The sequence below is a fragment of the Narcine bancroftii genome, chromosome 5, assembly GCF_036971445.1.
Source record: "Narcine bancroftii isolate sNarBan1 chromosome 5, sNarBan1.hap1, whole genome shotgun sequence".
Lineage (NCBI taxonomy): Eukaryota > Metazoa > Chordata > Chondrichthyes > Torpediniformes > Narcinidae > Narcine > Narcine bancroftii.
In genome coordinates, this window is record NC_091473.1 from 21,830,579 (window position 1) to 22,407,294 (window position 576,716).

At 40.5% G+C, this 576,716-nt stretch overlaps 2 protein-coding genes and 2 long non-coding RNA genes across 8 annotated transcripts; 3 read left to right on the top strand and 1 right to left on the bottom strand.

Moving 5' to 3' along the window:
• The first annotated feature begins 10,802 nt into the window (after nt 1–10,802).
• On the top strand, nt 10,803–19,907 carry LOC138763191 (uncharacterized). 2 transcript variants are annotated; one of them, XR_011357370.1, is made up of 4 exons: nt 10,803–11,155; nt 17,601–17,760; nt 18,431–18,534; nt 19,658–19,907. It is a non-coding gene; the product is annotated as an uncharacterized lncRNA (long non-coding RNA). The 2 variants fall into 2 exon arrangements; XR_011357371.1 differs by lacking the exon at nt 18,431–18,534.
• On the bottom strand, nt 16,968–468,667 carry bsnb (bassoon (presynaptic cytomatrix protein) b). 2 transcript variants are annotated; one of them, XM_069936943.1, is made up of 14 exons: nt 468,415–468,667; nt 444,688–445,063; nt 419,468–420,346; nt 246,969–247,499; nt 232,187–239,548; nt 189,045–191,172; nt 187,750–188,645; nt 177,399–177,477; nt 172,734–172,832; nt 171,073–171,128; nt 166,726–166,832; nt 154,845–154,937; nt 74,634–74,777; nt 16,968–22,471 (listed from the first exon to the last, which is right to left on the bottom strand). In XM_069936943.1, exons 1-10 carry the CDS (start codon nt 468,546–468,548, stop codon nt 171,088–171,090), a joined length of 12,525 nt encoding a protein of 4,174 aa, XP_069793044.1. In that variant the 5' UTR covers nt 468,549–468,667; the 3' UTR covers nt 16,968–22,471; nt 74,634–74,777; nt 154,845–154,937; nt 166,726–166,832; nt 171,073–171,087. The 2 variants fall into 2 exon arrangements, with proteins under 2 accessions (XP_069793044.1, XP_069793043.1); XM_069936942.1 differs by lacking the exons at nt 16,968–22,471; nt 74,634–74,777; nt 154,845–154,937; ... (3 more) ...; nt 177,399–177,477; nt 187,750–188,645 and adding an exon at nt 467,129–467,194 and having other exon boundaries at nt 188,679–191,172; nt 468,415–468,483.
• Nucleotides 309,088–311,201, top strand: LOC138763192 (uncharacterized). 2 transcript variants are annotated; one of them, XR_011357373.1, is made up of 3 exons: nt 309,088–309,284; nt 309,384–309,553; nt 310,850–311,201. It is a non-coding gene; the product is annotated as an uncharacterized lncRNA (long non-coding RNA). The 2 variants fall into 2 exon arrangements; XR_011357372.1 differs by having other exon boundaries at nt 309,384–309,415.
• A 50,590-nt stretch (nt 468,668–519,257) lies between the features above and the next one.
• Nucleotides 519,258–536,078, top strand: borcs6 (BLOC-1 related complex subunit 6). Of its 2 annotated transcripts, none has more exons than XM_069936945.1 (4): nt 519,258–520,081; nt 525,258–525,352; nt 528,586–528,669; nt 530,997–536,078. In XM_069936945.1, the coding sequence occupies exons 1-4, from the start codon at nt 519,550–519,552 to the stop codon at nt 531,120–531,122; spliced, it is 837 nt and encodes a 278-aa protein (XP_069793046.1). In that variant the 5' UTR covers nt 519,258–519,549; the 3' UTR covers nt 531,123–536,078. The 2 variants fall into 2 exon arrangements, with proteins under 2 accessions (XP_069793046.1, XP_069793045.1); XM_069936944.1 differs by having other exon boundaries at nt 519,260–520,081; nt 525,198–525,352.
• Nucleotides 536,079–576,716: the final 40,638 nt, after the last annotated feature.

Below are 576,716 nucleotides of genomic sequence, written 5' to 3' on the forward strand. Positions count from 1 at the left end.
TTCATTCTGGCTGTCTCTTGGATTAGATGATCAACCCATTAAGCAAAAATCTTTTCCTGAGTACAGTTTTTGTATGACAGATAAGTAGAAATTCTGCCTGGCCCACAGGAAAAATAATCTCAGGGTTGTATGCAATGTCATGAATATACCCTGACAATATATCTGAACTTTTAATTTGTCCTGAAATAACAATAGTTCTGAATCAAATTTTGATAGCTTTAAGTTTTTGAAATATAGTCAAGAATGGTAAGCATAATGACTCAGGGCAGGAAGAGTCAGTCCAGGGAAGTAGAACATGGTAGCTTGGACAAAGGAAGTGCCTGTCACATCAGAGAACCAGAGCAGAACATTTGAATCATCTATAAGCTCCCTTTATGTTGTCAGCATTGTTATGTTAACCAACTGAACTCAGACATAATACATTTTTTCATGGTTTGATTGGACAGGAGGGCTTTGCATTTGCAAATGGACTAATCTGTCAGTTGTGTAACGATCACCATAGAGTATACCCTAAATATGCTAGGATCACAATCCTGTGAATTGTTAACATAGGCTCCTATTTCATGAGTGTGACAATATCAAAAAGCCCACTCCATCTGAGTCCCAGAAAAGCAACAAAATACTTTCCATTAAACTGATTAGGAATTAACGGCAGCTGATGGTGGAAAAGCAAGCTGCTGGTCAGGTGGAGATTCTTTCTCACAGAACCTTGACACTATCCTCAGTGTGTGCTTGTGTCCTTGATGGTAATTAATTGGGAATTAATTTGTGTCCTTTGTGTAAAACATATCATCAGAATAGATGAGTTAACAGAATTAATAGTCTTATCATTTCTCTGCTTCTTTGTGATCTTATCTATCACCTGCTTTGTTGTCCTGAGGTCCATTAAGGGCAAGATATATCCTTTATTTTAAAGCCTAATATTTTTTAATAACATTCACTGCTGAGTTCCAATTTGAGCTGACTTTCATGTGATATCTTCTTTTCTTTGGCTTGGCTTAGCAGAGGAAGATTTATGGAGGGGTAAATGTCCACGTCAGCTGCAGGCTCGTTTGTGGCTGACAAGTCCGATGCGGGACAGGCAGACACAGTTGCAGCGGTTGCAGGGGAAAATTGGTTGGTTGGGGTTGGGTGAAGGGTTTTTCCTCCTTTGTCTTTTGTCAGTGAGGTGGGCTCTGTGGTCTTCTTCAAAGGAGGTTGCTGCCCGCCGAACTGTGAGGCGCCAAGATGCACGGTTTGAGGTGATATCAGCCCACTGGCGGTGGTCAATGTGGCAGGCACCAGGAGATTTCTTTAGGCAGTCCTTGTACCTCTTCTTTGGTGCACCTCTGTCACGGTGGCCAGTGGAGAGCTCACCATATAACACGATCTTGGGAAGGCGATGGTCCTCCATTCTAGAGACATGACCTACCCAGCGCAGTTGGATCTTCAGCACCGTGGATTCGATGCTGCCGGCCTCTGCCATCTCGAGTACTTCCATGTTAGGGATGAAGTCGCTCCTATGAATGTTGAGGATGGAGCGGAGACAACGCTGGTGGAAGCGTTCTAGGAGCCGTAGGTGATGCCGGTAGAGGACCTATGAATCGGAGCCGAACAGGAGTGTGGGTATGACAACGGCTCTGTATATGCTAATCTTTGTGAGGTTTTTCAGTTGGTTGTTTTTCCAGACTCTTTTGTGTAGTCTTCCAAAGGTGCTATTTGCCTTGGCGAGTCTGTTGTCTATCTCGTTGTCGATCCTTGCATCCGATGAAATGGTGCAGCCGAGATAGGTAAACTGGTTGACCGTTTTGAGTTTTGTGTGCCCGATGGAGATGTGGGGGGGCTGGTAGTCATGGTGGGGAGCTGGCTGATGGAGGACCTCAGTTTTCTTCAGGCTGACTTCCAGGCCAAACATTTTGGCAGTTTCCGCAAAACAGGACGTCAAGCGCTGAAGAGCTGGCTCTGAATGGGCAACTAAAGCGGCATCGTCTGCAAAGAGTAGTTCACGGACAAGTTGCTCTTGTGTCTTGGTGTGAGCTTGCAGGCAACTCAGATTGAAGAGACTGCCATCCGTGCGGTACCGGATGTAAACAGCGTCTTCATTGTTGAGGTCTTTCATGGCTTGGTTCAGCATCATGCTGAAGATTGAAAAGAGGGTTGGTGCGAGAACGCAGCCTTGCTTCACGCCATTGTTAATGGAGAAGGGTTCAGAGAGCTCATTGCTTTATCTGACCCGACCTTATTGGTTTTCGTGCAGTTGGATAACCATGTTGAGGAACTTGGGGGTGGTGGGGGGGGGGGGCATCCAAGGCGCTCTAGTATTTGCCAAAGCCCTTTCCTGCTCAAGGTGTCAAAGGCTTTGGTGAGGTCAACAAAGGTGATGTAGAGTCCTTTGTTTTGTTCTCTGCACTTTTCTTGGAGCTGTCTGAGGGCAAAGACCATGTCAGTAGTTCTTGTACAGGGTGATGATGATGGCATCACGAAGGTCCTGAGGCAGCTTTCCTTGGTCCCAGCAGAGCTTGAAAAACTCATGCAGTTTGGCATGCAGAGTTTTGCCGCCAGCCTTCCAGACCTCTGGGGGATTCCATCCATACCTGCTACTTTGCCACTTTTCAGTTGTTCAATTTACTGATAATTATATTCACATAGATTGGTCCAATCTGTAACACTGAACTTTCAGTCAAGGATGAGATTTATTCCCTCACTGTGTAGCTAGTATATACATTTCAAAATAGCTTCATGTGGTAAAGCTAGTGGCTATCTGTCTTGTGTAAACTTATACCTCTCATTTTGATCGTTTTAGATTGGTCACAGTGTTTGAGCTACCGAAAGAAAATAGACACACACCGAGAGCAGTTCAGTTTATAAAAGTCTTTATTACTAAATCTAAAACTGAATTCACAATACAATATGCAAGCCCTTCCCAATTATACTTATCAACGCCTGGACTGGTCCCAACTGCCGAAGTGAGGCAACGACTGCACACTTGTATAGGTTGTCGGGGCTTCTCTACCTCCCTCGACCGGGACGTTAGCTGGACTCTTAAGTTCTTCTTGCTGATATATGTTGCCACCTCTTGGAGAGTCTCAAACTTCAGCAGTGGAACCATGGCTTAATTACTCAAAAGTTGTTTACTTCAGATCTTATCTCTTTGAACAAATGATTTAATTATCTTCAAGGTCTCCTGACAGTCTGCGACCAACAAAAGACAACTGCATCTCTAGGCCTCATGGTGGAAGTTGGATAATGTCTACTGATTCATATGCATCCCTGGGCCTCATGGTGGAATTTAGATTATGCAACTGCATTTCTTGAATAAGCTGGTCTAAATCCTCCATTACACCATCCCAGAATGTGCTATTATGCACCAATTAAATGGCAACTTAATTTACTGGGAAAATAAAGAACATGGAAGTCTAATTTCAAGCTTGGCTGATAACATACTTAAGGCAGCTAAGATGACACATACAATGAGGCCGCAAGAATTTTGACTGAGCAAAGCATTGGCATGTTAAAGTTCTCCTTTCATGGTTGTTGGAATCTTTGTGTGTGAAGGAAGTGACATTGCTTGCTGATTCAAGCAATACAAAAAAAAGATTGTATAAACTGAAACAGGAAAAACAAACCTGGCAAAAAAAACCTCCTCTGTGATTTGTACTCTTAAGGGATTCCTTTCTAGACCATTCCAGTGTGCATGGAAGGATCTAGAGTATAAGATGTTCCTGTACATTCTCCTCTTTCTTGGTCTTGTCTTCTCGAGGCATTAATAGAAACAGAAGCAGGCCCTTGAAGGCAGTTTTGTCACTTGTAGAATTGAGAATTTATTGTCATGAACATGTCACAAAGTTCATTGTTTGGTGGCAGAATGACAAGTGCAAATATTGCTCTAAATTACATTAAAATAAATAAATTAGTGCAAAAAGAAGAGAAAGTGGTGGTGTCTGTGGGAAGAAGATATTTTTGTACCATTGGGTGTTCGTCTTCAGACTCCTGTACCTCCTTTCTAATGGAAGCAGTGAGAAGAGGGCATGGCCAGAGTGGTGAGGATCCTTGAAAATAGAGGCTGCTTTCTTGAGACACCACGTCTTCCACATGTCCTCGAAGGGGTTAAGACTGATGCACATGATGGTGCTGGCTGAATTCACAACTCTCTGTAGTTGTTTCCCATCTTGTACATTGGCACCTCCACCGACAGTGATACAACCAATCAGTAGATTCCTGCAAAGGAAAACAACAAAAGTAGAAATAATAACCACCATTTTTTGAAGAAAATAACCTTCAATTGATGGCAGTATTTAGTACAACAATGTATCAAAAGTCAAACTGCATGGAACACACAATCCTTAAACATACATCACATATCTTCCAGGTATTTTTAATTAAAAGGGGGGTTGAGTTCAGGAGTAGAGAGGTCATGTTGCAACTCAACAAATCTCTTGTTAGACCACACTTAAGAGTATTGTGTTCCATTCCGGACCCCTCATTATAGGAAGGATGTGGAAGCTATGGAGATGGTGCAGAGGAGATTTATCAGGATGTTGCCTGAATTGGGAAACAAGTCTTATGAGGCAAGGTTAGTAGAACTGGGACTTTGCTTTTTGAAGCATAGAAGGATGAGAGGAGACTTGAAAGAGGTCTACAAGATTATGAGAGGCACAGATAGGATGAACAGCCAGCAACTGTTTCACAGGGCAGGATCAGCAAACACCGGAAGTCATTTGTACAAAGTTAAGGGAGGTTTATGGGTGATATCAGGGGTAAGTTTTTTTTTATGCAGAAAGTTGCGGGGGCCAAGAATGCCTTGCCGGGGATGGTGGTGGAGGCTGAAACATTGGGGACATTTAAGAGACTTTTAGACAGATACATGAATGAAAGAAAATTTGAGGGTGTACTTTTTTTAATGAATGAATATATGGATCGCCACAACATCGTGGGCCGAAGAGCCTGTATTGCTCTACATTCTATGTAATTTCTCCTTTGGTTGTTTCTTATAAGGTTTTCTATCTTTAAGTTTCTGTTTAAATCTTGTCTTGGATCTTGATTCCCCTCCGATTATTATGTGATCATGCTTATTATGAAAATGTTTAATGTGTTAATAAACTGAATTCCCTTACTCACTGATCTTTCTGAAATCACAGTGTTATTTCTCTGTCTCTGAATTGTTTCCAAGTCCCTCAACTCTGCCAAGAATCAATTTCGTCTTGATGTAGGTGAGCTACATTGGATTTAGAGCACACTTGTGAAATCCCACAATCAGCTCTGAGAACTGCCTTCACATTGTAATATAGTTTTCTACTAAAGCAGGCAGCTCAATCTATATTCGATTCAAGTAATTCAGTAAATTCCAAAACTTAGTCGCACAATCTCATCTTCTACATCAGTATTATCGATGCACCTTTTGCTACTCACCTTGGTGAGGACTTTTGCTATGGGCCAGCCATTATCCTGAAACTCCTTTCAAACTGGTTACTTCTCCTCTGAACTGCTTGCCGTAAAGGGACCCAATGCTCAGGAATTTGCTAAGGCTTTGACTTAAGCCACTCAGAATTGGAAGTTGGACTGTCTTCTGGAATACATCTCCCCGGTGTGCTCCTTTCCCTAGCCTATCACTTTTCCTTGGAGTCTGTTTCTCAACCTTGTTTCTTGCTTTTGTAATTAACATCTTCTACCCTAATATCTCACTGCAATCATGAAGCTTCACTTCCATCCATAGAGACACAGTGTTACACAGCATACAAATATCCTTTGGCCCAACTTGTTAATGGTGACCATGGTGTCTTCCTGAGTGCCCTTCCTTTCTAATTGACATCCAAACAGCCACCATGTCCGATGAAGGTCTATTCAAGCATGCTCTAAAAAATGTGCTTGTGTCTCTGCAAGTATATTTTGTGTTAATATTCCCAGCTTTCATCACAAACTGATCCATTTTCTCTGTCCCTGGTTTACTTGCCACACTTGCAACTCTCATAAAGTTCATGAGGCACTGAATTAAAATGGCCTTTCCAGATTCTCACTGTGTTCTCGTTTGTAGATCGTGACACTAAGTAGGCTCACCAACATCATACATATCCTCCTCTCGATGACCTGCAGTGATTTTTGCCGTGTGTTTCTCACACCTTGTTCTGCACCCTTCCCCAGATTTTCTGCAATATCATTCACCAGCAGGAATGTTTCCACATTTTCCAATTATAAAACTGTATTCTGCTTGTATACCTTGAGCTTGCTACTATCACTGACACTTCCATTGCTTGCAGTCAGCACCATCTTATTTAGAATCCCCATACTCAACTTTCAGCACACAAAAACAATATCTCTCCATCCCAATTGTCAGTGAGGGGTAATAGAATATTTTATATAGCTGTTGCCAAGGCAAGTAACAGGCAAAAATACTAACAGAACATCCTTTACTCAAGGCAGTAAACTCAGCTCATGGAAGTGTATCAATAATATATCAAAGGTCATGATATACTCAACTGGAAAGGTTTACTTGCCATTTATGTTATTCAGTTAAGATATTTTTTCCTCATCCTTGCATCTTAATGTCAAATTATCCACTGATTTCAGCTGTAATATCCACAGTTGAACTCACTCACTAAAGTTATTTGAGGATAAACAAATGCAGTGCAGGTGGATGTAGATTTAATTTCCAGAAGGCATTGGATAAGGTGCTTCTGCACAAGAAAAAAAAAATGCATGGAGTTGTGGGTAATGTATTGGTAAGGATAGAGGATTGATACCAATAGAAAGTCCTCTGATTGGCAATCAATGGTCAGCGGTAGGGAATTACAAAGATTCAAAATTCTCTGAATAATAACGCTTCAATTAACTTGTACATAAAACCAGAGAAAGCTACAGCCCTGAAACAGGCCCTTTGGCCCATCTAAGCTGTGCCAAACTATTATTCTGCCTTGTTCCTTTGACTGCTTCCCTGAAAATAGCCTTCCGTATCCCTCCCATCCATGGACCTATCCAATTTTTAATGTCAAAATCGAGCCCATCTTCAACACGTCAGTTGGCAGCTTGTCCCACACGCACACCACTCACTGTGTGAAGAAGGCTCCTCGTAATGTTCCATAATAAAACATTATCCCACAGCGTAGACTGCATCCAGTTCTAGACCTTGCCTTGCCTGGGTGTGGTGCAGCCATAAACCCATACAACATTAATAAAGCATCGAGATGAACCCTTGATCTGCAAAGGCATCAAAGGTGATGTGCCAAGTGCAATAAAATTGATTTGGTTATTGTCAAGTGCATTGGGACACTGAAAAACTTGGTTTAACATGACACCCAAGCAAGTCAACCAATACATAGTGCAACAGGTAATGCAGAAAGAAAACAGAAGTGCAAAGGATAGTGCTATAATAAGACAAATGTGCAATGTATGGTTTTGTTGAAAATAACACTTAAACAGTATGGCATCTTTTTTAACTAATGCGAGGTCTGTCCAAGAGTCTCATAGCTGCAGGGGGGAAAAAAACTTTTTGAGTCTAGAGGTGAGAGTTTTCAAACTTGGGTATCTTCTGCCAGAGAGAGTGGAGAAGGGAGTCTGACCAAGATGGGATCTGTCCTGTAATTTGTTAGCTGCTTTCCTGAGACAGTGGGAAATGAAGATGGAGAAGAGGATGGGCTTAGCACCATTCACAACTCTCTGCAGTTTCTTGTGGTTTTGGGCAGTTCTACCAAGATGTGGTGCATCTGGACAAGATACTTGACCAGTTTCTTTATTCTGCCAGCCTTAGAGAAAGGATGTTTTCCTGACCCTTTGCCATGATGGAGATTGAGCAGTATTTGACCACACAGTCATGAAGATATAAGGATTATAGTAAGGGGTTAAATATGCAGTCTTGTTGGGCAGTGGTGTTGTCACCAATACTCAATGAATATGGTCTGCAGGTCAGGATGTTGAGGATCCATTTGCAGAGTAGTCGTTTTATTGTTTCGGACAATGGTATAGGTGGCTGAACTATTGTCAATAAACAAGAGTTCTCACATAGGTGTCCTTGTTATCCAGATATTTCAGGAGCCAGGAAGATGACATCAGTCTGTTTCAATGAAATGTAAATTGTAGTGGATTAAGGTTGAGTTGATGTGGCCCATGATCAACCAATCGAAGCATTTGATTATGATGGATGTCAGAGCCACCAAATGGTCATATTTAAGGCACAGTTTATTTGGAAAATAATGGACTTCTTGAAGCAGGTAGGAACACCAAATTGTAATCGTGAGTGGTTGAAGATAACTGAAAATGTCCCTGCCAACTGGTGCATGGCCATGGGATCAATCTGAGTCAATTATTTTCAATGGGTTCACTCTCAGGAAGGCCCTGATGTCTGCAGTGGTAACCATAGTTACAAGCCCACGTGAAGCTGTCATGGCTGGTGATGATGGCTCACTGACTGTTCAAAGTGAGTGTAGAATGCATTGAGCTCATGAGGGAGAGATGCATTGTTGCCTATGATCCTGCCTGGCTTTTCTTTGTGGCCTGTGATAGCATACATGGCTACAAAGCAAAGTATTAATTTTGATCATTAGATGGGTATTCTAATGGTCAGTATGGATAAGGTGGGACAAAGCATCTGTGTCTTGCAATACAACTCTGCTGTTACACACTTCATTTCGAGGAAACCTGTTCATTTTTCTGAAATTATCTGAGTGAATTAGATTTTTTTTAAATTTAGAGATGCAGCATGGTAACAGGCCTGTTCAGTCCACAAGTACAACCAAGTGATCAATTAACCTGCTAACTCTAAATAACACTGGAATGTGGGAGGAAACTAGAAGATCTTGTCTCATTCCTAAATTCAGTGGGCTTAACGATCCTCACAAACCAGGAATCAATGAGTGAATATCAAGCATGGAGATCAAAACTGATTGTGGCACTCTCACAAAGTCCTCTAAGCAGGACTTCCTTAGACTAGTTAAACTTTATGTCTGAATTTAATTAATTGTACCACTCATTGTGGGGTTGTAGTATTGGAACAACTCCATTCCTATCACACGTGGAAAATATTTTGCTTATTTTGATTGCAAACTTTCCAGCTGTTTAATTGTTTGCTGAATGAAGAGAATGAGTATTTCTTACTTTTCATTAGTTGAACCTGTGTGTTTGGGAGGGTAAGTTGGATTTCAACCAGAACTGTATACTTGTTTTTGTAATCTATCATAACACAAAATGAACAACTTTATACAGTAAAAACCCTGGCATCCCAACACCTACAGGTATTGATAGATGCTGGACATGTGAGTATTCTGGTAGTCTGAGACTCACTTGCCTAACTATAAGAATAAACAGTTAAAAAATCAAAAATACCATTCTGTACTTATACTGAACACACTTCACTTGCATGAATATATAAACCTTAAAGGATTTTACTTCCCCCTTCACAGAGCAATAGCATCATAAATTTAGAGATGAAGCCATACAAATATAATTAATAATATACTAAGAAAGCTAAAAACTCTTACTAGGCAGGGATATGGAGACACTTTAACAGAGGCACCCCAACAGCGAGCGGCATCAACCAAGCTCTTTATCTGGGGTGACACCATTTTAATCAAAAAGCTGCAATGAGCAAAGTTGTATCAAGGCTCTCTGCTGGCTGAATATTCGCTCCTATCTTCACCCAAGGTTTATGTGTTACTTCAGAGAAGATTTATAACTGTAAACTTTTATCTAATTTTTTGTTTATTCTGATTTATTTTAATTTTTTAAAGTGCATTTATTTTCCTCGATTTTTGCTGGTTGTTTGAGGTTGCCGGTTACTTGAACTCTGGATAAAAGGGGCTTTTACTGTAGGCTGTTAACAAAGAGGAAAGTAAACTCAAGAGATCAAAGTTGTCTGCTGAAACATAAATGTATTTTCTGAATAAAGAGAAAACTCCAGGGAGCATACACTTTGCTTTCTGAATTCTCTAGAGCAGCCACTCTCAACGGAGGCTGTACAGCCCTCCTGGGGGCCACCCTGCAGCACATTCAGTGGCAGAGGGAGGGGGTAGCAAGGACTGAAATCTTAAAAAATAAATTTTGATATTTTTAATGTAGTCAGGAGGAGAGAATTATGGAAGAAATCAACTAAACTTGATTGCTTCAAGATTAAGGGGGCACATACATTTTGAGCAGAGTTCAAAGGGGGTGTAAAGGTTAAAACCTTGTGTTTTGAATTTCAGGATCCTTCTTTGAGGTAATTTGGTGTCTGTCTCTTTAAGATAACTATTGTTTGTAGTGTTGGCAGAGTGACTATGATGTAATATGTTATACTATCTTCCCAGGCTAATTGCTTTAATTCTACAAGATGTGAAGGAAGCATGAACACTAGAAATTTTTCTTTGTATTTTTTCTTTTTAAATACCTTTATGTATCTCTTTAAAGTTTTTGTACCTCTTTAAAAGCTTTTGTATCTTTATCATACAGTAAATACTTTATTCATTGTTATGAAAGTCTAAATGTGAAGCTATGCAAAATGTTTATCCATTTTATCAACAAATTAAAACTACATAAAGTAACAGCCACAGAGTTTAATTTGTTGGATTAAAGAGATCTAAATTTGGGATATTGCAGCTCATGCTCTGAAATTAGCATATATGAGAATAAGGAAAGTGTCATCTATTGGAGGCCATAGCCAAAAACAAAGTTAAGAATGGGTGCAAGAGCATTGAAGCTGCTTGGTGATTTTTCAAGTTGTCTTGCTGGGTACCAATACATTCTGTTCAGTAGCTAATGAGCAGCTGGCAAGCAGACCTGAAGGTCATAATAAGAATTGTGACACAAGTGCTGAATATTACAAAAGCAATATCTGAGCATTTCATACACTCTATGCAAACATATTACAAGATTGTTACTTTGTGGTTTAACTCTGAAAGTAAATTAAAAACCAATTGGACTGTGCTGGAGAATAGTTCCCCTTGATCTGAAATCCTTTAGGCTTTCAGCCTCTGATGTGAAGGAACTCCAGAGGCAGACCACTGAAGAGGGACTAAAATGGAGATTTCTAATGCCCCTTTTACACAGCAATCCCACTTAATTGGTGTGTGAATGACCCGTCTTTAAAGCCAGAAAGCCGGGTCAAGTGCGCATTTTCGACAGGAGCCGATGCGAAACACATCAGCACTGATACTACCTACCTTGGCAGGTAATACACAGGATGAAAATGACCCCTCATCCCATATTTCCACAGGTAAGTGAAGCAGTTAATTCCTGTTTTTTAATGGATGTCTAAAATGGCCACTAAGTAAACCGAACAGTCTCGAGACGTCGAAGTACTCGAGATGGCAGAGGTCGACAGCATCGAGTCCACGCTGCTGAAGATCCAGCTGCGCTGGGTGGGTCACATCTCCAGAATGGAGGACCATCGCCTTCCCAAGATCGTGTTATATGGCGAGCTCTCCACTGGCCACCGTGACAGAGGTGCACCAAAGAAGAGGTACAAGGACTGCCTAAAGAAATCTCTTGGTGCCTGCCACATTGACCACCGCCAGTGGGCTGATATCGCCTCAAACCGTGCATCTTGGCGCCTCACAGTTTGGCGGGCAGCAACCTCCTTTGAAGAAGACCGCAGAGCCCACCTCACTGACAAAAGGCAAAGGAGGAAAAACCCAACACCCAACCCCAACCAACCAATTTTCCCCTGCAGCCGCTGCAACCGTGTCTGCCTGTCCCGCATCGGGCTTGTCAGCCACAAACGAGCCTGCAGCTGACGTGGACTTTTACCCCCTCCATAAATCTTCGTCCGCGAAGCCAAGCCAAAGAAAATGGGTACTAAGTAAACCGAACAGTAATAACAACTTGTCCATATGCAACTAGATGTAGACTGGGAGAACATTTCATGAAGTTGAATGCAGACTGGGAGAACATTTCATGAAGTTGGATGCAGACTGGGAGAACATTTAATGAAGTTGGATGCAGACTGGGAGAACATTTCATGAAGTTGGATGTAGACTGGGAGAACATTGGAGAGGAAATTCTGGAACTTGGTGTTGAAACAATAGCCACCAATAAGGGGTATAAATAAAAGAATAGAATAAGAGGTCAGAATTGGAGAAGTTCATAGTCTCGAGTTTTCAGAGTCGAAATAATTCAGAGACAGATAGAGAGAGGCCATGGAGTTAGCAGTGTTGGAGCAGAGAGTCGGTCTGACGAGCCACTTCACCTTATGGAAACATGACACCCTCCTATACTCTCAGAGACCTGGGGTCTGTCAATCATGAGTAATTAGCATGGCTGATTTCTCCCCTCTTCAGGTCAAAGTTACAGGAGTCAACTGCAGCAATTCTCTCCATACCCCATTCTGTTATAATTTACTGTGGATCCAAATCTTCATGTTTATATGGCAGCTGATGATGTTAATGTGAGTAAGCCATAGGTGAGCAATGCAACCTTGATGTATGGTGAAAGAAATGAGAACAAAATGGATGAATTCACTGACAGACTGGCTGAAGGGAGGGGAGGAAAATGAAAAGAATTAAATTCATACCTCGTAGGAGACTGCTCACTTGTAATAATTGCAATATTGAAATGAAGAGTTCTCAACTCTCTATGATCAATTAAGCTGGTCTCAGATATGCAAATACAGCAATTTTCCATCCTTCAATGCACACTATTTGCTTGAATTGAGAGTGAACTTGGGGTTACAGGCTGCAGTTACAGAGGGGAAACAAATTAAGAGTGACGTGAGAATAAATGTTTGCACCCCATGTTGGTCGGGACGTGAGAAGATCAGCTTGCTGACATGGTGGAGGCTGATCCTGTTGTGGCCTTCAAGAGAAAATTTGATAAATGTATGATGGACAAATATTTACCACGTTGCAGAAAAAAAAGGCTGCTGGCTTGGGTGGAAAGATGGAGAGATGAAGCTTTCTTTGGCGTCAACTGGTTCCTTTTGTCAATGAGCTGAATGGCCTCCTGGCGGCTCTCTGATTCTATTCCAGGCCAAAACCTTTGAATTTGAGAGGTAAATATGTAACAATTGAATCCCAGGACTCTCTTAAGGATGGCTAAGGCTTGGTTATGTCAATCATCCTGCGTTATCTCACTGCTCCAGTTACAGAACTTTGATTCTGTCCCCTTGTGCAGTCTGCACAGAGTTTGCACTTGCCCTGTGACTGCATGGGTTTCCATTGAGTGCTCTTATTTTGTTACAATTCTTGAATTGGCTGGAAGGTATATTACCCTCCATGCTAGTGGGTGGGAGAATCAGTGGAAGTTAATGGGCATATGAGGGATCACATTACAGGGACATGCTGGATGAATGAGATTGATGGGCCTACTTTTGGAGCAGGTTTAGATGGGATGGGCCAAATGGCCGCCTCCTGTGTCATAAAGTAGAAAAAAATAAGAAGTGGAACAAGATGTTGGTGTTTTTGAAAAGCTGGTGAAAGTGGACAGCAGCATTTTGATTTACTTTTTTGTGTTTATGCTGGTGCCTTCACCCAAAACACTTCTTATAACACCCGTTTAATGATAGTCAGGTGATGAGCCTCATTATTACTTTAGCAGCATACTGTTGCCCATTGTTTACTTTGCACCTGTTGTGCCCCTCTCAATTCAGTGCTGTAAATATTAACATGAACAGAATTACTACTAGTGCCCATGTGCAACTTATTCCAAAGGAGCAGTAACGAGTTCACACTCCCTCAGTTGTTCCTCCACTGCCATATTTTTAATGTTTTTTTAGTTATAGTTGACAATGATTCACAAACCTTCGTTGGTATCAGGAGGATGGTGACTACCTCGAACATCTCTGTAAGTCCCTCCATCGATTTGTCTGTGCAGTCCTTCCATATCCAACTGGAGCCTTGAGTTGCTTCACCATGGAAAGGGTTCTCCTCACCTTGGCCAAGGCTATGCAAATGGCCTGCTCTTCATGGAGAGATGAAGCTTTCTTTGGCGTCAACTGGTTCCTTTTGTCAAACTGTGTGTAGATGTTCAGTTGGTCCTTAATGGCAAGATATCAATACAATAACAGATCACATGGCAATCTTTAAAAAATTCACAGTCAGAGCCTCTGCTATTTCTTCCCTGACTTCCCTCAAGATCCTGGGAAAAATCCAAACGGGACCTGTAGACTTATCCACCTATATATACTTCAAAAACTCCAATACGGCCTCATTCCTGATCCCTACATTTTCCATAATTATCCCTTTTGCTCCCCTTATCCCGCGCAATTCAATATCCTTCTCCCTAGTGAATACCGAAGAACTTGCTCATTATTTATGGGTCCAGATAATTGGATATACCATTATCTCTCCCACCTCATATGGCTCCACACACAGTTGTCCGCCCTGATTCTCTAAGGGACCAATTTTATCCTTCACTCTCCTTTTGCTATTTACATATTTTTAAAAACCCTTTGGATTTATTTTCACCCTGTTTGCTTTAGCTGCCTCGTACCTTCTTTTCACCTTCCTAATTTCTCTCAAGATTCTTTGTACAATCCATGTATTTTCCTATTGTCTTATTTACACCTTGTTTCTTGTATTTAATGTAGGCCTCCTTTTTTATTCCAACCAAATTTTTAATATCCCTTGAAAACCATGGCTCTCTCAAATGTTTGGCACTGCCTTTTATCCTAACAGGAGCATAAAGATTCTGTACCCTCAAAATCTCACCTTTAAGATCTTCAATTCTCCTCTATATCCTTCCCATAAAACAAATCACCCTAAACTTCACAAATCCTTTCTCATCTCTTCAAATCTGGCTTTTCCCCACTCAAAAACCTCAATCTTTGGACCAGACCTATCCCCTTTCCATAATTATATTGAAACTAATGGTACTATGATCACTTGATCTGAAGTGCTCCCCAACACTTACCTCAGTCACCTGCCCTATCTCATTCCCCAACAGTCGATTCATCACTGCCCCTTCTCTAGTGGGTACCTCAACCTATTGCTGCAAAATACTATCCTGCACACATTTTACAAATTCTAATCCATCCAGCCCTTTCACAGAATGTGTTTCCCAATCAATATTAGGAAAATTAACTCCTACTAACACTGCCCTGTGCTTATGACAAATATCTGCAATTTCCTTACAAATTTGCTCATCTATTTCTCGCTCCCCACTAGGTGGTCTATAATACACCCCTCTAAGTGTAACTTCTCTCCCCATTTCTCAATTCCACCCATACCACCTCCCTTGTCGAGCCCTCCAATCTATCTCACCTAAGCACCACTGAAATGTTTTCCCTGACGAGCAATGCTACACCACCCTGCTCTTGCCCCTCCAATTCTATCACACCTAAAGCAGCAAAATCCAGGAATATTTAGCTGCCAGTCACAACCTTATTGCAACCACGTCTCACTAATCGCCGCCACGTTATACTGCCAAGTGTCTATCCACACCTTCAGTTTGTCCATCTTCCTCACAGTACTCCTAGCATTAAAGTAAATGCATTTCTGAGATTTCATACATCTTTCTCTCTGTCCCTATCTTTACAGTCAACTCTATAATTTCTTTCCATCATCTCCACTCCATCACTGTACTGATCATTTTCTTTCTCAATCACCTGTCTGTCCACCCCCAAACTTTGTCTACAAACCTTCTCTCTTTGCAGTCTAACCCTCTCCCTGCTGTACTCCTTTATTTCCTTCCCCCAACTCCGCTAGTTTAAAGCCTCCTGAGTAGCCCTAGCAAATTCCCCCACCAGGATCCTGGTCCCTCTGGGATTCAGATGCAACCCATCTGTTTGGTACGGGTCCCACGTCCCCTCAAAAGGTCCCAGTGATCCAAAAACTCAAATCCCTGCCCCTTGCTCCACCCCTTCAGCCACACATTTATCCTCCACCTGATACTATTCCTGCCCTCACTGTCGCATGGCACAATAAGTAATCCAGAGATTACTCCCTTTGTGGTCCTTCTTTTTAGCTCCCTATGCTCATTTTTTAGGACTTCTTCATTATTTTTCCCTATGTCGTTGGTACCAACATGCACCACAACCTCTGGCTCATTTCCCTCCTACCTTAGGATGTCTTGGACATGGGAAGCTACATCCCAGACACTGGCACCAGGGAGGCAAACCACCATCTTGTTCTCCTTAGCATGTCCACAGAATCCCCTATATGTCCTCCTAACTATTGAATCCCCTATAACTACTGCCCTGCCCTCCTCTTCCTTTTCCTACTCTTCTGAGCTACAGAGGCCGACCTCATGCTGGAGGTACAGCCACTGATGCTTTCCCCAGCTTGGCTGTCCCCCCCAACCCCCAACAGTTCTCTAGGAGGAGAACCTATTGTTGAGGGTTACAATTACAGGGGTCCTCTCTAGTACCTTAATCTTCCCTTTCCCTCTCCTAACCATAACCCACTTATCCTCCGCACGTGGCCCTGGTGTGACCACCTGGCTGTAACTCCTGTCTATGACTTCCTCACTCTCTGACCAGGGCAAGGTCGTCGAGCTGCAGCTCGTTCCCTAACACTGTCCCTGAGAAGCTGCAGCTCAGCACATCTAGTGCAGACATGGACCTCTGGGAAGCTAAAAGACTCCAGGGCCTCCCACATCTGGCACTGAAAACAGCAAACTGCTTTCACTCTCATTTCCTCTCACTTTATATTACACAGAGAAAAGAGAAAATAAAAAGAGGAAAAAATTAATATAAATAAGAGAATAAAGAGATCTGGATGAGCTTGACCTCAGCCTCTGCTCGCCAAAGCCTCTCAAGCCAAAGCCCCAATACCCCACTCCTTAACTGTGCCACTCACTTGCTGGGCCGCTCCTCGCTGGCCACTCCTTTACCTTGCCCACTTTTTATTGGCCATTGACCAATTAACTCAGTTACTCACTCCTTGCTGCTCCTCTTCTGAAGACCGCTGAAACTCCGACACCGGCTCCTCGCTTCAATGGCATGAGCTTGTGTAATATATCAGTATTTTAAGTGGAATGTTGTCAAATGCTTATAAATGATCCAAAAATAGGTTCCCTTCTATAGACTCTGGTATAATGTATGGGGTATATACCTTTCATCAAATTTTGTAGTGATAAGATCACCTCTTGAATTACTTCAAGGTTTTTATTGGTTTCCCATGGAAATGATTTGGTTGGACACATTTTACACAACCACATTATACAATATCATATATTCAATACCACAACCATCACAGTTTACAGTGCAGCATACATTTACAATGTTCAAACAGGAATTATTTATTGCACTTATAACAGTGATTTGTACTCTCCCCTTTCCAAATAAATGGAAGTCAGGATTACTTAAGGAAGTCATCTCATTTTCATACACCACATGTAAAAACTCTACACAAATAACAACTGAATACAATATCTCAACAGTCTATATGAATCAGCCACAAACACTTTTTTTTATTTTTATTTTTTTTTAAACAAACATGAATTGGCAGGATTGCTGGAATGTGAGTTCACACCCAGTGGCTGTTTGAATGAAATTTACACACTGTACAATTATTTACACGAGAGAAATAAATTCAGCAGCCATTCAACTGCATTAAATGTTTAATCTTGAATAAAGTGGAGGCTCCACCAACTGAAAGTTTATCTTATTGGGAGAAAAGGGCCAAAGCAAAGATTGGAGAGGCAAAAAAAAAATGTGACTGGGAAATTGAATCAACCTACTTGGGGCACAATGAGCTAATAGTTTGTCTTTCCTTCCGATCAAGGTATATTTAGAGCCCCCACAGCTACAGGCACTGGGGCTGATCGAGAACTTACCCACTATCAACTGAAGGTGAAAGATCAAAATGTTAAGCACCGTGTGAAAATAGAATGGAGAATGAGAGAACTGATGGTTCTTCAGAGTTTTTTCATCAGATAATGATTGTAAGTTTGAGGAAAACAACTGGAGCATTCAAATAAGCAGAGGATACTGAAGTTGGACAGGTGCTGTTCTTTCACACTCCAACCAGTCTTTATTCATAGATGTCGACTGGGAGCAGGTGATCAGATTTTTTGGATTAAGAGCACAGGAGGGAAAGGTGTGATCAAAGCTCTAAAATTTTCCATACACATTAATCTTGTAGAGAACGATTTGATCTGAAGACTTAGTGAAATGATTCTCTCTTTGAATCACAATGCCTGCACCTGTTGTGATATTCTAAGCAATATCCCAAGTCGAGCAGATTTTGGAATCTAGCATTTTAGTTGCTTCCCACCGTTCCACAATCAGTAACTTGGGGCTATAATTCTTAAATGTAATTATTGAGCCCAGTAGGTTCCAAATGTCATTCCCCAATTCCTCTTAAAAATTCACTTTCATGTGATTTCTCCCACAATATATTTTCCCAACAAATGAGGACAATAGATGAGCTATGAGGTGAGATATAGTAACATTACTGATGAACAAGTGATGTTGTTTATTCTAAAGTTGAATTATAACTTCGTTTATGATTTAGTATGGCCTGAGCACTTATTACTGAACCTATAAAAAACATTCTCAACAGCTGCTATGTGTTTGACTTATACTCTGTCTGTCCTCTATTTCATATTTAAGGTGTACAGTGAGGAATTGGATATTTTCTTAGTAGTGAAACCCAGATTTATGATTGAAATCCCAATGAATGTTCAAAGACTGCACAAATCTTACGAAGCAAATAGGTACCTTAATAGAATTCTTATTAAACATCTCTTGATTTTAAATCATCGTGTAGGTTCTACATTTTGAATCATTGTGTATTTGAAATATCACATCACGCCTAAATAAAATACATTTTAATTCTTCTTTGGATTTTCTCTGTGTATACACTAACTTTAAGGTTCAATTCAGAATGTTCCAGGTGACTGAGTTTCAGGGCTACATACAGTCCATAGGATCTGCACAGTAAATTACAATGCTGTGGCACGAGCTTGGACAACTTGATGAGTGTTTTGTTTTTCACATAGTTACTGATAGTTTCTTGTGCTAGTAATCCAGTAGTTCAGCCCTTGAACATCAGATGCATCAACTTGAACAAGATGTGGGAGTCATGGGCAAGGCCAACATTTAATGCTTAATTGCTTGAGGAAAGTGGTAAACCACCTTCATGAACCATACAAGCCCTGCGGTGAAAGAACCCAAGGCAGATTTAAAAACCTGAGGATCAGCTCACCATGCAGATGGAGTCAGATGAGGCTCAACTGAATGTCTGCTCATCTCCATGTCTACTGAATATTTGCAAGGCATTTCATGCATTTAAACCTGTTTCAGATACCCTTCATGGGAGATAGAAATTAATTCCTTTTGAACAGTTATAGAAATCTTTCCTTTTTAACAAATGGTCAGTTTTTTTCCAGTGTTGAATTTATAGCTTTCTTTTCATTATCTGTACCAAGAATTTCTTAAATGTGCAATAATTTCAGGAGTTTACACTAGAGGTTTTCTTTTGAATACTGAGGGCAAGAAAATATCAGGGTACAGTAGCTTCGGAAAGGTTGAATGAAATTTGCTCTTCCACATTGGTGAGGTAATTGTGGATGTAGTGGTGACATGCAGGATCACACTAACTCATAGGTGGTGGCTGTCTTTTATCGATATCACCTGTTCGTTCATAAATACCACCCTGAGAGGAAATAATCTTAGATTGCACAACCCCGGAAATCACCTATTATCTAAATGCATTAAACTCAATAGTAAATCTTTTAAATCTTTCAAAATATATACTTTCATATAGAATTGCAAATAATTTTATGTACATTTTTAATGCTGGATACTCTGAAGTAAAATTTGAATTTTTTTTTACAGATCCATGGTATTTTTCCTCATTTGAAATCTGGGTGTTTGCTGCCAAATAAGCATAAAGTGTCTGTTTGATACGGGAATGCTACTGCATTTCTCAAAACAATCATGCCACCCTTTTCCGTTTTGTCCAGACTCTCACTGAATACATGGTTGGACAAGAGAACAAGTGTAGGTGGACGTCAATTATTTTTCCAGAGTTCACCAATCATGCATTAACATACATTAGCGCATACCAACATGTTAATAAAACAGGATAGGGAAAATTTTGATGTTGGTTGTACGATGATTAAAAGTCTATAATGGGAAGAAACAGTCAGGAGCAAAGCTAGCCAGCCACAAAAAAATGGCACCTCCAAGGGTCTGCAAAATATGGAGAATAATGAATCTTCCAATGTTGACTTTTGAGCTTTGTGATAGACTCTATTCAGTCAACTTGAATAAACATCCGATCGTGACTAGGGTTCAAATCCTGCGTTGGCTGAAGGAGTTTGTACGTTCTCCCCATGTCTGCATGGGTTTTCCCCAGGGGCTCCGGTTTCCTCCCCCCCTTCAAAACGTACAGGGGGCTGTAGGTTAATTTGGTGTAAATTGGGCCAAAATGTCCTGTTACCGTGCTGTATGTCTAAATTTAATTTTTTTAAAATCCCTTGATCTCTTGGTCAAAGTTCTTTCCTAGGTCTCAGTAAGTGTAGTGGTAGAATATTATGCTGATTGTCTCTAAGGCATATGCAAAACATGATGATGTTCATTCATTAAGGAGTAGCTAGGGGTCGAGATATATGAACCTTAGATGGTAAGTGAAGACTTTTAAAATTAGAATGTCACCTGCTGAATTAGTTATTGGGAACTTGGATAGAATTTGTAATCCCACTTTTTTCAACTGGATTAATATGGTAATAAGGGTGATATTCCAAAGTAGTTATTGCGAGGGCTTTCGAAACAATAAAAATCCATTTGGATTCAGAACTATGCTTGACCCCACCCTCAACCCCAAGCTCAATGTTAAGAAAATATTTTTCCAATCTACAGTCCTGAGGTCATGTTAAAACCTACTGCAGCTTTGACAAGTCAAGGTGTCTATGTTTAACATTTGCCTTTACAATATACAATGGAAAGATGCTTAAGTACTTCTGAATAAGGAAATGTCATTCCAGTAATAATGAGCAAGATGAGAGCATAGGAATCTGATGTTATATTTTAAACAGAACTATCATGCTTTAGGACTGGGAAATCCCACAGGTGACAGTTAAGGTATCTCAGAGTATAGAATCTTCTTGGTTGTGGCTTGCCAATAGCAAGTGCATACAATAAATTTAATAGGGAACAACACTAATAACTGCAATACTAAATGGAAGGCAAGCACTGAATCAGCAAGTCATGCTCTGCAGACAAAGACATGCACACTACTAACCCACTGCTTTAATGTGGCTGTGCCTTTGGCAACTGATCCTGTCAATTGTTCAACAATGCCCCACTTGACAGGTTATGCCAATCAATGAGTTACATTTACAAACATTGCTTCTCAATATCATAATTTCAATTAACGTCATATATAACATTAAATTCAGTATTAAATATTAACACACTTTTCTTATCATTGCATAGAAAATCTGAATTGGTAATTGTTTTCCCTCATCTTATTCTGATGAATGGAAGCCCAAATGATAAATGCAGGGCAGAGGCGTGCTTTATCCTCCATGGTTGTGCTCTTGTCAGCCTTCCACTGATCTGTTGTTTCTAATAGTATCATTGCTCCCTTTCTACCCAATCCAGTACAGTGTAGCGATGAAGAAAAAATGCAGGTTGTGTTCAAAAGAGAGAAAAAAAATTGTTTGAGGTATACAATATAAAATCGAAATGATTAAGGCGATTTCAAAATAGTAGACATAAAAACACAGGCAAGTTTGTTAATGAAAAAGTATTACGTGAAATACCCACAGCAAAGGAATTAAATAGCTTATGGTAACTGTATGGCGTGTCAGTCCACAATGTCAAACCAGATGTCACTATTGAAATGACTACATTTTATGCTTGGTTTGTGTGACCACTACCTGTGTTTCACAATCATTGAACAGTGCTAGGTCTTGGGTGAAGGGCTGACTACTGAGATTCTTTTCTAGAATGCCTCAGGGTCCACTGAATTTTGCACACACTGCTGTGCCTGCCCATCTCAAAGAATCGGCTGGAAAGGGAACAAAAGATAGTGGAATGTTTGGGGGAAATGGAGCTTTTGCTCCCAGCCCTAAAAAAGGTAATAGGTTCACCTCAAGGAATTCTAGTCTATGAATACAGTAAAAACCTATGAAGATCAAAAGTTCGAGTGAAAGAAACCGGACTCTGTGCATGCTCCTGTCTTTCCCTTCAGGGTCCAAGAAAAGAGGGCACGGAGTGAACCCAGGCATAAGGAATCCCAAATTCTGCAAACATCGTTTGGAGAAAAAATAATTCCAAACATTCATCAATAGGCAGAAGGCATCTCTAAACCATCATTGAAAATTGTCATGTGATAGCCAATAGCTGGAGGTTCTCACTGGCCAAAAGGCTTCACTTTTAAAGTTCCACCAAACAAGCAGATTTGAACTTGGACAAATGTTGGCTTCCACATATTCTTTTTGTGCCCATGTGTAAAATTATCCTGAGAACCAGAGATCAGATTCTTCTGCCAACCTGTGAAATACTTAAGGCACAGCCAACCTTTGTTTAAAGTCTCAGCAAGTTATGACGTCACTTCTTGGACGCCTTTTCCTCTTCACATTGCATAGACAGACACTGACAAGCTTTGTCTTACAATTTCCACAATGGGACATCCAGAAAATCCTAAAAAGAGCAAAGCAAAGATATTTTAATACAATTTTTTAAAGTACATCTTTCATCAATTAAGTAATACAGATTACAAATAAAAAGCTGCTCCTGCTTGGTTTTTACACATACCTTGAAAGAATGAAGAAGGTCTCAGGCCTGAAACTTAGATTATAATACAGTATTTTTACCTCCTAGGGATGCTGCGAGACCTGATTAAGTTCCTCTAGCATTTCTGTGTTTGCAAATAATACAGATGCAGACATTGATATCAATGCAGTTAAAATGTCCAACTTCAGTCAACCATGATAAAATGAGTATCATGGCCTGATAAAAATTGATTGATAACATGCACCACAGTGGAAGTGATTGAGGTATTGACATGGGTCCTTGCAAATTGTCATGCTTTAAGATTATATTTTTCTTTGTTCACCAACTATGAAGGTTCTGAATCAAATTTATAACTGGTATAAATTTAACAAACTCAGCAGCACAAATTCTGAACTAATTTTTCATGCTTGTTCATATAATAGTTCATGTTTTATTTGTTTTGCTGAATTACTTTCTACTACCACATTCAAGAAAATAAAAATGGCAGCGATGATGGAGCTGCTGTGTAATGGTATTACTGCCGCTGGTGCAGACAAGGGGTAAGTGGTGAGCAAAGACACAGTTCAGTGTCCAACCATCCAGCCCTAATGCGGATAGCATCATACGGGTGTAAAAAAGCCTGTTAAATGACCCGACGTGTTTTTACTTAAAATCCTGCAACTGTGGGGCTGGTGCCCAAGATGGCGGTGCCTGTGTTGGCAATGGTCTCGAGAGATTGCAGACTCCGGGGGGAGCAGAGAACCAACACAGGGCACCAGAAATGGGGAGAACACCCACCAATAAGATGGAGAAGCATGGGACATGAGTCTTCAGGACAGTGACCACAGCAGCGGACTCAACAACTGAAGGATTTACACAGGCTGTGGATGACTTCCAGTTGAAGGACCCACACAGGCTGCAGACTTTTGGAGATCGGCTCATGGGAACCAGTTATTGGAACCAGGATTTGAGAGGGTGCAAATGGCTGATTTCAATAGAAGAAACTATTAGGATTCTATTGGTACTCCGAGGAAAATTATTTGTACTTAAAATGAAAATTGTCGAAGTATCAGGCTGTAACGTCATGGTTAAGGCATGGACCAGTGAAACTTTATATTTTAATAAATAAATTCCTTGCGCACAAAAGATTTTTCCACAATTTCCAGAAGCAGAGCTAAAATCTGTGGCTGACTAGTCTGGGTAAATGTCTACTTCATTTTGCTGTTCAGAAGAGGTAGGAGTGGTAATCATTGTGTTTTTCTCCATCAATTTGCTGACAATTACTCTCGTATGCTTTTTTTATGCAGAGATTCATTCCTTCCTGCATCCCTTCAACAAATAGCTTCATTCATTTTCTGGGGTTGAGGATGATCTGCTTTCATTCTGATTTTGAGATGACTGTTGAGAGCTCTTGGATATGCAGACCCTGCCACAGATAGGGCAGGGGGTGATTGTCCTTTCGGGGGGAGGGGGGGGGGAGGGTGGCTGAGTCACATGGGAAGTGGCACACTAGTTCTTTGAGCTTGAATGTGCTCTCTTGGCTTTGAGGCATTTTCATGTTGTGGTGCAAATTCATTGATGGGGATCAGAGCACTCACTCAGTGAGTGGAGGGAGGAGGGGGGCAAGTTGTGACAGGTCTTCAGACTGACATGCACAATTTGCTACAAAAGTAATTTTATTTGGGATCAGTGCCAGGCACCCAGGGATACAGCAATCAAATGTGGGATTTGCACAGGTCCCATCAAATTCAACAAAGACTCGGAATTGAGCAATAACCTCTCTTGAATTAAAGTTTGCAAAGTTGCAATGCGGCCCATTGAGAGTGGGCAAAGGGATTACATTTGCTTGATATTGCTGTCATTCTTGTGATAGAAATCACTTGTTTCAGAGGATCTTTCGAAAAATCCTTGATGAATTGTCATTGTAAATCCTGCAGTTGGTGCACTCAGGATTAATTTGCTGGTAATTTAAGGTTGTTAAACAAGAGGACCAATTTATTTTCCATTACTTGTTGCTGATGGAAAAAGGATCTGATGTGAGTCACTCACTGCGGAATACCCAGCGTGCAAGCTGCTCTTGGAGACAAAACAATTACTTTGATTGGTTTCTGATCAGTGATAACTCTCCCCCTGTGGTATAGGATTCAATGTCTTATTGCCACAGGATGGCAAATGGAAGCGGTTAGCATAATGCTAATATTGAAATCTTCATCTAAAACCAGATCCTATTCCTGCACTGCTCTGCATATCTATGGGCTAGATGCTTCCTTTGCCCCAACAATCCCCAGAGATGATGACAGCAGTGAGGATTACACCTTTTGTGTCTCAGACTTATTCTGAATGCATTCTAAATTGATGGTCACCCATGCAGTCTTCCCTTGAGGAATAGTCATTACTGATACTTGTGAATACAAGTATTCATGCAAGAGTCTGGCACCAGATCCCTCAAACCTGCCTCATTATGTTGATGGCTGATCAATGAATATCAACTCTTCTGTGCCAGATCCTCATTACCCTCAATTCCTCCATCTTCAACTTAAATATGCCCAAAGAAATTTCACCTTACCTCAAGAATTAAATTCAGTTTTAAGCGTGTTTGATGCGGGAGGGAAAAGAGGGGAAGGAGTAGGGAGGTGTCAGACAGGGCAATAAAGTTTTTAATAAAAAAGGCACAAGTCCACATCAGTACTTGCATGAAGGTTCTAATGGTATGGTTTCAGTTCATTTTAACAGATTATTCTATCACAATCTAAAATGAGCATTGATGACCAAGTTACTTGTAATGCACTGTCAGTGATTTCTTCCAAAGTTTTGCTGATGTGTGAGTAAGCTAATGAGGTGATGATTGGCTAAGTTGTACCAACCAAAGAAATTATGCATTGTTGAGTTCAGGGTCTTTATACAACAGAAGCCCACTTTCATATCATTTTTAGCTATAATTACAGGCAAATTGTGTGCCTTGGCTTGAATCACTCCTTCATTAATTCAGAATCTAACTTTGCAGGGTGAGAGCTTCCTTCTTCCTCTAGTTAATTCCAGGACCTGTCAGTGACATGATCATTTTGCTTATTTCTCACAGCCTCCCAAGCTGAGATTTTCATTTTTGTAAGGTGCAGAGTGGGTGGGATCAATGGTGTAAGGAGCCAAACTGAGTCATTATCAAGTCTACACCTTCACCCACTCAGCTCCCACTCTGATAAACAGTTTTCACGTTGATGATGTTAAGGAAGGCAGCTATGTACTAAGCAGATACATAAATCTTACAATACTCTCCCAATTAGGTCAGCGTTCCTTTCAAAGAGGGAATTATCAGATTTTCACCAGATGGGTTACAAACCATATATAACCATATAACAATTACAGTATGAAAACTGGCCATCTTGGCCGTTCTGGACTGCACTGATTTAAGAGAACACCACTAGTTCCACCTACCCACTCCCTGTCCATAACCCTCCAATCCCCTTCCATCCATGCACTCATCCAACCTTCTCTTAAATGACAAAATTGACCTGCTGCGACCATTTCTTCCGGAAGGTCATTCCATTCAGCATCCACTCTCTGAGTGAAGAAGTTTCCCCTCATGTTACTTCTAAACTTTTGCCCCCTAACCCTTAACTTATGACCCCTTGTTCCAATCTCTCCTACCCTCAAGGGGAAGAACTTATTCACTTCTACTCTATCCATCCCCCTCATAATTTTATATACCTCTATCAAATCCACCCCCCCCCCCCACCAACCTCCCACGCTCCAATGAATAAATACCCAGTCTACTCAATCTTTCTCCGTATTCTAGATACTGCAATCCAGGCAACATTTTAGTAAATCTTCTCTGCATCCTCTCCACCTTATTGATATCCTTTCTATAATTTGGAAACCAGAACTGTACACAATATTCCAAACTTGGCCTCACCAATACCTTGAACCGTCTCAACATTACCTCCCAGCTTCTATATTCTCTGCTTTGATTTATAAAGGCCAGCACACCAAAAGCCTTCTTTACCACCCTATCTACATGAGAATCCACTTTCAAAGAATGATGAACTGTTATTCTAAGATCTCTCTGTTCACCTGAATTCCTCAATGCCCTCTCCTTCACTGCATATGTTCTGATTTGATTATTCTTCCCAAAATAAAGCACCTCACACTGATCAATATTAAACTCTATCTGCCATCTTTCAGCCCACTCATCTAAGCAGTCCAAATCCTTTAGCAGTCCCCGAAAACAATCTTCACTATCCACAACTTCCCCTATTTTTGTATTGTCCGCATATTTACTGACCCAATTTACCACTCCATCATCCAAATTATTAATGTAAATGACAAACAACAAGGATCCCAACACCAATCCCTGAGTCACACCGCTCATCACCAGCTTCCATCATGACAGGCAGCTGTCCACCATGACTCTCTGGTGTCTATCTTCTAACCACCATTGAACCTATCTGAATATCTCAACATTAATACCTAGTGCCTGAACCTTCCTTACCAACCTTCCATGTGGAATCTTATCGAACGCTTTACTGAAATCCATATATACTATATCTACTGCTCTACCCTCATTAACCTTTCTAGTCACCTCCTCAAAAAATTCAACAAGATTTGTCAAACATGACTATCCCTTCCAAACCCATGTTGGGTGTCCCTGATCAGGGGAAGGGGTCCATGTAAGGCAGGACAACAGAGAGATTTTGTCAGCAAAGCGAAAAGGCCTATAGACAAAATTTTGGGGGGGAACAGCAGTTGATTGAAGAGGAAAGGGATAGGTGCTATGATGGGGGAGGGATGATGGTAACAAATAATAGTGTGGACAGTAAAGAGGGGGATAGGCAGAAGGAAAGATGTGGGATATCTCTGAAATACTCCTTGGAGTGTTGTAGGAAGGTGGATGAGCTGAAGGTGTCGATAGACACTTGGCAATATGACGTGGTGGTGATTAGTGAGACATGGTTGCAGGAGATTTGTGACTGTCAGTTAAATATTCCGGGATTTCGCTACTTTAGGTGTGATAAAATTGGAGGGCTAAGAGGTTGGTGATGTGGCATTCCTTGTCAGGGAAAATATTAAAGTGTGCTGAGATGTGATAGATTGGAGGGCTCGTCAAGGGAGGCGGTGTGGGTGGAATTAAAAAATAGAAAAGGTTACAATTATAAGGGTGTATTATAGACCATCTAGTGGGGAGTGAGAACTAGAGAAGCAAATGTGTAAGGAAATAGCTGAGATGTGCAATAAGCACAGAGTTGTGTTAGTTGGGGATTTTAATTTTCCTAATATAGATTGGGAGAGTCAGTCAGTGAAAGGGCTGGATGGCTTAGAGTTTATAAAATGTGTGCAGGATACCTTTTTGCAGCAATATGTTGAGGTACCCACTAGAGAGGGGGCAGTATTGGACCTACTGTTAGGGAATGAAATAGGGCAGGTGTGTGTTGGGGAGCACTTCAGATCCAGTGATCATTGTACCATTAGTTTCAATATAATTATGGAAAGGGATAGGTCTAGTCCAACAATGAAGGTTTTTGAGTGAGGGGAAAGTCAGATTTGATGAAATGAGAAGGGATTTGCAGGGAGTGGTTTAGCTGATTTGTTCTATGGGAAGGAGGTAGAGGAGAATTGGAAGGCATTTAAAGCTGAGATTTTGAGGGTGCAGAATCTTTATGTTCTATTAGAATAAAAGGCAGGGCCTAATGTTCAAGAAAGCCGTGGTTTTCAAGAGAGATTAGGATGTTGGTTCGAGATAAAAAGGAGGCCTACATTAAATACAGGAAGCAAGGAATGGACAAGATGCTTGAAAGATACATAGATTGTAGAAAGAAGCTTAAGAAGGAAATTAGGAAAGCGAAAAGAAGGTACGAGGTGGCTATAGCAAATAGGGTGAAAGTAAATCTGAAGGGTTTTTACAAATATGTGAATAGCAAAAGGAGAGTGAAGGATAACATATATAACATAACAATTACAGCATGGAAACAGGCCATTAGGCCCTTCTAGTCCGCACCGAACCAAACACCCCTTTCTAGTCCCACCTCCCTGCACAATGCCCATAACCCTCCATCTTCTTCTCATCCATATACCTCTCCAACCTTTTCTTAAATAATACAATTGACTCCGCCGCCACTATTTCTCCCGGAAGATCATTCCACACAGCTACCAGTCTCTGAGTAAAGAAGTTCCCCCTCATGTTACCTCTAAACCTCTGCCCCTTAATTCTTAACTCATGTCCTCTTGTTTTAAACTTTCCTCCTCTTAACGGAAATAGTCTATCCACATCCATTCTGTCTATCCCTTTCATAATCTTAAATACTTCTATCAAATCCCCTCTCAACCTTCTACGCTCCAAAGAATAAAGACCCAATCTGTCCAATCTCTCCCCATACTCCAGATGCTTAAACCCAGGCAACATTCTGGTAAACCTTCTCTGCACTCTCTCCACTCTGTTTATATCCTTCCTATAATTAGGCGACCAGAACTGCACACAGAACTCCAAATTAGGCCGCACCAACGTCTTATACAATCTCAACATCACCTCCCAACTCCTATATTCCATGCAATGATTGATAAAGGCCAGCATACTAAAAGCCTTCTTCACCACCCTATTCACGTGAGTTTCTACCTTCAGGGAACGATGTACCGTTACTCCTAAATCTTTCTGCTCTTCTGTATTCCTCAATGCTCTCCCATTTACCACATATGTCCTATTCTGATTCTTCTTACCAAAATGAAGCACCTCACACTTATCAGCATTAAATTCCATCTGCCATTTTTCAGCCCACTTTTCTAAGCAGCCCAAATCCCTCTGCAATCCTTGAAAACCTTCTTCATTATCCACTATTCCACCTACCTTAGTATCGTCTGCATATTTACTAATCCAATTCACCACCCCATCATCTAGATCATTGTTTCACTGGAGAATTGGAGCAGATGAATGTGTGAGGACCCAAACCAGATGGGAGAGATATTGAATTAATTCTTCTCGTTGGTATTCACTAGGGAAAGCGATATGGAATCGTGTAGGATAAGCGAGGCAAAAGGGGTAATTATGGAAGAGATAGGGATTAGGAAAGATGGGGTGTTGGAACTTCTGAAGTATATAAAGGTAAATAAGACTCCAGGTCCCGACGGGATTTTCCTCAGGACCTTAAGGAAAGTCAGGGAGGAAAAAGCGGAGCTCTAACAGTGATTTTTCAACAGTCACTGGAGGAAGGCATGGTGCCGCGGGATTGGCACGTTAGAAACGTGGTTCCACTGTTTAAAAATGGCTCCAGGTTTAGGCCCAGCAATTATCGAGCAGTTGGTTTGATATCAGTGATGGGTAAGCTAATGGAAAGTATTCTTAGGGATAATATATATAAGTATCCAGAGGAGTAGGGATTGATCAGGTACACCCAACATGGGTTTGTGAGGGGAAGGTCATATTTGACAAATCTTGTTGAATTCTTTGAGGAAGTGACTAGAAAGGTTAATGAAGGTAGAGCAGTAGATGTGGTCTATTTGGATTTCAGTAAAGCTTTCAATAAGGTTCCACATGGAAGGCTAATAAGGAAGGTTCAGGCACTATGGATTAATGTTGAGATAGTCAGATAGGTTCAACGGTGGCTAGAAGATAGACACCAGAGAGTCATGATGGACGGCTTTCTGTCAGGACGGAGTCCGGTGATGAGCGGTGTGACTCAGGGATTGGTGTTGGGTCTTTTGTTGTTCCTCATTTACATTAATGATTTGGATGATGGGGTAGTAAATTGGGTGAGTAAATATGCAGAGAATACAAAAATAGGGGGAGCTGTGGATAGTGAAGGTGGTTTTCAGGGACTGCAGAAGGATTTAGACTGCTTAGATGAGTGGGCTGAAAGATGGTAGATGGAGTTTAATGTAGATAAGTATGAAGAACTTCATTTTGGGAAGAATAATCAAAAACAGGATGTATGCAGTGAAGGGGAGGGCACTGAGGAATACAGAGCAACAGAGGGATCTTGGAATAACGGTTCATTGTTCTTTGAAGGTGGATACTCATGTGGATAGGGTGGTAAGGCTTTTGGTATGCTGGCCTTTATAAATCAAAGCATAGAATATAGGAGCTGGGAGGTGATATTGAGACTGTTCAAGGCATTGATGAGGCCAAGTTTGGAATATTGTGTGCAGTTCTGGTCTCCAAATTATAGGAAGGATATCAATAAGGTGGAGAGGGTGCAGAGAAGATTTATTAAAATGTTGCCTGGATTGCAGTATCTAGAATACAACGAAAGATTGAGTAGACTGGGTCTTTATTCGTTGGAGCGTAGGAGGTTGGGGGGGGATTTGTTAGAGGTATATAAAATTATGAGGGGAATATTTACAGTAGATGCGAAAAGGCTCTTTCCCTTGAGGGTAGGAGAGATTGGAACGAGGGGTTATAAGTTAAGGGTTAGGGGGCAAAAGTTTAGAAGTAACATGAGGGGAAACTTCTTCACACAGAGAGTGGAGGCTGAGTGGAATGACCTTCCGGAAGAGGTGGTTGCAGCAGGGTCAATTTTGTCATTTAAGAGGAGGTTGGATGAGTACATGGATGTGAGGGGGTTGGAGGGTTATGGGCAGGGAGCAGGTAAGTGGAGCTAGTGAAGTTTCATTTAAATCGGTGTGGACTAGTAGGGCCAATATGGACCGTTTCCATACTGTAATTGTTATATGGTTATATAAAGATTCTGCACCCTCAAAATCTCACCTTTAAATTATCTCCAATACTCCTACCCATGAAACAAATCACTCCTTGCATATCCATTCTCATTTCATCAAATCTGGCTTTCCCCCACTCAAAAAACTTTATCATCGGACCTGACCTATCCCTTTCCATAATTATATTGAAACTGATGATACTATGATCACTGGATCCGAGTGCTCCCCAACACATACCTCTGTCTCCTGACCTATCTCATTCCCCGACAGTAGATCCAACATTGCTCCTTCTCTAGTGAGTACCTCAAAATACTGTTGCAAAAAAACTATCCTGCACACATTTTACAAATTCTAATCCATCCAACCAACCCCTTCATGCTATGCGTCTCACATTCTATATTAGGAAAATTAAAATCCCCCACTAACACAAATTCGGCTATTTCCTTACACATTTGCTCCTCTATTTCTCACTAGGTGGTCTATAATACACCCCTATAACTGTAACCTCACCTTTTCCATTTTTTAATTCCACCCATACCACCTCCCTTGACGAGCCCTCCAATCTATCTCGCATCAGCACCGCTGTAATATTTTCCTTGACATGCAACGCCACACCCCCCTTACCCCTCCAATTCTATCACATCTGAAGCAACAAAATCCCAGAATATTTAGCTGCCAGTCACATCCCTCCTGCAATCACTTCTCACTAATCGCCACCATGTCATACTGCCAAGTGTCTATCCACACCTTCAGCTCATCTATCTTCCTTACAATACCTCTAGCATTAAAGTAAATACATTTCAGAGATTTCCCGCATCTTACCGTCTGTTTATCCTCATCTATACGGACAACTCTATTATTTATTACCATCATCCTCTCCTCCACCCTCTCCTCTGGCTCATTACGATCCACTTTCCTCCTTGATCATCTGACTTTCCTCACCCAAACTTTGTCAAGTCTTCTCTCTTTGATGACAAACCTTCTCTTTGATGTTCTCCTTTATATGGACCCCTTCCCCCAACTGCACTGGTTTAAAACCTCCTTAGTAGCCCTATCAAATGCCCCTGCCAGGATCCTGGTCCCTCTGGAATTCAGATGTAACTAGTCTGTTCGGTACAGGTCCCAGTGATCCAAGAATATGAATCCCTGCCCCTTACTCCACCCCTTTAGCCACACATTCATCATCCACCTGATTTTATTCTTGCCCTCGCTATCACATGGCTCAGGAAGTAATCCAGAGATTACCCCCTTTGAGGTCCTTCTTTATAGCTCCCTACCCAACTCCCTATATTCATTTTTTAGTACCACTTCACTCTTCCTCCCTATGTCATTGGTACCAACATGTACCATGACCTCTGGCTCATTACCATACCCTCTTAGGATGTCAGGGACACGAGAAGTTACATCCCAGACCCTGGCACCAGGGAGGCAAACCACCATCCAGTTTTCTTTATCATATCCACAGAATACCCTATCTGTCCTCCTGACCATTGAATCCCCTATAACTATTGCCCTCCTCTTCCTTTCTCTATCCTCTTGGGCTACAGAGGCTGACCTCGTGCCAGAGATATAGCCACTGCTGCCTTCCCCAGCCTGACTGTTCCCCCCCCAACAGTACTCAAGGAGGAGTACCTTTTGTTGAGGGCCACAGGCTCAGGGGCTCTCTCTTGTACCTGTCTCTTTCCTTTCCTTCTTCTAACTGTTACCCACTGATTTTCCTCCAGTGGTCCTGGTAAGACCAACTGGCTATAGCTCCTATCTAATGATGGCCTCCCTTTCCCTGACCAGAGCGAGGTCATCGAGCTGCAGCTCCAGTTCCCTGACTCAGACCCTGAGATTCTGCAGCTCAGCACACCTAGTGCAGACGTGGATGTCCGGGAGGCTAGAAGACTCCATGACCTCCCACATCTGACACTGAGAACACCAAATTGCTCTCACACACATGCCTTCTCTCTCCCCTCTCACTTTACAAAGAGATAAACAAAAAGTAGATATATATTATATGTGACAAATATACAGTCTTACCTTAATGCAGTTATGCTCAACCTCAGCCTCTGCTTGCCGAAGCCTCTTGAGCCAAAGCCTTGAAGTCCCACTCCTTCACCGGGCCATTCAGTCACTGCACCTCGCAGGCCGCTCCTTTGCCTTACCCTCCACTTATTGGCCCTTGACCAATTAACCCCGTCACTCTCACCTCGCTCCTCCTCCTCACAACACTGCCCGAGCTCCGATTGCTGCCTCCTCCGACCTACCACCTGAACCAAATAGGCCCGAGCCCCGGTAAGCACAGGAATTTATTGGCTAACAAAAGCTTCAAGGCAGCCACATTCGAGGTGAGCATGGGGGCAGGGTTCAGTTTAAAGGAGACATCTGGGACAGGTTTATTTTTACACTGACACTAGATTGCTGGACTGGATACCAAGGATAAGGGTCAGAGCAGACATGATAGCAGTGTTTCAAGAGTCTTCTCGATCGACACTTGAATATGGAGGGATATGGATCATCTGCAAGCACAAGAGATTTTGCCATCTTTCCACACCATTGGTAAGTTGAGGCAAAATTCTTGGATATGTAATTTTCTAAATAAAGTTTTCAAACACTTTTCTCTCATCTTTTACGCACTACTCACTAATCACAGATCAGACCAAAGAATAAATTCACCTTGAGTTGCTTGCATTGACCACACTTACTCAGAAGCAGCTGAGTGTGATGTTTCTCTTCCACCATTGAGTTTATTTGCAGCCATGACAGTATTATAGATTTTAGACAACAGCTGAGGTGAGATTTCAGCAGAAAATGCTGGAAACTCTTTGCAGGTCATACAGCATCTGTGGGAAGAGAAGCAGTTAATCCTTCAGTTCCTGGACACACTCTCTTTTCACCATTGCTGTGTGACCTTGAATGCTTCCAATATTTTCTAATTCCATTTCATTATTTCAGCAGCTGTAGCTTTAAAAAAAAATTTCTCTGGGGATAACTTCCATTGTCCTCTCTCATGGAATTGCTCCTTCATGATTTTTTAAAGTCCTCTGGTGTCTTTAAGATTCAAAATCCCTTTATTGTCAAGTAATAGTAAAGAACATGTAATTTTACAGAAAATTGCCTTCTGGATGCTATAAGGCAGAAAAAAAAGTCACCTGGTATCCCTTAAAGTCAATGAAAAAGAGGAGCAAAACAGAGTTCCTTCAGAGTCAGTGAATGGCCTCCACTGCAAGTGCCTTCAAACCCTTTCCACTTCCATCACATTGGACTGACCAAACTTTCAGTTGCCCCATGAATATTTAAAGATATATAAAAATAGATGTCTCTGTGAAGTGCCTCTTGGATATTTTTTCTACATTTGAGTCACGGTATAAATGCAAATGATTATTGTTGTACTCATGATGGGCGGCACCATTAGCGTAGCAGTTAGCACAATGCTGTTACAGCCCCAGCCATCTGGATTTGGGTTCGAATCCCATGCTGACTGCAAGGTATTTGTACTTTCCCCTCTTGTCTACGTGGGTTTCCTTAGGGGGCTCTGGTTTCCTCCCACCGTTTGAAGTATACCGCAGGTTGTAAGTGACATGGGCTTGTGGGCCAAAATGGCTTGTTACCGTGCTGTACATCTAAATGTTTTTAAATTTAAAAAAGTCAACTCTTCTATAATAGCACTTGTGGATAATGATCCATAATAATATGAAAGGTTTTAGGTTAGCCTAATAAAAATGTACGTTTAGTCATATACCTTTTCTTGGTGTAGTAGATGGATTCGGTGAGAGATAATGGAGTTCCAATGGATTTGCCTTTGAAATCCTCACATAATTCTTTATGTTTTGGTGGTGTTTTCTTTTTATATAAGTGAGCTCAATGCCCAAATTTCTCCACGTCATTCTTTCATTGGCACATGAATACTAACTGCACGAAAACCAACAAGGTCGGGTCAGATACAGCAATGAGCTCTCTGAACCCTTCTCCATTAACAATGGCGTGAAGCAAGGCTGTGTTCTCGCACCAACCCTCTTTTCAATCTTCTTCAGCATGATGCTGAACCAAGCCATGAAAGACCCCAACAATGAAGACGCTGTTTACATCCGGTACCGCACGGATGGCAGTCTCTTCAATCTGAGGCGCCTGCAAGCTCACACCAAGACACAAGAGAAACTTGTCCGTGAACTACTCTTTGCAGACGATGCCGCTTTAGTTGCCCATTCAGAGCCAGCTCTTCAGCGCTTGACGTCCTGCTTTGCGGAAACTGCCAAAATGTTTGGCCTGGAAGTCAGCCTGAAGAAAACTGAGGTCCTCCATCAGCCAGCTCCCCACCATGATTACCAGCCCCCCCACATCTCCATCGGGCACACAAAACTCAAAACGGTCAACCAGTTTACCTATCTCGGCTGCACCATTTCATCAGATGCAAGGATCGACAATGAGATAGACAACAGACTCGCCAAGGCAAATAGCGCCTTTGGAAGACTACACAAAAGAGTCTGGAAAAACAACCAACTGAAAAACCTCACAAAGATAAGCGTATACAGAGCCGTTGTCATACCCACACTCCTGTTCGGCTCCGAATCATGGGTCCTCTACTGGCACCACCTACGGCTCCTAGAACGCTTCCACCAGCGTTGTCTCCGCTCCATCCTCAACATCCATTGGAGCGCTTACATCCCTAACGTCGAAGTACTCGAGATGGCAGAGGTCGACAGCATCGAGTCCACGCTGCTGAAGATCCAGCTGCGCTGGATGGGTCACGTCTCCAGAATGGAGGACCATCGCCTTCCCAAGATCGTGTTATATGGCGAGCTCTCCACTGGCCACCGTGACAGAGGTGCACTAAAGAAAAGGTACAAGGACTGCCTAAAGAAATCTCTTGGTGCCTGCCACATTGACCACCGCCAGTGGGCTGATAACGCCTCAAACCGTGCATCTTGGCGCCTCACAGTTTGGCGGGCAGCAACCTCCTTTGAAGAAGACCGCAGAGTCCACCTCACTGACAAAAGGCAAAGGAGGAAAAACCCAACACCCAACCCCAACCAACCAATTTTCCCCTGCAACCGCTGCAATCGTGTCTGCCTGTCCCGCATCGGACTTGTCAGCCACAAACGAGCCTGCAGCTGACGTGGACTTTTTACCCCCTCCATAAATCTTCGTCCGCGAAGCCAAGACAAAGAAAATCATGAATACTAACTTTTTGAAATAATGTTTAGCCTAATTTTTTTTTGCTGTTGCGTGTGATAAATTCACGTCAGGACGATGCTAAGTAGAGATGCAGATGTTTAAAGTTGTAGAATTTAAATTTACAATCTCTCACAAACTATATTTTAATTGTTTATGTTAAAGAATAACTATGCTATTTGAACTTTTTTTAATGAATAGATAATAATGGGACTTCCACATGCTTCAGTAGAAACTGTAATAGATGAGAATTTCACTGAAGTAGAATAAACAGATAGGTGTTTTTTTTAATGTTGGGACCCACAATGGCAATAATCTCTACATTATTGCAGGATCCACATGCATCTTGGCATGCCAGTGGGATAAGAAAATTTGATATGCCTCAAATTATAGTGGATGTCAAGGCACCAGCTAGGGAACATTTAAATCTCATGCTGTACAGTGGGAAAGGGTTAATTAATATTGTAATTCAGAGAGGTGAAAGGAACACAGGAGATCCAAAAGCTTGCTGAAATCAATGATGTGTGGTTTCTTCAATGTTGTCAAGGTCAATCATGGGCCAAACATTCAAGGTGTTACTGGAGGTGAAATAATTAAGAACAGAGGTTCAGTAAACCCCACTGGAAGGAACATTTCCAAGAATGGTTCAATCTCAGCTCCAACTTTCTTCTAGTTAGCTACAGAAAGGATGGCCAGATTACAGTTTATAAATAAATATTTAACAGACTGCAGAATTCTGGAAATAGGACTTGTGGACAGATTAAACTAAAATTAATCTGTATCAGAGTGATGGCATGAGCAAAGTGTGACAGGGTAAAGGAACTGCCCAACTGCCTTTCACCTTTGCCATGGTTTGCATCTTGCAGTGATGCCTCTGTATTTCTGTTCCAGAAGTCTTCTGCAGATTGTAGTCATTGATATATCTGCATCTGCCTCCTGAAGAGTGTTTCTGATCTGTTGGACATACATTTGGAGAGTTTTCTTTATTATGATGAGAATTCTTCTGTCATCAGCAGTGGAGTCTTCCTTGGAATATTGGTCCCTTTGTGATTACTGAGCTCACCAGTACGATCTTTCTTCTTAATGATGTTGCGAACTGTTGATTTTGGTAATCATGCGGTTTGGGTCTTCCTATTTTATTCTTGTTCTTCAGCCTCAGAATGGCTTCTTTGGCACAACTCTGTTTTCCTCATGTTTAAAAATGGCAACTACAGACTTCAAAGGTGACCAAAAGCTGAGAAGCAACCCTATCTCTCTTATACCTGTACGAAATGAAGCAATTAAACATACCTGAGTACTCATAAAAACCTGTGAAGCCATATGTTCCAAACATTATAGTGTCCTGAAATGAGGAGACTGTCTCAAAATGTCTGTCACAAACATTTTGGAAGGCACTGTATATGACAATGTCTTGAAATTTCCCATGTCTGGGGAGAGGAACATGAGCAAGAGTGCTTCTGAAAGATTAGATGAATGATGTGCAGAAAATTTTGCAAGATTACAGACAAAGGCTTGGGGTAGGGGTAGAGCTTAGGAGGGTGAGAGGAGTTGTTAGTAGACTACTAAGTTGCTCTAATAGAGAGCTAACGTGCACACTGGACTAAATGTCCTCTTTCATTGCTGTAATCCTTTTGTTATCCATAAATGCTTTGCAGTCCAAGTTGAAATTTGGTCAATATCCTTCATGGAAAGGAACTTGCTATTTTATCTCATCATCTCACTCCTATATCATGTAACAAAATGTGGTTGCGCACAGAAGCAGCTGAAGAAGTTACACAAATTTAAAAGGAAAGCTCTTATCACATCCTTATGTAATTTATATTTTACTTCTATTCTCAAAACAAGTTTAAAAATTAACATAATACTGCGTGGCTTCTAAAGATTGCATCCGACGCCTTGCCCAAAATGTACAGGCCTTCACATCATATCCAACATCTGTTACAGAGCTGCAGTTGTGTTTTCTGTCACATTCTGGTCAAGGGACCAGCTTTCTGTTTTTCTCAGGAGTACTAGCTGCAAGACATTATTTTGTTCTGATGCAATATTGTAAATAAAAATCAAATTTGAATAGTATCTGAACCGATCAGGAAAACTGCACAGCCAACTAAGCCTTCAAATTAAGCCTGTAGTGTTGTGTAATTGATATGTGTTGTATCAATTTATTCTCTGATAACTTTCCTATCGACTCATGGTTCTCTCTATTCAAAACTTTGCCCTCTTTCTTTAAGACCAGGAATTAATCAAAAAGGATTGCAACAGCATTGCATTTCTTATCTTTTGCATGCATTAGTTCCATGACTGTGCCTTAATATAATTGTGGCTCTTTGTATAACTACCTTCTAATTACCAGTATCTTATTTGAATGTCTTTTTTTTTGTGTAGTTCAATAAGCTTTTCTCAAAGTGCTTTTTACATATTTTTCAATCCCGTCACATTCCAGAAATACACCTAAAGGCCCTTGTCTTCTTAGCATCTTTATACGTTGAGAATGCCTAACAAAGCCCTTGTTGAACAATACTGGAAATTGGAAATACAACTGCAGTTTCTGTAACATCAAGTCTGGAATCTTTTAATGAATTCCACTGGTTATAATTAGTGATTATTTTGGAACAAACATAATACAAATATATAGAATATAGATCACTTTTAAGCTGCAAACACATTTATAAACACTAATATTTCTAGGACTTTCAAATAAGGAGAAACAATTCATAGAAAAAGTTATTCAAGACTTTTGAAGAACTCATGTTAATAAAATACATGAGTGAAATATATCAACACATGAACCTTTATTTTAACACTGTGAATAGGCAGTATTTTTACTTACTGTAGTAGTACATGGCAGTGACCAGACATGGTTCCTGTTTCAAACACCTGATACTTATTCATGTTATATGGATTGCTGCTATTGCACTTTTATAAATTGACACTTTTCACACCTACAATATTGACTTAAAAAAATTGCAAAGGGCTTGACAGTTAACACTCAGTTCGTTGTTTTAAAGCAGTGCTATTTTCAATAAATAAAAATTATGACCTTATATATATTTTCTGCACATTAAAAACAAAAATATGCATTTTATACTTGTTTCTGCCAAGGATATATTATGAATTTACAACTATCTTCCAGTCAGCAAATTCCAGTCAGTTAAATTCCAGACAAATGGATATCAAGCTGTTGTGATCTTCACAGGTCTAGCCTCGTCAGGCATAATGAACATTTAATGCTCTGGCAGTGAAGAGCCAGCTCATTCATCTCTGGCATCATGAAAATGATATGAAATGAGGAAGAAACAATCAAAATATAAGAAATAAAATCTTAAGAACTCATGGAGGCATGAGTTGGTAAGATCATGATGCATTTTTGTATTAATTTATGCAACCAAGGCAAGGAGGCCAAAGTATAAATTGGCAAAAGACAAATTATAGGACTGACGGCATGTTGTTATTTACATGGCTTGATTAGTTGAGCAAATTAACAAGAGATGGGAGAGAGGATAAATAGCTTGATTAATATAAAGACATTGTCTGGGGGCTGTGATGGGAGGGGAGTTCTTTCCATTCTTTTAGACCTCTCCTCCCAGCATATGTTAGAGCAGGGACTTCCTCATCCATTGTCATAGAAAGATAAATAACAGAAATTAGCCCTTCACCATCAGAGTCCAACTAATCATCAACACCCATTTATATTGATCCTACATTTTTATTTTATTCATTCTTGTTAACTCCCCTTACATTCCACACTCTCCTCTCCCACACACTAGATACCTTTTTATTGCAGCTAAGTAACCAACCAGCAGTTGATGTGTCCAACCAATCTGGTATTTAGCTGGGTTTATCATTAACCCATGAGCCTGAAGCTTGGCGAAGAGCTGCCGAAGGTGTTCCCTGTGTGTTCCTGTGTTGGGGCCAGTGATGAGAATATCATCTTGATAGACGAATATTCTCTCCAGGTCCATAAGGCACTGGAATGTCTGGGTCATATTTTTTAGGCCAAAAGGCATACGCACGAATTTGAAAAATCCAAACGGGTTGATGATGGCAGTCTTTGGGATGTCATCGGTGTGCACTGGGATATGATGATTTCCTTTAACCAAATCAACTTTAGAGAAGATCTCAGTTCCCCGGAGTTGAGCAGCGATATCTTGCACACGTGGTACTGGCACTGTTGAGTCATTTAACCGCCGGTAGTCTCTGCACGGGCGCCACCCTCCAGAGTTCTTGGGGACCATATGTAGGGGGGAGGTCCAAGGGCTGTTCAAGCGGCTGATGATACCCAACAAGTCCATGGTTGCAAACTAGGTTTTGGCCAGGAGGAGCTTGTCTTGGGGAAGTCATCTTGCCTTTTTGTGGTCTCAATGAAGTGCTGCACACAGTGCGCAGCTTCCACATCATGTAAATTTGGTGTTAGCAGTGACGCGAAATTGGTCAGTAGGGAGGTGCACTCCTTCCATTTGGAGGTGTGGATTCCCATCGGCTGGAAATTTCATTGGTGTACAGTGAGGGGAAAAGTATGGAAGGTTGCTGCATTCACTAGACGGCACCTGGTCAAATCTACCAGCAGTTAGTTGGCCCGCAGAAAGTCTGGCCCTAGGAAGGGCTGACCAGCAGAGGTGACTGTGCACTCCCATCGGAAAACTGTGACCTTGTGGATAGTCATGAGTTGAGATCCATAGCTGGGGATTACAGAACCATTGGCTGTCTGAAAGAATGTGGGCGGTATGAGGCTGATCTTGGCACCAGTGTCTATGAGGAAATGTCATCCTGTCTTCAGGTCCCATAGGTAAAGGAGGCCCTTTCTGGTGCCAACTGCCAAAGCCACTAATGATAGCTGGCTTGTTCATTTCCTGGCATCCAGCTGGATGTGGATCCGGGGAAATTACAGGAAGGAACGCAATGCTTGGCATTACAGCCCCATCGACAGTGGTAGTAGCAGTAACCTTGTCGGGCCAGTCACCACACTGCGTCTGCACAGCTGCCGGGGAAGGGGACTGAGTACACCCTGCCTGTATGGTAGCACCCACCGCACAAATAGGCTGAGCGTGGATTGAGTCTGGCTGAAGGGTTTGGAATCCTTGGCGACGAGGTGCGGGTGACCAAAGTCCATATTGAAGATGGCGGAAGCAATGTAGACTAGCAACTTCGACAAGAATAGGGCTTCAAACAGGAAACACTTGGTGTGTCCATCTGCTAACACTACTAGCTCCTGCATAAAGTCAGAGGGGTTGTGGTCCCCTAGGCCCTGTGAGTTACGTATGCGAATAGCCCGTTCATACCAACTGAGTTCGAAAGAGTCGAGTAAGAACCAACGAGAGAGGGTCTAATTACGTTTCTTGGGTGGGTGGTTCACAAAAGAGCTGACTCTTGCTGCTGTGACTGGGTTCATGGTACTGACAACGTGCCAGAATTTGGAGTCTTCAGCTGTTATGCCTCTTAGCATGAACTGTGCCTCAGCTAGTTGCAGCCAACTGTGTGGCTGGTTGGCCCAAAATGGCGGCAAGTGGACACCCTCAGTGTTCACCTTAGCTAGGGTGGGAGCAGAAATGTTCGCAACTGCGGCAAATTCATCACTGACAGCTTCAGGAGTCGCTGAAAAGCCAGTAGGGTCCATGCTGCTGCGTGTTTGGTAGGTCTCAAACCATTGAAACCTATGTGGGGTCACCACTGTAGCACCCACAATATGGTGGCGCTGCAAAATGAAAGGAACACATCTCACCCAAGCTGAGTGAACCAGTAACTAACTCTTTATTCAAACAGACTGTGCTACCAAAGCAATACTGCCAAAACCTCCACCCGCCGTGCTGGCTCACGGGAGTGACATCAGCACACAGCCTCAGGGGCGGCGCTCACTCCCCACAGTCCACATTTTAACCCTGGCACTCCTCCTCAGTAAGGAGGTGGTCAGGGCCTGACCGGACCACTACTACAATTGTTACATTATCTTTCTGCTAATGTAAATCTTTAGTTTAATTTTTTTTAAAGTTTAGTCCATGTCTAATTACAATAAAATGATGCAGATTGGTTTGTGACTAAGTGCCAGATAGAGTAGGATGGGAATAGGGGTTCAGTTGGGAAAATTAATACCCAGTTGGAAACCAATCCATTTACAGTGGTTAGTAAAGTTATTTTCCATCTCAGATTATGCTTGAATTTAGCTTTGTCTGAGGATACTTTACAGCTCCTGTCCATTGAAGCATCTATTGGGGTCTTTGTTTAAATGGATTTATTTTCAGTTTCGCTCAGAAGTTCTGTTGCCATCAGTTATGTCAGTATTTCCCTGAGGATGTTTCACCCCTTGTTCAAACAAAAAACCTCAATTCTTTGGTCAGAAAGAATCCAGCTTCCTTTATTCTCCCAAATCCAATAATTGCAAAAACTGAATGCTCACCTTACTGACCCAGTGACCTGAAACATTACGTTCAATTCTCCCTTCTAGTTTGAGTATTTTCGTCACTTTCTTTTATATTGTAGAAAATGATTGTCACCAATCTGAACAATGAGGTGTGGAGAACCTTATGAAAAAAGAGGCTGAAACAAAGGCATATAGAGGCTCTTTGCAATGTACAAGAAAAGAAAGGAGGAAGTGAAGGTAATTAATCAAATAGGCCAATTTTTATCGAGGAGGGATCAGAATTTCCCCCTTTCATTGATGAGTTTCAGCTGGATGGTAGTTTCTCCACACTGGCAAGGGAGCCCTCTGATGCAAACATAAGAATTCTGATTATGGAGCCACATGTAGACTGGCGCAGTACCAGAAAAGATGGATACAGGCAATAAACTGTTATATAATTTCTACTTGAGAACAATGCATCTTGACTGCAATGTTTCGCATTTTAAGGACAACATATTTTATCAAGTTTTTGCAAATCCTGAAAAAACTAGTTTTTTTTTCTAAAGCCCTTTTCATTGTGACTGGAAAAAAAAATCACATTTGCCCTGCAACAAAAATTTCTGGATGATGATTCACACTTTCTCCACAGTGAACATTTTTTTTTTGCAATTGCAATGTAACTAAATTGACCAATTATTGCCCGGAGTCCCTTCTCCCACCTTTCCTCTGTCAGACAGGCAAGAATGAATGCAATTTTGCTGGTTGAATGACTTGATTTGAAGAAATAAGATTGACCTCGCAGGGCAGGTAATCTCTAACATTGTTTCTGAAATATATTCTCTAAACCTAAAAGGAACACATTTTACAAAGGCAGAGACCCCTGCAGAAAAGTGAGAAGGCCAAGTGTCAGGACCAATCTGTCACAGAAAATTTCCTTTACTGGTGTTACATCCAGGTAGTAACATCTGATTGGAATTCAACTGGAACTCAATATTTGCCAAAAGCAACTTTACAAAGTTTTAGCTGAGATTCTGAAAAGTATACAGAGAATAGCATGTTGTCATCAGATGCAAAGAGATCTTTGAAAGGGAGGCTCTATGGCATCATTCTGAGCTCTGAATTAGAAGGTTATAAAATGGAGCCCCAACAAAGTCCAGCTCCAAAACACAACAGCTCAATGAGACACTCCAGGTTTACTGAGTGCTGCTGTCATTAAGACAAGACATTACACTGGGGCCCCTGTTTCCTTTTCCTGGTAGAAGTATAATGTTCTATGCTTTTTTGTTGAAGAATGAGGGACTTATCCCAGATTACCTGAATAATACATATTCTTCAATTACCAAAACTGAAAATAGACTGACTTGTTATTACAATGTGAAAAAACACACAAATGCTGGAGAAACTCAGCAGTGCCTTTATGTAACATCACCAATGTTTCAGGCTTGAGCCTTACTTTTGCTCCATAAAGGCACTGTTTGACCTGCTGAGTTTCTCCAGCATTTTTTTTTTCACTTAACCACGGTGTCAACAGAACCCTGTTTTTTTACCTCATTGTTTATGGGAGTAAGCTATATTTCCTACATTAAGAGTGATTGCCTGCAAACTACTTTATTCGCTGTGAAAACACACAAGAGACAGCAGATGCTGGAATTTACTGCTAAACACAATGTGCTGGAGAAACCCAGAGAGTCGAGCAGCATCAGTATGAGAAAAAGAATGATCAATATTTTGGGACAAACCCCTTCATCAAGACACAAATTCCTGCTGCAGATTGTATCCAGCTTCATTGCAGTGAGTTTTTTTTAGGATGCCCTGATGATCATAAAAAACATAATATACATACACTGTCTCTGTTTTCCTTGGACATTTCAACCATTGTACATGAATCAAGCAAATGTATTTTAAAGTATGCCCAGAAATATTTCATTCATTTGTCCTTTAGAAATACCTCTCCTATGGGAAGCCTGATAATGACAGCTGCAGCTGCTATCGAGTTGCACTAAATGTAATAATGTTAATCCACAAAACAAAATCTCCAGTGTTGTTTATCTTCTTCTGGACAGCAAGCAAGAAGTGCAGACTCCAGTTTTTGATTTATTTACTACTACAGTATATTGTGCCAATATAGTCAACAGCAGTAGTCACCTAGTAAAAGTGATATATATGTCAGTTAGGTCTGAATAGAACTTTGCAAATCATTTTTTCAATTTCACCTCCTTCAGAGGTTAGAATGACAATCAAGCAAGTAGAGGTTATTTGCAGTTTCCTTCCCATGGGTAAGCATCACTTGATTGAAGAAAACATTGATAAATTTTAAAAAAAGCCCAAACCTTTATTCAGAGGAACGTAGTCAAGATTCAAGATTCCTTTATTGTCATGTAATACTACAGAACATGTAATATTACATGAAATTGCTTTCTGCATGCTGTAAGGCAGACAAAGAGTCACCATTAGTGTCACCCAGCTCCCCTTACAGTATGAGCGAAAGAGAAGCAAAGAGATTCCCTTCAGAGTCACTGAGTGTCCATGGATTTGCCTCCAGTGCTTTGGCAGGCTCTGAAGCCACACAGATTCCTATTCGATCCATCAGCCACCCGAGTCCAGGTCCAAACCTCTGACACGACCACAAAGCCTTTAGCATCCGATGCTTTTGGGAACACTTCTTTCGTTCAGCATCCTCTCAAATCCTGGTTCCCATATTCTAGTTCCAATGGCCTGCAGCCCATGCAAGACTCTCGACCACAAGACACCCACAGCCTGTGTGAATCCCTCAACTGCTGTGCCCCTCATTGGTTCGCTGCTGTGGTCATCATCCTGTGATGATGAGCTCCTCGCTGGTCCGTTGCCACGGTTACTGTCCTGTAAGGCCATCTCCTCTGCTTCTCCTTCTTGACAGGAAGTACTCAACATTGTCGGCTCCTCAAACAGGATGTTTAACGCCTGTACAGAGCCTCTGGTATTAGGACTAGGTAGCTGAGCCCTTCAGAGCAGCGCTGTGTTCCTGATCTCTGCTCTCCCCAGGTCCACGCCAGCGGCAGTGCTGTTGTTACAGAAGCTCTGGCAGTGCTGCTTTTTAAAAAATTACAATGCACTTAATGTAAGATGCAGAGGAAGAATATTGAAGATGTGAAGATACAGCACATTATACATGTGGATATGTTACCACTAATCTTGTCTTCACTTATTCAGTGGTGTTTTCATTTTCTCCCACCCTTGACAAATAGCTCTTTTCAAATTAGAGGCTGACTCTGGAAGCTTCTGAGTATTTGTTGAATCTCTGTTATGTTTCAAGAAATAGCCAGAAAGATTGGGTTCTTAAGAATGCCTGGAAAAAGCAGTTAAATACATTATGCAAAATACTATTTCATTTCTAAATACATGGCTAAAAAATGTTACATTTAGACTTGCTTTCAAAAGTTTCTAAGTTGAGTGCAATGATGAGTAAAGAAACACAGCATCGAATTAAGAAAACTTGTTAATTTTGAATAAAACCTACACTGATAAAGGTAGCTCTAAATTAAGCCATTATTTTGAAACAGTGAATACTCTTGAATGTGCAAAGCACAGAAGGAGCAGAATTTGTGATCTTTGGCTGTGGAAAGGAAAATAAAATTACCATTATGCTCTCAAGCCAAAGATACAATGTGAATGTGGTCCACCTATCTATAACTCAATTAAATTATATTTGTGCATAAGTGGACACCATTTGTTCAAATAATAGCCTCCAAAACTTCTCAAAAAAAGCCAGGCTGAGGATGTCGGCCCTTCCTGCTGCCCCGGGAAAGTAGCAACATATTAAAGAACCCATCCCATCCCCTTGGTCACATCCTCTTCTCTCCCTTTCCAATGGGCAGAAGATAAATAAGTTTGAAAACATGCAAATTCACAGAGAATTGAACAGATCTTTTATTTGTAAAATGACATTGCCTCCACACTTTTCGAACTGAACATTTTCGCTGTAACACTGCTCTGCAATTTTGATCTATTTTGCACTACCTATTGTATTTAAGCAACGGTTGACTTCCCTAGATAGTATGAAAAACAAGGTTTCTCATGCTATCTCTGTATATGTGACAATGAACAATTCAATTCAAGATTGAATGCTTGATTTAAGAGGTTAATGTTAAGACTCAAAATACAAAATCCAGCTTAATCTTTTCTATCTTGTTTGAATGTAGATACCATAAAAGTATTTGATCAAATATTTGTGGGACTGAGTGCCTAAATCTTTTTAAATCACTAAAGCTGGCCGTTAACTGCACAGTACTCCAAGTGTATGACATCTGGTGATTTGGTTAAAATCAAAATTGAGGCATTGAATAATAAAGTACTGAGAATTCTGGAAGTCTGACATACAAACAGAAACATTCTACAGCTCAGAAGAAAAACGATGAAGAAAAACAGTAGTAATGTTAATGTCAATTATATTTTAAAGCAGTGGTTTTCAAACTTTTTCTTTCCATTCACATACCATCTTAAGTAATGCCTATGACGTAGGCACTGTGATTAATAAGGGATTACTTAAGGTGGTATGTGAGTGGAGAGAAAACCACTGTTTTAATCATACCTAATTGACTCATTGCATGCACGGTTTCATAACTCCAAAGGAAATGGGCCAATGACAATTTTCTCAAGTAAAATATTTCAGTAACAATTGGGTTAAAGCAGTGGTTTTCAACCTTTTTTCCCCATTCACATGCCACTTAAAGTAATCCTGAACTAATCACAGAGCATCTATGGCATAGGGATATCTTATGGTGATATCTGAGTGAAAATAAAAAAGTTTGAAAACCAATGTTTTAAAGAGTTGCATAATAAGAACACCATTCCATTTTTGCAGGACATCCTCTGACATAAACTCTGACATTTTGATCACATAATTCCACATTCTTCATACAAAGCAACTCTGTGGTAACTGTTTCTTAATATTTCTACATGATGCAATTGCATCAGTAAAAATGTAACAAGAAGGAGCAGAAGTAGGTGACATGTCCCTTCAAGACTCCTCTGTCACTGAATGACCCTATGGCTGATCTGATTTTGACCATAGATCCAACTTCTTGCCAGTATACTTCTTGGCCAAATAATTATCTTGATTTAAATTTACATAGCTTCCAGAGTTTTCTGGCATAGAACATTTCAAAGATTAGTGATTGTTAGAAAATAATTTTATAATTCTCTGAATTTAAAGAATTTAACCAATTTAACTTTGTTCTTGAGAAACATCTTCTGAGCATTTGCAAGGCAATTTGAATCTTTTGAGGACAATTAAATAAATCTAGAATAAAAATCTGACATCAGTAATGGTGGTTGTGAAACTTCCCAATTGTACCAAAGACATCTGGTTGACTAATGTCCTCCAGAGAATGAAATTTTCCATCTTTGCCTAGACTGGCTGAAATGATTTGAGAGCAGTGTTTTATCCAGATGCCTAAGATTGCAGATGCTGTAACCTAGGCTAGAGCAACATAAAAACTGCTGGAGAAATTCGGCAGATCTGGCAGCATCCACAGAGGGAAATGGACAGTCAATGTTTTGTGTTGAAACCCTGAGGTATTGACCTGAGCTTAAACTCTTCATTCTCTCCATGGATGCTGCCAAACCTGCTGAGTACACTGTCCAATTTGTTAGTCAAATATTGATTGTCCTTTGAAAAGATCTAGTGATCCACTTAATTCAGGGATCAATTAGAGATGGAGTATAAACATTGACCCACCTGGAGAACGATGCCTCATATGCCAGGCTGCTATTCACTGACTTCAGCTCAGCATTTCATACGTTCATTCCCCAAAGGCTGTTGGAGAAGCTGTCCTCGCTGGGACTCATTACCTCTCTCTGTGACTGGATCCTGAACTTCCAAATGGAAGGACCACAGTTTTTCAATCTGTCTGGGTCAGTAGAAGAATGTCGAGCACCATCACGCTAAGCATGAGTGTACCTCAGGGCTGTGTGCTCAGCCACTCTTGTTCACACTACAGGTACACAATACTTTATCTGGACATCTAAAATCTGGAAAGCTCCAAAAACTGGCATTTTTTTCCTGGTGTTGGTACAGTGGCGAGAGAGAGAGAGCAGTGCAACTAGGTTGGGCAGGTGGGGTGGGGGGGGGGGAGAGGCAGCAGCGCAACTTGGGTGGGCGGGGGGAGAGAGACATCAGCGCGACTCAGGCAGACAGGGGGGAGAGAGAAGTCATCATGACTTGGGTGGGCGAGGGGGAAGAGAGATGGTAGTGTGACTCAGGTGGGCGGGAGGGAGGAGAGATCGCAGCGCGACTCGAGCGAGTGGGGAGAAAGACAGCAGCACGACTTGGGTGGGCGGGGAGAGGAGAGAGAAACAGCAGTGTGACTTGGGCGGGGTGGAGGGGAGAGAGACAGCAGCGCGACTTGGGTGGGCGGGGGAGAGGGCGACAACAGCGCGGCAGCACAATTCAGGTGGGCTTAAATATGGGGCAGCTGGCTTTTGTTCTGAAATCCGGAAAAAAATCTGAAATTCAGAACACACTGTCCCCCATGGGTTCTGGATAAAGGATTGTGTACCTGTACTAATCCATGACTGCATGGCCAGATCCAGCTCCAACATAAACATCACAGATAACACAGAAGTGGTTGGCCTCACCAGCAACAACGTTGAGTTGCGCTACAGAGAAGAGGTGGAAAATCTCATGAATTGATGTGAGAGCAAAACCTGAGTTTCAACATGGACAAGACAAAAGAGATGATCGTGGACTTCAGGAGGACCAGGTATGATCATCCTCCACTACACATTAACACTCAGCAGTGGAGAGAGCGTAGAGCACCAAGTTCCTTGGAGTTCACTTAACTAGTGACCTATCATGAATTCTCAACACCTCTTCACTTGACAGGAAGGTGCAACAGCTACTGCACTTCCTGAGAAGATTGAAGCGGGCAAGGCTTCTGGCCACCATTATGTCAACCTTCTAGAGGAGCTCTATTAAGAGCACCCTGGCCAGCTGCATCATAGTGTGGTACATTTACTACAGAGAAATGGATCAGAAGTCATTCCACAGGATCCTTAGAGTGGCAGAGAGGATCACTGGCGTCTCCATCCCCTCAGTGATTTAATCTACCGGGATCATTGTCTGAAGGAGGTGCAAAATTATTGAGAGCCCCTTCCACCCTGCACACAGCATATTTCAGCTACTCCTGTGGGAGAAGAGATATTGGAGTATCAGAGCCAGCATCACCACACTGAAGGAACAGTTTCTTCCCACAGGCAGTGAGAATGCTGAACGACTAAATGAATTGCTCACATGAACTATTTATTAAACAATATATTTTTTTTACAGATGTATAGTTATCCTGTGTACGTATTGGTTGTCTGCATGTGTATAATATCCCGTTCTGTGTTTGCATGTTTTGCACCAAGGACCAGAAAATGCTGTTTTGTCAGGTTTTACTGGTGCAATCAGATGATAATTGAACTTGGAATTGTCAAGGATGCATACATCCCTTGATCAAAAACGCTAGCAGAATATAAAACTGAGATGCAATACTCCTGTGCTATGTTTAATAGAATTTGGTCAATAGAAACAATATTTTGTTATTGGAATATTTCACTCTTAATTGCAATTTGCACTTTTTGAAATTTAGCAGTCAATCTGCAAGGAACTTTGAAATTGATTGGATGGTAATGTGACAAAAAATAAAATTCAATGTCTACTTAGCGTGCCAATTGCACAAATAAAGTACTTGTGTGCTTGGGAGGCCGTTAGAAGTGCTGTGCGAGAGGACAGAAGGACGGCAAGTGAACCAGCATCAGGGTTAGACTGAGAATTAACCCTTCAGACCCACACTCGCAACGATCTCGCAAATGTAAAATACCTGGAGAAGAAAATGAATCACCTGAGGCTGCATCTGAACCAGAGAGAACTGCAGGGCTGCTGTGCTCTGGTGATTACAAAAACATGGTTCCAGGACTCCATTCCAGACTCAGCGATCTAGCTATCCAGCTTGATGGCCTTATCTCCTTCAGGGCAGACAGTGACACTGCTGCCTGTGCCAAGACTCGAGGATTGGGAGGGGGATGTCTCTGCCTTTACATCAGTGAGAACTGGTGCACAAATGTCTCTGTGGCAAAGACCTTCTGCTCAGTAGTGATAGAGTACCTATATTTACTTGCCATCTGTGCATTGACGTGATTAAATGTAAAAATAAGTACTGCAAGTAGATGTTTTTATTGTGAAATTGTGGTAAAAGAACTATAATACATAAGCTTTATTAAGGGCTGGAATTCTTTCTAATCTGTAATGATAAGTAGCGATCAGACAGTCAAATTTAAGCGAATGTGCAAGATTTTCAGAGGTTTTCACGTTCAGACTAGTTTGCAAATATTTTATATTCTCCTTTGCTCAACCTATTTCTCTTGATTGAGGAGAATACTTTAAAAAAATGCTAACTGTGCCTTTGGGATTTCCCACCCTCAAAAGCATGTCAGAGTTTCTCAATGATAATGAATGCTGAGAGTTTGAATTATGACCACCGTAAAATATCTATAAAATTATGAAAATTGTATTCAGTTTTATTAATTCCAGTAGAAGTTTCTCATTCTTACACATATGAAATCGGTTCACATCTTGCAGATTTTATTCTTTGGACCTTGTTTGTAACCTGAGAAATAAGTCATTTTGAACTTTTTATTGTACTTTCAACGATTCATTGCTGAATATGATTGGTTTTTGTTTTAAATCATTTTGAGGACTTTATCACTTAATGTAATTAAGCAATTAATTTTGCACTCTATCTATTTGTATCTTGGTTTGTGGCCTGTGTATATTATCTATTATATACAACCATTATTTTAAGATCAGTGGGATTGTTGTTACCTTTAGCATTTACACATGGTGATCTTAGTGACATTGTAGATAGCATGCTTCAGTTTAGTTTATCGAGTTGCCTGCCACCATATAGATCTGTCTTGATGCTCCATGTGAGTTACACTCCATATTACAATTCGAAAAGTAGTTCAGTGTGCCACACATCAGAACCAATAATATCTACATCCCCTTGTCACAGTGATGCAATCTATCAAACACCTGAAGCATTTTTGCACCCAAGTTTTATAGTCTCAAAAACAGGATCAGATGTGTTATTTTAAACATACTTGGTCAATCATGATCCAATGTAACTTTTGTTTGCAAACACAATTTCAAACTCCCTAATTTAGCTCTTTTCTTTGAATGAACTTCTAACTCATAACCTGATCATTTCCTTTTAATCTCTGCTCTTCAAGTATTTAATGCCTTACCACATATCACTGCCTAAAATATTACATTTCGCTAATGCACTTTTTTATGCCATTGTAGCATGAATATCCCATATTTTACATTTGTTAACACTTTCGATCACTGTTCATGTTATGACATTCCACTTCCTCGCATTATTTTCTGTCAGCTTTTGATTTCAAAAATATATTTTGTCATAAGGTTATTTTCTAAACCATTCAAGGATAAGTTGATGTTAAATTCTTCCAGATATAATTGTTTTTATATTTAGACATACAGCATGGTAACAGGCCATTTACAGCCCATGTTCCCCAACTAAACCCAATTAACTTACATCCCCAGTATGTTTCAAACGGAGGGAGGAAACTGGGGAAACCCATGCAGACACGAGGAGAACGTACAAACTCCTTACAGATAGGTTAGTCTCAAACTGACACTAGATATATTCTCTCTGACAGTTTATTCTCAACCTGTCAGAAATCATTGTAGAACACGGAATACAGAACTGTCTGAGGACATGATGTTTGAATTAAATAAAATTCTGCTGCTTGCACATGATATTCCCTGCATAATTGTGCATCTCTCTGGAAGTCGAGCTATTATTGTGTCTGCTTCCACCACTACTCCTGGCACCCTGTTCCAGGCACCTAGGCAGGGGAGAAAAAAAACTCGCCCTGACATTTCATTTAAATATGTGATACATGGCTACAGGGACAGGGAGTTTGTGATAATTACCTGAATCTATTTTTTCTTAAAAGGGGAAATGCATTTCATTTCAAATGCAGGACTTCAGTCATCCCCCTGCCCATTCTGTTGCATATTGTACATGAGGACAAAACACTTGTATATGTACTTTGTCAACTTGCTAATAACTTGTTGTTTATCCCCACACATGATGATTGTTTATTCATCTTAATGTGGGATTGGTCTTGGGTGAACAGATGACAGTGTTAATGACAGAGCAGCTGCTTCCCCATTGGGAATAACACCATTACTCACCAAAGAGCACAGAAGTTGGGGGGGGGGGGGTGGTGGGGAATGTGTTGGGATCCTGCATTCTCAAACACAGCTGCTATTCCATCCTGAAATCCCTGACCTGAACTGAGGGACAGTTCCAATAATGATGGTAGTCTCAAATGCACTATCCAAATTACAACTTTATCTTTACTTTGAACCGTCCTGTCAATCATCCTAGACACTTCATCAAATAGCTGCAGAAAGCACAAACGCACACACATTAATTCATTCAGAACTTCATTGAATTTGTTGAACATGACCTGCTTTGTGCAAGCTGGTTTACTGTCACTGTGCTTTCAACTATTTTCTTTATAATGACTTATATTGGGATATGCTAGTGCCATTTTAAATGAGTGACCCTATGTCCTTGTTCTCTTGCCCCACAGAAGAAGAGATTTTATATTTTCAAATATTGATCCAGTTGTCATCACAGAAACCAAATAAATTTGGAATCTTATCCACAAAGTTGAGATTGTTTGAGGAGATTGTGGGAAAAAAAAGTCAAATTTAAAGTGTTTATTTTTCTCTCACATAATAAAATCTCATTGGGTGAAGTCAAGACCATTTCAATTTATACTCCTTTTCTGTGCACCTGTTTCTCAATCCTTCAATTTAAGGAGATGTACAATTTGTTCCATTGTTCACCAAGGTCAGATGTCTTGTTTTCCCCTTCCCCCCACCCCCTCTGTGCAGTCATTATTTTTCATTTTCTAAATGTATAGGAATAAGACTAACACTGCAAGCCATGAAATGCTTTGCTTAAGCACCATCTGGACTATTAGTTCTGTACCCAATGGTTTGAACACTCTGACAAATGAAAATGAGTTGTTCTTACTACAATATACAATGCTATCTGTTTAAGGATATTTTAATTAATCTATGCCTCTAACAGATGATCTGCAATGCATTTTTTGTTATTCATACCTTGATATTGAATGTAATACATTAACAGTATTGTTATTGTATAGTATGACCAGCTGTACTTCACATGCTGTTAGATATTTTCGTGTTTCACTACATAACCAGCATTTTAAAAAAATGTTTTCCTTATGGTCTGAGTATGGATGAAGATGGAGTGGTACTTCACTCAAGACCTTGTGACGATAGTTGCTTGGCAAACCTGAAGTAGCAGCCATGAAAAAGTGCTTCCACTATTCTCAGTGTCATTATAACTGAGCAATCTTGCCTCAGGGAGTTTGTCTTTGTTGAGATGTGTCACACTTTCCTATTCACTGTTGCATTGCAGAAGTCAAAAACAATTCCACAGAGAAAGTGAAGGAACTTCTGAGTTGATCATTGTGACTTTAACAATCAGGCTTGGAAGCAGCATTTGGCTGTGTTGTGAACTCTTCATCTGCTTCTCTTGCCAATTTGGGGGTGGGGGGGGGGGGGGCCGAGGGGAGGAGAATGTGAAACAACTTGTTTTCTTCAGATTTGTTTCTTCTGTTTTAAGCTAGTTTTGATCTAATAAACATGAAACCACTTGGCTTTGTTTCCAGTAATTGGTCAGTTCACTTTAAAGGTAAACCTACTGAACCATGTGGTGGTGTGTGACAGAGATGTGTTTGTTTTGAAAAGAATTGTGAAGCACACTGCTGATGGCAGTAGAGATTGCCTGACCCTTTAAGAGAGCATTCATCATTCCTAAAATGGTGGTGTCCTATGAGAAAACAGCATGATTTAGCCCAATGTAGTTGAAATTCTTACCAAAAATTAATTTTGCACTACAGTTGATGGAGGAAAGCAATACTTGGGGAGACCAATTTCTTACTCCAATTTTTCGTGTTGATTTATTGTCAAGAACAAGTCATGAAATTCAGTGTTTTGCGGCAGCATCAGTGTAAACGTACATATTATAACCACCTTACAACATTACTATATATCAAAAAAATAAAATAATAATAATAACAAAGGCTATGCCTTTGATTCATTGATTATTCAGGAATCTGTTGGCAATGGGGAAGAAGCTGTTCTTGTTAACTCATCCAGAAACATGCACAAGTTTGGATAACAGAACCTACATATATGCAACAGTTGGTTTGGTGTTGTATTAACCTATTTCTTGGTCTTGTATTATATGATGAAATTAGTACATGGGAATTTAATGTGTGGAACTGTAAGATCTTGCACTTGGGCAAGAGAAATCAGAAGGCAGGTTATTTCCTAAAGGCTTCAAATAAGAAGTTCAGAGGGATCTTCGTGTCCTCAAATATGAATAACAACATATTGACAGGTAGTGGAAAAGGTGTTTGTAAGGCAACAGTTTTGGTCTCTCCACCTAAGTAAAAACATTGGAAACTGACTGAAGGAAATTCACCCAGCCAATTCCTGGAATGAGAAGAATTGTCCTCCAAGGCTTAAAATTTGGGTTTGCATTCCTTGGAGTTTAGAAGAATGCCAACCCTTTTAAAACATATAAGATCCTAAGGGGGTCTGACAGAATATATGTTGAGATGGTTTCACTAGTGGAAGAGCCTCAAACAAGGGGATATAGCTACAAAGAGGCAGTCATTTAAAGCAGAGGTGTGTTGAAAGTTTTTGTTTGTGAAACTATGGAATATCATGCCCTCAGGGTTGGTCAAGGCGAGATCATCAGATATATTTAAAGTGGGGAGGGATAAATATTTGACAAAAAATTGAGGATCATGGGGAAATGACACAGAAGAACATTTAAGGCCAGTATTTCTCTTTGGCTTGGCTTCGCGGACGAAGATTTATGGAGGGGGTAAATGTCCATGTCAGCTGCAGGCTCGTTTGTGGCTGACAAGTCCGATGCGGGACAGGCAGACACGGTTGCAGCGGTTCAGGGGAAAATTGGTTGGTTGGGGTTGGGTGTTAGGTTTTTCCTCCTTTGTCTTTTGTCAGTGAGGTGGGCTCTGCGGTCTTCTTCAAAGGAGGTTGCTGCCCGCCGAACTGTGAGGCACCAAGATGCACGGTTTGAGGCAATATCAGCCCACTGGCGGTGGTCAATGTGGCAGGCACCAAGAGATTTCTTTAGACAGTCCTTGTACCTCTTCTTTGGTGCACCTCTGTCACGGTGGCCAGTGGAGAGCTCGCCATATAACACGATCTTGGAAAGGCGATGGTCCTCCATTCTGGAGACGTGACCCACCCAGCGCAGTTGGATCTTCAGCAGCGTGGACTCGATGCTGTCGACCTCTGCCATCTCGAGTACTTCGATGTTAGGGATGAAGGCGCTCCAATGAATGTTGAGGATGGAACGGAGACAATGCTGGTGGAAGCGTTCTAGGAGCCGTAGGTGATGCCGGTAGAGGACCCATGATTCGGAGCCGAACAGGAGTGTGGGTATGATAACGGCTCTGTATACGCTTATCTTTGTGAGGTTTTTCAGTTGGTTGTTTTTCCAGACTCTTTTGTGTAGTCTTCCAAAGGTGCTATTTGCCTTGGCGAGTCTGTTGTCTATCTCGTTGTCGATCCTTGCATCTGATGAAATGGTGCAGCCGAGATAGGTAAACTGGTTGACCGTTTTGAGTTTTGTGTGCCCGATGGAGATGTGGGGGGTGCTGGTAGTCATGGTGGGGAGCTGGCTGATGGAGGACCTCAGTTTTCTTCAGGCTGACTTCCAGGCCGAACATTTTGGCAGTTTCCGCAAAACAGGACGTCAAGCGCTGAAGAGCTGGCCCTCAATGGGCAACTAAAGCGGCATCGTCTGCAAAGAGTAGTTCACGGACAAGTTTCTCTTGTGTCTTGGTGTGAGCTTGCAGGCGCCTCAGATTGAAGAGACTGCCATCCGTGCGGTACCGGATGTAAACAGCATCTTCATTGTTGAGGTCTTTCATGGCTTGGTTCAGCATCATGCTGAAGAAGATTGAAAAGAGGGTTGGTGGGAGAACGCAGCCTTGCTTCACGCCATTGTTAATGGAGAAGGGTTCAGAGAGCTCATTGCTGTATCTGACCCAACCTTGTTGGTTTTCGTGCAGTTGGATAACCATGTTGAGGAACTTGGGGGGGGCATCCGAGGCGCTCTCGTATTTGCCAAAGCCCTTTCCTGCTCACGGTGTCAAATGCTTTGGTGAGGTCAACAAAGGTGAGGTAGAGTCCTTTGTTTTGTTCTCTGCACTTTTCTTGGAGCTGTCTGAGGGCAAAGACCATGTCAGTAGTTCCTCTGTTTACGCAAAAGCCGCACTGTGATTCTGGGAGAACATTCTCGGCGACACTAGGTATTATTCTATTTAGGAGAATCCTAGCGAAGATTTTGCCTGCAATGGAGAGCAGCGTGATTCCCCTGTAGTTTGAGCAGTCTGATTTCTCGCCTTTGTTTTTGTACATTTAAGGCCACTATAGATCAGTCATGATTATATTAAATGGTGGGACTGTCTTGAGGGGTATATTGACTTCCTTCTACTATTTTCTTACGTGATTTAATTATATAATAGAAACTTCCTGTCATGATAATGAATATGTATGAGATGTACCGGAAGTCACGTGGTATGAGAGAGAGAAAAGAGCACAAGCAGGAGAACAAAGGAAACTGGAAAATAAAGACCCTGAGAAGTTTACCTGATAAAACTTGTGTTTAATGTTCACATTTCGGGCCACAAATGTGACATTGGCGTCGAGGATGAAAGAAGCTTGAAGAAAATTAAAGACTAAACAAGATTACAGAGGATTACAGACAACTTCAAGGTGATAAGAATTTTCTCTTTGATTCAGTACTTTTGGGGCTGGAATATTTCCTCATGGCTGGGGCAGACAGTGACTTTCTAACACATAGTGGAATTGCTCATTTTGACCCAACGGGTGATGCAAGCACTGTAAGTGTGAAGTGGAAGGCATGGCTGGAAGAATTTGAATCCTACGCAGACAGTCGTGGCCTATTTCTAGATACCGGTACGGTTGAACAAAAAGAGCAGAGAAGGGCGTTACTTCTTTTCACTGCGGGACCCGCAGTTCGGGAAACATTTAAGACACTTTTGAATACTGGAAGAAAGGATGAGTACCGGAAAGCGGTAGATGCATTAAATGCACACTATGAAGTGACACCGAATGCTACATTTCAACGCCATTTGTTTCGGAGAACGAGACAAGAAGATGGCCAGACAATTGCTCAGTACGTGACGAGACTACGCCAGCTAGCTGTTGGATGCAATTACATGCCAGCTGATTTGGACAACCAATTACTGGATCAAGTCGTACAGCACTGCAGATCAGATAAACTCAGAAGACGTCTACTGGAAAGAGGGAGTGAGTTGGAACTCACCGATGCTTTAACCATTGCTGCTGCATTAGAGGCTGTTGAAGGGCAATTTCATACCATGACCCTGAAAGACAACTCAAGCCAGCAAATTAAGAGGCTCTCACATTGCCATAACCAGCCAAGATATACGCCGACACAGGACGTGGAGTGTTATCGATGTGGAAACCGAGGTCACTTTGGAAAAGACCCATATTTCCCGGCCAAAGGCAAAGTTTGCAGAAAGTGTGGAGGTAAGGACCACTTTGCAAAGAAGTGCAAAAGCAAGTCCAATGCAGACCAGAAGAGGAAGAGTACAACTTCCAAAGGCAAAGCCTGGGGGAAAGGAAAGTATCCTGGAAAGAAAGATACCATTCGCCAGATAGACGGTGACGATGATGATACCCAGGAGGAACAGAGTTGTTACCAATTTACGTTGAATGAAGTACGTCATGAGAAGGTCCCAGTGATCATTGGTGGAGTGACAGTGCAGGTCATTGTAGACTCAGGCAGTGACAGTAATGTGATTGATCGACATTTATGGGAGAAGTTGAAAAGGAAAAAGATCATTTGTACCTCAAAGAAGTGTTCCAAGAAACTGTATCCATACACAGCAACCAAGCCATTGCAGACCATTGGATGTTTTACTGCAACTGTTGAAGCTGGAGATAAGTACACCGAAGCAGAGTTTATGGTCATAGAAGAGAGGGGAGAACCATTGCTGAGTAGAAGCACAGCGCAAGACCCGGCAATACTTCATATTGGAGCTTGTGTCAATTCAATTCAGTCATACGAGGATATGAAGCAAGAATTCCCCGCAGTCTTCCAAGGAGTAGGAAAGCTGAAAGGTCGACAATTGAAGCTAGCAGTAGATGAAACGGTCAAACCCAAGGCACAACCAATGCGTCAAACTCCGTTTGGACTTCGTGGGAAAGTCGAAGCCAAAATTAAAGAATTTATCAAACAAGACATTATTGAACCGGTGGAACATTCGACACAATGGGTCAGTCCCGTAGTGATTGTGCCCAAACCAAAGGGTGACATAAGACTATGTGTTGACATGAGAATGGCCAATGAAGCTATAATTATAGAACGACACCCTATACCAACAGTGGAGGAAATACTTCAAGAACTAACTACCAGCAAGGTATTCTCAAAAATTGATTTAAAATGGGGCTATCATCAATTAGAGCTGGATCCAGATTCCCGAGATGTAACAACATTTGTGACTCACTGTGGATTGTATCGTTACAAGAGACTATCATTTGGAATTAATGCAGCTTCGGAGATCTACCAATATGAAATCCATCGAGTGATTCAAGGCATTCCTGGAGTTGCCAACATTTCTGACGACATCATAGTCCATGCACCAACGAAGGAAGAGCATGACAAACGGTTGAGGCGTGTACTATCTAGACTACAGGAGGCAGGCCTTACCGTGAATGGAAACAAGTGCCAGTTCGGTGTGTCAGAAATGGACTTCATGGGACACAGACTTACACGGGAAGGACTAAACCCTGCAGAGGCCAAGGTGAAAGCTATTGCAGAGGCATGTGCACCTCAGAACGCAACAGAGGTGAGGAGTTTCCTGGGATTGGTCAATTTTTGTGCAAAAGTTCATTCCTAATTTCGCTACAGTGGCAGAACCACTAAGGAAACTAACCAGGAAAGGTGTACCTTTTTATTTTGGATCTGAGCAGAAGAAAGCGTTCACAGCGCTGAAGCAAAGCCTGACAGATGCAAAAACTCTTGGATATTACGATCCGGCGGCATCAACCAAAGTCATAGCGGATGCCAGCCCGGTTGGTTTAGGAGCCGTGTTGGTCCAGATGCATGATGGAGGACCAAGAATCATTGCCTATGCCAGTAGATCGTTATCAGATGTGGAAAGAAGATACTCTCAGACAGAGAAAGAAGCACTCGGACTTGTATGGGCCTGTGAGAGGTTCCATGCATATTTATACGGCATTGAATTTGAACTCATCACAGATCATAAGCCATTAGAGGTGATCTATGCACCTAGATCCAAACCACGTGCCAGAATAGAGAGATGGGTACTCAGACTACAACCCTACAAATATAAAGTAATCCACATTGCAGGGAAAGCAAACATTGCAGATCCGCTGTCCAGATTGGTGAAGGATGGATGTCCACAATCCAAGTCAGAATTGGGAACTGAAACAGAGAGCCTTGTATGCTTCGTAGCTATTCAGTCGACACCGAAAGCTGTGACTACGAAGGAAGTTTCGAGAGAGAATCCGAACGTGATCCAGAACTCATGGAAGTAAGAGAATGCATACAGAGTGGACAATGGGACAAGTGTACTCACAAGGCTTACATTCCCATTAGAGACGAACTTTGTTGCATCGGACAGTGTGCATTAAGAGGTTGCAGATTGGTGATACCGCAAAGATTGAGACCGAAGATTGTATCCTTAGCGCATGAAGGACACCTAGGTATTGTTGGTACCAAGCAAAACCTCAGGACCAAGGTATGGTGGCCAGGTTGTGATAAAGACGCAGAGAAATTCGTTAAAACTTGTCACGGATGTCAAATCACAAGTAGGAGTAATCCGCCAGAACCGATCCAGAGTACGCAACTCCCGACAGGACTATGGATCGACGTAGCTGTTGATTTTCTTGGACCTTTACCGACGGGTGAATCAATTATGGTAGTGATAGATTACTACAGCAGATACTATGAGTACGTGGTGTTGAAGTCCACAACCACTGAAAAAACAATACAAGTGTTAGCAGAGATATCCGCAAGATATGGATTACCTGTTACATTATACTCTGACAATGGTCCACAACTCATTTCAGAGACATTTGCGGAATACATGAGGACCACAGGTATCCACCATCATAAAGTAACTCCGAAATGGCCGCAAGCCAACGGAGAAGTAGAGAGACAAAATCAGTCCATTGAAAAACGATTGAGGATTGCACACGCTGAAGGACAAAATTGGCGAGAAGCATTGCTATCTTATGTGGCTGTCTATCGAGCAACGCCTCATGCAACCACTGGAAAAAGTCCTGCAGAAGCATTTTTTGAGAGAAAAATCCGCACAAAAATGCCAGAAATAAAGGAAATCCGAGACAACCAGGAGATGAGGGACCACGATGCTGAAAAGAAAGCTGCAGCAAAGCTGTACACAGATTCGAAACGTGGAGCCAAGTACTCAGACATCATGCCAGGAGATAATGTTCTAGTGAGGCATTAAACCTGTGGTAAGCTAGACACACCTTATTACCATCAACCCTATACTGTCGTATCCAGAAGTGGCAGTATGGTGACAGTCAAGTCTCCGACTGGAGTCTTGTATAAGAGAAATGTATCAGGTGTAAAAAGGTACCAGTCCAGAGATACATCGAGAGAAGAGGTTGAAAGGCCAATACGAGATGCTGAAACTGAGAGACCTGATGATGTTCCAGAGGCAGTTACCAGCACTCCTGATGAAGTGACTAGAGTGCCAGAAACATCCGAAGCCGTGGCGAGCAGTATTTCCGACGCTGAGAGTGAACAACCGAGAAGCGACGACAATATCGCAGGCAGGCCGAAACGAAACCGGAAAGTGCCCAAACGATACGAAGACTTTGTGCCATAGTTTTAATAAGAACTTTGGGGCAGTATTTAATCTTATATCATAAAGTGCATGTATGAGTGCTGTGGGAAGTAAATTTAATGTAGTTGAGTTATAGTATTACCATTAGTTACGATGTTTGTATGTTTCCGAGGGATATTGGTAAGTGAAGGTAAAGTTTATTTCTGATTAAAGGAGGGATGTCATGATAATGAATATGTATGAGATGTACCGGAAGTCACGTGGTATGAGAGAGAGATAAGAGCACAAGCAGGAGAACAAAGGAAACTGGAAAATAAAGACCCTGAGAAGTTTACCTGATAAAACTTGTGTTTAATGTTTTATTAACTTCACATTTCGGGCCACAAATGTGACACTTCCCACCACACACCACCACAGAATTTTAAAACAGGTTTAGCTTGTGTTCATTCTACTCTCATCCAATCTAGCTCTGAAGTTAAACAGGAAAGTCTGTCCCCACCTTTTTATTCAGATCCTCTGTCTACCTTTGTATTAAAACACCACCCTGCTTTTTCCTCATACCTTGACTAAGGGTTCATGCCTGAAACATTGGTTATCCTTTACTTCCTATAGATACTGTGTGACCTGCTGAATTTCACTAGCACTTTTGTGTACTGTACTAACTCAAGTGCTGCAATGCACGAATTAGCATTCTTAGTTGACAAAGAACCATTTTAACTTTATCTAAAACTCTATACACTTCCTTCAACAATGCCAAGTTTGAGTTTGCTGGATGATAGCATGTGCACAATTGTCCTTGTTTCTGGGCTTCCATTCTTATCAGTTCATTTTGGTACAGAAATATCAAAATCTTCTGAAAACTCTGGCAGTATTCAATTAACCACTCTTTTCAAGGAATGATCAAGTGCTTCAAATTAATACTTTACACAATTATATCCAGCAAGGAATTTACATTCACAGATGCTTCTTTTGTAATTAATCAAAACACAAAGTAAGAGTTTAAACTCCTGAAATAAACCTGTAATGAATTCTTGTTTTAGAACAGTGAAAATGTGGCAGCTGAATAATTGCTTCAGCTGCAGGTGAGGATGATGCTCTATCATTTTTTTTCTACTCAGATACAGAACAAAGTAGGATTGATATTTCCAGAAATAGCTAAAATCGGCCTGTTAATTCCCTATTAAAATCGAACCTATGCTGGCTGACGTCAATAAAACCTTTAGCAAGTTTCCTTTTTTTAATGTTTTTGTTTTGATTTACTTAGTTTATTTTATCACTCAATTTCCTGTGCAAAACAAAATCCTCCACTGATGGCTGGAGTTTGCTTTAGGCTACTGCTGATGAGGCTCTTGCTGTAAACTCTGTCAAAGTGACTTATGAGCCCTGAGATTTCCCTCTCCACCAATGCAGAGTGGCTATTCTCAGCTTGGAATTCATATTGTGTCCTTGTGTAATAAATTGCCAAGAACAACTTCGAGTTCCTCCGTTTCTATGAGTTCTATGATAATTGGATGATGTAAATGTAAAATGACAGTAAAAATAAAACAATGCTCTTATTTTTAGTGAACAACAAATGTTTAATGTGGGATGGGGTCTAGGGGCTGGGAGAGAGAATGCTGCTCCTGGGACCTAGTTCCAACTCTGACAACCCATCCCCCCATTCCCCCCCCCCCACCCCTGCAATGATCTTTGCTCCGGAGTTTGTGGGGCAAACCTTGCCCTTGTCCGGGATCCTGGGACACTGTGGCTTTCTCTACTTGCTGACTGTCTTGGTTACTTCTTGCAGAGGATGATGGAAACGATGAGAGCGAAGATTAGCTCAACAATGGCATACAGGAACAGGAAGATCAGGAGCAGAAATGGGGCTTGCACCACATAGAGCAAGTGCCCAGTGCGAGCCAGGAAGGTGGTGATCATGTGGACCAGGGAGGCAATGCTTATCAAAACCATGTTAGATGCAGCATGGATAAAAGCACCAACCTGAGACCCACTTTTGTGTACTGGGAATGATCTGTATGTCAGACTAAGAGTATAATCTGCATCTCTAATATTGGGGAATTTTTTCATCTCCAACAATATCCATTATTTAGATTTATTGAGAAGTAACAGATAAAGAGAGGATTTAAGCTGTTTTCATGCTATCTTGGAATGGATTTGGCTTCACCATGTCCTCAGTAGGCAGAGGGTGCTTTCTCTTTCTTTAGAATTGTATAAATTTAATTTATTGTGCACGGTTTTCCCATTGATTTTGTTTCATGGACATGCTATCACAGCAATTTTGGCAAAATGGCATAACTATTAAAACTGGTGCTATCCAGTGACCTGAGTTGAATCTTGACGTTGAGTTTTCATATTCTCATAAAGCCTTGTAGGCATTTTCCAGTTTTGTCCCATATTCCAAAGATAGAGCATTGGTAGATGAATTGGCTACTGTAAATTGTCCCTTTTGTGCAGGTAAATGATAGCATCAGGGATGGAAGAGGTGTTAACAGAAATGTGGGAAGAATAAATTAAGATTAGTGGAAAATAAGTGATGGCCAGTGTGGAATTGGTGAGCTCAAGAGAACATTCCTACGCTATGTGACTTTCTGACCATCAAACACAAAAACATATTTTCCACACATCTGGGGAAGTAATCGTTTATACGTGAAAGCTGGCCCACTGCTCCAACATGACACTCAGTCTTGCATGTAATATTAATAATCAGATAATTTGGAAAGATCAGGAGATGTGTGATGCTGCAGTCTCCTCTAATTGCTGCCACAAGCATCTCTGTTTCCCCCTCCAATGACCTTTCCTTTCCTTAGGCTGGTACCACCCTGAGCAGTTCAATTAGATCACATGCAAAATTCCACATTTGTTTTGGAAAATACCTGATGCTTAACTTGCTTTAGAAAATCAAATGACACTTTTATTTCTTCTAGGATAAATCATTATAACCAACAATATTATAACACCTAGTGTGGTATTTTCAGCAAGGCGATTGAAAGCAGCATTTGCAATTATGAGATCTATCTGTCAATTAAAAATAAATTGAAGGTGAACTCTCTTTACAGCATTGTCATACTGATACATCTTTGTACTCATGGAATCTTAATACTTCAAAAATATCAAACATGCAAATATTTAAGAATAATTTTTGGGCTTAGAATTAAAATCATAAATTTGAATAAATTAAAAGTTTGGCAGTTCCCTTCATGTCCATGAAAAGGAATTTTCACCTTATTAAAAGAAGTTTCCCTTTTCCCACTTTTAAACATCAATTCTTAAACTGCCAAAATAACTTGTCATGATAAAGCTGTGCTACTGTTAAATCTAGGATCCATATTTAAATATTAGGCAATGTTTCTGGCTTCCATCCAACCACTGACCTTGAGGTATTTTAGTCCAATTGTAGGGTTTGCATATTTCTCTGAATAATAAATTTGGAAGAGTTTTCCAATTTTTTCCTTGTTTATATATATATAAACAGTGCTGTGTTAAGTGGCAAGATTGAGGAGAGTTGTTAGGCATGTGAGATGGAATAGGGAATAGGTAAGTGGGGGAATCTGAGTGCTGGGAACACTTTAAGAACACTCAATGGACTGAATAGTTTCCATATCCTGAGAATGAGGATTAGATGAAAGAATATATGACAGCAAATGTAGTTTAAATGGTGATGTAAACATATTAGTTTATTTAAATGAAAAATAAAATGCGAACATGCTTTTCTTGGAAATTACTCTTTGCAGGGGCATGTCAGAGGCAAGGAGAATAAACTCAGAGCATGGATAGGTACATGGGGCTTGGATATTACAGAAATGCAGCTGAAAGAGCACTGGCAGTTCCATGTTCAGGGGTATACATGTGATGTGAAATAGAGGCAAGAGGCATTCCATTTTTCATTAGGAAGAACATCATGGCAGTACTCAGGATATCCTTGTAGTATTGTACAGTGAGGCTCTAGGAGTGGAATTTAGAAATAAGAAGGGGATGGTATTGATTTATAGCCCCCTTCCCTTGGCCCTAAAAATCAGTGGGAGCAAACGTGTGGAAAGAGGGCAGAAGGCTGAGGGAATAATAGGGTCATGATGATAGGTGACTGTAGAGACTGGGACTGCTCAAGTCCAAAGAGCTTGGATAGGGCAGAAGTTAATATTTTAATTTAAAGATAGAGCACGGTAACAGGGTTTTCTAGCACGAGTCGATGCTGCCCAAATACACCCATGTGACCAATTAACGTACTAACCCCGGATTACTTTGGAACATGGGTGGAAACCAGAGTCACCAGAGGAAACTCGGATAATAATCAGGGAGAATGTATAAACTCAAATCTGGGTCAGTGGTCCTCAAATAGTGTTGTGCTAACTGCTATGCTATCCATCCCTTCCTTATTAGATATGTCCATGAAGGATTTTGCAAATAATACGTAGATGGTTTGACTAGAGAGCGCACAATGCAGGTCCACTTCTTGTAAACATTGTAGGCCCAATGACTGAAGTGTCGACAGAAGAAAGTTTTGGTCCCAGTGACCAGAATTCCATTTGTTTTAAAATGGTTTGGAAAAAGATAGGACTCATCCATAAGTTGGAGTTCTACATTTGGGAAGAACTCATTTTGACAATTGATTGGGAGAAGCTGTTTGCAGGTATAGGGATGACTTGAAAAGTGAGAGGCTTTTAAAAGAAAGACAGCATGTTCCTGGTGGAATGAAGCCCAAGGCTGGCAAGGTGTAGTTCTGTGAATGCAGACCTGGAGGAAAAAAGACAGAGGGGTAGGGAAAGAAAACGAGGCAAGGGGTTGGGAGCTGGAGGAGCAGAGACATAAGAATAGAGAAAGGGAGAGATGGGGAGGGGGGGATTAATGGCTATTAATATGTCGCCTTTCCTGCAGCTCTGCATTCAGAGCAACCCTCTTTCCCATATCAATTCTCAGCTTTTCACTCCTGCCCTCTTGTCCACCTTTGGCCTTTTGTCCTGTGCTCCTTCCCCTACCCCTTCTTCACTCCTCCCCCCATCTTTTTATTCAGGCGCCTGCCTGCTTTTCACTCATACCTTGATGAAGGGTTCAGGCCTGAAACATTGGTTATATATTGTATTGGGAAGGATTGTGGCTGTCACGTGACAGCACTGATCCCTACCTAGTCGGAGAATACACCAACTGCCAATCAAGGTTTGGTTCCTCTCCACCCATTAGTGCACATCTTGCTGGACTGCACTCACCAGCCTGCCTGTACTTGGCCTTAGGCCATTGTCTGTTGTGATTGGATTAACCCTCCTGGCACCAAGTCATTGGCCCCCTGGAAATGATCTGGGCTTGTCCTTCCAGCACTATAAAGGTGCCACGTGCTCTTTGTTCTCTCTTTTTGCCAGCTTGGGACCACCCTGCTTCACTCCAGGTGTAGAAGTGTGGAAGGGTGCTGGAGAAACTGTTGGTAAGATGTGCACTGATAAAAGGGTTGGGAAGGTTTAATTAGTGTCCCTTATAGCATCGAGCCGTGCCTGCACCGAGTCAAGGGGTGGTGGGGCATTGTTGTGATTTTTCCTTGATCACGTATGTACCAGTTTATTGTATTTGTGTGTGCATTTTCCCCATGTTCATTATTAATTGTCCACTATTTCTTTCCCACAGCTGCTGTAAATTGTGTGTGCACTGCATCAGTTACCATTTCCCACACTTGCCCTCTATAAATAAAATCTTTCACTACAAAGAAACTGAGTTCAGAGTCCTTGCCTTTGAGACTTACCAAACCTGTTTCTTCACTCATGACATATATCGTCTATGAGGGCTGTTGATCCTGCTGAGTTCCTCCAACCCTTTTTGGCTTAGATTTAAGGTGAGCGGAGAAAGGGATTTGAGGAGGAGTCACGTGATGGAGTAGTGGCCGGACGGTGAACTCCAGCCCTCTCCAGAAAAGTCGGAAAAAACAAAGGAAAACACAAAGGCACAGAAATAAAAGTTAAAGAAAAGTGAGTATAAAGGTGGAAAGAAGATGGCGACAAAAAAAGAAAAATCAAAATCAACGGTAAGATGAGAGGAAGAGAAGACAACGGAGGAAGAAGGAGAAGGCCTTACCTGTTCGAAGAGGCCCGCTGTGGAGAGAGAAGCTCGCTTCCTCAGGTCGGTAGAAATTGGACTACAAAAATGGCTCGCTGAGCCGAGTAAAAGTGCGCAACCGCGCATGAAAAAAAACACACCGACGGGAGGGGGGACCAGCTGGGGAGTCGATCTCCACAGCCGGCAACGACAGCTGCAGAACACCTGCAGCAAGAAGAGAACACAGAAGACAATGGAAACAAGAAAGAAGAGAAGAAAAGGGCAACAAAGAAACAACAGATGGCCAACCCAGAGGAAGAAGAAGAGGAAGAGTACAGTGAAATAGAAGAAGAAGGGAAAGGCAAGATAAAGGATATACTTTCTCTTGTTAAAGGATACATGGAGTCATTTAAAGAATGGCAGACACAGGAATTTAATGATTTAAGAAGAAGAATAAACAACACAGAAGAGAAAATGAACAAAATAGATATGACCTTAACAGAAATGGGAAAGAAAATGGACAAGATGGAAGAGCGGGCAGTAGCAGCAGAAATGGAGGTAGAGGACTTAAAAAAGAAATTAGAGGAATCTAATAAAAAAGCTATAGAGACACAAGAACTGTTAGCTCAGAAAATAGATATAATGGAAAATTATAACAGAAGAAATAACATAAAGATAGTGGGCCTTAAGGAAGATGAAGAAGGCAAGAATATGAGGGAGTTTATAAAAGATTGGATCCCTAGGATCCTAGGATGTCCAGAACTACAGCAAGAAATGGAAATAGAAAGGGCACATAGAGCATTGGCCGTTAAACCACAACCACAACAAAAACCAAGATCTATTTTAGTAAAATTCCTAAGATATACTACAAGAGAAAAGATACTGGAGAAGACAATGGAAAAAGTAAGAGAGGGCAACAAGCCACTGGAGTATAAAGGGCAAAAAATCTTCATTTATCCAGACATAAGTTTTGAACTCCTAAAGAAGAGAAAGGAGTTCAATACAGCAAAGGCGAGTTTATGGAAGAAAGGGTATAAATTTATACTAAAGCATCCAGCGGTATTGAAAATATTTATTCCAGGAAAACAAAACAGACTATTCTCGGATCCAGAAGAAGCATGAAAATTTGCAGAACAACACAAAATAGACGGAGGGATGAAGACGTGTAATGGGAGTAAAAATGATCACGATTGATATGTATGTGGATAAAGGGTAAAGAGGTATAAGAGTGTATAGGTATAATGTGCATACGTGAATGTATCGGTACTTAGAGGAAAATATAGATAGTATAGACAAGAATTAATAAGGGAAGGTAATGGAATAGAGAGAATAAGGAGGGAATTAAAAGAGTGACCTTTGTTACATATGAAAAGTGAAATCTTTTCTGGGGGGGGCTGGGTGGGGGGGAATAGCGGTCACTGCAAAATCAGTTGACGCTTGCGAGTGAATTCGCAAACCCAAATAGAGAGGGGAGATGTGGTTGTCCGACAAGGGATAAAGGACAACTCAGGAGGGGAAGGGGAGATTGGGGCTAAAGAAGTTATAAATAGGAGAATAAGGAAAATGTTTGATGTTTTAGGAATGTTGTCTTATAAAGGGTTTAAAATAAGAAAACAGAAATGGAAAAGGAGGAAAGGTAATGATGGAAAAACGGAAAGGGAAGATAAACAAAGTATAAAATGGCTACGTTGAACTATATTAATGGAATACATAACCAAATTAAAAGGAAGAAACTGCTAAATTTACTGAAAAAAGAAAAAATTGATATAGCATTTGTCCAAGAAACACACTTAACTGAATTGGAGCACAAGAAATTAAAGAGAGATTGGGTAGGACATGTAACAGCAGCATCGTATAATTCAAAAGCAAGAGGAGTGGCTATATTAATTAGTAAAAATGTGCCATTTAAAATAGAAGAGGAAATAATAGATCCAGCAGGGAGATATGTAATGATAAAATGTCAGATATATTCGGAGTTTTGGAATCTACTTAATGTATATTCACCTAACGAAGAAGATCAAAAGTTTATGCAAGATATCTTTTTGAAGGTAGCTAATACGCAAGGGAACATACTAATAGGAGGGGTTTCAACCTGAATTTGGATTCAAATATGGATAAAACTGGGAAAAAAATTAACAGAAAGAACAAAGTAACCAATTTTATAATTAAATCAATGCAAGAAATGCAACTTTTGGATATATGGAGGAAACAAATCCCAAAAGAAAAGGAATATTCATATTACTCGGCTAGACATAAAACATACTCAAGAATAGACCTATTTTTGTTATCAGCTAGTATGCAAGATAGAGTAAGAAAAACAGAATATAAAGCTAGAATACTATCGGACCATTCACCCTTAATATTGACAGTAAAGCTAGAGGACATCCCTACAAGAATGTATAGATGGAGATTAAACCCCATGCTACTTAAAAGGCAGGATTTTAGAGAATTTATTGAAAAACAATTAAAAATGTATTTTGAAATAAATACGGAATCAGTGGAAGATAAGTTTATACTATGGGATGCAATGAAAGCATTCATTAGAGGGCAAATAATAAGTTATGTAACCAAGATGAAGAAGGACTATAATCAGGAAACAGAGCAGTTGGAAAGGGAAACAGTAAATATAGAAAAAAAATTAGCAATGAATGAAGATACAACTAAAAGAAGAGAATTGGCGGATAAAAAAATAAAATATGAAACATTACAAACATATAAGGTAGAGAAGAATATAATGAAGACAAAACAGAAATATTATGAACTGGGTGAAAAAACGCACAAAATCCTAGCATGGCAGCTTAAGACAGAACAAGCTAAGAAAATGGTATTGGCATCAAGGAAAAAAGACAAACAAATTACATATAATCCAAAAGAAATTAAGGAAAACTTTAGAGAATTTTATGAACAATTATACCAAACTGAAAACGAAGGGAAAGAAGGGAAAATAGATGAATTTTTGACTAAAATTGAACTACCAAAACTACAAATAGAGGAACAAAATAAATTAACAGAACCATTTGGAACAGTAGAAATACAAGAGATAATAAAAAAATTACCAAATAATAAGACACCAGGAGAGGATGGACTCCCAATAGAATTCTACAAAACATTTAAAGACTTATTAATTCCGCCCCTCCTGGATGTAATCAACCAGATTGATGAAACACAAAGCTTACCAGATTCATGTAAAACAGCAATAATTACAGTAATACTAAAACAAGGGAAAGATCCACTCTCACCAGCGTCATATAGACCAATATCTTTACTAAACACAGATTATAAGATAATAGCTAAACTATTAGCAAACAGATTAGCAGAGCAGGTACCGAAAATGGTAAATTTAGACCAAACTGGATTTATCAAAAAAAGACGCACAACAGAAAATATTTGTAAATTTATTAACTTAATTCATGCAGTAGAAGGAAATAAAGCACCTGCAGTAGCAGTTGCTTTAGACGCAGAGAAGGCCTTCGACAGAGTAGAATGGAATTATTTGTTCAAAGTATTGCAAAAATTCAGTTTACCGGAGAAATATATTAATTGGATTAAAGCATTATATAAGGGACCGTTAGCGAAAGTGACAGTAAATGGACATGTATCAAAACAATTTAACTTAAGCAGGTCAACGCGGCAGGGATGCCCACTATCACCTTTATTGTTTGCGTTAGCTATAGAACCACTAGCAGAATTGATAAGAATAGATAATAATATAAAAGGAATAAAAATAAAAGACAAGGAATATAAAATCAGTCTATTTGCGGATGATGTTATAGCGTACTTAACAGAACCAGAACTATCAATAAAAGAATTATATAAGAAATTGAAGGAATATGGAGAAGTGTCGGGTTACAAGATAAACGTAAATAAAAGTGAAGCAATGCCTATGAATAATGCGGATTTCTCAAAATTTAATAAGGAATCTCCATTTAGATGGCAAATCAGGCAATAAGATACCTAGGTGTACAAATAAACAAAAATCTCGGCCAATTATACAAACTCAATTATTATCCACTAATGAAAAAATTACAGGACGATTTAGAGCATTGGAAAGATTTGCCACTAACACTAATAGGAAGGATAAACTGTATTAAAATGAACATTTTTCCAAGGATATTATACTTATTTCAGGCATTGCCAATACAACTGACAGAAAAATTCTTCAAAGAGTTAAAGAAAATAATAAGGAAATTTTTATGGAGAGGGGGGAAACCGAGGATAGCACTAGATAAATTAACAGAACGGTATAAACAAGGAGGCTTACAATTGCCAAACTTTAAAAAAAAGGGATTAAAAGAATAGAGAATTGTTTTTCAGGAAGTAGACTCTTATCCTTTGAACAAATGAGAGATAAGTACAATATAACTGGAGATACAGCGCTGGCATATTACCAACTGAGATCCTACTTGAAAGATAAATTAGGAAGCAATTTGAGTTTGCCAGAGGGAAGTAACCTTGAATATGTGATTACAGATACAATGTTAAACAAAAGATTTATAACAAATATGTATATTAAACTGCAAGAAAAAGAGAATGAGGAAACAAATGGTAAAACTAAACAAAAATGGGAACAAGATTTAAATATAAAGATAAAAAAGGAAACATGGGAGAAATTATGTTCTGGAACGATGAGAAATACAATAAATACGAGGCTACGTATGATACAATATAACTGGCTACACAGACTATACATTACACCTCAAAAGTTAAATAAATGGGACCCAACAGTATCTGATAGATGTTTTCGATGTAAAAAAGAAATGGGAACAACAATTCATGCAATCTGGACATGCGAAAAAGTAGAAAAATTTTGGGAAGATCTCAATCAGATATTAAATAAAATAACAGAAAACAATATACCAAAGAATCCAGAGATCTTTCTTCTAAGTAACATAAAAAACAAAGAATTTGGAATTGATTTGGAGGATGCACAAAAAAGATTTGTTAAGATAGCCCTAGCCGTAGCAAAAAAATGTATTATGTCAACCTGGAAATTGGAAGATAATCTGAAAATACAAGAATGGTATATAGAAATGAATAAATGTATTCCATTAGAAAAAATTACATATGGTTTAAGAAATAATATTGAAATATTCAAACAAATATGGGAGCCTTACATTAAATACAATAGCGAAAACCTACCGGGGACAATCATTACCTAAGTTGATGGAAGGAGAAGGAAAGAAAAGAATGGACTCAGTAGAATTTCTGGTGTATTTTTGTTGAATGACAACATTATCTGACTGGTTTAATGTAACCTAGATTGTATACCTAAAATGGATGGGAGGTGGGGGTGGGGGGGTGGCTTGGGAGGAGGGAGGGGGGGGAGAAAAAGTCACTGTATATGTGTGAAAAAGAAAAAGTGTGTAGCATGGCTAATGTGATTTATGGTGTGAAAAATAAAAAAATAAATAAATAAAAAAATAATAAAAAAAAGAGAAAAGGATTTGACAGACACCTTTTTTATAGAAGGTGACGGGTATATGAAATGAGCTACCAGTGGAAGTGGTAGAGGTAAGTACAATTGTGGTGATCAAACAATTTAGACAGGTATATGGATAGGTAATGTTTAGAGGGACATGGGCCACACACAGGTAAATGGGACAAGCATGGACAAGTTGGGCCAAAGTGCCAGTTTCAGTGCAATAAATCTTTATGACTAGGTTTTTTCAGAAAGTCACAGCAGTCAAATTTAATTATGTTCAATGAATGTTCAATGAATTCAAAACCAATGCATTTTTAGTCTACACAAAAATGCTGGAGAAACTCAGCCTTGTCATAGTCATGCAGCAGTCTTTATGTAGCAAAGATAAAGATATATAACCAATGTTTCAGGCCCTTCATCAAGCTATAAGAAGAGAGCAGGTAGAAGCCTGAATAAAATGTTGGAGGGAGGGGTAGGGGAGGAGCACAGACCCACAGGCAAGAGGTCATTGGTGGATGTGGGTGGGAGGGCACAAGAGAAAAAAATCTGAGAAGTGATGGGAAGGGGATAGCTCTCCGAATGGAGAGAGGAAAGAGTGTAGAGCTGGAAGAAAGGAACAGAGGAATAGGGAAGAGAGAGAGAGAGATACAGGGAGTGGCCAAATGGAAATTGAAGAGGTTGATGTTTATGCCATCCTGTTTTAGAGTGCCCAGACAGAATATTAGGTATTGTCCCTCCAATTTACAAGTGGCCTTGGTTTGGCAGTGCACGATGCCATGGACAGACCTGGATGGGAATTTCTAATCTACTTAAGCTGAATACTTTTGATGCATTACTTTACTTCCATGTCCATACTGGGCTTGCAATTAGTCACTCAAAATTCCTGATGACAAAAATAGATAAGCTTGCCTAATTGGTATTGCCTGATGAGATTACTTAAACAACAAAGCTCTCTGACACTCCCAGCCAATGTATTGCTAGAAACTGCCTCAATAACATCTCAAAAGCCACATGAGCATGTGCCCACTACACATCCAGAAATAACACCCATAACAATAGAAAAATGATTCAATTTACAATTTAGATAGATTTTTAAAAAAACATGAATCTTCACTTCAAATATCTTGTATTTTTCTCACATGATGTCCCTGCTGTTCTAAATCAAACCATGAGCAAACTGCCCAAAGGACAGTCGATGTCATGCCAACTGTTATGGCATGTTTCTGTATTTGCTTTAAGTTTCTATGTTTTTATCTCAATTATCATGGATCAAGAAAATAACAGACAAGTTCCTCACACGGAAAAATAATGCTTGGTAATATTTACATTCAATGCTCAGCAATTTTGAAGCATAATCTTCAAAAAGATGCAAATCAAAAGATTTGATTTTTTTTCTTAATTGCATTCAATATAAGACTAACTCAAAGACTTCTCTGAGCAGTTTTGTCCTCCACAACCTTTGAAGAATCTTCTATATTTGTAAAAGAAAATGATTACAGTGAGCTTACCTTGGCAAAGCTGTCAGATCCAAGGGTAATGTTTCCTGCAGTGCTGCACAAGGACAGTGAGGTTATTCATTCTCTGCCCTCACACAGACTCATGGCTTCCTGTTGCTGTCTGGCCTTCAATACTGAAGATGTTCTGCAGTCCTGCTGAGATTAACATATCAACTCTTTGAATTTAGGACATCAATAACTGCAGCCCAACATAAGGTAAATCAAAGATCAAATGCCCATACGAGGAGGTGGATTCACTAGAAAGATGATCAGCGTCCTGTGTGACTGTTTATTACATACATGATTTACTAAATGAACAGGGAGAGAAATATTTTTAAAACATTGCAAAAATAACTCTAAGCAGTTTAAAGCCTTTCCCCTCAGCATTGAAGTTGTCTTGCAGACTGACTTTTCATCTATGGTTGCAGTCTGAGTCCTGCCCAAAATTTAAAATTTCTGCCGCAGGTAATGTGGTCCCCACACTACACTGTGATGATCTCCATTGATTTTCTTTCTATCCTGCAACAATTATAATTATGCTGCACACTCATGTAATTATCAAATTTTTGGACTAATTTTTCATGTCAAATTTGGTGAGGCGGGGGGGGGGGGAGGGGAGGGTTCAACTTTTACAGTCATACTTTTGACCGCATTAAGTGCCTGTGTCATTCAAGGTTTCGGGAGCTCATATGGCTGGGACCAGGTGGTGAGTCTGTGTTCAGGGTGTCAGGAGCTCGGATGGGCAAGTGGCCAGGGCCTAGGAGAGAGTCGCGTGCCTGGGGCATCAGGAGCTCTGGTGCACAGGCGGGTGGGGCATCTGGAGCTCCGGTGGGCATGCGGCCAAGGTAAGGATGTGCGGTGGGGACATCGGGAGCTCAGAAAGGCGGGCGGTTTAGCCCAAAATAAGGTCGATCAACTTTTACACATGATTTTTTGGGCCAAAAGTGGGGGTAGAGGGGGTTATGTTGAGTATTACATGGTATTGATGAATACACAAGTATATATATGGTGCATAAATCATCACTGTATAATTCCAAAGAAAAACAGCTGGACTTCATTGCCCAGTGTAGCCATCCCAGAATTTAGTCAAGTCCCTTGGTGTTCAAATGTTAGATGTTGTAGGAATGTTGTCTTATAAAGAGTTGAAAATAAGAAAACAGAAATGGAAAAGGAGGAAAGGTAATGATGGAAAAACGGAAAGAGAAGATAAACAAAATATAAAAGGGCTACGCTGAACTATATGTCTTTAAATATTAATGGAATACATAACCAAATTAAAAGGAAGAAACTACCAAATTTAAATGAATAAATGTATTCCATTAGAAAAAATAACATATTGGTTAAGAAATAATATTGAAATATTCGAACAAGTATAGGAGCCTTACATTAAATACAATAGTGAAAACCTACCGGGGACAAACATTACCTAAGTTGATGGAAGGAGAAGGAAAGAAAAGAATGGACTCAGTAGAATTTCTGGTGTAATTTTGTTGAATGACAACATTGTCTGACTGGCTTAATGCAACCTAGATTGTATACCTAAAAAGGATGAGAGGGGGGGGTGGGGGGGTGGTTTGGGAGGAAAGGGGGGTGGGGGAGAAAAAGTCACTGTATATGTGTGAAAAGAAATAGTGTATATCATGGCTAATGTGATTTATGGTGTGAAAAATAAAAAAATTTAAAAAAAAAAAAAAAAAACCTGCTGGTCACTAATGAGCTTATCAACAGGCAGGGAATAAAAGGTCTGTGTATGCCTGCAAAAAAAAAAAAAAAAAAGTCCCTTGGTGTTCCTTGGTGGCTCTACCTCAAGTTATAATGTTGTTTTTCCACCCCCACCTTTCTGCATTCGCCATCCTAGTCTCCTCCTCAATTTTTAATGTTGAAAATGTGGTGATACAACCTCCAGCCTTTGTACCTGCAGGAAGACCACCTGGGAGGCTGACTCCACCTGGCCAGCTGTCAATCAACTGACCTGGAACATAGACCTTGAGCCATCCCCTCCCTGGCCAGTCACACGTGGAACCATCGAGAGTGAAACTGGTGTACAAGACTTTAAGTGGAATAAAGCCTATAGAGGAACATGGTGTCATGCTCCTCCTTGTGGAACTGCCCCTCCCTTACACGCTCAAGGTCCTCCATAGGAGCCTGGGGCTCTTCTATTACTCCCAGTGGGTCTCCCACTTTTCGGATAAGATCTGCCCACTGGCCCAAGCCATCACTTTTCCCCTTCCCCCTGAGACACAAGCAGCTTTCGCTCATATCAGACAGGACATCGCCGATATGATGATGTATGCCATGGATGAGGACACCCCATTCCAGGTGCTGTGTGATGCTTCTGATGTTGCCCTCGCGGCCAACCTCAACCAAGGGGGCCGACCTGTGGCCTTCTTTTCCAGAACCCTCCATGGTTTAGAGCTCGGGCACTTCATCATTGAAAAGGAGGCCCAGGCTATCGTGGAAGCAGTCCACCACTGTCTCCATTCCCTGGCAGGCAGGAGGTTTACCCTTATCACCGACCAGCAGGCAATGGCATTCATGTTTAATACCACCTACAAGGGCAAGATTAAGAATGATAAGATCTTGCACTGGAGAGTCGAGCTGGCCACGTTTAGCGATGACATCCAGTACAGACTGGGTAAGTTCAGTGTGCAGTCTGACCAATGGCAGACGTTGCACAATACCCTTTGCACCTGGGCATCATGTGCCTGTATCACTTCTTTAAGTTCCGGAACCTCCCCTTCACCGTCCAAGAAGTCCGGACCATGACCAAATCAAGCAGGGTCTATGTGGAGTGAAAATCACGCTTCTTCCGCCCACCACAGGCCCATGTCATCAAGGCCACTCAGCCCTTGGAATGACTTAGCATCGATTTCAAGGGCCCCATATATCCACAAACAGGATCGTGTACTTCCTCTCAGTCATAGATGAATATTCCCGTTTTCCCTTCGCCATCTCTTGCCCTGACACCTCCACAGCCACTGTTATCAAGGCGCTGATGCAGATCTTTACCATGTTCGGATACCCGGCATGGTAAAGATCTGGGTTCATGAGCGAGGACCTGCGGCAGTATCTGATAATGCAAGGCATTGCAGCTAGTCTTACGACTAGCTAACACCCCAGGGGCAACAGTCAGGTGGAACACGAAAACGGGGTGATCAGGAGGGCAGTCCTCCAGGTCCTGAGGTCCAAAGGCTGGTCTGTCAACTACTGGTAAGAGGCCTTCCCAGAGGCACTCCACGCCATACTGTCGCTCTTGTGCACGGCTACCAATCAGAACCCTCACGAGTGTCTTTTATTCTTTCCTAGGAAATCGGCGACTGGCGTGTCCCTCCCAATGTGGCTAACGTCTCCAGGACCAGTGCTCCTCCGCAAGCATGTGTGGACCCACAAGTCCGACCCCATGGTTGAGCAAAATCTCCTTCTTCATTCGAACCCAAACTACACCTACAGCAGCTACCCCAATGGAAGTGAGGACACTATCTTGACCAGGGATCTGGCACTAGCAGGGGCCCCACCCCCCCAATACCACGAGTACACCGCCTAACCTCCCCACCACGGGTAAACTTGGCCCACTCAGGATTCACCGGGAGATAACCTCCTTCCGCCTCTCCTGAGGGCCCCACTTCTCGTGGACCAGACCCACCCTGCCACCCCCTCCTTGCCAGACACCACCCCACCCACACTGCCGCCTACCTTCAGGCAACCCCACCCTCACCAACCTTTGACCAGGAGCCAACCCTGCGATCATCTCAGAGGCACAAATGGCTGCTGGACTGCCTGAACTTGTAAGATACAACCCAGCACCATTCCACACTCCCCCTCCGCAGGACTTATTTTAAGAGGGGGGTGAATGTGGTGATACAACCACCAGCCTACTGCTGGAGCCGATCTTTGTACCTGTAGGAAGACCACCTGGGAGGCTGACTCCACTTGGCCGGCTGTCAATCAACCAACATTGATATAGACCTCGAGCCGGCCCCTTCTGGGCCAGTCACACACGGAACCATCGAGACTGAAACTGGTGTTCAAGTGGATTAAAGCCTGTAGTACAGTCTTTCTGTGTTTTGTGTCTGCTTGCTGCACCACAATGCACCACAGAAAGTAAGCTCTGAAATCAATGATCAGAGCTCCCAGGGCCACTCCTTCTTGGCTACATACAGAGCAGTTCTATCCTGTTGGTTTGATCGGGTATGGATCTCAGACATCACTTACAACATACATTCCGTGAGCATAACTAACTCAGGTTGAATCTGTTATGGAAATGGTAACGTTTCACATGAATATTGTTTTAAGGTTGGGCAGCTTTATGAAAGAAAAAACAATTTAACAAAGCTGTTTTAAATTTTCTGAGATTGTAACCTGCAGTGTAGATAAAGGGAGGACTAATGAATGTTCACCCAAATTCCTGTTCCTTATTTCTACCCATATATTTTGATCTCTTAGAAATATATCTGACTCCTTGAATAATGATTTAGTCCCAGCTAACTTCTGTGGTAGAGAATTCCATGGGTACATGCTCATTGGTTAAAGATATTTCTTGTCTCAGTGAATTGGGCTATATTCAAGAACTCACACAGGTTTTTAAAAACAGTTGTGAACGAATGTATCTCCACCAAATTGTTCAGATTTTTCCTCAAACAAAGTGCCAGATAAGATCTGGAAACTGCTGTGAGTCAGTTCACAGGGATTCAAGTCCAGAGATCAAGAACCTTCCACAGGGCACTGGTATGAAAGACAGAAATCCATCTCTCAGCCAAAGTGGAGATTCCGGCGAGAATAGAAACAACAAAGGATACCCAATAGCTGTGGCAGAGTCGAAGTTACATAACCTGCTACAAAACCAAATCTGGTGCAATAGAAAACAACAAAGCTTCACTTCCAGATTAACTCAGTGACTTCTATGCCAAATATGACTATGACAATAAGGAAGAACCAGTGTGTTCCCCCACATCCCCCGATGATCCTTTACTGTCAGTATCTGAAGATGACGTGCGGGCTTCCTTCAGGAGAGTGAATCCAAGGAAAGCATGTGGTCCGGATGGAGTATCCAGCAGAGAACTGAAAACCTGTCAACCAACTGGCCAGTAAATTCAAGGATATCTTGCACCTCTCACTCCAACAGGGTGTGGTACCCACCTGTTTCAAACAGGGCTCAATCGCATCAGTGCTCAAGAAGATTGTGGTAACCTGCCTAAATGACTATTGACCGGTAGCCCTCACATCCACAGTGACTGGTGGCCCTCACACCCACAGTGACTGGTGGCCCTCACATCCACAGTGACCGGTGGCTCTCACATCCACAGTGACTGATGGCCCTCACATCCACAGTGACCGGTGGCCCTCATATCAACAGTGACCAGTGGCACTCACATCCACAGTGATGAAATGTTTTGAGAGGCTGATGTTGAAGCATATCAGCTCCTCTCTGAGCTGCAACAAATTGCCTACCACAGTGCGGATTTGCAAGCACGTTTCCTTCACCGTCTCCATAAGCACCCGAACACCACAGGGTTGCGTACTTAGTCCCCTGCTCTACTCGCATTACATCTCTGTGTGGCTTGGTACGATAAGACCATCTACAAATTTGTTGATGATACCCCTATAGTGGCTGTATAAAAGGGGGCAATGAGTCAGTATACAGGAGAGAGACTGAAACCTTGGATGAATGGTGTACTAACAAAAACCTCTCACTTAATGCAACCAAGATCAAGAAACTAAATTGTAAACCTGACAAAAGGAAAACCTGATCCAGTGATCATTGGGGGAATCAGAGACAGAGAGGATGAGAAACTTTTAATTCCTGGAGGTCACCATCTCAGAGGACCTTTCCTAGACCTATCATAGTAATGCCATCATGAAGAAAATACGTCAGTGCCTCTACTTCTTCAGGAGTTTGCTAAAGTTTGATATGCCATTGAAAACCTTGACAAACTTCTACACATGTGTAGTGGAAAGTGTGCTGACTGGCTGCATCATGGTCTGGTATGGGGCCACCAATATCTCTGAGCAGAAAGTCCTAAAAAATGTAGTGGACATAGCCTAGTACATTACAGGTAAAACTCTCTCTACCATCGCAAACATCTACAGTAAAACTCTGTTATCTGGAATTCAACTAAGTGGCAGGCTCAGGCAACTGGCAAAAGAAAACTGCAAATGTAAAGGTAAAAAAATACTGAAGTTTGAAAGTGGCACAACTTCCCATTAGTTCACCAATCATACAACTTGCAATCTCAAGCATTCAGAAAATTCACTTTTCTGGCATTTACCATTAACTATAGGTGCTGAATACTAGGGGTTTTACTGTATATGGATGGACCTATGACGTCGGTGAGCAACAGTAATTATCAAGGATTCCAGGATGTATTCTGTTCTCGCTGCTGCGATAAGGAAAGAATATTTATGTTGTTCTATATTGCAGAGTTTGTTCACATTTCTGACTTTATTTACACTTTACTCTTTTGTATACTTATCTTTGTTCTTCAGTACAGTTTACAGTTACCAATAAGTAATAATTCTGCCTGGTCCATAGGAAAAAAGAATCTCAGGGTTGTATGTAATGTCATGTGTGAACACTGACAATAAATTTGAACGTTGAAGGTACAGGTGCCACAGGACTCCCACCTCCAGGTTCAGGAACAGTTGCTACCTCTCAACCATTAGATTCCTGAACCACAGATTAATTCAGATCCATTGAAGGTCTAGTACTTAGTTCATTATTTATTACTGAATATTTATATTTCTGTATTTGGTGTAGTTTACAGTTACCAGTAATTAGAAATTCTGTCTGGCCTGCAGGAAAAAGCATCTCAGGGATAGATGTGATGTTGTCTATGTACTCTGACGATAATTATGAACTTTAAACTTAATGGCTAACTCCATTCCTGTAATCTGTCACGTCTTGTTCTAAAGTACCCCACCAGCGACAACATCCTTCCTGCATCTACTCTCATCAGGTCTTCAAGTTTCAATGAAATATCTCTCATTCTTCAAAACCCAGGCAAATGTAAATCCAATCCTCACATACGTCAGACTTGCCGTTTCATGAATCTTTTTCTGCAGATAAGGAAACCTAAACTGAAAACCATACCAAAGCCTTCAACAACTGAAAATGGCATTTCCACTCCTATACTCAAGCCCCCTTACTTTGGAAGCCAAAGTATCATTTGCCTTTTATCTTCTTCTTTAACTGGTACTCAAGGACACTAATTCTTTATGTGCCTCCACCTGTCTAATATGTCTCTTATCAGATAATATATGCCTTCCTGCTTTTCCATCGAAACAGATAACTCAATTTATGCACATTATAATGTATTTGCCAAATATTTGTCCATTCTTTCAATTTGTTCCAACACACACTGAAGTGTGTGAATTTTTCCCATAGCATTCACTCCTACTCAGCTTTGATTCATCTGCAGCTTTAGTGATATTACATTTAAATCCACCACATAAATTGATATATATTGTGAAACAGAATGTTTAACAACATTAGAGCACAAAGGATTGGGGATAACTTACTGCATTGAGGATTGGTTTATGCAGAAGAAGAATTAGAATAAATAATTGTCACTGCAGGATTTATGCTGGGGCAGCTGCTCATCATTTCTGTCAATGATCTGGATGAGGGGACTGATATAATATATCACATTTGATTATTTGCAAAGCTTATTGGCAGTGTGAATTGAAAAGAATACAAGAATTTTGAAAAGACACCGATAGGCAGAGTGAATGGGCAATGAATGGAGATATATCCTAATAATTGTCCTAAAGAGTCAGCAAGGTACAGACTGAAATGGGTTGTTCAGTTTGCTGAGTCCACACCAACCAACAACCACCCACATACACTAATCCTACATTAGTCACAGTTATTATTCTTCCCCCGCAATCTTATCAATTCCCCCAGATTCTCTCACTCCTCCACACACTGGGAGAAATTTACAGCAACTAACTATTAACTGGCACATGTTTGGGGTGTAGAGGACACTGGAACATCTGGAGAAAGCTCATATAGTCATAGGGAGAATGTACAAACTCCTGGAATAAGGACTGAACCTAGGCCTCTGATGGTGTACTTTGCTTTTTGATCTATTTTTATTCCTTGCTAGAGTTTTTATCAATTATTTGAGATTGAAAAGTGTTGGTGTTCATAGGAACTTTGTCCTCAAATTATTGAAAGTTATCAAGCAGATTCAGCAAGAAATTAAAAGGACAACAGCCCTGTTGAAACTGCAACTGAAATAGGACCTATGAGAAGGACCAAGGCAAACTTTAACTATATGCTCAAGTTCAGAAGAACGAGAGGTGTTCTTGTTGAAACATGTTCAATTCTTTCAGGGATTGACAAGGATAATGTTTCTTCTACGTGGGGGGTCAAAATCAGGGGTCTCAGTCTTCAAATAAAGTGTTGGCCATTAGGAACTTCAATAAGAAGCAATGTCTTTTCTTTGGAATGTTCTATCAGAGAGAATTTGCAAGGCCAGCTGGGCTGGGCGAGACTCTGATGCACTGGGGTTTGTCTGGCTTTGGGCTTACTCAACCTGTACACAAGTTTCAGTTCAACTGAAAGTGTTGACATTTTGGAGGGCAACAGTAGTCCAGAATATTGATGAAAGTCTGAGATCACACAAATATGTGATTTATCTCCATGTGGGACATGAGCAGACCAGATGGTGGTTGATGACCACAATGACAATTTCATGGTTTATATTATTGAGTCAAGGGATCTGAACATGTCTCTAGATTGCCAATCCAGGCCTCTGGAACACCTGTCCAGTAATTTAACCATTATACCATCATCTACCCTTTCATCGTGAGCCAATTGGAAAGATAAATGCCAATTTGTGACCTGTAAGGTCCACAAACAGTAGAGTGAAAAGCATTAAATAATCAGCTGTTGTTTTCCTGCTGTTGCTTGGATGAGTGTCCATCTAAGAAAACACACAGGGCCTCAAAGTGGCATTTTTATAAATAGTTCATGTTAAATTCTATTTGAACAACTTACATGCAGAGATTGAAGATTCACCAGAATAATACCAGGATTCAAACAGAGCAGTTATGAGAAGAGATAGCACAAATGACAAATCAATTGGCTGGAATTTAAAAAGTTAAGGGGTGGTTTTTATGATGCAGTAGATAGAAACTATTTCTGTTGTTTGGGCAGTCAAGGAAGAGGTGTTTTCTGAAAATCTGAATGAACAGATTCTCTGTGCTGAGCTTAAGATGTTTTCTGAGTCTTTCAGGAATGTGGTAAGAAACTTCACATAGAGTGTGGAATTTTAGAATTTTCTTTTGCAAACATGAATTAGTGCCTGGCAAAATATTAATTTCAAATATGACAATGACATTTTTTTGATATCATAAGGTCTTAAGCAATATACAGTTTTTACATCAGGTAATGTCAGAATGGATGCTAACTGGCCTCCTCCTGATCCCTCTATTCCTAAATTTTATTTGGTCCACCGTTGGTAGTAATGCCTTCAGCTGCCCAAGCTCAAAGCTCTGGAATTACTTCTCTATTACCGATTTTTCTCTCTTTCTATTAACAGGTTGCTCATTGAAACTAAGCCCGTTGTTAAAACTCTTCTGCTTATCGTTTACTTTGAGGCTTAATGCCAAATTTTGGTTGCGAACGTGACCATGAAGCACCTTGGGCAATAAATTTTGTTAGAGGCAGAATAGATAAATTGTTGCTCTTCTTTTGGTCACGGTGAAATCATGATGCCATCTATGTTCAGTTAGTAAGAGCAAATAGTACAAGCACATTCAACCTTAGCCAATTTGTTGCCTGCATTCAATTTTTTCTGAAGTTCTGCCAAGTTCTTGGTTTCCATAACCACAGTCAGAGCTGCTGACAGCAGACATCTGTGAACAAGCAAATCCTCTGTTGCATCTTTGGCATGCCACTGAGCTTGTGAAGTCGTCACTGGCTGTTCCCCTTTGCTAATGATGCCAGAGGCCTGTTGCTGAGCAAAAGATAATCTTCAAAGCAGCACTTGTTATCAAAGGGCACACACCAGAATCAGAATCAAAATTTATGGTCATGAACAAGTCACAAAATTCATAGTTTTGCAGCAGTATTATAGTATAAACATTTTTATAAACCACCTTGCAACAATAAATAAAAATAGTGCATGAACAGTCAAAGTAAAGCAATGACTTTGGTTCATTGATCATTCAGGAATCTGATGGGAGCGGGGAAGAAGTTGTCCTTGTGCTGCTAAGTGCTCGCCTTCAGGCTTCTGTACCTTATTTCCGATGATAGCAGAGTGAAGAGGGTAAGGCCTGGGTGGTGTGAGTCTCTGGGGATAAAGGCTGCTTTCTCAAGGCACTGCCTCTTGTAGATGTCCTCAATGGATGTCACAGGCTGAGTTAACCACCCTCCAGAGTTTTTTATTGTCCTGAACGTTGACACCTCTGTGCCAGACAGTGATGATACAACCAGCCAGAATGCTCTCCACAGTACACCTGTAGAGGTTTTTGAGAGTTTTCGGTGACATAATGAATCTCCTCAAACACCATACATGGATATTTTGAGTTTTTGTATCTTTATTTTAAAAAACTCTTATCTTAAATTTAATTTTTTTTTAATTTAAATTTTCATTGGTATTTTTGGAGTGAGTGGACCAATGAATTTAATACTGACTATTTTACAATCCCATGTAGTGGCTTTTGCATCCTTCATTGCTAGAAGGGCTATTTTGCAGAGATGAAAAGACGCTGTCCCTCCCACTCTGTAATGGAAGATTCTAACTTTTTTTTTTAACTTTTGCAGCCTTTTGCTTCTGCAAGGCTGAGAACCTGCTTGTTTTTAGAATCACCAGACATAAGCTAAATTCCACTGAGGGGCCAGAGATGCTGTTATCTGAAGAAAGGACATCTGTGTACCAAGAACATTTAATCTTCCTGCTTGTTTTGGTCACAGACTGTCAGAGGCCTAGCCTTGATGCAAAATAAACCATTGTATTCAAAGTGATAAGCTGAAAATTATGTTACTAGTTAGAAACCTAGTATGCTAGCTTGCTTGCTTATCTTTCTTGCTGTGCTGGGAATAGGTGCTTGGGTAAGCAGTTTTTGGGTAATATAAGTCATGGTCCCACTGCTGAAGTGAGAGAGTGACCTTCCGAGAGGTGGCAACATCTCTCAGCAAGAAGAAGAACTTCTAGGTCAGGGGAGGTGGAGAAGCTGCTACCGGCGCCCTGACAACCTACTACAAGTGTGCAGTCGTTGCCTCGCTTCGGCAGTTGGGACCAGTCCAAGCTTTGATAAGTATAGTTGGGAAGGGCTTGCATATTGTAGTGTGAAATCAGCTTTTGAATTAGGAATAAATATTTGCATAAACTGAACTGCTCTCGGTGTGTGTGTCTATTTTCTTTCGGTAGCTCAAACACTGTGACCAATCTAAAACGAACAAAGTGAGAGGTACAAGTTTACCCAAGACACACTCATACACAGTGGTTGTCGGATGTGATGTGTTCTACTACTGTAATGGATTTTAATTTTCTTTCTCTTTGGGGTCCTTTTCTCAATTACTTTCAAAATTTGTGATTAATTGTAGATTAATTATCTCTTTTTTTAATGACTCCATAGTCATTATTATTAGAAGTGGACTCCATAACTTGGCCAGCAACTGGTTAGATTATTAGTTTAAAAAAAAATTTTTTCTCTTTTACTTTCTTCCATTTAACAACATATGTACTTTGTTACTTGTTTATTGTTACTTGATACTTGTAACTTGATATTAACTTACATTATTATTATTATTATTATTATTATATGTACCTATGTAGTTTCCATTTGTTAAAACCAATAGAAAGATTGAAAATATTTTTTTAAAATTTATACATACAGTACGGTAACAGGCCCTTTGGGCCTATGAGCCCATGTTGCCCAATTACACCCTATTGACCCACAATGGCCGGTGTGTTTTGAAGGGTGTTTTTGAAGAGCACCCAGAGGAAACCCACACAGAAATGGGGAGAGCACAAAACTCCTTACAGACAGTGCAAGATTCAAACCTAGATCCCGATCGCTAGGCCTGTAACAGTGTTGCGCTACTGCTATGCTAGCTGTGCTCCCTAAGTAAGGTTTTTTTTCACTTTTTATTTATGGGATCACTTCTCCTTTCAAGATCCTTTTGATACTTTTATTATTCTTTCCTATTTAAAAAGGGGCCTGAAATGAAATTTACTTGTTAATATCCAATATACATGTATCTGGCACTGTCTGTAAAGAATTTATAGATTCTCTTCGGGTGCTCCTCTTTCCTCCGACCTTTCAATAATATACAGGGATTGAAGGTTGATTGGTGAATTAGGGGGCCCACAGGCTTGTGGGACCTGTTACCATGCTATGTCTAAATTTAAGTTTAATCAATCTGCAAAAGGTTTTATTAAAGATTGCATTCTATGGATAGGAGTTTGATCTTCTCTGGCCTTGTATCATTAAAACCAAATTTACTTCTCCTTCCAAAATTTCTTCAAAAAGAGCGTATGAGCCATTTTCTTGAACTGCTGCAAACACCACCCAATTTTGTTGGGTAGAGAGATCTAGGATTTGAATCCAGTAATTCATGCATTTTAATTTTGGATGGTGAGAAGCTGGGAGGGGACTATTCTGGTGGTGGTGGTGCTCCAGCATGTCGACTGCCTTTGCCTTCTCTAGACAGACATTACACCATTACCTGGCAATGTTGATGCTTGTACCAGCTCTACACATAAAACAGTGAATGTCCAACTCAGAAAATAAAATGTCAGGCGGAAGGAGCAGGATCTGGGGAGTTTGAAAGAGGGTGATAAATTTGAAAGGGCATGAGGAATTGGCAAGAGTAATCTGAACACTTTACAAATTGTCTTGTAATTTTAAAAAATGACATCACTGAACTCCTCTTTCCTTTCCAGATGTTAAGGACTTAATATCAGAAAACTTGTGGTGCACATTTGATGTTCCAAACTGAGTTTAAATTTGTTATAACTGACAGTAATCTATTCAAATAAATAATACATGAACAAAGATAGAAGATAAATGAATTATCAAGACTCATTAAAAATTGCATGATGGTTAAATCCATCATCATAAATTTGGTTTTAATGATACAAGGCCAGAGAAGATCAAACTCCTATCCATAGAATGCAATGTTTAATAAAACCTTTTGCAGATTGATTAAACTTAAATTTAGACATAGCATGGTAACAGGACCCACAAGCCTGTGGCCCCCTAATTCACCAATCAATCTTCAATCCCTGTATATTATTGAAGGGTCGGAGGAAAGAGGAGCACCCGAAGAGAATCTATAAATTCTTTACAAACAGCGCCAGATACATGTATATTGGAACAAACATTGTTAAATTGAGATATTAACAAGTAAATTTCATTTCAGGCCCCTTTTTAAATAGGAAAGAATAATAAAAGTATCAAAAGGATCTTGAAAGGGAATGGAATTTAAATGTGTCAAATGAAAAATGTCTGTTCAATATTCCACTTTGGAGCAAGAATATTTTAATTAAGGGAGATAGAAGCATTATCACAGAAATGTTGTCAGAATAGCAAGGAGTAAGATTTCTTTTCCTGGCAAAGATGACTAATGGAACATTTTTGAAAAGGCTGTAAAAGCACAGCTACAATAGCAAGATCCAGAGCTTATTATTTGGTATTCTGACTACTAACCGTTGGGAATTACTTATTCCCAGCAATTTCTCCAGGGATTATCTCTTTAAAAGGAAGGTAACAGTGCACATGATAATCTGCCTGCCTGCTCTTAAGAAAAGACCGCAAGTTCTAGGTTAAGTAAATGGCTCCCCATCTGGATATTGACTGAGTCGTCACAATACTGGATAAAATAAAAGCTATACACTCTTTTAAAGATCGCTGCAGCACAGAAACAGGCCCTTTGACCCAATTTATCCATGCCAACTAAGCTAGTCCCATGTGCCTGTGTTTAGCCCATAATTTTCCGAACCTTTCCTATCCATGGACCTGTCTAAATGTTTTTGAACGTTACAATTATAGCTGCTTTGGCCTCTTCCTCTGGCACCACCCTCTGTGATCAAGAAAGTACCCCTTGGGTTCATTCTAAATCTTTCCCATTTCATCTAGTTTTGAATTCTCCTACCTTAGAAAAATATGCTATGACTATTTACCTTATCTTTACCCCTCATGATGTTATAGATCTCTATAAAGCCCCTCTTTTGAGTAGCATATTGCATCAACCTTCTGTCCAGAAACCTCATCACCTGCTGTCTAAATTTTGTCATATCTTTCTGCACTAATACTTATTATTGTAATCAATAGTTTTCATGCTATTTTTTGTCAATAAGTGCATGCATTGCCAGAAATTTCCACAACCCATAAATAAATCGGACTGATCTGAATGAATATGCACTCCACAATTTTAAGCCTTAGACAGCAGGTGGGTGCTAATCTTAAATATTTTTATATACTTGCTTCTCTGTAAATCTGCCTGTCTCCAGCTCCATATTGACTCCTTATTGTCCCGAAGATGATCTTTACAGCATTCTTGCTGACTTTTATCTCCAGCTCAATGACTGCAAATAAACTCAATCCAACATTGTCACCCATATTCACAGCCACCTCAATGGATTCTCCATCAAATAAAACTTTAAATTTCATCATACTCTTCAAAGGCCTCCAGATGTCTTTTTGAATGTGTATTCATGAGATGGAGATATTGTCTGCAATACAGATATTTTACTATTGCTACTTAATTGCCCCAGAATTAACATCCACAATAGCTTCTAGAAAACAGCAGATTTCCTTTCCTGAAGGACATTAGTGAATATAGATTTGTAAAACTGTCCAGTATTTCCATGCTTACAAAAAAAATCTAGATTTAGAATATTCTAGATTTATTTAAATTTCCCTCTCCAATAGTGGATTTAAAATTTTAACTCTGGGTCAATGGTCCAAAACTCTAAGTGGTAGTTTTGCAACAACCACTAAGTCATTGCACCCATTTGGTCTCTAAAATGGAATGGCAAGGATATTCCAGAAAGTAAATTATAGTTGCAGGATCCTCTGAAAGATCAGAGAAAAGAGGAAAAGAGTCTTGCATTAATGGGAAGTCAATGATATGATTTATAGTTGGACTCGTCCTGTATTAATGCCATAAAGATAGTTTTTCTGCAGGACAGTGCATGAAATAAAATGGTGGTGCTGCCAGAACTGCTGTAATGGCAGTGTTGCCGCTAACATGGACCTGAGAGAGTGGGGAGCAGAGACACAGCGCTGTTTCACCGGGTCCTACTGCCTAGTACTCATGCCAATGGCTCAGTACAGGCTTTAAATTATGCAATTGCAGAGTCTGTGCCCAAGGTTGTGGGCAGTGCGCCATGAGGGATTGCAGAGTCAGAGGGATCAGTGGACTAACATAGGGGACCAGACATAGGGAGAATATCTCCTGTTGAGGAAGAGATGCATAGGAGACTACCCTATAGAACAGTGTCTATGGCAGCATCACAGTGAAGCGTTCAGTGGCTGAAGGACCCCACACAGGCTGTGGGCTGTTGAAGGCTTGCAGTTGAAGATCCCACACAGGGTGATGGAGACTGGCTCATGGGAACCAGGTATCGGAACCAGGATTCTAGAGGGTGCTGAGGGCATGATGGGCTCCCGAAGAGTCTCGGGTTCTGAAAGCTTCTTCATCATAGCGGAGGTTTGAATCTGAAGCTTGGGTTGCCGATGGTTTGAACTGGAGTCTGTGCGGCTGCGGAGGCTGCAGAAGCCTGGAGGCAAAACCATGGATACTCATGGTCTCTGAAGGGACTCTCTTTTGCTTCTCTTTCTCCTATTGCTGGGGGCACAGGGCAATGATCATGGCAACTCTTTGTTTGCCTTGCAGCAGACAAAAGTTGAAGTACAGAATATTGTGTGCATTTTAAATGTATTATTACATGATAATAAAAGGATAACAAACCTTTGAATTCAGATGGTATATGTGATCCAATGCTTTCATGAATAGCACACATGACATGTGCAACTTGGGGCTGGAAATAATTACATTTAAAATTTCTTCTTAATTGTTCTGAATCAAGGAGGATTGTTTATCATCTATAAAATATGTTTGTGTAGGCTCTCTACTTTGAAAAGTATTGACAAGGTAGATTGTTTAGTTGTAGAACCAGTTTCTGCTGCTTTCACCAAGACGAGTTTAGTTTATCATTCCAGATCAATTTAATTTAAATTTGTCAACTGTTAAAGTGGGATTCATATCAGTGTTTCTGGATCAAAAGGCGATTGATCACTTATTTAGCCATTACACTACTGAATGTCTTCTGGTTAAAGACACCAACTGAAAGCCTCAAGTTACAGGTGGTGATCATCTGCAATCAGTGCTCCCATTGTTGCCTTCTCTACATCAGAGAGACTGGGCACAGACTGGATGCAGGTTGCTTCACTAAGCACCTTCACTCTCTCTGGAACAATGGCAGGACCATTGAAATTCTATGTCCCACTCCCATGCACACATGTCTATACATGGCCTCATCTACTGCCTAACCAAGGGCACTCATAAATTGAAGGGCCAACACCTAATATTCCATCTGGGCACTCTCCAATCGAATGGCATTAATACTGACTTCCCCAGCTTCTGTTTGGCCACTCCCCTGTCTGCTTCTCTTTCCTATTCCTCTATCTCCTTTCCTCCAGCTCTCCCCCTTCCCTTGCCATTCAGAGAGCTATCTTCTCCCTCTACCACTTCTCAGCTTTTTTCTCTTGTCCCTTCCCACCTATATCTACCAATGAACTCTTTCATGTGACCCTGTGCTCCTCTCCTTCTCTTCCCCCCACCATTTTATTCAGACGCATGCCTGCTCTTTGCTCATATCTTGATGAAAGTCTCAGGCCCAAAATGTTCGTCACATTTCTTTATCTTTGCTACTTAAAGAATGTAAAGTGACTTGCAGAGTTTCTCCAGCATTTTTGTGTAGACTAGAAATTCATTCCTTTTGAATTTATTCAACATTTATAATGGTTCATTGTTCTTTGAAGGTGGGATCTTATGTGGATAGAGTGGTGAGAAAGTTTTTGGTATGCTGGCTTTTATAAATCAAAGCATAAAATACAGGAGTTGGGAAGTGATGTTGAGATTATTCAAAGCATTGGTGAGGCCAAATTTAGAATACTGCGTACAGTTCTCGTACCAAATTATAGGAAGGATATCAATAAGGTAGAGAAGGTGCAGAGATGATTTACTAAAATGTTGCCTGGATTTCAGAATCTAGATTGCAAAGAAAGATTGAGTAGATTAGGTCTTTATTCATTGGAGCATAGAAGGTGAGGGGGGATTTGATAGAGGTACAGATACACAATCCTTTATCTGGACATCTAAAATCCAGAAAGCTCCAAAATCCAGCAAGTGGGGAGAGAGGCGGCAGCTCAAGTCAGGCGGAACGAGTCGGGCAGGTGAGCGAGGGTGGGGGGAGACGGCAGGGTGACTGGAACGGGGTGGGGGTTGATACGGCAGCGCAACTCGGGTGGGCTTAAATCTGGCTTTATAAATCCGGAAAAATCCAAAATTCAGAACACTGTTGTCCAAGGGTTCCAGATAAAGGATTGTGTACCTGTATTTAAAATTGAGGGGGATAGATAGAGTAGATGTGAATAGGCTGTCTTCCTTGAGGTTAGGTGAGATTCAAACAAAAGGTCACGAGTTTAGAGTTGGAAGCAAAAGATTAGAAGTAACATGAGAGGGAACTTCTTCACTCAGAGATGGTGGCTGAATGGAATGACCTTCTGGAAGAGGTGGTTGCAGCAAAGTCAATTTTAGCATTTAAGGAAAGGTTGGATAGGTATATGGATGGGAGGGGATTGGTGGGTAATGGGCAAAGTGCAGGTAGATAGGACTAGAGGAGATCACTTAGATCGGTACGGACTAGAGGGGCCAAGATGGCCTGTTTCTGTACTGTAATGGTTATATGGTTTATATTTGTTCATTGGTTCTTAATACAGGTATACAATACTTTTAGAGTATTGGCTTTACGCAAATTCCCTTTTACAAAGAAACTTGTGTTCCCTATCTGAAATAAATTTGAATGGGTTTTCACTTTTACAGAAATAGCCTTCAATAGGAGTGAATGAGTCTTCGCTTTACACCATTTTGGCTTACAAAAGGTTTCATAGGAACACTCTGCTTTCGTAAAGCGGGGTACACCTGTAACTAGATTTGACTGCTGTGACTTTCTGAAAAGTCCTAGAGTCATAGAGTTTTATTGCAACGAAACTGGTGCTTTGTGCTTCAGGTGGAATTATCTGATGCTACCAAATGAAAAGTCCAACAAAACTGTTGTTGGAGGCAATTTAAATTTGAACAGGCCTTTTGAGGCAGACTGGCTGGCATTAAGTACCACAAATTCTCCTGCCTTTTTTCCTGAAATGATCTCAGATTGGCTCACATATGCCTATTTCATCCCCACAGCTATTCTGTGTGATTGTGCAAAAGTGGGCATGCTCTCTTACACAGGTACACAGGTCTATAAGAATGGTAGTTCCCAAATGTTTCAGATTCAAGAGAATAATGACATAGAACAGTCCTGATGGGGTATCATTTGTGCACTGGAATCAGACAGTGAAAAGGTAGAAATGGCTCTGCTAAACAGATTTTACTGCCCACCCAAAGAGGGAGTTGTCAACAGTACATTTATCAATTGCAGAGCTGATAATCTGCATGTGCAATGATACAGCTGAAATTCTGTCAGTTAGAGGGCAAGAAGATCACCAAACATTACATAAAATATATTTTTCTGGGGCAGAATAAACTGTTATTGAGCACCTATACAGGAGAAACTCTCCAGGTTACAGGAAGATAGCTTGTTGGATTCCTTTTGAGGAAAGATAATCCAATGAACCAATAGCCAGAGCCACGTACCTACAATCAAGTACATTAATTGACTGAATCATTTGAGTTGCGGGGACCATGTATTTCCCTGTATTCACTTTATTCTATCATTCACAATCTTATCTTCTACCCCATGTATCACAAACCTCACCCAAAAACCTGCCCATCTTCTCCTGTGATTTTTTTTTTACAACTCATTCCTTTGCTCATTATTTCTAATATTTTCCACATTTTTTAATCTGATGACATCTCCCACGGCATCCTGGGTCATGCATTTTGAATCATTGTTTTTTCTTGCTATTCAAATTATCACTTAATTACACAACCAATTGTTACATCATTTCCACTAAAACCTGATGAAAGCGGTGATTTATTTTGAGTTAATCAAAGTGAAGGATATTATTTCAGCACCGAGTATTTACACCAAGTAGCTTCATACTAGATGCAGAATAAATCTCCTTCTGCTCTGATAAAACAAAATGTATTAATTCTGTTGCAACAGTGCAGTTGCTTTACTTTTAACAATGGCCATCCTACAATTTGCTTATGGACAATCCTCCAACTGGTGGCAATTGTACCCACTGAGGGAGGATCATGTATTCCATATCTTTACTGAAATTGTACTAAATCATTCTGCCTCCTCACTCCTCTGACAGCTAATAATCTCCATCTTATTACTTGATAAAGGTACATGATAGTACATCCTTCAGTAATCAGACTAGTTTCTAGTTTCTTCCACGTCAGCAAATCAAACAAAAAACATTCTTACAGGCTGTGCATATTATTCGGAAAGAAACCATATTGTGATGGCTTTGCTGACATAGAATCTGAATCAACTGCATGCCATCGATAGTTCAATAAATCACTAAGTCAAACACAAACACGGGAAAGTACATGGTTTGGTGGGCAGCTGATACTTTTGAAACTGTCCTGTAGCTGTGGCTTCATGGGAGGAAAGGAGAGAAAACGGATGTAATGGAACTCAACTTGATTTCAGAATGAGCTGAAAAGCATCATTAAATACATACTTATAAAATCAGTGTGACAAATGTAACAGATGGCTTTCTCCCACACGGAAGAGCAGCAAATGGCTTTGCCAAAGACACGTTTCAGAAAAAAATATTTTTCCTTCAGTGTCCTGTGGGGTGTGAGCAATATCCATGGGCAAGATTATAATCAAGAAAAAAATGCTTCCTGTAATTCTGATTTGGAAGATAACTGATTGAAGAAATCCAAAATCTTTGTTCAATTTAAAAATAGGACTTGGATGAGGCTGAACAGCTCATAGTTTGCCCTATGTTTTTAATAATATCCTGGATAATCTCCTAATTGAAACTAACATTATCCCTTGAATATTTGATTCACTTAATATTTAAAAATAATCTATCAATGTAATTGCAATGTAAGGGCTAATACTTATATTCCTGCGGGGCAGAGATTCCAAAGACTGCCCCCAATCATATAATAAGTATATCTCATTCCTAACTATTGTGACACACTGACTTCTGGTTCCACATTTTCTTGTCAGTGAAACATATTCCCAAAATCTCCCTGTCAAGCCTCTTCTAATTCTTCATTTCTGAATGAGATCACATCTTCTAAAATCCAGTTACTATAACCTTTGTTTGTCAACCTCACAATTCACACCATCCTATATATCAGTCAAATGAACATCCACTCCATTATCTACTGTAATGAGGCCAAAACAGCTCACATCACTTTCTGTATGCTTTTGCCTTGCAATTTCATCAAAACATCTTTACTCTTTTATTTCTGATCATGCCATTTACTGTATTTGCTGTGTCTACACTTTGTGTTCTTTGAGTTGTGACCAAGGACACCCAACATTACCTAACCTTTCACATTTAAGAAAGAATATTCTGCTCTAATATTTTTCATTATAAAATTGATTACTATGTACTTAGCCATATCTTAGCCCAGTCATTCTCAAACTTTTTTTGGGCTAGGGCCACCTGAGGACTCTGCTCAGAGTTTACGACCCCCATTCTCTGTGAAGCAGTCAAATTTTAGTTTCTTTCATACTTCTCTCTTATCGACTACATAAAAAAAGATTATGTTACTATGAGGCCATAGGGCCCCGTTGAGAATGGTTATCTTTGGCCATCTGAGGCATTCCTGCCCTCTTAGATTGACAGTCATAAAACTTGCCAACATTTGTTCCACCTGCCATTCTCCTTCTAAACCATCCATTTTTTAAAATCTTAGGTATTGTAATAGTACACGACTCATCCACCTTTTTGCAGAGCCACCACCCTTTGTGTAAAAGAAAAGTTGCCCCTGAAGTTCCTATTAAATCTCTGCCCTCTCACCTGAAACCTATGTTCTCTGGTTCTCGATTTTCCCTACTCTGGGCAAAAGATTCTGAGCATTCTCCTGATCTTTTCTTCTCATAATTTTCAACACTTTAACGAGGTCAGTCCACATCATCCCGTGTTCTAAGCAATAAAGCCCTAGCCTGGTGAACCTCTGCCTATAGCACAAGTCCTTGAGCATTGAAATTGTCATTTTGGCCAAACTCTTCCATTCTGACTGAGCTTGTCCTATTTGGTTGCATTCAGCCCATGCCCCTCTGAACATTTCCTATCCATGTACCTTTATGAATGCCTTTTGAACATTACAATTGTTCCCGTTTTTACCATTTTCTTTGGCTTGTTCCATATATCCACCACCCTATGTGTGAAGAAGTTGCATGTTGGATTCTATGCAAATTGACCTATGGACTCATTCACCATGCAGGACTTTGTCAAAGGCCTTGCTAAATTCCATATAGGCCACATATACCATCCAGCCCTTATCTGTCTTCTTGATCACTTCTTTCAAGAACTCAAATTTATGAGGCATTATTTGCTACACATAAAGCCATGCTGACAATTCCTCATCAGTCCTTGCCTTTCCAAATGGAAGTGGATCCTGGCTCTCAGAATCCTTCTATGACTGATGTTAAGCTCATCAGCATGCAGTTCCCAGGCTTGTCCTTGTAGCCTTTTTAAAATAGAGGTACAAATTAACCACTCTCCAGTCTTGTGGGACCTCACTTGTCTAATGATGTCGCACTTATATCTGCCAAGGGTCCTGCAATTTCCTCCTAAGTTTCCCATAATGTACTCAGATACATTTGATCAGGCCCTAGGGATTTGTATACCTTTATGACTTATAAGACCACCAGCACCTTCTTTTCTGTTCTGTGAGCTCTCTTCAAGACATTTTTATTTCCTTCCCAAGTTCCCTCGTTTCTATCTCTTTCTCCACGATAAATGTAGATCAATACTTGTTCAGAACCTAATCCATCTCCTATGGCTCCACACATAGATGACCTTGTTGATCTTCAAGGGCCCCAATTCTTTCCCCAGTTATCCTTTTGCTGTAATATAATATAATAATCTCTTAGGATTCTCCTTAACCTCATCTGCTAAGCCATCTCGTACCATCTCCTTACCTTCCTCACTTCTCTCTGATGAACTCCAACATCCTCTATACTGCTCAAAAGATTCATATGCCTCCTTTGTCTTGACCATAGCCTCAATATCTCTAATTTTGCCAGTCTTCCCTTCACTCCAACAGGAATGTGTTGTCGCTGAACTTTCTCTCTCTCTCTCTTAAAAGCTTCTCACTTGCCATGCATCTTTTTCCCTAAAAGTAGCCTCTCCCAAACAATCTCTGCAAGTTCCTGACCAATGCTATCAAAATTAGCCTTGCCCCAATTGAGGACTTCAACTTGTGTACTACAGTAGTCCTATCTTTTTTCCATAACTGTTTAAACTAATAGACTTGTGGTCACTGGTCCCCAAGTACTCTTTTAATGACATCACAGGCACAAGAGGAGATCCAGTGTTGTCTCTCTCTCGTCAAGCCATTTATACATATTTGAGAAAACTTTCTTGGACACATTTAATAACTTCGTCCCATTCAAGTCACCGAGCTACTCTTCTCTTGCAAAGACCCATTTGGTTAATATGAAGCAGGTCACCAATAACAGTATCTCTTTGCAAAAAAGTATTAATTATTGCAATTGAACAATTGATTAAAAATAATTGATCTCGTAACAATATTCAATTTACTTCAAAGAAACAATGCCAATGAAATGCTGATTCATACAAACTATTCATATATTTTCAGCAAAATAAAACTGTAAAGCTTGGTGCCAGCTCTGAGGAGCACAACACAATGAGCAGAATCCTATTTTATTCCTTGCGAGGAGACTGCTCATGCAGCAAATTTGCACACAAGAAATAAAATAAAACCAAATAATAAATGTGATACTTTAAATATTTTGGAAATGGAAGAAAGATCTGGATCTTCTGGTGGGTGTAACTTTTGTGACAGGTTGGAGGCATGCCATCAGAAACAGTATGTCTCCCTTGACATCAATCACAGTGCAGCAGGTAACAAACAATCTGATCACCGAGTCAAAACATTTTGGTTTCAACTTCAACTTGATCCAATGGTAATTTTCTCATGAAAATTGAAGGAGATCTCCTTTGTGGCCTGGCCAGAATGACTGCACAATCAGTCTTGCTGTTTGTCAGCTCTTGTGCACTCCTTCGGAGCATCTGTGCCTGAAAGGTGATGTAATGTAAAACTTGTTTTATGCTGCCTTAATACCGTATTCTAATGTTGAATTATTTATGTTCCAAAAAAAATTTTTTTTTTTGCATTTCAGGTTAATTTTTATTGTTTCTTAGTTCTACCATGTAACAGACTTTCTCCTTAACCTGAATGCCAATGACTATATCACAGATCCCCAGAAGCAAACTAAAAAGCATTTCTGATTCTAATCAACCAATGTGTCTTGTACCTCATTTATAATGCAGAGCTTGCTTTCACAAGTCATATCTGTACACTTACTCTCTGACTAGTACAAACAGCTGGTGCTTTTGCCAGTTACTAAAGCTTGCAGCCGGGAAGTATCACTACTTACAGTTTGCCTATAAAATACTTGACCACGATCATAGCTGCAGCCCATCACAAAATACTTTGTTTGCTTTTATAAAAGGGCTGAGCTGGGTAAATGAAAAAAAATGTTTGTCAAAATAATCATTCATTTACCCCTGAGAAATTAGCTTATGAGAAACTTTTAATAAGTAAAATCCAAGTATAATCTTTGCAAGGCCATCAGGGAAGTCACCAAGCAGTACTGCACCAAATTGAATCCCATGAGAACATCATGGACACCTGATGACCATGGCAAGGACAGGGCATGCATGTCATCGTGGTGTACATCAGGCAGCATAGCAGAAAGAAGTAAGTGCAACACTCCTCGATGAGCTAAATGTATTCTGTGCTGTCTTTGAAAAGGGGGCCAGCGGGGGAAGTGACATCACATCAATGACTACAAATCCTTCTGTGGCCATGGTTACATGGTTGGAGTCAGGTTGGCCTTCTGGCGGCTGGACTCACAGAAAGCAACTAGCCCAAACAAATTTCCTGGATGTGTCCTGAGAGCCTGTGTAAATCAACTGGCAGGCGTAATTGCAGATATCGTTCATCTCTTTGCATTGTTCCCACTTGCTTCAAGGTGGCCATCATGATGTTAGTTCAAAAGAAAAGGACAATAATGGACCAAAACCATTGTCAACCAGTAATCTGACATCCACAATCATAAAGTGCTTTGAGAGGCTGATCAGAGGTCACACGAACTCCGGACTTCCAACCTGCCTTGACCCACTTCAATTTGCCTATTGTCAGGACCATGGCAGACATCATTTCTCCAGCTCTTCACTCAACTCTGAAATCCCTGAACACAAAGTACACCTAAACTATACTAATGTTCCTTGATAGAAGCTCCTTCTTCAATACCAGAGTCCCCAGAAAACTCATTCCCTAATTTCAGGTGGCCTTAGCAGCTTCCTCAGCAAATGGATCCTTGACTTTCTGTCTAACAGACTGCAACCAGTGAAGATGGGTAACAGCTCCTCCATGATCACACTCAACACTGGTGCTCCTCAAGGAAGTCTACTCAGTCCTCTATTATACCCCTTCCACACTACCACTGTACAGCTAAATACTATTCCAACTTAATTTTCAACTTCACTGATGGCCTTAGTATTAAATAATAATGAGAGAGAATATAGAAAGGAGACTGACAATTTCATGGCCTTGTATCAAGATAACAATATCTCAATGTCAACAAGATGAAGGAGAGGGGGCAGAGGCAACCTACTTGACCACATTCTACGCATTCTGAATTGAAAAGAGTTGATAACTCAAGTCAAGGGGCTGAGGGCTGCCCAAAAGAATTAAAATTAAAGCCCTATAAACACCCAAATTTACCTTTAAATTAGTTGGACAGCCATAATATGAGCAGGAAACAAAGAAAAAAACAATCAAGGTGATTTAGTCAAAAATCAAAACTCAACATCTGCAGAAGGAACCATCCCAGGATCAGGCCAGTGAAAAATCAGCAAAATGGCATCAGCACAAGAACAACTAAAAGAAGACTCGCTTAATCCTCCTCCAAGAAGTAAGAAAAGGTATTGAAGCTATTTCTAATGAACTGAATTCTAAAACCACAAAAATTAACCAATCTTTCTCCGGACTTAAATCTATATTGTATAAATTGAGCTCCCGCGTGCTGAGGTAGAGGAGTGTGTTGGGGTGGCTGAGATGGACTTTTCTGTTAACACATTAAGGAAAGAAAATGACTTTTTAATGGTGAAAATTGGTGAATTGGAAAATTATAGCCGATACAATAATAAACATATCGTCAATCTTCAAGAAGGCAGTGAGGGAAATGACCCTGTAAACTTTTTTTTACCAATTGGATCCCAGACACTATGGGACAAGAACATTTTAATGAGCCTATAATAATAGAAAGAGCACATCGAGCTCTTGCAGCTCGTCCATCTGCAGACCAGAGACCGAGACGTGCCCTGATACGTTTGCTAAAGTATCAGGACCGGGAAAAAAATCTTACGCATTGCCATGCTATGGTCCAGAGAAAACAAGGGTCTCATCACATATAATAATAAGCCTGTATTATTTTTTTCTTGACTTGAGTGGCAACTAATGAAGCTCAGGAGGGAGTTTGATCAAATTAAGAAGTAGCTTCGATCTAAGGACATTCCATTTGCCTTATTTCACCTGCAACATTGAGGATCACACTCCCAGATGGAAGGAGAAGATTCTTTAAAATGCTTGGGGAAGTGACGATGTTCCTGCATGGCTCACCAAGAGAGCAGATAAAGGAAAACCAGACAGGCAGTTGCAATTTTTACAAATGGCCTTGGATATATGTTTCAAACTGTTGTCAGATTTTCAATTTACATTTGAAAGATGAGTTCCAATTTAAACTGACTAATGTCTATAGTAGTTAATTTTTATAGTAACTATTTTTGAGTTGCGTGTTTTCAAAATTCATCAATTCATTCAAAATTGAATATTTTTAAATAGTAACTCATATTTTCAGATAAGAGCCCTTAGCCAGGCAAAATGTTTACAAATCAGTCAGACGTGTTGTGTCTAATAAATGCAAAGTGCACATCCCAGTTTGATGGTGAAGGTAATGCTGAATATATTCAAAAGTTGGCATTGGGAGGGGGGGATGGTTTTTTCCAATTAACCTTGTCAATGCTTTATCCTTTTCTTTAATTATTTTATCATGAGACACATTTTTGCTTGCATAGAGATTCTATAAAGAGGCTATTAAACTTTGGTATATGTATATGACTATCATTGATGAATAAAGTAGGAAAACTTTTCAGCTTTAATATGAATGGGCTAAACGGACTGGTTTAAAGGAATAGAGTATTGGCACACTTGAAAAAAAATGCGAACTAATAATGGTTTTGTACAAGAACCCACCTGACTGTACAGGAGCATACGAAACTGATGAGGGAATGGGTAAGACATGCAATATCGTCAACTTTTAATTCCAAAACCAGGAGGGTAGCCATCTTGATAAATAAAAACACTCTAGTAATGATTGGAGAAACTATTATTTACCCATCACGCTGAGATACATTCGTTAATTGTCAGCTTTATTCAGAATCTTGGTCACTTTTAAATTTATATGCACCTAATTTATGATGATTTACCCTTTATTCAGGATATTTTTCTTAAGGTGTCAGAGAGATGACAAAATGTACTTGTAGGGTGCTATTTAGATTTCTGCTTCGATCCTGTCCTGGACAAGTCAATACCAACAGTATCCAAAATAAAGGAGGACAAAACTGCCTTGGTGGGTGATACAACCACTACTACAGCCACACTCCTACCGGCCTACTGCAGGGGGAAACCACTGTATGTGCAGGTAGGCAACCTGGGAGGCTGGCCCCACCATGCCAGCTGTCAATCTCCGACCCATATAGCTGGCTCCTTCCTAAATCAGTCAGGCACATGGAACCAGAGGCTACACAGACCTGGTGTTCAACTTTAAGCTGATTAAAGCCTGTAGTACGGTCTTCTCGAGTTTTGTGTTTATTTCCTGTGCCACACTTGTCTTTTATCAAAGATTTAAATTTGACAAATGTCTGGAAGCAAACACACCCTCCAAACAGGGACTACTCTTTTTATTCCTGCACCCACAACTCGCATACAAGGATCAACCTTTTTATGTTGTCAACACAGCTAATTCATAGAACATTGGAGTCTGAATACTTAGTTAGAACCTTGTCAAATCATTCACCCCTGACCCTCTCTATTTTGAAAAACCAACCATCTCACATAGATGGCATTTGAACCTCATCCTTCTTCAAGAACCAGAATTTTGTAAATTAATTTTTGTGAGACAAACTGGCCCTATGCTCCCAATAGTTTTATATTATGGCACACACTAAAAGCCTAATTAAGGGGACAATTAATCTCAAATACAAAAGGTATTAAGAAGAAATGCATGGCAGACATAGGAGGAGTAGAAACAGAAATTCTGAAATTGAAAAGAAGTTCCAACCAAAGTTCCAAGGAAGTATATAAATTGCTTGTAAACAAAAAGCTCACCTACAATACTCTACAAACTTATAGAATTGAAAAAAAAACATTCTAAGAACTAAACAAAGATATTATGAATTGGGAGAGAAGGCACAGTCTTGTCCTGGCAACTGAAAACAGAGGAAAGTTCAAGGACAATTGATGCAATTCTGTCTGAAGTGAATTCAGTCTCATATAATCCAATAGAAATTGTCTTTGGCTTGGCTTCGCAGACGAAGATAATTAATTACACATTTAAAGTCTTATGCAAATTTATAAACATCAGAATTGCCAGAAGACCTGACCAAGATTGATGATTTTTTTTTGTCCATTGTTGAACTGCCCAGACTTGACCAAGAAGATCAAATTTGGAGGTAAAACACAGGATTGTGTTGACACCATGATAAATTGAAAAAAAACACACAAATGCTGGAGAAGCTCAGCAGGTCAAACAGTGCCTTTATGTAGCAAAGGTAAAGATAAATCACCAATGTTTCGGGCTTGAGCCCTTCAAGGTGTGGGGGGACTTGAGAGATGTCTGAACAAAAGGGATAAGAAGGGGTGGTGAGGGTGAGAGATGATAGGTTGGGGGTGGGGGGGAGGACCGCAGGAAGTGGGGGGAGGAATCTAAGCTAGGTGGAGAGAGAAAGGAAGTAGGAACTGGAATGACTAGTTAAGGGCGGGGGAGGAGGGGAAAGGTAAGCTGATTAGTGGAATGCAGTGAATTCAATGTTTATGCCCTGAGGTTGGAGAGTGCCCAGATGAAAAATGAGGAGTTGTCCTCCAATCCGTGGGTGGTCAGGGTGGGGTAGTGTGAAAGGCCACAGACAGACATGTGAGCTGAGAGCGTGACTCACAATTGAAATAAGAGCCACAGGGAGGTCGCTTTTGTTGCAGATGGAGAGGAGGTGCTGGGCAAAGCGATTTCCTAATCTGCGAAGAAAAAAAGGGCACAGAAGGTGCACTGGATGCAGTAAATGAGTTCTTTGGAGGTACAGGTGAAGTGTTGCTTCACCTGAAAGGTCTGTTTGGGACCTCGGACTGTGGTGAGGGAGGAGGTGTAGGTACAGGTTAGATCTCACCTTTACCCCAAAAGAAATTGAAAAAGCATTGGACTCACTACAATCGCCAGGGAGGACTGTTTTCCACCCGAATTTTATAAAGAATTTAAGGATTTACGCATCCCTCTCAACTTGAATGTAATTAACTTAATGTCTAAAACCCAAACTCTCTCCAAATCATTCTCAACTGCTGTGATCACTGTGATTTATTTAAAAAAAATAAAATGCTCTTTGTTTCAGCACATTTCATAATTAAATTCAGATTATAAATTGATTTCTAAGGCCCTGGCTAACAGGCTTGGCTAATATTTGCTGAAATTAATAAATCCAGACTCGAGTGGCTTTATTTTGAAATGCTGGTCAGCTAACAATGTGTGTAGGCTCTTTAATATTATCCACTGCAAAATAAAAGACTGAACCTAGTAGCTTTAGATGCTGAAAAGGCCTTCGATAGGCAGTAATGGCCATATTTATAGTCTTGGCCAAGCTCAGGTTTGGATAGTTGTTTATTAACTAGGTAAAAACTCTATTATTGACCCAGAGCCAGGGCTGCCAATAATGAACAGATTTTGGCAACATTTCCCTTGAGCAGGTCGAGTCAACAGGGCTGTCCCTTGTCTCTAGGACTTTTTGTCTTGGCTATTGAGCCCCTAGCTGAAGCAATTAGACAAGACCTGGATATAAAGGGATTCAAAGTGGGTCAGACAAGCAATAAAATTAACCTTATGGCAGATAATACAATCCCTGTATTTAACAGACCCTGTAAACTCCCTCACCAAATTACAGACTTTATTAAAAACCTATGGTGATGTTTCAGGATTATAAGTAAACTGGGAAAAAAGTGAAATTATTCCACTAACAAATTCTGAATGGTATAAAATATCTTGAAATAATGGTAGATAATAACCTCCAGAATCTGTACAAACTTAATTGCCTCCCATTACTTAGTAGAATTTTTTTAATTTTTTTTTTAATTTATCACACCATAAACCACATTGAACAAGATACATACATTTTCCTTTTCAAATATATACAGGGTCATTTTCTCCCTCCTCCCATCCCACCCTCCATACCTCCCCCCCATTCATTTAAAGTACAAAATCTAAGATACATTAAACCAGTCAAACAATGTTGTCATTCAATAAAAATAAACAATAAATTCCACTGAGTCAATTCTTTTCATTTCCTTCTCCTTTCGTTATTTTAGGTGGTAGATGTCCCTGGTAGGTTTTCTCTATTGTGTTTCATGTATGGCTCCCATATTTGTTCAAATATTTCAATATTATTTCTTAAATTATATGTTATTTTTTCTAATGGAATACATTTATTCATTTCTATATACCATTGTTATATTCTCAAATTATCTTCTAATTTCCAGGCTGACATAATACATTTTTTTGCTACGGCTAGAGCTATCTTAACAAATCTTTTTTGTGCGCCATCCAAATCAAGTCCAAATTCTTTGTTTTTTATGTTACTTAGGAGGAAGATCTCTGGGTTTTTTGGTATATTGTTTTCTGTAATTTTATTTAATATCTGGTTTAGATCTTCCCAAAATTTTTCTACTTTCTCACATGTCCAGATTGCATGAATTGTTGTTCCCATTTCTTTTTTACAGCGAAAACATCTGTCAGATACTGTTGGGTCCCATTTATTTAACTTTTGAGGTGTAATGTATAGCCTGTGTATCCACTTATATTGTATCATACGTAACTTCGTGTTTATTGTATTTCTCATCGTTCCAGAGCATAACTTCTCCCATGTTTCATTCTTTATCTTTATATTTAAATCTTGTTCCCATTTTTGTTTAGTTTTACCATTTGTTTCCTCATTCTCCTTTTCTTGCAGTTTAATATACATATTTGTTATACATTTTTTGATTATCATTGTATCTGTAATCACATATTCAAAATTACTTCCCTCTGGTAACCTCAGACCGCTTCCTAATTTGTCCTTCAAGTAGGATCTCAGTTGGTAGTATGCCAACACTGTATCTTGAGTTATATTTATCCTTCATTTGTTCAAAGGATAATAATTTATTTCCTGAAAAACAATTTTCTATTCTTTTGATCCCTTTTTTCTCCCATTCTCTAAAGGGAAGGTTATCTATTGTAAAAGGGATTAACTGATTTTGCGTCAGTATTAGTTTTGGTAATTGGTAATTTGTTTTATTCCTTTCTACATGAATCTTCTTCCAAATATTGAGCAGATGATGTAATACTGGAGAACTCCTACGTTGTACCAATTTTTCATCCCATTTATATAATATATGTTCAAGTATCTTTTCCCCTATTTTATCTAGTTCTAATCTAGTCCAATCTGGCTTTTCCCTTGTTTGATAAAAATCTGATAGGTATCTTAATTGTGCGGCTCTATAATAATTTTTAAAGTTTGGCAGTTGTAAACCTCCTTGTTTATACCATTCTGTTAATTTATCTAGTGCTATCCTCGGTTTCCCCCCTTTCCATAAAAATTTCCTTATTATTTTCTTTAACTCCTTGAAGAATTTCTCTGTCAGGTGTATTGGCAATGCCTGAAATAGGTATTGTATCCTTGGGAAAATGTTCATTTTAATACAGTTTATCCTTCCTATTAGTGTTAGTGGTAAATCTTTCCAATGCTCTAAATCGTCCTGTAATTTTTTTCATTAGTGGATAATAATTGAGTTTATATAGATGGCCGAGATTTTTATTTATTTGTATACCTAGGTATCTTATTGCTTGCATTTGCCATCTGAATGGTGATTCCTTCTTAAATTTTGAGAAATCCGCATTATTCATTGGGATTGCTTCACTTTTATTTGCGTTAATCTTGTAACCCGACACTTCTCCATATTCCTTCAATTTCTTATATAATTCTTTTATTGATAGTTCTGGTTCTGTTAAGTACACTATAACATCATCCGCAAATAGACTGATTTTATATTCCTTGTCTTTTATTTTTATCCCTTTTATTTTATTTTCTGTTCTTATCAATTCTGCTAACGCGAACAATAAGGGTGATAATGGGCATCCCTGCCTTGTTGATCTGCTTAAATTAAATTGCTTTGATATATATCCATTTACTGTCACTTTCGCCAATGGCCCCTTATAATGCTTTAATCCAATTAATATACTTCTCTGGTAAACTAAATTTTTGCAATACTTTGAATAAATAATTCCATTCTACTCTGTCAAAGGCCTTCTCTGCGTCTAAAGAAACTGCTACTGTTGGCGCTTTACTCCCTTCTACTGCATGAATTAAGTTAATAAATTTACAAATATTGTCTGTTGTCCATCTTTTTTTAATAAATCCAGTTTAGTCTAGATTTACCATTTTAGGTACATAATCTGCTAATCTGTTTGCTAATAGTTTAGCTATTATCTTATAATCTGTGTTAAGTAATGATATTGGTCTATATGACGCTGGTGCGAGTGGATCTTTCCCTTGCTTTGGTATTACTGTAATTATTGCTGTTTTACATGAATCTGGTAAGCTTTGTGTTTTGTCAATCTGGTTGATTACTTCCAGGAAGGGAGGAATTAATAAATCTTTAAATGTTTTATAGAATTCTAATGGGAATCCATCCTCTCCTGGTGTTTTATTATTTGGTAGTTTTTTTTATTATCTCTTGTATTTCTACTATTTCAAATGGTTCTGTTAATTTATTTTGTTCCTCTATTTGTAGTTTTGGTAGTTCATTTTTAGTTAAAAATTCATCTATTTTGTCTTCTTTCCCTTCGTTTTCAGTTTGGTATAATTGTTCATAGAATTCTCTAAAGTTTTCATTAATCTCCATTGGATTATATATGATTTGTTTGTCTTTTTTCCTTGATGCCAATACCATTCTCTTAGCTTGTTCTGTCTTAAGCTGCCATGCTAGAATTTTGTGCGTTTTTTCCCCTAGTTCATAATATTTCTGTTTTGTCTTCATTATGTTCTTCTCCACCTTATATGTTTGTAGTGTTTCATATTTTATTTTTTTTATCTGCCAATTCTCTTCTTTTAGTTGTGTCTTCCTTCAATGCTAATTTTTTTTCTATATTTACTATTTCCCTTTCCAACTGCTCTGTTTCCTCATTGTAGTCCTTCTTCATCTTGGTTACATAACTTATTATTTGCCCTCTGATGAACGCTTTCATTGCGTCCCATAGTATAAACTTATCTTTCACTGATTCCGTATTTATTTCAAAGTACATTTTAATTTGTCGTTCAATTAATCCTCTAAAATCCTGCCTTTTAAGTAGCATGGAGTTTAATCTCCATCTATACATTGGAGGGATGTCCTCTAACTCTACTGTCAATATCAAGGGTGAATGGTCCGATAATATTCTAGCTTTATATTCTGTTTTTCTTACTCTATCTTGCATACGAGCTGATAACAAAAATAGGTCTATTCTTGAGTATGTTCTATGTCTACCCGAATAATATGAATATTCCTTTTCCTTTGGGTGTTGTTTCCTCCATATATCCAAAAGTTGCATTTCTTGCATCAATTTAATTATAAATTTGCTTACTTTGTTCTTTCTGTTAATTTTTTTCCCAGTTTTATCCATATTTGAATCCAAATTAAGGTTGAAATCCCCTCCTATTAATATGTTCCCTTGCGTGTCTGCTATCTTCAAAAAATATCTTGCATACACTTTTGATCTTCTTCGTTAGGTGAATATACATTGAGTAGATTCCAAAACTCCGAATATATCTGACATTTTATCATTACATATCTCCCTGCTGGATCTATTATTTCCTCTTCTATTTTAATTGGTATATTTTTACTGATTAATATAGCTACTCCTCTTGCTTTTGAATTATACGGCGCTGCTGTTACATGTCCTACCCAATCTCTCTTTAATTTCTTATGCTCCATTTCAGTTAAATGTGTTTCTTGCACGAATGCTATATCAATTTTTTCCTTTTTCAGTAAATTTAACAATTTCTTCCTTTTGATTTGGTTATGTATTCTGTTAATATTTAAAGTCATATAGTTCAACGTAGCCATTTCATACTTTGTTTATCTTCCTTTTCCGTTTCCTCATCATCACCTTTCCTTCTTATCCATTTCTGCTTTCTTGTTTTGAACACTTTATAAGACAACATTTCTCAAACATCAAACATTTTCCTTATTCTCCTATTTAAAACTTCTTTAACCCCATTCACCCCTCCCCCTCCTGAGTTGCCCTTTATCCCTTGTCGGGCAACCACATCTCCCCTCTCCATTTGGATTTGCGAATTCACTCGCAAGCGTCAACTGATTTTGCAGTGACTGTAACTCCTCCCCACCCAGCCCCCTCCGGAAAAGATTTCAATTTTCATATATAACAAAGGTCACTCTTTTAATTCCCTCCTTATTCCCAGGGTACTTTAACATAAATTTATATCCTTTTTTCCATAGGATCTTTTTTGCTGTATTGAACTCCTTCCTCTTCTTCAGGAGTTCAAAACTTATGTCTGGATAGAAATAAAATTTTTGACCTTTGTATTCCAGTGGCTTTTTGTCTTCTCTTATTTTCTTCATGTCTTTCTCCAATATATTTTCTCTTGTTGTATATCTTAAGAATTTTACTAAAATGGATCTTGGTTTTTGCTGCGGTTGTGGTTTCGGGGCTTGTGTTCTATGTGCCCTCTCTATTTCTATTTCTTCCTGTAATTCTGGTCTTCCTAGGACCCTGGGGATCCAATCTTTTATAAATTCTCTCATATTCTTGCCGCCTTCATCTTCCTTAAGGCCCACTATCTTTATAATATTTCTTCTATTATAATTTTCCATTATATCTATCTTCTGAGCTAACAGCTCATGTGCCTCTTTAACTTTTTAATTAGATTCTTCTAATTTCTCTTTTAAGTCCTCTACTTCCATTTCTATGATTATTTCTCATTCTTCCACATTATCCACTCTTTTTCCTATCTCTGATATGACCATTTCTATTTTATTCATTTTTTCTTCTGCACTCTTAATTCTTCTTTTTATCTCATTAAATTCTTGTAATTGCCATTCTTTCACTGATTCCATATATTCTTTAAAAAAATATATATCCATTGTCCTGCCTTTCCCTTCTTCTTCCATTTATCTATGTTCTTCTTCTTCTTCTTCCTCTGGGTTGGTCATCTGTTGTTTCCTTGTTTTCTTTTTGCTCTCTTCTTTCTTGTTCTCATTATTTTCTATGTTCTCTTCCTGTTGCTGTGTTGCAGCTGTCACTCTCAGCTATGGAGATCGACTCCTCAGCTGTTCCCCCCTCCCGTCAGTGTGTTTTTTTTCATGCGCGGTTGCGCACTTTTACTCGGCTCCGTGAGCCATTTTTGTAGTCCCGAGCTCGGGACTTCCACCGACCTTAGGGAGCGGGCTTCTCTCTCCGCGCCGGCCCTCCTCGGACAGGTAAGGCCTTCACCTTCTTCTTCCGATGTTCTTTCTTCTTCTCTTCTTCCCGTTGCTTTCGACTTTTCTCTCTTCGCTGCCATTTTCTTCTCACCTTTACTTTTACTTTGTTTTATTCTTGTACCTTTGTGTTTTGTGCGTTTTTTTTCAACTTTTCCGGAGAGGGCTGAAATTCCCTGACCGGCCACTACTCCATCACGTGACTCCTCCATTACTTAGTAGAATTGAAGAAGATTTGAGCAAGTGAATGAGTTTGCCCATTACTTCAATTGGCAGAGTAAGTGAAAATGAACATTTTACCGAGGTCAGTTTCTTTCCCAGTCCTGGCCCATTCCACAACCTTCAGTAAACATGTTGGACAATTTATATGGAGCTGTAAAGTACCCAGAGTATCGATGGAAAAATTAACATGGGACTATAGATTAGGGGGCATTTGGCTACCCAGTTTTTTAAAAAAACTACTCGGTGGCTCAAGTGAGATTTAACTTTTTTGAGGGTGATGGTGTTCTCTCCTGGATATAAATTGGATTGTACTCCCTAAAAGAGAAGGTATGCGGTGATTTTATTTATAAATGGAACTCCAGAATTATATCCAACAGGACAGACAACTCTACTTTAAAGCAATTCTTTAGAATATGGTGTGAGATTTGCAGAGGTTCTGGGCTGAAAAGGGGATGGTCACCAAAAACACCTTTGAGACAAAATGAATTCATACCCATGAATTTAAACAACAAAATTTTGGAGACTTGACATCCTAAAGGGATACAACATCTGGAAGTCCACTACAAAAAAAAGTTTTTTTTAATGTCATTTGAACAGTTGAAGAGGAAATAGAACCTGTCCAATAAGACCTTCTTCTGTTTTCTTCAGTTAAGATCCTTTCTTAGGGCCAAAGGGCCCTGAAATGACTTTTCTGGGACTCACTGAAAGGGAGAAACTGCTTTATGAAGGAAATGTATACAAATTTATTTCTAGAATGCATTTCTTAATGATGGCCCAAAGCCAGCTTTGCATAAATTGAGAGTCAGATTTGAACATAACAATTGATGAACAACTCTGGTCATATTTATGTCAAGGAAGTTTGTTAGCTACTATAAATGCCAGGTATAGATTGGTTCATTATAATTTTCTCCATCAGCAGTACCTCACATTACAGAAACTACATAAATATAAAGCTGAGTTGTCAGAGATGTGGTTTGGGTGTGTTAGAGAGGTTGGCTCCTTTTTGCACTGTACCTAGCTCTGTACAAAGGTGAGACCCTTCTGGTACGACCTCTGTGATATCGTGGCTAAGATCACAGGAGTTACCTTCCCAGTTGTCTCAGAGCTTTGCTTACCAAGGAATTTTACAAATATTAGTAGAATCATTAACTAATTTCCAAATTAAATTGACAGAAATTGTTTTATGTGCGACCAGGAAATGTATAGCAGTGACATGGAAATCTGACTCCCCTCTCCTCGTGATAGATGGTCTTTGGAAATGAACAGCTGTATTCCTCTTGAAAAGATCACAAATAATCTTAGAAAAGGATATAACACCTTCCTGAAAATTTGGGAACATTATCTAGAACATAATGTCCACTGATGTCATCATTTTGGAAGATTCAGGAGGTTTGGCATGTCCCTTAACAACTTTAGAAAATGCACCACTGAAGCATACTTACTGGATGCATTATAATGTGGTATGGGAACTGTTCTCCTCAAGATTGGATAAAGCTGCAGAAGGTAGTAAACACAAGAATCTCACGCAAAGTTCCCTTCCTTCCGCAGACATATCTACATCTCCTGCTACTGAGGGAAATTAATCAATATTCTCTAGGAATCAGGAAGAAGGGTCTGAGTGTGAAGGAACTTCCTTAACCCCCAACAGTGCCATCATGTTGCCCTTACTTTGTACTAATTTATGTTTTTATTTTTATAACTCTAATTCCTACAATTGTGCTCTTCTACTTTATACAGATCCATGAATGTTAGAACTAACCCCTTCAACTGCTCGTGCAAGAATTCCAAGTATTATGTGACAAATACACAAAAAATTTAAAGATGTTGCCACTTACAGGGGTATTGAAAACTCTGTGCAAAAAAATAAAACATTCACTAATAAATTGGTGACATAATTCAGGAGAACTCATCCACAAAAACAGTTAAAACATGGCATTCAAAAAAATGTTGGTACTGCTGCCTCTAGGGCAGACCTGGGAGAGCTCTTGCATGGGTGTTACTGCCCAGACATGAGGCCGATTGGCCCATGTAAATTTTAAATCCTGTAGAAGGTGCTGGCAGTGTTTTAAATTGGTGAATCAACCGAGCTTCATGCCCAAAATGGTGGCAGCTCTGCTAGGCAGCAGATCACGAGAGCTGTGAGCTCTGAGAGATCATTGGACTAAAATAGTAAAACACTCCCTTCCCCTCAAACTGGCAAGAAAGAGAAATGCAGGGAAGATGATCACAACAATGGACCTGCTGCAGGCTGCTGGAGACCAGCTCATGGATGCCAGGTATCAGGACTGGGATTCATGAAGGTGCTGATAGCAAGCAGGCCTTGGATGTTCACAGATTCCTGATCATATCAGAGATTGGGTTCACCAGTGAAATGGACAGGAGGCCATGAAACTGCAGAGGCAGTGAGAGCACAGGAAACAAATCCACAAACACTTAGTGTCTCTCAAGGGACTCTCTTTTACTTCTCTTTCTCTTCTTGATGGATGCACTAGGATGTTGGTGCCTCTTTGTATGCCTTTATGATGAACAAAAGTTAATGAATTTTGTGCATTATGTACTTGACAATAAAGGAATCTTGAATCATTTTAAGTGGATGATCCAATTGCTGGGATGCACTTAAGGTAAACAAGGAAGACTATACAAATGAGATAAATTGGAATTAATTGAATAAAATATAAAGATGCTTCTATTGTGCATGAACACAACTAAGATCACTTATCACCCACAATTTGAGTATGTGCAATAATTTGCGTAATTTTACATGATGGAAATTATTGAAGATTTGATTTCTTCCATGAGCCGAATTCAGTAGGAGTGGTGATTTATGCACAATGCCTGAGCTTAGTCCTTTAGGGTTTGAGGAAAAAAGCTAACTTCAGTGCATTCAATCTGAGGACAAATCCATTGCTATTGATCAGTTTCAAGTTAGTTGAAAGTCCATTAGTACAAAGTGCATTTTGAGCTCAACATGCAGACACAAGATTTCAAACCTTTAGTGATTACTTTGTGATATTCAGTGGTGACTCAAATAAAAATAATTCTGAAATATAATTGTGTATGATTGTGGTGTAAAACATCCAAAAAATAAACACACCAAAACTTACACTGATTAACTGATATCTGCATAGCATCTGTGTACATTTCTAACATTACAACAATAAAAAAAAACATTTGCGTTATTTAAAATAAATAATTAATCATGATTCTTATCACAATAAAAATAAGAGCAGAAAACAAATATTTTTGATTGGCTCAGGGAAAAATGTTTTGCTTTAATAACCACTAATAATTTAAAATTCTTAATGCATCGATATTCATGACAATATTTCTGTAACTGCTCCAGTTCTATGATTTTCTGCATTCTTATATTTGTCCCTTTGTGCAAACACAATTTTCTTCATCCCACCATAAGGAACTAACAATGCAGTCCATTATCAGATCATTTGGTTGCATTCACTGTTAAAATTACACAGAAAATAATCTTTAAGCCATTAAATGCTGCAAAATGAGCGGAGCATAAAGACAGGATTATGCACTGTCCAAGTTCAAGAAAGAAGCATGAGAGTGGGTCAGTGGAGAAGACAAAGAGAGGGTAAAGAGAAGGAGGAGTGAAAGTGAGGAGAGGGAAAGGGACCACGAAGAGCAGAGGAAGGGAAGCAGTGAATGAGGGATAGAGTATGAAGAGGAGGAAGAGAGCAATACAAAGAGATAGGAAGAGAGCAAAGCTCTAGAAAAGACAAACGCGGGGGAAAAGAGAGGAGAAAGAGAAGGGAAAGACAAAGGGAACACGATGGACAAGAAATGAGATTGAGGAAGAAAGGCAAGAGAAAAAGAGGGTATGAAGGAAAGTAACGAAGGTGGGTCCAAAGCATGAGAAATCACATGTAACCCTAAACTTTGACAAGTCAGCTTGTGGGCCATATTTTGAGATGGACAGTGAGGATGAACATGTAAAGAGTGGATATACCAAGTAAATCAAAGTAATTTTATGTAAATTATTTTCCAGGCCACGCATGATTAATTGACAGCTGTGTTATTCACCACCCAAAAATCAGCTGCGCGATAAGGTGATTTCCCATAAGATTTTCATCTAATGGCTGCAGAACAGAAGTCATAAAAAAATTCAAAGAAATATGAGCTATCCATAAAACTTGACAGCTCTGTGCTGAGCAGTCTGAGAAAATACACATGCAAGACAGGAAAAACGCTGGCTATGGAAATGTATTCCAGCAAATAGGTAATGTCTTCAGAAGTACTGTAAAAACTATTTTTTAAAACTTCTTTTTAACATTGACTCCATCAGCACCAGCACAGGGCAGCGTACTTAGCCCCCTGCTTTACTCGCTTTATATGTACAACTGTGTGGCTCGTGATGATAACACCACCATTTACAAATTTGCTGACAATACTATGGATGTAGGTTGCATAAAAGGGGGTGATGAGTTAGCATACCGGAGAGAGATTGAAAACTTGCCTAATAGTGTATTAATAAAAACCTCTCACTCAATGTCACTTTAGGAAGGGAAAACCAGTGGTGTATGATCCAGTGATCATTAGGGGATTAGAGGTGGAGATGGTGAGCAAATTTAAATTCCTGGGAGTCACTATCTTGGAGGACTTTTCCTCCAACATACTGATGTCATCATGAAGAAACCATGTCGGCATCTTTACTTCCTCAGGAGTTTGCAGTAGTTCGGAATGACATTGAAACCTTGGCAAATTTCTGCAGATATGTCGTGGAAAGTGTGCTGACTGGTTGCATCACAGCCTGGTATGGGGGCGCCAATACCACTGAGTGGAAAGCTCTATAAAAAGTAATGGACACAGCCTAGTGCATCACATGCAAACACCACCCCACTGGTGATCCGTGATAATGTAAATGAATACTCAATGTGCTTTGGGTGAAAACAAGGTTGAGAACCTCTGATCTGGATGGACAGCAGCACCTGCTAGAAACAGTACATGGCATATACTAGCTCATAACTCTTATGCGCTTATGATTTTAATTGTAAACTTCAATTAACTAACCACATTTTCAATACTTTCAGACTGGCATATGTGAAGTCTGTTTCCTGCAAAGATCCTCCCCATGGCACCTATGAGTGGGCTGGGGATGGGATGTGAATACATAATGTCTTATTAGTGGGAAAAGGAGTTGGTTTTGAAATCCATCCAGAATATTGATGAAATTGGCCAAATTTACTCTTTATAGGACCTTTACAGTCAGCAGGCAAAGAGACTTTTATCTCAGTGTGACAGATTATGTTGTTTTTGAATTGTATATAGATATGTTTTGGGGAGATAAATTGGGGCAGGTATTTAGTGTAGGTCACAAACACTTTAAAACAGATCTTATTTAAAATACTGGAGCTCTGCTCATGTTAGACAAGCTGGCGCCAAGAGCCTTTGCAAAAGCTTTGGAGTGTGTCACTAATGGATTGTTGTTTACAAAAAGACCACAGATGAAAGAACTCTCTGAGCTGCAGGCTGTCTGGAGTAGAACTTGCTGTTCTAAGATGGTCATTTGGTTTTGCAAGCTGGGAGAGTCAAACAGGCTTTTTCTCTGAAAGAGAGAGAGAGAGAGAGAGAGAGAGAGAGAGAGAGAGAGAGAGAGAGAGAGAGAGAGAGAGAGAGAGAGAAAGAGAGATCAGTTCTACAGCTTGACAGTCAGCAGCAACAGCTGGGACTGAAACAGGACAAGCTGGCAAGCTTGTGGAAAAAAACCATTTGGAAGACGGGTTGTGAGTGCTTAGTTCAACATGGTCAAAGGCCTTGTGGTTCATGCAAGAGGAGAGGACTGGCTGCCTAATGTTTCACTTGAAATAAGGTGACCTGAAAGAAAGAGGTTATCATCTGGAGAACCCTGATGGGGCAAGTTTCTTCAGCAAGACACTGAAGTGACTGATAAAAAGGTATCAGTTGTGGGTATCCAGTGAATAACAAATCTCTCTTTGTAAGCCAAGAAGAACCTTCCTGAGCAGTAACCATTTATCTTTGTAGCACCAAAGCCTGGTGAACTTCATAAATGTTAAATTCTGTGCACAGTATGAGAATTTCGTGCAACCAGTAAACTTGGAGGAATGAGAAGTGAGATTGGACTGTGAATCAAAGAACTTTTCTGAACGTACATACACACGCGCTTAGAATTAGAAGGGGATTAAGTTAGGTTAGTTAAGTTAATAGTAATAAGTTAAAGTTTGATCCTGTTTTCATCTTTAAAGATAATTAAAATCAACTTTTAAGTAACCATTTGTCTTGGTGAATATCTATTGCTGTTATGTTTTGGGGTCCTCTGGGCTCATAACATCAGTCATATGGGTTATAATTAACTTCCACTCCACTTTGGCTTGGCTTCACGGACAAAGATTTATGGAAGGGTAATGTCCACGAAAGCTGCAGGCTCATTTGTGGCTGACAAGTCCGATGCGGGACAGGCAGACACGGTTGCAGCGGTTGCAAGGGAAAATTGGTTGGTTGGGGTTGGGTGTTGGGTTTTTCCTCCTTTGTCTTTTGTCAGTGAGGTGGGCACTGCGGTCTTCTTCAAAGGAGGTTGCTGACCGCCGAACTGTGAGGCGCCAAGATGCACGGTTTGAGGCGATATCAGCCCACTGGCAGTGGTCGATGTGGCAGGCACCAAGAGATTTCTTTAGGCAGTCCCTGTACCTCTTCTTTGGTGCACCTCTGTCACGGTGGCCAGTGGAGAGCTCGCCATATAACACGATCTTGGGAAGGCGATGGTCCTCCATTCTGGAGACGTGACCTACCCAGCGCAGTTGGATTTTCAGCAGCGTGGATTCGATGCTGTCGGCCTCTGCCATCTCGAGTACTTCGATGTTGGAGATGAAGTCGCTCCAATGAATGTTGAGGATGGAGCGGAGACAACGCTGGTGGAAGCGTTTTAGGAGCTGTAGGTGATGCCGGTAGAGGACCCATGATTCGGAGCTGAACAGGAGTGTGGGTATGACAGGAGTGTGCTGAAGAGCTGAAACTCTGGACTTAAATAACCATATCCTATCTCTCTGTACAATCCCAATTGTATTTTGGGATTATTTTCTTCAAAGGGAACAGTAAAAATATTTTAAATAGATTACAATAAAAGGTAACTGCTGTAAAATAAGGGTTAAGTAAATTCCTGTCAGACCACACTACTGAAAAACACAAATATGATTTTCTGATGGTAAAGAGCTACTGACAGTTCTATTATATACTGACAGTCTTAATGAAAGGTACTCTTCAATCAAATCTGACAAATCACTTGATTAAACCAACATGTTCTGAACTTCAACCTCAGCTTGTTATTCCACTCATCTTTAGTACATTAATCAAAGTTGTTTGCATTGGACTTTCAATCAAAGAATGAATCTTTGAAGCACTGTCTTGCATGGACAACAAATGGGAAGTCTGTGGATATGATTGGAACCATTAAGTCAAGCCATGTGATACAAATGTATCATTTGTATCTTTCTCATTACTCTCTCTGTGTTCTAAGAGTGTTGCTTCCTCAAGAAAGAGGAGCAAACAGGATCCCATTCAGAAGGCTGATATTTTCATAAAATATTTTCATTTGTTAGCCTCAAGATCAATGTGGTACTTAGTCCCACGAGAAGCTCAAAGTTCAAATTTATTGTCAGAGTACAATCATGACATCACATTCAACCCTGAGATTCTTTTTCCTGCAGCCAATCAAAATTTCTACCATCAGTAATGCAAACTGTACTCAAGAATAAGATACATACACAAAAGAGGACAGCACGGTTGGTGTAGGGGTTAGTGCAATGCTTTTACAGTGCCAACAATTGGGAATTGAGTTCGAATTCCTCACTGTCTGTAAGGAATTTGCACATTCTCCCAAAGCCTGCATGGGTTTTCCCAAGGGGCTCCGGTTTCCTCCCACTGTTCGAAAAGTACCAAAGGTGTTGGTTAATTGGGTTTAAATTGGCACAGACTCATAAGCCGAATATCCTGCATTGTATGCCAAAAATGAATAAATGTGAACAAAGATAGAAATGTAAACAAACTGACTGTACAAATACAGAAAAGATAAATATTCAGTTATAAATAATGTGCAAAGTAAGAATCCTTAAATGAGTCTCTGATTGAGACTACTGTTTAGGAATCTGATGGTGCAGGGGTAGCAACTGTTTCAGAATCAGGTGATGCAACTCTGTAACATCTATGCCTTTTTCTTGATGCGAGAACAGAACATGTTCTGAGTAATCATTGATGATTACTGTTGCTCTCCATTGGCAGTGTTCAATGTAGATTTTCTCAGTGGTACGGAGAGTTTTATCTGCGATATACTGGGCTGTATCCACTACCTTTTGCAGGGCTTTCCACTTAGAGGTATTGGTGCCCCCCCATACCAGATTGTGATGTAGGTGGTCAACACACTTTCCACTACATATCTGTAGAAGTTTGTCAATGTTTCCAATGTCATACTGAACCTTCACAAACTCCTGAAGAAGTAGAGGCACTAGAGTGTTTTTTCACAATGATATTTGTATGATGGGTCCAGGAAAAGTCCTCCAAGATAGTGATTCCCAGGAATTTAAATTAGCTCGGCCTGTCCATCTGTGATGGACACTGGATTGTACACCACTGGTTTTCCCTTCTATCTACAATCAGCTCCTTGGTTTTGGTGACATTGAGTGAGGTTGCTGTCAGTACACCATTCAGCAAAGTTTTCAATCTTCCTCTTGTGTGCTAACTCATCACCCCTTTTTATACAGCCCACTAGTGTGGTATCATCAGCGAATTTGTAAATGCTGTTGTTGTCTTACCAAGCCACACAGTCATAGGTGTAAAGTGAGTAGAGCAGGGCGCTAAGTACACAGCCCTCCAGTGCTCCAGTGCTGATAATTTCAGGTTTATGTTCAGAGTACATACATGACATCACATACAACCCTGAGAGTCCTTTTTCCTGTGGGCATGGAAGAATTACCCCTATTTGGAGATATTCCTGCTAGTGTGCACTGATTGGGGTCTGGAGGTGAGGAAATCCAGGATCTAGTTATAGTGAGGTATTGAGGCCCAGATCTTGGAGTTCGCTGATCAGTTTTTAGGGGATGATGGTGTTGAATACCAAACTGCAATCAATAAAGAGCATCCTGGATCTCAAATGATTCAACAACAGCTCTTAAAACACTTCATCACCATGGATGTGAGTGCCAGTCATTTAGGCCGGTTATCACACTCTTCTTGGGTGCCAGTACCTTTGAGGCATTTTTGAAACAAGTGGGTACCATGCCCTGTCAGAGTAACACATTGAAGACATCTGTGAATGCTGGCCAGTTGGGCAGCACAGGTTATCAATACTCTGTCTGGACCAAATGCTGAAGGCAGCCTGCACGTCATCTTCATCCAGATATGGACAGTAGAGGATCATTGGGGATGTGTGGGTGGATAATGTTCTTCCTTGTTGTAGTATCAAATCGGCCATAGAAGGCACTGACCTCATCTGGGAGTGGTGTCTCCTATTGGACCAGATTTGTATTTTAGCAGGTTATGTCATTTAGGCCCTGCCACAGCTGTCGGGTATCTTTCGTTGTTTCCATTCTCATCCAGAATCTCCACTTCACCTGGGAGATAGTTTTCCATAGGTCATAGCTGCTCCTTGTGTAGTATTCTGAATCTCTGGATTTCATTGTTCAGTCAGGGATTCTGGTTGGGGAAAACACTGAACAACTTGGTGGGGGCACACTCATCCACTGCTATTTTGATAAAGTCTATCATGCCCCTGGAGCAATCACACAGATCCTCAGCGGAGATGAATTACAAAAAGAGAGTATGCATACAAATTACAATCCTACATCAGACTCCCATAAAAATTAGGAAATGTTATAGACATGCATGAAAAAGTACTAAATCTAGAACATTATAACCTTTGTTATTTCATAGTTGTCAATAGCAGAAACCACATATTATAGTTCCAGTGCAAAGTGGTGGTACAATTGGCGTAGCGCTTAGCACAACCCCTTTACAGCACCAGCTACTGGGACTGGGGTTCGAATCCCATGCTGTCTGCAAGGAGTTTGTATGTTCTTTAAATTTTAATTTTAAATTTGGAAAATTTTAAATTAAAATTTCAATCTGTCCTTAAAAGTAGCTAATTTATCCATACTTTATTTTGTGACTCCCTATCTTTTCTCATAACATTTCATATGTCACCTAACCTGAAGTATTCCAGTTTGATCCATGTGTTGGCACTGAACTTTATTACCATTTGAATGGCACTCTGCTCCTTTCAGGGGAGGAATAGCTATTCATGATCAATTTCAATTCTTTCTTCATTATTGGCAGGCAATGCAGTATTTGTGTCGGGTTGAGCAACAGAATTAAGACTGTTATGGAAGTTGTATTTGATAACATCTGTGAAATAAATGATAGTTTGCATAAATACGAAGGTGAGGCAACCATACAACAGAACAGATTTAATGGGGAAATTTATCTCTAAAAATTATTGTGATGAGGAAACGACTTAACATCAGATTGATTGCAACTACCTTGAGCAGGTTTCCACAACACGAGGACGGCCAAATTAGATTTAGTACTGAGTTATGAGCCAGATTTAATGCTGCGTGAATTTTTATTACATGGCACTCATAATATGATTGTGTTTTATACAAAAAGGGGTGATCATGATACAGGTACTAAGTGTTTGGCCTGTCAGAGATTGATTGATACTGACAAATTATTTTGGATAGCATTGCCCATTCAGCACAAGATTCAAATGGATGTTTTTTTGTATTATATTGCAAATAGTGTGGCTTTTCTGAATGAACCATGTATTTCAGAAATCTCACAAGCTCCTGAGGCATGCTTTCTTTCTCAGACCCATATGGAATCATATCATTCCTTATGCTGAGAAAGAGTGAGTGAGATTCATTTAAAATTTAGACTCTCATTGTTCATTCCTAGCAAGGCATGGGCTGGATAGTCTGATTCACTACTAGCTGTTCCTCTTTTCACTTTTAAGACCAGAAAATGTCTGGATTGGTAGTTCCTCACTGAACCATGACTATCCATTCCCCAGGGAATAGGCCACTTGTGGAAGTGGGAAACAGAACCACTGAACGGTCTCACACTGAATGATTCCCTGGGAACAAATAGGGTCTCTGGAACAGTCCTTAACCTGATGGTTGGGGAATTTTAATTAATATTAAGGTGCCCTGGGATTTTTTTTTTTTAAAAAAGTCACCTAATAGTTAAAGTTCATGATGAGCTCCAGAGAACTCAGACCACTTCCCATATCAAAGGAGCTGCCTCTCAATAATATCAAATTTAGTGATGAAATTCACCATCATCTTTAATGCATGAGCACGGACTTTGATTGATTGAGGAAAAGAACGAGATGTCAAACTCTGCAAAACTCATTTTTTACCAAGCAACACTGATCTCTGCCTTCCAATGTTCTTTAGAGACCAGAAGTATCTACAACAGGTATCTCAATGCACCAGCAATTATGCATGCAAGATCCTCAAATCAGTGGAAGGACAAATAAACCACAGTTTTCCTGGCAAACATTCACAGATAGTTAGCATCAGCATGCCAAATTGTTTGCATGCCTCTTTCCAAGCTGTGCGATGGAAAGAGGCTACCAGGTAGACAGAGGAAACAATTCAAAGGCTCAAAGGCTTCCTTTACAAATGCAACATTTTGGAAATGCTTGGCCTATGACTGCACAAATGGTTGGAGTATTTCAGGATGGTGCTGAGAATCTCAGGTGAATGCATTGGGAGCACATAGAAGACCATTGTAAATAGTAAAGCAGAGCACAACGTCACAAATTACACAAGCAGGAACCTCCTGCACCATCTGTGTGAGAACATGCAGTTTTCACATTGATGTCATTAGTCATCACAGAATCCACAAAATCTGAATGGAAGCAAGTCATCCTCATCACAGGGGACTGGCTGAGACAAACAGGTCATCAAATGTTATTCCAATTTTTAAATAATTTCTAAAATTATGAATCCTTGGATAGTTTGCACCCCAATTAACTCTATGCAAGCCATATGAAACAGATTTAGTACAAATTTAGTTTATTATTAACGTGCTTTGCAGTTCATTTAACTCCTGATTTATTATTGTTTCTCATTTCTAGAAATATAGAATTGAAAGACTTCATTCCTAGCATTATCAGTAAAATCCTGCTTCACTCTCTCCATGATGTTACCTCGTTTATAAACTCAGGTGATTAGTTAGGTCAAAATTAAACAGGACATGTTTAGCCTGTTGTGAATGGAAAAGAAAAAGCAAAGCAACATTTGTTTTTCCTGGATCACATTGACAATTGGTAGAAACAGTTTCAACTGTCAAAAAAAAGTAGAAAGGTGCAATACAGCCATTATGATTGGCATGTCAAAAACAATATTTAAAAGGCAATTGAAAGGATTAATTTCTTTGCAGCTGACCATTGTGTTGACGAGTTATTCAGATTGCCTTCTGAAATATAAAATTTAATCTCTAAATCCTAATTGGAATGTAGCGGTTAGCGCAACGCTGTTACAGTGCCAGCGACCTGGGTTTGAATCCAGTGCTGTCTGTAAAGAGTTTGTATGTTCTTCCTGTGTCTGTGTGGGTTTCCTATGGTGCTCCGGTTTCAAATCAAGTCAAGTTTATTATATTCTGATTGCAGAGGTACAACCTGACGAAACAATGTTCTCTGATCCTCAGCACAAAACAAGCACATGACCAGACATAACACACATAAAGACAAACAATAAAATACAGGACAAATGTTCTTTTGTACAAATAAGTATACTAAATATTCTTTCATGAATATGACAGTCTTAGATGGTTAGTATAAACAGTTCTTTTGGACGTTTTGCATTCTCACTGCCCGTGGGAAGAAGCTATTTCTTAGCTTGGTGGTAGTAGTTAAAAAACAATACTGGAGAAACTCAGCTGCTTCAAAAGCTTCTCCAGCATTGTGCTTTTATTTCAACCGTGGTGTCTACAGACTTTCATGTTTTATCTCAGCCTGATGGTGTTAGCTCTTACACTCCTGTATCTCGACCCGACGGGAGCAGCTGAAAGATTCTGTGTGCGGGGTGGAAGGGGTCTTCAATGATTTTGCATGCCACCCTTCAATATGGGGTTATAGGTTAATTAGGTGTAATTGGGCAGTATGCACTCATGGCCTGAAGGGCCTGTTACTGTGCTATGTCTAAAAAAAATAACTAGAGAACAACTGGAGACTGCAGATACTGGAATCTAAAGCTGAACACAACCTTCTGCAGGAACTGAATGTGACAAGCTGCATCAATGGGAAAACTCACCCACACCACCCTGTATGACTCATCTTCTTTTAAGATTCAAGATTAAATTTATTCTCATGTAATAAACACAGTGTCATATTGCACAAAAATGCCTTTTTGTCTGCTGTAAGGCAGACAGATTTGCCATCAGCAGAAGTTGCATGATGCCTCTTGCAGTCAGAGCAAGAGAACCAAAAGCGAGATACCCCCAGAATCACCAAGTGTCCATGGATTCATCTTCAGCATTCCCACAGCCTCCGCAGCCACACAGAGTCTGTTATGATTGGGAACCCTTCAGCGCCTTCGGCACCCTCTTGCATCCAAATTCAAATACCTGGTACCCCTTCAGCCAATTTCAAGCCAGTCTCTAGCAGTCCACAGCCAGTTGTGAGTCCCTTGACCATTGTCTCTAGCAGCCCGCCTGGAGTCACCAACAGCCCATTACCTGTGTGGGCCCTTCAGCCACAGAGCCCTCACTGATCCGCTGCCGTAGTCACCATCCCATGGGTCGTCTCTTCAACGTCTCCTTCTCAAACCTGGGGGTGATCTCCCTGTTTTCTGGTGCCCTGCACCAGTCCTCTGCCTCTCTGGAGTCTGCAACCCCTTATGGCTGCTGCCGATCACAGGGGCTGCCATCTTGGGTGCAGAACTGGCGATCATGGGATTCTAAATAAAACTAGTGTCAGCTCCTTTAAGAGGCCTGTACAGAGCTGACAGCAGGTGGACTGGGCAGTTGGACCTCGTGGGGGGGATGTGTCTCCGCTCCCTGCTCTCCGTGGGTCTGCACCAGCAGCAGGACTGCCGTTACAGCAGTGCCGCCTTTACCTGACCCTTTTGTTTCTCTTACCTCTTTTTTTTGGCATCTGCTAATCTACTGCCTCTGTCAGTCATGTTTCACCTCTCTGGTTCACAAATCCCACATGGAGCCCCATTCTCACTCCTCCCACCTTACTGTCTTTCATTAGCTTCTTTTTCTCCATCTCCTTAGTCTCAATAAAAGGCTTCAGTTTGAAATGTTAATCCTTCTTTTTCTCCCACTGATGATGCTTGACCCACTGAGTTCCTCCAGCAGATTGCGTGTAGCTTTATATCACAACTGTTTTGTCACCGGGGAGTAGAGTTCTGAACTGTAACGAGCTGCTTTCAGGGGAAGCATTGAAAGCCTCAGAATGAGTCACATTCCCATCCGGAATAATGCCATTTGTTCACGACAAACTAACGACAAAATGTTACTGGGACAACCATGAGAGTATAGTAAGCAGATTGAGCAAACCGTCCACAGTTAACACTACCCACAAAGCATTCAGAGCAAAGGACGACAAATAGCACTTGAAGTCAATGAAATCCAACATGAAAAATTAGTTGACTAAATTGTTGCTGATATGAAGATACATTATCTCTTCTGGGGGCCTGCTGATTTTTAGTAAATCAGACCAAGTTCAATGCAATTTTCACATGTTTATTTCACTTCAGGTAACCCCCATGGAACGATTATGGTTAGATTCACTTGGGTTAATAAAATAATAAACAATAATCATTTTATGTTCACAGGTCATTTTCCTCTGACAAACACAACAACTAAGAAGTTCATCTTTCTTTTTTTAAAAAAAATCCCAGGTCTCACTTTGAAAGGGAAATAAAATATTTTCCACTTTTGTTTCAGATTTCCAGCATCTACAGTTTACTGATTTTCCTTCGGGTGTTTGACAAGAATAGCAAAGACTCAACTAGCAGTACACAATACTAAAATAAAAATTTGGTAAAGGGAATGTTCTGTCCTAATGTTTTCATAACATTGCTTACTGTGAAATAAACCGATGCAGTATGTGACAGAACATCAGAAGCTCATAATTTTTCTGAACCTAGCTCTTACCATGATTGTGAATGAGATACATTCCCATTTCCACACAAGACCCTCTCCTTTGGCAGTGTTTGTGATGCAGGGCTGTTGCCAGGCATCTCATTCAAGTGAGGCTCATTATTTCCCCAGAATGTACACACAGGTATGTTCCTATCTATATCTCTCTAAGGACAATCTCTTTGAATAGAGCCTCACATTAATTTTAACAAAATCTGCAGATACTGCTCAGTCATTTATCTATCCCTGCTCAGTTCTGCTGATGGTCATTATGGTCAGTATCATTCTGGCTTCCAAATCACTTTGCACATGTGATTGCTACCTGAAGACTCTTTGGTGTACAGTTGAAGGCAGAACAGGTGAAATGCTGTTCCAAAGGTTCTCCTCACATTCCAAGGAATGACATGATTCTTCTGGCATTGCTTGTGTTCTAGAGTAGTCATTTTCAATGGGAACTATATGCTCCACCTCCCCTGTCTTGGGGGGGGGGGGGGGGTGGTGGGGCCACAGCACTTTTAAGGTGGAGTGGAGGGAAGGCATAGACTGAAATCATAAATTGATTTTTTTATGTAGTTGGTAAGAGAGAAGTACAAAAGAAACCAACAAATCTTGACTGCTTCATACGTAAGGGGCCCATAAACTTTGAGCAGAATCCTAAGGGGGCTATAGCCAAAATAAAAGGTTGAGAATGGCTATTCTAGAGGATAGTTCTGCCACCCCAACCTATTCTTTATTGTAGTCCTGGTGACCTCCTTTCTCAACAACCACACAGATTCTCAACCTGGCACAAAAGGACAGAACCCTTCCACAAGGATTTGAAGGTCACATTCTGAGAAATTGGGGTTAGACTCCCTCCTTGTCCAATTTTTCAACCTGCCATTTCAACACTAGAATCCTAAAGACAAGAGTCTTGCTGCAGTACTGTAATTTATTGTAGGGTTTGATATATGGAACACCTGGTGTCCAAATGTTATTCAGCAAGGCAATGTGCTAGCTGCTTACTGAACCCCTTGCCTTACTGCCATAATTTAGACTGGCTGACTTGAATGCTAATGCTGGACAGTGGAAATGAATGTATTTTTAAAAATATTATCTGAAAGCCCATCCTTGCAGCACCATTATAAATTGGCAAAGGGAACTCTGCATTGCTAAATGAGCATCTCATATCAAGAATGAAATTGTTTCTTGGTAAGAAATCATCCATAGTAAACTGAACAAAATTTACTGTGGGCATGCCAAACAAAATATGAAGCAGGACCTATTTGAATAAAAAGAATGAAAATTGGAGGTTGCAATGTACATGCATATCTGACTATGGTCTTCAAAAACTCTGTTGATTAAGAAATTATTCATTTGAATTGAAAAATTGCTCACATCATTTCACATTTAAGAAAACTAAGGGAACAAAAGGAGAAGATTCATAACTTGTCAGCCCAGTGCATGCATTCAGCAAATTACTGGAGTCCCTAATTAAGAATAGAGTGATTTGATATTTTGAAAATATTCAACTGATCATAAAGCTTGCAGCCATTAGGTGTGATAAGTCACATCTAACAAACCTGATCATTTTTTTTAAAATGGGAATTTATGTAGTTGACATGAAAGTGTCTATGGAAATGATTTACTGTGATGTGACCTGTGATGAAATACTTTGAGAGGTTGGTCATGCCCAGAATCAACTTGCACCTAACTAAAGATCTGGACTCACTGTAGTTCGTCTACTGTCACAATCACTCTCGAGCAGATGCAATATCATTGGCTCTCCACTCAGCTCTGGATCACCTAAACTATTTCATCAACAAATCAACTAAGGCTCAGTTTTCAACACCATCATTTCCTCTGTGCTGCTCAACAAGCTCCAAAATCTGGGCCTCTGCAACTAGATCCTTGACTTCCTCATCAGAAGACCACAGTCAGTATGAATCAGAAACAATGTCTCCTCCTTATTGACACACAGGTACAGCTCAAGGATATATGCTTAGTCCATTGCTCTATTCGCTAATTGAGTGGTGCCACCACAACAACCTTGTACTCAATGTTAGCAAAACCAAGGAGGTGATTGTGGATTTCAGGAAGGGGAAATCAGAACACAAACCAGTCCTCATCAAGGGGTCAGCAGTGGAAAGGGTTAAGATCTTCAATTTCCTAGGTGTCAATATATCTGAGGATCTGTCCTGGGGTCTCTATGTTGATGCAATCATAAAGAAGCTCACCAGTGGCTATACTTTGTGGGGAGTTTGAGGAGATTTGGTATGTCATAAAAGATACTTTCAAATTTCTACAGATGTACCATGGAGAGCATTCTGACTGTGGATGCATCTCTGTGTGGTATGGAGATGTCAGTGCCCAGGACAATAAAAAACTAGAGTTGTGAACTTAACCAGTGCCATCATGGGCTCTGAAGAGGACATCTACAAGAGGTAATGTCTTAAAAAAGCAGCCCCCATCTTCAAGGACTCTCACACCCAGCCCATGCTCCCATCAGGAAGGAGGTACAGAAACCTGAAGATGAACACCCAGCAGGACAAGGACAACTTCTTCTCCTCTGCTATCAGATTTTTGAATGAACAATGAACCACAGACACTTTCTCTTATTTTTGTACTAATTTATTTATTTTTAATTGCAATTTTATCACAATATTTGTATTGTAATGCTGCCATAAAACAATGAATTTTTTGATGTTCTTGACAATAAATACTGATTCTGATGAAGTCCACCCAAGACTTGAATTAAGAATGAGCTAAAAATGAAATTGTGGTGATACACCACTAGCCGACTGCAGGGGGCGACCTGTGTACCTGTAGGACAATCACCGGAGGACAGACCACATCTGGCAGGCTGTCAGTCAGCCGACCTGAATGAATCAAGACTCACCCGGTCGGCTGCCAATCATCCGCTGGGATATAAGCCCATCCGTCCCCTCGAAGTCAGTCACACAAGTTACAGCTAACCACAGCAGAGACTTTAAGTAGAATAAAGCCTGTTGTTCAGTCTTTGAATCTTGTGTCTGCTTACTGTCACTACAGTGCATCATAATTTATTGTACTTAAAATTTAAACTGCTATGGAGAAGCTCCTAAGCGCTGGGAGCCTCGAAGTCGACCCACGTCATCTGGAAGCGCAAGCATGCTTCGAAATCTGGAGGCACACGGTCAAAGCAATAATCGAGGCACACGCTGATGTCCTAGACTCCAACAGGAAAAAGCTTGCCCTGTTCCACTTGAAGCTGGGTCCCCGAGCCTTATAGGGCCTCAAAGACTGCACTGTACCTGGAGGCGATGAACACCCTGGAGACCATGTACAAACCCCCAACAAACGTGGTCTTCACCAGGTATCTCCTAAGCATTCCTGCCCAGCAGCCCGGAGAGACAGCCGAGTCCTACCTGGGAGCCCTGCATGAGTTGGCCCGACCGTGCATGATCGAACCCGGGGTGACCGAGAAGGAAGCTGAAAGGCTGATTAGGGATGCCTGCATCCAAGGTCTGCACACGAGAGTCGTCAGGAAGACTGGAGGACAATATTTACTCCCTAGCAAAAACTGCAGAGGTAATCCGAGCCCTGGAGGCAGTAGTCCTAGACACCGAAGCCTTCGACTCTAGACTCCCCCAGGTCTCCTCGTGGACAGCACAGACCACAGCTGTCACCCAAAACCAGCTGATGGACGAGAGCATCGCTGCAGCGGGTGCCACACGACCTTGTAAATAATGTTGGTCTAAATGTGAGTCGGATCAGCAGTCGTGATGAAACTGCCCGGCCAGGAACCAATTCTGCTCTAAATGCGGCACTACACTAAGGTATGCCTTTCTAAGCCTGTCAGCAGCTCAGCGACCCTCTATGATCAACACCCCTCTCTCCCGATCCCAGTCACATGCGATTGCCAGGAGACGCCATTGCCCCTGCAGTGACTTCTGGCCTCCTCAGCCTCAGCAGCCCTATTTTTAGCCTTGCCGGCAATGATCGCCGCATGCTCACTATGCGTCCAGACCAGCCCCAGGCTACGCCAACACCGTCCCGCTAAGACGCCACATCCGCAGACTACAATGACATCATTTCTGCTTCACAGAGTGATGTCAATTCTGCTGCCTGCGACTACGTCACTTCCTCTGGCACAATCAGCACAGCCGAAGAAGGTGGCCAGCCACGCCACCACCACGCAGCCCCATGCGGCACAGCCAACTTTGGCCAGGCGGGCGCAGGCTCCACGACCACTTGGGGCCTCCTAGGCCTACACTGCGCACACTGCCGACCTCACCAGCACCGATGATGACGACGTGATCAACACAGGCACTGACCAGGACACCCTTCCAACATACCCCACGCCTGCAGAGAATGACACCGGCCGCAACTCGCCTCCACCATTGGGGAACTGCGACTGGGACCCCGAGATGATCCTAGTGGCCACCAAAGACATTCCTTACAGCCTCGGACATTCCATAATGGACATCAAGATCAACGGGCATGAAATAGTGACTGGAATCTCACTCCCAGCATGGCTCATGTCCGTGGTGCTCCAGCATAGACACGAGCGGGCCCACAAGGATGACCCCCTGGTCAATCAGGTCTTCCTCCTAAACGCCAACCACAATTACGCTTACATTATGTACCCCAGTGGCAGGGAGGACACTGTCTTAACCAGGGACCTAGCACCAGTGGGAGCACCCATCGCAGCACCACAGCCTCCATCACCCCAGGACCACACTGGCACGATACACCTCCCCTGCCCCGGACAGCTGTGGGGCACCCAGGACCACATCGGCCTGCTGCCTTTTCCCTACCCCAGGCACCCCGGACACATTCAAACCATGGGGGATGACCCCACCCCCCCCACCCATCCAATGCCTCACACATGCTCCAACACTGGCCGCCCCGACCATCCCACTGCGCTGCACCACACCAGCCACTCTGGCCCCCACCCCAGCTGCCCAGACTAGCCACCAATTACCCTCACCGACCCTTGACCAGGAGCCAACCCTGCGACAGTGGCAGAGACTCTGATGCCGCTGCACCATCTAAATTTGGAAATATGTACCTATATGTACCTACGTTTGGGGCTTGCGGAACATTGGATGCAATTCCCCCTCACCCCCCCCCACCCTGGGACAATTTTAAAGAAGTGGGTGAATGTGGTGATATACCACTAGCCTACTGAAGGGGGCAACCTGTGTACCTGCAGGAAGATTACCGGAGAACGGACCTCACCTGGCCGGCTGTCAATCACCTGCCGGGATATAAGCCACAACCAGCCCCTCGAGGTCAGTCACACGGTGTTACAGCTAACTACAGCAGAGACTTTAAGTAGAATAAAGCCTATTGTTCGGTCTTTGAATCTTGTGTCTGCTTACTGTCACCACAGTGCATCACAGAAACACACAAAAATGGAGACAATTTATTTTACCTGGTTCAGGATTTTGTTGGATAGTAGGAGAGAGATATCGGGCTTGGACTCAAACTGGTATGAACAAAAATAGAAATATTCATGAATGGAAATATTGAACACATCAGGTAGCATTTACAGAGTTAATGTTCCAGGTCAATTGTCTTTCAGCAGACCTGCAAAAACTTGTATATCAGAAAATATTCAAGTTGCAGAGAAAGGGGAATGGAAGAAAATATCAAAATCAAAACCTGTAATAGGGTCCAAGGCAGGAAAGTTTCAATAATTACAATGAAGATGAGAGCACATAATGAACAAAAGTACATTTAGGACAAGGGAACCATAGATCAATCTGTAGCTGTAATATATTGAAAATTATGATAATCTGAAATGCTGATCATCTTGAAGGCCACTTGGCAGATTGTTGTGTGCCTGGTTGCAAGATGAGGTACTATTTCGCAGGCTTACATTGTGCTCAGTAGAACAATGTTTTTGGCTGAGGACAAAGAGGTGAATATTGAGAGAGAAAAATGGAAAAGTAAAAATGGCAGGCGACTAGAAGTTTAAATTACATGAATAGTGGTCTGCTAGGATTTGTGTTGATGGTGCAACTACTCATTGTGTTTATAAATACCTCAGATAATGTGATAAAATATCATGGAGCTTTGAGTGCAACTTATCATTGTGTCAAATACACAGATAAAAGCATTATATATTATTAGAATAAATGTGTCAATTTCAATTTTGTCCAAAACAAAATCACTTGAGAGCTAAAAAACCATGTACCTTCAAATTATAAGAAAACAGAAATGCTGAGGTTTAGAAAAACTGTGGTCCATGTACATTGATCATGGACATGTATAGAAAATATTCAGAGAGACACATAAAACCCTGTCTTTACCTCCAAATAGCTGGAAACTGTGCTACAGTTATCCAAAGCTCTGGTTAGGCCAAATCATGAGTCCTATAATTAGCTTTGGGAAACAAAACTGGGAAAAATGTGGATGGGGTGGAGAGTAGATACAAAAAAACATATAGCAAAGATAAAGAAACAAAACCAATATTTCGGTCTTGAGGCCTTCATCAAGGAATCAAGGAATGGAAAAATGCCGGCAGGTGCCCAAATTAAATGGTAATGTGGGAGGAGGAACATGGTAGCAAAGGCAGGAGGTAATAGGTGGAGAAGGGAGGGAGGCCACAGAGCAAGCAGAGGAAAAGGACAGCAGGTTAGCAGAATCCAGAGAAGTCGATGTTAATACCATCTGGCTGGAGAGTGACAGATGTAAAATCAGGTGTTGTTCCTCCAATATGCAGCTGGTCTTGGTGGAATAATTCATGAGGACACATGAGCATGGGAGTGGGATGCAGAACTGACATGGTTGGCCACTGGGAGGTCCCTGTCACTGATGTGAACAGAGCAAAAGTGCTCAACGAAGTGATCTCCCAGTCAGCGCCCAGTCTCTCTGATGTAAAGAATGCCACAAAGAGAGCATCGGATGGAGTAAATCAGTCCTGTGGATACACAAGTGAAGTGTTGCTTCTCTTGGAGGACCTGTTTAGGAAGGCTGTGGTGAGGGAGGAGGTGTGGGCACATGTGGAACGGGGCATAGAATACTGAAGAGTACATTCCTCTTCATATTAAATAGTCGACAACTTATTCTGAAACTAAGCACTCCACCAACCACTAGTTCTCGACATTCTATTATGGGAAACGACCTAGCCCATTCAGAATCTTTTATGTTTTAATCAGATCATTTCTTATTCTTTTCAATTCCAATTAATATCGGCTTCAAGCTTTCATCATTAATCTATCCTAGATTTGTAATTAGAATGAACCCAGTGAATCCTCTCTGAAATGCCTCCAATCCAAGCACATTTTTCCTTTCATTGAGACCAAAATGGTTCCCACTCTGTCTGGTAATAGTGTCACTAATATCTGCAGAGTGCAATAAGACTTCCCAATGTTATATTCCATTTCATTGAAAGAATAGCAATTTGTTTCCCCAATTATTTTTAACTGTAGGCTTACCTTCTGTTCTTCATGCATCTACACCTACATTCCTTTGTACCCAAAGCATCTTTTCCCCTTCCTTTACATTATATTTTTTTCTCTATCCTTCAGACCAAATATCCTTGTAATTTGACATTCACTTAATCTACTTACATCACTTTCCAGATGCTGTGCCATCCTCGTATCTTGCACTCCCTTCTCTTTTAACACAAGGAAATTTGAGTCATAGAAAGAAATGAAACTGCACTGACCATCAACCATACATTTACAACAGTCCTACATTAATCCCATTTTTATGAAGCCATTTCATATTATCATTGATATAGATTAAAATAGTCGAGACTCCAATATTGATACCTGCAGCAACTTGTTACCAAAAAAGGGTCATTTAAATTAATTCTGTTTTCTATTGTTTTTTCTATGCTAATATTTTACCACAATACTGCAAAACACCGAATTTTGTTACTTGATCGTGACAATAAATTCTGTTTCTGATTCTGAGCTTGTATCTCATGGAATGGCCCTTAAGTGGGATTTTAGAAATCTAAATGGCCTACAACACTAACGACATCTACCCTACTAGTTACACTTTCAAAAAACTTCACAAACTGTCTCACATTATTTCCCTTTGAAGTTAAATCATGACTCCACTTGCTGATATTTTATTTTCTAAATGTTTAATGACTAATATTCTATTTATGTCCACTGAATAGTTTCGTCAGTGAGAATCATGCAAATGTTTATTTGAAAATTAAACATTTAGAACTAAGTTACAAAATACAGAATGCTATGTCTTTGCAACTCTATAATCTTAACTACAGTGTAAATGAAACTCATTTTGGTCCAAATCCTAATTCTAGTTCTATTATCATTCAATCAGCAAAAGCAAAACCTCAGCGGCAATATTTTCAACTTCCTTTGGACACTCAAGGTTATTTTCCTGCTGCAGTTTGAAGAAAATATTTAGGTCAAAAGAAAAAAGAATCAAGATCAAGGAAGAGCTTCATTCAATGATAATGGATGTGAAGATTGTTTCTTGTGTTAAATTCTTCATAGGGATAAAATGAGAAACCACTGATATGTTCAGACAGTTTAAAAAGAGCACTTATCCCTTGGTCTCTGATGAAACTGCAATGGGAGATACATTTCACTTCAGGATCAATATTTTTGCTGTCAGATTGTATGACCTTTGTAACAGAGAATTTTATCCCTTTACATTCACTACATCTGTCATAAACCATAGAATTGGTTGTCTGCGTTGCCATTTTCCATTAGTTAGACCAGAATATTGAGGCCCAAGAGTATATTATTCTCACTGATGTATTTTTCAGAGAGATTCTCATTCTTTCTGCATTCTGAGGTTACATCTATGGCTATCATAAATTACATCATAAGATTTTTGGAATTGCATTGCGCATTCAATTTAGAAAATGAACAATCTAATACTCATTAAATCATTGAAAAATTATAAACTCCTGATAATTACATTAAATACAATTTTAAAAAACCTAGTGATTGGTAGATGCTGGATAAGTGAATTTGCAGATTGCTTGAGATGGCGACAGGGGGTGGCAATTTGAAACTTTCCTATTTTATTTTATTATTTTACGATATTTTACCAGGGATTTTACTGTATTGATAATAATTAGACAAATGTAAATGGACTCATGGACACGTCACTTGTGAAATAATGATAGATCCATCTTTTATGTTTTCTCAGAAATAATCAGATATATGTCTGTATTGAATGACATCACTTGTAATGTAATGATAAATTATTTTAAGAAGCAACAAATAATTTTTACTTCCTGAAGTTTTATATCAGGGTATTGGCCTCTTTCTGGACATTATATACATTTAGAGCAATTTTTAACAGCATAAGTTGTACATTGGGTGTAATGCCAAAGTATTTACTTATACCCATTATCTACCTTGTGCTTTTTTGAAGCGAAATTACAGTAATGTAATAAATTTATTTACAAGGTGAGCAATGTGAAACCATGCATAAATGTGCATGGGTCGTAGTTTGTAGTTCAAACTCTTCAACCTCAATATGTTAATGGACTAAATTCCATTTTATAATCAAAACAAGTTGAAAAGCATAAATATTAAAAGTAAATCCATTAGACAAAGGTTTTTCATTAATTATTAATGGGAAATTATGGTTAAAATGGCAAAATATCCCAACCTGGAAAGTTCACACCAATATTCAGACAATCAGCTGATGAAAATTCAAAATCCAGTCTACTTAATTTATCCTACTAATTTTAAAATACTTCATAAATTATTGATATTCCAAAACAAATATTACCAATCATCCAGAAGTTCTCTAAACCTGATGTAGCATTTGTCTGAGTCAAATGACAGTTTTAATTTAAATCTGACTTTACTATCAAAAATATAATAAACCAGAAGTTGCAAAATGACACAAAAATTGGTGGAGTTGTGGACAACTTACACGAATCTCAAAGAACACAACAGGATATGGATCAGTTTGAGATAGTGGCAGAGAAATGGTAGATGGAGTTCAATCCAAGTGCTTGCGAGGTATAACACTTTGGGACTTCAAATGTAAAGGGAGAGTACATAATTCATGGCAAAATCCTTAACAGCACTGATGTACAGAGTTATCTCGGGATCCAAGAATAGGGTGGAGAATCAGAATCATTTTCTTAGAACTAATTCTCATTTAAAAATGTCAAATATGAAAGGACTTGTGTTTAAGGCAAGGGAAGAAAGTCTAAAGGAATTTTTTTTCCCCATATATATAGAAAGTGGTAGGTGCCTGGAAAAGATTGCCAGCGGTAGTGGTGGAAGCAGATGCAATGGTGACATTTAAAGGGTTGTTAGATGTGTGAAACTGCAGGGAAAGGAGGGATATGAATCATGTGCAAGCAGAAGAGATGTGGTTTAAATTGGCCTTGTATTTGGCACAGTCATTGTGGACTGAATGATCCATTCCTGTGCTGTACTGTTCAATTATCTATTAATCAAGAACAGTCAGTATGATCCATTAAGAGGCATGTGCATCCCTTTGTTCCAAATTGAGGCATTCTAGATTTAAGGGGATGGGGGGGTAGGGAAATCAATGAGAATACAGCACGGAACAGGCCCTTTGGCCCAAATCTTTAATGTGGACCAAGTGTTTATTGATTGGATTTCCAACAGGCTGTTTATGTGCTTATTTTTAGAGATGGTTCCACACAGAAGCAGGAGTTTAGCTGCAGATCAGCACATTCTGCACTTCTTCGCCTATGCACTGCAGTGGTTTCAACCAACTGAATCCACACTTACCCGCAACCTCTCCATTTTACACTGGTCATAGACTAATCCATTTTATTCCCCTCACATTCTCATCAACTCTCCACTCCCAGATTCTGTCTTTCATCTACACAGTAGTGATTTATTCCACCAACCAATGTTAATCTTTTAGCCCACTGAAAGTTTTTTAATATGTTTCCACTTAATTTTATTTTGAAAACATATTGGAAGCATGTTTTGCAGTCTTTTCTATATCTATGAACATCAAGTATTACAGAGTGGTACACTGTTGGAAAGGAGGTAAAGTACTATCTCTAGCCTTGTTTCTTCAGCAGTAGACAAGTTACCAGTTGATTATATCTACACATTTATCTACACAAGTTAATATGAGTACCAGGTAAGTGCATTTTAGCCTGTTCTCTTCTATTCATTTTTAGGAATTCGGGCATCGCTATTGAGATAACCATGTATTATTCATCGAACAATTGGTTGTAAACTGATTGGCTTGCTGGGCCACTTCAGAGAGGTCTGAAGTCAAAAATGGGCCCGATGGATTTTTACTATAATCAAGTAGTTCCATGGTTGTTATTGTCATTGCTTACTCCAGCTTTATTGCCTGAGGTATTAGATTATAATGGCTAATGAAATAAGAAGTGCTTCTTTGTCTGTGCTAAATAATATGTACGCAGAATACATCATATGATAAATATTTAAATCATAATGAATATGCATTAGAAAAGAAAAACTAATTTTTACATTTCTACCATCTTCTCAATTATGTCCTAATTTTCATTATGTAGTCAAACAGCTTAAAAACTTTGCTTTTTGCGATCATTGTTTGCTGCCTGAATTGGAGAAGAGACCTCAACATGGTGGATGTTTAAACTTACACTTGATGGATTACTAGCATTGTGAATTAGAAAGCAGGATTTTCAGGACTGCAATCTCAGAAGATCTATGAAGAGCTTTCTTTGCACTGAAGACAAGAACTTGTGGCTTATTAAAAAAATGGTGGTGGTGCCGGAGCTGCTATAATGGCAGCGCTGCTACTGGTGTGGACCTGCGAAGAGTGGGGAGCAGAGACACAGTACTCCCCCATGGAATGCAATTGCGCAGTCTGCCCACTGTCAGCTCTGTATAGGCTTTGAACAGCCTATTGAAGGAACCAACGGTAGTTTATTTTAAATCTCATGACGTGGGGTCTGGGCCCAAAATGGCAGTGCTATGATCAAAAGTGGCCACAAAAGATTGCAAACTCCAAAGAAGTGGAGGACTGGCACAGGCCACCAGAAAAATGACCACCCCTTCGTTTGAGAAAAAGAAGTAGAGGAGATGACCCACAGGACATTGACCATGGTGGCAGACCAGCGATGGGCTCTGAGGCTGAAGAATAAATAGGTAGCAGACTATTGGTGACTTGAGACGAGGAACTCACACAGTCTACGGGCAACTGCAGTCAAAGGAATTACACCAGGCTGCAGAATGTTGAAGCCCAGCTCGAGACCTACTGAAGGAGTACCAGGTATCGGAACCAACTTGCAAGAGGTGACAAGGTGGCTTCCTGATCATGTCAGAGGTGTGCACCTGGAGCTTGGGATGCTGATGGTTTGGACTGAAGGCTGTGTTGCTGCAGAGGCTGCAGGAGTACTGGAGGCTAATCCATGCATATTCAGTGACTCTGGGGGACTCCCTTTTGCTTCTCTTTCTCTGGCTTTAAGTGCTGGGCAATTTCTGCTGATAGCAAATCTTTGCCTTCTTTTTGGTAGACTAAAGGAGATTTCATGTAATATAACATTTTCTGTTTTAATACATGATTGGAGGAAGAAGCTGATATCATTATATAAGTGAGGGACTGTGTAGCGGAGCGGTCATCGAGGTAGCGGTCATCGTCGGAGTGAGCTGAGTCAGAATGGTAAAGCTTTGATCAAAAGGCTTCGGCAAGAGGCGAGGGATAGCAGGAATTGAAGTATGAAAGGGGTACCCTATTCAGGGAACAAATAGGATACAGTAGTGTAGGCAAAGGTAAGGGTAGGTTTTAGATATCATGTTTTGATCCTTTCGTCATAGACAATGTGCATGACAGCCAAGCAGGGGAATGCTCCTCTTGCAGAATGTGGGTCATCAGGGAAGCCAGCAGTATCCCTGATGATTAATCTGCGAGAAGTGCATCCAGCTGCAGCTCCTGACAAACCAAGTTAAGGAATTGGAGCTGGAATTGGATGAACTCTGGATCATTTGGGAGGCAGACAGAAGTGATAGACATAAGTTACAGGGACATTATCACACCTAGGAGGCAAGAGGAGGGTAGGTGGATATCAGTCAGGAGAGGGAAAGGGAATAGGCAGGCAGTGCAGGGTACTGTAGCCATTCCACTCGAAAACAAGTATACCATTTTAGATACTATTGGGGGTGAAGGGACCTACCAGGGACAAGCCGCAGCGATCAGGTCTTTGGCATGGAGTCTGATTCTATGGCTAAGAAATAAAGGGAGGAGAAAAGATGAGTGCAGTGATTGGGAATTTGATAGTTAGGGAGACAAATAAAAGGTTCTGTGGAAGAGATCAAGTATCCCAGATGGCATGTTGCCTTCCAGGTGCCAGTGTTCGAGATATTTCAGATAGAGTTCACGGCATTCTCAAGAGGGAGGGTGAAGAGACAGATGTCGTGGTCCATGTAGGAAAATTCAGAGAGTTAGATGCTAGGTTGAAGGGTTGTGATCTCAGGATTGCTACCTGTGCCACATGCTAATGAAGTTAGGAAAAAGGAGGATAATGCAGCTTAACATGTTGTTAAAGACATGGTGCAGGAGGGAGGGCTTCAGGTTTCTGGATCATTGGACTCTCTTCCAAGGAAGATGGGACCTGTTCCGACAGGGCAGTCTGCATCTGAACTGGAGGGGAACTAATATCCTTGTGGGCAGATTTGCTAGTGCTGCTCTGGTGGGTCAAACCTAATTTGCAGGGAAATGGGAACCAGAGTGCCAAAGTAGATAAAAGAATGGAGGAGGGAAAGTATGATCATTAGAAGTCAATGGATTCAACATATAGGAAATGTTCTCAGATGCATTTGTAGGAAAGACAGATGAGCTTAGACCACACTCATAGGGTTTTATTATAGACCGTCCAATAGTTAATGAGAATTGGAGGAGCAAATCTGTAGACAAATAGCAGACAATTGCAGGAAACGTAAGTTACTGATAGTAGAAGATTTTAATTTTGTACATATTGACTGGGACTCCCAAGGGCTGATGGCTTAGAGTTTGTCAGAAGTATTCAGGAAAGTTTTCTAAATTAATATATCGAGTTACCAACTAGAGTGAATGCAATACTGGATCTCCTTTTGGAAAACGTGACAGAAAGGGTGACATAAGTACTTATATGAAGGTGAACATTTTGGATCTAGTGATCATAATGCCATGAGTTTCAAGTTAATTATGGAGAAGGATTGGTTTGGGCCTCAGTTGAGATTCTAAATTGGAGAAAGGCCAATTCTGAAGAAATAAGAAATAATCTAGAATGTGTGTATTGGGATCATTTATTTTTAGGCAAGGAGGTGCGGGGTAAGTGGAGGACCTTTAAAGGTGAAATTTTGAGAGTGCAGAGTTTGTATGTTCTTGTCAAAATTAAAGGCAAGATTAGCAGGCATAGGTAAACTTGTTTTTTGAGGTACATTGGGAATCTGGTTCAGAAGAAGCGAGGCGTATAGCAGTGTAATGGAAGATTTAAACTGTGTTTTTTACTTTTGCAGCCTTTGCAGGCTGAGAATCTGCTTGTTTTTTAGAATCAGTAGACATAATCTAATTTACACCATGAAGCCCGGGATGCATATGAATCAGTAGACATTATCCAACTTCCACCATGAGGCCAAGAGATGCAGTTGTCTTTTGTTGGTCGCAGACTGTCAGGAGACCTTGAAGATAATTAAATCATTTGTTCAAAGAGATAGGATCTGAAGTAAACAACTTTTGGGTAATATAAGCCATGGTCCCACTACTGAAGTTTGAGACTCTCCAAGAGGTGGCAACATCTCTCAGCAAGAAGAAGAACTTCAAGATTCCAAACTGACGTCCCAGACCGGCGAGGTGGAGAAGCTGCTGCCGGCGCCCAGACAGCCTACTACAAGTGTGCAGTTGTCACCTCGGTTCGGCAGTTGGGACCAGTCCAGGCATTGATAAGTATAATTGGGAAGGGCTTGCATATTGTAGAGTGAATTCAGCTTTAGATTTAGTAATAAAGACTTGTATAAACTGAACTGCTCTCGGTGTGTGTGTCTATTTTCTTTCGGTAGCTCAAACACTGTGACCAATCTAAAACAAACAAAATGAGAGGTATAAGTTTACCCAAGACAAGAAGGTATATGCAATTTGGAGCAAATGAGGTGAGGAGTATAAAAATTGCAAGAAAAACCTCAAAGAAGAAATCAGGAAGGCTAAAAGAAAATATGAGGGTGCTTTGGCAGACAACATGAAGGAAGATCCTAAGGGTTTCTACAGGTATATTAAGAGCAAAAGGAATTGTTGGCAGATTTGGGTCCAGCAGTGGAAGAAAGGGAAATTTAGATCTCTGGGGGAGGGGATGTAGTTAGATGGGATGAAGGGTAACAGAAATCAATACAATGATAATCTATGATAATGGTACATGTGGTAAAGTCTGTTAGCATCAATCTTAATGGTTTAAACAACCCTGTAAAAAGGAAGAGAGTACTCTTGTATATTAGGAAATGGAAGTTGACATGGCCTTCCTTCAAGAAACACATTTAGTTGATAAGGACTATCAGAAACTAAAAAAAGGACTTGGTAGACCAGGTCATAGCATCATCCTTCAATTCTAAAGCAAGAGGAGTAGCAATTTTAATAAAGAAGAATCTTCCAGTTGTAATACAGAATGTTGCAACTGATCAGACGAGTAGATGTGTGAATGTACACTGTCAGATATATACTGAATCTTGGACCCTGTTAAATCTATATGCCCCAGTTGCAGAATGATGAAAGGTTTATCAAGGAAACATTTTTTCCACAAGCAGACGCACATCAAAATATAATAGTGCGGGGGGGGGGGGGGATGTTTAATTCTTGTCTATATCCCATTCTGGACAAATCAACAAGAGCAGTGGCCAGGATAAAGATAGTTAGAGCCATCTTAGTTTCATTGAGAGAGCTGAATTCAATGGATGCCTAGAGGAAATTACATCCAAAGCAAAAAGATTATTCCTTTTATTCTAGTAGACATGATTTGTACTCCAGGATAGATTTATTTTTCCCATCAGTGCATTTTCAGGATAAAATCATGAAAATTTAGTAGAAGGCGAGAGTCTTGTCAGACCAGGATAGAGTGTATTGATGGCTTTTCAATCCATTGTTGTTGAGAAGATTTGAGTTTTGTGATTTTATCAGAAGGCATATTGGAATCTTCTGTGAGATTAACTGTCATTCTACTGCCAACAAATTTATCATATGGGATACTTTAAAAGCATATTTAAGGGATCAAATAATTAGTTATGTATTGAGAATTAAAATAGAATACATGAGGGAAGTAGATAAATTGGAACAAGAGATATATCATTTGAGGAACTCAGAAAAGAAATGAAGAGTACTTATTAATAAAAAGCTCGAGTATAATACGTTACAAACTTGCAGTATAGAGAAAGCAATAACAAGAACAAATCAAGATACTCTGCTGATAATGTAGCTAAATTAATTAGTTTAATAAAAAAAGAGAACAAAACAAAGGTACCACGAGCAGGGAGAGAGAGCTGACAAGGTCCTATCTTGGCAACTTAAAACAGAGCAGGTCTCCAAAACAATTAATTCTATTGACACAGAAGTCAATAGAATCTCTTATAAGCCACAGGAAATTAATGAGGCCTTCAAATTCTACTATTCCAAATTATATAAATCAGAGTCTCAAGGAGATATTAACAAAATAAATGATTATTTGTCACAGTTGGTCTTCGCAAACTTGGACTTGGTAGAGCAGACGGAACTCAATGCATATTTTACTTAAATGGAGATAGAGGAAGCACTGAATTCATTGCATGTTAATAGATCTCAAGCGAGGATGGCTTTCCACCAGAATTCTATAAAGAATTTAAGGATTTGTTAATGCCTCTTTTTATGGAGGTTTAAAATCACAGTTGGATCACATAGCCTGCCAAACTCCTTCTCAACAGCAATAATAATGGTAATTCCCAAAAAGAGAGAGCCATTGAAATTGCCATTATATATCTTTGTTGTATAAAATACTACTCAAAGTTTTGGCAAAGAGATTGGAAAAATTTTTGCCAATTTTTTTTGCCAAAATTGATAAAGAAAGGATCAATCACGATTTATTAAGAAAAGGCAATCAGTGGCAATGCAAGTAGATTGCTTAGTATAATTCATTTGGCCTAGAAAAGAAGTGATTTAAGTGTGGCAGTTGCCTTAGAGGCGTAAAAGGCTTTTGATAGACAGGAGTGGAGTGGAATTTTCTATTTATAGGTTGGATTTGAGCCCTAATAATTAACCTTACAGCAAAATTGTGACAAATGGGCAAGCATCTCCAACATTCCCACTGTCCAGATCTAGAAGATATCCATTATCTCCAGCTCTTTTCATATTGGCTATAAAACCTTTGGCAGAAATTATTTGACTGGATCCAGACATCAAGGGTTTCAGGGTTGATCAAGATGAACATAAGATCAGTTTGTTTGCAGATGATGTATTAATATATCTGACAGCATCAGAAACTTCTTTGCAAAAGCTGCATTTGCAACTGGAAGACTCCAGGAGGGTCCCTGGGTATAAAGTAAATTGGGACAAAGGTGAGATTAATGGTATTAATTGATGGGGATTATACAAAATGTCAAATAAATATGCAATTTAGATGGCTGAAGACTGGGATTAAGAATTTGTGGAATTAAATAGATAATGATTTGAAAAATTTATATAAAATGAACTATCCTTGCTTAAGAAAGTTGAAGAATATTTAAATGAATGGATAACTTTTGTTAACTTTATTTGGAAGAGTTAATGGCATTAAAATGGATATATTCTCACGTGTTCAGTACCTCTTCCAGCCTCCTCCAATACCGTTACAACAGAAGATTTTTCAAAATGTGAAGATATTGTTTAGGAAGTTTCTTTGGAAAGGTAAGTTAGCCAGAGACTCCATGGAAAAATTAACTTGGAAATACCACATAGGGTGCTTGCAACTCCAAAATTTTAAATATTACTATTGGGCAGCCCAGATGAAATTTGTCACTTCCCTCTTTGACGTTAGAGACAAGCCTTCATTGGTGGAAAATTGAACTGCATAAAGTCGGAGAGAAATAGCAGAAAATCTCACATATAAATGGTATACTAAATCTATTTCTGGTGGAAAAGAAGCACCTTTAACAAAGCATATTTTGAATATTTGGTATAAATTGAATAATTTAATTGGAACAAAAGGAAAATAGATCAGAATGTTTGCAGATGACACAATGATTGGAGGCATTGTGGGCAGCAAAGAAGGTTTTCAAAGTATTCAGCGGAATCTGGACCAGCTGGAAAAATGGGTTGAAAAATGGCAGATGGAATTTAATGCAGATGAGTGTGAGGTGTTGCACTTTGGAAGGATAAATCAAGAAAAGACATACACAGTAAATGGTAGGACACTGGGGAGTGAGGTAGAACAGAGGGATCTGGAAATACAGAAACATAACTCTCTTAAAGAGGTGTCACATATAGAAAGGGTTGTAAAGAGAGCTTTTGGGATATTGGGCTTCATAAATCAAAGTACTGAGTACAGGAGTTGGAAGGATATAGTAAAATTATGTAAGACATTAGTGAGGCCAAATTTGGAGTATTGTGTGCAATTTTGGTCACCTAACTACAGGAAAGATATCAGTAAGATAGAAAGAATGCAGAGAAGATTTACTAGGATGTTGCTCAGACTTCAGGAACAGTGTTTCAGGGAAAGGTTAAACAGTTAGAACTTTATTCTATGGAGTAGAAGAATGAGGGGAGATTTGATAGAGGTATTTAAAATTATGAGGGGGATAGACAGAGTAAATATAGATAGGCTTTTTCCATTGAGGGTAGGTGAGATACAAATTAGAAGACATGGGTTAAGGGTGAAAGGGGAAAAGTTTAGAGGGAACATGAGGGGGAACTTCTTCACACAGACAATGGTAGGAGCGTGGAACAAGATGTCAGCAGAGGTGGTGAATGTGGGCTGAATTTTATAATTTAAGAAGAATTTGGACAAGTACGTGGGTAGGAGAGGTATGGAGGGCGGGTCAGTGGGACTAGGCAAAAGAAATTGGTTTGGCACAGACTAGAAGAGTTGAATGGGCCTGTTCTGTGTAATGACAATAAAATAATCTTTAATAATGAATTGAAATCCAGGTAACAGTGTTGACTTAATTAGGCATGAGAGAGTAAAAGATATTGAATGAGAGGTAGCGGGAACAAGGTTATGCATAATAATTAATTTGAGTAACTGAAAAAGAGATGGAGATAAATCAATAATTATTTCCTTTGCTGGAGTTTTATACATTTTATCTTAACTTAGGTAATGTAGATAATCAGTTGAATGAATGGTGAGGCATTCATGGACTCCATTGATATGCAGTTTCAACCCATGTATTACTACATTCATCATCTGTTAGGGCTATGTTCTGGGTATTGATAACTTGACCAATTTGTTCCTATTGTTTATAAAGATGATACGTAATCGGATGGTATGCTGGCATTTTGGATAAAGCAAAGTCTTAAATTATGAATTTTAAGCGATTACTCAAAGTATTCCAGTCACATTCTTGGAGATATAAACAAAGCTACAGTTTAGCTTCTGCAGAGAGCAAAAAAACAAGCCGTGGGAGATCTGAAGCTTTGTTGATAAGAAAGGGTATTTGTGTATGCAAGTGCACATTTGTGTGTGTGTGGGAGAGATAAAGAAAGAATATATGTGTTTCTGTGTCTATGTATGTACTTGAGTGTATGTGGGAGATAAGGAATGGAATGTTTTCTTTGGCTGCAGCCTAACATGTATGAAGGCTGAAGATGAATATAATAAATAGGATTGACCTGAGTCTTTACTATCTCCATATATCGATGGCAGTAAAATGAAACATTTCAGACCTTCGAACTGAATGGGGAATAGAGACATATGAGGTAATGGCTGATGAAATCCACTAAATCTGATAACTGTTTAACTCACAACCCATCATTGTGATGGTATCAAGCATTCTATTAACAACCACTTGATTAATTCTATATGTATCTAGACCTCAAATTTTATTTAAGTTATTACAAGTGGACTGATGGCAATATTGAAAATTCTTTTTGCGATGCAAGGAACAAAACCATCCAACACAGAGGAGCTGACCATGACAGTCAGAGACCCTTTGTAGCAGTCTCTTAATTCCAACATAATCAAAAAAGTTCCGTATATCCTTTGCCTGAGTGCCCAAGAAAATGTTTCTGAATTCTATTGAAAAAATATGTAAAATTATTTCAATTTGGGACCTTGGTAATTAATAACCAACTGCTGAGAGTCATTTGAGGCCGGACTGCTCATAAATTTGTAAAAATTCAGTAGACTTCGAATTCATGAACTAAAAAACACTCTAAACTTCAGAATTTGAGTTTATTCACTGTAGCTACACTCCAATAATATTGTTCAATTTGGAAGTGAATGAGCATTTTTAAAAAGCAAAATTATTTCTAAAGTAAACACTTCTGCAATCCTTGAACTATGATCAGAGAAATAGCATCAATTTAATTCATGCAAGCAAAGGCTTCAGCTCTTTCTGATTCTTCGGAAATATCTCGCTTCTGTTAAAATCACATAGATTTCTGCTGCCCTGTCATACATGATGATAAGGTTGAAATAATGTGTCCTTATCACCCAATCCTATATTTTTCTCTCTCTCAGGAAATGGTCCATTGATCTGTAAACCAACCTGTCAGGTCAAGAGCATGATGAAACATAAAAGATTGAGAGGCAGGTAGGAAAATGAGCTCTGTTCATCTGATATTCACTAAAATGATCTCTTTGCACCCTCCTACATGATCCCACCACTATTTGCACCAAGCAGTCCACTGTGGTACATCACAATCAATATAATCAACAACAGAAAATTAGATGGAATAAAGTCTCCCCTCAAGGCTTGAGGTTAATACAGCACAGAAACAGGCCCTTCAGTCTACAATGTCTACAAGGACAGGAAGGTGAAAAAACTGTCCAAGCAAAGCAAACAAACCCTGATGAACTGGCTTTGGGATAGGAATGGACAGAGGGAATGAAGTAGTCAGAAACAAAGGCATTGCTGGAACTACATAGAATTAATATTATTGGGTTACTACTCAAGCAACTTTTGAATAACCTTTTCGACAACATTAAATAGATTAGTTTCAATGCATTCATTCTGCCTGCAAACAGAAGGAATGTAAGCTGCAGCCTCCTGCTCCAATTTGCCTGTTATGTATGAATCTGGCCATGTGATGAAAATGAGTTCAGGAAACTTCATCAGAATGAATTCAAGTGATAAGTTTCATATTCCTGACGTGTCTGCATCAACTAGTCACTGCTCCTCTTAATAATACCTGACCACCTCCCCACTCCATCATCTTTAAAACTGAACTGGTTTTTGTAAGTGTGCAGATTCAGAGCAGAAAATTCAGGACCTTTATCAAAATATTTATTTCATCATCCTCAATGAACAATAATACTTTCCTCAGTCAGTTCTGCAGATTTTTCTAAATCCAGATCTTATCAGCTATCAATGACCAGCTAATTACTGTGTCTGGAGGAAATTGGTGCATCTTCATGATTGCTCAATTCCATTGTTTAAATAAAGAGAAAAAACAGGGAGCAATTAACATTAAAAAGTAAATATTTCTAAAGTATTATCATAACTTTATAATACAACCTCTGGACTGATGCCAATGAAAAAAAGGGCCATTGTTTCATTCTCAAGATAAGAAAACGATCACTTTGTATACAGATGTATCATGTGGAATAAAAATATTTTTTTAAACAATTGACTTTCTACATTCAAGCAGGCATTCATTTCCTTTAGAATGAAACATGATAGGCTGCAGACGCTGTGATTGTATTAAACACACGAGAATTCTGGAGGAACTCAGCTGGTCTTTTCAGCGTCTATTGGAGACAAAGATATATTGCCGATGTTTCAGGTCTGAGCCCATCTTCAAGGAAAAATCAGAAAAGGCAGAAGAAACTGTGCTGAATGTCTGTCAAGCTGCCTGTCTCCCCCCCCCCCCCACCCCCCCGGCGAGCCTTGCTGTACTAACATTGGCTGTGCATTATCTCTACTGTTAAGGACATTCCCCTTGGATATAACTGTATATGCATCTATTTGGCTTTCATTATTGTACCATGAGTTTCTGCTAATAAAAGCCATGATTATTGTTTGACCACATCGTCTTTGTCGACTTCATCAACGGACACTTCAGCAGGATATCGGAAAACCTCAGAATTCAAACAATGGAGAAATAATCCAGACCAACAAAAGGTATTAATTTGAATATGATAAGGGACTAGGTAAAATTTATCATGTCTGTGAAAAAGGAAACAGGGAATGGAGAGATGACAGGGAAGAAGGGGAGGGGTGGGGGTTTAACGGGGACCAGAGAAGTCAATACTAATGCCATCTAGTTGGAGGGTGCCCAGTCAGAAGATGAGGTGTTGTTCCTCCAATTTATGAGTGGTCTCAGTCATGAGACCATGGACAGTCATGTTGGCAAGGGATGGAGAATTGAAATGGGTGGCCATTGGGAGATCCATGCTATTGTGGTGGACAGAGCTGAGGTTCTCAACAAAGACATCTCCCAGTCTGCACTTAATCTCTCTGATGTAGAGGAGACCACAGTGGGAGCACCAGATGCAGCAGATTCACAAGTGAAATGTTGTTTCACTTGGAAGGGCTGTTGGGGCCCCAAATGGTACTGAGGGAGAAGGTGTGGGTGCCAAGGGAGCATCATCTGTGGTCACAGAGGTAGATACCAAGGGGACGATTGGTGGGGAGGGAGAAGTAGATAAGGGAGCCATGGAAGGAGCAGTCCCTGTGGGAAGGTGGAGGGGAATATTAGTGGTGGGATCATGTAGTAGTTGGCAGAAATGGCAGAGAAGGATCTGTTGGATGCGGAGGGTGGAGGGGTGGTGGGAGAGGACAAGAGAAATCCTGTCCTGGTTGCGTGTTGGGCATGGAAGGGGCCAGGGTGGATGTGCAGGTAATGGAGGATATGTGGGTGAGTGCTGAGTTGATGGTGGTTGAAGAAGGAGGACATCTCTGATGATCTGCCAGGAAGTCCTCATCCTGGGTACAGATGCGATGGAGGAATTGAGAGAATGGGAAGGAATCCTTACATAGGGTCAAGTGGGAAAAGGTGCAGTTGAGGTAGCTGTGAGAGTTGGTGGGTTTATAGAAGATGACTGTCGAAGGTTTGTCTCCTGAGATGGAGACAGAGAGATCGAGGAAAGGGAAAGTGTGGCTTGAGATGCACCAAGTGAATTTGAGGTCGGGGTGTGTTGTGAGTGAGGAAACAGGTTTGGTAGGTCTCAAAGGCAAGGACTCTGTACACACTGTTTTGGTAGGGAAGGATTTTATTTACCGAAGGCAAGTGTGGGAAATGGTAACAGATGAAGCACACGTACAGTTTACAGCAACTGAGAAAAAGTAATAGTAGACTATTAATAACGATCATGGGGAAAATAGCGTGGGAACAAAATGCTCATACACAAATACAATGAACTGGTATATACAATGATCAGAGAAAAATCACGACGATGCCCCACCATCCCTTGACCCAGTGCAGACATGACTCTATGCTACAAGGGACACTAATTAAACACTCCCAACCCTTTTAACAGTGCACATCTTACCAACAGTTTCTCCAGCACCCTTCCATATTTCAAGACTTTGGAGTAAAGCAGGGAGGACCCAAGCTGGCATAGAGGGAGAACAAAGAAGGCATGGCACCTTTATAGTGCTGGAGGATCCAGCCCAGGTCATTAGCAAGAACCAATGTCTCAGTGCCAGGAGGATTAATCCAATTACAACAGCCAGTGGCCCAAGGCCAAGTACAGGCAGGCTGAAGAGTGCAGTCCAAGTAATTTATTGGGGCGGAACCAGACCTTGATTGCCTGCTGGTGTGTCCTCTGACTAGGTAGTGGAAAGTGCTGTCACATGACAGCCACAACCCTTCTCAATACAGGGTAGAAGTTGGCAGCAAAGTGCATGGTCAATAAGCTCATCACGGGTACATGAGGAAGCACCAAAGTAGTTATCAATGTAGTGGAGGAACAGTTGAGAGGCCTTGCCTATGTAGGCATGTAGTCGACAAAAAGGCAGGCATAGCTGGGGCCCATGCAGGTACCCATGGCTACCCCTTTAACCTGGAGAAAGTGCGATGAGTCAAAGGAGAAATCATATCCTTTAAGCATTCTTAATACATAAGGTAATTTGTACTGGCCTACAGTTAATAAAAGTGCATATTCGGACAACATGATGCCACAGTTCCTTGAGTTTCCAACAAGTTACATTACAGAATTAAATGCCTTTTATACACAATTTGAGGGCTGGTTGCCAGGCTTATCCATACTGTTGGGAGGTTAATCGTAGAGACTATGTAACCAAATAAGTATTGTTCACATTTTTGTTCTGCATCACTTTTCAGCTCGTAAGTGAAAGGAAATTGTGGAGCACTGAAAGGAAAGAGGTTCTCTTTGAACTATAATTTTATTCTTCGATATGCAATTGGGACTGCTGACTTCAGTTTTATATCTCAAAAGGGTAATGTGGGCTCAGGTAATTTTCACAATCTATCAACATAATCAATAAATCAATAGAACAATAGTGAAAAATAAGGTTAACATCACAATGAAATAACTATTATGCTGCTCGGAATGTACATGAAAACTAATTAGCTTCAAGATTGCCATCACCACATACTGCCTGCAATTGGAATTGGCTCTGTCATCTCTGATCTGTAACTTGCATGAGAAAGGACTTTTTAACTGGAAAGGTCAAGGTCGCAATAAGCCACAATTTAAATTTTTATGATAGAGCCTGGAATTCGCATCTCCTTCTGAGGCATGGTAAAAAAATAAGTTGTTTAGGTAATGTACACTGTTGTACTGTAGATTCAGCATCTTATTAAATGAATCATTCCAGAAAATATGTAGAGTCACCAAAAATGTTACGTCTATGGTTCAAATAAATAAACCCTAGGTGTTATGATCTAACCTCAACCACACAGAGACATTAGCTGTAAGCCTCAAAACAAAAGGTTATATGTGACATATCAGATTGAACCTTGAACAGTTTATATACATTTTCTGAACAGTGGGCTTATATAAGTGTTGTACAATGTTCAATTATTATTTTTCAGTTTTCACTCTTTACCGTGTTATGTTTTATTTATGGAGGTCATAAATTCACAACTTGCATCTTCAACTCCTTGCACATTGACGTCAGCAACTATAAATTCCAAGTCTTGTGATAAAAATGCAACTGAAGTTTCAAAGACTAAATATAGATCTAGATGATCAAATCTTCCTCGCGACTCAATTCCTCCTCTTCTGGATTGTGGAAACATCATCTTTGAAATGAACTATTTTTGGCAAATAACAAATTACTATATTTCATTGATGGTTGATTATTTTTTTCATTTGGGGACAAAAAAAAATTGGAGTTTTAACTGTAGTATACTTACTTACATGGCTCGGAAAATGAATATCAGATCAAGCTCATAACAATGCAATTTGGGAATTGCATCCTTGCGGCCTAATACTCAAGGATTTCGACCACTGGATCCCTCACCAAGTTTGTTTTATTGATCAGCAAAGTTAGCTCTTTGCCTTTAGTTAAAGTGACAATATTGGTGTCATAGCAAGTCTTAACTGGGAAAAGGACAAAGTATGTGCAGATAAAATAGCTCACAGAGAAAGAGAGCAGGACAAGTGATGTGCTGTGAAAACTGTGTTGTACATACTCTAAGTATGTATTTGGGAAGCGATGTGAAAGATGTTCTGTTTTGGTTTTCCTGGCACATCAAAAAATTACCCCAGCCTGCTATTTTCCTGTCTATCTATAATGGTGCACTATTACATTAAATGAACACAAGGCATATTCGTGGAATAAAACACGAAAGTCCGCAGACATTGTGATTGAAGTAAAAACACAATGCTGGAGAAACTCAGCAGGTCAAACAGTGTCCTTTATGTAGCAAAGATTAAGATACATAACTATAATTTTGGGTTTGAACCCTTCATCAAAGAATGATTAATATGGTGGGGGAGGCGGTAATCCATGGGTCCACCAAAGAATAGAACTTACCTTTGGTAGTCTGGCAAAGTATCATACTCCAAGTCATAAATTGCAAAAAAAAAATTAAGATCTGTTGCAGAATTACTGGTACTCACTATGCCATATTACTAGGGTGTAGTCAGGTCCAATGGTTGGTTATGTCAATTGGGTAAGATGAAAAATTGAACTTCATTGATGAAAAAGGGTTGAACATTCTTCTCCATCATCATCATGTTAAAGCTTCATATATTTGTAATATATGTTCTGCATATATATGGACAACATATACATGCTCTGCATGTATTATAATGAAATTTGACACTTCATTGTCCTGAAGAAAACCATCAAAATGTATGTGAGAAGCAAAATCTTCTCAGAAGACAGTGAGAAGCTTATTCCCCATGGCTGGAACTCTAGACATCAGGGCCATCAAATCAGGTTGAGGTCAGCTACTTGAGTTAAGTTGTGCAGAAATTTCTTCACTGAGTGGGTTGTGAACTTTGCACACCAGTGGTCCAGGACATTCAAGACAAAGACAGATAACTTTTTTGGATACCAAGAAAATCGGGGCTTTTGGGATAGGGCAGAAGAATGGTGTTGATACAGAAAACCAGTAAAACCTTCTTGAATGGGAGAGCAGGCATCTGGGATCACACAGTCTACTCCTGTGTCTGTTTTATTTTGCTGCGACAAATTATGGGGCTTGTGCATTTGGATTACTTTGGCATTATTAGTAAAAGATCAAAGACCAAAGCCCCAAGTTCTCATTGCCTACTGACTTAAATTAGCAATATACTGTTCAGATCTAACCATGTTTTAGCTGAAAGAAAGTACTTGTAAGCTGTTGAGCTGTGCAGAATGATGCAAGTTTGTGAAGCTAACAATTAAAGGGCTGTTGCTTTTCACACATTTCTTGCTCAACAGCAGGTGACATTTCCAGTTCTTGTTAGCAGATGCAAAAGGAGGAAATTCACAGTTTTAGTTTCAGATTCAAGTCTGAAGTAAATTCTTGTGTTACACCGATGATGCATCAGGTTTGAATCAATAAGTTGCCTGTTCATGATCTCCTCAGGAGAATCAGAAGTATCACCTACTGTTGAGCAATAAGTTTACGAGAAGAGACAGCTCTTTAAAAAGAAGTGCTATTGGTTTCATTATCTTGCATTCTTGTGAGCCGCAGGATAGCATATAAATGCAGCATCTGGCCTAGCTTGGAAATGACATTTTCTTCATTTCTATCCAGTGAGAACAATCATAAATATGACATTAAAGGCCTTGAAATGGGTGATACCCCACAAAACAAATTAAAAATCCTTTACTATCTTTCCATTTTCCATGGGAAGAAATGTTATCTTTGATGCCATTATAAAAATTACAGTGATCATTAGAACAGTAGATGGCTTCAGCAGATAACAAAATGATAGTTCCTATATTGCTGTCTCAAGCTCCTATGTAGATTCTAAGCCGAAATTGCATGATGTTGAAACTATTCATTTAAATTTAGCTATTCACATGAGAATTATTTGGACTGATAACACTTGAGTGACGGCAATGAAATTTTCACCATAAGAAAAACAATCAAGTTCTGCTTTTTCACTGCAGAGGGCACATGAGGAACCTTGACCTTGGCTTGTGTCCAGATACCTCCATTAGGTTATGACTTGCAAGAAATGGAGGGCAACATTAAGCCTGGGTTATTTTTCCCCATCGAAACTAACTGATGCTGAGCCAATGGGAAAACCCCCATTCTCATAAGATAATAATACAGAGCCTGGAAAAAAGAATAACCATTTTTACTCTTTAAGGATCAGCAAATGAGAAACTTTGAAGTTCTTTCTTTCATCCTTCACAAACTCACCCCAATTAACCTCACTTTTCTCCTCTAAAACATGCTGGTGGTAATCAGTACAAATACTTTGGGAAAAACTTCAGAAATCACTCGATTATGAAAAGTCAGTAGAAACTTGGGACAAAAATATTTTGGCCATATTTTTCAGTGTGGTGCCCTGAACTCAACCAATTTCATCTTTTTCATTAACAACCTCTCTTCCATTGTAATCTCAGAAATTGGAATGGTCACTGATGATGATGCAGTGTTCAATTCTATAAGCAACACCTCAGAAAGTCCATGGCAGTAGCAGCACATCTCAGGCAACATTTAAATGATAAGTGATAGTTGTATCACTCAACTACCAGTTGAGAATCTTCTTCAATAAGAGAGAGTCTTCTCACTTATTCTTGACATTCAATGTTATCACTATCAAGTCTGTCACCGTCAACTTCCTGAGATTCACTGTTGATCAGAAAATCTATTGGTCGAGCCACACAGAGAACAGTTCACACATTTGGTTTCCTTCAGAAAGTGACTCATTTTCTGATACCTCATAGCCTTGCTACCATCTGCAAGCCAAATGTCATGAACATGATAAAATAAGTATCAAATGACTTGAAGAACACAACTCTAAAAATACTTAACTCTATTGAGAACAAGACAAACTGTTTGACGATATGCAACAATCACCCTGGTATACAATCCTTCCACCCCACATATGCAAAAATCGCAACATGAATCATCTACAAAATGCACAACAGTTTCACCAAGGCTATTCTAACAGCATCTTTCAAAGCACATAACCTCTACATCCAAGAAGGACAATGGCATGAGACCACCATCATCTGCCAGTCCCATCCAAGTCACACACCATTCAGATCTGAAATAATTTAATTTTCCTTGCCTCATCATTGGATTTAATTTCTGGAACTCCCTATCCATCAGAACTGTAGAAATAACCTTCACCAGAAGAATAATTAGAGATGGTAATAAATGCTAGTAAATGCAAAGTTATTTCCCATGGTAGGGGAGTCTAGGACAAGAGGGTACAACTTCAGAATTGAAGGGCATCCATTTAAAATAGAGTTGTAGAGGAATTTATTTGGCCAGAGAGTAGTGAACCTCTGGAATTTGTTGGGTAGCTGTGGAGGTCAAATTGTTGGATGTATTTAAGGTAGAGATTGATAGGTATCTGAATAGTCAGGGTATTAAAGGATATGGGGAAAAGGCAGAGGAGTGGGGCTAAGTGGGAGAATGGATTAGCTCATGATGGAATGGCGGAGCAGATGTGATTGGCCCCTACCTGTATATCTTATGGTCTTATTGATGACTCCATATCCCAACAAATGAAATGAATAAATAAAATTACTAATCACTGCACTCCACACTTCAAGAATGTGCCATGGGCAAAAAAACACAAGGAATCAATCTACTGAGAGTAATCTGATTTCATTTTGTGGGTTCATACTCTGTGCCTCTTTCTTCCCACATTCCATAATATTAATTCAGATTTCTTAATGTTAGGTACAGTAATTCCTTCAAGCTAGCACCATTTTTATCTTCAATCATATACTAATATAAAAGTTGGAATAATAATAGATTAGAGTTGCTTACCTCTCTTTAAAATTCTTCAAGATAGTGACAAGTACGTAAGTATATTGTACTATAATTAATATGGACTTAATTTCAAATGACTCAGGAATGGAGACAAAGATAAAACAATCTCAGTTTAATGAGGCAAATGTCAGCAGATTTTGGGGTAATATCATTTTCCAAAACAGCCACTGAACCCAGGTTTTCATTTTCTCTTCATTTAAAATAATTCTATATTCAAAGTTTTTAGAATAACTTTCTCTATCCTGAAAATAACTATTAAGTGTGAATTGCTCAATTTAAATTAAACAAAAGAATTAATACTACTTTGAACTTACCTCCTGCCAGGCTTGAAAAAACAGTTGTTCCATTCGATGTACATATTTAGTATCCAGTTGCCATTCAGGTCTCAATTTGCCTCTTCCTCTTTACTGTTTAAGATGAATATAGATAAGTTACTGAAATTAGTTCATCAATAAAAATGCCTCAATTTGAAACTTTCACCCATCAAATGAATGATATTAACATAGGCAATTGCTGAATTTAAGAGATCCAACATCACAGGCAAGCAATTCCAGTTCAGGTTCGCTGGGACTGCAAAAAGATTTCATTACAAACAACTGATGACCTAATTGATTTCATTAATACCTTTGTGTAATACTTCATTTTATGGAACAGAAAGATTTCAGATTCAAATACAAATAAGATCATTGACAGTTTAAAAGAAAGAACCAAGAACTAACATTTATTTAGTACCTTTTATAACCTCTGACTATGCCAAAATGACTTATAATCAATGAAACTTATTTTGAAGTGTAGTCATTATTGTAATGCAAGAAATGCACCTACTTTGCATGCAAGGTCCCACAAACATCTACAGGGATTTCAAGAATGAAATCAAAGATCTGTTACAGAATGAAAGGATGTTAATTCAAACCATTAATTCTGTCCCAAATCTACATAAAAGAAATTCAGCTGGACCTCTTCCTCACCTTCTCCCCATAGTCATGTAAAATCTTTCCTTGTTTTTCTTCAGGTACTTATCCATCTGGATTAACTCAACTCCACTCCTACACCTGCTAAGTCTTTTATTCTTAAGAGCAACACCTTATAATCCACCTGGATTGTCCTCAACCAACAACATGAATATTGAATTCTCTAATTTCAGGTAACCTGCTCCCAATCAATCCCTTTCTCTTTCCTTCCAATCAACAACCTTTTCACAAATATCCTTCTTTTCACCTTCCCAGACCCCTGTAAACCAATTTCTTTCTCCTCCATTTATACAATCTGCTATCACCCACACATTCTTCAAATTATGTCCCCATCCCCTCCAACATTCTTTCTATCTGCTCACTGTCCCTCTCTTATTTAGTTCTTCTCTGTACCCTCCTTTCTCATCAAATTCCAAAATTGCAACCCTTTGTTATCTCCACTTATCAACTTCCAGCCTCCATCTCCATCCTTTCTTCTTCCACCTATCAGCCAATCAACCCCTCCTCTCCTGGATCCACCAATTATTTGATTGCCATTGCCCCACCCCTCCCCCTCACCTCTTTCTACTGGCCTCTACCCTTTCAGCCCAGATGAATGGTCTCGACCCAGAATACCAGCTGCCCATTTGCCTCCACAGATGCTGCCTGACCCGCTGAGCTCCTCCAACAGTTTGCTTGTTGGTTCATATTCGAGCATCTGCAGTCTCTTGTGTCTCTAAGTCGTTTAGTTCTTGACCATTCAGGGTCAAGTTAGTCTCATCAGCCTATACCCTAAATATATTCATTCTCCTAACAATCTACTGTTTTGGAGAAAATAACCCATCACTCTATTCACACAAGTAAAATTACTTATCTCTGGAATAGTTCCAATATAGCATGACAGAAACCCATTCTGACCTTTTAAATTCTATATAATTTTCTTATGGATACTCTGAGATAAATACAGCTTTAATATCCAATCCAACTTCTGTCACTTTCTGTACTGCCATCTTCCAATCCTGTGAGCAAATTTGTGAACAAAACCACACAACTCAGGCTAAAAGATTTGAAGAATTGCTGATTCCTAAAACTTGATATTTATCACTACTCTGCATTTTTAGAATACACAAGCAGCGAGCATTGAGCAAAAAGAGAAAATTCAATGAAACTAAATCCAAACTTTGGAAAATTCATTCCACAAGATCAAACAATATGGTCCTACCACATTGGCAAGAATCCTTATTAATACTAATGGATTCTAATTACAGAGATATATTATGCATAGACTTTTCTTGAACATTCTTAAATTTATTTGGTAGTATGGGGAAGTTGATATTGTAATTACATCAGAGAAGACTGATGAATACCATTAGGAACAAATTCATTCAGGAAAAAAAATATAATTGATCTGTACTAATTAAATTTGCACTGCTGTATTTTTAGAAAAAAAATCTGAGTTGCAACATCCATCTGGGGTGAGTCGTGTTTCAAGCATTTCACCTTGAGAAGCATTTTGGTTCTATATGGTTTCACTTGACATCTAAAAATATGATAATTTGTAATGATTCAGGCAATTAAGAATAATTCAACATTTCTAAACTCATCCAATGATATGGAACACAAGATTTGCCAATGAGGAATTGTCTTGCAACTACTGATCTCCCATCTTTCTCAATTCAGGCCTTGTTTACAACCATAAATCCATAGAACATTACATTACACAAAACAGGCCCTTCATTCCTTCTAGACTGGGCGGAACTATTATTCTGTCAAGTGCAATTGATCTGTACCCCATCCATATCTCTCCCATCCATGTCCAAATTCTTTTTAAATATTAAAATTGAGTCTGCATTCACCACTTCAGCTGTTAGCTTGTTCCATACTTGTACCACTCTCTGTGTGAAGAAATAACCCACCATGTTCTCCCTAAACTTCTCCTTGGTTATGTATTTTTATCTTTGCTCCATGAAGTACACTGTTTGACCTGCTGAATTTCTCCAGCTCTGTATTTTACTTTAACCATGGTGTCTACAGACTTATGTGTTTTACTTTCCAACGCAAATGTTTATACCACTCTATGTAGCTTGAAGCTAAAGTCACTGCTATTGATGGAATTCAGAGCAAAGCATGAAGATAGTGAATGCTCAGATATTATCCCATTCAACAGTGGGGCAACTTTGAAGGACCACATTTCATGCCCATTTTGTTATGTTGTCTTGAATGATTGTCATAGAAGTTTGACACTATTTTCCCTTCTGTGAGCTTGAGAACATTTTCACTCATTTATCGTATAATGTCAAATTTACAGTTAGAGAGTAAAGTAGAATTGTTAAAAACAAAGGAGATAGGATGAAGGCAAGTCTGCATGTTAGTGTAACATGGAATAAAATTTGATGCTCTATTGCCAACAGTTGGTAAGAGAAACTGAAATTAATGAAGGATTTTGCATGGTTCATTTGCATTGTCTGTGCAGAAACAGAACGGGAAACATTAAAGCAAATGTGGCAGCTGTATGTAGAAGCAAGCAAATCATGCATCTAAAAAATAAGCTATCAATAAAAATCAGTGATTCAAAGATAAAACCAGGATCTGAAAAGATGAAATGGGACAATAAAGTATAGTGTGGGAGCAGTGGAAACATCACTTTAAAGCATCAACAGAACCGGATAGCACAGGAAAAGGCCCACCACTCTGTGATGCAAATTTAAATTGCAAACATATGCCCAATATCCCTCCAATTCCTGACTGGTCATGCCTCAATACCTCTGAAATGTTACCACCTCTCCAAGCAGTGTATTCCAGGAACTGACAATTTTTAAATGGTTATTTATTTTTCAATTTTGACACAGCACAGTAGCAGGCGTTTCTGTCCCAAGATTATAACCTCTGTAAACTTTGAAGGGTGGGAGAAAACTGGAGCACCGGGAGGAAACCAAAGGAGACACAGGGAAAAAGTATAAACTCCTTACAGACTGCTCCAGCTTCGAACCCTGGACACTGGAGTTACAATAATGTTGCACTAACCATTGTATAAAATGCTCTGTGTGAAAAAGATCCCTGCCTTGCAAATCTTTAAACATTTCTACTCTCACTTTAAATCTATGCCCTCTCATGATTGATGTTTCCATCCTGAGAAAAATAGTCTGAAGATCTACCTGATTCTATTAATACTTCTCATAACTTTATATTCTTCTATCAGATTGCCATTCAGTTTCTGACATTCCAGAGAAAACAATCAGTTTGTACAATCACTCTTTTTTGCTAATGTTCAATGGTCCAAGCAATATACTGATGGATCTCTTTTATGCCTTCTCCAATGTCTCCAACTCTTTCTTGTGATGTGGCAACCAGCACCTCACAGACTATGCCAAATGTGGTCGAAAGAGTTGATATACGGTAGTTGTAACATGACTTACCAACTTTTATATTCATTGCCCTAACCAATGAAGGCAAGCATGCCATACTCCTTCTTTACCACCTTATCTACTTGTGTTGCCAATTTCAGGGAGCTGTGGTCTTGCACCAAGATACCTTTGCTCATCTTTGAGCCAGAAACAATGACAAAAATTAGAAAAGGTAATGGGATTGAAAGTTTAGGTTTTTTTTAAATAAAAACTGGGGAAGAGGAGTGGATATGACAAATCTTCGAGGTAGCAATGATGTCAAAAGATAAAAAATAAGTTAATGGTAGAAGTAAGTGAATGATAGTGATGGATCTTGATCACATGGACTTTAGTGAAGCCTTTGACTAGGTCTCAAATGGGAGGTTATTTAGGAAAGTTCAGTCACTTGATATTCACGGTGAAGAAGTAAACTGGATTCAACATTGGTTTTATGGGAATCAAGGTATGACAAAATGTTGGCAGGCACCTGAACAAAATGGCAGTGGGGAGGAGCACAGTCCCAAAGGCAGGAAGTAATAGGTGGACAAGGGAGGGAGGGCATACCAGCAAGCGAGGATGGGCAGTTTGAGTTATTGTCTACTCCCAAGTAAAGACAGAGGGAAGAGAACTACAGCAGGCAATCCTTTGGTTTCAGCCAAAAAAAATAAGAAAGAAGCAGATAAGGATTTTCTAAACGACAGTTAAAAATCATTGGAAAAATATGATGTGGTCAATTGAATCTTTATGTCAGGAAAATCATCTACTCATTTCAGGGGAAGTTAAGGATGATCAATTGTCAGCATTATGAATAAATAATAAAATGCTATATCTTGGTACCTGAAATATACTTCAGTTTTATTTTATAATCCAGTAGAATTATGCAGATAAGAATGGAGGAGCAGTGTTGGAAAGGGACAGCATGGTCAACTTAATTAAGCCAATGCTAATTTTAATTTTAAAAATTAAGAAAGGATAGCACATGGCAGTCACAAGGATGGTATTTAAAATGTATTTCAAAATCGAATCAGTGGAGAGGGTAGAAGTTTGACTGGAAGGATTAGAAGAAATATTGGTTCAGAGATGAGATAGATGAAGCATACATGGGTGGGTATGGAAATGGTAGTCTTTGTGAAGGAGGTATGCAGGAGGAGTGTAGTATCTCATTTGTGACTCAGAATTCACAGATTGTATTTTATAGTTTCTTGTTAATTAGCTGAGAGGCAAGAAATGAAGAATCAGTACCTCTTATGTTTTGAGAATATGTTTATACATAATTTCTTGATAGGAGCTAGCACTCTCTGAAGGAGGTTGACATCAATTAAAAACCCTGAAGTGTGGTTATTCAATTCAATTTGGTCCTCATGTCTACAGAGACCAGGGAAGTACAATCTGTGTGCTTTAGTAGAAGCAGACTCCTTCATGTTTTCTTATTCATCTTACAATATTCTGAATGCATTAAGCCAATGAAATATTTTCACAGGAACATGCCAATTCATTCTTTCAAGAAAAACTGAAGCACATGGATGTAAGCCAGTGCTCCAGAAAATGTTTCTATTGATAATTATATATTAGAATTTTACATTTAAATTTTTTAATTGTGCAGCACGATTGGCATAGTGGTTAGCACAATGCCTTTACTGCGCCAGCAATCGGGACTAGGGTTCGATCCCCATGTTGTCTGTAAGGAGTTTGTATGTTCTCCCTATGTCTATATGGGTTTTTCCCGGGGGCTCCAGTTTCCTCCCACTGTCAAAATGTACCGGGGGTGTAGGTTAATTGGACGTAAATTAGGCAGCACGGACTGGAGGGCCGAAATGGCTGTTACTGTGCTGTATGGCTAAATTTAAAAAAGGAATTATGATAGAATCTCTGCATACCATATTGAAGCAATTCAGTGAACGGTTTTCTCATCCTCTGTGCATCATCTTTCACACAATTATTCACCATTTCCTCATATCCACTGCTCAAGAGTCTGAGAGCAGTAGCATTTCAAGTGTTCTGAAATATGGTTTTAAAATACTGCATTAATAATCATGAAGGAGATTAGCTTGGGCTGACGATTTTAGCTTTCAAGAAGAGGTTTGCTGGCAACTGTTCCCAAAGGAAATTGTTTCTGCACTAAAGTTAAAATGCTCCATTGTACATGGGAAACGGCTAAAAATGAGCAGATTTATGGATTAAGAGTTGCTGATTTGCTTGTGCGCATGGAATTCCTGTGAAAATGGTCGATTCTAACTGCTTCATACAAAGCTAGAACAAGATTTCCTTCTATGCAAGACAATTAGAGTGTCATGCCTGCAAGAATCAGTGAATCCCTGACTCAGTAGCATGGTTAGGTACAGAAACTGTCAAATAGCAAGAAATTCACTTCATGTTGATATTGCTTGAGATCTGCTAAGGTTGACGACATCAATGGGGGCCAGTGATTATGAGCTGCATTGATATTCAACAGGATCATGATGGATTCTCTACCCCGATTCTCTTTTCCTGATCTATCCACATATTTTTAATTCATTTAAAGAACTTTCCAGAAAGTTATTAACCTCAAGCTTGATTGCAATCAATTTATGTTCACCGATGTAGAGAATTCCAGAGCATCACTATCCCTTGAGTTAAGACATTTTTCAACACTTCCATCTTAAATGGCCCTCTTCTTATTCGGAAATGGTGATTCTGAGTTGTAAATCCCTCAGCCAAAAGAGGTTTCCCCTTTGTATCAACCCCATTTAAGAATTTTCCAAGTTCATGCTTTCAGGTGACTGCCTGACAACTAGAATTACAAAACTGCTCCACATGCACTGTTCGAGTCAGCTGGCTTTGTCAGCTTCACCTTACTGGATAGGCCATCATGGAGTTGTAGCATCTGCTGCTTGATAACAACCATTTGTCATTTGGATCAGGGTGAGTTCTTACAGTGGAGAGGAACATTCCAATGGAATGAAATTTCTGTTGTATAATATCAAGCTAAGTTACCCCAGAATGATGATCAACAAAGCATTCAACAAATTTTAAAAACTATCTGCATTTCCTGGTAAACTTCCTTTTCCACTTTTCAACAGCATATAATTTTTTAGTTTGAAAATACATAGCTACGATGCAAGAAATCCTACTTGCTCTGCTAAGTGCAAACTCAGACATAACTGTAATTGATCTGACTCAATTATGTATCTTTTGACACTAAGGAAATGAGGCTCATCTGCAGGCAGTTGAAACTTCCGCTGTTGTGCATTAAAACTGCCTTGTCAGGACAGTAGGAGCACAAATAATACATACTTATTTGACTTTTGGCAAATTAGTCATGCCAGATTTACAATTCAAAACTGCAGTGCATACACTTTGTATATACATCAATTAAAACTCATCAATCTATTTCCAAGTGAACAATCAGGGAGGAAGTGCAGGTGTTGATCAATGTCTCTTTGTGAGCAAGAGCAGTTTTTATGCAATGAAAAATAAAACCATGCAGTTGAAACCACAAGCTTTGTTTTAGAAATGTTATTTATCTGTTTCTGATGATATAAACTATAACTCAACACGTTCAATTAAAACACAGTTGTCCAGAAATTCATTAGCAGGGAGGTAAGAGAAGCATGCTCATTTGTCGTTGCACCACATGCCAATGATCATTTTTATTACAAACCCATCACAGCAAAGTTTAACCGTATCCAAGGCTCAATAAAACAGTGCCGAGGAAAGGTCTTAACATTTTGCATTTGTGTCATTGTCCAGTGCATAAATACATTAATCAAATCTGAGTCTGGAGTTAAGGGGACAAATATAGTCTCATTCGTGGGTCTGAGGAAGGGATTGGCAGGCTATAAGGGTAGATTTGAAGGAGAAGGTAAATGAGAGAACCCAAATAAGAACCCAGTGAGCAGCATCATTGACGCATGAATATTCTGAGAGCAATCAATGGCAGCTGCATCTCAGAACAACATGACCTAATTTCCTGGGCAATTCTCTAAAGGAATATTGCACAGAAATGGACTTTGCTCTTTCTGCACCTGATACAGAAGTCTCATCACTGGCACAAGATGGATTCCAGAGGGATTGCCCAATCAAATCTCTCACGCGAGCATGGTTTGACTCAAAAACAATCACATGTTTTCACTCCAGAAGTGAACCATCTTTGTATGTGCTCAGATGTTTTAACTGTTAGCTTCAGTGACTAATCATGATCAGGCTACATGTTAAAGTGATCTTTTTTTATCAAAAAGAGTGGTTCTCAACCTTTTCCTCTCCATCACATACCGCTTTAAGTATTCCCTCAGCCATCAGTACTCTGTGATTAATAAGGGATTGCTTAAGGTGGTATGTGGTGGAAAGAAAACCTCTGTTTTAATTGTACCTAATTGACTTGTTATGTGGATGGTTTCATAACTCCAAAGGAAATGGGCCAACGACAATTTTACTCAAGCAAAATATTTCAGTAACAATTGGGTCTAGAGCAGTGATTCTCAACCTTCGTTTCCCACTCACATATCACCTTAAGCAATCCTTTACTAATCACAAAGCACCAATGGCATAGGGATAACTTAAAGTGGTATGTGAGTGGAAAGAATAAGGTTAAGAACCACCAATCTAAAACAAATGCCAACATCAGACGTAATTACCATTTATATCGAATTCACTGCAGGAAGATTCCCATGTATTCGTGACATGAATGGGAGGAAAGGATACAGCAGAAGCAATTGTATTAGATAAAAAGACATTTAAACCTGTACTGTTTCCTTTGTGACAGTGAATGGAACAAATACTTAAAACTGATGAGGCAGGGAGACTCGTATGAACAACTGTCCAAAGTTAAATATTTTGAGGAAGACTTTGAAAGCAGAGAGGTAAATAGCAAAGACCGTGGGTATAGAATTCCAGAGCATTGCATCAGTACGTGGCACTGATAGTGCAATGGAAAAAAAAAACAAAGACTGAAAAATAAAGAGAAACTGGAATTTCATATATCTAGGGGTATCCTCAAAGTGGAAGAAGATGAGGCAAAATAGAGGAGGAAGAGAATCTCTAGAACTCAGAAATGGTAGCCCAGTGGTACAGCTGGCAGACGCACTGCTTCAATGTGGGTTCAGTTCTGTGTGTGTGCAGTCTGTGTGGAGTCTGAATGTTCTCCTTGTGACTTATGCAGGATTATTGTAAATGAGTGGTTGATGGTCAATGTAGATAGTGGACTGAGGGTTCATTTCTGAGCTGCATCTTTTCTGTAAGACTATTTATAACTCTCTTCCCCAAGGGTGGTGGAGGCCAGATCACTATATATTTAGGATTGAAATGAGTAGAGAAGTACTGTATGTGAAAAGTTGAGTAACTGAGAGTTACGAGTTCTTGGCACAGGAGTTGAGCACAGTATAGATCAGCCACGACCATATTGAATAACGAAGCAGAATTAGCAGGCCTAGAGGCCTTCTGCTGATGTGACATTCTTGTGTTCTTGAGTACTGAAAACAACTTATGCTCATTGATTAACAAAGGACTTTAATGACATTTATATTTTAAATGATTTATATTCCAATATGTTTAATTTGTATTTAAATATTTATTTCATTACTTAAATTTACTCATGTAGTTTTCAAATGTCTGTGACTCTCAATCATTTATTAAAATAGTTTAAAAGCCTAAACTGTCAGGGTCTGTTCTTGAAGCTGGGCTTGGAAATATCAGGATACAGCACCGAAGACCTATTTGCTGCTTAAGCCTTCTCTATCTCACCACTGTCGATTGCTGAGGATTGGGTAATTAGGCTATTTGCATCTGGATTATCCATAAAATAAAGAAAAATGTAATTATATACTACAGTTCATAGAGTTTTGCTAGGTGACCAACAGCAAGAGCAGTATCAGGAAGGTACTGCAGAAGTTAGGTGAGATTGCCCATCAGGAGTAGCCAAGATCATGGCACTGTGAGTGGCTCTGCTGTGCAAGAGGGAGGGGAAAAAGAGTGGTCGAACAAATAGTTATAGGGGATTCTATAGTAAGGAGAACAGACAGGAGCTTCTGTGGCCGCAAAGTGACTCCTGGATGGTGTGTTGCCTCCCAGGTGCAAGGGTCAGGGATGTCTTTGAGCAGCTGCAGAACATTCTGAAATGGGAGGGTGAACAGCCAGCTGTTGTGATCGGTATTGGTACCAATGATATAAGGAAAAAAAGCAGGATGAGGTCCTACAAGCTGAATTTAGGGACCTAGGAGATAAATTAAGGAGTAGGACCTCATAAATAATAATTTCAGGTTTATTTCCAGAGCCATGAGCTAGTCAGAATAGAAATAGCAGAATAGTTAAAATGAATGTGTGGCTTGAACAGTGGTGCACGAGGGAGGGTTTCAGTTTCTTGAGGCATTGGAACCGGTTCTTGGGCAGTGCAAATCAGATGGTCTATATCTGGGCAGGGCCGGGATCAATATCCTAAGGAGATTATTTGCTAGTGCGGTTGGGGAAGGTTTAAACTAATGGGACAGGGGGATGGGAACCTGCAATAAAGAATGAGGAAGGTGGTACAGAGACCAAAGATAGAGATAGGAAAGAGAAAAAGATAATTAGAGGGAAGAAAAGTTAAAAGCAAAGGTCACTAGATTCTAAAAGGACAATGAGCATAAGGGCACTTAATCTGAATGCCTGTAGTATTAGAAGCAAGGTTAGTGAACTTGAGGTGCAAATCAGTACCCAGGCATATGATTTAGTGACCATCACAGAAACATGGTTACAAGATGGGCATGATTGGGAATTAAACTTTCAGGGGTATCAGATAGTTTGAAAAGATAGACAGGATAATAAAGGTGGTGGGGTAGTGGTGTTATTCAAGAATGAGATCAGGGCAATAGTGAGAGATGATACAAGCTCAAAGGAACTTCCATACCCCTTCTTCAAAAAAATATATTGTAACATTATCTTTTCAATATCATTCAAAATTTAAAACAATCTTGTTATATCCTCCCTGCTACTTTTTCCTCCACATAGATATAGAATCACTGCACCCTTTTTCCCATGTTTGAATAGGTTTTCAATAGATATTTTGAAGTGAAATGAATAAAAATGAAATAGCTTTATGAACATTTTAAAAGATGCTTGATGGTAATTCCTTTGTTTTATGCTCCATCAATCTATCTAAAAGGGAGGGAAAATGCAGGGGAATGATTATTTGTAAATATCTTGTTTTCCTCAGAACAATAACTGACATTTTGAAAAAAAATGCAAGCTTAATTGAGAGCAAAGTCACCCTTGCTTAATGTTGCCTGGAGAAAATATTCTCCGAGGAAAACAATAGTCCTGTTATAAGAGTTTGGATTCATTTAACTGTAGTGTTGTAGAGAGTACTGTATATAATTAAGATGAACTTTGAGTCTAAAAATTCTACCACAAATTCTTTTTCAAATATATTATTTTGCACTGCAGTTAATATATGGATGATACGGCATGCAGGCATAAAGTGTTTACAGGAACATAAGACACAAATGAATAATCACTGTTTCCATCATCTAGTTATATGAAACCACAATATTGGAAGAGATTAAAACTGGTCTGCAGTTTAAAATTGCATTCACAAAGCACTGGATCTTTCACATTATGGGGTTAAGTGTCACTTCATTACATTTGCTGATATTATTATACCTAATTCTCATGTAAGCCATGAAGAATCAGGGCTCGAAATTTAACTGATTTTTAAACTCCTTAACAATTGCTTGCTGGTCTTTGAGAAATTGATTAAGAAGTTTGCACTTGTTCATAAAAGTTACCATCAAAACCCAATAGTCCTGATGGAAATTTGTTGACCCTGTGCACATAATCATTTGCTTGTGAATGAGATAACTCATCAGAATTGTAAAACAAAACAATTTTTTAATGCAGTTCCATTTACCTACCAGTATGCACAGAGTCCCATGCTCTTATATTTCTTGTTGAATGTATTCTGATTCTTCATAGGTTTTTCCATTATGTTACACCTCTCTCCAATCCCACACCAACTTTCCTGCAATGAATCAGATAGCACTCAAAGCAAAATCTACCAAAAAAAATTAACTAAAACGAGATGACTAAAACTTAAAACAGTAACACAGCTAACATTCACAGGAACCGGATATTGAGACATAGCACTATTTATTCAGATCATCTGGCATAACATCAGCTTATTTCTTTCTGTCATATTACATCTGAGGTTTTTGAAAATACTGATGTCTGACAGGATTTATTTGACTCCATCCTCCTGTGATTTTCTGCAGAACCAAGACAGGGAATTCAATTCAGAAATTGGGCTCAAACAATTATCTACTGTTTTTGTATGGTTTGGCAAATACTATTTTATTTGATGTATCTTTGATCCAAGAAGGAACTGCTATTGGTAACTACCATAAATACAATAATTAATGTTCAAAAATATTTTTAGCTATTTCATAACCTCAATAATAAGATATGATTTCATTTCAAAGGACTGGATATATATTTATGACCCCTGTCAATCTCTGACAGCTTAACAGGTCTGCAATTGAACATTTGCAAATAAAAGAATTTGTTAAGATCTAGTAAGGACTTCATCAACATATCTGACTTTACTGTACAGGTTACTAATATTTTATCCGGGATTTCGAACACCGGCAACCACCAAAAGCTGGCATTTCTATTGGTAGATGACAATGTACATAAATAATGATAGTTCCCTGTATTAAATTCTCAATTTTCAGAGGGAGGACCCCACTCCCCACCATTCCCCAGCGCCCCGTCTGTGTTCTCGTGGGTGCCCTCTCCTACCTTTGGTGAAAAGGTAACTCTCGGTCCCCAGCACTCAGTGGGAGAGAAGCAGGCAGTGGCTGGCTCAATGTGGGAGCAATGGTCGTCTTCCTTACCCATAATCCCCCATGCAACTGGAACTGCTCTGGTACTGCTCCTGCATTGAGCCATTGCAGAAATCCAGTGTGGCGCTCTGTAAACTCTGGGCTCGGAAGCACTGCATCTCTGCTGCCATGTCGGGAGTTAGATAGGGGGGGGGGGGGTGGCAACAGATGGCGCTGCGCTGCCGGGGTGTGCCTGAGGGCCAGGCCAAAAACCTGGTGGGGTGCCTGAAAGCCAGTGGCATTCAGCTCCACCACCCCAATGGCCTGCTCCTCCTGCAGATCTGCATTTCGTATCCAGCCTTCTGCCCCACTTGGCTGCCAGCTCCGAGCAGCCAGCACTGGCTGCCTTTTTGGCCGAGCTTCCTGGCTACCCAGTCACCTCCAACCTCCACCTGACTGATGTGCTGGTTGAGAGCCCCCTGTACAGTGCACATTTAATCACTACTCAGCCCAGCCAGCACCCCTGTGCTCAGTCAAACCTAGGGCACAAAATAGTCTGCACTGGCCCTGGGTGCCAATGGATGGATGGGGCCGGGGTGCAATGGGCAGCCAAGAGTGGCAGGGAAATGGACGGGCATGAGGGGGGGGGCAAAGCCAATGTCCAGCTGGTGGGGGCTAGAAGCGAGGCATTTGCTTAAAAGAACCAAAATCAAAATTATTCCAAAACCTGGAAGATTCCGAACAATGGCAGGTGTCCAGTCCCGATGATCCCAGATAAAAGGTTAGGCTATTTTAGAACTATTTTAAGTATTAATCATCCATTCAAGACAAAAATGTCTATGTATTTTGGTCAGTATGGTTTATTGTGTGAAAAATAAAAAAAAATTTTAATAAAATCATCCATTTAGCTAATTCTCACCTGCACCATCTGGTTTTTTTCCCTATGTATTTTCATATTGAAATTAAAATGTAGACTTGAAGAATTACTATTTCATTTTGTATCAGTAAACTTCTCTTAAATTTGGTTCCTTTCATCATTATGAAGCCATCAAAATCTGAACATAATATCTAGAGTATAGTTGACAAAACAGTATTTTGCTAAGCATTGATGGTTGCAGATTTAAACTCTCCTGGTCTGGCAACATTGTCAGCATTCTGCTTGCATGATTAATTATTGGTCTGAAATGATTGGATGTCTTCAATGCAGTAACTTATTTATTTCTCAGAATTTTCAGTCATTTTACTATCTGATTCAAGTCATCATTTGCTTTTCATACACAAGTCTTACATTTAACTGCATTCAAACTCATCTCCCATAATTGTGTCCTCTTGCAGATGTGACAGATTATGTTGTGTTTGTATTGAATATAGAAATGTTTCTGGGAGATAAATTGGGGCAAGTTTTTTTTTAGTGTAGGTCACATACAAACACTTTAAAACAGATTTTATTTAAAATACTGGAGCTCTGCTCATGCTACACATGTCGGGCCCTAGAGCCTTTGCAAAAGCTTTGGAGATGCCCAAGAGACTTCACTAATGGATTGTTGTCACAAAAAGGCAACAGATGAAAAAACTTGTCAGAGCTGCTTTCTGTCTGGAGGGGAACTTGCTGTTCTAAGAGAGTCATGTAGTTTTGCAAGCAGAGAGAGTCAAACAGGCTTTCTCTCACATTTGGAAGACAGTCTGTGAGTGCTTAGTTCAGCCTGGGCAAAACCCTTGTGGTCCATACAAGAGGAGAGGACTGGCTGCCTAATGTTTGACTTGAAATAAGGGAAACAAAAAGGAACTCTGTGGTGACTTGAAAGTAAGAGGTTATAATCTAGAGAACTCTGAGGGGGAAAGTTTTGTTGGCAAGCCACTGAAGTGATGAATTAAAACGAATCAGTTGTAGGTATCCAGCGAACAACAAATCTTTCTCTGAAAACAGACAAGAACCTTACTGAGTGGTAACCATTTACCTTTCAAGCACCAAAGCCTGGTGAACTTTATAAATGTTAAATTCTGTACACAGTATACGAATTGCCTGCAACCAGTGAACTTGGAGGAATGAGAAGTGAGATTGGACTGTGAATCAAATAACTTTTCTGAACTTACACACACATTACATACACGTGCGCTTACAATTAGAAGGGGGTTAAGTTAGGTTAGTCAAGTTTATAGTGATAAGTTAATGTTTGATTCTGTTTGCATTTTTAAAGATAATTAAAAGCAACTTTTGTTTAAATAACCATTTGTCTTGGTGAATATCTGTTGTTGCTGGGTTTTGTGGTCCTCTGAGTTTGTAACACACATTTTAGCTACCTAATCATAACTTAGATTTCACTGAACTCATCCTTCTTTGACCTCATCTCATGAAATGATATCCATCATCCTAATGACTTCCTGAATCCAGATCATTCACATAAATAAGACACATGAGAGATACTCGAATGTTACTAATATTCCATCCATCTTATTCAGCAGGAATTGTTGCATTTGAGGGAGCAGGAAGAAAAGAAGCAATATGAGATTTACATCATTACAGTCAGCATTACAGTAAGATCCTAACGAGAGGGTGCTGACTCAGGAGGAGCAGGAGACACATCTTCTAGCATTCCTCTGCATAGTGCGACTGTCTAGTCGTCACATCCGATGGCCTTGCACAGGATTAAACCACCTGTAAAACATAGCTGATGGTGGTTTTTTTTTAATATCAGAGAACATATGAAGGTCCTTGCCCAAAATGACTGTGTCTTTAATTCGTAGCCCAGACCACACAGATTGGACTTGGTAGCCCAGACCACAGGGGTTGCAGGCTCTGGGGAAGCAGCAGGCTTCTGCAGGGCACCAGAACTGGAAGACACCCCACCCTTCTGCCAAAATGAAGCCTGGGAAAGGACACTACAGAGCAAGAGACCACAGCAAAGGACCAGTGCTCAGCAGATGAAGACCACACCAGACTGCAGGAGACTGGCCTATGGGAACCAGGTATCAAGACCAGGATTCATGATGGCAAGCAGGGTTCCCAAGGGGGCTCTGGTACTGACAGCTTCTTAATTATATCAGGGGTTAGAAACCAGGGGCCGAAGGTGACTTGGATGTCTGGAGTTCAGATTCACTGCTGGAACAGACGAGAGGTCATGCAGCTACAGAGAGTACAGGAGCACAGGAGGTGGAGGCATCAGAGGAGGTGGTGTGATCCACGGACATTTGATGTCTCTTTTGCATCTCTTTCTCTTCTTAATGGGGGCACTGGATTAGTGGTGCCTCTCTATGTGCCTTTATGTGCAAACATAAGTGAACAAATTTTGAATGCTATGTACATTACAATAAAGAAACCTTGAACTTTTGTGAAAATGATTGACTGATATTAATTGTAATCCTTACAAACAAACATCTATATATGACAGCAATAAACATGCTCTGTGATATTTACCCATATACAAAAGACACAACACATACCTTACAGCAGTGTGATTACCAAAATGAAGTTAGCTTACGGCCAAAGGAAGCGATGCCTATATAAAGATGGAAAACACAATCTTTACTTTTCTATTCATTCAATTATAATCTGAACTGGATAATTAAAAAGTAGGTATAAAACTGGAAGAAGTCCAGCAGAATAATTAAACATTTCATTCACTTCCTGGTGGATAATTATCCACTTTGCAACTTTAATAATAATAGCAGATTATGTAGAATGTATGATGGAAAGAGCATTATTATTAACAATTAATAAATGAAATTTATGATTCAAAAGTGTCAGAAATTAGCAGTTGTGTCTGAACCAAAAACATCTCTAAAATGTCAGCATTGGAGACATATTCATATTTTTTTATATTCATGCATAGATAACGCATCTGATCAGGAATCTAGTAGAGCTCCATGGCAAATGAAATTTCAAGTTCCGGAATCAACAACTAAGATCCTGACAGTTCATTGAAATTTTTCAGTCTAAGCTACATTTTGAATTCTCTTCATGGTTATCTATGCTGGGTTTCAATAAATGATTCCCATTAAAATTGTTACTCACAGCAGACATTGCTGAGAAAAACTTGCCAGTTTCATGGTTGTCACAAACTTCTAAATCAAAGTTATTTATAGTGAATTGCTGATGTTGATAATATTTACTATTTGATAAATTTGTGTGCTGAATAAAACAGTGGTACAAAAGATGTGGCTGCAGAAGGTGTGGATGGAGTGGTAATCACAAAGCAAATTTTGCTAGAGTTTTTAAAGGTCCCACTTGATAGGAAAGCAGCAAATGTAATACCACTGGTCAGAAAAGGAGAGAGGAAATATGGAAGTAAAGGTCATAAATCAAGGGGAAGATTCTGGAATACATTAGTGAGGAAATGATAAAGAAGTACTTAGAGTCAACATATTTATCTGAAAATAACTTTTAAATAATGTATAAGAGATATTTAAGGATTTAAATCTGCAAGGTAGATAAAAGAGGAAGCTGTGAATGAAATGTATTTAAATTTCCAATATAATGAATGTAGATGCTGCTGCCAGAGAGAAAGTTCTGTGGGTTGAGAGTTGCCTCTTTAGAGATTCACTTGGGGAAGAGTAGCCTAGACATGAGGAATGGAGTACTGCGGTAGACTTCCATTTCATTGTCTTTAGGAATCAAAGAATAATACAGAAAAAATATTTATTTACTGCAATCATTAAGAAAAATGATCCTTATCATTAATGCTAGGAATGAACTTAAATGAACTGCATGATTTCTTGCACAGGGCAAGGCAAATCCATTATAGCTTTATTACGCAACTCACTGCTCCATTCGCCATGTTAAATAATGGGTCTGGAGACCAGAAACAGAAAAGGCATGTTTCCGCAGCAACAAAATCCTAAATTTGTAAAGCAAGATAAGGTTGTAGATATGCAAAACAATTATTCGGGCAACAAAAAAAAATCTTGCTGAGTTATTACTATGAGGGAAATTCTTGTCCATTATATGTTTATCTTAAAATTAGGTAAATCGTGAAAGCAGACACGATTTTATTTGGAAAGAGTGGAAAATAATTAGATCTTCTGACACACTTGACTTTTGACTTTAGTGAACTATTGGGTTGACGAGAGTTTTTCTAGCCCATTCTGCACTTGTCTATTTTTACCTTCGGTCAGCTTCCCAGCCTGTTCAGCAGCTCCTCCTGGCAACATTTTTGAAACAAAAGCTCCAATATCACCCTCTTTGTCTTCACCTGCTTTTGAACCTATTGTCAGAGAGAAAACCAAACATTTACAATTTATTTCAGATTCTAACTCCACCATAGCAATTTCCTTGCATTATGTGATTCAGCCAGTGGCAGGGTTTTAGCTGCACCAGGAGTCCTTTAGTACCAGATCAAAGCCACAAATACAATTTCCAACAGAGACTAATATTCAGATTAGGATTTACAATTCTGTTTCTCCTTGCTAATGCTAAGGCACTGAAGTCACAACTCCTCTCAACTCCAGGTGTGATTAGATGGCTTAGAACGAGTCAATGTAGACTCTATTTCATTGTGTCATTCAATTTACTGCAGGCATTTTCCAAAGGCCAACATTGCTATTTAAGAGCTGAACAAAAGACACAGTCAACCAATAAATAATTATTTTTGTGCATTGTTAAAATGATGAAATTATACAAAAGCATAAATGCATGGGGAGGTGACATCATTAACACCAAATTCATAGGTACAGAAGACAATAATGTATTAGTTTCGCACACTTGTATTTAATATGGAACAGGTGAGGGACATTCCAATATTAATAAAATAGCTCTGAAAGATTGCAATGCAAAAGAAAAATAATGGAAACAAAGTTACACCAAATTACAAGCCATTTTTTAAACGTAATGATATATCATGGTAGAAGGTCCTTCCAGCCAATGAAACCTGTGCAGCCCAATTATACTCAATTAACCTATCAACCCCATATGTTTTGGAGGGTGGGAGGAAACTGGAGCACCCGGAAGAAACCCACGCAGATCATGGGGAGAACGTAACACTTCTTACAGTGGCAGTCGGGTCACTGGTGCTGCAATAGTATTGTGCTAATAGTTTAACTTTGCTGCCCAATCTGTATTAAGGAGGCAAAAAGGTGTCAAGATTTAGTCATTGCAGTTCCAAATTAATTGAATTTGTTTGCACCAACAATGTTGCATGTGAAACAAATTGTTGAGTAAGTAATTATGGATTCAAAAAAAATGAGCAAGGTGGTATCATGATCTTTGCGATCTCCTGGATTAAAAGGATTGGAATAGTTTAGTTCAGTTTATTTATTTACATAGGACATTTAAATCAACTCGCGTTGACCAAAGTGCTGTATAGATCAAAAAGTCATCACAACTAGGCAACTATTTAAAGTACAGAATAAAATTAATACGAGAGATAACAATATCACAAGGTAACAATCAGGTGCATGAGGAGAACTCAACGCTAGTGAATGAAAGAACATCTTCAATCTGGATTAAAGGGACCAATTTGATAGAAGGAGGAATGATGCTCCACATTTTGGAGGCTGCAATAGCGAAGGCGTGATCTCCTCTGAGTTTACGATTTGAGCATGGAACAGCCATGTACCCCAAGTTAGCTACCCTGAGGGGTCTTGAAGTGGAATAAGGAGAACTTTAAAATCAATTCTGGTCCATAGTGCAACCAATGGAAAGAGGCCAGAATAGGAGTAATATGGTTCTTCTTCTTGGCACCTGTCAGGAGCCTTGCTGCAACATTCTGAAAAAGTTGCAGAAAGGATAATGAAGACTGACTCATCCCAGTAGAGTGTTAGAATCATCTAAACGGGAAAATATAAGGGCATGGATAACTTTCTCAAGACTTTAAATGAAAGGAATAGGAACAGAAGAGCAAGGCATAAACTGTATACAGCAGTTTTAAAAGAATTTGGATAGCCACTATGCCTCAAAGGTCCAAGAAATATGAATACCAATAACTGTAATGCTGGCAATATTGTCCAACACCACCCCCTCCCTTTCATTTGTCCTATAACCTTCACCATTCCAATGTAGTACCTTATTTTCCATGCATTTCTTTTCAATTATTACCCTTGTAAGCCCCAAAAATTTAATGTACAAAAATTTAATTTAATAGAGAATGGTGAATCTCTGGAATTCTCCATCCTAAAGGGCTGTGGAGACAAAAATCATTGAAAGTGCTTAAGTCGAGCTGGATACATTTTTGAAAGATTGGGGAATTACAACCTCTGGGAAATTGCACAGAACAGAAAATGTCGATCAACAATATTGAATGGCAGGGCAACTCGAGGGGCCAAACTGCTTCGTCCTGTTTCTATTTCTTTGTGTTTCTATTTCATTATATTCTGCATCTTTCAAAGTAATTTTTAGAATGTCATTAGCTACTTTTAGAAGTTCATAATATTATGTCTTAAACACCTCTATATATCTCAGTTATCAATTGTAATAACAGTGTAATAGTTTGGACACTTTTTTGGCACTGCTTCAATATTAAAAAAGAACAATGTGGATCCCAAGGTGTTCAGCTTGAATTTTGAGCAGCTGATAGTTCTTTGTTGTACTGTAACCACATCACAGTTCCAGCATTTTAACTGAACCTCTGCAAAGCCATAAGGTTCCTCTCACCTTTGCAGTGTCAGATATGGAGCACAGTGGGTGTATAAGGTTTACTGAAGTGGAAAAGAAGAGTGGGTACAGCTCAGCAAAACAATGCCTTGGGCTCTTGTCAATTGGGCATAAATACCTTTTTTTGCACGGCCAATTAGTTCTGCACAACTACAAAAACAGAATTGCTGAAGATATTTGGCAGGTTTAATAGGCATCTATGAAGCTAAAACAGGATAAATGGGAAACTCTTCAACCTATATTGCTTTGGCTGTAGAATCAATCTTAGTCATTGAGTTGAATATGTAGATAGTTGTTTCGGTGTATACTTGGAGGCTAAATAACATGTAATCACCAACCCACTTATTGTAAAATTTAACAGAATCCATGAAAGAGAGGTCCTTGATCAGCCTGTCCCTCCACACAAGACAAGACCTATGACAAGAAAGTCCACAAAGAAATACTGGCAACATGGACCACCTCTATTTTTTAATTTGATTTTTAAATTAAATGCAGACATACCCCAAGATCACAGGCCTTTTCGGTCCATAAGCTCGTGCTGCCCAATTACACCCAATTGACCTACACACTGGTATGTTTTTGAATGGTGGGAAGAAACCAGAGCACCAGGAAGAAACATATGCACACAGACGGGAAGAACATACAAGCTCCTATAGACAATACTGGATTTGAACCTAGGTTGCTGGTGGTGTAGCACTCTTACACTAACTGCTACACTAACCATGCCAGGAGACAGCGATGATTATATTCATCATTGCATTTGTGATTTTGAGGAAGGAGGTTTTACAATCAAAATATTAAGTTTGTCACTGAGCTCATCATTGACTGGACAGCAACAACCCTTTCCTTCCGTAATTTCTGAAATGTTTACTGACTACAATAAAAACATATAAAGCAGTGGACAGATATCATTAATACTGACTCTATAGCATCCATTAGTTCCAATAACTGATAATTAAAGTAAAGCTCGCATCCACTTAAAGGCCAACATCAAAGTGCTGATTTCATTATAATGTGTCAAATGAGCAGGCCACATATTTGCAATCTGAGTCAACTCCAAAAAGAGACCATCTATTTCAGATCTATCAAGAGATTACAAGGTGAACAGAACTACTGTCGAAGGATGTTCTCAGCTTCTTTGCAAAAATAGAACAACTTTACTAACTTGATCAAATCAATGGCTCATGAACATTCAAAATGGAAAAGGAGCATTTGGAATAGCATAGAGAACAATTCAGGAGCATGAGGGGCTCTCAATCACCACAAGTCCCCACAACCATCCGCAAGTCACTTCCTCCACCTCCTGTAGCAGAATCTGTGCATCTCATAGTGCCCCACTGGCCACCGCAGAACATGCAGAACTGGAGCGAAAGCTAGTCAACCCTGACCCCAAGAGACTGGCAATAAAAACTGTTGATTGTTTTGTGGCAGACAAAGCAAATAAGTGTGTTCTCATTGCTTTGGATAATGGATTATTTGAGATGTTAGAAACGCTACACTATTTTTTTCTTCCTTTCCATCTCATCTTCTCTTGATCCGTTTTTCTCTTTCTTTCTTTGAATCTAAAATAATCGAATTGGCTCACTATTTATTTCACTGCTCCACCAAGGTGGATATGCTTTGTATATCATCAGCATGGTTTTTGGGAAAAGATTTTAAAATAAAATTGTGCATGTATACTTCTTACTAATGAAGTAGAAACAAGAGCTGACTCTATATTGATTTGTGACTCTAAGCATTGCACATCCATCAGAAAATCAGTTCTTCTCTCTCATAGACATTACCCAATATGCTAGGTATTTTCAATATCTCTTTTTGGTTTCAGATTGAGAGCTTCAACTTGTACTTCCATGTGTCTCTTTGTTTTCTTTCTAATTGCTTTCCTTGACTTTATAAAACTGTTTTGTAAACGACATTTCATAATTGCAACCTTGATCTCACTCGATCAAAGATATTCCCATTGTCCTATCCCCCCCCATCCTTTCTACAATTAAAATTAATTTGTTTCTTCACCATTGCAGTTGTAAAAAAAAGGTCTCTGACTTGAAGCATTGACTCAGCATTTTTTTGCTTTTATTACACTTTCCTCTTTCCCTATTTTGAATATAAAATTATGATCCGATATGAGCATGTTCTCCTCTAAGCAAGTATTTTAACCAAGTCCTGGTGCCAGTGAACATACCTGCTAAATTAGCAGCTCGCTGTGGTCCAGTTGCTTGTTTTACTGCAGGTTTTGCAGATGTTGTTTGATCCAACTTTGCCTGGAAGAGAAAATAAATCATTAGAAATCAATTTTTATGAAAAATTAACTTGCACTTACATTAGACCTTAAACAATCTGAGGTGACCCCAGACTCCTTTGCAACCAATTTAGAACTTTTCTAAATCATAGACACAATTAAAATGTAGCAACAGGTAACCAAAGCAAGGTTGGGGTAGCAGTTAGTGCAACGGCTTTACAGGGCTAGCGATTGGGATTGGACCTGGGCTCCAATCCCGTGCTGTCTGTAAGGAGTTTGTAAGTTCTCCCCGTGTCTTCATGGGTTTTCTCCAGGGGCTCCAGTTTCCTCCCACCCTTCAAAAACGTAACAGGGTGTAAGTGAATAGGGTGCAATTTGGCCGAATTGGCCAGTTACAGTGCTGTATGTCTAATTTAATTTAATTTAAATTTATGTGCTGCAAAATCTCGCAAACCTGCATTAAAGAAATTGGTTGAAAGTTAAATCATGGTCATGAGACACGGGAGAACTCTCGATTAAAAAAAAACACTGATTGCATTGTTTACATTCACCTGGACAGATGGTTGACATCATTTTAAAACACAGCACTTCAGATACAGCAGCACAGCCTGAGCATGGCACAACAGATTCAGTTTAGATTATGTTCTCAACACCCTTAAAGTCAGATTTGAACCCATAAACCAATTTCATAGAAATTAGAAACATATTTAGCCAAACGTACTTGTCCAGAACTCTGCAACAAAGAATTTTCTACTTTTTTCCTCCCTCCCCCAACCTGTGTCACTTGAAGGAACACAGGAGTAATGAAACAATTTGGAAATCTATCATTCTTTCATTATTCCCTTGAAAACTAATGCTAATTTTACCTGCTCAAGGATAAGTATGTTAATAAATGTCCATTGACCACACTCACTTTTCTGAATGAAACTGATTTAATAAGAGGAATGTTCTGCAAAAACAAACCAGGGAGTTGGCTAAAGAGATCAAGGGGTATGGAGAAAACAGGAATAGAGTACTTATCTGCCATGATTGTATTGAGTAGCAGTACAGGCTCAAAGGGCTGAATAGCCTACTCCGACACCTATATTTTATGTTTCTATATTTCCGTGTGCCCCCAAATGCAATTCAGTGAGATGCTCTCAAAATCCATTGATGTCTTCATCTTTCAAGTTACCTTTGAAATTCACCATTAGTTCAAGTGTAATCATGGTTTGTTAAAGGCATTAATGATGTCAGTGCTTCACAGCACTTCTGAAAGTTGAAGAAAACAGCATTTAACTTTTTACTTGGTCCTTCTTCTGTTTCCAAAGAATTTTTAGGGTAAAATCAATTTCCCTCACCCTGTAACTTTGATGTCTGGCATCTTTCTTTACCTAAGACACTAACACGTGATAAATCAAAAATAATTCTGTGCTGTTATTTTGTCATTCCCATATTTCAAAGGAATTAATGAAAATTAAAATCTAAATGTTTAAGCTAGTGTTGTATGAAATTTCTGCATTGTTTTCACTTTGCAACCTTAACTGGTTATTAAAACCAAGCCAGAACTCATAACCCTCATTTATAATTTCTCACGATGAGTTGTGCGTACAAGTCGTGTAATCAGAAACTGATTTTTAAAAATGCAACATGTCACACTAATTACACCATAGGTTGCTAACTAGAGTATAGTCGCAACTAGGACTGTATAGGGTTGACAACACAGCACAGCAACATCTTCTTGAATGCAATCACTCCCAGCATTGAGGCTCTAATTACACTCAGTTGACTCTAATGGCCAGGTTATATCATTTACTTGCTGATACCAGATTCCCTTAACAGACAAACCATCTCAGACTCTGTCACAGAAGAAAATACCACGTGGACAGTGGAAACAGTTCAAGAATTTTCTCAAAGCCTCATTTGAAAACTGAAAATTCCCATCAACTTGGCAAACCAAGGAACTGGAGGGTACAAGTGGTGAGATACCAAACCATATGAGAACTCCGAGAGGTGGTCAAAGCAGCCTTGGAACATTAAAGTGGACAAATCCCCAGGGACTTATGTGGTGCATCTTCCAACTTGTGGGAAGCTATAAAGAAATTGTGAGGCACTGGCTGAGATATTTTCATCATAGTTGGCCTCTGTGGAAGCATCAGAAGACTGGAGTGTTGCTAATGCTGTGTCATTATTCAAAAAGAGCAGCAAGGACAAGCCAGACAACTACAGACCACTGAGCCTGATGTTAGTGGTTGGAAAGTTGCAGGAACAGGATCTTCTGACATCAGTCTAGTCAGGAATTGTATGGAGGTAGTCACCATGGATTTGTGCATGATAGATTGTGCATCAAGAATCTGACAAGAGTTTTATCGAAGAGGTGACCAAGAAGGTAAATGAGGACAAGGCAGAGGACTTTGTATGTGGGACAAAGTCCTGCATGGCAGCTTCATTTGGAAGGTTAAATCACATGGTATTCAAGGTTAGCTTGCCTGTTCAATTCAAAACTGGCTTAATGAAAGGAGTCCGAGGGTAGTAGTGGAAGGATGTTTTTCTGATTGCAGGTCTGTGTCCAGTGGTGTGCCACAAGGGTTGGTATTGGGTTCACTGCTGTTTCCCATGTATATTTAACAATTTAGATAGCAATGTAGTTGATTAGAAAAATTTCTGGATGACACCAAAATTAGTGGTGCAGTAGTAATGAGGAAGTAAGTTTATAACAGGATTCGGATCAATTAGGTAGGTGGGCCAAAGAGTGGAAAATAGGATTTAACTCAGAAAAATGTGAGATGTTACATTTTGGTTAGTCAAACCAGGTCAGGACTTCCATCATGAATGGAAAATGTTGCAAAACAGAAAGACCTAGGAGTACAGGTGCATAGTTCTTTGAAAGCGGTAACTCTGATGGATAAGGTGGTGAAAAAAGTGTTTGAAATGCTCATCTTCTTTGGGAAAGGTTCAGAGTATAAAAGTTGGGAACTCATATTTCAACTGTATAAGTCATTGGAATACTGTGTGTGGTTAAGGTCACCCAACAATAGGAACAACATAAAACAACTGGAAGCAGTGCAGAGGAGATCTGCCATGATATTGCTGGACTGGAGGAGTTGAGTTAAAGGGAGGGATTGATGGGTTATCTTAGAGAGGTTTACAAACTCATGAGCGGCATGGTTAAAGTGAATGCTCACAGTGGTTTTCCCCATAGTAGATCATTCTAGAACTAGAGGGCATAGGTTTAAAGTGAGTGGGGAAAGATTAAGGAGGGGCTGGAGAATTTTTTTCACCCATCTGGAATGAGCTGCCAGAGGAAACTGCAGAAGTGTATACAATAACAACATTCGAAGGACAGATAAATTTATGGATAAGAGAGGCTTGTTGGGATATCAACCAATTACAGGCAAAGAGGATTAGTCCAAAATACCATATTGTGTGACATGGACTCTTGAACTTGTTCTATGCTGTGTAACTCCATAACTATGGCACAGTTAGTGTTGCGGTTAGCACAGCACCTTTATAGCACCAGCAATTCGGACCAGACTGGTGTTAGAATTTTGCACTATCTGTAAGGAGTTTATACATTGTCCCTATGTTTGTGTGAGTTTTCTCTAGGGGGTCTGGTTTTCTCCCACCATTCAAAACGTACCGGGGGTAGATTAATGGGTGTAAGTTAGGCAGCACACACTCATGGTCCAAAATGGCCTGTTCTGTGCTGTATGTCTGTCTAAATGTAATTGTTGGACTCTCTGGCCCATTGGAGCTTAAAATGAAGAAAGAACATTTGGGTTGGCATTGATAACAGTATTAATTCTGTTATCTCAATTACAGTAAAACCCCTCGTATGTGGAATTCAAGCAAATGGTAAAAAAAAAACAAGGAAAATAAATTAAAAAAATTAAAATAAATAAGAATAAAATGATAGTCCCGGGGCTCCAAGGTCCATAGGCTGGGCGTGGCCATCTTGATTATGCATGCGCACAGGAATCAAGATGGTTGTGCCCAGCCTATGGACCCTAGGACACCGACTAAGAAAGGTAAGTACGTATATTTTGGCTCTTACATGCCCTGTACCTCTTTTATAGTTTGTCAAATACAACTTAATCCATGTAAATTTTACATTTAAAAAAAAATTTCAGTTGTATGTGAGGATGGACGCAAGTCACATAGATCACAAATCAGGTATATTATTTTGTCCTTTGTCTTTTAAACTGTTTATTCTTAATGCATATGTATTGATTAGTTATAAAAGAGCACGCCTCAAGCAACCAGAAAATATGCATATTCAGCATATACTAATCCCTATAGGTGCCGTATACCAGAGGTTTTAGTATCGTTAGAAGTCCTGGAATGGGATTGAGAGGTGCTTATCAAATGTTTTAAAGAAAGATGATTAATTGGAAATGGTACAAAATCACAAAAAGGATATTAAAGAACAGTGAAAGGCTAATGACAAGCGGGTTTCAATTTTCTATTTATTTTGTCTCCCAGAATTGCACCGATCTTTTGAAGATTGAATTGTTTAGTGATGGACTGGAGAGAAATGTGACCTGGTTAAGAGTTAATCAATTTTTTTTTTTTTTTAAACACATACTGACCAGTCTATTTGACAGATTCATTCTTAATATTTTATATTATTAAATTATTTTTGCTGTAATTTCAGGAACTCTTTAGAATGATTCATAATATTTTTCATGGATGCAAGATGACAAATAATTCCAAAACTATGTACATTTATTGATTTTACTTTTCAGTTCATCAAGCAGTGAAATTATTCTTTGACCTTGCAGAATAAATGTAGGCTGAGGTTTTATTAAAAGCCTCTGATACATTGAGATAATCAAAGAACTCTTTGATGTGTCACTGCATTGTGGAGAATGTTGTAAGCCAGTGAACAATCTTTGTTGTGTCACCTAATTATTTCTCTGAGATATAAGATGAAACTCATTTTTTATAGAGACGGAATGAGGGCAATGATTATTCAGTACTATGTCAACAATTCAAATGCAAAAATCGAGCATCTGTGTGCACACATTTCTCTACAACTTTAGTTGGCTTAAAGTGTTCTATTTTTGCACCTTGCTTTCAAACAAGTGACAGCATCATTTAATTTAGATTGCAGAGGTGTGGGACCATGATTTTTGCAGCATTTATTTCAGTCAATTGATAAAATAACTTTGTCTGCATACTTTTGTAATGCAATATGTGATTCACATGTACATGCTGTAAAACAAATATCAAATAAATGAGTTAACTGTGAGACTTCTGTTGAAAAAGGATGTGTGGTTAATTCATTCCGAACTTTAATATTTGAAGTATGGACAGTAACTCTTGTGAAATAACCTGGATCATGGACTCACTTTTTTTTCAGATTATGGATATTTCAATTTTCCTCCCCATTATAAACTCTTCAGATATTTCTTCACAACTGAAACTGGAGCTGAACTCTTTTTGAGAAGGACATCAGTTCTGGTGGCAATATCAACATGAATTTGTATTGCATCTTCAAATAATGCAACACCATACTGCTCTTCAGTATGGGTTAAAAATAAAATTTATCAGTAATGATGTGAAGATCGAGGATAGCATTGTCAAAAAGTCGGTTTTAGGGAGCATCTTGAAAGATGAAAATAATGGAGAAGCACAAAAAGGGAAGAGTCCTACGTGGCATCCAGTCACAGCCATCAGCAGTGGAGGGATTAAAAATGAGGTCACTAACAAGCAACTGTGGACAGCTGTCGCAATTTCAGAGGGCTGTGGCACTGGAACAGATTAGATTACAGGAAAAGGGAGAGGCAAGACAAGGATTAATTTGAAAACAAAAGACAAAACTTTTAATAGAGACACTACTCAAAAGTAAGCCAATGTTTAAAATTGAGCCCTGTGGCAATGAATAAGTGTGATAGATTAAGATGAGGACACCAGGGATTTGTTCATCTTAAATTTATGAAGGACAAGAGGCAAGCTCAGAATATGTTCGAATTATCATATTTAGAACCAAACACCCAGTGGCTAAATTCCAACCACAAGAGACACCTGCAACCAAAATGGTTAAATGAACCGCTGATACGACAGCGGTAAATAGTTTTGATGTTAGCTTGTTAGGTAAAGAAAGAATATCAAATTCTATATGCTTCATAAATTTCCACAAAAGATTTAAAACATGGAATGAAATCTGAGATGTTCAAGGCATTGAAAATATACACAGGTGAATGGAAGAGGGGTGGAAGAAAGAATAAAAAACAGCCAAGTATTTTATCGCAGAGCTAAATGAATTGTAAAACAGGGAGAAATAGGCTTTATGGGAGATTTCTTATTTGTTAAAATGAATGAATCCAGAGGTTTCTTGACTAAGTATATATGAAACCGTGCACAAAATGAGTCAATTAGGCACAATTAAAAGAGTAGGTTTCAAACTTTTTCTTTCACACCACTTTAAGCAATCCCTTTCTAATCACAGAGCACCTATGGCATAGTGATTACTTAAAGTCGTACGTGACTGGAAAGAAAAAGGTTGAGAACCACTGGGTTAGACATTTTATTCAATCTCAGATCCCTGATTTTCTGCAAATTCCCGAAGTGAATATTCTTGATTTACTTATTTACAGCTTTCTCATAAATGTTCAATATCTCTTACTTATAACAATTTGCTTGATTTAAGAATGGCCTCGTTAGTTAAGATCAAGAGAGATTGGGAACAGGATTTGATTCTTTCAATCTTTGATGAGGTTTGGGATTCCATTTGTAATTTGATTAATACGACCTCTCTTTGTGCACGACATTACTTTCAGCAATTGAGTGTGGTCCATAAAGTACATATGTCTAAATTTAAATGATCTCGTTCTTCCTCCAATATAAAATTGTAAAATTGACAAATGTAAAATTGCTGAGGCTTCTTTGATTCACATGTTTTGGACTTGCCCTAATTTCAAAAAGTTTTGAAAGATATTTTTCAAGCATTATCGGTGATTCTTAAGGTCAAACTGGAACCTTGCCCTTTAATAGCTCTTTTCAGATCATTTGAAGATGATAACATTTTATTGACTTCAACTCAAAATTGAATTTTATCTTTTACTTTATTAGGCACTTTCAGGTGGCCAATTGCCCCGCTTGTAAAGCTGCATATTTTGGCAATATGTGGCTGTTGGGAAGCCACGTGAATGTGCAGGAGGTGCCTGCAAGGTGAACTTTGTAACCCTCCTCCGAGATTAGCACAGTGGCCTCCCCAGCCATCTGAATGCAGCCGCCTAAAAGCTGCAGAGCAGAGCCAGCTGGCTGGGCTGTCAGCGAGGGGACTGCAGGGCTAGAGCGGAAGGCGGGGAAGAAGGGGGTGGAGCGGCCAGCAGGGGAGAAGGGGGCTGGAGTGGCCGGCGGCGGAGAGGGGGGCTGGAGTGGCCGGGGCGGGGGGGAGAAGGGGACTGGCCGAAACAATGCCAGTACCCAACTCGAGCACAGTACTCACCCGCCGGCCGCTCCAGCCCCCATACACACCCGCCAGCTGCTCCAGTCTCCTTCACCCCTACCGGTCGCTCCAGCCTCCTTCTCTCCCACCGGGGGGCAGAGCGATCAGTGTGGGGACATTCTAACATTCCATGCGGGATGTCCCTGCGCTAATAGCCTGCACTGGCTGTCCCAGCTGATAGCCAGCCATCCTAACATGACAGCCCAAGGGACAGAAGCTAGTGTGCACTCAGATGCGCATCCAGGTGCAGCTGTCCCTTCAGGTGGCCAGTGCTGTGCTTTTAGCACTGCCACCTGAACGGCAAGTCAAAGGGCCGCTTCCTCTTCTTCAGGCGCATTCTTAGCGGAGAATACACCTGAAGAAGCCTATTGATAGCCAGACATGCAATTTTGATTAAATGGAAAGATAATGCTCCACCTACACAAACAAACACACACACAATGACTAAATGTTATTATGTCTTGTTTAAGTTTAGAAAAAAATAGATATTACATTAAAGATTCATATACTAATTTCATAAAGAAATGGGTCCCTTTATCATTATCTACAATTCTACGGTTGGCATACCCTTCGATGCTGTGCTGCCTGTTTCCAGCTTATCGTCATTTGATTTTTTTTTCACATTAGTAGGAGTTTTGAATTTATGGGGTTTTGGATTTTTTTTCATTTTTTTGATATTTGTATTTCATAATATAATCAAACTATTTAATTACTGTAAACCTTAATAAAATATCTTAAAAAGAAAGAAAATTAATGGTTGTACAGTGAAACGGATGTCAAAATGTAAAACCAACCCAGGCTTACTAAGTGGTGGCAGAAATGTGATGGTTTCACGAGTTTTCTTAATAATTTTAAAATATTAGAAATAATTACTGTATTTCCTAAATAACCTTAACTGTTGTGATCAGGAGAAATTATATAATTTAAATCTATATTAATATTCCGAGACAATAGGCCACAAACCTTACTGCAACATGGATCAAATAAAAAATGCATAAATAATTTTATGAGGTTGCCTTCACGTACGAGGAAAGTCAAAAACTTGCTTCATGAAGGGTTAGGGTGTAACAAAAAATTCTGATCAATAAGACTAGTTTATACATCCCAATGAGACTGCTGAAGCCCAGGACTGTGAGGCACCCTGCTGATATTGCACTCATCAAAGAAAATTATACATCTGTTGGAAGCACCTTGGTGGAAAGTATTGTGCTATGCCTACAAACATGACCTAGGAATGGGCTTTCATGAATAGTAATCATCTTTAGTATTTGATGGCAAATCTAACCAATTGCATCATGGCCACCAAATTTTGTCCATTAACATGTACAAAAGGCTCTGCCTCAGCTAACATTCTAAAGGATCCCCATCACCCTTCAAGCAGAACATAGAGAAGCCTCGTGTCCCACATTTCTAGCTTTTTTTCCTCCAACAACTATAAGGCTCTTGAAACTCTCCATACTACCTCAACTGGGACATTCCTCCAGGACAACTAAAGGCTCTTGAAACTCTCCATACTACCTCAACCGAGACATTCCTCCAGGACCACCAAAGGCTCTTGAAACTCTCCATACTACCTCAACCGGGACATTCCTCCAGGACCACCAAAGGCTCTTGAAACTCTCCATACTACCTCAACTGGGACATTCCTCCAGGACAACTAAAGGCTCTTGAAACTCTCCATACTACCTCAACCGGGACATTCCTCCAGGACCACCAAAGTTCTATCTGTACTATTGTACTAACCACAGTCATGAACATTGATCTGTCTTTTTATATTTATTGTTTTATTTTTCTTTTGTAAGATATATTTATATTCTTTTATATTTACTGCTTGTGCACTATATGTAGCTGCAACAAGCAAGAATTTAAGTACATCTGTACATTGTACTTGTGAATATAACAATAAACTTTTATCAGTCATCTTTTCCTCTGAAGAAATCAAAAACAGCCACTCTCCATGAAAACTTTACACTGTGATACTTTCTCCCATGTCCCCAGTAGACTGAGCTGATGGAATTCTGAACTAGTCATCAGTGCTCTGACATGCCTCAATGTAATTACTTGTAATGAATATCATGGGTGACTCCTTTTCTGGTATAGAAAGAACATATTAACCATCCTCAAATTTTAGGCAGATGGCCATAACATTCTCATGCCAAGTACATCCATCAAAATACATTGACTGTACACTTTTTCGATGTCCGCTCAGTTTCCGGTGAAGAGGATTCAGCCAATGGTTATTCAAGTTTCTGTGCCTTGTGCATACCTCTGTCTTCAATTTAACGCTACTTTTCTTGTATTTCCTCAGAACCCTATATTTCAAGATGAATATTAAAATGTACTGATTCAATTTAATCCTGGGTCATGATTTTTAACCAAGCTGAGCTGAAAAATGTAATTTGCCAGAAAATTTAACTCATTGGTAATCTGAAATCAATTGCAATTTTACTGAGAAATTGAAAATATCTGAAAAAGGAAAAATAAACCAAGAGAATACTAAAGAAATTGAAACAGAATTTTGTTTATGCTAATATCTTTACAACAGTGTCCCTTAGGGGAAAGATAAAAGGGTGGCATCACTCCTCATTCCAATCCAATGACCACTTAATCAACATGTGTGCCAAACAGCATCAGACATGCTGAGGTATCTCCACAGCAACGAAGCAATCAAAGTTGGCATTTTATATTCAGAATGGTAAGGTTGATTAGAAATTGGAAAGCTGTTAGCATCGATGGAATCATATGCAATGTGAACCATTATCTTTAGGAGGAATGTCAGCAAAACGAAAAATATATATACATATAAGTTATACTGTTCATTCCTTGTCCTGATAATTATGTAATAACGGAATTAAAAATTACCATGGTTGGTCTTGTTTGCGACTGTTGCGCTTGGGACTGAGGTTGAGGTTGTTGTTGTCTGACTGTTTGCTGAAGTGTCTGTTGTTGCTGTGCCTGTTGTGGTGGAGGCTGTTGCTGCTGCTGCGCTGGTTGCTGCTGGGTTTGCCGTAGCTCTTGTGGTTGCGGCGCCCGTGCTGGTTGCTGCTGGGGCTGCCGTGCCCTTTGCTGTGGTTGAGGTTGGTGTGGCTGCTGCTGTTGCAGCGTCGGCGCTTGTTGCTGAACTTGCGGCAGTGGCTGCACTTGTGATGGTTGAGGGTGCCGCGCTTGCGATGCTGCCTGCCGCCCTGCCTGAACTGAGTGACTTTGTCGTGATGGTGGCGGCTGGCTGTGTTGCGTCCGAGTATACTGTTGAGGTGACGAGGATTCCGACTGTCTTCTGGTTGGCTGTTGCTGTGAGTGCTTTTGGGATCGTGGTGGCTCAGCATCCAGGTGATGCCCTGAAGATGATCGAGGCTGGGTCCATTCTGCAGAACCTAAGTGAGGATCTCGTTGGGATCTCTGCTCTGATTGTTGGCTCCTTTTCTGTAAAGCTTGTTGAGAAGATTGCCGGGGTTCTTGGCGAAATTGCTCTTTTGAATGCTGCCTTGATTTCCGTGAAGGTTCTTCAGCTGCATGGCGTGACGAGTGTCGGGCAGGCTCTCCATACTGATATGCAGACTGCTTCTGGTGCTCTTTTGAGGAGTAGCGTGACTGTGAACGATCAACCGGTTGCCATGAATCATTTGTTGGTTCATCATAGTCATGGCGTGGATGGCTTCGGTAACCGCGTCTCTGGGCTGAAGACTGTCCACTGTAATGTCTAGAACGCTCCCTTGGCTTTTCAAACCAGTCTGTCTCCTCTTGGCCCAAGTGATAGGCTTCAAAAACCAAAAACATATTACAGTAATTTGTTCTCCTGTTGTGCCTGTGGTATCAAGATAGTAGCCATGCAATGACTCACTGCAGCCAGCTTGCCACATTCAGTGAGTCCCAGGATAAGATACGTGACACACAACATAACCCCACAAATCACTGACCATACATACCACCAATAGAAACAATAAGCCGTGTAACATGCTTAAGTAAAAAAAAAAATGAGTGCACAGAAAGGTATTAAGGCACATGCCAGTCAATTAGGCTTTAAATGCAAGAATTAAGTTTGTTTTATACATGCAGGTATTTACACTGTTGATGTTTTTCTGATGAAAACTTTGCATTGGCCATGCTTTCTAAATGATCTTTATAAAGTCGATGAGATCACCAGTGATATTCTTTACCTTCACTGTCAGACACAGCACAGTGCATATCATCCATGATGTAACCATCATCCTCTCTGTAAGTATGGCTACGTGATGTCTCTTTTCCATCCTGCACATCAGGCAGGGAATGGCTAGAGCCGAACTGAGATCGGCCATCAACAACATTTGGTGGGACTGGTTCTCTCGAGGTCCTTGCTGTGTTCACCTGATTTCCCACAGGACTCAAAGGATTATCCTCTTGGGATGATTGGGCTCTTATTGGACCACGTCCTCGACTATGACCCATTCCTGGCTTTTGAGACCGCTCCATTAAATCTCTTTCATAAGATTTACTTCTAGGACTAGCAACTTCTTTTCCAGATTTTTCCATGCCATACATCGAGGACGACCTTGATCTGTTGCCATTGCTGTAACCTCTCTCTGAATCTTGAAGCGATTCTCTACTGCCATGAGCAGAATATCTCTGATGTTCATAAATGTTCTTCTTGAGACCATATGTTATCTCATCCTGAAGCTTCTGTGCCTTCAGGATTACATTGCTTCCTGCTGCTGAAGTTGTTGCAGGATATGAGGCAAAATCAGATTCCACATCTTTAGCTTCCTCTATTGGTGAAAACTTGGAAATTTTCTGTTCAATATTTTGTTTTCTGTGTTTGCTGCGTTTAGTAGATACCACAGCAGGAGCCTGTTGCTTTGATGAATGTTTTTGAGACCCATAAGAATTGTGCTTGTCCATTCGGGTGGAATGTTTATGATTGCCATCTGCATAGTAACATGAAGATCCACTTGAGGTGTTTGACATTCTGCCATGGCTATCTGAATTCCTTTGGTATCCATTCTTCCCTCGATGGTCTGGTACTTGGAAGTCATACATGTCTTCCTCTGAATCATCACCAGCTTTGTTATGTGTATGGGTTCTATTAGAATTGGTTACATCCATGAAGTCATTCTTTTCTTTTCCATGTCTTGTATTACTAGGCTGAGGAAGTGGTTCTGCTTTCTGACTTTCTGTTGTTGAAGTATTCTCTTTGGTTAATTCACTAATATCATCAATCATAACATAATTGCGAGAAATATTGTGCTCTAAGTTTGCATATAGGGAATCTGCTGAATAGTTGGTTGAAGGACTTTCTATTGCATTTCCACTTTCAGCAACTCTCAACTCTGTGTTCTTGTACTGGTCAAAGTTGCCACTCACTGTTGTAGTTGTGTACACCTTCTCAGATGAAGTTGCAGAAATAATAGCATTTGTGTTACCGATTACTTCATAATTGGTGGGTATCTTCTGTTCAAGATCAGCTAATGATGTTTGCCTTGGTTTCTGATGTTGTGGTGTGACATTAGCCTGTGGCTGATACTGGGCAGATTGGTAGGGAGCCTGATTTGGATAGGTAGTATGAGCATTGTATTGGTTAAGTGACTGGAATCCACCTATGTTTGGTAAACTAGTGTCACCCTGGTAGTTTGTATTTTGTGGATATGATTGTTGCTGAAATGTGTTTTGAGAATGCATAGTTGGATGAGACTGAAAGTTGTTTGGTGACTGGTAAGTATTGGGAACTGGATAATGGAGTGGTTGATATCCTCCATGTTGATAGTTTGTTAGACCTTGAGGAGTGACTTGTGATTGAGGGTAATAAGATGATGTGGTTGAATGCTGAGCTATTGAAAATTCAGAATACTGATTAACTGGAACAGTGTGTGGCCTAGCTAAGAGATTGTTGTATGAAGATATTCTGATATTATTAACTTCACTGTCTGACATATAATCCCTGTCTTCTCCCAGACCTCTTACATAGCCTACATCTCGCTTTGTTGGATCTTTAACAAATGTTTCTTTTCTTCGATTAATTCCCAACTCTATGTATCGAAGCTTTGCATCAATTTCTTTTTCTTCTTCATCAAGCTCTGCCTGTTTCTTCTGGAGTTTGTTTGATTCTTGCTCCACTTTTTCCAGTTCGTGACTGATATCTTTCAGAAGTTTATCACGAGTGATCTGGTCAGACAAGGGTCCCCTTCTGCGAGGCAGTGAGGTCCCAAAGAGCTGAGGATGAAATGGTACATTACTATGCATTATTTCTTCAGGTGGTGGACTAGGTAGTGTTCTTTTCACTTTCTTCATTGTGCTCTGCTGCAAGTTTCCAATCTGAAATACAAAAGAAAAAAAAAAGTTGTTACTTTTTTTGAAATACATCAACACATGGTGACTTTTGTCATAAATTATTTCCCCCCCCCCCCACCAAAATTGCATCTGTGACTCCAACTAAATATTAGATCTCATCTATGCCCATCATGAAGGTTTCAGTGTAGAAGTTACACACAAGTCTTTCAAGCATATTTTTGTATGATAAACTTGGAATTAAATCTAACACTTTGACAACCATCCATTTACCTGGTAATAGTCAATCACAACTTGAAATTAAAACACAAACTCGTGAAGGACTCCTTTTTTAAAATGACGTTAAAATCTTGATTTGCTCAGTAATAATTCACTGTAATTTACCACAGATCTTACAGTGCCCTGGAAATAAATTAAAGGGTGTGGCAGTGCACATCCTCATGGCGAAACAGCCCCACTTGTATCGCCACGTGGCGGGGCAGCCATGGGGAAATGGCATCATTAGAGGTTTCTCTCTGACTCCAGCATCCCTTCCAGCGCGCACCCTGGACAGCGATTATGACGTCACAATGCACCAGGTGACTGAGCTCGCGCCCTGGACAGCGATTATGACGTCACAATGCACCAGGTGACTGAGCTCAATCTGCCCTTAAAGGGGGGCGCTGAATTTGAATAAAAACTGTCATTAATGACCTTCGGGTGTGGCAGCAGTAATTTCCGTCAGCTCCTGCAAGCGTCACAGTGGTGAACCCGACGGGCCCAGACGGCTGTCTGGACCCAGCGAATGATGGACGCAGTCGAGGTGAACACAGTAGCCCTCAAACTTCTCCCCTTCTGGCAGGCGGAGATACAATTTCACCTCTGCAACATCTCAGCCAAAACAACAAAATTTTACCACGTTGTGGGCGCGCTGGACCAGGACACGGTGGCGAGGGTGGATGACATCATTCACCAGCAGTGGGCAAATATACGGCCCTCAAAAATCTACTCCTGGGGAGGTTTGGCCTCACTCTCCAGCATAATGCTTCCAGGCTCTTACACCTGGATGGGTTGGGGAATTGCAGCCCCTCAGCCCTCATGGACGAAATGCTGGCCCTGTCAGGGGATTATGAACCGTGTTTCCTCTTCTGCCAGATATTCCTTGAACAGATGCCAGAAGAAAACCGGCTCCATCTGTCCTAAGAGGACTTTTCTGACTCCCACAAGGCTGCAGTCCAGGCAGATGCCCTCTGGCGCGCAAAACAGGAGAACGAGGAAGCCCTCAGCCAAGTCTCCAAGTCGGGGCCCCGCCGTCTGCAGGATACTCCCAAGCACAAGCCAGAGGAAACCCAATCAACATAGTGCTTTTATCACCAGTGCTGGGGAGTGAAAGCCCGCAAGTGCCACCAGCCCTGCGACTTCCAGGGAAATGGCCAGGCCAACTGCTGTTGATAGCTGTGACGGTTGGCTACATGAACAGCCTCCCTTACATCACTGACAAGTCCACGGGCCGCTGGTTCCTGGTGGACACACGGGCCGAGCTGAGCGCCCTCCGCCCTACAGCACTGGAAACTTGCACCCAGACCCCCGGTCCAACCCTGCGGGCTGCCACCTGTAGGGCACAGATACAAATCAGGTATTAAATATTCAAATGGAGTTTCGTCCTGGCCTCGGTGGGCACCGTGCTGTTAGGGGCTGATTTCCTAAGGGCTCAAGGTCTGCTGGTGGATGTGAGGGGCAGGAGGCTGCTCAACACCCACACCTTTTGCTCAGTGCCCCTGGACAATTGACCCAAAACCGCCATGGTAGCCACTGCCACAGACGAATTCGCCGAGATCCTCAGTGAATTCCCTGCCATCCTGGGCCCACACTTCAACATCACCTCCCACCGCCATGGAGTTTTCCATCACATCTCCACAAAAGGCCCACCGCTGCACACCAGAGCTTGGCGGCTGCCGCCGAAGAAACTAAAACAGGCAAAGGAAGAATTCTCCAGGCTCCAGGATCTGGATATAGTTCGGCGGTTGGACAGCGCTTGGGCGGCATCACTGCACATGATCGCAAAGTCATCAGGGGGTTGGAGGCCCTGCGGAGACTACAGATGGCTAAATGACGCCACGACTCCAGACAGGTACCTGGTCCTCCATATCCAGGACTTCGCAGCCAACCTCCATAGCGCGAGGTTCTTTTCAAAAGTCGATCTGGTGCGCGGATACCACCAGATCCCGGTACACCCCAATGACGTTGGAAATACCGCTATTATCACCCCTTTCGGCTTGTTCAAATTCCTCCGGATGCCATTTGGGTTGAAGAACGTGGCCCAGGTGTTCCAGCGCCTCATAGACACAGTGGATAGGGATCTGGACTTTGTCTTTATCTACTTAGATGACATCCTAGTAGTCAGCTGCAGCCACGAAGAGCACAGGACCCATCCCCATACCCTGTTCATCTGGCTGGCAGAATTCGGCTTCACGGTCAACAAGGCCAAATGCCAGTTTAGGAAACAGACATTGCAGTTCCTGGGGCACACCATCTCAGCATCTGGGGCAGCTCTGGCACTGGAGAAAGTGGCAGCCGTCCAGCGTTTTCCCAAACCCTCCTCCCTCAAGGGCCTGCAGGAATTAGTGGGAATGGTAAATTTTTACCAGAGATTCATCTGCAATGCCGCCCGCATCATGCGCCCACTTTTCGTGCTGATCGTGACGAAAGAGAAGACCCTGGCCTGGTTGGAGGAGGCAGACAAGGCCTTCACTGCAATGAAACAGGCCTTCACAGAGGCAACTTTGTTGGTGCACCCGCTCCCGGAAGTGCACATGACGCTCTCGGTCAACGCTTCCGCCATGGAATAGTACTGGAATAGTGGCTGGATGGGCAGTAATGCCCGCTGGCCTTTTTCAGTAAGCATTTGTAACCGCCAGAGCTTAAGTACAGTGCATTCAACCAGGAACTCCTGGCGCTGTACCTGGCCATCCGCCACTCCCGATACTTCTTGGAGGGCAGAACTTTCACCGTTTTTACTGATCACAAGCCCCTCACCCAAACACTGGCTATGCCCAATGACCTGTGGTCAGCCAGGCAACAGCGTCACCTGTCCTACGTGTCTGAATTCACGTCAGACATCCGGCACAGGACGGACAAGGACAATGTGGTCACGGATGCGCTCTGCGAGCTTACGCACCCCTCAGTAAAAACTACCGTGCGTATGGTGGTGCAGCAATTCGTCTGCCATGGCCTCAAGAAGAAGGTGGCAGTGCTAATCCTCAACTGCATCAAGTGCCAGACATCTAAAGTCCATAGGCACACACAGGCTCCTGTTCAAAATTTCGACTCAGCAATGCGGAGGTTCCAGCATATCCACATGGATGTCATGGGCCCCTTGCCGGTGTCCAGGGAGTCGCGGTAACTGTTTACCATAGTGGACAGAGCAACCAGGTGGCCAGAAGCCATCCCGGTCCATGAGGCATCAGCGTAGAAGTGTGCTAGAGCCCTGGTCAGCCAGTGGATCGCTCATTTCGACATGCAGGCGCACATCACAAGTGACAGAGGCGCCCAATTTACCTCCGCACTATGGTCGCAGCTGGCAAGGCTTTTAGGGGTAACACTGCACCACACCACAGCCTACCACGCACAGTCTAACGGGTTGGTAGAGGGGTTTCACCGACACCTTAAGTCTGCTCTGATGGCAAGACTTTCCAGTCCAGACTGGGTGGACGAGTTGCCCTGTCGACCCTCAACGTGGTGGCTGTGTTTCTTCCACTACTCACACCACCTCAGTGGTGACCCCGACAAGCCCAGATGTTTTTCTGGACTCAAAACACCATGGATTCAGCAGAACTTAATGCTGTCTCCATCAAGTTTCCCCCCTTTTGGACCCACCGACCGAGAACGTGGTTCAGGCAGGCGGAAGCACAATTTCAACTCCGCAATATCTCCTCAGACGCCACGATGTTCCATCATGTCGTGAACGCTCTGGACCAAAATACAGCAGCGAGGGTGGATGACATCATCCACCACCCCCCGGCTACGGACAAGTGCACCACCCTCAAAGACCTGCTGCTTGGAACTTTCGGGCTAACTCCCCTGCAACGGGCTTCCAAGCTCCTTCACCTAGTTGGGCTTGGGGACCGTAGTCTGTCGGCACTGATGGACGAAATGCTGGCCCTGGCGGAAGACCACAAGCCTTGTTTTCTCTTCCGCCAGATATTCCTGGAACAGATGCCAGAGGACATCCAGCTGCTCCTTACAGATGAAGACTTCTCGAACCCGAGGAGAGCAGCAGCCCATGCGGATGCTCTCTGGCCCACGAAGAGGGAGAACGAGGCAGCCCTCAACCAGGTGGCACGACCAGGAGCCAGCTGACCGTAAGCCGCTCCAAAGACCAAGCCAGAGGAGGGCCAGGTGACCTGGTGTTTCTACCACCTGTGCTGGGGAACGCAAGCCCATAAGTGCTGCCAGCCCTGTGGGTTTCAGGGAAACGACCAGGCCAGCCACCGTTGATGGCTGCGACAGCTGCCCACACAAACAGCCTCCTTTGTGTGACGGACAGATCCACCGGCCGCCGATTCCTGGTGGACACAGGGGCTGAGCTCAGCATCCTTCCCCCCACTGGAGGTTCATCCTAGCATCCATGGGCACCACGCTGTTAGTGGCTGACTTCCTCAGAGCTCATGGCCTATTGGTTGACATGAAGGGCAAAAAGCTGGTCAATGCCCGAACGTTCCACTCCACCTGACACGATGCAGCAAAAGCCCGCAAGCCCAAAATTGCTGCTGTAGCCACCTCCAGGGACGAGTTCGATGAGATCCTTCACGAATTCCCCTCCATCTTAGACATGGTTCAACGCCACCCTGCCCCAGCATGGGAGTCTTCCACCACAATGCCACACAGGGTCCCCGCTGCACACTAGACCCAGATGGCTGCCACCCGAGAAGCTCCAGCAGGCAAAGAAGGAGTTCTCCAGGCTCCAGGAACTGGGAATCGTCTGGCGCTTGGACAGCGCCTGGGCATCGCCGCTTCATTTGGTCCCAAAATCGTCTAGGGGTTGGAGACCGTGCGGGGACTACCATCGGTTGAACAATGCAACCACCCCCGACAGGTACCCTGTGCCCCACATACAGGACTTCTCTGCCAACCTCCACAGAGCACGGGTCTTCTCCAAAGTGGACCTCATGCGGTGTTACCATCAGATCCCTGTGCATCCAGACGATGTGGGTAAAACAGCTATTATCACCCCTTTCAGCCTCTTTGAGTTCCTGTGTATGCCCTTCGGTCTAAAGAACATGGCCCAAATGTTCCAGCACCTCATGGACGCGGTTGGAAAAGACCTGGACTTTGTGTTCATTTACCTGGACGATATTCTCATTACCAGTTGTAACTGCGACGAACACAAAGCCCACCTCGCCAAGTTCTTTGCCCGGCTGGAGGACTTTGGCCTCACGATCAACACTGCCAAATGCCAGTTCGGCAAGGAGTCCCTCCAGTTCCTGGGGCACACCATTTCAGAAGGTGGAGCCGCGTCGGCGCCGGAGAAGGTAGCGGCTGTTCAATGATTCCCCAAACCCTCCACCCTGAAAGGCCTCCAAGAGTTCACGGGGATAGTGAACTTTTACCACAGTTTCATCCTCGGAGCCACGCGCACCATGCACCCATTATTCATGCTTATGGCCACCAAAGAAAAGACTTTATCGTGGTCAGAGGATACGAACAGTGCTTTCATCGTGACAAAGGAGGATCTAGCCAGCGCCACGCTGCTGATGCACCTGCGGCCAGAGGCGCACACTGCACTCTCCGTGGACGCCTCAGCTATGGCGGGAGGGGGTGGTTCTGGAACAGTGACTTGATGGACAATGGCGCCTGCTGGCCTTTTTCAACAAGCAGCTGCACCCGCTGGAGCTCAAATACAGTGCCTTCGACTGGGAGCTCCTGGCGCTGTATTTGGCCATCCACTATTTCTGCTACTTCCTCGAGGGCAGGTCGCTAACAGCCTTCACGGATCACAAGCCCCTCACTCAAGCACTGGCGATGGCCAAGGATCCGTTGTCCGCCAGACAGCAGCGTCACCTGTCGTACACGTCTGAGTTCATGACCGACATCCAACACAGGACCGGCTAGGAAAACGTAGTGGCGGATGCGCTCTTCCGTCCAGCCATCAACACTCCCGCGCCTAGCCTGGATTACGAGCAACTGGCTCAGGCACAGAGGAACGATGTGTCATCTCAGGCCTCAAACTCAAGGATGTCCGGATGCCTAGCAGCCTGGACACATTGCTCTGCAACATCTATACAGGCACGCCGCATCCAGTGGTCCCGCCGCACTGGAGGGCAAAGTCTTAAGTCTGATTCACAACCTCGCTCACCCAGCAGTAAAGACAACCGTGCGGATGGTCACAGAGTGGTTCGTGTGGCACTGGCTGAAGAAGGCGGTGGCGGAACCGGTCAGAAACTGTACAAGGTCCAGCAACACACGCAAGCCCCCATCCAGTACTTTGACCTGGCGGTTCGCAGATTCTGACACATCCACGTTGATGTCGTTGGGCCCCTGCTGGTGTCCAAGGAGGCTTGTTATTTCCTCACGGTGGTGGATCAGGTCAAAAGGTGGCTGGAGGCCATCCCGATTAAGGAAACCTCCACGGACTCGTGCGCCAGGACTCTGCTCAGCCAATGGATCACCCGTTTTGGATTCCCGGCACATATCACTAGCTATAGAGGGGCACAGTTCACATCTGCCCTATGGACTCAGATGGCGAAGCTCCTGGGGGGCCAAGCTCCACCACACCACAGCATACCACCCGCAGTCCAACATGTTGGTGGAGAGGTTCCACAGGCACCTGAAGGCATCACTTATGGCCAGGCTCTCCGGACTAGACTGGGCGGACGAACTACCCTGGGCCATCCTTGGGATTAGGATGGCACCCAAGGAGGACCTGCAGGCTTCAGCAGTGGAGATGGTCTCTGGCACATCGCTTTCCCTACCGGGTGAGTTTTTCGGCCCAGACTCTGACACCACGGCCACCGACAAAAACCTGCTGACGGACCTACGCAGACGACTAGCCTCCCTAGCTCCCCCACCCCTGGCACGCCACAGCACCCAGCCATTTCATTTCCCCAAAGAGCTCGACTCGGCCCAGTTCGTTTTCTTGCGGAGGGGACCACAAGGTGCACCGCTACAGCGACAGTACGAGGGGCCATACAAAGACTTGCACCAGTCTGGCGGAACCTTCACCCTGGACGTTGGGGGGAGAGAGGAACTTTTCACAGTGGACCACTTCAAAGTGGCCCATCTGGACTTATCACAGCTGGTGCAGACAGCAGTGCTCAAGCGCTGGGGCCAGCCACCAAAGCGACAGGACGCATAGCCGGTTCTGGCGGGGGGGGGGTTGTTGTGTGACAGCGCACATCCTCATGGCGAACCGGCCCTGCTTGTATCACCACGTGGCGGGGCAGCCATGGGGAAATTGCATTGTCAGAGGCTTTTCTCTGACTCCAGCATCCCTTACAGCGCGCACCCTGGGCAGCGATTATGATGTCACAATGCGCCAGGTGACTGAGCTCATGCTGCCCTTAAAGGGACGTGCTGAATTTGAATAAATATAGTCATTAACGACCCTCAATGTGGTGGCTGTGATTCTTCCACTGCTCACACCGCCACAAGGGCACATTAAAACATATGTATGAAATAGACTTTTTAACCTTTTGGAACTAAGACTGCAAAACAAGACTGACTTCTATCTTTGCTCAGAATTGGGATAGGAATCCAAGCCAAATACTTACTTTTGATGTCAAAATACTAAATCTGATTTTGAGACACTTATATTCTATATTTTATTCAAATATAAATTCTAAATTTTTAAAAATAAATGTAATTAAAAAAAATTAGACCCACAGAATGGTAACAGGACATTTTGTCCTACAAACGGGCCATCTTGTTGTCCAATTTACACCCAATTAACCTACACTCCCAGTACGCTTTGAACTGTGGAAGAAAACAGGACCCTCCAGGGAAAATCCATGCAGACATGGGGATAATGTACAAACTCATACAGACAGTATAGGATTCAAACCCAGGTCCAGTCCTGATCACTGGCGCAGCAAAGGTGTTGCGCTAACCATTACACCAACTGTGCTGCCCTAATAACTCGTTTATCTAACAGTGCAATCATTCTAATCACCTTGGTGATTTGAAATTATTCTCATCACTCAAAGTATAATTTATTTGAAGTGATACAATGTACATTTGGAAATATTATGGTTTTATGCAACTGCCAGAAAGAACATTCACTCAAATTTGTGGCATGAAGAATCATTGAAATTATTTATTCAGACTATCTGATATAGTTTAACCACAAAATAATGAAAACAACCAGTGAATCCATGACATTATCTCTTAATTGTTAACATCAGCAAACCAACAATGGAAGAAAAATATAGCGCTCAGTCTCAGGATTCACTGTCAGTTAAAAAGTAAGAGAATATTCTGCTGGCTGAAAATATGTTATGGAGACCAACTGGAATTTATAATTATGTACAAACTAACTGAGGACTTTGACAAATTTCAGTTTATTAGGAAAAACTGTGAGCAATTTGTAAAGGACTGTTAAGATTTATGACTGATGAATTTAATAGCAAGTTGCTGAAGTAGTTGTAGTAGATAGAAAAGTGGTCTCAGATCTACTTCATAAAAAGTTTTAAAAGCAATCCAATAATTTCCATGTATGAAAATGTAAGCTAAAATAAAGTTCAGGGAATTGAATACAAACTATTGATCTGGTTAATGGACTGGTTTAGCAATATAAGACAGAAGTAGCCTTGATAAATAATGTACTCCAATTGGATGGAAGTGAATGATGGCACTGATAGAAATCTTTGCTGAGGCCTCAACAATTCAATATATTTGATAATGACTAATGAAGTGAGTCTAAATTTGCCAATGAAACAGATTGATGCATAGTAAGTGGTTTAAACAGAAACATGAAATTGCAAGCGAATAAGTAAAATAGTGGCAGATTTCAAAACATGTTTGCAACAAAGCCATCTATTTTGGACCAAAAAAGTGTATTTACTTGTTGGGAAAACGCTAGGAATATTTAAATCTGATATGTTTTTTTGGGTGAATGCATACAAATTGTTAAAATTTGGCGACTTAACCATATAACCATATAACCATTTACGGAGCGGAAATAGGTCATGTTGGCCTTTCGAGTCCGCACCGGTTCACTTGTTACATAAATAAATTCAAAAATAATTTATTCTACTCAGCCTTTATTTAGATTAAAATAACAGAGAATTTCTTGGTACTGTGACAGGATATAGATATGTTTTTGGGAGATAAATTGGGGCAAGTTTGTTAGTGTAGGTCACATGCAAACACTTTAAAACAGATCTTATTTAAAATACTGGAGCTCTGCTAATGCTAGACATGTCAGGGCCCCAGAGCCTTTGCAAAAGCTTTGGAGAGTGCTCAAGATACTTCATTAATGGATTATTGTTTACAAAAAGGCAACAGATAAAAGAACTTGTCAAAGCTGCCTTCTGTCTGGAGGGGGACTTACTGTTCTAAGAGGGTCATGTAGTTTTGCAAGCAGAGAGAGACAAACAGGCTTTCTCTCAGAAAGAGAGAAAGATCAGTTCTATAGTCAGCAGCATCAACTGGGACTGGAACAGGACAAGCTGGCAAGCTTGTGGAAAACCCCATTTGAAAGACAGGTTGTGAGTGGTTAGTTCAGCCTGGTCAAAGCCCTTGTAGTTCATGCAAGAGGAAAGGACTAGCTGTCTATTGTTTCACTTGAAATCGGAGAAACAAAAAGGCATTCTGTGGTGACCTGAAAGAAAGAGGTTATCATCTGGAGAACCATGAGGGGGAAAGTTTCTGTGACAAGACACTGAAGTGGCTGATTAAAAAAAGGTATCAGTTGTGGGTGTCCAGCGTACAATAAATCTCTCTATGAAAACTGACAATAACCTTCCTGAGAAGTAAACATTTACCTTTCAAGCATCAAAGCCTGGTGAACTTTATAAATGTTAAATTCTGTGCACAGTATAAGAATTGCCTATAACCAGTTAATATGGAGGAATGAAAAGTGAGATTGGACAGTGAATCAAAGAACTTTTCTGAACTTACATGCACATTACATACACATGCGCTTAGAATTGGAAGGGGGTTAAGTTAGATTAGTTAAGTCAATAGTGATAAGTTAAAGTGTGTTTCTATTTGCATGTTTAAAGATAATTAAAAGCAACTTTTGTTTATGCAATAATTTGTCTTGCTGAATATATGACAATATTTATTGCTGCTGGGTTTTGGGGACCTCTGGGCTCGTAACAGTACACCATTAAAAGATTAGTAGAGATCATATATCCTGGGCTTGAAGATCATCTGAATCATTAACTTTAACTACTGATCTTTCTACAACCTGAAACAACTGCTCTCATTTACTTTTGACATCACCTGTGATTTTGAATACCACTTTCAAAGCTCTTTTTAGCCAAAGTACAATCCAGGTGCTTCCAGCCTCTCCATACTATTGCAGTCCCTCATCTTTTGGGCTATTCTAGGAAATGTCTTCTGCACCCTCCCAAATCTTCACATCTTCCTAAATTGGGGTTAACACAGTACAAAGTGTGTTTAGTGAGACCAACAATGGTCACCCAGATGCAATTGGCTTGCAGTATCTCGCGACTTTGAAATGATTAAAGCAGACGGTGGGCAGTGGGGGGTGGGGGGGGGGTGGGGGAGATGCTCTCCCTGATACTGGTGCCCTGTGATAATCTGCAGTCTGTGAGTCTGTAACTCCTTAAGGCCGCTGTTAGTATCACAATCTTAGGCCCAGATCCCCCGGCAGTCACACGATTTTAAAATCGTTCAAGTCCACAGTGATGGGCAGTTGGATTGTACGGTAGAGCCCCACGGGGAGTACTGTGTCACCACTACCCCTGGTTAAACACCAGCAGCACCACTCCTGTTAATGCAGCTCTAGCAGAACTGCCATTCTTTTTTTGTTTTTATCCAGTTTAAAATGAATACATTTATCTCAATGATGCAATTCCTCCTGCAGAATATAAAGGTTAAGTGTCCAGTGATGGAACAATAAGGATGTCTTCCATAACATACTCACAGAATTCGAGTTGAAGACAATGTATTACAGTTGTATAAAGTATTTTAAAAAGTCTAAAAAGGTCCGTAACATACTCACAAAATTAGAGTCGAACACAAAGTCCAAAAAGGTCCGAAACATACTCACAGAATTAGAGTCGAACACAATGTATTACAGTTGTATAAAGTATTTTAAAAAGTCTAAAAATATCTGTAACATACAGAATTAGAGTCGAACACAATGTATAACAGTTGTATAAAGTATTTTAAAAAGTCTAAAAAGGTTCCATACAATTAGTAAAAATCTCATCAGCAGAGTGAACATTTCGGCAAAGTTCCTTCAATAAACAAATGGCTCTCTCTTTGATACAATACTTGGACATCTTATTTTGACATTTTTAATTACTGTCAACACTGAAATGCATATTCATTATTGCACAGATTTAACATCAATGATAAAACCATGTAACCCTATGGGCCAAAGATGTGCCCAGTAAGCTTTGTGGCTCACTGGTCATCATTTGATCCGGCACAATGTGTTTAATTCAAACAATGAGCCTATAACGGATGACGAATGATCCACCCTGGACCCACAACACCACCTCATTAATCAGGAAATCACAGCAGTGGATACTCTTCCTAAGGAGTTTGAAGAGGGCAAAGCTAACAGTCCCATCTTGACAATCTATACATTGCATTTTGCTATTATTTTGTGGTTTTGTGTGTGTGTGTGTGTGTGTGTGTGTGTGTGTGTGTGTGTGTGTGTGTGTGTGTGTGTGTGTGTGTGTGTGTGTGTGTGTGTGTGTGTGTGTGGTATCACTTTAAGGGTGAGCACAGGCTGCAACCATTCACACCTGTGGAGAGATTGGAAGGTAACAGTTAGAATAGGTTGCACCCAAAACTTTGGAGAGGAGAAAGAACATTTGTTGCTTTTTCCAGGGACACAGGTGGTGAGAGAGTCCTCTGCGTGGAACACTGAAGGAACAGCACTTTATGACCAGCGGCCATCTTATCGGACCTTGAGCAAGAATTACTCTGTGTGATAATGGGCAATTTACCTGATTCTCCCTGTTATTGAATCCCCAATGTGAACAAAGGAAAGGTCACTTTGATTGACCCGTACCTGTGTTTTGGAAGAAGGAGAATTGCTGCTTTGGATCATGACCAAAGTAATGGTCATTTTGATTGACCCATACCTGGGTTTTGGAAGAATCATGGAAGATGCGTGTTTCATTTCCCCTATGCAAAGAAACAGCCATTCATAAAAAAAAGGAAATTTCTCTGGAAGAAACACAACTAGGATTTGTGAGTTTTTGGCATTCAGTCTCTCCCCTTTCCTTCGTGATTGCTTCTGTGCATCAGTTTAAAATTCTGTGTTTCACAATGGATTTCTAAGACTGAACTTTGGAATGACTTTCTAGAATTATGCCTAAGCTGTAATGGTTTGGGTCACACACACACACACACACACACACACACACACACACACACACACACACACACACACACACACACGCATGCACATTTGCACATAGTTGGTTTTGATTTGACTAATGTGTTGTATAATTTTTAGTTACTAATAAATATAGTGTTTTAAAAGAAATATATAATATTGCTGCTGCTCTGCGACGTAAGAGAGAGTGTGTGTAGGGGGTGGGTGTGGGGTGTGTGTGTGGGGTGTGGGTATGTGGGTGTGGATGGGATGTGGATGTGGGTGTGCGTGTGTGTGTGTGTTATATTCGCACATGGTTAGAAGAAATGCAGTTCCATCTGGTTCCATCCAGTCAGATGATGATGGACTTGAACTTTTAAAACTTTACAGGTAATTACAAAATAAAACTTTTGGTTTTCAGGAAATTGTGATTTGGAAAAATATTAAAAAGGAAGTGGGAACAATAAACATTAGTCTCAATTGAGGTTGACTGGGTAATTTGAATCTAAATAGCATGAATCACTAAACCTTGTATCAGATCATGACCAAAGATGAAAATCAAGTTCGTCCATATCTACAGCATCAGAAAACAAAAAGGACTGATACATGCAATTAGACCTTGCTAAATAATTAGGTTCAGAAATAAGCAGAAATTCATTCGAAATTTGTCTACCATTCCCCTTGTAGTTGGTCACCAAGCCAGAAGAGTCAGGCTGACGTTCATTGACTTCAGCTCACCATTTAACACAACCGTACTTTAGAGGCTGGAGGATAAACTGTCCTCGCTGGAACTCAACACCATTCTTTCCCATTGGAATCTAGAGTTCTTGACTAAACACCACAGTCTGTCTGTATTGGGAGCAAGACCTCATCCCATCATGCTGGCACTGGTGCATCTCAGGGCTGTGTGCTCAGCCCACTACTGTTTACACTACTAACTCATGACTACACTGCCAGAATCAGTTCTAACAGAATCATCCGGGTTGCAGATGATACAACAGAGGTTGGCCTCATTGGCAACAATCATGAGTTGTAATGGAGAGAGTGGAGAGCAGAAAGTTCCTTGGTGTTCATATAAAGGATGACCTATCCTGGACCCACAACACCTGATTAGTCAGAAAGGTGCAGCAGCATCCACACTTCGTAAGGAGGCTGAAGAAGGCAAGGCTACTGGCCCCCATCTTGACAACATTTTACAGGAGCACAAGAGAGAGATTGTAGCGACTGCTGTGGCAGCGCTACGAAATGAAGAGATGTCCACACAGTACAAGGGTGAACCAAAAACTGACTTAATTATTTGAATTCACTGCATTGCCCTATGGGGAGCGGCCACTTCCGGTGACGTATGTGCCGGCTTCCGGAAGTGAAGTCAGCATGTCGCTGCGTCACTCCTCAGCCAGCAGTGTGCCACATGGAAATGGAGGTTCCCTTAGCTCGCACATGGTGTCTTCTCGATAGATCATGCGATGGCTGACTGTTGCGGCTATTCGGGTTGTCCACTTGGACAATCACTTGGCCCGCTACACCACCCCCACCCCAGAATTGCTGCTACTCCCTGAGCAGTTTAACTTACAGTGTCCGGACAGTCAGGCTCTTCATCTGACTGGGGGTCCGGGGCTGACTGTGAATCTGTCCTGTCGGCCGTCAATGTCCAGTGAAAACATAACACCATTTCTCTGTAGTACCTTGAACGGACCTTCGAACAGGCTCTGTAGGGGTGTTCCTTGCTGACCTTACAAAAACATGGTGGGTGGACTGCAGGTCTGCAGGGACGTGGCTGGGCAGCGAGCCGTGTCAAGACAATGATGGTGGGGAGGGCTTTTCACCTACTTGAACCCTCAACCTCTGGAGGACGTCAAGGTGCTGGGCTGTGGGCCGGGAAGGGGGGCAGTGGTTGAAATGGATATCCCTGGGAATGGTGAGTGCGAAACCATACGTCATATCTGTGGATGAGGCTGGCAGTTCCTCCTTCGGTACCGTGCAAACGCCTAGGAGTATCCACAGGAGCTCATCTACCCAGTTCAGGCCATGCAGCTGGGCTTTCGAGGTGGCCTTCAGGTGGTGGTGGAAACACTCGACCAGGCTGTTTGCTTGGGGTGGTAGGCCATGGTGTTGACTGCTACAGAATTGCCAGGTTGGACCACAGTGAGGAGGTGAACTGTGCCCCTCAGTCCGAGGTGATGTGGGTCAGGACTTCGAAGCACGCAACCCAGGTGGATAGGAAAGCCCTGGCACACGCCTCTGTGTCGCACGCAGTCATAGGTATTGCCTCTGGCCAGCAGGTAAAGCGGTCAATCATCGTGAACAACTACCGCATTCTCTGCTCACAGGGAGTGGACCGACAATGTCTACAACGAATGACCACGAGAAGATCACTGAGATCTCCTTTTCCTCTATTGGTGACATTTACCAGGGGAATTGTTTGAATAGGGATAAAAGAATTAAAGAAGACACTTTCCAACCAACTCACAGTATCTTTGACAAACCATCATCAAGAAGGTGGTACAGAAGCATCAAAATCAGGACTTCCAGGCTGGGAAATAGCTTATTCTTGTAGGCTGTGAGATTGATGAACAATATCCTATAACTAACTAAATCAACGCAAAATATTTACATACATTTATTTTAAATTATATCTTTATGTACATCGGGGTACTGCAGTGTGTGTGTGTGTGTGTCACAGACTCGTCCCCTGAAACCCTCTGGGATCAGCTGAAGACTACCATACTGCAATCAACTGAAGAGGTACTGGGCTTCTCCTCCAGGAAAAACAAGGACTGGTTCGACGATAACAGCCAGGAAATCCAGGAGCTGCTAGCAAAGAAGCGAGCTGCCCACCAGGCTCACCTTACAAAGCCGTCCTGTCCAGAGAAGAAACAAGCCTTCTGTCACGCATGCAGCCATCTTCAGCGCAAACTCTGGGAGATCCAAAATGAGTGGTGGACTAGCCTCGCCAAGCGAACCCAGCTCAGCGCGGACATTGGCGACTACAGGGGTTTCTACGAGGCTCTAAAGGCTGCGTACGGCCCCTCACCCCAAGTCCAAAGCCCGCTGCGCAGCTCAGACGGCAAAGTCCTCCTCAGCGACAAGATCTCCATCCTCAACCAATGGTCAGAACACTTCCAATCTCTTTTCAGTGCCAACCGCTCAGTCCAAGAATCCGCCCTGCTCCAGCTCCCTCAACAGCCCCTAAGGCTAGAGCTGGATGAGGTCCTCACCCGGGATGAGACATATAAGGCAATCGAACAACTGAAAAGTTGCAAAGCAGCAGGTATGGATGGAATCCCCCCCAGAGGTCTGGAAGGCTGGCGGCAAAACTCTGCATGTCAAACTGCATGAGTTTTTCAAGCTTTGGTGGGACCAAGGAAAACTGCCTCAGGAACTTCGTGATGCCATCATCATCACCCTGTACAAAAACAAAGTCGAGAAATCAGACTGCTCAAACTACAGGGGAATCACACTGCTCTCCATTGCAGGCAAAATCTTCGCTAGGATTCTCCTAAATAGAATAATACCTAGTGTCGCCGAGAATATTCTCCCACAATCACAGTGCGGCTTTCGCGCAAACAGAGGAACTACTGACATGGTCTTTGCCCTCAGACAGTTCCAAGAAAAGTGCAGAGAACAAAACAAAGGACTCTATATCACCTTTGTTGACCTCACCAAAGCCTTTGACACCCTGAGCAGGAAAGCGCATCAGATGCCCCCCAAAGTTCCTCAACATGGTTATCCAACTGCACGAAAACCAACAAGGTCGGGTCAGATACAGCAATGAGCTCTCTGAACCCTTCTCTGTTAACAATGGCGCGAAGCAAGGCTGTGTTCTCGCACCAACCCTCTTTTCAATCTTCTTCAGCATGATGCTGAACCAAGCCATGAAAGACCTCAACAATGAAGACGCTGTTTACATCCGGTACCGCACGGATGGCAGTCTCTTCAATCTGAGGCGCCTGCAAGCTCATACCAAGACACAAGAGCAACTTGTCCATGAACTACTCTTTGCAGACGATGCCGCTTTAGTTGCCCATTCAGAGCCAGCTCTTCAGCACTTGACGTCCTGTTTTACGGAAACTGCCAAAATGTTCGGCCTGGAAGTCAGCCTGAAGAAAACGGAGGTCCTCCATCACCCAGCTCCCCACCTTGACTACCAGCCCCCCCACATCTCCATCGGGCACACAAAACTCAAAACGGTCAACCAGTTTACCTATCTCGGCTGCACCATTTCATCAGATGCAAGGATCGACAATGAGATAGACAACAGACTCGCCAAGGCAAATAGCGCCTTTGGAAGACTACACAAAAGAGTCTGGAAAAACAACCAACTGAAAAACCTCACAAAGATAAGCGTATACAGAGCCGTTGTCATACCCACACTCCTGTTCGGCTCCGAATCAAGGTCCTCTACCGGCATCACCTACGGCTCCTAGAACGCTTCCACCAGTGTTGTCTCCGCTCCATCCTCAACACTCATTGGATCGCCTTCATCCCTAACATCGAAGTACTCGAGATGGCAGAGGCCGACAGCATCGAGTCCACGCTGCTGAAGATCCAGCTGCGCTGGGTGGGTCACGTCTCCAGAATGGAGGACCATCGCCTTCCCAAGATCGTGTTATATGGCGAGCTCTCCACTGGCCACCATGACAGAGGTGCACCAAAGAAGAGGTACAAGGACTGCCTAAAGAAATCTCTTGGTGCCTGCCACATTGACCACCGCCAGTGGGCTGATATCGCCTCAAACCGTACATCTTGGCGCCTCACAGTTCGGCGGGCAGCAGCCTCCTTTGAAGAAGACCGCAAAGCCCACCTCACTGACAAAAGGCAAAGGAGGAAAAACCCAACACCCAACCCCAACCAACCAATTTTCCGCTGCAACCGTGTCTTCCTGTCCCGCATCGGACTTGTCAGCCACAAACGACCCTGCAGCTGACGTGGACATTTACCCCCTCCATAAATCTTCGTCCGCGAAGCCAAGCCAAAGAAAGAAGACATACCCAGTCAGATGATAATAAACGTGAACCTGAACCACAACATAATAGTTATCATAATAAGTGGAGAATATTTTGTTATGAAAGTAAATGATAGTACTTGACAATTATATTGATTTCAATCAAATTCAGGAAGAAAAATACAATGCACCATTTATTTGCTGAATACTCCAATGACATAAAGCTCTCTTAATTGATCAGATATCAGCATGAATCAGAAGGCCCTTTCAGGCAGGGTAATCACCAGTCTGTAAAGGCGGAGGTTCTTCACCATTACACCTAAAGACTTACCTCTCTGAATGCGCTCCCCCACCTGACCTGAATGTACAGCCGCTATTAGTGGCTGATTAGGGGCAGGCTGATGATGTCATCGCCCCTCCCTCTCTACGGCCCCCTCAAGGCAGGGGTGACGGGTGGGAGCCATCTGGGCAGCAGGGGCCGACGGAAGCTGTCAGGGCAGCGGGAGCTAGCAGGAGCCATCAGGGCAGTGGGGGCCGACGGAAGCCATCAGGGGGCGTCCAGTGTGGGCTGTGACAGCCTCATTGGGCTGCTTCAGCCTTTGGGGCCGCTCTCTGTGGCTCAAAACACAGCAGAGCAATGGCTGTCTTCCCTATCCATAATCCCCCATGCAGCTAGAACTGTTCTGCGAAACACAGAGTGGTTCCAGCTACGTGGGGGATTATGGGTAGGGAAGACAGCCATTGCTCTGCCGCATATTTATGACGGGTGGTGCTATGGCACCAGTCGCCCCACCTCCATCAGATCCAGAGGGCACTAAGAGGCACCACTCAATATGAATACGACTCTGGAGCAGCCTTTTACGGCTGCTATCTGAAAGGTAAGTTTTAAGTTTTCGATCCACGCTTGTAGCCAGCCTCTAGGTGAAGGCCTGACATGAAATGGCCTAAAGAAAAACAGACCAGAAAGATTCAAAATTCTCTTTCATGTTCCACTGTTAGCTAAATAGTATCAAGATCAGTGATAAGATAGAGTGGACCTATGCAAAGGAAAGAGGTGGTGTCCTTGAATGGGCAAATAAACAGGAAGTGTGTACCTGTGGATATTATTAGATGCAAGACCTGATCTTATTGACTATTCCTTAAGATTCTCGTTATCAATTGGCTGAGGAAATTTTCAAGACGTTATCATCCATAATGAAAAACTTACTGCACAACTTTTAATACTGATCTTAATGAATGCTCCCAAATTTGGTTTTATCCAATTAAACATTTTAAGAAACTATGATTTGTTTTTAGAATCATAGAGGCATGGATTTTTACAGCATGATTTTACAAATCACTGTTCAGTGTTCTGGAACACTGAATCCCAACAGATGTAATTTTATTCCTTGGTTATTGTGCAAGGCTTTCAACTGATTAACTTTCTTTACTTTTTGCAAAAAGCCTCCATGAAGCAGAATATATCATGTATTTATCAGTGTTTGACTGATAAATGTTAATTTTGCACATCTAATCTAAATTCTTTTTTAAAGTTCATTATTATAAATACTGTTCAAAGATATTATCTTTAAATGTAATACCCTTGGAGAACACAATTAAGTCTTATCAAATATACTTAATTTATGAATATAATAACGTGTAAGGTTGATAGAATAAATTAAAATAATCAAGATGGATTTGCATATGTAATTGAAGCAGAAATAGGCCACTTGAGATCTTTTGCCTCCTCTGGTCTTCAGTATTATTCCTCATTATTTGATCCTGTTTTTCTACATTAACCCTATGATCAATTGATTCTCCTTGGTCTTGAATACACTTCATAACAACTCAGGTAAAGACATTTCTTTTATCTCTATTCTGAACGGCAAACCTGTATATTTTTTTATAGTTAAATTTTCACAGGATGGAGATTGACAAGACAATGACTTTGCTGTTAGGGGTAATAGAGAGAGAGAGAGAGAGAGAGAGAGAGAGAGAGAGAGAGAGAGAGAGAGAGAGAGAAAGAGAGAGAGAGAGAGAGAGAGAGAGAGAGAGAATGAGAATTCAACAGAAAACTAACTGGAAATCCACAAGTCATTTTCAGGTTGGATTTGTGTATCTAGTGGGATGCCTTGGGTATCAGCATGGGTTTTATTCCTAGTTACTATGCACATGAATATCTTAGATAAAGGGAATGATTATAATACAGACATACATCCGAGTTTTGTTCTAACCACTGGTCGGATCTTGAAATCGACATGTCGGACTTACGTTACTGCAGGACAACACGTTCTTAAACAGGAGCTGTGATACTTTGTTCACGGCCCAGCCCATCCGGCACTGGAAAGACCCATTGTCCACCACCACATGGCCTGCGCTCACCTCCCAAGCCTTGAACATCAAATCCGCCACTGCCTTCATGTCCCGAAAATAGAACATATTCAGCGGCAGCGGAGTTTTGCTGCCCTCCCAGTCAGTGGCTGCCATGTTGGTCCATCAAAATAAACATTCCCTGGATACCCTGGACCTGACACGCAATTTTTATATTTACTTACATTTTTTTTCTTCATTTTTAAAAATTTATACAGTGTTTTTTTCGGTCATATGTACAGATGGCCTTAAGATGTTTTCTTGGATTGTACATGCCCAGTCAGATCATAATAAACGTGAACCTGAACCACAACATAATAGTTATCATAATAAGTGGAGAATATTTTGTTATAAAAGTAAATGATAGTACTTGACAATAATATTAATTTCAGTCAAATTCAGGAAGAAAAATACAATGCACCATTTATTTGCTGAATACTCCAATGACATAAGATGACACAGATGGCCGTAAGTAAGGGATCACCTGTATATCCAAGTTTGATGATGATATCAAGTAAGTTTTGAAAGTCTCGAATATCTAACAAGGTTTCAAAGAGATATAAACAAGTGAAATGAATAGGTAGGAAGTTAGCAGAAACAGTATAATGTGAGCAAAGGGAAGGTTATTCATTTTGAGAAATTAGGGCATTGCTGGACAAGTGTCTGAAAAAATGGGTAGGAAGATATAGTAAGCAATTGAGAAGGGAAGCAACAAGTTGACTGCTGTTCCATGCAGTGGAAAGATATTGCCCACAGTTCGATCTCATCTTATAGGATGAACTTGCCTTTTAGGCAAGTAGTTTTCGTGCAGTTGGACTCCTTGGATGAGAGGATAGTCTTTAGAGAGGATAGTCTTTAGAGAGGATAGTCTTTAGAGAGGATAGTCTTTAGAGAGGATAGTCTTTAGAGAGAATAGTCTTTAGAGAGGATTGATTGTGCAGAATGGGCCTCTATTTTTAGGAGCCTATTATTCACAGCAATAAATAATTTACTGAAAATATTTAACGGTATATGTTGACAAGTGGTTTCCTTCAGCCAGAAGGGTGAGAATTAGTACATAGGATAAACATACTGACATTTGAGACTGAGGTGAAGTGGAAACCTTTTGGTTTCTAGAGTAGAAAATTCTGTGGATACTCAACTATCAAACCAAAAGTTGAGACACAGGGATAGTTGGTATGAGACTGTGGTAAGTTAAGACAGCTTATCAGCCATGATAGTGAATAGTAGAGCAAGTTATTGAAGCATTTTACACATTGCTGCAACTATTTTCATATTCTGATTTCAATGTTTATGCTTCAGATTGATCTTCCTCCTGTTGTACTTCATTACCATTGATCTCATTTATTTTCTCCATTAATTATTAACCCACCTCCTTCTTTTCCAAGTATTTAAAAAGTCCTGCATCTTCTGGATAATAAAAAATGATGATTCATTAGGGGAACCTATCATTCTGAAGGCAAAAGATTGTGGACAGAAGCACAACCCCAGAGACGCGAGTATGGTATTAGGTTGTTAAGTTTAGTACAGTAATGAAGGAGATGCTCTGTGTTCAGAGGTGAAATCTTTCAGACAAATTGTTCAATTGAACCCCTTTAGATCCTTAGATAGATCATGGGGCATAATTCTGAAGAAACACAGATGAAGTGACATGGGTGAATTATTTTTATTTCAATCAAAATCATCAAAGATTAATCTGATGGTGTCATATTATTATCTCTGGAAGTTGCTTTTCGTAAACTTGGAACCAGCACCACGGCAGTGTAAATAATAATTGAAAAGACAATTGTTTTCTTTTCCTTTCTATTTTGAATTCATCAAGAAAAAAAATTAAGGCATAATTTCAGGGCTTGGAAAAATCTTCTTCCTGAACCCTCTTGGGTTCTCTCTTTTCCTTGTGTAGTTTTTCAGCTTGATGTGACATAAATACATGATTATACTAATTAATATAGATTGATGAGGCACAAGGGAAACCATGTGGAAAAATGCAGCAAGTAGATCATCAAGATCAATTATCTCAGGGTTAAGGAAAGGATAGGAGAAGAAAACTATCAATTTACTAAAATAAAGTTGGTCGTAGGAGGGAAAAAAAACGTATTCAAATATAGCATTATCACTGCTTTCAGAATTATTTGAAACACACAGGTCCAATTATGCAGTCAACAACAAAATTTTAGCAAATAATGGAGACTTTGGAAATCCAGCATTCACATCTAATTTCTAGTGGCAGTTTCTGTCAGCCATCAGGTCATTTGAATCCCTGGAGCCAATGACATTGGGGAATTCTCATAGACCAGGAAGAGTCTTATTAAGCTTGTACTTCAAATATTTCACAGAGAGTAAAATAAAGTTTAAGAATCGGATTAGGGAAAAAAATTCTAATGTTTTTTTTTAATTAACAAACAATAAAAATCACTGACGTGTTTAAGTATCTAATATCCAAAATTATTTTTAAGTGAAAAAAAGAGGATTGAGAAGGACTCAGTGAATCAGGCTGTATCCATGGAGAGAAACAGTCAGTCAGCATCTTAGGTCTGGGCTTTAATGACACTAAAGAGGGGGAGATAGCAAGCATCATAAAATGTTAGGATCTTGGCAGGGGTCAAGAATCTTAGGAGAATAATGTGAAGATGCAGATTGAGAAGACCATTGAGGCTGAGGAAAAAGAAAGGTACGGATTGAGAGAAAAGTGAGAATGGAAGCAAGTCAAAGAGAGATGGAAACAGTAGAACTGGATAAGAGAGCTCATATCGTTAAATTGGAGAAAAAAAAATCAATGTTTATACTTTTGGGTTTAAGGCTATTCAGGAGGAAGATAATATATTGTTCCTTCAGTTTATGTTTAACATCATCCTGGCAAAGGATGACATCAAGGATAGGCATGTCTGTGGGAATAGTGAGGAGAATTAAAATAGCTGGGAAAAGGAGTTCCAACTTGTACCTACAGACAAAGCACATATGCTCAGTGAAATGGTCACCCAACTGCATTGGATCTCACTAATGTAAAGGATTCCTGCCATGCTGAATGCACCAAATGCAGTAGATTAGGTTGAAAATTGTGCATATGAAACTATGCCTCACCTCGAGAGACTGTTTATGACCCTGGATGGAGATGAGGGGGGAGATGTAGGGTCATTTTGTAACTTCTGCGGCTGCAGTGGGATGAGTCTCAGAGAGAGGAAGGATGGTGAGGAGGGATGAGTGGACCAGGAAGTCACAGAGAGCATGGTCCCTGCAAAAAGCAGAAAGGGGTTGGGAGGGGAAGATGTGGCTAACATAAAATGATAGGCCAGATGCGGAGGCTGGCCAGGTGGAAAGTGAGAAACAAGGGAACTCTACCTTTGTTCCCTCTGCAAGTGAGGCAGAGTAAGAGTGGAACTGGATAAAATGGAGGAGATACGGTTAAAGGCTTGATCAATGATATCTTGGGTCAAGGTTTGCCAAAGAATTTATAAAGTGCTGTAGTATTTATGACTTTAAATGCCAGTAAAACTTATGAGGATGTCTTGGAACAAAACTTTTGGCGGCACAGTTAGTGTGGCGGTTAGCGCAACACTGTTACAGCGCCAAAGACCTGGGCTTGAATCCGACGCAGTCTGTAAGGAGTTTGTATGTTCTCCCTGTGTCTGTGTGGGTTTCCTCTGGGTGCTCTGGTTTCTTCCCACCCTTCGAAATGTACCGGGGTCGCAAGTCAATTGCGTCTAATTGGGCGTCACAGGCTTGTGTGTCAAAAAGGCTGTTACTGTGCTGTATGTCTAAAATTTATAATACAATTAATTTTATCAACTCCCCGACTTTGATTAAACCAGTCAAACCTTTACTGACATGTCTGTGCATAATGCCATGCACGGCCAGACTGAGACCACCCACAAGTTGGAGGAACAACATTTCATCTTCGACTGGGCATCCTCCGACTTGATATATAGACTTCTCTAGCTTTCATTAAACCCCCTGCCCTTCTTCACCTGTTGCCTTTCCCTATCTCTTTCTCTCCATTTCATCTCCTTTCACACAAACATGATAAATTCTTAGTGAAATACAAAAGTCTGCAGACACTGTGATTGTAGTAAAAACACTCTGAAATGCTGGAGGACCTCAGTCAGTCTTTTCAGCATCAATTGGACACAAAGATATATTGTTGACATTTCAGGCCTGAGCCCTTCTGCAAGGAATAAGCTGAATAAGCCAGAAGCAGGAAATCTCAGAAAGTCTCAGAATTCAGACTATGCTGGCTGGGGGATGAATCCAGACAAACAAAAGGTATGAACTAGATATGATGAGGGACGAAGTAAGAATTTAAAGAATTTATTGACTACAGTTAGGCATTTAACACTATCATCCCCTTAAAACTCATCAACAAACTCCAAGACCTGGGATTCAACACCTCACTGATCATGAATTTCCTCACCTCCAGACCACAAGAACATTTTCTCCATCAATAACTGAGCATCACAGAGCTGCATTCTGAGCCCCCTACTCAACTCATTTTATACCCCAACTGTGTGGCTCAGAATGTCAATAATATAATCTACAAATTTGCTGACGACATCACTGTAAAGTCAGCATGCAGCTCTTTCTTTCTTATTTTCTTTTTCTTAGGGGTGTAGGGGGTAGGATTTGGTTTAGGGGAGGGATAGATAGGGGGGTTGGGGAGATTAGGTCTTCTTTAGGATTCTTTGTAGTTCTTGTTAGTTTTTTTACATGAAACCATGAAATTTTTATGATAATTTGTTAATATCTTAATGTGATTGTGGCTATTACTTTGTTTTCTAATAAATACGATATTTAAATAAAAGAGTAAGCAAACAGAATGGAGCAGCAACAACAACCTTGCACTCAATGTCATCAGAACTAAGGACAATTGTTGACCTCAGGAAGGGAAAACCAGAGATATACAATCCGATGATCATTGAGGGATCAGAGGTGGAGAGGGTGAGCACATTTAAGTTGTTGGGAATCACGATCTCAGAGGATCTTTCCTGGATCCAACACATTAATGGCATCGTGAAGAAACGATATCAGCACCTCTACTTCTTCAGGAGTTTGTGGAGGTTTGATATGACACCAGAAACCTTGACAAATTTCTATAGTTGTGTGGAGGAAAGTGTGCTGAACAGTTGTTATGCGGTAGAGTATGGGGACACCCATACCTCTGTGTGTAAAGCCCTCCAAAAGGTAGTCAGCACAGCCCACGACATCACAGGCAAAATCCTCCTCACTATCGAGAACATCTATAGGGAACACTACTGACAGAGAGCAGCAGCCATCACCAATGATCCACACCCCCCCCAGCTCATACTCTGTTCTCGCTGCTGCTATCAGGAAAGAGGTATAGGTTCATAATACTTGCACCACCAGGTTCAGTAACAGTTGCTACCCCTCCACCATCAGACTCCTCAACAATAAACTCAATCAGAAACTCATTTTTGGTGTCTTACTTGTGCACATTTTTTTTATTCTCTCTGTATTGCACAGTCAATTTGTTTACATGCATTACCTGTTGAATGTTCTTTATTTGTGTGCACTGTGTACAGTTTTCTTTGGCAGTGCTAATAAGTGGTAAATCTGCCTCACCTGCAGAAAAAAAGGAATCTCAGGGATGTATGTGATGCCATAAATGTACTGATATCATTCTTCGCAATGTTTGTTGGCTCACCAAGGTGAGATCCCATCCACACATGCACAGCCATTACATCCGTTGACTTGCAAGGACCAGCATGCATTTTTAGTGCAGGAGCAATAAAGCATTGAATCAGTGGGAGATTGCAGTAGAACAACCCCAAAAAAGTGCTGAAATAGTGCCTGCAGTGAAAAAGTGCCTGCTGAAAAAGTGCCTGCAGGAGCAGAGCCCTGAGGGAGATCCCAGGAGAGTGATCCACAAAAATGAGGTCAAACCCCTGAAGGAGCCCTCTGGAGAAGGAGGTGATCAGTAAAACTTCTGGGACTAACAATGGGAGGTTTCCAGGTCCTGATGAGGGGAGACCCCGATGTAGTCCTCCAGAGGTGGAGGTGTACCAGAAAAGGTCCAGAACAACCAGTGGGAGGTTCCCAGATCCCGATGAGGGGCTTGGGCAGAGGCAGGGTGGCAAGAAACCAAGGAGTAAGGACTCCAAGAAGTGCCCCCTTAGCAATTCGTTAGCACCAAAAATCCAATGGGCCTGCCGGGGTGCAGTGTTCCAGCTGAGGAGCAGCAAGGCTGATCGACCTCCTTTAGGGGTGGGATCAGGCGGCAACGGCCTACCTTCATTGAAGGTGGGGCCCAAGGCTGGCTGCACTGACCGAGCTTCGTTGAAGTTGGGGGTCTGAAAACAATAGCAGTGATGCCGATCTACCTCCGCTGGGGGTGGGATCAGGTGACAGAGATCTATCTTTGCTGAGGGTGGGGTGCAAGTCTGGCTGCACCAACATGGCTTCATGGAAGACAGGGTCTCAAAAAGCAAACAGTGATACCGTTATGCCACTGCATGAAGCGAGCTGCATGAGGCAATTGGACCTCAGTAAATCGAGCGGCAGCGAAGGGGAGTACCTCGCACAAGAGCAGGTAGGATCTGATTTAAACCTAACACATCGTGTAGTGAAGCCACCTGCTTGATGGGCCATAGAATAACCGCCAGCCACAGAAAAAGCCAGAGGAAGAGCATGGTCTCTGTACAACGAGCACTCGCTTGATCGAAGTCTGAGAGTAAGTCCTGCCAGAGAACAGAGCCATCGACCAGCGACGAAATTGTAAGTCATCTGGTAGAGGTGCCTAAGGTAAACCCCACAATATGGGACAATTTGAAGGTTCCCACAAGAGCAAAAGACATGAAATTGCAAAGACTACAGGGGTCACTGGTTAAAGGTATCACTGCATTCACACAAACACTCACACATGATTTATCAGAGGCCAAACAAGATGCTCTGGGGCTGCTACTCCATGCAAACTATGAACTGAATGCCTTCAGGAAGGAGCTGATTAAGCCTGATCTGAATGTAAGATACACTCATTGTGCAGACCATCTAACCCTGTAACAAAATTTCTATTTGGTGACGATCTCAGCAAACAGGTGAAGGATTTGAATGACCAGCAGAAGGCAGCGGCTGGCGTGGTCAGAGGTTCAAGAGCACAGGCAAGAGAACCTGTTGTGTTTCACCCCTATCGCAGGTATGAGGGGGAATTTAAGCAGGCAACCTGAGGCGCTTTCCCGCTCCAAGCAACAACAGCAAGTAGGCCTTTTTTATGGCAATGCCCTCCGTGGAGACAGGGATAGCAGAATTTTCCTGCTCAAAGTGCTTCGCAGAGGTGGGTCCAGACACCTTGTCTGCACCAGCCAACAGACAAGGTGGGTTGAGGAAGTGAATTACAGTTAAGTGGACTTGATAATTTCAAAGCTTTAATGGTTGACGGTCAATTAACACTATTCTAAAATAGATGGTGTAATATTACCACTGATGCTTCTATTTGGCAAACATTGAAGGGGTAAAAATCGAATTTGATCCACAGAAAACTCCTCCGATAAACAGGAAGGGTCTATATTCATACATACACAGACTGCAACTGACGGAGGCTATACATGCCAAGATCATGGAGTTAAAAAAGAAAAACATTATTGAATATTGTAGCCATGCAAAATGAAACCCAAAAGAAGAGGAGGCACTAGTGATATTGGATCTATCAGATCTTAATGTATGTCTTGTACAGCTATTTTAAAATGGATAACATATATTCTGTGATGCCGTTATTACATGGCCTCAATAGATTTGCAAGGTGCATACTATTCAGTCACAATCTGCCCACAGTACAGGAAATTTTTGAAATGTACCTGGAAGGGAGAGCTATGGCAGTGTAAGGCCTTGCCGAATGGGCTGATCTTGGCACCTAGAGCATTTACCAAGTTACTGAAGCTGATGTTTGCAAGGCTCAGGAAAGAGGGGCACAAGGTAATGGGTTACTTGGACAACAGCTTTATTATCGGCAAATTGTTTGAGGAAACAAGAAAGGCAGTAGCAGCCACCTTGAGATTATTAAGCCATGTGGGGTTTTTCATACATCCCAAGAAATCAGCACTGGTGCCTATTAAGAGGTTAAAATTCCTCGGCTTCATTATTGATACAGAAACCATGAAAGTTACCCTGCCAGAGGATAAAGTGGCAGAGACTGGTACTGCAGAGGACTCATGACAGAGTATCATCCCTCCAAAAGAAAGGTGGCCAGGTTGATAGGGCAACTGGTGGCGGCTTTCCCAGCAGTACACTATGGTCCACTACATTATAGGTTCCTGGAAAGGAACAAAATATCAGCTCTTAAGGCAGCTGGGGGACATTTTGACAGGTCCATGAGGCTAACAAGTGAGGCCAGATCAAACCTGGGATGGTGGATTGACAATATCTCGCTGGCTTACATGAGGATCGAGCTCAGAAAGGTGGACCTGGAGATAAGGACAGATGCTAGTGGCGAAGGTTGGAGAGCCACGAATCTAACGGTCTCTGCTGGAGACAGATGAACAGACAGAGAGCTCAGGGAGGCATCAAAATCAAGTATCAATTATTTGGAAAAGCTGGCAGGTTTTTTAGCACTAAAGTCTTTCTGTGCAAGGGAAGCTGATATTCATGTACTGCTGAGGTTGGATAACACTTCAGTAGTGGCCTACCTCAATAATATGGGAGGTCTCAAATCTTCTTCCTGTAACAAGTTAGCCATTGAGACTTGGCATTGGTGCATTTAAAGAAACATTTGAGTTACTGATGCCTACCTACTGGGTTGGATCAACGTACAGGTGGACCTGATGTCCAGGAAATTCAATGATAGCACTGGATAAGAAATATTTTAAACTCCTAGCAAACACCTTTGGCATGCCAGAGATAGATTTGTTTGGATCCAGGCTTAATGGCCAGGTTCCGAGGTTTGTGTCTTGGCTGCCGGATTGCCAAGCGGAGACCACAAACACCTTTAACCTAGATTGGTCAAAATATAACTTTTATGCATTCCCTCCATTGATCTTGGTGGCAAAGTGCCTGAATAAGATACAGGAAGACAGAGCCATGGGATTGCTGGTAGTGCCAAATTGGCCTTCAAAATGTTAGTTCCCTGTACTCCTTTGGCTTATGGTGGGGAGTCCATTGGTATTCACAAAACACAAAGATATCTCATCCATTGTCTCACTTAAGTCTGTTAGGTTGGAGGATCAGAGAGCGAGGACCGACATAAACGCTCTGCAGCCTAGAACTCTGGACATCCTGCAGGCATCTTGGAGAAAGTTTACACTAAAAAAAGTGCCTCCTCTGTGGGGAAATGAAGAAAGTACTGTGCCCAAATCGGACTGAATGAACAGTCAGCCTCTATTGGAGGCATACTGAGTTTTCTAATCAATATGTTCTATGTGTAGGGGGCCTACTGCAGTGCATTGAAAATAGCAAAGAGTGCACTGACTGCTTTCTTTTTTTTTTTTTTTTATTTATTTTTTTATTTTTCACACCATAAATCACAATAGCCATGATATACACTTTTTCTTTTCCACACATTTACAGTGACTTTTTCTCCCTCCCCCCTCCCTCCTCCCAAGCCACCCCCCCATCCCCCCCCCTCTCATCCATTTTAGTTATACAATCTAGGTTGCATTAATTCAGTTAGACAATGTTGTCATTCAACAAAAATACACCAGAAATTCTACTGAGTCCATTCTTTTCTTTTCTTCTCCTTCCATCAACTTAGGTAATGTTTGTTCCCGGTAGGTTTTCGCTATTGTATTTAATGTAAGGCTCCCATACTTGTTCGAATATTTCAATATTATTTCTTAAACTATATGTTATTTTTTCTAATGGAATACATTTATTCATTTCTATATACCATTGTTGTATTTTCAAATTATCTTCCAATTTCCAGGTTGACATAATACATTTTTTTGCTACGGCTAGGGCTATCTTAACAAATCTTTTTTGTGCATCCTCCGTCAATTCCAAATTCTTTATTTTTTATGTTACTTAGGAGAAAGATCTCTGGATTCTTTGGTATATTGTTTTCTGTTATTTTATTTAATATCTGATTGAGATCATCCCAAAATTTTTCTACTCTCTCACATGTCCAGATTGCATGAATTGTTGTTCCCCTTTCTTTTTTACATCGAAAACATCTATCAGATACTGTTGGGTCCCATTTATTTAACTTTTGCGGTGTAATGTATAGTCTGTGTAACCAATTATATTGTATCATACGCAGCCTCGTATTTATTGTATTTCTCATTGTTCCAGAGCATAACTTCTCCCATGTTTCCTTTTTTATCTTTATATTTAAATCTTGTTCCCATTTTTGTTTAGTTTTACCATTTGTTTCCTCATTTTCCTTTTCTTGCAGTTTAATATACATATTTTTTATAAATCTTTTGATTAACATTGTATCTGTAATCACATATTCAAGGTTACTTCCCTCTGGTAAACTCAAGTTGCTTCCTAATTTATCTTTCAAGTAGGATCTCAGTTGGTAATATGCCAGCGCTGTATCTCCCGTTATATTGTACTTATCTCTCATTTGTTCAAAGGATAAGAATCTACTTCCTGAAAAACAATTTTCTATTCTTTTAATCCCTTTTTTTTCCCATTTTCTAAAGGCAAGGTTGTCTATTGTAAAAGGGAGTAGCTTATTTTGCGTCAATATTAGTTTTGGTATTTGGTAATTTATTTTATTTCTTTCTACATGAATCTTCTTCCATATATTGAGGAGGTGGTGTAATACTGGAGAAGTTCTATGTTGTACCAATTTTTCGTCCCATTTATATAATATGTGTTCAGGTATCTTTTCCCCTATTTTATCTAATTCTAGTCTCGTCCAGTCTGGTTTTTCCCTTGTTTGATAAAAATCTGATAGGTACCTTAATTGTGCGGCTCTATAATAATTTTTGAAGTTTGGCAGTTGTAAGCCTCCTTGTTTATACCATTCTGTTAATTTGTCTAGTGCTATCCTCGGTTTCCCCCCTCTCCATAAAAATCTCCTTATTATTTTCTTTAACTCTTTGAAGAATTTTTCTGTCAGTTGTATTGGCAATGCCTGAAATAAGTATAGTATCCTTGGAAAAATGTTCATTTTAATACAGTTTATCCTTCCTATCAGTGTTAGTGGTAGCTCTTTCCAATGCTCTAAATCGTCCTGTAATTTTTTCATTAGTGGATTGTAATTGAGTTTATATAATTGGCCTAGATTTTTGTTTATTTGCACACCTAGGTATCTTATTGCCTGCGTTTGCCATCTGAATGGGGATTCCTCCTTAAATTTTGAGAAATCCGCGTTATTCATAGGCATTGCTTCACTTTTATTTACGTTTATCTTGTATCCCGACACTTCTCCATATTCCTTCAATTTCTTATATAGTTCTTTTATTGATAGTTCTGGTTCTGTTAAGTACACTATCACATCATCTGCAAACAGACTGATTTTATATTCCCTGTCTTTTATTTTTATTCCTTTTATATTATTATCTCTTCTTATCGATTCTGCTAGTGGTTCTATAGCTAGCGCAAACAATAATGGTGATAGTGGGCATCCCTGCCGCGTTGACCTGCTTAAGTTAAATTGCTTTGATACATGTCCATTTACTGTCACTTTCGCTAACGGTCCCTTATATAATGCTTTAATCCAATTAATATACTTCTCCGGTAAACTGAATTTTTGCAATACTTTGAACAAGTAATTCCATTCTACTCTGTCGAAGGCCTTCTCTGCGTCTAAAGCAACTGCTACTGCCGGTGCTTTATTTCCTTCTACTGCATGAATTAAGTTAATAAATTTACAAATATTGTCTGTTGTGCGTCTTTTTTTGATAAATCCAGTTTGGTCTAAATTTACCATTTTCGGTACCTGTTCTGCTAATCTGTTCGCTAATAGTTTAGCTATTATCTTATAATCTGTGTTTAGCAGAGATATTGGTCTATATGATGCTGGTGAGATTGGATCTTTCCCTTGTTTTAGTATCACTGTAATTATTGCTGTTTTACATGAATCTGGTAAGTTTTGTGTCTCATCAATTTGGTTGATTACATCCAGGAGGGGCGGTATTATTAGGTCTTTAAATGTTTTGTAGAATTCTATTGGGAGTCCATCCTCTCCTGGTGTCTTATTATTTGGTAAATTTTTTATTATCTCTTGTATTTCTACTGTTCCAAATGGTTCTGTTAATTTATTTTGTTCCTCTATTTGTAGTTTTGGTAGTTCAATTTTAGTCAAAAATTCATCTATTTTCCCTTCTTTCCCTTCGTTTTCGGTTCGGTATAATTGTTCATAGAATTCTCTGAAGTTTTCCTTAATTTCTTTTGGATTATATGTAATTTGTTTGTCTTTTTTCCTTGTTGCCAATACCATTTTCTTAGTTTGCTCTGTCTTAAGCTGCCATGCTAGGATTTTGTGTGTTTTTTCCCCTAGTTCATAATATTTCTGTTTTGTCTTCATTATATTCTTCTCCACCTTATATGTTTGTAATGTTTCATATTTTATTTTTTTATCCGCCAATTCTCTTCTTTTGGTTGTATCTTCCTTTATTGCTAATTTTTTTTCTATGTTTATTATTTCCCTTTCCAACTGCTCTGTTTCCTGATTATAGTCCTTCTTCATCTTGGTTGCATAACTTATTATTTGCCCTCTAATGAATGCTTTCATTGCGTCCCATAGTATAAACTTATCTTCCACTGATTCCGTATTTACTTCAAAGTACATTTTTAATTGTTTTTCAATAAATTCTCTAAAATCCTGTCTTTTAAGTAGCATGGGGTTTAATCTCCATCTATACATTCTTGGAGGGATGTCTTCTAGCTCTATTGCCAATAACAGGGGTGAGTGGTCCGATAATAGTCTAGCTTTATATTCTGTTTTCCTAACTCTCCCTTGTATGTGGGCTGATATCAGGAATAGGTCTATCCTTGAGTATGTTTTATGTCTAGTCGAGTAGTATGAGTATTCCTTTTCTTTTGGGTTTTGTTTCCTCCATATGTCCACAAGTTTCATTTCTTGCATTGATTTAATTATAAATTTGGTTACTTTGTTCTTCCTGTTAATTTTTTTCCCCGTTTTATCCATATTTGGATCCAAATTCAGATTGAAATCCCCTCCTATTAGTATGTTCCCTTGCGTATTAGCTACCTTCAAAAAGATATCTTGCATAAACTTTTGATCTTCTTCGTTAGGTGAATATATATTAAGTAGATTCCAAAGCTCTGAATATATCTGACATTTTATCATAACATATCTCCCTGCTGGATCTATTATTTCCTCTTCTATTTTAAATGGCACATTTTTGCTAATTAATATAGCCACTCCTCTTGCTTTTGAATTATACGATGCTGCTGTTACATGTCCTACCCAATCTCTCTTTAATTTCTTGTGCTCCAATTCAGTTAAGTGTGTTTCTTGGACAAATGCTATATCTATTTTTTCCTTTTTCAGTAAATTTAGTAGTTTCTTCCTTTTAATTTGGTTATGTATTCCATTAATATTTAGAGTCATATAGTTCAGCGTAGCCATTTTATATTTTGTTTATCTTCTCTTTCCGTTTTTCCATCATTACCTTTCCTCCTTTTCCATTTCTGTTTTCTTATTTTCAACTCTTTACCAGACAACATTCCTACAACATCCAACATTTTCCTTATTCTCCTATTTCTATCTTCTTTATCCCCAATCTCCCCTTCCCCTCCTGAGTTGCCCTTTATCCCTTGTCGGACAACCACATCTCCCCTCTCCATTTGGATTTGCGAATCCACTCGCAAGCGTCAACTGATTTTGCAGTGACCGCTCTTTTCCCCCACCCAGCCCCCCCCAGAAAAGATTTCGCTTTTTATATGTCACAAAGGTCACTCTTTTAGTTCCCTCCTTATTCTCTCTATTCCATTACCTTCCCTTATTAATTCTTGTCTATACTCTCTATGTTTTCCTCTAATTACAGATACTTTCACATATGCCCATTGTCTCTATTCACTCTTATACCTCTTTACCCGCATACATATCAATCGTGGTCATTTTTACCCTCCTTACCCGTCTTCATCCCTCAGTCTATTTTTGTCTTTACCCACATACATATCAATCGTGATAATTTTTGCTCTCATTACCCGTCTTCATCCCTCAGTCTATTTTTGTAATTGTTCTGCAAATTTTCGTGCTTCTTCTGGATCCGAGAATAGTCTGTTTTGTTGTCCTGGAATAAATATTTTCAATACCGCAGGATGCTTCAGTGTAAATTTATATCCTTTCTTCCATAAAATCGCTTTTGCTGCATTGAACTCTTTTCTCTTCTTTAGGAGTTCAAAGCTTATATCTGGATAAATGAAGATTTTTTGCCCTTTATACTCCAGTGGTTTGTTGCCCTCTCTTACTTTTTCCATTGTCTTCTCCAGTACCTTTTCTCTTGTAGTATATCTTAGGAATTTTACTACAATAGATCTTGGTTTTTGTTGTGGTTGTGGTTTAGGGGCCAATGCTCTATGTGCCCTTTCTATTTCCATTTCTTGCTGTAGTTCTGGACATCCTAGGGCCTTAGGGATCCATTCTTTTATAAACTCCCTCATATTCTTGCCTTCTACATCTTCCTTAAGGCCCACTATCTTTATGTTATTTCTTCTGTTATAATTTTCCATTATATCTATTTTTTGGGCTAGTAATTCTTGTGTCTCTTTAGTTTTTTTATTAGATTCCTCCAATTTCTTTTTTAAGTCTTCTACCTCCATTTCTGCTGCTATTGCCCGTTCTTCCATCTTGTCCATTTTTTTCCCCATTTCTGTTAAGGTCATATCCATTTTATTTATTTTCTTTTCTGTGTTGTTTATTCTTCTTCTTAAATCATTGAATTCCTGTGTTTGCCATTCTTTAAATGACTCCATGTATCCTCTAACAAGAGCAAGTACCTCCTTTACCTTGCCTTTCTTTTCTTCTTCTATTTCCCTGTACTCTTCCTCTTCCTCTTCTTCTTCCTCTAGGTTGACCGTCTGTTGTTTCTTTGCTGCCCTTTCCTCCTCTTCTTTCTTGTTTCCATTGTCTTCTGTGGTCTCTTCTTGCTGCAGGTGTTCTGCAGCTGTCGTTGCCGGCTGTGGAGATCGACTCCCCAGCTGGTCCCCCCTCCCGTCGGTGTGTTTTTTTTCATGCGCATCGCGCATGCGCGAGGAGTCGCGCATGCGCGGTTGCGCACTTTTACTCGGCTCTGTGAGCCATTGTTGTAGTTCTCTTTCTACCGACCTGAGGTAGTGGGGTCTTCTCTCCACAGCGGGCCTCTTCGGACAGGTAAGGCCTTCACCTTTTTCCTCCGTTGTCTTCTCTTCCTCTCTTCTTTCCGTTGATTTTGATTTTTCTCCTTTTGTCTCCATCTTCTTTCCACCTTTATACTCACTTTTCTTTAACTTGTATTTCTGTGCCTTTGTATTTTCTCTTGTTTTTCCCGACTTTTCTGGAGAGGGCTGGAGTTCACCGTCCGGCCACTACTCCATCACGTGACTCCTGAGCACTGACTGCTTTCTTGATGCTCCAGGACTCTAAGCATGAGATGATGAACCACCTCCTGATCAAAAGATTCACGAAAGGAGTATTTTACTTGCATCCTCCGATACGCCGATATAAGGATATTTGGGATGTAAAGATTGTTTTGGACTATTTAAGGCTATTGTCACCAACTTTAAATTTGGACTTACCTAGCCTGTCCCATAAGATGATAATGCTGGTGGCCTTGATCGGCCCAGAGGGTAGAAACTTTGTCTTGCATTCAAATAAACCATATCCTTTGGGAGGAGGACTATGTCAGCATTCAAGTTACAGATATTTTGAAACATAACAGGGAAGGGAGAATTGGGACAAAATTTTCATTGTAGGAAAATGGAGAAGATGAAAGAATTGTTTCAAAAGATACATTGTACGTACAAAACATATTAGACTAAATGAGAAATACCTCTTTATATGTTATTAAAAAACTACATCAGTGGGCTCCCTCCCAGACATTGGTCAGATGGCTGTGAGAGGTCACGAGAGTGGCTGGAGTGGATCCCATTTTGGGTCCCATTTAACTAGAGTGGCAGCGACCTTGGCAGCCAATAGGGCTGAGGTTCCTATATGGGATATCCTCCGCCAAGCGAAATGGAGTAATGAGAGAACCTTTAATAGATTCTACATTAGCCCTTTAAATTCAGAAGGGCTGAGTTTCCCAGCTTCCATCCTACATGCATCAGATTGACAAAGGCACACAGGGGACCCATTGAACTGATTATGGTCTGTCAGAGCACCTGAAGGGGATAAGCCACTGAGCTACAAACTCTGACGTTGGCGAACCAACGTACATTGCGAAGAATAATAATCATCAAATTTCGCACAGGTAAGTGCTCGTTTAATGTTCCAATAAATCTGAAATCTGAATTAGCTGAGATATGAGCAAGTTGTGCCATTTAAATTATGAAATTTTCCCCTCGATGGGAAGTGTGTTCCAATGGTAAATTTAATGTAGAAAGTTTAAGAGGGGATTTGAGGGGGAATTTTTCCACAGAGTGTGGTTAGAATCTGTATTGCACTGGCTGAAGATGGACGGAGCCACTAGTCTCATGACATTTAAGAGCACCTTGACAAGTACTTGAACTGCCATAGCAGAGAAAACCATGGATCCAATGTAGGTAAATAGGATCAGAGTCAGGAGACAGAACGAGCAGTGTGGGCTGAGGGCCATTTTCTGAACTGTGCAATTTTATGGCTCTTTGAAGAAGCTTCAACAATTGAAATGAAAAAAGGGAAGGGGATACTATGACAATCAATTGTTTAGACTTGGATTTAACTTTTAATGTCGTCCTGTCTTAGTGAAGAACTAAAGGGATAGGAGATAGTTGGGTACTGGAAACTAGATTTAAATCCTTACCTTAGAACCTAGGACCAGCACTGAGAAAGGAGAGACCTTGAGGCTTGGTTCCAGACAATGCTGGGTATGACAAGTCCTAGACAGATAACCTTGTATATTGACGGTAACAACACAAAATGCAGTAGAAGCTCAGCAGGTCAAACAATGTCCTTTATGTGGCAAAGGCAAAGATACATAACCGACATTTCAGGTTTGAGCCCTTCATCCAAGTATGAGAAAATGCCGGCAAGCATCCGAACCAAAGTATGCATTTTCTCATACTTGGATGAAGGGCTCAAACCTGAAACGTCGGTTATGTATCTTTGCCTTTGCTACATAAAGGACACTGTTTGACCTGCTGAGCTTCTCCAGCATTGTGTGTTTTTACTTCAACCACGGTGTTTACAGAAATACTTGTACATTAACAGATGGTGTATTGTGCAGGACAATGTGCAGTAAGTACGAATTGGAAATAATGCCTCCTCCTCACTGATTATCAACACAGGCGCATCTCAAGGATGCGTGCTTAGCCCATTGCTCTACTCATTATACACCCATGACTGTGTGGCCAGGTACAATTCCAATGCTATCTACAAGTTTGCCGATGACACCACAATTGTCAGCAGAATCATAAACGGCAATGAGGAAGCGTACAGGAGGGAGAGAGATCAGCTCAATGTAATGACAACAACTTTGCACCCAATGTCAGTAAAACCAAGGAGATGATTGTGGACTTCAGGAGGAAGTCAGGGGAACACAATCCATTCCTTGAGGGCTCAGTAGTGGAGAGGGTCAAGAACTTCAAATTCCTGAGTGTCAACATCCCTGAGGACCTGTCCTGGAGCCCCCATGTTGATGCAATCACAAAGAAGGCTTGCCAGCGGCTATACATTGTGAGGTATTTGAGGATATTCAGTACTTCACCGAAGACTCTCGTAAACTTCTACAGATGTTCCATGAAGAGCATTCTGGCTGATTGCATCACTGCCTGGCATGGAGGCGCCAACTCTCAGGACAAGAATAAACTCCAGAGGGTTGTTAACTCAGCCTGTGACATCAGACTTCACTCCATCAAGTAACATCGACATGAGGCCGTGTCTAATAAAGAGCAGCCTCTATCCTCAAAGACACCTACCACCCAAATGAATGCCCTCTTCATTCTGCTAGCATTGAACCAAAGACACTGCCTTACTTTTTGTGCACTATTATTTAAATGTTTTTATAGTAATGTTGTTCTAATATGAATGTTTACACTACGATACTGCTGCAAAACACCGAATTTCATGACTTGTTCATGACAATAAATTTTGATTCTAAAGTGGTGAACGTTTGGATTTTGCCTATGCAAATACAGGTTTCAATAAAGTTAGGTGTACCTTTCATCAGATATTAATCATGTGACTCTCTTAAGGGCAAATTGGCACAATAATAGCCACCTTTTTAAATCTCAGGAATGTAAATCATCATGGCTGTGGGTTTTCAATCTTATCTATTTCTACAGTACTTCTTAAAATACAGTTCATTTCTGATTATCTGAAATCCATTCTACTGAAAATCTCAACTATCCAAAATGTTTTTTGGTTAAGACAGATGAAAAAAGTTGAATTTTCTTCTGTACCCACCATGCTCAAGTGGGGCTACAGGGAATCAGTTTTACAAAGGAGACATTTGTCCACAGGTTACACATTGAAGGAAAGGTTAGCACTGATTATTTATTAATAAACTGTCATTTTTTGCCACGAGTTACTGCAACTTTGTGATAAATTACATTGTGGAATTCTCAGAATTTGAATTGAATACGCTCTATCTCTCCACTTGTCGTGCTCTCTCGCCAGCCCCTCGAGCTGCGCTCTTTCCCCATTCCTTCGAGCCATTCCTTCTATCAAATACCCTTTCAGTAGGGTCCCTGAAATTCTGTTGGAGGACAATCCCTGGGACTGTACATGCAATCTCTTACCACTTACAGGTGAGGTGAGACCTGGGCTCCCGGGCAGGAATGGGAACCTCGGGTTCCCGGAAGGAAGGGAGGGCAATGGCAGTGGGGAGGTGTCGGGGATCAGTGACAGCTGATACGTGTTCTGCTAATGCCACTGGGCTGCTTAAAGAAATTTCTCGAAAAATCTGTATAACTGATATGGGTCAGGTCCCAAGCATTTCGGATAATTGGAAATGTTCTGTACAACTATTTTCCTTTCATTTCCTGTTTTTGTGAGAATCTTGATTATTCTGTAAAAGTGGTCATCAGATTTTTAAAATCCAAAATCTATGTCTTGACCCTTGCTTTTGAGGACCAGAATTCAAATGATTTTGGATATATCATAGAATTTGGATGATTCTGAAGATCAAAGTTGAACTTGAAATCAGTTTTTACTGGGAGTTGATGCCAATCAATTTTCTGTTTCTTGTCTTTTTTTAGTCTCTTAAAGTGAGGTAGATGGTGGTCGAATTGGGATGTACTGTAGCTTTGGCTGATTCCACAAGAGATTTTTATGCTCGCTGTGTCCATCATCAGAGAAAGAATGAGGCAAAGCTTCACAGTATTTCTGTTTGATACAGCCAAAATTACTGGAGAGACGATTTCCACTGTTGGAAAGAATCTCCCAATAACCATACTACTTTCCAATTTTGAGATTGAAGCAAATTCCCAATTCATTCTCAGCAGGTGCATTGAAATTATATTTTGGGCGTAACACATCTTCTTTGGCTTGGCTTCGCGGACGAAGATTTATGGAGGGGGTAAAAAAGTCCACATCAGCTGCAGGCTCGTTTGTGGCTGACCAGTCCGATGCGGGACAGGCAGACACGATTGCAGCGGTTGCAAGGGAAAATTGGTTGGTTGGGGTTGGGTGTTGGGTTTTTCCTCCTTTGCCTTTTGTCAGTGAGGTGGGCTCTGCGGTCTTCTTCAAAGGAGGCTGCTGCCCGCCAAACTGTGAGGCGCCAAGATGCACGGTTTGAGGCGTTATCAGCCCACTGGCGGTGGTCAATGTGGCAGGCACCAAGAGATTTCTTTAGGCAGTCCTTGTACCTTTTCTTTGGTGCACCTCTGTCACGGTGGCCAGTGGAGAGCTCGCCATATAATACGATCTTGGGAAGGCGATGGTCCTCCATTCTGGAGACGTGACCCATCCAGCGCAGCTGGATCTTCAGCAGCGTGGACTCGATGCTGTCGACCTCTGCCATCTCGAGTACCTCGACGTTAGGGGTGTGAGCGCTCCAATGGATGTTGAGGATGGAGCGGAGACAACGCTGGTGGAAGCGTTCTAGGAGCCGTAGGTGGTGCCGGTAGAGGACCCATGATTCGGAGCCGAACAGGAGTGTGGGTATGACAACGGCTCTGTATACGCTTATCTTTGTGAGGTTTTTCAGTTGGTTGTTTTTCCAGACTCTTTTGTGTAGTCTTCCAAAGGCGCTATTTGCCTTGGCGAGTCTGTTGTCTATCTCATTGTCGATCCTTGCATCTGATGAAATGGTGCAGCCGAGATAGGTAAACTGGTTGACCGTTTTGAGTTTTGTGTGCCCGATGGAGATGTGGGGGGGCTGGTAGTCATGGTGGGGAGCTGGCTGATGGAGGACCTCAGTTTTCTTCAGGCTGACTTCCAGGCCAAACATATTTTCTTGTCAAAATGATCACATCACAGGGTATCTGAAGTTATGAACATATAATTTTCAGTGTGTATGAACACTAACCATTTTCAAACAGCCTTGTGTTTTGGCCCCCTCCACGACACACATCATCCTAATTTGGAAAACGAATGTTGTTGCTGAAACAGAATTCCCAAACTCCTTACCCCTAAGAATAACTAGAATGAAAATTTAAAGCAATGTTACAAAAGCTACAACCATTTCAAAACACAAGGCTGAGAATGAATTGGGAATTGCATCAATCTCAGAAATGGAAAGTAGTATGGCTATTGGGAGATTCTTTCCAACAGTGGAAATCGTCCCAACAGAAATGTTGAAAGCAATTATTTACATATGAATGTCTCCACAACTATTGACAATTCTTGTATTTATAAATCAGAAATAATTAAAGTAAGTTGTACTTTAAAATAAAACACTGCCTTTTGATAGTTCAACCACTGCAGGATATAACAAGTCACATCCAACATTAGGATGTCCTCTCGACATGGCCCACTAAACTCTGGCCATCCAGTTTCTATTCACCCTTATCTTTTGTACCTTTGGTCTGCTGTCTAATTATTTTTTAACCAAAAAATTTGAAAAAGCTGTCACAATCTTTACCTCATGTGAAAACAAGATCTGTTCATATAGATCAATTGATATGAATTAATTTCTATAGGAAATATTGCTATATTCCAGAACATAAAAGGGAAATTGATAAAAATAAATGCAAAAAAATATATTTAAACCTAATGTTACTGTATATTGGAAACCTATCTTTCCAAAGCATGGATTCTTTGACTTTCATACCTGACTGCCATGTGGACCTTGTTGATGAGGAACAAAAAATCTCAGCTTTCCAGCATCATCTGAAGTCGGGCTGACAGGCTTTGGGTCAGACATGGATCGTTGCATCACCTTGATTGGCCGAGGCAGTCCTTGCTGTCGCTTAGGTGACTCAGTGGCAAAATGTTTTTGCGGAGTAACGTGGGCTTTATTTAGCTTCTCACATGAAGCAAAAGATGTATCTATATGGCGATGAGGGGACAGTGGTGACACGGGAGAATACAGCACCTGTGGAGATTTAGGAGCTTGTCGAGTCATTTGAGGCAAAGGTTCTGGTGGAAGGTGGCATTGATAACCGATTTCCAAGGGATCTGGTTTCTTCTTCTCAAACTTTGGGACAATCATGATTCCCTGCTGTCTGACATCTGTTTGATCCAGTGGGCCAGGCGTTACAATTTGAATGTTAGTAGAGTAAGGATTAACAGGACCAGAACTTGCAAAGTGAGGACCAACAATTCCCTGTGGTTGTGCTTCTGGTTCTGTCTGGCAACCAAGACTCTCTCCTTTATGGGTCCTCTCTGGAGCAGATATGTATCTTATAATTTCCACTCGTGGATCAGGTGTGATGTGGATGGCAGGTGTTACTGGTCCAAGCTCATTTGGATCTGTTTGTATGGAGCAATCACTGACTGTTTGTATGGCAATACTGGAGGTTCCCTTTAGTGTTTCCCGTTTGCTTTCTGTGCTTGAATCTGAATGCTTTGAGAATCTGGAACGGCGCCTACGTGTAGGCTGCTCCATTTCTCCATTGTCCTCATCATCGGTTTGCACACTACAATCCACACTCCGCTTCGTTCTCCTCCGACGTGACACGTAGTAGCTTTCTTCTCCGTCCTCATCATCAGTTTGTACACTGCAGTCTGCTATTTTCTTAACCACATACTGATCTCGTAACAATGGATCACTTCCCTCATAAGCATCCCTCAATCTGGGCATTGAATTTCGTTTCCTAATGCCCCTATTTTCCAAGGGCTCATCAGTTCGAAGAGAAAGTTCAGAAGTGGATTGATGGGGTGGTTCGATAATTGCTCTGTGATGTGGGGATAAATATGCTTCTTGGACAGTTGTGGCAACAGGGACACCTTCTACATAGCCTTGGTTTACAGGCCAGTACTGTCCACTTTGTGGTATTGTTTTTTGCATCTCAATAGCCATCTCTGATAGACCGTGCGGGTGGATTCTACCTGATGGATCACAAACTGCAGGGAAACTCACAGTATTTCTGACTTTCTGTTCTTCCAATTGCTGGTGCAGTTGTTGCTGCAGATGTTGAATCTGTTCTAGCTGCAGCCTCTGCTGAGCCAGCTGCTCCCGCTGTAAAACAAGCTGGGCCTGCCTCTCCTCTTGCTGCTGATGTAAAACCTGCTGCTTGATGGTCTGCAGTTCCTGAAGCTCACGCTGCACAATGATCTGCTCATTCTCCCGATGGCGCTGCAGTTCCAACCGCTGCCGCTCCAGTTCTTCCTGCAGACGTTGATGCCTCAACTTTTCCAGCTCCACGCGTTCCCGCTCAATAAGCAGAATGTGGTCCTGCTGGTGCTTTCGCTGATGCTCTTCCTCTTTTTCCTCCTGCTTTCTTCGAGTGTGACCAGCCCTTGCAGATTCACTCTGCTGAGCCTCCTGCTGCTTCTGTTCCTGCAGTTGCTGCTGCAACAATTGCTGCAGTTGCTTTTGTAGTTGCTGCTCTTTCTGTTGTTCAAGCTGTTCTTGCTGGTCAACATTTTCCTGCTGGTCTGGCTGTTGTTGCTGCTGCGGTACCTGTTGCTGCTGCATTGGCACCTGCTGCATTGGCATCTGCTGCTGCTGTGGTACCTGCTGCTGCTGCATTGGCATCTGCTGCTGCTGCTGTGGTACCTGCTGCTGCTGCATTGGCATCTGCTGCTGCTGCTGTGGTACCTGCTGCTGCTGCATTGGCATCTGCTGCTGCTGCTGCTGTGGTACCTGCTGCTGCTGCATTGGCATCTGCTGCTGCTGCTGTGGTACCTGCTGCTGCTGCATTGGCATCTGCTGCTGCTGCTGTGGTACCTGCTGCTGCTGCATTGGCATCTGCTGATGCTGCGGTGGTACCTGTTGTTGCATCGTTGGCTGCTGTAGTTGCTGCTGTTGTTGCAGTTGCTGCTGCTGAAGCTGCAATTGTTGCTGGAGTTGTTGCTGCATTTGCTGCTGCTGTTGAAGTTGTTGCTGCAATTGCTGCTGCACAATCCCCATGTTCGGTTGCTGACTGGCCTCGGGGTTAAATTTCTGAGCTGTGGAAGACAAAACATTTTGTTGCGCCACCTCACTTTGTTCAGGCCTCTGCATGGTTTGAGTTGGTGCATTTGGAATGGAGTTCACACCTGCGGTTTTAACATTAGCTATGGATTCGGCACCAGGCTTTCCCAAATAGATTGGTGTTTCACCTCCCAAGGTTGTAGACACTCCTGTAAATCTATTCGGAGGCAGATATCGATACATAGGAGAAGTTGTAGCAGGCATCCTTGGTGCAACTAGGGGAAGTCTGGTCAATCTGGCCAAAGGCACAGCTGTGACGCTACCAGGCAAATAGGGTCTGTAAACACCTCTCAACATTGGACGCAAGATGGAGGCTGGCTGTGTTGTAATAGGGAGAGTGGAGGCTATAGGAGTGTTGATTGTAGAGTAAATCATGCCATCTGGTGCTCTCACTGGGGCAGATGGAGGATACATTTGCCTTATAGATCTCATGCGAACAGCATGTGGCATATTGCCAAAGCCACGAGTTGCAATGCGCCGTCGAGAGTCAGAAAAAGTTGGATTATACATCATGTTTTGTTTTACTGGAGACATTCCTTGTTGGCTTGACATTAGAGTGCTTCTTGAAAGTCCATCACATTGTGCATTTGGAGCAGATGTCCCATATTGCATAGAATCTGAACTATTTGCGAACCGGTTTCCATAATGATCCATGGAATTTAGAGCTGCACACATCCTACTGATTTCCCGAGCTGTGGTCGCACTGTAGTGGGCCAAACTGGCCTCCTGAAAACTGGACAGATCATCTCGCATCGAGTACCCATAATCTGAATTAATATTAGACATTGAACTATATCTTCTTATTGGTGTGGGTTGGCTAAGGATATCGGATTGCTGTCTAAGATCAGTGAAGGAGCCATACTGCAGGCCAAGTCCCCAGTCCCTTCCCTGATTGAAAGATAAGCTGTAAGAATGTTTCATTGTACTCAGATCTACAGCTGTATCACCTCCAGGTGGATGGTAAAATGGTTCATTCTTCAATAAATTGTAATTAATGCTGGACTCCAACAGATTGGAATCTGACATAGATGAATGCAACCGTCCAGAAAATACCAGAGGGAATGTTTTGTGCTCATCATACAAATTGAGACCATTTTTGTAAGTAGCCAAAGATTCTTTATAGTGATAATTATCCACAGGTCCTTGAGTTCGGCTGTCATAGTAATGGTGACCAGTTTTCCTACTATTTACTTGTGGTTCATATGTTGCCAGATCTGGAACTTGGGAACCTTGATTTAATGAGCCTGTGCAGCTGTCAGTGAAAGGAAATTTATACACAACATCACAACAAACAGCCCTTTCCGGTTTAGGTCCTGTCAAATCTATTGCATTCGATGGGGCATCTTCTTTTATTAACTTTGTGATTGTACCGGCTGCTGTGTTGTCCAGTTGCACCATTGTGTCATGTAATTTCACTGTGGGCAAGTTTGTTGGGGGAGCAGATGGCTTTATTTCTAGAGCTGCTTCTTTATCTACCTGTGAGACAATATAACCACTGTCGAGAGGTACTGTCTTAGGAATGGCACAAATATTTATGGCATTATTGAAGTTGCTTTGATTTACTAAAATGTCAACTTTACGCACTGGAGTAGTTTGGTTAGCTAAGTTGAATCGAGCAAAATGTGGTTGCATTTGGCTATCTACATCTGATCTTGCTATGACTGCTGCCATATTAATGTTGTTTCCACTCTTTGTAATCGTAGGGGGTTGAACTATAGATTCTTGTTGTTTTGTTTGCATGAGACAAATTGCTTTTGCTGTACCATGACCGAGATCCATACGGTTCAGGAATGGATCACCATATATCTTCGGCGCTTTTGTCTGGGAAATTATCATTGATGATGTTATTGTTATACCCATACTTGCTGTCACAGTTGTGTTTATATGTGGGTGTTCCTGCATGTTAAGATTCATAATTAGTGGCTGCACAGCAGTGGACTGACGACAAGGAAGCTGATCTGATTCAAGTGAGTATTTCCTACTTTCTGTAGCCAAAGATGTTAAATCCATTCCATGATCTGTTATTATGACAGGCGGTGACTTGGTAGCTGTTCGAAGATCTACAACAGAGCTACATGTCCTTGAAAGTTCATTTAAAGAAGTATTTTCCAAACCTGGACCAACTATACCAGAAGTTGTGATAACTAATGATGTTAATTGCCCTCTCTGTGTTGGTTGAATCACAGATATTCTATCGCTTTGTGAAGAAGTCTTGCCATACATGGATTGCATTTGCATCTGCTGATGTGATGAAGCAATCATTGGCTGTGGCCAGTCCTGCAGGGTTTGTTGCCTATTCAACCGTGTTGGTGAGGTGCTGGGTGAAGTGGCTGAATTAGCAGTTAATGGTGGGGCTGAGGATGAAATATTTGATGCCAGAGTAATGACCATGAAGGTGGAGTCGGGAGAGGATATTTGCCTGGTGAGGCGGGATGATCTCACTGAAGTCTGAGTACCTTGTGCCATCACTGTGGATGGTGATGAGGCCATATTCAGACTGGAGGGTGATAAAACTCGATTATTTGATGTCTGCGTTGAAAATTCCACAGTGGATTGATTACCTGTCATAAGGCTTGTTGGCATATTGGTTCTAGAGATTGATCTCTGTATAGAAGATGGGGAAATAGGTCCTTCAGACTTGGAACCTTTGAAAAAGTTCTCAGCAGTTTGTGTGCATGTTCCATCAGTGTTTGGTAACCCATATGATTCACTGAATTTCTTACTACCAGAAGTATTATTATTTTGACTGCTGTAAGGAGCTGACATTCCAGGATCTGATGGTCTTACTTGAGTGGAACCTGCAGTTCGATCTATAGATCCTGTACAAGTGGAGGACAGACCCACAAATGCAGTGGCCACAGTCACAGCTGATCTTTTGTTGTACGTCGTGTACGAAGCCGTCGCGATTTGTGAACTGTTCGCATTTGGTCCCATAGGTTTTGCCGCGTGGCTTTGTTCCTGCAGGTCTCTGGTGAAATATCGGGTTACCCGAACATCAGGAATACCTCTACCACTGGTGGATGAAATAAAAGAAATTGGTGCAGATGACTGGGTGGGACTTGTTCCCGGTGTAAGAAGTGCGTCAGTTTGCCTTGCAAGTTCAATATAAGCACTTTGTGCATTAAGAAGCTTTTTTTCCTGGAAAGATCGCTCGAGATTTTGTAACTGGGCATTTTGCTGCTGCAGGCGGAGGTCAAGTGATGGTGAGTGGGACAATTTGGGAGGGTGTGCAGCAATCTTTGATGTGTCCTCGCGTACATCTGATTTTTGCAGCTCATTGTGTAACGTTGATTGTGATAATGTCACCTCATTGTTGGAGTAATTGTAGTCATCCGAAGATTGGTATTTGTAGTTGCTTTCCATGTAATCATCTGACTGATAAGCACTCCTATAAGGCATGTCCTGTGATGGTTGCTGTGACTTCAATATTTCAGCCTTTCTCATCATTTCCTCATAAGCTTCTTCTGCACTCTTCAGTGGTTTCTGATTTGCTGAAGAGTGAGATGACTTTTCTGTTGGAGAATACAAGGACATAAATGAGGGGAGGTTGTACTCACTACCTGACTTGTACAATCTGCAGGTTGTTATTTCAAAACCTTCAGCTTCTGAATCCATTGTTGGTGAATATTCAGAACAAGATGAACGGTGAAGTTCTTCCATCTCTGCAGCTTGACGCAACTCCTCTGTGGGAGAAGCATCCTCAATGGGAGAAAGGTTACTTGGTGGAGTTTTGGATCTTTCCCGCCTTCTCTGTGCCCTCAATTCTTCTTTGTCCCTTTTCGCTTTTCTTGCTGTGCTTCGAATGCGGTGCTGTTCAACTTCACGCATTTTCTCCTGTTCTCGAAGAAGCTCTTCCTCTTCCCGTAACTCCTCTTCCTCAGAAGAGTCCTCGATGGTTGGCAATAGAGGACCGTGTGAACGATGTCTTGCCTTTCTCTGCTGTTTCACTTCCTCAAGTCTGTGTCTTCGACTTGGGCTACTGTCACTATCTTCCTCGAGTGAAGAGACAGAAGTCGGTGAAGTGCCTGATGATAAAGTAGGTGTTGAGGCTGGCAAAGTAGATGAGTATTCACCCTTAGATTTTTCATCTGGTGACCCCGTTAAACTTTCCATCTCAAGTTCGGGTTCTCTGTCAATATTAAGATCTGCATCACTGCAAACTTCGATACCTCTATTCATGTAAGTATTTGTGGTGTTCAAATCAATTGTCTTAAAACGCCGTAACCCAGCTGGTTCCCCTACCGAGTCATCTACATGATTTATAGATTCTGCATAAATATCATCATGTTCCTTCTGTTCAGGCCATGCTTGGTTTTCTTCCTGTCCATAATTTTCCATTGTAGTACCTTCATAACTGCTGCTTATATTAAGATTCTGATGTCGCTTTGAAATACTTTGTTTGTGGGATTCTGATTGAAGTTTCTGACTCTTCTTCGCACTAGCATGTCCAGTACGACTGCCCAAGTCTTCATCAGGTATGTTGTCCTCTTCTGCACTCATTTCCAAAAGCTGCCTTCGCATAAACTCTTCATCTGTTAACTCTGCACCTGCATTAGTAGGATCAGCTTGAGGAGGTGCTCCTTCACTGCCCTCCTCAGTATGGCCATGCCGCAGTTTCCTGCCAAACTCATCAAGGGATTCTAGACTTTCTCTTCGTTCCCTTTGGTTTTCCCATTCCAAAGTATCTTCATCCTCCTCTTGTATATCTTCAAGTTCTTCATCTGAACTGTATGACTCTGGTGTAACTGGAAATGACTGCAGCCGATCATGGTGTATTTGTTTTTCACTTGAATCATAAATAGTCCTTTCTCCTTTAGATCGATCTTGAACATTTTGGGATTCCAGCAACGGCCGTACAGTGTTCTCCAACTTGGTAAATTCTGAAGGACTCATTGGACTATGTGCAAGGCCAGATTCATTAAGTTTTTGTCCTTCTTGGTGCAGCAAAGTTGTGATCTCACTTTGTGAGCTTGATATGCCATCAGATGAGTAGCCTGTATCACTTAAACTCTGTGGGCTGCGAGACAGCTCCTGGGGATAGCTTTTGCTCAACTCCTGAAAGCGAACAGAAATGTAATATTAACAAGTAGTAAAACTATGAATAATTATATGAGTTCAGCCATGCAAGCAGATCAAAGCTTCACAGTATCAGACAATTTCTAATCCTATTGTTTGCAAACACAAAGTACAAAGGAAATCAGATGGCAAGGTGTCATAATAAATATTGCATCCAGTTAAATAAACAGCAAACTAGTTCAGCTGAATAAAAATAAATCATTAATATAAACAACAGAAAGCACACCATCAGATATAGAAATACAATTGAACACTTGAGTTTACTGACAAAATATATCTAGATTTCTGATTACGTTAATTAGGAAATGAACACAATAAATAGCAAACCATTTGTTTAGAATATAGATTGGACAGGAATTCAAAGTGCACATTGTTAATGCCATCCTTCAAAGACTCAACAATCCTTGTAAATGACTTTTGGTGGCGACAGCACTAACATCAGTTCATGTTGCTGCGCTGGACAAATTTCAACACTGCAGTGCAGCAGTCAGCTTGGTCTCTTACACATATCATATACAGACATACTAATAAATCTTTCATAAAGCAGCTCTGCTTCCATTTTAACCTCTTATCATTCTGTTCTCTGAACTCTGTCTGGCTTTCTGTGGCCAACTTTACCTTTTCTCTGATCTCACAGCTCCTGTGACCTGGGTCAAATCCTAATCTCTGGTGCTTTTTGTACTTTGTTCTTCCTACTTTTGACTCTGTTGGTTTCCTGTGGGTGTTCCAGTTTTCTCTCATGTCCCACAAATGTGAGAGCTGCTAGGTTAAATGGCCACTGTAAATTTCTTCTATTGTGTGGAAGAGGTGTTGAAATCTTGGATGGTAGTTGGGGGGTGGGGGTGGGGGGAAGGGATTAATTGTCAAGAACAAATGAGCATAAAAATTGAGAATGAGAGGAAAAGATTAGTGTAAAAAGGAGGGCTTGGTAATTGGCACAGACATGGTTGGCTGAATCTTTCCTTGCTGTATTTCTGCACAACTCCCTCACCGACTGCTCCGTAATCTGTCCCTTCCCCCTCTCCCCACCCCCACGTACTTTCTCTCCTTTCTATTATTGTGCACTGTCCTAATCTTTCTTTTCTCATAATCTCTCTCATTTCTAATGTTTATCTCATATTCAGCTCTTGTTTAAACTCTGACAAAGCTTTGACATCACTCATAATCTGTAGGGTCAATGGAACGCAATGCCACGAGAAATGGGCACTGAAGGAGAATGAATCTGCACAAGAACTGAAGACAACATAGAAGGTTCACAAGGAGTGAGGAACATTGAAAAAGGAATAATATAAAAGTGAAAATGAGATAAAGATCATAGTGACAGAAAGTCAAATGCCAAGCCAACTGCAAGCTTTTCTCGAATTATTATGAACGGTTGCAGCAAAAGGTGCATCAACCATATCACCAGAGCATGGGATCAAATATAGACCATTAAGCATGTGCATAAATTAATAACTAAGGAAAATACAGTAAACATTGGACCCCCATACATTATCACAGGCCTATGTTCCTTAGTGAGCATAAAAACAACTCAACTCAGATTTAATATTAATTGAGTTAGCACATATCGTTTTTTTTTGTGGGAGAAGAGTTCACGCTTCTACTCTTCTTAGTCAGAAGAACTAGTTCTCAACATTTCTTAATTGGCCTCTTTCTAGTTGTAAGACAGTTGTCAAAGGCTCTAACACCAGAAATTCAAGTATCTCCTGATTTAACTGACCTGGAATCTATCTGCCACAGTTTCTCCCATTCACAATCTATCAAAGTCTTTGCTCTTGAAAACATAATGAAGGATGAGAGGAGACTTAATAGAGGTCTGCAAGAGTTTGAAAGGCAAAGGTAGGGTGGGCAGCAAGTACCTTTTCTCCTGGGCAAGAGTAGCAAATACCAGAGGGGATCTGTACAGCGTGAGGGGACCAAAGCTAAGGGGAAACGTTAGGGGTATGCTTTTTACACAGAAAGTAGTGGGTGCCTGGGATGCAGTGTCAGGGGGGTGGTAGAGGCTGGTACAATAGGGACATTTAAAAGACTCTTCAAGGGTCTTTATGCACAGCAGCTGCATTATCACCTGCTAACATTTAAAAAAAAGACAAATTTACCGTTTATGCTGAGGACTGAAAAGGCAGATCGTGCAGTCCTTTTATAGGATGTGTAGCACAGCAGTGCCCACCCTGTAATAGCCCCGCCGCCCCGCTGGCTGACAGCACCCCACCTTGTTGCCTGACAACCCCACTACCCTGCCCCCTTCCTCCTCCATTCCCCTTCCTATCTCCCTCCCTATCAGCCCCACATTAATCCTGTTGCCCCACCACCTGACAGTCTCATCAGGAGCAGGGCAGCGTGATGGAGCATTTGGCATGAAGAAGCGGGCAGCGTGAAAGAGTGGGGTGGGGGAGTAGTGTGAGGGAGCAGGCGGTGCGAGGGAACGAGGCAGCGTGAGCGAGCGCAGTATGACAGCTCCACCGGCCATTCTGTGACAGGGCAGCGGGGCTGTCAGCATGACATCAATAATCTTGCCTTTCCGTTTGGAGCCACTTTCACCGGCAATCCTTTTACGCAAGAGGTTGAGCAACTTCGCTCCACCTCTGACACTACCACCCTTGGCAGAGGGAACCTGGATCACGCTGGACCTGCCACTCCACCTTGGACCTTTTATGCAGGTAAGTGGAGCGTCTTAAAGGCAGAAGAAATTTGTCTTTACAGATCACTTTTTCTCTATAAAAAAACTGTACCACACTAGACTTGAGTCCCACGAGAACACCAAGGACACCCAACAACTGTGGCAAGGCATGCATATTATCATGGAGTACAAGGAAAAGCTGTCAAGTGTAGTATGCAACAGTACAACATTCCCCGACAAGTTTAATGGCACTATGCTTGCTTCAAACAGGGAATTAGTGAGGCAGGGTCATGCATCCCAACTACGTCATCCACTATTGCACCCACAGTCACTGTAGCTGACATCAGAGTAACCTTCTGAAGGGTGAATCAATGGAAACCAACTGACCCAGACAGATTCCTTTGAAGTGTCTCAAGACTCTGCAGATAAACTGGCAGACACATTCACAGATATTTTTAATCTCTTTCTGCAATAGGCAGTAGTTCCCACCTGTTTCAAGGTTACCATCATACCAGTACTGAAGAAAAATTAAATAACAGACCTAAATGATGATTGACATGGCATGCAGAAAATAAAGTGTTCTGGTTATGGCTCACGTCAATTTTGCTTCCAAGCCAAGCTTGACCCACTTCAATTTGTCAGTGGTCCATACAGTCCCAAGGCAGTCACCATCTCCCTAGACTTCCACTCCATTTAGATTGCCTGGACACCAATATTATTCTACTGTTGGACAGTACGTTGGCTACAGTTCCATCTTAAACATCATAGTCCCCAGAAAATTTATCACCAAGCTTCGAGACCTTAATTCCCAATGCCTTGGGAATGCAGCCAACATTTTGAAGGACCCTTCCCATCCTGACTACACATTCTTTCTCCTCCCACGATGAGTGTGAAATCACACATCGACAGGTTTAAAGATAGTTTTTTCCACAACTTTCTGATTCCAAAATGAACTTCACAATAGCGAATTGCTGATGGCGAGGTTAATGGTGTTTAAGACTGGTGATCAAGATCTCTACAGAGAGTCCAGATTCAACCTATGGAAGGCTATTTCAGCAGAAAGAAGCAATTCCAAGGGAAGTTAAAAATAGAGTCAGATAATCACAAGCTGTGGAAGGGATTTCAGGCCATTACAAAGCAAAGCCTAACATCATAAATGGCTGTGATACTTCATTGCCCGATGAACTGAACACCTTTTATGCTCACTTAGAAAAGGAGTACCAATGAGAATCCCTGCGGAAGCTGATGACCCTGTGATATCTGTCTCTGATGGAATCTCACTTGCTCTCCACTCAGCCCTGGATCACTTAGAAAACAGCAACACATGCATCTGAGCCCCCTCTGCAACTGGATCCTTAACTTTCTGATCAGAAGATCACAGTCAATATGATTCAGAGATAACGTTTCCTCCTCACTGTGAATGAACACAGGCACATCTCAAAGATGTATGCTTAGCCCACTGCTTTATTTTCCTTTTTAATTTTTTTTCCTTTTATGCTTAGCCTACATTTCTCACCACTCTACCCCCATTAATATATGGCAAAGCACAATTTGAATTTGCCGGTGACACCACGGTCATTGGCAGAATCACAGACAGCAATGAGGACGTGCGCAGGAGTGAGATAGATCAGCAGATTAAGTGGTGTCACAACAACAACCTTGAATTCAATGTTAGCAAAACTAAGGAAATGAATGTGGACTTCAGGAGAGGGAAATCAGGAAAACACAAATCATAGCTCATCGAGGGCTCAGCAATGGAAAGGCTAAAGAACTTCAATTCCTGGCGTCAACCTCTCTGAAGATCTATTCAGAGGCCTTTATGTGGATACAATCACTAAGAAGGCTCATCAACAGCTATACTTCATGAGGAGTTTGAGGAGATTTGGTATGTCGCCAAAGTCTCTTGCAAATTTTTACAGGGTGTACTGTGGAAAGCATTGGTTGCATCCTGTCTGGTATGGAGGTGCCAATGCACAGGTCAGGAATACAGTACAGAGAGTTGTGAACTGAGCCAGTGCCTTCATAGGCATCAGTCTTCACTCCATTAAGGTAGTATTTCAAGGAAGCAGCCTCTATCCTCAAGGACCTTCACCACCGAGGGAATGCCTTCTTCTCACTGCTCCAATCAGGAAGGAGGTACAGGAGGTTGAAGACAAGCACCCATTTTGCCATCAGATCTATGAATAGGCAATGAACCACAGACACTACCTCATTTTGTCTTCTTTCGCACTAATTTATTTATTTTTGTTACATTGTAATTTAAAAGTATTTTGTGCCTGTAATGTTGCTTAAAAATAATGAATTTCATGACGTGTAGATGACAATAAATTCTGATTCCCATGTTGCCCTTGCTGTGTGATGATTGGTCACAGCTGTACTACAGGTTTTGGCTTCTCTTTAACTGACTGTGACCTGTTTGGGTCTGCACTCTCAGAAAACTGCTTAGGGTCAGAGTGTCCAGGATGTGTTTGGTGAGTTTCCAGTTTATCTGCAACCAATGGATCTTGTAACACTGCACGTGCTCTTCTACTTTGCACAGCTGTATGCACATGAGAGATGACTTGCCGGACTTCTCCCAAAATGAACCCTTCTCACTGTACCATTGTAATATGACAATAAACTTGAATGAATAGCAAATGAGAAGGAATAGATGCTGAGGCAACCGTTCAATAAATATGATTTGGAATAGAATCACAGTAGGTATTGCAATAGGACACTAATACAGAATTTTAAGGCTTATTGCTTGAAGAAGGGGGTCAGGCCCAAAACATCAGCAATATATCTTTGTCTCCTTTTGATGCTGAAAAGACCAGCTGAGTTCCTCCAGCATTTTGATGTGTTTTTACTACAATCACAGCATCTACAGAGTTTTGTGATTCACAAAAACAAAGTGGTCCACATGAAGAGTGAGCACAGGCGACAACAGCATAATTAGAACAAAAAGAAAATGGAAATCATTGTGGAATTCCAGATGAGCACTTTTTTTAAATTACTTAACATTATCGCTGTTGTTTTCCAGGAAGTATTTTTAGAGTGCTGATCTTATAATTTGTTCCACAACTGGAATCCAATTGTTTATATCATTGGATTTGCAGTGTCATTGACAAATTCAACACCAATAAAATGTTGAATCAATTAATATTTTTAATAAAAGAAGTCATATGACATGCTTGACTTCACAGGTTGGAGCATAGAATATAAAAGTTGGAATATTATGTTGCAACATAACAGATATCTGAGAGGTAAATTTGTCGCACTGCGACTTGTGAATATCTGGAACAAGCTGGCAGAGGATGTAGTGGAGGTAGATACAATTATATTTAAAAAGCTTTTGAATAGGCAATAGAATGGGAAAGGTAAAGAGTAATGTGGGCCCAAGGCAGGGTAATTGGAATAGTGTAAATGGAAAAAACAATCAGGAGCGATGTGGTGAACTGAAAGGCCTGTGCTTTGTGACTCTATGTCATGCCTTGTAATTTCATACAAATCAACTCAAGGAAAAAGAACAATGATGTCTCGAGCTATTTTCAAGTCAAGACGACTCTATTAATGTATATCATTTGAAATTCAATGACACACACTCACTCCAATACTTCCGTAATAAAACTGGGAACACTCCAGTTTCTACCATCTTCATCAATGCCCTCAACAGCCAAGTTCTTTCACACTTCCTGAGCAACAGCTTTTCTATAGAATTTTTGGACTTATCCTCACCAAAAGGCAAGAATCTGAGTTAAATTTTACAGGATATTCAGCAAATCATTCCTGATCTCTCAACATTCAGCAAATCATTCCTGATCTCTCAACATTCAGCAAATCATTCCAAGCTACCTGATCTCTCAACAGCCTCCTGCCAATCACCTTCAAGTTTGCAGGTGGCACCATCGTTGTCAGATGAATCTCAAAAAATGATGAGATGGAGTACAGGAAGGAGATGGATAATCAAATAGTATGAAGTATCCCTCAGTGCTGGTGAAATGAAGGAACTGGTCATCGACTTCAGGAAGTGGGATAGTGCAGAAGTGAAGATGGTGGTGAGCTTTAGGTTTTAACCTGTAAATCACCTGCCCTGATCCAACCATGGTGATGCTAGCGCCAAAAAAAGTGCATCAACGTATATACTTCCACTGAAACCTGAGGAAATTTGGCATATTTCCAGTGTCACTTACTAATTTTATAGGTGCACCATAGAAAGTATCCTGTCTGGATACATCACAGCTTGATATGGGAACTGCTCTGCCCAAAATTACAAGAAGCAGCAAAGAGTTGTGAACACTGCTCAAGCAATCGTGCAAAGCAAACTCCCATCAACTCTATCTTCACCTCCTGCTGCCTCAGAAAACCAACATACTAAAGAAAGCTTCCTACCCTGGTCACACTCTCTTTTGCTCCTCTTCTTCAGGCAGAGGATGCATGAGTTTGGAAACATGTACTTGATTCAAGGACAGTTTCTTTCCTGTTGTTATCAGACTCTTGAATGGACCTCCCAAGATGAGGCCTTCCTATGTTTAAATGTACATGTTTTCTTTGGAACCATACCTTGTACTTTTGTTGCATTGTCACATGATATTTTTATTGCCTGTCTAGCACGCAAAACCAAGTCGTGCACATGACAATAAACAATCCAATCCAATGCATGACAGCTGTTTTCAGTTTAAATTCAAGATCTATTTTTCTTTGACATTAAAAACCTACACAATCCTTTCTTGATAAATAACCATTAATCACAATAGAATTCAATTTAAGGATTATTAGAATTTATCATAGCAAACAATTTACCTCCTGCATTTTTGCTTTTTGGAGATCAGCTGCCTGGGAGATTTCCTTTGAAGAGTCCACTCTTATGTCTGTATTGATCACTTTTGTTGGTGCAGACTCAGTAGTGCTATGTACTACAGGTTTTGGCTTCTCTTTAAGTGACTGTGACCTGTTTGGGTCTGCACTCTGAGAAAACTGCTTAGGCTCAGAGAGTCCAGGATGCATTTGGTGAGTTTGCAGTTTATCCACAACCAATGGATCTTGTTTTGTTGGTGTCGATTGTCCTGCAAATTTTAGAGATGGTGGTCCCTTCTGTGGAGAGAATTGCTGACCTGGTGCTGAAGGAACTGATTGTTGTTGCACAGACCCAGCTTGCTGGAATTGACTGCTCCCTTTCTTTTGTTGCATACTGGCACCCATTTGCCCTTTATGGTGTGGTGACAATGCTGGTTGCTGTTTTGATGTAGATGATGGAACAGGAAGAGATGCATCTCCTAAATTTCCAGACATTAGCCGCAGAGTCTGACAGTTCAGGCAGAGCCATTCTTTTTTCTGTATGGGGAAAGAAAGAAAGGAATAGTGTGAATGGATTCAGAATAAGACAAGTTATACCTCTGTTTAAACTATGCATTGTATGACAGCCATTTATAATTTGGTGAATAGACTTTGGTTCTGCAACAAATATTCTCTGAAATTTAGTGCCATTGATGCTCATAGTCATCTTATGTATCATAGCACAATATTTATTGATGTGATTATGTCACCTGCAATTCCTATCAGGGCACGATCTGCACTCAATGCTGCAATCTTGCATATAATCCATGCTTTCGTTCAGTCATTTATAAGACAGACAAATGAAACAACATTTGATGCCATTTGACCAGCAGAGATTTTCTTTCAATTTCTAGCATCCATGATATTTTGTTATAAAGTCATAAAATTATATAGCAGGAAAACAGGTCGTTCAGACCACCGAGTCTGCACAAACCATGAAACATCCATGTACACCCAGCTGGAACTAATCCTATTTCATTCTCCCACATTTCCATCAATTGCCCAAATTCTACCAGCCACCTACATACAGAGACAATGTTTAGATTTTAAAAATTGGCCTTTTTTGCCTACCAGCTCTTTTTTAAGACCTTACAACAGTACAGCGCAGGAACAGGTCCTTTGGCCCACAATGTCTACAGTGAACATAGAACATTACAGCAAAGTACAGGCCCTTCAACTCACAATGTTGCACCAACTGATAGAAATCTACTCACCAAACTAAACCTTCTCAAACTTACACCCATAACTCTCTATTTTTGTGGTATCCATGTACCTGTCCAAGAATCTTTTAAATATCCCTATCGTATCAGCCTCTACCATCACTCCTGGCAATTCCAAGTGCCCACTACTCTCTGGCTAAAAATCTTATCTCTGATGTTTCTCCTAAACTTTTCTCCCCTCACCCAGGGAAAAAGGTACTTGCTATTGGGATGGAATATTTGGGAATCTTTTTGGGAGATAAATTGGTAAAATTAGCATAGGTTACATACATACACACACACACACACACACACATACACACACTTTAAAACAGATCTTATTTGAAATACTGAAGAATTTATATTCAGTGACTTTACAGAAATTATGGAGAATGCTATGCATATTTCACAAGTAGGTGCTAATTGAAATGATGTCATGAAATGAATAGACTATTCTCTTGGAAGAACAACCAGAGCCAGGTTGTCTGCTTTGGTCCTTTTTGCAAGGCTTTTGACCTCTCTGCATAGTGCTCACTCAGAGGTCATTGAGAGGTTATTGTTTACCTAAATCAACAGATGGGAGCAGAAGAATATCTCCTATTGTTTCCTGGAGAAGGTGAAGGGGTTTTGCAAGTGAGAGAGAAGGACATGCTGCTGGCAGTTTGAATCTGAGATAGAGAGAGACACAGCTGAAACAAGCCAGGAGAAGCTTGTTGGAACTGAAACAGAAGCTCCAGAGTGGCGGAAGTGCTATCTGTCTGATGTTTCTCTTGGAATAAGTGGAACAGAAAGAAACTCTGTGGTAGCCTGAAAAAAAGAGGTTATCATCTGGAGAACCCTGATGGGGCAAGTTTCATCAGCAAGACATTGAGGTGACTAATGGTGGTACCTCAGTTGTGGAAATCCTGGAACAACAAATCTCTCTCTGCAAACCTACAAGAACCTTCCTGAGTGGTAAATATTTACCTTTCGAGCACCAAAGCTAACATATGTTAAATTCTGTGCACAGAATAAGAATTGCCTGGAACTAGAGAACTTGGAAGAATGAGAAGTGAGATTGAACTATGAACCAAAGAACTTTTCTTAAATTTACACACACATTACATACACGTGTGGTTAGAATTAGAAGGGAGTTAAGTTGGGTTAGTTAAGTTAATAGTGTTAAGTTAAAGTTTGATTCTGTTTTCATGTTTAAAGATAATTACAAACAACTTTTGTTTAAGTAACCATTTGTCGTGGTGAATATCTATCGCTGCTGGGTTGTGGGGTACTTTGGGCTCGTAACACTATCCTTTCATAATCATGTTGACCACTGTTCAGTCACTTCTCATCCTTCTTCACTACAAAGAGAAAAGGTTAGCTCTGTTAACCTTGTCTCATAAGATACATTCTCCAATCCAGGCATCATGCTCTGCACCCTCTCCACAATGATATGGTGATCAGACTGAACACAATATTCCAGATGTGGTCAAATCAGAGAAAAAGCAAAATTGTTCATTAACATCAAGGTCAAATTATGGATTTCTTAGGGTTTTGGGAGTGATAGTTGCAAAACAACAAATTGAGTGAAACATTTGGATTTTTGAAGAACTGCATGAGCACAGTCTCCATGCACATAACACGACAGTAATGAATGAATAACCAAGACACAGAAGACACACGGTAGGGCTTTATAGCCCACTAACAATCAGCTTTGCTGTCGGAGAAATAATTAATTTCTATTTGGAGAAGCTTCCAACCAAAGTAATATAATAATGCTAAAGTTTCATAGGCTGCACAAATAAAATTGGCAAAGGTGATTTTTGAAGGACCGATGTGTTTGTGGAAATGAAGCCGAAATTTTAAAAAAAGGGAAAACAGCCAAAGCTGCTGTAATATCAGCACTGCTGCTGGTGCAGATCCATGAGAGCGGAGACACAGTGCTGCTCTACTGGTCCTACTGCCAACTGCTCGATACAGGCTTTAAATGGCCTGTTAAAGAGGCCAACGGAGATTTTTTTAAATCTATGCCCAAGATATTAGCATCTGTGCTAGGCAGCATACCACGAGGGGCTGCAGACTCCAGGAGAGCAGTGGACCAGCACAAGGACAGGGGGAGCAACCCCTGTTGAGAAGGAGAAGCATGGAGACAACCCGATAGGTAAGGTGACCATGACAGCAGACCAGAGATGGCCTCAGCGTCAGTGGGCTGTTGGCGGCTTGTGGTCAAAAGTCTCACACAGGCTGTGGGTGCTGGACACATGATCAAAGGAGTCACACAGGTTATGGGCTACAGGCGACTGACTCATGGGAACCAGGTATCAGAACCAGGATTCAAGAGGGTGCTGACAGCAAGATGGGCAAAGAACTTTGGGTGCTGAAGGCTTCCTGATCTTATCGGAGGTTTGGATCTGGAGCTCGATTGCCAATATTTTGAATAAGAATGAGGCTGCAGAGGCTGTGGGAGTGCTAGAGGCGAATCCACAAACATGCAGTATCTCCAAAGGAACTCTCTTTTGCTTCTCTTTCTCATATTAGGAATGCCAGACACAATGCTCATGGCGACTCTTTGACTTATGGCAGACAAAATTTGAAATATATCATGTATATTTCATTTTTAGGTATTGTTTTGTGACAGAAAAGGAACCTCGAACCTTGATTTTACTCCTCAAAATTTACTAAGAATTTGAGTTCTGTTCCTGTTGGGAGGTTTTTAAACTTAAAGGAGGGCTCAGTCAAGGGAATTGTTGCAGATCTGATTTCAAGACACCAATAAAGTATTGGTGAGCAGTATTTCAGGAAGCAAAAGTTGCTAAGAATTTAGGTTTGATTCTTATACAGTGCTCTAGTTTCAAGCTAGATTGGGGAACTCAACAAAAATAAAGCAACACTGAGAAAATATTTCTGAAAAAACAAGATGATTGCTTCTTTAAAATGAAGTTCCTAGTTCCAACTGGCTACAAAGACTGTTGCTTCAATGTCATTGCCATTCAACGTCTGAGAAGTGGTTCACTTAAAAGCATTCATTACACCAGCAATACACCAACATAAATGGGTCTCCGTGCTCCCAATGTGGACTCCTCTACATCCCTTTTCCCTGTGTCTCCTTTACAGATCCAAAATCAGTTCTCTCCTTTCCTCTTATCAAATTAACATCTTTTGTTTGTTGAATTGTACTCCTCTCCTCCCATTCTTCCACCTTTCTATTCTTAGTCTTTATTGAGACACCCACTTATACCTTGCTTATACCTTGAAGGCTCAGGCTGAAACGTTGGTAATATATCTTTAACTTCTATTGATGCTACGAGACCAGCTGAGTTCCTCCTGCATTTACTGTGTGTTTTTAACATAAGTGGCTGCCATGAGGCAGGAAGAAACAACAGGAATTGTGGACATGTGTCTTTACTGTATATTGCCACACTACCAATCTCTCTGGTCATCTTGTACATCAGAATAAAATAAGTAGGAGCAGGCAAACGCCATCTGGTCTGTTGTGCCTGCTCTGCCATTCAACAAGACCATGGCTGAACTGGCTGTGGACCTCTCCACCCATCTGCTTTTCCCCCATAACCTTAATTCCTCTACTCTGCAAAAATACATCTAACTGTGTCTTAAATACATTTAATGAGGTAGCTTGAACTTCTTCCTTGGGCAGAGAATTACAAAGATTCACTACCCAATCTGGGAAAAGCAGTTCTTCCTCACTGATTTAAATTCACTCCTCTGAATCTTGAGGCGATCTAGTCCCACCTACCAGTGGAAGCAACTTTTCTGCATCTATATTATCTATCCCTTTCATAATTATATTTGTTTCCATAATACCCCTTCTCATTCTTCTGAATTCCAGCGAGTGTCGTCCCAGGCCATTCCAGCTCTTCTCACAGGCTAACCGTCTCATATCTGGAATCACCCGGTGAATCTTCTCTGCATTGCCTCCAAAGCCGGTAAATCTTTACTCCAGTAAGGAGACCAGAAATGCATATAGCACTCTAGGTGTGGCATTACGGTCTGGTCTGGAGACACCAAGTATACCACTGAATGTAAAATCCTGCAGAAGATAGTGGACACAACCCAGGGAATCACAGGAAAACTCCTTTCCACCATTGAGAACATCTACAGGGAATGTTACCAATGGAGAACAGCAGTAATCTTCAAGGATCCACACCACCCAGCATACTCTCTAGCCCCTTTCACACTTGCATCCCACTAAATTGGCTGTTCAGTGTCCTTGGATAGGAATGGGTGGTTCGTTTTTCACAATTGACCACTCCTAACTGGGACACTGAACGCTTTAACACTTCCAAGGAGCCATCCCCAGGGTTCGGACTGTTCTACCTTCTACCGGTGACGTCATGATGCATTGAGCAATGGTGAACCTGCCCTAAATCCTGATCAATGTATTATGAGATAATATTTGAACAAAATTAATCATGCCTAATTATAACATAATTAAGCTTTATGGACAGCAAAGTATGAGCCCTTTAGATCCTGTTGTTGATGTGTCACCTATACAAATCTTTATAAGGGACCGTGGGAAAGTGCTAGCAATAGTGGACAATTTTTAAACAGGGTGGGAAAGTTGTTAGCGCTATAGTGTACAATTTATATAGTGTGGGAAAGTTGGTAGCAGTATCACGTACAATTTATAAATACCGTGGGAAAAAGTGATGGCAGACCTGCCCACCCAGAATGCCATGTGGCAGAGAAAGGGCTGTATACACAGAACATTCAAGAAGAGGTTTCCCTGCCTCATGGCATTCTGGAAAGTCAGGTCTGCCATTGCTTTTCCTACATACTTTATAAATTGTGCATACAATCGTGCTACCAACTTTCCCACGCTGTTTAAAAATTATCCGCTATTGCTATTTATTTCCTCTCTCTCCTGCTGTGACTATCCCACGGCAAAGTTTATATCTTTATTTTAATATTTTCTTCCTTCAAGTTCCTGCACTCATGCAGGGTCATTTCAATCCCACAATGCAATTACCCATTTCACACTTGCCTGATTGTAATGCCAGCGTCTGCAGATACTGGAGATTGTTCTAGGGGTCAAGGCCGTAAATCCCAGGCGTGACATGACGTCATCTGACGCTGACGTAGAGATGATTTTGCTTTCACAGTTGACACTTTAAAGGCCGATTGGCTGTTAATTCTTGAGATCACTTGCAAGTGTGAAAGGGCTTCTGTTTTCGCTGCTACCATCAGGAAAGTGTATAGGTGCCACAAGACTTGCACTGCCAGGTTCAGGAACAGCTGCTACCCTTCCACCATCAGACTCCTCAACAACAAAGTCAATCAGGGACTCATTTAAGGACTCTTACTCTTGCTTTCTTTTCCCCCTCTCTGTATTGCACAGTCCGTTCACGTTGTTTATTTGTTTACATGTGTACATGTACAGTTTTTTTTGCACTATCAATAGGGGGTAATTCTGCCTGGACTGCAGGAAATAGTATCTCAGGGTTGTTATGTGATGTTATCTATGTTGAACCCTCTGAGATGAAAGCCAACATTCCATTTGACTTCTTGATCACCTGTGGCACCTGCAAATAGGGGTGTAGCCAGGTTCTAACATTAGGGGGAGCGAGCACATAAAAAAGGCATCACAACACATACCAGATGGTGAGTCAGTGGTTGAATGGCAGAACTGACAGCCCCTTGCCCTCTTAGTTAATCTTCTGCACACTCTCCGCATCCTCTGTATAATTTGCTTTTCTACTCAATTTAATGTCATCAGCAAACTTAGATATGCTATACTCGTTCCACTCCAAAACATTCCCTTGGTGCATGAACCCGTGAGACACGTGGGCTCATTATTCAAGCAAAGATTGCACCCTCGCTATGCATGATTTTGAAAGTCTGCAAGAAGCAAGAGAGATTCAGCAACTATGTTACAAACATGCACAGTACCAAAAGCACAGGTTCGGCACAGGCAGAGAAGAACAATTTATCATCCAGTCATGAACCTTTGATTCACATCTTTGAGATAAGTTGTTACTGAATTTGCTTTTGTTTGACTGGGAAGTCTGAACCAAGACCACAAATTTTTCCAACTTGCAGACCTCGAGTCGAGTTCAGGGAGGGAGTTTTAAAAGGAAATGCATAATGATTCATTATTTTGCCAGGCTTCCTTTTTTTTTATGCTGTTTCCCCAACAAACATGTAAAAGGTAGGCTAATCTAATAGGTGCAGAAATTTTTGAGAAAGGCTATTTTGAGAGATGGAAGTGCTGAACTTGTGATTTAAGTGCAGAAGTTTTGATAAGGAGGCTGACTGGTGATAAGGTATTTTCTGTTAAACTAAAATGGTCATTTTAGTTTAAAAAGGTACTAAAAAGGTACAAGGACTGCCTAAAGAAATCTCTTGGTGCCTGCCACATTGACCACCGCCAGTGGGCTGATAACGCCTCAAACCGTGCATCTTGGCGCCTCACAGTTTGGCGGGCAGCAACCTCCTTTGAAGAAGACCGCAGAGCCCACCTCACTGACAAAAGGCAAAGGAGGAAAAACCCAACACCCAACCCCAACCAACCAATTTTCCCTTGCAACCGCTGCAATCGTGTCTGCCTGTCCCGCATCGGACTGGTCAGCCACAAACGAGCCTGCAGCTGACGTGGACTTTTTACCCCCTCCATAAATCTTCGTCCGCGAAGCCAAGCCAAAGAAAGAAGAAAATGGTCATTTAAGCAGTAAAAATAGCAGTCAGCAAAGTGCTTTGCTTAACCTGTAAAGACAGATTTAAAAACTCACCAATATATGGTGAGTCTAAAACATAGGTACAAAATAGAAAAGTTAAGTCCAGTGTACAACAGCAGTTACAGACAGGTGGAGAAGCATGTGAGAGTTGGTTGCCTGAAATGCACTTACTTTATGCAAGGAGCCTTGCAGGTAAGGCAAATGAGATGAGAGTGTGGATCAGTGCATGGGATTATGATATTATTGTAATTACAGACAGGGCCAGTGCTAGGAATTGCGGGGCCAGATTAGAAAATTGATAGCGGGGCCTCTACTCTACAAAAGTCAAAATTGATGTTTTATATTTCCTGTAGTATGCCAGTCAAATGAAGTCGCTCTATTGGAGCGACTTCATCCCTAACATCGAAGTACTCGAGATGGCAGAGGCCGACAGCATCGAATCCACACTGCTGAAGATCCAACTGCGCTGGGTAGGTCACATCTCCAGAATGGAGGACCATCGCCTTCCCAAGATCATGTTATATGGCGAGCTCTCCACTGGCCACCGTGACAGAGGTGCACCAAAGAAGAGGTACAAGGACTGCCTAAAGAAATCTCTTGGTGCCTGCCACATTGACCACCGCCAGTGGGCTAATATCACCTCAAACCGTGCATCTTGGCGCCTCACAGTTCGGCGGGCAGCAACCTCCTTTGAAGAAGACCGCAGAGCCCACCTCACTGACAAAAGACAAAGGAGGAAAAACCCAACACCCAACCCCAACCCACCAATTTTCTCCTGCAACCGCTGCAACCGTGTCTGCCTGTCCCGCATCGGACTTGTCAGCCACAAACGAGCCTGCAGCTGACGTGGACATTACCCCTCCATAAATCTTCGTCCGCGAAGCCAAGCGAAAGAAAGAAAAGAAGAAGAGTATGCCAGTCTTAGCCAAAAAGCATTAAGTGCTTGATATACTAAATATTGAAAGACAATATGAAAGTTTTAATTTTTTAATTCAAGTTAAGACAATTACAGACAGACTGTTTATGCAGGCCTTTTAGAAACAGACTTTTCTGGCTTTTTTATTTGCAAAATCTTTCAAAATTATTTCAAAGTCAATGGTTTTAGTAATGTCATTTTCTTTAGATAGCATCGCCAAATTGTTTAGTCTCTCTTGTGAAATTGTTGACCGTAAGTATGTTTTAATCAATTTTAGTTTTGAACATCTTCTTCGCCCGAAGCGACTGTTACGGGCATTGTTAAGTAAATCCTCAAAGTAATAAAAACATTAGGAAATGCTGTGAATCGATTGTTTACTACCAGGTATTCAAACAGAGCTTGAGGCTTAACAACACTGAAGGGAAGAAAAGTTTTCTGAGTTTCAAGTTCTTCGGCCAACAGATAACCATCCACATCTTTAGTTAGTAACTATCCCTCCATCAGTGCTCTGTTTTAGTATGGTGTCAGTTAAAGCTGCTTCAAGGTCTGCTGTGTGTTTCCTTATTTCCGCTTATTTTGTATGCTCTGAAAGTTATTTAAAAATCCAAATAATTTTACATGGCTTTTAAGCTGCTTAAATCTAGGCTCTAAAGATTGAATAGCTTTGTCTAGCACTAAGCTGAAGCACTGAACTCTGTGCTTCTTTTGGTTCATCTAAAGCTTGATCTTTTGCCTCATATGAAAAGATTCTCTTCCTTCTACGTAGCTTTTTTTTCTTAAAATTGTCTAAACTCCAATGGTAATTCAACAGTTTCAGCCAATTCATTTGCGCCTATTAGGACATCATTAAAACTGCCCTCTCTATAAATTCTTTGCCATGATAATAGTTTTTCAAATGACTCCATGCCTTCATCAATGTCCTTTGTTTCACCTTGTAGTTCCTTGCTTACATAATTAACTTTAAAAAGTATTTCATGCCAAAATACCAAAGAAACTAAAAAATTGTAGTCTTTTAGCTGGTTTGCTAAAGATTCAGCTTCTGCTTTTACCTTGGGCTCATCTGTTATCTCTGATATTTCAATATACTTCTCCAACCTGATAGCAAACAGCTTTAACACTATCAATCCGCCACTCCCATCTTGTGTTGCTCCAGGGTTTCAATGATAACCCGGACATGTTTGTTAAAAACTGCCTGTAATGCGCATCGAAAGAACCAAAGACTTGATCCAAACCAAGGCTTTTATTAACTAAAAGACTGGAGCATATCACAAGTAGGTTGACCAGTCCAGAATGACCTGGTCTGGCGAGGAGCAATCCTTTAAGACCTGCCAGTAGGTGTGGCTACACTCTCAGCCAATCACAGTCATCCTAAACTTCCATCTGTACATATACACATTGGTGATAGAATCTGTACTATCACATTCACCCCTTCTTTGAGAACAGACCCCAGGGTGGATGGAGGTTAGGGGTTGTACCGGTCAGGGGGCCTGACCATCCGGCGTGACTGCCATGGCGCCAGGATTGGGGTCGCAGGAGTCATGTCGCCGGGTGCGGCCACTGCTTTGCTCAATTCCCCAACGGCGTTGTCAACAGACTGGCCTGAGCTGGTGGGGTGGTGCTGGTCCCTCTGTTCAAGCACATGACCTGGGGGAGAAGGAATAGGGGGAGGTTGGGTTAAAGGCACTGCTGAGCCTGATCCAGCTTGGGCTAGATCCCTTAACGAGACTGTGTCCTCCCGTCCATCCAGGTACTCAACGTAGGCATAATGTGGGTTCGCATGGAGCAGAGTCACTCGGTCAACCAAGGAGTCTTTCTTAGAGTACCCGACGTGGCGTCGTAAAAGGACTGGATCGGGAACCGTGAGCCATGCCAGTACGATCGTACCCGACTCAGATTTCCTCGGGAAAGAGAACATCCTTAACATCCTTTCATGGGGGGGGGGGGGGGGGGGGGGGTTGAAATTGGTCGCGGTGCATAGGAGAGAGCAGATGGAGTGTAGGGCACTAGTGAGGACATCCTGCCAGCGAGAGGTGGGGAGACCTTTGGACTAGAGGTCAAGCATAACTGCTTTCCAGACTGTGGCATTCTCTCTTTCGACTTGTCCATTATCAGGTGGGTTATAGCTGGTCGTCCTACTTGAAGCAATACCATGCTCCAGAAGGTACTGCCGCAGTTCTGCACTCATAAACGAGGATCCCCTGTCACTGTGGATGTAATTGGGGAACCCGAAGATGGCGAAGATGCTATGCAGGGCCTTTACAACTGAAGAGGCAGTCATGTCCGAGCAGGGCACAGCAAACGGGAAGCGGGAGTACTCATCGATGACTGTAAGGATATTGGCGTTACAGTTGGTCGACGGTAGGGGCCCCTTGAAGTCTACGCTGAGACGCTCAAAGGGGCGGGTGGCTTTGATGACGTGAGTGTTCTCCGGACAGAAGAAATGGGGCTTGCACTCAGCGCACACTGGGCAGGCTTGGGTCATGGAGCGAATCTCCTCGACCGTGTAGGGCAGGTTGCGAGATTTGACAAAGTGCACGAACCTAGTGACCCCTGGATGACAGAGCTCCTCATGGAGTTTTTGCAGCCTGTCCAGTTACATGTTGGCACAAGTCCCCCTGGAGAGCGCATCTGGTGGGTCATTGAGTTTACCTGGCTGATACAGTATGCCATAATTAAAGGTGGAGAGCTCAATTCTCCACCTGGTGATTTTGTCATTCTTGATCTTACCTCGCTGGGTATTGCTAAACATGAAAGAGGTCGGTCAGCAGCGTAAAGCGCCTGCCAGTGAGGTAGTGTTTCCAACGACGTACTGCCTCGACAATGGCCTGGGCCTCCTTCTCGACAGAGGAGTGTCGGCTCTCAGGACCCTGGAGGGTCGGCCGGCTGGTTCAAAGTGGCTGCCAGTGCAAAGTCAGATGCATCGCTTTTGACTTGGAATGGAATGGACTCGTCAATGGCGTGCAGCATTGCAGCAGCGATGTCCAATTTGATGCAGTCGAAGGCCGCTCTGGCTTTGGGAAGGAGTGGTCGTGCTTTGTCGGCATAGTGTGGAACCCATTGGGCATTGTAAGAGAAAAAACCCAGGCAGCGTTAGAGTGCCTTCTGGGTGTTTGGGGGGGAAAGTCCATGAGGGGACGCATGTGGTCAAGGTCCGGCATGACCACCTCGCTCTCCACCACACAACCCAGAATTGCAAGCCGAGTGGTCCGGAAGACACACTTGTCGAAATTGTAGGTCAAGTGCAGCTGAGTTGCAGTCTAAAAAAATTTCTCAAGGTTGGCATCATGATCCTCCGTGTCATGGCCACAGATGGTGACACTGTCCAGATATGGGAAAGTAGCAGTCAGCCCGTTCTGGTCCACCATCTGTTCCATTTCCAGCTGGAAGACCGCGATGCCATTTGTGACCCCAAAGGGTACCCTGAGGAATTAATACAGCCGCCCATTCGCTTTGAAGGCCGTGAAAGGTCGGTCTTCTCGGCGGATCGGTAGCTGATGATAGGCTGAACGTAAGTCAATGGTGGAAAATACACGGTATTGGGTGATCTGATTCACCACATCCATGATCCGTGGAAGGGGGTACGCATCCAGGAGCGTGAAGCAATAGTCAACCACCATGCGCGGCTTCTCCCCGTTTTTAACAACCACTGCCTGGGCCCTCCATGGACTCGAGCTAGGTTCAATAATGCCCTCATCCAGCAGTCTGCGCACCTCGTTTGTGATAAATTTCCTGTGTTCAGAACTATATTGCCGGCTTTTGGTGGCCACAGGTTTCCAGACCGGGGTGAGGTTTGCGAAAAGTGCTGGCGGAGCAACTCGGAGGGTAGAGAGACTACAGGTGAGGCCCTGGGCCGCGGGGGCGGGTGGCTCGGGCTGCTGCTGGCAGGAGGTTTCCGGGGTAAAAGTACCCCTTTACCCCAGTCGACAGCAATCTAATCGCCAATGAAATTCTCTGTGTAGTGGGGAGAATAGCTAGTCCGCATCGGTGGGCCAGGTCTGGGCGAATAAAACTGTCAGTTGACCCCGAGTCAAATTAGCAAGTGGTATAGTGTCCATGCACTTTAATCAGTTCCATTGTTTTTGTAAGGGGTTGGGGGAAGTCCTGGTGAAGGGTTATTGATGCAGAGACTTGTAATGTAGAGAGTGGAGACCTGTATGATGATGTCACGCAACGAGTGCATGATGATGTCACACAAACAGTGGGGCCTGGAAAAACAGTGTTGGGGAGGTGGTGTTGCTGCCTGCAGCCAAAGGTAGGTGTTGGGGGTCATTGCTTGCCGTTGGTGGTGGGGTGGTCAGCGGAGGGGCGGTCAGTGGTGGCGGGTCCCCAGACTGCAGCGTCAGGTCCCCGGTCGTCAGCATCGGCGGGTACCGTGTTGGCAGCATCGACGTCTCCCCGGTTGGCAGTGGCGGTGGGTCCCTGGTTGGCGGGGGCAGGACATGGCGGGCCCCTGGTCGGCGGTGGCTGCAGGCATTGAGGTCAGGGCTTGGGCCTGATTGGACATTAGGGTGAACGTCATTGCGGCGAGGGTAGGTTGTACCTTGCGCTCTCGATGTCTGCCCCATGACATCAGGTGCTGCTGCACGGTGGAGTCCTCGCTCTCATCGGACGGGAGCTCTGAGGAAGAAGTGTTTGAAATGGAGAGTGGGAATTTGGCTTCACATGAGGCATTGTGTTTGATGGTGGCCATTTTGGAGTGACGGACTGCAGCAAAGTGGCTGTTTTTAAGGCACTTCTAGCACCTGGCTTTTCTCCCCCATGGTCCAGCAGGCGATGTCTCACTTCATTCGAATGAACCCCGGCCACATAGGCATCCCGAATGAGATCCGCAGCAGTTCTGTCTGTGCAAGCACAGTCCTTGCCCATTGCCCTTAGTGCCTGAATACAAGCTCTACAGGACTCACTGGGCTGTTGCCCCCTTATAGTGAGTTTGTACTGAGCATAGACCCTGTTCACTGGTCGCTCGTAGAGCCCTTTCAGCACCTTCATGGCTGCGGCATAAGTGGTCGCGTCCTGGACACTTTGGTAGACTCTTGGGGACACCAGAGTCATCAATATTAATAGTCGATGGCCGTCCTCTATCACAGCAGGATCAGAGAGCTGTATGTGTGTTTCGAAGCACCTCACCCAGTGCTTAAAGTCATTCAAGGCTGTAGCTGACTGTGGGTCGATGTCGAGGCATTCCAGCTGTGGCATATGCTCCATCCCTTCAAAATTTATTTTTAGTTAATAAAATTGTAATGCGCATCGAAAGAACCAAAGACTTGTTGATCCAAACCAAGGACTTTTATTAACTAAAAGACTGGAGCATATCACAAGTAGGTCGACCAGTCCAGAATGACCTGGTCTGGCTCGGAGCAATCCTTTAAGACCTGCCAGTAGGTGTGGCTACACACTCAGCCAATCACAGTCATCCTATACTACCATCTGTAGATATGTACATATACACATTGGTGATAGAATCTGTACTATCACACTGCCCACCTCTTAGTTGATGCTGAGAACAATATGTAGATACTTTGCAAGATCCCAAAAAATGTTATAGCATCTGGACAACACTTGGCTACATCTCCGAGTAAAAAGTTTTAATTATGACATGCACAGGGTACAAAGAAAGTTCTTGAATTATCCTTCAACAGTCATGCTCGTACTCCAGATGTGTGACCTTTCATGTTGCTACCGTTGTCATAGCCTTGGCCTCGAATGTCTTTCTCCTCTAAATTTAATTCTTTCAGTGTGTTTAATAATGTTTTGTATAAATCTTCTCCTGTGCTACTTTCAACCTGCATAAACTTTATGAAATGTTCGTAAACTGATGCGTGTAACGGATGAAATTTGCCCTTGAAGAAAACAATTTCCGCATTGTCAAGCTAAACTCCACCTGTTCCAAATCACCAAAAACATGAACTAGGCTATATTAAGCCCTGGCAGTGCAATAGCATAGTTAGTAACAGTAGCCTAGTATTATTTTGATACTAAATCAAACCATTGCAAAATTATGAAACAATGACAGAGGCAGCCTTGCTAAGAATATCTGGATCTTGTAAAGATGAATAACCCCGAGATGTACAGTACATCTCCCGATAGCTGAATAACATTGTAAACCAGCTCATAAAAATGTAGGCTATAACCCCCACAGCGACCTAGCCTAGTAAAGATCAACTTAAACTAACTTAACTTCAGGGTTATTCATCTTTACAAGACCCGAATATCCTAACCAATTCTATCTACGATTGCCAACATTGTCAGAAATTCTACACTTAGGCCTTGGCTATTTACTTTCAGGCTAACTGCTTAAGCCTAGGCTATAGGCTAGGCCCTAGGCTAGCTTGACGCTATCTCAAGCTCATATTAAAGTACAAGCTCTCTGATTGATTAGCCTATAGCCTGTTTTGATCTTCATAATAATAAGAGATGCTTCATCAGCTCTGGAATACATCTATCTTACTGGGTCAAACGAATGCGAAACATGAAATTTTTGGCTAGGGAGACAAGGGAGGCCTATAGCCAGTTGTTTAATTGAAGACATATTTCCTAAAAATATTTCACTGAGATAATATAATCAATTAAGGGCAATAACTTCACGAGTTCACTGACAAATCCCTCAGTTTATAAGGCCTATAGTATTATTATTTCCTTACCAGTTTAAACAAATCCGTCACAGTGTTCTCTGCTCAGGGCCTGGGCTGAAACACGTGCGTGGGGGCCCCCTTGAGGTGCGGGGCCCAATTTGATCAAATTGGTCAAATAGACTTAAAACCGGCCCTGATTACAGATATGCTTTTGAGAATAGGCAGTGCTGGCAGCTCAATGTCCTGGTTTATCAGTTTCAAGTATGAAAGAAGGGGTATAAAAGGAGAGGAAATATTGGACTGTTGATAAGTCTGTTATGTTTCTGTGTTACTTGGGAGGCTTCTTCAATAACCTAGAGATGCAAGATTCAAATAACAGAAGAGACTTTATTTACTAATGTCTTCCACCATCTCAGGAAACTATTCACACACACACATAGATACATATACATATGCCCCACAGTGGTGTACTACAGTTAATATAATAAGGGTGTATTCTTATGCAGTTACAAAATAGTTCACTTATCCTGACTATATAATATCCCTCCGTCTCAAGATAAAGAAAAAATTAGTGTTCTTTATCACTTTCTTTCCAATGCAACTTAAGTAAGTGCACTTGTCCACGAGTTTATTTCCACAACTATTGTTAAATAGTTCTTATCACTATCACACTGGCGGCAGTATGTTCCTTCACCATTTCGTGGATTTGGCTGCGTCCGTTGGGCTCTGTGTTGCTGGTACAGGTGTAGGTGATGTAGCTTGTGCTTCACCTGACAACTGCTGTGTTGATGTTTCAGTATTAGTAGTTGTGGTCTCTTCACTTGATACCTCACTTGATATTGGAGTGGCAGGCTTTGCTGGCTTTTCTGCTTCATCACATCTTGTGTCAGCTGGATGTGAATTCTGTTCCTCCTCAGCTGATTGCCAAAGTCTGTCTCGACAAGGTATAATCTTGGGGTCTCATCTTCTCTGATGACCCTTGCTGGGGTCCATATTTTTAACATTGGCTCTTGAATACACACATGCTGCCCTCTGAAAAGTTCTGGCAATGTTTGTGCATGTTTGTTATAATGCTGGCGTCCTTCTTCTTGCATGTCAGCCAGTCTTCTTTTGGTTTCCTCCTGGTCTTCTGGAGGGTGTATTTTGCTTGGCAACGTTGTTTTATATCTTCTGCCATTTAGAAGTTCTGCTGGGGACTTCATGTCAGCCCTTAAAGGTGTCGCTTGTAATGATAGAGGAGCTAGGTATGGGTCTTCTTTTGTTTTGCGACACTTAATTAGTGTACATTTCACAGTTTGCACTTGTCTTTCAATGAACCCATGACCTTTGGGGTAGTATGGGGATGATGTAGTGATAACAAACCCATACTCTGCAGCGAGCTTTCAGAATTTTTACGACATGAACTGTGTTCCATTGTCACATATTACTTGCTCAGGTATTCCTTGTTCAGTAAGGAGTGCTCTCATTTCTAAGGTGATAGTTGATGCTCTCAGGTCTTTCACCCTTTTGACGAATGGAAACAGAGTAATAAAAGGCTACTATTAAATACCAGCCTTGATTCACGGTGAACAAGTCTGCTCCCAATGTGTGCCATGGCCTGACAGGTACTTCTATGTAAATCATTTCCTCTTTTTGTGTGTTTCTACACTTTTTGCATATTTGACATGTAGCCACCATATTTTCAATGTTTTTGTATATACCAGTCCAGTACACAGCTGAATTTGCTCTGAGTTGGCATTTCTCCATTCCCATGTGACCTTCATGTATTTTCTGGAGAATCTCTTTCTACATTGCCTCAGGTATAATCAGTCTTGATCCAGCCAGAACACCATTCTCCAATGATATGTCATCTCTGATAGACCAATATCGATGTATTGAAGGCGGTATCTGCTTTATCCTCCCTGGCCACCCTTGTACTATTTGTTGAGAAAACATTTGCAACACATCGTCCTTAACTGGTTTCTTCTCTGATCTGATTTAACTTATTATTGGTCACATTGACAAAATGATGTATCTTGATCCCCATGTTTTCCATTTCATATTTTTCATTTGGAGAAAATCGTGACAAGGTATCAGCAAGCACCATCTCTTTGGCTGGTATGTATTTTAAGTTGAAGTTGTAGCATTGTAGTTATAGAAGTAATTTCTGCAGTCTTGCTGGTGCCTTGTTTAGATTCTTTCTCTAGATGTGTTCCAGTGGGTGATGATCACTTTTCACTATAAACTTTCTTCCATACAAAAACTTATGAAACTTTTCATCCATATACAACTGCCAGCAGCTCTCTCTCAATATTGGCATACCTGGTCTCTGCTGTTGTTAAAGCTTTTGAGGCAAAAGCTATTGGTTTTCCCTCTTGTACTAATGCTGCACTAGTTGCAGAGTGAGGGATTTTTCTCTATTATAGTATCTCAACTCCACGTCTCTGCATATTATTTCTTTGAGCTGGTCAAAACTTTCCTGATGTGATGGTGACCATTGAAATTCTACGTCTTCCTTTAGCAACTACTGATGTTTGGTGTGTAGTCTGACATATGTGGTATGAAGGAACTCGTATACTGGACCAACCTAAGGAAACATCTGAGTTCCTTTTTGTCCTTTGGTTGCTCCATCTCGGAAACGGCTTTAACCTTCTCTGGGCTTGGCTTTACCCCATCAAGAGTGTACACCATTCTAGACATAAAACATACTCAAGAATAGACCTATTCCTGTTATCAGCTCGCATGCAAGACAGAATTAGGAAAATAGAATATAAAGCTAGACTATTATCGGACCACTCATCCCTGTTATTGACAATAGAGTTAGAGGACATCCCACCAAGAATGTATAGATGGAGATTAAACTTAAAAGGCAGGATTTTAGAGAATTCATTGAACGACAAATTAAAATGTACTTTGAAATAAATACGGAAGCAGTGAAAGATAAGTTTATACTATGGGACGCAATGAAAGCGTTCATCAGAGGGCAAATAATAAGTTATGTAACTAAGATGAAGAAGGACTACAATCAGGAAACAGAGCAGTTGGAAAGGGAAATAGCAAATATAGAAAAAGAATTAGCAATGAAGGAAGACACAACTAAAAGAATTGGCAGATAAAAAAAAATATGAAACACTACAAACACATAAGGTGGAGAAGAACATAATGAAGACAAAACAGAAATATTATGAACTAGGAGAAAAAACGCACAAAATTCTAGCGTGGCAGCTTAAGACAGAACAAACTAAGAGAATGGTATTGGCATTAAGGAAAAAAGACAAGCAAATCACATATAATCCAACGGAGATTAATGAAAACTTCAGAGAATTCTACGAACAATTATATCAAACTGAAAACGAAGGGAAAGAAGACAAAATAGATGAATTTTTAACTAAAATTGAACTACTGAAATTACAATCAGAGGAACAAAATAAATTAACAGAACCATTTGAAATGGAAGAAATACAAGAGATAATAAAAAAAAACTACCGAATAATAAAACACCAGGAGAGGATGGATTCCCAATAGAATTCTATAAAACATTTAAAGATTTATTAATTCCTCCCCTTCTGGAAGTAATCAACCAGATTGATAAAACACAAAGCTTACCAGATTCATGCAAAACAGCAATAATTACAGTAATACCAAAGACAGGGAAAGATCCACTCGCACCAGCGTCATATTTGTTATGATAGCCCTAGCTGCAGCAAAAAAATGTATATTGTCAGCCTGGAAATTAGAAGATAACTTGAGAATACAACAATGGAATATAGAAATGAATAAATGTATTCCATTAGAAAAAATAACCTATAATTTAAGAAATAACATTATAATATTTGAACAAATATGGGAGCCATACATGAAACATAATAGAGAAAACCTACCGTGGACATCTACCACCTAAAATGACAGAAGGAGAAGAGAATGAAAAGAACTGACTCAGTGGAATTTCTTGTTTATTTTTATTGAGTGACAACATTGACGGGTTTAATGTATCTTATATTCTGAACTTTAAATAAATGGGAGGGGAGGTAGGGAGGGAGGGAGGGGAGGAGGGAAGGGTGGGGAGAAAATGACACTAGATATTTAAAAAGGAAAATGTATGTATCTTGATCAATATGGTTTATAGTGTGAAAAATTTAAAAAAATTAAAAAAAAGAGTGTACACCATTCTGAAGAATTGGCATTCCTTCTCTTTTATAATGCATCTGTCTGCATTGTTTAATTCCAGTTCCTCTTGTTCTCTTCATGGCCTGGTGTAGATGAAGATCATGAGCTTTTCTATCTCTGCCAAAAACCTGGATGCCATCTGTGATGCCAACTGCACCTTTACACCCTCTGTAGGCCTTCTGTTGGAAGAAGTCCTGGCTCACCTTTAGGCCAAAAGGTAGTCATAGGAACTTTTAACGACCAAATGGAGTATTGAACGTTGTTATTAGTGTTGATTCTTCATCTAGTTTCACATTCCAGTATCCATTCTTAGCATCTAGCTTGCTGAAGATTTTGGATCCTATAAGTTCTGCTGTGATGTCTTTTAGTATTGATGTTAGGTACTTACCCCTTTTTATTACTTGCTTTAAGTCTTCAGGGTCCAGACATATTCTCAAGCAGCTATTTGGTTTTTCTTTGACCACTATGGAATTTACCCAGTCAGTTGGTTCGGTCACTTTGGCTATGACTTGCATCCTTTCCATGTCCTTTAGTTCTTGCTCCAGTTTTTTCTAAGCTCTAGTGCTACTCTCCTTGGAGTATGGACTACTGGTTGTAGCTTGGATCTATGGCGATGTGATATTCAAAGTCTCAGTGAATCATCAAAGTATTCCGGGTACATGCTCATGAGCTCAACCTTGTTTGTAACTGGAGGTCAGTTCTTCAATGGAGTGTCTCTATTGATCCTTTTGGATACCTTCTTCATCTGGATCTCATAATTGACAGAGATCAATTGCAACTCCCGGTAGCTATCCAGGTCTGGAATTGCTGGTCCGTCTGCATCGACCACGTTGAACGTACAGAGGATGTTCTTTCCCTATGGTAGACATTGATCTTAGCTCTCCCTCGCTGCTTGATCATGGGTCCACCATAGGTCATTAATGTGACATTTGCTGTTTCCAATGCACTGTCTTTTGGATACCCTTTTATTATGTTCTCTGGCAGTAGAGTCTGAGTGGAAGGATGTTGCTTTGTGATCCAGTATCCAGCTTAACCTTTAGGTTAAATATCATAGGCTTGTTCTGGATTGTCCTCTATATTTGGATCCTTGTGTGCAATTTGCTTCTTTCTTTTTCATCTCACCCAACATCTCGTGAAGGTGTATGGATTCCATGTCCAGTATCTGGGTGTTGGAGTCCTCATTGTTGTTTCTCTCCATGTTGTGGATCTTGTTCTTCTCTTTTTTTCTTCATTGGTATCACTGTTTTCTTCATACCAGACTTGCACATCTTTGCCCAGTGGTTTGCTTTACCACAGGCTCTATATTCAGAACCGTATGTGGGGCATTTGTTTCGGCCATTGAAGGGGTGTTATCTGCCACACTTCTTGCAGGTCTTGGGAGTCTGCACTTTTCTGATTGTGTTCTTTATAGCATCAACCCCTCCTTCTCTTTGCTGTGGGTGGGTCTGCATAGATAGGGATTTTATTTGCATCCTCGTAGCTTTGAAGGCTCTGTCTGTGTCTATAGCTTCGGCCATAGCTATCCTTCCCTATGTGACTTTTGCATTTCGGGATGGGCACTCCCCCATATTAGTTGATCAACTAATTTTTCCTCCATATGCTTAAATTTGCATTTTGCAGCAACAATTTTTAGTCTTGTGAGGAAGTTATCAACAGTTTCATCAGTCTCTTCCATTAAGCCTTGAAATTCATAGCCTTTAATTCTATGATTAGACCTGGGTTCAAGGTGAGAAGCAAACTTTGCAAATATCTGCTCGGGATTATTTTTCTCCACCTCTGGAAGCTCCCAGCTATTAAATAAGTCAAGGCATCGCTCCTCTGTCCAGAGAAGTATATAGCTGACCTTCTCTGCTTTTGCATTTAAAAAATAGCTTTTGAATGCTAAATTCTCAAGCCCAATGCCTTTCACCATGTGCTCGTTGCCCACCAACCCAGCCGCTGATCTTGCCCTCGCTTCAGTGCTGCCTGACTAAGTAGGTCTGATATCCAACTCCCTAACTGAATGTGACGCCCAACCGCCTCACTGATTCCAGTGTGTGTGTGTGTGTGTGTGTGTGTGTGTGTGTGTGTGTGTGTGTGTGTGTGTGTGTGTGTGTGTGTGTGTGTGTGTGTGTGTTCAGGAAAGTTCTTTGTTTTCACTGTACAATCATTCACTATCATTTCTCCAAGTTCACTGGTATCAGGCAATTTTCATACAGAATTTAACATTTATGATTTTAATCAGGATATTGTGCTTTAAATTAAATTGTTACTGCAAAGAAAAGTCATTGTTGGTTTTAGAGATATTTGTTGTTTTTTGGACACCCACACAAACTGATCTCCTTCAATCAGCCACTTAAATGTCTTGCTGAAGAAACGTGTCCCGTCATGGGTTTTCCAAAAGATAACCTCTTCTTTCAGGTTATCACAGAGAGTTCTTCTTTTTCCCCTATTTCAGAAGAAACACATTAACTAACCACATCCTCTTGTAATTGACTACAAGAGTTTAAAATAGGCTGAACTAAAACTACACTGTACATACATTATTTATCATACATCATTCCTGCTTTTACTATATGTTAGTGTGATTTTAGGTTTTGTGTTATTTGGTATAATTTAGTGGGTATACTTTGGGTCTGGGAATGCACAAATAAAATTTCCCATAGAAGTCAATGGTAATCACTTCTTCACTTTCTACTATTTTGGCTTATGAAAGGTTCCACAGGAATGCTCAATTTTCGTAAAGTGGGGTATACTTGTACTTGACATTTTTATCAAAATATATTTTGATATCCTATTAAACTTCCATTCTAATCTTCCCCTCCCTGACTCCTCTCTAACCAGTCCTCAGTTGAGGTTTCAATATAATTTTCTCCTTCACTCTGTCAATGAATTACATGCTCAAAATGACTCATTTTCTCCAGTATTTATAAAAGTGGTATTCAAATCTTTTTCAGGACATCACAAATTACTTAACAGACCAATTAAACACTTTGATGTAGTAACCGCTGAAATACAGAAAACATGCCTGCAAAGTTACAGAAACAAGCTCCCAGAGGCAGCCATTGATAATGACCAAATAATCTGTTTTATCAATTTTGATTAAGGGATCGGCGTAGGCCAGGACACAAGGGAAACTGCCACTGCTTTTCTTCTATCATGTTTCATGGCATCTTTTACATCATCAGAGGGAACAGATGGAGCCCTGTTTAACATTTTATTCAGAATAAGAATTAAATGTTATTGAGAATACAAATTAGCTAATTCAGCCAGGGAATGGAGGAGAAAATAGGAAATTATATCCATTGGCATTGACAAAAAGGTAGCTATCATTTATCTCAATGAAAATTACTAATTATTCATGTAATTTGCTATTTATCAAAATAAAATGCCAGAATCTGGAGGGAAGGGGAATGGATATTTGAATGGATAATGTAATTTGCTATTTATCAAAATAAAATGCCAGAATCTGGAGGGAAGGGGAATGGATATTTGAAATGAGTCCTTTTGGAGGCAATGTATTATCGATATTTGAATTCAATGCATCTTAACAATAGACTGAAAAATAATGAAGCAAGCCTGCTTTAAACAAGGAAGAAACAAATGTGAGTGGATCATAATTCAGAGACTAGATCTGAAAATTCAATCCCAAGGACATATGGAATAGAAAATATTCAGTCCCTTGTTGAGAATGTGAGTTTTAAAGTACCTGTTTTGACAAAGGGAGAGAAGCAGAGCGCACTCCATTGTATATGTTGATGATTCATCAAGGCTAAAGCGGATTGTGAAGAACAACAACAACTCTATATTTGGCAAAGACCACTGGGTATGGGATATGACCCAGAATAACAAATCCTAAGAAATGTGTACTTGTATGGAAAAAGAATTGTGAAAGTCTGTTCAAAATCCAGTTGTTTTTGTTCTTCACAATCCACTTTAGCCTTGCTGAATCAGACAATGGAATGCTCTGCTTCTCTACTTTTGTCAATAATTTAAGACTTACATTCTCTGTTTATCTTTTGATGAACTGATTGTACAATACCACAGAAATAGTATACTAAATCATTTACAAAAGTTGTATCTAAAAGGTAAATGGAGTGAAACACAAAATTTGACTTTTGTAGTAAAAACACAAAAAAATGGTGGAAGAACTGAGCAGGTCTCACAGCATCCACTGGAGGCAAAGGTATGTAAAAAAAAATACTGAGCCCTTCTTCAAGATATGAGCGAAAAGCAGCCAGGCACCTGAATAAAAAGGCTGAGGAGAAGGGAAGAAAGGGCAGGGGGCATAGGCCGACAGTCAAAAGGTGTTAAATGATCAGGAGGATAGGAAAAGTGGGAATTGATCAGGGGAGGGGGTGACTGTAAATGCAGAGTTGGAGAAATAGAGACAGAGGGGAAGGGAAAAAAAAAGAAAAACAGCTAGATGAAAGGAAAAATAGGGATAGGACAAGGGGAGAGACAGGCTGGGGGAAGGGTTGCTAATGGAAACTGGAGAAGTCAATGTTAATGCCACCTGGTTGACAAAATATAAGGTGCTATTCCTCCAGTTTGTGGGCTCTCTGGCAGTGCATGACCATATGGGAATGGGTCAGCCTTGCTTCTGTGTGAGCCCCGGGAAGTTCATAACAACAAAAATGACACTAGATTTATAATAATTTCTGTATAAGCAGAAATAACAATAGTAAACAAGTATGATCAGCTCCTATAACTCAGACTGCTTCTGTGTCTGATGTGTTCCCTTAAAATATTAGGTCAATGAAGTCCCAATTATCAGGGATTGAAGGTCAATTTTATTCAGAAGTTATGAATATTACAGTAAAAACCCTCATTTTCCAGAATTCAAACAACTGGCCCCGACTCCCCTGCTTTTTCCCATGATCCTTGATGCCCTGATCAATCAAATTCCTGTCAATCTCTGCCTTAAATACACCCAACGATTTCGCTTCCACAAGCTTCACAATCTTAAGTATTTTCTCTGCATCTTTGTTTTAAATTGACACCCTTTTATCCTGAAATTATACTCTCTTATCCTAGAAGCCCCTACTATGGGAAATATCCTCACCACATCCATTCTGTCCAGACATTTCAGTATTCAAAATGACTCTGAGGTCAATCCTCATCCTTCTGTACTCCAAGTACAGTCCAAGAGCTGAAAATCATTCCTCATATACTAAGCCTTTCATTCCTGGTCCCATTCTAGTAAATCTCTGAATCTTCTCTCATGCCAGCATGTCTTTCCTCAAATAGAGCACCCAAATCTGTACACAGTACTCCAAGTCAGGTCTCAGCAGTACCTTTATAGAATCTCAACATTACTTCTCTGCCCTTGTATGTTATCCCTCTGGAATGAATGGCAATATTGCATTTGCCTTCTTCACCACTGACTCAACCTGGAGATCAACCTTTAGGGCATCCCTGCAAGAGAGTTCCCAAATCCCTTTGCACCTGAGAATTGTATTCCCCCCCCCCCCACCCCCATCTAAATAATACTGCCCATTTACTTCTTGTACCAAGTGCATGACTGTACATTTTCCAACATTGTATTTCATCTGTCACCTCTTTGCCCATTCTCCTAATTTATCTAAGTCAGTCTGAAGCCTTTTGACCTCAACACCTATTTTGATATCATCTGCAAATTTAGATATAAAGCTATCTACTCCATAATCCTAATCATTTATATAATGTAAAAAGAGGTGGCCCCAACACAGACCACTGTAGAACACACTGGTAACTGGTAGCCAACCAGAAAAGGATCCCTTTATTCCTACTCTTTGTTTCTTGCTGACCAGTCAATGCTCTAGCCATGCTAGTATCCTTCCTGTAATTCCATAGGCTCTCATCTTATTTAGCAGCCTTGTGTGTACCACCTTGTTGAAGGCCTTTTGAAAGTCCAAATACACAACATCCATTGCATCTCCCTGATCTATCCTACATGTGACCACTTCAAAAAATTGCAATAGGTTTAAGGCATGATTTTCCTTCAAGGAAACCATGCTGATTTGGGCCTATCTTTTCATGCACCTCCAGGTATTCCATAATCTCATCTTTTTAAATGTTTTTATTTAAAAAGTCACAATAATTCAAAACAATACACTTTACATACATACACATACATATATAGTGACATTTTCCATTTTCTCAACAGCCCTCCTCCCTCTCCTTTCCCCCCCCCCCCCCCCAGATTAACCCCAAATAAAGAAAAAGGGTATCATCTGGATATTATCCAATTTTTATTGACTTGATAAATAATATATTCGGTAACATAAATTATACTATCCCTTTAGGATTTGGAGGTTTGAGTCTGGTGATCAACAATAAACTTTATATATGGTTCTCAGATTTTTTTTAAATTGTCCAAGATTGTCTCTTAAATTATAGGTAATTTTTTCCAATGGAATACAGCGATCTATTTCTATATACCAATACTGTATTATTTTGCTGCTGCTAAAGCAATCATAATTTTGAGATCTATCCAATTTTAACTGTAAGTCTTTATCATTTATATTACTTGGAACGATTTTTGGATCTTTAGGTTTTTTTATATTATTTGATTTAATATTAGATTAAATTCATCCCAGAAAAAATTTACTTTCTCACATGTCCAAGATGAGCATAGTATTGTACCAATTTCTTGTTTACAATGGAAGCATTTATCTGATAATGCGGGATACCATTCTTTTAATTTTTGAGGTAAAATATATAATCTATGTAACAAATTATATTGTATCGTATGATACCAAGTGTTTATTGTATTTATCATAATGCCATTATATAGTTCAGACCAAGTTTCACTTTTATCTGTATATTTAAATCCTCTTCCTAACATTGCTTTGATTTGTACATTTCTTTATCGTTTTTATTTTGTAATTTAATATATATTTATAATAATTTTAACTATTAATGTATCTGTAATTATATATTCAAAATTTGACTCAAGTAGCCTTAAATGCGTTCCAATGTTCTCTTTTAAATGTTTGCAATTGATAACAGAAAATGTTCAATATTTCATATTTATCTTTCAATTGATTAAATGTCATTAAAATATTATCCAAAAAAAAAATCTTGTCCATTCATTAAAAAAAAATATTGTTCATTGTAAAAGGAATTAATTAATTCATTTTAATTTAATTTTTGGTATTACTGAACTTATAGCCATTTTACAAGATCCAGGTAAGTCTTGAGTTTCTTCCACTTGTTTTAATGCTTCTAAAAGGGTGGAATTAATAATTCTTTGAAGTCTTTGTAGAACTCGATGGAAAATCTGTTTTCACCTGGCCCTTTATTATTTGGTAAAGACATTAGTGTATCATAAACTTCTGTATTAGTCAATGACCTTGACAGTTGTATTGTTCCTCCTAATCTAATTGAGGTAGGTCAATGTGGGACAAAAAAAAATCATCTATTTCAGACCCTTCTCCTAAAAATTCAGATTGATATAATTGTTTATAAAAAAAATTAGATTATCATTAATTTCTTGTGGTTTCTATGAAATCTGATTGTTATCCTTCTTTGTTACTACAAAAAAAGTAGTCTTATTGCTGGTTCAGTTTTTAACTTCCAAGCTAGAATTTTCTCTGCTTTCTCTCCTAACTCGTAATGTCTTTGTTTAGTCTTCATAATATCTTTTTCTACTCTATATGTTTGTAATGAATTATATTTCAATTTTTTTCTATCGATTTTCTTTTCTTGTCGATGTCATCTTGTTTTATTAGATCTTTCTCTAAAATTAATATATCTTTTTCTAATTGTTCTGTTTCTTGACAGTATTCTTTTTAAATTTTGGTTGTATAACTAATAATTTGCCCTTGAATGAAAGCTTTCATCACATCCCACAATATAAATTTATTAATTACAGAATTGAGCTGCCAAAATGTTTGGCCTGGAAGTCAGCCTGAAGAAAACTGAGGTCCTCCATCAGCCAGCTCCCCACCATGACTACCAGCCCCCCCACATCTCCATCGGGCACACAAAACTCAAAACGGTCAACCAGTTTACCTATCTCGGCTGCACCATTTCATCAGATGCAAGGATCGACAATGAGATAGACAACAGACTCGCCAAGGCAAATAGCGCCTTTGGAAGACTACACAAAAGAGTCTGGAAAAACAACCAACTGAAAAACCTCACAAAGATAAGCGTATACAGAGCCGTTGTCATACCCACACTCCTGTTCGGCTCCGAATCATGGGTCCTCTACCGGCACCACCTACGGCTCCTAGAACGCTTCCACCAGCGTTGTCTCCGCTCCATCCTCAACATCCATTGGAGCGCTCACACCCCTAACGTCGAGGTACTCGAGATGGCAGAGGTCGACAGCATCGAGTCCACGCTGCTGAAGATCCAGCTGCGCTGGATGGGTCACGTCTCCAGAATGGAGGACCATCGCCTTCCCAAGATCGTATTATATGGCGAGCTCTCCACTGGCCACCGTGACAGAGGTTCACCAAAGAAAAGGTACAAGGACTGCCTAAAGAAATCTCTTGGTGCCTGCCACATTGACCACCGCCAGTGGGCTGATAACGCCTCAAACCGTGCATCTTGGCGCCTCACAGTTTGGCGGGCAGCAGCCTCCTTTGAAGAAGACCGCAGAGCCCACCTCACTGACAAAAGGCAAAGGAGGAAAAACCCAACACCCAACCCCAACCAACCAATTTTCCCTTGCAACCGCTGCAATCGTGTCTGCCTGTCCCGCATCGGACTGGTCAGCCACAAACGAGCCTGCAGCTGACGTGGACTTTTTACCCCCTCCATAAATCTTCGTCCGCGAAGCCAAGCCAAAGAAGAAGAATTACAGAATTAGAGTTAATATCAAAATATGTTTTATTTTGATGTTCTATAAAATCTCAAAAATCTTTCCTTTTAACAGTAAGGAGTTAAATCTTCATCTATATATTTTAGGTTGAGTAGAGCAATTGTTAGTAATAGGGGTGAATGATCTGACAGTAATCTTGCTTTAGATTCAGTATCCTGAACTCTTCCTTGTATTTTAGCAAAGAGTAAAAACTTGTTTATCCTGAAGTAGGTTTTATGTCTATTGGAATAATATGAATAATCTTTTTCCTTTGGGTGTGTCTTTCTCCATATGCCTATTAATTTCATATCTTGCATTAGACTTAATGCAAGTTTAGTTGCTTTTTTTTATGGTGTTTCTTCCAGTTTTATCTAATAAAGGATCAAAAATAAAATTAAAATCTCTACCAAACATAATATGCCCTTGAGTATTTGATATATATAAAAAAATATATTGCATGAATTTCTTATCATCCTCATTAGGTGCATATATATTAAATAGTATCCAAGATTCTGAATAAACTTGACAGTTTATCATGATGTATCTACCCATCAGATCTGTGGTTACTTTTTCTATTTTAATAGGGTAATTTTTTGTTGATTAAGATAGCAACTCCTCCAGCTTTTGAATTATAAGATGATGCCATTACCTACCCAATCTCTTTTCAGTTTACAAGATCACAAGACATAAGACAAAGGAACAGAAGCAGGCCACTAGGCCCATCGAATCTGTTCTGTAAATCTACACTAAGCTACTCTACACTAGTTCCAATTTTCGGCCTTATCCCCATATCCCTTGATGCCCTCACTAATGAGATATTTGTCTATTTCTTGTTTAAATACTCTTAGTGATCTGGCTTCCATTGCCGTATGCGGCAGTGAGTTCCACAGATCCACGACCCTCTGGCTAAAGAAGTTCTTCCTAATCTCTGTTTTATGTGGATAACCTCTAATTTTCAGACTATGACCCCTTGTCCTCGATTCACTCACCAAGGGAAACATCTTACCCGCATCCACCCTATCTAAACCTTTCAAAATACGAAATACCTCTATGAGATCTCCTCTCATTCTCCTATACTCTAATGAATACACTCCAAGAGCTGCCAAAGGCTCCTCGTACGGTATAGCCCTTGCATTCCGGGAATCATCCTAGTAAATCTCCTCTACACCCTCTCCAACAACATCACATCCTTTCTAAGATAGGGGGCCTAAAACTGCCTCTGTTAAATGTATTTCTTGTATAAATGCTATATCTATTCTTTTTATTAGTGTCAATAATTTTTTTTTCCTTTTGATATGATTCTGTATTCCAATAATGTAATAGTTATAAATTTAATATTCATTTTATTAATCTCAATTTCTTTCTGTACCACCATTTCAAATTCTCCAATTCTGTTCTAAAAATACCAATTTGAAGTTTATTATTTTTGACTATACCTGATGAGATGAATAGCATAAAAATAGTAAGAATTATAAAAATGTTAAAATGAAAAAAAATCCTATCTAATTGAGTTGTCTTTATTAACTTGTAAGGCAACCACAACTCCCTTAACACCTTGGGTTGTGGTATAAACCAGTTGTCACTTGATCTTGCAGCATTCCATCTTCCTTCCCCAGTTCCTCCAAGAAAATTTATAAACATATTTTACAAAAAAAATCAAATACAATCAAATCTTCAACATGTATAATAATAAGTACAGTCTAAGATTTCTTTGAATCGAAACAAATTTATGCGTATTAACTTCAGATGTCCAAGTGTGGTATTAATTCCACATTTTCTTGTTGATTTTCTGGCAACTGTTCAACAAACTGTTCAGCTTTTTCTGGTTCGACAAAAAATCTGATTTGTTTGCCAGGAATAAATATTTTCAAAGTGGCTGGAGAGCATAAGATAAAGTTGTAGCCCTTCTTCCATAATATATTTTTTGTTGAACTAAATTCTTTATGTTTCTTTAATAGTACAAAACTTATGTCGGGGTTTTTAAAAAGTGTTTATTTCCATTGTATTCCAGTGGTCCTTTTCTTTCCCTGGCTTGTCCAGCAGCCAGTTCTAATATTTTTTTCTCTTACTGGTTAGCGTAGCAATTTTATCAAAATAGATCATGGTTTTTGATTTATTTGAGGTTTTGATGCTAAAATTTTCTAAAGCGTCAATTTTCTGAGCTGGTATTTCTTGTCTTAGTAACATCTTTATTCATAATATGTTTTTTCTTTCAAAACAGCCATATCTACTTCCACGCCTTTTACTCTTTCTTCCACTTCAAATTGATTTTTCATATCCATCATTACATTCTCCACATGTTGTCTTTTAACATCTGTTTCTAAAACACAATTTCTTTTAACTTTAATTTTAGACATCAATATTTCCATTAAAATTTTTAATTGCTTATCAAAATATTGTATATCCAATATTTGAGATTGAAGTTTACCTTTCTCTTTCTTCTTAATTTTTTTTACTTCTTCCTCTTCTAATATTTCTGGATCCAGTTCTTCACTTGATATAGACTCTGTTCCAGCAATTGTTTCCAAATTGACTTGCATTATATTTGAAACAGCCTGTGGCTGATATCCTCCTTCTTCAGTGGCCTGTTTGAAATGAGTTCCCCACATGCACAGCTCTTCGCACACATGCAGTAACATTTCCTTTCGTGACTCTGTGAGCCACTGTTGAAGCCTTCAAGTTGTTCAATTGCAGACCGGGTTACCTTCTTTGGAACAACTCCTAGATCCACTGTGCAGATAAGGCCTTCTTCCTTATCTACCGTCATTTTCATTGCTTCTTCTCTGTTAATTGTTGTAGGTTTTTCTTTTTTCAGTGTCATCTTTAAATTTTTCTCCAACTGCTTAACTTTCTGCTTTTAATTGTTTTACATCAAGGTTTTACTTATTTACCACTTTTTTTTAACTTTTCTCCAGAGAGAGCTGGTTATATCGGACCAGTTACTACTCAATCACATGACTCCCTTCCTTAATTAACTCCAACAGCTTCTCAACTACTGACGTCGGGCTAATAGATCTAGAGTTTCCTTTCTGCTGCCTCGCTCCCTTCTTAAACAGCAGAATGACATTCGCAATCCTCCAGTCCAATGGAACCATGCCAGAATACATTGATTCCTGGAAGATTATTACCAATGCCTCCACAATCTCTATAGCTATATGCTTCAGAACCCAAGGGTGTATTCCATCTGGTCCAGGAGATTTATCCACCCTTAGATCATTTAGTTTCCTAAGTACCTTTTCGCTCATAATCTTTACAGCACTCTCTTCTCTTCCAAGAGAGCCATGAAAGTCTGGTATGCTAATGATGTCTTCCACAATGAAGATTGATCCAAAATATTAATTCAGTTCCTTTATGATCTCCTTGCCTCCAAATTAAATTTCTCCAGCATCATTTTCTATTGGTCCTGTTTCAACTTTGATCACTCTTTCACTGCTTAGACATTTTTTAAAAACTTTTGGGTTCCTCTTTGATATTACTTGCTAACTTCCTTTTCCTTCCTAATCACCTTAGTTGTCTTCTCCAAGTATTTAAAAGTTTCCCATTCATCTATCTTCCCACTTATTTTTGCTTCCTTGTATTCCCCTTCTTTTGCTTTTACTTTAACTTCCCTTATCAGCCACAATCGTATATTTTTCCATTCACAATTTTCTACCTTTTTGGTATGTGTCTGACCTGCACTTTCCTCATTTCATGCATAAACTCCAGCCATTACTAATCTGCTGTCTTCTCCCCATTAGTGTGTTTTTCCAATGGACTTTGGGCAGTTCCTCTCTCGTGTGACTGTAATTTATTTTACTCCACTGAAATTGCAACACATTGGACTTTAGCCTCTTTTTAACATTCAAAGTGACCTCAATCATATTGTGATCACTGCCTCCTAAGGGTTCCTTGAACTTAAGCTCTCTAATCAACTCTGGTTGTGTGAAACAGCAATGGTATTACCCAGAAGAGCTGGATGGTACTGCTTGCCGTTGGGGGTGACTCTCTTAAAGTGCCTCCTTATCCTTGTTTAGTAAGATTTGCCCCAGTCAGATACTTTATCTATAAATTTGGGTGGGGGGGGGAGGGTGATGGTTTATTATCTATAATGTTATTGTTCATGTTTCGGCGGCTCTGTAACGTGGAGGATTCTGCAGAGGCAGCGACGGTTAAATGTTTTCAAAGAATGTGACTGAAAATAAAGTCAAATGCTTTAGGGTATATATATTAATGCCCATGAAGTTTGTTCAGTGTAAGTACTGTGTAGTATTTTTGTCTTTTAAATTGTTTATTCTTAATGCAAATGTATTAGTGCCTCAATGCACCTTCCTCTCGCTGACAAATGGCTCACCTCCACGCAAGTGGCGACATTTTAAAAAATGCATATGCATTCAGAGGCATTGCCCATTCAGTGGGGCAAACCTGTGCATGCCCAACGAAGTATCAGCTCTTCTCCACGGGTTCCATCCACCCAGTCTTATTTATTTACTTACTTACTCAGTTTTTTTGTGGTTGCTTGAGTTTCCGGTTGATTGAATGCCAGATAATGAGGATTTTACTGTAGCTGCAACTAGATCCATTCCTCAATATAGCAGTAAAAATTAATTGTTTTGGGTAAATAAAGCTGTAAAAATCAGCGTGCATTCCCAAAAAAAGTGTTTGGATACGTGAAAATATTCTTGTTAGTTGACAGGTACTGTCATTGTAAGTATCTAAGGTAATTCTACCGAGCCATTTTCCCACAACCAAATTGTTGAAATTGAAACTGTATTTAATCACCTGCCATTATCTTTGTGCTTATTGATCTTATAATTGGATGTTGATTGTGAAATATGGTAATTCATTTGCACTGTTGAAGTCATGTCGATTTTTGAAGGTGCTGCTCTGATGTATTAGAGGGAGTTGAAGTCTACATCACAAATAGTTGCTGCGGAGGAATGAAGAAAGTAATTATTTCATTGTCCACAATTGATGATATTCATTTGATTACTGCAACACTATTTATTGATGTGAGTAATTGCAGAACATCACATAACAGATATTCACCAAGTTTTAAGCCATGTTTTAATAATTGCAGTGTCACCAGTGAGTGATACGCAGATAAAACCAGGAGATAGGTAATCTTGGTGATTGTTGTCGCGATTGAATAAACCATATGGAGATCAGAACTGTTGATGTTCAGCATCGCAAGCAGATATTTTGGTAGAACTTCCTTTTGGTTGAGTCTCAAAATAATATCACAAAAGATAATGCATATTGAGGTTTTACACTCTTCTTCCTTTGGCTTGGCTTCGCGGATGAAGATTTATGGAGGGGTGTGTCCACGTCTGCTGCAGGCTCGTTGGTGACTGACAAGTCCGATGCGGGACAGGCAGGCACGGTTGCAGCGGTTGCAAGGGAAAATTGGTGGGTTGGGGTTGGGTGTTGGGTTTTTCCTCCTTTGTCTTTTGTCAGTGAGGTGGGCTCTGCGGTCTTCTTCAAAGGAGGTTGCTGCCCGCCGAACTGTGAGGCGCCAAGATGCACGGTTGGAGGCGATATCAGCCCACTGGAGGTGGTCAATGTGGCAGGCACCAAGAGATTTCTTTAGGCAGTCCTTGTACCTCTTCTTTGTTGCACCTCTGTCTCGGTGGCCAGTGGAGAGCTCGCCATAGAACACGATCTTGGGAAGGCGATGGTCCTCCATTCTGGAGACGTGACCCACCCAGCGCAGTTGGGTCTTTAGCAGCATGGATTCGATGCTTGCGGACTCTGCCAGCTCAAGTACTTCGATGTTGGTGATGAAGTCATTCCAATGAATGTTGAGGATGGAGCGGAGACATCGCTGATGGAAGCGTTCTAGGAGACAGCAATCACCAAGATTACCTATCTCCTGGTTTTATCTGCGTATCACTCACTGGTGACACTGCAATTATTAAAACATGGCTTAAAACTTGGTGAATGACTGTTATGTGATGTTCTGTAATTACTCACATCAATAAATAGTGTTGCAGTAATCAAATGAATATCATCAATTGTGGACAATGAAATAATTACTTTCTTCATTCCTCCGCAGCAACTATTCGTGATGTAGACTTCAACTCCCTCCAATACATCAGAGCAGCACCTTCAAAAATCGACATGACTTCAACAGTGCAAATGAATTACCATATTTCACAATCAACATCCAATTATAAGATCAATAATTTATTGAACAATGTCACAATGCAGACTCAAGTACACACAAATGATTACATTAATATAACCCCTTTGAATGTTCTGCCCTGACTGCCATTTATTCCAGGCTGAATTTGAACCTTAACTCGAATGATAAATTACTTTTCCCTTTTCTTCCACACCACATGCTGTTGTTCACCAAACTTCACAAAGACCCTCTATCACTGATTGTTAAATGGGAAGCAGTACTGAAGAATTTTTCTTCTCTCCCCCTCCCCCACCCCCAACAGGATATGCCACCCCATGTCTTGCTACCCTTTAATGTTAGTTGTTAGTATGTGAGGAAAGCGATTATTGTTGTTTTCCATAATTCCTGGCAAAAACATTTTTAACCACTGTCCTTGTGCTCATGATATATGCCTGATATTCTTATAAATAAGAGGAACAAAATGAAGAAAATGTTCAGTTAGCATCATGTAGCAGCTTGTAGAGCTATTGCCTTACAGCTTCAAATAACCAGGTTCAATCCTCAATCTCAGTGTTGTCTGTACAGGTTCTCCCTGTGACTGTGCATATTTCCTTCCAGGTGTTTTGGTTTCATCTCACACACCAAACATATGAAGGTTAGTAGGTTCACAAGCCACAGTAAATTTCCCCCAGTGTACATGTGAGTGGCAGAATCTGTGGAGTGTTGAAGGGAATGATCTGCGAATAAATAGGTATTAACAAATGTATAGAAGATGGTGGCAGAACTTAGTGAGCTGAAGGGCCTGTTTGCGTGTTGTATCATTAACGTTGATTCAGTAATACAGTGAAACTCCAGGTATCTGGCACTGGTAGATGCCAGATAAATGTATTTTCCGGTTACTTGAGACTTACTCTTACAATACTAATACACCTGCATTAAGAATAAACAGTTTTAAAGACAAAAAAACAAAAAACTGCAGTTATAGCAAACAAACTTCACTTCCATCAATATATAAACCTTAAAGCATTTTGCATTATTTTCAGTCACATTTTTGAAAAAAAATCTGTCACTACCTCTGCAGGTTCCTCCTTCTCCAAGGAGCCACCCAAAGGATGAACAGTAGCATTATAGATAAGTCAACCACCCCCTTCCACCCCCAAGTTTACAAATTAAGCTCTGACCAGGGATGACTCTTAACAAGCAGAGAAGAGAGTCACCCAATAGTGAGCAGGATCAACCAGCTCTTCATCCTGGGTGACGTTAATGCTGTTTCACACAATTTTATTCAAACAGGTGCTCCAAACAAAGCATGACCAAGGCACTCTGCTGAATATTTGCTTCCATCTTCACCAAAGGTTTTTGTGTTACTTCAGAGAACATTTACTTCTACAATTTTAAACACATATATTCTACCTATTATTTTATTGTTATTTAATTTTTTAAAATAATTTTCCTCAATTTATTTGCTGATTGTTTGAGGCTGCCAGTTGCTTGAATTTGAGATACCGGGGGTTTTACTGTATTTCTGAATGTGTGCAAAATATGCCAATTGCACACCCGAAGGATCACAGTCAACAAAAATATGCAAAAAAAGAAATTACATCTAGCTCAGCAACCGCAGGCTCCATAGAATATGACAATACTCCAAAATATTTAAAATAATATAAATAATACTTTTAAATGAAGATTTACTCTTCGACTCATTCAAGCCCTCACAGCAGGCACAACATCAAGACCAAGAAGAATGAAAGAAAGGACAAGCTACAGGAAAACTTTCATTGGTCTAACAGGTTGAAATGTTTGGTGGTACCAGACATGGCAAATTTTCAAGACTATTAGCTATAATTGCTGTTAATAGCCAAACACACCTCATTTCCTTATTTTTATGATGTTGCACAATAGTCTGAACTATTCCAATGAATACAGAATATTTACAATGGGATAATGGATTATTAGATATATTGTCAATCAGGATTTGATATAAATGGAAAGCATCGTTGTGCCTGATGTAAAGAAAATGGCTGATCTAATGGCAGCCATGATGAATGACATAAGAAATAGTAACAGAAATAGGACATCTGGCCCGTCGAACCTGCTCAGCCATTTAATAAGATCAAGACCAATCTGAATAGGAATGATTTGATTTTCTAAGAATTAATAATGTTAATGGAAGAAAAAAAAACTACTCTGAAGGTTCAACAACAGGATCAAGTTATGTGATGTAATAAAAGAACCAGGCACAATGGTGAAGTCCTTAACAGATTTTTACAGCTACCCTGTGCAACATCATGGATAACAAAACTACCACAAATGTGGATAGAAACCGTGACAGGAGTGAAGATTCTTGAGCTAATCTCTGTTAACAAATTGCAACATGAACCATTAATACATCTTGGTTTCTAGTGCTACAGAAGGAAATTCCAAATATCAAGCCTGAAACCAAATGGATTGTTCCATCCCTCACAACGTAATTTTCATCGAACAACTAACATACACAGTAAAATAAGCAGAAAATTACATCTCCTTGAAGGTGGATACATTCCAGACTTCTTCACAATTTCTTTTAGGCAGCACTTCATCTATTTTTTTCCCCACTCAAGACATTCATCCACTTCAGAATTTGCTCTTTGCAGAATTACATTTTATTATATCATATCAACTCAATGCACCCATGGTATGAAACCACAAATAGAAATGGCTGAATTTTTCTTGCTGAATTCACTTTCTTTAGAATGACATCATGAATTAAATTTAGCTTAAGAAATAGCGTGATATTCAATTATTTCTAAATTGTGAAATTTAGATTGCAAAAAGTTCTGACAACCTGGACTTCCACCCACTTCAAATTACATGCTTTTTTGAGGTTGAGTACATTGGGGTCATAAATGATGGGCTTAAATATTTAATATCTTCTTTTGAACACGCTGAAAGTTTCTGTAGGTCAAACATCATTCTCTTGTTATGGACGACCATGCGTGCTTGCCAGGCAATGACATCGATTAAGGGAAATATTTTTATGCCAGCTCTACCTATGTTGTTTCACTTTAGGTTTTCATTGATCTTTATGCAAAAAAAAATAGCAAACTAAGTTATTTCCCACTGTTGGATTCTTAGTTTTTCTATGGGAATCTGGCACTTGAAAAGAGTACCAAGGCCAGAACACTGTGAAAATTGACAAGCAGAAGAGGTGCCTCTGTGGACAGCAGTGAAATTAACTGTGGACTGCATAGTTAGGAGCATTTGCATGTTCTTCATTTATAACCATCTCTCAACCCTGCAATAAGAGGTCAGATAATGGACAACTCCACCTCATTGGCTGACAGCGTTTTCAGTGGGGTTTTTTATTACATGCATATATACAACACATTTTCCACACATACACTCTCCATTTGCACAGAAACAAACTGTTGTAATATTAAACCACAGAAATGTTTTATTAAATTGCTCATTTGCAGTACGTTAGAATGAAACCAACATGATTGTATGCAATGTCTCTTTCAATGCAATTCATGAATGAGCTATATCTGGTCCACACCCTGAAATGGTGGAGAAAAGGATGACATCATATCATGTTAAAATACCATCAGTCTTTATTTATATCTATCATGGACTTCATAAATCTCTGTGCTTCAGAAAATTGGACTGTCATAATATAAAAAGTGAGACGAAAGACTGGAATTATTGCAGGATCCTTCATGGTTGTAACACAGGAAATGTGGCAGTCAATTTGCATAAAGCAAGCTCTCATAATCAGCCAGAATTTTAACCAAATCTCATTTTACTAAGTATTTATTGAGGATGAATATTGATCATGATCAGAGAGATAGACTTCCTGGTGTGTGAAATAGTGTATGATCATGTGCATGCACACACACACACTCTCTCTCTCTCTCTCTAATGGATCTGTGTTATTAGTATTTAGTTTAATCTTAAGCTATATTTCATATAAAATTATCTTTGTAAAAAAAAAGTTATAGAGTTAAATGCATTTCTCGTGAGGGAATTGTGGGCTGGTACAGGGTCACACACAGGTTATATCACATTTACAGAGAACCATTGTACTCAGAGAGAAAGAGTTCATTTTCAGAGTCACCTCGTCTGGAAGGCAGAGCCATAATGGAACTGAAGTGTTCTTAATTGAAACTCAAGGACTACTGTTATTTTGGCGTACAAGTTGACCAGAAGATAGGTCAATCCCCTTTTTTAGTCTTATTTTTCGGACTGTCCCGGCGTCCCAGGAACAACCTAAAATGTTTTAAAACACTCTGATCACAAGTAACAGAGCTGTAAATTAAGTAAGTTAAAAAAATAAAACCTCAGCCTACCAGGCAGGAGAAGTGATGGCCTACAGAGCTGGAGTGGCAACATCGTGCTACCAGTGGGAGCAGGAACCTTGGGAGAACAGGCAGAAGCAGCAATGGCGATGTCATGGTCCCAGGTAGGAGTGGTTATGGTAATGTCCAGAGGTGGGGAAGTGTCGGGGAGCCATGTCACTGGTGGTGGGGGATGCTTCCAGCATCAACTTATGAGCCGAAACGACGTCAATCTGATTTTTTTCAATGTATTTAAGGTCTCAAAAGTATATCTGGCCTATAAATCAACCCCGCCCCCTCTCTGAGATTTTCTTTAGGGTTTCACGGCTCAACTTATACAGCAAAATATATAGCATATGTGGTTTCTTAAAAGTACTTTTTGTTGGTAGATACAACATTTTGATGAAGTGCCAGACTGTGTGAAATTGTAACCACTTAAACAGAGTTTGCAGAAGTGAAGAGGTCATTTATCATAAGTTGTGTTTTGGACAGAAATGAAACTGGTGATGTCGTGTCACATGATATCAGAGAGCTATTATACTGAAGGCAGAGAGACCTTTTGAATCAACTCAGAAGTCAAGACCGTGTGGGACACCCAGGAGTTGGACCCTTATGAAAGACAGGATTGAATTACAGTCATCGAAATAGGAGACTGTAATATGTTACTCCTAATTAAAAAGTGGATTTGAAAAGGGAGACCACTTTCCAACTGCTCTTTTGAAAGTAAAGAGTGCAGCCTCATTGTAGAAGAAAACTGAATACGATAGAAAATTTGACCTCCTGGAAAAACAGGACTTGTATTAACCTTATCACAGGAGATACAACATGAGTGGCTTTTAAACAAGTAAGACCACTTCTTATTTTCGCCCAGAGATGGCCACTCCTGTTTGAAGAATATCTCTCTGAAAAACAGCTCATTCATAGATGCTTGAGTTAAAAGAGATCTGAATTGTGATTTAAAAGGATCCTGCAGTCAACACGATATTTGAAACTGGACTTTAAAAATTGACTTTTTCAGAATCAAGTTTAAATTTCATATGCAGACACATTTACATTTGCACATAGTAGAGTTAAGTTTAGAGATAAGCAAGAAATGTTATGTTATTAATAGTTTAATAAAAACTATTATTTTAAATTTACCATTGCCTGGTTAATTTTCCACCATTGCTATTCCTTTGTTAGTACTAATAAGGGTTTATTAGTTCATTTCAACACACACACACACACTGATTATTTGGTGTAATATCACATTTTAAAAAAAGGTACCTTCTATAATACACAGTATTACACTAAATCAAAACTGCAGGCTGTTAAAATGTTAAAACATAAGTTAGCTTGTTTTATATTCAGAGAAATATGCTAAGTCTATGCCGAGCACGTGAATCATGGGATGCGTTTATTTCTCAGATATGCAAGGATCATATAGTATTTTTCATTCCCTGAATCAAATTCATGTTTTTTGAAGAAATAGCTATGCTGCAGATTTACGTTCCATTTCACAGTTCCCAGAACACAAATTATTAGAGATTCAAGGTTCCTGAATTAAAAAAAAAAGTAGCTTTCATACTTTACGTGCACTTATTTGACTTGAAGCTCATGCTTGTTGGTAATACTCTGTAGCCTTGTCAGCATATTGCACTGTGCCCCCATAATTCATTCAATTAAAGTCAATGACACGATTTTCACAGGCAGAGAACAAGGCATATTGGGATTATATTGCTCACATAGTGTATTTATTACCTACTCTGAATGAGTTTCAAGATAACTCTTTATTAAGAGGGGTTCATGCATCATTTAAAAACTTATTAAAATTAATAGACCGGGCATAATGATGATGCTGGTCTCATACTGTGAACCTGATTCCATCAGTTGCTTCCAGAAAACAAGGGTTTGAAAACACCCCCTGAGTTTAAAAGTGTTCAGTTGTAAATGAACAAGCCAAACATAGCTATTTTGTGTTCAACCCATTGATAGCTTTCCACAGCACAACAATGAAAATGAAAAGACAAAAGGACTGGCATTTCTGACATGCTTATGTCTTCTGGCCCATCTCATCCATGCTGACCAAGTTGCCCTCATGGGTTCATTGCACCTGGCCCACACACTGCCAAATCATTTTTTATCGATGTATCTGTCCAAATGTCTTTTAAATTTCCTCTGGCTGCTCTTGTGAAGAAGTTGTTCCTGAGATCCCTTTAAAATCTATTCCCCCCCCCCCCCTCCCCCCTACCAACCCTGAAACACATTCCCTCTAGTTTTAGCTCCCCTACCCTGGCAATAATCTTTGCATTATTTATGCTACTCATATTTTACATACCTCTAAAAGATCATTCAAAGGGTCTGATGCTCTTGGGAGAAAAAAAATCCCTAGACTTTCCAGCCTTTTCTCATAACTCAAACCCTCCAGTCCTGGTAATATCCTCATGAATCTTTATTGCACCTTTTCCAGTATAATGTCATAATTCCTGTAACAAGGACACCAGAATTTCACAGGGTATTCCAAATGTGGCTTAACCAACAGCTTGTACAGCTGTAACATGATGTTCCAACTCCTATACTCAGTGCCCTGCCAGATGAGAGAAAATATGCCAAGCACCTTCTTCACCACCCAGTTTATCCGTGTGGCCATTTGCAGGGAACTCTATACAGGTACTGTACCTCAAATTCTCTCTGTTCTACACCACTAATCAGGGTCTGACCAGATACTGTGCAAATCCTGCCCTAGTTGGACTTACCAACATGCACTTATTCAAATTAAACTCCTTTCCCATCGGCTCAGTGATCAAGATCCCAGAACAAAATTAGATAACCTTTGGCACAGTCCACAATACTACCAATTGTAATAAGTTTCACAAAATTACTCACCTCTTCACCAATATCCTCATCCAGACTATCATTTTAAATTATAAAACATAGTGTTTCCAGCCCCAATCCCTGCAGCATATCACTTGTCACAGGCCTCCACACTTAAAAACAACCCTCAAACACCACTCTGTCTTCAATCACCAAGTCAATTTTGTATCCAATGGTCTAGCTTGCACTGGATCACATGAAATCTAACTTTCCAAATAAGCTGATCATGCAGTCAAAGGCCTTGCTGAAGTCCATATAGTCAATGCCCATGCCTTATCCTTATCAATCCTCATAGCCTGTCCTTCAAAATAAATTCAAGCAAATTCATGAGGCGTGATTTCCCACACAATGTGATGTTGACCATCCTTCATTAGTCTTGCCCTTCCAGATGTTCATTGATCCTATTCATCTGAATCCTCTTTGAACAAATGAACAGCACAATATGTAAGCCTTTTGCCAAAATTGGCCATAAACAAGGGCACATAATACAGATTTGCAGAAAATTGACACTGCAGTATTACAGCAAATCATACCAGCCTCTGATAAAAGAAGTTTCAACCACAGTGGAAGGTACATCAGCACTGGGTGAAGTACCAACTACCCATTGTAGAGCACGTCAAAAGAATCAAAGGCTTGTTGATCCAAACCAAGGCTTTTATTAACTAGAAGACTGGAGTGTATCACAAGTAGGTTGACCAGTCCAGAATGACCTGGTCTGGCTGGGAGTAATCCTTTAAGGCCTGCCTGTAGATGTGGCTACGCTCTCAGCCAATCACAGTCATCCTACACTACAATCTATACAAATACACATTGGTGATAGAATCTGTACTATCACACCCTGTTTATTTATTGAGAGTTCTTTGTCACTCATTCAGATCAAAGGATTTTGTTGACAATCATGGCATCCTAGGCTATTTAGTTTCTGGAAGTAACAAATTGTGGTTGCAATAGAAAAAGATTCATGGAATCATTGAAACTGGCCGTTCAACACAAGTTGATAATGATGATCAAGTAGTCCAGCCCCATTTACCTGTGTTCGGTCTACATCCCTCTTGCTATTGGAGCCTCGAGCTCCAATAGCTCGAGGCTCCAATAACTCAGTGGTTAGAGCACTGGTCTTGTAGACCAGGGGTTGAGAGTTCATTCCTTGCTGGGGCCTCATTTCTGTGAGGAGTGCTGGACGAAGTGGCAACTCTCTGTCTTCCTTATGAATTTCATGTACGTTACATTCTAAATCTAGTATTATGTGACAATAATGGAACCTTTCCCTTTGCTATCCTTGCACCTGTAAAAATGTCTCGAGAACTGTTATTTTAACTTCACCATTTCCTCAGACACCTCATTACACATATCTATAACCCTTATGTGAAAAAAAGTATCCCTTCGGCACCTTTTAAATCTTTTTCTTCTCATCTTAAATCCATGCCCTCTATTTTAAACTCCCATAATCCTTTGGAAAAAAAAGACTATCACTATTTACCTAATAGATTCAGAGAAAATTGTCTCAATAGACTAGTGTATTTCTCCCCTCCCTCACAACCCTTAGGTACAGATTTCTATTTTGTAAATACAAGTATGCACCACTTAACGTCAGATTAGGCAACATCCTACCACATATATGTCTGACATCTGTGGTCCGATAGGGTTATAATGGAGTTCAGTCAGAAATCCTGATCAGAGAAGGCGAGAATGGAACGTAGCGGACTGAACCAGAATTGAAGAGGCAAGAGAAAAGGAAACTGCAGACGAAGAAGCAGAACAGGTGCGGAAGAGGTTCACTGTTAAGGGGTTAGCCAAATTCTTGGCAGACCTTAACAGTTTGCTGAAGAGTGATGAAGAGATAGACCTGAATACTGATAGAAAAGAATGTTCATACAGTGTTTGCTGCATATAAAGAAATTTATAACAAAAATAAAAAGCAAACTAGGCAAACAATGCTGGACATATTCCTGAAGAAGCCAACACCTCCCCAAGAAAAGCCTGAGCCAGGTCCTTTAGGCATCACAGAGTGACATATCAACAATGGAGGTTATTTAACCTGAAACCCTTCCAGTGGAACACTATGAGTAAGTGGAGAACAGTGATGTGGGTGATCCTGATCCCCTGTTAAATTATGTCTGATAAAGGCTAATAAAGTGCTGACATAGAAATATAAAAAATGAAAAAAAATTAAGCAGTTTAATTTATTGCAAGTTCAGTATCCCATATAGTTTTGCTAAGCATATACAGTACAACTCCCATAACTGAAATGGTCAGGAGCGGGCCCATGTTTTTTTGGAGAACTGGTCAATTTTTAGAAACAGCCCAGTAGGAATAGGAAATCACTTATTACAGTCTTTATTCAACAACAACTAACAAGGGGAAGCTTTTTTAGCATTTAAATAATGTTTTAAAAAAATGCTGGACGCTGCCGATCACCTACACCTCCACACCGAGGCCCTGCTCCTGCTGGGAGCCCGAGTTTCCCACTGCTGCTGACAGGCCAACCAACCCAGTCAGTTTGGCTCTGAAAAAAATTTGGATAAATGGGGATTTTCCATTTTTTCAGATATCCTCATTTTTAAAAAAAATTTGGATAAATGAGGATTTCAGAGAATGTGATTTTGGATAATTGGAGTTGTACTGTACAGCAATACAGTGTTCCCACAACGTCCGCATTACATAATGCCCAGTTTCATGGAACATTTCATGGACCTTAAGCGGGGCATACCTGTATAAAGCAGCTAAAAGACTTACAAAATAAAGCTAATCATGAAAAGTAGAGATAAAATGTATAAGTATCTAGAGGGGCAGGGATTGATCAGGGACACCCAACATGGGTTTGTGAGGGGAAGGTCATGTTTGACAAATCTTGTTGAATTTTTTGAGGAAGTGATTAGAAAGGTTGATGAGGGTAGAGCAGAAGATGTAGTCTATCTGGATTTCAGTAAGGCTTTCAATAAGGTTCCACATGGAAGGTTGGTGAGGAAGGTTCAGGCACTAGAGATTAATGTTGAGATAGTCAGATGGGTTCAATGGTGGCTAGAAGATAGGCGCCAGAGAGTCATGGTGGATAACTGTCTGTCAGGATGGAAGCCGTGATGAGAAGTGTGCCTCAGGGATCAGTGTTGGGTCCCTTGTTGTTTGTCATTTACATTAATGATTTGAATGATGGAGTGGTAAATTGGGTCAGTAAATATGCATAGAATACAAAAATAGGGGGAGTTGTGCATAGGGAAGATGGTTTTTGGGGACTGCAGAAGGATTTGGACTGCTTAGAAGAGATGGCTGAAAGGTGGCAGATGGAGTTTAATGTAGATAAGTGGGAAGTGCTTCATTTTGGGAAGAATAATCAAAATAGGACGTATGCAGTGAAGGGGAGGGCACTGAGGAATACAGAGGAACAGAGGGATCTTGGAATAACGGTTCATCATTCTTTGAAGGTGGATTCTCATGTGGATAGGGTGGTGAAGAAGGCTTTTGGTATGCTGTCCTTTATAAATCAAAGTATAGAATATAGGAGCTGGGAGATGATGTTGAGACTGTTCAAGGCATTGGTGAGGCCAAGTTTGGAATGTTGTGTGCAGTTCTGGTCTCCAAATTATAGGAAGGATATCAATAAGGTGGAGAGGGTGCAGAGAAGATTTACTAAAATGTTGCCTGGATTGCAGTATCTAGAATACAAATAAAGATTGAGTAGACTGGGTCTTTATTCATTGGAGCATAGAAGGTTGAGGTGGGATTTGACAGAGGTATATAAAATTATGAGGGGAATAGATAGAGTAGATGTGTATAGGCTCTTCCCCTTGAGGGTAGGTGAGATTGGAATGATGGGTCATAAGTTAAGGGTTAGAGGGGCAAAACTTTAGAGATAGCATAAGAGGAAGCTTCTTCACTCAGAGAATGGTGGCTAAGTGGAATGACCTTCTGGAAGAGGTGGTTGCAGCAGGGTCAATTTTGTCATTTAAGAGAAAGTTAGATGAGTACATGGATGTGAGGGGATTGGAGGGTTATGGGCAGGGAGCAGGTAGGTGGGACTAGTGGAGTTCACAAATCGGTGCGGATTAGAGGGGCCGAGATGGTCTGTTTCCATATTGTAATTGTTGTATGGTTAATATATTCAATAATCCAATATTGAACAAAATCTCATTTGTTGTCAAACCCGTTGTTACCTCAGCGGATCTGTTCGATTCAATTCAACACATTACTCAGTTAAATTGTTCAGTTAGACAATGTAATATATTGATCGAACAAAATCCAAATAAATTATGCATGCAGCATCTATTCACAGCAAATGTAATTATTCAATTAGATCATTCAATTGATTGGAGGACCCTTCATGCTTTTTCAAAGCAAACGATAACATTGAATGATTTGTTCTAAAAGGTGTCCATTTTAAAATTGCATTGTCCAAGAGCATACACATCAGTGATGATTTCCATGAACAATGCTGTCAAAGATGATATATTGCTCACCAAGACTATCTTCATTGATCACATCTAAAGTGATCTCTTTGTCCCTGGCTAAGGTACAGTGGAGTAAAGATCTAGTACACCTGAGGTCCTGCTCATCCTTATTCAAAGTGTACAAATGAACTTAAAAAGTAAGCCACATAATTGTCAGTTCTGCAAGCACTGATGAAGTAGTTCAAGATTTTTTTATTGGCATGTAAAAGAAATTGAATGGTGCTCCTTATAGTCAGAGGAAGAGCAGCGAGTCCCTCAGTGTCTGTGGATTCATCTCTAGTGCTCCTGTAGCCTCCGCAGCCACACTAACTAGAGTCCAAATCAACATTAACCCAAGTTCCAGATCCAAACCTCTGAAATGATCGGGAAGCCTTCAGCATCCAAGGCCCCTTGGGAGCCCCTCCAGTTGTCGACACCCTTTTGCATCCCAGTTCTGTTACCTGATGCTACTTCAGCCAGTCTCCAGCAGGTGGCAGCCTGGTGTGAGTCCATTGACCACAAGTCACCTGCACCCTGCCTGAGTTCCTCAAATTGATTATGTGTTCTTCAGACGCAGAGCCCTTCACTGGTCCACATTCATGGTCATCATTCATCACACCATCACCTCAGCTTCTTTTTCTCATACAGGGGTGGTTTCTATGGTGGAACACTGTAATACATGCATTGCACTGGTTGGCCTACTGTAACCCCTCCCCCTCAGGATTCCTAATAAAAGTGGTACTGCCCAATCCCCTCCCTCAGTACTGCCTTGGAATCGGGCCAACAGCATGTAAGATATGCCTGTAAGTTTATAGCAATTAAAGCCTATTAATCTTGACTTTTGGACCATTGGGGCTAATTGATAGCACCACAATTTAATCACTACAATTTCATGCCATGGACAAGGTTGTTTCAGAAACTGGACACTGACCCAAAGGATCCAGAGGCCTCGGTAAAATTTGACCGGTGGCTACACTGCCTGAATACCTTTATGAGGCGACATGATATTCGACAAGAGAGCCTGGCTCTTTGCACAGGTCAACCACCACATTTTCCAGATGATCATGGACTGTGACACTTATTCAGTCACTATAGGACTCAAGCAAAAACAGTACTGGGCCCCAAAGAAGTAATTTACATCAGATGCCTCCTGGGCAGCTGTCAACAAGCACCTGATAAGTCCATTAATGAATACATTCAGGCCTTGCGGGAGCTGGGGCGAGCTTATGGCTGCATCAACGTTATGACAGCCGTCAAGCAAGAGCATCTATCAGGGATGCATGTGTGGCTGGCTTCAGGTCTGACAATATCAGGCAAAGGCTCCTGGAGAAGGGCAATCGACTCTGAAGGACGTGGCTGATCTTGCTAATCACTAGAGACAACCCAACAAAACGTGAAGATTTACTCCTCAGGCAACACGACACCAAGTGGGATGTGGGGTCCAAAACAGCAGCCAGTATTGCCGAGCACCCTAAGTGTTATTACTGCGGCCAAATGAAACAACCACAGAAGAAGTTCAACCTTCTCCAGCTGCAGAAGAAAAGGACACTACACAAGTGTATATAGGTCCAGACTTTTCCCTTGTAGCACCACGTACAGGCAGCAGCCATCGTCATCTTAGACAGCGTCGTTTCTGGCTCCACTTCCTGTTGTGGAGAACAGCATGGCGGGAATTTGGGAACGATGGCCCAGGTCAGTGCCACTTCCAGCAGCGACTGCGTGTGAACCATGGGGGAAAGCCATCTTCAGGGCGGACATCATGGAGGTCGCCAACACAGCAGCAGCTCAGACAATGAGCTGATACCGGTGTCTATCATTCTGGACCAGCCCTCATCAATTAGCAAGGACATAGAGGTAAATGGCCACATTACAAACTGCTTGTTCTACATGGGAAGCACCGAAAGCTTTTTACACCCAGACACTGTACAGCGCTTCTCCCTCACAGTGACCTAAGTCCAGTGTAAAATCTCATTGGCCAAGTACCTCTTGACTGAAATCTGAGGTAGCAGCACATATCTTTAACCATAAGTGGCACCAAGTACAAGAATTTTAAATTGCTCATTATGCCACAACTCTGTGCACCAGTCATACTGGGGCTAGACTTTCAGTTCCAATTTAAATGTTCTGATGGAATATGACAGCCCCTTCACAGTCCGTAATAACCAACTTTTAAATTACCTGCAAGTCTCCCCAAACACAGCCAATCAGCGACCTGAACACTGCCCACTGCTCACAACCTACAGTCTATCCACCCACCGGGCCTCATCGTCCCCCCCCACCCCCGTCCCCCGTTTAAAAACTTCACTCCCGACTGTAAGCCTGTATCAACTAAGAGAAGGTGATACAGCCCGGGGGAAAGAGCCTTTAATTAAGGCTGAGGTAGAAGCACAGGATGGTCATAGACTTCAGCGAGACCATCAACCAGTTCACTCTCTTGGATGCCTATCCCCTCCCTTGCATAGCCGACATGGTGAACAAGATTGCCCAGCAATGGATCTTCTCCACCATTGATTTCAAATTGGCCTATCACCAGCTCCCGATCTGCTTGGAGGACAGCCCATACATGGCATTTGAGGCTGACATCTACTATTTCCTCAGGGTTACCTTTGGATTCACAAACGGGGTTTCGGTCTTCCAGAAGGAGATGGACCAAATGGTGTATCATTTGGTCCATCTCCCTGAAAGCCAACTGAAAGCCACGTTTCCCTACCTGGACAATATGACCAGCAGGATCACAAAGCTAACCTGCAAAAATTCCTAGACAGCTAAAGCCCTAAACCTCACGTTTAACCAGAAGAAATGTGTGTTCCACATTTCATGGTGGAGAATGGAGTAATTGGACACAACCCTGAAGGTTGGCAGCCCCTGCTGGAGCTCCCACTCCCCCATAGCCTCAATGCCCTGAAAAGTTGCCTGGAGTTCTTTTCATATTATGCACAATGGGTCCTAATTATGCAGACAAAGCCCACCCTCTAGTGAAAAATACCATCTTTCCCCCATTGCCAGAAGCCCAAGCAGCCTTCACTTACATCAAAGGCGACATTGCCAAGGCGACGATGCACACCATAGATTAATCCATCCTATTCCAGGTGGAGAGCGATGCGTCCAACTTCACCTTGGCTGCCACGCTAAACTAGGCAGGCAGGCCAGTGGCATTTTTCTCCCATACCCTCCAGGGCCTCGAATTCTGGTGCTCAGCCATTGAAAAAGTGGCTGTGAACCACTGGAGGCATTATCTAACCGACAAACCATTCACCCTGCTGACTGACCAACGTGCAGTCGCATTCATGTTTAACACAAACAATGGTGAAAAATTAATGACAAAATCATGATAATTGAGCTGTCCACCTACAACTACGAGATTTTGTACCAGCCCAGAAAGCTCAATAAGCCTCCGATGCCCTGTTCTGGGGTATCTGCGCCAACACACAAACAGACCTCCATAACAACCTCTGCCACCCCAGGGTCACCAAGCTCTATCACTTTGTGAGAGCCCACAACTCCCGTACTCGGTTGAGGACATCAGGGAGCTGACCCGCAGCTGTTCGGTCTGCGTAGAGAGCAAGCTGCAATTCTACCAGTCAGAGAAAGCTCAACTGATCAAGGCCACCTGCCCTTCTGAGTGTCTAAGTATGGACTTCAACGGCCCCTTCCCTCCATGAACTGGAACATGTATTTTCTAATCATTATTGACAAATACATATGATTCCGTTCACCATCCCTTGCCCAGATATAACCTCTTCATGCTTTTCAGATACCCCAGTTACATCCACAGTGACAAGGGGTCCTCATTCATGAGCGAGGAGTTGCGCCAAAACCTACTGGCCAAAGACATAGCCATGACCAGGATCACCCCCTATAACGCCCAAGGGAATGGCCAGGTGGAAAGGGAGAACAGCATCATTTGGAGGGCAGTCCTCCTGGCCCTCAAGTCAAAAGGGCTGCCCATCTCCCAGAGGCAAGAGGTCCTACCAGAGGCTCATCACTTCACAAGGTCCCTCCTTTGTACTGCAGCAAATGCTACCCTGCATGAAAAATGATTCTCCTTCCCCAGGAGGTCAGTATCGAGAACCACGTGACCAGTCTGGCTGACGACCCCAGGGCCTGTGCTATATCGGAGACAAACCAGAACCCATAAAGCAGACCCCCTGGTCTAAAGGTCCACCTCCTCCACGTGAACCCCCAGGATGCATACATGAAGTGCCAGGATGGGCAGAGGACACTGTTTCTGTCTGGGACCAGACACATGCAGGAGCCCCCACAACTGAGGCACTCACTGGATTGGCCACGTACAAACATCCAGCACTTCCCTCATGACTACCAGGGGGACGGTCAAGTATCTGAACCCACCACTGCCATCAGTTGCATCTTCTCAACCCCAAACCACACTGCCCCTCTCACCAGTCCAGCCCCAAATGATTCTGTTCAGCCATCCAAATCAGAGCCCGTCACATAGAGCACTGCCCAGGAGCCATCAGCTGCACCAGTCAGTTCGACAGACAAAACCACCGGATAGGCTGAACTTGAAAATATACTCTGAATGGAACTTCACATTTCACCCCGCCAGACTTTGTTTGAAAAGAAGGGGTAAATGTGGTGGTACACTGTAATACATGCTTTGCACTGGTTGGCCCGCCCCGATACTGTAATTCCTCCCCCTTAGGATTCATAATAAAGGTGGAACTGCCCAATCCCCTCCCTCAGTACTGCCTTGGAATTGAGCCAACAGAATGTAAGACTCTGTCGGGTCTAATTGATAGCGCCACAGTCTCCCTGTTTTTTGGCCCCCTGCACCAGTCCTCTGGTTCCCCAGAGTCTGCATCTCTTCGAGGCTGTTGTCAGCACAGGCACCGCCATCTTTGGTCCAGATCCTGCGGTCGCAGGATTTTAAAATAAAACACCATCGGCTCTTTTAACAGACTGTTTAAAGCACACATGTAAAACTCTGGCCCGCGGGCCAAATTTGGCCCGCGATATAATTATATTTGGCCCGCAAGATCATATCAAAAATGTATTAGAGGTGGCCCGCTGGCCGCCGCGCCAGTATAGCGCATGCACAGTAACCGCTGTGTCCCAGGGTGAGAGAGAGAGAGAAAAATCCTGGTCCTTCAAAAGTAGTGGTGGGTGGTTTTATAAACACGCTGTCGTGTCCCCCCGCCCATCCCCCCACCGCAGCGTGGCCTGGCCGGTGTCAGGGGAAGCCAAGGCCGCTTCCCAGCGCCCGGAACCCCAGTGGCACAGCATTTCTTGGAGCTGCAGATGGAGTCGGGACGCCGGAGGGAAGATTGGGGCTCCCCGCCGGGCGATGGGGGCGACGGCCGCCGGCCGCCCTGCGCCTTCCCACCGGACCAGCGGCGGGTGCCCGGAGTACACATGGAGAGCGAGGTTGGTCGGGCAGGTAGGGTGGAACCGCCCCACCAATCTCGGGAGTGGCGTGGGCTGGATCGGGATTAGCCGCGCTCACCTGCTCCTCCACCGCTGACCGGGATCCCAGCACGGTCCTGAGCGCGGAGACTGCCCTGGAAAGGTCCTGGGACACCGGCGCGGAAAGAAGAGCAGGGTCCGTAGAACATTACAGATCAGAAACAGGCTCTTCGGCCCTTTGACTCTACCTTGTGAAAACCCAATACTGGAGAAACTCAGCGGGTTAAACCGTATCCTTTATCCAGCAGAGAGGTACCTGACAATGTTTGGCCCTTGATCCCCCTCATCAATGTATGAGCGAAAGTCTGTGGTTCTCGTAAAAACACCAGAAGGGAGAAACTCAGCAGGTCAAAGGGGGTCCGGGAGAAACTCAGCATGTCAAAGCGGGATCCGGAAGAAACTCAGCAGGTCAAAGGGGGGTCCGAGAGAAACTCAGCAGGTCAAGGGGGAGGGGTCCGGGAGAAACTCAGAAGGTCAAGGGGAGGGGGTCTGGGAGAAACTCAGCAGGTCAAGGGGGGTCCGGGAGAAACTCAGCAGGTCAAGGGGGGTCCGGGAGAAACTCAGCAGGTCAAGGGGGGTCCGGGAGAAACTCAGCAGGTCAAGGGGGGTCCGGCAGAAACTCAGGGGGGCCTGACCTCGCCAGGACCGTTGCCCACTCCCCCTCCCTGCCGCAGGCCGACCCGCAACTCACAGCTGATCCGCCGAGATGCCGCCCTGCAGGGAGAGCCGATGTCCCCGCACTGTCGTTGTCCAACCCGATCTCCTGCAAGCCCCGCCCTCCCGCACACAGGCCTGAGTAAGTATTATGAACTTTAATCTCAGGATAAAACGATCTTCCAATAGTTTCATGTCACAGTGTGTGATAGTACAGATCTATCACCAATGTACATAGTGTATATAGCTACTGTATCTAGACTGTGCTTATAGCGATTGGCTGAGAGCTAAGCCACGCCTATTGTCTGGGCCTTAAAGTGTTGTGTCTCTAGCCAGGTTGGATCATTCCGGACTGGTCGGCCACCTGTGAAGAGCTCCTGTCTTTTGCTAATAAAAGCCTTGGTTTGGATCAACAAGTCTTTGGTTCTTTCGACGAGCTCTACACAGTGATAAATATATTCCTGGTTAAAAATGGTCCTGCACCTGGATACAAGCTCATTAGGCATAAAACTTGAAAAGTGTGTAAATCAAAGGATATCTGTACCAATGGAAAAAGGGCATAGCAAATAACCCTGCTAGAGTTCATGCCCACAATCAGTCACCCATTTGATTGTTTCAGGAATCATGTTATTCTCCCACATTCTCAATAGCCCTCAGATTTTACTATTCGACAGCACACTAGCAACATTTGACAAATCCTCTATAGAGAAATATTATTTATTGAATATTTTATTTCTCATTTGTTAATGCTTCTGGAAAGAGTTTATCCAAAACTATTATTAAACATTTATGTTTAATAATAATAACATTATAATAATAACATTAATTAATAATAATAACATATGTTGAAAGAAGAGAAAACATGCAGATGTTGTTTAAAATTTTCAATAAATATTTAGTTCGGCCCTCGACTTAGTCCAAGTTTTTAATTTTGGCCCTCCGTGAATTTGAGTTTGACACCCCTGGTTTAAAGCCTCTACGGAGCTGTTAACAGTAGAACTGGACAGTGGAACCCTGCAGAGAAGCACTGTCACTGCTCCCCACTCTCCTTGGGTCTGCACCAGTGGCAGCGCAGTCATTGCAGAAGCTCCAGCAGTGCCATTTTCTGTTTGATGATGAAATATTATTAACCATTCTCCTTTCACACAAAATTCCTTTTAATCCGTTATCACTCTTCCAAAAAAAAATTGAAGCTGGATCAAGATTAATCATCCTTTCCAAAGTATTTAATATGTTGGTGATTCAGAAACTTGGTCCAATCTTTTCCAGAATTATTCATTTAAGTTCCTTCAACCAAGCTTCACATTTTGCACAGTATAATTGGAATCTTCTCAAAACCAGTTACAACAAAAAATAAAAAGTTATTTTTACCCATAAGTCCTTCTTGGCTCTTGATGGCCCATATGGCTGCTCTTCATCAACTACAGCTCAGCCATCAACACCATTATTCCCTCAGTGCTGATAAACAAGCTCCAAACTCTGGACCTCTGCACCTACCTCTACAACTAGAACCTTAACTTCCTCATCAGAAGACCACAGTCAACATAAATCAGAAACAATGTCTCCTCCTCACTGACAATCAACACAGCCACTCCTAAAGGATACATGCTTTGCCCACTGCTCTACTCAGTTTACATCCATGACTGAGAAACTAGGTACAATTCAAATGCTTTCTACAAATTTTCCAATGACACTATGGTTGTTGGCAGATCACTGACGACAATGAGGAAGCATACAGGAGGGAGGTTGATGAGCTAGTTGAGTGGTGTCACAGCAACCTTGCACTCAACCTTAGCAAATCCAAGGAGGCGATTGTGGACCCAAGGAGAAAATCAGGAGAACATGAACCAGTCCTCATTGGGGTTCAGTCGTGGAGAGGATCAAGAACTTCAAATTCCTGGGTGTCAACATCTCCTTGAATCTGTTCTGGAGCCTCCAGGTCAATGCAATTACAAAGAAAGCTCGCCAGATGTTTGAGGAGATTCGGTATGTCACCAAAGATTCTCGTAAACATTGACAGGTATACCTTGGAGAGCATCCTGGCTTGTTGCACCACTGTCTGGTACAGAGGTGTCAATGCTCAGGACAAAAAAAACTCCAGAGGGCTGTTAACTTAGCCTGCAACATCACAGGCACTAGACTTCCCTCCATTGAGGACACTAACAAGAGGCAATGTCTTAAGAAAGCAGCCTCTATCCTCAAGGAACCCCACTACCCAAGCCATGCCCTCTTCACTCTGCTACCATTGAGAAAAAAGGTACAGGAGCCTAAGGATGAGCACTCAGTGGCACAAGGACATCTTCTTCCTCTCTGCCATCAGATTTACAAATGAACAATGAGCCATAGACACTGCCTTACTTTGTCTTTATCTTTTTGCAGTATTTTAATTTATTTTGTAAGGTGCCATCATGCTGCCGCAAAACAACGAATTTCATGACAATAAATTCTGATTGCAATGCGTCACTTTCAATTTGAGTATATGCATTATTTTCTATTGACATTTCTCCATGGCCAACTGCTCTCCTAAGTTCTAATTTGACTGTTACAACTGTTATCTTCAAAATATATATTCTTGAAGACCCCAGTTTCTCTTATATGATGTCCTTTGTCAATATTGTTATAAGTCAAAAAAAGAACCGACTTGAATCAATGCTTCATTTCATCTCCTCAACATTGTGCTAAGAATGGAATATTGATGCCTTGATAGCTAGTACTGCATCAGCAGGAATTTTCTTCAGTTAAATATTAGGAAGACCCAGTCTACATTTTGGGTCATTTCACAATCTCAGTTTCTCTCCCTGGCAATCAACTGCCAATTCCAAACTTATGTTTGCCAACTTCTTGCAATAAACTTCATTCACATCTTTATAACCAATAGGCATGTGTGTCTTGATGCACTTATGCCTGTCATGTGTCATATAGCACTGTTTCAGATCTAATTAACCTCACTGTTGTTTGTTGAACTATTTTTACAAACCCTCAATTGTAAAATGATCTCCCTCTTGGAAAATGACATAGTTCTTTATTTCAATAATTATCTCCAGGACTTTCTAACAAAGGAAGAAAACCCAACACCCAACCCCAACCAACCAATTTTCCCCTGCAACCGCTGCAACCGTGTCTGTCTGTCCCGCATCGGACTTGTCAGCCACAAACGAGCCTGCAGCTGACGTGGACTTTTTACCCCCTCCATAAAACCTTCCAATTAGTCAGTTCTCTATCAATTCTGGCATCTTGATTATTCCTAAACTGAATTAGTCCACCAACCCAGCTATGTATTCATTAAAGAACTTTGGGATCCTCAATTGCATTGAAGTACACATGTAAATAAGTCAAAGGGAGAGGAGCTGCACATGGCACGAACAAAGGAATAAGCAGAGATGCAATTTAAATACAGACAAGAACACCAAAGTCGTGCCATCAAAAATTTGTACTTTACATCTTGGAAATTAGGGAGGTTCTTAAAACTGTACTTTCATCATGGACATTGACCACCGCCAGTGGGCTGATAACGCCTCAAACCGTGCATCTTGGCGCCTCACAGTTTGGCGGGCAGCAACCTCCTTTGAAGAAGACCGCAGAGCCCACCTCACTGACAAAAGGCAAAGGAGGAAAAACCCAACACCCAACCCCAACCAACCAATTTTCCCCTGCAACCGCTGCAACCGTGTCTGCCTGTCCCGCATCGGACTTGTCAGCCACAAACGAGCCTGCAGCTGACGTGGACTTTTACCCCCTCCATAAATCTTCGTCCGCGAAGCCAAGCCAAAGAAAGAACTTTCATCATGGAAGTACAGTTCAATTACAAACAAAATTGACCCTACATTTAATTTTAAACTCATCCATATGGCATGCTAATATTCATTATAAAAATGAAATATTGCTGATTAAGTGCTCACCATCTGGCACAGTATGTAAATTGTATGGAAATTTCTAGGGCAGCTGTGGAACAATAGACGACAGAAAAGCTGCAGTTACCTTGCTAGTATACACTGAAGAGCAAGAAGAATACATCTGGAGCACTCCATTCAGTTTTGGTCAAAGAATTTTTTTATAACACAAGAGAGCAAGTTTATGAGAGTGATGTGAGAGCTGGTAAATATTAGTTATAAGGAAAAATTGGTTGCCACATCTTGTACACTTGAGAAAAGACTGAGGGGAGATTCAATCATTGCATTAAATTATGAGATCCTTATTTGAAGGGAATAGGATGGGCATACTTTCCTTATTAAAGAAGTTTATAAACAGGGAGTAGAGGCTAAAGGAAATGGCTGGAAGGATTTTAACAGAGAAATTGGCAAATGTCTGGAACTTGATTTGAAAAGCTGAGAGAAGTACAAACATTTGACATGATTAAAAAATGTGAATGAATAATTATTTACTGTACAAGGCTAAAGGCCAATAAACATGAATAATTAAATGGCTTCTTTTTTGCTGCCAATGTCTAGTATTTTTTTTATTGCAACTTTGATGAAGGTTTCTATTTGGCCAAGTTTTGCAGGGAAATGTCATTGTCTACTCGTAATTTATATAAACTTTGGAGTTCTAGATGCATTCATAAGTTCTTACCCCTTAATGCAACATCAATGAGAAAATTGATTCCAAGGAATAAGTAACTGAACAATCCATGGAATTCAAGCAGGAACTGGACACGGATGCAGGGTGTGTGTATCAATTTAACTGTCATGGGTTTGCTTTGGGATCAACTTACAACAAAATTGTGCATAGGAGTTATCCCTAGAGTGGATTGTACTCAAAATCAACAAAAGCTGAGAGAATTAAATTATAAAGAGATAAAATGTTATATAATATTGACTTGTGACTTTTAAATATTTTATTTGGCTGTCTTTTATCTTCCTTATTTTTATTTTGAATACTTTTATATACTTTTTAATCTCATCTGATATTGTATCCATTATTTTTGGAGGTGGTGTGGAGGAGGTTCACCAGGTTGATTCCAGGCATGAAGGGGTTAGCTGATGAGGAGAGTTTTTCCTCACAAAAACTTCATATTCTCTTTTGATGTCTTCTTTTTCTTGTTTGGTATACTTTCACATTTTATGCTTTTCATTGTCCATCTAACACTACCGTTACTGCTCAGTTTAGTCTCGCTCTATCAAACTGATGTTAAAGTTTAAAAGTTCTTAACTTTCTTTTGCTCTGTCATTAAATAATTTCCAGGTATTCCACACCTGTCCTTCTCCCATTTTCTGATTTGACTGGCTTATATCTATTGTAATCTATATTTTAAAGATTATTAAGTTGTCCTCAAGACATGATTGGTGAATTTTGAATGAAAACTTGTGCATACACACGTTTTTTAAAATATCATATTTTTAAATATCTTGCTTAAGACACTTCTGCAAATTGAACCTGCAAAACAATTTGATCATGTTTTGTAAAAGGTAGGCAATGTGACTTTCTAGACTAAACAGGTCCAAAGATTGTGGATGTGAAACATCAGTTGCTTCTGAGTAACCGTCAACAAAATCACATCTAAACTTGCTGATGCACAAATATTAAAATTGTCACAAATAGACTGAGAGAAAACAAGTTGATTGTGGAAGTTGCTGGAACTGATGAAATTCTAGTGCCATTTCTAGATCTGCTGATACTGATGGGTTTTCAACCTGAAATATTTCAGTTCTGATGATCTTTGAAGTTAAATCGTGACTTTATTTTCCTTCCATACATGTTGTTTGATCATCTGAGGTATTTCAAAGCTGTTCCATTTTTATTTCACCATGTAATATGTTGCTGTGAGGTATCATCAGCTTTTCCACAACAATTTACTTTTAAATTGACTTCTTGGGACAAGTTTATATTTTACCTCAGGTGATTGGGATTTATGGGCTGCTCAGTACCAATCATAAAATTGATCACAAGATTTCAACTTTTAGACACAAAGAAATGAGGCTCCAACACAGCAGAGAAATATCTAAACTTTTTTTTCTGAAAAATTGAATCATATTGCTGGCATTGATATAAATAAAATTATAAATATCACACTCACACAGAATTTGACCATGCAGAAGTTATAATTACAATTCTATACAGTCAGTCAAACTAAGTTTTTCATTTCATTACTCAGGAATCAGATGGCTTTACTTGTGGACTGTTGACATGTTCAAGTTATTTATCATTTTTTTAGGAAAGCTACTCTAACGGATTACGTACATCAACATTCTCTCATCTTCACAAATTACAGAAATAAATTGGGAAGTTAGCTTATTTCATTAAAGATCTAATTAATTGGGAAGTCATCAATAGTTGTCGGGGGATAAGAATTTTATTAAAAGTCTCCTTAAAAAAATTAATGTGCCCAAAATCCCTGGCCCGTGACTTTTCAAACTGGAGAAAGAGCATTCGAGAACAGTGTGTTCATTCATCAAGAGTGTGCACAGCAACATTGAGAAGCTTGTGCTCATTCATACGTTTCACACACAGAAGCCCAGCATATGGTAGAAGAATACACTATCGACAAAGCTAACTAAGTACTTGTCCAATCAAGTGCCACCTGCTCTGTCTTTGGCAAAATCAAAGGTTCAAAGTTACTTCATCAGTCACTACAGAACCCACAGAACTATAAGGGAAGAAAATCCTCATTGATAACAAGGGACAACCTCAGGAGGAAGTCAGAAGTGATATGAACTGCATTGGGAAAGCAATAGTTCTATGCTCTAGGAAGGGGGAAGCTTCTTTAGTCAATATATTCATATTGACTGAAGAAGCAATCAAAATTATGAAAAGGAAGTACTCATGTGTAAAAGGAAACCTAATTAATATTAACTAGTTAAGTTAATTTTGTAGATTGTTTGGCATTTAGCTTTTTAGAACATTTGGAAAAAATACAGAAAATATCTGATGTACCGGTAATCCTCCAATAATTAAAAAACTGCAAGATTTTATTGGTGGCTAATACTTTATTGAACAGAATTGATTGCTGGGAAATGGAGAGCATACAACATGACCAATGACTGGTACTCTTTTATTCATGCGGTCTTAAACTACAAGAACACACTGTTCTCGAATTCTGAATTTTGAAAACAAAAGTTTTATGTGTAACTGGAAGATGCTGGAATGGAAATAGTTTCAGGGAAATACTTATTGTAAAAACTTTCTCTTTTAATGCATGGCCAAAAGGCAGGAGAGGATAAACAAGTCTTGTAGAATGCAATTTCTGAGTAATCTAATAACCCTGGGTTATGTTTTTGATTCATGAGATTCGAGTGGCACAGAGTTTATTCCAATGTTTTCTTCATAGATTGCATAAAACTCTTCCAATATGTCTCAGCTTCAGAGGAGCACTCCTTCACACAACAGCGTGACACTTCCATTTTCTGTATCAGCCATGCATATAGCTTCTCCAAGGGAGATCATAAGTTTAGTGACAAAATTCAGTCACAAATTTTAAATGACAGAGAAAATTGAGTTATTGCTTGGAGTGGTTTTGAAGGCTAAATGTCAAAGAAATAAAAGGAGTGAGTCCACAAAATACCTACATCTCACAAAGCATCCCAATTGTTTCAAATTTTAAATGTCAATTTTTATTCCACCTAAAAATATTTAACAACCAACTTTTGAGTTTGAAGCACTTAGAAAGATGTTTTAATTTTAACCATGTTCAAGAAACAAGCTTGACCACTTCTCTAAATGATCTATTTTAATTGTCCTGCTTGATTTGTTCTTTGAGCCTTCCACCTCACCATACTTTTCCTCCCACAATGCAGCAAGATTCTTCCCAGCTTTGTGATTTCATTGAATTTAGAAAACAATAGGGCAGTCCAGTCTCATTTAACAAGATGAATTTTCTGCAACTTGCCACTCAAATACAGTATATTCATATAACATCACAATTGTCCACTTTAAATTGTAGTCTTTCCTCCAACAAGAGAAGTGTAATCTTCCTAATACTGGAACTCTTGAGCAAAGATGAAACTTATAAAATAATTAATTACCATTCTATCAGCAGGAAGATTTTCTTCAGCAAAGTTCGTGTTAAATGAACCATCAAAATTGATAATTATTTATTCCAAATGTATTTTTATTTCTGTCAACAATCAGCTCCTTTCACCCTATGGTAACATGAATAGACCAAAAGATTTTTTTAAAGTTAGGCTAGATGGTGTGATCTATGAGATATATGATTGCTAGGTCTAAACTCTCTCAGAATGATATGCTGATATGCCATGTTCTATTAGACATTGTACAGAATTAAAATATCAACTGTCAATCTACTTCTGTCAGGAAATAATCAGCTTTCTATTATCAGAGGGTAGCTTTGAATGATCATGACAGAATTGCACAACGGATTGCACAGCCTGTCTTCTCAGATGAAACTTAAAGAGGGAGGTGGTATCAGCCATGATTGATTAAGATTCAAGATTATTTTATTGACATGTAATAAAACAGAAAATGTGATTACACAAAATTTCCTACAGTCTATGGCAAGGCAGACAAAGATTGTCTATCTCCAGAAATTGCCTAGCCCCCTTTCCACCCACCCCCCCCTCACCCTAGTCACTGAACATCCATGGCTTTGCCTCCAGCGCTCCCTCAGCCTCTTTTTAAAGCCTGTACAGAGCCGATGACAGTCGGACTGGGTGGTTGGACAATGCAGGGAGTGCTAAGATTTTACTCCTCCCTCTCCATGGGTCCGCACCAGTGGTAGCACTGCCATTTGTTTTAAACTATAGCAGAGTGCACAATTAGATCAGCTACAGTAGGGGGAAAGAAAAAGACATTTAAAAAAACTGTTCTCCAAAGAAACTGAATCAGAATTTATTGTCATAAACATGGCATGAAATTCGTTGTTTTGTTACAGCATTAAATGCAAATATTGCTATAAAATTGCATTTAAAAATAAATAAATTAGTGCAAAAAATAAGAGAAAGTGAGGTCATGTCTGTAGTTCATTATCTGTTCAGAAATCTGATGGCAGAGGGAAAGAAGCTGTCCTCGTGCCCCTTGGTGTTCATCTTCAAGCTCCAGTACCTCCTTCCAAATGTGTGTGGAGGATATGGTCAGGATGGTGAACATCTTTGAAGTTAAAGGCTGCTTTCTTATGACACCGTCTCTTATAGATGTCCTAGATATTGTGAAGACTGATGCTTGTAATGGTGCTGGCTGAATTCACAACTCTGTAGTTTTATCTTGCCTTGTGCATTGGCACCTCCATGCCAGACAGTGATACAACCAGTCAGAATGCTCTCCACAGTACACCTGCAGAAATTTGGAAGTCTTTGGTGACATACCAAATCTCCTCATATGGTAATCCCAGGACCTCAGAGATGTTGACCCTCAGAAACTTGAAGCTCTTAACCCTTTCCACTGCCGACCCCTCGATGAGAACTGGTTTGTGTTCTCCTGATTTCCCCTTCCTGAATTCCACAATCATCTCCTTGGTTTTGCTAACATTGAGTGCAAGGTTGTTGGTGTGGCACCACTCAGTTAGCTGATCTGTCTCCCTCCTGTACGCTACCTCATTGCCATCTGTGATTATGCCAATTATGTCATTAGAAAATTTGTAGACGGCATTTGAATTGTGCCTAGCCTCATAGTCATGGGTGTATCGTGAATAGAGCAGTGGGCTAAGTACACATCCTTGAGGTGTGCCTGCATTGATCATCCATGAGGAGGAGACATTGTTAATGATTTGTACTGACTGAGGCCTTGCGATGAGTAAGTCAAAGATCTAGTTTCATAGCTGGGTGCAGAGGCCCAGGTCTTGGAGTTTATTGAGCAGCACTGAAGGTGTGATGGTGTTGAAAGCTGAACTGCAGTTGATGAAGAGTAGCCTATGTACTTATTGCTATATTCTAGGTGATTCAGTGCTGAGTAGTGAGCCAGTGATATTGCATCTGTTGTGGACCGATTGTGAAAGTTGGCAAATAGCAGTGGGTCCATATCTTTATTTAGGTGTAAGTTATTTTGGGCCATGACCATCCTCTCAAAGCATTTCATCATAGTAGGTGTTTGTGTAATTGCATGATAGTCATTTGAGGCAACTCACCCTGCTTTTGGGCACTGGATGATTGATGGCCTTTGGAAGCAGGTGGGAACCTCTGACTGCACCAATGAGAGATTGGAAATGTCCATGAATTCCCCGACTAGTTGGTTGGTACAGATTTTCAGTACACTGCCAGGTACACCATCAGGACCTGACGCATTGTGGATAGTTCACCCTCTTGAAGGATGTTGGCCTTAGAGACAGGTATCACAGGGTCATGAGCTTCTAGGTATTGTTGAGTTCTCTTTCTCAAAGCAAACAAAAAATTTTCAGCTTATCGAGTAGTGAAGCATCACGGCCATTTATGATGTTTGGTCTTTCCTTGTAGGATGCAATTATCTGCAATCCTTGCCATAAATGGTGAGTATCTGACTCTGTCTCTGGATTCCCTCGGAATTGCCTCTTTGGTGCTGAGATGGTCTTCCATCTGTGGTACCTGGACTTCCTATGGAGAGCTGGATCATCGAACTTAAACACCTTTGATCTCACCCTCAGGAGGTTGTGAATCTTTTGATTCATCCATGGTTTTGGGATGGGATATTCCCGGTTATGTACAGTACATGTGAGCACACACTCATACACACAGGTTTTGATGAAGTTGGTGACATCTGTGGCATATTTATTCAAGTTTGAGGCTGAGTCCTTGCATACAGTCTATTCCACCAATTCAAACCAATCCTGCAGGCACTCCTTTGCCTCCCTTGACCCTACTGTCTTCACCACTGATACTGTTGACTTCAGACTCTGCTTGTACGCTGGGAATAGAAGTACAGCCAGCTGATCAGACTTGTGCAGTGTAGGTGGATTGGCACAGAAGTTGTTCTTCATGGTGGTGTTGAAGTGGTCAAGGGTTTTGCCTCCTCTGGTTTCACAGGTAACGTGTTAGTGTAAGTTCATCAGAGATTTCTTCAGGTTGACCTGGCTGAAGCCCCCAGCAATGATCGGGCGGTGATCAGCTTGCGCTGTCTCATGGCTGTTGATCAGAACATGTCCTTTCAGTGCTAGCCTGAGATTATCCTGGGACCAAATGCATACTGCAACCAGGATGATGGCAATGAACTCCCTCAGCAAGCAGAATGGATGACACTTGATCACCAGATATTCCAGGTTGGGGAACACGAATGGGACGTAACTGTCATGTTTGTACATCACGATGAATTTATGATGACACAAATGCTGCTTCCTCTTGTTTTTTTCCTGATGCCAGTGTCCAGTCCAAGGGGTGGAAGGTGAAGCCCTCGGACTGTAGTGCTTTGTCTGGAATGCTCTCATTCAGCCATATCTAAGTGAAGCACATCACACAGCAATCCCTGATGTCCCTCTGCTGCTGTAATCTGGCTCTGAGTTCATCCGTTTATTTTGCAAAGATTGTATGTTGACCAGAAGGATGACAGGGAGCAGACACCTCAAGGCCTGGTGTCTTAGTTTGAACTGTAGTCCTGCTCTGCGACTTTAAATGGCCTGTGAGTCAGCTGTTTGTAACTGGTGCGGTGTTTAAAAATCCCGAGTGTTGGCTATTCGAGTCACCCGCAGTGTTTAAATTGGCCATGCACTTGTTGTTTGAATTTCCCACAATGTTTAAATGGCCCATGTGCTGGAAACTATTAAATGAGGAAATGGGAGGGGTACATTTGTAATAAGTTAGTTGGTTACATGAATAGATTGAAAGATTTTAAAAAGGTTAGGCAAGATCGTCTTTCACACAAAATATATTATTGATGTGACAGGACGAGATAATGACTAAAATCTTCAAGATAATGTGTGATTAACACCACTGATAATGTTTTTTTTTAGATTTCAGTTTAATTTAATCAGTTCAATTCAAATTCCCCTACTATCATGGGCAACTGGAAAGGCTGCTTCTCGATGAATTATCCAAGCCTTTGAAATACCAATCCAGGTCATGCTACAAATCTGCAGAAAAACTTGATATGCTCTTGATCTCTTTATAACAAGTGAATATATGCAAGAAGTGGAACCATCAGATTAAGGTTTCAGATTAACCAACTTGTTTCCCATGGAGTCACTGACATTCTCCACGAAATGGAGGTCATGGACCGACCGGATAAAGTACAGGATGGCTACAATCAGTCATGGAAAGGAAAATAACAAAACAAAATAAAACACTATTTGGAAAATAGTTTATAAAATGGACATTAACTCAGATATGGGTTTCAATTTCATTGCATGCATTGAAATTTATGTGTACAGGTTTATACTTATACAATGACAACACATTCCATAGTGGATTATGAAGAGTGATGAGAATAGGGATGGGCTTGGGATGGAAAGAGAAGTACTGTTAGATAAAAAATGATTTGTATTTTTTTACTGAATGGCAACCATGGTTTAAACACCTCCCTTCCTACAATTCTTCAGAGAATAAGGAACTATTCCACAAATATTTTGAGATGTAAGAGTGCAAAAGGATTGCTACTTCAAAATGTTGTTCACATCATTTTCTTATCCCCTAAATCTGATTACTCATGATTGAATAGAATTTAATAGAAAAAGGGAGACCTTCAGTCACTTTATATTTTCACACTGGAGGCTGACTTGGCTAGCTGGATTATAACCAGACCCCACCCCCAACCTGGGAAAAAAAAATCCTGCTCTGTTATCAGGACATTATCAGAAGTGGGAATTTGTTCAAAATTTATTATGCTGCAGCAAAGGGCAACAAACTGGCATTGCAGAGATTATAAAACCTTGAGACATCCACATGCAAGTGTATTTTATTATCACAATCTATTTTGCATTTAACCATTGAATCATCCCCATTTTTATGAATCCTTTGGATTCCTCATCCCCGTTTCCATGTCCTCATTTTGCGGGACTGGCTTTATACCCAACCACCAGCTGGTTTGTACTGTAGTTTACCCATGGGCTCAGTCTGGTATATACAGTATTATGAAAGGTTAAAAAAATGGCCAGGGTCCAAAGGGTTAAGAATTTCCATTTCAGCAAACATTCAAGAACCAGAGAAGTAAACTGATAGCCTTTTACAGCATGGGGGGAAAAAAATGTCATTATTGGTTACCAAAAGATCCCAAACTCTCTTGTACATCTTTTTCTGTTACATCTGATTTTACTTGTACATTACAAAAAGCTTACATACATCAGGAATTTTTTTTTTCAAAGCTTATCCATCACAGTTTTGCTGTATTTCTTAGAATAATTTACAAAAGACTTCTTTGCTGACAAATGGAACAACAGCCCAAAGTCAAATTCACCAAATTAGAAAAAAAATGAGAAAACCCTCCAGTGCCATGAAAAGGTTTACACATCAAGCAAGCTAATGGTCTGATGTAACTTTTATTGTCCTTCATTCCCATTGTATTTTAATTTATTTTAAGGACATTCTGTGCAATGACCATTTCTAAATTACTGCATCTTTACTGCACTTATATAGTGAAATGCTGCTCAGTTCAGCAACATCTAACAGCCAGGGAAAGGAAAAGACAAGTCAAGGAAAGCAAAGGCAGCAGCACCTTCATATACACAAAAGGGGGGGAAAAAAAAGAAAATCATACATTTCCTTTTTATTTCTTCCAATAATATTGGGATGGAGAGTCAGCAATTGTTTTTTTTTCCAGTCTGGAATAATCATATTTTCTAACACCATCACATTTCTGGATAACTAAAAAGTCCACATCTATGTGCATTTTATGTGTTTGTGAACACTCAAAAACTATATACTTCCATTTGCCACTTATTCCAATTGAGCAGCTAATATTAAAACACAATGCAAAAGAAACTCAGCAGGTCAAACAGTACTTTATATAGCAAAAGTAAAAATACATAACCGACGTCTCAGGCTTGAGCCCTTCATTAAAGTATCAAGGTATTCCTGAAACAACGGTTATGTATTTTTACCTTTGCTATATAAAGGACACTGCTTGACCTGCTGGGTTTCTCCAGCTTTGTGCTTTTACTTCAACCACGGTGCCTACAGATTGTCATGTTTTACTTCTTGAGCAGCTATATTTACTGAAAGCTCCTGTTTCCTTCTTAAAAGCATTCACTGAGTTAACCAAACAGCCTCGGATCCATTAAGGAGAGAATATTTAAGAGAAATAAAAATGGCAAATGCTGCCATCAATCTAATTCTTCATTTTACAAATATTTTCAACTTTTTATTTATCAATGTGCGAACAGTTAAACAGCTCCCACTGCTTCGGCGGCTCAACACTAAAAGGTCGACCAGTCACCTGAACCAATGGACAACATCATCATTCAGTTTGAAAGGACTACACTATTACAAGGCATTGGTCAGACAACATTTGGAGTATTGAGATCAGTTTTGGGCTCATCTCTCTTTTAAAATATTTTTATTAATTTGACAGAAATGTTACTGAATATATTATATATAGTATAACCATATAACTGTTTACAGCACGGAAACAGGCCATGTCGGCCCTTCAAGTCCGTACCGGTTCACTTGAACAACTCCACTAGCTCCTCCGCAAACTCCTGAGCAAGTAGAGGCTTTCTTCATCATGCCATGGGTGCTGTGGGAAACTGGAGCTCCCGGGGAAAACCCATGCAGACACAGGAGAACGTACAAATTCCTTACAGACAGCTGGAGATTTGAACCTCTGTCCTGATCACTTGTGCACATTAATTAATTATATAGCTTTTATATCATGCAATACAGAATATGAGTCACATATCAATTATACATCGTCTTATAAAAATTCTCAAAAAAGTGAAATACCCATGAGAATTTCACCTCATATTCTAATATTGAGATTATACATTGTGGATATCTAAATAGATCAATCTCTTCTAGTTATTTTTAAAAAAAAAACAAAAGAAAAAAAAGCCATTCTAATCTAACCCCTCCCACTAAACACGGTCACCAGCAAATAAATTGTAAAGAATCAAGTATTGGCTCTAAGAGATTGGACCTGCCAAAGTAATCAAGTTATGATTAACTTATGAGTCCATGATTGGGCCCCATATCTTGTCAAATTCAACCTTGATCTCTTTAACATTATATCTAATTTTCTCCAAACTCATGAAAGACATCATAATGTCCTGTAACCATTGCATACGAGTTGGTGCTAAGCTGTCTTTTCATCTTATCAAAATTGTTCATCTTGCATCAATGAAGTTGAATTCAAGGAAATCCTTTCTTTTAGAGAATAACCAAAGAAAGCAATAAAAGGACATAGTTCTAATTTAATCCTAAGAATCTGTGATAGAGTTTTAAAGAATTGTTCCGGACACTCCCAAAACATATGAATTAGAGAGGCCTCAAAAATTTTACATTTATCAAGGCTCATATCGAAGGATGTACTAGCATTGGAAAGAGTCCAGATATGGCTTATAATTATGATCACAAGGATGAGAGGATTAAAATATGAAGAGCATTTGAAGGCTCTAAGGCTGTACATGATGAAGTTTAGAAGGATAAGGAGGAGGACCTCATTGAAATGTGATGAATGTTGAAAAGGAGTGGGAAGAATAATCATGAGGAAGGTGTTTCCAGCTGTGGGAGAACCTTGGACAAGAGGGCACAGCTTCAAAAGGATATTCTTTTAGAAATGAGATGAAGAAATTTCTTCAGAGGGTGGTGAATCTGTGGAATTCATTGCTACAGATAGCTACAGGAGCCAAGTCTTTGAAAATATTTAAAGTGGAGGTTGATAGGTCCTTGATTAACAAGGTATCAATGGTTACAGAGAGAGGGCAGGAGAATGGAAGTGAAAGAAAAAATATATTAGCCACAATTCAAATAGTGGAGCAGACTCAAAGGGTCAAAATGGCCTAATTCTGCCCCTACATCTTATGGTCTTATTTATTTGCAAAGAAAGACATTTAATTTGTTCTGTGCATATCCCAAATAGATCAACAAAGATTATGAGCGGAAGATTTAAAAATTCGAGGTTGAAAACGATGCATTCATTGGAGATCAATGCCCATTTATTAATTCCATTTTTTTTTTGAAAGTGATCATTTCTTACAAGCACACTTAACTATTTGGAAGCCATTATGCCATAACACAGATGGAAACTTCATCATCCTGGCCTCCCATTTCTGTCTGCCGAAATTGGAACCTCATATATTTTGTAATTGGCTTCAGATAAAGGCACATGGCTTTGCTAACGCTATTTTGCACATTCCAAAAGATTTCTTTTGTATAATAATAAAGGAATAACTTCAAAAGATAGATTTTCAAAAAGAAATACCAGATAGGTAGCACGGAACAGGGTGCTGATACTTCACACAAAGAAAATAAGAGTAAAATACCCATTTTCTGGAACTCAATCAAACAGAAACTCAAACAACCGGCAAAAAAAATGAGGAAATTAATAAATAAAGTTTTAAATAAAGGTTCAAAATTGTAAAAGTAAATGTTCTCCAAAACAACACACAACTCCTTGGTGAGGATGGGACCAAACATTCAGCCAGTGGAACGTTGTTGTCATGCACCGCCTGCAGCAGCTGTTTGAATAAATTGAGTTTGAAGAAATTGGCCTCGCCTAGGATGAAGAACCCGCTGGTGCTGCTCACCACTGGGGCAACTCTCCCAAATTGTCTTCCTATCCCTGCCTAGTAAGAGTCTTTATCTTTATTAGTATAATTGTAAGGCTTTATCATAAACCTTGGGGAAGGAGTGTGTTAATTATGACGGTGGCACGGTTAGCATCATGGCTAGAGCAATGTTGTTACAGTGCTCGCGAATGGGGTTCAAATTTAAAGGAAGGTGCATCGAGTGCCTGACATTGACACTCTCATGCAGATGAGTTGGGTTGGCAGTGCGAAGAAGGTGCGTCGAGCACCTGACCTGGACACTGGCATGGAGGTGAGTTGGATTGCACTAAGGGTGTCACCGGGCCACTGGCAAGCAGGTGAGCCAAGTTGCGCAGAGGCCCTGACCAGGACACTTGTGAGGAGATGAGTCGGGTTATCAGAGCGAGGAACGGGCACTGAGGGCCTGACCAGGACGCTTGAGTGGAGGTAAGTCGCATTGTCAGTGCAAAGCAGGTGCACCAAGGGCCTGCGGGGACACTTGCGTGGAGGTGAGTCGGGTTGTTAGTGTGAGGAAGGCATGCCGAGGGCCTGACTGGGACACTGGTGTGGAAGTGAGTCGAGTTGTCGGTGCGAGGAGCATGCACAGAGGACCTGACCGGGACACTTGCGTGGAAGTGAGTCGGGTTGTTAGTGTGAGGAAGGAATGCCAAGGGCCTGACTGGGACACTGGTGTGGAAGTGAGTTGGGTTGTTAGCGTGAGGGTGTTAATTATGATGGCAGCAAAGTTAGCGTAGCGGTTAGTGCAACATTGTTACAGTGCCAGCAACCAGGTTTCAAATTTAAATTTTGTAAGCTATGGGAATTACCTGATTAAAGTAAACTTTACATAATTAAAGATTATAATACTGACTTTTTTCCACATTACTTTACATTTTGAAGTCTTTTGTCATTAAAACTGTGTACTAGTTAGGTATTTTAAGAGTGAGTCAACCAGAAAATTTGCGTATCTGACATCCGCAATCCCTGTAGGTACCAGATAGTGGGGATTTTACTGTAGTAGTTTTAGGAAGTATAAAAACAGGACACAAGAGGTGGCTTGGTGAGAATTCTAATAAACATTGCTATTTCAACTGTTGGAGTAGTAATCAAGCGGATGATGGTTTATTAAAATATCCATACGAAAGATGCATCGCAATGCAGCTACACAAGTTACACCTACTGAATTAATATGAATAAAATTACCACACAAATAATCATAGTTGAATTAAGCCCACAAAAAAAGTGATGTTTCAATTGCAGCAGATTTTTTGGCGGTCCCAGAGTCAAGTCACCTTTATTTATCGTTCATACCATGCTCGCACGGTAAAGATGAGATAGCGTTTCTGCAGGACCACGGAGCACATTTACATGAATATAAGTTAGAATAGAAGCTAAACACATTGAAACATTAAAGTATTAAGACATATACAAGTCCACGGTACACTATCCAGATATGTCCTGGGAATTCAGGAAGCTGATGGCTTGGGGGAAAAACTGTTGCCCAATCTGGACGTAATGACCTGAGTGCCACAGTACCTCCTACCAGATGGCAGGAGAGAGAAGAGTTTATGAGAGGGGTTGTGGAGTCCTTCACAATGTTTATTGCCTTACACCTGCATCGAGTGTTGTAGATGTCCTTCATGGCAAAAAGAGAGCCCCCAATGATCTTTTCCACTGATTTCACTATCCTCTGTAGGGTCTTGTGGTCCGAGGAGGTACAGCTGCCAAACCAGGTGGTGATGCAGTTGTACAGGATGCTCTCAATATTTCTTCTATAGAATGTAGTGAGGATGGAGGGTGGAAGATGAACTTACCTCTGCCTTTGCAATAAGTAGAGGTGCTGTTGGGCTTTCTTGGCTATGGAGCTGGTGTTAAGGGACCAGGAGAGATTCTCCGCCAAGTGCACTCCATTGATATTCTTGATGACCTCAACAGTGGAGCTGTCAATGGTCAGCGGAGCGTGGTTCCCCTGAGGCCTCCTGAAGTCTTTTGTTTTTTTTTAAACGTTCAGAAACAGATTGTTGGTTGTGCACCAGTCGATTAGCAACTACACCTCATTTCTGTTTGCTGACTCATCGTTCTTACTGATCAAGCCCACCACGGTCATGTCGTTAGCGAACTTGATGATGTGGTTCGAGTTGTGTTTAGCTGCACAACCGTGGGTCAGCAGAATGAACAGCAGTGCACTAGGAACACAGTCCTGGGGGGAGCAGGGGGCATGCTCAATGTGATGGTCTTGGAGGTGCTGTTACCAATTTATGGCAAGGCTTAAGGTTGCACAGGGAGTTTCAAGAGCCAGATAAGTGTTGGAAATAACTGTTCTTGAACATTGTGATACTGATTTTCAGGTTTCTGCACCTTCTGCTTGAAATTAGCAGCATGAAGAGATTGTGACCATGTGATGTGGATCCTTTATGATGTTGGCTGCCTACTTGAGACAGTTCTCATATAGAGGCCTTCAAAGTCAGTAACAGTAATGGATTTGGCAAGGTTTGTCACTCAGGATTCGGCTAACAATCTTGAGATATTTCAAATTTTGATAGCAGCTGGGGGGGGGGGGAATAAAATACATTTATCTGAATTATCTGAAATTTAAATGAGTAACAACATTGTTCACCATGACATTATCAGATCACTGGAAAAACCCATGTACACTCAAATCCTGAGGGCGATGTCAGAACATAATTCAAGAGGTTGAACCTGATGACGTACCTGGCAGGGTACTGAAAATCTGCACCAACCAAGTAGCTAGAGTGTTCACGGGCATTTTCAACCTCTCACTGTTACAGTCAGAAGTTCCCACCAGCTTCAATCATCCCGGTACCCAAGTAGTGTGAGCTGTCTCAATGACTACCCCCCCCCCCCAGTAGCACTAACTTCTACCTTGATGAAATTCTTCAAGAAGCTGGTCATGGCCAGAATTAACACATACCTAAGTAATGATCTGGACCCACTGCATTTCACTTATTGTCACAATCACTCCCCGACCGATGCAATATTGCTGGCTCTCCACTCAACTCTGGATCACCTCAAAAACATCAATTCATAAATACAGATGCTCTTCATCGACTACAGCTTGGACTTCCATACCATTATTCTCTCAGTGCTGGTCAAGAAGCTACAAACTCGAGGCTTCTGTACCCAACTCTACAACTGGATCCTTGATTTTCTCATTGGAAGACCACTGTCCGTACGAATTGGAAACAACATCTTCTCCTCCTCAATGATTATCAACACAGGTGCAAGGAGACCAATGAGACACAAAAGACCAGAATAGACAAGTTACACAAATGGCCTGTTTCTGGGTTGTGAATGCAATGCACAATGCAACTGCACCATTGGCTGCACAATTCCATTTCATTCTATGTGCCCCCTCATTCTTATAAGTAATACAGAGCGATTGGTTCATCTCACAGAAAGAAAAACAAAGAATTTATGTGAAATGACATAAAATTACTGCATGTCATAGCAACAGCTGTACCTCTGGACGGTTAACAAACATTTGAAGATTTATAATTTCAGAGACCACCATAAATTGTGCTCACCTCAGATTCTGGCCACAAGATTGAAGCTTGTATCTCAACTGCTGTTTCAATGGTCTTTCAAAGGTTGCATTTGCAGCCACATTACAAACATCCACAGCTGAATCATTAGACATAATTAATGTTGAGATTACTTGTTCAATGAATGAGCGCAACACTGTAACAGCACCAGTGACAGAGGTTTGAATCTGGCGCTGTCTGTAAGGTGTTTGTACATTCTCCCCATGTTGGCGTGGGTTTCCTCTCACCATTCAAAATGTTCCAGGGTTGTTGGTCCATTGTGCGTGATAGAGCAGTCCAGCCTTGTGGGCCGAAAGGTCCTGGTACTGTGCTATAGATCCAAATTAAATTAAACTTCTGTTCAAATTAAGATGGGTAAATTTTGCTTCCAGTCGACCAAGAGAGCACTATTCTGTTTGTAAAATAAATAAATACACAGGTCCAGTGAAAGTTTTCTGAATTAGATTGAATACCAACACATTAATATACTGTAAATTAAACATGAAAGTTTGCAGCTGCTGTCCATTGCAGTAAAATATACAAAAGTGCTGGAGAAACCCAGTAGGTCCTTCAGTGTCCATAAGAAGCAAGGAATATAACCAATGTTTCGGGTCTGAGCCCTTCTTCAAAGTATGAGGAGAAAGCAGGCAGGAGCCTAAATAAAAAGGAAGGGGGAGTTGGGAAAGAGGAACAGGAAGAGGAGCACAGACCATCAGGCAAGGTGGATATGGGTGGAAGGGCACAAAAGAAAAAAGCTGAGCTGATGGGGAAGGGATAGCTCTCTGAATGGAGATGGAACAGAAGAATTTGGGGAGCTGGATGAAAGACAGAGGAAAAGGGAAACTGAGAGAAACAGGGGAAGGTCCCATTGGAAACTGGAGAAGTCAATGTTAATGCCATCTGGTTGGAGAATCCCCAGGCAGATTACTAGGTGTTGTTCCTCCATTTTGCAGGCAGCCTCAGTCCGACAATGCACAAGGCACAAGGCACAGGAATGGGGTATAGACAACCATGTCAATTCCAAAATGGATTGTATTTGAACTTCAGAATAAATGAGCAGACATTAAGGACCATTTCTCCAGAAATTACAACTTGTCTATACAGTACCTCCTAGCTGTTTTAAGTTTCTTGGTTTTTGGTGGATTAACATTTGGTTCAGTGAGTCCTTAATGCCAGTAACTGTCAAAACACAAATCTCTCACATCCAGTAAGATGGATCTCATCATCTTGTAACAACTTCCTAATAAATAGGTTTATTAGTTTATTACTGAGCTTCAGCCAAATGCAATGCCCATTATTTAAGAACTACTAGAAAGGTCCTTACTCCATCAGATTTTAAATGGTGTTCTACTGTAGCAATGAAAATGAAACTTCCTTCACAATTGCTTTTACTGTAATTAATGAAGGATGGCATTTTTGAATGTCCACTGCCAAATCTATTTTCATTATCCTGATGAGGGAATTTGACAAAAAATCCACTTATTTGAAAACAAACTGCAGTGAGATGAGGGAACTGCAGCCATTTAGGCAGGTTCCCTGAGAAAATAAGCAAAGACAATTCCATTGAAGTGCAGAGTGGCCGGTTGAATTATATTCCATTTTGCTCATTTTCTTTCTTGTCAGATCAAAGTTGCAAATGTTGTCAGTTTTTTTTAAATGAGAAGCTTCTAATGCTGATACATTAATGGAATTGAATTCAGTGCAAAGGATTAGACACTGTGGGTTGTGATTTACAACAGCTTTAAGACACAAGCTGACTTCCTCTCAAAATAACTGCAACATGTATGTTTTAAAAATAATCTAAGTTTCTCGAATGACTATAAATTGCATCATTATTTGTGTTCCAAATTAATGCTCTACCCTATCTGACAGAAAATTAAGTCTATGCACAATAACAAGGAACACCAATCCAGCAAAGAATCACAGCCACTCCCATTATTTCCTTCACCTGGAATTTTCCATCAGCCATCAACAGATAGTGAGCAAAATGGTAGAATTTGCCTTCTGAGCATGGAAAGATTGAGGGCACTGCATTCTAACTTGTGCTTGGCTGAGATTGGGTAGCTCAGTACGGATGAATCGACTCAATGAGATACCACGAGAATATTAAGAATATTCTTAATATCAGAATCTTGATTTCAATTTCTCAAGAAAAGTGCTTGCCCTGAAATCTTAACTGCTTCTCTTTCCATGGACATGATTTACAGTATTTTCTGCTTTTACTTCATGGAAAAGTGCTACAAAGCAGCAAGTTTTATTTATAAAGGCACAAATGATGCTCCTTTTACATCTATTCATATAACAGCCTCGGCAACAACATCCAGGAGCACCAATCTCAAAATTACCCATGTTATCTTTCTTTTCTTCTTTGGCTTGGCTTCGCGGACGAAGATTTATGGAGGGGGTAAAAAGTCCACGTCAGCTGCAGGCTTGTTTGTGGCTGACAAGTCCGATGCGGGACAGGCAGACACGGTTGCAGCGGTTGCAGAGGAAAATTGGTTGGTTGGGGTTGGGTGTTGGGTTTTTCCTCCTTTGCCTTTTGTCAGTGAGGTGGGCTCTGCGGTCTTCTTCAAAGGAGGTTGCTGCCCGCCAAACTGTGAGGCGCCAAGATGCACGGTTTGAGGCGTTATCAGCCCACTGGCGGTGGTCAATGTGGCAGGCACCAAGAGATTTCTTTAGGCAGTCCTTGTACCTTTTCTTTGGTGCACCTCTGTCACGGTGGCCAGTGGAGAGCTCACCATATAACACGATCTTGGGAAGGCGATGGTCCTCCATTCTGGAGACGTGACCCATCCAGCGCAGCTGGATCTTCAGCAGCGTGGACTCGATGCTGTCGACCTCTGCCATCTCGAGTACTTCGACGTTAGGGATGTAAGCGCTCCAATGGATGTTGAGGATGGAGCGGAGACAACGCTGGTGGAAGCGTTCTAGGAGCCGTAGGTGGTGCCGGTAGAGGACCCATGATTCGGAGCCGAACAGGAGTGTGGGTATGACAACGGCTCTGTATACGCTTATCTTTGTGAGGTTTTTCAGTTGGTTGTTTTTCCAGACTCTTTTGTGTAGTCTTCCAAAGGCGCTATTTGCCTTGGCGAGTCTGTTGTCTATCTCATTGTCAATCCTTGCATCTGATGAAATGGTGCAGCCGAGATAGGTAAACTGGTTGACCGTTTTGAGTTTTGTGTGCCCGATGGAGATGTGGGGGGGCTGGTAGTCATGGTGGGGAGCTGGCTGATGGAGGACCTCAGTTTTCTTCAGGCTGACTTCCAGGCCAAACATTTTGGCAGTTTCCGCAAAGCAGGACGTCAAGCGCTGAAGAGCTGGCTCTGAATGGGCAACTAAAGCGGCATCGTCTGCAAAGAGTAGTTCACGGACAAGTTTCTCTTGTGTCTTGGTGTGAGCTTGCAGGCGCCTCAGATTGAAGAGACTGCCATCCGTGCGGTACCGGATGTAAACAGCGTCTTCATTGTTGGGGTCTTTCATGACTTGGTTCAGCATCATGCTGAAGAAGATTGAAAAGAGGGTTGGTGCGAGAACACAGCCTTGCTTCACGCCATTGTTAATGGAGAAGGGTTCAGAGAGCTCATTGCTGTATCTGACCCGACCTTGTTGGTTTTCGTGCAGTTGGATAATCATGTTGAGGAACTTTGGGGGACATCCGATGCGCTCTAGTATTTGCCAAACCCCTTTCCTGCTCACGGTGTCGAAGGCTTTGGTGAGGTCAACAAAGGTGATGTAGAGTCCTTTGTTTTGTTCTCTGCACTTTTCTTGGAGCTGTCTGAGGGCAAAGACCATGTCAGTAGTTCCTCTGTTTGCGCGAAAGCCGCACTGTGATTACAAAGCCGTCCTGTCCAGAGAAGAAACAAGCCTTCCGTCGCGCATGCAGCCATCTTCAGCACAAACTCCGGGAGATCCAAAATGAGTGGTGGACTAGCCTCGCCAAACGAACCCAGCTCAGCGCGGACATTGGCGACTTCAGGGGTTTCTACGAGGCTCTAAAGGCTGTGTACGGCCCCTCACCCCAAGTCCAAAGCCCGCTGCGCAGCTCAGACGGCAAAGTCCTCCTCAGCAACAAGATCTCCATCCTCAACCGATGGTCAGAACACTTCCAATCTCTTTTCAGTGCCAACCGCTCAGTCCAAGATTCCGCCCTGCTCCAGCTCCCTCAACAGCCCCTAAGGCTAGAGCTGGATGAGGTTCTCACCCTGGATGAGACATATAAGGCAATCGAACAACTGAAAAGTGGCAAAGCAGCAGGTATGGATGGAATCCCCCCAGAGGTCTGGAAGGCTGGCGGCAAAACTCTGCATGCCAAACTGCATGAGTTTTTCAAGCTTTGTTGGGACCAAGGAAAACTGCCTCAGGATCTTCGTGATGCCACCATCATCACCCTGTACAAAAACAAAGGCGAGAAATCAGACTGCTCAAACTACAGGGGAATCACGTTGCTCTCCATTGCAGGCAAAATCTTCGCTAGGATTCTACTAAATAGAATAATACCTAGTGTCGCCGAGAATATTCTCCCAGTACCCATGTTATACCTTTGTGATAAATACATTTGTCAATATCCAGGTTAGTACATGCTGAATTATAAAGTGTATGCTCATGGGAAAACACCCACAAAGATCTCGGTCTGTTATAAACCTCAAAAATAGCAGTCCAGAGGGACCAGACCTAAAGGTGAAAGGTCACCTTGCTTTCAGGATTCCTGAGCGTATAGTATACATTCAAATTAAATGTTTTTAAAATAAATACCATACAAACTTTACAAATAGGAGATAAGGAAAATATGGACAACATTTCAGGAATATTACCTTTTGTAAATATTTTAGAGTACTTAAATACTAAAGTCAATTTGCAAACATGATTCAAGTTGCTGAGGTAGGCCTTCATTCCACTATGAATAATATGAGAATAGCTCACAAAGCCACTGTGACAGGAACACCGCAATAATGCTAAGCCACTTCATCCCTGCTATTTTAAGATATTTACATAGAGACCCAAGAACAACTTGAAAAATTCACCAAAGATCCACTAAATCAAACAGCCATAATTTTAATTATTGGAATACCAATTGGAATGAAGGGACAAGAAATAAAATTACATCAGCTTGCAGGACAGCATATTTAGGGTTAGAAGTTGGGGCCTACACCCTGGATTGAGACAAAATGGGTGGAAATGAAAGAGGAGTTATTAAATGTAAGAAAAAGTTCTAACAAGTGGAGGAAAATGTTAGTAGAGGAAAATGTTAGTAGAGGGAGATTCAATGGATCTGCATTCAAGAAAGAAAAAGAGAGTCTTCAGGCCCACCTGATGGGGAATAGATATGTATAGGGATTGCACGTAAACAGTAAAGATGATTTGAGGGCTAGGTAAAATGCAAGTTTCAACAGTATCTGGATGAGAAGGGACTGGGAAAGATGCAATAAGATAGTGTTGAAGTGTGAGATGAGATTGACAGCATAAGAGCAGGCAAATACCATGGGTTTCCCAGGAGGACTGTCCTGGCAAAACCATTGTATCTGCTTGCACCTGTCCCTTGTCCTGCTTGTGAATCCTGGATAGGAGTTACTTTGGCAATGCGAGGTTGGGGATTAGAGGCAGGGAGATCACCTGAAGCAACAAGATTGTTGATGGTCTGGAATGGTGGGTTCCTGGCCTCAAGATAAATAAAAGGAGATATCTGAGAACTGCCATCTGGCCTCCACAAGGTAGAGATAATCTTGATAAATAATGATTCTATGCAGAGGTTGCACATTTTGTAAATTTTCTGAAATGCAGAAATTAAACCATAAGATTTCAACACAAAAACAGAATTAGGCCATTCAGCCTATCATGTCTGTTCCTCCATTCAAATTATAGTTGATACGTTTCTCTTTCAACATATTCTCCTGCCTTCTCTTCATAAACTTTGATCCTCTTACTAATCAAAAACATACATATCAACTCCTGCTTTAAATATGCCCAGTGACTTAGTATCCACAGCTATCTGTGGCAATGAATTCCACAGATTCACCACCCTCTAGCTGAAGAAATTCCACCTCATCTCTGATCTGAATGGACATCTTTTATTCTGAGGCTGTGCTCTCTGGAAAGCATCTGGTGCACATTTTAATGCCATAATGCCCATTGCAAAAGGAAATGACTCCCATGGGGTAACTGGATTGGTCATTATTCATCTTAGCACAACTGATATTTTACAAGCATTATTTGTCCAAGTGATGACATTAGCAAACAGCATGATAATCAATTCTGCCTTACCATCACATTCTTGTTTGATCATTGCTGAATCTCAGTGCTTAATGCAAACTTAAAAATTTGTGTGCACAGTGCTAAATAGTGTACCCATGCCTTACAGTGATGTGGGGCCAAAGATGGTACAGGTAAACGATCCTTTATCTGGACATCTAAAATCCGGAAAGCTCCAAAATCCGGCAAGTGAGGAGAGAGGCGGCAGCGCAAGTCAGCCGGGTGAGGAGGGGTTAGACCGGCGGTGTGAGTTGAGCAGCTCGGAGACCGGCAGCGTAAGTCGGGTAGCCAGGAGACCGGCAGCGCGAGTCGGGTGGCCGGGAGACCAGCAGCGCGAGTCGGGTGGCCGGGAGACCAGCAGTGCGAGTCGGGCAGGTGAGGGGGAGAGTCTGGCAGCGAAGTCGGGTGGGCAAGGGGGGGGGAGATCAGCAGCGTGAGTCGGGCAGGTGAGGGGAGGTGGGGGGAGATGGCAGGGCAACTGGAAGGGGGTGGGGGTGGATACGGCAGCATAATTCGGGTGGGCTTAAATCTGGCTTCCAGAAATCCGGAAAAATCCAAAATTTGAAACACACTATCCCCCAAGGATTCAGGATGAAGGATCGTGTACCTGTACTATTCTTGGTCTGAGAAATCTGTCACCCTTGTGACAGCCACAACACTGAATCATAGGTTACCATAAAGGCTGTGATACATTTCCCTGAGTGCAAGTAACAAAGACAAAGCAACTGTGATGACTGAAGACAGCTGCCATCAGGAACCAAATAGATCCTGTTTCCACCTATTTACTTAATATGACATTATCGTAGGACAGTATTCAGCCCCATCAAGCCTACATCAGGTCCCAACAGAACAATCTCATCAGGCTCATTTCCCCCTCGATATTTTCCTTGTTATATTGCAACTTATTTTCTTTCATGTGTTTATCAACTGTCATTTGATTGTTTTGTTACTTTTCTATGCCATTGAGTTATTTACACCTACCAGACTATCATTGGGTGTGAGGGAGACCAGAACAGAAAACACGTCAGAAGGGGAATGTGAAAAATCCACTCAAATATTCAATTTTGGTAGTTTCTCACCAACATCTTACGGAATATAGGTAGGTAATGATCCCACAGAAAGTGAAATTCTGAAGCAGGACTTCACTGAATATGGCAAAAAAAATCAATTTGCAATTGGAGAAATCTAAAAATAATAATGAAAAATTTGATCATACTTTCTGATTTAAAAAGGAATGTTAATGCTAATAATAATTTTTGATGTAAGTATTGAAGGTATAATGGACACCTTGGCAATACAGAAAAGTAAAAATTGAACTGAAATGTTTATTGTCATGTGCTGAGATACAGTGAAAAACTTTTTTACGTACTATCCAGGCAAGTGAATGCAATGTTTAGGCACCACACAGTGCAAAATAAAGTGCAGAGTATAGTGTTCCAGAAAAAAAGTTCAATTAAAACAGCACATGGGCAGCATCATTTTACTGGTGATCTGTCCAATGATCTGATAACAGTGGGGAAGAAAAAGTTCATTAATTTGGTACATATTTTTTAAAACCCATGCATCTTTTGCCTGATGGGAAGTAAGAGAGGAGAATGTGACAAAACGGTGATTGTTTTTTTTAAATATGTTAGCTGTTGTCCTGAGGCAGTGGGAAGTGTTGTTTGTGTGACAGCTGTCTGCAATTTCTTGAGGAAATGGTTAATTTGGTATTGTCTGCTGCCTGTGGAGATACTTCAAAATGCATTAAAGAGACAAATTTACAGTAATTGTGGTGTTACCTGCATGCCTGTGTTTTTGGATGGATTGTTGCAAATCACTGCCAACTACATGTATAATTTCCCATGACTACAACATGTTACTCTTTCTTTCTCCCAATAAAGTTGTTCAATGAAATTGGCAATGGCCAAAGCACAACAGGTCATGTTGTGTGAAACACGAAGGTCTGTAGACTCTGTGAATGTAGTAAAAACACTGAAATGCTGGAGGAACTCAGGCACTTTTTTTTAAGGCATCTATGAAAAGCAAGGAGATATTGCCAACGTTTTGGGCCAGAGCCCTTCTTCACAGAATGAGTCGAAAGCTGGAAATCAGAGACTCTGAGATTTCCTGCTTCGAGCTCATTCTGCTTATTCCTTTGAAGAAGGGCTCATGCCTGAAATGTCAGTAATATATCTTTGCTTTTTATGGACACTGAAAAGACTGGCAGAGTTCCTCCAACATTTTGGTGTGTTTTTAGGTCATGTTCTGCACTGTTTAAGTACAAGTAATTTGACAATGACTGCTCATTATGGTGGTTGTTATCTAAAAGACTGACACGTTTCTGTATGGTAACCATATAATTATAATATAATTAAAAACAGCACGAGTTCTCTCTCCCCTATGGCTAGAAATCCTTTGAATTATTTGCATGTTTCCACTTGATTTCCAGTTTCCACGTCTTAATTTTCAGCAATTGACCTTTTGTTCCTCATTATCTATTCAATGAAAAAAAGGCTGTAATTATTTAAATAATTCTGTATAACCTTACTGTGATCTTTGTAGCATTTCCATGACCACAGTAACATTAAATGTAGCATTATTTTGTAAAAGAAATGCACACCTTTGTCCATGAAGTTTGCCTTATACGATCTCCTTCCTGAACCATCTATACCAAGGAGTTTGGAAAGTTTAGTCCTTTCTTGAACAAACGAAGAATTACTGGAGGAACTCAGTGGTTCAGAGAGCAACCATGGGTAGAAATGGTCATTTCATTTCAGGCCGGGATCCTTTATCCAGACCAATAAGAGGTGATATTATGTATTTTCAAGAGGGAAAGATTCTGGTGAAGCAACCAAGAGGTGATGGGATGTAGGACAAATACTGTGGTAGGTTCAGAGACCACTAGGAAGGGGTGTGGGGAGTAACTTTTAAAAAAAGGTTAGAGAGAAAAAGGGGGGGAAAAAAACCAAAGGAGTTGATAAAGACTTGGAAACAGTGGAACCAGATGAGGGTGGGGTTAACTTTCAGACTTTTCATGTGCAAATTCACTTGTTACTTATCAGGCCATCAGAACAAAAGCAACTAAATCAGTCAATCCAGCACCTTCCATATCTCAGTTGAACCATGACTTGTCAGCATTTCAATTCCACTTTTTTTATATATACACATTAATGTCCTTGCCTAACAAAATTACATTCATGGCATTCAGATTTCCACCATTTCTCTGAGTGAACATATAGGACCAAATTCCCTCTAACATTCTTGCTTGACAAACCTATTGAAATTCTTTAAGGAAGCGACAAGCAGGCTGGAGATGCAGTGGATTTTCAGAAATGTTTCTATTTGACAAGGTGCCGCACATGGAATAACAGGAAACATACTAGCATGGGTAGGGCATTGGCTGATTGCCAGGAAGCAGAGAGTTAGAATACAAGGATCATATTCTGAATGACTGCCAGTTGCTAGTGCTGTTCTACAGGAATCAATGTTGGGTCTACTTCTTTTAATGTTGTATATTAATGATTTGGATTATGGAATGGCTTTGTGGCCAAGTGTGAAGATGATACTAAGGTAGGTAGATGAGCAGGTAGTGTGGAGGAAACCCAGAGGCTGCAGAAGGTCTTAGACAGATTGGGAGAATGGGCAGACGTGAAAAATGAAATGTAATGTCAGAAAGTGTACAGTCATGCACGATAGAAAAAATAAATGGGCAGACTATTTTCTATATCGGGAGAAAATTGAAAATACCCAGATGCAAATGGACTTGGGAGTCCTCATTCAAGATAGCCTGAAGGTAAACTTGCATGTTGAGATGGTGGTGAAGAAGACAAATGCAATGCTGGCATTCATTTCAAGAGGAATAGAAGAGCAGGGATGAGATGTTGAGATCTTATAGGGCACTGGTGAGACCTCAGTTTTGGGCTCCTCATTTAAGAAAAGTTGTGTTGACATGGAAAGGATTCAAATAAGTTTCACCAGGATGATTCCAAAAATGAAACAATCACCATGAGGACCATTTGGCAACCTTTGGTCTGTGTTTGTTGGAATTTAGCAGAATGAGGTGGGATCTCATTGAAACATTTTGAATGTTGAAAAGCATGGACAGAGTAGATTTGGTAAGGTGGTTTCCCATGGTGGGAGAGTATGGGATTGAAGGGTGACCACTTCAGACAGAGATGTAGAGGAATTTCTTCAGCCAGAGGGCAGTAAACTGTGTCTTCTGTTGCCACAGGCGACTATGGAGGTCAGGTTGTTGGGTGTATCTAAGACAGAGATGGATAGGTTTTTGATTAGCCAGGGCATCAAAAGTTATAGTGAGAAGACTGGGCAGTGGGAAAATGGATCAGCTCTTGATTAAATGGCAGAGAAGATTTGATGGGCTGAATAGCCTGTTTCTGCTCCTATGTCTTCTGGTTTTACCTTAATCTGGCTCTGATTTTGTAATCACCATCTTTTGTCCTGGACAGCCTCCATGAAAGAAATCACTTCAAAACTTGTGAATGAAAATTGGTAACCTTTACATTTCTGATGACACACAGTAATTCATAGCCAAGGATACTGATGTTGAAACTGAAGGTGGTAGAAGGGTGAAATAAAGACAAAAAGCTCAAGAAGAACTTAGCAGGTCAGAGAGCTTCTGTGAAACCTAGATCTGATCTCTCTGGACAATATGTTTTTTCAAAAGATTAGGGTTATGGATAAGATTCCTGATTATGATGGACAACTTCAAGCTGAACACAAAAAATAATTTCATATTTGCTATATCATGTAGGGAGTTAGAGAAACATTAAATTAGCTTTTATTAAATTTAGCATGTTTACTCACATCATGATGCTGACACATTGCACAAGTTCAACTGCCCTAAAAATGTTTTGCCATTGATTTTTGCTTGCGCTCAGCATCTGATGCCTCTCATGCCAGGGTCCAACAATAATCAGCCAGCATTGATGGATTCCAGTTGCCCAGATACCACTTTTCTATGGTTTAATGTCCTGGTGAAACCTTTCACCATGTTCTTCACCAACTGCACCAAGATGACCAAGTCTAAGTCCAGGAAATAAATTTTCAATGACATGCTGCACTTCATGGCTTTGTCTGCTTGAAGGAAATATGACAGGAAATCACAAACATATATTAGATCGAAAAAAAAGCGCGACGTGATAGGATACGTTTAAGATGATTTTCTTGATCATCAGCGCAAAATCCATAATAAACCCCAAATAATTCAGGAAGCAAAATCTTCATTGTCCATTTAAAATCTATTAAAATTGATAACTAATTCAGAATAAGATTCGATTTTAAATGAAGTTCATTATAAAAACATTACATACCATTAAAACATTAAAAAGCACAATAATTAAAACCAACTTTCCCTATTCTGCAGACTGTCAATCACCAATGGCAATTCTGATCTGGCACTGGAATAAAGCAGGAATGCCCCAATGACGTGGTGTGAATTGGGTTCGTTATGGAATCCATCAACAAAGCAGAGTAACAGATGGCATTTTATCATTTCACAAGTTCCAGATACACACTCTCTTCATTCAAGATTGTAACATTTTTTTTAAGAATGACTAAATGCTAATAGTCTCCATTGTACATGGCAAATACAACCAATAAATTTTAGATCTTTAATAGGCATGTGGATGCATGGCTCAAAGATTAGTTGACATCAACTTGAGAAAATATCAATAAAGGTTATTTTAAGATTGCAGTGATGAGTGCAGAGTTGGGACCACATCAATTTTTTTATTTGCAGAAATAATGCGAAGAAGTCCAACAAAACTAAAGTCACATTATTGTTAGGAAATTTATCATCATTGTTTCATTGCAATGGCAGACAATAATTTATTTCAATTGTTCTGAATAGACCACAGGGAGACTAAACATAAACATTATCAATGGTAAAGTGGGAGTGGAAAAGGGACAAAGCCACAAACATTATGTGCACAGAAAGGCATTACACACTGTTAAGGTTTCAGAAAGTTTGCCTGTGTATACTTCCGTAATGGCGCAGTGAATCTGATCATTTTTCTTGATAACCCAGCTATTTTCAAGCTGAGGAGGCAGCTTCACAAAATTCCAATTTCTATCACCATCCTTGTTTACAAATTATCTTTAACAAAATGCTGCCTCCAAGTTCCTTGCTGCAGGAACTATTGTTACTAATGTAACCATGGCTGAGAAATCTGGGGTGGCATCAATGTATCTCTGGTGATGGAGTCAAGAGACCAGCCTTTCTGTGTCATAGTAATGGTTTGCAACAAAGACCCTGTGACAGTCATTGTCAAATGTACTCTAATAGCCCAAAAAATGCACTGTATTATCAAATATAATTTTGAAAATTATGTTCACTGCAATTTATATTGAATATAAGGCATAACCAGCAAAGCCAACATTTATAGGCCTTCAGAAGATGGCACTTGGATGCATTCTCAAACTGCTGCAGGTTTTCCTTATGATAGGACTCACCAAGCCTCAAAGCAGTGAACTCTACCATTTAGACACAGCAATGAGAGATTTCAAAACTAGAATACTGTGCACCATGGAAGGGAATGTGTAGTAGTAATGTTTCCATTCTACAGCACTCTTGGGGAAGTCACCAATTGATGTGGTTCTGTAACAGTAGCCTGGATGAGTAAATGCAGTGCGCATTATGGTACGCAACAGTCACTGTGCATTTGTGATGAGGGAGTGAACATTCAAGATAATTAATGGACCAGCAATAGTTCAGACTTTCGTGTTGAGATGGATGGTTCAAGGCAGGTAGTGAGTATTTCTTCATCTTCTTTCATCTTTAGGGTGCACAGAGTTAAGCTACAATAATTATGGAATTAATTCAGTCATTTTTCTGGTCAATGGTAACCTTCAATGCATTTATCATTCGGGATCTGATAAATGTTACTAAAAGTCAAGAACTGGTGATGAGCCTCTTTTTTATTGGCAATCTTTGAATGATCATGATAAAAGTGTTACCTGCGATTGATCGGTCCATGTCTGGACACAAGGTCTAATTCTATCATTTATGGATCTCCATTTACAGAAATGAGAATGAACAGCATGATTATAAATTGCCATTTATAATATCTGAATTTTTGAATGGAAGGTCATTGATGCAGCAATTGAAGATGGCTTGGTTCAGCGAGGCCATTCTCAACAAACTTGACAATGAAAGTCAAGTTAGGATGGGAGAAGTGTGGGAGAAGTAAATTAATTATTAGGTGCTTTCTAACTGCAGCACCCAGGTACCCCTCCTGGGACTCAGGTACCCCTCCTGGGACTCAGGTACAATTACTACCTCTGAGGTAGGTTTGGGATCCGGTTGGGTTTTGACTGGGTAGAACTGGTTGGACCCTTTCAAATAGCCATGCACCTGGGTTGTCAACCAAGCAAATTGCCCAGTTAACCCCATTTTACATGGTAATTTGAAAGGGCCTACTGTCTGAAGAGGATCTTTCCATTAGTTCTGGCACTGACTGTTGCAAAATGTTCATATAACTTAGCACAGATCAGAGATGAAATGAACTGCAACTCATTGTCCCCCATGTATCTATGCAAAACATCACTGAATTTACAGACAGCAATTAAGCTGATGCCATCACACCTGTGGGTGGAAATGCAATGGATGAATCAAACTTAGAATCAAACTTAACAGTAGGTGGAGGGACTTGAAATAGTTGGGTATGTGTCCCAGAAAGGATGATGTGGGACTTTAAATAGTTGGATATGTGTCCCAGAAAGGATGATGTCATCATTATGCTAATAAAGGTTTGGAAGGTTATTTAAATATCACAGGAACAAAGCAAAAGTATATCACCATGATCTGACTCCACAAACCAGAAGATAAAGTATCTTATTGTAAGTAGTTTCAGCTAGTCATCAGTGAAAACAATGTGCCTCATTAATTAGACTATGTCCATTTCTTGACTATTAAGTCATTTCAATTAATCAGACCAAAATTGTCAAGCAATTTTGGATATTTTAAGCAACTTTAGCTTGGGATAAGATTCAAAAAGAGTCAATATGTTTCTCAGCTACCAATAAAGATCCATAAGTAAGCAGTAACAATTCTAACCAAAGCTATTGCCAACTCAGTGCTTTGCTGGATATCACAGCATCCATCCCTTCCTTTTATATAAAGAAAATTATATACTGTATTGGCAACACTGCTTAAAAAAAAAGAAACTTGGCAAATGGTCTATTCCACAAAGTCAATTTATTCACAAACCAACCTTTTTTTTAATTTATTACCATAATTTTTGGAATCTCAACATTGCCAGCAAGACCAGTGATTATTAGCCTTTAAAAAAACTGACAGCAAAACATCTCCCTTAACTATTGTAATCATTCCAATGAAAGCAAGGCAATGGCAGGTTTGAAAAAGATGTTCCAAGGGTTAAACCCACCAACAATGAAGGAACACTCACATATTTCCAAGTCAGGATGGTATACAATTTGGAGGCAGACCTTTGATGTGGTGTTCCCATTCATCTCTCACGCTTCTCCCTCTTTGTGGAGGAGGTTATAGATTGGGAGGTGTGGTGCAGCCTCAGTGACTAAAATGTATTGCAGATACTGGGCACCGGTGATGGTGAGAAGGAATGTTTAGGGTGTATTAGATATGGAGTGTTTTGTTTTGGCCAACATTGAGCTTTGAGTTGTTGGAGCTGCATTTAATCAGGCAAGAGCTTGGAGTATCAGAAAACAAATGGCCTTCGCAGGATACCCAATCTCTCAACTGCTTTTGTAACCGTGATATTCATGCAGCTAGTCCAGTTGAGTTTTTGAATGTTGGTAGCAAGAGAATCAGCCATTTGACATCTGGAGTAAACGATCACACTTTCTACTGGTGGAGATGTTCATTAGCTGCACTTTCATGGTATGCATGTAACCTGCACCTTATCAGTCCATGTCCAAATGGGCTACTTTATTTGCTGCAGAGTTCCAAATAAAATTGCTGATGGTTGCACAATTGTCAAACATCCTCACTTCAAACATAAAAGTAGTGAAGCAGCTAAAGATGGTTGAGCAGAGGAGAACGTCCTGAAGAACTCAGGCAATGGTATTCTGGGGCTGCATACATATTTAATAACCACAAACATAATTTTTTGGAGTTTTTTTTCCCACTTTGAGGTACAGTGACTGGCTTTACCAGGCATCGTAATATCACCCTTGGTCAATTGCTGCTCTGTCTTCAAAGAAAGACAACTCTCACCTCATCTCCAGAATACAGCTCTTTGGTTCATATTTAGAAAAGACTGATGAGGTCTGGAGCTGCGCAGTCCTGATTCAACCCAATTAGATACTGGTTAAGTGTTGTGAAACAATAAAAGACCCAGACCTAGCTCTTCTATCACTACAAGCAACATCTTTAAGGACTGACATGAAGTCCCCAGCAGAACTTCTAAATTGCAGGAGATTTTTAAAAAAACAACTCTTCCAAGCAAAATATACCCTCCAGAAGACCAGGAGGAAACCAGAAGATTGGCTGACATGCAAGAAGAAGGACCCCAGCATTACAACAAACATGCACAAACTTTGCCAGAACTCTTTGGAGGGCAGCATGTGGATATTCAAGAGCCGATGTTGAAAACGTGGACCCCAGCAAAAGTAATCAGAGAAGCTATAAACAGCAAGATCATACATTGTTGAGACAGACTCTGGCAATCAGCTGAGGAGGAACAAAATTCACAACCAGCCAAAATAAGATGTAATGAATCAAAGCTTTATTAGCAGCAAAGCCTGCAACACCAATATCAAGTGAGGTATTAAGTGAAGAGACCACAACTACTAATACTGAAACATCAACACAGCAGATGTCAGGTGAAGCACAACAAGCTACATCACCTACACCTGTACCAGCAACACAAAGCCCAACAGTCACAGCCAAATCCACAAGATGGCGAAGCAACATACTGACTCCAGTGTGATAACAATCAATATTATTTCAAAATAACTGTGTAAATAAACTAGTGTACAAGATCAGTTACTTAAGTTGCACTGGAAAGAAAGCAATAAAGAACACTACATTTTTCTTTATCTTGAGAAGGAGGAATGTTATATAGTCAGGATAATGTGAACTATTTTGTAACCGTGTAAGAATACACCCTTTTTATTGTAGTAACTGTAGTGCCCCACTGTGGGACATATGTGTATGTGTGTCTGTGAGCAGTTTCCTGAGTTGTTGGAAGACATAAGTCGTCTCTTTGGTTATTTGAATCTTGCATCTCTAAGTTATTTAAAAAGCCTCCCAGGTAGCACAGAGACAACAACTGGTCAGTAGGTTATTCATAAATAAATGCTGCATTTTTATCATCCATCGTTTTGCTGACACCTTAGAGCAAATGAAATGGATAGTTTGGATTCATTCTGCTGTTTTTAAGTAGGTCAAACTTTGGCAACTTTCCATGTGTTGAACAGATGCTAATAATGGAACTGTAACCATGGCAGTATGTGGGCAGGAAGTGGAGCTAATTCAGGAGTGCAAGTCTTTCCAGTATTTCAACTGAGGTATTGTCTGATCCCATTTGTTTTACTGCACCTAGGACTCTCAAGGATTTCTACTTATAATATGTAAATAAAGGGAATCCCCAGTTTTGACACATATGTCTATTCCAAAGGTGTTACGTTGAAATCAAACTCTCTTTAATTCAGATTCCAACTCAGAAATTAAATCAAAATGTTCACCAATTTTGATGCAACCTGTTCTTTGCAACATTTTTCCCAGTTTTCCACGCTGCCAGAATAAAAATCCATTGCTAATATGTCCAGTGAAGTTTGTTTTATTTGTCTTGTATCAACTTGACTCTCAAATCTAGCTGTCAATCAGAATGCAGGCATGTTCGTTACAGATATTTCTTTTTAACTTCATTATTACAGAATTTTCCACTGATGGGCACAAGAAGGTAACATCCTTTTGCTTCTATCACTTATGATGGAAAGGTACACTTTCAGCAGCATGAGATGACAATACCAATCAGTGGCATTTATGTTCCACAGAAAAAGCAGTGCTCATTTCAACTAATACTCAGCAATGCAAGTGGCACCTTCACTTAAACTCATTAACACATGCTTTTGAAAATTCAGTCGGCTATAGAGAGAACTATCTCTGCCCGAGTTCTTTTATATTCCTTGCTTCTGAAAAATAATGAAATGAAGCTCTTCAAATGAGACAATTCAGGATTGCCTCCATTCTGACTTAAAAAGGGAACATGAAATAATATAGTCAATGAAACCGAGGTCCAAGTTATTTGGTATGTTATAAAAGATGAAAGGGGGGAGCGTGGCAACATGGCATAGAGGGAAGACGTGTATTCCCCAAGTTAGACTTATAAATACCCAATTTTAAAACTTGTAAAAGTGGTTAAAAATAGTATTTACAGACTTTGGAATAGTGAAGGATTGAAATGGCTACAAACTTGAAGAAATTAAAAGCTCAATTGCAAAAGAAATTACCTTATAAAAGTGTTGAAGAATTGAGGCCTACCTAGCAAGTTGAAGCCACGGAGTCATCGACTGGAGCTCCAAAGCCTCAGAGGACTCCAGCTCGGCTAAGTATTACACCAGCGCCGATCGTGTATTCGCAAGATGGCGCTGGTTCAGTGACGAATTCAGCTGGCCGTGCAGGCGGATCGGCCGAGCGAGGACAGACTCGCGAGCCCGTAGTATTGCCTGGTGGTCCGAGGTGCGCAGTATAGCGTCAGAAGACACACCTGCACGGTCGGTGACTTTGCCGGGCGTGAGCAGTGCGTCACGGGTCCGTGAGTTATTGGAAAAGGTGTGGGCTGTGGGGGAGCCCGAAAGATGGGGGCTGATGGGGTCGGCACGCTGTCGACAGGTGTCCAGACCCACAGCCGCACTGGAAGAGGAGCCACTGCGTTAGGGGAAGACGAGAGCTCAACGTTACTGGAATTAACACAGGAAGAAATGGGGACTGAGACCAGAGAAGATAGGCCTCAAGGGGAAGTGATGGAACTCGGACTGGATTCTGTGTTTACAATATTGGAAGGGATTGCTCATCAAATGGAAAACATGTCAATGCAGATGTCTACTCAGATAAACCAAGGATTTATGGAAGTGAAAACTAAAATAAATAATATGTGTGAAGAGATTACTTCTATGAAGAAAGATATGACTGTAGTTAAAAGTAGATACCGTACAGGATAATTTTTTTTTAAATGGAAGAAGCTTTTTTTGAATGTAAGAATCAAGTAAAGCGTAATAGAAAAAAAATGGAAAAAGTGGAGGACTTTTTCATGGACTGGGGATTCAAAAGAAGGAATTATTGAAGAAGAATCAAGAATCAATTAGAGAATCAAGGTCGAAGAAATAATGTAAAAATAGTAGGTCTTCCAGAAGATATGGAAGGTTCAGATCCGGTAAAAAATTTTAAGAAATGGATTCCTGTGGTACTGGGCAAGGAATTTTTCCCAGATGGTCTAGAGTTGGATCAAGTGCATAGAGCACTGAGAAAAAAAAACATTTCCAGGTCAACCACCAAGGGCAGTCTTGATTCATTGTTTGAAATATCAAGATTGAGAAATGATATTACGAGTTGCGGTGCAGAAGGCACGGCAAAATCAGACTTCAACGATGGTTCAAAATAACAGAGTGTTCTTCTATGTAGATTTGAGTCAAGAAATTATTAGAAGACGCCGAAAATTTAATTCAGCTAAAGAAGTGTGGTGGCAAAAGGGTTACAAGTTTTCCTTTCGTTACCTGGCTGTATTTAAAGTTTTTTATGGAAATTTTCAGTCTCAATTTTTTGAAAATGATCATGATGCATTAATTTTTTTCTAATTCATTGCCAGATTTGCGAGGAAATTGTCAGTTGCCACTATCATCACTTAAAAGGAGCGTAAATGGAAATGGGAATGGAAAGAATGGGAAACACGGAAAGAATGTTGAATTGGCACAAAGTCTTCTTGATAATAAAGACCCGGAACAATCATTGGGATTGGAATCACTGGGTTGAATAATTACTTTGTGAAAGTCTGATTTGGGGGGGGGAGACACTGAGACCTGATAGTTGTCTGCCACTAGTGGGGTTCTACCACACCCAGATTTTTAGGGAGTCACTACTTTTAAGTAGTTTACTGAGGGGAAGTTTTTTTTTTCTTTTGTGGTATTTTTATATGGGGGGAGGGTTTAAAATATTTAAGAAATTAGAAAGGGGAGTAATATTTTTACTGAAATGTCTAATTTGAACTTTGCAACTTTTAATGTCCAGAGATTGAATAATCCTATTAAGCGTGAACAGGTATTGGCTTATACAAAAAAAATGAAAGTCGATATTGCTTTTTTTGCAAGAGACACATTTGACTTAAAAAGAATATATGAAATTGAAGAGAGATTGGGTTCGTCATGTATTTTCTTCTTCTTCTTTTAATTCCAAGGCGAGAGGTGTAGTGATTTAAATTCATAAACAATTACCATTTGAATTAGAATCCTTTGAAGGTAATGCAGGGAGAGCTTTGAGGTTGAATTGTAAAATTTTTGTTGAATCATGGACTTCGTTAAATATTTACGCACTTAATGTGTATGATGAAAGGTTTATGTCGGAGGGTTATTTCTTGATAAACCAGGCCAAGGAAAATATTTTGGTTGGGGAAGATTTTAACTGTGTTTTAGATCTTTTGTTGGATAGGTCTCTGAAAAGTATAAGGAAATCAAAGTTGGCAATACAAATAGGAGCTCTGATGAAAGATTTGAATCTGGTTGATATTTGGAGGAGAGTAAATCCGACAGAGAAATATTTTATTTTCATTCATCTAGATATGATTAATTTTCTAGAATAGATTTTTTTTGGTATCGGCACATTTGCAAGGTAGAGTATTACAGGCTGAATACAAAAGTCGGGTTATATCAGATGTTGTTTTTCTCCCGTGTAAGTCCAGAAGTAGTACAATTGTCTCATAGATGGAGGTTTAACACAATGTTACTGAGGAAACCAGAGTTTATTACTTTTGTTAAGGAACAGATTACTTTGTTCTTGGCTGAGAATATTAATTCAGTAAGTAGTAATTTTGTATTGTGGGATGCTTTGAAAGCATATTTGCGTGGGCAAATTATTAGTTATACTACGAAAGTTAAAAAAACAATGTGGCGGAAAGCTTAACATTGGAGAAACAAATTACTGAGTTGGAAAAGGAATTTCAGAAAGATGTTACAGAAGATAAAAAGGCAGCTTTAGCAAATTTGAAATTACGTTATAATACACTAGAAACCTATCAGTATGAGCGTTTAATCAATCGATCTAAGCAACGTTATTATGAATTAGGTGAGAGGGCTCATAAGGTGTTAGCATGGCAATTAAAAAAAGAACAAACATTGCGAATTTAATGCTGCTAAAAAGAATTCAATAGTTACCTATAAACCTCAGGAAATTAATGACCAGTTTTATTCATTTTATTAACAATTATATACTTCTGAGGGAAAGCAGCAAGTTGGTTTTATTGATTCTTATTTATCTAAATTAAATTTACCTGTTTTAGGGGAGGAGGAGATTAGGGAATTAGAAGCTCCTTTTACAGATTTCGAGATTAAAGAATCTATACAAGAGATGCCAAATGGAAAGTCACCAGGGGATGATGGATTTTCAGCTGAATTTTATAAAATATTTTTGAAGATATATCCTCAGTATTTGGAGATGTTCTACAGCAAATAACTGAGGATTAGGTGTACTGGAATCTTGTTTGAATGCAATAATTACTGTGATTTAAAAGAAAGATAGGGATCCATTGATAGTATCTTTGTATAGGCCTATTTGTTTACTAAATGTCGATTATACAATTATGGCGTAAGTATTAGCGAATAGACTTACTAAATATTTACCTCAGTTGATACATGTAGATCAAACAGGTCTTATTAAGAATAGAAATGCGTCTGATAACATTCTTAGATTGATTACATTGGTCAATGCATCTAGACAGCAACCCAACTCAATGGAGTTGCATTGGATGCAGAAAAAGGTTTTGATAGGGCTGAATGTAATTTTTTATTTAAGGTGTTAGAGAAGTTTAATTTTGCCCCTTATTTTATTGGTTGGGTTAAAGCTTTATATAAAAACCCAATTGCTAGGGTGGTGACAAATGGTCAAACTTCTTTACCATTTAAATTAACGCAGTTGATCCGGCAAGGTTGTCCATTATCACTAGCCTTGTTTGCATTGTCTATTGAACCATTAGCTCAGTCAATACAACAGAATGATAAGATTAAAGGGATGAGAATTGCAAATGATGAATATAAGATTAATTTATTCGTTGATGATGTGTTGGTCTATTTGACAGAACCGGAGCAGTCTTTGAAATATTTGCAAGATTGTTTGCTGAAATTTGGGGAGTTATCTGGATATAAGGTAAATAAGATAAGAGTGAAATATTACCAGTTGGGGAAGGAGACTATTCGGAATATTAAAATATTATAAAATTGAAATGGTCAGATAGAATTAAATATTTGGGTGTAATAGTAAATGTAGATTACCAATCATTATATAAATTAAATTATGTTCCTTTATAAAAAAGGATTAAAATGGATTTGATTAAATGGAAAGATCTTCCGTTAACCTTAATTGGTCGAGTAAATTGTATTAAAATGAATATTTTTTCCTCGAAAACAATATTTGTTTCAGTCGATACCTTGTTTACTTTTAAAGAGTTTCTTTCAAGATTTGAATAGAGCGGTACGAGAATTTTTATGGAAGGGGAAATTAGCACGAGTAGCTTTACATAAACTTGCATGGAAATATGCATTGGGTAGTCTTCAATACCTCATTTTCAAAATTATTATGAAGCAGCTCAGTTGAAATTTGTTACTAGATTGATGGATATGGACCAACCTATGAGTTGGGCAAAGGTGGAAATGGCTTGCATTTCTGAAGTTGAGGTACATCAGTTTATACTTAAATAGAATATGAATTTATTGCGGGAATGTAATATGCCGGTATTAAAACACTTGTTAAAGATATGGGGTAAAAGAAATATGATTTTAGAGTCGAAGAGTAAACTATCAATTCAAACTCCATTATACCATAATCAACTTATTCCTTTTTCAATGTTTAATAATCATTTAAAGAGATGGAATTATAAGGGTATAAAGATAGTTCAGGATTGTTTTGAAGGACAGGTTCTTTCCTTTAATCAATTGAGGGAGAAATTTGATATATCTGTAAATTCTTTATTTGTGTACTATCAACTCAGACCTTTGATAAAAGATAATTATGGTAAGGAGATGAATTTACCTATGTTGACGAAATTTGAGTCTTTGATTTTCTCTATACCAAAGAAAGGTTATATTTCGGATATGTATCAATTGTTACAAGATAGTATGGATAAACCAGAATGGGAGAAATCTAGGCTTAAATGGGAAAATGATTTAACTTCTATTTTTCATGAAGACAATTGGGAGGTTATGTGTCATGACAGTGTAAATAAATTGACGAATGTAAGATATGGAATGATTAATTAAAATTTTTTACATCAGTTATATTTTACTCCAGAGAAATTGAAAAAGTATTGGTTTAGCAATTCAGACTCTTGTTTTCGATGTGGACTATGTACTGGAACGTTTTTACATGCCGTTTGGTCTTGTGTTAAAGTACAACCATTTTGGGAAGGAATTAGATCGAAGTACTCGAGCTGGCAGAGTCCGCAAGCATCGAATCCATGCTGCTGAAGACCAAACTGCGCTGGATGGGTCACGTCTCCAGAATGGAGGACCATCGCCTTCCCAAGATCGTGTTATATGGCAAGCTCTCCACTCGCCACCGAGACAGAGGTGCACCAAAGAAGAGGCACAAGGACTGCTTAAAGAAATCTCTTGGTGCCTGCCACATTGACCACCACCAGTAGGCTGATATCGCCTCCAACCTGCATCTTGGCGCCTCACAGTTCGGGGGGAAGCAACCTCCTTTGAAGAAGACCGCAGAGCCCACCTCACTGACAAAAGACAAAGGAGGAAAAACCCAACACCCAACCCCAACCAACCAATTTTCCCTTGCAACCACTGCAACCGTGCCTGCCTGTCCCGCATCAGACTTGTCAGTCACCAACGAGCCTGCAGCAGACATGGACATACCCCTCCATAAATCTTCGTCCATGAAGCCAAGCCAAAGAAAAGAAAGAAAGATTGGTCTTGGAAAAATTATTTAAGGTTAAACTACCACTAGACCCATCGATTTTTTTTGTTGGGCTATATGGTTTCTTTGAAGGGATTGGGGTTGGATAAATTTCAGGAAAGGTTTAGAAGACTGATACCTAGAATTGGAGGCCTGTCTTATGAGAAAAGTCCAACCTTTTATTTGTAGAAGCAAGATGGCTTGCTTGAAATGTATGGCAAGATCCTGAGGGGTCTTGACATACCAGATATAGAGTGAGCATTTCCCAATGGCAGAATCTAGAAATCAAAGTTTCGGAGAAAGAGGTACCCACTTAAATAAGAGGCAATTTTTTTTTAGTTTAAAAGGAGGGTTAAATTTCTTTGGAACTCTTTCTCAAGAAGCAATGGAAACAAAATCTTTGAAAGTTTTTTTAAAGGAGATAAATATCTTCTCAAGAAATAATATTGGTGATTATTTCTATATAACTACAAATACAGATGACTCTTTATTTACAGCCATTCGTATTATCAAAATTTACCCTTAGAGATATCATAAATCACTGCCCAAATATCTTAAGACATAGAATAAAATTAGGTCACATGGAATGAAATTTATGGAAACAAAATATTATTTTTTTAACTTGCATGATTCAATACATGCACAGATGACTTGGTTTCACGTTATAGAAAATAGCAATTTGGATTATATTCCAAGAATGCAACTCCCCTTAATTTTGTACAGTTTTGACACATTAGCAATGATTGGTTTCAGAGAATAACAATTATTTCTTTGCCTCAATAGGACAATGAGAAATTACAGGTAATTAACTGCATCCAAGATTGGCAAGGTATGGAAACTGGATGACGAGAGATGTGGAAAATTTGGGGGGAAAAACAAAAAAGCAGGTTTTGTTAGCAAAAAATCAGAGTAATCCAGTAATATAAAGAGGAGAAAGCTTAAATGGAGACTTATAAGGGCCAAAGCATGGACACAATATTCTTGCTGTGTTGGTTTAAGGAAAATAGCAATGCATCTTTTTTATACAAGAAAATTAAAAGGGAAATACAACTCCAAAAAAAAGATTAAATTTATGCCTGGAGCCAGAAGTGGGGAAGGTACCAAATGCATTGTTATTTAGTAAGGAGAAGGATCTGGAGGATAGCAATGTCAGTGAGAGGTAAAATGATATTCAAGGGCATTTTTATATCAAGATGGTGGTGTTGGATTTCCTGAAGAACACAGAGGTGAACGAAATCCTGGTCCTCATGGGATCAATCACAGGTTATTAAGAGAGGAGATTGCGTTGACCTTGAAACAATCTTTGAATTTTCTTTAGTCACAGGTGAGGTCCCAGAAGTTTGGAGAATAGCCAAGGATGTCCTGCTGTTTTAGAAGATCAATGTTGCATCAATGGCTCAGAAATTATTGGAGAAGATTCTTAGGAGTAGGACCTATTTACATCTGTGAAAAGCATCAATATATTTGGAATACAATTAAACCCTGTTATCTGGAATTCAAGCAACCAGCAAAAAAAAAAGAGAAAAATAAATAATTTTTTAAAAATTAAAATAAATAAAAATTTAAATATGTTTTAAATTGTAAAAGCAAATCTTCTCTGAAGTTATACATAAACCTCTGGTGAAGATTAGGAGCAAACATTCAGCCAGCAGAGAGCTTTGCTCATAGTAGCTGTTTGAATAAAGGTTGAATCAAGTTGTGTTTGAATAAAATGGTGTCACCCAGGGTGAAGAGCAGGTTTATGCTGCTCACCATTGGGGTGCCTCTCTTAAAGTGTCCCCTTATTCCTGCTTAATAATATGCTAATAAAGACAAAGACTATTACTAAGTATATTAGTAAAGCTTTATCTGTAAACTTGGGGGAGAGGGGGGGGTTAATTATCTACAAGGTTATTGTTCATTTTTTGGCGGCTCCATGGAGGGGAGGAATTTGCAGATGCAGTGACAGTTAAATGTTTTCAAAGAATGTGACTGAAAATTAAGTAAAATACTTTAAGGTTTATATATTCATGCAATTGAAGTTTGTTTTGAGCACGTTTGTTCAGTATTTTTGTCTTTGAAACTATTTTTTTTAATTTCAGGTGAATTAGTTAGGTTCAAGTAACCCGAAAACTCACTTATCTGGCATCTATCAATCTCTGTAGTTTCCCGACACCAGGAGTTTTACAGTTGTTGGTATGGTTTTATGAGGGGAGCTCACATCTTACAAAGTTGATTAATATTTTGGAAAAAGTGATGAAGATGACTGATCCAAATGATTAAGACACATGGCATGAAGATTTGGTAGACTGGATTCAAAATTGGCTTGATCATAGAAATCAATGGATGAATGCTGTTCTGAGTAGAGGCAAGTGATCAGCATTGTTCTGCAAGGATCAGTGCAGAAACTTCTGTTGTCATTACATGTATACTGTATATGGTATGCTCCTGAGTAGGTTTCCAGATAGCATAGAAAGGGGTAGTTAGGGAGTCAATTCAGGAGGATATATACCCATTGAAAATATGGGAAGATCAATGATGTCAAGTCTAATCCAAACTTACATGAAGTGTTGCACTTCAGAAAGTTAATTTTAAGGCAAGACCCAGGAATATTTTGGGGTACAAGTTCATAACTCCCCAAATGTTGCAACATACGTGCGTATAAGCTAAAAAGACAAATGGCATACTTCCTTCATCGGATAAAATGTTGAGTAGAAATGCAGAAGTCAAGTTGCAAATGTATAAAACTTTGCTTGGGCAAAGGAGGGGCAAAAGATTTGAGAGAGCCGTGGTTTTCAAGGAATATTGGAAACTTGGTTCGAAGAAAAAGGGAGGCGTACATTAGATATAAGAAGCATGGAGTTAAGGAGATGTTTGAAAGATACATTGAATGTAAGAGGAATCTTAAGAGAGGAATTAGGAATGCTAAAAGAAGGTACGAGGAAACTATGGCAAGCAGGGTGAAAACTAATCCAAAAGAGTTCTACAAATATGTTAATGGTAAAAGGAAAGCTTGAGACAAAATTGGTCCCTTAGAATATCAGAGCGGAAAACTGTGTGTGGAGCCTAGAGAAATGGGGGAGATATTGAACAGTTTCTTTTCTTCGGTATTCACTAAGGAGAAGGATATTGGGAGATGTGAGATAAAAATAACAAATTGGGTAAATATGGGGAATATAGAGATTACAAAAGGTGTAGTTTTAGGGCTTTTGAAGAATATAAAGGTGGATAAGTCTCCGGGACCAGACGGGATCTTCCCCAGGACATTGAGAGAAGTGAAGGAGGAAATAGCAGAGGCTCTGGCGATAATTTTCCAAATGTCATTAGATATGGGGATAGTGCCGGAGGATTGGCGCATTGCGCATGTGGCTCCGTTATTTAAAAAGGGTTCAAGGAGGAAGCCTGGCAACTATCGGCCTGTAAGTTTGACGTCTGTGGTAGGTAAATTAATGGAGAAAATTCTTAGAGATAGTACTTATAAACATCTGGATAGACAGGGTCTGATCAGGAGCACTCAACGTGGATTTGTGGGAGGAAGGTCATGTTTGACCAATCTGATTGAATTTTTTGAAGAGGTGACTAGGAATGTGGTTGAGGGTAGCGCAGTGGATGTTGTCTATATGGACTTCAGTAAGGCCTTCGATAAGGTACCACATGGAAGGTTAGTTAGGAAGATGCAGTCTTTAAGTATAAATTTTGAGATAGTCAAATGGATTGAACATTGGCTGAAAGGGAGAGGCCAGAGAGTGGTAGTGGATAATTGTCTGTCAGGTTGGAGGCCGGTGACCAGTGGTGTGCCTCAAGGATCTGTATTGGGCCCATTGTTGTTCGTTATATACATTAATGATCTAGATGATGCGATGGTGAATTGGATTAGTAAATATGCAGACGATACTAAGATAGGTGGAATAGTGGATAATGAAGAAGGTTTTCAAGGATTGCAGAGGGATTTGGGCTGCTTAGAAAAGTGGGCTGAAAAATGGCAGATGGAATTTAATGCTGATAAGTGTGAGGTGCTTCATTTTGGTAAGAAGAATCAGAACAGGACATACGTGGTAAATGGGAGAGCATTGATGAATACAGAAGAGCAGAAAGATTTAGGAGTAACGGTACATCGTTCCCTGAAGGTAGAAACTCACGTGAATAGGGTGGTGAAGAAGGCTTTTAGTATGCTGGCCTTTATCAATCATTGCAGGGAATATAGGAGTTGGGAGGTGATGTTGAGATTGTACAAGACGTTGGTGCGGCCTAATTTGGAGTTCTGTGTGCAGTTCTGGTCGCCTAATTTTAGGAAGGATATAAACAGAATGGAGAGAGTGCAGAGAAGGTTTACCAGAATGTTACCTGGGTTTAAGCATCTAGAGTATAGGGAGAGATTGGACAGATTAGGTCTTTATTCTTTGGAGCGTAGAAGGTTGAGAGGGGATTTGATAGAAGTATTTAAGATTATGAAAGGGATAGACAGAGTGGATGTGGATAGACTATTTCCGTTAAGAGGAGGAAAGATTAAAACAAGAGGACATGAGTTAAGAATTAAGGGGCAGAGGTTTAGAGGTAACATGAGGGGGAACTTCTTTACTCAGAGAGTGGTAGCCGTGTGGAATGAGCTTCCGGGAGAAATAGTGGCGGCGGAGTCAATTGTATTATTTAAGAAAAGGTTAGACAGGTATATGGATGAGAAGAAGATGCATTGTGCAGGGAGGTGGGACTAGAGAGGGGTGTTTGGTTCGGTGCGGACTAGAAGGGCCTAATGGCCTGTTTCCGTGCTGTAATTGTTATGTTATATGTTATCTTATATTTGAAGTACTGTGTACAGTTCTGGTCTGTGCATTACAGGCAGGATGTGAAGGTTTTGGAAAGGGTGCAGAAGAGGCATCACAATGTTAGGTTGAAGCAAGAATATTGGCTTCAAAGGTGGAAAACTTTAGATGGTTTTCTCTGAAGCATCAACAGCTGAGAGAATCTTAAAGTATAGAAGAAGCAGAGATTGACCATCTACCCTACCTCTCTTTTAGGGTGGAACGGTCAAATAAAACATAGCTTTAAGTTGAGAGGGTGAAAGTTTAAAGGAGATAAATGAGGCAAGTATTTTTTTTTAAAAACACACAATTCAGGGGAAATGATGGAAACTGTACAACACCAACACTGAAGCAGCATTTTGACATACCAGTACAGAATGGAAGATATAGACAATATACAGACAGATGTGTAATTTAAATTGGCATCATGGTTGGAACACACATTGTGGGCCAGAGGGGCTATCCTGTTCAACATTCTAATTTCATTCCCGTACATTTTACTTGCTTTCATGGGAACTGAACAAAAGGCATATGACACCAATTGGTCCTATCTGCATGTGGTTTCATCCATAAGAAAGTGAAAAGTCTGGGAGAACAGGAAGAATGTGGAGTGCAACTTCTAATCACATCAGCTCTGATGTTATGGAAAGGCAGAGCAGGCTGATCCTGTTCCTAAATATCAGGACAATATTCTGCAATTCCTCAGTGCATCAAATTTAATCAATACATTAAAGAATTTTCAAACCAGTGTTTAAATATAATTTACAAAATACAGATCTGGAGATTTTCTTCATCAAATTAACAAGACACTTATTTTTACCACTGAAAATTATCAGAGACTGGAACCAATTCAAAACTGAAGCTGGATAATAAAAAGCAAATTTCATGCACTGCATTTACAATCATTGAGACTTTAAATAAAAATCAGATTCTCTTTAGTGGACAAGGTTTTGGCATTGAGTGAGTGGTTGAGAGTTAAGTCTGTAACGAAATTCTAGAAGGAAAAAGTTGCCAAGGTCAAATAGAAGCTGGATAGTTGGTATGAAATGTTATCTCATCATAGGTTGCACTAACTCAGTGTTGCTCAAAGTTTGATTTATCCCCTCATTAATATTACAACCAACCATGCCATCTTCCACTTCAGAGATGAAATGAAAAACATGAGAAAATATGCACCCAATGTTCTACTAACCCTGAGTACTACTTATGAGCATGTGAGTCATAATGGAACACTCACACCTGGTGTCCAGGTGCAAGGTTCTATCTGTACCCCACTCCAAGGTGGTTAGATATGCAATGTCAACCCCACGTTATAGAGAGAAGGCAGGAAGATGGCATTGAGAAATACACCAGCCATTATTTAAATGGCAGATCAGACTTAATGGGCCTAATATCCTAATTCTGTTCAAATATCTTATGTTCTTGTCAATTCTCCTTCGCTTGACAACTCAGTGTCATGCATTCTTAAGCATAAGATTGCTCAATCTGCAACAGACCAACATACGTGCATTTAATATGTAAATCGCTGCTTTTCCTGATGTACACAGTTTTCTGGATTTCTTTAATGAAATAAGCTTTCCAAAAGATCAAAACATTATTACATAATATAGTAGATGATTAATTTGATCAATTTAAAATCTGTATTTTAAAGTCTTGTCGATATATTTTACGTTGTCCTAAGCTGTTACATAGCATCTACGCCCGAGCTAACTGCAGCACAACAGTCCAATGTGATTTATTGGCCTTGAGAGTCAAAGGGAAGTAATATTATTGAATATTTTCAGGAGTCCCTTAGTGTCAAGTTGTTTTCCTTGTTCAAAATGTGGAATGTATTCTGCAAGAGATATGCTCGGTTGTACACAAATGAGCTTCATTCCATAGTGCACAGATGAGGGGTGATCTCGTGAAGGTATATAAAATCATGAGAGGAATAGTTCAAGTGAATGCGCATTCTTTTGCCCTGAGTGGGGAGAATCAGTAGCCAGATAACATAGATTTTAAGTTGAGGGAGAGACATTTAATTGGAACTTGAGGAGTTACATTTTTGCTTATAGAGATTGGTGAACATAAATCTGCTCACCCTCTCCAACTCTAATCCCCCAATGATCATTGGATTGTAAACCTCTGGCTTTCCCTTCCTTAAGTCAACATCAGCTCCTTAGTTTTGGTGACATTGAGTGGAAGGTTGTTGTGGTTGGTGCACCATTCAGCCTAGATTTCAGTCTCCCTCCTGCATGCTGACTCATCAACTTTTTTTTTTTATAAACACAACCTAGTAGATTGTGTTATTTTCATTCAGATCCACACAGTTGTAGATGAAAAATGAGTAGAGCAAGGGGCTAAGAACGCAGCTGTTGTGCTCCAGTACTGATGGAGATTGTGGAGGAGATGTTCTTGCCAATCCTCACTGATTTTGGTTTGGATGTGAGGAAATCCATGATCCAATTACACAGTTGGATGTTGAGACCAAGGTCTTGGAATTTGCTGATCAGTTTTGAGGGGATGATGGTGTTAAATGCTGACCTGTAGTTGATAAAGAGAATCCTGATAAATGCATCATTACTGTTCAGGTGTTTTAGGGTTTTGTGTGGAGCTAGTGAGATGGCATCTGTCACAGACCTGTTGCTATGATAAGTGAACTGGAGCATATCCACGTCACCACTCAGATATGCTTCAACATCAGCCTTACAAACACTTCATCACCGTTGATGTAAGTGGTACTTGTCGATATTAAGGGTTACTACACTCTTTTTGGGCACCAGTATGATTGACATCTGTTTGAAACAGGTGGGTACAACACCCTGCTAGAGTGAGATATCTGTGAATACATTGGTAAGGTGGTCATCACAGATTTTTAATACTTGACTAGGTACTCCATCCGAGCTAGATGCTTACCTTGGATTCACTCTCCTGAAGACAGCATGCACATCATTCTCAGATACGGACAGGATGGGATGGAATCATCAGTGGATGTGGGGGTGCGGAGGGGTGGTTCTTCGCTGTTATTGTCATCAAATCAGGCGTAGAAGATATCGAGCTCCTCTGGGAGTGAAGCTTTGCCGTCTTCTACTTTATTGCATTTGGTTTTGTAGCATGTTATTGCATTTAGGCCAGTGATGGTGAATGACAATAATAAACCAATGGTGCAAATGGGCTTCTTTATTGGAGTTTCACAGGGAAAATAGAAGGGAAGTTTTGAATTTACATCAGCAGTTACATTGCAGATACTTAGAATTAGTTATCGTGAGCTTCAATTCATATGAAAATAACCTGCAGCATAATGTCCCTGATTACATATTATGATGGAGATAGCCAAGAATGGGAAGCAATCAAATCCATGCAGAAGAGAACAACCAGTCACCAGCAATTTACATGTTAAATCATAGCCTTTATGCAGAAAAGTAAAATTTTAATGGATCTGAGCATTTCAATTAAAGTATTCATTTATTACATTTTTGAATTTGAAGTTAACAGTCGGCAATGTGTTATTTCATAGTTGATTCAGTGGTATGAGTTTGTGAGCACTAAAAATCTGTCATTTATTTTGTGAACATGGGACCCATAATATTTGCAAAGACTCCTCATGACATATGGCTATGATTATGTCATTTATAAAAACACATTTATATTTTACAACAAATATCAACCTTCAATTGCACAGGATTTTATAAGCAAATTTGGAATTTTAGCTCAAGTTGTTAGAGTGATCAAAAACCACCTTCACACATGTACATTTTCTCTGAATGTAAATATACTGCAAGGGGGGTGGATTTATGGCCTGAGGGGAAATCCTGAAATTAGTTGCTGCTTTTGTCTCTGAATCCCACAGGAATTTTATGTCTGCTCAAGGTACCCAATAACTGAAATTATGTCCAATTTGTTTTTTTTTTATCCCCCAGAACATTTGTTGTGATCAAAGTTTCCTCAACCTGAAACATTCAGGCTGTTTCTCTTTCTGCTACCTGGCCTGTTAAAAATGTACTTTCATTCTGGTTTTATTTCATACTTAAGGCATTGCGTTTAAGATTTTTGCATTTAAGATTTTTGTTTTATTTAACCATTTTTTTTCAGGAATGGATGCATTGATGACAATACTAGCTTTACTGCCCATTGCCAATTTCCGTCAAGGTGGTGTGGCATTGAGCAATCTTCTTCAATTCCTATGGTCCTTCGAGTACACACACTATGTTTTTCTGAGAGAGAGCTTCAAAATTTGATGAAGGAAAAGCTACAATTTATCTCTAAGTTCAGGAGAGCCATAGAATTGTAGTTGAAGATTGATACATCATGAAAACAAGCTCAGATGAGATCCAGAATTGAATTATCTAGTCAAAATCCAAACTGAATATTGGTGAATAGGTAATTGGAGAACCAATGTCACTTGTAAGAACTATGGTTATATTCTCCCATTACTTTTCTCATAATTGAGAGAACATTGCTTGGGCATTAACTGGCTAATCCTGGATAATTTCCCACACTTGGAGGTTGTAATTTACAGACTTTGATCTAAAATATTAAGATATTCTCTTACCACAAGTGCTGCTCTCAATAGCCCCTTTTCCACTGGGATACGACTGCATGCATTAGGTTTCCACTCCACAATGTGAAATATTAACAGTGTTTCAACTGTACTGAAATAGCAATGCTGGAAGTGCAAATTAGACAATTTTTGGCTCCATAATTTTTGATGCAATGACCTCAGCCATTTCTTGTTGTCACATGGAATGAATGAATTTCACGATGGCTGACTTCTGTCATGTTGGGGGATTTAAGAAGGAAACAGAGACAGATGACCCATTCAGCACTTCTGGATGATTTTAGTTGTTAATACTTCAGCCTCGTCTTTTGTATTCCCATTCTTGATCTGATTACTGGGGATGGGGTTGTTCTGTGAACTTCTTTCTACTGTTTAATTATCCACTATTCACAAGTAGATGTGGCAAGATGACAAAATGTTTATTTGATCTGCTGGCTCGGGACTAATCTGTGTTCTGCTTACTTGATACCATTTCAGTTGTTTTGTGCTCATGTAGATCTGTGCTACAGTTTCATGTTGGCATCTAATTTTTGGATGCATTTGATATTGCTATCAGAAATCCCTTGCGAAATTCTCTCAGAACCCAATTTGATCTTTGGCTTGGATGTAGTTGGTACACAAGTGGGCAATGACGTTGTGTTGATGGGTGTGTCTCTCTCTGCTGCTACTAATGTACAGACTGTCTCAAGAATACCCAGCTTCAAAACCCAAATTTGCTATCAGTTCATTCCATTTAGTACATTTGCAACACCAGGCAAAAGAATAGAGGATGAAGCCCAGACTTATCTCCACAAGAGATGGTTTCTTTTCCAAATGCAACCATGAAAAATAATGCATCAGCTAAAGGTCGAATGACAAGCACAAGGACAAATAAATCTATCCCTCCTCATGTACATTCTGTGTGTCCTTGCTATCTTACACATGTGATTGAAAATGAATCAGCACTGAATCATTGAGGGAGGAAAATGGTGGTAATCGGAAGGAAATTTCCATGCACTTGCTTGACCTGATGTTGTGGAACTCTGAGAATCAATGTTAAGAACTCCCAGTGCCCACTCTCCTGCATTTATACACCTGCACTGTCCCTTCTGGTTGCTCTTAATGTTTGGTCACTAGGTTTAAATTCTGATACTCACTCCTTCCAAATGAGATAAAACCTTACATAGAAGCTTTAAGTAGAATGTAATGGTGTCTTTAAAGTTTGTCTCTAAGCTTGATGCAAAATAATGAAAATGTGAGCACAAACTTTTCCACACAAACTTTTATACATAAATATGAGTTTATCTTTTAACAAATGGAATCTCACCCTTCTGCAAGATTACTTGTTGCCCATGAACTGCAGTCACCATTACAAAGCCCACAATACAGCCTTACTAATGGCCAATCTTTTTGTGGTAATGCTAGTTCTCCAACATCCACACGCTTCAGTGGCGATGCTAAGTCTAATTTATGAATAAAATATGAGTTCTACATCCCTTGTCAGCATCAATAACTTTCATCTAATGCTCCCTTTGCCACTTACTCTACAATTGTTTTCTTTTATTCTTGTTTCTCACTTTACAGTTTTTCTCTTCAAAGGTACCATCTGACCAGCTAGGTTTCCTGCCTTTTCTGCTTTTTTTTGTTTCAGCTTTCCATGCTCTGCAGTATTCTACTTTTAGCTAGAGCAATGGTGACAAACAGTTCTCTTGCAGTAAAACAATATCCTCAGAGATTCACCAAGCACACACTTTAGCACTAAAACCTAACCTTCGCAAATATGTGTCAAGGTGGGAGCAGAATGCTGTTAAATGCATTTTGTCTTCTTAATCTCAGACACATTTTATGCCTGATTTGTTATTACAGGATGATAGTGTCAGAAAGCTGCAGTCAGATTGTCTTAAACCACATCTGGTAAACTTGCAAGCTCCCTGCTGAATATACAGTAGCCCTTATGTATTACAATCTGTACTTGCCACTCAAGATTTAAGGATTTGTAAGTATCCCACATTAATTTTCATGGATAATATATCGAAGTGCAAAGAAGAAAAGACAAGTTATAAGCCAAAATGGATGATTACTGATCATCTCCAAAGCAAAAGTCAAGCTACAAAGCTAGCGACCTTTACCAACAGTTGACAAATCACATTTTCATCTAACTCCTTCGATTAGAAAGGCAGATAAACCAGGTATTTAAACAAATTCATGAATGAATAACAAGACAATAATTTAAATGGCCATTAGAACCCTAGAATACCACAGCAAAGAAACAGGTCCTTCGGCTCTTCTAGTTTATGCTGTTCTATTATTCTGCTTCGTCCCACTGGCCTGCACCTGCACCATATTCTTCCACACCTTTCCCATCCACGTAACTGTCAAAAATGTTCTTAAATGTCAAAATTGAGACTGCATTTACCAATTCAGCTGGCAGGTCATTCCACATTCCCACCACTCTACAAGAAGCCCCACTAGTGTTCCTTTCAATTCTTTCTCCTTTCACCCTTAACCCATGTTCTCTAGTTTTTATCTCTCCTAAACTCAGTGGAAAAAGCCTGCTTGCATTTTTGCAACATGATTTTGTATACGTCTATTAAATCTCCCCTCAATCTTCTACGCTCCAGGGAATAAAATCCTAACCTGTTTAACATTTCCCTGTAACTCAGTTCTACAAGCCCTAGCAACATACAAGTAAATCTTCTCTGCATTCTTTCAATCTTATTGATATCTTTCCTGTATTTTGGTGACCAAAATTGCACACAATATTCCAAATTTGGCACCCCAATGTCTTATACGACTTAACCATAGCAATCCAACTCCTATACTCAATATTTTGATTGATGAAAGTGACATTAAGGAAGCTGACAACAGAGCAACTTTTGTTATTTGATAAAATTGTATTAGTACTAAATAACAATTCTCTGTCGCGCTATCAATTTGAAGCATACTGAAGAAATGACTGCAATTTTAAATCAAAACAACACTTATGTAATATGATAGTACAGACCTATCACCAATGTATATAGTTACAGTATCTCGAGTGTAATGACTGTGTTTACAGCGATTGGCTGAGAGCTTAGCCACGCCTACTGTCTGGGCCTTAAAGGGTTGTGTCCCTAGCCAGGTCGGATCATTCCGGACTGGTCGGCCACCTGTGAAGAGCTCCTGTCTTTTGCTAATAAAAGCCTTGGTTTGGATCAAAAAGTCTTTGGTTCTTTCAACGAGCTCTACATGTAATTAAAAGTTCATTCCTATTTTGCACCACACAAGAGTCACACCTCCAAAATCAGTATTTATGTGGTTACCATAGCAGTTAGTACAATGCTATTACAGCATCAGTGACTCAAGTTTGAACTTGGAACTGTCTATAAAGAGTTTGTACGTTCTCCTTGTGAGTTCCTTGGGTTTTCCTGGATGCTCTGGTTTACTCCCTCCTTCCAAATGGTACAGAGTTGCAGGTTAATTGGGCAGCACAGGTGCAAATGGTTGGAATTGTTTTCTACTGTATTGTAAAAAGTAAGATGCAAAACAAGCTACTAAAGCATAAGGCTTCCAACTCCATAGTGCCACTTGCGATATTTGATTCAGTATTGGAAAATACAAATGTGCCATTGCGTAATCATTTCAGCTTTGCAAAAGACAATATGTGAAAGCAGGAAAATTACAGGTCGAAAGACCCTTGAAACATGATAGCTTTCAGAATTTCATCCTGCTCATTATACAGTGAAAGCCAAGATTTTTCAAGCAAATCCTTGAAATGAGAACATTTTACAAAAACTTCCAAAAAAGCTTTTACTTACATCTGCTTAAATTGAAAGATGTACTGATTTTTCAAGACTTTGACCTTAAAAATAATTCTTGTATCTCAAATAATGACATTACAAGACAATCATCAACCAAAATTTCTCAAAAAAAATTGTACGTTTGCTGTCTTTCAATATTTACTCTAAAGGAAAACTCCTGTCCAGAACGGCAATGAACATTTTCTTCAAATTAACATTATCAAGTATTTGGAAATTCTTAACCTGGTACTTCAAACGTCAGATTATATCGGAGACTATTACTTAGATCGCTTTCAACTTTCAGAAACGTAATTACTTTTGTCACCTCAGCGATAGAGTAAACACATGTCAGAAATGTAAATTGTAGATCTATGAGGAATTCCAAAGCAATTTTTCTCAGGTCTGTTTGATAACTTGACCATAATTCCCCCAAAGTGTCAAAATGATATTAAAAAGGATATTTTCTATGTGTGGCTTCATTGGCTGAGGAACTGAGTTCAAGAGTTTGGGTGTGAGGTTGCAGCTGTACAAAACATTAGTTAGATCCCATTTGGAGCAGAGTAAAATTTTGATCTACACCACAGGATGATGTGGTAAAAGTAGAGAGAATGCAGAAAAGATTCCTTGGGATATTGCCTGGGATGGACAGCTGGAGTTCTCAGCAGAAAAAAAAATTCTGAGGGGCATATTTTGTCAGAACCTTTATCCCCAGGGCATGTGAATCTAAAACTCAATGTTTGCAGCTTGCTCCAAGTGATATTAGGAGGAAATAACTTAGATGAGGGCACCCAATGTTAGTGTTCCACTCAGCTGGGGGACAGAGCCAAATACACAGAACCAGCTACTGACATAAGAGTTCTGGATTCTCCAGCCTGGAGCAAAAAAAGTTGAGTGCTTCTTCAAATTTTGTAAGGCAGATGGCATGTTTAAGGGGAGGGAGGAGAAACTGAAAGGAGATCTGAAGAATACATTTTCCACCCAGAGGGTCATGAACATTTGGAATAAGCTGCCAGAGGAGGTATTTAAAAATGCATTTGTATGAATAGTTAGACAGGAAAGGAGAAAATTAGAGACCAACCTCACGTAGAATGAATGGGATTAGTCTGGATGAGATGGGAGTAAAGGTCAGTTTCTGCACTGTACATTTTCATGATTCCATGACTCTCAGTCTAAAGTTCGCAAAAGTGCAGATCTTGCTGAGCCTTTTATGTAAATCTACTCATTCAATCAAATGATGCCTAATTCTTCATGTTATAACTAGAAACATCACAGTAGAAATCTCCAGCAGGATCAGGTTACATTAAATCCCAATCTAAAATTCAATTTTGGAAGAAAGTGTTGCAATCCATGTTGCTCATCCTGAGTTGACAATATAACTCACCTCAATTTTCAACAGACACTGCTGTAAATTGCTGTGTTCCATGAAATTCCAAAAATTGAAATATGATGAAGCACCACACTTCCTTGACAAAGCAATAACCAAAGGGTTATCATCAGGATTTTTGATTCACAAAGTTTCTTCCTATCAAAATAGTGGGACAAGTATTCTGTGTTTGTCTGCGCACTTCTACGGTAAAATATTAGCAATAAAAATGCACACCAAGTTTTGCACATTTTGGCTAACTCATACTCCAACACGCTCCAATTGGCAATAGATTTGGGATAGAAGAGAGGGAGACGTCAATGCAGAAACTAAGTCAATTGTTTTATCACAGTTCAAATTAACATTATGGTCTGGTCATCATAACAAGAGGAACATTGTTGTGGAGGAACAATTCCATCTCCAGCCAAGCATAAAAAGCATTGTCAATTAAGCTTTCAGCTCAATGTGAAACAGAGGCTTATTACTCTACCAGTTCAGCCCACACATGTGCACTAGTGTACAAAGTGTGGCATTTTTATAATGGGCAGCACTCTTCACCAATGCAGAGACATTCAATATTAACTTTTAATCAAGTCAGCCATTTTCAAAATCACTTTCTCAGATCTTCTTGTACATGATAGACCCCTGCCTCTAGTCATCAGGATCAAGAGGCCTTATACCAAAAGTATTTTTTTTCTGTCTGGAGGCTCTGGTTGTGGGAAAAGCCCAGTTATCTCCAATTGTATTATCCAGGACCTTCAGATCTCTCTCATACAGTGCTCTACCATACATCAGATCTGGTTTGCTTGGTAAACAAAAATGCATGTACGCCTTGGACAATGCTTTTACAATTTAACATGCGAGTTCTGTCACAACTTGCACATTTTGTCACAACATGCATATTAATGCTATCGACAACTTCAGATAGTTTTAATGTAATTGAGAGTAGATGTGTAATTCAGAAGGGCTACACCAGTGATGATGCTGAGCAATGGAGAATTATTATATACACTTTAGATGTTTTTCTTGAAACAGAGGAAGCCACAAGGAGATTTAGTTGATATGTTAACAGTATGAAAAGATAAGACAGAAAATTATTTTCTTTAACAGAAAGGTCAATGACTAAAAGGGATCGACTCCTCTTGTTAATTGTTAAATAGATTCAAAAGGAAGAGGGGAGACTATTTTTTTGACACCAGTGAGTGTTCAAGGCCACTAAAAACCACAGCTTGATAGCTTTATAGTGGCAGAGACTCTGATCACCATTTATTTTATGTGAATTGAAGTTCCTTAACCAATTTATTTTGGCACAATGAACTATGAAATAAGATTAGGGTCGATAACAGCTTTTATGGTCAATATCAACATATATAATTTAACACCACTCTCAGTTGGGATGGAAAATACACCAAAAATAAAGCTATATTAGCAACATTTTTATTGATCTCACTGGCAAAATTACAAATGACAAGAGCATGATCCAATGGAAAGATTATTGACATAGTCCCACTGCAAAGAATATAAATGTCAAGTGAAATAAACTCTTGCTCAAGTTCAAATTTATTTTCTGAGTACATGCATACAAACCAGAGATTCTTTTTCCTGCTGGACAGGCAGTAGTGTAAACTGTACTCAAGAAAAAGATACATATACAAAAGTGAGAAATGTAAACAAATACAGAAAAAAATTCAGTAAGAAATAATGTACAAAGTAAGATTCCTTAAATGAGCTTCTAATTGAATATGTTGTTTAGGAGTTTGGTGGAGGACTGGCAACTGTTCCTGCACCTGGTGGCACAAGTCTTGTGGCATCTATACCTTTATCCTAATGGCAGCAGTGAGAACAGAACATGACCTAGTCGGTATAGATCCATGATGATTGATGCAGCTCTCCAATGGTAGCATTCCACATCAATTTTCTCTCTGGTGGGGAGTGTTTTGCCTGCGATGGACTGAGCTGTCTCCACTACTTGAGGGCTTTCCTCTCAGAAATATTGGTGCCCACACACCAGGCTGTGATGCAACAGGTCAGCACATCTATAAAAGTTTGCCAAAGTTTTTGAATTCATACCAAATTTCTGAATACTCCTGAGGAAGTAAAGGCTCTGGCATGCTTTCTTCACAAGGACATTAGTATGTTGGGTCCAGGAAAGGACCTGCAAAATAGTGACTCCCAAGAATTTAAATTTTCTCACCACCTCCATCTCTGATCCTATAACAATCACTGGATTTACACCTCTGGTTTTCGATTTCTAAAGTCTACAATGAGCTCCTTGGTTTTGGTGACATTGAGTGAGAGGCTCTCATAAGTATACCCATTCAGCCAAGTATTCAATCTTCCTCTTGTATGCTGACGCATCAACCCTTTTTTTTATATATACAGCCCACAAACTGCGTCAGCAAATTTGTAAATGGTGTTGTCTCTAATGTACTATGAAAGAAAATAATATATACTTTTGTAACGAGATTTACATTTCACAATATTTATGGATGATATTTTACATAATCATTGTTCCAAGGTGAATCATTCCTTTCATAAATTATTGTAATAGATTTTTCCTAAAATTTCAAACTACCACAATCAACAGCTGGAAATTACTGCACTTTTCAGTACACAATAACATTCATTTTGAACACTGGGTAACAAGTTCGCCCGCAAAGCACTCTCTCTATTTTTTTAAGAGCATCCTTTCTCTACCACTTGCCAAAATGTTGTCAGTAAGCTGTTCATCCTACAGTTATTAATCTTGATGCAGTTCCAAGGAGATATTGGCAAATGCAATGTTCACAACAATGGGTAAGATTACACACTTTTTTTTAAACTTGTATTGGTTCAGCAGGCAATGGTCTTTGAGTTTAACTTTAGGATTTTAAAAAATGCACAATAATAATCATCTTCATAATTACACATGGCCTCCATCAACAAATAATTGGCAATTGTTGTGGATTATCAGGAGATAGCAAATCGCATGAGCATTTATAAGTGATGTTCAAGATGTGAGGAGAGCTATAAAAGTGTGATAAATGACCAGCTCAAAGCTACAAGTGATTCATTGGTTACTTTAACCAAGCAGTTTTATCAAAAGGCAAAATGTGGTGAATGTCTGCCAAGCTGCCTCGAGGGACAGAGAAATTTTCAACCACTGGATTGCTTGTTTCGATTACTACATGGTTCGAAACAACGTGGCTCACGTGGCGATACAATGAGGCCACCTGAACTCTCTGCTAATAAAATTGAAGTGCCAGTTGATGAAGTAGACAAAGACGATGTGGTCAAACAATAATCATGGCTTTTATTAGCAGAAACTCATGGTACAATAATGAAAGCCAAATAGATGCATATACAGTTATATCCAAGGGGAGTGTCCTTAACAGTAGAGATAATGCACAGCCAATGTTAGTGAAGCAAGGCTCGCCAGAGGGGAGACAGGCAGCTTGGCAGATATTCACCACACAAACACACATTAATGACAACAGATAAATCACATCCACTCAGTTACAAGTTTGACAACACAAGTTTGCAGATGCTATGATTGTAGTTTAACACACAAAGGTGCTGGAGAAACCCAGGACACTCAGTGATCATAGGAAGCAAAGATATATAACCAACATTTCAGGACTGAGCCTTTCATCAAGGTATGACCAAAAAGCAAGCAGGCACCTGAATAGAAAGCTGGTGGGGTGGAGTGGGGTGGGGGGGTGCATGTGGATGCGGGGTTGCGGGAGAGAGCGAGAGCGAAACAAAGTCAAATTGATGCAAAGAAGTATCACAAAATAGGTGGGAGGGACAGGGTGAGCAGACTATTGCAAACTCACAAAATCCTTGTGGAGTTGCTTTCAGAGAAATGTCCTTTCAGTCGAGAGGTAGCCAAAACTCCCCTTTTCTTTGTGTCGGGGACACGAAGTGAGTGATTTTCACAAAGCTTCCAGAAGCCTTTCGTGGGTCAGCTGAAATGACCATCACAATGGTCACAATCCAAATGCAGAATTTCCTGCTCCTTGATGACTGATACACTCATCCCCCTTCAAAAGTGACTTTTCATTTGGCCATGGTGAGATGTACTCTTTCCCCTTATTGGGAGAAATCAGGCAAATTGTCCATTACCACGCAAAGTCACTTCAGCACAGAATTACTTCCAAGCACTGCTGCTCCCGCGCTGCTTCCTTAAAATGGCCCCTGAACATCGAATGTGCAGTCTCTTTCTGATGTTGATCACATGAGTGTTCACCCATGTTCCAGGCACACTTCCTCTCTCTTCAGAAGTAACAAAAATGAGTGCACGCTATCCCAGATTGCTGTCAGCCACATACATCTCCAAAACATGCAGAGTTTGAAGCTTGATTTGTTCTCTTAAAGTGACATGAAAATGAACTGGGAGCGCTTAATAAGTTAATGATAATTAGCTCTATGCTTAATTCCATTGTGTTAACTGTAAAATGTTGAGACGAATTGTCACATTGACATCCCATAACAAATTATTTAGCAAAAATTCTAGTTGGGTCAAAGCTGATTCTTTGTATCGTTTTTGTCTTGAAATTGAAGTTGCAACGCTCTATCATTCACATCATAAGACTACTTACATCATTCCACTGGACAAGATTTTCATTGGAAAAAAATAATAAATTATGCCATGGTTTTACGAGAACAAAATAGAATGGAATTAGAAATGAGAATCTTTTTTAAAAAAAGCTATTTATCTGTAAATGATAGGACTGTTTTAATTGATGGCAATGACAGTGACTTTTTTTTTTAAAAAAGACCTCAGAGTTGTAAACTTTGAGATATTGACACTGACTCTTCAATGTCTGTTTTTGCGCTCAGCTTCAAAACAAGGCAATTCTTTGCTGATATTGCTTCACACCGTGGAATTTACTTTTCTTTTTCTGCTTGTTACTCCTTCTTCTTTGGCTTGGCTTCGCGGACGAAGATTTATGGAGGGGGTAAAAAGTCCACGTCAGCTGCAGGCTCGTTTGTGGCTGACCAGTCCGATGCGGGACAGGCAGACACGATTGCAGCGGTTGCAAGGGAAAATTGGTTGGTTGGGGTTGGGTGTTGGGTTTTTCCTCCTTTGCCTTTTGTCAGTGAGGTGGGCTCTGCGGTCTTCTTCAAAGGAGGCTGCTGCCCGCCAAACTGTGAGGCGCCAAGATGCACGGTTTGAGGCGTTATCAGCCCACTGGCGGTGGTCAATGTGGCAGGCACCAAGAGATTTCTTTAGGCAGTCCTTGTACCTTTTCTTTGGTGCACCTCTGTCACGGTGGCCAGTGGAGAGCTCGCCATATAATACGATCTTGGGAAGGCGATGGTCCTCCATTCTGGAGACGTGACCCATCCAGCCAACATTCACAGAAATGGACAGACTTTCTACTGTCAACATCCCACAGGTCTGATTAATTACAATCATGATAAATATCATTTGCATCAAATGATGTGGCATTTTAGATACTTTCTGCTCCTTGTGGTATAAAATAAAAATGAATTAAATCAACAAAAACAAAAATTGTGCAATCAAAGCAAACGAGATACAGGAGGAACTCAGCAGGTGGGCTAGCATCCATGTTTCAAGTTGTGAACCTTTATCGAGAGGTAAATAAAAAAAACAATCACATCGCATGCAAGAGGAAAAGAAGCTGGGAAGGGCCAAAAGAGATAGACTATTGGACAGAAAGTGAAGAGACAGGTAGAAGGAAAGACAGAAGGGTTATAGAATTTTAAGTTAGAGACAAATGAAAAGAAGTAGGTGAAGAAGAGATGGAAACAACAGGCAAACACAATTTTCTGGAGCCACAGATAAGTGATAAATGGAAGACGGTCTTGATGAAGAGTTTTGGCTCTCACTGATGCAGCTTGACCCACTAAGTTCATCCAGCAGATTGTGTTTGGCTTCAAATTCCACTATCTGCAGTCTCCTGGAAAGAGTGAACTCAGATGGATGTGTGGTAAACTTAAAATGGAAAAACCGATGTTCACACCTGTTAGGTTTCAGCCAAAACAAAAGGAAAATTATGCATTGTTCCTCAAGTAAAAAGTACAAAAGTAATGCAAATTTCAGGAAAACATCACACTTTCAACCTAAAGGCATAAAAATTGATTTTTAATAATTTTAGATAACCCCAGACCAATCTGGTTCCATTCTTTCAATCTCTTAACATAGGACATAGAAAACTACAGCACAGTACAAGCCCTTCAGCCCTCATGTTGTGTCAACCTATTTATTCCTGGTACTAAACCCACCCTATCCCATAACCCTCTATTTTTCCTTCATCCATGTGCCTAGGGGTCTCTTAAAGGCCCCTAATGTTTCCGCCTCCACCACCATCCCAGGCAAGGCATTTCATGCACCCACAACTCTGTGTTTAAAAAAAAACCCTGATATCTCCCCAAAACATATTTCCTCTAACTTTGTGCATATGTCCTCTGGTGTTTATAATTCCTGACCTGGGAAACAGGTGCTGGCTGTACACCTTATCTATGCCTCCGATAATCTTGGAGACCTCTATTTAAGTCTCCTCTAATCCTTCTATGCTCCAAAGACAAAAGTCCCAGCTCTGATAACCTTGCCTCAAGAAACTTGCTTTCCAATCCAGGAAACATTCTGGTAAATCTCCTCTGCCCCTTTCCATGGCTTCCACACCCTTCCTTTAATTTGGTGACCAGAACTGAACACAATATCTTAAATCTGCTCTCTTCAGAGATTTGCAGATTTGCAACATGACCTCTCTACTCCTGAATTCAGTCCCCCTATAAAGGAAGCTCAGCATCTGAAATGCCTTCTTAACTATCTTTTCAACCTGTGTAGCAACCTTGAGGGATGTATAGATTTGATCCCCAAGGTCCCCCTGTTCACCCACACTCCTAAGTAACTGACTATTAACCCTGCATTCAGCCTTTTGGTTTGCCCTTCCAACATGCATCACCTCACATTCATCCAGATTGAACTCCATCTGCTGCTTTTCTAACCAACTCTGCATCCTGTCTATATCCTCTTGTAACCTTTGACAACCTTCAGCTCCATCCACAACTCCTCCAACCTCCGTGTCATCTGTAAATGCACTGACCGATCACCTGCCCCTTCACCTAGGTCATTTATAAAAATGATGTAAAATGATGGAGTCCCACTAGTCACCAACCTACAAGCAGAATACTTACCTTCCACTACCAATCTCTGCTTTCTTTAGCGAATACTGAGGCAAAGTGTTCATTTAGGACCTCCCCAACCTCTTCTTCCTCCAGGTGCATTTCATCTCCTTTATCCTTTAGCAGACCCACCCTCATTCTCATCATCCTTCTGTTCTTCAAATACAGATAGAACACCTCAAGGTTCTCTTTAATCCTACACGCCACAGTCTTCTTATGCCCCGTTCGAGCTCACCCAAGTCCTTCCTTAAGCTCATTCCTGGCAACCATACATTTCTCATGAGCACATCATGCTTCCTATATTTAACATAATGCTTCCTTCTTCTTCTTGACTAGTTGCCTCACCTGTTTTTTCATGTTTTTCCTATCATCTTTTCCTTGTCCCAGTTGGACAAATCTATCCTGAACCCATCACAAGTGGCCACGAACCATTTTCCACATTACTTCTGTGCTTTCACTCTTGATTATCTGTTTCCAATTTATTCTCACTAGTTCCTGCCTCATCCCTTTGTAATTAGCCCTTCCCCAGTTAAGCACTTTCCTATTTTGTCTGTTTTTATCCTTTCCAATAGCTAAGTTGAACCTATGCGAGTTGTGGTTACTCTCACCAAAATGCTCCTCCACCAAGAGGTCCGCCACCTGACCAGGTTCATTATTCAGAATCAGATCTAGTATGGCCTCTCCTCTCGTTGGCCGGTCCACAAAGTGTGAACACATCTGATAAACTCAGCCCCATCTGTCCCTCTTGCAGTCAGGAGGTGCCAATCAATATTATAGAAGTTGAAATTCTGGTTGCCTAATTATAGGAAGGATATAAACAGAGTGGAGAGAGTGCAGAGAAGGTTTACCAGAATGTTACCTGGGTTTAAGCATCTAGAGTATAGGGAGAGATTGGACAGATTAGGTCTTTATTCTTTGGAGCGTAGAAGGTTGAGAGGGGATTTGATAGAAGTATTTAAGATTATGAAAGGGATAGACAGAGTGGATGTGGATAGACTATTTCCGTTAAGAGGAGGAAAGATTAAAACAAGAGGACATGAGTTAAGAATTAAGGGGCAGAGGTTTAGAGGTAACATGAGGGGGAACTTCTTTACTCAGAGAGTGGTAGCCGTGTGGAATGAGCTTCCGGGAGAAATAGTGGCGGCGGAGTCAATTGTATTATTTAAGAAAAGGTTGGAGAGGTATATGGATGAGAAGAAGATGGAGGGTTATGGGCATTGTGCAGGGAGGTGGGACTAGAAAGGGGTGTTTGGTTCGGTGCGGACTAGAAGGGCCTAATGGCCTGTTTCCGTGCTGTAATTGTTATGTTATGTTATGCATAACAGGGCTATTTGGAGGTCTACAGGCTACTTCCAGCACAGTGAGAGGTCCCTTCCTATTTCTGACTTCGACCCACACCAACTCAGAGGACAATCCCTCTGCAGCGTCCTCCCTTTCTAAAGCCATGATACTATCCCTGACTAGTAATGCTACCCCTCCCCTTTACTACTTCCTAAACCCAGGTACCTGCATCAGTCAATTCTGCCCATCCTCCTGCCAAGTCTCTGGAATGGACACAACATTGTAGTTTCATGTATTAATCCATGATTTAAGTTCATCCCCTTTATTCCCCAACAGTGAGGGGAACGGCCACAGGGTTACTCTGCACTATCTGCCTATTCCCCTTCCCAGTCCTAACAGTCACCTAGTTAACTGTCTCCTGACTTTAAGGGGTGACTGTTTCCCTGAACCTCTTCTCTATCACTGCCTCAGCCTCCCGAATGATCCAGAGTTCATCCAGCTCAAACTTCCTTACACAATCTCCCAAGAGTTTCAGCTCAATGCACCTCTTGCAGGTGTAGTCACCAGGGATAATTGTGTGATCCCAGATTTCCCACATCCTACAACCAGAGCACTCAACTTCCCTAACTGCTGACTCCATTAATTCCTCCCAATTTAAATACAAAGATCTTATCTCTCTTTCACTCTCCCTGTTTTTCTCTATCTCTACTTTTCTTTATCTATCATCACTGCTCCTTTTGGATTTACTACCACTCTTCCAAAATATGCTAGTAATGCAGCTCCTGGGGGTGGTGGAAAACCAAAGGAAAAAAATCTGTGGCCAATTTCAGGAAAAATTTTGGGAAATTCCTCCCTGAATCCCTAATGGAAATCAAGCAGTGTTCCAGGAGATCACTAAAATTTGTGATAAATTACCACAAGACATTGTAATAACTAACATTACATTTCAGACACCAGCTCAAGACCAAAATTGACCTTCCCTTCACTGCTGCTCCTGCCGGGCCTTGCTGTGTCCGGACCCCTCACCACTGCTCCCACCAGGCCTCATCGTGTCCAGGAGTTTCAATATTGCTTCTGCTGGGCCCTGCCATGTCCAGGTTTCTCACTGCTGCTTCTGCCAGACCTCACCATGTCCAGGTCCCTTGTCACTGCTCCCGCCAAGCCTTGCCAGGCCTCGCCGTGTACAGGCCCCACCATGTCCAAGCTCCTTGCCGCTTGCCAGAACTCAAGACGCCTTACCTTGTTCAGGCCCCTCGCTCTTTACCTCATCCTGTACTTAACTTTCTATCTAGCTCCAATTCATAGAAACACAGAACAATAGAAACATAGGGATAGCTCCAGCCTGCAGGCAGCCGGGGCTGAGGCATGAGTTCGTGATCAAGGCATCGGGAGCTCCGGATTATGGGCAGCCAAGGTGAGAGACTAGGATTGACGTTTACATGATATATATGGAAAATTCCAGATTTTGTGGCCAAAAATAGGGGGTCAACTTTTACATAAGTATATATGGTATTTTTGAATAATTGCCGGAAAGAAAGAGGAGGATTTGACTGCGGTTCTTGCTGCAATGGCCAAGGTTTGAGTCCTTTAGTTATAAATTGCTGAATGCTTGCTTTCTCAATCACGAGTTAAATAATCAGTTTAGAGATTTGGCTGGAGATATCCTTTTAAACAAGATAAGAGTTTAAGAAAGTTGATTCATTATTCCTCATTCAGCTTAATTTGGAAATTAATATTCTACTGTGCATGTTGGAAAAGGGCAGAGATTTTATTCTGAAGGGATTACTATTTTATTATCACTTTCTTGGTGTTTTAATTTTTTTTATTTATATAGAGTACGGAAACAGGCCGTTTTGGCCCATGAATCCCTGCTGCCCAATTTACACCCAATTAATCCACAACCCTCAATGCATTTTGAACAGTGGGAGGAAACCAAAGCCCCTGGAGAAAACACAAGCAGACACGGGAGAAAGTACAAACTCCTTAGACAGCGTAGGATTCAAACCCCAGTCTCAATCGTTGATGCTGAAAAGGCGTTGTGCTGACCACTACACCAACTGTGTTGCCCATGGTTTGTGAAAGATATTGCATTGGCTAGTGATGTGGGCAAAGATGCAGATAAAGGTTAACGTTGTTGAAAGATTGTCAGATGATAGGCTTTAAAATCAACAATTAAGATCACAGGTTTCTATATGGTTTCCAAAGATCTAGATTTATGCAAAAGGTGAAAAGCATATATATTGGAAGATAGGGCGTCCAATCTACAGCCAACTCAACTGTTTTAATATTATGCCTGTACTTACAACCTTGTGTCTTGGTGTGAGCTTGCAGGCACCTCAGATTAAAGAGACTGCCATCTGTGTGGTACCGGATGTAAACAGCGTCTTCATTGTTGAGGTCTTTCATGGCTTGTTTCAGCATCATGCTGAAGAAGATTGAAAAGAGGGTTGGTACGAGAACGCAGCCTTGCTTCACGCCATTGTTAATGGAGAAGGGTTCAGAGAGCTCACTGCTGTATCTGACCTGACCTTGTTAGTTTTTGTGCAATTGGATAACCACGTTGAGGAACTTTGGGGGGCATCCGAGGCGCTCTAGTATTTGCCAAAGCCCTTTGCTACTCACGGTGTCGAAGGCTTTGGTGAGGTCAACAAAGGTGATGTAGAGTCCTTTGTTTTGTTCTCTGCACTTTTCCTTCCCAAGATCGTATTATATGGCGAGCTCTCCACTGGCCACCGAGACAGAGGTGCACCAAAGAAGAGGTACAAGGACTGCCTAAAGAAATCTCTTGGTGCCTGCCACATTGACCACCGCCAGTGGGCTGATATCGCCTCAAACCGTGTATCTTGGCGCCTCACAGTTCGGCGGGTAGCAACCTCCTTTGAAGAAGACCGCAGAGCCCACCTCACTGACAAAAGACAAAGGAGGAAAAACCCAACACCCAACCAACCAATTTTCCCTTGCAACCGTGTCTGCCTGTCCCGCATCGGACTTGTTAGCCACAAACGATCCTGCAGCTGACGTGGACATTACTCCTCCATAAATCTTCGTCTGCGAAGCCAAGCCAAAGAAGAAAAGACTTACAACCATCTCAGAATACAAGTATAAGATTCTTCACAGAAGACTCCAAATTATTTTTCACCAGCCCACACATATTTGCAATGGAATTTTGTATTCATGCAGAGCAGAACTTGGATTTGCATGGCTTGAAACATTAATTCCCTTCACAATTATCAGGAAATTGGTTGGCTTTAACCAGGTGAAGGATGAGATTGTCCCCAGATCTTTCAGTTATGCAGGAATTAGCCTCTCCAAAGTAATCACTTGGCATAGAGAACTGAAGTGTCTGACAGGTTCCACTGAAGTTAATGATGGTTCTGATGGTAGCTAAAACCCTCAAGCGTTATTGATTATGGAAAGATGCCAAGTATGAATTTCATCCAGTTCATCAGAATGAGTTGTAACAATCAGTTACAGTATTTTAAGAACTGTGCTATCTCAAAAGAGTGGATCCAGTAACCTTGTCCATTATGGAGGGAAAATTCTATCAACGCATTACTACTGAGAGGATATAAAAGCTTGTTTAATTATGGGAAGAGCTGCTTTCAATAAGCCTTGTAGATGTTATTGGTTGGTGAAATCTTTGGGGTCAATTTCTTGTCACTGCCCTACTGTCGAGCACTGGAAAAAAAAAAATCAAAAGCCATAAGATGATTTTTAAAGATGAAACATGGCTGGAGACTCTGAAGGAGTTAAGAATTAAGAAATCTGGACTCTATTCCCTTACTATACAAGGCCACTCAGCTCATCCATTCAATGTCAACTCTCAGTGCCATCCCATCAATCCAATGGCACTTGTTTCTCCTGAATCTATTCTCCAATACTTGCAAATAACATCCCAAGTTACAATCACCAATAATGCTAATAACCATATCTTTGGGATACAGCAGTAAGCCACAGAATCCAGAAAAAAAGTTTCACAGGAAACACATGCAAATTGCACACATGCAGTGTTCAAGATCAGAGTCAATTGCAGGTCATTGAAGCTGCAAGACGAAAAGCTCCGACAACATATTGGATATGTTGTTTCAGAAAAAGATTCAATTGTGGTGTTTGATGTTACATTTCAGTTTGAAGATATTTATGGCCACATTTTTCAGATTAATTTCTGAAGAATCAGCATGATCTGATTAATCTTTTTGCGATCTTATTGGTGTGAGGGGAAAGTGGCTCTCTCATAATGACTCACTGCTGAGTCAGCTTGGTCCTTGGTCAGAACCACCTCAAGAGCATCAAAAGGTTCAAGAAGTTGGCTTGCCTGTGCTTTCTCAAAGGCAATTTGGGATGAACAATGGATGTTGTCCTTCCCAATGATGCCTTGATCCTGTTAAGTATGTTTAAAATGTGGCAATTGTGCACAACAGGAGGATGATTGATCTATATCTTTTATCTTGGTTGAGCAATAAATGTTCAGAAAATGAACAAATCTCATCTCGCATACAGTTTAATGCCATATAAGATCCAATTTTCTTTCCCACAGCTCCCTGTTCAATCAGCAATCTCATTTTCCCATCTTTTATATTACAGAAGCCCATGGCCTTCATCTTTAAATAGTACTTGTCTTCACATTACAAATAAGGTCATATTTTTCCTACTTGTGCTTTTTTTTTTAAATAAAACCAAAGTCTTATTGTTTTATTTACGGTATTTTCAACATGTTCCAGAGTAATCTTTTGCAAGACTGTTTGTCACTTTTAATATGAAAATGTTTATGGTGGGGGAAAAAAAATTGCACAACATGATCAAAGCTTCTTCAAATGAGATGCTGTAATGGAGGATTAAAACCATGTACCCAGATGCTTTTTGCTTATGTGGAACTGACGACACTGGGTCCACACGCAGGTCACCTTACTTTCAGAACTAGCAGATGTAATTAAACTCAGCCATGGGGACTTATCTGAAGATACACTTTGAAATGGAATTCCACTGTGAGGCCCAGGGAAAGCAGTTGTCAAATGCAACACTCTGAAATTGACGAATTGGTCACAACCTGTCTTGCTCGAGAAGTTTTAATAAGTCTTTGTATCTACGAGATAAACCAGGAAATTATAACATCCTGGTTCCATAATAATTAATCTTCTAAATTGTAGAATGTAATGTTCAGTTTTGATTTTGACTGACAAATATTAGAAGGAGTAGGCGCATGATTAATTGTTTTTGGGGTATATAAGCCTGTGGTCCTGCTGCTGAAGTTTAGACTCTCCGAGGGGTGGGAACACCCCTTGTCAAGAAGGAAGAACAGCCAGAGTCCGAGCAACGTCCCGGTCGGGGGAGGTGGAGAAGCTGCTACCAGCACCCTGACAACCTACTACAAGTGTGCAGTCGTTGCCTCGCTTCGGCAGTTGGGACCAGTCCAAGCGTTGATAAGTATAGTTGGGAAGGGCTTGCATATTGTAGTGTGAAATCAGCTTTTGAATTAGTAATAAACATTTGTATAAACTGAACTGCTCTCGGTGTGTGTGTCTATTTTCTTTCGGTAGCTCAAACACTGTGACCGATCTAAAATGAACAAAATGAGAGGTATAAGTTTACCCAAGACAGATGCTTAAAATGTTCCGTGTTTTTAAAAACAAACTATGCTCATCCTCCTTCATTGAAATACATGATTGTCCAAATCAATCCTCATTACCATGTATCCAACCATTGTACTGTGCACACTTATATTGAGAAAAATTATTAATTTACAAATTAATGCTAATATTGAATATATTTCAACATTCATTTAATCATTTATAAGCACAGTTCTTCATAATTCAAGGAAGAATGTATTGCAGTCACATAATTTTGAAATATCCCAGAAAAAAAATGGTCAAGGTCATTATATATTTGAGAATGTTGCACCTCATTAAAAAAAAACACCCAATTTTCAAATACTCTGACTTCATGAGATTAATTAATGATAAAAAATAAAGGGCACAAAGTAACTAGGCTTTAAAGTTCACAGAAAGTAATCATTGAGATTTGTAGAGTCCCAAGGTGAATGACTTCAGGACAGCATTGATTCACTGAAGAAAACTTTTAAACATCTGAAAAAAAGCTATAAAAATCTGGCAGTCAGCTCAGCCATATCCCTTGCAAGTTTCTGAGACATTCAGAAATCCTGATGTAAGAATTCAAAAACAAACAACTTGAAGCTAGAAATAGGTTAACACATCGCAAAGCATATTATGTGTATGAAAATGGTGGGTCAATAAATACTTTGATGTCATGTTTGCCTCTAAAATTCAGTGAAGTATGAAGATTTAGCTATACCAGCGCTGTTTAGGTGCCTGTGTGCACTCAAGCAGTCTTTGCATACTCCTGATAGTACAAAGCAGGCAAGAAAACCTGTTCAATCTTGAGTCCTGAAGAGTGGGGATTGAGAGGGGGTGAGGTGGCAAAGGTGAGAAGGAAGTGAAGTCATAGAAAAGGTACAATTCAGAGGGATACCTATATGTAAAGATCATACGATAAGTTCATGATCTAAAGTCAGTTGCTGAGGTTATTAAGGTATGCATCTTAAAAGTGACAGACCTCAACTTTCATCTGCATTTTTGCCCAGTGCCCTTTAAGTCACACTGAAATAGATCGCACAATTGTTATAAAGACCTGTAGATGACATGGATCACGTACATGATTGAAATTAAAATATGGCATCGCACTTTTTTGAATGCCAATGCATTAATAGATTTCTCAGTGCTTCGATAATCACATGCAGAGAAATATGAAAACAAGTCCATCTTTTTACTCAACTACCTACTTTTTGTCCACAGTGCAATTTGTCATAATCAAACTGTACATAACAATCTGCCACAATTCAATCCAATATCTCATGCCAAACAGGAACACTTTCAACTAAACAAATATTTGCAAATATTTGCAAACTTTTACCTTCAGACATTTTTTTTCAAGTTGAGATAATTTATCAATTGGAGAATGTTATAAACCTTCTTTGAACACTTAAAAGGAACCTTTTTTTTCTGTCTTTTGAAAACACCAAACACTGAATCAAGGCTTTTGTAACTATTCCTTTCCATTCACACCATTAATAAAAAGCAATTCCCACCTTGTTTTTCCTGATCTAGAAATCTTTGCAGAGCCCAGAACGCAATTAAAATAAAGTTCTCTCTCAGTCAAGAAATTCATTGGGAATTGAGCGTCTCACCTCGAACTACTGAATAGTAACAAACTGCAGTGAACTGGAATTCACTGTATGTATTTTTCAGATGGCTGGCTCCTCCCTTGGCTCCACCCTCACCTACCCCAATATAAACCATGGTTTTCCCGCCTGAGAACTGTTGTGTCTACTGGGCATGGATTGTAAGCTATTAAAAGCGTGTTTGTACTCCTCACTCGTCTGAGTACAATCAGTTGCGTTACAATTTTAATACTTAACTTTGAAACAGAATGGAAGCCCTGTTGAAGCCAGGCATGTTCGAGGTTGACCCTGTCCCCTGAGGAGGAATTCGCCTACAAGCTGGAATGCTTCCAGTCCTACCTGACAGCCATACAAGATGTCTTCAATTCAGATGGTCTCCAGAGATCTGCACTTCTCTCTCGAGTCAGCCCCAAAGGGTATGCCGTCAGAGACTGTGCTGCATACGAGTTGGCCACAGAAGGCTTGAAGGCCTGTAACTCGAGGCCCCAGAACAACATGCTGGCGAGGCATTGACTCTCTCAATGTCAGCAGCTTCCAAGTGTTCTTGAACTGTGGGCCTTGACCAGAAAATGCCACTATGAAGCAGCCACAGCCCAGGTGAGAGAGGAACAAAAAATATGGGACACCCTCATGGCAGAAGTGAGGTTGAAGCACACAAGGCAGTGACTGCTAGAGTTGGGGAATGAAGACTTGGCCAGCATCCTGGAGCTGGCAAAAGCAGTCGAATAGGCTCAACTGAGAGCTGACGACCTCACAGATGAAAGCAGCGCCTTTTCAGGGACCAGGTCATTGAGGCATAGGTGACTCCTGCAAACCCAGCATCAATTGCTGCGACCAGGGATGCTACTTCTGTGGACAGGTTCAGCACCCCTATGCCCCATGAAGGACTCCGTGTGCTTAGGATGTGAAAAGCGATGGCATTGGGTGAAGGTCTGCCGAACTAAAGAGAACCCAAAGAGGGTGACCACATGTGCAACTCCCAAATCATCACTCGGCCCATGCCAGAGTCTGAAGTGCCGGCCTCAGCCTCTCCATGCTGCTCACCATCAGCATCTTGCTGCACCTCATGGCGGGACCTGCCACTGGAAGTAAAGCATCATGGGAAGCCACAGCAGCTATCTTGCCGTGCCTCAAAGTCGACACAACCTAGTCCTTCATCGGATCAAGATGGAAGGTGGCCATCTTGCCGCGCCTCGTGGTTGATGCCATTTGTCTGCCCGCAGGCCAAGAGGAGAGAGTTGACATCAGAATGGAAAGTGACGGGATCTCCAGAGCACCGGCATTACTCATCCTGAATCAGGCAATACCTCATCAACTGTACCCGACTGGCTATCCTATTTTCCTAGCTTCGCACTTGAACTCTGCGATGATCCAGGGGTATTGTATCTAACTGCAAAATGGGGGAATTTTGTAAGTTCCGATTGAATGTCCTGAAGGACTTGTGTGCTCCTGTATTGCTGAGCCTGGACTTCCTGTCTCACCTGAAAAGTGTGACCATAGAGTTCTCTGGCCCTCTTCCTTCAATCGGGGAGCGGAACAGAAGGTTCCAAAAGCCGGATGCCACATGCGGTCTCTCTACCCCCACCCCCACCCCCACTATTTCCGAACCTGACTCTCGATTGCAAACCAATAGCTACAAAGATTATGTGATACAGTGTGGGGGAATCGGGAATTTATTAGAGCCAAGAAATAGCTGCTGCTCAAAGAAAACATCATGGAGCCTAGCAACAGTCCATGGAGAGCCCAGGTGGTAGTCATGAAAGGGGAAGAAAAATCCAGGCTAGTGATCGACTATAGCCAAAGCAGTCGAACGGGCCCAACTGGTATGAAACAATTGTTTCATACTCCTCGATGTGTACCCCTTCCTCGAATTTCTGACATGGTAAACAAAATTGCGCAGTATCGGGTCTATTCGACCATCGACCTGAAAGCTGCATACCATCAGTTACCGACCGATCCATTCTGAGGACCATCCCTACAATGGATTTGAGGCAGACGGATGGCTCTATCAGTTCCAGAGGGTCCCTTTTGGCATCACCAATGGGGTTTCTGTCTTCCAGAGACAGGTGGACAAAATGATCAATGAATCATCTCGACAACGTCACCATTTGTGAACACTCTCTGGAAGATCATGATGCTAACCTCCAGAGGCTTTTCCACATGGCCAAGGCCCTGAACCTCATGTACAACTCCAGTAAGTGCATGTTCCAGAAGAAACGACTGGCAATCCTGGGCTATGTGGTGGAGAATGGTGTCATTGGCCCTGACCCCAGTCAATTGAGCCCCGTTAGATCTCCCAATGCCTAAGATGGCAGAGGTCGACAGCATCGAGTCCACGCTGCTGAAGATCCAGCTGCGCTGGATGGGCCACGTCTCCAGAATGGAGGACCATCGCCTTCCCAAGATCGTGTTATATGGCGAGCTCTCCACTGGCCACCGTGACAGAGGTGCACCAAAGAAAAGGTACAAGGACTGCCTAAAGAAATCTCTTGGTGCCTGCCACATTGACCACCGCCAGTGGGCTGATAACGCCTCAAACCGTGCATCTTGGCGCCTCACAGTTTGGCGGGCAGCAACCTCCTTTGAAGAAGACCGCAGAGCCCACCTCACTGACAAAAGGCAAAGGAGGAAAAACCCAACACCCAACCCCAACCAACCAATTTTCCCCTGCAACCGCTGCAATCGTGTCTGCCTGTCCCGCATCAGACTTGTCAGCCACAAACGAGCCTGCAGCTGACGTGGACTTTTTACCCCCTCCATAAATCTTCGTCCGCGAAGCCAAGCCAAAGAAGAAGAAGATCATGAAAGCCTTAAGGAAGTGCCTAAGCTTCATTTCTGCCCCCTCTTAAAGTCCACCTCTTTCCCATTGTTGGCCAAAAATCAGACGGCTGTCGACTGCATTCGGAGCTACATCACAAAGGCCACCATGCTTACGGTGGAAAGCGATGCCTCCGAATTAGCTCTGAAAAAGCTAAAAGCCTGGCTTAACCAGGCAGGCAGGCCAGTTGCCTTTTTCTCCCTCACCCTACAAGGCCATGAGCTTTGGAATCCATCTGTAAAGAAAGAGGCTCAAGCCAGTGTAGAGGCCATCAGGCATTGGAGGCATTACATTGCAGGCAGAAAATTTAAACTGCTCACTGACCAGCGATCGGTAGCATTTATGTTTAATAAACCAAAAAGGGGAAAAATACTGAATGATAAGATTGCTAGGTGGAGAACTGAACTCTCCACCTATAATTAAGACATAGCACACAGGCCAGGTACTCTCAATCAACCTCCAGATGCCCTGTCAAGAGGAAGCTGTACCACCACACACATCGGTCAGTTGCAGTCACTGCACAGTGAGGTTTGCCACCCAGGCATCACTCACATGGCTCATTTCAACAAGGCACACAACCTTCCCTACTCCGTTGAGGGAAATGACCAGGTCCTGCCACATCTGCGAGGAATGCAAGCCACACTTCTACCGCCCTGATAAAGTGCACCTGATAAAGGCATCCTGTCCTTTCAAATGACTTTGTGTCAATTTCAAGGGTCCCCTCCCTTCCACCAACGGAAACGTATAGTTTAACAAAGTTATCAACAAGTATTCGTGTTTTCCGTTTGCCATCCCCTGCCCAGACATGACCACCACCACAGTCATCAGGGCCTTGAACTCTATTTTTATCCTGTTTGAGTACCCAAGCTACATCTATAACGAACGGGAATCATCGTTTATGAGCGAAGAGCTATGCCAGTACCTGCTCACCAGGGGCATTGCTTCAAGCAGGGCGACTAGTTACAATACCCAGGGGAATGGACAAGTTGAAAAAGAGAACTTGACTGCATGGAAGGCTGTGAAATTGGCTCTCTGGTCCAAAGGCCTTCCTGACTCATGCTGACAAGAAGTTCTACCCATTGCGTTCCACTCCATAAGGTCACTCCTCTGCCCAGCGACCAATGCAACTCCTCACACGCTTATGCTTACGTTCCAGAGGAAATCCATGTCTGAGACTACTCTCCCGGCTTGGCTAATGGTACCAAGCCCAGTCCTGCTGAAAAAAAAATGTGAGGAGCCAGATGGACCCCTGATCAAGAGGGTGCATGCCAACCCAATGTATGCCTACGTGGCAAACCCTGATGACAGAGAGGACACAGTTTCGATCAGAGACTTGGCACCCATCGGAATTGAGGATCTGATGCCTCAAGTGAGCCAGGGACTACAGAGTACTTATGGTCCCAGAAGACACTGCTCAGAAAGTGGTCCAATCCATCCATGACCTGATCTGGAGCCCTTGAGACCCACTAATTCTGTACAACAGGGGATTCAGGAAGTTCAGGATGCCCAAAGTCCTCCAGTACTGTGACACTCAACCAGAATTATCAGACCCCCTGACAGATTTAACTTGTAAATATTTGTAAAGTATTAGTTTTTTTTAAATAAATTGTCTGTGTTTTTCACCCAAAGGCTCAATTCTGAAGGAAGGGGTGAATGCAGTGAACTGGAATTCACTGCTTATATAATTGTTCAGATGGCTGGTTCCTCCTTGGCTCCACCCTCACCTACCACAATATAAACCCTGGTTTTCCCGCTTTACCACAGATTTACCTGAGGACTATTGTTCCACCAGCCTTTGATTGCAAGCTATTAAAAGAATGTTTGCACTCTTCATTCATCTCGAGTGCAATCAGTTGCATTACACAAACCAAAGGCTGAAGTTATTCTCCGTAACGCAGGATACTGTTAGTGGAGATTGGCACCTTCAGGGAGATCTCCCAGGAAAGTACTTGCAGGACAAACTTTGAAAACCACAACCTTCTCTAATTTTAAATAAAGTGCCATTTTTTTTACTATTTTAACAAGATGGGGATCCCTAACTTTGTCTAAAAGCAATTAGCAAATGCTTCCTCTTGCTTTTCTCAAGATTCAATTTATTGTCATTGTAATGAAACAGTGCTTTCTGTGGAAGGTACCAGAAAACAGTCCTTCAAACTCAATGCTTCAGTTGGGCTACATTGATGTATATTCTTCTAGTTATTAGGCCAAACATGTTGTGTATCAGCCCAGAATGGTGTGCAACTAAGGCTTGTCATCTGATCTAGTGTTTCTCATGCTTATTCTGGATATCAGTTGCTCAGTTTTTGCTTGCTGGTTGCTCAGTGTCGACAGGTTTTATGCCTTTCCTTCATCAGATTCTTGTTAAACTGTGTAACATTGCTGACAATTACTGTTAACAATCATCATTATTTTAAGACTGTTTCATGAAGGATATCATATGACTGACTGCTCTCTTGGTTGCAATGTCAGAAACATTCTCTTCAATGGTTAAATAGCCATATATTCTCCATATATTAACAGTAATTTTATTTAATAAAGTCACCTTTTAGTTTAATTTAGCTATTTTTTTTACAGCATCGAAGAGACATTAGTAAGTGATGGTTGGTAAGGTTATGGAAGTTAATTACCACATCCAGAATAAGGACAACAAACACGACATGTAATCCTTCCCAATTAAGATGACACTAAAATTTGTGGGCAGACAGTAATCTGTGAGATTCAATGAAGATGGCAAACAATGAAAGTAGTTAGGATTCCTCAGATTTCAAGTCAAGTCGCTCTTCTTTCCACTGTCCCAATTCATTAGATTTTGAACTGGCTTCGAAAGACGTACAGATATATGAAAGTAAAGATAATTGCATTGCTCTCAAGGGAGAGAATTGTACTATGGCATAAAATCTCTCAATGAAACTCTGGGGAATACATTAAATGCTTCAAGAGGACACCACTGTATTGCACAGACAAATTAATGGTCAAGCTTTTACACATAACCAGGAGCAAAAAAAAATCCATTAATACTTTCTTGATATGGGAGGAGTCACGTGATGGAGTAGTGGCCGGACAGTGAACTCCAGCCCTCTCCAGAAAAGTCGGGAAAAACAAAGGAAAACACAAAGGCACAGAAATAAAAGTTAAAGAAAAGTGAGTATAAAGGTGGAAAGAAAATGGCGACAAAAAAAGAAAAATCGAAAGCAACGGTAAGAAGAGAGGAAGAGAAGACAACGGAGGAAGAAGGTGAAGGCCTTACCTGTCCGAAGAGGCCCGCTGTGGAGAGAGAAACCCGCTCCCTCAGGTCGGTAGATAATGGACTACAAAAATGGCTCGCTGAGCCGAGTAAAAGTGCGCAACCGCGCATGAAAAAAAACACACCGACGGGAGGGGGGACCAGCTGGGGAGTCGATCTCCACAGCCGGCAACGACAGCTGCAGAACACCTGCAGCAAGAAGAGACCACAGAAGACAATGGAAACAAGAAAGAAGAGAAGAAAAGGGCAACAAAGAAACAACAGATGGCCAACCCAGAGGAAGAAGAAGAGGGAGAGTACAGTGAAATAGAAGAAGAAAAGAAAGGCAAGATAAAGGAGGTACTTTCTCTTATTAAAGGATACATGGAGTCATTTAAAGAATGGCAAACACAGGAATTTAATGATTTAAGAAAAAGAATAAACAACACAGAAGAGAAAATGAATAAAATAGATATGACCTTAACAGAAATGGGAAAGAAAATGGACAAAATGGAAGAGCGGGCAGTAGCAGCAGAAATGGAGGTAGAAGACTTAAAAAAGAAATTGGAGGAATCTAATAAAAAAGCGATAGAGACACAAGAACTGTTAGCTCAAAAAATAGATATAATGGAAAATTATAACAGAAGAAATAACATAAAGATAGTGGGCCTTAAGGAAGATGAAGAAGGCAAGAATATGAGGGAGTTTATAAAAGATTGGATCCCTAAGACCCTAGGATATCCAGAACTACAGCAAGAAATGGAAATAGAAAGGGCACATAGAGCATTGGCCTCTAAACCACAACCACAACAAAAACCAAGATCTATTGTAGTAAAATTCCTAAGATATACTACAAGAGAAAAAGTAATGGAGAAGACAATGGAAAAAGTAAGAGAGGACAACAAACCACTGGAGTATAAAGGGCAAAAAATCTTCATTTATCCAGATATAAGTTTTGAACTCCTAAAGAAGAGAAAGGAGTTCAATACAGCAAAGGCGATTTTATGGAAGAAAGGGTATAAATTTATACTAAAGCATCCAGCGGTATTGAAAATATTTATTCCAGGACAACAAAACAGACTATTCTCAGACCCAGAAGAAGCACGAAAATTCGCAGAACAATTACAAAAATAGACTGAGGGATGAAGACGGGTAATGAGAGTAAAAATGATAATGATTGATATGTATGTGGGTAAAGAGGTATAAGAGTGAATAGAGACAATGTGCATACGTGAAGGTATCTGTACTTAGAGGAAAATATAGATAGTATAGACAAGAATGAATAAGGGAAGGTAATGGAATAGAGAGAATAAGGAGGGAATTAAAAGAGTGACCTTTGTTACATATGAAAAGTGAAATCTTTTCTGGGGAGGGCTGGGTGGGGAGAAATAGCGGTCACTGCAAAATCAGTTGACGCTTGCGAGTGAATTCGCAAATCCAAATGGAGAGGGGAGATGTGGTTGTCCGACAAGGGATAAAGGACAACTCAGGAGGGGAAGGGGAGATTGGGGATAAAGAAGATATAAATAGGAGAATAAGGAAAATGTTGGATGTTGTAGGAATGTTGTCTTATAAAGAGTTGAAAATAAGAAAACAGAAATGGAAAAGGAGGAAAGGTAATGATGGAAAAACGGAAGGAGAAGATAAACAAAGTATAAAATGGCTACGTTGAACTATATGACTATAAATATTAATGGAATACATAACCAAATTAAAAGGAAGAAACTACTAAATTTACTGAAAAAGGAAAAAATTGATATAGCATTTGTCCAAGAAACACACTTAACTGAATTGGAGCACAAGAAATTAAAGAGAGATTGGGTAGGACATGTAACAGCAGCATCATATAATTCAAAAGCAAGAGGAGTGGCTATATTAATTAGTAAAAATGTGCCATTTAAAATAGAAGAGGAAATAATAGATCCAGCAGGGAGATATGTTATGATAAAATGTCAGATATATTCGGAGTTTTGGAATCTACTTAATGTATATTCACCTAACGAAGAAGATCAAAAGTTTATGCAAGATATCTTTTTGAAGGTAGCTAATACGCAAGGGAACATACTAATAGGAGGGGATTTCAACCTGAATTTGGATCCAAATATGGATAAAACGGGGAAAAAAATTAACAGGAAGAACAAAGTAACCAAATTTATAATTAAATCAATGCAAGAAATGAAACTTTTGGATATATGGAGGAAACAAAACCCAAAAGAAAAGGAATACTCATACTACTCGGCTAGACATAAAACATACTCAAGAATAGACCTATTTTTGTTATCAGCTAGTATGCAGGATAGAGTAAGAAAAACAAAATATAAAGCGAGAATACTATCGGACCATTCACCCTTAATATTGACAGTAAAGCTAGAGGACATCCCTCCAAGAATGTATAGATGGAGATTAAACCCCATGCTACTTAAAAGACAGGATTTTAGAGAATTTATTGAAAAACAATTAAAAATGTATTTTGAAGTAAATACGGAATCAGTGGAAGATAAGTTTATACTATGGGACGCAATGAAAGCATTCATTAGAGGGCAAATAATAAGCTATGTAACCAAGATGAAGAAGGACTATAATCAGGAAACAGAGCAGTTGGAAAGGGAAATAGTAAACATAGAAAAAAAATTAGCAATGAAGGAAGATACAACTAAAAGAAGAGAATTGGCGGATAAAAAAATAAAATATGAAACATTACAAACATATAAGGTAGAGAAGAATATAATGAAGACAAAACAGAAATATTATGAACTAGGGGAAAAAACGCACAAAATCCTAGCATGGCAGCTTAAGACAGAACAAGCTAAGAAAATGGTATTGGCATCAAGGAAAAAAGACAAACAAATTACATATAATCCAAAAGAAATTAAGGAAAACTTTAGAGAATTCTATGAACAATTATACCGAACTGAAAACGAAGGGAAAGAAGGGAAAATAGAGGAATTTTTGACTAAAATTGAACTACCAAAACTACAAATAGAGGAACAAAATAAATTAACAGAAACATTTGGAATAGTAGAAATACAAGAGATAATAAAAAAATTACCAAATAATAAGACACCAGGAGAGGATGCATTTCCAATAGAATTCTACAAAACATTTAAAGACTTATTAATACCGCCCCTCCTGGATGTAATCAACCAGATTGATGAAACACAAAGCTTACCAGATTCATGTAAAACAGCAATAATTACAGTAATACTAAAACAAGGGAAAGATCCACTCTTACCAGCATCATATAGACCAATATCTTTGCTAAACACAGACTATAAAATAATAGCTAAACTATTAGCAAACAGATTAGCAGAACAGGTACCGAAAATGGTAAATTTAGACCAAACTGGATTTATCAAAAAAAGACGCACAACAGACAATATTTGTAAATTTATTAACTTAATTCATGCAGTAGAAGGAAATAAAGCACCTGCAGTAGCAGTTGCTTTAGACGCAGAGAAGGCCTTCGACAGAGTAGAATGGAATTATTTGTTCAAAGTATTGCAAAAATTCAGTTTACCGGAGAAGTATATTAATTGGATTAAAGCATTATATTAGGGACCATTAGCGAAAGTGACAGTAAATGGACATGTATCAAAGCAATTTAACTTAAGCAGGTCAACGCGGCAGGGATGCCCACTATCACCTTTATTGTTTGCGCTAGCTATAGAACCACTAGCGGAATTGATAAGAATAGATAATACTATAAAAGGAATAAAAATAAAAGACAGGGAATATAAAATCAGTCTATTTGCGGATGATGTTATAGTGTACTTAACAGAACCAGAACTATCAATAAAAGAATTATATAAGAAATTGAAGGAATATGGAGAAGTGTCGGGTTACAAGATAAACGTAAATAAAAGTGAAGCAATGCCTATGAATAATGCAGATTTCTCAAAATTTAAGAAGGAATCTCCATTCAGATGGCAAATGCAGGCAATAAGATACCTAGGTGTACAAATAAACAAAAATCTAGACCAATTATATAAACTCAATTATAATCCACTAATGAAAAAATTACAGGACAATTTAGAGCATTGGAAAGATCTACCACTAACACTGATAGGAAGGATAAACTGTATTAAAATGAACATTTTCCCAAGGATATTATACTTATTTCAGGCACTGCCAATACAACTGACAGAAAAATTCTTCAAAGAGTTAAAGAAAATAATAAGGAAATTTTTATGGAGAGGGGGGAAACCGAGGATAGCACTAGATAAATTGACAGAATGGTATAAACAAGGAGGCTTACAATTGCCAAACTTTAAAAATTATTATAGAGCCGCACAATTAAGATACCTATCAGATTTTTATCAAACAAGGGAAAAACCAGACTGGACGAGATTAGAATTAGATAAAATAGGGGAAAAGATACCTGAACACATATTATATAAATGGGACGAAAAATTGATACAACATAGAACTTCTCCAGTATTACATCATCTCCTCAATATTTGGAAGAAGATCCATGTAGAAAGAAATAAAACAAATTATCAATTACCAAAACTAATATTGACGCAAAATAAGCTACTCCCTTTTACAATAAGGGAGTAGAATGGGAATGGGAAAAAAAGGGATTAAAAGAATAGAAAATTGTTTTTCAGGAAGTAGATTCTTATCCTTTGAACAAATGAGAGATAAGTACAATATAACTGGAGATACAGCGCTGGCATATTACCAACTGAGATCCTACTTGAAGGATAAATTAGGAAGCAATCTGAGTTTACCAGAGGGAAGTAACCTTGAATATGTGATTACAGATACAATGTTAATCAAAAGATTTATAACAAATATGTATATTAAACTGCTAGAAAAGGAGAATGAGGAAACAAATGGTAAAACTAAACAAAAATGGGAACAAGATTTAAATATAAAGATAAAAAAGGAAACATGGGAGAAATTATGTTCTGGAACGATGAGAAATACAATAAATACGAGGCTACGTATGATACAATATAATTGGTTACACAGACTATACATTACACCGCAAAAGTTAAATAAATGGGACCCAACAGTATCTGATAGATGTTTTCGATGTAAAAAAGAAATGGGAACAACAATTCATGCAATCTGGACATGTGAGAGAGTAGAAAAATTTTGGGATGATCTCAATCAGATATTAAATAAAATAACAGAAAACAATATACCAAAGAATCCAGAGATCTTTCTCCTAAGTAACATAAAAAACAAAGAATTTGGAATTGATTTGGAGGATGCACAAAAAAGATTTGTTAAGATAGCCCTTGCCGTAGCAAAAAAATGTATTATGTCAACCTGGAAATTGGAAGATAATTTGAAAATACAACAATGGTATATAGAAATGAATAAATGTATTCCATTAGAAAAAATAACATATAGTTTAAGAAATAATATTGAAATATTCGAACAAGTATGGGAGCCTTACATTAAATATAATAGCGAAAACCTACCGGGGACAAACATTACCTAAGTTGATGGAAGGAGAAGGAAAGAAAAGAATGGACTCTGTAGAATTTCTGGTGTATTTTTGTTGAATGACAACATTGTCTGACTGAATTAATGCAACCTAGACTGTATACCTAAAATGGATGAGGGGGGGGGGGGTGGGGGGGGGTGGCTTGGGAGGAGGGGAGGGGGGGGGAGAAAAAGTCACTGTAAATGTGTGAAAAAGAAAAAGTGTATATCATGGCTATTGTGATTTATGGTGTGAAAAATAAAAAAAATTTAAAAATTTAAAAAAAAAATACTTTCTTGATATCATGAAGACTGTAAGTAAATAATTGTCTAGACTTGCAAAGGTTCAGATCTAACCAAAGCAAAGCTAGAGATTATTAAGGAGAGAAGGAAGTTCATGCAGGAGACAAAAGAGGAAAATATTACCAAAAATGCTTTAGTAAATTAGACTGCAGCATGAGTAAGTGAAAAATAAAGTTTTGAATACAGTGAAGTGTGTGCGATGAAATTCCTCCAATGTATAATGAAGGAGGCAGCAAATAATTCATCAAATTGACAGATTTCTGCAGGGAAAGAAGCAGAATCAGACCTGGTGTAACAGCTGAAAACAATGTGTTGGTGGTCAGTAAAAGAACACTTCTCTGGATATATCTACATCTATATTGCCGTTAATTTAACCAGTATTATTTTAATAATTTGAGTAAAATGTATTGTCCTCTCAAAGCTACCACCAATTTTGAAATGGTGCAGGAATCAAACAGTTTTATCCTGTCAAAATTTTATCCTGTCAATGAGAACTGCATTGAACTCATCTGTGAAATGCTGTCAAATGGAGAAAAATAAGCTGAATCTATTAAATGATGTGAATGCCACAATAGAAAAACAGCCATGAAAATACTTGTAAACAGTTCATGCAGCAGATGAGAATGATAAAATGATAAGATCATGAAGACTGATCCAACACAAGCAATAATTTCTGCGACTCATGCCACAGGTGAATACACAGATGCCTTTAACACAAGGGAAATCACCAGAAGACGCAGAGAGTAAAATGTGTATTCAGTGTGGGACCAAATACAGATTGTGGATTGCTTCTCTGAACCTCTACATTCAATTTGTGGATCTAATCTTGAGCTTTCTGCAGCCAACTATTTTAATTCCCTCAACCATTCCTGCAACAACACATTTGTTCTTGGCCTCATCCATTGACAGGGTGAGACCAGACTAAAATATTCTATCAATGTTTGGCCACAAACAGACCACATCAGACTGCAATGATTCTTACCCATGGCTGGGGCCCAACAAACTACAACCTCCTTGAACCAGGAAGCAATGCTACTCCACATCAAATCCAGCTTCCACTGCCCACAGTAGTAAAATGACACCTTTAGAAAAATTCTCTTGTAACTTCACATGTACTCCCCTCTCCACCTCTATAAACTGACCAAACTTGTTAAGCTTCCAGAGATTCAATTGTCCCTCCCTGAACTCTCCTGTTACAACACAAGAAATTTTAGCTTCTCACAAACTTTCCCAATCTCACATTTCTGCACTCAACTCCACACCTCCCCCCAACCTTTCTTCTTCTCCCCTTCCTCAAAGCCTCTCAACGCCCTATCACTTTAATTCCGTGAAGAGCTCCCTCCACCCAGTGGTGTCACTAGAGTTGGTGTCACCCATCGGGGTGGAGGCAGCTGTGGTGGTGCTAATGGGGGATGAGGATATGGCGGCGGCACTGACCGGGGCGGGGGATAGAGGAGGCAATGTCTTAAGAAAGCAGCCTTTAACCTCAAGAACCCCCACCACCCAAGCCATGCCCTCTTCACTCTGCTACCATTGGGGGAAAAGGTACAGGAGCATAAAGATAAGCACTCAGCAGTACAAGAGCTTCTTTCCTTCTGAATGAACAAGGAACCTTAGACTCTGCCTTACTTTGGCATTTTCTTGCACTCTTTTTACTTATTTTGTAAGATGGTTTATATACAGTAAATGTTTGCACTGTGACGCTGGCATAAAACAACAAACATTGTGACACATTCATAACAGATTCTGATACTAGCAACAAATTCATGGAGAATTTCCTAATGTGTCTTCCAAAACAATACACTTGTGGATCCAATAAAACTTACATTTTCATCTAACATGGCTCACAGAAATTGATCTTGAACTAAAAATTGAAGTAAATTTTGGATTCACATTGGTTTATTAGGAAAAGTGACCAATAGCTTAATCAAAGGGTTTTGATGAAAAAGTTAAGATGAAATGTGGACTTCAAGAAATCAAGAACAGGAATTCTGGAGCTTGGGGCTTGAATGCTGATATTCTACAAATGTGCTAAAGTAAAATCTGTAGAAGTTTAGATATAGAAAAGAATGGATGTCCCAGATATTTTGTATAGCTGGAGGTGATGACAGAAATAACAAGGGCACAGAGGAATTTGAAGAAAAAAAAACTTTTTTAAACCGTATTTGACGGCATATAGGACCCAACCCCAGCCCAATTTTTAGCGCGAGATTTCAGAGAAAATTTGTTTTAGCGTATTTACCTTCACTCACCTTGATGGAAGCCCTCCTGCCTGACATGGCTGTGATGCCAAAGCCTCCTGCCCACCACAAGCCGAGGCTCAGGCTGCTCTCCCCCCCCCCCCCCCAAATCATACTGTTACGAGCCCTGAGGACCCCAAAACCCAGCAGCAATATTCATCAAGACAAATGGTTACTTAAACAAAAGATTATTTTAATTATCTTTAAACATGAAAACAAAATCACACTTTAACTTAACTCTATTGATTTACTTAACCCCCTTCTAATTCGAGGCGCACATATATGTAATTCAGAAAAGTTCTTTGGTTCACAGTCCAATCTCACTTCTCATTCCTCCAAGTTCACTGGTTGCAGGCAATTCTTATACTGTGCACAGAATTTAACATTTATAAAAATCACCAGGCTTTGGTGTTTGAAAGGTAAATGGTTACTGCTCAGGAAAGTTCTTGTTGGTTTTCAGAGAGAGATATGTTGTACCATGGACACCCAGCCACTTCAGTGTCTTGCCGAAGAAACTTGCCCCCTCATGGCTGTCCAGATGATAACCTCTTTCTTTCAGGTCACCACAGAATGCCTTTTTGTTTCTCTTATTTCAAGTGAACCATTAGATAGCCACACATGTAGTGTAGTCAGGTTAAGCTCTGAGTTTTATTAGGGCTCAGGCCCAACTTTTATACTTGCACTGTTCCCACCGTGGCCCCCCTTGGCTGACATTACAACATGCATAACAAAAGCAGGATTCCCATGCGTGGATGCTTTCCTGCATAAAAATGCCCTTCATCCCCACATGCTACCCCTGTCTGTTCACTGTGCAGCAGGGCAGAGCCATTTTGGGATCACTGGCCTTTAAGCTGTCCTTGCCGTTCACTCACCGGTTCACTAGATGGAACGCTGGCTTGATCCCTGTGGTACCTGGAGGCAAAGTCTCTGTAGGTCTTTTGGTATGTTGTTCATCATGTGACCATGCCTGGAAGGTGGAATTGGGGCCAGGTTGCTGATTCTTTCCCTGAGCCTGCCAAGGAATGCTGCAGATGGTATGAATTCTCCCAGGACCACCACTGGCGCCCAATAGATGAGATCATACAAATAGGTGTTGAGGTCCTCCGTGGGTGCCATGCAGATGCCCAACAGCGCCCTTGGTAGCTCATCTACCTAGTTGGGTCCTTGGAGTCTGGTCATGAGAACGGTTTTGAGGTGCCTGTGGAAGGGATCCACCAATCCATTGGACTGTGGATGGTAAACTGCTGTGCGATGCAGCCGGGCACCCCACAGGCTGGCAAGGTCGGACCACAGACTGGATGTGAATTAGGCCTCCACCCCAGTCAAATGTAATTGAGGCAGTAACCCTACCATGTAACCCAGGATGAGGGTCCTGGTGCATGAAGTTATGGACGTGTCTGCCAGCGGAACGGCTGCTGGCCATATGGTGAAGTGGTCGACCATCGTGAACAGATAGCATAAACCTTGGAACACCAGCAAGGGTCCTACTACATCCACGTGGATGTGGTCGAACCTTCGCTCATCGGCTTGAAATTCTGAGGTTGGTCTTGGTGTGCTGCTGTACCTTGGTTGTTTGGCACTGCATACACACCTTCGCCCACCTGCTGACCTATTTCCACAATCCATGCTACACATATTTGCTGGCCACCAGCTGGACCGTCATCCTGATGGATGGGTGACCCAGTCCATGGATGGAATCGAAAACCTGTCATCTCCAAGCTGCCGGGACGATGGGTCTGACCTGACTGGTAGCCACATCACACAGGAGGGTGATGTTACCTGTGCTGACTGGGATGTCCTGGAGCTACAGTGCTGTATTGGGCATCACATCTCCTCATCTTTCTGCTGTGCCTCTGCCAGTGCCACAAAGTCCACTCCCCTTGATAACACGTGGATAGATACTTTGCTTGGACAGTGCGACAGCCACCACGTTGTCCTTGCTGGAGACGTGCCTTACATCTGTGGTGTACTCCAAGATGCAAGACAGGTGTCGTTGCTGGCGATCTGACCAGAGGTCCGAGATCTTAGGCAAGGTGAAAGTCAGGAGCTTGTGATTTGTGAACGCCGAGAAGGACCTACTCTCTAGGAAGTACCTGAAGTGGCCGATGGCCAAGTACAGCACCAGTAGCTCTTTGTCAAAAGCACTGTACTTCAGATCTGGAGGCCGCAGATGTTTAGTGAAGAAAGCCAGAGGCCACCAACTTCCTTTGATCTGCTGCTCCAGAACTCCACTGATTGCCGTTCCTGAGGCATCCACTATCATGGCTGTTGGAGTGTCGGACCTGGGATGGGCCAGTACAGCAGCATCCTCCAAAACTTCTTTGCCTTCACGAAGATTTCCACTGACTCCTCATCCCAGGTGATGTTGAATGCCTTGCCTGTCATCTGGGCAAACAAGGGCTGCATGATCCAGACCGCTGAAGGGATGAACCAGTGATAGCAATTGATCATCCCCAGGAACTCCTGTAGTCCCTTGGTGGTGTTGGGTCTGGTGAACTTCCGGATGGCCTCCAATTTACTGGGTAAAATTGTGGCTGCTTCCCTGGTTATCCTGTGGCCCAGGAAGGCGATAGTCTCCAACCCAAACTGGCATTTGGCTGGGTTGACCATCAGGCTGAACGCGGTCAGTCGGGTGTAGAGATTGAGGAGGTGCACCATATGCTCCTCGCCACCAGGATGTTGTCCAGCTACATGAAGGTGGCGACCAGGTCTCTGCCCACTGCGTCCATGAGTCGCTGGATGGTCTGTGCAGCATTCTTTTGCCTGAATGGCACTCAGAGGAATTTGAAGAGGTTGAATGGGGTGATGATGGCAGTCTTGGGGATATCATCGGGGTGTACTGGGATCTGATGATATCCCTGCATGAGGTCCACATTGGAGAAGATCCTTGCCCCGTGCAGGTTAGCCACGAAGTCCTGGATGTACAGCACAGAGGACTGATCCAGTGTTGTGGCCTCATTGAGCCTGTCCTGATGGGGACAGGACACTGACCACTGTTCCTGTGTCCACGAGGAAGCGTTGTTCGAACTGGTGGTCACAAATGTTCAAGAGACTGCCTTGGCGGCCATTAGCGATGGCTGGCCCTACACGGATCTGGCTGCGGGGTTTAGTATCAAGCCCCATGAACACCGAGCACTCTCTTTTGTTTCATAGAAGATCTGCTCATGCTACGACTTTCTGGGTGGGAGTCACTGAAACCCACATCAGCTAAGAGCAATTAGATGTCCTCAGGCAGTTGCTCCCGGAATGCCTGCTCAAACATAATGCAGGGCTCGTGTTTGCCCAGGAGGGCCAGCATTTTGTTCATGATGGGGGCCTGTCCTCTTGCCTGTCCAGGTGGAGCAGACATGCCCCTCTCTCACACTGAGAGCCCTAAGGTCTTAATCAGAAAGTCCTTGAAGGAGGTGTATGCACCTTCCAGTGGGGGCTCCTAGATGAAGTTGGCCACCTGGCCTGCTCTGTCCTGGTCCAGGGTGCTCACCACATGGTAATACCATGTGGTAATACCAGGTGGATTCTGCAATAATCTGCTGTATCTGGAACTGTGCCTCAGCCTGGTCAAACCAGATACATGGATGATTTGTCCAGAAGGTCGGCAGCTTGAGAACAACCGTGTTGACTGCTGCCATTTCGCTCATTGCTAAGCTTAGATGCCATCTAAACCGCCAGGGACACCAATTGTAGCTGTGCGCTATTCAAAAGAAGACACACACACGTAGTGTAGTCAGGTTAAGCTCTGAGTTTTATTAGGGCTCAGGCCCAACCTTTATACTTGCACTGTTCCCACTGTGGCCCACCTTGGCTGATGTCACAACATGCATAACAAAAACGGGTTTCCCGCACTCGGGTATTTTCCTGCATAACTGCTGGCCTTTAAGCTGCCCTTGCTGTTCATCTGCCGGTTCGCTTGGGGCCAGTGCCGCTGAGTGGGCTTTTGGCCTTTGGTTACACTCGCTGCCTGGAGCGGCAGCGAGATCGCTGCTGCTGCATGCTGCCACAATTTAAAAGACGTATTAAAAGTCACATACAGTAAAGGCATGAACAGTTTGTGTCAACTCATATCTAGCTGGCAATGGAAGAAAGTTTTTGGCAGCAACAGAAGTCAATTCCATATCTAAATTTAGTGACAGTGGAGGGCTAAGTAAGTGAGCAACAGCTGGATATTGTAGATGTACCTGTGGAGGATGAAGTGTTTTTGGATGCTGCTGTGAAGACCGACCATTAGGAAAGGTAAATAGAGGGTAAAGCAGAGCAATAGATCCTCTATGTCACCAGTTGCATGATGTCAGAAGAAGTCATTGTAGGGATTCAGTGATTGCAATTGAATAGATAAAATTACACTTATTAGCATTTATTTTTTTGCCAAGTATTAATGTAGTTTATAAAGTTCTTGCACAAGTTTGTAAGATATCCCTATTTTTATTAAATACAGGGAAAGACAACAAAAATAGGCAAATAAAGCTCAAAATTACTTGGGGTAGTCAAAATGCATAGTAATTCTAATAATTTATTATTATTATGTTGAATTGATTTACTTTAACACAAGAATTTTAATTTTTTAATAATAAAGAGCTGAAAGAGGAGAGTTTTGCTTTGAAATTTGCATACCTTCAAGCCATGATATCACTTGAAATAAGTGGCTTTAAAATTGACAAGCTTTTGAAAGTAGTTTTGTTAGTTCTTAGCCACATGTCAAACAACAGGAAAATTTATGAATTTATTTTATTTGAAATTGAAGTAGAAGCCAGACAACCCAATAACCTGACAACCCAAAAGGATACCCAAGAAACAGAATTGAGTAATACGAGAGGGGGGGAGGGGGCGAGGGGGGGGAGGGGGCGAGGGGGCGAGGGGGCGAGGGGGCGAGGGGGCGAGGGGGCGATGGGGGCGAGGGGGCGAGGGGGCGAGGGGGCGAGGGGGCGAGGGGGCGAGGGGGCGAGGGGGCGAGGGGGCGAGGGGGCGAGGGGGCGAGGGGCGAGGGGGCGAGGGGGCGAGGGGGCGAGGGGGCGAGGGGCGAGGGGGCGAGGGGGCGAGGGGGCGAGGGGGCGAGGGGGCGAGGGGGCGAGGGGGCGAGGGGGCGAGGGGGCGAGGGGCGAGGGGGCGAGGGGGCGAGGGGGCGAGGGGCGAGGGGGAGGGGGGAGGGGGCGAGGGGGGGAGGGGGGGAGGGCGAGGGGCGAGGGGGCGAGGGGCGAGGGGGCGAGGGGCGAGGGGGCGAGGGGGCGAGGGGGCGAGGGGGCGAGGGGGCGAGGGGGCGAGGGGGCGAGGGGGCGAGGGGGAGGGGGGAGGGGGAGGGGGGAGGGGGGAGGGGGGAGGGGGAGGGGGGGGAGGGGGGGAGGGGGGGAGGGGGGGAGGGGGGGAGGGGGGGAGGGGGGGAGGGGGGGAGGGGGCGAGATAGAGAGACATCTCAAAATGACAAACTATTTCTTGGGCAAAATGGAGATTCCAGATGAAAATGGAAACAATAAGGGACACTCAACAGTTGTGGCAGGGCTAAATGCCATAACTTGTCATAAAACCAAATCCGGTAAAGTAGTGGACGACAAAGCTTCTTTCTCAGAGGAACTCAATGCTTTCTACACCTGACTATAGTAACAGCGAAGAACTACCCTTCCGCACCCTCACGTCCGCTGATGATCCTATCCTATCTGTATCTGAGGAAGGCATGCGTGCTGCCTTCAAGAGAGTGAATCCAGGGTTACTTTTTTTTTTTACAAGAGGCTCATTTTCATCTATCTGATAACTTTTTTTATATATAATGATTTTGGAAGGGATATAAAATCTGAGGAAAGTATCTGGTCCAGATGGAGTACCTGGCTGAATATTAAATATCTGCGCTGACCAACTTACCAAGGTATTTACAGATATCTTCACTATCTCAATCTAGGAGTACATTGTACCCACCTCTTTCAAACAAGCATTAAGTATAGTAACCTGTCTTATCGACCAGTAGCACTTACATCAACAGTGATGAAGAGTTTTGAAAGGCATTGAATGAATTACATCAGCCCCTGTCTGAGCGATGACATGGATAGATTCCAGTTCACCTCTCACAGTAATAGCCATCTCACTGGCTCTAGACCAAATCCTGGTACACCTGAGCAGATCAGGATGCTCTTTACCGACTTCAGTTTGGCATTTAACATCATCATCCCCTCAAAACTGAACAGCAAACTCCAAGACCTGGGATTGGGATCATGGATTTCCTCACCTCTAGACTACAATCAGTGAAGATTGGTAAGAACATTTCCTCTATAGTGCTGTGCTCTTAACTCCCTGCTCTACTCACTTTACACCTACTACTATGTAGCTCGGTATGACAATAACACCATCTACAAATTTGCCGACAATATCACGGTAGTGGGTTGTATAAAGGAAGGAGATGAGTCAGCAAATAGGATGGAGATTGAAAACTTGGCTGAATGTTGCACCAACAACAACATTGCACTCAATGTCACCAAAACAAAAGAACTGATTGTTGACTTTAGGAAAAGAAAGCCAGATGTGTACAATCCAGTGATCATTGAGGGATCAGAGGTGGAGAGGATGAGCAAATTTAAATTCTTGGGAGTTACTATCCCGGAGATCTTTCCTGGACCCAATACACCAATGGCATCATGAAGAAAGTACGTCAGCGCCTCTACTTCCTCAGGAGTTTCCGGAGGTTTGGTATAACACCAGAAACCCTGGCAAATTTCTACAGAGGTGTGGTGGAAAGTGTGCTGACCAGTTACATTATAGTCTGGTATGGGAATAACAATACTATGAGCATAATGCCCTCCAAAAGGTAGTGGACACAGCCTAGGACATTACAGGAAAAACCCTCCCCGTTATTGAGTACATCTACAGGGAACGCTGCCATCGGAGGGCAGCAGCAATCATCAAAGACCCACAACACTCAGCACATGCTCTGTTCTCACTGCTGCCATCAAGAAAGAGGTATAGGTGCCACAAGACTCGCATCACCAGGTTCAGGAACAGCTGCTACCCCTCCACCATCAGACTCCTCAACAACAAACTCAAACAGAGACTCATTTAAGGACTCTTACTTTTGCACTTGACTGATTTTCTTTTTTTCTTTCTGTATTGCAGTTTGTTTACATTCATTATCGGTTTACAGTTCTTTGTTTGTTTACAGTTTGCGCTGTGTACAATTTATTTTTTGCACTACCAATTAGTGGTAATTCCGCCGTATCCACAGGAAAAATGAATTTCAGGGTTGTATGTGATGTTATGTATGTACTCTGACAATAAACCTGCATCTGAACCAAGACTAGTCTTGAATGAGACTTCACTTTTGGATCGTATCGGACAGAACTCACCTTGCACTCAATATCCACAAAAGAGACGTCTCAAATCTATAGCATTACACTGCTAACCAATGAAAAGTTCACACCAAGACCCTAGCAAATAGCCATCATATTGCAGGAGCTACCTCATAGTGAGAGGCAGGCATCGATGGAAAAAGTCATCTTCTTTTCCCAGGACAGCGTTTGGTCAAGTTATAAAGGCTTGTCTGAAGATCTCAAACCTCACAACAAAACTCATTATATGCCAGGTAACCTTGATCCATGTCTTCTTTAATACTTCTGAGATATGGCCTATTTACAGCAACCATCTCTTGGAAAAAAATCCCACAAATGCTTCCTTTGCAAAATACTCCACATTCACCAGATAGATTTGCAAACCAACATCACTATTAGTCCAGCTTTGAGGCTCTAATAAGACTTTGTTGGCCAAATTGGGCAGACCATTTCATACACAGGAATGAGGATAGACTCCTAAAACAGATGCTCTTCCTATTTCTGTCAAGAAAAAAGAAGCAACCAAGTAAAGAGAAAGAAATAATCAAGTATGTGCTCAGACTTTAGGAAAAAAATTGCAATAACCCCAATTATGTCTTGCAATTTCTTAAGCATGACTGTTCAAAGTACCTGTAGTGAAGAACCATTTACGGTATGTGGGATCAAGATTCTGACAATCAAAGCACACAGACCGGCCGCTTCACAAGTCCCATTTAGAGGCAAATCTGGAGTTCCCACATTGGCTACCACAACCCACAAAACTACAGAAGAAGCAATTCATCCTCAATGCTTAAGGACTGCTACGATTTTGGATAATACTTAAATGGAGACAATAATGGACACTTCCTTTTTTTAAATTCACCAATTGCTTTGTTCTCATCATTGAAAACAGTTATTAGTATGTGTGAGTTCTTAGACAACACATGGATGAAGGAAAAGGTTCTTTAAAGTTGTTGTAAACAGCACCATAAGGCATGCCATGAGGCTGCAATTCTCCATTACAAATCCTGCATACTGTGCATCAGCCCCCTGCTGGCAGCCAAGTCAGCCAAACAGTAACTATAATCAAGGCCTTGCTAGTGGTCATGCAAATATGATCACTATCATTACAACATACTTCATAAATAGCTTACTTATCATTGTTTAATTGGTTGCAAAAGTATCATTGAACAAGATTTACAACAAAACTGCATAAAAATGTTTCATTTTGGGGATAATTGCCATTATTGCTAATGTCACTTTGTAGACACTGAAACAAAAAGTGGAATATGTCTGATTTTTAACTCAAATTTGTAGATTTTATGGAAACATGGATCTTTTGGAATTTATTTCACAAAAAATAAAATTATCCTGGAGGTCTTGAGAGTAATAAGTTTCACACATCCCTGGGCTTTCTGTACCCAATAATACAGTGGATCTTATTCAGTGCAGGTCATTCCTCAGCCTTCTCCACTTCAATAAAAAATAAAATAGCCTATCTCGGCTCTTCCCATAACTGAAAAACTTTTTCAGAGAATATCTTAGAATTACACTGGAGAAAGTCATCAGAGATTCACTATCCTACTAATAAAGTTGCAACCAAAGTGGCACACAGTGCTCTACCTATGATTTGCATAAAATTACATTGCCTCCTGTTAGGTCTGCTTTGTTCATGAATGAGTGAGACAAACACCAGGCTGAGTCGAAATCAGGGTTCTTTGTTCTTTATTACCGGATTGTAACACTTGCGACTAACCATGTTAGTCGGAGAATGCATTCTGCCATTATCAGCAAAATGGTGATTTTTTATACCCTTGGATATGTGCTTAGAACATCATCATATCATTACTTGTCCAATGACTAAAGCTGTTGCTATCCTTTCCCTGCTAGCTTCCTGCCTCTCAATCCATCAATGTCTCTCTTATCTTGTAAGTACAAGGATGCATTCACATCTTGTTACAGCCCTGTACATTCCCATCTCATGATGTTTTACCTAACACTCCCTGCTCTCAAATTTGTTGGTTAGTCTATGCTTTATTAACCACCTTAGCAACGTATGCTACTGCTTTCAGGAATCCTTGGAAATGTGCAGAAAAGTCCTTCACTTTATCAGTACTTTCTAGTTTATATCCTAGTCTGAATAACCGCCTTAAAAATTTATCGCAGCATAATTTCAGAACTACATTTTTCTTGTTTCAGAGCAATGTTAAAAAGTTGATGAGATAGTCAAAGACTACTTTCCTCACTACCAAGTTTACCAATCTTCATTTCATCTCTGTACTTGCTAATCATACCTTCAACATCACATTTATTTGTTAACATCAAGATCAGAGACTTATGGCACAAATCCATGCAGTGCATGACTGGTCATAAGTTTCCAATCACAAAAACAAACCCTCAACCATCATCGTCTGCCTATTCTCACAGAGCCTAATACAGGTTCTTATCCTTTCATCTATAAATTCTGAAAACCAAAACCAATTTTTTTTTAAATAAACTGTGTGTACAGTACATTTTCAGGTATTTAGCTTAGTTTGAGCCGGTTTAAGATTGAGATTTTACTGTATGTTTTACTTAAAAATACAGAGATTGTCCTCTAGCAGAATTTTAGCAAACCCGCTGAAAGGGTATTTGACAGAGGGAGAGGCTCAGGAAGAAAGCGGCAGCACGACTTGGATGGGCGAGCTGGGAAAAACCCCCAGCTATTTGATGCTGCTGCAATTACTTAAAAGTACCGCTGTTTTAATATTTCATGATCCAAAAAAATTCCAAAATCCGAAACTTATCTGATCCCAAGGATTTCAGATACAAGATTAACCACCTGTATTTAAGATATACATCTTCTTGATTCATGCACCAATTGACCTATCGATCAGTAATGGGCCTACTTTTGCCCTGACTATTCTCATGTCTTTTAAACAGTTAGAAAATATTCCCTGAGCATCTCAAGAACTGTTGTTCTTACCTTTTACCATGAAATGAACAGCTTGACCCTGAACTCTCTCGATTACATTTTTGGAAGTCATTCACTTGTTATGTTTGGACTTAACTTCAACCTACTGCTCTTAGTCCACTTCCTTCATCATACAACATTGAAATCAGCTTTCTGACTCTTCAGCATCACTGGTATCAAAGTGGCTACTCGCCTACAAACAAATATCCAATCTTTAGACACCTTATGCTGCCTCACATCCACCATCTTCCTTGCAGAAACCCATTAACCCTCCCCTACCTTAATCTCACTTTTAATAAAGCACCAACCAAAACAAGACAGCCCCATACACTGGCACATCATTTTATCCCCCCCCCCCCCCCCCCCACTGTACATATTATTGCTTTGATGTGCACCATCTCCAAAATGCACTGCGCAACTATTCAAAGTTTTTACAATGATCCCTAAACCTTCAATCTCCACTACATTGAAGAGATGAAAGAACACGAAAATCACACCTCAAATAAGTGCTTCTTCAAATCATAAACCTTCCTAGTTTGTAAATACAATCACCATTTATTTTTGGCTGGGTCTAAATAGTTAAAGGTCTTTCTCATTAGATACAAGTATCTTCACCAAAAGAACTACATCAAAGTAGCATTTTTTTTACTTTCCAAGGAATTAAAATAACTTTCCTTCTTAAAAAAAAAGCAAGATAGTTGGTTGAGGTTTGACACACTCAAAACTCCCTCAGACTTCAAATGAATGATTAAGATTTTTCATGGTATTTTAATTGGAGAGCTACTTCATACAGGAATTATATCAGTTTGAATTAATTTCCTAGATTCACTGAAGGCTAGACACTTTGAGATTTCATTTTTGAAATATACACGGACAACAACCCCACCCAAACAAATTACTCATGGCAAAATCTCCACTTTCACTATTTCTGCAAGTTAAAAATTCACTTGAATATTTTGCTGCAATGGTTTTGATTGTTGAAGGTGTTACCATGAGATTGTGAGAGATGAGTAAAACTAATGAAAATATGAGAGATGAAGAAAGCTAGTATGGATATATCTGTAATGAATAAAGCCAGTATGAATAGGATAAGGGTAGATAATAGAATGCAGGAAGTAAAGTTAGTCTGAATAAGATAAGGGTCTTCTAGCATTAGACAGAATTAGCAAGTTCTGCATATAAGAGTTAGTAAGCCCTGAGGGTTGGGAAGGTGTGAATAAGGATAAAGGCAGGTGAATAAGGACAATGGCATGATGGGACACAGACAGAATTCCCACCCCCTCCCCCGCCCCAGGTCCTCCAAGTTCACAGAAACAGCACTTAGGCAGACAGGATTGCCTAATGCCAAACTTATCCAGGAGGCAGAAGAATGTTGGGGGGAGGGTACCTCTTCTTTCTTTGGCTTGGCTTCGCAGATGAAGATTTATGGAGGGGTAAAGTCCACGTCTGCTGCAGGCTCGTTGGAGACTGACACGTCCGATGCGGGACAGGCAGACACGGTTGCCTCTACACTGAAATGAACTGTATAAAAGTTGGGTAAGCCCCAGTATGTGTGTGTATTCCCAGGGTAAGGGGAAGCACCCAACTTTGCATTGTTGTATAATAAATGTTCTTTGTTCTCAATTTTTGTCTCGAGCAATTTCTGTGAAGGTACTTCTGTTTCTCACAAGATCAAAGCCCTTTCTAATTTCTCATATGGATGAAAATGTTTCAAGAGCTTGGGAGTTATTATTTTCTTTTTCTCCTTATTCAATGTCATAAAAATAGAATATCTTCATTCTTCAATGTTCATCTCCCACTTCCTTTTATTTGACTTTGCATTCAACTAGGTTGGTACAATTTACTGCAACGTGATCTTATCTAAACAAAACTAATCATTGAAAGTGACACAATCAGATGCCAAATTTCTGGAGTGGTGCATGGATCCATGGCCTACTAATTATCCATAATAAATCTATTTTTAATTGTACATCACATTTCTGTAGCCTGCTGCACTTTTCATCAAGAACCACAGATCTGCCAGCCACCATTTCACCATTTGTTTAAAGATTGGCAGCATTCACTGTAGCAGGACGAGTACTATTTATATAGTGGTATCTCTCTTTTGGAGCTCCAAAGATTACGTGATGAGGACTGGAGAAGCCAGAGAGTAATGGTGGGCGATTGTTTCTCAGACTGGAGGCCTGTGATTAGTGGTGTGCCTCAGGGATCAGTCCTAGGTCTGTTGATGTGATAAATTGGATCAACAAGTTTGTAGACTGGAGACTTCGTGGACATCGAGGAAGGCTTTCAAAGCTTGCAGATGAAAAATGGGCTGAAAAATGGCAAGTGGAATTTAATGTAGACAAGTGTGAGGTGTTGCATTTTGGAAGGATAAACTAAGACATACATGGCAAATGGTAGGGCAATGAGGCCTGCGGTAGAACAGAGGAATACAGATACACAATTCCCTGAAAGTGGAATCACAGGGACAGACTTTTATGCATTGAGTGGTGGAGTTGGGATGTTATGTTAAAGTGATACAAGACAAAGACAAGACCAATTTTGGAGTATTTTGTGCAGTTTTGGTCAGCTAACTACAAGAAAGATATCAATCGGAGGAGTCACGTGATAGAGTAGTGGCCGGTAGGAGAATACCAGCCCTCTCCAGAAAAGAAGGAAAAAAATGAAGAAAAAGCAAAGCCCCAGACACACAAATCACAACAAATAAGAAATAATGGTGTGGAGAACATGGCACCCAAGAAAGAAAAGCCAAAAACAACAGGAAGAAAAGAAGAAAGAAAGACGCCAGAAGAGAAAGGTGAAGGCCTTACCTGCACGAAAAAGCAGGGACCCACCGTGGAAAGAGGAGCCCACTCTCCGAGGTTAGTGGAGACCCCACAGGGTCGCGACCCACCGACCACAGGACAGCAAAAATGGATCACAGAGCCAAACAGGAGAGCACAACTGCGCATGTGCAAGGAATCGCGCATGCGCGATGTGCACATCAAGGATAACACTGATGGAAGGGGGACCAGCTGAGGAGTTTCACTTCACAGCATGAACAGCTGAGAGAGACCCGACAGTTGGAAGATAAAGAAAGCAATGGGAACGGGAGGGGTGAGAAAGAAAAAAGGAAACTAGAGACACAACAGATAATCAGCCCAGAAGAAGAGGACCAACATCAAGACACCATGGAAAAAAAAATACCCAACAAACTGAGACAAGCAGCTCAACAAGAAAGTCAGAAGAGACACAGATACAAGGAGGAGAAATAGAAGACACAAACCCAAGGGCAGACACAGAAGAAGAACACCAAGCTCTGCACAGAGGAATAGGAGGTAAGATGAATGGACAGTACATAGATAAAAAAAATTTAAGAACAAATGAAAGCATTTAAAAAATGGCTGACACTAGAATTTAGTGAAATGAAAAGAAAAATGAAAAGTACAGAAGAAAAAGTGAGTAGAATAGAGCTGGTTATAACAGATGTAGGGAAAAGATTAGAAAATGTGGAAGAACGTGTAATGGCGGTAGAAATGGAAGTGAATGACTTAAAATGAAAATTGGAAGAAAGTGACAAAAAAGTTAAAGAAACACAGGAGTTGTTAGCTCAGAAGATGGATATAATAGAAAACTATAGTAGGCAAAACAATACAAAGATAGTAGGCCTTAAGGAAGATGAAGAAGGCAAAGATATGAAAGAATTTATAAAAGAATGGATCCCAAAAGTCCTGGGAATGCCAGAAATGCAGGAAGGAATAGAAATAGAAGGAGCACATAGAACATTAGCCCCGAAGCCACAGTCACAACAAAAACCAAGATCCGTTTTAGTATAATTCCTGAGATACACGACAAGAGAAAATATATTGAAGAAGGCAATGAATAAAATTAGAGAAGACAAAAAACCCACTGGAATACAAAGGTCAAACAAAAAATTCTACCCAGACATAAGTTTTGAGCTCCTAAAGAAAAGGAAGGAGTTTAACACAGCAAAAATCGATCCTACGGAGAAAGACTATAAATTTATGTTAAGATATCCAGTGGTGCTTAGAATAGTTATCCTGGGGCAGCAAAACACTGTTCTCGGATCCAGAGAAAGCACGATAATTTGCAGAATGCCAGCAAGACAGAAAGAGATGAAGAGATGTTACAAGAACAAAGAACAATGACAAACTACATAAAAAGTAAAAATAATGTATAAGTAAGAACTAAGGGAAGGAAGGAAAGGGAGAAGGGGGAAAAAAAGGGGGTTAAAAAAATTTTAATAATAAATAAATAAATAAGAAGGAAAGGGGAGATTTGTTGTAATGTCTTTTCTGGATGGGGTTGGGTGGGAGAGAATAACAGTCACTGCGAAATCAGTTGACACTTGCGAACGGGTTCGCAGTCCAAATGGAGAGGGGAATTGTGGTTGACAAGGGGAGACTCAGAGAGGGGGGGGTCTTGGGGTTAAGGGAATTTTAGATGTGGGAATGACTGAAATATCTTATGTTCAAAAAAAGAAAATTGAGAAATGGAAATGGGGAAAAGGGGGAAAGGTTATGGTGAGGAAGCAGAAATGAGATGTAAACAAAGTATGAAATGGCCATGTTGAACTTTATGACTATAAATATTAACAGAATACATAACCAAATCAAAAGGAAGAGGCTACTAAATTTACTGAAAAAAGAAAAAATAGATATAACATTCGTGCAGGAAACGCATCTAACTGAAGTGGAACATAAGAAATTAAGGAGAGACTGGGTAGGGCCGACTATGTACCAAAAATGGTAAAACTAGATCAAACTGGATTTATTAAGAAAAGACGAACAACGGACAATGTCTGCAAGTTCATTAACTTAATCCATGCAGTAAAAGGAAATAAGATGCCAACAGTGGCTGTTGCTTTAGACACAGAGAAAGCCTTTGACAGGGTAGAATGGAATTATTTATTCAAAGTACTACAGAGGTTCAACCTACCAGAGAAATATATTAATTGGATTAAAGCATTATATAAGGGTCCAATGGCAAAGGTGACAGTAAATGGATATATATCGAACCAATTTAAATTAAGCAGGTCAACTAGGCAGGGATGTCCACTGTCGCCCTCACTGTTGGCTTTAGCAATAGAACCCTTGGCAGAACTGATAAGAACAGAAAAATAAAAGGGATAAAAATAAAAGAGAAGGAATATAAAATCAGTCTATTTGCAGATTTCATCATAGTATACTTAACAGAACCAGAATTATCAATAAAAGAATTACAGAAGAAATTGAAGGAATATGGAGAAATATCGGGGTACAAGATCAATGCAAATAAAAGTGAAGCGATGCCAATGAATAATGTGGATTTCACAAAGTTTAAGAAAGAATCGCCACTTATATGGCAAACACAATACACACCAAAATCATCTTAAGGTATAAAATATATCAAAAGGCATTTATTCTTTTTTTTTCTTTATGGTGATCCACTTATCCAAGCCCTCAATCTCTGCTCAACTTTGAAAATTAACTTCATGCAGTGTTCTAAAAGAACAATTCAGTGAAAGATTAATTTCTAACATCAGATATTTGGTATGTTCTGCACATGTATCTTTTTTTATTAAATTTTATTTGCAGCAAAATAGAAGCCAATTCTGGCCATTTAAACCAGTGCTGACCAATTACATCAAAGTTAAACCAACATCCCTTACGTTTTGGAAGGTACAGATTTAACCCTTGTTGCTGGTGCTGTTATAGGGTTGCGCTAACTGCTACACTAACCAAGTTTCCCTTTATTTCCTGAAAACCAGATTCCAAGCTATATACTGTTTAAAATTCCATACAACTTCAAAGTTGGATCAAACAAAAAAAAACTCAAAAGCAGGTAACAAATCGTTGCACAAATTGTAGGCTATTGTTTTCATCTTTATTGTACAGAATTGTCAAAACCAAGAATAAATATTTCTCCGCAAAAAGATTACAATGCAAGGATCAGCCCCATCTTACTTTCACTGCGATGCTATCAGTGGTATTGTTGTCATAACTTGAAATCTTACTGAATTACACTGTAATCCTTCAGAAGCAGGTATTAATTGGCAATATGTGGATCCTTAGCCCAGAGATGACAACTTTCTAACCACAGCTGTTATTTATTGGCTGAAATTGATGGGCATACATTTAAAAAAATGTATTAGCTGAGAATGCATTGAGATGTCTTGAAAGCATGGGAGGTTCTCGACAAATACATAAATTGTAAGAAATTATCTAATGATCAACTTGCTTAATGAGGCAGCTACTATAAAATTGAAAAGAATTCTTAAACTCTTGGCTTGAAATTTATTTCCCAATGTGACTTCATCATCACCATTCACTCAGACCTCTCCCAGTACATAACAATTAAGAACAGTGAAAGAGAAAAACCAAAATTGCCCATCTTTGGGGTCTTTTACAACAGTTCCAGAAATACATACTTTAATGATACGAAAGTAGAAACTTCAATTATCAAGGCACTTACCAATAATAAAATGTGCTCCATTAAAACATCGATTTCCTTGTTCTCACTGCAGTCATGTGATTCAGTATGAACTTCAGTTGATCTTCACGTAATTGCTTAATTGTAACATGCAATCGAAAAATATTATGCAGCTGATAGTTTGTAATTAATAGTTGTAATGCTAATGAGCAATTTCAGCCTTGCAAGCTGGTAATTCAGGACTGAATCACAAATCACATTTCAACCATTTTCGAACAAATTCCAAATTGAATGTAGATAAACAACATATTCTGTTATTTCTCAAAAGTGGACTGAAAAACTGTAGATTATACATCCATGTGACCATTAAAAATATCAACATTTAGCACAGAACTCCAGTTGGCAAATTCTGGTGCATTATTTCCAATTCAAAAGCAAAAAGATTACAATGATCCTCCATTTTTTAGTTTACTGAACATTTTGCAATCTGTCATTTAATCTGTTGCAAGCGACAACACAATTGAATTTTAATGGTTCTTTGTACAATTCATTTAAGAACAGTACATTGTCATATATATTGTTATTGAAGTGGTAAATGAGTGATTACACAAGTTGCAGTAGAACTTGAAAACCTTTTATAAAAAGGCCTCAGTTTTAAGAAGTCCTGTCTTTAAGAAAACCTGAAAATTTAATAATTGCACATTATTAAAATCCATCATTGCCAAAAATTATTCTTGGGGGGGCATGGGAAATGATAATTTGAGTAAAATAATTTAACAGACTTCCCGAAAATCTATTACGTTATGCAAAATAATGCAAATGTCAAAAGGATGTCAAGTATCTTGGAGTTGAGACAATAACAGCCATTTGAAGATCTCAAATCTGATTTAATTGTTAACTTTCCGACTTTTAATAAATTCCAAAACAAAAAATTGACTGGAAACATCGTAGATATCATCTGTGCAAAGATAAAGAGTTTAAAATTCAGCTCAAAGTCTCCCATCTAAACCAAAAGAAATCCAAGTTTGATGGCACAACTGCCATTTTTCATCAGTGGTAGCCATTCCAACTTCATCACTAGAATTCAGCCCTTTCTCCACTTTTGGACTGAAACTCCAATGGGAGCACATTGTTCTTGGTGGAAGTCAGACCTAGCCTCATTATGCAGGCTACTGTAACTCCTCTTCCTTTTGTCATAACCTCCTGGTTTACAACTGCTTCACCTGCTTTGAATCCCTCTCAACAGCACAATAGCAGTATCACACAACATAGTACATAACTGCACAGAACAGGTCCTTTGGCCCTCAATGTTGTGCTGACCTATATATTTCAACCAAAAACCTACCTCATAACCCTCTTTTTTTTTTATCCTTGCCCCTAATGTTTCAGCCTCCATCACGACCCCAGCAAGGAACTCCAGGCACCCACAACTTGGTTTCTCAAAAAAAAAAAGCCTCATCTCCACCTTAACAATGCCTCTCAGAATTGTGTAGACCTCTATCAAGTCTCCTCTCATCCTTCTTCCCTCCAAAGAGAAAAGACTGAGCTCTGCTAATCTTGCCACATAAGGCCTTTTCAAATCCAGGCCACATCATTCACACTGAAATGAATAAAGCCGGCATTTTTTCAGGTCAGTGGATCTTTTTTTACACAGCGAGCCGGCATTCTGCGAAAAGGGATGGGATGTGTAACTCAACAGCATCACTGTCAGCATCTAACATTGTATTTGAGGGCATATTAGACCCACTTGTTTTTCCAAAAAGCTCAGGAATATTCCCCCAGTCTTGTATGTCAGGTTGAAATTAGGGTGATAATAGTGAGCAATATCGACGGTAAAGTTGTCACTCCCTACACTGTTGTGTTGAGAAAGTGTCAGGTCCACGAGAGATGAATCTGGACACAATGGTTTTCTATCAAACATCATTTTATTAACACACAACAATTAATAGAAGAGCATTGGAAAATTGTAATGGGAATAAAACATACGTGCACAAAGTATAAAAGAGCATGGGAAATGCATATACATATAATGTATAAAGGAGAGTGGGGATAAAACAAGCATACAATTTATAAAATAGCATTGGAAAATATACTGCAAATATTAAACTATAGAATTGGATTTCAAACTTTTTCTTTCACAAGCAAGAGAAGTAGGCCATTTTGCTTATCAAGTCTGCTCCACAAATCCACCCAGAGCTGAACCATTCTCACGTTCAGTTCCAAATTCCAGCCTTTTCCCCATATCCCTGGAATCCCTGACTAATTAGATGTTGAACTCTGCAAGTCATGCAGTGTTCTTCATGTAGAATGAAAAACATATAACCAATGTTTTGGGCCTGAGCCCTTCATCAGTTAAATGTTAATGTCCCTGGATAGAGGATGCCCTAACAGAATGAGGTTTTGTTCCTCCAATCTGCGGGTGGTCTCAGTTCAACAATGCACAAGACCATGGACAGATAAGTTGGCATGGGAATGGTATGGGAATTGAAATGGGCTACCACTGGGAGATCCCATTTATTATAGTGGACAGAGCAAAGGTGCTTAACAAAGCCATCTCCCAGTCTGCATCCAGTCTCTCTGATGTAAAGGGCCCACAATGAGATAACCAGATGCAGCACTGGATAATGCCTACAGATTCACGGGCCCCGAATGGTGGTGAGGGAAGAGGTGTAGGTGCAAGTGTAGTATTTTCTGTGGTTACAGGGGTAGGTAGCAAAGGGACTATTGTTATGAAGGGATAGTGGACAAGGGAGTCATGGAGGGATCAGTCTCTGCAGAAGGTCAAGAGGGAAAGTTACGATTGGTGGAGAGAATTACTCTGCAGAAATTGCAGAGGATTATATGTTCGATGGAGAGGCTGGTGGGGTGGTTGGCAAGGACAAGGGAAACCCTGTTCTTGTTGCTTCTGGAAGTGGAAGGGGCCAGGACAGATGTGTGAGAAATGCAGGATGAGTGTATGAGAGCCACATTGATTGGAGTGGAGGGGAAGCCATGTTTTTTTGTTTTTTTTAAGGAGGAGGACATCTTGGATTATCAAGGATGGAAGACCTCATCCTGGGAGCAGATGTGATGGAAATGAAGGAATTACAAGGTGGCAATGAAACAGGGTGTGAAGAGGTGTAATCGAGATAACTATGAGAGTTAGTGGGTTGAGAAAATGGCGGTTGAGAGTGTCTCCCAAGATGGAGAGAGAAAGAGAAATTGAGGAAGAGGAGTGTTGCTAGAGATAAGACCAAGTAAATTTGAGGTCAGGGTGGAAGTTGAAAGCAAAGTGGATGAAGTTGGAAAGCTCATCATGGGTTCATGAGGCAGTGCCAATGTATTCATCAATGTAGTGGAGGAAGAGTCAAGGAACCTTACCTGTGTAGGCTTGTATCATAGATTGCTCCTCAAAGCCAACAAAATAGCAGACATAACTCATGAGTAACCCTTAGGCTCAGGACCAAAACTTTGGTTATATATCTTTACCTCCTATAGATGCTGCAGGACCTATGAGTTTCTCCAGCACTCTTGTGTATTTATTACAATCACAGCATCTGCAGACTCTCTTGTTTCACAGCAAAAATACCCATACCACTCTGCTGCCAGTTGTCTTTTTGAGAAGCTAAAAAAACAGAACTGAATATTAAACAAACATCCATCAACATCCCAGCTTCTAAGATATTACCCTAAATTCTTGCATAATATTTTGGGATAACATCCATGAGTATTCTGCTCTTGTATTGGATGAAGAAAGAAAGAGAAAGGGACTGAGTGAAAGCAATACATATACTCTAGGAACAAGTGCAAGCAGAATAATGCATGAGAGGACATTTTAACATGGGTTTCAATTGGTTCACTGCAAAGTTACAAAATATTTTTGGCTGCTACTAATGAAAATTCTGAACACCCAGTAATTGGCACAGAAAATATTTTTTCTCCCCCATTCACAATAGAGACTGCAATCATAGATTGCTCTGCGCCAAAAGATATTCCCAATCTGTTTCCAATTTTGTGTCGCCTTCCTCCACTTTGTAATCCTTACTTTGAATTATATCATGCATGACAGTTAAACGCAGAATTTAAAGTTACAAGAAATGTTATTTTAAATACCCCATGCTTCATTCATTCATGGAAACAGGCATATAAACATTACACCAAAATGCTGGAGGAATTTAGCCATTCTTGCAGTGTCTACAAGAGGTAAAAATATATTAACAATGTTTCAGGCCTGAGCCATTCAAGGTATGAGTGAAAAAAAGAGGCACCTGAATTAAAGGCTGCAGAAAGAAAAGGGGAAGAATGGGACTGATAGGAGTGCAGATCAACAGACAAAAGGTGTTAATTGTACACAATAAGAGCAAAGGTGAGAATTAAAGAAGACAGAGAAAAGGTAAGAGCCAGGGAGTGAGGCAGAGCTAGAGTGAAGGAGACAGAGGGAAGAAGAGGGGGGCTGGGGGTTCTAATGGAAACCAGAGAAGTTGATGTACAAGCTATCAGAGGGTGCCCAGACAGAAGATGAAGTTTTGTTCCTTCACTCTGTTGGCAGCCCCAGTCTAGCAGTACATGAGACTATGGACAGATGACAGCAAAAGAATGGGGTGGAAATTGAAATGGATGCTGCAGCATACAGAATCTGCACCAATCCTCTCCGACGTAGAGGATACCACAACAGGAGCAACAGCCATAGCAGATGATCCTTGCACACACACACGCACGCAAAGTGCCCACACCTCCTCCCTCACCGAGAAGGACTGTTTGGTGCCCAAGTGGTGGTGAGGGAGGAGGTGTGGGCTCAAGTGATCGCAGGAGATTGCTTCGTTGGGCACCTCTGTTCTGTCCACTGTAATAGCAGTAATCTCCCAGTGGCCACCCATTTCAATTCCCTACCCCATTCTCTTACTGGCGTGTCTGCCCATGGTCTCAAGCACTGCAGGACTGAGGCCACCTGCATACCTTATCTTCCATCTGGGCACCCATCAACCAGAGGACATTGACTTCTCTGGATTCCATTAGAAACCCCACCCCCCCCACCCCTTTCCTCTAGTTCTCCATCTTCCCCTTTTCCTTCTGTCCCCTTTCACAGAGCCAAAATAAATTCTCACCTTTCCTCTTATTATAACCAATTAATACTTTTTTCTGTTGGTTTGAACTCTTCCCCCTTTTGTTTCCACAGCCTTTAATTTAGATGTCTGTTTTTTTTTCCCCACTCATACCTTGATGAAGGGTTTAGGCCGGAAATATATCTTTACCTCCTAAGGCAAGACCAGCTGAGCTATTCCACCATATCTATTTTGACTACAATTACAGTGGCTGCAGACTATATTACAATTGTATATCATTTAATTTGTACTTCTGTTGGAGCATGTTAAAGATATTCTGTTAGGAGCATGTTAAAGATATTACAATATGAAGCAACTGAGAAACTGGTGTAAAATAATACAGAAGAGAGCATACACTTTGGCTGACAGCTGAGATAACTGTGTTGATGCTTCAAAGCCCAGATTAATAGGCAAATCTAATATACAGGGACCAGCATGTAAGGATTTCCTTTCGACTGCCAGAAGTCAGCCAAAGCCCAAACTGCTTTTCACAATAAAATTACAAGGAATACGGTTTCTCTACATAAATACTAACAGAAGCTTCACTCGAATATTTGCAATATTCTTTTCCCCCATATTTTTTACAGATTCAAAAAGCAATTAAAAAGCAAACTCTTTAGTTGTAGTTAGAAAGCAACTGTGTTGATAACAAATGTGTACAATCTCATTGGTGAATATATGCCACATTTATAATTACCTTGCTATAAAATGTGATTTTTTTTGGCAGATTCACGATTCTGATGCCCTTACGGTACTTGACTCTGGGGTCCTGAACACAAATGTTTGAGCACCTGTGTTACACACTGCAGATTGGACCTCCAGGTTTCAAACACATACGAATGCCAGGTAAGTACATCTCAGATCCAATGTCCTATGAGACCCACAGTCAAATTCTTTGTCAGTGGGATACAAAAGATGGTTCACAAAAGGCCCGCTGAGGCCCCAGAACTTGACAATTAGTGAAACATTTTTGGAAGTGGATACTGGATAATAATGGAACAAGGCTGAGCTGCAATGCATTCCATGATCACAAGGTCATAAATTCACAATGCTCATTTTGGACAGGTTGCTAATTCTGAGTGAACTACAACTACCAAGAACATGAGCAGCAGATGGGTAATTTACAATTGATTGGAGAGATGGGTAGGGCTGGAAATTAGTGACTGGATGCAATTTTATATTAAACCATATTTGTTAGAAATAATTCACAATGTTTCCCTTTGTAGGAGGGTCTTGAACTAGGGTGCATGATTTAGATTTGAAGCAAACAGAAATGTATTCAAAAGATAATACAAGAATTGTGGATCTTTTGAATTATCCAACTCTATACCTAACTCCATCTGCAGACCACAGATCAATTCCCTTCAAATGCTCCAAAACTTTGCAAAGGCACTGGGATATAGTGCATAGCTGAGTGAGTTAAAGATCAGTGATTATATTCTTAAATGAATGCTTAACAGGGCTGAAGAGCCACTGTTGAATGTTTTAGCAATCAGTTGGAATTGGGGAAAATTAATAAAACTGCATTCAGAAATATTAATTTCAAAAGTGATCATGAAAGGCCAAGTTGTAGAAGAATCTGGGTGCACTGGAGGGTCAAAAGTCTGACCAGCACATCAAACAAATATATTGACATGAGCCAAATGCAAAAAAAATGACATTGCCATTTGAAGGAAACCCGAGAAAAGTTTTCATTGATTTGCTAACATATCTGAGAGTTTGAAAGGAGGATTTATCACATTTTTTTCATTGTCCTGAGCAATGTAGAAAGTTTTTTTTAAAAAACCAAATATGACTTAAAAGGACTTCGAGGCAGAGGTAGATGGCTACCTAATTAAAAGATGGGCCAAAAAACACAATTGTATCATGTCTTGCAAGAAACCAGCCTTTGTAAACAATATAATCAATAGCTACCATGACTAAGGTTAATTATACAAGTTCCTTCACCCCCCCCCACAAAAAACACATATGATCAGGCTGTTAAATGCTCCTTTAAACTTGAAGGTGCTTCCCATTGGAAAGTTTTGTTGTGAAAGGAAAATTGTCACACAGAGAAGATAGTGTACAATGAAACTGTCACCAGCCACCTCCCCTCCTCTCCAAAGTTAATTTTAGTTAATAAAAACAAAAAATCAAAAAGGCTACAAAGAAATCGAGAATTTCAAAACACAAGATACCACGGTAGAAAAGAAAACAATCCTTAAGGTGTTATTTTCTTGGTTAATTCCTGATCTTGTTCATGACTACAATGTCAAGAAGACAATGACCAGCACAGTTAGCAGTGTGGTGAGCACAGTGTTATTACAGCACAAGTGACCTGGCTTGGAATCTGGTGCTGTCTGTCATGTGTCCAGAACATATGGGATTTGTAGATTAATTCATGTATTTGGCAGCACAGGTTCATGGGCTGGAAGTGTCTGTTACTGTACTGTATTTCTAAAATTATAAGTAAACTAAAAGTTTACTAGAAATCAGATTCATCCACAAATATGAAATAATGCAAAAATAAATCCAAGGTTTTCAGGGTTTACAACTTCAATCCAGTTATTGCATGACCAAGGGGGTTGGAGAGAGACAGAGGTAGCGGAGAGGATCCCACCATCCTGATGTTGCACACTAAACAGTATCACAGTACCTCAGCATAACAGCATTGGAACAAAAAATGTCAAATTCTCATTGAAATGAGGACATGGTGTGACAGGTCGTGAAACCATAGTCCAATCTGCTCTGTTGTTGTGAAATTATGATATTAATTGCAGAAAAGCAAGAGATTATCCTTGCACTTGAGAAAACTCCATGTACACATGCAATGACATAACTATGGAAGAATGAGCAAAGATTAGAGAAGAAATAAGTTACTAAAACATTTGCTACTCTCTTTAGTGATGATACCAAAGAAAAATCAGAAAGCAATGCTAAATCTTTATGAAATACATCAGATCCAGGTGAGAAATCATGTCCAATCTGATCATAATACTTTGAGAAAAATAAAGACACTTTATAAATTTATGAAAATAGTTTCAGAAATTGGGGAATGCAATTAGTTGGACAAATTGGTGTTTCCTTATTAACAGAATAGATAGCTCAAAAGAAATTTGGAAGTGCTGCTTAAAATTACAAATACTTTAGATGAAACTAGTTCATTTTTTCTAAAGGGTGGAAGGCATAAGATCATAAAAATAGAACCAGGGGTAGCCCATTTGGCCTGTCGAGCCTGCTTCGCCATTTCATAAGACCATGGGTGATCTGGCCATTGATTCTGCTACATTTATCTGCCTTTTCCCCCCATAGCCCTTATTTCCCCACTATGGAAAAATCTAATTGTGACTCGAATGTACTTAAGGAGGCATCCTTTACTGCTTTCTTGAGCAGGGAATTCCATGAATTCACTGTTCTCTGGGAAAAGCAGTTCCTCCTCATCTCCATCCTAAATCCTAAACCATGCAATCTAGAGGCTGTGTTCCCTAGCTCTAATCTCACCAACCATTGGAAACAACTTTCCTACCTCTATATTATACAGCCTTTTCAAAATTGTATTTGATTTTATAAGATCCTCTCCCATTCTTCTGAATATTAGCAAGTATAGATCCAGGCGACTCAATCTCTCCACTTGGGCTAATACCCTCATCTTTGGAATTAACTTCTTGTATCTCCTCGACACCATCTCCAAAGCAAGCATATCATTTCTCAAGTAAGGAGATCAGAATTGCAATTAGTACTCCAGATATGGTCTTACAATTACCCTGTAGAACTTCCTGTTCCTGCTCTTAACTTAAATCCCTTCTTGATTACTTTTGAACGTGCAAACCAACCTTTTCCAATTCATGCATGAATAGGTTTCTCTGCACAACAGCATGCTGCTATTTTTTTAATAATATAAATAAGCTTTTTTTTTTCCTTCCAAAGTGTATAATGTCACATTTATAAACATTGTACTCCACCTATGTAGACATAATGGTCTTTCTGGTTAAGATGGATGTTGATCAATACATCAAATACATTAATACATTAAATGCCCAAAATATTAATACATAAATACAATTAGGTTTATGCTGGGATGGTTGAAGATAACTAAAGTGAGGAGGGTCAAGGATGCATGTTGCCTGCCAATGGCAGTCAAGCTGAATCTCACTAACCCTGACCAAGGACAGTGAGAGGCTCCAGAATATTGGTTGCCTGATAAATTTCCAACATTACTGTTTCACTTTAGAATCATGTGATTTACAAGAATTAGGGGACTGAAACTGTCACAATACCTGAAGGGAGGGGGACATGTCCGTGTGATAATATGGGGCATCATGTGGATGGAGATTATTTTGCTTAATGCTGATAGGATAATGCTTGCCCCTGAGAGGATTGTTATTTTTTGGAATATTTTATTTTTGATTTTCCATCATTAAACCAGGAGAACACATTACAGACTCTCAGAGCATATCAATATCTTCCAGCAATCTAAATACATGTGATGTTTCCCCCCATCCCATTTCCACCCACACTCCCTGGGAGAGAAGTGGAGGTAACAAGAAAGAAAAAGACAAGGAAGAAAGGAAAGGGATCTGCATTTCCAGTAAGTATTCATATAAGCTGTAAAGCCACCCCCTTGCAGAGCTACTTTTCTTGATCCATCTGTTGATGAATCTTTGTCTTTTTGTCAGGGTATGGCTAGTCGTGGTCCCATATACTTCAGATATGGCTGCCACATTTTAATAAAGATGCTGTGTTGGTTTCTAAGATTATACATATTTTTCTTCCATGGGAATAAAGCTATGCATCTTTGTCATCCACTTGCTGAAATGAAGAGGGAGTCAGACTTCTCAGTTATCGCTATACATTTTTTTTGCTATGGCCAAAGAAATAAATATGAATTGAATAAGGAATTTGGTTAATTTATAGTTTATGTCCATGAGGTTCCCTAAGTTGGCCAAACCCTGAAGATGATTGTTTTGAGATTGACTGATGACAGAAAGGGTTCAAAAAATTAAACCCATGCATTTGTATGTACGGGGAGCTCCTCAATCCTCTATGGAGGTGATGGTCCTCCCTCTTTATTGTATCAATTAAAGGAAATTGGCTAAAGCAAGGTCTGTGTCCTTCATTTCTCAGAAGAGTAAACTGCTAATAAGGCCTCATCATAGAACCTGAATTGAGGATCAATATCAATCCTCCACACCTGTCAGACACTTACCCATTTGTTTAAGCCATCTATATCTCTCTGCAGACTCCCCGTATTCTCTGGTGTTTGCTTTTCCACTCAATTTACTGACATATGCAACTTACACACACTACTTCCAAATTGTTTCTATGAAAAGTTGCAGGCTGAGCACTGACCACTGCAGTTCTCTGCTCCTCACTAATTGCCAAAAAGAGAAGCACCTATTTATCCCAATGTTCTGTCTTCTATTGGTTAACCACGCCAATACATTGCTCCCCAATTTCACGTATCCTTATTTTATGTATGTTGTTTTTAATATATGTGGCACCCTATTGAATGACTTCTGGAAATCAAGTATAATCACATTTACCTGCTCCCCTCTATCCAGTGTGATCATTATATCTGAATGAAGAAATGCAGAGTCTTGCAGTGGTGAGAAGAACAGTTGGCAATTAATGAGGACAAAGGGTTTATATATAAAACTATAAAGTACAAAGGCAAAGCAATTGTGCTCCATTTTTATGAAATTCCTGTTAGTCTCTCAAAGTATTGTGGTCAATTCTGGGCACCGCTTTTTGGAATGTTATCAAGCTTGGATGCAAATGAAGTTCACTACAATTATACCAAACATATAGTACTTCAATTACATGAGGAGTCAGCATCATGACTCTGAAGTAAAATTTCACTCAAACTTGCCAAGTTTACATTTTTATTCATTTCCAAAATTAGATTATTTTTTCAAGTTTGCAGAACAAATAAAATGGAATGTAATACAGTCTCATACAGGTGTTCCTCAACTTATGACAGGGTTGTGTTCCAGCAAACTCATCGCAAGTTTTTAAAAATCATAAGTCGAAAAAGAATAACGCACCTACCATTTTTTATAATTAAATTGTGAATACCTTTATTCCACACTGGGGAAAAAAAAAACAGCCGAAAGCACACTGGGCATGAAGTACATTGTACGATACTCTCGCGTGATGCTGCCATCACCCAGCATCGCGAGAGAATAGCGTACCGTATATCGCAAGTGCGGAAACAGATTGGAATTTAAAATTGAAAGTGTGGATTCAAACCATCATAACTTTGAAAAATCATATCAGACCATCGTAAGTAGGGAAGCTCCTGCATTTTGCTCACTGACACTCAAAACAGTGAAAATGAGTTTTCTTGTTTGACTGATAATACTGGTACACTGTTGTAAACGCACACTGAAAAGTAATTTATTCTCATGGAGAAGTTTATCTCTATGAAAATGGTTCATGAATCCCACACTGTTTCATCTGGTGAAAGAAATTAAGGATATCCACTTCAGTATGATAATTTAAAAAAAACAAATTATGTGGCATAAAGGCATCTGGGGTGCCAGTAAATTAACAACAAAAAATAATTTGGAGAGCGGAAGAAATTTTTGCTTTTATTGCAAAAAGTTAAGTGTGCCTTAACCTGGAGCATTACACAAAGTTTTGGTTTCCAGATTAAAGGATGTGCTTGCATTGCAGAAATTTAGAGGTTCATGAGGTTAATTCTTAGGAAAAATTATTGATTTATGAAGATTAAGGAGTTGGGCAATAGAAACTTAAGTATCTGAAGTCCAATCTTATTTGCCCAGTTAAGGGGTATGAATTTCATGCAGTTTTGTGTTCAATTACTCAAGAACTAGAAATTTTGAGTACTCTATCCAATTGCATGATAACATCATAAAATTAAGATCTGTTGGAATACTGGAACAGCAGTGTGGCATATAGTCAAATAGGTTGAGTAGGTGACATTCATTTTCAGATAACTGATCATCAATTGCTCATCCACAAAGCATCCATTACCATTGAAATAATCCTCTTAACACAAATTAAAATTCCACCTAGGTTCAATCATTCTGCTGCAGCTCCTAGAAAACTGCTCAGCAACCAGAAACAGTGATATTTATGGAGGCACTCCCATTAAGTTTGCAATCACACTCAAGTGTTGTTCATAATAAAATGCTCCATGTACTGGAGCACAAAATTAGTGCTAAGTTTCTTTGGAAGACTCAAGAACTTAAATCCGCCTCTAATCCAATCATAATCTGATAGCTACCTATAGCATTCCTATATTTTTACCTTTTGAATACAATCAAAGAGTCCAACTGCATGGTATAGGCCATGCAGCTTAACTAGTTCATGTCAACCAAATCAGCATTTTAGACTAGTCCATTCTTGATACAGCTACTAAATTGTTCCTGTCCATAGTCTTAGAATATCAAAATTGTACCCATGTTCAAATTATTCTTCAAATTTAAAAAAATAACTTTGCTCCCTCCTATTTCTCATTTAAACATAGTCACTCAATTCAATCAACAATGCCTGTTAGAATCCACTTGTACACTTAGCTCCATCTCATCATCACCTCTAACTTATTGAACACGTTTATTATTATGAATGCAACATACATTATATTTGGTCTCGTTTAAAAATCCCATCCTCAAGCCACACTTGCTTCTACTTTCATATTTATTTGCAAGCTTTGGATCTATGTTCAACTCCAATTGAATTTTTGACCTGCCCTGACCTTATTTTCTGTGCTTAGAAAAATATTCTCCAATAGATAACTACTGGAAATTTAATATATGCCTGTGTGTTTATAATGTGGAAGAGCAGAGCCTTTTCTAATCGCAGCCAAGCCTACCTGTTCAAGTCAAGCCTCGTATTAATTTAAAAGCTACTGCAATAGCAAAAGAATAATCTCATTATTTCATCACACCTGACAAATATTTGGAGGGCTACATTCCATAGCATAAACTTCTGACCAACATATTTCCATCTACAAATACGTCAAAACAAAACTATTATCACATTATCAGGAGATCCCTTGTGTAATATGTCTGCTGTGCTTTTGATGTTAAAATAGAGATGACACAATAATATTGTTGATGGTAAAATAGGACAGCACAGATACGGAGTGGTTAGCACAACACTGTAACAGTACCAGTGGCCAGGGTTTGAACCCATCGCTATCTCTAAGGAGTTTGCACATTCTCCCCATGTCTGCATGGGTTTCTTCCAGGTTTTACAGTTTCCTCTCACTGTTCAAAACAGAGTTGTTGGTCAATTGGGTGCAAATTTGCAGCACGAGTTCATGAGCCGAAAGGGTCCGTTACTGTGCGCGGTCTAAATTTAACATTTAAAAATTAATAAAAAACATCTTGACAGCTTTTTATTTTCCTTCCTTGACATCTGAATCTCAGGCAAGCATGGACATTTCCTATTGCTCTCTTTCTTTGGCTTGGCTTCGCGGACGAAGATTTATGGAGGGGGTAAAAAAGTCCACGTCAGCTGCAGGCTCGTTTGTGGCTGACAAGTCCGATGCGGGACAGGCAGACACGATTGCAGCGGTTGCAAGGGAAAATTGGTTGGTTGGGGTTGGGTGTTGGGTTTTTCCTCCTTTGCCTTTTGTCAGTGAGGTGGGCTCTGCGGTCTTCTTCAAAGGAGGCTGCTGCCCGCCAAACTGTGAGGCGCCAAGATGCACGGTTTGAGGCGTTATCAGCCCACTGGCGGTGGTCAATGTGGCAGGCACCAAGAGATTTCTTTAGGCAGTCCTTGTACCTTTTCTTTGGTGCACCTCTGTCACGGTGGCCAGTGGAGAGCTCGCCATATAATACGATCTTGGGAAGGCGATGGTCCTCCATTCTGGAGACGTGACCCATCCAGCGCAGCTGGATCTTCAGCAGCGTGGACTCGATGCTGTCGACCTCTGCCATCTCGAGTACCTCGACGTTAGGGGTGTGAGCGCTCCAATGGATGTTGAGGATGGAGCGGAGACAACGCTGGTGGAAGCGTTCTAGGAGCCGTAGGTGGTGCCGGTAGAGGACCCATGATTCGGAGCCGAACAGGAGTGTGGGTATGACAACGGCTCTGTATACGCTTATCTTTGTGAGGTTTTTCAGTTGGTTGTTTTTCCAGACTCTTTTGTGTAGTCTTCCAAAGGCGCTATTTGCCTTGGCGAGTGTGTGAGAGTCTATTGCTCTACTAACTAAGGTAAGGTGCATCATTCAACAATGACTTGTCAATGAAAGATCAAGATCTTTGACAAGCTGGCTTTCAGTAGTAAAATTTTTACAGCATAATAAAAGAAACTTCCACTTGAGGTTTGGTGCCACTAAAATACATGCAAACAGATGGACTAAGACACTGCACTGAAGGACATTTGATTCAAGTAATTAAAATACAGTATCACAACATCAGAGCAGATAAAAAGTGGGGCAAAGCACTAGCAGATGGAATTTAATCCTAACAAATGTGAGATGATGCACATTGGGAAGTCAGATATGGGTAGGACATATACATCAAATGGCGATCTTAAGAAATTTGAATGAATAATATCAGGATTCAAGTGCATTGTTCTCTGAAAGTGCCAACATGGTAAATAGGGTAGGGAAGGCAGCATTTAGCATGGTTGTCTTCATAGAGCACGGAACACAAGATTCAAGACTTCGTACAATTTTATAAACCACAAATTAGACCATGCTTCGAGTATTGCGTGCAGTTCTGATTGTAACACAACAGGAAGCATGCACTTGTGCTGCAGAGTGTAAAGGAGATTCATTAGGATGTTGTCTGGATTGGAGGTTTTCAGTTATGGGGAGAGATTGGATAGGTTGGGTTTGTTTCCCTTCAAGCGACAGAGGCAGGGAGGTTGACATGATGGAGGTACATTGATTCTGATCGTTTAGCTCTGCCTCTAACAGATGGAGAGGGTTTAATCAGGCATGGTATCTTGTGATTTTCACAACAATATTCTTAGGAACATAGGAAGTAGGAACAGGAGTAGCCCAAAAATGGCCCATCGAGCCTGCTCCACCATTCAATATGATCATGGCTGATCTAATTTATGACCCAACTCCATCTACCTGCCTTCTCCCCATATCCCCTAATTCCTCTATCATGTAAAAATTTATCTAACCGAATTTTAAATATGTTTAATGAGGCAGCCTCAACCACTTCCCTGGTTAGAGAATTCCAAACATTAGGTTATACTATTACTGTAGCCTTGCTGATCATTATGAAAGAAAATAAATTGAACCACAACTTTGGATACCATATGAAGAGAAACAGTCCACGTTATTGTGGCAAATATCCTTATTATTACAGTAGAGAGTTTAGAATTCAATCATCAAGTTGAAACATTTATGAATAAGTGCAGTGGCTTTACTCCCAAGATAAACAATCATGAGGTACTTCTGAGATGTCACTGCCTCCTTAAAAATGGATCCATGAATGGTTTCCTGCCAATATGGCTGTGTCTCAGACTAAGATTGTGGGAAAAAAATTGCAAGGAAGTCTATTCATAGTTAGTTACTTGAAGGTTGTTCATGCATGCAAGAACTTTCATGGCATCAACAGTGGTTTCCGAGGTTGCAGGCTGTGACATCCTAAACTTTGGGAAAACTGGTAAGATGGAAAATTCATGCATGTTTGTGACCGACTCATTCATGTTGATGAGACCATGGAGGAAATCATTCCCCTTGAGCACAGAGCAATAGCTGCATCAGTAATATAATTATTAGCAATAACTGAGTTAGTACGGCATGCCTCCACCAGAACTGTCGAGAATGTTCCCAAGGCTATGAATCAGAATGCAACAGTCAACTTCAACTACCAGAGCAGCTCAGACAAGTGCAATCCCAAATTCAAGCCACTTTTTTTTTTTACATCAATTACTTTTTTTGGATCTTAGCTTCTGCAGAGGTAGCTCCTTAGAGGCCCGGATGGAAACATGGGTTCATTTTGGGATAAAGGAATTAGAAATTCCTTTCTCCCCCCCAAAGGGCCAGTGGCATTTATTGTAGTTGCAGTGCAACCCTTGATGGAGCATCACATTTTCATCATAATGCTTCCAGGTTCAGAAGCTTCAAGGATGGCTGAGAAGAGAGTTTAGAATGATGAATCTTATGTGGGATGTAGAATGCAGAAGATGCAAGTTAAAGTGTGAATATGTTTAACTGACAATATTTTATCCTGAATCTGTTATGATTTATTATATATAAACAATATGTTATGGTATTTACAGTTTTCTGAAACAGCCTTACCTCTACCAGGTGTGGAGTTGGGTTGAAGCCACACATGTTGCAAACTTGGACTTTGCATTCAGTGCAATTGTTAAAGTTGGGAGACTGACTTGATCCCACATTCAGCTCCGTTTTACAGAGTGGGCACAATACTTTGGGCTTGGTGGCTTCTTTTGGTTGAGCAATAGGCTCTGGTTTTCCTTGTTTCAATGGAGAGCCATCCCCAGTTTTAACTTGCATTTCTGGCATTGAACCCTGCAATCTAGGGTTCAGTTCTGTGTTTTGATCACTGAAAACTATTTTTGGAGCCTGTTTAGTCGCAGATGCTTTTGCAGGTGATTGTTGACCAAGTGGAGTCTGTTCTGGCTGTGTGGATATAAGGTTTGAAGCCTGGTTTAAAAGTGAAGTTCCAAACCCAAAGAGTTTACCAGTGATGCCCTCTTGCTCTTGGGATGTACTACTGGGACCAGCTTGTGTTCTTGCTGGTGAACCATCTGCTGTTCTCCTTTGCTCTGCTTGCAAAAGCTTAGTTTGCTGACTCTGACCCATGGACTTGGCTACCTCTGAAGTAATATCAGGCTTTGGTTGACCATGAACATTTGGTTGAGACTGATCAACTGTTGACACTCGTTGCTCACTCTGACTGGGTTTCATCTTGGTTTCAGGTCTACTCTGCCCACCTGATGGCACTTTAGGAAGTTCTCTTTTCACTGGAGTGGTCCTTCCTTGTTGTGGAATATGGTCTGATTGAGGCTTTCTCTGCACATTTGCTTGTGGTTCTGTTTGGAGTTGGTTTGAGGGAGAGTGCAGCTGCTGATAACTTTTGGAACGAGGTGCAGTCATCATATCCATTCCCAGTGCTCTCTGCATCTGACAGTTTAAGCACAACCATTCTTCTACCTACAAAATAATTGAAAGTTTTGTTAGACCATCTGAAATAAGTATCACTGGTTGTTGCAAATTTTTTTTTATATATATATAAAGTCTTGTATTCTGAAAAGCAGAATGAAAAAGTAGAGCAGTTCCTCTGGGTTCTATTCATTCAATAAAAATTGGTTGTAATGGAAGCAAATTTTCTGTTAAATAATGCAATACGAATTCCACTTGAACGAGCAGCATGGTTGGCGTAGCGATTAGCGTAACACCTTTACAGTGCCTGCAATTGGGACCAGATCTGGGTTCAAATCCCATGCGGTCTGTTAGGAGTTCCTACGTTCTCTCTGTGTCTGTATGGTTTTCTTCAGGGGCTCTGGTTTCCTCCCACCCTTCAAAAACATACCAAGGTGTAGGTCAATGGGGTGTAAAATGGGTGGCACGGACTCGTGAGGTCAAATTGGCCTGTTAGATTGTTCAAATATTTAAAAGTTAGACATACGCCAAACAGGGCTTCTGTGTACCATGTCATCAAAAATCCATTTTCTGCAATAGAATAACAGTCAAGATGTATTTATTGTAAAAGTCACTGTATATGTGTGAAAAAGAAAAAGTGTATATCATGGCTAATGTGATTTATGGTGTGAAAAATAAAAAAATTTAAAAAAAAAAGATTCAGGGAAGTAGGTTTAAGACAAAGATGAGGACCTGTTTCTCCCAAAGAGTAGTGCCCAAGGAAGCAATAGAGGCTGCCTCACTGAAGGTGTTTAAGACAGTGAGATTTTTGGATAGTGGGGGAATTAAAGGTGACGGGGAACAGACTGGCAAGTGGAGGTGACTCCATGGTCAGACCAGCCATGATCTTATCGAAGTAGGTTCGATGGGCCAGATGGCCGACTTCTGCTCCTGTTTCTGAATGTTCACTAATTCTCTTCAACCTGAACTGTGAATTCTTGATTCTCGCTCACTCTCTCTCTCTCTCTCTCCACAAATGCAGCCTGACCTGCTGCGTATTTCTAGCATTTGTGGTTTATATTTCAAGTTTCCAGCATTTTTCCATTCTTCACTTGTGAACTCAGCCAGCATTCAATTGTCGGAGGGTCAAGAAGCCCTCAAGGGGTGGGCAGGTGAACTCAGTCTGGCCTAGCTGAGATGGCAATGGAAAAAGTTAGAACTGGTGCTCGTGGGGAAGGGGTGGCTAATTTTGATGGCATTAGACAGGAGCTTGTAAACATTTATTGGGGGAGCTGCCTGTGTGAAAGGAACGATTGGCAAAAGTGAGCTAGGAGGAGTTCAAAGCCAGCAGGTTCCTGTTAAAGCGAAGGGCAAGGTTGACAAGATTAGGAAAACTTGGTAAACAGGTCACTAAAAAGTAGGCTTGTGTCTTGTGATAGTACAGATCTATCACCAATGTACATAGTGTATATAGTTACTGTATCTAGACTGTGCTTACAGCGATTGGCTGAGAGCTAAGCCACGCCTATTGTCTGGGCCTTAAAGGGTTGTGTCCCTAGCCAGGTCGGATCATTCCGGACTGGTCGGCCACCTGTGAAGAGCTCCTGTCTTTTGCTAATAAAAGCCTTGGTTTGGATCAAAAAAAAAAGATGTATTTATTGTGAAAACTCAAGTATGCAACACAGCTCAAGACACTGAATGTCCCCCAAAAGAATATTTACTCCTGAAATGATGCCTTTTTTAAAATGGGAGATGCAAGGAAAAACCTTAAGTCAGACAGCAACTGTGGAAAGAGAAACAGTTTATGTTTCTGGTCCAGGACCCTTTGTCATAATAGAGAAAGAAGAACAAGTTGGTCAAGGGAGCAGAGAAGCTGGGAGAGGATAATGGATGGAAGGCAGGTGAAATAAAGTTAAGATCAAATTTCCTTGTCCATGTCTGGTTAATGTCAATTAAGTTTGAGTCTGGGTATGCAAGCAGTCCACCAAATAGGAACACAATTAACAACTGTCCTTGTTTGAGGGAGGAGAAAGAAATATCAACCCTACCCTTCTGGGTGATTTGCTAATTGCAATTGGGATTGTCTAGAGTGCTCCCAGCAGCAAGCTTCTTACTTAGAAGTTGTAATTGCCTTCAAGAGAGTGGTAGTTGTGTGGGAGTGCAGTTATGAGCCAAAGTTATTTGATTTACTTTTCTATGCAAAATTAGATTGTGATCTATTATGCTTGAGGTCCAAATTTAATATCTGTCAGTAATCTTCACTGATTTAGAGTGAATTAAAAATCATTTGTAAACCTGGAGTCTCCCCTTTACACTTTTTTTGGTCACAATTACTTCTTGTTGTATGTTGTCGTAGGTTTTGCACTCAGGAAACCTCCTCCGAGTACCAAGTGCCTTTTTTAAACAGCCACTATAATTTCCAACAGGATATGTGTGGTACTTGAGATGCTATTTGCATCTTAAAATTCCTGAGTACAACGACATATAGCAAAAAGTTAATTGTGCTAGAAAAGAGAAAGTTTAAAGGGGAGACTCAAGGATTTCAAATGATTTTAAAATCTCATGTGCAAGTATTTTCATTGCAGTAACAATTAGTCTAATTCTGACTAAGACATGATTGAGAGAATTATCATTTATATCAGTTTTAAACACCTCAATATGTTAATCAGGTCAAGAAAAGCTGTTGTCAACAAGACATTGCCAGCCAATAGTGAATCTTAGTGGACAAACTACTTCAACGTCCCCATGAACTTTTAATTATATTTAAAAATCTCATTTTACCATATTTTAATACACTCTAACCATCTAAAATTAAAACTTCACTCTAAATTGGAAATCTTCCAGTACAGAAATCTTGGAGTAATTAGAAAATATCAACAATAAAATCATTGCAACCTTCACAAAATATGGTAGAATGGAGCTGCTGGGACATGAACTGTGCTCTTTATGCTTCCTCTAATCATGAAGCAACTCAAGAGGTTGATAAAATGCGCTGCATCAACGTTGCTCATTCATAAACATGAAATTAAATCTCCTGTGCCAAGCAAGAGTAAGTGAAATCAGAAAGAACTCTCAAGTCATAAGATGGAAACCATTCAATTATGTGCTGACAAATGAGTTAAGTAATACTGTAATAATTTGACTGAGATTTCATACCATTACACAAGGGGACATTACACAGCACAAACTCAATGGTCTGCTCTTTTTTCTCGTCATACAATACTTCAGCTTGTTGGTGCAGCAGGAAAAGCAAATGCTAATTTTGACCAATTTTATTTAAAATCCAGAATATGGTAAATAGGGAAGTAAAAAAAAGATGATAATTCAAACATTCTTAGATGCTTTAAGACATTATACCGAGCTTGTTGTATCTAGTGAATACTCTTCCCCATCACCTCTATTCCCCAACTAAGTTACTTCATGTTAAACATTCCAATTTAATTCAGGAAGAGAATCAAGTCTATCATAATGTTCTTTCTTCACCTCTTATCACATCAGGTTCCAGAGTGAGTCAAGTCAAGTTTATTGCCATCTGATTGCACAAGTAAAACCCGACAAAACAGCATTCTCTGGTCCTCAGTGCAAAACATGCAGACACACAACTAGAGATTACACACATGCAAAGAAAAAACATATGCAGAATAAGTATTCATATATACACACACATAATACGTATTCTTTCACGAATACAAGAGTCTCAGATGGTTCGTGTGAGCAGTTCCTTTGGATGTTCAGCATTTTCATTGCCCGTGGGAAGAAGTCATTCCTCAGCCTGGTGGTGCTGGCTCTGATACACCTGGATCTCATTCTCGATGGGAGAAGCTGAAAGATCCTGCGTGGTGAGAAGAAGGGATCCTCAATGATTTTGTACATCCTCTTCAGACAACAATCCAAGTAGACCACATCTATGATGGTCCTCTCTGTTCACAGAGAGTGATTCTCTCTGCTACTTTTATGGTCCTGTGGATCTCCAATCCATTTCTCTGCAGCAACCACACCATGATGCAGCTGGCCAGGCCACTATTGATTAAGTGTTTGTAGAAGGCTGACAATGGTGGCCAGTAGCCTTGCCCGCTTCAATATTTTCAGTAAGTGCAGTTGCTCTTGCGCCTTCCTGACAAGTGAGGAGATGTAATGTATCCATGACATGTCACTAAGTGAACTCCAAGGAATTTGGTGCTCTCCACTACAGATATTGATGTGTCGTGGAGGGTGGTCATTCCAGGTCCTCCCAAAGTCCACAAACATCTCCTTCATCTTGTTCCATTGAAAATTACAAGATTTTCTACTTCTCTGTAGTGCTGGTGATGTCAATGACTGTTGTCATCTGCAAACTTGATGATACTGTTGGAGCTGGATCTGGTGATGTAGTCATAGAACAGAAGCATGAACAGGAGTGGGCTGAGTACACAGCCCTGAGGTGCACCAGCTACTGACCCAGACAGAATATGATCTTTACATTTGGAAGTCCAGAATTCAGTTACACAGAGTGGTGTTGAGTCTCCACGAGGACAGCTTCTCCACCAGCTTCTAGGGAATGATTGTATAAAACGCCAAGCTGAGGTCAATGTACAGTAGCCTGTTGCATGAGAGATCATTCTCCAGGTGGGTCAGGATGGTATGAAGAGATCAGGCTTTAGCATCATCAGTGGAACGGTTTCTTCTTTTGGCAAATTAAAGTGGGAGGTGCGCTTTGATGCTTTCTATCACCAAATGCTCCAAGCATCTCATAATGGTTGAGGTCAGTGCCATAGGGCCTTTTTCTCTGAGGCCTGTAATTGTCGCCCTCTTGGGTACCAGAATGATGGTGGCTGCCTTAAACCCTGCAAGAATGATGGACTGCTGCAGTGAGATGTTGAAGTTATCCATGAAGACCTGCATTGAGTCTACTTGAAATCAAAAGAAAATTATTCATACGCACAGAATGCATAGCACAAATGAAAAATAAGCCAAACCACACAGGCTTATTCCCCCCTATGCTTGAATGCTTATCACAACAGACTGGAGCTACTCCTCAGGTCTGACCCATTGCCACTCAACAAGATGACTGATATTTCATACCAGTTAGTCAACAAGATTTTTCCACATAAAAGCTGGAGCATTAAGCATTCAAGCTTTTTTTCAGAAAAATAGAAAATAGTAATGAATTTCTTGGCTTTTGTTCGATATTTCGTTCCAAGCTGTACCATAGAGAACAAAAGTTGAAGCCCATCACTCTGCCACTGGTGCCAAACATTATGTACCATTCATGTATGTGACATTCAAAATCATGAATTCCACCACCTTTTATACTCCTCAGCTGAAAAAAAAATGCTTTTTATGAAACCAGTTTCATGACAGTTAATGGTTTCTCACTTCCTAAAGAACTCGACGATCTTTCAGAAGTGGCAAGCGCTAGAACTTCCTTGCATCTGCTCAGGAAGACAAAAAAAAATCAAATCAAACCACAATTCTTCCACAATGAAGCCACTCTCTCTAAACAATGAAAATACTGAGAGGAGATAGCAGCACCCAAAAGCAACTTAAAGCAGCATTCCTCTAAAGTAGATAGTGAAATGCTCTGGTGGTATAAATAATCATTTTCAGTTTTATGTGCATCACCAGCTAAAGGGGAAGGGAGAGGAAGAGAAGAAAAACAATTTGAAATGTCAAGAGGCTTCTCTTATCAATTCACCCTCAATTATCAGCTTCCTCTGCTGAAACACATGGTGAAAAGAAGTACTGACAAAACTGTTTATTTTAAACGATTATAAGTTGAAATAAAATGTGAAAACAGTTTTTATATTGCAGTAAATTGCTTTACCATTATACCAGATATTATCTCAAAAGTGCTGGATGAGACATATAAGGCAATCGAACAACTGAAAAGTGGCAAAGCAGCAGGTATGGATGGAATCCCCCCAGAAGTCTGGAAGGCTGGCGGCAAAACTCTGCATGCCAAACTGCATGAGTTTTTCAAGCTTTGTTGGGACCAAGGAAAACTGCCTCAGGACCTTCGTGATGCCACCATCATCACCCTGTACAAAAACAAAGGCGAGAAATCAGACTGCTCAAACTACAGGAGAATCACGTTGCTCTCCATTGCAGGCAAAATCTTCGCTAGGATTCTACTAAATAGAATAATACCTAGTGTCGCCGAGAATATTCTCCCAGAATCACAGTGCGGCTTTCGCGCAAACAGAGGAACCACTGACATGGTCTTTGCCCTCAGACAGCTCCAAGAAAAGTGCAGAGAACAAAACAAAGGACTCTACATCACCTTTGTTGACCTCACCAAAGCCTTCGACACCGTGAGCAGGAAAGGGCTTTGGCAAATACTAGAGCGCATCGGATGTCCCCCAAAGTTCCTCAACATGATTATCCAACTGCACAAAAACCAACAAGGTCGGGTCAGATACAGAAATGAGCTCTCTGAACCCTTCTCCATTAACAACGGCGTGAAGCAAGGCTGTGTTCTCGCACCAACCCTCTTTTCAATCTTCTTCAGCATGATGCTGAACCAAGCCATGAAAGACCCCAACAATGAAGACGCTGTTTACATCCGGTACCGCACGGATGGCAGTCTCTTCAATCTGAGGCGCCTGCAAGCTCACACCAAGACACAAGAGAAACTTGTCCGTGAACTACTCTTTGCAGATGATGCCGCTTTAGTTGCCCATTCAGAGCCAGCTCTTCAGCGCTTGACGTCCTGCTTTGCGGAAACTGCCAAAATGTTTGGCCTGGAAGTCAGCCTGAAGAAAACTGAGGTCCTCCATCAGCCAGCTCCCCACCATGACTACCAGCCCCCCCCCCCCCCCCCCCACATCTCCATCGGGCACACAAAACTCAAAACGGTCAACCAGTTTACCTATCTCGGCTGCACCATTTCATCAGATGCAAGGATCGACAATGAGATAGACAACAGACTCGCCAAGGCAAATAGCGCCTTTGGAAGACTACACAAAAGAGTCTGGAAAAACAACCAACTGAAAAACCTCACAAAGATAAGCGTATACAGAGCCGTTGTCATACCCACACTCCTGTTCGGCTCCGAATCATGGGTCCTCTACCGGCACCACCTACGGCTCCTAGAACGCTTCCACCAGCGTTGTCTCCGCTCCATCCTCAACATCCATTGGAGCGCTTACACCCCTAACGTCGAAGTACTCGAGATGGCAGAGGTCGACAGCATCGAGTCCACGCTGCTGAAGATCCAGCTGCGCTGGATGGGTCACGTCTCCAGAATGGAGGACCATCGCCTTCCCAAGATCCTGTTATATGGCGAGCTCTCCACTGGCCACCGTGACAGAGGTGCACCAAAGAAAAGGTACAAGGACTGCCTAAAGAAATCTCTTGGTGCCTGCCACATTGACCACCGCCAGTGGGCTGATAACGCCTCAAACCGTGCATCTTGGCGCCTCAAAGTTTGGCGGGCAGCAACCTCCTTTGAAGAAGACCGCAGAGCCCACCTCACTGACAAAAGGCAAAGGAGGAAAAACCCAACACCCAACCAACCAATTTTCCCCTGCAACCGTGTCTGCCTGTCCCGCATCGGACTTGTCAGCCACAAACGAGCCTGCAGCTGACGTGGACTTTTTACCCCCTCCATAAATCTTCGTCCGCGAAGCCAAGCCAAAGAAGAAGAAGATCTCAAAAGTAAAACAGTGTAACAGAAAGCTATTGCAGTTTGCTGGTATTGCCCTCTCCACTTTTCAACTGGTGACAAGATCATGGAAACATTGAACAGCATCTTCCACCTTGCAAATCAAAATGAACTTTGATTGAATACAAATATAAATCTAGATTACACAAAATCAAGAATTTAAACATGGATATTGTGCATATGTAACTAATGACAAAGCAATACAGCATGATTTTGATAGAGGACTGAAGTGCTTCTACATCATAACTCTGAACAACTATCCTAAGCAAATACAAGGATAATCTATTTGAATATCAACTACAATTCAACGGCAGTAGTTAGTATATTCAGGCTATTCCAATGATATTTTCTTGTGTACTAAGCTTTAAGGATGTTGAGATTTATGTTGAACGTTTAATGGGGTGGGAATGAGGGAGGGAAGGGAGGAGGGAAAAAGGGGAGAAAATGACACTGTGTATATTCAAGAGGGAAATGTTTGTGTGTAGTTTGGTTAATAAGGTTCATAGTGTGCAAAATAAAAAATTATAAAAAAGAATGTTGAGATTTATTGCTTCAGGTACAGAAGTCAATATACGATTGTAAATCTGAAACTATGAAAATTGGGAGTTTTCAAAAGGACATTAAGAACTGATTTTAGAAATCAACTTTTATTGAGCCATTGAAAGTAAAAGTGGCAGTCATTACATTTCTGTTGACTGAGCAAGAACGAGAGAGTAATCTTGATACAATATATACTCTTGCAAACATTTCAGCATCCCGCCTCGAACTAACCAGATAGGTATTGAGTGCCATATTTCTCCAGAAGCAATACAAATTAATCATTCATTATCAAGTAACATTTCTAATTCTATCCAGCATTCATCAACTTCCACTTCTGTCCAACACTTCACAGATGTACAGCATAACGTAGACAAATAGAAGAACATGCTATTCTTGTAATCTGGCAGCAGATGACCAGTGAAGGCCATTTCAGATAGCCCATAAGTTGGGACGTAAAAGCAGAATAACTCCACCAAAATGGATAATTACCTACCTTTCTGAATGTAAGGAGGCAGTCTCCAGACCGCATAATCCAACCCCTCTCCGAGAGGGATAATATTCACAACGCAGCCCTCCGCCGATCGATCTGAATTGGCAGCTGCGCAAGGCGGCTGTTTGAGGGCGGGCTGCTGATGCTGTCAGCCCGCAACCCATCTCCCCACTCACCCCTCTCCCTCCAAGTCAGAGGCAGCGGAAGCCGGCGTGGTGGCTGAGACAGCCACAGCAGGCCACTTCAGCCTTCGTAACCACTCTGCAGCTCGAAACATGGCAGAGCAATGGCAATCTTCCCTACCCATAATACCCCATGCAGCTGGAACTGTTCAGGGAACCTTAGAGCAGTTTCAGCTGCATGGTACAATCAGGTGTGATAGTACAGATTCTATCACCAATGTGTATATGTACAGAATGTAGTGTAGGATGACTATGATTGGCTAAGAGTGTAGCCACACCTACTGGCAGGTCTTAAAGGATTGCTCCTAGCCAGACCAGGTCATTCTGGACTGGTCGACCTACTTGTGATATGCTCCAGTCTTTTAGTTAATAAAAGCCTTGGTTTGGATTAACAAGTCTTTGGTTCTTTCGACGCGCTCTACAGTAGGGAAAACAACCATTGCTCTGCCACGTATTGATGACTGCACCAGTCGGCCCACCTCCATGGGGATCCAGAGGTGCCTCTCCTTTGAATGGGATGCTGGAGCAGCCTTTTTGGGCTGCTGTCTGAAGGGGAAGTTCCAGATTTTCAATCTGCCCCATAGCAGGTCTCCAAGCAGAGGCCCGAACTGAAATAGCTTTAAGAATAACTTCACAAAATAATTTAAATGTGGATTTCTTAATGACAAAAACTCAACAGGCTTAGTTATTGAATGTGGGGTTTCATCGGAGATGAGCAAGGCTATTAAAACCTGCCACGATCTTCAAAAAACTGAACTGAACCCAGTAAGACAAGACTTGTTTGAAATATTCAGAAGACATGCCAACTTCTGGGTTTATCCTGATCAAAAGAAGATGGAAGCAGCAAAAACCTGCATGTTTTTTGAATAGTTGATCATCATGCTTTAAGCTTTGCCACAATTTCACAAGGCTTGATATTTTTGGGGAGATTAAAAATCTGCTGACCCTGAATGCTGTAAAATACAAAAAGTTCTTTTAAAGGTTACTCAAAGAATATGATCTCTCCCCCAAACAATTCCATTGAGACTAGCCTGCCCAGTCTTCCAGAATTAGCATTAGCAGGTATTTCAACAGGCACGCACAAGGTAAAGCTCTTGGTCGTTGGAAAATATAATAAGCCAAGAGCTGTCAAAAGCATCTACCAGTAAAATATAAAACACAACTACAGGGGCTTCCATAATATTTGGAACAAAGACATTTCCCCCCTCCCCCTTTATTTGCCTCTGTGTTCTACAACTTTAAATTTGTAATTAAACTATTGACATGTAATTAAAGTGCACATTCCAGATTTTATTCAAGGTTATTAAATACACCTTTTGGTTTAACCATGGAAAAATTATAACTTTTTTGTTTAAAATATACACATAGTCCCCTCATTTCAGGGCATTTAATTTCACAGATGTTTGTGAGTACTCAGGTATGTTTAATTGCTTCATTGGTGCAGGTATATGAGAGCAAGGCTTGCTTTGAAGCTTTTAAGCACTTTTGGAGTCTGCAGTTGGTATTTTTCAACACGAGAACATAAGTTGTGCCAATGAAAGTCAAAAGAAACCATTATGAGGCTGAAAAACAAGAAGTTGAACAGTAAGTGACATCACTCAAACATTAGGATTACCAAAATCAACAGATTGGAACATCACTAAGAAGAAAGAGCATACTGGTAAGCTCAGGAAATGCAAACAGACTGTTATTCCAAGGAAGACGCCACTGCTGATGCCAGAATTCTCGTCATGGTGAAGTAAAATCCTTAAAACCTTGTCCAACAGATCAGAAACACTCTTCAGGAGGCAGGTATGAGTGTGTCAATGACTACTATCCAGAGAAGACTTCATGAATAAAAATACAGAGGCTACACTACAAGATGCAATTAGTTAGCTGCAAAAGGATGGCCAGATGACAGTTTGCAAAGAAGTATTTAAAAGAACCTGCAGAATTCTTGAAAAAGGTCTTGTGGACAGATGAGACCAAGATTAACCTGTATCAGAATGATTGCAAGAACAAAGTGTGGAGATGTAAAGAAACTGCCCAAGATCCAAAGCATACCACCTTTGCCATGGTTTGCATCTTGCAGTGAAGCCTCCGTATTTCTGTTCATGAGGTCTTCTGCAGTCAGTAGTCATGGACATATCCACACCTGCCTCCTGAAGAGAGTTTCCGATCTGTTGGACAGGTATATAGAGATTTTTCTTCTCTATGGAGGATTATACTGTCATCAGCAGTAGAGGTCTTCCTTGAAATACCAGCCCCTTTGCAATTACTGAGCTCAACAGTCTTCTTTGGCTTGGCTTCGCGGATGAAGATTTATGGAGGGGTAATGTCCTCGTCTGCTGCAGGCTTGTTGGTGACTGAAGTCCGATGCGGGACAGGCAGACACGGTTGCAGCGGTTGCAAGGGAAAATTGGTGGGTTGGGGTTGGGTGTTGGATTTTTCCTCCTTTGTCTTTTGTCAGTGAGGTGGGCTCTGCGTTCTTCTTCAAAGGAGGTTGCTGCCCGCCGAACTGTGAGGCGCCAAGATGCACATTTGGAGGCGATATCAGCCCACTGGCGGTGGTCAATGTGGCAGGCACCAAGAGATTTCTTTAAGCAGTCCTTGTACCTCTTCTTTGGTGCACCTCTGTCTCGGTGGCCAGTGGAGAGCTCGCCATACAACACGATCTTGGGAAGGCGATGGTCCTCCATTCTGGAGACGTGACCCACCCAGCGCAGTTGGGTCTTCAGCAGCGTGGATTCGATGCTTGCGGATTCTGCCAACTCGAGTACTTCGATGTTGGTGATGAAGTCATTCCAATGAATGTTGAGGATGGAGTGGAGATAGCGCTGACGGAAGCGTTCTAGGAGCCGTAGGTGATGCCGGTAGAGGACCCATGATTCGGAGCCGAACAGGAGCGTGGGTATGACAACGGCTCTGTACACGCTGATCTTTGTGTGTTTCTTCAGGTGATTGTTTTTCCAGACTCTTTTGAGTAGTCTTCCAAAGCCACTATTTGCCTTGGTGAGTCTGTTGTCTATCTCATTGTCGATCCTTGCATCAGATGAAATGGTGCAGCCGAGGTAGGTAAACTGGTTGACCATTTTGAGTTCTGTGTGCCCGATGGAGATGTGGGGGGGGGGGGGGGGCTGGTAGTCATGGTGGGGAGCTGGCTGATGGAGGACCTCAGTTTTCTTCAGGCTGACTTCCAGGCCAAACATTTTGTCAGTTTCCGCAAAACAGGACGTCATGCGCTGGAGAGCTGGCTCTGAATGGGCAACTAAAGCGGCATCGTCTGCAAAGAGTAGTTCACAGACAAGTTGCTCTTGTGTCTTGGTGTGAGCTTGTAGGCGCCTCAAATTGAAGAGACTGCCATTCGTGCGGTACCAGATGTAAACAGCATCTTCATTGTTGAGGTCTTTCATGGCTTGTTTCATCATCATGCTGAAGAAGATAGTAAAGAGGGTTGGGGCAAGGACGCAGCCTTGCTTCACGCCGTTCTCAACGGAGAAGGGTTCGGAGAGCTCATTTCTGTATCTGACCCGACCTTGTTGGTTTTCGTGCAGTTGGATAACCATGTTGAGGAACTTGGGGGGGCGGGGGGGGCGCATCCAAGGTGCTCTAGTATTTGCCAAAGCCCTTTCCTGCTCATGGTGTCAAAGGCTTTGGTGAGGTCAACAAAGGTGATGTAGAGTCCTTTGTTTTGTTCTCTGCACTTTTCTTGGAGCTGTCTGAGGGCAAAGACCATGTCAGTAGTTCCTCTGTTTGCGCGAAAGCCACACTGTGATTCTGCGAGGACATTTTCGGCGACACTAGATATTAGTCTATTAAGGAGAATCCTAGCAAAGATTTTGCCTGCAATGGAGAGCAGCGTGATTCCCCTGTAGTTTGAGCAGTCTGATTTCTCACCTTTGTTTTTGTACTCTTTCTTAATGATGTTCCAAACTGTTGATTTTGGTAATCCTAAGGTTTGAGTGATGTCACTTACTGTTTTATTCTTGTTTTTCAGCCTCAATGGTTTCTTTTACTTTCATTGGCACAACTCATGTTCTCATGTTGAAAAATACTAACTACAGCCTCCAAAGGTGATCAAAAGCCTAGAAGCCTAGCTCTCTTATTCCTGTACCAATGAAGCAATTAAACATACCTGAGTACTCACAAATACCTGTGAAGCCAAATGTCCCAAGCATTATGGTGCCATGAAATGAAGGAACTACTTTATATTTTGGCGTACAAGTCGAGTCGTGGAACCCAAAAAAAATTTCTCAAGGGGGTGGGGGAATAGTCATACGCTGGATATATTTTTAAGACCTTAAATTCACTGAGAAAAAGAGATTGACATCGATTTGGCGTACAAGTTAATGTTGGAAGCACTCCACTGTTGTTTTCTCGCTTCCCAACACCTCTGCACCGCTGGGTGCCGTCATAATCTCTCCTAACTGGGACCCTGATGTTGCCATCATCGCTCATGCCTGGTTGGCCTAAGTTCTTGCTCCCACTGGAAGCACGATGTTGCCGCTCCAGCTCTGTGGGCTGTCACCACTGATGCCTGATTGGCTGAGGTTCTTTTTTTAAAATTTATTTAATTTACAGCTTTGTTACTTATGATAGGAGTGTTTTAAAACATTTTTGATTGTTCCTGGGAGGCCTGAAAAATGGGAGTTGACTTGTACTACAGATATAACACGAAACCATTAAAATGAGGCTAAGGGGAGGGAGGGGTCGACCTATCTGCCGGTCGACTTTTACACTAAAATATACTGTATATGTAACTTCGACATGGTGAAAACAAAATGTAAACAAATAACCTTGAATAAAGTCTGGAATGTCCACTTTAATTACATGTGAATTGTTTGATTAGAAATTTAAAACTTGGAGCACAGGGGAAAATAAAGGAATAAAGTGTCTTCGGCCCAAATATTATGGAGAGCTCTGTAATATACCAGGACAAATAAATCTTGGATTGGTTTCATTGTATCAGCAAAAATGGATCATTTCCAAAGTGGAGGAACAACTCATTCAGTCTGGGCACCCTCCAAATGAATTACATCGACTTCTCTGGTTTCTGTTAGCCTCCCCGTCCAATCTTTCCCCATGTCTCCTTTCCTCCAGCTCTGTCTCTCTCCCTTTTCCCCGTCTCATTTACCCCAGCTCTGCATTTAGAACAACCCCACCCCCAATAAAAATTACTTCTCATCTTTCCTCTCCACTGACCTATTCAGCATATCCAATTAACATCTTTTGTCTGTTGGTTTGTACTCTTCACCTGCCCTTTTTAATTCAGACACCTGTTTGGTTTTTACTCAGAACTTGAAGGGCTCAGGCCCAAAACATCAGTTATTTCTCTTTCCTTCCTATGGATGCTGCGAGTCCTCCAAGATCCTCCAGCATTTCTGCATTTTTACTAAATCACAGCATCTGCAGACTTTTGTGCTTCACTCCCTGGTTTGACTGCATATCCTGATTGGATTCTGGACCGTCAGTTCACATTTCACACTAATGAGTGAGCAGATGTCAGATGACTAGGAATTGTGAACAATTAAATGCTGGCGTTTACTCTTGTCATCAAATTATGAGAGATCATCTCAGGAAGTAGTGCAAGTGCAGGACATCCACAGAAATATTCTGACAAAAAGGAAACAGTTTTAGGTGGTTAAATGCTCACAATTTTCTTCAACGTGAAATTTTCAAATTCTAGATCTTCACCTTGTGTTATACATTTTTTCCTGAAACAAAGGACCAATAGTGCAGTGTAGAAACATTAAATTATGAGAAAAAATACTGAAATGATGAAAATTCTGATGTATCACGCAATTTCAGTTTTCCATGTATTGTGTAGCACATTTGTGTACTGTATCATGCCTCACTGCTGCACTCCAATAAATGGACATTAAGCTCAACGTCAAGACCTGCACAATACCATATTTCATTTCCATTATTTTATGACCTTTAATATTGATTTACTCGGATGTTGGCTGGACTTCAGAAACCGAGTTACAGGGATGGGTTAAACAGGTTAGTACTTAATTCCCTGGAGCACAGAAAGATGAGGGAAGATTTGATAGAGGTATTTAAAATTATGAGGGAGATAGACGGAGTAGATGTAGGAAGGCTTTTTTCTGAGGGTAGGTGAGATATAAACCAAAAGGCATGGGTTAAGGGTGAAATGGGAAAGGTTTCGAGAGAACTTCTTCATAGTGTGGCGGGAGTGTGGATTGAGCTGCCATCTGAAGTCGTGAATGCGGGCTCAATGTTAATATTTAAGGAGGATTTGATAGGTACATCCATAGGAGGGGAATGGAGGGCTATGGTCAAGGTGCAAGTCAGTGGGACTAGGTAGAATAATAGTTCGGCATGGTCTAGAAGGGGTAAATGACCTGTTTCTGTGCTGCAATGTTCTAAAGTTCCCTGGTTCGATTGTGTGAAAACAGACTTAATTCTTGACTAATTGGCACCCCTATTATTCCCCACGGAAGATTTTACTGTATATATTAGTATCTGTTTGAAATTAACATGTGCAGGCAGATTGTTATTTTTGCAAACCAAATCATCATTCAAGATCCTGCTCTCTGAGAAGATAATGTGAGTTTTATACGAGAAACTTGCCAGTCTGTTAGATTCGGCAACAGCTGCCGATAAAAACTCAGCTGTATTTCCATTGCATTGTTCATTTAATTGCTCATCCAGTTTTAATTGCCACACTTACAATGATGCAGCTTTTGATAACAGTTTTTGCAAAATGTAAAATCAAGAGAAAATAAAACTATCCCTGGAGAAAATCTTTGTCTCAAGTAAGGCATTTCTTCTTCCAACACAACAGCAATACTACTGAACGCATTTTGAAAACTGTGGAGGTTTGAATAATCATGGGCATATATTGGTATTAATTTTTTTCAAATTTTAGTTATGTCAGAACAATTACACTCTACCTGACGCTCGAAGATCTCTAATCCACTGAATGCATTAAATAATTTCCCATGTTCAATTCAGAGATTTGATGCCTCCAAACAATTGAAGCTCTTCCTTTGATCAATGTGTGCAATTAGAACAAGTAAATTGCTGGCACTATGCAAATTTTAACTGGCAACAATTCTAGGATCAGCAAATGAATATTTTGAAACAAAAGACGAGATGACTTTTAGGAGCTAAGTCAGTTTCTATTAATGAAACAATGAGCAAGAGGATTAATATAATGCACCATTGTCAGACCCTATGATTAAAATATCTCAAGGAACAAAGATTCTGATTTTTGTGTTCCCATTATGTTCTCCTAGTTCAATCAGTGCTGGTGTTAAATCACTGAGACAACATCAGAACTTAATCTCACTTCAGGTCCCACCTAGGGTGGCCATTCAAAAGGAGAACATGGTCAACACACACACTTTTTAAAAAATCTAAAATGTAAACAGTATTGCAACAACAACAAATGCAAGGTAACTTTTGACCTTGTCCTCCTTTGGAATGGTCATGCTAGTCCCAACAGCAGCAAAGTCTCTCATCTTGCCCAACATCACTGAATATTTCCCAGAAGAGCTCAGAAGAATCTTCAGCGTCTTACCCAGTGATAGCAGATTAGTAGTAAGCATGCCATTTTTGAAAATGATAGCTGATTCACCCTGTGAAAGCAAGAGCATCTCACTACGCCATGATCATACAATGACCCTCGACTCAGAGGCCTCCACTCAACTGCCAGTAGCACCAAGACCCCAAATACTCAATTTTCTCTTGGCCTTTAAGGTATCCTGACTGCAATGCCCAAGTCATGCATGGAATTGCCATCAATAAGTACTGTCTGATTTCCCCTGCTTGTGCAAGGCTACAAAATCTATGAACAACTGAATCAAAGGGTATAATATCACCTCCTCTAATCTATCATATTCACAGATGCAAAGGTACAAATCTTGTGCCAGAGCATTAACTCTGTTTCTCCACAGATGCCATTAACACAAATATCTTCTACATTTTCCATTTCAATTCAGCTTTCTGGTATCTCCAGCATTTTGCATTTAGATTAAATAGGGCAATTTCTGGCCTGAGTAGTTCGGTTACTAAACACAGGATGAACAGATCAATTTGTGAAATATTATGTCAGATGAGTCATTTCCATTTTCAAAATCACTTGTATCTACAAACCCCATACCATGAATATATCATCATTTAAATAATTCCTTTATTGTTTTCAACTATCAAGACTCTCCAGGGAAGGTGCTAACTTGCAAACATTTACTTGTATTATATAGTGTAATGTTTCATTTGTCAAAGCCACACAACTATCACAGGGTATTAAATTTTGCTTTTCGTAGCTTAAAATGTTAGGTAAACAATTTGGGCCACCTGAATTTGAAATGTGATACAGCAACAAAGTCCACAATAAATTAATTTACCAGGGTAATACCTTAGTGATGTCGAAAGTGGAGAACAGTGTTTATAGTATCAACAACCCCTTAATCTAAACTGACAGAACTTCATAATTTGATTTTTTTCATTGATAAAAGAAATTTTATTCCATTCCTCAACCCTAGCATTTGAAAGTTTGGCTTCTTTGTCCCCAGAGCCATGATAGAATAGTTATGACAACAACATTATTTCAATTAAAAATGATCAAAGTAGTCATAAAAATCACAAATATAACCATTCATGGAGCGGAAATAGGCCATGTCGGCCTTTCGAGTCCGCACCGGTTCACTAGAACAACTCCACTAGCTCAAACCTCCCGCTCTCCACCAATAACCCTCCAACCCCCTCTCCTCCACGTACACATCCAACCTTCTCTTAAATGACAGAAGGGACCCTGCCGCAACTATCTCATTCAGAAGATCATTCCATTCTGCCACCACTCGCTGAGTGAAAAGGCCACCTCTAATATTTCTCTTAAAGTGTTGCCCCCTGACCTTTAACTCATAAGAGGATTTATTGGTGAACTACATTAGAGAGAACAGATCCTTTGCAGAACTGAACAACTGAAATATTTTAATTTTTAAAACAGCTAACCTCTCAAATAACATACAAAATGAAAATATCCTTCCCTTCCAAATGGTTAGTCACCATCATTTATCTGCTCATTCAGAGATAACGTGTGTTTTCCCAAGGGGTTCTGGGAAACAATGTGATAGGGCAGTGGAAAATGCACATTTTGTGACAGAAAAGAATTAGGTGCTTGCTGAGCAGCACATCTTAACTTAAGGGCAGCTGTGACTTGGCACATGATTCTTTCATCATGGTCAAATTTAAAACAGGTCTCCGAGATAAGCCATGAATGAGAAAATATTGCTCAGAAATGCAAACACAAGGCATAATTATTTAATACAGGATCATTTACATAACCATTCATGCCATTTGATGTCAACTCAGGAATATGCAAAATTAGATTTTTTTTCCCCATATCCTAAAGAAGCTCAATTCAAGAGCTGTATATTTTAATCTTAAGATAGACAAACTCCCAGTTAGATAATGATGCTACAGCTTTGATTTCAAAGAAATTATCTTGCCTGACTTGTAGCAGTGCTGTCATATCACATAATACTGCTTTTACTCCCCCAACTGAATAAACTGCATTATTAACCATTTCACAGTTGTTTTGAATCAATCTAGAAATGTAACCAGGGACAAGTTAATCATGCAACAAATAGGAACTTCTCAGAGCTCAAAAAATACTAATTTCAGGGCACTGAAGGGGAATTCAGATCACAAACCATGAAAGGCCTATTTTAAACTCTTGAAACATTCTTCCCAGCACACAATCACATCCACTTACATTTTAATCTTTCCTCATTCCACTTACCAATTATCAAGTGCCCAGCTCTGGCACGTTTACCCTTCATCAGCCATAACACGAGTAACAGAATTTAATGTCCTAAATGGTCCAGGCAGGATATTAAATTAGAGAAAGATTCACTTTCTTACTGTTTGAACAATTATTGCATTCAGCTTTCCATTTCTGGAGCTTTTGAAATTATACCAAGAGGCTAATGAGAGCAGAGATAAAGTGAGGTCTATCAGCACTGATGAAGTACAAGGGCATGATTTGCACTGATAACACTCCAAAAGCTGGATGATTCCTTCAATGCCATCAGGAAATGAAGAAGGAATTAAATATTTTGTGCATCTTCACAGAAGTCACAAACCTAGAAATAGAGGAGAGTCAATGGGATAAAAGAAATTAGCTTGGGGAAGTAGGTATAGAGGAAAGTATTGCAGAAATGAATGGGACAGAAAGTAAATAAATCACCAGAAGTTGTATATAAGATAATTGATGCACTGGTTGACAACTCCAAAAATTCCATAAATGGTTCCCATTACCTGGAAGATGGTACGATAAACCCAATAATAAAAAAATATTTAAGGGAGACAAAAACAATAATACAATTAGTGCAACACCAGGAGCAGGAAAAAAAAGTTTAAAGTGATAATTAAAAAGTGGTAAGGGAGGAACAAAAAAAAATTGGAAATGGCAGTGTTGTGAGTGAGGCAACAGGTTTGGTAAGGACTCTGAACAGTTTTTTGTAGTGAAGGATTTTATTTACAGAAGGCAAGTGTGGGAAATGGTAACTGATGCAGCACCTACACACACACAGACTTCACAGCAGCTGTGGGAAAGAAATAGCAGACAATTAATAACAAATGTGGGGAAAATAGCATGAGAACAAAATATACAGACAATGAACTGGTACATTCAATGATCAGGGAAAAATCACTACAATGTCCCACCACCCCTTGGCTCAGTGCAGGCATGGATCTATGCTACAAGGGACACTAAGTAAACACTCCCAACCCTTTTAACAGGGCACATCTTACCAACAGTTTCTCCAACACCCTTCCACATTTCTAGGCCTGGAGTGAAGCAGGGTAGCCCCAAGCTGGCAAAACAAAAGAACAAAGAGCACATGGCACCTTCATAATGGTGGAAGGACAGCCCAAATCATTTCCATGGGACCAATGACTCAGTGCCAGGAGGATTAATCCCATTACAACAGCCAATGGCCCAAGGCCAAGTCCAGGCAGGCTGAAGCTTGCAGTCCAGGTAATTTACATACAGCCAACAGCAGGATGTGCACTAATGGATGGAGCAGAACCAAACCTTGATTGGCAGGTGGTCTGCCCACTGACTAAGTAGGGAACAGTGCTGTCACAAGACAGCTACAACCCTTCCCAATACAGACAATCAAGAGCAAATCACAAGCATTCTAAAAATGGAGAACACAAAGTAAACCACTTTGGAAGGGAACATTGAAGTACAGATTATTATTTAAATAGTGAAAGATTCCAGCATGCAGATATGCAGAGTGACCTGGGAATTCCTTGCTTGTGCATGAATCACAAAAGTTTGGTTTGCAGGTGCAACCAGTTATCAGGAAGGCAAATAGGATATTGGCCTTCATTGCTGGAGAGATGAATTTAAGAGCAAGTCTTTATGCTACAACAATACTGGTAAGACCATGCCTGGGAGTAACAGAAGCAGTTCTGATCTTTTTTATTTGAGGAAGGATATATGGTAATTGCTTTGGATGTTGTGTAGAGGTTCATCAGGTTGATGAACTCATGATTATAATGCTGATATATTTTCACACAAAAACTTCTGAAAATTAAAGTTATCCACGTAAAAATTTGCTTAGGTGACATACCTCTTAAGATGGAGCTTAAGAATTGCTCTCATGATCATAATTTTCAATTTTCAATACATTCCATTACAGTAAATAGAGAGAAAATTAATAAAAAGCTCTTCAATTTTCTTTTAATTCAAAATTACCCAGGGATTTAATGATGTTGAACATAATAACTGATCAACCAGGATAAAATACCAAATGGAGTGGTACTTTAAAAATATCCAATCCAAACCACATTTGCCTTCAGAATGTAGATGTCATTACCAATTCTTCATAACCTCATAAAAATATTTCAATTACATGTGAAGTGATGTAATTTTTCAATATAATAATCAATAGCTGTTTAAATAACTTCAGCCTTAGCTTAAATCATATTTACAAACTTTGAAATTCACAGGTTAATTTCTACATTTACTATCTGGCTAAATAATTTGCAACAATTAATTTTGCAGAGTGCAAACGAAGCTCATCTATTAACAACCTCATTCTTAAATTTACTTGCACGAGCCAAAAATTGCAGCATTACAGGTTGAATAATTGAAAGAGCCATGAAAACAAATTCAACAGTAATTTTGAAAGGGAATTTGGGGCTAAATAAAAAGCTCTGACAAAAAGGTAACATATTTACAAAAAAAAAAGACAGAACCTTCATCTGAACAACAAGAAGGTATTATTTTTAACCAGAAAAAAAATCACAAAGTGGCAGAGGGAATATTATTCTAACCTTCACCAATATTTCAGTGTTTTGATGCATCATCTTCTATGGGATTGAAAGTTAGACTTTAATTCAGAATTAAATGCAGAATTTCCTTTGAAATATGTTTTTTTTAAATTTAGGCCATTTTAGCCCATGAGTCAGTGCCGCTCAATTTACACCCAATTAACCTGCACCCCCGAAACATTTCAAACGGTGGGAGGAAACTGGAGCCCCTGGGGAAAACCTACGCAGACATGGGGAAAACATACAAATTCCTTGCAGACAGCGCGGTATTTGAATCCAAGTCCTGATCACTGGTGCCGTAAAGGCAATGCATTACGCCAACTATGCAGCTCAATATGGTCGAATAATACTCCCTGGTTTTAGATAGATTGTGAAGATGCATCATCTAGATTCTTAATCTTCAAAATGCAAATATTTCCATGTTAATGACCCTTTAATTATGGTTGCAGAAAACCATATATATTCACCCAGTTTACAATGCTTGGGAAAAGTAGCAGAGAACTACACAAAAATATCTAAACTTAAATCACCACCAGAGGACAGAAGAACAAATTCAAGTGTGGATAGGATGCTGGTAGTTAAAAATAAATATGCAAGAATTATTTTATAAACAATGCTATGATGCAAACAAAAAGAATATATATATATATAAATAAATAAATAGATAGATTGGCATATCAATAAATGAATAAATAAGTAGTTGGATTGTTAAATAAATAAATTGATAGACTGATAAATGGATAGATAGATAGATAATAAAATAATACAATAATAGTTGGCTTTAGAGAGATTGAGGTCATTTGTGCATTCATCTGATGCTGAACATATTCTGATGCAATTCCCCACAATGATGCTATTCTGGCTGACAATCGAACTGAAATAGACACAATTAACAAAATACTAGCCACCAACAAAAATCCAAGTGATCATTTAATAAGACAGCACATTTTTGACATCAATATTCTTATCATTTATTCCAATGAAGGACTATCTGATTTTCTCAGAAGCATATCAAGCAGTTGAGAAGCGATGCAAACGACAATCTTCAGGAGGCATTCAGAGGATCAAGGGGCATTAAGAGAGAGAAAAAGAATGGTCGACATTTCAGATCAGAACCTTTAATTCAGAGGGTAGATAGCCAGTACAAAGAGCAGAGATAGACAATGACAAGTAGAGGATTGGTCAAGCATGGATGGGTAAAAGATGACAGACAGATGGGGAGCCAGGAGCATTTGATTAGCAGGTACCAGATTGTGGTGGGGTTGAGAGAAACAAGGAGTAAGGTGGAGGAAGATTAATCATATAGGATAAATCTGGAAATGGCAAAAGGGAGGAGAGGTGGAAACAAAGGCGACCAGTCCTGGAATCTGATGAACAGTCAAAGTGATAACAGTGATGATGTCAGCTGTTTGCAGAAAGATGAATAACAAATTGCACCAGATGAAACCACAGAGATGCAGTGGATGAGGTTGCAGGAGGTGCATGTGACTCTTTGCTCATCTGGAAGGGTTGTCAGGGTCCCTGAATGATGGCAAGGAAGGAGGTGCAAAGGCAACTGTTGCACCTCCTGTTGTTGCACACAATAAGTCATTGCTTTTTAAGATGAGGATATAGATTTACAAAAGTCGACATAAATGTTAATATTTACCATTAACAATATTATGCCATCTTGCCTAATTTCAGCATTTACACAATTTACCATTTACTGAAGCTATGGAGGCTTCTGCACAATGCCTACAACAATCTTAACCCCTTTTGCATTTTTTTTATTGTATGCACAAGTTCCTGCTACCTTCTTAATTTTGGATACATTACTTCTCTCAACTGAAATGATTTCATCCTTCATCATTAAGGCAATTCCTAATGTGACGGGCCCAGAGGACCCCAAAACCCAGCAGCAATAGAAATTCACCAAGACAAATGGTTGCTTAAATAAAAGTTACTTTTAATTTTCTGTAAACCAAAACAGGATCAAACTTTAGCTTATTACTATTAACTTAACCCTCTCCTAATTCTAAGCGCACGTGTATGTAACGTGTATATAAGTTCAGAAAAGTTCTTTGATTCACAGTCCAGTCTCACTTCTCACTCCTCCAAGTTCACTGGTATCAAGCAATTCTTATATCGTACACAGAATTTAACATTTATGAATCTTCACCAGGCTTTGGTGTTTGAAAAGTAAATGGTTACCGCTCAGGAAGGTTCTTGTTGGTTTTTCAGAGAGAGAGATTTGTTGCTTCAGTGTCTTGCTGAAAAAACTTCCCCCCTCAGGGTTTTCCAGATGATAACCTCTTTCTTTCAGGTCACCACAGAGTTCCTTTTTTGTTTCCCTTATCTCAGGTGAAACATTATATAGCCAGTCATCTCCTCTTGTACAAGGGCTTTGAACAGGCTGAACTAAGAACTCATAACCCATCTTCAAAATGGGGTTTCAAACAAGCTTCCAAAAGCCACTGCAGAAAACCAAGTCTCTCTCTCTCTTAGAGAAAGCCTGTTTGCTCTCTCTCTCTGCTTGCAAAACCACACGATCTTCTCAGAACAGCAAACTGCATTCAGACAGATTGCAGCACCGAACCCAATCTTCTGAGTCCATTCATTTGTTGTTTTCCAAAATAATAATCCATTATTCCACAGCATGTCTAATTAACACCTACTTGTGAAGTCTTTCAGCAAAGCAGTTTCCATTGTCTTTACAAAGGCACTTGGAGCCTGACTGTCTGGTTTGAGCAGAGCTTTGGCATTTTAAATGAGATCTGTGTTGTGAAGTATTTATATTTGTTTGTGACCTACACTAAACCATCCCCCCAACAATTTATCTCTTTTAAAACATCACTATATATAACATAAAATATAACATAATCTGTCACACTACCACCATATTTTTCGAGCTTTTTAATTTTTTAAACATCCCAGCTAACTGCAAATTGAACCATATAATTTTCATCATAGTCTCCCCACTTCCCAGCACCTGTTCCCAGATTCCCACTTCAGGCATTGAAACTGATCATTTTTAAATAGTGTTAATATTCCCTGCATGAAAAAATAATCATCTACAATCTATCGATTACAATAGATTTGGTTGAAAATTGAGGTAGAACTCAACATTCCATCTTAACAGTCACACTGTTAGTGCTTGAAATACGCAGAAGACGAATGAGGCCGAAATAATCAATTGCAAAGCTCATCTCGTGAACAAAAGTAAATCAGATTAAATAAGAAAGTGTCTTTCATGCAAATCAAAGTAATCTTAAAGAAAATAAAAGCTCACCTCTGTAATGTCAGGATTAGGGTTAAATCCACATTGTTTGCATACGACTGATTGACACTGAGTACAAGTGTTGAAGTTTGGCTGTTTTGGAGAAGAGTTCAGCTCTGTAGTTGCACAAATAGGACACAGTGTACTGCTGGGCAGCGGAGCTATCTGTGGTACTGAATAAGGGGAAGTTGGAGCACTCCCTCTGTCTGGGGATGCAGAACTTGATTTTTCTGTTCTTTTCATACTTGTGTCAACTTGGAGAGTCCTCTGTGTAGAGCGACCTTGATTCTGCATTCTTCGAGCACATTCATTGTTGGGAATAGTCTGCTGAACGGTCTCGCTTTTCTCATCAGGATAACCAAGCTGATTACTTTGATGTGGTCTTGCACTACAAAATGAAATGCAAGTTTCAATCCAATGGTCATTATTACACACACCATAAGCAATTCAGAAATTTAAAAAAACTCTTCATTTAAAAGCTATTTTTCTTGCCACTTTAAGAAGCTGCCATCAATGCAGGTAGCACACAAATTGGAAAAATATCACCATAAAAATGTTTCTATGTATTATGCAGCCTGTTCCTTTTTGCAGCCTACTTTGAAGTGGAGTATTCAAACTGAATAAAAATATCATTGTCTTAATGTCTGAAATCTTAATGTCAAAAGTAGATTGACTATATACGCAAATATTCCACAACACTTCTGGTTTACTGATATTGGCTGGATATGCAGTTGCAATAAATGTCCATACCATGACATGTTAGTCATCATAAAACAGTAGTATTTGAAAGATTGAAATTTGATGGAAAAATCAGTTAATGATTGAAATTCTTTGCTTCTCCACAAAAAGCAGCATAATGTTCAGAAATCAATCACCTGACAAAAATTTCAGAAAATTACAAATTATTCTTGAAGAACAATGAGATTTAAATAAATTTTCAAATGGCTGGCTAAACCATAATTACTGCATAGCAATTCTCCTCAATTTAAAAAATTTGAGATGAATTTCTTCGTACCAATTCCAAAATAGGAATTAAAGCAATTCAGATTTAGCCTTCATTTGGATGTTTATAACAGTTATTTTATTTCATTTTGCACATGTCAGTGTTTAGTTTAGCAATAATTGAACTTTTTACTTCTTGTTGCTGTGTCATCAGCAATTCAAACAGCTTGATGACATCTCAATTGCTGATTGCCTCCAAAATGTATATCTGACAACAAATGAAAGGGAAAAGCCCATTCAAAAGTAACAGATCTCTGTGGACAGACTGTTTTTGAGGCCTTGGAGCAAATTAGCAGTTTCATTCAGTTCACTCAAGGAGTGATAGAGCTGATCGAGGAGGAGAGAATGAGTAAGATTGAAGATCTGCACTCACATGAGTTTAGAATAGGTACTTTCATTGATATACAAGATTCTGAGAAGTAGTAAACACTTTAATGTTTTTCTCAAGCTGGAGAATCTGGAAGCAGGAAGTATTAATCTCAGGACAAGGATACATTTGTTGAATTTCCTGGATGTTGGCCATTCAGCTTAAGAATGATAATACTATCTTGAAAATGGCCAATACCGAGTCAAGGCTTGGTTCTGAGATTTTTGACAACCAAACTGCAAGGCAAATAAAAATATGATCTCATACATAGAAATTGAGATGAAGAGTTTATGATTATTTATTGAATGAAAATATATATTGTCAATCATTTTGCATGACCAATGAAATTTATTTGTTTTGCCAATAAAATGCTGTGCGATGTTTTGATTTTAAATTTACAATCAATCATAATCCACAGTTTTAAACATTTCTCATATGCAGAGGTTTTCTAATCTTTGGTATCAATTTACTCCAATTTATGAAATGAGTAATTTCACCTAAAACTTTTTTTTTTAAAAACTGCAGGAAATCAACAGATCAGGTAGCACCCATGGAGAGAGAAAGAGCTGCACCCCTACATAACAGAGCGCTACCATCCTAAAGGACTGTGTTGTGATCTTCTGTCATGGTACCTCAATCTTCCCCTTTGGCTTCCATGCTATAAAGTGGAAATGGGTTTCTGCAAAGTTTTCTCTCAATAGTCATTCCTCAGCAGGTGCACAATCTCCAGACATGGGAATTCTGATGGTGTTGTCAACAGCAGCAAAAAGTTTATTGTTTTAGTGAATTCAAGGTGGATGCTACACTGTTTGGCAAAGGATCATTGCATAAACATCAATGAAGAAGATTGCACTGTTAGTTTCCAAAGCAAGTCCCTTCAGTGGCTTCCCTCTGTAAACTGGCAGCTTGTAATCATGGTCCTTGGGAAACAAGCTCAATTCTCTGCAGATAATTTGGATTTACTCTTTTCACATAATTCTTTGTCTTTTCTTCCACATCTTGCGGCAGTCGTGAAGAGTGAGAGAAACAGCGTTGGTGGAGTAGAACAGTGCAAACAAGAACAGCACGATGGCAAGGAGGGAAGGGACCAGACCAGAGATAGGACAGTTGCAGGACTGTAATGATGGTACTACTGGATTCCATCAGAAAGTTGCTGTTGCTTTTTGTAAAAAGATTGATTTGCTGCTTGAAATGTTTAATGCTACAATTTTCATGATTAATCTAGTTACTAATTTCTGAGAATTTTTTTGTGGATACAAAATGTTAGCAACTTTTTGCTAGCTATCCACATGGCTTGTAAAATTCAACTTTAAATTGTATCTCTGTACATTTGACCATAAACAATTAAATTCGTATGTATACATTGGTATGCAAACTCAAAACTTTTATTACATACCAACAATTTGATTATCTTATTAAACTACTGTTTGAGTAGATCACTCGAGCTAGGATGTCTATTTTATATATGAATATTCCAGATTTTATTCATCGATCAGAATGTGATTATTTGATTTTTTAATATTGAGTTTAATATCTGTTGTAAATAACTATGTTACAGAAACATAAGCTTGTCTTCATTTCCAAACAGATTTGAAACAAGAATAATATTTTTATATCTTTGCAGATTATGAAAATTAATGTCTCCAGTTACACTGCTGTTCATAGTTCTTTGACGAGAGCAGAATATTTTCATTTTGTCTCTTTATATTCACCCTCTTCAAAAGCATGTTGAGATTCATGTTGAATACTGAAGTGTTTGCAGCAAGGCATCCCTTCATTTAACTGTGATCATCCTCAATTTGTGGCTCCCATATTGCAAATTAATTCAACAAACCAAATAGAATTTGAAAGTGAATTCAAATTTTTCCCCAAATCATTCACTGTTTCTTTGAGAAAAGGCTCTATTTTCAAGTGTTGCTTTGAATCTTTAATACCGTTCCAATGAATTACTACTGTACCTCTTTCACACTAACATCTTTCCTAAATCAGCAGGCAATGCTCCAATGGTGACCTCAAAAATATCTTCCACATTGTGAAAAGGCAGTGCAATTGTGGAGAACAGATGTGGGATCAAAATTGAAGAAATTGATAAATTTATGGGACAAAGAGGCAGAAAAAAACCATGGTTAAACAAGTAAATGTTCTTGATAAAAAGATTTTGGCTCATCTGATATGTCTGGAATAGCCACTCTGTTCTTCCCCAAGCCACAGCAGCACCTTTAAACCTGATACCCTATTAGAGTATTCCAGCTGTTTCAAACATGGTGGCACCCAAAATTACCACAAGCAGCAGAGAGAAAGGCATAGGTTAAAAAACATAACCCCAGAAAGGAGATACTTTGTGCCACATGACAAACACCCGTGCCAAATGGACCATTTTCGTGCTTACAGCTTGATTTTTATCGAGTTTCCATGCGTACATAGTTATAAACATTTTTATATGTACAGTAATAATCAATGTTTTTAGTCAATGGATAGAGGCAATACCCACCACAGACTCTAATGCTCTAACTGTGGTAAAAGTACCATTATGGGAAATTATACCCCAGCTCGGTCTGCCTGAGACAATAAGTTCAGACATTGGTTCTCATTTTGTGGCTAAAATAAATGAGAAATTGTGTAATCAATTGGATATTCAGCAACAATTCCATTCCTCTCATTACCCACAGATGGCAGGAATTATTGAATAGGCCACTAAAATGTTGAAAAATAAACATGCTAAATTAAAGGAGGAAACTGGACTAAATTAGCTAAAGGTGCTACCCCTGACATCATTTGAAATGTGGGACTGGTACACGGCTTATCAACTGCAAAGATAATCTATGGGCGACCCCTGCGAACACCTTGGGGAGAACAGTCCAAGAAAATCACAGCATGTGATTTGGTGTCCTTGGAAGAAGAATTAATTCAGTTTGTCAAAGAACTAACTACAATATTTCAGGCTTTACATTTGCAGGTACACCGCCCCTAACATGAGGAATCGAAGAGAGGGAAGAGGGTCTACTCCAGCTTGAGCCAGGAGACTATGTCCTGATCAAGAACTGATCAGAGAAAGCTGGAACAACAGCGGAAGGGCCCCTTCCAAGTGCTACTAACAACTTCAAATGCAGCAAATCCTCATTGGATTCATCACACAGACTGCAAAAGGATTGGTTCTATGGAGGAACAACATGACTCTGACAAGATTAAAGGACAATACAAATGGATGACAGAAGCAAATGCTCATTATCTTTTTGGGTGCTCTTGTAATTTTTTTGACTCTCCTGTTAGTAGTACATAAGGTAAAAGTATGTGTGGAATTAAAACTCCAGGCAGGTTCATGATCCCTCAGGTCTAAACAAGAATGGCATGACAACATTTACCTACGTATGTCCCTGATGTATGTTGAAATTATGAACGTGTCGCATTGTTGGGTCTACACCCAATTGCCAACTGACAGTGGTCAGTGAGTCCCCATTGATAGCAATGCCATTTAATCAGACAAAACATCAGTCCTAGAAAATGCCACTCTAATTGGACTTTGAGCATTATAAAAACATCTGAATGCTGACCTGTTACACATTTGTTTAACAATTGGTAATAAGCCCATAATCTGTCCAGACACCCTTCTACTTTAAACTAAACAGGTACACTTTAGGGAGAACCTGTTTGTACAGGGGAAATGAAAATAGGACACGAACGAGCCACTGTCCCAAAATAAGTGATTACTTTGGCCATTTATTTTTTAAAAACGGGGAAAGCAACCTTAAATGGTTCCTATCTTTGTGATGGACAACAAGTGGCTGCCATATTATTGGCAAGGGTGATATTATTTAACTTATCTCGCCCCAGAGATACAGCATTTGGTACAGGTTAGAGTAAAAAAAAAGAGCCATCTCTGAAACTGAGCGGATCTTTATGATTCTCTTCCCTAATGATGGTGTGGTTAAAGCCACTTGGGAACTGAACAATATGCCAAGTGCCCTAGAGAAACTTGCCAATACTCTGTAAGGATTGAAGAAAATGGGCAGACCAGATTCGTGAACTCTCTGTGGAGGTAGTAGCTATACAAACTGTGGCTCTGTAACAGGACAGAAATGTTGCACCTACATCCTTGATGCTTCTTAAAATATCACCTATTTGGTGAACCACATAAGAGAATTACAACCCCCAGGGGCCATCTTGGTGGCTTTTCAAAGGATGATGGATGACATTCATTCAGGGTCTGTGTGTCCTGGCTATTATTTTATTAGTTGTGTTGGTTTTGTGACTCTTTTGTACGATCTGATTATGTTTAAGGACCAAACTATTCCAATGACCAAATAAGTTATCATGGAATGATAAATGGAGGTAATGATATATTATAGCATAGATTGTATAGATTTGATTCTTTCCTTTCTATAAATTTCAGTAGCAAGAAAGGCTTAAAATTTTTTTATGGAAAATACGAGAGTTTCTTAAAGAAATTGCTTTCTTTTGGAAGTTCAGCTGCAGGGCATGAAAACCAAGCCCATGGTATTCTCGAAACTCATGCTAGATGTTTTGCTGAAGACTGCCGATTACAGATCATGTAAATAGTTGTGAACAGGCTGCAGAATGGGAAGTTAAACCATATGAAAAAGCTTGTGCCCATCTACGTATGGGCTTTCTTGCAGAAATACGATGTTGTGGGTTACAGCAGTTCTTCTCGTGTAACAGAGCAACTGCTTTGCAAAGCAAATAAAATTATGTTGTATGCACATTAGTTGTCAAACACTTCTTTATATTTGATTTAAATTAATGGTATCTTTAATATCATTCCACCACTGCACCTTTTCCATGCTAACATCTTTCCCAAATCATCAGGCAAAGCTCCAATCATGACCTCAAAGATATCTTCTACACATTTAAGCATTAATTCTTTGTTTACATATTTCATGTTCGACATTCATATTCATTCTATCTTCCTTCAAAGATGAAGAGCACTGCACCACAATTCTATCATCCATTCAGTATATTTGCTTTCTTCGCTCTTTATCGCAAACCATTATTCAGTATTGATGGCACTGAATCAATTGGATCTTCCATTCAGTGCACCAAGATGTACTGTGGTTTTCTGACTGCACTGGTTTTCTTCACAAGTTTTGGTACATAATGTACCAGGGAAAAAAATCTTTGCCCGTTACCTATTTAGAAAGCAAATCCGATAAAATAAAGTTTTCAAAAATGGCTCAATTAGTCCATTTCTTTGTAGAAATAGCGTTGTAAGAAGAGATTATTCTAACTTCCCAAATATTAACTCAAATGGTCTTAACGATACGGGATTAAGATTGGGCAAAATTTGCTAACGGTGTCAAGGAAAGTTTTCTGAAGCAATAGAAGATTTCCTTATGAGAGAGGAGGATGTACTCCATCTTCTTTTAGGAAATAAGGCAAAGCATATGCATAATGTGTCAGTGAGGGACACTTTGTGATCGATGTCTAAAATTCTATTAGTTTCTTGACAGTGATGAAAAAAGACAGGACTGGTTCTCAAGCTACAAACTCAAATTGGGGAAGGGCTCATTTTAATGTCATCAGACAAGAACATGCAAAAGTTGATAGAGAGATGTCTTTTCATGTAAATGGACATCTGGTAAGTGAGATATTTCAAATATTAGATGAGAAGAGTTCACTGTCACTGTGTTCTTGTAAGAACCATGATTGATGAGGGATAATGAAGGGAAAAGGAGACATATGCCAGGTAGAAGCAGCAAGGATCAAGGAAGTTAAATGAGAAGTATAAAGAATTCAAAAAGAACACCCAGGAAGGATAATGGGTGAGCAAAAAGGAGTCACGAGTTCAAGGAGCATCCTAAAAATATTCTAAGCATATTAAGAGCAAAAGAGTAGCCAGAGAATGAATTGATTTTTGAAGATCAATGTGATGATCCTTATGTGGAACCATAGGAAACAGACAAGACTTTAAATTAATACTTGCATTGGCATTTACCATGGAGAAGGACATGGAAGTTCAGTGATACTTTAGAGCATATCAACATTGCAAAGGAGATCTGTTGAAGTGCTTAAAATCTATAAAGGAGGATAAATCCTCAAGGTCTAACTGGGTGCATCTTTGAAGAGTGGAGATTGCTGGGGGTCTTCACAAAGATTTTTAAAAATCTTGGTTAGCAACTGGTGAAGTACCAGAACACTTGAGAATAGCATTTTTATGTAAATTGGAGACCAGGGATAAGCCAAGAAACAACAGGCCAGTGTGCCTTACAATAGTGGTGGGAAAATCATTGGAAGGGATTCTGAAGGACAGGTATTTTTTTTTTCTTGGAAAGGCAAAGACTGATTTTTTTTTTTAAAAAGCATGGTTTTTTTGTGTGGGAAATTTGTACCAAGAGGATTGACAAGAGCAGGGGGATAGATTACCTACATTGATTTTAGCAAGGCTTTTGACAAGGTCTCAGATGGTAGACTGCTCTGAAAGGTTAGAACACAAGGGATCCAGAGAGAGGGACCCAAATGGATACAAAACAGACTTGGAAGTAAGAGGCAGAGGGTGGTAGTAGAGTTGTTCTCAGATTGGAAGCCTGTGAACCATTATGTGCTACAGAAATCTCAGTTATGCTGAAGGTCTTCTATAGTTTTTCATATAGATAAATGATTTGGTTGAGAATATCGGTGGTATGGTTGGTACATTTGCAGATGACATCAAAATTAGGATAGTGGTCAGTGAAGGTTATAGATCAAATTGAAAAATGGGCAAAGAAAAGGCAGATGCAATTTAATTGGGATAAGTGCAAAGTGATTCAATTTGGAAAGTTAACCAAGACATTAACAGTGAATGGTAGGGCCACAGAGTGTGTTGCTGAATAGAGAAACTTTACGGTATAACTGCAGGTTTCATAGTTCCCTGAAACTGGGAACAGAAGTCGATCAGGATGCTGAGGATGGCACGTGTATGGTTGTCTTCATGAGCCAAGACAATGAGTGCATGAGTTAGGACACCATGTGACTGTTGCACAAAACGTTGTTCAGGCCACACTCAGCATGTTGTACAGTTTTGGTCTCCATACTACCAGAAGGATGTGATTAAGCTTGACAGGGTCCAGGAAGTATTTATAAGGATGTAACTTCGAATGGAGGGCTTGCATTATCAGAAAAGACTGGATAGACTAGGTCTATTTTTTCTGGAGGTTAGTTGTAAGGGAGATTACATAGTAAACCTTATGGAAGGCATTATCAGATAGGATAAATAGCCAGTATCTGTTTCCCATGTTGGGGGTGTCCAAAACTACAGGTCATATGTTTAAGGTGAGAAAGTGAAGGTTTAAAAGAAGATCGGAAGGGTAAATCTTTCCAACAAGGAGTATTTGATGTCTGGAATGAACTGCCAGACGAATTAGTGGAGGCAAGAACAGCAACACTTAAGAGACATCTTGACACTTATTTGAAAGAGCAGTGCACACAGGAATATGGAATTAATGCAGGCAGGTGGGATTTGTATAGATCAGCATGCTGGTTGCCAAGAAATGATGAGCTGAAGGGCCTACTTCCATCCTTAATATCTCTTTGACTCTTCTTAAATTTTTGCTAATTTCAAAAAGATCTGCAGAATTTACTGCATTGGAGAAAGATTGTGAAAGTCACCCAATCTGAAAACTTTCAGACATGATCTTCAATTTTTTGTCCTCATTAATAATTATAAAATCTACCAAAAATTCCGCCATCTACATTGTTTTGAGACGTAAATGTCTTCCTTGGTTTTCCATCATTCTCAAGTGTAAATTCCTCTTCCAATGGTTTTGCCCAATTGTATTTTACTGCACAATGCTCTAATTTTCTTTCATACTTTAGCCTCGATTTCCAGCACTGCTTCATTTTTATAATTGATGCAATTTTCTCCTCGTATTTCCCAAACACTTTGTTTGCATGGTCTAGTCTTACTCAAGGTGTCTTGTCTTTAGTGCATGTTCACATATTTTTTAACTAGCTTAGCCTTACAATAATTTTTATTTTGGGATCAGTGTTTGACATTATTTTGTCCCAACAATTTACACTGCGAAGAAGTGTTCAATCATCTGAAATGATACACAACCCAGCCTTGATCTCCAGCTCCTGTTGATGTAATTCTGAATCAATTTTATGAGAACCTACAGTAGTCTTGGTTCAAATTGATTACACAAGATAATTCCTTGCTCAAAATTAAGTCTGCCATCATTGAACAAGCAACTAGCTAATTAAAAAAAACAGCTTTGGGGGATTGGCTAAAACTTTCTCCTCCTTCACCCCCACCCAAACTCCATTCTCATTTTCTTGGACATTAGGAAAAAGGTCATCAATAAGACTGTTCCCATTCCAATTCATCTCGACATTGATGGTGTATCTCAATCTTTTCAAATTTAAATTCCTTAATATATATTCCCACTGTGACTCAAATCATAGGAGTCTAATTGGTCCGTTGAATCTGTATCGGCTCTCCCAGCTTGTGCACTTTCCCCATCCTCTCGCCACAGTCCTCTAAATTCATTCCTTTCCATAAGAAATGCACTTATTCAGCTACCTTTTCAACACAATTGCATTTGTCTCCATTGCAATCCCCAGGCAGTGTATTCTGCAGAACGTAATGAATATTCTTTTGTCACTTCCAGTTCTTTTGCCCATCGCTTTGATACTCCTTTTGTTTGCAGTTGAATCCGCTGCCATAGAACGCACAGCACAGAAACAGGCCCTTTGTCTCATCTAGACTGTGCCAAATTATTATTCTGCCTATTTCCAATTACCTTCACCTGGACCATAGTCATTCCCCTCCCAGCCATGTACCTACCTAAATCTTTCTTAAATGTCAAAATGGAGTCCACATTCACCATATCAGCTGGCAACTCATTCCACACTCTCAACATTCTCTGTGTAAAGACGTTCAAAATCAGATTTCAGATTTATTGTCAGAGTACATACATGACATTCTTTTTCCTGGGCGCCAGGCAGAATTACCACTGATTGGTAGTGCAGAAAACTGTATACGATGTGTACATGTAAACAAATAAACAAATAACTAAATGACTGTGGAATACAGAGAAGAGGAAAAAAAATTGTAAAAAGTAAGAGTCCTTAAACAAGTCCCTGATTGAGTTTTGCTGAAGAGTCTGATGATGGAGGGGAAGCAGTTGTACCTGATCTGGTGGTGTGAGTCTTGTGGCACCTGTACCTCTTTCCTGATGGTAGCAGCAAGAACAGAGCATGTGCTGGGTGATCTGGATCCTTGATAATTGCAGCTGCTCTCCGATGGCATCGTTTCCCATAGAAGTTCTCAATGGTGGGAAGGGGTTTGCCCATGATGTCCTGAGCTGGGTCCACAACCTTTTGCAAGGCTTTACACTTTGGGGGGGGGGGGGGGGAAATTGGTGTCCCAATACCAGACCACGATGCAGCCGGTTAGCACTTTTTGCACCACACATCTATAGAAATTTGCCAATATTTCCGACATCATACCAAACCTCCACAAACTCCTGAAGTAGAGGTGCTGACATGCTTTCTTCATGATGTCATTAGCATGTTGGCTCCAGGAAAGATCCTTCGAGATAGTAACTCCCAAGGACTTTAAAGTTCCCCTGAATATTCCCAGTGGTAAAAGCCTGCTTTCATTCACTCTATCTCTGCCCCTCATAATTTCTCAGACCAGTGGCAACAATTACTTTTTATCTACCCTGCCTATGGCATGTTAAACTTTTCCTTCAGATCCCCATGTAATCTCTGCTCAAAGAAGAATAACCCCAATTTATCCAATAGGTCCATATAATTAAAGATTTGTTGTCTGGAACCTTTTCCACACCTACTCCAGGTAGTTTTGCAAACAGTATATGCTGCCTCCACTATGTGTGGTAGCATTGGAAATGAATGTTTCAGGTATTTGATGACCAAGTGATTTGCTTTGCCTCAGATGTTGTCACCTGTTGTCATTTTGGAGCAGCAGTTCTCCAGGCAAAAATGCTTTCAGTGTCATGAGATAATTTTCTCCACTGATCAGGCCTCCAAGTCCCAGCATATACATGTGGCTGATCCAGTTCTGATTAATGCTGATCTCCAGGCTGGTGGTGGAGTGAGCGCAACAATGGTAATGTTTTGAAGCAGATAGTTTAAGATATTGGAGAATGTCATTGCCTGATACCTCTGTAGAAAAAATATTATGTACCATTAATCAGTTCAACTTTGTGCATGCCAAAGGTATTCAATTTAAACTCAGCATCTCTTTCCTTAAATTCCACAGATAATGAACATGGATTCCTCTCGGTGGTTGTGGGGGGGGGAATACATTCAGAATATACAAACCACACAAATTATCAAATAACTTTCCTGCCATAAAAATATCCTTAAGTTTCACATTTTTGAAGCCTTGGATGCATATCTACTTCTCACATTTGACTCATCAAAAAAAATTCAGGACTTTTCTGTCCCAAAGTCAAATTACATTCAATGCACACTGATATCCTGATCTTCTCACTATATAAAAAAATAGGAATTCAAAAGTTCAAGTTCACTGATGTTATTTTTCACTTAATGACTTTTTGGTTCTTAAAAAATTACTACAAATCCAATAGGGAAAATTAATAGATAAACGACAAATAAATAAAATGAGAGAATTCACATTATATTTAGATTTAATGAAAAAAGTAAGTTCTTCTGTTTGCACAGTCTGTGTGAACAATAAGCTACAATGAAGTAATTGAAGTGGGAATCACTTTCCTTCACTCAAAATAGTAATTCACAGTATACATACAGAAAGTCAGCCTTGCAGAATGAGGATCCCTGAGCTCACATCTGAACCCGTTAAGTTATCAGAGATGAAGAAAGGAAAACTTCAATCCAAGCTTACTCATGAAGTAAACTGAAGAGGCATCATAATAGAGCTCTTACCTTAGCCAATGTTTGCACTTGGACTTACAAGTCAAGTTTATCATCATCCGATTGTACAAGTACAACCTGACAAAACAATGTTCTCTGGTCCTTGCAGCAAAACATGCAGACACACAACCAGACATAACACACATATAGACAAACAAAACATATGAAGGAAAGTATTCATCAATACAAATAAATAAATATAGTTGTACATATGAGAATCTCAGATGGTTAGTGTGAGCCATTCCTTTGGTCCTTCAGCCTTCTCACTGCCTGTGGGAAGAAGCTGTTCCTCAGTCTGGTGGTGCTGGTTCTGATTCTCCTGCATCTTATCCCAAAGGGAGCAGCTGAAAAGTGCTGCGTGCAGGGTGGAAAGGGTCCTCAATGATTTTGTGCACCCTCTTCTGACAATAATCTTGATAGATCACATCAAGGGGGAGGGTAAGGAGATTCCTGTGAACCTCTCTACCACTCTTATGGTCCTGTAGATTGACCTTCAATCCATTTCTCTGCAGCAACTGTACCACACTGTGATGCAGCAGGCCAGGATGCTCTCGACAGAGCTCCTATTAGAAGGTTGACATAATGGTGGCCGGTAGCCTTGCCTGCTTCAAGTCTTCTCAGGTAATGAAATCGCTGTTGCCCCTTCCTGACAAGTGAGAAGATGTTGGAATATCCATAACAGGTCACAAGTTAAGTGAGCTCCAAGGAACCTAATAACAATCTCTAGCCATGTAAAGTGGTAGAACTAGCTAACTTCAAGTCCAGGTAAAACAAGGAACTAATTTATTCACGACTGAGGTCATCTCATCCAGTAGGTTACATTGGTCCAACTTAATTTTATATGTAATAGAACATTTAAGTCAAAGTACTTGGAACTGATGCCTGAACAAAATTAAAACGAATTAATATGTCACTTGATAAATAAAATCTGATCTGGAAATCCCAAGTTCATTTCCTAGTATGTGATGAGCTTGCAAATCTTGTCAAAGGGAATTGTGGGCATGGTTGACTCTGCATCTGGAAAGTAAACAAAGGGAGGGGGGTGGGGTGGGAAACATCAACCCATCCTGACTGATGTCCAGTGACAACCTACTGGAGAGAATCAAACTTGGAAACAAACATATTTGGCTCATAATTCAGAAGTTGAACTTTCTTTGCACTGCAAGATGAGCAAAGAAATGTGAACAACAAAAAAAAAACATTAACTGATCAAGAAAAACATACAGGCATATTCCACCAAGCACAAATAGATCTTAAGAATTTTATCCATACAATCAATGATAATTTTGAAAATATTTATGGGATGCATGGGATAAATTAACATGAGAAGCTAGTTTCAACTGATAGGGAATTAACATGAAACTGTTAGCTCCTGAAGTTAAATATTAAAAATCTCTTTCAAAGAGAATTTTTACAGTGCTCAATGAAAGTATATTTCAGTTATAAACAAGGGCAGTAAGGGACAGCCAGCCTTGGATAACTAAGGAAATAAAGGAAGGCATCAAACTAAAAGCTTGTGCATACAAGGTTGCCTCGAGCAATGGGAAAATAGAAGATTGGGAACATTTTAAAAAGCAACAAAGAACCTTGAAGTAAGCAATGAAAAGAAGGAAGAAAGTCTGTGATAAAAGATTAGCACAAACTATAATAATAGACAGTAAAAGTTTTAATCATTATATAAAGCTGAAAACGGTGGCTCAAGTGAAGAAGGTTGGTCCTTTGGAAAATGAGAAGGGGGAATTGATATTGGGTAATGAGGAAATGGCTGAGGTTTTGAAGGATTAATTTGTGTCAGTCTTCACGGTGGAGAACACATTTAACATGCCAAAGACAGATGTTATGGATTTCCTGCTTATGGCTCATTCTGCTTTATTACTTGAAGAAAGGCTCAGGCCCAAACATCAGCAATATATCTTTGTTTCCTATGGATCCTGAAAGACCACCGAGTTCCTCCAGCATTTTGGTGTGTTTTTACTACAATCACGGAGTCTGCAGACTTTTGTGTTTCACTTATGGATGTGATGGGAGGGGAGGACGGATGTAATAGTTTTCACTAAAGAAGCAGTACTCAGACAGCTTGAGGGTCTAAAGATAGGCAAGTCCCCTGGTCCTGATGGAATGAATCCGAGGGTACTGAAAGAATCGGCAGAAGTTATAGTGGAGACTTTGGTAATAATTTACCAAAATTCTCTGGACTCTGGGCAGATGCCAGCCGATTGGAAGATGGTGAATGTCACGCCATTTATTTAAAAAAGGATTTAGGCAAAAATCAGGGAACGATAGGCCAGTTAGTTTAAGATCTGCAATTGGGAAAATTCTGGAAGCTATCATTGAAGAAGAAATAGCAAGGCACCTGGAGATAAATGGATTCATCAAGCAGATCCAGTATGGATTCAGCAAAGGCAGATCCTGTTTCACAAATTTACTTTGAAGATATAATGAATGCAATAGATACAGGGGAGCAGATCAACATTGTTCACCTGGATTTTCAGAAAGCATTCGAAAAGGTGTTGCATAAAAGACATATAGAAAATAAGGATGCATGGAATTAGGGGTGATGTATTAGCATGGTTAGAGGATTGCTTAACCAGGCTGAGAGTTTTTTTCTGGTTGGCCATCGATGGTGAGTGGGGTCAGTGCTGGGCCTGCAACTGTTCACATTATACATAAATGATCTGGAAGAGGGACAGAGGGTAGTGTATCTAAGTTTGCTGATGACACTCAATTGAGTGGAAAAGCCAATTGTTCAGAGGATACAGAGAGTCTGCAGAGAGGTTAAGTGTGTGGGGAAGGCTCTGGCAAATGAAGAACAATGTTGGGAATGAGAGGTTATTCACTTTGGAAGAAAAACTGGAAAATCAGATTATTAAATGGAAAGTCCTTGCAGCATGCTGCTGAACAGAAGGACGGTAGTGCTGCTGCATTCATTGCAAAAAGGTTAGTTTGCAAGTGCAGCAAGATATCAGGAAGGCAAATGAAATATTGTCTTTCATTGCTAGAAGGATCGACTTTAGGAGCAGAGAGGTTATGCTGCTAAGGTACTGGTGAGGCTGCATCTGGACTACTGCATGTCTCCTTACTTGAGGAACCTGTACTGGCTTTGGAGGCAGTCCGGAGGAGGTTCACCGGGTTGATTCCAGAGATGAAGTGGAGAGCCTATGAGGAGAGATTGAGGCACCTGGTATTGTACTCGCTGGAATTTAGAATGAGAGGTGGTCTAATAAAAACATATAAAATTATGAAAGGCATAGATAAGATATAGGTGACTAAGTTGTTTCCATTGGTGGGGAAGACTGGAATAAAGGGGACGTAGCCTCAGGATTCAGGGTAGTTGATTTAGGATGAGGAGTCCTCCATCTCTGTGTTACTTAGGAGGCTTCTTAAATAACTTAGAGATGCAAGATTCAAATAACAGAAGAGACTTTACTGACTGATGCCTACCACCATCTCAGCAAACTGTTGACACACCCTCATATACATCTACCCCCACAGTGGTGCACTACAGTTACTACAGTGAGAAGAGTGTATTCTTCTGTGATTACAAAATAGTTCACATTATCGTGACGATATAACAAGCAGGAACTGCTTTTCTCAAGGGGTAGTGAATCTATGAAATTTGCTGCCTATTGAAGTAGTGGAGGCTCCCTCAGTAAATATACTTCAGAAAGATTTGGTAGATTTTTACATAGCAGGGGAATTAAGGTATATGAGGAAAAGGCAGGTAGGTGGAGATGGGGCTATCATCAGATCAGCTCTGATCTCATTGAACGACGGAGCAGGCTCGATGAGTCAGATGGCCTACCCCAGCTCCTATTTATTATGTTCTTCTGAATACATTTGATCAAATTCCAAAATGTTATTGTAAAGCATTATTATTTTTATGACCAAATCCAAAGAAGAAATCATGTTAAAACATAAAATCCATTTCAAAATATAAGCAGAATAAAACCACTAAACAAATACACACTTCAACATCCATACATACTTACTAAGTGTGGAATTGTTGAAGGATTTGTACACTTGTTTATCTTTTAACAGATGTGCAATTGATTTAATCATTCATTAATTTGAATATTTATTAAACAATACACTGCATTAATGTTTCAGAAACACAAAAATATTTCATAGGAGTGTGAAATAAAACATGACTTAGCCATGTGTGGAGATACAGTATTAGGATAGGTGATCAAAATATTGATCGAGTGAAAACTTAAAATGAGAGAAGAAAGATTTATGCAAAGAATTTAAGAGTTCAGGGTCCATTTAGATGAAAATACAATCACCAAAGGTGGATTAATGAAAAAAGATTAGACACATGCAAGAGAGTCAAAAATAAGGAATTCCAACCCTGTTAGGCTCATGACAGTTGTAGGGACAGTGCTGGAAATTGATAAGAAATGGGTAACTACAAAACAGTGAGAGAAAAAAATAACAGGATGAAGCAGAGTCAGAATGAATTTACGAATGAGAAAATGTGTTTCACTAATTCAAAGAGAATTTTGAGGATTTGTTTAGTGGAAATACTTAAGGAGAACTAATGGATTGTAGGATTTTAGAAAACTTTCAACAACATATTATTTAAGTCAGCATAACCAAAAATCCTGTAATTGGGAGAAATAAACTGGCATACATTGACAATTGTTCAACAGACAATAAGAATGGGGACACAGAGTTATTTTTTCCTCAGTTGCCAGTCAAGTTTCTCGTTGAGTGCAGCAGGGCATTTGTGCTTTGCCTACAGCTACTCAATCTGATTCAACAATTTGGCTGAGTGGATAAAGCCTCACAAGACAGAAAAGACATGTGAAGAGACTTTAAAAGCATAAAGACAGTTTAAATGGTAGATGAGTGAATGCAGATAGAATGTTAAAAAAAATGCAGTCATCCACTTCTGAGCACAAACAGAAAAGTGGAGAACTTTCTCAAACGATGACTAATTGGCAAATATCAGTGTTAAAAGGTACACATGTCTTTATAGATAAATTGTTGAAATCTAGCATGCAGGTACAACAAGCAATGAGATGTAAAATTACTAAATTGGTTTCTGTTGATAGAGTATTTGAGCAGAGGAATAAACAAATCTTATTGAAATGTATCAGGCCTCATGAGACTGCACACAATACTATAGAAAGTTTTGGATACTCACCACCACTACCCCCTCCCCTCCTGACAAAGAAAATACATACTTGGCTTGGAGGTAGTTCACAAGGAATTTTCAGACTCGTTCCTCAGATGGCAAAGGGATTGAGAACACAAGTTACCAATTTTATAAGAATGAGAGATGACCTCACAAAAATTCTAAAATTCTAAAGGGTTTAAAAGAATTTGAATAGAAAAATATAAGATACGCTATCGTGGATTGAAATATTAAGTTTCAAAAGATATGGGGCAATTTATGGACACTATAATAATCTTTACATTTAATGGTGTTCTGGAATTTTGGCGCTGTGTTGTCCCTCTCCAAGTTGGTGCATTTTTGATTTTTTTCCTCTTTCATTTAGTGGGGGGGGGGGGGGGGGGGATTGTTATTAAATTTTACTTTAATGTCATGACTGTGCTCTGGATTTCCTGATCCTGAGAATTATCTCTAATTTGTTTTAATCTTGTTGCACATTGTATAATTGTATTGTCTTCTTGGTTACACTGTAAAATATCAATAAAATATTTTAAAAATAAAATAAATAAATTTGGAGGTTTTCAACTAGCTGAAGTGAAGTTATTATTTAGAATCAATAAAAATAATATTTTTTTTCCAGAGGGTGGCAAATCTTTGAAATTCTCTACCCAGAGGGTTATGGGAGTTTGGCGATTGAATTATTTCAGAAAAGAGATTGATTTCTAGGAATTAAGAAAATCTACAGATAATGGGAATATTACAATAAAATTACTTTGAAGCTAAAAGAAATGAACTGATCTTAATGAATGGTGGAAATTAGTCAAAATGCAAGATAGTTTATTCTGGTTCTTTGCTTTTATGTATGCTGCTTTTATTGGAGTTGTGGAAAGGAAAAAGTACGAGGGCAAGTGCTTGATGTTTGAAGGGAGGAGAGAGAAAGAAAATCAGCCAATTTAAATAGAAAATATTCAGCATTCAGCGATGTTCTTTGAGAAGAGAAAACAATGTTTTTTTTTTACATTTTCTTGTATATAAGGTCTAATGTTATAAAAATAAAATATTCTAACCATTTATAATTTTCCAACCTTTCATACCAGAAAGCAGAAAGCCAATTTTTGATAACATTTTCTCCCTGAATAAAGAGCACATGACTGAAGTATTCATGAGTTGGTAAATGCTACATCAACAACACATGAAAAAAAGCAATTCTGACAATTAATTCATGAGCATATAATATTTGCATGTTTTCAAAATCTGAATACAAATATTAAAATTAATAGAAAAGAATATTTTCTGAAGAAAAGTATTATGCCATTTATTCATCCAATATAACCATTGTTGAAGGCCAATATTTATTGCATATCCCTAGCAGCTATGGAACAAACGCAAGTGAGTCATCTTTTAAACTACTGGTTTATATAATAAAATGGGTATGCACAATGCAGCTTGTATATGTTACATAACCATAATAATAAGGCCCTAACCTAAGTGCATTTGATGTTTATTGTCACCCCCAATTGTTTAATTCCAGTAGTTTTCAACATTGAAAGTATTAATTTGTCAGCTATACGAATAGAATAGTAAAGATGTTTAACATACTCATGTTTGACCTGAAACATTGAAATTTCAGTTAACTTTCAGATGATTCTATCTTGTAGGCAGGATAGCTAAATGATATGATTCCATGTTCATGATTACCTAATCCTCGCTGAAAATGTTTCCTTATTCTTGAAGCCAGTCATGCATTTCAATAACAATGGCTTTGCAACGTTGATTGGCCTGTGGACTTATCTTTGCCAAGTACCACAATTAGCAGTGTGTTTCAAGCCCAGAGGACCCATAAACCCAGCAGCAATAGATATTCGTCAAGACAAATGGTTACTTAAACAAAAGTTGAATTAATTATCTTTAAAAATGAAAATAGAATCACTCTTTAACTTAACTAACCTCACTTGTGTATAATGTGTGTGTAAGTTCAGAAAAGTTCTTTGGTTCACAGTCCAATCTAACTTCTCATTCCTCCAAGTTCACTGGTTGCAGATAATTCTTATACTGTGCACAGAATTTAACATTTATAAAGTTCACCAGGCTTTGGTGCTTGAAAAGTAAATGGTTACCACTCAGGAATGTTCTTGTCTGTTTTCAGAGAGAGATTTGTTGTATGATGGATACCCAGCCACTTCAGTGTCTTGCTGATGAAACTTGCCCCCTTCAGGGTTCTCCAGATGATATCCTCTTTCTTTCTTGTCACCACAGAGTTCCTTTTTGTTTCCCTTTTTCCAAGTGAAACATTAGACAGCCAGTCTTCTCCTCTTGTATGAACCACAAGGGCTTTGGCCAGGCTGAATCAAGCACTTACAACCTGTCTTGCACATGGGGCTTTCCACAAGCTTGCCAGCTTGTCCTGTTCCAGTCCCAGCTGCTGTTGCTGGCTGTAACACTGTAGAAGTGATATCTCTCTCTCTCTCTCTGTGAGAGAAAGCCTGTTTGACTCTCGCTGCTTGCAAAACCACATGATCCTCTTAGAACACCTCCAGATAATCTGCGGTTCCAACAAGATCTTTCATCTGTTGCCTTTTTGTAAACAACAATCCATTAGTGAAGTCTCTTGGGCACTCTCCAAAGCTCTTGCAAAAACTGTTGGCACCGACATGTCTCGCATGGGGCAGAGCACCAGTATTTTAAATAAGATCTGTTTTAAAGTGTTTGTATGTGACCAACACAAAAACCCTGGCCCAATTTATCTCCCAAAAAACATCTTGAAAGATTTATATTCAATTTACTTGAATACTAGATGTTTTATTTTCATTTCTGTTATTTTCCAATGCTATATGACATCAATGATTTCAAAAGTGGACATTCAAACAGCCCATGTTTTTTAATCAATAGAATTTCATGTTCCTCAATAAATTTGTAGATATGGCACTGGATTACAATGACAACTTCCTGGTCAATTACTGGCAAGAGAAAAAGTCTACTTTCCATTCTGTGAAAGAAAATCAGGTGTTGCCTTTGACTATCCAATGACCAATCCTGGAAAACGTTTGAAGCACTGATAAAATAAGGCTCTGGCATGAAAGACTTAACAATTAAATTTCTTGACACACAAGAAAAAAAACATTAACATGGATACAAGTGCCTGTGGGACTGACAGTGTCAGCCCCTTGTAAAATTTTCATCAAATAAATTTGAATAATAAAAAGATGGGGAATGCTAATACAACACATTTTCACAACACTTTTCAGTCAATGTATGATGTCAAATCGTTTTGCTTAAATTGTATGCTTGAAAATGACATTACATTAAAATATACATTTCATGACTACTAAATATTGTAAACTGAAATGTTACCAATGAAGATATTTGGTTTATAATTAAACATGCACACTTAAACATCTTCTGAGCATAAAATTAGAATTTTGCAAACCAAGAATTTTTTGGGGTAAAAAAAAATGAAGGCTATTGTTTATTCTTAAAAGAAGTATTAGTGAAGGATTACAAACACAGTTCCACATTGTGAACAATGTATCTATCTTGTTAGCACAAACAGGTTTGTACTTAACCAGTTAAGACAGGAAGTGACACTGCAACATGAAGTAAATATGCCAAATGTTGTACGCCCTCAATAAAACAAAAATGAAACCATCCATTCATCAAGATCTAAAATCAGATTTTATTTTAAAAATGTTGCAGCACTTGATGCAATTTGAAACTTGTTAACCAAGATAAAAAGGTACCTCAAGCTGGATCTAAAGCACATACTCCCTTCCCTCTCCTCCACCCAACATTCCATTTCCCAAAGACCCCTGCTCCTCCTTCCTCCACTAATTCCTGGAAAATTCTAGTCCATAATCATTTTCTGATCAATTGGACCCATTTAAATATAAATTCAAACAGATGCAATTTTTTTGGTAAATGCTTGGATTTTTTTTGGAAGACGCAGAAGTTAAAAAGTAAGAAAAACCTGATCATTCTTCCTGCAAGCCAATGATCTAATGACCATTTTATAATGTTGCTAATTTTGGAATACATATTTCAATGTTAGGAATTAAAGTGTGCAATTCAAAACACTCATTAAAAGAAAGCTGCATGGTTTTTCAAACATTCAAAATAGTCGTTTTGATATTCTTCTATTCTTCACTAACTCCATCCATTTTAACTTGCTCCACTGAAGTCTTTCAGGAAGTGAACATTCAGATCATTCCATGATCAAAAATTCACAATAAAATACACCAATGTATGACTATTGTAAAGCAGTATACTGTTTTGCATAGGTCTTGAATGTAAAGCATTCGTGTTGAAGCTGAGCTGTTAAATATTTAAATCCAATGCTGAATTTATTCTGTAGATCTCATATTAATTTAGGACTCAAATGCCTGGTCATATCATTCCAAGGTATCTGTCATCCTCCAGGTTCATTATTTAAGAAATACCGCAAAGGCAAAAGAAGCAAAATTGTAAATCACTCTTCATTAAGCATGCATCGCATAAAAAAAAATAGAAATCCTCAAACGCGTGTTTGAAAACTGCAGAAAACACGCTTGTGTGGGCAAATAAAGGATCACGGAAATGGTACTGAAATGGACAGCTCCTGACATCAATCACGACGATACGGAAAGATGACACAGCCTTGAATACTGAAGATCGCAAACGTGCAAAAAAAGTAAAAGCGACAAGTCCTACCGAAAACAATAAAACATAAAAGTAGAGTTTCTGGGACACATTTTAAGCAAAAACGAAATGCGGCAAACACGAGTTTTTGGTTGATACACACGTGGTTTTGAAACAGACAGTTCCGATGAGCAGGGAGCGCTGAGGGAATCAGAGTAATTGAAGCAGTTGAAACAACGAATCGGAATGATAGTAAAAAGCCGTTAATTCCAGATCACTGAACAAATTATGATTCTGGGACGCTGCGACGGTGTGAAGAGTTCTGATTTAATGAGCTCTGCTATATTTTAAAAATAAAAATATTTTGACATTTCAACTGCAAGGTAATTTTCACGAAACGTTTGACGTCCTCAGCCAAGCAGTGACAGGGGCACAATCATTTGAGACCAATGTTTCAATTAAACATCCCAGCGTTTAGAAAGAGCTATGAAACTTAAATGCTTTACCTTATTCCTATCTAACCCTTCTTTCCTGCGCAATATCCTTCTGCCCCTGCCGATTACTTTTTTTTTCTGATACGGAATAAAAAGAAACAGTGGGTTTCAATTTGTATCCTCCATTCAATGTTTAATCCACGATGATTATGCACATGAAGCGAGGAATTGAATTACTGTCTGCTGCACAAAATAAATTTTAAAACAAATCCTTTATTGTGATTGGATTTCGACTGGCTCGCTGACACACAAAAGGTTATACCCACCGCCTTAATTCATGATCTGTGGTGCTGAATGGACAGCTCCTGCGGTCGCCAACACTTAATCAATGTTCTGATTGTACAAATATTGGCTGCTTTATTTTAATTTAAATGTGCTTTCTCATAATTACCCTGAATTATTTCATTGCCAGAATGTAAAAGACAGAAAAAAATACTCAAGGTGTGATTTACAGCCCGGTTAGTGGTCATCAACAATCTCCTTTGAATGAACGCAAAATCCAAATGCCCAATCACATCTAGCAGAAAGATCCCGATCGTAAAAGTTTCTCTGGCCGGACATACCCTGGTTCTTCAGACCTCTACTATGACAGATTCATCATCTCACTGCTATCTACCTGATGTGCCTTCTTCTTCGGTACTCTCAGCGTGACCCTCGTCTTATCCTGTGTTGCCTCACAGCTTTCCATGAACGTGCTTACACCCACCGCAAGTATGCGTACACACACACACCAGAGAGCATTTTAAAATTTATGACCTCGACGCCTCCTGCTATTTACTTTATTGTGGAACTCACCAAATGAACTCGCACTGTCTGTTTTCTAGATGCTTGTGAACGATGATTTACGGATACTTAGGCTCGTGTATTGCTCCAAGTGCACATTTTCACGCACTTTCGTCCCACTACCACACCCCTCACCAATTTTAAGAGACCTTCCTAGGCTTGAGTTCAAACCCAAGATACGAAGGACGAGTGGAAGAAACCCCCTCTCCCTAACTGCAAGAAATTAGACTTTTACTGTGGGAAACGCGTAGAAAATTACTGTCAGCGGTGGTGAGTGTCACGGCCAGTTGAACACAGCTCCTTCCCGCTTGCAGCCTCAACCCTGGCCGCTGATCCGCCCCATACCTGGCCGGGCCAGTTCTCGAACCCCGGTCAGATCATGGTGATCAGCGGGACTTGGCGATTCTGCCAGGTCTCTCGGTGACAGTAACCCACTCCCCCGAAGTTTCCGGCCCCCGAACCTTGGCCCCCGCCTCGGCGCCTTGCCCGCCCTCTGCCTCCCTCCGGTCGCTAACCTGCCGCCTGCTGTCGCTCGCCCTCCGGGGGATCCGTTGGGGGCCGCGGGTATTTTCAGCGGCTGCACGGCACCGCCTCCCGGTGCAGAGATCGGGCCCAGCTCACCAGTTTCCAGGCTGTTCTCGTTACCCATGTCAACGAGGATCTCGTTTTAACGAAGCTCCCACTCCGCCATCAGCACCATCTTCGACTCTGCTGGCCAAAGGCGCCAGTGCGCCTGCGCCGTCAACCGCCTCATTCCCCCGCCTCCCGTCTGTGCCTTGGTGCCGCACTAAGCATGCGCAATTGTCACAGGCCCCACCAAAGAGCACGCATGCGCAAACATCGCGGTTCCGCAACCTTTTGCTTGATTTCTTCTTGTGAATGAAAACGATATCGTGGGGTCTGCACAATCCAGTCAAGCTCTTGCGTCGCCCTTCTCCTCACCTCTCTGTACAGCAAATAGAATTCCCGAACAGAAAATTCTGGAGATGATCATTAGTGGAGAATGAAAGCGCTCAGTTATCGATCGATGACTTTTATTCAAATAAACAGACATCGATTGATACGGGACAGGAACAGTATCATTTTGGTGCTGGGGGCCAATAAAAAACCGGTATCTGAAAATTCTTATGTTTGGGGTTTCGCAGTGAAAATTTGGGGAACGGTCTCCAGTAATGATTCACATTTAAGAATGGGTGAAGGAGAGCGTTCTGTACGCAGTGGTTTGTAAATATATGGAATTATCCCTTTTATAATGGCCTGTATAAATTCAACAATAATCAACTCCCCGCCAAAAAAATCGATAAACGAATAAAAACAAAATATTGCGTACCCAAAATAAAAATGATCAACACAGACCAAATGTAATAGTTAACATTTCAAGTCAATACCATCCCACTGGCAAAAACAAATGTGGTTGAGAGAATAAGGAGAAGTTTCATAAGGATTTCACTGAATGGTTAAGCAGATTCGAGGAGCCACTTATTAAAATAGGCTTTAAAATTAGTGGAACAGAGCTTGATTTGTAACCAAAAATATTTCAACCAATGTCGCTAAATGTCTCAATGAGCTCCAAGGCAAATACAATTTGAAAGGGTGATTACTCTTTTAAGCAAATAAAGGAGCTAACACATTTAAAACATGAAGAATAATAAAATATTTGGCAGATGTGTTTTGGGTACAAAAACTGACAGTCAAAATAATCAGTATTCTTAAATACAAACCTTTAGTAAAAAAAAAGTGGCAGAGCAAAATTGGCCCACATTGACATTGACAAATTTGAATTTGTCTGAGAAACAAATTAGTTGATTACTAATTTTGCAAATGTCCATGTTCTAGACAAAATCTACAGGGCATCTGAGGAAAAGATCAAGCGACACTACCTTCCCGTCTAATCAGAATGGGAAAAATGTTATCAGCAGCTTACACTGAACCAGTTAAGCATACATTTTAATTCTGAATTCAATGCTGTGTGTTGTAAATAAGAATGATAAACAATACAGAATGAAAGTTTCTTTTTTTTTCAAATTGGAAGCAACTACACAGAAACACTGATATCAGGCTATTCATGTTGATGTCAGCTCAGCAATGAGCATGATCATGCCAGCAAAACATAAGCATGCTTCAGGACCCTGGGACTCTGTCCATCCCTCTTTACCTGGATCTTCTACTTTCTCATGAGCAAACTCAAAAAAGTGCAGATCGGCAATATTATTTCCTAATCAATGATCATTAACAAAGGGCTGATGCTTAGTCCCCAACTCTATACCGTGTACATTCATGACTGCACAGCAGACTTCAGCTCCAACTCAATTTACAAAACATCCTATTGTTGGCCAAGTCACGGAAATGATGAGTCAGAATCAATGAGTCAATTTGGAGAGAGTGAACCTGGTTGGGTGATGCCAGAACAACAATCTTGTTCTCACCAAGACCAAGGATCTTAGAACCAGAGAACATTACAGCACTGAACTATTTTTCTGCCTAATCCCACTGCACTCAGTCCATAGCCCTCCATACTGCTTCTATCCATGTACCTGACATATTTTTCTTAAATGTGAAAATTAAGCCTGCATTTGCCACTTTAGTTTGCAGCTCATTCCACACTCTGTGTGAAGAATTTCCCCCTAATGTTCCCCCTAAACCTTTCCCCTTTCACCCTTAACCCATGTCCTCCAGTTTGTATCTCACCTATCCTTACGTGGAAAAAAAAGTTTACCTACATTTACTCTGTCCATCCCCCTCATAATTTTAAATACTTCTTTCAAATCTTCTATGCTCCAGGAAATAAAGTTCTACCTGTTTCCCTATAATTCAGTTCCTGAAGTCTGAGCAAATCTTCTCTGGACCCTTTCTATATTATTGATATCATTCCCGTAGTTAAGTGATCAAAACTGCACCCAATACTCCAAATTTGTCCTCACTAATGTCTTATTCAACTTTATCAGAACATGCCAACTCTTCAGATCCCTCTGTTCTATTGCACTCCTCAGTGCCCTACCATTAACTCTAAATGACCTTTCTTGGTTCATCCTTCCAAATGCAGAACCTCACACTTGTTTGCATTAAATTCTATCTGTCATTTTTCAGACCAATTTTCCGGATCCCTTTTCAAGTTTTGAAAACCTTCCTGGCTGTCCACAACACCTTCAATCTTTGTGTCATCTGCAAACATACTGATCCAATTTACCACATACTTATCCTGATCACTAATATAGATTACAAATAACAATGGTCCCAGCACCTATCCCTGAAGTCAAAGTTTATTGTAAATTTTAGGAAGGAGTGGCCAAGGGGCCACACACCTGTCAGCATTGATGGGAAAGAGATGGAGAGAGTCAGAACCTTCAAATTCCTGGGAGTTCATATTAAGAAGACCTTTCCTGTGCAGCACATAGAGGCAATTATGAAGAAGGCATTCCAACTCTACTTTCTAAGGAGTCTGAGATTTGTCTATTGAATTTCTACAGGTGTACTGTGGAAAGTAGACTGGTTTATTGCAAAACAACTTGATTTGGCAATTCAAGTGCCCAGGAAGCCCGAAGGCAGCAAACATAACTAGATTCCTCAAAAGCTCTGATCTCCCATCCACCGCATACATTATTGTGAGGTGCTGCCTCAAGAGGACAACCAACGTAATTAAATTCTCCCATCACAACCTCTTTTCTCTGCTCCCTTTAGAAGATGTAGAAGCCTGAAAGTCAGTACCTCAAGATTCAAGAACAGTTTCTTTCTAACATCTATCAGACTCTTGAACCTCCCCTTGATACACTGATCCCAGACTGCTCTGACAGAACAAAGGGCTGTCTGCACAATTGCAAGTTAGTTTTTTTGCATCGGTACCTTAGTATTTGTAAAACTATTCCAATGCCAGATTAAATTTGGGTTTCCTCAGCAGATCCAACTGAAATGTCCTCAACCTTAAATTGAAAATATAAAAAATAACATTCAAGGCAAGGAGGATGAAAAATATCTAATTTTCCATCTCAAAATACTGGTTTGATGTAATACTTTGAAAATTCTCAAATTTTCTAAGTTTATAAGGGTAAGGAGATAAATTTGATCGTCCTTGAATGTGCATTTGCTTATAGTCAAGTCTTACTGTAGTCAGCAAGTGACAGAATTTCATTTTAAATTAAAATGTTTTGAAGAAGTTTAGGAGTGGAAAAAAATCACATTGGTTGATATAAAAGCACAGAAACTGCTGCTTAATCTGTTTTAGGTTGCTAAAGAACAAGTTTGAGGTATGCTTCACCCTTAACAATTCCCAATGAATAATTTTCATTGAAAACACTGAAGAGTTTATTTGGGAGTAATTTGTAGAATTCTAGGCACTGAACATGAATTACAGTTGTAACTTGCTTGCAAATTTCACAACTGAATTCCAAAAAAGATTTATTTATCTAGCATAGAAAACTTTAGTGTTTACATTCAAGTGGTCTTCAATACCGTGCTAATAAAGTTGCTGAAGATCATATCTTGCTGATATTATGGAAGCCTATCATGGCTTTAATGCTGTTCGTCAATATCTCCTCCAATTCCTTTTTGAAGTTAGATGCTAATTGAGATTACAAAATCACTGGATGTCATTCAGCAAAAAAAAATAAAATCACATATCCAAATTTAAAAATCCAAGTATTGATTCAAAAGCTGTGCTTCCACATCTGAAAAACTCTTGCAGCCAGAAATACATAGGAATTTGTTGGTATGATTATGAGGCAGATCAGAATAACAACAATTGGGATTGACAAGACACGAGATAGATGACACGAGCTGTCAAAAAAGTGAAAAGCAAAACCTTCCTCAATGGAAAAACAAAAGTTGTATTCATTTCAAGTACTTTCAGAGTGCAGATAAAAGAGCTTGTAAGATTAAGTTCCAATATGTCAGATAATATATTTTAATAAGATGGCAAGGTCCCATTGGGACAAGGCCTCAGCCTCACTGTGAGCCCTGATAGCCAAAGCAGAATGGATCTGTGTCAGCCAAATAACTACATTTTAAAAAAACACACACACATAAAACTGAGAAAAGCCAGCAAGCTTAAAAGTTTAAAAAATAGACTTATTCCCCCCATTGCTCATAAAAACACAGACTTGGAATCCCCATTGAAATTAATATTGCAGAATTCTCAGATGATGACCATCCACTGGAAATGGTGAACATTATAGCCCTTTCAGTGCTTACATTGAATTAAACTGCCAGTTCAACATTTTGAAGTTAATTAAATGAAAAACAAGTGCTACTATAAACATGTAAATACATCACCTGTGTCTGAGGCAGAACAATTCATATTTCACATTCAATCAAAAAGCTGAGAGGCAGAGTTTTTGGAGCAACTATTTACCTCCTTGCAAGGCACTAAGCCTAATTCATCTTGTCCAAATAACAAACGTGAAATAGTTGTTGCCTATGTTTTGCAATTTCCTCATAAGACATTTGAATTCAGCAGACCAGAAAGTTATTGAGGACACCTTCCAATGTATTCGCTCATTTGGTGCTTTGAAAAATAAAGTTCAATGCTTTATTTCTGGGTTTTCGACAACCTGTTACCCTTGAAGGAATGATAGTCCTTTGAGGTCAATTAGTCACAAATTCTTTAACTTATCTTACAACACTATTACTTCCAAATTCATTTTGCAAGCAAGTGTTCTTATTTTGTACCACACATTGCAAAAAGCACAGGTTTAGATGAAAATTATCACACATCTTTGAATTCAAATGACATTGAAAAACTCTTGAGTTTTATGATGTCAGTCTAAGCTACTTGACTACAATGAGAAAATGATATCTGATAATTTTTAAAAATAGAGTCAATCTATTTTAAACCTCGAAGGAGATCGACTTACCTTATTGGTATCGGGGTCAGTCTTGCACCTATGCCAATACATGTCGCTGTAAAAGATAATGTCTTAGATCTAGTTACTTACAGTCCCTATTGAAGTATTTCACAAAGTTATTCATTTAAAAATGGAATGATAAAAATGTTATTGATATAATGGGGATAGAATTAACAGATGGGCGAGGGTGGCAACAGTGGAAATTACTGGCAGAAATTTTAAATAAAGCCAAAAATATCTCAGTAATTAGAGACTTGCAGGAGAGTCTAGTGTCAGCAAAAAGTTCAATATGCAAGGTTGCTATTGCCAACCATTAAAAATAAATTGATCAATTACAGGAATTATAAAGCTCTGAAAGATATTATATTATATATTATATTGATAGTCCTTCAGTTTGAAGAAGACATGCGGTTCATCTGTGGATATAAAGGTGACTCTGCAGTCCCAGTCTGGAAGTGCAGAGTCTAGCACAATGGGGGCACTGGAAGTCTGTTGTTTAACTGTGGTTGACATTCACGGTTTTCCATCAGTTTTTGGCAGTGCCTATCTTCAAAACTGGTGTAGGCTTCATAGCCCAGGGCTCGCCAACAGGATCTGTCAGCAGCCGCAGCTTCTAGTTCTCTTGGCTGGATGTCACAGTAACATAGGGGTTCCTTCAAAGCATCTTTATAGCACTTGCATGGACAACCTTGAGGCCTCCTTCCAGTCTTCAGTTCTCAATGGAGCAGTTGGTGAGGCATAGGGTGGTCATCCATTCTGATGATGTGTCCTTCCCACTGCATCTGGGCTCTGATGCTGGTGGACTTTATGTGACCCAAGACCAGAGTGAGCACCAGAATGAGAGTTAGAAGGTAACCAGGTGGGGCACAGTCTGAAAGTAATAAACTCACTCAGTGGGGAAGTTGGGGGTTGCTGGCAGCAGCCTACCTGCCTGGATGGGGCACAGTTCAACAGTAGTAGACTCGGTCAGCAGGGGGTAGGGCAATGCCAAGACCTCCTCCATTCCTCTGACATAGCAGCCAAAAGCACTGTTTTTATTGCACGGAGTGTCACTAGTGTGCATCAAGCTGGACGCTAGTGACGCAGACGGGGCAAGTTTGATGGCAAGCGATGGCCGCAAGCAAATGGGGATACAACACCTCGCGGTGGGGAGCCATGCCATGCAAGCCTATGTGGGCATAGCTCCTCGCAAGGAGGGGCCGTGCCTGCAAATGCCCCCCCCCCCCATGGTGTTGATATGCCCAAGACCTCCAGGTTGGAGACATGCTCATTGATATAAATAATATATATATTTTACTCAAATTGTTAAATATAAGATTTTCGTCTGTGCATTTTGAACACTTTTGACCCAGTAAACTATTGATGTTTGAAATGATTATTGTTCTGAATAAAAGAAATGTATCCCAAATTTCAGTGGTTTTGAAAGCAGAAATGCAAAATATAATGCTGGGTCCCTGTCAAAGTAGTACACTTTAAAAAAAAATACTCAAATGATGCTTCTGTTGTACTATATCAGAGCTCATGATTTTCCCTGCAGCAGGTTTGGAGGTTGGAGGCTCAATACTATGCAGAATTTACTTTTTTATCTACGTACAATCTGGACTCCTTTTCCAAGCAATGAACAATATACTCAAAGGCTGACACATTCATATATAGTATCTGGTTCAGAGCTTGAATCCAAGACAAATGAGAATGAAGGAGCTATTGAGGCTGAGGTCATTATCAAAAAGAAATTTGAATTGCAAAGATAAACACAATTTTAATTGTGTGACTAATATATATATTTTTATTCATCTCCATTATAAGATCAGTCTGTTACAACCAGTTGTTTCATATATTTCAGTTAGACAAGGCTGTGGTGGTACTGAAGACGGCTCTGTGTGACAATGAGTACCTTGTGCTTTACTGCCATCTAATGAGAACAGCATGAATGATTATCCGAAGCACACTTGACAGAAGATCCAAATTATGGTCCTTCTGAATTTTCACTTTGTCATTAAGCCTTGTGAAGGGAGCAGAAATAAAGTTTCATTCTGTAATCCTATTAAGATCCATTTACAAAAATTCACTGATACTTACGTGTCTTAATCTTCTGATTTAGAGTTCATCACTAAGGAAACTTCATCATTCAAACATAACAAACCAGTGAACACAAATAAGCGTGCTGGCAGGCTTGAATGCTAAGGCTCAGATCTATCCAGAGTCACTAGTTGGACAACTGGCTTGAGATATACATGCTTTTTCCCCAATAATGAGCCTGTTTATACATTTCATCAAAGCTTAATCTAGATATGATCCACAAGGTTGAGATTTGGCAAATGTTTCCATATCCAACTATAAATTTTGTAGTTTATATAAATCTGAATCTGTAACCAGAGATCAGAATTCAGTTGCATGTACAATCCAGGGCTTTGTAAAATTGATTATTTCCAATTCTTAAGCCTATGGAAATATTGGTTGATTTTCAATTGAACTTCTTATCCAATGATGGAGTATACTGGTGTCTTAAGAATACTAAATGATTTATTACTCGACTGATCCTTGTCTGATTTTTATTAGGTTCGTATTGCTTAATTAACATGGGTGAGCTCCAACCTCAGAATAAGCAGTATACTGGGAATGAGAGACAGGCATTAGCCTCAAGCTTGCAGGAAGTTAGGAAAATTGGCATGCTTTTGCATAATATTTAACAAATGCAACAATTTTAAAGAGACTATTTAACAGGACAAAGTTGAATGTAGAACATCCTTCTCTAAAGCTGTTCCAATTAACTAGTGGCTTATTCTGTCACAATAATATCAGAAACCACAACCAAACCATGGAAAGATACAACACATCTGCCCTCTGTTTGTAGACTACTGTATTGGAAATAGTACTATAGGATTGTACAGCATTTTCCCTATTACTGGTACTTGACTGTCATTCACTATTGTTTGTCATCAAAATTTGGATGTGAATGTAGTGGTTAGTAAGTTTGTGGATGATGCCATAATTGGGGAAAAAGTGCACTTTGAAGGTGGTTATCTAAGATTACAGCAGGATTGAGTACAACTGGGGAGGTTGGCCATGGAATGGAAGATTAAATTTAACTGGGATAAGTTAAGTTGTTGTATTTTGGAAGGTTAAACCAAAGCTCCAGCATGCTTAACTTCATCAGTCAGAGCATTGAGTGCAAGAGTTGGGATATAATGATTCAACTAGACAAGTCTAATAATGTCACAATAGTTGGCCAAGCATGAAATAACAATGAGACCAAATACTGGAAAGAAACTATAGGTGGCATGGTGCCAAGATAACAAGCTCTCCCTCTCAATGTCATTGAAATAAAGGAGGGGGGGCATAATCCAGAACCCTCTCCATATTAATTGTGCTGAAGTTGAAACACAAGATGGCTTCCATTTTGAGGGAATAAACATCTCAAATAACCTGGCCTGTAACAAATGCATTGAAGCCACAGCTAAAAAGGTGTACCAATGACTACTTTCTTGGAAAACTAAGGAAGTTTGTCAATGTCCACTTTATTCCTCAACAATTTCTACCAGTGAATCATCGAAAGCACACTTGCTGGATGCAGGTCAGATTAGTATGAGAACTGCCCTGCCCAAGATTGTAAGAAACAACAGATGGTTGTGAAACCAGCTCAGAACAGAACTTTCTGGGACTCCATCTACTGCTGCTTAGGAATGGCAGGCAACATATGGAGGAAACTATCACTCACTGGACATACTTCTCTTCTCTCTTTGCCCTTCAGAGAGAAGGTTTAAGAGTGTGAAAGCACACACCAACAGGCTTACAGGCAGTTTCTTTCCAATGGCCTTCAGGTTCCCAAATGAGCCCCATAACAGTTCTGCCATACTGCCTTTATTTAACATTGATTAATCTTTACACAGCTGCATGAATGATAGAGCTAACCTGTTGGTCTGCTCATTGATGAATCGTTTTCACGGTACAAATAAAGGTAAACTGAGAGAGGATGGCAGAATTAATCCATTATCTTCAAGAAGAGCCTCATTCCTCTCACACAAATTATAAAATTGGCACCATTTATAATCTTTGCCTGAATTCTACCCCTTAAACCTATTTCAAAGGGGATATTTTCAGACATAGTTCCAGTTTAATCAACATTTTGTTCCATCTTGGTTCACACAATGTTAATTTGGGAGTTTTGAGATTTGAACTCACCCACTGGTTGATAAGCTGGAAAGGAGGGACGTAGGGGTAGGAGACCATGCCATTGAATAAACTGGAAGGAAGGAGATGAAAGAGAAAGGGCAGCCTTTTCTCTAAAGCTGTTTCTATTTAGCTGTTCACAACAGCCCCTCTGTGATACACCAAAGTATCTCCAATCTGAGGCCAGCATAATCATTCATACTGCATCAAGGTTCATGATTGAGGCATAGTTTTCTTGGAACTGAACAGTAAGGAGTTAATTGGGAGGACAAGAAAGGGGAAACAGGAGTGGGAAAGATGCACAGAATGAAAGAAGGGTGTCTGGAAAAAAAAGGCCAAACAGCAAGTTGTCTGAAGAGGGTGTGCAAAATCTTTGAGGAACCCTACCACTCTGCATACAGCATCTTTCAACTACTCTTGTCAGGAAAGAGATACAGAAGGATCAGAGTGATTACAACCAGGCTGAGAAACAGCTTCTTCTCATGAGCAGTGAAAATGCTGAATGACCAAAGGAACTGATCACACAAACCATCTGAGACTCTAATATTGACTAAACAATATTTATTTATAAATATGTATAATTTCTCCTGCATAAGTATTGTTTGTCTGTATGTGTGTTGACTGTTTGGGTGCCTGCATGTTTTGCACCAAGGATCAGAGAATGCTGTTTTGTCAGGTTGTACCTGTGCAATTGGATGATAATAAATTTGAACGGGAACTTTAAGTTGTAAGAAGTGGAGTGAAATGACCAGTAAGAAGGTCGTAGTTGCAGGGACTGAGATGTTGAATGTGCAAGGACAAAGGAGACAATGAGTGAAGTAGAAAAGCTGGAAGGAGGTAGAAGCAGAGAAGGCATTTCTGCCGATCAACATGACTATAGGTACAGGTTTGTTGAAAGGATCCGACAAGTGTGTCCAGATGTGTGTATTAATGTCCAACTTGCAGAACCTGACATCCAATTACCTTGGACTGCTTCGTCACTGGATCAAGATCCTGTTAGTTCGAGCCCATGTGGTCACTGGTGACCTTGTGAAGCCTTTGCTTTACAAAATTCAGAGGAACTGTTGAACATCTAATTTTACTGCAGCCAGAAATACATCTCCATCTTAGCTTCACATGATTACAGGAAAGCCCATGATTTTAAAAATGCATCTAGAACAGACCTATACTTAGTGCAGACTGGTGTCAAGCAGGACCATTTCATTGCCACAACACCTTTCTCAATCTTTTTGGTCACTATAGTGCACTTATTTCCAACAAGCTTCCCACTGGAATGAAGCTAACACACATGACAAATGGAAAAATGTTGGAACTTCATAACTTCTACTTCCAAAACCAAAGCCAGCACAGCTCTATGAATTGAGGTAAAATTCACAGATGATGCTTGCCAATGCACACAATCGAAGCCCAAGATCCGGGTCATCATCAGCTTATTCATTGAAACATCTGAGATATTGAAGCTTGCACTTAGCATTCACAAAACAATGGCCCTCTATTATCCTGCCCAAAATGTACAAAAGTCTTTGACATTAAAGGTCCGTGACGAGACTCTGAGAAATAGGAACTGCTTCTTATAATTCACTGGAACTGCTTCTCAAATTTCAGGAATCCTCTCTCAATGAATGGAGAATTTGATCACAAAAATTCACCATTTTCTTCAATATGCAAGCATATTCTTTGGTCATTTGAGGAAAAGTGTTCGGAGAACAAGAGCTTGAAAATGGTGTAAAGCTCATGAACCACTGAGCTTTCCATTTCCCTACTCTTTTTAATCGAGTATATGCACTTCCAAATACTTGAAAGAAAGCACCAATAATGTTTACATAAAATCCTCCAATTTCACAGGCAGTATAATGAATTAGCTTCCTCTTCCAAATCGACATTAGTATCCTTGCCAGGGCCAACAATTACAGCAAATACAACCACCCCCTCAACATCAACAAAACAAAAATAGTTATTTACTTCAGGAAGCTGGGAGAGGTTAAGCAATGATGAATGCATCAATGGTGCTGAGGTGGAAATGGTAGCAAGCTTAAATTTCTTAGGTGTAAAGGTTACCAACAATTTATTATGGTCCAATCACGTCGACACTGTAACAGAGAAAGCACATCAATGACTCTACTTCCTCAGAAGCCTATTGAAATTCAGCAAGAATCTAAGACGAGAACCATTTTTTTAAAGAAGCACCTAAAAAAAAAATCCTGTCTGAACACATCACACCTTGGTTTAGGATCTGACTTGTCCAAGACTGCAAGAAACCGCAGTGTTGTGAACACAAGCCATCAAGCTATCACTCAAACCAACTTCCCACCCATTTGTACATTCCAGTGACTTCAGAAAGCATATGAAAGGAGCTATTCCACCGAAGTGAACAAAAGTTGGTGCAAGAGTGAGAAAGTTTAATGAGGTAAAAGATATAATCAGAGCAGCCATTGTGTGAGTGGGCCAGAATTAGAGAGGTGAGTTGAGGCTTTGGCTCAAGGAGCTTTGGCAAGAAGTGGTGGAGACTAAAGTCAGACACTGGTGAGATTTTAATATTATTTATTCTTTAACCTTGATTAGTACCAAGGTAGAATAGTCAGAATGGCAACAGTATCAGTTTAGTGTTCATCTTGTAAGGCATAGGAATTCTGGGAGACTTGGCATCTCCCTGATCGCTACATCTGCATGAGGTGGATCGTGTTGCAGCTCCTTATGGATATTATTGGGGAACTGGAGCTGCAGCTCAATAATCTTCAGCTCCGACAGGAGAAGGAGAAATTGATAGACATAAGCAACAGACAGGCAGTCACTCCAAAGCTGGTAGAGACAAGTAAGTGGGTGACTGAGGTCACGTGATGCTGGAAGAGTAGAATGAGGTGGAATCCCAGAGCTCCCAGGATTGTAAGAAAAAAAAAACTTCAAACGAACTGCCAGAATAGCAATAAGGGATGTAGGAAGACATCTTGGTTAAAATAATGACAAAAAAAAAGCAAACTTACAAGCAAAAACACAAAGGAATCAGCATTGAAGCAAGAGACCCAGCTCGAGGTGCCTCATGGTGAGAGGGGCCACTTCGAGGCATGATGAAGGAGTCAAAGCTCCAATCGAGCAGCCGAGCCAGCAGGGAAGACAGGACCCGGGAGAAGACAGCGCTGCAAACCGGAAAATAGCGACTGAAAGCCCTCCTGGAGCCCTTGAGGAGAGGGAGAAGCTTGGGACCCACCCTCCTGCAGCGGGAATGTCAGATCGGATGTCCTCGTGACGCATGTGATGCCCTCAGAGAAGCTACCATCCATAGCAGTCATATGGCGGAGAGGCCAGGGTGTGTGTAGAGCGGGCCAAGCCGAAAATCTAAAAAGCCAGGAGGAGTTGGCGTAGGCTCCAATGTCGGAGTGAGTGACATGACTAACAGTGGGTCCAGAGGACCCAGACAGCGATGGGGGAAGGCTTCGTGGGGCCAAGAGACTTTAAAAAAACCTTATCAAGGCAAAGCATGCAGGGGGGCTTGGAGCCCTCCCTGTGAGATGTGATGGAGGCATTGGGCCTCATGGAGGACACACTCACAGACAATGGAAAAAAGGGCTCAGGCATGGGAGGAAAATTAGATAAAGTTCAGGGTACCCTCTCAGGATTAATGAGAAGGATATCAGTAGAAAAGAGTGCAAATAAACAAAGATACCATACGTAGTATGAGCAATAAATTAGACACACTGTTGAAGGAGAGGGTCTGCATATGGTGGAAGCTAGATGCCCTCAAAAAATTACAGCAGGAGAAATAACATTAAAATAGTGGGGCTAAAAGAGGGGATCGAAGGACAAAACCCAGTGAGCTTTTTTCAGAGCTGGATCTCGGAGGTGCTGGGCAAAGGCACATTAGGGGAAAGGGTAGAAAGAGAGAGAGCACATAGATCCCTCTTCCCAAGACTGAGACACGGGCAGAAACCACATTCTGTCCTGGTGAAATATATGATCAAGACTCCAGTATCTTTTTCAGACATTCCCTCTGATGTTGCCCAGGGATTTTTTTAAACCCTGCTCTCACGACAAAGAACATTCTTATGGAATGGGAAGGTAGCCAGGGTCCCTATGGAGCAATTGACCTGGGATTACAGTCTGGGCAGATTGAGAATGCCGGACTTTTAAAAATATTATTGGGAAGCCCAGCTGAGGTACATCTCCTCGCTCTTTGGAACCAGGGGTGGAAGAAGTACCATCCTTGGCACAAATTGGTCTCTACTTGGTGGGTAAGAAGGTAGCACAGGACTTTATTTATAAATGTGATGCCAAATTACCATCTGGAAAAACAGACAGCCCCATATTAAAACAAATTATTCATATTTGGAATAACATTAATCAATATTTATGAATAAAATTGGGGCTGTCTCCAAAACACCCCTGATTCCAAGTCAACTAACACCTTTGATGGTAGGTAACAAGATCCTGGACACCTAGGAATGGTGTCAGGTGCATAGAGGACTATTATGAGCAGGGACAATTAATGTCATTTGAACAGCTTAGGCAGAAATATGATTTGTCAAATAAAACATTCCACTGCTACCTTCTTTTCTACAGGACAAATTAGGTCCAACTATGGCCCTACCAAAGTGCAGTGACAGAGAGACCATGATTCCAAGGGGGATCACATGGAAATTTATTTTAGCAATTTATTTTTTGCTCCAAGAGAAAGGACCTAAATGAAGTCTCCTAAATGAAGACAGAGGTGGGAGTCGGACTTAGGAATAATGATTGATGAACGGTGCTGGTCCGACCAATGTCGGACTAGCATGACTACGGTCATCAATGCGAGGTACAGGCTGGTGCAATATAATTTTTTGCACCATGTAGAGCTCGTCGAAAGAACCAAAGACTTGTTGATCCAAACCAAGGCTTTTATTAGCAAAAGACCGGAGCTCTTCACAGGTGGCCGACCAGTCCGGAATGATCCGACCTGGCTAGGGACACAACCCTTTAAGGCCCAAACAATAGGTGTGGCTTAGCTCTCAGCCAATCGCTGTAAGCACAGTCTAGATACAGTAACTATATACACTATGTACATTGGTGATAGATCTGTACTATCACATTCACCCCTTCTTGGAGAATTGACCCTGGGAAAAAAAAAAAAACGAGGGAGAGAATGAAAAGGAAGGGGTAGGTCAAGGACTGTAGCGGTCAGGGGGTCTGACCATCCGGCGTGACCGCCGTGGTGCCGGGATTGGGGTCGCTGGAGTGGTGTCGCCAGCGGGCTCATCGGGTGCGACTGCTCCGTCGCTCAATTCCCCAGTCGTTTTGTCGGCAGGGTGGCCCGAGTCATTGGGGTGCTGTTGGTCCTTCTGTTGCGGCACGGGGCCTGGAGCATAAGGAGTTGGGGGGTTTGCTGGGTCTACCACGTCCTGAGCTAGGTCCCGCACCGAAACAGTGTCCTCCCGCCCGTCTGGGAACTCCACGTATGCGTAATGTGGGTTCGCGTGGAGTAGAGTCACTCGGTCGACCAAGGGGTCGTTCTTTGAGTGCCGGACGTGGCGTCGCAAAAGGACGGGGCCAGGGACGGTGAGCCATGCCGGTACAGTGGTTCCCGATTCGGATTTCCTCGGGAAAAGGAACATCCTTTCGTGGGGGGTGGCATTTGTTGCAGTACATAGGAGGGAGCGGATGGAGTGTAAGGCACTAGTGAGAACCTCCTGCCAGTGAGAGGTGGGGAGACCTTTAGACCGGAGAGCCAGTGTAACCGCTCTCCATATGGTGGCATTCTCCCTCTCGACCTGGCCATTACCGCGTGGGTTATAGCTCGTGGTCCTGCTTGAAGCAATACCACACTCCAGAAGGTACTGTTGCAGCTCTGCACTCATGAATGAGGACCCCCTATCACTGTGGATGGAATTGGGGTACCCGAAGATGGTGAAAATACTGTGAAGGGCCTGTATCACTGAGGTGGCAGTGGTGTCTGGGCAGGCCACAGCGAATGGGAAGCGGGAATATTCGTCGATGGCCGTAAGGATGTAGGTATTACGGTTGGTCGACGGTAGGGGTCCCTTAAAGTCTACGCTAAGACGCTCGAAGGGGCGGGTGGCTTTGATGACGTGGGAGTTATCCGCACGGAAGAAGTGGGGCTTGCATTCGGCGCACACCGAACAGGCTCGGGTCATGGAGCGGATCTCCTCAACTGTGTAGGGTAAGTTGCGCGCCTTGACAAAGTGAGCAAACCTAGTGACCCCTGGATGACAGAGCGCCTCATGGAGTTTCCGTAGTCTGTCCATCTGTATGCTGGCGCACGTCCCCCTGGAGAGCGCGTCAGGCGGGTCGTTGAGCTTACCAGGCCGGTACAGGATGTCATAGTTAAAGGTGGAGAGTTCGATTCTCCATCTGGCGATTTTGTCGTTTTTTATCTTACCACGCTGGGTGTTGCTGAACATGAAGGAGACCGCGCGTTGATCAGTCAACAGTGTAAAGCGCCTCCCAGCGAGGTAATGTCTCCAACGACGTACCGCTTCAACTATGGCCTGGGCCTCCTTCTCGATTGAGGAGTGTCTACTCTCCGGACCCTGGAGGGTTCTGGAGAAGAAGGCTACAGGCCGACCGGCCTGGTTCAAGGTGGCTGCCAGGGCGAAGTCGGATGCATCGCTCTCGACTTGAAACGGGACAGACTCATCGATCGCGTGCAGCGTCGCAGCAGCGATGTCAGATTTGATTCGATCGAAAGCCGCTGTGGCTTCGGTCGAGAGGGGAAAAGAGGTGGTCTTGATAAGAGGACGTGCCTTGTCGGCGTAGTTTGGAACCCATTGGGCATAATACGAGAAAAGGCCCAGGCAGCGTTTGAGAGCTTTCTGGGTATGTGGGGGGGGTAAGTCCATTAAGGGACGCATGCGGTCAGGATCTGGCATGACTATCCCGTTTTCCACCACACAACCTAGAATAGCGAGTCGTGTGGTCCGGAAAACACACTTGTCCAAATTGTAAGTCAGGTTTAGCTGACGGGCAGTTTGAAGAAATTTGTCTAGGTTGGCGTCATGGTCCTGCATGTCGTGGCCGCAGATGGTGATATTGTCCAGATACGGGAAGGTAGCGGTTAGCCCGTTCTGGTCCACCATCCTGTCCATTTCCCGCTGGAAGACCGCGACACCATTTGTGACCCCGAATGGTACCCTGAGAAATTGATATAGCCGCCCATTCGCTTCAAAGGCCGTGAATGGTCGGTCCTCGCAGCGGATCGGGAGCTGGTGGTAGGCCGAACGTAGGTCAATAGTGGAGAAAATGCGGTACTGGGCGATCTGGTTCACCACATCCGTGATGCGTGGCAGGGGGTACGCATCCAGGAGTGTGAAGCGGTTAATGGTCTGGCTATAGTCGACCACCATCCGTAGTTTTTCCCCATTCTTGACAACCACCACCTGGGCTCTCCAGGGGCTTGAACTGGGTTCGATGATGCCCTCATCCAGCAATCTACGCACCTCACTCCTAATGAATTGCCTGTTTTCGTAACTATATTGCCGACTTTTGGTGGCCACAGGCTTCCAGCCAGGGGTGAGGTTTGCGAAGAGTGCTGGCGGGGCAATCCGGAGTGTGGAAAGGCCGCAGGATTGGCCCCGGGGCACGGGGGCGGGTTGCTCGGGTGCTTCGGGAGTGGGGCGATGGCAGACCGAGAGGGGGGCGTGGGGTCCCCCAAAGTGTAGGGACACCGTTTGGAACTGACACTGGAAGTCTAATCCCAGCAACACTGGGGCTCACAATTGGGGAAGGACGAATAATTTAAAGTGGGTGACCGTCACGCCCTGTACTTCCAGCGTGGCGATGCAATACCCCTTTATCCCAGTCGAGTGCGACCTCGTTGCTAATGAGATCCTCTGGGTAGTGGGGATAATGTCAAGTCCCCAACGGAGGGCCAGATCTGGCTGGATAAAACTGTCAGTTGACCCAGAGTCAAATAAGCAATTGGTGTAGTGTCCATGCACTTTAATCAGTTCCATTGCTCTGGTGAGGGGATGAGAGCATTGCTGGTTTAATGTTATTGAAGCAGTTGACAGGCGAGTTTTGCGCGATGACGTCACGCAACGGGATGACGTAGTCAACGCTCGAGGAGCAGGTTGGAGAACCTCCCGGAAGTGCTGTTGTGGCGGGTGAATGGTAAGTAGTGGGGTTTGTAGTTGCTCGCGATCGGCGGTCGGGCCCTGGCGGTCGTCAGCGATGGACGCTAGGGTGAGCACCTGGTTGGCCGCGGGGGTGGCTGCGGCAGCGGTAGCGTCGGCCCCGGGGGTGTCTGTGGCGGCGGCAGCAGCGGCGGTAGCATCGGCCCCGGGGGTGTCCGTGGCGGCGGCAGCAGCGGCTGTAGCGTCGGCCCCGGAGGTGTCCGTGGCGGCGGCAGCAGCGGCGGTAGCGTCGGCCCCAGGGGTGTCCGTGGCGGCGGCGGCAGCAGCGGCGGTAGCGTCGGCCCCGGGGGTGGCTGTGGCGGCGGCAGCAGCGGCGGTAGTGTCAAGTGTTCCGCACGGGGGCGAGAGGCAGGCCATCACCATGGTTGCGACGGTGGGTTGCCCCTTCCGGGTTCGGCGTCTCCGTGACGTCAGGCGTTGCCGTGCTGGGGAGCCCTCGCTCTCATTGGACGAGAGCTCTGGGGAAGAAGAGTTTGAATGAGGCTCTGGGGAAGAAGAGTTTGAATGGGATAGTGGCGGTTGAGCTTCACACGAGGCACTGTGTTTGCTGGCGGCCATTTTAGACCTACAGACTGCAGCAAAGTGGCCGTTTTTAAGGCACTTCTGGCACCTGGCTTTTCTTGCTGGGCACTGGGATCTGCTGTGCTTGTCCCTCCCACAGAAATAACATTTCGGGTTCGCACGGGGCAGGGTAGCAGCAGCCGACAGGCCGTCAGGGGTAGGGTAGAAGGGCACTCTACTCACATCAGAATGTGGGGTCCAGTCCCTAGAGAGCTCGGTGGACTTTAAGGCTGCATCCTCCATTGTGATTGCAATCCGGGCCACGTCCTCTAGTTTTTCTACCCCTTGTTCGAGCAAACGCAGCCTCACTTCGTTCGATCGGAGCCCGGCCACATAGGCATCCCGGACGAGGTCGCTAGTGATCTCGGCAGCAGTTTTGTCCACACAGTTACAGTCCTTGCCCAATGCCTTTAATACTTGTAAATATGCCCTGCTGGACTCACCGGGCTGTTGCTTCCTCGACGCAAGCATGAGCCGGGCATGAACTCTGTTCACCGGTTGATCATACAGTTCCTTCAGTACCTTTATGGCTGCGGCGTAAGTGGTCTCATCCTGGATGTTCTCGTAGACTCTCAAGGACACCATAGACAGCAATGCTGTTAGACGCAGGTTATCCTCCTCTACCTGAATGAATCTCAGGAAGTTTTCAAAGTTCAGCAGCCAGAACTTAAAGGCTTTGAAGGCTGTAGCTGACTGTGGGTCGATATCAAGTTTTTCTGGCCGAGTTAAACGCTCCATCCCTTTCAAAAAAAAATTCTTTTTGCTAATAAAATTGTAGAGCTCGTCGAAAGAACCAAAGACTTGTTGATCCAAACCAAGGCTTTTATTAGCAAAAGACCGGAGCTCTTCACAGGTGGCCGACCAGTCCGGAATGATCCGACCTGGCTAGGGACACAACCCTTTAAGGCCCAAACAATAGGTGTGGCTTAGCTCTCAGCCAATCGCTGTAAGCACAGTCTAGATACAGTAACTATATACACTATGTACATTGGTGATAGATCTGTACTATCACACACCAGATGTACCTGATGCTGCAAAAGATTAACAGATCTAAGCCAGAACTGTCAGATAAATGCTTTAGATGTGGCATTGAGATAGGAACCTTTGTGCACGTGACCTGGATATGTACCAAGGTGAGGCCCTTCTGGGTGGAGCTAGGTGAAGTCCTAGGGAAAATTATAGGTAAGGATTTCCCACAGGACCCTGAGTTGTTCCAATTGGGCAACATAATGGACATAAGACTTAAAATAAAGCTGTCCAAATCCAAATTCAATTTTTAATGATCACATTAGCGTGGCCAGGAGGTGCATAGCGGTTACCTGGAAGTCCGACTCTTGTCTAATTATTGCATAGTGGAGCAAGGAAATGCAAGCCTGTGTTCCCTTGGAGAAAATCACCTATAACTTAAGGGGAAGGTACGACACCTTCCAAAACGTTTGGTAGCCGAACCTGAACCATAGTGGAGCACGGTTATGAAGAGGACTATTTTGCCTCGGGGCCCGGTCTGCTCTAATTCCTCTCCAATTCTGGGGGGGCAGGGGGAGGACGAGGGGTCCACCTCATTCCAGCCAGGAAAAAAAACTGGCCCGATTCCGTGCTGCTGGACCAGGCCAGACCTATAACTCCCTGATATGATTTACTCCCTTGTTGTAAATGTTTCTAGTGCCTTAAATGTTCTTCTTTGGTTGTGTTTCAAATGTTGTATGTCGTAAATGGAATGCTGTCTTACTACAGAAATATAATGTACCAATTTTGAAACATTTATTAGAAATTTAGTCCAAATTTATTAATAGGATCAAAAGGTAGTTTATCAATTCAAACCCCAATTGATTCCTTTTTCATTGAATCATAGAGTTTTAGAAGATTGATGGATTAAAGGAATAAAAAGATTGCAGGATTGTTTTGAAGAAGGTGAATTTTTATTATTTAATCAGCTTAAAGAGAAATTTGGGATTTTAGAGAATTCTCTGTTTATCAAATTAGGGCATTAGTGAAAGATAATTTTGGAAGATAAATGAAATTTGCTAAGTTAACTAAATTTGAATCTATGGTTTCATATTTTTCAGATCAAGGTTTTATATCAGAAATGTATGCATTATTACAAGATACTACGGTTAAAAACATTTAGACACATCTCGGATTAAATGGGAGCATGATTTAAGTTGTGAGATGAGTCAGGTGGTTTGGGAAAATATGTGTCATGCTGGGTTGACTAAATTAATTAATGTAAGATATAGTATGGTTAATTATAATTTTTTGCATCAGTTATATTTAACCCCTGAAAAATTGAAAAAATATGGATTTAGTTATTCAGATCTGTGTTCTAGGTTCTAGGATTATGCATTGGAACATTTCTACATTCTGTTTGGTTTTGTGATAAAGTTCATCCTTTTCTGATTTAAAATTAGAAATTTCTTCAAAATTTGTTTAAAATTCAATTTCCTTTAGATCCGAAAAAAATTTTGTTCGGTTATTTTACTCTGTTAGTGGACTTGGGGTTGGATAAGTTTCAGACAGCGTTTATTCGTCTAACATTGACAGTTGCTCGTAAATGTATTGCTATGTCTTGGAAAGATGAAGCGGAGTTAAATGTCGTTTGATGGCATAATGAGTTGAAGTCGTGTATCTATATGGAGGGGTAATGTCCACGTCAGCTGCAGGCTCGTTTGTGGCTGACAAGTCCGATGCGGGACAGGCAGACTCGGTTGCAGCGGTTGCAGGGGAAAATTGGTTGGTTGGAGTGAGTTGGGTGTTGGGTTTTTCCTCCTTTGTCTTTTGTCAGTGAGGTGGGCCTCATATTGTGGCACTATTAAGGCACAGGAAAGAATTTGATCAGGTTTTTAAAAAATTAAAGCAAAAAGAGATAGCGTTCACCTTCCTTCTCCAAGCAACTTTAAAAATAATAAGGTCGGGAGGGGAGATTTATGTAAAAACTTTGCCAACTTCTCAAGAATAATATAAATGGGGGAAAAAGGGGGAAATTAATGGAATAATTGGTTGTATATATTGTAAAGGATAAGAATTATAGATGGGAGTGTTTTATTTTTTTTTATATGAATGTCAAAGTTAAATAAAGAGTTAATGAGGGGAGCTCTAAGAAGGGGAGGAAGGAATAGTGAAGGAGTTAGATGGGTGCATTAGGGACACTCCAAAATAAAGGGGGAGTTGGCACCTGTACCTTGAATACTGGTGCTGGGAAGGGAATGGGGGGGGGGGGTGGGTTGGCAGTCAAGAAGAATGGGAAGAACAGAAGAGGGTTATTTGGGGGGATTTATTCTTTGGCTTTTTTTAAGGGATTTTTGGTTCTCGTGTTTTTAGTTTGTTTAGGAGCACAGTTGTCTGCATCGAGGATCTGTGGAAAATAAGCTGATTGGAGGATAACTATTATGGTAAAAGAGGAAGGGGAGGGAAATGATGGAGAGGTTCTGAGGTAATGGATAAGACAATCAAGTTTGTGAGTTTCAATTTAAATGGGCTGAATGGATAAGTAAAGAGAAAAAGAGTTTTGGCACACAAAGAAATACAAGCGGATATAGTGTTTCTACAGGAGACCCACCTCACAAATCAAGAACACAAAGTTAAAATTGGGGTGGGTGGGTAAAGTGGCGACATCCTCCTTTAGCTCCAGAGCCAGTGGAGTGGCCATTCTCAAAGGAAAGAGTGTTCCGGTGGTGGTCTGGGTGTGGTCATTGACCCAGCTGGGAGATTTGTGATGATTCATTGTCAGATATACTCAGAATTATGGACACTTATGAATGTATGTGCCCTGAATTTTTAATATGAACAATTTATACAAAATATGTTTTTGAAAGTAAATGTGGGAATGTTCTGATTGGAGGGAATTTCACCTTTTGTCTGGATCCAGTATTGGATAAGTCAGTGAGAAAAGTAATGAGGGTCAAGGCAGCCAAAACTACCCTGGCATTTATGGAAGAGTTTAATTTAATAGATGTCTGGAGAAGTCAACATCCAAGAGAAAAGGATTATTCATTTTACTTGAAACAACATGATTAATACACTAGAATCGATTTATTTTTGGCATCGGACTAACTACAGGGTAGGATAGTGGAGACAGAGTACATTACTTAGTTGCTGTCGATCATTTTCCCTTGACTCTGTCTATTGTAATGCCAGATAAACAGGCTACAATATATAGATGGTGATTTAATTCATTGCAGCTAGGAAAACTGGAATTTTGTAGCTTTATTAGAGCTCAGATAGAGTTGTTTTGTCAGACGAACTGTCCCTCTACTGCCAGTAGTTTCCTATTATGGGACACACTGAAGCTTATTTAAGGGGCCAGATAATTGGATACACCAAGGGTATTAAAAAGGATAATATGAAAAGATAAAAAATTTGGAACATGAAATTACCCAATTGGAAAAAGATTATCAAAGATCAGGCTCTGAGGATAAATATTGGAATTTAATAAATAAAATGCTCAAATACAATACAATGCAAACATTTAGGATAGAAAAGATGATGCAAAGATCGAAACAACAGTATATGAGCTGAGGGAAAGGCCCATAAAGTCCTGTCTTGGCAGGCAAGGATGGAAGCAGTCTCAAGAACAATTAATGTGATTTAAATGGGGGAAGACAAGATTTCATATAAATCAAAGGAGATAAATTAAACATTTAAAAAGTACTATACAGAGTTGTATAAATCAGAATCAGTGGGAGACCCACCAAAATTGATGATTTCTTGTTTACATTGGAACTACCAAATGTGGATCAAGAAGAGCAAGAGAGATTAAGAAGAGATTGAGAAATACCCGGGCTCATTGCAGGCTAACAAATGACCAGGAGAGGATGGGTTTCCCACCAAATTTTATAAAGAGTTTGAGAATCTTTTAACGTCCCTTTTTTGGGTGGGAGTGGGTGGTGGATCATGCATAAGAGATGCATACCCTCCTGGAATCTTTCTCAACAGCGATCATTATGGGATCCCCCCAAAAAAAAGACAGGGACCAATTTCATTATTGTATGTAGATTGCAGCAAAGGTATTGGCCAATAGGTTGTCTCACTATTTACCTAGATTAAAAAACCCAGACCAAGAGGGAATTGTAAAAAAGAGACAATCAGCAGATAATGTATGAAGATTACTTAATATAGTGCACTTGACACAGTCAAGGGTGTACCCAGCCCTGGATGTGGAGAACACCTTTGTCAGCCTGGAATGGGACATTTTATTTAAAGTATTGGAAAGATTTGGATTGGGACAACCATTCATAAATTGGATAAAGACACTATATCATAAGCCTCAAGCTAAAATTACAATGAATGGGAAATTGTCTCCAGTGTTCCTGCTGGGCAGGTCCAGTAGGCAGGGTTGTCTTCTGTCCCCACCATTGTTTATACTGGCAGAAACCATTCAGCAGGAGTCAAATATAAGGGGGTTCAGAGTGGGCCAGGGGGAGCAGAGAATCAATTTGTTTGCTGATAATGTGCTAGTATATTTGACAAATCCAGGAGGTTGTTGGCCAGACTGAGGATCACACTGGAGGATTATGCTAAGATCTCAGGAAAGAAGGCAAATCTGGACAAGAGCGAAATCATGTCCTTGACAAAGGAGGACTATAGACACTATCAACAAGGGAGCCAATTTAAATGGCTGCAAGAGGGCATCAAATATTTGGGGATAAAAGTGGATAAGGATTTACATAATTTATATAGCACAGTTATCTCCCTTTGCTCTGGAAAATCTTGGTAGATGGAGAACCCTGCCCATAAGTTTGGGAGGCAGGGTTAATTGTGGTAAAATGAAAATGATACCAAGACTACAATATTTATTTCAGTCCTTGGCCCATTGCCCCAGTACTTCTTTAAGACACTCAACGGATGTGTCAGGAAGTTCTTGTGGAATGCTAAGGTGGCTAGGGTCTCCATGGAAAAATTGACTTGGGGCAACGAAATGGGAGATCTGAAATTACCAGACTTCAAAAAATACTATTGGCTGGCTCAGTCAAAGTTTATCGCTTCTCTCTATGAGGGAGGTCATACCCTCTCCTGGGCACAAATTGGACTCGGTAGAGAAAAGGTAGCAGGAGAGTTAATATACAAGTGGGATACTAAAATGATATGAAGGGAAACAGATAACCCCATATCAAAACATGCAATTCAGACATATCAATATAAAGGAGGGGATGTCTCCAAAAACACCCTTGTCTAAGAACAAATCAATACCTATGATTCTGAATAATAAGATCCTGTACACCTGGTGCCGGATGGGGATCTGGTGTATCAAGGATTGTTATGAATGGGGGAAACTCGTGTCATTCGAACAGCTGAGGAATAAGTATGATTTGTCAACTAAAACTTTCTTCAGCTATCTTCATTTAACATTTTTCTTGAGGGATAATTTGGGATTGTCTATGGCCCTACCTGTTTGTAGAGACATGGAGATTCTAATTCTAAAGGGGAGTACGTGTAAGTTGATTTTGAATGATGTATCTCCTATTCTAAGGTGATGGCCCAAAGCCAGCTTACATAAGGCAAGGGAAAGGTGGGAGTTGTAACTGGGAACAACAATCCATGACTGGTGCTGGTCAAATTTGTGGGCAAATGATGGAAGGATTCTTCGGGACAGAACTTACGAACATTTAGAAAACCATAGTTGTCTCAGGAATAGTCAGCTTGGCATTGTGAGGGATAGGTCATGCCTCACAAGCTTAAGAGAGTTTTCTTTGAGGAAGTGAAAAAATTAATTGATGAAGGTAAGGTGGTAGATGCGTATTTTAATAAGGCATTAATAAGGATCCCTATGGTAGAGCCATTCAGAAAGACATAAGGCACAGAATCCATGGAACCTTGGATCTGTGAATTCAGAATTGGCTTGCCTGCAGAAAGCAGAGGGTGATCTTAGTTGTAGATGAAGCATATTTTACATGGAGTTCAGTGACTAGTGGAGTTCTGCAGGGATTGATTCTGAGACCCCTACTCTTTGTGATTTTTATAAATGACCTACAAGAAGAAATGGAAGGATGAGTCAATAAGTTTGCAGATAACATGAAAGTTGGCGGTGTTGTGGATAATGAAGAATTTTGTCATTGGTTTCAACAGGATGTAGATAGGATGCAGTTAGGCAGAGAAGAAGCAGATGGAGTTCAATCTGGAAAAGTATGAAGTGATGCATTTTGGAAGGTCGAACTAGAAAGTGGGGAACATGCTTAATGGCAGGATTCATAACAGTTTGGAAGTGGGATCTTGGGATCCAAATCCATAGATCTGTCAAGGTTTCTACACAGGTTGATAGGGTAGTTATGAAGGCTAATTGCATGCTGGCCTTCATTAGTCAGGAGATTGAGTTTAAGGTCATGAGGTTCAATGCTCAGTTCAGGTCGTCTCATTACAGGAAGCATGTAGATGCTTTGGAGAAAGTGTAACGGATAGTTACCAGGATGTAGTCTGGATTGAAGAATGAGCCTTTTGAGCCAAGTTTAACAGATATGGGGTTTTGCTCTTTGGAGGGAAGAAGGATGAGAGGTGACATAAAGAGCTCTACAAGATAATGAGAGGCATAGATAGGATGGACAACCAGCATCTTTTTTCCAGGAGTCACAGTAGCAAATATCAGAGGACATCTGTTTAAGGCAAGGAAAGAAAGTTTAGAGACATCAGGGTCAAGTATTTTTTTTAAAGACTCTTAGACAGGCACATGGATGCAAGAAAAATTGAGGTTTCTGAGTGTGAGGTAGGGAAAGGTTAGATGTTGAGTAGGTTTACATCGGTTGGCATAACATTCTGGACAGAAGGGCCTGTATTGTGCTGTAATGTTCTAGATTCAATTACATTCTCTTCGTCCCTCTTCTTTCAGGCAGAAGATACATGAACTTGAAAAAAAGAACCTCCAAATTCAAGGAGTTTCTGTCTTGCTGTTGTTGGACATTTAAATGGACCTCACATTGGTAAGAGATTATGCCCTTGTGCTGTTTTAACTGCACTTATCTCTATACCCTGCACTTTATCTTTGTAACATTATACCCTGTACTTTTGTTTTTATTATTGCACAACCTGCTGCATTAAGGATAGGTTGACACCTCAATAACACACAAAACCAAGTATTCCACTGTTTCTGAGTACATGAGACAATAAAACAAATCAATTGAATTCAAGCTCCAATTACATGCAGTTAGTCTGATGAACAAATTCCATCATTCACATGTCCAACACCAAAGTCCCAAAATAAACATTCAGTTCTGAGCCCCATTACAGAATAAAAACACCAGATGGTTAAAGGAAGCAATTCAAGCATGTTCTCAAAAGCTCCTTGAGAAAGTGTAACATCCACAACCATTTTCTTATGAGAATGAACATTCAGGATGGGATTAAGAACTTCAAAGCCATTTATTGAGAGCATTGAGAAGCCCATTAGAAATGACTGAAGAAGAGTATTATCTTCTATTTTAATAAGCCACTTGCTCCATCAAGCAACTATGGCAAAATCCGTTGATCTCACACTGCCCTCATCTTTAGAACCCCTAGATCAGGAATAGAAACAGTCCATCACAATTACCCAAGAAGATATCATGAATGTATTTTTACAATGAGTGGCTGGCTCTTCCAGATCCATAAATTATAACTTTAAAATAGTTATTTACTTTAAAATAGCCAAGACCAGTTTCTGGAACTATGTGAAGTCATGGTTATTGACCATTTGCACACTCATTGGATTGAGTCCCTATACACTTCATTTTGGTTATGGATCATACAGAACCCTCTGTTCACAATTCCTGAAGGATTGCATGGAAAATGACAAAACTAGAATGATTCTTAAAGAATGTTGCAATATGACATCTTACTCCATGTTATATGTGGATTGTGGAGAAACACATGGCCTCTCTGCCTGTCTGGAATATTGTGGATTGCGAGTGGTCATGCATCCTCCCTGTCTGAAACTTACTCAGAAGTCACATCATCTGTTAATCAAGGTTGAACTCCGGCCACCCATTAGAATACACCCTGCCGTTATCTCATTTAAATTACCCAGAGTCAATATTGGCTAGATCAGAACTGTATATATATCAATGCATAGTACATTCTTTCTCTTTGCCTTGTGGTCCAAGCACCGAACATCACTCCATGCCAGGTTGCTACTGTGGACATTACTGGTAGTGTCGCGGGTCAGGTGTGCACTGAACCATAGTACTGTGATACATCAGTACTTATAGAGAGACCCAACTCTGTTTTTACAGGGAACCAGGAGTGTGTGGGTGAAAGTCCCTGTCTGTAGAGTGTGTGAGCGTGTAGACTATAGGCGGCCACTAGTATTGGAGTCCAATCTGGGTTTGATGTGAATGTCTATAGCATTGTTTAGTCGAAGAGTAATTGAGTAGTGTTTGTCTCCTCTGTGTTCATTAAAGTTACCTTGATTGTAACACATGTCCAGATTCATCTCTCTGTGAACCCACCTAACTTGATACTCTTCCAAACACAATATTCCACTACTTTTCTTATTTACAAATGTAATTTCCACACAAAAAAATTTCCACAAATTACCGACTCGAAGCATACATGATGCATTGATTAATCCCGATTCACTGCACTCATTTTAAATTAGCTTGAGGCACAGGAATTCAGAACTGTGGAATACTGATCTTATAATGAAAGTTTCTGCTGGTCATATTCAAATACAGGTGTATACAACATACTGCTCCACTTTCCTCTGACATGGAGCCAGAGCTGACAGATTTTTCAAACATTCCAAAGAGTATTGACAGGTAATGTACTCAGCAAGAGAGTAAGGGTAACCATGGTGAGAATATTTTAAGTGGAATCAAATCTGTTCAGTTCCATCCCTTTATCAAGCAAGAAATACCGACTCGACTTTCTGTTTCCAGTATTTGGATTCTGTCGTGACAAACTCAATTGCTTTAAAATAAAACAGCTAAAAAAAAACTAAAATGAATAAAGACCACACCAATTATGTTGGTCAAAAACCACTCATTAAAAATATTTTCTGAAGTCTAAATTCTCTAACTTCATGTTAATCCAAAAGGAGCAAGGTAAATTAATTTAACCATTTAAAGGGATTGACCTTTCTTGTGAACAACAGAGAATAATACACACATTGTTAAAGTCACTTTTGATTATTCTCTGTAAAGTGTAAATCTGAATTTTTCTAAAGATTAATGTCGTTCATAGAAGAAAATCCAGACACCATACTCAGCTCAACCAATGGATGACTCCAGGCACTCAGCCTTCCCTACCGTTCCCATCCATTACCTGTCTAAATTCTTCTTAAATGTCAAAATTGAGCCTGCAACCAATACTTCAGATGGCAGCTCATTCCACAATCCAACCATTCTTTGTGCGAAGAAATTCCCCCTCAACTTTTCCCCTTTCATCCTTAACCCAGGTCCTCTGGTTTGTATCTCACTTCACCTCAGTGAAAAAGGCCTAGTGACATTTACTCTATCTATCCCCCTCATAATTTTAAATAGCTCTATCAAATCTCCCCTCATTCTTCTATACTCCAGGGAATAAAGTCATAGCCTGTTTAATTCCCTCTAACTCAGTTCCTGATGTCCCAGCAATATCCTTTTTTTTGTTATAATTTTTTTATTTTTCACACTGTGAACCATATCAACCAAAATATGTACAAATGTTTCTCATTAAATTTACGCAGTGGCATTTTCTCCCTTTATTCCCCCTTTCCCTCCCTCCCCTCTTCCCACCCCCATCCAAAACCCATAAATATTCAACATATACAATACAATAAAACCATAAGACAATATCTTCACACAAAGGAAAATAAACAAGAAAAATGCATCACTGAATCTAGTCATTTTGTCTTCTTATCATTTTAATTTTAGGTGATCGAGGTTCGAGGCAAGCTCTCTCTGTTATATTCCATGTATGGTTCCCAAATTTGTTCAAACAATGTGACTTTATTTTTTAAATTATATGTTATTTTTTCCAATGGAATATATTTATTCATTTTCATGTACCATTGCTGTATTCTCATGCTCTCTTCCATTTTCCAAGTTGACATTATACATTTTTTTGCTACTGCCAAGGCTATCATAATGAATCTTTTTTGCGCTTTATCGAATTTGAGGCCTAATTCTTTACTTCTTATGTTACTTAAAAGAAAGATCTCTGGATTTTTTGGTATGTTATTTTTTGTGATTTTATTTAATATCTGATTTAGTTCTTCCCAAAACATATTCACTTTCGTACATGCCCAAATTGCATGTATTATTGTTCCCATTTCCTTCTTACAGCAAAAACATCTATCTGATAATGTTGGATCCCATTCTTTTAATTTTTGAGGCGTGATATATACCCTGTGTAACCAATTATACTGTATTATGTGTAACCTTGTGTTTATTGTATTCTTCATAGTTCCAGAATATTACTTTTCCCATACTTCATTTTTTTATCTTTATGTTTAAATCCTTTTCCCACTTCTGTTTAGGTTTATAGTTTATTTTATCATTTTCCTTATCTTGCATCTTAATGTACATGTTCGTTATAAATCTTTTAATTATCATTGTGTCTGTAATCACATATTCAAAGCTGCATCCTTCAGGTAATCTCAATCTGTTTCCCAATTTATCCTTTGAATAAGCTTTCAATTGATGATATGCAATGAGTACCATGAGTTATTCCATATTTGTACTTCAACTGTTCAAATGATAATAAATTATTTCCCAAAAAACAATTTTCTATTCTTTTGATTCCTTTTCTCTCCCATTCTCTAAAGGAAAGGTTATCTATTGTAAAAGGGATTAGTAGATTTTGCGTCAAAAATAATTTTGGTATTTAGTCATTGTTTTTTTTTCCTTTCTAAGTGGATCTTCTTCCATGTATTAAGTAAATGATGCAATACTGGTGAGCTTTTATATTCACCAACTTTTCATCCCACTTATAAAGCATGTGTTCCAGTAACTTCTCCCCTATTTTATCTAGTTCTTTCTTAGCCCAGTCTGGTTTTTCCCTTGTCTGGTAAAAATCTGATAAATACCTTAATTGTGTGGTTCTATAATAATTTCTAAGGTTTGGTAACTGCAAACCACCTTGGTTATACCTCTCCGTTAATTTATCTAATGCTACCCTTGGTTTCCTCCCTTTCCACAAGAATTTCCTTATTAATCTCTTTAGTTCATTTAAAAAAAAATTCTGTTAAGGGAATTGGTAACATTTGAAATAAGTATTGTATCCTTGGGAACATGTTCATTTTAATGCAGTTTACCCTCCCTATCAACGTGAGTGGTAATTCTTTCCAATGTTCTAAGTGTTCCTGCAATTTCTTTATTAGTGACTGATCATTTAGTTTGTACAAGTGGCTTAAGTTATTATCTAACCTAATACCTAGGTATTGGATTACTTGTGCTTGCCATTTAAATGGTGATTCTTTTTTAAATTCTGTATAATCCGTGTTACTCATTGGCATCACTTCACTTTTTGCGCTGATCTTGTACCCCAGTATTTCTCCATATTCCTTCAATTTCTTTTGTAATTCTTTTATTGATATCTCTGGTTCTGTTAGGTATACTATAATATCATCTGCAAATAAGCTGATTTTATACTCTTTCTTTATTTTTATCCCTTTTATTTTATTTTCTATTCTTATCAGTTCTGCCAAAGGTTCTATTGCTAAGGCAAACAATGAGGGGGATAATGGACATCCCCGTCTAGTTGACCTAATTAATTTAAATTGATTTGATACATATTCATTTACTGCTACCTTCGCCAATGGTCCATTATACAATGCTTTAATCCAATTTACTCGAGATGGAAGAGGTCGACAGCATCGAGTCCACGCTGCTGAAGATCCAGCTGCGCTGGGTGGGTCACGTCTCCAGAATGGAGGACCATCGCCTTCCCAAGATCGTGTTATATGGCGAGCTCTCCACTGGCCACCGTGACAGAGGTGCACCAAAAAGGTACAAGGACTGCCTAAAGAAATCTCTTGGTGCCTGCCACATTGACCACCGCCAGTGGGCTGATATCGCCTCAAATCGTACATCTTGGCGCCTCACAGTTTGGCGGGCAGCAACCTCCTTTGAAGAAGACTGCAGAGCCCACCTCACTGACAAAAGGCAAAGGAGGAAAAACCCAACACCCAACCCCAACCAACCAATTTTCCCCTGCAGCCGCTGCAACCGTGTCTGCCTGTCCCGCATTGGACTTGTCAGCCACAAACGAGCCTGCAGCTGACGTGGACTTTTACCCCCTCCATAAATCTTCGTCCGCGAAGCCAAGCCAAAGAAAGAAAGAATCCAATTTATATATTTTTCTAGTAGATTGAACTTCTGTAATACTTTAAGTAAGTAGTTCCACTCATCAAAGGCTTTTTCTGTGTCTAAAGCAACAGCCACTGTTGGTTTCTTATTTCCTTGAACTGCATGAATTAGAATAACAAGTTTACAGACATTATCCTCTGTTCATCTTTTCTTAATAAATCCAGTTTGATCTTGTTTTACTATTTTTGGTACACAATCGGCCAATCTGTTTGCTAATAATTTCATTATTATCTTATAATCTGAGTTAAGTAGAGATATTGGTCTATATGATGCTGGTGTATTACAAAGTGGTATTACTGTAATTATTGCTGTCTTACATGAATCTGGAAAGTTTTATATTTCTTCTACCTGGTTCATTACTTCCAGGAGAGGAAGAATTAATAACTCTTTAAATATTTTATAAAATTCCATTGGAAATTCATCTTCTCCTGGTGTTTTATTGTTCGGTAGCTTTTTTAATTTCTCCTGTACTTCCTCTATTTCAAATGGTTTATTAGTTTGTTTTGTTCCTCTTCTTACAATTTCGGCAGTTCAATTTTAGATAAAAATTCCTCTATTTTATCATCTTTCCCATCATTCTCAGTTTGATACAATTGTTCATAAAATTCTTTGAAATTTTTATTAATCTCTGTTGTGTTATATGTAGTTAGTATGTCCTTTTTCGTAGATGCCAATACAGTTCTTTTAGCTTGTTCTGTTTTAAGTTGCCAGGCTAATATTTTATGTGTTTTTTCTCCCAGTTTGTTATACTTTTGCTTTATTTTCATTATGTTTTTCTCCACCTTGTACGTTTGTAATGCTTCGTATTTTATTTTTTTGTCTGCCAATTCTCTCCTTCTTGTTATTTCGTCCCTTTTTACTAGTTCCTTTTCTGTACTTACTATCTCGTTTTCCAACTGCTCTTTTTCCCAATTGTAATCCTTTTTCATCTTAGTTACATAACTTATTATCTGTCCTCTAATGAAGGCTTTCATTGCGTTCCATAATATAAATTTGTCTTTCACTGATTGTGTGTTTATTTCAAAATATGTTTTAATTTGGTGTTCAATAAACTCTCTAAATTCCTGCCTTTTAAGTAGCATGGAGTTGAACTACATGTTCTTGGTGGGATCTCCTCCAGTCCTATTGCTAATAACAGGGGTGAATGATCTGATAGTAGTCTAGCTTTATACTCAGTTTTCCTAACTCTCCCTTGAATATGGGCTGACAACAAAAACATATCAATCCTTGAGTATGTTTTGTGCCTATTCGAATAATATGAATATTCCTTCTCCCTTGGATGTTGCCTCCTCCATATATCCATAAGTTTCATTTCCTACATTGACTTAACCATAAATTTGGCTATTTTATTCTTTTTGTCTGTCTTTTGTCCAGTTTTATCCAACATTAAGTCCAAATTAAGGTTAAAATCCCCTCCTATCAATATATTTCCTTGTGTGTCTGCAATCTTCAAAAAAATATCCTGCATAAACTTTTCATCCTCCTTGTTAGGCGCATATATATTGAGCAAATTCCAAAATTCTGAGTATATCTGACACTTTATCATTGCATACCTCCGTGCTGGATCTATTATTTCCTCCTCTATTTTGATTGGTACATTTTCATTAACTAATATGGCTACACCTCTAGCTTTTGAATTATAAGATGCTGCTGCTATGTGTCCTACCCAGTCTCTCTTTAATTTGTTATGTTCCACTTCAGTTCGATGAGTTTCCTGCACAAATGCTATATCTATTTTTTTCCTTTTTCAATAAATTTAGTAGCCTCTTCCTTTTAATTTGGTTATGTATTCCATTAATGTTTATAGTCATCCCAGCAATATCCTTGTAAATATTATCTGTATTCTTCCTATTTTTTAATATCATTACTGTAGTTAGGTGATCAAAACTGCACACAACACTCCAAATTTGGCCTCACCAATGTCTTAAATAACTGTACCAGAACATCCCAACTACTATACTCAATACTTTGATTTATGAAGGCCAGTATGCCAGAATCTCTCTTTACAACCTATCCACCTGTGATGCCACTTTCAAGGAATTATGTATCTGTATTCCAAGATCCCTCAGTTCTAGCACACTTCTCAGTGCCCTACCATCTACACTATATGTCCTTCCAAAATGCAACATCTAACACTTATCTATATTAAATTCCATCTGCCATTTATTATGAGCTCCAAATTTAGTAAAATTGGTTCATTACTGTAAGGGATAGTGTAGACAGGAGGAAGTGAATGGTCACAGTTAACATTTAACATTTCACACAAGCACCATCACAATATGAGTCACAGCCCAGCAATAATTTGATACATTGGAAGAACTGAGGGAGGGCTTGTAACAATCTGTTCCAGATAAAATACATTTCCAAAGACATTGTGACTTTGCAGGGGAGAACCATTCTGACTGCTGAAGAGAAAGCAGCTTTTCGAAGCAGCTCTTGTGGCCAGCTATTTTCGTGGAATTCAGAGCAAAGCATGCTCTGTGAATGACTGAGCCTTTGTGGTGGATTGACCTGTACCAGGAGGGTCTTTTGGGAAGCAAAGTGCTTCATTTTGATTGTGACTAGCAGTGAAGGTCACTTAGAGAGATCAGTGTCAGGATCTTGGAAGCTTTGTGGAGGCCGCCCAATTTGAGTCTTGCCTACAAAAGCACTAGAAGTGTTATGATCACAGCGCGTATGGATGGACATTTCTTCAAAAGCAATGCAAGGAGAATTCATGAGTCTGTAGCAGCCACAACTCCAGTCTTCCCAACAGTTCAACATTAATTCTGGGCATCAAATTTCAAAGGCCAACACTTCAACACTGAATTTGAAAGACTGAACTTTGAAGTAACTTTCTAGATTTTGGCCTGTACTGTAATGGTTTGGGTATATCTCACACACAATTACACCTGCACATAGTTGGGGATAGATTTAGTGTTAAGAATCATTTAAAAGTTAAGAATATAGTTCAAGAGTAAGAAATAAAATTAGTGTTTTAAAATTAAAAACTGTCTGGTTCATTGCCTATTGCTGCTTGTTACATGCGGTACGTAACACATTTTTCAGCCCATTTTCCAGCTAATCCGTATCCCTCTGCAAGCTTTGAAAACCTACTACACTGTCCACAATGCCTCCAATCTTAGTGTCATCTACAAACTTGCTGATCCAATTTACCACAATATCATCCAGATCATTGATATAGATTACAGACAACAATGGCCCCAGCACCAGTCCCTGAGGGATACCACTAATCACAGGCCTCTAGTCTGAGAAGCAATCATTCACCACTACCCTCTGGCTTCTCCTGTCCAGCCATCGTCAAATCCAGTTTAGTACTTTACCATGAATACCAAGCATCTGAACCTCCATGTGTGACCTTGTCAAAGGCCTGACTAAAATCCATGTAGACAACATCCACAGCTTTTCCCTCATCAACTTTCCAGGTAACCTCCTCGAATTTCTCTAATCAGATTGGTTAAACATGACCTACCACACACAAAGCCATATTGATGATCCCTAATCAGTCCCTGGCTATCCAAATGATTGTATATTGTAGCGTGTGCACAACTACGAAGTATGGAAAGCATTACACACACACACAAGAAATCGAAGTCGAAGACTAATTTATTGCACTGGCAGTTCTACTTATATTCTCTCCACACTGGTGATGACAGGAGTGATGTCACAGCAGTGCTGCCCTCAGATTAGTCAGCGTTCCTGCTGTTGCTCGTTGTTACCCACCGTGCAGGTTGTCATCTGGGGCAAAGGTTGTTGGCCCCTGCGAGGTCTGCCAAATCACCACATTCATCAACCATCTTGTATCCTGGTTGGCAGGCTGCTACACAACCCCACCCCCAGGCAATCGGAGCGCTGTTCACCACTTTCAGTAGCCTACCTCTGCGTCGCTGGCGCTGAGTGGAGACCAGTTGGCTAACATTCAGATGTGCTGGCTTGAGGCAGTCAACAGTGAAAGTCTCTTCCTTACCGCCAATATCCAGCACATGTCGACCAATTGTGCCTGATCATTTTATACGACCCCTTGTATGCTGTAGCAGAGGTGTCCAGTGTCCCCCCCCTCCGAACGAATCCGTTCTCACAAGTCTCCAAATTTTGGGGGACATAGGACTTGGCCTGGCTATGCAGCAGAGGCTGCGGAGGGGCTAGAGTACCTAGTCTTTCCCTCAGCTTTGTCAATGAGGCCATTGGGTCCTCTGGGTCCTTGATGGCGGCCAAGAACGCCCCTGGTATCACCAATGGCCGTACACCATCCCGGCTGCTGAGGCATTACAGTTTTCTTTCACTGTGGTGCGGATCCCCAGGAAGACCCAGGATAGCTCGTCTGCCCAATTCGGCTCCTGGGGTCAAGCCATCAAGGCCGCCTTTAGGTGCCTGTGGAACAGCTCCACCTGAGGGTGATACGCTGAGGTATGGTAGAGCTGGGTTCCCAGTAAATTGGCCAGCGCTTCCTAGAGACCCGAAGTAAACTGTGTACCTCTATCGGAGACCATATGCTCCAGGACTCCAAATCAAGACCCAGGTGTTAATCAGTGCCCTAGCGCAGGTCTTGGTGGTCGTGTTGGCCAACAGGAATGCTTATGCCCATTTCATGGAGCAGTCAATCTTGGTGAGGAAATATTTTGCCCTGTAGGAGACTGGTAGCAGCCCTACAATCTCGATATGGATGTGGCTGAACCTACATCATGATGGCTCAAAAATCTGGTGGGTGTGCCTTGATGTGTGTCTGTACTTTGGATATCTGGCAGAATGTGCAGGTCTTGGCCCACTGACTGACCTGTTTCCGGAGGCTGTGCCAGATGAACCTAATGACCACCATTATGACAGAATTTCTGATGGCTGAGTGTGCCAGGTTGCGCAGCATGTCTAAAACCTGCCGTCTCCATCCTGTTTGCAGTGGAGATGTCACAGAAAAGCGATTGGTGACATTCTGCAGCCTGAGCCCAAAAACTGTCTTTCTGTATGCCAGGATCTCAGAGTCTTCCTGTTGTGCCCTGGCTAGGGCTGAATAGTCTATTCCCTGGGACAGGGAATAGTGAGCCTTATTTCATGTTTCGGATCAGCTGATGAAAACTGTGGGAACTCCGCTAGGATCTGCGTAAATGCATTGTCGTACAAAGTAACAGAGTCGAAGTGGGGTGACAAGTTACTTGGCTTCCCCCAGTGGCATTGCTTGAAAAGTGCTGGCGTGCACCAAACGGCACTCTTTAAGGTCCACCAACAGGCAGTGGTTGTGCCACAGCCGCAATTGTGAATGTCCATGTGAACTGGTTCCTGCCAAAGCAGAGGGGGACGGTGCAGGTGCTGTTTGCTGTCCTCAGTGCCGGGCCTGGTTTGCCATTCCGAGTGTCGTAGGGTGAGGGGGTGGGGGGCGGGAAGGACACTTTTTTTGGCACTGGTGTCACCCAGGAAGCACCTTCTGGAAGAGAGACCCACACATGGGGGAGGCTGTCATGCTGGCCAACTGCTACAGCCATTAACGATGGTTGGCTATGGTGTATCCCTGACGGGTCCCCACACCCCATCATTGATGATACTAACAGTACTATTGGCTTGGGGAAGGGGGGTCCATTTGCCTCTCTGTTTGCTTTGGCCTTTTGCTGGCCGTGTGAAGATCCTAGCGCTCTGCTTAACCAAGGCACAGTTTTCTTTCTTCGCTCTCCAGAGCATGTCTGCCTGGGCTGAGACTCTCCTAGGGTCACTGAAGTCCTCATCAGCGAGCAAAAGGTGGATATCCTGAGGCAGCTGCTCCAGGAAAATCTGCTCAAAGAGGTCTGCATCCCTCAGCAAGAGTGAGCATTTTGCTTATGAGGGTAGATGGAGCCCTGTCCCCCAATCCACCTATATGGAATAATCGGGTGTCGCGCTCACGCCATGAGAGGCAGAGGGTGTGGGTTAATAGCTCCTTGAAGCCATCATATTTGTTTTGCTCCAGAGGCTGCCGAAGGAAGTCGATGACCCTTGCTGCCTTGTCCAGGTCAAGCAAGCCCACCACATAGTAGTAATGTGTCATCAGCAGTGATCTGTTGGAGATGGAATTGGGCCTCGGCCTGTTTGAACCACACATGGCTGCAATGCCTAGAATATTGGCAGCTTCAACGGAGCTGCTTGGTCTGTCATCTTCAGGTCCAACTGGCAGTTGAACCTGCTGGGGTCACCAATATACCATGTGCACTACTGCAAAGTGTGAAAAGAATGACACACACACAAGAAGTCGAAGACTGATTTACTGCACTGGCAGTTCTGCTTTTATTCTCTCCCTGCTGCTAACGAAAGGAGTGATGTCACAGCAATGCTGGCCTTGAATTGGTCAGCATTCCTGCTGTTTCTCATTCTTTCCCGCTGTGCAGGTTGTCAGCTGGGATGAAGGTCATTGGCCCCCATGAAGTCTGCGCGGTCGACACATTCATCGGCCATCTTGTGTACTGGGTCATGTACCGGTTAGTGGGCCACTACAATATTGTATTTCTTACTACAACTGACATCAGGCTCATCGGCCTATAATTTCCAGGGTTACTTTTGGAGCCCTTTTTAAACAAAGGAATTACGTGAGCTACCCTCCAATCCTGCGGCACCACACCCATAGCTAAGGACATTTTTAATATTTCTGCCAGAGACCCTACAATTTGTACCATGAACACATCACAGTTAAGAGCCCACTAAGCCTCCGGGCAGCTTTTTTAAAATGGATAATAGTCTTACAACAGTTTTAAAGTACATGAAAATAATGCAGTATCTTTGGTTCACTGATTATTCAGGAATCCAATGGCAGTGAGGAAGAAGCTGTCTTTGTGTCACTGTGTGCTCGTCTTTAGGCTCCAGAACCTTTTACCCGACGGTGGCAGAGTAAAGAGGGCATGGCCTGGGTGGTGGAGGTCTCTAAGGATAGAGGCTGCTTTTTTAAGACACCAGTGGAGTGAAGTCTGATGTCTGTGATGTTGCAACCTTCTGGAGTTTTTGCTTGTCCTGAGAGTTGGCACCTCCATACCAGTTGGTGATGCAACCAGCCAGAAGTCTTCAGTGACAAACATAATCTTTTCAAACACCTCACAAAGTATAGCCACTGGAGAACCTTCTTTGTGATTGCATCAACATGGAGGCTTCAGGACAAATCCTCGGAGATGATGACACCCAGGAATTTCAAGTTCTTGACCCTCTCCACTACTGAGCCCTCAATGAGGGCAGAGTTGTGTTCTTCTGACTTCCTTCTGAAGTCCACAGTCATCTCCTTGCTTTTGCTAACGTTGAGTGCAAGGTTGTTGGCGTTTCACCACTCAACGAGCTTATCTACCTCTCTCCTGTACACTTCCTCGTTGCTGATTTTGATTCTGCCGACAACTGTGGTGTAATTGGCATATTTGTAGATAGCATTGGAATTGTGCCTGGCCACATAGAATTGGTTGTATAATGATTAAAGCAGTGGTCTAAGCACGCATCTTTGAGGTGTGCCTGTATTGATAATCAGTGAGGAGGAGACATTGTTTCCACTTCATACTACTGTGGTCTTCTGATGAGGAAGTCAAGGATCCAGTTTCAGAGAGGGGTAAACAGGTTATCCTTCAAGTTCCTGTTAAATCTCTCCCCCACCCCCACCTAAACCTATGTTATCTAGGTTCCAGTTTCTCTGCTCTGATGAAAGGCTCTTTGCACTAAACATAAACAGACTCTTTCCCCTGAAGGCAGGGAAGGTTGGAACAAGAGGCCATGAGTTAAGAGTAAGAGGGCAAAACTTTAGGAGAAATATTAGAGGATGCTTTTTCACTCAGAGAGTGGTGGCAAAATGGAATGAGATAATTGCGGCAGGGTCCCTTCTGTCATTTAAGAGAAGCTTGGATGTGAACATGGAGGTGAGGGGATTGGAGGGATATTGGCAGAGAGTGGGAGGATTGAGCTAGTGGATTTGTTCAAGTGAACCAGTGCAGACTCGAAAGGCCGACATGGCCTGTTTTCGCTCTGTAAATGGTTATATGGGGTGCAGAGGCCCAGAATTTGTAGCTTATTGACTAGCACTGAGGGAATAATGGTGTTGAAGCCTGAGCTGTAGTGGATGAAGAGCTGCTATATGTATGAGTTGCTGTTTCACCAATGCCCCAATAGCTGAAACATTACCTCCCTGCATTTACATTTAATTCTCTTGACAATAAACACCAACATTTTAACCTTTCCTGGTGACACACTTACACTTGCATACTTAAGAAATAAATGTCATTGATGAAGCGGTTGAACATAGTTGAAATTGAAACTGCCCTGAGGGGTTCCTGAAGTGACGTGCTAAGGCTGAGATGATTAACTTCCAACCACTCTTACAATCATCCTTTGTTTCTTGGGTTGAAGACAATTCACTCAATACCAAGAGCTAAACATTACTGCAAATCTTTTTGCCTTCACTTTGACATTCTAACGCTTGGCCTATTGAGGGATGTGGATATTCTAGAATCGTCCATCTCCTGTCAATTGTTTAATTAACCACTTGATTTTGCAGTGTTGATCTAATGACTGAGATTCATCTACTTGGTTAATTCAATGATTGGTTATTCATTGTATGTTGTACCTGCAACTTAACACATCTGTAAATCTATTTTGCAGTTTCACTGGGTGAGTCCTCAGTTTTAACTATGCCTTGTGCTATCATCATTATAAGATTGGGATATGTGCCAGTTGCACATTAAATAAATTATCTGAATGCTCTACACAGGATCTCAAAGATGGCAAACTGTGAGCTGTCAAATCTATTCTATTCCATTTAGTACAATGGTAGTGCCACACAACCCAGTGAGTGAAGATTATGCTGCCAGAAATATTGGCAATGACTGATGAATCATTGATAGGCAATTAAATTGGTTTGCACCAACTGCACACCATTCTTCAACATTCATTCAGGGGTGGTTACCACTGGATACTAAGAACTATTTTTCAATATACACTAATTCATCACCTAAGGGAAGATGTTGATCTCACGATTTAAGACTTTAAAGTCCTTGGTCATGATTCCAATCTGGAGTTCTACAGACTCGGCTGGAACAAACTTTATCACAGATCTGTTCTTTAGATCCAGATCTGTGTGATTTCATGATATCCTGTACAGTAATTCTTTTCTCATGCAGGTTTTGATACTCTGAATGTCTTGCTTGGCTATTTAAGAGGGCAGAAAAGAACCATTTATATTCCTGGTAGGCTGGAGTCACACATAAGCCAGATCAGGAACGAACAAATGATCCAGGTGGAATTTTCAGAAAGCCATACCTGAACTTTGGTTTTGCTATTTATCATAATCCCCATTTCCATCATTTGTCCTTCACTGCCAGTTTATTTTCTGTGAATCCCATCTCTGATTGATTTCCATGTTTTCCATTTTCAGTAAATACTGTGGCTTTACAAGTGCAAAGTCATATTTGTCCTTGCAATAGCTGAACGACCAGCAATGATGTTGACTGCCACTGCCTGTCTTCAGTGTATTCCTGAACAACCCCAAAGAGAGTTAACAGAATTTAGAAGGGAACAATGATGTGCATGTCTTTCACTGCAGAGGTACCTGAACATATTATACACTCCATGGTACTTTGCATTGAATCAACTATTGTCACAGATCTAAAGCAGTCATGGTGCTCTTCCAAAGATTTACAGGCAAATGGGAGTGGACTTGAGGAAATTCTTGTTTTCTCCTCTGTCAGTTAATGACATAGCTTCCAGCCAGGGTGCTGCTACTTTTACTTGCTCTTCCTGGCTTGGCATTAGGTCAGGAGTTGCAGCCACAAAAAATTTAGTCAATGAACAAATTCATTGGTTACACAATGATTGAGCTCAATTCTGCTTCACAATCTGGTGTCACAGAAATTATATCTCATTCGAAAAAAGGTTTTTTTTTGTCCATTATGCTTATCCCTCTAGTATCCAAAGGAGGCAGTTATCTTTCTATGAACAAAACAGACATTGCTCTTTTTACCATAAAATTCTTTCAATGATCTCTGCCAATTAATGTAATTTCAGGGAATTGGTAAACATATTTCTTATTTTTACAATAAATGTTTCTAAAATTAATGAGAAAAACTTGAGAAATTCAGAATCACAAAATGAACTCAAAGTTTCCTGGCAAAAGTGGCCAAGACAAATATAATAATAGTAAGGGAATAGGTAATGTGAAAAAACAAAAAATATTGTGTGGAGTAAAAATGATCAATTTACCAGCATTTCTAAAATTTGAAATATTCATTTGTCCATTGCTTTAATAATTTTAAAGATTTCCTTCCCCACCCCCACCAAAAAAAACATATAATTTTACTTCCCATCTGCTGCCTCTAAAATTAGTTCTGTTTGATATTTCTTTTAAACTTGTTGTTGACTGGAAAACAAATTATTCCCTGGATAATTCTGCTGCTCTGAATTTATTGGCCCTTGAGAGGCAAATAATTCCATGAACAACCATTCCAGCTGTTAACTTAAAATCCTAGAATTGTACAGACCAGGATCAGCCAATTCAATTTTGTTCATCATACCAAGGCTGGTGCTCTGAAAGAATTATTTAATTGATCTCTCTCACTTGAGCCACCTTCTTGGTTCTCCAAATGTTTTCCTTATAAATGTACACCTATTTCTCTCTTGAAAATAAGAAAGTACTGCATTCAGCATCCATTATCTATACAAGCAATATAATCCAGATCATGACAGGTTGCCTGTAAAAACAAATTCTGATTTCCCCCTGGACTTTTGGCCAATTATCTTAATTTTTTGTTCTGTTTCCTAACCTTTTACCAGTGAGAATTTTCTTCACATTTATTCCATCAAAATGACTTTGAACAATCATGAACAATGAAAACTGAATCAGAATTAGAATTTATTGTAATTAACAAGTCATAAAATTTGTTGCTTTGGGGCAGCATCACAGTGCAAAGAGTCATATAAACCACCTGACAAAAATAAATAAAAATGGTGCATGTAAAGTCAGAGTGAAGCAGTGTCTATGGTTCATTGATTGTTCAGGTATCTGATGACAGTGGCGAAGAAGTTGTCCATGTGCCACTGCCAGCAGATTCCTGAATTGATCATACTCTTTCAGATTAAAATATGGTGTCAAGTCTTAAGGATGGAATGATGAGATTGCAAAGAACAGCAAGTCTCTATGTGCTTCAGGATGATTCTAATTATTGCATTCTCATCCTATTTTTTCACATTTCCACATACAAAATCAAGGGTCAACTGGGCTGATTCTGACAAAAAATAAAAACATATTTCTAATGATTACAATCAAACTATATTTAATTGTCGGTTCTTGAAACCATCATATTTTATGCCTAAAACTTACAACACCCTTATCTATTGCCTAAGATTGTTTATTCTATTTTTCCACATTTCATTCTTGTCCTTCCTTCCATAAATATAAATTTCAGATCATGTTGCAATCGTTAGCCTTCACTGTTAAACTGCCAACACCTCGAAACTCGAAACACTAAGCAGTCTTAGAATCTTAACTTTAGGTCCACTGCATCTCTCCAGTACTCGACTCCTCTCAAAAAGATTATTGAATTGAGGGGGAAAAAAACATAATCTTTTTCCCCTTCAAAATAAATGTCACCTGCTCATCAGAAAATGTAAGCTGATGCCATACTTTCTTGGGAACAAAGTTACTCTTTCACAAATTAAAAGATTCTCCCTTAGAAGATTTTAGGCACCAATCCTTATTGTACTCTTCAACAATTCAAACAATCCATTATCTTCACTGAGCATTCAGATCAGCAATAAATGCCAGCCACCTTCATAGAAATCAATGCACACTTCATGTAAATTAATCACATAAGCAACACACATATAAAATCTGATCTTTTCACAGTGTAAAATGATTATTGATGGGATAATAGGATGCACACAAAGTGCCTTGTACCTTTCGATTAATTAACAGATATACGAGCACTTACATTTTTCTGAAGCTTCAGGTACATTGAACTTAATAAAATGAGCAACAAACACAATAGAACTGAGTGCCTGGATCTCAAATGTTTTAACTGCCACTATCTTGGGCTCCATTTTGCCTGGATACTGGATATCTCCATTCCCACATCCTCTGCAAATGGACCTTGCCCATTGCTTGAATACTTTGGCACTTAACACTTACACTTCAGTGCTCTATTTTAGTGCTCATAATTTGCACTCTGTTTTATCACTTGAGTTACTTTTTAAAATGTTAATTTGGAGATACAGCATGGTAACAGGCCATTTCATCCCATGGACCTGGGTTGTCCAAATACACCCATGCGCCCAACTAACTTACTAACCCCATACACCTTTGGAACGCAGGAGCCAGAAGAAACCCACACGGACATGGAGAGTGTAGAATCTCCTCACAGTCTCTGAAGTCATCAGTCTTGCATTCAAATTCCATATCCACCTTCCTTCCAATGCAATTCAGTGTTTTCTGGGTTGCTGGATTACTCTGGGATAATTAACGGTCAGAGATATTCAGTTTAGACCGAGTCACAATCAGAAATCAGATATCTGGGCCTGGAAGATTATATGGATAAGCGATCAATTAATAGTGATATTGTATTGCATAATCACTTTATTATTAAACAATAGGTATTTCCTTTCTGGAATTGAATTTTAGTTCTTCATTTAGCTCTAATATTCCATGTTTTTCTTGCACTTTTTTCTTTGCCCAATACCTCCTTTTCTATTCTTCTCCCACACCAATATTGCACTACCTCTCACTTTTCCTGACCCAAATGCATATCTCAGCAGTTAAAAGTCAGTATTCAACTGCTTATACAAGTTGTCACAAATAGGACACACAATCACCACAGAGGAGGATTGTGAGTTTTTGGAGATAAACAAAAAATCTGCGGATCTTAAGGCCTTGTGCAGTACACAAAAGTTTAGGAGAAACTCACCAGATCATGTAGCATCCAATGAAAGCACAAGGCAGTCATTATTTCAAGCCTGAACACCTTTACACACCTGAAGAGCTCAGGTCCAAAACATCAACCACCTTTTGTTTTCCATTGATGTGTCATGGCCTGTTGAGTTTCTCCAGCATTTTTGAGTTCTTCATTGTAAGTTTTTGGAACTCTTCGTCAAAGGATGGTGGAAGCAAAGTCTGAATATATTTAAGAGAGAGGTAGACAAATTTGATAAGCAAAAGGGTGAAATGTTATGAGTAAAATACCATATAGAACTGTAAAATGAAAGACAGTTCAACCACAATCCTACTCTGGCTGAGCATGTTGGAGGAGCCAAATAGCTTTCTCATATACCCAAATTGTATGTTGTGTCAGTAGTGGCAGCTATTGTTCCTGAAATAACACACACAACCAGACGGGTTGAGCTCAGTGAGCAGACTAGTTATTGCAGGCTGCTGGGCTGCACTTATACTCCCAGCCTGGACCTGGCTGAGAACTGTGCTGGAGGGCGCTAACATCACCCGGACGTCACGTGGTCCTCCAAAGTGGGTTTCCGAGCCCCGTGCTGGAAGGAAGGGAGACCCCCGACGGCAATATTTTGGCCGGCTGCCCCGCCGCGTGGCTTAGAAGCGGGGCAGGTTCGTCTGCCTTGTGGTGAGCCGCCACACAGCCCTCCCCAGAACCGGCGCCAATGTCATTTTTTGCCGGCAGCCTCGCTTCTTGGGCTGGGCAACGACCACAGGCTCGGTGGGATCGAGGTGTGCTGACTTCAGCCTGTCCATGATAAACAGCTCCTGACTGCCACCCATGTTCAGCGTGAACGTCAAGCCAGAATGCTGTGCAACCCTGTATGGCCCCTCGTACGGTCGCTGCAGAGGTGCCGTGATCGGGCCCCGCCAAACGAAAACGTACTCCGCGGAAAGCAGTTTGCCAGAAATGTGAGATGGGCAGGTGCCATGCCAGGGCTGCAGTGGGGGTTTGAACGAGTCCAAGCGTGCCCTGAGGTGAGGAAGTCGTTCGTGCGGCGACCGCTGGGGATTGTGAGGTGCGTTGATGAACTCACCAAAGAGTGCCAGTGGTGCACTGTAGACCAGCTCACCTGCAGATCTTCCTTGAGAGTGGAGAGGATGCCCAGGAGCACACAAGGCAGTTCATCCGTCCAGTTAGGACCAGTGAGGCGGGCCATGAGCGCCAACTTAAGGTGGCGATGCAGACATTCAACCAGTCCATTGGCCTGCGGGTGATAGGCCATGATGCGGTGTAGCTGGATCCCCAACCTGTTGGCGAGTTGTGCCCAGAGCGCAGATGTGAACTGGGCACCCTGATCGCTGATAAGGTGTGCCGGGACGCCGAACCGGGCGACCCAACCATGCAACAGTGCTTGGGAGCAGGAGTCGGTGGAGGCGTCTGGCATCGGGATCGCCTTGAGCCAGCGAGTGGTGCGGTTCTCCACTGTAAACAGGTAACGGTTGCCCCGGGAAATGGGTAAGGGCCCGACGATGTCCACGTGTATGTGGCTGAACCGTTCCCGGACGTGCTCGAACTCTTGTACAGGTGCCCTGGTGTGCCTGTGCACCTTGAACGTCTGGCAATGGGTGTATGTTCTGGCCCAGCCCGTGATCTGCTTCCACAGCCCATGCATATGAACCGTTCTGCCACCATCCATACCATGGACCTGATGGACGGATGTGAAAGGTCATGGATGTGACAGAAGTCTTGCCTGCGCCACTGCTGGGGAACCACTGGCCGCAGGGTGTCCAAAGAGATATCGCACAGGATGGTGCCTTCGCTGTTCGGAGTCAGGTCTCGGAACCACAGGCCAGTGATGGCGGTCTTGAAGGCCCTCGACTCCTCATCAGCTTCCTGGTCCCGGGCGAGCTGGTCGAAGTCGAGGCCAGCGTTAGTGCGCAGATGGCCGGTCATGAGAGTGCATCAGCAACCACATTGTCCTTCCATAACGTGCCGAATGTCAGTGGTAAACTCCGACACGAAGGAGAGGTGACACTGCTGGCGGGTCAACCAGGGATACTTTGCCATTGCAAGCGTCTGGGTGAGGAGTTTGTGGTCGGTGAAAATGGTAAAAGTCCTCTCCTCCAAAAAATAGTGGAAATGCCGCACTACCAGGTACATGCCCAGTAACTCACGGTCGAAGGCACTATACTTGCGTTCTGGCGGGCAGAGCAGCTGGATGAAGAATGCCAGTGGCTTCCAATGTCCATTCACCTGCTGCTCCAGGATGGCATCGACGGCTGTGGCAGAGGCATCAACAGAGAGTGTCATATGCAGGTTGGTGTGTGTGGTTGGGCGAGCATGGCAGCCTTCGTGAGGGTGTCCTTGGTGGCCTCGAATGCGGTGCAGGCTTCTGGGTTCCAAGCGAGCACCTTGTGCTTGGCTGCGATGAGGACAAACAGCAGCTGCATGATGCGCGCAGCTCCCGGGATGAAGCGGTTGTAAAAGCTGACCATACCCGTGAACTCCTGCAGCCCCTTGATGCTGTCTGGGTGTGGGAACTCCCTGATAGCAGCGACCTTCGCAGCAGTGGGTGTGGCTGCTTCGGCCGTGATGGTATGGCCCAGGAACTGCATGGACTCTTTCCCGAACTGGCACTTGGCTGGGTTGATGGTAAGGCCGAAGTCGGTCAGCCGGGAGAAAAGGGCACGTAGGAGGCCTTGTGTTGTGCCCGGTCCTTGCTGGTGACGAGGACATCGTCCAAATAAATAAAGATGAAATCCAAGTCCCTTCCCACAGAGTCCATGAGGCGCTGGAAGGTCTGAGCGGCATTCTTGAGCCCGAACGGCATGTGCAGGAATTCGAACATGCCAAAGGGGGTAATGATGGCCATCTTGGGTACGTCCTCAGGGTGCAACAGGATCTGGTGATATCCGCGCAGCAGGTCAACCTTGGAGAAAACCCTCGCGCCGTGCAGGTTGGCTGTAAAGTCCTGGAATTGAGGGATAGGGTAACGATCAGGAACGATTGCCTCGTTGAGCCATCGATAGTCTCCGCAGGGAGGCCAGCCGCTGGAGGCTTTTGGGACCAGGTGGAGCGGCAAGGCTCACGGGCTGTTGAACCGCTGAATGATCCCCAGTTCCAACAGGTGCAAAAGCTCCTCCTTCGCTACCTGGAGCTTGTCAGGTGGGAACCGGCATGCCTTGGCGTGAAGCAGCGGGCCCTGGGTGGCGATGTGGTGGAACACCCCATGGCGCGGCGAGGCAGCGGAGAACTATGGCTTGAGGAGTGTCGGGAATTCGTCCAGAATCCGCTGGAACTCATCTCTGGGCGTGCTGATCGTGGCCATCTGCGGTTGCTCCGAGCAGGAGGCATCGAGGCGAACAGGCTGAAAAGTACGGGCGTCCATCAGGCACCTACCTCAATTGTCCACCAGAAGCCCGTGTGCAAGGAGGAAGTCTACACCCAGGATGGCAGTTGGGAGGGACGAGACAGTGAACCTCCATGCTAAATTCCATTGGCTGATCCGGAAGTGGACTGTCAATTGCCATTGCCATTGCGTTGGGCACACGGAGGGAAGGTCCACGAGATCGGTTCCTGGATTTGATGGCCGTGGCCAGGTTGATGCTGATCTGGGCTCCAGTGTCAATGAGGAACCGCCGGCCACTGACAGAGACCCGCAGGTAGAGAAAGCTGTGTCCTTGGCTAGCCGCCGCATCCATTAACAGCGGCCAGCCTGGTCATTTCCCTGGAACGAGCAGGGCTGACGAGGCTCCCGAGCCTTGGCTCCCCAGCGCTGGTGGTAGAAGCAGAGGTCTGGAGCGGATGCTGTGGCCTTGGTTATGCTCTTGGAGGCACCTGCAGGGGCTGGATGCTCTACCGCAGTGCTAGGAGCAGGCTTGGCGTGGTCGTTACCGTGCCTCGTGACCTGCTGGACCACTGAGCATTCCGAGAATCGTGCGAGCCATAGCTCTTGGGCCTTCTGGGAGACCTTCCTCGGGTTGGTGAAGCTCTCCTGGAACAGCAGCAGCCGGATGTCCCCGGGCATATGTTCGAGGAAGCTGCTCTCAAAGAGTGTGCATTTGGTGTGCTCACCCATGAGTGCGAGCATCTCATCCATCAGTTTCATTGGGGACCTGTCCCCCAGGGTGTCGAGGTGCAGCATCCAAGCGGCATGCTGGTTGGTGTCTGGATAGTCCAATGGACCCGGTAAGCACTCACTTGATGGTCTCGTACTTGTCCTCGGCAGGTGGGTGCTAAACAAGGTGCAGCACGCGTCTGTTGGTGGCCTGGTCCAGGGCAGTGACCACATGGTAAAATTTGGTCGTGTCGGACGAAATCTGGCAGAGGTGAAACTGGGCCATTGCATGGCCGAACCACGTCTCCGACTCCTGAACCCAGAATTCAGGCAGTTTCACGGCTATAGCGCTGATCCCAGGCTCGCTCATGATGGGTTCAAAGATGTTTGAACCAGTTTGGGACACTAATTGGAGCGGCAGCTACACTGCTCCTGCAATAACACACATAACCAGATGGGTTGAGCTCAGTGAGCAGACTAGTTTATTGCAGGCTGCTGGGCTGCACTTATACTACCAGCCTGGACCTGGCTGAGAACTGCGGTGGAGGGCGCTGACGTCACCTGGGCATCACGTGGTCCCCCAGCGCAGTTTCCGAGCCCCGTGCTGGAAGGAAGGGAAATCCCCGACGGCGCCATTTTGGCCGGCTGCCCCACCGCATGGCTTACAAGCGGGGCCAATTCGCCTGCCTTGTGGTGAGCTGCCACGTCTTTTAATCTTGTCACAGTTTATTCAGCTCACCAGATCATGCCAGCTTCCAGCAGAACAACTCCATCAGCCAGTTTTCTTATTGCTTTTCCTTTGTACCTTCATTAAAGGGCAATTTACTACTGCCAAAAAACTTACCAGAACTTTGTCATATGGAAGGAAACCAGAGAACCTTGTGTACCAATACTCACAGTGAGAACTTACATACTCTGCCCAGAATCCCTGGAAATTAGGTCAATCCAAAGCCTTTATGTATATTGTAGATCAGTTGCTTGAGTCAGAAATAATAGGATGGACAACTGCCATTGAAATAAAGGATGTTCCATAGAACGTACCATAAAGGATATCATATACAACCTCCCTCTGAGATATCATGAATATTTCCTTTTTAATTAACACGTTCATGGGATGCGGATGTCATTGACAATTCCAGTCTCTAATTTTCTACCCTCCATTCCCCTTGAACTGACGAGATGCACAGGTGGGTTTGTGGTAAAATACTGAAATTGACTGGATGAGGATATCAAATTTTTTTCTTTTACATTTCATATTTATTTCAAGGTCATGTGTGATTTAATATTTCTGATTTTAGAGTCCAATTTGACTCCACCACAGTCTACAAATGGACTGACAACACTACAGTTGTTGGCCAAATTTACAGGGAATGAGGAGGTTGAATACAAGATACAAGGCCAAAGAGCTGAATATGGACTTTTGGAAGGGGGAGCCAAGGGACCACACACAGTTTAAGGTAGAGAGTTTGTAGCTTCATGTTCCTGAACATAGCATAGAACTCTCCTGGGACAGCAGCCTTGAAAGTCGCATGCTAATGTTTCAACTGCCTAAGGAGTTTGAGATTCAGGTGGTCTATCAAACTTCAACAGGCTGTCTGGTTGCATCACAGCCTGGATCAGAAACTCAAACACTGCAAATGAAATTAAAGGCTGCAGAAAGTGCAAGAGATAACCAAATCCTTCACAGGCAAAAATCTGCGCATTGAAGACATAAATCGGATCGACAATCTCAATAAAGGATAACTAGTTCTGCTCTCTTCTTGCTCCCATCTTCAGCCAGAATGCACAGAAGCATGAAGTTGAACACCTGAAGATCCAAGTTTTCTTTCCCCAACACCAATGAAGCTCATGAGTTTCCCCGCGCTACCCAAACCATAACTCTACTCCAAAATCACCAAAGACCAATACGGACACAGCACTTTTTCTTTAAAAAACAGCAGCAGCCAATTTTTATTTTACATTCTTTTCTTTGGTGGCATCTTATGTATTAATTATTCTTCAGTTGTTGATAGTGTATTGTATGAACATGAACCCTGAAGGGTTCTTGACCGTGACGGAAGATCAGATCCGGAGCTCAGACTGCAAATGTTTTGGGTGGTTGCAGAGGCTGTGGAACTGCTGGAGGTGACTCTGGGCAGGGGTGGGGTGGGACACTCTTTTGCTTCTCTCACTCTCTCTGACCGTAAGAGGTGCTTCAGGCAACTTCTGAGGATGGCGAATCTGTCTGCCTTTCAACGGGCAAAAGCAATTTCACGTAATATGACATTGTTTTATTACAATGACATTAAATTGAATCTTGAATCCCTCTCTAGCTGACAATCTCGTTCAGAATTCAGGCTGTCTTAATCACAGTAAATGCCAAGTCCCGTAAGGTCTGAGACATACTTGCCGAAATAAACGCCGTCACAACAATGAAACTGCAAACGACCAGACAATTAGAGCCATTTCGAAATACAAAGCAGAGTTGCAGCACCCTGGAGGGGGATGTTTAAGCGCGGGTGGTCCAACCCCCTGCTCCTCCCTCCAGCCCCGCCCTGTGGAGGAAGGAGCGGGAGTGCAGCCGGTGGCCCGGTGTTCGTGCTCAGCGGGTCTTCCCCATGGCAGAGGGTAGGTTGGGCCACCTCTTTCTCCTCTCACTTCAGCCTTGCCGGCAGTTGTCGCCATTCCGCTCTCGGCTGAGACACTCCCGCAATGACCAAAGATCGATTTTCTTTCCCTTTCTCATGGGGGGGAGGGGGTGGGGAAGAAGAGAGCGACAGGCAATCAGAAGCACGGTTGCTTCTTTGCCCTGAGACAAAATGGCGCGGCCAGCTTCCGTCCCAGATCACGTGGGGTGTTTCGTTGAGTGCGGCTGCGCGTCGAACGCCGCGTTCTGCGTGCACCAGGTGGCGGAGCGAGGATTTCGGCCTGACCCGAGCGGCTCTTCCGCTGCAGTCGGGATGGCAGAAGCCACGGGCATGAGCCCGCCCTCTGAAACCTCCGAGAGCGGCGAGGAGTCCTGGGAAAGCAGCAGCGAGTCGCCGATGTGCGCTGAGGGAGTGGCGGCCAGTCGGTCGGCGGCTGAGCGCCCGGACAAGCCGGCGGCCAACCCAGTGGCCCGGGAGCGGGGAGGTGGTCGCCTGCAGGACAGCAAGAGCCTGGACGGCATCCACGAGCTGTTGGGCGGCATCCGAGGCCGCGACGGCAAACTGGAAGGGCGGCGAGCGACCATTTCGAGTGCCCTCGAGCTGGAGGGCACGGTCAGCCAGGAAGGCGACCTCACCCACTATGTGGCGAACAATCTTCAGCAAAAGATAAAGATGAGTTCGAGGCGGAGCTTGGATCTGGAGTGTGAGTACACCCGGCTGCTTACTCGCTGTTCATCATCTCTGCATCCAACCCGCTCTCAACTCGCTGCGATGCATGGTTCCAGTTCGTGTTTCCACCGCCCCTACAATTGCACCAGAGACCTGCACGCTGCTGCAACAAGTTAACCCGATGGCTTGTCAGCTCCCTCCCATGGAATAGTGACCAAGCTCTGTGGACGGGCCAGTGCGAGAGGCTCTTGCAGTTTCAAACGCATCGGGGGTGTTTTTTTTGGATCAATTTTAATTTGCTACATTCGAGGCAATTCACTGTCAACGTTAAACCTAGCGACGAGAACATCCTGCCTTTATCGGAGATAACCTGCGCGTACGTGCAATCTCCAAACTCCACAGGATGGTTTTATGAGCTGTTTCATTTCATTGCTAATTGTACTTACCCATGATGTTTATGACAGCAATTTTCACTTCCCATGCATGATTTCTCATTTCTGAGTGACCTGGCCCACAACTAATTTTTTCTTTAGCATGGTTTATCGGCTCCGCCGTTTCCTTGCTTTTCCAACATGGAGCAGTTGAAATCACTCAAATTGGTGTGAATTTGGATCGATGAACTTGAACCTTTTGGGGAAAAATAAACAAATGATTCGGATACACAAGATATTTTCGAATTCTGAGTGATGTGTTGATTTCACGAGAATGTTGACAGGAGTTCAGTTCCAGGGAAAGGTTGTGCAGACTGGGGCTTTTTTCTCTGGAGCGTAGAAGATTGAGAGGGGACTTGATAGAGGTGTTTAAGATTTTAAAAAGGACAGAGTAAATGTGGATAGGCTTTTTCAATTAAGAAAGGGGGAGATTCAAACTAGAGGACATGGTTTAAGATTGAAGGGGGAAAATTATAAGGGGAACATGAGGGGAAATTTCTTTACGCAGAGGGTGGTGGGGATGTGGAATGAGCTTCCGGCAAACGTGGTTGAGGCGGGATCATTGGTTACATTTAAGGAAAGACTGGATCGTTACATGGATAGGAGAGGACTGGAGGGGTATGGACCGGGTGCTGGTCAGTGGGACTAGGAGGGTGGGGATTTGCTACGGCATGGACTAGTAGGGCCGAACTGGCCTGTTCTGTGCTGTAAGTGGTTATGTGGTTACCAGTTAGCAAATGACCCATTCCTTGAACAAACTAACGAATTTTGGTTTCCTTGCATAGCCATTTCAAACTGCGAGGGGCTAAATGTTTCTATTCATGCTATTTTGATTTTTTGGGGGGGTGTTTCAATCAAATGCCTATATGCCAATTCATTTTAGAGCTCTGCTTTAAATGTCAATTGAAAATGCTGCCTTAATTCAAATCTAGAAATACTTGAATGCTCAAACATTTGAAATCCTAGCTGCTGGCACCTGAGTTTAATTCAAGTTCGTCACATGTAGTAGCAAGGTACAGTAAGAAAGTTTGTTTTGCGAGCAGTCCAGCCAGTTAATTTATACATTGTACAGCAGCTAAAAACAGAGAGCAGAGTTACAAGACAGTGGAAAGGTAACATTATTTTCACTGGTGTCAGGTTTGCTTTGGAGTCTGATGAGAGCAGTAATTGTCATTGGATCTTGAAACAGATGTAGCGTGTATTATTCAAATTCTGCAAAAGCTCACAACAGAGCCTCAGATCTTTTGGGGTGTATTTTATAACACTGCTTCACTGGCTGCAAATTTTTGACAGTTGCTAAAACAAAAATTCCATGTTTTATTTAGTACTTGAGAACTTGCCTTTTTTTTGGCGTGCAAATTATATATTAGTGTAATTTGCAAACGATACAAAAGAGATGGAAATATTTCTTCAAGCCTGCTCTGCTTATCTTTGAGATTACAGCTGACCTTCCTTAATACTATTTTCCTGAACAATTCCCAGTCCCTTGATGCCCTTAATATCCAAAATCTATCGATTTCTTTGTTTTTTTCCTGTGAGTTTATGCAAAATGTATTTTTGGCTCTGATGAATATCTTCCTATTTACAGATGTGATTAAAGTTTTCATCACAATTAATTTTTCCCCCTTTCCCCCCAAAAAAATGAGCATTAAATGGTTTTGGTATTCACTTGTTATGAGTTGTGCCTCCGCAGAAAATAGTCGCATTTTGCTTGGGCACAGTCAATTGTTGATGCATTATCCACCCGTGGTTGCTGTTTGGTGAACTGCTGCATTTTGTTACCTCAGATGCACAGTATTCCAAAGATTTTTAAGTAGATCTTCTGTGACATTTTTTTTGGGAGTTATAACATGATAACAGGCCCTCCCAGCCCATGAGCCCATGCTACCTAAATAGTTCAATTAACCCTCAGACTTCATATGCTTTGGGAGGAATCCTATGGGAATGCATGGAGAAAGTACAAACTCCTTACAGACAGCACAGGATTTGAACCCAGGTGACTAGAGCTATAATGGTGTGCTAACTGCTACAAATCTAAACAACACAGTGGTAAAGCTGCTATTTTCGAGCTCCATTGACATGTTAAATCCTGATTTCTGATACTGTCTGTGAAGTTTGTGCAATCTCTGGGAATTTCTGTGTCTTTCAGTTTTTTCTTGTTATCCAAAAACTTCCAGCTGGATGGCTAATTGGCCATTGTAAATTATCCATGATGTGGAGATGAAATGCAGAATCTGTGTGAATTGATGGGAATCTGCAAATAATAAAATGGGTGAATGTAAACTCCTGCTCTGATGGATATTGGTGAACTGATGGTCCTAGTTCCCTTTGCTATGACAGAGAAATTGATATTTGAAGAGAAGATCTTGCTTGTTTCAGGAATTCAGTCACATGTGAACATGTTTAAGGATCTATATTGGTTTTGATGTTGGCAAGTTTATGTGAATCCGTTAAATCAAGAATGCAAGTAGGATGAAATAAAAGTCTACAGATGCTTTGATTATTGTAGTAAAAACACAGAAGTCGGCCAGTCTAGCAGTGTTCATAGGTAAATAGCTATTATAGTATGTTTCCGATTATCTGAGCACCACAGAACTGAAATTCTCGATTATACAAAATGTTTTTGTTGGAAAAAATTATCTTAAATTTATGCATTTGTCTTACTTTGTCAGCAGAGATCAAATTTTTGGTAAGAATTCAACATTATTTCATGCTTGAAAGACCTTTCATTTTTTTTCTTGTTTTTTTTTTAAACATTGATACAAATATTCTGCTGATGTTACTGGGCTGCTTAAAGCAATTTCTGGTCCCAAGCATTTTGGATAATCGGAAATGTATGGTGTAATCTTTTCAGGCCTGAGCCCTTCCTCAAGTATAAGCCAAAAAAAAGGCATCTGAATAAAGACTGGAGAAATAAAGGAGGAGTCCAGATCAAAAGGTGTGAATTGGATGTGATGAAAGGAAAGGTGCAAATTGATTTTGGCTCTGTGAAAGGACATGAGGGAAAAGGGAAGATGGAGAGAGAGCTGGAGGACGAGGAAAGGCGACAGTGGGAAGAAGGGGGGGAGTCGATAGAGAAGTCTATGTTAATGCCATCAGGTTGGAGGGTGTCCAGATGGAAGATGAGGTGATGAGGCATATAGCATTGTAACAGGCCCTTCTTGCCCACGAGCCTTTGCCACCCAATTAACTTACAACTTTGGTACATTTTGAACTGTGGAAGGAAGATGATTATTGTGGGCTTCAGGAGGAAGTCAGGGGAGCATGACCCAGTCCTCATCGAGGGCTCAATAGTGGAGAGGGTCAAGAACTTCAAATTCCTGCGTGTCAGTATCTCTGACGATCTGTCCTAGAGCCACCATGTTGATGCAGTGACAAAGAAGGCTCACCAGTGGCTATACTCTGTGAGGTGTCTGAGACGGTTTGGTATGTCACTGAAGACTCAAACTTCTACAGGTGTACCATGGAGAGCGTTCTGGCTGGTTGCATTACTGCCTGGTATGGAGGCACCAGACTTCACTCCATTGAAGAGATCTATACCTCATAGTGTCTTAAAAAACAGCCTCTATCCTCAAAGACCCCCACCACCCAGCCCATGCTCTCTTCACTCCGCTGCCATCAGATTCCTGAATAATCAATGAACCAGACACTGCCTGACTTTTCATGAACTATTGTTGTTATTTTATTTTTATAATCCTGTCATAAGATGGGTATAATATGTATGTTTCCACAATGATGCTGCCACAAAAACACCGAATTTCATGACTTGTTCACGACAAATTCTGATTCTGGAAATCAGAGCACCTGGAGGAAACCCAAACAGACATGGGAGAACGTACAAACTCCTTACAGACAGTGCCGGATTCAAACCCTGGGCGCTGCTGCTATAACAGTGAAGCACCAGCCTTGCCACCCCAAAAAGTTGTCTCATTTGCAGTAACATTTTTCTGGTGAAAAATATTTTGTTGCCCAACAGCATTGTGATTATTAGATGTTTGGTCATCCCAATTGCATGACTTTGCAGCAGCGTAATATTCTTCCCCCTTTGGTTGTGTTTCGCTCGTTGCCAGCAGATCAAATGATGTTGGTATTCAGAGAGACTGTTCTTCTATATAAGCTGCTAAAGAGTTAGCAAGCAATTAAGAAGGTAAACAGAGGATTTAAGTATGAGTGAAGATATTTGCCGTACTTACATAAAGCCTTATTGAGATTGTATCACCAGATTGATTCCTATGACTAGGGTTTGTTGCACAAGGGGAATTTTAGTTGACAAGTTCAGAAAAATGAGCAGTGCATTTCAATCTGAAGGGATAGATGAGGGGGATGACAGTTTTCCTAACCAGCATGCAGTGTATATTTAGTCAAGGATCACAGGTTCAAAATAAATTTTGAGTGATTTTACCAAATTCTTGTCCTCCACCCCCCCCCCAACCCCATTATAGTCTTGTTATGTGAGCAGAATATTAACTTGCCTTAAATAATATCTTCCAGATTTGTCTGTTCACCCTGGTGTACAAATATGTAGCTCTTGGTTTTCTGAGATGAAAGAAATGTTTGATGATGATTAATGTAAAGTCTTGGGGTTTTTTTTTAGTCTTCAGGAGAAATTGTATAGTCAACTCATGAAACCTGTGCTTGCATTAATTTAACTTTGAGTGTTTTACACTCTTGGAAGTATTAGTTATGTTGGAGATTTAATTTTTTTTTTGTCTTTGCCAGCTAGAAGCAGCGTGAGAACCAAAAATATGCAGAAGTTAAAATCAGATATTCCTCCAATAGATCCTGGAGTGCTACAAGATCTGGAGAGAGAGGCAAAAGAGGTGGCCGAGAAAGTCGATCAAATGATGAGAAGCTTAAACTCTATGATCCAGAATGTATGTATAAGTTGACATTTGGTGATTCTTTAATTTGTTTTCTGATCATGACTGGAATCTTCAGTTGAATGTTAATAATTTTCACTATGAAAGAAATATACAGCACAAGAATCGATCTTGCTCCCACATCCATCGAGTCTTTGAGTTGTTTCAAGATCTTTCCCCCTATGTCACACATGTCAAACTCAGGCCTGCGGGCCAAATTTGGCCCGTGATATAATTATATTTGGCCCGCAAGATCATATCAAATATGTATTAGAGCTGGCCCGCTGGCCGCCGCGCCAGTATAGCGCATGCACAGCTAATACTATAAATCCCAGAAATCTTTGCAAATGCGTTGGCGCCAGCCCATCAGCCCGCTAATCGCCCCCACCTCCTCTCTTTACTTGCATTAGCATCTGCGACCTGTCGCCCAACTCACATGTAATAAACCCCTTACGAAAAATGGCCAAACGAAAGACCGAAAACAGGACCTTTCAACACAGGTGGGAGGCAAACTCTGACCCCAGAGTTTGATGAACTTGCATCTAAGAAGAGATGCCAAGTATCTGGTTTAGACCCAGGTGCATCAGAGTAAATCACAATGTCGCAAGCTAAGCTTGGATTAATATTTTCTTTGGTTAACTTTGGACTGTTCATAGTTGAAAGATTGGATTTTCATTGAAGCAGGTTGTTATTTTTTTGACTTGTTGGCTTGTGAAAAAAAAATGCATTTAAAAGGAGCTTAAAGGCTATAGAGAAATATTATGTATTGAATATTTTATTTCTCATTTGTTAATGCTTCTTCTGGAAAGAGTTTAACCAAAACTATTATTAAACATTTATTTTAATAAGAAAAAGTTTAACATTACATATGTTGAAAGAAGAGAAAACATGCAGATGTTGTTGAAAATTTTCAATAGATATTTCGTTTGGCCCACGACTTAGTCCAAGTTTTTAATTTTGGCCCTCGGTGAATTTGAGTTTGACACCCCTGCCCTATGTCCTTGCACTTGCCATTTTAACCCCGCTGTCCAATTTTCGGAGTTCAGTTCTGTTTTTATTGGATCATTCCATGTCTTCAGGCTTTGTTTCTAATCTCATTTTCCAAATCCTGGAAATAATTCAGTAGATAAGTCAGCATTTTGAGGAAAATCATCTGTGTAATCGGAACAAAGCAATTAAAATTACCCATATTTCAACTGGTAGAGAAGCGCAATGGGCCAAAAGAATGCTGGAAAGGAACCGAAGATACCCTGAAGAAAACCGTGAAGGAAATGGTCATTGCAGCTGAGCTGCAGGGAATATAAATAAGATAATGAATGAGGTCAAGGAAGATTAAACGAAATGTTCAAACTGTAATGCACTGATTCCAATAAAACTGAAGCAAGATTATTCTGCAGGGTTAGGCAGTTACTATGGAGATAAAAAGTTAATGTTATGGGTTGAGCTTTCAACAGCGTGAGCAATTCTGCAGCCACCACGAAAGGCTGAATATTAGAAATTCGCTGTTGAGTCCGAAGGGCTCTAACAAGGCAGGGTTAAGATAAAATGCCATTATTCCCATGTTGGGGTTCTTAGGGCAGAGGTAGGAGTAGGATAGAGAAATAAAGTGAAAAGCAAACTGTGAGACTTGAGCAGAAGGTGTTCAGCAAAGTTGTCGTCTGCATTTAGCTTCTCCCAGTATTGAGTCAATGTTATCAGCATTAAATTTATTACCTTAAACTGAAGGTACCAGTAAAATACCATTTCATCCAGAAGGAGTGTTCAGATTTTTCATAGTGGTGAAAGGACATGTGTCTTGTGCAGTGACTTTCAATTTCAGCACTCGAGATCTCTGAATTAATAATGGATTCCCTTTCCCTGTGATTGATGGGGCTCGCCAACATTTCCCACTTGAAATCCATCCTCTCTCCTCCTGAGTCAGCAAGAGTAGATTTCCCCTTACACCACAAACTTCCACATTTAGTCCTCCATAATTTGTCACTTTCAATTTATACCAACACCAGGCATTTTCCATTCTCCACTCTTTCAAGCATTTTTGAGGGATCATTTCCATGATCACTCCAATGACTACTTCTGTCCCCACCAATCCCCATTCCAATGAAATGCAACATCTTTTACATCAGCTCTTCCAAGGTTCCATGCCTCTGAAGTAAAACTCTCAGAGAGGGGAAGGTCAGAAGGGATTAGAGTGGGAATCATGGCTCTGAACACTATTTACACTGTAAATGCAGTGCACTAATTTGCACAAACATCAATTTTGCCCAGGAGTACATAGTGACCCTATTAATGTTGGCTCAGATTTTTTTTCCTCTCTGGATGTTGCCTTGAGTTGATGGCTATTTCAATCATTCCTTCGTCAGATTGCCTGCTCTCCAGTATATTGCATCCCTCAATTTCAACATCCTTTTTTTTCTCTCTCCTATCCTCTCATGCTTTCTATTTACAGTGTGACTACCATTAACAAGCCTTCACTAACTTCTCTCAACTGTTTCTTGGTCTTCATCATTTCACAGATTAATGCTTTGTTCTCTCCACCCATACACATTCTCTGCAAATTAAATTGTTTGAATTCTAACTTTACTGATGCATGGTCATGAACCTGCTATATTCACTATTTCTCCCCCTATGGGTGCTGCTTAATCCACTGAGGTCTAGTTTTTTTCTTTCTCCTTTTGTACATGATTAATTTATGGTGTCTTGTACCAACTTGCTGATCAATGGAAATGGGTTTTCACATAAATTAAATTTCTATTTTTGTATGATATTGAGTGTCTGTTTAAAATCTCATTAAAAGTTCCCATAACAAAATCAACCCTATCTTTGGAATGATCTTTGTGTACCATCTGTATTTGGTCTGTTTTACCTGTAGTTTGAATGTTTGAGTTCATGGACGAAGGGATGGCATGGGCATTTTGTGAATTTTGACATTGGGTTTTGTAAAATTTTGAGTAGTGTTTTTGAAATAAACCTTGGGTGTCCCTTTATTTGTTGAAATCCATCTTTTTCAAAGGTCGTCCAATGGGGATCCAAGTTCATATTATCCAGTGTACATGATCACATATTGAATTATTCATTGGTTCATCGATTAAATAAAAGACTGGTGCACTTGAAATTACACTATATCTTTTTTCACTTTTTGGAACTCTTCAGTGTCAGTCTAATCAACATGATATGATAATTAGCCATGTGTTTGAATGTATATGAAAGCCCTACTTTCCATATTGATATATTTTGTTTTGAAAATGCAGATGACAGCACTAAGTGTGGGCTACATTCAGACTTATCGTGATTCAGTCGACAGTCTTGGAGAGTCAGTTGATATGAGTATAAAGGTAAGGGCATGGAATAAAAATAAACTACCTATCTAATTCTATATTCATTTTTCTAATCTAGTTGTTTTGAAGTAAATTCCAGTAATGCAGTAAAACCCCTCGTATCTGAAATTCAAGCAACTGGCAAAAAAATTTAAGGAAAATAATTTTTTTTTAATGAAAATAAATAAGAATAAAACAATAGGTAAAAATACACAAGTTTAAAATTATAAAAGTTAATGTTCTTTGAAATAACACACAAACCTTTGGTGAAGATGGGAGCAAATATTCAGCCAGTGGAGTGCCCCAGACATGCTTCACTCATCGCAGCTAATTGAATAAAGTTGTGTGAAACAACAGTGGCATTGCCCAGGATGAAGAGCTGGTTGATGCCACACACCATTGGGCTAGTTCTTAGTGTCTCCTTATCCTTCGGGTATCCCTGGTCAGAGGCTTTATCTGTAAACTTGGGGGGCGGTGGGTGGGGCGTTTATTATCTATAATGTTAATGTTTTGGGTGGCTCTTAGGGGGAGGGACCTCAGATGCAGTGATGGTTAAATGTTTTCAAAGAATGTGACTGAAAATAGTAAAAATGCTTTAAGGTTCATGTATTTGTGCAAATGAAATTTGTTCAGTGTGAGTATAGTATTTTTGTTTTTTGTCTTTTAAACTGTTTATTCAGGTGTATTAGTTAGGCATTACAAGAGTAAGTCTCAAGCAACTGGAAAATAAACTTATCTGACATCTAGTCATCACCATGGGTGCCAGATACCAGGGGTTTTACTGTAATTAGAAATTGTTTATTAGTTATTTTGTACAATGCTTTTATGGCTCATTGGGAAGATATTAGGGGGTTTGGCTCATTTATTTATTAAGACATTTATTAATTGGATGATTAAGAAATACAGTATTATATGCCGGCATATAGGATGATCCAGAAATTCAAAAATGTCACCTCAAAATCTTATACTTCAAGTTTAAAATGCAAACCTTGACAGTGATGTTTCAACACTGCCAACTTCTCCCTCCCCTTCCGTGTTTTATCCTCATCCTGCCGGATGACTTGTGTTCCAGTCATGCCCTTGGTGCACTTTTCCACCTTCCTCACGCTGACAACCCGACTCTCCTCCATGCACATGGTGACAGTGAAAAGTGCATGCCATATTGAAAGGCACTGCTGGTTCAATGGGGAAAACCTGTACAGGTTTTAAATGGCCTGTTACAGGAACCAATAGGGGGTTTATTTTAACATTTGCGAATAAAATTAAATAATTTCCAGGACCATTAAAATATTGAGACAGCATCACTCCACTGGTCAGTGTTAAGTGCCAGAGTTTGGGGGGGTGGGGGAGGGTGGGCGGTTGGGGAGTGTTGTCTGATTATAAAGGGTTTTGCTCAAAACCTACATTTTTAGGTGGAAAACCTCGGGGTTGTCCGATAAACGAGATCTATAAGCCATCTATTTTGAAAGATATTCAAAACTTCTAGATTGTTGCCATAACCCTGGTTATCTCTGGATTCTCACCACTTTCCACTCTTTTTTATTTAAATGAAATCCATTTTTATTTTAAAGTGTAACTACATGGTTACTATGAATAGTGATTTTTTTTTTTAAAGTCTGACATCCATAAATAGAGGTCAAGGTGGCATGGTTAGCACCTTGGTTCTAATCCTGCACTGTGTAAGGAGTTTGTATATTCTCCCCATTTCTGCGTGGGTTTTTCCTGGGGGCTCCAGTTTCCTCCCACCGTTCAAAACAAAAAAAAAAGTACTGGAGTTTGTAGGTTAATTGGGTTACACGGGTTTGTGGGCCAAAAGGGCCCGTTAATGTGCTGTATTATCTAAATTTAAATAAATTTAAACAATTTGTGTGGGTTTTTAAAAAATTTTATCAGCATCCTTTTTAATGTATTAATATGGAGAAAGTGAGGGGGCATTTCATTTTTCTTTGCCTGGGGACTATGCAGTACTAGTTTCTGGATGCAATTTAAAAAACAACTGCAGAATTACATCAATTAATTCAAAGGCAAGACACCTGGCACCTGTTGGTGAAAGAGTACATTTAATTCAGATGAATACTTTTAAGTCCTGTTGATGGGTTACTTTAACACTGTTGAGAAGTATGATTCCTGACAATCAAATCGCTTAATGTCCACATATTTCTGTATTAAAAGGTGAGACTGAATTCATATTATAGAATGATTGATTCTGTCCTTCCAAAATCTCCTGTTTAAAAATTATGGTGGTTTGCACAAATGGATCCTTGTACATCACAGCAAGCAGTCCATTTTAAGAAAGGGTTCTTGTGGCATATTTCAGGATAACGTGGATATGATTGTGTTTTCAGGGCATGTATACACTAATGGCCCGCTGTGAAGAGCTGGACAGATCAATGCAGCCCATTCTTGTGCTATCTAAACAGATCCGTGAGGTCAAAAGGACTCTGGAAATGTTTGAAACGCTCTGCAAGTAAAGACCTTTGCTGACATAGTTTAATAATTGGACTTAATAAAGTACTTTAGCTGGTTTGGACAATGCCAGGAACGGCAGTACTGGCAGGACGTTCCATTGTCGAAGGTAAGAAGACAGAAACTGCATCGAAGAAAGGCATTTGAAATCCCACAATTCATAGCCATAGGAACTCTGGAATAATGGCATCTTCATGTCCCCTAAAGGCAGTTTGTTATGCTGCTGACCAATACTTCATTCATTTGATTGATAAAGATTATTCACAATGACAAGTTGGGATATTTGCATGCTGGCAGTAAACATTTATTACCTCTCATTCGTTCTTCAAATTGAAGATCTGCTGTGCTCGGACTGTTATGAATTTTCAAACTGGATGGACCTAATCACATTTTTAGCCAGGAAGAGCACATTTTGGAGGGCAGGCCTTAATTAAGATTGTGAATGCTTAGCACTGTAAATTTGCCTGCCTACTGACTGGGAAGCACAATCTGGGGAAAAAAATGTAATATTTATCATAAAATGCACTTGTAATGAATTTTTAGGGAAGATAGGAGTATCATAACAGAACTGTAACAAGGCCACATGAAAATGTTAGAGCTCTGGCTTAATATTTTATTGACAAAATTGACAAAAAGCTCTGTTAAAATGAGGTAATCTGTACACAACTAAGATAAATCATGTTTCAATTGAAATGGTGTGAATTCTTTTGCAACTGCCTTTTTAATTAAATAAATCAAGGCAGTAACTCCATATTTTAGTTGCAAATCTAAGACCTTGATACCTTGTCTTGCAAGCAGTCATGGGTACATTCAAGTTAATGGAACCTTGAGGCTTTTTTTTGTATCTAGTAATTTAAATACTATAATATTCATTAGTTATTGCAACATTTTTCAAAATGAGGAAATGTTGCTGAGTCAGAAATTGCCTCCTGTTGAGAGGTTAAACTGATGTTTCTTAGCTTAGATAGAAAAGAAAGTGAAGTGGCACTTGAAAGAAGAAATGGTATTTTCCCTTTTATACCCAACAATATCAGTGACTTTATTATTGTACCTCAGATACTTTGGAGATGTAGTATATATCCTAAGAATGCTCCCAATTTTTTTCCTACGCCCCCAAAAAAATGCTGATTTTATATTAATTACTCTTTTAAATCACCCTGATGTGGGTGGTTAGTGACAGAATTGGGGATTGGGAAATCATTGAATATGCGAGAGCCAATGAGTTCCAATGGAATAAGTAAGGGAATGGGATTGCTCTGGAGCATGGGCTAAGCCACCGATACCCTATAGATAATGTAAAGAATGAATTCTTTACCCCGAAAGCTCACAACCTTTCTAAGGGAAGGAAAGCAGGATTGACATCGTGCTTAAAATGCTTTTGCTGTAATCAATACTGCATTCTTTACATGAATCTGTTCAAATTTTTCTTTGAGCTCCTCATGCTACTTTCCATATCAACAGAGCAATGTTGCTGGTCAAGTGAGATGGTGTACAGATGTGTAAAATCTCTATTTTTACTGGCTGAACAAAACCAATTTTGCCATGTATTTTTTTTTGCTTGATCTAAGAGAGTTGCAGAAATAAATCAGAGAAAGGTAATTTTAACCAAAAGACAACCTTCAAAGGTAAAGATTATAATGTGATTTAAAATTAACAAAAAGATGCAAAGTGTTTTGAAAAGCCTAGGTTTTCAATTCAAATTTGTACTGCACAGCAAATATAAACTGGGCTTCCACCATACTGCTTTGAATCTTTAATATTACACTCAAATTGGAAAGGGGTTCTTTGTCTCAAGTTTTTTTTGCTTTGAGACCAGCTGCCCCCATACTGTCTAGATTGCCTACCTCATTTAAGTTTGGTTAATAGTCTTTAAGCCTATTGCCAGTATCGGTGTGAGTCTTTATCCTGTACTGAGCATAAAATATCACTAATCTAAACCTTAACTTTTGTAACCTTTGTAGGAAAAGAGGACAGTGCCTGCATTTTTGTCACTGATCAAATAAAAGTAATTTAAAGGCAAATTGAATAAATTGAGAATTATTTGATTGTATTCCGCTGAGTTTTTTTTAGAATTTCCCCCATTGATTTCCTGAATTTTAAATGTTTATTCACTTTTTTTCATCAATAAAAGGAATTAAACGGTGGTACTTGTCCTCTTGACAGTCAGACAAATTCAAAACATCTGTCTTGATGAGCTTGTTTCAAATTCTTGTTTTGTATAAACTTAATTAAAAACAAGATGTCTAAAATAGTCAGTTCAGGTAGGACCTGTGGGGAGAAAACGAGAGTTAATGTTTAGGGTCAATAACATGCTGCCATTACCATTACCATTTTAGATGGAATCCAGACTGGATTCTACCTTGTTCATTTCAACAAGGATGCATGTTTTGGCAAGATAAGTTCTTCAAATTTATTTCAGGCCAATCATAGAGTCGTACAGCACTAAAACAGGCTGTGACACACTGTGTCTATGGCTACGATGCCCTCCATAATATTTAGGACAAAGACAATTTTACTTTTATTTGCCCCTGTCCTTCATAGTTGTAAATTTGTAATTAAACAATTTACATGTAATTAAAGGTCACATTCCAGTTTTTATTAAAGATTATTTGTATCCATTTTGGTTTGACCATCAGAAATTACAGCACTTTTTATACATGATTACGTCATTTCAGGGCGCAATAATGTGGTGGACATTTGGCTTCACAGGTGTTTGTGATTACCTGGGTATGTTTAATTGGTTCATTGATGCAGATATAAAAGAGAAAGGCTTGCATCTAAGCTTTTGATCACCTTTGGAGTCTGTAGATGCCATTTTTCAACACGAGGATCCAATGAAGTCATAGAAACCATTGAGACTTTTTAAAAAAAACAAGAATAAAACGTTAAGAGACACCACCCAAACCATAGAATTACCAAAATCAACTAGTTGGAACATCATTAAGAAGAAAGTGCATGCTGATGAGCTCAATAATTGCAAAGGGACTGGTTTTCCTAGGAAGACTCCACTGCTGATGACAGAAGAATTCCCATCATAATGAAGAAAAATCCTCAAACCTATGTCTGACAGATCAGAAACACTCTTCAGGGGCATGTATGGATGTGTGAATGATTACTGTCTGCAACAGACTTCATGATCAGAAATATTGAGGCCACACTGCAAGATGCAAACCACTAGTTAGCTACAGAAACAGGATAGCCAGATGACAGTTTGTCAAGAAGTATTTAAAAGAACGCAGAATTCTAGAAAAATGACTTGTGGACAGATGAGACCAAGGTTAACCTGCAAGAGCAAATGTGGAGGCATAAAGGAATTGCCCATAATCCAAAGCATATTGTGAATCATGGTGGTGGCACACTTATTTCCATTGATAATGCTGATGGCATTAGGAAATTAATTTTAAGGTGTATAGAAACATCTGATCAAGTTCAAGCAGATGCCTCAAAATTCATTGAACTGTACTTCATCCTACAGCAAGACGAAGAGTTTTTCAACGCTAACAACTGGAAAATTCATGAATGGCTCTCAGTCTCCTGATCTAAATCTAATTAAGCATGCTTTCTGAATGCTGAAGGGACAAATCCCCAAAACAATTGAGAGCTGAAGTTGGCTGCAGTAGGGGCTTGGCAGAGCACCACCAGAGAAGATACTGGTGATGTCTGAATCACAGACTTCAGCAGTCATTGCATGCAAAGGATATGCAACACAGTACAAGACATGACTACTTTAAAAAGTACTGTAATTTATACATGGTCAAACCAAAATGTACACAAGTACTCTTTAATCTGGAATGTGCACTTCATTCATATGTGAATTGTTTGATTACAAATTTAAAACTGGAGCACAGGGGCAAATAAAGGAAGAAAAAAAATGTTTTTGTCCCAAACGTTGTGGAGGACATTGTCTATATTAATCCATTGCCTGCATTAATTCCAGCCTCTTTCTCCTCTGGCAGCACATTCCAGATTCAAGCAACTATGTGAAAATTTTACCCACAGATCTTCAAACCTCCTCCCACCAAAACCTATGTCCTCTAGTTTTAGAAATCTCTACCATAATAGATGGATACTGGCTACCTGCCCTATCTATGCCCTTCGTAATTTTATCACATCACCTCTTAGCCTCCTTCACTCCAGGGTAAACAAAATTCCTTGATCCAACCTCTTGTGAAGCCCTCCAAGCAACAACTGTTAACACTCTCTTTAGCTTAATCACATTCTTTATGATTGTGTGCAATTCTGGTTGTCACACTCCCCTGAACGACCTATACAATATTTTGTTCAACCTAAAATTCCTACTTGTTTATTTGTTGCTTCACCCAATGAAGGCATGGCATTCCTTAACATAGTGTGTTCCATTTTCAGGAATCTATGTCCTTGTACCCCAAGATGTGTCTATTCTGCTAGACTTTCCAGACCCCTGCTATTCACTATGTCCTTGCTAGTTTAACATGTCAATGTTTGTAATTATTTTTACAAGCATTTAAAATTTGCATTAATTTTGATTTTTTTTTTGTTTGAATGTGGCACAAAATTTGTCTGATCATCCCTCTTCTGTGTTCAGTCTCTGTTAGCACAGGAGATGGGGACTACAGATGAGCTGGCACCAGCTTGATTTGGCCCAATATTTTTTCCTGTTACGGAAAATAAAACAATGGAAAATTTGATCTCCTAATTGTTTGCCATCCATTTGCTATGAATGTTAATATGATGATCACCTGTGCTAGATCTTAGAAGAGACTTGTGCGCAATATCAGCTATAAGATATTCCATTGTACTTAGGTAAGTGACATTTCTCAAAGGATTTTCGAATAATACAATGATAAGTTAGTTTCTTGTGTGCCATTCTGCATATTTAAGTTTGTATGTTAACACATGGATTCAGAGCAAATGCAGCATTTCAGTTCCTTGAATCTGCTCCATCATTCAATAAACACAAGTTCATCTGATTGCAACCACAACATTGCATTTTTGTCTACCCTTATTGACCTTTTGTCTTCATCAATAATCTAGCTACCTCTATTAAATAGCTGCTGGCTCTACTACTCAGAGAGAATTATAAAGTTCCTCTCGCTCGCTTTCTTGGGGATGAAGAGAAGGGGCACAGAGCGAGATACACATTTTGTGTATTTTTTTAAGCATAGTTGATCAACTCCCATTGTACTTGAACAAGTTTGTAAGTTTGGGTATGTTGAGTTAGGATGCTTTCACTTTGTCAGATTTTCAGATGCTTGCAGTAGCGTATTTGATAATTGATTTGCATGCTGCAGAGGACATTAAAGTCATGAAATGTACTAAAACTACATAGAGGGAGCAATTTGTAAGGTTGGAGGCTGGGTTTATTTAGCATCAAGCAATCAGAGTTGATCGGATTCTTCACCAATGCAGCAATGGGTTTAATTGGTGATGTCTGATACAAATTAAAGAGCAAAAAGAAATAGATGAGGAAAAAAAATTGCTGATCTGGGTACTCTGAAATTGAACAGAATTACTAAATGTAATTGGCAGACAACATCAGATCTGGAATGTTAGTTCTGTTTCTGATGTTGCTTGGCTTGCTGAGTGTGTCCATTTTTTTTTTGTTACTGTATTATTCTGTTGAACAAGCTCCATGGAGCCTTAGACCTCCAGTCCTTTGACCTTGAAAGACCAGTTTTCAAGATCATGGAGCTGGATGGAGATTATCAACAATTTGCAAGTATTAAGGCAATTACTGTGGACCTTGCATCATTTTACATCCCATCATACTTAATGACTTAACAATAGCCTTTTGTAACTATTCTTCTTGGTTTAGGAAATGGGTAGCTGAGTTTTGGACAACCTGCGGTTCCTGAAGCCATAACTACACAATTGACCTCAGTTTTAAGTAAAGGTACATTAGTGTGTGAGCTCAAAGGAACTCATGTACTGTAAAATGTCAAAATTGATGACATCTAGTTAATTTTAATGCAATAAACATTCCCCCTCTTTCTCCTCAGTGGCAATCAACAAAGATGCACCTCAACGATGCGTGCTCAGCCCTCTGCTCTACTTGCTCTATACCCATGACTGATACTAGGCCCAATTCCAATAAGACGGTGATCGGCAGAATCACATACAACAATAAGGAAATGTGCAGGAGGGAGATAGATCAGCTAGTTGAGTGGTATCACAGCACAAACCTTGCGCTTAATGATTGCAAAACTGAGGAGCTGATGGTGGTCTTAAGGAGGGGGAAATTGGGAGAACACAAACCAGTCCTCAAGGGGTCAGCAGAGGAAAGGGATTAAAAACTTCAAATTCTTGGTTGTCAACATTTCTGAAGACTGACGTGGGGGCTCCATATTGATGTAATCACGAAGAAGGCTTGTCAGCGGCGATTCTTTGTGCAGATTTGGTTTGTCACCAAAGACTCATGCAAATTTCTGCAGGTGTAGTGTGGAGAGCTTTCTGACTGGTTGCATTACTGTCTGGTTTGGACGTTCCAATGTACAAGATGGGTAAAGACTAAAGTGTTGTGAACTCAGCTAGCACCATCATGGGCATCAGTCTTAATCCCTTCGAGGACATTTACAAGAAGTGATGTCTTAAGAAAGCAGCCTTTATCCCCAAGTCGAGAGAAATTTCAGTTCAACTGAGTTACTAATTCAAAGTTGTGCACTTAAGAGGCCCGCACTTGTCCCAGCGACTCATAAGCCCTGTGGGGCAGAAGTGACATCAGCTTCCAGGCAGAGGCTTTTCCCTGAACAGAGTCCCTGTGAATGCTGCCATTTGGAAGGAGGTACAGAAATCTGAAGACAAACACTCAGTAACACTAAAAACAACTCCTTCCCCTCTTCCATTTGAATTCTGAATGGACAATGAACCATAGACACTACCTCACTTTCTCATTTTCCATAAATTTATCTTTTTAGAATATAATTTATAGCATTATTTGCAATTCATGCTGCCACAAAACAAAGTTTTGTGACATGTTCATGATTATAAATTCTGATTCTGAGTGATTACTATTGTGATAAGACAAAGTGCCTCATCTACCACATTTTTTAAAAGCCCAATGACATCATGTATAAAATAATTGTCCTTGACTTCCATAGTTCAGTTATTTCAATGTAGTAATGGCCCCATAATTTTTTGTAGTGCATTTTTGTAGTGAATTCTTGAAATGTTTGGGGTTTTGGAAGCCAGTGAATGGCAATGACAATGCTGTCAGACGTCTAGTTGGAAGTGACTGGAAAGGTGGCAGCAGGAACTTTTAATTGTGCTTTTCAGGAGACAATAATATCACAAGATTGGAATGGGTTTGTTCCAGTTGCGCTACACCAGTGGTCAAATGCTTTCTTTCTACTCATATACCACTTTAAGTAATCTCTATGCTATAGGTGCTCTGTGATTAGTAAGGGATTGCTTAAGGTGGTATGTGAGTGGAAAGAAAAAATTTGAAAACCACTGCCCTGCACCTTGCAATGCAAATTTTCCCCTTTACCGCCATCTGCATCATTCTGATCAATAATTGCTCCATTGGTAATCATAAGATCTAAAGTATCCGCCATGTGGCGGATCATCCACATGGCAAGCGAACCAGCTCCAGCAGTCACAGGCAAGTCCACAACCAGCGGCATTCACAGGGACTCTGTTCAGGGCGAAGCCTCTGCCTGGAAGCTGATATCACTTCTGCCCCACAGGGCTCATGGGTCATGGGTCATGGGTCACTGGGACAAGTGCGGGCCTGTTAAGTGCACGATTTTGAATTAGTAACTCAGTTGAACTGAAATTTCTCTCGACTTGGTGTGTTTCACTTGCAGTAGCTTGACAGCCACATTGGTGACCCCAAAGCTAATCGAAGGCCAGTGGAAACCACTTCCTTTTTCTTCAGCCAGCACCTTCTACCTCCCCCCCCCCCCAAAAATATCCAGTGAAGCACGTTTGACAGAGAGCTGCTGGCCCTGTACCCTGGCCATCCTGGAAGGGAGGGAGTTCATGATCTTCAAAGATCACAAGCCCCTCGCCTTCATGTTTGCCAAAGTGTCTGACCCGTGGTCAACCCACAAGCAGCGCCACCTGTCATGCGTATCTGAATTCACCACCATGATCAAGCATATCTCCAGGAAGAACAACATGATGGCTGACACACTGTCATGGACATCCATCCAGTTGGTGCACACTCTGTCTCCAGGGGTGGACTATGCAGTGTGAGCAGAGGCTCAGCAGGTGGACAGTGAAATACCAGCATACCGATCCACAGTCACCATCTCCGCCTCGAGGATGTACCCGTTGGGCCCAGAGGTAGCAAGCTAGGCAATCTCAGCCCATTATCCTGACTGCTTGGAGGCTCTGAGTTTTCAACACCTTAGACGGTTTAGCTCATCCTTCCATCCAGGTGACCGTCAAGCTGATTGCGGATTGGTTTATGTGGCATAGGCTATGCAAACAGGTCGTGTAGTGGGCCAGGATGTGCATGCACTGCCAGACCTCCAAAATCCAGAGGCACATAAGGGCACCACTGCAGCCTTTCCAGCCAATGCATACGAGGTTCGAGCATGTGCACGTGGACATCGTCGGCCCACTGCCTGCCTCAAAAGGAGCAAGGTACCTGTTTACAATAGTGGACAGGTTCATGGAAGCTGACCCAATCGCCAACATGACTGTGGAGACAAACCAGGACTCTGATCGCAACCTGTATAGCGCTGGTTCAGCTCCTCGGAACCCAGCTCCACCAGACGACTGCATACCATCCAAAATCAAGTGGCCCGTTTCCACAGGCACCTGAAATCGCCCCTGATGGCTTACCTCCAAGGGCCAGACTGGGTAGACGAGCTCACCTGGATGCTATTGGGCATCCACACAGCACCCAAGGAAGGCCTGGCCTGCAGGGTCATCGGCCGAGTTGGTTTACAGCTCCTCCCTCTCAGTGCCCGGCAAATTTGTGGCTACTCCCCATGGCCAAGAGGACACGCCAATGGTGATCTTAACCAAGGTCTGGGCACTAGCCCCGGTACTGACGTCCCACCATGGAACGATGCCCTCCTTTGTGAGTATGTTTTTGTTCGCCATCAAGCTCACAGACCGTATGAAGTACCCTTCAAGTTGGTGCACCATAATGGGACAATCTGTGTTCTGGATACTGATGGCTGGGAGGAGACTTTTACTGTTGACTCTCTCAAACTGGCACACCTGGTCATTGAATGAACAGTTGTGGTGCCACCTCCTAGGAGACAAGGCCGGCCATGTAAAACGGTCAGTGTACAGGTTACGGTTTCTGCGCCTATTGCCAGTTCGGTGGGGGGTGGTCTTGTGGTGGCTCACCCACATGGCAAGCAAACCAGCTCCAGCAGTTGCGGACGAGTGCGCAGCCAGCGGCATTCACAGGGACTCTCGGTGCAGGGCAAGGCCTTGCCCTGGAAGCCGATGTCTCTTCCGCCCCTCAGGGCACAAGGGTCACTGGGACAAATAAGGGCCTCTTAAGCATGTGATTTTGAATTAGTAAATATGTTGAACTGAATCTCTGTTCGACTCAGCATTTCTTTTGTTTGCAGTGGCATAATAGCCACAACCTCATTATTTCTTATATGCCTTTTTTATCTGCATGATTGGATTTGAGAAATCCACTTTTCTATTATTCAATAATTCTGATTTTTTGGCTGTGCTTTCTCACGTCTGCTGTTTTATTGGAGGTGGCTCACGTTAAGATGATGCATCTTCTTTGGTCTCTTTGTCTGTTGGTACCTGAGAGGGATCATTCCTTTGAAAAAGAAGTGAAAACCTGGATTTGCATTGTCTTCATATGCCTAAATATAAGGATATAGACATATTTAAATTTAGACATAGACATACAGCATGGTAACAGGCCTTTTTGGTCCATGAGCCCATACCACCCAATTACACTGAGTTGGCCTACAAACCCTGTCTGTTTTTGACCTTATATTACATATAACTTATTTCAAAGATCAGTCTTTTAAATTCAGTGTTGAAATGTAGGCCTTTGAAATTTGATGCCCAGAATTCATGTTTAACTGATGGGAAGACTGGAGTTGTGGCTTCTACAGACTCACGAATTTCCTTGTGTGGCCTTTGAATAAATGTCCATCCACACAAGCTGTGGTCATAACACTCCTGGTCCTTTTGTAGACAAGACTCAGACTGGGCAGCTTCCACGAAGCTTCCAAGACCCTGGTACCAGTCTCTCCAAGTGACCTTCGGTAAAAGTTGCACTTAAAATGAAACAGTCTCCAAGTGACCTCCACTGTTAGTCACAATCAAAATGAAGCACTTTGCTTCCAAAAAGACCCTCCTGGCACAGGTCAATCCACCGAAAAAAGCCCAGTCATTCACAGAGTGTGTTTTGCTCTGAATTCCACACAAATGGCCGGCCACAAGAGCTGGTTCAAAAACTTGCTTTCTCTTCAACAGTCAGAATGGTTCTCCCTCGCAAAATCACAAAGCCTTTGCAAGTGTATCTAATTCTGGAACAGACTGACAAGCCTTCCCCCAGTTCTCCCAATGTGTCGAATTATTGCTGGGCTGTGGCTTGTGTGGCGATGGTACTTGTATGAAATGTTAACTGTGACCATTCAGTCCCTCCTGTCTATACTATCCCTTAGTGATAATCCTGTTTTACTAAAATGTGAGCTCATAATATTACTCATACCTGAAAGAAGATTTCAGATCCAAAAATTAAGTTATATATCTTGACCTCCTATGCATGCTGCAAGACCTGCTGAGTTCTTCCAGCTTTTTTGTGTTTTTACTAAAGATATTCTGCCTTTGAACACTCAGGAATTTTTTTTTTTTGCCTTTTGATAAATTACTCATTAGAAACTACATCCTCAATTCTGGAGTTGATTTTTGAACTCTATCACCCTGACAAAGGACAATTCAACCAAGTCCTCAATGGTGGAATAGGCAGAGAGTTACTCTAAAATTCATTAACTCCAATCGTCGTGATTTCCATGCCATTGAAATTGGTTGATTTGTGAAGTATCGTGTGCTTCTTCAAGTGCAACCTCAAGTACACGCTAAACAATACACAACAGGTGTCTTCACTCTGTGGATCAATAAACGAAGGCCATTATCCTTGACCTCGAGGGAAGCCACGATGATGATTACATACAAGAACTTGCATTGGGCCTGTGTTCTAACTGGTTCAGCTACATCTAAATGCAAAAAAAAACTAATGCTTCACAAATTAGCTATGCAGTGGAATAGCTTGCCACTAAATTTGAATGTTAGTGTTCATAAATTAGATGTACAGCACGGTAGCAGTCCCTTCTGGCCCAAGAGCCCATGCTGTCTCATTTTCATGGCAAGAACTATTTTAAGACAGGGAGGCACATTCTAGTGTGACCATGGACAAAAGCTTGGTTTGTAATCAAGAGGACAACAGTGACCAACAAATGAGAACAGTACCATATTGTAACAACTGGTCAGGTAGCACACCAACTGCTTCAAAAAAACAGCCACCTGAGATGGTATAAAAGCAAACTAATGACCAAATGAAAGAATAAAATAAAAAAACAGCAACCCAATAATAATGGGCTTGTAACCCGATCTTATAGACATCTGCACTGAGTAAAACCTTGACCAAGAGCAAGAGGTTAGCTGTTGAGACTATTCACTTATTATGCAACAGTTCATTATAAATTTAGACATACAGCATGGTAACAGAGCATTTTGGCCCACAAGTCAGTGCCACCCCATTTACACCCAATTATCCTACATCCCCAGTACATTTTGAATAGTGGGAGGAAAGTAGAGCCCAAGGAGAAAACCCACGCAGACACAGGGAGAAGGTACAAACTTCTTGCAGACGGCGCGTGATTCGAACCCTGGTCCAGATCGCTGGTGCTGCGCTAACTGCTATGCCAACCATGCCACCAGAAATAAGAATGCAATATTTATCATAGATCTGTGCCATACTTGCATCCTGCTTTTTAAGCTTGTTAATGCTCCCATCAGATCTGATGAAGTTTGACCAATCTTGCATTGATACCTCCAAACCTTTATGATTTTTAGTTTTGCCTTGGCTCTCTAGTTTTAAAGAAAAATTCATTACCCAGTAAAATGATTCACAGCCAAGTCATTGTCAAGATGCTGGCTTTTGTCCAATAGTTTGAAAATGGTTTCAAATGCTCATTTTAATGCATTTCAACATCAGACAGCACTGGCAGTAACAGGATATAGTTCTCGAAGAGCTATGATGTAATAAAAGGTAATCAATTGGGTTGCATGATCCAATGGATCAGAAATTGCTGCCTCTAAGTAAGAGAGCCATAGCCTTAAGAACATAATGATCCACCAGCAGGAAATGTACTGTAATCCATTTAAATTTACAAGAATAGCCAACCAATTCAAGTATTGATGAGCTGGCAACTGCAGTATAAGCAGGTTACATGATCTGAACAGAACAAACTTTTGGAGGACTATCTAGACTGACAACATCAAATTGCCAAACCACCATGGATCAATATAACCTCAAGACCCAGGTTAACCTTTTTGAGATGTGAATTTAGACCTGAACGAGTGGAATGCTGTTTGTTTGAAGCCAATTTAACTTGGAGTAAGACAACACAGACTTTTTCAGGATCCATGGAGAACAGATGGAAGAAGTTACCTGGATGCTTGAGTATTTGAATAGAAAGGAGGCTCAGAATCAAGACATTATTCTGGTACTGTTTACTCTTGACTGGTATGGGAATATATCATCCAAATAAAGAAGGTTGTTATTGTGCTATACCAGGTCTGCCAAATCAAATACCCAACAATTCTATATGTCATGGCTGAAATAAAGATAAAGGTTCCTTTATTGGAACATAATTCTACATTGAGAATGCAATATACATGAAGACAGAAAATCACCACTTGTCCAGTGTCCATTACAGAATTGAGGTCCCAGCAAGAAATGAACTTGCAACCCCTGATTGACAAGACCAGTGCTCTAACCACTGAGCTATGGAATCAAGATTTCTAGATGTCTGGCCAGCCAAACAGAAAATGGCCACCAGATGACCCCAGAAACCCTTTTCCCATTTACATGATAGCCACCAAGTGTTTGAACTTGTGCAAGAGCATTGTCACAATAACAGGTACTGAACGACACCATTTAATGTCCCATCAGTAATTGTTTAGGTTTGACCCCAGCTTGACATCCACTTTGTAATGTCCTGCAGGATTTCTTGGCAAACCTTTAAAAATTGCACATCGAGGCAGGAGATGAAAGCTCAATGCTTGAATTTGGATACACTACCAAGATATTTTGTGACTGCCCAGTGCTCAGTGCTAAGGCAAGATCTTGCAGGTGTTGAAATATACATGTTGCCAAAGTATGACTGGACAGGAAAGAAAAAGAAAAGATTGTGGGATATGGGATCTTTTTTGTAATGCTCGCTAAAAGCCACCAGAGAGCACCATTGTTGTATAGAAACTAATGAAATAATGAATACAGGAAAGAGAATTGATGGCATCTTGCTATGCAGCAACTGGGATGTTGGTTATGAAGATTATTGATTCCTGATGAAACCTGGGGAAACATCTCAAATTTTTGCAAATTTTAGTGGAATTTGGACATTTCTATCCATATTATTGAAAGAGATTGGATTAGTATTGCTGTTGCAAAGAGAATACACGAACAGCATCAATTTCCATTATAAAATAGAGCTGAATGTCAGGTGGACAGTGTGTAAGAAACAATAATTGCAATGGCGACTGATTAATTTCTATGATGTGAATTGAAATTTAACTTTGTTTCCTACAGAAACACCATTTTCATGCTGTTGACTGAAAGAACAGAGTAATTTAGATCTCCCATATATCGATGATCATAGCATAAAGTCCTCTATAGTCTACTTATTAAAAGGTGTCTCAATAATTTTTTGAATCTTTAGAAATAAGATCAATTTCAACCCAATGAGACAGCATCCTCAAAAAATTACGTTGCAATTTTTTTGGTTTTTGCTGTAATGTAAAGGAGAAATGGTTTTGAAGTGTTCTACAGATGCTTGAAATCTGAATTAAAAACAGGAAATATTCACCAACAAGTGAATCAGTTGTCATTTTGGGCTGACAATCCTTCACTATTACTGGGAGAAGTTAAACAACTAAGGTGGGAAGGGTGGAGAAAGCAAAGGGAATGTCTTTCATAGGTTGGGGACAGGAGAGCTTGACATATTAGGCACTTTCAGGTTGCCAATTGCCCCGCATGTAAAGCCGCATGTTTAGGCAATATGCGGCTGTTCTGAGGCCACCTGAATGTGCAGGAGGCGCTCTTGAGGCAAGCTACGTAAACCCTCCTCCGAGAGGTATAATCAGCTCAGCTCAGTGGCTCCCCCAGCTACCTGAATGCAGCTGGCTGAAAGCGGATGTTAAAGGGTCAGACTGCTGATCACAGCTGACACTGGACAGGAGCCAGAGTGTGCTCAGAGCCACATCCTATGCAGCTGTGTCCTTCAGGTGGCCAGCGTTGCGTTTTAAACGCTGCCACCTGAACGGCAATTTAAAGGGCCGCTTCTGCTTCTTCAGGCGCATTCTTAGCATAGAATGCACCTGAAAAAGCCGAGTGATAGTGGTGCTGGCAAAGAGAGGGTAGATGAGGCTAATGAATAATAAAAGGTCTGTCTGAGCAAGATTAATGAAGAGGAGGGGTAAGAAATCAGAAATAATAGCCGACGAAAAGCAATAATAAGCAAATGGCAGAAATGTGGCACGATAAAGCTAGAATTATCTAAACCTGTTAATTTCAGGGTTGACTCTTGAATATATTAATGTGCCACTGTGGAGATACTTTTCCTTGTTTTCACTGATCTTTGGCAGTTTTACTCAGTTGTTTAATATGAATGGACGATGTAGCCAAGAGCCAGCGCATTGAACAAGAAATTAAAGTGGGAAAGCATTAATCACATGCAGTATCTATCAGTGGTAATATGGGAACAGAAATCATTTATAGTAAATCTCTGCTTGTGACTAGAATAATCAGAATAGCACTTGGTGAGTTTCATTGCATCCAGTTAAAGTCAAAGGCTAGTTTTGGTAACCAAGTCAAAGAATGCATACAAGACCACGAGAGCTAGATTTTATTTTCCACATTTGCCTATGTTTTGATTTGTGACTGATCATAGCAGCTTCAGTACTGTGAGAGAAAACACTTAATAAGATGAGTTCTAGATTGGTGTGAACCTGTGAGGCAAGGGCACATCCAGGGCTTTGGAAAGGAAAGGGAGGCTGGAGATGAGGGGATTTGAAAACAAAAGAGAGCAAACAAGAGTTGTGGTTTAATCATGGGAAGTTATCACAGCAGATTGAGAAGAAAGAAACAATGCAATAGTGGAGATAACTGAATCATTTGAGCAAACAATAGGAGGGAAAATACAAAAAAACTGCAGATCCTGAAGTCGAGAGCAAACAATGAGGAACTCAGCAGACCAGGCAGCATCCATGTTAGAAATGGACAATCAATATTTCAGTTCAGGAGCCTTTATCAAGACTGCATTGACTAAACATTTCCAACCATGGATGGTGCCTGGCCCACTCAGTTCATCCAGCACCTCCTTGTTTGCAGGAGAAGGAAGGGGATGGTCTGTGGGAATGGAATTAAGGAAATGGGCCTTGTGTATTATTTCAATGACCACTACCAAGGAAGACAGACACAAGAAAAAGACACATAATTAGAGCTGAGAGGAATGTTAGTTTGCCTCAATGTTTTTTTCATAAGATTTGGGATTATACAATACATATCATTCATTTGTCATTAGTGACTGAGCCAAGCACAGCATTGCACACATTTTTCAACCTGTAAACACAGCCTTCTGAAATATGACATCAGTCATAGCTTTTATTACACAGCTCCTCAGTGTCCTATAGCTGGAGGTCTGAAAACTCTGCACCTTTTTCCACTCTAGTCCTCATGATGGGAACAAGATTCAGTAAATGCAGACCTCAACCTTGGTAACATGCAAGCCCACAGGAATCAGTTATGGAGAGCTCATTGCACATGAAGACCAGTAAGGTTCAGGCAGAAAAACAATGCATCTTTTAATTGAATTGCTCTTCTGCCACCAGATTTGTTATGTGTCCTTGGGAACAGCTTGTGGAATCTTGAATAAAGCAGCTCCGCAAGATGAAGCTCAATGAATACTATGCCATCCCTTTCAAGACCTTTGTTATGAATGCACTCCGGAAGGAGACAGATAATCTTGTATCTACCACAACCTCCTTGAGGATAGTGTGCAGTACAACTCCAAGTATGCAGGAAAGGACTGACAGGGAGGACCTTTTTCACCAGGTCTTACACTTGTTTGAAAATTCTCATTATGAAACAGTTTGCTCAGGAATCTCTTTCTCTCGCATTGAAGAATGATGACGTTTTGCATGTTGCTCCAATCAGTACTTCTTTCACACTCTACAATCACTTCACTCTCCCATCCACTTTGTTCTTTTCTTTCTTTTTAATATATTTTTATTGATTTGGAAGAGAAAAATATTACATGACATATATTGAACAAAAATCAAATTTTTATACAATAAAATACAGAACATGAATCACAAGCAAATTATACGGTATTGTGTACAAAAAATCATATATTGCGGTGGCCCATCGCCGCCACGATCGAGCCAGCGCTCCAGGTGGCAAGCGCAACTAAAGGCCAGCAGCCCTCGCAGCGGCACTGGCTCCAACAAATGAACCACCAGGTGAATGGCAAGGACAGCTTAAAATCCAACGACCCCAAAATGGCGCTGGCCTTGCCGCGCAGCCAAGAGACAGGGACAGGGTGCAAAGAAAAAGAGCATTGTTATGCAGGAAAGTACCTGTTCAGGAAACCCGCTTTTGTTATGCATGTTGTGACATCAGCCAAGGGTGGCCACGGCAGGAACAGTGCAAGAATAAAAGTTGGGCATGAGCCCTAATAAAACTCAGAGCTTAATCTATGGTTTAGACGGCATCTAAACCCAGTGATGAGCAAATAGGCAGCAATCAACGTGGTCGCTCTCAAGCTGCTGACCTTCTGGATAAATCGGCCACGCATGTGGTTTGACCAGGTTGAGGCACAGTTCCAGATCTGGAAGATCATAGCAGAATCCACCCAGTACTACCACACGGTGAGCATCCTGGACCAGGACACAGCAGGCCAGGTGGCCAAATTAATCCAGGAGCCCCCATCGGAAGCCGCATATGCCACCTTCAAGAACTTGCTGATCAAGACCTTTGGGTTTTCGTGGTGTGAGAGAGGGGCACGTCTGCTCCACCTGGATGAACTAGGTGACAGGCCTCCGTCAGCCCTCATGAACGAGGTGCTGGCCCTCTCGGGGAAAACATGAGCCCTGCGTCATGTTTCAGCAGGCATTCCTTGAGCAACTGCCTGAGGACGCAGATTTCCCCCGCCCCCGCCCCGGAAAGTCACTGCACGACCAGACATTCTGTGGAAATGAGAGAGTTCTTGGCATCCGTGGAGCTTGTCACTAAACCCCGCAGGCAGACCAGTGCAGAGCTGCCAAGAGAACAGCAACACCCCAGAGGAGGTGATCCAGACAACCAGTGGTGTTTCTACCACCAGAGGTGGGGCGCCAGAGCCCACTGGTGCAGGCTGCCATCCACGTTTCAGGGAAACATCAGAGCCAGCCATCGCTAATGGCTATGGCGGCTGGCCACCAAGACAGCCTCCTGTACATTTGGGACTGTGAGTCCAGACGATAGTTCCTCGTGGACACAGGAGCAGATGTCAGCATCCTGCCTGTGTTGGGACAGGACACCAGGAACAGGCAGTCAGGCCCCACGCTGAGGGCTGCCAACAACAGTACGATTCAGACCTACAATAACACAAGGCCCAACTGCAGTTGGGCGGCAGCCTCTTCTCATGGGTGTTCACGCTGGCTCTTCGGGGCAGACTTTCTGCATGTCCACAGCCTGCTTGAGGACCTTAAAGGAAGGAGCTTGATCCACACCAAAACTCTTCAAACCTTGCCCCTGAAAAGGAGTGACGTGATGGAGTAGTGGCTGGTTGGGGAACTCCAGCCCTTTTCAGAAAAGTAAACAAAAGAGAGTGAAAAAACGAAGGTACAAACTCAAAAACCAAAATAAAGTGAAAATAAAGGTGTGGAGAAAATGGCAGCGAAAAAAGAAAAGCCAAAAGCAACGGGAAGAAGAGAAGAAAGGACGTCGGAAGAAGAAGGTGAAGGCCTTACCTGTCCGAGGAGGCCCGCCGCGGAGAGAGAAGCCCGCTCCCTAAGGTCAGTTGAAGCCCCGAACTCGGGACTACAAAAATGGCTCACGGAGCCAAACAAAAGTGCGCAACCGCGCATGCGTGACAAAAATAACACTGACGGGAGGGGGGTCCAGCTGAGGAGTCGATCTCCACAGCTGAAATTGACAGCCACAACAAAGCAGCAAGGGGAAAGCACAGAAAATAACGAGAGCAAGAAAGAAGAGAGTAAAAAAAAATCAAAGAAACCACAGATGACCAACCCAGAGGAAGAAGACCAGCAGCAAGACACTTCTAATAAAAATAAGAAGACCAAAAATACCCAACAAAATAAAACAAACAAACCAACAAGAAAACCAGAAGAGACAGAGGTAAAGGACACAGATCCCGGAATGGACTCAGAAGAAGAAGAGGAGGGAGAACACAGAGAAATGGAAGATGAAGGGAAGGGCAAGACAATGGATTTTTTTTTTAAAGAATATATGGAATCAGTAAAAGAATGGCAATCACAAGAATTCAGTGAAATAAAAAGTAGAAAGTACAGAAGAAAAAATGAATAGATTAGAGATGATCATGTCAGATATAGAAAAAAGAGTGGACAAGGTGGAAGAACGAGTAACAGCCGTAGAAATGGAAGTAGAGGACTTAAAAAAGAAATTAGAAGAATCTGATAAAAAAGTTAAAGAGACACAAGAGCTGTTAGCTCAGAAGATAGATATAATGGAAAATTATAATAGAAGAAACAATATAAAGATAGTGGGCCTTAAGGAAGATGAAGAAGGCAAGAATATGAGAGAATTTATAAAAGAATGGATCCCCAGGGTCCTAGGAAGACCAGAATTACAGGAAGAAATGGAAATAGAAAGGGCACACAGAACATTAGCCCCTAAACCACAACAAAAACCAAGACCCATTCTAGTAAAATTCTTAAGATATACAACAAGAGAAAATATATTGGAGAAAGCAATGAAGAAAATAAGAGAAGACAAAAAACCACTTGAATACAAAAGTCAAAAAAAATTTTTCTATCCAGATATAAGTTTTGAACTCCTGAAGAAGAGGAAGGAGTTTAATGCAGCAAAAACGATCCTATGGAAAAAAGGATATAAATTTATGCTAAAGTATCCAGCGGTACTTAAAATAATTATTGCAAGGCAGCAAAACAGACTATTCTTGGATCCGGAAGAAGCAAGAAAATTTGCAGAACAGCTACAAAACAGACAGAGAGAGGAAGATATGTAACGAGAACAAAAATGACCACAGACTATATGTATGTGTGTATATATATATAATGTGTATGTGTGTATGTATATATTTAAAAAAAATAGAATATAGGTAAGAACTAAGAAGGGAAAGAAAGGGAAGAAAGGAAGTATGGGGGGAATTAAGAGAGTGACCTTTGTTGTATATGAAAATTAAAATCTTTTCTGGGGGGGCTGGGTGGGGAAGAGTTACGGTCACTGCGAAATCAGTTGATGCTTGCGAGTGAATTCGCAAATCCAAATGGAGAGGGGAGATGTGGTTGCCCGACAAGGGATAATGGGCAACTCAGGAAGGGGAGGGGATAGTGGGGTTAAAGGAATTTTAGATAGGAGAATAAGGGAAATGTTTTATGATTTAGAAATGTTGTCTTATAAAGTGTTCAAAAAAAGAAAGCAGAAATGGATAAGAAGGAAAGGTGATGATGAGGAAACGGAAAGGAAAGATAAACAAAGTATGAAATGGCTACGTTGAACTACATGACTTTAAATATTAATGGAATACATAACCAAATCAAAAGGAAGAAACTGCTAAATTTACTGAAAAAAGAAAAAAATTGATATAGCATTTGTACAAGAAACACACTTAACTGAAGTGGAGCACAAGAAATTAAAGAGAGATTGGATAGGACATATAACAGCAGCGTCATATAATTCAAAAGATAGAGGAGTAGCTATATTAATCAGTAAAAATGTACCAATCAAAACAAAAGAGGAAATAATAGATCCAGCAGGGAGATATGTAATGATAAAATGTCAGATATATTTGGAGTTTTGGAATTTACTCAATGTATATTCACCTAGCGAAGAAGATCAAAAATTTATGCAAGATATTTTTTTGAAGATAGACACGCAAGGGAACATACTAATAGGAGGGGATTTCAACCTTAATTTGGATTCAAACATGGATAAAACTGGGAAAAAAATTAACAGACAGAACAAAGTAACCAAATTTATAATTAAATCGATGCAAGAAATGCAACATTTGGATATATTGAGGAAACAATACCCAAAGGAAAAAGAAAATTCATATTATTCGGGTAGACATAAAACATACTCAAGAATAGACTTGTTTCTGTTATCAGCTCGCATGCAAGACAGAGTTAGGAAAACAGAATATAAAGCTAGACTATTATAGGACCACTCACCCCTGATATTGACAATAGAGATAGAGGACATCCCTCCAAGAATGTATAGATGGAGATTAAACTCCATGCTACTTAAAAGGCAGGATTTTAGAGAATTAATTGAATGACAAATTAAAATGTACTTTGAAATAAATACGGAATCAGTGAAAGATAAGTTTATACTATGGGACGCAATGAAAGCGTTCATCAGAGGGCAAATAATAAGTTACGTAACCAAGATGAAGAAGGACTAAAATCAGGAAACAGAGCAATTGGAAAGGGAAATAGCAAATATAAAAAAAGAATTTGCAATGAAGGAAGACACAACTAAAAGAAGAGAATTGGCAGATTAAAAAAAAATGAAACACTACAAACATATAAGGTGGAGAAGAACATAATGAAGACAAAACAGAAATATTATGAACTAGGAGAAAAAACGCACAAAATTCTAGCGTGGCAGCTTAAGACAGAACAAACTAAGAGAATGGTATTGGCATTAAGGAAAAAAGACAAGCAAATCACATATAATCCAACGGAGATTAATGAAAACTTCAGAGAATTCTACGAACTATTATATCAAATGAAAACGAAGGGAAAGAAGACAAAATAGATGAATTTTTAACTAAAATTGAACTACCGAAATTACAAACAGAGGAACAAAATAAATCAGCAGAACCATTTGAAATAGTAGAAATACAAGAGATAATAAAAAAAACTACTGAATAATAAAACACCAGGAGAGGATGGATTACCAATAGAATTCTATAAAACATTTAAAGATTTATTAATTCCTCCCCTCCTGGAAGTAATCAACCAGATTGATAAAACACAAAGCTTACCAGATTCATGCAAAACAGCAATAATTACAGTAATACTAAAGACAGGGAAAGATCCACTCGCACCAGTGTCATATAGACCAATATATTTACTTAACACAGATTATAAGATAATAGCTAAACTATTAGCAAACAGATTAGCCGACTATGTACCAAAAATAGTAAATCTAGCCCAAACTGGATTTATTAAAAAAAGATGAACAACAGACAATATTAGTACATTTATTAACTTAATTCATGCAGTAGAAGGAAATAAAGCTCCAACAGTAGTGGTTGCTTTAGACACAGAGAAGGCCTTTGACAGAGTAGAATGGAATTATTTATTCAAAGTAGTACAAAAATTCAGCTTACCAGAGAAATATATTAATTGGATTAAAGCATTATATAAGGGGCCATTGGTGAAAGTGACAGTAAATGGATATATATCAAAACAATTTAACTTAAGCAGATCAACATGGCAGGGATACCCACTATCACCCTTATTGTTCACGTTAGCCATAGAACCACTAGCAGAACTGATAAGAACAGAATATAAAATTAAAGGGATAAAAATAAAAGACAAGGAATATAAAATCAGTTTATTTGCAGATGACGTTATAGTATACTTAGCAGAACCAGAAATATCAATAAAAGAATTACATAATAAATTGAAGGAATATGGAGAAGTGTCGGGGTACAAGATTAACACAAATAAAAGTGAAGCAATGCCAATGAATAATGCGGATTTCTCAAAATTTAAGAAAGAATCACCATTCAGATGGCAAACGCAAGCAATGCGATACCTAGGTATACCTAGGTAAATAAAAACCTCGGCCATCTATATAAACTCAATTATTATCCACTAATGAAAAAAATTACAAGACGACTTAGAGCATTGGAAAGACTTACCACTAACACTAATAGGAAGGATAAACTGTATTAAAATGAACATTTTCCCAAGGAAAATTTTCAGGCATTGCCAATACACTTGATAGAGAAATTCTTCAAGGAGTTAAAGAAAATAATAAGGAAATTTTTATGGAAATGGGGGAAACCAAGGATAGCACTAGATAAATTAACAGAATGGTATAAACAAGGAGGCTTACAACTGCCAAACTTTAAAAATTATTATAGAGCCGCACAATTAAGATACCTATCAGATTTTTATCAAACAAGGGAAAAGCCAGATTGGACTAGATTAGAACTAGATAAAATAGGGGAGAAGATACCTGAACATATATAAATGGGATGAAAAATTTGTACAACATAGGAATTCTCCAGTATTACATCCTCTGCTCAATACTTGGAAGAAGATTCATGTAGAAAGGAATAAAACAAATTACCAAGTACCAAAACTAATACTGACGCAAAATCAGCTAATCCCTTTTACAATAGATAACCTTTCCTTTAGAGAATGGGAGAAAAAAGGGATCAAAAGAATAGAAAATTGCTTTTCGGGAAATAAATTATTATCCTTTGAACAAATGAAGGATAAATATAATATAACTCATGATACAGTGTTGGCATACTACCAACTGAAATCCTACTTGAAGGACAAATTGGGAAGCAGTCTGAGGCTACCAGAGGGAAGTAATTTTGAATATGTGATTACAGACACAATGATAATCAAAAAATTTGTAACAAACATGTATATTAAACTTCAAGAAAAGGAGAATGAGGAAACAAATGGTAAAACTAAACAAAAATGGGAACAAGATCTAAACATAAAGATAAAGAAGGAAACATGGGAGAAGTTATGCTCAGGAACTATGAGAAATACAATAAATACGAGGTTACGTATGATACAATATAAATGGATACACAGGTTATATATTACGCCTCAAAAGTTAAATAAATGGGACCCAGCAGTATCTGACAGATGTTTTCACTGTAAAAAGGAAATGGGAACAACAATTCATGCAATTTGGGCATGTGAGAAAGTGAAAACATTTTGGGATGATCTAAACCAGATACTAAACAAAATCACAAAAAGCAATATACCAAAAAACCCAGAAATCTTCCTCCGAAGTAGCATAAAAAACAAAGAATTTGGACTTGATTTGGATGGTGCACAAAAAAGATTTGTTATGATAGCCTTCGCTGTAGCAAAAAAATGTATTATTCTCCCCTGGAAATTAGAAGATAACTTGAGAATACAACAATGGTATATAGAAATGAATAAATGTATTCCATTAGAAAAAAATAACATATAATTTAAGAAATAACATTACAATATTTGAACAAATATGGGAGCCATACATGAAACATAATAGAGAAAACCTACCGTGGACATCTACCACCTAAAATGACAGAAGGAGAAGAGAATGAAAACAACTGACTCGGTGGAATTTCTTGTTTATTTTTATTGAGTGACAACATTGTTTGATGGGTTTAATGTATCTTGTTTTCTGAACTTTAAATAAATGGGAGGGGAGGGAGGGAGGGGAGGAGGGAAGGTGGGGGGAGAAAACGACACTGCATATATTAAAGAAGGAAAATGTATGTATCTTGATTTATATGGTTTATAGTGTAAAAAATAAAAAATAAAAAATAAAATAAAAAACCTTTCCCCTCAAAGATACTAGGCTCCCAGCAGTCCACCTGGACTCCGTACAGAAATTGGACAAGTATGCCAGGGTCCTGGCCGAGTTCTCTGCTGTATTCACCCCCCAGTTCACCAAGATGATGCCCGTTACATGGAGTACAGCACTACACCCTGACCCAGGGCCCGCTGCTCCATGCAAGTGAAAGTTGTCTTCCTCTGGAGAAGCTCCAGATGACGAAGGAGGAATTCAGGAAGCTAGAGGAGCTCGACATCGTACAACGGTCGGACAGCCCATGGGCTTCTCCCCTGCACATGATATCCAAAGCAACTGAGGGCTGGAGATCATGTGGCCACTACGAGGCCACAACACTGGATTGGTACCCCGTGCCACACATTCAGGACTTTACGGCTAACCTGCACGGGGCAGGAATCTTCTCCAAGGTAGACCTCATGTGGGAATATCATCAGATCCCGGTACACCCCGATGATATCCTCAAGACCGCCATCATTACCCTGTTCGGCCTCTTTGAATTCCTCAGAATGCCATTTGGGCTAAAGAACACTGTGCAGACCTTCCAGCGACTCAAGGACACAGTGGGCCAAGACCTGGACGGCACCTTCGTGTACCTGGATGACATCCTGGTGGCAAGCAGGAACCAAAAGGAGCACATGGCACACCTCTGCAATCTCTACACTCGACTGAGTGAGTTTGGCCTGACGATTAACCCAGTCAAATCCCAGATCAAATTGGAGGCCATCAACTATCAACTTCCTGGGCCACAGGATAACCAGGGAAGAAGTTACACCGTTACCCAGTAAAGTGGAGGCCACCTAGAAGTTCCCCAGGCCCAACACAACCAAGGGACTACAGGAGTTCGTGGGGATGATCAATTTCTACCACAGATTCTTCCCCTCAGCTGCCTGGATCATGTGGCCCTTCTTCGCCCAGATGGCAGGCAAGGCGAAGGACATCACCTGGGATGAGGAGTCAGTGGAAACCTTCATGAAGGCCAAGGAAGCCCTGGCTGACGCCACTCTCCTGGCTCATCCCAGCTCAGAAGCTCCAACGGCCCTGACGGTGGATGGCTCAGAAACGGCAATCGGCGGAGTTCTGGAGCAGCAGATCAGAGGAAGTTGGTGGCCACTGGCTTTCTTCACCAAACATCTGCGGCCTCCAGATCTGAAGTACAGTGCTTTCGACAGAGAGCTACTGGTGCTGTACTTAGCCATTTGCCACTTTTCAGGTACTTCCTAGAGGGCTTTCTCAGATCACAAGCTCCTGACTTTTGCCTTGGCTACGATCTCGGACCCCTTGTCAGCCTGCCAGCAGCGACACATATCTTACATCTTGGAGTACACCACATATGTAAGACAGGTCTCTGGCAAGGACAACGTGGTGGCTGATGCATAGTCCAGGCAAAGTATCCACGTGCTATCAAGGGGAGTGGACTTTGTGGCACTGGCGAAGGCACAGCAGAAAGATGAGGAGATACCTCAATACAGGACTGCAGCTCCAGGACATCCCAGTCAGCAAAGGTAACACCACCCTCCTGTGCAATGTGGCCAACAGTCAGGTCAAACTCATCGCCCTGGTGGCTTAGAGACGACAGGTTTTCAACTCCATCCATCAAGTCCACAGTCTGGCTGGTGGCCAGCAAATACATGTGGCATGGATTGCGGAAACAGGTCAGCAGGTGGGTGAAGGCATGTACACAGTGCCAAACAACCAAGGTGCAGCAGCACACTAAGACCTTACCTCAGTACTTTGAGCCTGCAGAACAAAGGTTTGACCACATCCACATGGACATAGTAGGACCCTTGCTGATATCCCAGTGTTTCTGCTGTTCACGATGGTCAACCGCTTCACCAGGTGGCCAGAAGTAGTTCCGCTGGCAGACAGGTCCATAAACCTCATGCGCCTGGGCCCTCTTCACGTCCTGGGTGGCACGGTTTGGGTTAATGTCCCACATCACATCTGACAGAGGGGCCCAGTTCACCTCCAGTCTGTAGTCCAACCTCGCCAGCCTGTGGGGTGCCCACCTGCATCACACAACATCTTAACCATCCACAGTCCAATGGGTTGGTGGAGTGCTACCACAGACAGGTTGAAGCCGGCACAACTGGACCTCATGCGCCTGGTTGAGACACCAGCACCATGCTGAAGGGGCAGGCCACCAAAGGCTGCAGAGATTCTGGGCATCAAGAACAATAACAAGGACAATATTGCCGGTTCTGGGGGGGGTCATGTGGTGGCACACCACGGAGGCGATTGAGCGTCGAGTGCAACCAAAGGGCAACAGCCCGCACAGTGACACTGGCCCCAACAAGCAAACTGATGGGTGAACAGTAAGGGCAGCTTAAAGGCCAGTGACCCCAAAATGGTGCTGGCCTTGCTGCACAATGAACAGACAGGGACAACGTGTTGGGTAGAAGGGCATTGTTACGCAGGAAAGTAACTGGACTTAGGAGACCCGCTTTTGTTATGCATGTTGTGAAGTCAGCCAAGGGGGTGGGGGGGGGGGGGTGCAGGGCAGGAACAGTGCAAGTATTAAAGTCGGGCCTGAGCCCTAATAAAACTCAGAGTTTAACCTGACTACACCACGTGTGTGTGTCTTCTTTTGAGTAGCGCACGGTTACAATATAGTAGAATTAACTGGTTCATATTCTATTTTTGAAATAAATTCCTGGTAAGATAACTAAATAAAGTAATCTCTTCTAAATGTAAAGGAAAAAACAGAAATCAAAGATAATAAAGATATAAAGGAAAGAAACCCCTCCCATACTAATTTACGCCTTCCACTAAACCTGATTCTAAGATTTAAATGATACTCCCTTTGTTCCACAACAACTGATCTCTCTCTCTCTCTCTCTCTCTTCTGCACTTTTGATCTGTGTCTTACTTGTACTATCTAAAAGATATCTAACTGGCCAGCTCACAAAACAGCCTCTATCATTTCATTTTGGTATTCTTAGCAATAAACTTGAACAAAGACTTGAGGACTTGTGTGATTAGTTGTGTTTTTTCTGCATGGGTTTTAGTGATATAGAATAGTCCAACTGAGTGTAATATTCCGCAGCATCTTGCCCAGGCCAGCCTTCATAAAGCTGCCAACAGGTCCAACTACTATGTGAAGTGATTCTCACCCAGAATCTACGTACAGTTTGATGCAGCTTCATGCATTGGTGTCCATTAGAATGAGGGCCATATAGATACATTTGCTTCTACTACTGCTTTGTCTGGAGATTTGGACATGATTAATTTGATATTGAAAGAAAATGAAAGATGCTTTGGGTGACTGCTGCAGAACATAACCAGTGTGTGAGCCACATACTTTGATTGAAAAACTTTTTTTCCTGAAGTGGAGAAGAAATACCACTCACAAGTGATCAAAGCCACAAGTCTGATCTTGTGGCCAGTGACATATCACCTGGGGACTAAAGATAAAGAAGAAACAATGTTTGCTAATTAAATTTAAAACTGTCTGCTGTTGAATTAAAGGACATAAATAATGTATGGTTGAAATCAATATTTAACCTATGCATTCATATCTAGAGCATATGGAGGCGACTTGGAGGCTTTTATTGTGGTTAATGCTGTTCCAATGCCAGTGATTGGGATCGGGGTTCAAATCCCATGCTATTTTTAAAGTTTTTTTTAAATTATTGTTTAATATCTCTGTATTAATTCGTTATTTACTATGTATTTTTCATATCTCTTTGAACTGTATGTGTTTATAAATTATAATAATAATAAAAAGATTGGAAAAGAAAGAAAGAAAGAAAGAGTTTTTAGGTTCTCCCTATAGCTGTGTGGGTTTTCTACAGGGGCTCCGGTTTATTCCCACTGTTCAAAATGTACTGGGGTGTTGGTCATTTGGGTATAATTGGCCAGCACAGGTTCGTGGGCCGAAAGGGCCTGTTATTGTGCTGTATGTCAAAACTAAAAAAAAACATAATAAATTTAATAAATATTCCAGACCCAATTCCTAAATTAATTTTAGTCATATGAAGGGGAATTGGGTCAGACATGGAAAAGTGGAAACTGGAATATTTGTAAATAGTGACTGGAAGTTTTTATAATTTCCACAGTTGGATGTTTTGCCATATCTCAAACTTCATTTTCTCACTGACTGTAATGATTTATAACGATGGTAGAGCTAATGCCATTGACTCTCACACAAGGCCAATTATTTTCCTGACCAAATGAGACATGCATTCTGTACATATACCCAGCACAAGAGGAAGTAAAATATTGTTGATAGTCAATGAGTTCTTTCGTTTGTTTTATGGGGAACTACAGTGTTTCAGATTGGAATTTTTGGCTGATATTACTGACACAAGAGTCCTGTATTTCTGTCATGACAAGTGTTCTGTGGGGTGTCATTCTGAAAGAGAACTTTAAGCACTCCCGGGCTTTTTCTCTGATTCATCACAAGTTCCTTGAGCATGGGCACACATCGTTCTCTGAACAATAAAGCTTTATCTGTATTAAGTTTCATAATGGCAGATGATCAATTGTAAAGATGTAACTCATACTTTTGTATAATAGGGAAGTATTGGACGGTGAGTCAGTGTGTGAAATTATCAGTTAGAGCTGTGAGACCATGTATGATTGGACAAGATTGTAAAATTTTAGAGATTGGTCAGTTGAATGAAGTAATGTTGAAGACAGAACAAAAGAATCAAAGGGAGATAGATATGGAAGAAAAATAAATGATGCAAAATAAATCAGAGTCAGAATTTATTATCATGATAAACAAGTCACAAAATTCATTGTGTTGGGGCAGCGACACAATGCAGAGATTCATAGAAACCACCTGACAACAATAAATAAAAATAGTGCACAAAAAGTCAAAGAGAGGCAGTGTCTTTGGTTCATTGATCATTCAGGAATCTGATGGCGGCGGGGAAGAAGCTGGAATCTGATGGTGTCGGGGAAGAACCTGGAATCTGATGGCGGCGGGGAAGAAGCTGGAATCTGATGGCAGCGGGGAAGAAGCTGGAATCTGATGGTGTCGGTGAAGAATCTGGAATCTGATGGCGGTGGGGAAGAAGCTGGAATCTGATGGCGTCAGGGAAGAAGCTGAAATCTGATGGTGGCGGGGAAGAAGCTGGAATCTGATGGCGGCGGGGAAGAAGCTGTCCTTGTGCCGTTGAGTGCTATTCTTTAGGCTCCTGTACCTTTTTCCCTGATGGTAGCAGATTGAAATAACATGGCCTGCATAATGGGGGTCCTTAAGGTTAGAGACTGTTTTCTTAAGACACCGCCTCTTGCAGATGTTGTCAATAGAATGAAGTCTGGCACCTCCATATCAGACAGTGATGCAACCAGCCAGAATGCTCTCCATGGTACACCTGTAGAAATTTTTGAGAGTCTTCGGTGACATACCGAATCTCCTCAAAGACCTCACAAAGTATAACCCACTGACGAGGCTTCTTTGTGATTGTCTCAACATGGAGGCTCCAGGACAGATCCTTGGAGATGTTAACACCCAAGAATTTGAAGTTCTTGATCCTCTCCACTACTGAGCCTTCATTGAGGACTATTTTGTGTTCTCCTGACTTCCTCCTGAAGTCCATAATCATCTCCTTGGTTTTGCTAACGTTGAGTACAAGGTTGTTGGTGTGACACCTCTCAACGAGCTTATCAATCTTCTTCCTGTAGGCTTTCTCATTGCCATCAGTGATTCTGCCGAAAACCGTGGGTTCATCGGAAAGTTTGTAGATAGCATTTGAATTGTGCCTGGCCACACAGTCATGGTTGTATAGTGAATAGACCACGTATCCTTGAGGTGTACCTGTGCTGATAGTGAGGGGGAGATGTTGTTTCTAATTCATACTGACTGTGCTCTTCCGATGAGGAAGTCAAGGGTGCAGTTTCGGGGAGGAGTGGAGAGGCCCAGGGTTTGGAGCTTGCCAACCATCACTGAGGGAATAATGATGCTGAAGGATGAGTTGTAGTCTATGAAGAGTAGCTGCATGTATGAGTTGCTGTTTTCGAGGTGATCTAGAGCTGAGCAGAGGGTCAGTGATATTGCGTCTGCTGTGGAAAATTGCAGAATTGCATTGGAAGAATCATAAAAATGTGTTGCCAAAAGATGAAGAGTTCAAATAAGCCCCTCTCCCCCACCCAATGCTTCAATCATCAAAATCTTAACACAAAGCAAAATGACAATGGGCATCTGAAAATATCAATATTTCTAATGCTTTCAACAATGGCCTGTGCAGCATATTTACTAAATAATGCTTCAGGATAATTTATACCACTTTACTTGTCCCTAGTTAACAGATAACGATTAATTTTGTTCTGCCTTGAGTTGTTTGTCTGTGTGTGTGTATATATAGGATAATGAAGTAATTGTGATAAGGGATGGTGTCGGTGGTGTTGCTTGAAAAGAAAAAAAGCCTGCGGGTGTCTGGTACAAAAGAAAAGCAAGCTGTTGATCGAAGCACCAAAGTGACATTGTGAGCTTACTTTAAAAATGAGAATCAATGCTGCTGAGACACAGACAGGATTCAAATCAGGGCAGCACGTTTAGAGTAGTGATTGGCACAGTGCTGTAACAGTGCCAGCAATCGGGACCGTGGTTCAAGTCTCACCCTGTCTCTAAAGGAGCTTGTATGTTCTCCCCATGTCTCCGTGGGTTTTCCCTTGGGGGCTCCAATTTCATCCCACCGTTCGAAACGTACTGGTGGTGTAGGTTAATTGAGTGTAAATTGGGCAGCATGGATTCATGGGCCAAAATGGCTTGTTACCATGCTATATGTCTAAATTAAAAATTAAATAATCATTCTGAACAGTCAGAACCAGGTTGAAGAATTAATTAATTCTAAGTTTTATTCTGTAAATTATTTTCCTCTTTGCTTTCTCTTATCTCTCTCTGCCCCCTCCCAACAATTGCTCTCCTCCCATCACAAGACATTTATGCACAGGGAGCCATTCTGATGATTTTGGCCTTCTAATATCTGAACTGAGTTCCTATCTTTCATTTGGAAGATCATGCACGTCAAATATTTTGCTTCTTCCAAATGTCTAACTGCATTTTACTGACTTGGACAAAATACTTGCCCATCATCGTAAAGTCCACACAACCGTATTAAACTCCACATTTTCCTGTTCACTGTGGGTTCTGGCATCTTTTCTGGCAATTGGGAATGGTTTAGACCAGTCGTTTTCAAACTTTTCCTTTCCATTCACATACCCCCTTAAGTAATCCCTTACTAATCTCAGAGCACCTATAACATAATGATTACTTAAAGGGGTATGTGAGTGGAAATAAAAAGTTTTGTCTAAACCAGTGGTTTTTCAAAACTGTAATTGGCATGCGATTGCTATATTATTTTGTCCTAATTATTTTCCATCTAAAGGATGACACAAGATCACCCTTAGTCAAAAATTATTGAAATCTTTTCCCAATTGCCTGCAACAGGAGAATATTACCAGTGTTGCCTCAGGCATCAATGCACAGCTTTCTAGAATATCATAAAGCCACAGAAAAAAATTGTTACATGGAAGGAGACCATTTGACCCATAATCCCAACATAATCCCATCTTCCAGCATGGAGCTCGTAGATGTGTGGTTCATCACTCTAAGTGCAAATTCAGGCACTACTTAAATATGATGAGGATTTCCACATCCAGCAGCCCTTTAAGCAGTGAATTTCATATGCCGACCATCATCGAGATGATATATTTTTTCTCATCTGGCCTCTGGTGAAAATGTGAAACCTGACACTGTTTTTGAATGGTGTTGCTGAGGAACTGCATGTGCTTAAGAGTATGGAGTATTGTGGGGGAGAGACGTTTGTATCCTTGTGCAATCCCAAAGATAATGCAACGGGCACAGGAAGATGAGTTATTACAGGCAATTCTATGTCAGTGATTGGAGAGATGAGAATGGAATGAGTTAAAAGGTTGAGGGTCATTGCATCTATTTGAATGACAGCTGTTGGAGAAGGCTCGTGTCATCAACCATGTCAAAGCCTGAAGATGGGCCAAGGAGGGCTAGATTATCTCTGTCACTATCATATTAGTTTTTGATACCAGAGGTGAGGGCAATATCAAAAAAAAAGCCAAGATGTGCGCTCTGCCATAAGGAGCAGAGAAGATCCCAGCAAAATGAAAAACTGTGAGAATAACATTTCAACTAAGCAAGAAATTAGATCATTTATCATGACATTGGTTTTTGAGAAAATGCTTGAACCCATCATGAGTGAGTAGCATAATAAAATCAAGCAGAATTTACATAGGATAAAGAGTCTCTTTTCCCTTTCTTTGCACATTTTCTCCACAGTTTTAAATTTGTCATCAAACAATTCACATGAGATTAAAGTGTGCATTCCAGATTTTATTCAAGGTTATTTGTTTATATTTTGGTTTGACTGTATAGAAATTACTGCACTTTTTATAAATTGTTCCCTCAGTTCAGAACACCATAATGTTTGGGACATTTGCCTTCACAGGGGTTTACTAGGATATATTTAATTGCTTCATTGGTGCAGGTATAAGAGAGCTAGGCTTTCTTCAAAGCTTTTAATCACCGGTTGACATTTTCAACATGAGGACTGGAGTTGTGCCAATGAAAGTCAAAGAAGCCATTATGAGGCTGAAAAACAAGAATAAAACAGTAAGGGAAATCGCTGAAACCTTAGGATTACCAAAATCAACTGTATGGAACGTCATTAAGAAGAAAGAGCGTACTGGTGAGCTCCATAATTGCAAAGGGTCTGGTTTTCCAAGGAAGACTCCACTGCTGATGAGAGAAGAATTCCCATCATAATGAAGAAAAATCCCCAAACGCTTGTCCGACAGATCAGAAACACTCTTCAGGAGGCAGGTGGGGATATGTCCATGACTACTGTCTGCAGAAGATTTCATGAACAGGAATACAGGGGCTGTACTGCAAGATACAAACCACTCGCTGGACACTGAAACAGAAAGGTCAGATGACAGTTTGCCAATAAGTATTTAAAAGAGCCTGCAGAATTCTAGAAAAAGGACTGTGGACAGATGAGACCAATGTTTCATAGAAGCAATAAAAATTAGCCCAGTGTTATATTTAAAATAATATTTTTAATTATTAATGAACAATTATGTAACATCAAATCTAATTTAATTAACTTGTCTAAACTTAACTTAATTTATATACAATTATCTAATTTAAACTTTTAAATGTGCATGAATATATTGGTGTGTGTGGAATACCCCAAGCCACTACAGCTCAGGGCTTAATTCTTGGAAGACAGTTTCAGTTATAAAATTCAGAAATTCAATTATGACACATGGGCTTGAAATTAGATGGTTGAGGAACACAGGCCTTAGATTAATGGTGAGACACACAGGCTTTAAATAGTTGAGGCACGCAGGCCTAAGATGAAGTTAGCAGTTCCTAAAGTGGGTGAAAGAGACCTGGGGTAACAGAATGTTGATTACTCATGACACCCTGGTTGAAGTGCTCCAAAGACATGTCAGAGTGCCTTCTTCAGCAATTTGAACCCCTTTCATGAGTGCAGCTTCTGTGCCTTTAAAACCTCTTTCGTGGGTCAGTAGAAGTGGTCTCTCATTCCTCTGTAAGCAAAAGGAGGAAATCTGACAATTCTGTCTATAGCCACACAATGAGGCCAAGTGGGGTTCTCAGTCCCACAAGGGAGGTCGAAGAGCTGTTGACTCTTCTGTTGATTCCTCAAAATGGCCTCCAGCCATTCCTGTGTATTCAGTCTCAATCTGTTGGTCACATGATCTCTGCACCTGGGTTTTAGAGATAGTACTTTGCTTCTCTTCAAATGTATCCATTAGGGAACACGATGTCTTCAAAACTTGCTGCTAGTTTCACAGTCACTTCAAATCCTGCAGGCAGGTTGTTAGATCTGTTCTCTTAAAAGGATAGTCCCACACAAATAAAATGAACTGAAAAATGGGGAAGCGTCACACCAAGATTAACCTGTATCAGAGTGATGGCGAGAGCAAAGTGTGGAGGCATAAAGGAACTGCCCATGATCCAAGCATACCACCTCATCTGTGAAAGATGGTGGTGGGAGTTTTATGGAGTTTTTCAAAGCTTAAAAACTTGAATGGCCAAGTTAGTTAACTGATCTAAATCCAGCTGAGCATGCCTTCCATATGGTGAAGAAAAAACATAAGGGGACAAGCTCCTGAAACAAGCAGGAACTGAAGATGGCAGAGCACCACCAGAGAAGATACTCAGGACCTGAAATGGGATTAAGGATAAAAAGTGCTATAATTTGTACATGGTTAAATCAAAATGTGCACAAATACCCTTCAATAAAATCTGGAATGTGCACTTTAATCATGTACAATTACAAATTTAAAACTAGAGCACAAGAGCAAATAAAGGAAAAAAGTGTCTTTGTCCCAAATATTATGGAAGGCACTGTATGTAAGAGAAATTAACAACACAGTTAGCTGTTTGGCCCATTATGTGTGTGCTAATAGAACTTAGGGTACTCAAGCTAATACCACTTTCCAGCATTGGATCTTCAAATGCACAACCCAGTGCTTCTTAAATGAGAAGAGGGTTATTGTGTCTATACCCTCAGGCAGCAATGCATTTACCCATCTCCTCCTTCCCCCTGCACCACCATCACCTTTCAGCTGAATTTTTTTTCCATCCTTTCCCCTCTATTCATCCACCAAGTATTTTAAATGTACGCCACACTTTTTGGAAAATCTGCTTCCTACTTAATCAGTCTAGCTTCTTTATAATTTTATACTTTACACACATTTACCAGCAGCATCTTTATTCTAAAGCAGATAACACGAATTTTTCTACTTTCTACCGCAGTGTTCTCGTCCTGACATCTTCATAACTCCCTCTGTTCCTCTCCAGTGGAATCAGATGTAAATCCATAAAGGGTCCCAACCCAAACTGTTGGCTGACAATTTCTACCCACGGATGTTGCCTGACACAATGAGTTCCTCCAGCAGCTCACTGTTTGCACAAGAAATCTTAAGTTTGATAATAGATAACTCTTCTCAAGCATATCAGTGATACAGTTAACATAAGGGAAAGTGCAACACTTGCAGCGCCAACTATTTGGGTCTGAATCTGCCACTAGCTGTCAGGAGTTTGGACGTTCTCCCCATCCATTGGGTTTGCTTCGGCTGCTTTGGTTTCCTACCAGATTAGAAAAACGTGCGGAATGGTTGGTGCAGGCTCATGGGGTGGAAGTGCCTGTTATTGTGCTGTATCTTAAAATTAAAATATGTCAGGGTTACTGAGCTGGGAGAATCTTCAATAGGATGTAAAAGTAAGAATAATCCCTCTGTACCAAATGACTGACATGAGATGGTGAAATGAATTCATGCCAAAAATTGAAAATTAGGTCAAGAATGTTCAAGTTATTTTCTTGCAACAGTTACCAGAGGAAGTGTGAGATTAGGGAGCGTGGGAAGTGAAACATTTTAGTGGCATGCACAATTGATTTAAATCGGAAGAAGAATACCAAGTTGTGTACACTGTCATCAGGGTTACTCTGTCCAAGCACACCTGAATGCTTGGGTTGACCAGTAGCTTGATTATAGAGGGATAGGTTCATTATAATTTGCTTTTGTCATTTTTTTCTATACTCACCACAAAAGATTTCTTACCTTGTATCTTCTCCCATTTAGTGAAGTAAGACCACATGAATCTGACTATTTCACTCGCCTCATTTTTCTATAAGATTTTCTTTTTTAAAAAATTTAAAAGTACAAATCACACATTTTTGAATTTCTTTTCATTTTCAGGTTTTACAAAGTTTTCAAAACTGAAATGGGACCTCAAAGCGGAAAACGTTTCCTGGTGATTGCTTTTTTTGGAACCAGAATTTTGCCTTGAAAAAATGCCCTTTTGTATGTCTATCATGTTCCATACAACCTGAAAGTCCAGTGACATCTTTTTATCAATGCCATCCACGCTAAGTACAGAAACTTTGTTATCTACGTTTTCGCTTACTTAATTTACCCACAATTCGATGTATTCTTGTCAGGATACCTTAGTTTTGCTATTTTATTTCCATTTCAAAGAACATCAACTTAAACATCATTTCTGTTTCCTATGACATAGAAAGAAACTATTCAGCGACAGAGTCTTTGAAATTAAGTTCTTCCTGTTGTCAGAGATTTTCAATTTGTATTTTACAGTTCCCTTCTGCTGCAACCAAAGGTTACTGACACAGCTCAGAATGTGAATAACAGAAGTGGAAATTTAAAGAGGAGCCATTACTTATATGGAAACCATATTTTCTGTATGTGTTGTAACTCACATCATTTCAAATATACAATTTACACTCTGCCATAAGTTCTGAATTTATTTTTTTTTAAATGACTCGTCTGCCATAATTTACAGGAACAGCCACCAGAGCAAACTAGAGAAACATGGATGCAATGTTTTGTAGCGCTGAGCACACCAATGTAGAACTGTAATATGTTCAGCAATCTTAAAGTGACAGGCCCAAGATTGGGTGCTCAAAAGTGGTTTTTTTAAGAGAAGAAAATGTCTATTTAAATTTGTTGGGAATAATATTAACCAATATTTGAATTTGACAATATGAACTTAGATACCAGAGCCAAAGCTGAATAGTCAGGAATTTGTAGAAAAAAGAAAGAAAATAAACTAAAATATTGAAAGTAAAATGATGTTCAGGCAAGTAGAAGTTGAATTGGAAATAAGCTAAGCCTTTATGGGTTGTTTTTAGCCTCACAGACGATTGGGCCTAAAGAAACTTTAAGAGTGTGAGAAACAGAAGTACCTTCACAGAAATTGCTCCAGACAAAAATTGAGAACAAAGAACATTTATTATACAACAATGCAAAGTTGGGTGCTTCCCCTTACCCTGGGAATACACACACATACTGGGGCTCACCCAACTTTTATACAGTTCATTTCAGTGTAGAGGTACCCTCCCCCCCCACCCACCCCCACCATTCTTCTGCCTCCTGGATAAGCCTACGTGCTGTTTCTGTGAACTTGGAGGACCAGTGGGTATCCTGTCTGTGTCCCATCATGTCATTGTCCTTATTCACACCTTCCCAACCCTCAGGGCTTACTAACTCTTATATGCAGAACTTGCTAATTCTGTCTTAAGGCTTACTAGTTACATATGCAGAACTTGCTGACTCTCTTTAAGGCTAGAAGACCCTTATCTTATTCAGACTAATTTTACTTCCTACATTCTATTATCTACCCTTATCCTATTCATATTGGCTTTATTCATTACACATATTTTCATATTAGTTTTACTCATCTCTCACAAGAGTGAACTGTTTGAGATGATGGAAAACTCACAAAGTCTTATTGAAAGCCAGGAATTTGATCACTGGAAGGAGTTATTGAACTGCTAAAGGAGCTATCACTCTTAATATAGGTGATGGTGGAAAAAAGAAAAAAGTGGCATAATGAGGAAATGTATTTTTTTCTGGTAAAAGCTGAATTAATACATTTTCACAAAGACAGCAGTCATGTTATCTGAGCTGGGTATTGAATATTAACTTACTTGGAAATTGACTCATTTTCACATTTTAATTAACATGCTTTTTTATAAGCAGCTATAATATCTGTGAACTACTCTTTGCAGACGATGCCGCTTTAGTTGCCCATTCAGAGCCAGCTCTTCAGTGCTTGACGTCCTGTTTTGCGGAAACTGCCAAAATGTTTGGCCTGGAAGTCAGCCTGAAGAAAACTGAAGTCCTCCATCAGCCAGCTCCCCACCATGACTACAAAACTCAAAACAGTCAACCAGTTTACCTATCTCGGCTGCACCATTTCATCGGATGCAAGGATCGACAACGAGATAGACAACAGATTCGCCAAGGCAAATAGCATCTTTGGAAAACTACACAAAAGAGTCTTGTTAGAAATTAAGGTACCTTTAAAGAAATTGCTCGAGACAAAAATTGAGAACAAAGAACATTTATTACTACAACAATGCAAAGTTGGGTGCTTCCCCTTACCCTGGGAATACACACACATACTGGGGCTCACCCAACTTTTATACAGTCAATTTCAGTATCAGAGTGCCCTCCCCCTTACATTCTTCTGCCCCCTGGATGGGTTTGGCATAGGCAATCCTTCCTGCCTACGTGCAGTTTCAGTACACTTGGAGGACCAGGGGGTATCCTGTGGGTGACCCATCATGTCATTGTCCTTATTCACACCTTCCTGATTCTCGGGGCTACAATCTCTTGGTATGCGGAGTTGACTCATTCTATCTAGGGTTGGCTAATTTCATATGTATAAATCTGTGTATGGTAAGCTAATTAGATATGTAGGACTTGGTACTTCTGTCCAGGGCTAGGAGACCTTTATCTGATCCAGACTACCTCAACTTCCTACATTCTATTGTACCTTACCATTCCTTTTCTTAGTCTTATGGTCTTGTCACAAAGACTAGAAGATTCTTATGTTAATCGTGCTGACTCTGCTTTCCTGCATCCTAACCCCCAAGCTTATCCTGTTTGTACTGGTTACAGCCATTAACTGATGAACTTTAGTTTCTTCCATGTTCATAATTTTAGATCAATTTTCCCATCTCTCACAGTCTGGAAAAACAACCAACTGAAAAACCTTACAAAGATTAGCATACACAGAGCTGTTGTCATACCCACACTCCTGTTCGGCTCCGAATCATGGGTCCTTTACCGGCATCACCTATGGCTCCTAGAACGCTTCCACCAGCGTTGTCTCCGCTCCATCCTCAACATTCATTGGAGCGACTTCATCTCCAACATCGAAGTACTCGAGATGGCAGAGACCGACAGCATCGAATCCACGCTGCTGAAGATCCAACTGCGCTGGGTAGGTCACGTCTCCAGAATGGAGGACCATCGCCTTCCCAAGATCGTGTTATATGGCGAGCTCTCCACTGGCCACCGAGACAGAGGTGCACCAAAGAAGAGGTACAAGGACTGCCTAAAGAAAGCTCTTGGTGCCTGCCACATTGACCACCGCCAGTGGGCTGATCTTGCCTCAAACCATGCATCTTGGCGCCTCACAGTTTGGCGGGCAGCAACCTCCTTTGAAGAAGACCGCAGAGCCCACCTCACTGACAAAAGGCAAAGGAGGAAAAACCCAACACCCAACCCCAACCAACCAATTTTCCCTTGCAACCACTGGAACTGTGTCTGCCTGTCCCGCATCGGACTTGTCAGCCACAAATGAGCCTGCAGCTGACGTGGACATTACCCCTCCATAAATCTTCGTCCGCGAAGCCAAGCCAAAGAATATCTGGAGCTTTTCTTTCAATCTATGTCACTATATTCACAAGAGTGTCATATTACAAAGCTTTGTATTTTGATTGTGTCTTAATGAAGATCTCCACTGCATTGGTGTAATGCTTTTCAAACTAGCCAGTCAGTTGTCGTTGAGTGAAGTTGCCAATTATTGTTAAATTACAAGAAGTTCTGTACTGTGGTTCATGCCCACTTGGAAGAATGTTATTTTGACTCATTTTTTATAGGATCTTTGCAGCCAATGGAGCAGATTTTCTACCTATTAGTTCAGGGTCGATTTGAACCCTGGGGGTTGAGATGCGAGCTTCTCATCACTCACCAACTCCCCTACACCACCCCCTCCACCCTTTGATTTTTTTTTGCTATAAATCATTCTATATTGATTTTTTTTCAACATTAACACAAATTAAATCTTTTCATGTAAGTGTTTTTGAAGCTACGGTGAATGTTTGTTTAATTGTACAAATATATTGAACTTCTGAGAACAAAGATTAAATTTACTTTGTCAATGCAATTCATAATCAAGATTTTTTTTTCTTAAATCAACTCTATTGAAAAATTATTCAGCACAAGATGTGTTGGTGTGAGAAAGACACTTAATTTGCAGCAAATTTAAAATCATGGTGTTTGGAGAAGGATTTGCTGTGAATGCAAATAAGGAGGAGGTTGCTAGGTAACCAAGCTGCTGGATTTTAAGGTGCTGGGTAAAGGCACTGCTGACACCTTACATAAATTGGCTTCAACACACTTTCCACATTATATTAAATTTTATGTCTCGGGATCAAAAATTTTAAAAAATGGTTTTGTTTCTTTGCTTATAATCTAACTGATAATCATACACACACACACACACACACACACACACACACACACACACACACACACACACACACACACACACACACACACAGAAACATTTCATTGTTTAGCCAACCATAATTCCTTTGTAGAATAATCATTTAGCTGGAGTGGGTTACACAAGGAAAACTCAATAAGCTAGAATCTGCTGAAAGCATAAATGTACCAATGCATCCAGTGTGCTGATGGAGTGCAATACAATCTGTATAAGTACAATACATGTACAGATTTTCCAGGAATTAAGTTTGCAGGTGTCACCACATGAAATGAAGTGTGGTACATTCACTCGATTTCCTGTAGTTCGTTCATTTTTCCTATCGATCACTATCTTCAGACTTGGGACATGTGCACCGTTTGAATTTGAATCATTTGAAGGAAATGCTGGGAGTGTTTTGATGGTTAGTTGTAAAATTTTTGCTGAATCATGGACTTTGTTAAATATTTATGCACCTAATGTAGATGATGAACGGTTTATGTTGGACGCTTTTTTATTGCTTAATCAGGCCAATGATAATATTTTGGTCGGGGGAGATTTTAATTGTGTTTTGTTCCTTTATTGGATAGATCTCTGAAAAGTACAAGGAAATCAAAGGCGGCAACACAAATAGGAGCTTTGATGAAGGATTTGAATCTGGTTGATGTTTGGAGGAGAGTAAATCCTACAGAGAAAGACTTTTCCTTTTATTCCTCTAGACATGATTCCTTTTCTAGAATAGATATTTTTTGGTTTCGGCACATCTGCAAGGTAGAGTATTGTAGGTTGAGTATAAAAGTCGGGTTATATCAGATCATTCTGTGTTATTTTTTTCCTATGTAGGTTCAGAAGTAGTACAATCGTCTTATAGATGGATGTTTAATACAATGCTATTGAAGAAACCGAAGTTTATTACTTTAGTTAAGTAGCAGATTACTTTGTTTTTGGCTGAGAATGTTAATTCAGTACGTAGTAATTTTATATTGTGGGATGCATTGAAAGCATATTTACAAGGGCAAATTCTTAGTAATAATATAAAAGTTAAAAAGCAATATGCAGCGGAAAGCTTAATGTTAGAGAAACAAATTGCTGAATTGGAAAAGGAATTTCAGAAAGATGTTACAGAAGATTTTAAAAAAGCTGCCTTAATGAAGTTGAAATTACGTTATAATACTTTACAAATTTATCAGTATGAGCGTCTACTTTACCGATCTAAGCGACATTATAACGAACTGGGTGAATGAGCTCATAAAGTATTAGCATGGCAATTAAAAACGGAACAGACATCACAAATTATTAATGCTGTGAAAAAGAATTCAATAGTTACCTATCTTCTTTGTCTCTTTGGCTTGGCTTCGCGGACGAAGATTTATGGAGGGGGTAAATGTCCACGTCAGCTGCAGGCTCGTTTGTGGCTGACAAGTCCGATGCAGGACAGGCAGACACGGTTGCAGCGGTTGCAGGGGAAAATTGGTTGGTTGGGGTTGGGTGTTGGGTTTTTCCTCCTTTGCCTTTTGTCAGTGAGGTGGGCTCTGCGGTCTTCTTCAAAGGAGGTTGCTGCCCGCCAAACTGTGAGGCGCTAAGATGCACGGTTTGAGGCGATATCAGCCCTTTGGTGAGGTCAAATGAGTGGTGGACTAGCCTCGCCAAGCGAACCCAGCTCAGCACGGACATTGGCGACTTCAGGGGTTTCTACGAGGCTCTAAAGGCTGTGTACGGCCCCTCACCCCAAGTCCAAAGCCCGCTGCGCAGCTCAGATGGCAAAGTCCTCCTCAGCGACAAGATCTCCATCCTCAACCGATGGTCAGAACACTTCCAGTCTCTTTTCAGTGCCAACCGCTCAGTCCAAGATTCCGCCCTGCTCCAGCTCCCTCAACAGCCCCTAAGGCTAGAGCTGGATGAGGTCCTCACCCAGGATGAGACATATAAGGCAATCGAACAACTGAAAAGTGGCAAAGCAGCAGGTATGGATGGAATCCCCCCAGAGGTCTGGAAGGCTGGCGGCAAAACTCTGCATGTCAAACTGCATGAGTTTTTCAAGCTTTGTTGGGACCAAGGAAAACTGCCTCAGGACCTTTGTGATGCTACCATCATCACACTGTACAAAAACAAAGGCGAGAAATCAGACTGCTCAAACTACAGGGGAATCACGCTGCTCTCCATTGCAGGCAAAATCTTCGCTAGGATTCTCCTAAATAGAATAATACCTAGTGTCGCCGAGAATATTCTCCCAGAATCACAGTGCGGCTTTCGCGCAAACAGAGGAACTACTGACATGGTCTTTGCCCTCAGACAGCTCCAAGAAAAGTGCAGAGAACAAAAGAAAGGACTCTACATAGTTACCTATAAACCTCAGGAAATTAATGATCAATTTTATTCATTTTATCAAAAATTATATACTTCTGAGGGAAAGCAGGATGCTGGTTCTATCGAATCCTATTTATCTAAATTAAATTTACCTGTTTTAGGGGAGGATGAGATTAAAGAATTGGAAGTTCCATTTAGGGATTTTGAGATTAAAGAGGCTATTCAAGAGATGCCAAATAGAAAGTTGCAAGGAGATTATGGATTTTCCGTTGAATTTTATAAAATATTTTATGAAGATTTATCCTCTATATTTGGAGATATGTAACAGAGGAGCAGTTGTTACTGGAATTTTGTTTAAGTGCTATAATTACTGTGATTCCTAAGAAAGATAGGGACCCATTGAAAGTATCTTCGTATAGACCTATTTCTTTATTAAATGTAGATTATAAAATTATAGTGAAGGAGTTAGCGAATAGACTTGCCAAATATTTACCTCAGTTGATACATATAGATGAAACAGGTCTTATTAAAAATAGAAATGCGTTTGATAATATTCTTAGATTGATAACATTACTCAATGCATTTAGACGGCAACCCAACCATCCGATAGGGTCAGGTGGAATTTTTTGTTTAAGTTGTTAGAGAAGTTTAATTTTGGCCCTTATTTTATAGGCCTTATATACAAATCAAACTGCTAGGGTGGTGACAAATGGTCAAATTTCCTTATCATTTAATTTAATGTGTTCGACTCGACAAGGTTGTCCATTGTCACCAGCCTTATTTGCATTGGCTATTGAACCGTTGGTTCAGACAATAAGACAGAATGATAAGATTAAAGGAATTAAAATTAGGGAGGATGAATATAAGATTAATTTATTTGCGGACCATGTGCTGGTATATTTGACAGAACCAGAACAGTCTTTGAAATATTTACAAGATTGTTTGTTAAAATTTGGAGAGCAATCTGGATATAAAGTAAATTGTGATAAGAGTGAAATATTGCCAGTTGAGGATGGAGATTATTCAGAATATAAAAGTATTATAAAATTGAAATAGTCAGATAGAATTAAATATTTGGGAGTGGTAGTAAATGCAGACTACCAGTCTTTATATAAATTGAATTATGCCCCTTTATTAAAAAGGATTAAAATGGATTTGATTAAATGGAAAGATTTGCCATTAACATTAATGGGTTGAGTAAATTGTGTTAAAATGAATATTTTTTCCTAAAATTTAATATTTGTTTCAGTCTATACCATGTTTACTTTCAAAGGGTTTTTAGGACCTGAATAGGGCAGTGTGGGAGTTTTTATGGAAAGAAAAATTAGACCGAATAGCTTTACATAAACTTACATAGAAATATTCTTTAGGTGGATTGCAGTTACCTCATTTTCAAAATTATTATGATGCAGCTCAGTTGAAATTTGTTAGCAGATTGATGAATGTGGATCAACCTCTGAGTTGGGCAAAGGTGGAAATGGCTTGTATATCTGAAGTTGAGATTCATCATTTTATATTTAAATGGAATGTGGATTTATTGCGGGAATGTGATATGCTGGTATTAAAACATTTGTTAAGGACATGGGTTAAAAGAAACAGGGTTTTACGATCAAAGGGTAAATTACCAATTCAAACCCCATTATATCATAACCAGCTTATTCCTTTTTCAATGTTTAATAATCATTTAAAGAGATGGAATTCTCAAGGGATAAAGATAATTCAGGACTATTTTGAAGAAGGCCAATTTCTTTCTTTTATTCAATTGAGGGAGAAATTTGATATATCTATAAATTCTCTGTGTATAATCAACTCAGAGCTTTGATAAAAGATAATTATGGAAAAGAGATGAATTTACCCATGATAATGAAATTTGAGTCTTTGATTTCTTCTGTACCTAAGAAAAGTTATATTTCAGATATGTACCAATTGTTACAGGATAGTATGGATAAACCAGAATGGGAGGCATCTAGGCTTAAATGGGAAAGTGATTTAATTTATATTTTTCCAGAAGATAATTGGGAGGTTATGTGTTCTGATAGTGTAACTAAAGTAACGAATGTATGTTATGGAATGGTCAATTATAGTTTTTTACATCAGTTATATTTAACTCCAGAGAAATTGAAAAACTATGGATTTAGTAATTCGGATTCTTGTTTTAGATGTGGACTATGTACTGGAACTTTTTTTTACATGCTGTTTGGTCTTGTTTTAAAGTACAACCATTGTGGGAAGGAATTAGATTGGCTTTGGAAAAATTATTTAAGATTAAATTACCATTAGACCCATCAATCTTTTTTGTTGGGATACATGGTTTCTTTGAAAGGATTAGTGTTGGATAAATTTTAAATTACATTTGTATGTCTAGTGTTATCTGTGGCACGAAAATGTGTAGCTAGTACGTGGAAGGATAATGTGGAGGTTAATATAACACGCTGGCATAATGAGTTGAGAAATTGTATTATTATGGAAATGTGGTCTTCTTATTTGGAGTATATGAATTTAGAGATACTTTGAAATATTCTTTATAATCACTGTATTATCTTTATATAAGGGGGCTGGCTGAAGGGGTGGGAGGGTTTTTTTTAATATATACAAAAAAAATGTTTTTTTTGTTATATTTGATTATGTTGTTTAAATTCTTTTAAATAAAGTTTTTTTTAAAAATGTTCAATATGAGGTAGAGTTGAATTCAAGTCCCAATCCAGTAATGTGAATACATAATCTAGGTTGACACATTATACTTCTACTTGTAAAATTATGTCTGGATGCACATGATTTTCATCTAAAACATAAAACCAAAATACTCATTGCCCTCTTTGAGAGTTGCAGAAGGTTCCACAGAACAGATTAATATCTTGAAATCAGCACCTCAAACAATACAGTACTCCCTCGGCACTAGTCACCTAAATTGTGCACATACATCTCCTGAGTAGGACTTGAATCCATAACTTTCAGATTAAGCAGTTCAGATGTGAATCACACTTGCAATTACACTTGGATGTGAACGGTCAGAGGTTCCAGCATCAGTTTAGTATTGGAAATGCATTTGTCCAGGTTCTGGTCCTGCTTATCGCAAATGTTTGCTATTCTATTCATATTTGTACATTTGATAATGGTATCTTGTTTATGCACTGTGAGAATGATTTACAATCCTGGTTGTACAAGTTGTTTAAAAATGGGTCTGATCTATATGAGCTGTATCTTCCAACATGACTTGAAAATTATGTCTGGATTATACCCAGTGATTATTATATGGATCCCATTTTTGTATTTGACTTTGGTATTTCGTTTGCACAGAGGTTTTAAAATTATGTTCTA

Excerpts from the sequence above, each read along its gene's own strand:
- bsnb (XM_069936943.1), bottom strand. The coding sequence starts at position 468,548 with ATGGGTAACGAGAACAGCCTGGAAACTGGTGAGCTGGGCCCGATCTCT. Across the intron at positions 239,549-246,968 it reads AAAAAGCAAAAATGCAGGAG|GAGTTGAGCAAAAGCTATCC; the intron begins GTAAATTGTTTG and ends GTTCGCTTTCAG. Across the intron at positions 191,173-232,186 it reads AAGGTCCACATGGCAGTCAG|ATTGGAAACTTGCAGCAGAG; the intron begins GTATGAAAGTCA and ends TTTGTATTTCAG.
- borcs6 (XM_069936944.1), top strand. The coding sequence starts at position 519,550 with ATGGCGCGGCCAGCTTCCGTCCCAGATCACGTGGGGTGTTTCGTTGAG. Across the intron at positions 520,082-525,197 it reads GCGGAGCTTGGATCTGGAGT|CTAGAAGCAGCGTGAGAACC; the intron begins GTGAGTACACCC and ends TGTCTTTGCCAG. Across the intron at positions 525,353-528,585 it reads TAAACTCTATGATCCAGAAT|ATGACAGCACTAAGTGTGGG; the intron begins GTATGTATAAGT and ends TTGAAAATGCAG.